Genomic DNA, 516830 nt, shown 5'->3' on the forward strand with positions numbered 1-516830 from the left:
CAAAGTAAAACCAAAGTGCCTCTGTGCTGGATGAAATTATGAAACCCATTACTCATCAATTATGAATCAGTATATCCCAAAATGCTGCCAACTAAGAAAGATCATTTACAGAGCCTGTGCCATGAGTCAAACACTGCCAAAACAGTTCAGTGCCCTGGTCATCTTCTGAGAGCTCATTTCACACAGCAAGAAAGCACACTCATCTGTATGTTGCAAGCCTACTAACATATCTGTGCATTTCTAAGCCCCAGGGCACTATTAAGCTAAACCCAGCATTACTTCAGGATCACCTGTAATGGATGGTGAAGGAGCAGATGAAAGCGACTGCAGGCTCCCATCTCTGAGGATTCAACCAGCTTACAATGCCCTGTGTCACCACATCAGGCATAAAGGAGGCACAAGGAAAGCCCTTACAAGCTGCACTTCTGCTGTACAAAACAGAAACCTCATTTGGGGGGAGAGATTTAAAATTGGGTGTGTCATAAAGTATCAGGACTGTCCTAGCAGCAGCTTTTGTTCTGGATTATACCTTTAAATTGCCTTACTTTTCTGAAGTTCCAGTTTGAAAACAAACGATCCCCAAAAGGAGAGAGCTTTCCCATCGCTCCTTCAGGCCCTGCTCCTACTGATATATGGAGCATCTCACCTAAGTCACCTCACCTTGCTCTGCACAGGAGCTCCATCCCACACATGATGCACAACTACCATAGTGAGGAAGGCAAGAAAGAGGAAAGCCAGCCCTGCAAGGAGTCCCCTGCCTGTACCGTGCGAGACAACACAGACTCGGGCTGCAGCTGAGTCTCTTTGATCTCCAGAGCACATTTGAATGAGAGGAGGTGGGGATACCCCTGGAGCTGCTGCACACAGCCACCTCAGAGGTGCCTCACTGCCTTTGAGGCTCAGGAGGAGATGCTGTTATCATCCGTAGTGAGATTATCTCTGTTTCCTGGAGAGGTGATGAACTGAGTCACTAAGCAGTGGGAGGGTGGTTTCTTCAGGTGTTTATTGCACAGATGAAATGTGTGGGCAAGGTAAAAACAACACAGATGCAAGGGATCACTGGGGCAGGCAGAATCACCAGGAGGATGCTATTTTTTTCCTGCTTGTTGGGATGTGCCTAACATCTATTACTTCAGTGTGAAGACCTCTACTCTGCCCCGTGCCCCCTCTGAGGGACATGCACAGTGCTTTGGACTGCTCCATGCCAAGCTGCCCTATCATCAGGATTTCTGCTCTGCCCACATGAGCTCTGACCTCATTGCCCTTCCACTCTGCAGCCTCCTCTGTACGTCCTTCCAGAAGCTTCACATTAAGTTAGATCCTATTTTTCAGCCTTCAGCCCAGGTCAGGATGGAGCCAGCAGGATTTAGAGCAGACATCTCACACAGAAACACAAGCCCCTTCCAGAGGACAGCTTGAGAGACAGTAACAGGAGCTGTTTCACCTGCTGGGGCAGCCCTTCTCTGCATCCTTGCCCTCCTGAGGACACAGCTGTGCTCACTGCAGGGGTTCTGCTGAACTGCACACAGGCTTAAGATTAGGTTATGGCACAAAGAGAGGAAAGGGCTGCATCTCATTTCAGACACAGCTGTCCTACTTGCTCCTCCACACACTCACAGACGAGGCCATCCTCAGCAGACCCTCCTCACTTCCCATAGCTGCTGGAGAGAAAGTATGTAGGACAGAGAGAAAACTCTTCCCATTGCAGCCCCTGTGGCTCTGATTGCTGAATACAAATCCCTATGCTACTTAAGTTATCAACACACCTCTCATCCCACCCAGAAGAAAACCATCTGCACAACAACAAAGCACAGTGCACATAAGAGCTAACAAAGACTGTTCCATTGCACTGGCCACCTACACCACTCTTTCACGTCATCATTGCCTATGAACCCAGGCTAAGAGGCAGCACTTTCATCAAGAGTGACACTCATGGAGTTAACATTCTACAAATAAATGCGCTGAAATGTAGAGTAAACCTCACTGGAAAAGGTATAGTGGGAGCATCCTAACAGAGACTGTAACGGAAAACACAGTAATAATAGCAGAATAGCAAAGCCCCAGGCTGCAGCAAGCGAGGACGTGCTCAAATACAGCAACTGCAAACGTTGAAACAAAGCAAAAAACATCTACTAACCTTTAGAAGGCCTCAGGTACACAGATATCTCCAGCAAGATCCCCTCGCCTCCACTGCCAGCCCTTAAATGAGGGCTGGGAAGGGGTGGATCCTGGCTCCACCCCCTCCAATCATTTGGGTTTATTGCATACACCTGAGCTCCTCTGGGCTGGCCCTGCCTTCCCACCAGGTGCTCCATCACTGCTTCAGGCCGTGACTCAGCATTTCTGCTACATGGGCTAATTTAGCTGGAAAAGTGATTCTCTATGCCCACTGCATCATTTCTTTCTCTGGACTCAAGTCTTGAAGCTAATTCAGAACCGGACATCGCTTGTGCTGCAAGTGGAGCAGGTCATGGCGGAGCAGGCAAAAGCAAGAAGCACAAGCCATCAGAGACCCGTTTCAATAGGAAATGATCTTTCTCCTGCTTCACTAGAAGCAGCTCAAATTTACATGAAAAACAACTCCAAGACAAAACTTCCTGGCTGCACAGTTACCACTCAGAAAAGGCGTAAATCACTTTAGCATAGATGGCAACTTGGAGAGGAGAAAGGAAGCGCTGCAGTGAAGGAGATCATTCAAAACTATTCAAACATTGAAGGCCAGAGATGCCTTCTAACACCATCCCTAGACTAAAACCCATGGCAGGCAAGGCAACCAGCCTCACCAGGGGCAGGGCCCCCAGCACACCACTAGACTACAAAAATCCCTCTCCCCCTTACCTTGCACAGCACCTCCCACAGCCAACTCCATCCAGAGCTTGCTCCAGTCCAGCACTGCTGCCTTTACAGCAGGAGAGCTGGGAGCAGTTCAGGTGAGGTTCATATACCACAAGGAAGCCCCCCCACAAAACCGTGCAGTCACTTCACTTGGACCACTATGCCTCTGGCTGCAGGAAGGGAATAGACATGACCAGGTGAAATCATCAAGACTGATTTCACAGGTGGTTTGCTTTCCAGTAAACACTTCTTTTTTTTAATCCCTCCGCAGCTAGTGTTTAGCAGAATTTTACTCTCCCCCCTTTTTGTGCATTTTCGTGTGTGACAAACACAGGCAGGATTTGTATTTGGGTCACTGACCACAGAAAAATGTTTTTGTGTCTGTACTCTAAAAGCTAGACCAGAATACTATTTAAAACATAAAAGTGGAAGATTACACAGCTCCACCACCTGTCCAGCACTGCCCAACTGATCCAGCCCCCACACACCTTTGCCTCAGTTTCAGTAATTAGCACAACTAGAACAATTAAACTTTGGCTGAACCTTGTCCTCCACACAGGTGTGAAGATGAAGTCCGTTAGAATTGTGCAGTTTAATCATCCCTCCCAGTGCAAACCAAGCGTTTTGTTTTTCACACAGATGAGGCTGTTTTCCACCAGCAAGGGAGAGCTCTGTCTGTACTTATTGCCAAGGCAGTAGTTATACTCCAAAACTGAACTGCTTCTCGGTCTTTAACTACTTAAGACTTATTACTGAGAGCTGCTTTTTTTTCCTTTCACCTCTTTCCTCACAGCAGACTCTGCTTACTCAAACTGTACTCTATTCCAACCCTACGACAGCTTCAACAAATTCCTGACTTTGTTGAGAACACTTCTTTGCATGCTTAGCAACGAATGCAAAAGCGAGCCATCTCTTGGTGAGGATGTCTGTTAGGTTACCAAAGGCAGAGGAAGAGCAACACAAGGCTGCAAGCCCTATCCAGCGAGGAGGTAGCACGGGATGCCTCCTCTGTGCATTCAGACCGCTTGCTTTCACATCAATTCTGAGTTCTTTGCTAATGAGCCAACCTGAGCTCTCAGTTTGATGTATTTCATATTGCAGCCCACGTTGGACCCTTGAGACTGATCTGAAAAATCTTCAAAAGAACGGAGCAACTTCCAGTCCCAAAGATGCTGAATACAGCCTTACTTGCCTGCAGCCCTGCAGGGATACAGCTGGAAGTAGTGTTATTGTGTCTAGCTAGTGAACGGTGTCCATAATGCAATACTGGCAATAGCCATCTCTAAGTTCTTCAGAGTCATTAAATGCTTCTTTGGATTTTCATCTCCTTTTGAGTCTCCTGTGAATTTTACTTCTAAGATTACTCTGAATTCAGCTTTTCATTTAACGTTTATTAAGCAATCCAGATATGGTTTTGCCAAAATCTTCTTCAGCATGGTATCTGCATCCAAAAGTCACATATCAACAAGCCTGAAAACCTGCATGTGAAAAGCGGAGTGCTGATTTAAATTGTACCCATTAAGCCTCTCTTCTGCAGTATTAAAGGCCACTATATATTTATTTTCAACAGTCATAAGCTGTCCTGATTTCTGAGCCTTCCCTGCGAAGCATTTCCTGAGCGTGCTCACCCAGCCTTGGTGGCAAGGTGCAGGACACGCAGCAGAGCAGACCATCTTCCAGGCTGCAGGCCTGACATCCCTGCTAAACTTCACCAAAGCCCTTTGAGGATCCTGGGACCCCATCCCAAAGCTATCATGGTGTTGCTTCTTTGAAGCAGCAAGAGATCAAGACTACTGCCAGCAGCACTGAAAACCCTGCTGGCTGTCTTATCCCTTGTCCTTGGCAACCTCTGCTTCCTGCCCAAGGTAGTTCAATTTCCTGTAGCCGTGTTTACATGAAATAGAGGAAGCATTTTCTGCTTTGAGCTGTTTATCACAACTGCTATCATTATGTTTTAGGTGGTAGAGATCAGGGGATGGCCTGCCACAGGCACTTACGGGTGGAACATGACTGTCACACCAGAGGTGTCTGGAATGGGGAGGAGCTGTTCAGCCCCTCCTGCACATCCTCTCCTCCTCTTTATCTTCTGGAGGAGAGCTCCCCTGAATGCAGAGACGCCACACAGAGGTATGACAGTTCTAGCTTCAGGCTGAGCCAGGACCTGATGTTAAGCCAAAAGATAAGCAAGTGCTCAGGAATCTCAGAGGAAAGAGGCAAGTTTTGCTCTGTAGCCACAAGCCACCAACTCTACCTCCCATCCACAGGGCAAGCCTTGCTTCTGGAATTAAAATAATCCCACTGCAAGCCAAGCAAACTCTAGTGCTAACCCTGCTCAGGCTCCCAAGGGCACTCAACCCACTCAAGCCTAAAATCCCAGTGCAGAAGGTGGTTCCCACACAGCTTAGATCATCAGGGCTTCCTTCCCCTGCCACCACCATACATCATGGAAATGTTTGAGCATCACCTCCCACCCAGGAGGGAAGGCAGTGCAGGTGGTCACCACAGCCATGCAGGAGGCACGTGGTCTTCTTCAGAGCAGGCAATACACCACATTGCACAACAGCACAGGGGAGCTCAGGCTGTGGGTGCTAGGTGCCATCACCAGACATCCTCAGTGCTGTCCCAGCATTCACCCGGTCACAGAGAATGGGCACTGCTGTGGAATCAGGCAGACACTGTGCTGAACAGCTGGGAGGAAGGAAGGTCCTCAGCATGGGCCATTCTGCTAGAACACTCAGGCTAGGAAAGACTCCAGCACACTTCATGGAAAGAGGGGCTTTATCTCACCCCAAGCTACCACCACCACCACCACTTGTGATTCACCCATCCCAGCAGAAGAGTCATTGCAGAATGCAAATATACGTGAATCACCTGTGTGCTTTTTGCTGTCTCTAGGGCTGTTTTGGAAGTATAGTGCCAGCTAGTCACAGTGCTACACTGCCCTGGAAGGTGAGGGTGATAACGTCACAGATCATGAATTCTCCAGGCAGTGCTGAATGGCAGGGCCAGGTAGTCCAGGCAGTACACAGGGACACTTAGCTTGAATGTTAGTGGTGCAAATGTGATGGTGCTGGAGCAGCTCTACCTGCAAATGAGATGTGTTTAGCATCCCTTGTGTCACTAAAGGTTTTTCTTCATCTGGAAGACCATCAACTTCATCCCTGGCGAAGTCCCCTCAAATCCCAATCCTCCCCACAAGCCTCTGGCTGCAGATCCTTGTTTCAGCTTCCTTCTCGACTGCAGGGTTAACGTGTTTGTGCACCCATGACTTTCTCCCATTCTGTTCCCCTTCAGCTGAAAATACCCCTGTAACAATGACCTCACCCACAAACTGCAAAGAGAGTCACTTCAGTGCAATATCACCAAGATACCAGGACCTGAGACCAAGAGGATTATTTCTGTGGATCTAATGCCCTTAAGAAGTCAAAGGCAACTGCATCAAACTGAAGCCTCTGTTACATCCCCCACATCCACACGTACATGCACATAGGAATCACAGCACCTCCTTGAGATCTCTGACCATTCACACTGACCTTGAAGGGCCTCTGAATAGTTCCTCCCTGCTGCGTGCTCAGCTCCCACACCTTCCCTCCTGGCCAGTAGTTCATGGCATTTCCCACTCCCCAGAACTTACTATGGCCCCATGCATCACTGTCCTCCAAATGCATCTCCTGCCTACTCACCTAAGTCACTTTTTCACCAGGTCTTGCAAACACAGCCATTGTAGTGCTCATGCTCCTCAGCATCCAGGTCTCACCTTGTGCAGGTAAAACATAGCTCTGTGGCAAAGGAGAAGGGTGCTAAAACCTTGCTTGCAAGATGCAAGAAATATTTTCACAGGCTGCTTTTTATTTTCTCTGCAACAATGGAGCATAACCACCTTTGGATGGGATAAACATCCCATGCAGTATTAGTGACTTTGCTTTATCTTTTCTCCATCATTTGCAAATATTTGCACGCGCTTACTGCCCCAGCACAAGAAGGGTTGAAGTGCAATGCATGAAACTCTTTTAGGCACAATAAGCTGTTCCCCACTGTGCATTCTCCTCCTTCCACCTCCAGTCATGTATTCTCCTCTCCCTGGGCTGTGTGGAGAGAAGGTGCCTTTTAGAGCTGTTGCATTGGCTCTAGGAACTGTGGTAGGTAAAAATTAGTTTAGTTTGGACATTCACCCACGTGTGTACATGCACAATTGGCTGCTGCCTGCCAGCATTTGGGCTATTATTTTTGCCTACCACAAGTATTGCATCTCCAGTCCAGCCTGCACTCTGCATAATCTTAGCATTATCAGCTACTCATTCCAAAGTCTTACTGCAAGTGAGTACCTTCCCTAGAGGGAACTTTAAAATCAATTACATCCCGGACTGGAGTTCATGAAAATGTTAACAAAGACAAAGTAATAAAAAAGAAAACCAACACAAAAATGATGACAAGAAAAATGTGAGTCATCACAGATCACTGAGAGAACTTCAGTGACACACGGAGGTGTGCAAACACACACCCCATGATGCCACCACTCATCATAGCACCCTAAATGCTGAGAAGCAACATGCAAATCAGCAAACAGGGAAAAAAACAAGAATCATACGTCACCTGGAAAGGCATCGTAAATAAATAAGCAACCAGAGGTAAAGAGCAAAGAAAAATACAATGCAGAGCACAAAACATTCTTACAGATAAAAGCTGTCAGCAAAGGCTGAACAAAAAATACTGCCTAGGAAACAAATTGTCTCAGCTCACTGGCTGTTCTCTGCTGTCAGACTAAACTTCTGTAGAGCCCCCACCCCAAAATCTCCATAAAGCCTCATATAAGGGACTTCATCTTCTGTAAAACAGAATAGATACGGTAACATACAATAAATAATAGAATTTGCAGTGTACCCATTTTCCTCTCTGCTGTTTTCCAAGGAGGTCACCGCAAGAGAAACATTCCCTACAGACAGCTGCAGGGAACGTCTGTTCTTGGTGGGGTTGATTCTTTTGGGTTGGCACGCCAACTTTTGGGCAAACAGGCTTCTCCCCAGGTAGCCAGTGAACGCAACAGCACACCCTGCAAAGCTCTTCCCCCCGATCTGCCACCAGGATATGACAATGAATTCACATTTTCCAGCCCAGTGGTGATGCTGAAGGCAGCCACCCGCTGCCAGGGCACCTACTAGCTGTGCTTGGCTTTGTGCATTCACCATTTGTAATCCACTTTTAAGAGGAGGGCAGGAGGAAACCTGCTCTACCTTCAGGGAGGTACGGAGGTTGGATGGGGAAAGGAGGCTTTCTTTGTGGTGAGGGCAGGGAGAGGAGTCACAGGGAGGAGCTGGTGGCACAAGGACAAGACCTGGGGCAGATGGACGCCTTGCTGGGGGTGTGCCAGCAGCCCTGGCTCACAGGGCTGAGTGGCCCAGGAGAGCGCTGCAGGCAAACACTTTGGTTTTGTTCTCCTTACTTGCTCCGAGTGGTCTCTTACTAAAAGCAAGCATTTCTCAGTTTCTATTCAGGCTTTCCTTTCCAGCCACAAGCACTGAGGTCACAGCAGCGCCTCATTTGGGACAGACTGCTGCAGTAATGGCAGCAGCTGCCTGAGGGCAGACATGGCTGCCCCACAAGCCCCAGCTCTGTGCCTCTCCCTCCAGGTAATGGAGGCACTACTGCAGTGCTGCCAGGGCCTTTGGAGACTGTGACCCTATTCAGTGGCATGGGGAAGGAGGGATTCCCAGCAGATGCTGTCCTACTGACCCAGCAGCTCTGTGCAAGGCTAGGGGTCAGCACAGGGCTCCACTGCCTACCTGCTCCTACTTAGCAAGAGAAGGAGAACATAGGAGAACCTATTCAGCATGCTTTTTAAGACAACAGGAAATAGCACTTTTAGAAAGCAGAGCTACAGGGTCAATGTAGCTTATTCCCCCTCCCCCCTCCAACCCATAACCCCTCCTCCCCCCACAACAAAAATCAAAGGTAAAGAATGAGAGGAGTCAAAGGGGTGAAAAAAAAAAGACCAAACTGAGAAAACAGTTATGCAAGGCATATTGCTAACAGGCAACACAGCAGTTCTGTGAAAGGTTTTCATACCCCTCAAGGGCAAAAGCAAAGTGTTTAGCAGCAGGACCAGCCTTGCAATAGGTGCAGATCACTAGAAAACAGTCTTAAGATAGCAAAAGAGAGCAACTTGATCACAAGTGAGAAGTGTCAAGTTTCTTGAAAGTCTGTACAGCAACACTTGCTGTACAACTGAAGTTACTAGAAGCCAATGATTTAAGACAAATATTGGTTTCTTTTCTCTAAGCCATGCCCTCTGTTCCTATGACCTTATTCTCTCCCTGCGAATAGCTAAGGTGTGCTGATTTGTCCTGGCCAGGTAGAGGGGCAGGACTCACAGCTGTCACAGTTTCCTTATGCAATTTTGGTGCTTGGTGTAACGCCACTATGAGTACCGTGGAAAACGTAGCACACTTTTCTTCACAGCGTCCTATAAAGTTACATGCTAAATGTGGTTTACGGGCAACGAGCTTGAAGTGCAGAAACAAAAGTACTGCTACCAAAGTGCCCACTCTAGGATTTTTCAAAGAATTCAGTGGTTGTACAGCTCTTCATATGTTCTTCATTCACCCCTAACAGTCCTAAGCAGCAGCCTTGAGCATGGCATCCTTGTAGTCTGCCACAGTCATCACCATCCCACCCATCCCCCCAGCAACATCTAGCTCCCTCCACTGAGCAGCACTGAATTTTTGTCCACTGAGCTCTCTATGAAGTCTAAGGATGGTGGTGATGTGAATAACTGTGGCTGACGTGGCACCTAGACCTTTCAGGCTAGTGTCCTGCAGGAGAGAGGGACTAGTGCACAGAGGCAGGAGCTCACATCACCTTGCACAGCCTGTAGCCTTCTGTGAACAGCCCACTACCAGAGGGAATGTGCTGTTGGAGGCCATCAGTACAAGGCTCCAAGCTCCTTTTTCAGGTTCTCTGATGCTTTCTGTTTCTCATTCTTTCATATGAACAAAAAGAGTGGAAATTACAAGACTCCCAGAAGACCCACAAGTCCACTACTTATACTTAAAAGCCTTAGAAAAGTTTTTTTAAGGATGTTTCCTAGCAAAACAGAAACATAGGAATTGTGTGGGATGGCTTTACTTGTTCTCCTAGGCAGGCTCGATGCAGGTCCTGGTCATAGTCTGATAGCTGTTGGGGCTGCCCCAGGTTTCTATTGCAGACTGGGCATCCGTCACTGTGTCTTCACTATCATACACTCACCCTGCAAACCAGGAGCAGTCAGGCCAGCAAGTTACATTAGCATTAAAACACAAGTCACACATCTCAAGGTCCAGTGCACAGCACCAGTTACTTTTGTTGTATCACTGTCTAGATCTTGCTAGGGAGGGAACATCTTAACTGTGTATCTGGAATAGCACAGGATACAAGGACTATACGGATACATTTAGTGCTGAGTGAATCATAGCACGTCTTGCCCCTGAGCTCTTTTCTTTGCCTAAATGTGTCTAATGTGAAATGTGTCTAAATGCTTCAAGAGCAGGGAAGGAGACTCAGGCTCCACATGCAGCCTTAATGATACCTAAAGTGGTCGCAGCTGGATCAAGCCATTACCATCCCCTTCCCTCCTTCACCAGCCTTTCCTGACTCACATTCTCCAGTGCAGCAAGCAGGGTCTCCACAGGATGTGAGTGGGGAGTTTCAAGCAAAACCTTGGAAATGATTGTTCCCCACCTGTGCTGCAAATTCAGTAAGTAGGGCGACAGAGAAGCCTGACTCAAATTCTTGTAAGCTCAGGCAAACAAGAAAGTGTAGCTGCGGGCAGGAGGCAGAAACACCCCTCAACCTCCCCCAAAAAACTTCAACTCTTCAGTGTTTGCAAGTGGTCGAAGAGCTCGGCTAACAGAGAGCAGCTCACTAAGCCACAACTGCCTCCTGCTCCTCTCAGCAGCAGCAAAGAAACACATTCGCAAAGCCACACACAACCTGGTGGTCTGCTCAGCAGCAAGGATGTGCAGGGCTGATTTCAGAGCACAAAAGCAAGGATCATCACAAAGGCTGCAACAACATGCTTTGGGGCTTATTTGAGAGCTAGTCTGATAAGCTGCCCCTGCCCAAGCTGAGGGCAGCAGTGGGTTTTATTTACTTAATATGCTCAGTTTCTCCTGGTACCGTCCTTCTGAAACCAAGCAGGGGAATAAGAGCAAATACATCCTCTTTCAGCACTTTAATGGAAGCCAGTTCTTGGATACTCATTCCCCATTGCAGATGCCCCAGCAGGGAGTGTGGATAAACAGATTAGCAGCAAGTCAGTCTTTCAGCATCTCCTTTGGAGTCTTGGTTGAGACTGTGAAGCTCCTACTGGTTCTTTGGCTGACCCTCTGATAGCTGAGAACAGCAACAGCCATAAACACATGGCACCCTTCTTTGGGAACTTCATGTCCATCATAGCAGCATGAACAGCTATCTTGAAGGCTACTTAAATTAGGAGTTAGACTTGTTTCCATTCCTCCCTGTCTCCCTTTTCCTGACAGTGACAGGAGGTCCACCACAACACACAGTCCTACTTCTCATGCATCAGGGCTTCAGTTATGCAGTAGGAATGGAATATCTGAATCTCATGTTACCCAAAGAGATGAGTCAGCAGCAATTTGCCAAGCCTTTTCCCCTCATCTTTAAAATAAAATCAACAAGAAATTCACATGCAACTTCCCTTATCTCGCACACCAGCTCCTCCTCTCTTTCTGCTCACCTCATCCCCTTTGCATTAAACCTCAGTCACTTAGTCATGCCTAAAATTACACTTTTGTAACCATGATGTAACATGCCTACCCTGAGTGCTAGAAAAATAATAGTAATATTTAAGCTTCCCTTCCTTCCTTCACAATCTGGCTCAGATATTCTTTACAGTTCCGTGACCTAGAAGTAACCTCACAAGACAAAGTAATCAAAACTTGGAAACATTAAGGCTGCCTTTAGGAAAAGAAAAAAGAAAAAAAGAAAAAGGAAAAACAGAAAGCAGCAACAATGAAGCTTGTCTGATCAAATAGAAAGAACATTGCTCCTTAACTCACGGGATTCAAGAGTAGCTTGAAAAATATTGGTTCTTCCATTCTTACTTGCGCGCTTTCCTCTCTTGTAGAACTACAGAAAGAGCTGTATGTAACACAGCTAACTACAACTCATCTGTGCAACATCTGAGCCAAGAAGCATATCTGGGTGAGCCTGCTCCATTTCATGTCTCTGACGCTGCTGTATTTGCTGAGCAGCAGTGGCTCCTTTCACTCCTGCATTACAAGAGCCCTTCAGGCCTTCACTGCGTGCCAGTGACCTTCCTCTGCATCACAAGTAACCACAGGTTAGCAAAAAGTCACAGATGGAAAATCAATGAAAGGGATACAAGAGACACTGGCCGTAGCCATCAGGGGCCACTACTGATTCTTCTGAAGGTGGTTCCTCTGTTGGGGGAAAGCTGCCTGCAGCAGAAGCTGTTGGGGCTGCTTGCCAGCATGCCACCTCTCACATCTACGGGTCTGTGAAGAGCAGCACCCAACCTCAGCCATATGTTCATTACTTATCTCACCTCTTACACTTATCCTCTGCCTCTCAGAGCTTGCCAGACCTCCTCTCGCTTCCTGCACTTGTGCTGTAGAAGCAGCACTATTTGCCCCACCAGGGGAGATAAATAGGATGCAGCATCTGATATGCATCAACCACGAAAGAGCCCATCTCCCTCAAGCAGCTTGCTGTGCTCGGCACACAGCAGGATGAAAGCTTCTGCATCATGCAGGTTTGGCCAGCTGCACAGCCCAGACACATAGGCACTGCCTGGAATGGGTTCAGCTAACCATGAGAGTTGCAGAGCCTGCAATGGACTTGCTGGGATCAGCTCTGAGCAGGATCACAGAGGAAAGAATGCCTGCATATGGAAAGAAAGGCTGTGAACCACAGATGATCCCCACTAGGCACTAGGAGCTGACCAGAAGATACTTCACAGGAGTTGCTTTGGACTCATCACTTCTTCTCCGCTATGTTCTCTACACAGGAGGAGTTCCCTGGAGTGCTGTTAAACACTGCCCAAGCCCTGCAGTACCTCCACACGTGGCTCAGGCTCTTCCAGCAGGAAAGAGGAGCTCAGCTTACAGGCAACTGTGACTGTTCAGTCTGGAGGAGGCTCAGAGGAGACCTTCTTGCTCTCTACAACTGTCTCAAAGGAAGCTGTGGCAGGGTGGGGGTCTGTCTCTGCTCCTGGATAACAGCAACAGGATGAGAGGGAGCAGCCTCCAGTTGTGCTGGGGAGGTTCAGGTTGGATATCAGAAAGCATTTCTTCTCAGAAAGAGCAGCCTTTTCCAGTGCACCACCACTCTGAGTGCATTCGCTCCCTCAGTCACAAAAGCATTAATAATGCCAACATTAAAAAGCTAAGTATTTAATTATAGAATCATCAAGGTTGGAAAAGACCTACGAGATCATCCAGTCCAACTGTCTACCCATCACCAACAGCTCTATAACACTAACAATAAGCAAATACTCCAATCAGTGAATAGCTTCTCAGATAATTAAACAGATGGCTTTAATAAAGCTGCTCTGGCACAAGAAGTCTATGAATTGACTGTGCAGTTTAGAACTGTATGCTTCTGACACAACCTTCCTTTGAGCCTTTACTCACAGCCAGCAAGGTAAGTAGTAAGTAAGACTTGCAGGTCTGCATTCCTGTCAGCACATCAGATAAAAATGTTAACGGATCCTTGTCCTCCCCTCCTGATGTGCAGTGAGAGCAACTGCCAACTCGTTCCCCAGCGCTCATGTTCAATCTGGCTGAGCTGCCATGTGCTCATTTATACAAAACTTTGGGAGCTTTTCAGCCCTCTGCTAATTCAGTGCTAGCAGAGTGCACAACCTCAGCATCAGATTCCCTCTTTATCTCTCTAAGCTGTTCATCACCAGCAAAGAAAGGAAGCATACAGTGTGCTCAGAAATAGCTGCAGGCATACAGATGTGTAAGGAGAGATACACTCGCACTCTCCAGATGGATGTCTAGAAAGCAATACAGCACAAACAGCAACCAGAAAAGGGGAAAAGTTTCCAGCCTTTCCTGAAAAGTTTCAGTCCAACACCTCTGTATCTGCACTAAGAGGTTTGCCCCTCCAATAGCAGGAGGAGGCAGGGGCAGTGGGAAAGCATCAGCCAAGCAAAAAGATTCCTAACCATCGACTTCTAGAGGCACTTTCCCTCCTGAGAAACACAATGGAAAGCTTTAAGTGCTGCAGGGCCAATTGTGTGAGCAGAGGCAGTGTTCACCTCACCTGGCTGCACTGATAGCCTGTCCACTCCTGAGTTTCAAAGAAACATGTTTCCACGAAGCAAGCAACCACAGGCCACACACCACAGAGCACGAGGCAGCACCAGAGAAAAGGAAATTAACGCTACATGCTGCTGGAGAGACGCTGTTTGAGTTACAAGAAGCCTGGACCACAGGCAAAAATGATGCAGCACAGCCTTTTGGTTCTGCCTAGTGACAACATGGCAAGTAGCTCTGAGGTTAACCCCTGCAAGGAAGGAGCTTTGTGGACCACGGCTGGAGTAAGCGTTATTTAACACAAAGCATGACTTCCTCTCTTTACCCCTCAGACTGCCACGCAAAGCGCGGCTGGGGCTGGCAGGCACGGAGAGCTTTAAGGGATGGCAGCACCTGTGCTCCACAAACAGTGTCCTGCTCCCAGAGCATTTCCACCCCAGCCAAGACCCGGGGAAAGGCTTGCCTCCAGCTCCAAACACCGCTACCTCCAGCATGCAGGGGAGAGCTCCCAGCCACCCACATCCAAACCAGAGCTCTCAAATCACACCCAGAGCAACATCTACAAAGCACAGGGGATCTCCTCAAAAACTTCCACCTATATTTCTCCCTACTTGAGCTCAAGCCTCCATTTCTAGATCAGTCCCACCCCCAAGAGTCAAACAGGGCTTGAGTTACCCGGTCTGAGCTGCCCACCTCACACCTTCCTGATCCCCAGATCCCAACAATTTTGGTTGCCTACAAGCTCAGTGGCAGGATCCCAGTGCCCCACCAGGCAGGGAGCAAAGTGAAGTCAGGGTGCCAGGTTTCTGGCACACTGCTGGAGGCGGAGCAGGGTTCTGTCCACTGACCAAAGGTGCCCTGGGCTTTGGCCACCGCAAAAGCCTGCTGCCCTGCATAAGGAGAGCACAGTGCCTCTTTCTAGAAAAATATACCTTTATTTACCATCTGTGCTCTCTCCAGAAGAAAGCATCCCATGCTCAGCCAGGGCTGGTTTGCTCAGGTCTCATCAGTGAGAAGGGTACCTGGTCCCTTCTGTTGTACCCACCATCACGGGGAGGATTCAGCAAGACCTTGTTATCTTCACAGGGCCAGGACCCGTCATGGCATCACTGCTTCCAGCACATCCCTTGCAAGATGAGTTAAATAAAAGGGTTGGGATATTTTCTAGGAAGGGAGCAGTTGATAATTTAACACAAAACAATCCTACCATGCTTAACAAGCCAGTTGGTAGGTAGGTGCCTGTCAGACAAGTTACAGTACCAAGTGTCCAGGCGGGATGGGCAGATCACTGCTCAGGGAAGGCAGCCTGAGCTCACTCCCCCATTACCACCCATGGTGTGCCTCCTCGACACCAACCAGCTGTCCACAAATGGCCTGAGCTCCCTGGGGGCACAACAGCACATGGGGACCAGTGCTGCTGAGGCACTTTCTCAGGTAGCAGAGTCTTCTTGAGCAAGTAGTGAGTTTCACCAGGGTCTGTGATGCATTACGTTTCAGGGCGGTTGTTTTATTCAGAGGAAGAAAATGTGTGATTCTCTTCAGGTAGCCACAGGACAGCCCAGGTGCTTCCCAGAGGTCTGGTTTCAAGCCTTTGCCAGTTGCTTGAGCCTGCTCACGCTGAAGACTGAAACGTGGTTTCTTGATGGATTTCCTAGAGCAAGACCCTGCTTTGGTTTTGGGAAGAGAGGACTGTTGCCTCTCAAGTGGCCCTCACGCTCTGCACATCCTGGTGCGGGGAGTGCTGCCAGCCACACTCCAACAGCACCACTTAAAGCTTAAATAACCCAAAGAATGTCTTGGATTCCTCAAAGTTAACCAGATCAATTTTGGAGACATTGACATACAGACTGTCCCTCTCCCTGAGCTTGAATAAAGCCCCCAGGTAGCTTTTCCGGGCCCACATTTTCTCTCTTGTACAGTAGTTGATGCGCTTGTCCTCCATCAGCACGTGGCTGCCTGGTGAAGCTGGGTTTCTCTTGTAGACAACATGGGTCAGCACTGTGTTGTCACAGTCCCTTCCCCGGAAAAGCACATTGGAGTACACAAAGTACAGACCAGTCTCATTGATCACAAGGCCCTGGCCACGGTACTGAATGCCACTGGTGAAGGCATGACCAGAGATGGGTTCCCACTCCAATGGGAGGTTCTGCTGTGTGGGGTTCCCTGGAAGCCAGAACGAGAGGGGACGTGTGGTAAGAACAAGCATTAGTGTGCTTTCCCTTAAGTTACACCCTAAGCCACAAACAAGTCACCTGTTCTCCACGCCCTTGTGCGCAGCATGAGAAGTCTGTCCCAACCTCACAGAGGTGGGAGCTCTCACCTTCCATGTGCTCAGTTGGCGTTGAGCTGCTTTTGAAAGCACCTCACTGACAAAAACCGAAGGAAAGAATAGAGCTCTTATTAAAAAAACCTGAATGAGAAGAATATTTTAGTTGTGGAATAACTTTCAGTTGCCAGAGCACACACATTTCTAAAGGAAATTGAGAACATTTGTGCAAGGCAGCTCCTTACATTGATAACCAGGCTGCCCTTTCACGCCAGTAACATCTGCCCTGTGCTCTGCTCCCAAATTTTGCTGGCCACTCAGCACATACCTGTTAAGTGTGCTGCCTTCCTTGCTTCTTTTCTCACTTGCTTGCCCTCCTGCCCTGAAAATAGAGCAGACTTTAACCATATGCTCCACGGAGAAGCCAGACCAGAGAGAAGAACGTAGGTACTCATGAGGCTGAAGTGGGGTAGATTCCCAGCAGCAAAGGGCACATAAGCACCATGGTTTGCCGTGAAGAGATAGAGCGGTGCTCAACCAAATGCTACAGAACAGTGGGGAGAGTTAGAAAGCAAGAGCTGAAGCAAAGGATCAGATGTAATCCAAAAAGGGAATCCAAAGGGAAAAAATCAAAAGAGCAAGGAAAATCTTCGTCTGCCACTCAGGTTTTAGGAAAGGGACAATACTGTGCCTTCACATGGCATCTTTAGTCTGTGTCAAGGTGACTGCTCATGTCCCAGCACTGCTTTATTGCCCCACTCCAGCACAGCACTTCCACAGCAGCCAAAATCTGGCTGCCAAGTACCAAAACCTCCTCACAAGTGGACCAGAGAAGTTATCTGACACATCCACTGAAGCACCTGCCAGTCAGACAGACCCCATCCTCAAGAGAGGCAGAATTCTGCTAAGAAAAACTCTGCCTTCCATGGAGGGGTTGAGTCCTTCTAGAGAAATGGGCTGGTTACAGTGGGACCCCATCCCACTCCATCTTGCCCTTTCTCTCAGCATCTCTACTTCTGAACATCAAGTTCTCTAATTTTAGAAACATTATTTCTTAAGCCAGTTACCTTGGCCTCTTTTAGAAAGATCTTAGTGCTAATAACACTAACACGGAATGTAAAAGTAAAATAACAGTTTGAAAGTTCAAAATACGATTTTAAAATTCTTCCATTGAGATTGAAACCACTTTTTTTTCCTGTACATTTAGAAAAAAAAATAGGTTCTTCTGGAAAAATCAATTTAATTGAAATTACATTTTTAAAGAGAATAATACCACCAGAGTCAGGATCTTCTCAACTAACTTTGGCTGAAGTGAGATGTTGTACCAGAAGAATTTAGGAAAAAAGTTGCTCTCTCTGAAGGGTACCAGTGAATTTCCCACTCCTGAGGAAAACAAAACTCTGTATGTCATCCCAAAATCTTAAAGAACTAAGAGAAAAAGCAGTAACACATGCAGTGCCCATCTCAGTTCTGTGCTCTCCTCCTTCTGTGCATCTTGTTGTAGTTTGGGCTGCCAGTAATTCGCTTCCACCACAGAATCCCTCCCAGCACCAGTACCCCACTTGGGCCTGGGAGGCCCTGAAGCAGATGCAAACTGTCCCACACTGACACCACTAAGCATTCCAGCAGGCAGGATGCAGGACCCCCTCACCACATGCAGGAGATAAAGCTCTTCTTTATGCCAAGTGAGTGTAACGAGCATTCTTAAGAGTATCAGAGCTGCAGCCCTGCCTTTGCACCTGACAAGGGGAGGGAAGAGTTTGGCAGAAGCATTCACACATGCTGGCCAGGAGGAGTTCCTCTACATGCATCAACTCACCTATGAGCTTCTCCAGAGCTGGAGGGATGTGTTCAGTGCTGACAGACTGTCAAAAAAAGAAGAGTGACAAGCTCTCTTAGCAAGGTGAGAGCATAAGGGCACCATCTAGATGCAGCCAGACTGTCTCAACAATGGCTGGTTCTGGGTGCTCACGCAGAGCTGCAAGGTTAAGTGGACGGGGAGGGAGAGCCCGCAGCACTCAAACATCAGGACAACCAGATAGGTACCATAGCCACCAACAGAGCACTCCTTCACAGTTACAAACAGCCCCACGCACGCTGGCTCGGCAGACATGTCACTGCCACCAGTTTCTCCCCACAGCCTGTGCGGCCAGCAGGCAGACTTTACCTCTCTCAGTTCAGCCAGTTCTTTCTCCAGATGGAAAATCTGAAACATGCTCAGCCCCACTCCAGTGAGGGCCAGCAGGATCAGCAAGGAGATCACCAGGAAGCCGACGCTGCTCCTTTCTCTGTTGCTCTTTGGCTTTTTCCTCCTATCAGGTACCGGTGGTGGGAAGGGAGATGCTGCATGGCAGGAGGTACTGGCGTCAGCATGGCCATCCACCCAAAATATCTGTGGGTACATGTAGTTCAAGTTCTGCTGCACGGCTGGGAGCGGGATGGGCTGGACACGCTTTGTGGGATCTTCCATGTGGCAGCCAAAAACTGCCGAGGCTGGCCCAGACCGAGCCCTGGGGGAAGACTCAGCTCTGCCTCTGTGTGCCTGCATCATCACTCCAGCAGTGATTACCCAGCTCAGATGCTGCAACTCTATGAAAGCCTCAAGCAGTAACAGCAAACCCAAAAAAGCTTCCGCCCTCGGCTGCAAGTTCAGGGTACCTGCCCGCTCCTCCCACACTGCAGCAGTGTGCACATGCAGCCGGACAGAGCTAGAGGCAGGCTGCATGCAGCAGCACCAGCCCCAGGAAGGAGGTGCACTGAGCAGCACCGTGCTGGCAGGCAGGGGCTGAGTAATCAGCCCAGCACACACCCACCAGCCAGCCACCCTTTCCAGCAGCCCACTCAGGAAGAGGCAGCTGCTTTTCCACTGCGGTGTCCTGCACCACAAGCAGGGAGAATAACAGACTCTTGTGCTGCTGGCATCCTGCATGAGAGGTGAGAGGCAGAGCTGAGGAGTTTCCCCTTTAGCAGAAATATGAAGATCTTACACTGAGTACAGCATTTCTCAATTTAATTAAGCCACCATTGGTTTTTTAATTGTCTTTTAATTAAAGTGTCACTGGCAGATTTCAAAGTGGTGGCAAGGAGCTCTCCCATAAATTTACCAGATACACACTGTCTGTAACTATCTGCTCTTCCATTTTACAGGCTTCTTAATGAAGAGGGCACATTTGTAGCAGGGCAGTGTTTAAAAAATGAAGCGCTCAGTGCAAGAACAAATGAGATTTTTATCTCTTATGTGGCTGAAGAAAGCAGCCCCAACACACAGGTTTTGATCTTGAACATCAAAATCTGAAGTTCAAGGCCAGCGTGCTCACATTGGTTTCTCCAAAGCAAGGGCTGAGCTGTGCCTCCAACCACACCAATCAGTCAGATGTGCCCTCAAAACCTTGCACCACCACCACCACTTTTTGAGAATGCTCACCGCAGCCCCTTGCTGAAACAGTAATCCACAGCATGAACCATTTCAGCAACTGTAGGGTCTTGTGCTTCTAACTTTCTGATATTAAAAGCATTGCAAATTCACCTCCAGTTCAAGCCTACACAACACTCAGCCCTTCTCACAGCGAAGAGGACACCGTGCCTGCAGCTCGCTGCAAATCAGACATGGGTGCCAGGGAGTCCCCGTTTCTTTAACACCCTCTGGGGCCCTTCAACTGCTGTAAAAACACCAGGGGCAAAGCCCAGAGCTTCCTCCCTCCCAAACTGTTTCTTCAAACCAGGCAAACTCTGCCTTTCCTCCAGGAGGATGGCCAGGTGTTTTAGGTGTCTTCCTCCTCCATGCTGACACCTACACCCCTTTCTCTGACATTCAGTTCAGAGCAGACAGCTCATCTTGGCGGGATGGTGGGCACGTGAGTGAGATGTCGCAGATGTGCTCGTTGCTGACCCACTGCTTCCTATTCTCACAAAGATGCACATGCTTCTCTGAGTTGTGGGTAAGCTAACAAAAGCCCCATTTCAGCCGTGCCTGCTGCATCCTCTCATTTGGCCGCTCAGATCAAGAGCTTTCTGACACCACACACTGCGGCAAACCAAAGACTGGGGTTAGTTTACCATCAAAGAATCCCTTTTGGGGCACGGCACACTTTCAGAGACCTCTCCCTTCCCAGCACTCCCCGCCATTGCTGAGACTGCTGTCACATTCCCTACGACACCTGTGGCCACCTTCAGAGGGCACCTGGCAAGCAGCACCAAGTGGGACCACGTTCGTGTGCAAGCTCTTGTGATAGAAAGCCAAGAAACAAATGTTAGCCAAAGTTATCTCACCCGACATAGGGGTCAGAACAGCTGATCAGGATAAAAGGACAGAAGGAGGACAAAAAGGGCATCAGATTTATCTCTCAGCCCCCTTTTCACCACGTTGGCCAGCAAAGAACAGCAAAAAGACAAGGCATGGTTACACAGGTAGAAAAAGGCCTTGCTCAGAAGGAGCACCCCATCTCTCACTACCCCCAGAGGAAAGGTGGGAGCTCGTGTTAACAGCACACAGCAACCAAAAAATACAGATACAAGTCTGCATCGATAGACTCAAGGACTTAAAAAAGGATGCTGTGTAGGAGGAAGACTTATTAGGTTCTGGACATAGTAAAATATGCATCTGAAGATGATATTTCCTGCTACAGTAATGACTAGTAAAATGCTAAATAGCAACTCTTGAAAGCCCACAGGGCTGCATGAATTACACCCAAGATCAACTGCAGAGGTAGGTAAGAAAACGATAAAAAAGACAGCATTCAAAGGGCTGTGTCCACTTGGCAGCATTAACTCTGGAGGTGACAGCCTGCTGCCGTCCCAGGGCAACACCAGTAAGTACCAGCCACATCTGCCAGAACAGATGCACCCGTTCATGCTCACTGATGGGTAGCTTGGCAAGAGCAACTGAGCACCACCCAAGAGAAGGCTTCTGGTTTGTTGTTTTGTTTTTTTTTGCAGTGGGGAAAGTGTGAAGCCTCGGGAGCTCACAGATAGCACTGGGCTAAAGAACGGGAAGATGCAGTGCCAAAATGCACACAGCCAAGTTTAGATTCAGCTTCAGAGGGGCTCAGAAAGGAGTGACAATAACAGACAGCAAAAGCAGAATGGCAGAGACATAAGTGAGGATCCTACACAGCTCTGCACTGCTCCCAGCTGCCTTCCCCGTACAGTAAGGCACAAGCACAGCGGATCTCATCACACTCTCCCCTCATTTGCCCCTTCTGCCCCAGGGCAGCTCCTGGAGACACGGCAGCAGCTCACAGCATCCTTGGATTACACAACATTGCAATGAATGCTGACTATTACACTATTTTTTTTTAAGCAGTTCAGTTTTCCCAGGCAAGGGCGATGCTTTCCACCTTCCTCTACAGTCAACTCTTCACTAGAAACGATGCACATGCTTTGATGCATGTTGATACCAACAGCTCGCTAGGGAGCTGCTCACCATCACAGAAGAGCAGTGTTGCATTCAAACCCCATTTCTGACAGCTCTATGGCACTGCAATGCTTAGCTCAGCCCTCTTCCAGCAAGCAAGACGTTTTGCTCTCCAGTTCATTAGGGGACTATGAGGTAATGGGATCCATTGCTTGAACATACGGGAAAGAAAAAGACGGGTGATCTAACAGTGTGCAATAGCCTAGATACGAGAAAATGGAACGGCTGCTGCGGCTGCTCAGAGGTTGCAAGGAAGACCACAGCAAGCACACAGATGATGATTTCCCATTCTCATCATGACAGTCAATAAGGTTGTCAAACACTGACCATGACTGCGTGGTAGCTCCCTGGGCAGAGTACACAACCCTCAAGCCTCAGCAGTGACCATGCTAAGTTAAAATTAGTAAGAGAAGGGCACCTCCAGGGATGGGGCACCCACAGCTCTGGGCAGCAGCGCCAGCACCTCACCACCCTCTCAGTGAAAAATACTCTTCTAACACCTAATCTAAATCTCATTTTTTTACTTTAAACCCTTTCCCCTCACCCTGTCATTATTTGCCCATGCAAAGCTGGTCCTCCTCCCACATGTAAGCTCCCCTCAAGTAGTGGAAGGCTGCAATGAGCTCTCCCCACAGCCTTCTCTTCCCCATGCTAAACAAGCCCAACTCCCTCAGCCTTTCTTCATAGAGAGGTGCTCCAGCCCCCTGAGCATCCTCATGGCCTCCTCTGTACCTGCTCCACCAACTTCACCTCTTTTTTTTGGGGGGGCCCTTTTATTATTTGTTAAATTGAGGAAGGAATGCATAAAAAAAAATGATGATTTTTACTATCCATTCCTAAGCCAACCCATTTTATCTGAAAAAGGTCTGGAAACATCAGCTCTTCTCAAGCTGATACAAACCCCAGTAAGTTTCTTTTCTTTAGCAACACCTGATGCTGTTTGACACTCAGGGTTTCCACGAGATGAGACACGCTGCCTGATGGCAGCCTACCCACAGCACTTTGTGGTCAGAGCTCTACACTTTGTTCCAGATGCAGTGGAACATTTGTACCAAAGCGAAGCACGTTAAGCTGTTCCATCCCATCTCATGCTGCATGTTGGCAAAAGCAGAAGCCGCTTTGCACTTCGGTTCTCTCTCTACCAATACCACACAGCTAGAGGAGTTTACATTCTGCATTTCCACCCTGATGCTTAATGCATATAAGTAAAATGCCTTACTCAGCAAACGTGGCTGGCAAGACCTTTATATGACGGATATGTTTGTGATGGAAGCATTTGCATTGCTTAAATATTTGGTGCTCTCAGGCCAGCACGAAGAGATCACGACAGTGCCCCAAGAACTTGTGTGCAACAGTTTTTGCAACAGGAAACAGCAGCTTTCTTTGCAGTGACAGGCTCCTCAGGGCGACCGCCTGACCTGCTAGCCGTGTTGTGGTTTGTCTGTACAACCACCCCAGCACACTGAGGTTGTGGCAGAGCCCTGGGAGCTCAGCTCCACAGGATTCCCAGCAGCATCCTGCTCAGGGCTCATCCCCTGCCACCACCTCCACAGATGTAGTATGACTGTGCCCTAAAAGACGAGAAACGTGATTGACAAAATCAGCAGCCAGATTTGTCACTATACAGGCTGCTGTCAAAGTCAACGGTTAGTTTACACTGATGTGCCCTAACGCAAAATCAACTTCTTCATGGTTATTCCAATCTGCTTTTCAGCAGATATAACGAATAAGGCTGGCGCAGTGCAACTCAAAGACTGTAGAAATTCTACTCAATATCCAGTTGGCTGGAAATCGAGTTGGTTTTCGTTTGTTTCTAAAGCAGGGCATCTAATTTTAAGACCTGTTTAAAAGGTAATAAATATATCATCCCAGACATAGCACAGCAGTTGGACGCTTCTCTGCATGCCTGACTCTCAAGAGCAGGAGCAGCCTGTCTCAAGGGCAGCCCTGAAGGAATACTGCACTCCAGTGGAAATGTTGACAGCACAACACTCTCACCACCCCCACCTATGGGAAGCAGAGAGCAGGACGGCTGCTTGAGCTAGCTCTTAGCCACAAGAGGTTTGGGAACGATCACAGGCTGGGCACAGGCAGGGGAGAAAGGATACAGTATTCACTGCTTGATATGCACCCTGCTCCTGTGGCAGGTATCACAAGATGGAGCAGGCGTTCCCCTGCAGTATCCACACCACCTCAGGAATTTGTCAAGCTTTATCAGCCACCTTCATGAGAAATTGCCATCTCTGCAGAGTACAGCCAGCTTAGGAGAGGCTTTATTTCATCAAAGAATCACGTTAGTCTGTGCGACGTTAATAAAAGTGAAATGGGAAGTTAAAAATTACTCAAGAGCCCACATGAAAGGATAACATTAAACAAATAAGAACGTGATTTTAGGAGCTTCTTTAAAAAAGGAAAACAAACGTTGTTACAAGTAATTAAAAGCAGCAAGCACAGCAAGAGGGAGCTGTGGTTCGGTTCCATCCTACCATCAGAAGCACACACAGCTGCAATAACACAAGCAGCCCAGGAGGTTCCTGCAAACAGGCCTCCTCCAGCAGCTGGAGCATGAAGAGGTTGGCTGGAAAGCTTAGACCAAGGCATAGCTGAAATGTGCAGGACAGTTACGGGAATATGGAAAGTTGCTCCACAACTGACATGCACCAGCAGTGATCCTAGGACAGAAATATTTCATTGACAGGAGTTGTTACTGCTGACATCCATTTCCACCAAGCAGCACAACGGACTCAGGCTGATGTCTTTCACTGCATCTCCAGGCTTCTGTTAATCAGAAACTTGAAGCACATGAGAAGTTTGTGCTGTGGGCAATGCTTTCTCTCCCCATCACACCAGAAGAATTCACACGGCCTCCTGAACACTCAGAGCCCAGAGGCAGCAATTCTCAAGAACAATAAGGAGCTCTCTGGAAAGCCAATCTACACAGCACATGGCATTACGATATGGGTTTTTTAATACTGATTTTGGAGAACCTTTTCAGAACTGTGAATACTATGAGGTCCTCCCAAGACAGTCTCGAAACATGAGAGACTGGGCAAGAAACATCAGCTGCCACTAACAGCACCTGCCACATCTCCCATGTGAGCTGTGAGCCACATGGCCCCAAATCCCACAGCTGAAACAGAGCTCTGCTCTATTTTGGACATGCATTACTCCCATTCCATGCTTCCTATATGTTCAGTACATTAAAACTTCATTGCTGGTACCGTATTTTTTCTACACAGCAACTCCTTTGATTATTAAGCCCCGCCCAGTTTTAAGATTAATAAATAGTAGGGAATTGTAGTGGTAAAACAGCAACAGGATCAGCACAGTGAGATGTTGTTACAAAGATAGAAGGAAATGGAAGGCTCACCTGTCTCCAAGGATCGAAGCTCGCAGGGAAAAGCTCCACAAAGGAGGGATCTCCAGCAAAAGACCCTTCCTTGGTGGCAGTCAGCCTTTCTGGGGGTGTAAGAGTGCAGCCTGGCTCCATCCCTTCCAATCACACAGGTTTATTGCCTTCACCTGTGCTCCCAGAGCTGACTGGGTCTTTTCTCCAGGTGCTCAATCAGTGGTTCAGGCTGTGACCCAGCAGTTGCCATACCTTTTCAAACATACTGTTTGAAAGGAATCAGTTGCACATCCAAAGTCGCTGACACAGAAATAGGAACATCTGTTTGGAATTTGAATGTGCAGCCTACTCACAACTACTGACAGCCAAGGTACTGAACAGATCACAGCAGCAAAAGAACATCAAGAAGGTGTTTCGGTTCAAGGTCAAGTATCACACACCCTATGGAGGATGGGGATAGGCACATCAAATGTTTTTAAAGCACATGAGGAAGCACAGAGGAATGCTAATTGCTCAGTTATCACTTCTGCATGATCTTCAAGGATAGCTCACCAGTGCTGTGGGATAATCTAGTCTAGGAAAGAAAAGTGGAGGAAAGACAGAAGAGTTGTCCATTCCAGCAAAACAGAGAGGGGTGCAGAGGGAGGATTCTGGCTGTCCGCACACCAGCACGGTTCCAGAGAAGCTCCAGTTTCACCAAGCCTTCTGCAGCTGCTTCCAGGAAAGGCAATGCCTCCTTTTCTCACAGCAACACACTCACGCTGCAGTTGATATATTTAAGACCACCACCATCTTTGGTTTAACTTCAGTTTCACAGCTTTTCTTTTTATCCATGCAGTGCTCAGAGGCCAGCAATAACAAAGGATTATTAAACACGTGGTAGTCAGAGATGCAGCTAACACCTGCATATTGCATCACCACCTCTCAGCTTGAGCTTTCAGCACACGACAGCAAAGATGGGCTTTTCTAAGAATTCAGTCATGTCCAGCTTCGCTCGACTGATGGGAAAAAACAGCTCAGTTACAACCAGGCCAGAAAAGAAAAGCAAGCTTCCTACAAGTGACGCATCAAGAGGAAGGAAGGTAAACTGAAACAGAAAACCCACACCACAAGAAAGCCACACACCCCCAAAGCAGCCCCTCTTGCACTTTTCAATTCTTTTTTTGAATCAAAGCAGTTCCCGTGATGAAGCTAGAGGCTCTCATGAGAGAAATTAGCACTGGGGAGGTCTCGTTTGAGGAGCAAGGGACTGGACTGACAACGGCTGCGCAGCAAGGCTCGCTACAGGTAGGTTGTTCTGGTCTCACTCTGAAAGGTAAAGATCAGCCCTTGGAGATGCATTTAAGCCATAAGATAGATTTTCGAAGGAAAAGTGCTACTAAATTAAAGACAAAGTGTTCAGATTTATTTGGAAATTCACAGTTTCTAATGGCACTACAGCTCTGTAGTTACATACCCTTGCTCCACAACAACGTATGCTGCACTCAGGTGGTATGCATTTTCCTCACCCAGGTTTAAAACTCTTAAGTTCACGTGCTCTGACTGGCTAATTGTGCAGATCAAATTCAAAAATACATCATCTTAAAGTATTCATAAACTAACAAGAAAGCAGCAAACAAAACAAAACACCAAAAACAAAGGCTTTAAATAAGTCACATGATATACAATACCCAGGAAAGGCATTAGATCTGTTAAAAGGGTACCACTAAAAGTGCTCAATAAGTTAACTTCTTTTTTTTACAACGTGAACCTGTAACATTTGTCAAAAGGAATCACCTTTTGTTCCACTCACTCAGCATTTCACCAATCACACATTCTATAGAATCCCAATATACAGTCACAGTCAAAAATTAAAAAAAAAAACAACCTCTTGTACGAAAATATCAGCCATACAAACACTGCACATTTGTTAGCCAATACAAAAGCAAACGCTACGGAAATACCCACGTGGAACCAACCCAACTGGTCAGACTTCAAGGCTTTGCAAACGCTGCACACCCAGAGCTGCCTTGGAAAACTCTGAGCTTTCTCCTCAACTCTCAGCACAGAAACACACGGAGCGCTCTCCATTCAGCTCTTCTGGAAAACTACAGCAGTCAACGTTGATAAGAAAAGCATCCACCGTCACAAGACGCCATTGCCCGTAAGAAGCATTAAAGAGCAACTGTCATTTGTTCAGTACATCAGACTGCAGCTCTGATCTGCACCTGTAGGTGGAAATAAACATAACTACTATTCCCAGCGAGATATTTTTCTCAATGGAGTTTGCAAAACCAGAATCCAGTCGGTCAAGTCCATCTATTAGTAGTTTACAGTATCCAGTCCACATTACTGAGTCCAGCTAAAAGCCAACACGTGTCCCTGTACAGCACTGTAGTGTTGCATCTTCAAAAAAAAGCTAGAGAAATTACAAAATAAATCAAATGACAAACAATTGTATCTCCCCTCTTCCAGTGGCATTATAAATAGACAAAAGGCACATAAATATGGGAAGGTGCAAGAAATAGGAACAAAGCTGAAGGAAGAGGATTAGGCTTTTATCCCTATTCCACCCAACAAACTGGGCTTCAAAAAATCTCTGCCCCAGGAACTGTGAAAAAAAACCATTAAAAAATGAACCCTGCCCTCCCTCCCCCCCAAGCTGTTCTCATAGGAAATTCTCAGCCTCGTAAAGCTGCAGCTTATAGCCAAGATTGACACAATCCCATCTATTTTAAAAAGGCAGAAACCAAATTTCTGAATACTTTCCAATTAGTCGAGCTCTTCATCTCCCACCATCCTCCCACAGAATACCACAGGCTGTTCTCAAATGAACAAACACTGTCCTGTTTGAGAAGTTCAGTTAGTTTTAGATGTGTCCAGAAACTGCCGTGACACCAAGTGTTCCCACTGTTATATCTTTGTTTCCTTTGATTATGTCGTGCAGACTTGGCATTGACCCTGACTTAGTCTGTATTAGAGTTTTTATGAGCTTCCCTTGGTCTGAAACTTTAGACCGTCTTCGCTTTATAGCCCTCTTCTCAGTTTTTGTCTTTTGGGTTTGTCCATTGCACAGACTCGTACAAGCTGAAATGCCACAGAAATAGGACTCCTCAGACTGCGATGACGTTTCTGAGCTTCCTTCAGATGGAGGACCTTTATACGAAGAGTGATAAACTTCCCCAATGTTAGAGAAGTCCCTCTGGTTTGTAAACGGCTTCCTTCCTTTTATTTCCCCATTGGCTATGGGATGGGGAGGCTCTGCCGTTGGCTTGAGAGTTTCTATCTTTTCACTTTTGTATTTGCAACGTTTTTTCTGAAACCACAAGTAAAAAGAGAAACAGTCAGCTTCTGAAAGGGAAGCAGGGCTAAGACCCAACCGAGGGGAGCAGGGCAGCAGAGAGCAGCCGAGACACACACCACCTGCTGGCAGAACGGTGCTGGCGCTCAGCCTGCCTCCCCTGCACCTACTGTACCTTCTTCTCTGGGGAGAACTTCAGGGGCTCTACAATGTACAGGTCCTCGGGATCCACTGTAAGAAAGGGCACAGAAATTCAGCGGTTCTGACAATGAACCACACTGTTTTAACTCAACAGGATAAAGTATCCCATTTATCACACATTTTTGCTGCCATTACACAGGCATACAACACATATGCATAAGTGAAGTCAACGCTGGGGAAAGTCCCCTTTGCTGACATGGCAGCTGAAAACATCTGACGTTCTGACACCATAGGGGCAGAGCACAGAACGCCCTTTGGAACAGGAACGAGCAGTTGGCAGAGGGGAGCTTCTAACATACAAACTGTTAGCAACGTAACAGTGCTTAATATGCACCTAGAAGCAAAAGCACCTATCAGCAAGACAGATATTCAGACTGGTGTGACACTAATCTGGCATTCCTCCATCAGTGCTCTGTACATTTTTCTTCCAAGCCTAGCAGCAAAGACTGGAAAAACGTAATTGAAAAAAAAAAACTTAAGCCCTATGCTCATCTCTACTGCAAAATGTTTCCAATTCAAGTAATGAGTTCCCATGCAGTTTTATTCATTGTACAAGAACTGTGGAGATGGTTTGCTGCACTGAGAAGCACAGCATCAGCTGTGAAAGAAAGCACAATTCATTTGTTCTGAACTTAACACCAAAGTGACGAGATTGATCCTCTCAGTCAAACCAGGATAAATGATCTAAATTTTCTTAATACAGCTGATAAATTTGGATCCACAAAAACCTGATTAGTTTCAAGATTAACTACTTAGGAGCTGCAAGAAGTAGGGCATTCAGAGTTGGCGACTGGCATTAAAAATACCACCTTCTGCAAGCTTCCTAGCTTTGTAGGCCTGCACTGATTGTTACTCATCTCAGGGAGGCTATCATTTATACTTTACAAATGCTAATACTGGATTTAGTGTTTTAGCCTAATTTAAGCACAGTTCTGGGGGTGTCTAGTAGCATTAATGAAGCTCCCAGTCATACAGAATGTATTCGTGAACTACCACAATTCAGCACACTTTGACATTAACCTGTGATGCCATTTTCATACACACTTGCAGTAAAACACACAGTGTATAGTGCCCAGAGGAATAGTAGAGACCAGTTGTGTTACAGGTGGGTCGTACCTTCTTTACCAGATAGCTGGAAAGACTGCGATCTGACCAGGGGGAGAGAAGTTCTTCTTTTCAAATTCATATCATCATAAGAGGAAAAACATCTAAAGCAATGCAAAACACAAAGCTTTTTTAAACATGTCTTTCACAGGACTACACAGTTTTTCATTAAAAAGCATTTCTGGCAGAAGAACAGGCTCAACCATTCAGCCAGGTGCCCAAGAAGGCCAGGCAAGGAGACACAGTGCTGCCTTTACAACATGCTACCAAGGCACACGAAGTTCACTAGCTCCACAATTGCAACAGAGCAGTAACTGTACTTGACAATCAACTTTGAGTTCTCAGAAAGTAAATCTGGGATTAAATCAGATTTATCAGTCCCAGCAAGTTTAGGAAACATCAATAAAAGCGGCAAGAACAATTAAGTTTCAAATACGTTACCTTTTGGGGCTAGGGTAGTGATTACTTTTAGGAATTTTTGAGAGGTAACCTTCACAGAACTGAGATGTGCTTCTGCACCGCTGCACACAAAGCACCAAGCCCAGAATGACACAGAGAACCAGAGAAATCACAAGGTAGGTTTGTCGATCAGAAACCTGGAAGAATTTGATACAGCTGTTAAAACATGGCATTCGAGGTCCAAAGGCTGAAAACCACCACCTGATGACGTGGGACAAGATTCCACTGACTGTGGTACTGCTGTTGCTTAAAGCAGCCGTTCCCTATAATGAACATACAAGTCTATCTGAAGGTAAGATACTTCCCACAACACAGTGTGGAAATCTAACTTCTGATTTACATCTGATATGTAATATGTCAATATTATGCTCTTCATCAGTTGACACTGCAGTACTGAATGAATCCTATTATGTTCACTTGATTCAATGGGTTTTTATCTTCCAGACCATCCATTTTCACATCCTAGCAGGATCGTTTCAGTATTTCCATCTCTGGATGTTCACAGATGCTGAAATTCAGGGGCATTTTGCAAATTACATTTCAAAATAAATAGCAGCTTTCTATAACCATCTACCTCAACTACACTAAGGGACAAGAAGACCAAGACTTCAGAAAAGACAAGGAAGGCTACTTTTCATCTTGTACTGATGAAGTGCCTCAGACAAACTGATTCAGGTGACTGGAGTTGAGGGAAAGTACATATTGAAATCCCAGGATACCTGTCTACCATAACCTGATGATCACCACTGTTAAACCCTACTTAAAAGCACAGCACTCATTAACAGGAGGTTAGCCAACTAGGTGTCAATGAGGGTGCCTCACTATGTGCTAGAAAACAGCTCAGGACACATTTGGCAACATGCACAAAGACACATCATATTTAAAATACAGTTTAAAATCCCAGGCTGAAGAATGGAAACATTTGAATGGACACCTTCCTAATATTGGTGCCAAGATTCCCCTCATCTCCTAGATCACAAGAGCCAGAGAGGAAAGGAGAAGGGGAGTTAGCATTAGTCATGCTAATTGCCACTCAGGATGGGGGAGCACAACGCTCCGCACAATGATCTGTTATTACAGGCCAGACCCAGCAGGGCTCAGTACCCACTCACACACTACATCTCCTATTGCAAGGCTGTTAATATTCAGGTGGTCAATATAAGTGCTGGAAATGCACCCCGTATTACTGAAGCTGGGAGACAGATATAGCCATGCAATACAACTTGTTATGCAGCAGGTTAGATGCCAGGGAAGCTCTTGAAGAAGAGAACGTATCATCCCCCCACCCCCATCACATCTCAAACACTGCGTCTAACGAATCCTCCTGCTGCCATTGTGAAGTCAGAGGTCAGCCTTCTCATCTCACTGAGTCACTTTACAGGACAATATCAACTGCAGTACACTACAGAAAGGCTGAGATATTCAGTTATTCCCAGCAAGTTCTATCTTTTATCACAAGCTCTGATTACAATTACAGGACTAGCAGGGCTGTAGTAAAAACTATTACCAATTTTGCTGTGCACAGACAGCTCAAAATAGTCTGCCTTTCTCCTCCCTTGGCCAGTTTCTGAAGCAGGCTGGAAGCAACGACTGAAAAGCTTTGCTTAATGACTCCAGGCCTCTTTGAACTGAGATATGTTTACGTATCCATTTCCTTCGCTCAAGACCTTGCACCACGCTGCTGATTTATAATTACCTCACGTTTTAATTCCGCCACGGTTGTTGACAGATTGGAAACTAGCTGCGTCATGTTGGTGAGCTGTGCTTGTAACAGCTGGATTGCTTCTGTTTGCCGCTGATCCTGTATTGAGGAGAGTCATGCCCGTGCTATTTAGTCGTCAGGGTTCCACTATCCCATATGTTGCACAACATTAGCATTCTATCTGATAGAGCCAGGCATGATGTAGCCATGTGATCCCTTTACCATGTTTCCAGCAAAGCTTTCACTTCTCATTTGAAACTGTTCACGCAACATCAATCATAGAGAGACTTCAAAACATCAACATCTTTACGCAACAAACAATGTTTTGTAACATTACGCCAAGTGCTTTTCTGCTACGACCTTTATTAAAGGCAGAATAAGTAGTTAGCTCCGTGCAATGCCTATCAGGAAGCTAAGTACTGTCACGTTCCAGAACACGTGCAGGTCACCACACAGAGCTGAAACCTAAAGGCTGAAACACTGCTGCTGCTGCTCTGTGATCAAGCGGTCAGCCACGTAACAACAGGAGCCCAAACCAGCCAGGAGTAAGCCCTCTGGAGACATCCTGGAGGAAGCCCTCACAAGGTCCTTCACCTTATGGGAAAGTGGGAAAGCTGAGCAGAGTATCAGGGAGGTTAACCAAGAAAAGAGCCCTCAGACTGACCAGCATTTGATAATATTCAACATAAGCAAAAGAAGAACATGCATGTAAACTCAGAAAAGTTGTGATTTCCTTTGCTTTTGACAGAGAAGCAAACTACAGGCCCAGCATGGCACTGCAGAGATTTTCAGTTTCTGATTAAACTTGCTATGACGTGCACAAGTGCTTTTGTGATTATTCAGCAAATAGTTAATGCTGTAAATGAAAGCTGCTCATGAAAGCCAGGATAGCAGTGCTGGAAAACAGGAAGAAAAACTCTACTTCAGCTCCCACATCCTTTAATCACATTTTAAATAATGAACTAAAACTTCTGCTACATGCACCACCCTTTCAATTGCAAATCTGGCTTAAATCATTACTGGACCTCTCCTCCTTTGTAGAGGTTAGGTGTCTTCAGCAACATCAGGTAATCATCTATCTGTACTTAATATCAGAGTTGCAAAAAGAAAGCAAACCTGAAAAACGAATGGTTTGACTGCAAGAAACAGGAGTCAGAAGTGACACGGATAACTCACTGACAAATATGTTTTGAAGACTGTCAGCCACTAATGGCTGACAACTGACTGCTTTCCCTGTCTCAGCCTCAGCTGGGAAGGAACTGTTTCCTTTTGTGTCTGCTGTGATGCTATGTTTTGGTTCTAGGAGAACAATGTAGATTACACACCAGTGTTTATAGTGGTAGCTATGCAGTGCTGTACAGAACCAAGGCCATTCTCAGCTAAGGGCCCAAGGAGCTGGGAGGAACAGAATTCAGACAGCTGACTTCAGCTGGCCAAAGGGATATTCCATACCATACGATACCATGCGAAAGGAGTTTTGAAGGGGGTGGGAGTTCTCTCTCCCCCACTGCTCAGAGTCTATCTGGGCATCAGCTGGGGGGGTGCTGAGCCACAGCTTGTGCATCATGTGTGTCTCATAACTATTATCCTTTTCCCTTTCTCTATTTTGGTGGGGCACAAGGGAGTGCTGAGCCACCTGCTGGGTTAAACCACAGCATTTCCCCAAATCTCAAAATTGAGAAACAAACCAGATATAGCTTTAATGTAGAGAGACTGCGAGCACGTCTGCAAAACGCTATTACAGGGAAGGATTTGGGAAACGTGAAACAGACTTGCTTTGATAAGGCAGATATGGAGCTAAGAAAAATATTCAGTTGTAAAAAGATCTCTGTACCTTCCTGTAACATTCTCAGAAGCAGCGTTTCCTAACTAGGAAATTATTTCAACAAATCATACCTGCTCTTCCGCTATTCTCGAGGTGTTCTGAAGTTTTATTATTGTTTTATTGAAAGCCTTCTGCATTTCTTCCATTTGCTTTCGGTACCTAAAACAAAAAGTGCAAACACCTGACACGTCAACTCATACAACCCTCAGCATAAGGCTTGCCTTCACAAAGTCCTGCTATGTGAGGAGAAACTGTTCTTGTCCAAAGCAGTTTACTTAAAATTCAAGCAGTACTCCTTTTCCAGTTTTAGACACAGTGACATGGTAGTTTAAGTGAAAGCAAGCAACTAAATAATAAAAAACAATAAAAAAGCAATAAAAAGCCCTGTAGGTCTGTGCCACTGAACCAGCAGCAGCAGAATGTGCCCTTTTGGTGAAGAAATTATAGAGAAGATCAGTGCTTGAAGCTGGCAACACTTCATCCTTAAAAAAAAAAAATAGACTAAAAACCACCACCAAAGGAACCCAACCACAACACATCAGCATTCTTCAATACAAAATAAAGGTGACTGTAGCTGAAAATACAGGAAGGGCACCCTAGTTACCCACAGCTGTCTAGGTCTCTGATAGCTTTCCAAGATTAGGCAGTTACTGCTGTTTCCTTTAAAGCTTTCCATTGCAGTAACTTCCTTTGGATAGTTGGCTAAAATCACATTTACAGACTGCAGACCTTTCCTCAGTCTTCTGGGAACTTACCTCTGGCTCAGCTCTTCTAAATAACGGCTGCTGAGAGACATATTTACTTCCAGGGCTTTTATGCGGTTATTAAGGCGCATGAAGACCGACTCTTTTTGATTAGATCCATGAACAAGATTTCCATTAGCATAGCCTAGATCTGTCGAATTCTGCAACTCAGCATAGAAATCTGTAGCTGTTCTCTGTGGTCCTCCAGAGATCGGAATCGACATAAAAGCTTCCTCAGTTGCCTGATCATCCTCTTTTGTTTCAACAGATACAGAAGACTCAACAGAAGACAAAACAGGTTTCTGCACTTCTGGAGTACTTTCCTTTCCTTCCCCAGCATCACTGGCTAAGATGCCCACTGTATATTCAGGCTGCAGAACAGTCTCCATAGGCTTTGAAATCACTGGAGTAGCAGCAGCCTCCCTGGTGCTCGTCTCCTTTACTTCAGTGATCACACTGGTTTCAGAAACTACAACAGTTTCTTCTGCAACAGAGCTCTCAGCCTTCTCTGTTGTTACACTGATCTCAGCTGAATCCACCTGAGGAGTGACTCCTGGTGCTTCCTGGCCTGCATCTTCTTGTACAGGCTCCAGCACCATCTCTGTTGTCGGCAAAGGCTTAACTTCTGGGGTAACTTCTGAGAGCAGAGATTGAGAGACAGTTTGAGGATGGCTTGGTTCCAGTTCAATAGTATCTGTAGTCTCATTACTGATGATCTCATGGACCACGCTGCTAAAATCAATGGCTGCAGTAGAGCCAGGCAGTCTGTCAGCTTTGCTGTCTAATTGCTCAGGCAGAGGTTCATCTACTGATACATGGACAGACTCGGGCTGAACTGCCTGTGGTGGCTGAGCATGAGCAGAGTCCTCTTGCTCCTGTTTACCTTCAGTTTTCCTGTGTTGCTGACGGATGGCTACTGTAACTGAACACCATTTAAACAGATATTCTGAAAAAGTAGAAATGCAACAAACTGTTGCCAAATCATAGCAATAAGTTTCTGTCTCAAGTTCAAACCATGCAGATTTTTCTTCCTCCTGATCTTCACTAGACAGCAGGGTTACTGTTGACTGGCTCGTATCTTCTTCATACTCTTGTACTAGCTGAACAATAGGACTTTCTTTTGTCAAATCCACATGTAATTGCTCTTTATCTATCTGTGGAATATCTGTAATAAGTCTACAAGGAGAAAGTCAAACACAGGATGTTATTTCAGTAGTTCTACGTGCCTGCTCTAGAAGACTGCACAGTTTATTCTTGTGACCAAAAGTCAGCTTGAATATAGTCAGATATCACACAAGTTATTCTTCCTTACTACGTTTCAAACGTGATTCGCCAATTATTTCAACCCTGGCTTCTGACACAGCAAACATCAATCAGACTCTCCCCCTCCTCACCCAATTCCAAATATTTGCATATGTATTTTCATCAAGGAGAGACTGACAATATATGATCCTAAACCAGAACTTCTGTCAGTACAGTTTGACTGAAGTTGCAGCAATACAGCTTCCATTCCTAGTTGGTCTCCTTTGCAGGAGACAACCTGCAAAACCACCAATAACATTTAGCCAGCATCCACTCCAGAATCATTAATAGGCACAAAAGAACAGCTCCTCTTATATCTCTTCCGAAAGAAATAATACAAATAACTGAAAATGTTATGGAGCATTTTGATATTTAAGCAAGTGTTAAAGCATATAATGGAAAGAGCTGTAAGTAGTTAATAAGCAATACATTTTTCCTGGCTAGTAGCTTCCCCTGCTTTACTAGTGCTTAATTTTCACTTGTTTAAGGCAGCATGCCGTACCTGGGGATTCTGCCACCAGGGATTCCTGACTGGTACGGGCTAACCTGTGCTAAGAGCACACTGAAAAACACACAACTTACTCTGGTGACGGAACAGGAGTTGGTTCAAGCAGTCTTGGTGCAGCTGTTGAAGTTGCAGGGGTGGTAGCAGTGACATTTTCAGATATACTTTTGTTCCCTGCTGCAGGATGAAGAATAGGACAAAAATTCAAGAACCATGTTTTTCTTTCATCAATTTGGACTGCGGATGTGTAAGTTAGATGTTAACATTACTCCAGTTAACAACTACAGGTCGTTAAAAGTTCCAGTTAATTAATAGTACTAGCATCAGTTTATGTATAAGATGTTACGGATAACCTTAAAATGTTTCCACGAAGGAGTTAAATTCTACAACTAGAAATGGGTAACAGAGTAAGAAGTCAGAATATGGCTGAAGAAATATATGTTATCTTTATTCCCTTCTCAGGGGACTAAACTACTGCTCCATGTTTTGCTGTCAATAGGGTAAGTATTGTATGCCATCAATCACACACGCCATAAAAGAGGGTGAAGAAGAGTCATTTCATTGCAGACCATCCAATCCCTCAAAGAAAATTCTGGCAAGAGAACGAAAGGAGCCCCCAAAAGAAATCACAAAATCATTAACAATTGGAAGGGACTTTTAAAGGTCATCTGGCCCAACTTCTCTGCAAGGAACAGGGACAGCACCTACTGCTCAATCAGATGAGATTTCCTAGAACGTTTTCAATAAAAAAATAATAATAATAAAAAATTACCTTCAGCTTCAGAAGTTTCTTCAGTTGTAGCCCCAAGCATATTAGCAGCAATATTCACCATATTGAGGATAGCATCTGAAATGGAAACCAAGTGATCAATGAAGACATCATCAGAGGGCTCAGAGATTACACCACAGAGAAATCTGCTGTTATTTAACACTCACTTGAAATGAATCACAATATATTAAAAAAAAATAAAATACAGGCACTCTATTCTACTGAATGCTCTGTCACTTTTGAAGGATAAGAAATTTCTGTTTAGAAGCTAGAAACTTGTATTTGAAAACTGCTGTCTAATCAGTAGACTGTCAAAAAGTCTCTTTTTCAGACAGCTTCCAGGCAGCTAAAATAAAGTTCACATGGAAAATGAGATACACAAACACTGAAAAACCCAAAACTCTCAATGCACAGTACCACTCTGTGTAGGTACTCAACTAGAGCTGGCTCCAGCAGCTAACCAAAGCCTCCCCCAATAAATCCAAAGAGCTGACTATGCACACGTCAGTACACATCTCTAAACACTGCCTTACACTGTACTCTAGATGTAGCTTTCCTGTATTAGCTTTGGCAACCCCTGCCAAAAGGAAATACTTGGCCTCCTCATACAAAACTCCCTCACAGAAAAAGCTGCAATGATTTCCAAACTAAATCAACTACGGCAAGCCCGCATCATGCAGCTAGACCTTCTAACATCAAAAGCAAGAAGTGATGGGAAGCACTGACTGTTCATTACTCCACTGCAACTGAGAAACAGCAAGACAAACAGACAACTGAGCATGTGAATGACTGAGTCCCAAGCCAGAATCTTAAAGGAGCTTTAATACTCAGACTGAGGAACAGGCATGATAATTTGCCATGATAACACGAGAGGTGAGTCAAGGCTCACTTACAAATCTATTTCTGCCTTTAAACACCATGTCCACAAAAGGATGGATAGAGAAGAATGAAGATTCATTAAAATTCACCTGAATTGACTGTCACTGTGCAAACCCCTCTTAATTCCAAAACCTACTTCGAACTCTGATGCCGCTGCAATTTAACAATTCTAAATATTTTAAGATTACCTTTAAAGTATCTGTGAAATAGAAGGATGTTCTCCCCTAACAAGAAATCACGTAAGTAAAGGCAAAAGGCTCTGCCCTATATTGCCATATATATTATAAATATAGGCAACTTTTTTGGCCTTGATAGTGAAAATAAACCTAATTTCTGGGCTTATACAGAAAATGAACAACAGTGAAAGAGCACCTTGCTGTAAACATACAAAAATTGACTCCATTTTGCTTGTTCTTCCTCTACCTTCCAACGCACAAACATGCCATACAATATGTGGATGAGGTCAAACTTACAGAATTTCAGAACTTCTGACAAAACACTTAATACTTTATAAGCTCTTTTCAGAAACTTAGTGCTAACTCTCCCCTCAAATGGGTCAGAAACCACCTTCTTGAATTATATTATGCCTCTGAGCTTCTGTTCTTCGAAAAGTGCTGGTAATTAAAAGTTTTTAAATTTTAACAATTTTTTTTTCCTCATTACTGATGGAGATGTAAGGAGTGAGAGGGGGAATTAAAGGTTGGTACAAAAGCCTGACAGTCATATGAGAACAGCTGGAAGAACAGTCACCCTCACAAGCCAGACCAGCAGAAGACTGAAATATTTCTTAGGTGAAATACCTGAGAAGATCACTACAGCAACCTTCTCCACGATCTCGCTCCCTCACTGCATATCAGTCCATATTTTAACACAATGCAGTAAGGTTGTTTGTTTTGTTTGTCCAAGCAGTCACACACAAATCCCAAAAACAATGTCAGCAGTAAAAAAAAAACAAAAAAACAAAACCAAAACGTACATTATGAATTTAAGTCTCAAAATCAAGCCATTCCAGCCAGAATTAAGTAATTACCAGTGCAGTGTGTTAGTGCTCAGCTGTGCTGATAAAGCACTAACAGTGCTGAAGAGGCACTTCATCTTTTCATCGGTAATAAGTGCACTTAAAAACAAACAAAACAAAAACACCCTACTGAAGTCATTCCTTTTTTTCAGACTGTGAGCAAAGATTTGGAATACAGCAGCTGTGGGGTGGATATGGGACTACAACTTGAAAACAGCCTTGAAAATTTGATTTCAGCCACAGATAAGTATTGTCATGATAGAGCATGCTGCTTTCTCGCACCTGGGAAAGCATTCAGAAATAAACTGCTTTTCCACTATTGCCCCACTGAAAAGTGCACCAAGCTGCACAACACTCACAGCCATGATCTTTTTAAGTAACAACCATATTCTCAGAAACAGCAGTGAAGAACTCTGCAGCTCTGATACACTGGGGAAAGCCTGAGCCCTTAAACTTGCTGCCTTGTATCTGAACAATGTTCATGTGGCTGTACATCTACATGATGGCAACAGATCTTCATTTAGCTGCACCAGAAGGAAGAGTGGCACAGGATAAGAGCCCTTCAGAAGAGGGTGTGGGCAGTTGATCTGATCCTAAATAATTCAGAAGTTAAGAACACCATTAAAACTGAATGTTCAAACATACATGACCAAACAATACCCACACCTGGAGGCTTTCCAATAGGAAAAGTGACAAGAGACAGCCAAGACCCATTAGTTCTGTCCAAAAAATTACACAGCTCTCATGAAGGACACAGAGGCTACAAGATTAGTAGCTCTTCTCAGAAGGCATCCTCCATCCCTTCAGTTCAATCTGTGGATGTAAATCTTAATATTGCCTCCTATAAATAAGGCACCTAAATTATGCATGGATTTCCAAGTTTTGAATAATTAAGGTGTGACTGCATCTCAGTACTGGTTGTGTTGTTTATAGCCCCATGTAAAATTCAGATTGCTTTGAAGTGCTCAGTATCCTTATGCACAGGAAATAAGGTTTCTGAAACAGAAAATCTTTAACCCAAGAAGTTCTACTCCACAAAAACAACATTTTAAGAATGATAACCCAGCTTGTAATTGCTACAATTTACTCCTATGCCATTAAATGGGAATCACTACAAATTGTTTCAGCAGAAAAATCCTACAGAAAGTCATAGCCATCGCTGGTGGAAATGTCATTCCACTGTGAAACAGTTCATTTTATTTCAGCACAGCTGTATCTAGTAAGGCATACTTACTTGTAGCAGAGCCAAGGAGATTTTTTGAAGATTTTTCTTCCCCTGTATTGTAATCCAAGGGATAATCTATGTAAAAAAAACCAACCACATTGCTATCAAATGAAATATTGTGAACAGTGAAAACAAACCTCAAGATTTAATGTATCATTCAACACTGTTTGACTGAGTGTAAAAATAAAGCTACAGAAATAGGGTTACAGCTGAGCTGCCAAACTGAAATAACAAGCCCAATGCAGTGAGAAATACAGAGATTTATAGCTCAGTTTCCCCTGAATTGAGAAATATGCAGCCAACAGCTCCCTGAGCTTACACAGGGTTTCCACCCTCCTCCTCACGAGGGCCAGAGGACAAGGGGAGGATGTTTTCATACAACTTTACAAAGCCTGACAACCAATGTAATCCCTTCCCAATTGTTTGCAGCACCAACAGACCCAACCACCCCAGGAAAAAGGCTACAGTCACTGTGAATAAAGTTGTTTGTGTGAGCTACTTTGATTATCTTAGTTATCTTTTCCTACTGGCAGTATATGAAGATACTGTTGATTAAACTGCCAAGAGAAACTGAGGCTTATTACTACTGTTCGAAAGTAATCCTCCAAAATAGTTACAACAGTTTAAAACTTAAACGGATACTTGGGAAAGGCCAGAAATGCTAAATGCTGTCATACAAGACTGACAGTAAATTTTAACAGTCTAACTCTTTAAGTCAGACTTGCACAAGGCATGCTTGGATGGACAAAAAAAAAAAAGCAGTTTTTTGCTTACCATAGTCTTCATCAAAAAGTTCCTGTCGTTCAGACTGATACTGAGAATCAGCTATCTCTTCGTACTCTTCAACCATGCTAGTACCAAATACCCTATGAACAGTTTTAGAAATAAAAAAAAACAAGCATTAGTCTATTAGCCATGTATTTATTTCACAATTAGATAAATCACATTAACATCACATAGTGTGCAACAAATACATCAGTTAAGCAATGGCTGCCTTCTTTTAGTAACAAATACATTTCTCAAACTTCTATCCAGTTTGTGGCACATTTCAAGTGCTGCATCAAAACAAGAGTTTCTAATCCCAATAATTCCAAGGAGATTCGCAATTAACTCCAACTCCTATCTTGACGAAAGAGCTTGTGGGGAGCTTGAGACAAGAACACCTCTTCAGCCTCAACAAACTCAGAACATCCTCCTAACTACTTGATTTTGCATGCTATATTCTTTGACCGACTCTATTGAGATCAATTTAAATAAACCAAATTTAAAGCACTATTACTCGATAACAATATTCTTTTCACAGCGCTAGCTTCTCAAGTTAAAATCATAGATTCATAGATACGTTAGGTTGGAAAGGACCTACAAGATCATCTAGTCCAACCATCCTCCTATCACCATCCCTACCCACTGAACTACTAAATCAAATCCCTTAGCACCTCATCTAAACGCTTCTTGAACAGCGCTAGGGATCCAGGCACAGCTTTAGCGGAAGAACTGAAAGTAGCTTTCAGGAACAGTAAAGATGTGACTATCCTGTGAGCTACAGATGGAGCTGTTCTGATTTAGGTGCTCCAGGTATGACTGGCTATGGTGAGTAATGCACACATGGAGTGTCATGCAACACAGCAGCTTCTCAGCAGCACTCAGCACACCTGCCCTTCTCAGTGTGCCACTCGTGCCTTGCTTTGCTTTGTCAGCCTTGAAACATTCATGCCCTCCTCAGAGGCTGCTTGTGCTCCTCCTGTTCCCCACCCTCCTTGCCCCACTCCCTGCAAATATTCCTTATGCAGTGGGAAACTGAATGAGAAGAGTCATGGCTGCTTTAAACACATGCAAAGCAGAACATTATGCAGCAGGTCAACTTAGGGAACGACTTTAATTTGCAGTGTATCTGGCTAACTAAAGTATACCAAAAACTAGAATTTGTTTCTCAGCTTTATTAGAGTGCACCAATTCTTACTGTGAAGAGGTAGGAAGATAAAGCAAAACACAGAAGATATTACCTTATAAGACTTAAGGGACAAAAATGTTCTGATCCAAAGTGTGATATCAGCTCCACCTAAAGAATGAAAGGTACTTCATATAAAAGACCAAAGACCCATGGAGTTAAGAGTCCATTTAAGGTAGTTTTGTTTACAGGGGATTTGTAGATTGCTCAGAACAGAAAAGGCTGAAAGCTTTTATTCTTGCCATGCATTAACGTGCTGAGCCGCAGCAGAGAACACCCCAAGCCCTATGCATTCAGCATTCCAAAAGAAGAGGTTGCTAACCTTTATGTACTTGATGAACATCTGAAGCAAGAGAAAGGAAAAGAAAAAAAAAAAAAGATGTCAGTACAAAGGCTGAACACATGCCACAGGCAACTACAGAGCTTTACTGTTTTTAATTCAGTTCGATAATGCCTACAAGTAATGAAGGATGAAGTTGCAATACTGCTCTATCTGCCTTGGGTAGCAAGATTTAGTCTTCACACCTTGCAGACAGGAGGTAACATGCAACACAAACGTTTTATTCATGAAATCTGTCAAGTTATTCAATGTTTCTGATGCCAGACAGAGCAGTGAAGTGAGTTAAGTTCACTATGTAGTTTTCCCCCTTAAAGGGGGCAGATTACAGAAAGTGACTCACAAGAAAAAATATCATAGCATGCACTCTACATTCTGCCACTGCTTCAAAATCAACACAGCAAGCTCCAATTTATGGAAACTACTGGAAGATGATGCACAGAACCCCTTACGATGCATTTCAAAGCTTCATTCAGTTTACTCCTAGGGAGAACTTGGCCACACACTGATACTTGTGTCAACTCCATTTACAAGTGTACAATACATTTACTAAAACACTATTTTTAATTGGCCTAATGTAAGTATCAAAATAATATGAACCTATGGAGATGGCCCTGATGCAGAATTGCACTAATTCACATGTGAGACCAAGATAACTAGCTCCATGAAAGCACTCCTATAAGGAAACTGTTATTTTGATACTTACATTAGGCCAATTAAAAAATAAAATCAAACTTTCAGAATTTTTTTTGACCCTCTGCTTGAAGATTAAGCACACTGAAAACTCGCTGCCATTTTATGCTATGAAATACCACAGTAACAAACTTAAGTTTTGCCAACGCTATATTATTCAAAGCAAAACACTGTATCCTCAAGGGGATTAAGTGCTGAAGCATCCACTGTTAAGGTAGAACTCCAGCTCCCTTGAGGCAACAATTCAACCAGAAAGCAGAATTAAAAATAAATGAAATCTTTATCTGACTCATGCAGAATTTCTGCACACAGAAGCCCAGCAGATAACTATCATACCCAGCCACCTCTTGAACAGAACACAGATCTTAATTCAGTAGCACAATTGAATTTTCATTTCTTCCAAGCACCACCATTACAGGTGGATTTTAGGCCATCAGCAAAGGTGGCGTAAACAGTTTGCATTCTGTAGTTGGCACTACATCCCAGTACTTTCACTGAAGCTTTTAACCCTACCCAAGTACCACATTACTCATGGAATTTTATTCTAGTTGTATCCTCAGAATAAAAACAGCTTGCAGCGAGTTATTTTGATAGGGCAGAGATCACAGAAAGATTACTGTCTTGCATTTACCAGTAGGACAAACCTAACTTCAGCAACTAGCACAGGAAAGCAGCTGCCTTCTGTTTCACTTCTGCTAACTGCCCCAGTAATACAGGAAAAGAATGGGTCCTACTACTTTACCAGACTATGCTCACAACTTTGAGATTTGGTTGCATGCTGCACTGATGCTTACTACTTTAACAAGTACCTGACTGCATTGTATATTATGGGCTTTATACAATGAAGATGTTTTTAAGTGAAGCAGCATTTGGAACAAAATTTTACCTCTGACTTCAGATACAAAGTCAGATAAAAACAAACCAACCCAAAAGCACAATGCCAACATTTTCAACAAAAACTTGTGTTACAGTGATGTGAAGAAAGCCTATGATTTATTTAGCTTGAGTAGCAGCAAGCCTAAATCATTTGCATGAGTAGTTACAACTGACTGACTGCAAAACTGCACTGTGTGTCTATTGATGAGAACCAGAACTTAAATGCTTACTCTTTCACATCCCTTAAAACTGTAGAGCAAAACTCAGCATAAAAGTATCAGGAAATACACATGTTCTAATCTGTGCTTCAGGGAGCACATACATATATGTGCATATATATATATATACACACACAAGCAGGTACAACCTGAAGACAAAGCAGGTTGATGCTTTTAATCATATATTTAATTATGTTTTGTAAGGTCAATTGAACAGAACATTGCCTGGATTTTTCTTAACTCATACAGCAATTCAAAGTTCTTAGACACAAGGTAACAGGTACTTTCCAACTCACTCTCAGTTACTATTTGAGGAAGACACCACACTTAGGACTGTATGATAAGGGTTTAGCATGTGGCCACTAGGGACACAAACAAAACTAGTGCACTTACTGGTTAAACATGCTTTGAGAACACGTGTCTCTGGATGCTGTTACAAAAGGTAAAATCAACACTTAATTTCCTGAGAAGCATAACAGCTTTGGCAGCATGAAGTTACCTTGACGTATTTGGCATACATCTGTTCATCCAGAGGAAAACTTTGGACATTCCTCTCATCTCTGGCATGGAAAGTACCCAGTTTAATCCACTTGTTTGTTGGATACCTGGAAAAAAAAACCAAAACAACAGTGCAGTCAGAACTCCAGAGCACACTGTTTACAGACTGAAGTTTTCCAAAACATTTTTCCTCACACGAGAAATAAAGTAGCTTTTAAAGCTGCATGAGAGCTGTGCTGTGCTTTTTAATGCAGAGAAGCACTGAAAGATAAGGTGCTAGTCTCCACAGAAAAGTCAACATCACCTCTTCACATACTTCATTCAGTGTTTAAATCCTTTAAAGATGAAACCCTATATTTGATCCAACTATTGAAATTCAGCCAGTAAAGTTTCCAGGACTGAAACACGACAGAAAAGACAAAAAAAAACCAACAACACAGGAAGCCTGGGGCTAGTAAAGTAATTATTTACTAGAAGCTAGTAAATAATTGCATATATGAAATAAAATCCAAGTCATTTCACAACACATTTCAATGTATGTCATTAAAGACATCTGATAACATACCTGTCACTAATGGACACCAGAAAGTCTTTAGGAGTGGAAGAGAATAACTCATGATTCGCAATGTCAAGCTGCTTCACTTGGACTGGTTCACAAAGCTCAATAACAAACCTTGAAGACAAAAAGGAAACATTGATAAAAGCACTTCCAACTGCACTCCCTGGCACTTTACTTTGTTGCTGGATCCTTCACTGCTATAGAAGAACACTACAGAAACACTGCAGAATAAGGAGGTGTCACTTCTTGCTCCCTTCAACAATCACTAGTGACACTCAGTGAATTTACATGCATATCTGACTTAGTAACTCTAGATAGCACATGCAGCTAGAAGAGCTTCATTCATTTTGTGCTCAGAGACAATAAATCACAGAACAAAAAACTGAGGATAGAAACCATTATTTAAGGCACACCTGACAGACTAGATATTTATATATAGTTAATTTAAAGCTCCTTACACACATTTCAGAGGCAGAGATGCACCAAGATCTAGTCAGTTCCACAGTATATGCATGTTCCCATCATGATGGGAAACTACAATTACTCTTTACATACAAGGAAACTTCAGCAACCTACCAGATTTTAGTACTGCATGGATTTAACATATAAAGGTCCATGTTTTCCATCAAAATAGCTGAAGTGCTCTGCATAAAGAAGAGGACAATTAGTATTTTAAGCTGACAATGACAATGCCAATGGGTTTTCTCCCTCTTCCCAGATATGAATTCAGTATTACTGCCATAGACTAATACTGGGCTTCATAACATCCAAAGCATGACAATATAGAGGAGACATCACACCACATTAGTTTTGTGCAATCACAGCTTATTTACTATGGTGAGCTCATACAACCTCATTCAATTTCTAGACTGAGCAGACTCTGCTCCCTCTTTCAAATATTTCCAAAGAAACTTTTCTCCATAGTAATCCCTTTTAAGACATACAGATCATATTTTACTGTGCTCTTTGGCCTTGTAAGAATAGAACATAAACTCAAAAAAATGAAAGACCACTTCAGAAATCAATGTTCAGTTTTATATAACCATATTCTGCATTACTGCTTGGCATGGGAGTAAGCAAACTGAAGTAATGCACACTGCTAACTGGTGAATGCTTACCTTTGCCTCTGGGTTGGCTGCCAGAATTTTGGCACCACACTCTACAGAGGCATAGTTATTTCTGTTTTTCTGGACCTTCTTCGTGGGATGCTGTCCGCCAGCAGCAGAAGGGTGCATTGACTGACCTAGGAACAAGAAAATGTCAGTACTGCAGTGCTCACACAACAACTCAGGAAACTGCTGCTTATGGCTTTTATGCAATAAATGCTACCACTCATTACTTTAGTAGGAAAGAAAATGTCTTGGGTGCATTCTGAATTCAGACAGTTTTGCTACTCAAATTTAAGATTGAAGTGGTCTGTATTTAATGAAAAAAAAAAAAAAACCCTTGAACTTACTCTTTTCCTTCTCTACCTCCATGACTTTCTTCTTCCACTCATCAAATGTTGGAATGTCTCCAGGGTCCTTTGGAGTTATGACAGATGTAGGGTCAATTTCTCCTGTTTTCTTATAGTCTTTCTGGAGGGGGGAAAAAAGTGCCACAGACTGTGAATATTTTTCAACACAAACACTGAAACAAAACACAACTTTATATTATACATCAAATTAAAAAACATTATAAAAACAAAACCATCACCTGATCTCATCTTGAAAACTTAGTGCCAAGGTATGCTCACAAGCCAAATAAACATGATGGTTTCCTCCCAGAATTATAGACCTGCACTGAGATGGCAATAATTTTTGTGGCTGAACTAATACATTTCAAGTACAACATAAACATTCTGTCTAATAAAACATCTGCTATGCCTTCAAGATTTTTGTTTTTCTCCCTAAGGAAAAAAATGTTTCTCTGTAATAGAAAACCTCAAACAGAAATGCTGATCATGACAAAATTCCAGAGGTTTTCTGGAGTTTCTGAATACCACAAAAAATTAACAGAAGAATTAAGTGCTATTTGAAAGCATGTTATTTAATATGAAAAAATAAAACAAAAACAAAATATGTTGTTTTGGACTTGTCAAAGCAGTAACCCTTTTTTATGTTAATCATAGGCTATATCTATCAATTGAAGCCTCACTTCTCCTTCATAAAGACACCTCATAACACATCATCACACATGTCAAGACCTTTTGCTAGACATATCAAGCACTGAAGATCTGTTCTTCTGTAGCCAACACTTTACAGTTTTCAGAAGGACAGCTCTTAAGGTTGATATTTTTTCTGCACTAAAAGCAAGAACTATTTCACATCAGGCTCTATAGATGAAAGCCCTCAGAAAAGAGGAAAAACGCCTACTGAGATAAAAATTAACAATGAATAACAACTGAATTCTTCACATGACTCACGCTACAATAGAACTTTAGATCTTGCATATCCAGAAGTGTATGCACAATTTCAAATGAGAGGACAAAAACCAAAACCCCCTCTTCTTCATTTCAGAAATATGTGATCTTCCTTGCACTATATGGAAGTTAGTAGCCAGTCACAAAAACAATTGAATGAATAATGCTTTCGCATAACTACACCATCAGGCCAAAGTGACAATCTTTTACATCACAGCCATTAAAATATTAGGTTAATAAACCTTTTAAAAAGTTAACACTAATTTTTTGGCAGTAAGTTTTCTAGAAAACTCTTGCTGACTGCATGTAATTACTTTAAAGGCACGCTGTACCCTGTTCAAGGGTAGATGTACGCAGACAAGGTCAGCATCCTGCAGAAAGTCCCAACTTAACTACCCATTACAGGAAGAACAGCTCTTCTGGATTCTGCTCCAGGCAGTTTTACTTGAATTCCTCCATCTCTATATGAAAAAGCTCAGAAAAAAAATGAAGCTATGACAAACTATCAACCTTGCTGCCCCGTTGTTCTGTTTTATTTTACCTCTACTTAAAGAGCAACACTAGATCTGCATGCAGTGCTCACGATGTAAGAGCTGTGAATTTATACAGTAGCAGTCAGCAAAGTGATGGAGCTTATTCCTCTTTAACACTGATATCTGAACAGAGGTCATTATGTTCCTGTGTGTGCCGAGTGCATGATATCAGTACTGCTTACCTCCCTTTTTAAGTTCTCAGAGGCATTCAGAGCAGATTTCTGATCTGCCCCCTTTTCAGCTGCTTCAACTTTTGACTCAAACTCAGACTTGGTCTTCTTTCCCTTGCCATGTGAAGACGATATGTTCTCTATATGTTGGCCTGCAAGGCTGAAATTTTGAGAGCATTAGGTCATATAAAATGATCACACTTTCAGTCATATCCAATATTAAACACACGCACACAAAAGGAGATAAGCAAGCACATGCAAATCTTTCTCGCAAGGCCAGGACAGAAGAAACAGTTACCATTAAATCATTCAGACTCACAACCTACTTCAATACTCACCTCTCTTGTGGACTGACAAAAGAGGAAGGCTCACTCTGAGGGTCAGCCTCAAGTGTCCCACCAATATCACAGTCAGGTTCTGACTGCTCAGCTTCAATAGAGCTGACTACAGGGATATCAGCACGGGTATTTTCTATTGCACTGAAGGGAAAAAAATAACATGCTTTTTACCCTTCTGGATAATACAAGTAATCCAGCTAATGAACTACATAAACTAAAGATATTCCAAAGTTAAAAAAGAAAACAAGAAAACAAGAAAACCAGCAACCTGAGAAATTAAGAAAACAGAAGGGGAATGAAGCATATTTGTGGGACAGCAGTCTCAGCTGTGCAGGAACAGAATTTCTCTACCCATCAGTCCCAGCAAAAGAACCAGAAGCTATCTTCTCCTTTCCCAGAATTCTCATTTAACGTATTATCAGCACTTCAACAGATAATTCTCCCCATCATCACTACAAACTAAGAGCTTCACAACTAGCTGGCTTCCAGCAATCTTCTTCCCCTTTCAAGGGATTTCTATTTCACTAATAACTCCTAACATTACCACGCCAGTAGGCAGCTGAGACTGGCTAAACCTATGCAAGGAATGGTGTGGCATGGCAGTACATAACACAGTCAACAAGGCTTTTTTTTTTCCCCCACTAGCTTTCTTCTTTCTCACTAGTGCAATAAAAATTAGGTAATCCTGTTAACTGTGCTCAGCACTGAAAAGCTCCAAACACTCTTGATCTTTGCTGATGGACAACAGTATCATTTGCATAAAACACAGAACAAGTATAACATGAAATATATCTATACTAGGGTGTACCTGTTCAGCCTTAAGTAACTTTGGCAGAAGGCAAATAACACGAGTTATAAGTTGCAGCATCCCCCTCCACTTTGGGCACTTTCAATTGTTAGCACCCACACCATCACTTTTGAAGTGCATTACCAAACCCACTACACACTGCAGCTGCTGTCCCTTACAGCCACAAGAGGAGCTCAGTTTATTTTTCAATAAGCTTTCCCCAGGTTAGGTACACATGGACAAGCTACAGTCCCCAAGCTGTCCTAAAAAAGGATTTATCATGAAGTAGTTTGAAATAAAATCAGCTGAATTGTTCTGCAACTAAAAGTCCTGCTGCAGGATCAGACAGGTTAACACCTAAGGGAGGCATGTTTTGTGACACTTGGTGGACATATGATTCTGTGATGGTAACCAGCACCTAAAACAGGACAACCAATGCCTATCAGCAACAAAGAGAACTGAGCCTTTTTAAAAATCTTGTTTAACAATGAAGTCAGACTACACCTTTTTTGATACTGACTTTGCCTGCATGAAAAGAGACAGCCTATTAACATTCAAAGCCAAACTGAAATTTGAAGAAAAAAAACAAAAAACCCCACCTATAAATACATCTGTACCCTATATTCATCCTACCCCTTCTTCCTGTTAATGGTACAAGAACTAGAGCACTACTGCCCAGCATGAGCTAACAAATCAGCTGCTTCAAAACAAGTTTCAATACTCATTTGCTTGCTAATTTGAGTCTTCAGTTTACTACTCCAGCACTCCATGAGTCTATTTTCAACAATTACAACATTCCAAGCTAATGTTTGGAGGTTTTTTTAAACACACATCCTGAATCTCTTTCCAGAACCTGACAAGTGCATGGCCTGTGTCTAGTTATACCAGCAAGTCAGCACGGCAGCCAACAAAAGCTATAAAAAGAAACACAGGAATCACAGTCCAGTTTTGGTTTATGGAAAATGTAAGTTTTGGGAGCTTGATTTTCCAAGCCTTGCAATGAAAAACTTCTACAAAGGACCACGAGTCGGCATTAGTACCAGCTGACTTAAGTAAGAGCAGTCAGCAGATAAGATTGTCAGACCTTCCCTATGGTAAAAACACTGAATTTAGTAAACCTGCAAAAACTTAACACAAAAAGAGAACAAGAGAAGTCTCCTTCATTTTCAGTGTGATGGTTTTTAATCAGTTAAAATACAACATCTTTATCAGCAGAGAAACAGAAGGATATATTTCCTTTAGCACATGTTCAAAAGACCAGGAGAATTTTGTAAAAGCACTGAGGAGTATATACATACGGATTTCTAAACTACCATTCACATGTGATTGCACAGCGTGCCACAAAAGGACAGAATCAAAAGGGAAATGAGCTTTTAAAGGAGTCTAATACTGCCTGCAGCACAGGCAGCTCTGCATTACACTACTAAGAACCAGTACAAACAACCTTGGTTGTCTTTATAATAAAATCACAGATTTCAGTTTAAGTCTTTTAATACCTGAACTTATTTAAGACCGTTCTATCGCAAGTCTTAGAGCAAAATCCTCTAAAGCTAATCCTTCACTAAAAGGAGAGGCCATCCCTCAAGCAGCTGCAACACTTGAGAATCTGTGAGGAGCACAAATCCCGATGGCAAAGGCCTGGAGGCTCTTATAATACAGACTGTGTAGTATGAGGCATTCTGTTTTCTTCTCTGAAAGCAGCAGCTTAGAGCTGATAACAGCAATAGTATTACACTTAAGCAAATACACAACTCTCTTAGTCCACAGACTTGAGTAAGTGACAGCATATTCCATTAGCAGGACAGCATAAACAAAGGCACTGCAAAAGAACAGCATGCAGGGAAGAACAGTTCCTCATCCCTACTAAATCCGAACAGGAATCCCTTTAAACAGCCTCTGAAAAGTAGTATTCTGTCCAAAACTGAACCAAGAAAACAAAGCAAAACAAAAAAAAAGCTTACTCAGGCTGTGAGACTGTAGATATCTCTGAGGTAGGTAAACTGGAATTATTTTCAGTGCTTGCAACTATGCTAGACGAAGCTTCGTTTACATCTACTGAAGGTGGAGTCTGAGCTTCAGGCTGGCTCGTTTCACTCACTTCAGCAGCCTGTGAAAGCATTGCAGATGAACTAAGTTTTTCAAAACTTGCACAGGGACAGCATTCATACAAGAACATCCAGCATGAAAATAAACAGTTTGGCAGTTAACATTTCTGTCAACAATGAAGCTGAAAACCAGACAGCAAGACAGTACAGATACAAGCTCTTTTTTCACAAACCTAGCTAACATTCTGTGCTACTTCAGGCCAGTTAAAACATTCTTTCATAATTTAAGAACAGCATAAAAATATTAATTGGAAAAGCATGTGCAACAAGACAGAAGTCTGAATATCTCAGCAACTGAAGCAAGCAGTTCTATCTGCACGCTCCAATACAGTATAATTTATATAAACTATCTTCATCCTCAGCTGAACTGTGGGAAGGCTTTCAGATTTAAATACTCTAATGGAGGTCAGAAATGCATTTAGAAGTCTATTTTGTGTTGTAACTGGTGCAAAGTGAATCGTTTATCACCTCTGAGAGCCTAGTCATCTTGAGTTTTATACTGGTTCTTCAGTTTTTACAAGCACTTCCACTACTCAGACTACTGAAATATGTACTTCTGAATCTGGAGGAATACACAGCCTCTTCAACCAAGAGCCTCTTGTCAATACCAGGGTTGCTCTGAGTCAGCTATCTAGACACAAAGAGCCTTCTAGAGAAGGTCTATACAACTCAATTACACATTTAAACCATGCAGTGCATATGCAGAAGTACATTCTACTTACATTATCTTGTAAACTACAGAACAGAAATGGATATGCAATAAATGACCTGTGACAGCAGGCTCTGTAACATGCAACACCTGAGTACTGACCTACTACTATCAGCTGTGCATACAATTGAAACAGCCCCTTGGAAAGTATTTCTATTTTAAACAAAGGAAATAAAATTGATAAAAGCCATGGAAGATCAAAGCTAAGCACAACTGCTACGAACACCAAGGCTGACCTATATTAAGACTTCTATGAGAAGACATTTTTTAAAAATATGTATTTTGAGACATTCGTACCTATAACATCAAGCTTTAATTCACTTTGGAAAGATTTAGTCAGGACATACAATACTATAACACTATTATTTATGCACATGAGAAATGCAAGGCCTGTTGCTTCACAGGTTTTCTCCTACAACAGAAACACGAATCTGGCAGTAACCTTACAAGCAAGTGACATGTGAGATGTTTTCCAAGGGCCTCAGACAGCCCCAAAGGAAAGACCAAAATGCAAGAAGCATTTGAAGACTGTATGGAGATAGTGAATGAAATAATAGACTTGCCTGCTCAGATTTTATAACGTCATCAAGTAGTTCTTCTGTGGAGTAAGTCTGTGTACTTGAATCTGCGTGCTCCGGCTCCAGGCTGGGACCAGCCTCCTTCCCCTAGTGTAGTAAAAGGGGAAACAACAGTAAAAATGCAGTAATAAATAAAAGCCTTTTATTATAGTAAGAGGAGCTAACCTTGGTAGCAAATGAATAATATTATCTTTTAGCTACCAAAAACATTATCAAGAAATTAAGCTACATTAATCTTCAGAGCCACTGCCCACATATGTTTAAACGTTCATGGGTACGAAGGCTACAGCACACAGTTCAGCTCAGCTGTCAGAGGCAAGTTTCAGGCCATTCCCTTTGTGCACTAAGGCAAAGCAGTTCTGCTACAGTTTCTAGTGTTGACAACTCTTCCCCCTCCCTGCACTACCCAAAATGAGGTGAACAATGATGCCACAAGGACTTGCGACACATAACCATTAAAAAGAACAACAAAACAACACCTAGGACGTTTATGTTGAAGCACTCATCAGCAAAGCTAGACTAAGCCTCTTGTAATCTTTCAAAACAACTTTTGATTATAAATCTTCAGTTGTAAAAAGAAGTACAAGGAATTCAGTGAGCAAAAATAAATATGCAGTTGGGGGAAAAAAGCTTCACAAACCTCAGACTGTAGAACTAAAAAATACTGTTTCAGAGAGTCACGTAAATTCGTAAGGAGAATAACTACAACGCGTACACATCATTTCTGAGAACATCTTTCTGCAGCAATACGTTAAAATATGCAAATAAATCTGGGAGAACATACATGCCCCTAGCCTTACTAAGGCAATGAAAAATCCTCCTGTCAAATACTGAAAGTGTTGGGTGTTCAGACACGGAAATGGCAGCTACAATACACAAGATTCACAGCATCACTGCCTCAAGAAGGCAACTGATCTAAGGAAAACCAAACAAGAACTGCAAGACTGCTCTTATTTCTGCAGGACATCTCCAGGAGTCGAGTTAGGAGCAATAAGCACACACTTAAGACTTCTCATACACCCAAGAGATATTTGTTTAATGAGTAAAAATAAGTACAGTGTGATGTATGAGCTTTTCTCTGCTTTTTAGCAGAGAAATCTGCTTAATAACACAGTGCTGTTAATGGAATGAAGGGAAGAATGCTACAAAAAGAACAGGAAAATATACATGAGCAGTTTCCCAGTCTCAAAGCTCACTTCAACTTTCCAGGTTTATTACATCAGCCACTGAACTTGAGTAGGACATCTTTTTTTTTTCCTTAAAACAAACAAAAAACCAACCCACCCATTACATGTCCTTATGGCTTTAAAACCACAGCTTGCCTGCCAAATTCAGGCAGCTATAAGAATAGGACTGAATGCTGTTTGGATGCATGAGTTGACAAGACAAATAAAACACTGCTTCCCTAGATGTTGAAATGCTTAAGAAACAGACAGCATTAAATATAACTTTTCCTAACCAGACAGCTCTCTGTCTGAGCCAACTAGAATGCTCAAGACCTTTTTCATTTTTTTAATGTACCATGTAGAGGTTTTCTTGGAATGAAGACCATGACTGGCACTACTACCAACTGAGAGAGGAAACACCATGTCCACTAACATCGACATTAGCTGTGCTTATCACAGGACTCATTATTCACCCACAGAAATAAGGAAACTGAACCACCATGACTTTGACAGGAGTCAACTGCTTGCAAGTTCAGTAGGAAACTGAAATATTCAGAAACTCAAGACAAGTTTCATGGTAGAACCCACTACTCTCGACAGTAAGTAAGAAAGGAACAGAATCTTAGTTATTAGCATTTTCAAAGATGTATTTTAGCTCTGTTAATTTTCACTAAATGGGTAGGGAAAAAAATGATGAAGGCAGACTTAGTCTTACATCCACTTAGGATAGCACTCATTTGTGCATGGGGTTTCTAACACAACACAGATGCAATGAGTATGCTGTGGTCTGGACTTACATAAGTCATTACCTCTTACTGCAGCCTCTACAGAGCCACACACTGTCCATAATGCCACATCTCGCACCCAGGATGCAGATAAAAGAACACAGAGCCACTACTATTACTTTTACTATTTCTTCTCCTCCAACACACAAACCAAAGCTGTACTATCAATGAAGAAAAGGAAAAACACTTGGGCAGATATCATCCCCTTTCATGGAAGAAGTGTGAACATTCAACATTTCAGCCAAGGTGACTATGGATCAAAGCATACGGATCAGTTTGACCTATTGCAATATCCAGTCAGACTAAGGAGACAGTTCACATACCTTTTCCTGGATATTTTCGCCATCATTTGCCAAGACACAAGCATCACTTGAAGCATACTGCACCGTGGATAAAAGACTGTCTTTACAAAAGACATGCCAAACAGGAAGCCTGTTAACACACAAAAAAAACAAGTCAAAGTTTGGATTTTGAATGAATAAACACTTCAGTATTCCTTCAGCACCGTCTCCCTTTTTTGTTGTTCCCAAGAGCTGCCTAAGAAATAAATAGTATCCATGTGCAGTTTATGTATACTCACGTATCAACACTAGTGGAGGAGTAAACTGGAAGGAATCGGTTACAGCACACCCCATACACACGGCTTTCAAAAGACAAAAGTATCAGTAAAATAGATACTATGGTGAGACCATGTTGCAAGGTAGAGGTAACAAGTTACTGCAAGATAGAAAGGATTAGCCACACGGCAGAGAAAGGTTTAGCAGTGACAATGAAGGAAAAGTTAAGGCCATCGTTTAAGAGAGCTGTACAAATTATACCTGAGAAGATTTTCTTCTGTCAAGCATCAAGTACATTGATGAGGTTTAGCAACAACGAGCTGACTAGAAAAAAGGCCCAAGCAAAATTTAATGAGAATAGATATGGAAAACCAGATACTGGCTTCAGCTATACTTCCGTAGTCATTTATTTACTGTATTTTCAGTTTCAAGCAGCTTAACTTCTGAGCAGAAAACGAAAAGGATCTATTTCTGTAGTAAAGCAGCCAACAACTACACAAACACCTGCATCAGAGCAGCATCTTTTGCTGCACACAGCAAGAGGCCCCTTCACTTCATAGGTAACATCCACACAGCAATCTACACCTGGAGGACCAAAGGCCAAGAAAGTCTTCACACAAGCTTGGAAATCTGACAGAAATATGATAGAGATCCAGCACTCTGAGTGGTTTTCAGCTGTGCTCAAACATGAGTCCCCTGCAGAATGAAAGCACAACCATGCAGGAAATGGTGGAGTGACCGAAGGGATGGCCGGGTGCTCAGCACAGCCCCACACAGACTCACACTGCACACCCTGAAAACAAACACGAACTATGAAGAGGAGGCAAGTCTGCAGATCTTTAAGCACAAGGAAACTGCATACGGCAACGTTCTGACATAAGATTTGAAAGTTAACATGGCCCTAAGGCAGCCGTTACAGTATTAATAGGTCAGCATTTGCTTACATTAAACATGAGCCTAGTGTTTATAGAGTTACCACCTGCTTTAACAGCCGGGAAATCACCTTTATTGGGAAGTAGATGCAGCACAGATTCCCCCTACATAAACACAGCCATACAGAGCACTACATCTTCAGGCTGGAGGCAGCCACAAAAGCTCACTCTGGCCCTTTGTTACACACACACTCCAATGTTATTTCCTATTTTGCTTTTCCTAAGGGGGGTGGGAAGCTTCAGGAAACTGCACGCAGCCATATCAAGCCCCTTACAGAAGAAAAGGAAACTTACAGCTGCCTGTGAATCAGCATTTTAAACAAGATCCATCCTCACAACCACGCTAACACCTACTTGAGCAGTTGCAGGCGTGAGAAGCACCTAGCAGGGAAGGCAGGCACACACTTAGTGCCGTTCACACACGTACCCATGCACTGCCTTCAAACACAACCAAACATGCCTTATGAGCACGACAGCGGCGTTTACAGGAATGCAGTTTGACAGCTCGCTCATTTCAGCGGTTAATAATAACGTAATAAGCTGTGTCCAACATCTTACTTCCCCAAATCCTTCCCAGTCTAATCCCCACCTCAAACACAATGCCTCAAGTCTGCCAAGAGCCCTCTAAGCCAGGGAGGGGACTGAGCATTCTTCCGGTGTAAGCATGCACACACATGAACAGCCGGGCCCTGCTGCACCAGGGGAAACTGCAGGGCACACTGACAGCTGCCATCCAGCTCTGCTGGAGCACAGGAATGTGAAGGCACAGAAGCCAAGGTGTAAGACCAGCTCTTCTGTGGGAAGGCAGGCTGAGCACCTTTCAGGACCGCTGGTACTGTGCTACCCCCTCACAACTCCCTGTCTCCTTATGTGTTCATTCAACAGGCTTCTTTAGCCATGAACTGGTAAGTGAAACAGCCCATAAGAAAACTTGTGCCACGTGACATGGCACCACTGCCAAGCTTTCCTTAAGTCCTGAAACAAATTGAATATGAAAAGCTAAGTGCAAATTGACTGAGAACAATCTTTACACAGTTTAGTGAGCACAGTAGCTCCCGTGGCTGTATGCATGGAGCTGGTCTCGCCTTTCCCACAGCAGTGATGTTCAAACACTGATGCAAGCAAGCAGCCCTAATGCCACACAGCACCAATCAATCAATCACCACTCACACAGTCCCAGGTGAGTGCAGAGACAGCTGCCAACACCTAACCAACACATCGTGACCTAACGGGGATACAGAAGCTTTCAAGAGTTCCATTCTTGCTAAGTATGTCTCAAAATAGCAGATGCTATTAAATCACAAAAAGAACAATGAAATTTAAGCACGAGACTTTTAGTATTACCACTAATATCTTTTGAAGCTATTTTCATTAATATGCCACGAACTTTTCAGCTTGATACGTGTAAAAGCTGCAAGCCCAAACATGGAGGGAAAAAAACATCTCGACTTCTCTGCAGGAAGGGAAGGGCAGTTCTTCCACAACCTGGTCTTCCCAGAGGAAAGCAGCCTATGTTTTCCTACCCAAAGACTCCATACAAGAACAGTGATATTTGCACAAAATTCAGTTCAAACACACCTGTCCTCTAAACGATTCAAGAGTTTTCCTAAATCCTCCCAGACTAGACCTATTTTTGCACACTAGAGAGGTTGAAGCAGTTCAACAGCGTTTAAAGTTGACATCAAAGAAGGTAACTTTGAGCAAAGGAAAAAAACCAAGAAGCTATCACGAGTGCAATGATCACTGGGGCTCTCTTAAACGCAAAGGGAACAGTTCCTCCACTCACATTTCCTGCACCTCTCGATGTTACCAGGAGGTGCAGAAGCACCAGCACCAAGGCGTCCCTCCCATGCAGCACTTCCCTGCTGCACATCCACAGGAGCAGCTCAGAACAGCCCTCTGCAAGAGACGTGGGGAGGATGAGGATCACAGCAGGCTGGGGAAGGGGGAGAGGTGCCCATCTGCTGGCTGCAGAGCTCACCTTCTTGATACCGTTTTAGATGCATCAATTAAAAAGGGAGATAAGCTGTAAAAGGTGAGGAAGGAAGAAGTGGTTTGCCTCCCACAAACTCTCACTGCTAAAAAGGGAAAAGGACTCGGAGAATGGAGATCCAAATGCAGAGCCCAGGCAGCAGCAGGCTGCTGCTCAGACACCAAGGAGACAGCAAAAGGAGCGAACCTTCGCCCCCTCCCAGGTATGCAGTGGGATCCATCTATTTATCAGGAGAGTTCAACAAGACAGAAATGCATTTAAAAGGACTCACAGACAGAAGGAATGTCAGAAGAAGAAAACTGGGCTTTCGGGATGGCAACATTGCTTCAGCCAGTGAGAAGAACAGTGGTGGCAAAGCAAGGCACCGGGCTTGAGCACAGCCTCCACAGAACTGCTTCTGCACATGAACACTTGTTGTGTTGATAAACACAACAAGGAGCTGGTAATATTCCTTAAGGCTCAAGAATATTTTACAAGTTGTGATGGTTCTTAAAGGCAGAAGATGCACCTACAGATACAGACCAAGCAGACGCTGCCAGAAAGGTGCTGACAACACCTCTTCTCCTCCCACCATCCACCAACTTCACAATGCTCTCATCCCAGATTCCTGCGCTAACCACCACCTGACAGTAGAGCTTTTGTGCAAAGCCTTTACTAACCAAGCTGTTATTCTGTAGTTAATACAGGTTTTAGCACCCTGGCTACTCCTAGCAAAGAATGCGCTCTCCTGAGTGTCTCTTATCTGGAAGGCTACACCAAACACCACAGTTACTTCGTTTATAGGAGAAGGCCAACACAGATACTTCTGATAATGCAGAAGAGCTGAGAACAGAGAGAGCAGCCCCAAGTGACCCCTGGTAACACACTTCTGCACTAGAATCACAGCTTAACAAACTCTTTTGTCCAGCTGTACTTACTTTCATACCTGAGTTTTGGGAAAAGAACATATACTGGAAAATAAAGCAATAAAATCTGATGGCAAACACGAAGACCACAGGAGGACAGAGGAATAGCCACAGACAACGTTAGGCCTCAAGGCTTCTAGAGTCTGTAGTAAAGTTTAACTTAGATCACTTGGAAGATTTCCTCCCAACTTTCTGTCAACACGGGCTCAACATCGCAATGACAGGCTCAGAATTGTCATCAGCTGCTCTGCACCAACTCCTCACGTTCAGCACACTGTAAATGCAACACAGTGCCAAGGAGTGGTATTTTTGCATCTATTTACCAACGGGAATTTGCCCTAGATCATCGTAGAGCTGTCACCCAACTCCCAGACGTTTCATAATGCATTTTTAATAGACTTCAACAGTATCTTAATTACCATTCCAAAATTCATCCAGGCCAAGAAGTTTACTTTGAACACCTGCTTCAAGTGGTTGGAACTGTTAGCTGATACTTCAATCAAAAAAGTTTAAGCCATTGAAAGGAACATTTTCACTCCCCTAAGCAAGCTCCCTGCACAAGCCGGGGGATCAGCATGCCCATTCTACTAGTTCAGTATTTTCCCAACAAACTGAAAGAAACTTAGTGCTGGGCTCACAGCTCTGTGCTGTTCTCAGCTGGAGCACACGTGAGCTTCAGTGCTCAGAACTACTGCCCTCCTCGGACGCAGGGCTGCCAGCACCTGCCTGTGCTAACTGCAGAAGCTGTACATCCTCCCCTTCAGCCATGAAACCTAAAGGGAACAACAGAACAGCAGCAAGAATGGTAAAGTGAAGAACTCATAGCAGGTTAGAGAAAGGTGTATCAGAAGACAGAAGTGCTGAAGCCACACACGTCACACAGCCACCTCGCAGGGGCGCACACCACGCGGCACGCCGCTTGTCGCCTGATAACAAGCAAACTAATTTGAAGTTTCTAGGACAAACCTTTCAGAAGATGTGGCATGAAAGTATTTCTAAAACTCTTTGAAAATCAATGAGGGTAAATAATGGAGACCTGTTTTATTTAAGACACTGGAGCCTCTGTTTGTGCACAGCACCTCCAAGCTGAACGGGATGAGCCGGGCACGACTCACGCACTCACACGAGAAGCCCTGGATAAAGTTGTGAGCACCATGACACCCCGACAGCACTCACCCAGACCACGAGGGCAGCCTGCTGCCAGCCTCACTTCCCTCGCCAGCCCTCAGAGCCAGAGCAGTCCCAGGCCCTCCAGCACAGCAGCGTCACTTGCCTCGCTACATGCCTTCCTGCACTGATGCAGCACACTCACAGACAGCTACAACTGAAGAACCCCGACGCACACACACGTACTTGGTTCCCAGTTTGCTTTTGTTCACACTTGCAAAGCTGAGAATTGTTAAAGAGTTCATAAAAGCTCAGCAGATCTGGATGTCAAAGCACTCTCTGGAATACAACGAACTGTAGGAAGACGAATTAGCGCATGCATGATTTCTTTATTAAATGCACAGCTAACATGGTAAACAAATGCTGACAGCAGGCAAAAGCTGATGTCAGAACAATTAGCACAGGATCCTGCCCAAACAGCTGTCGGGGTCGGTCTCACACAGCGCCAGCTGAGAGCTCCTATGTCTCCTCCATGAACTCAGCCCCCTCTGCACCACCACGCTATGAAACACTGCAGGTTTTACAAGTGCCTTTTACATACCGAGCATCCACAGAAAGGGATTAACAAAACAAAAAGCCCTGCAAACTCAGAGCAGGAGTCATCTGTCACACAGTCCAAGCTGCAATCTGTACAGAACTATTATTTTTAGAGCTATTCCAAGCCCTACTTCCATTGAAAATATTTACCTAAAACCTTGCAGCTATTCCACTCTTCTGAACGCCCTGCTCCAGCCTCACTGGCTCAGGCTTCCCAGAAAGTCGTGTCTGCCCCATGCAGTCCTAAGAACTGTAATGTTGACCCTTTGCTCCCAAGGAGCACCGTGCTGCCTTTATTAAAAGGCACCAGCTGACAAGTCCCTGACTCAACCTTCTTGCTTCTGAATGTTTTCTAGTACACAGCCACATATTTAACTGACTGGAAAGCTGTCCGATCACTGCCATCATTCCTCTTTATTCAAACGGGGATTTCTCTATTGGAGAAACTACTTCAAGTTGAATTTGATCAAATAAAGGAAGCAAGCAGCTATCGAGAACTAAAATCAAAGTCCAAGCAGCCACGGCAGCATTCTTAGAGTAATTCTGTTTGTCTCATGTTCTGCTTTTTTTGTTTCCCTCTGATCACCTGCTGGCCGTGACTTTGACCTGTAAGAAGAGCCCTGCTCCTGCTAGCATTTAAATCCGTCCAAGGTTACACTTCAAGACAACTAGGCTTAAGAAGTCTGCCACTCGTGCCAACATCAGTAACGCAGTCAAAGCTTTCCATTTACTACTTAAGAGTTGTGCCCACGTGAATAGAAGTGACCATTTTCTATTTGGGGAAAAAGTTAAATGCACTCATCACGGTTACGTAGCTCAGCAGCAATGCAGGACTGGAAGACTTTGACACTTTCCAACTACACACCTGACGTGGCTACTGAACGGAAACAAAGCTGCAGCGTCATTCAGCAAACAGACAGTACTGAACCATCTCACACGAAGCAGTGTTTGTGCAACACACCGGGGAACTTGAGTTGCAGCCTCACCAACAGCTGAACCAAGTAGCTTCTTAATGAGAGCAGAGAGTGCTGAACACAACGTGAACTCCAATAGCAGGAGCTTTGGGACGCACAGTGCAGGAGAAGAGTCATGTTTTAAAGGAGCAAGAAAACTCAAGGCAGTTTTGCTCCTAATAGTACACGAGAGGAACGCAAAGTTGTCTTTACAGAGCAAACAACTTATTCAAGGAGCCCACTACACACGATGCTCTTTGATTTGTATGAAATAGAAGCCCGACTTTCTTCAAACTCCTCTGTTTTAACGGGAGATTGAAAACAAGACAAGAGTCCATCTGGTGTTCAAAGGAGAACAGCACCTTTCGCCACATACCTCACTGCACACACGGGTTATCGGCGGTAACAAACGAAAAGCTATTTCCCTCGGGAGCCCCCAAACGAGGAGGCGCATAACTCTCGAGCAGTGCCCAACGCGGCCACCCCAGGGTGCAGCCAGATCGGCACAGGCAGAAGGAGCCGGGCTGGCTCGGGACTCACCAGAGCAGGGCGCAGAGGAAGAGGCACGAGCCCAGGGCCAGGAGCCGGCGGGGCGGCTCCCTCATCGTCTCCCCGGTCTACCTGGCGCGGCCGGGGAGAGGCGGCGCATCCTCCCCGCCGGAGGGAGAGCGGCGGAAGAGCGGGAAGCGGCCGCTGAGGCGCGCGGCCGTTAACGCGGCTCCGCTGCGGCGAGCGGCGGCCCCTCCCCCTGCCCCTCAGCCCCTCACGCGCTGAGCTGGAAGGATACGCGTCACGCTCCGCGCCCCGCCGCCGCCAATCGCCTGCGCGCCTGGCTTAGGCCCCGCCCCCCCGCTGTCCGTTGCTGGCGCGGATTGGCTTACTCCCTGACAGAGTGGGGCGAATCGGAGAGCGGCTTCTCTTCTCCCCGCCTTCCAGAAGGACCCCTCTGAGGTGCCCGCTGTAGAGCGACGCGCCGTTGCGACATGCACTACTACCCGCGGGGCGTGGGACGCGTTAAGAAGCGGCGTTCCGCTCTGACCCGGCTTTTTCTTTTTTTTTTCTTTTTCTTTTTTTTTTTTTTTTTTCTTTTTTTGATCAGGCTTCTCCGCAGGGCGCCCCGCCGAACGGAGCGCTCATTGGTCCTTTACGAGGCCCCCAGCGGACACACCGCCCCGAGGCGGGCGGTGGGAGGACTGCATTTCCCGGCAGGCCGCGCGGGGGCTGCTGGGAACTGTAGTTCCGGGCGGGAAGCGGCTGACCCCGCGGTGGGCGCGTGGGGCCGGCGGCCATTTTGCTGCGGCTGCCGGGCTGGGCGCGCTGGTGTGATGGCGATGGGTTTCCCCAGTGTCGTCGTGTCAGATAACAGCATTTCTAGGGGGAGGGCGGCCCTTTGCTGTAAAGCCCGCTTGGAAATGTGCATCAAGTTGTTCCTGTGGGTGCCCAAAATCATCCCAGTGGGGCTGTGGAGAGGCAGTGATGTGCCAGCCTTGGTCACTGCTGCCCCTTTCAGGTCCCCTCCGTGGCAGCGACCCTTGATCTTAGGGGGAAAAGGCTTTGAAGCCACATTTGCTCAGCCCGTGTGGCTGCTCTGGGCTGGCACAGCTCCCACGTGTGTTACGGTCTGCTTATCAGCTGGGGATTAATCACATTAAAGAACAGTCGTGGAGGACAGATCACTACAGGAAATCATGACAGTGAACGGGCAGGATCCTGAAGTAAAGCTTTCTTGAGTCACTCCCCACGATTACAACGTAGACCATCAGCCAGGCAGAGGCTGCAGGTCATCAGCCCTGACATACCAGCACGGTTCAGCACTCACTAAGCTTGCTTCTCAAACAACGATAAGATGAGGAATGTAATGGTAAAAAACAAGGCAGGTTACCCAATCTCCCTGATCGAGCCTATAATCAACTCTGAGAACAATGTACATAGGTGATCTCGGAGCAAATATTTGCCTGGAATCTTAACAAGCGCTGCAGAAGGTTGAGCAGTGCCCAGCTTTTCTCCCTTCCCATTATCTCAGTTGCTTTTGCTGGTAGAGGGTGGCTGGAAGGATTGATGCAGCTGCACCGTGCCCTGCGCTTGGTGGCCATTGCTTCTCTCTCCTGGAGAAGAGCATAAGGAGAGAGGGCAGTGCCGAGAAGCAGGCTGCCATGAAGCTCTCAGCTGGGGCTGCTGTGTTACAGCAATTCCAAGCATTTGCTTGCTGAAAATGCTAAGCCTGATCTCTGATTTACCATAGAATATCCACACCTTCTCTTTTCAAAAGTATCTTCTTTCCCCCACAAGTGTTTTCCCCTTCTTAACGTGTGGTTTAATTTGCACAAGGCTCCTTCCTTTTCTGGCTATAGATCTTGGCTCCCTACTGGTTAAAATAAAGCAAATCTCTCCTAAGCCTGTTCTGACAACACAACTTTTGTCTGAGTTTTCCTTCCAGATGCAATTTCCTGTTTAATTTCCTGACCATTTCTTACTTAGTGAAGGAAGAGCTATAAATTGAGAGATTGCTTCAGATAACTTCCTCTAACTTCAGCTGAACCGTTACCGCCGTCAGGGGAGAATCCAGCAAAACAGTGTACAACTTTTACCAACAATCCTGAAATATCTGGGTAAGCACAAAAAACTTCCAGGGCTCACAATGAGGGGAATGAGCTGTGCGAGAAGTGGGATTGGGATCTTTTTCCTTGCAGAGCTGAATGGCCGTGCCTCTAGTTCTGTGTTCTGATACGATCCCAAATGTGCATGTATGCTGATTTCCCACAGCCGCCTTCCATGTTGCTTCAAGCACGCTGTGCTGCTGGGCTGCCAGACTCCTGAATGTGAGACCGTGGTCATGGTGACCCTGATTAAATGGCAGATAAGTGGGGTGAGGTCACTGAGAGGCACGCTCTGTGCAGAGCCTCGTTATGTTTGCTTAATGCAAGGCAGCACTGAGCACTGCTGGATATCACTTGTTTCATCTCCCCAGCCCCTGCACCGTCCACAGGGACTGACCTGACCACCGTGACTTGAGACCAGTGGCTTTCCTGCGGTGGTCCTATCTGATCCTAAGGGATGCCCACAGGTTGATACCCCGAGATGGGGCAAAGAGATGACCCCATCTGGGTGTGCGGCCACACTGAGGGTGGTGGGAAGCTCTCCCAGACAGATGGGGAGGGAACGGCATCAGGCATGTTTGGCAGGGACTGCATGACCCTTTGTGGGAGTGACTGCTTTCATCTCTGGCCAGCCAGCCCTGATCTAGAGCCTCGATGTCTGGCACAGGTAGATTGTGGCACAGCTCCTAAAGTCCTGATGCACCTGTGCTGGGGGCAGGAGAGGGGCAGATGTAATGCCAGGGGGAACAGAGAGGCCCCCACATGCTACTGCATCCTAGCACAGTCAAAGCAGATGAGTGACCGGTGTGACACCTCTGGGGCCCCTGCCACTGCCCTGGCAGTGTCCCATTTGTGGTTCAGCCAAGAGCACATCCCTGGCTCCTGCAGGCATGGGTGACTCCAGTGCAGAGACCGCTGCCCTGTGCCAACTGTGGCATCCAGCTGCTGGATGTGCCTGCACGGCTCATGGACACTGTGTCCCATCACACTGCTCTCGCTGTGTCTCAGAGCTGCTGGGAGGAACCAGCTGCTGGCAGCCAGCCCCAAACGGTGTGTGCCTGCTTTCCTCCCCCAAGGGGTGATTTCTGGTGAGTTTTACTATTTAGCTCTTTGTGTGTTGTCACCAATCACAGCAGAGCACCCCAAATTCCATCCTCACACTTCAACTTCAGGGAAAAAGTGGAACGCAGTCAGAAATGACCCCAAAGAAGCTTCATCTGGGAGCCACAGCCCTGCTCTGTTTGGGGTTGGGAGCCTGAGACCCCCTTGCTCCCACACCTCTGTCTTTTTTCACCCACAGCCTCAGTGATAACCCACACACAGCTCCTGCAGACAGGTTTACCCTCACACCCGAGGTCTATTTTCCTCCCTGTGCGCTATGAATGTGCCACGTACAGTGCGGGTTGAGCTGAGGTTACCTGGGCAGCTGACACTTGGCCTCTTCCCACACGGAGCTGCCCGACCTGCAGCTGGCAAAGCATGTCCACATCATTCTTGGAGGCAGTTTCCTAGAGACTTAAAAAAAATCATTAAAAAAATAAATAAAAGCCGACACAAAAAGCAAAAGATTTCCCAGAAACCTTCCCTGCATAGAGACCTCCTTCAAAACAGGAACCAGTTGTCCCCTGCCCTCGTGCTGGCTGGGAATCCCAGCAGGACCACCTCGTTCTCCCCCCACCATGGGTGGGGAGGGGGGGGGGGATTTTGGCCACGGGGTTTCACAGATTTGTGCTGCCTGAGCACCGGGGAGCTCAGTTTCACAGCCAGAGCTCACATCCCTGTGAGTGTGCATCCTTCCAAATCGCACCCCTCCTGCCCTAGCTCCACAGCACTTTTTCCATCCTTGTCCCCTGCTGTCAGCTCAGCAAACCTCACCCTGCAGTCCTCCAGACTTCCCGTGTGCTGGCAGATGCTGAGGAGGAGCTCACAGGGCTCAGCTCCAGGAGGGTCTGGTCAAGAAGACCGCTCCCTGGCTAGCATAGGAGAGCCCAGCAGCATCTGTCCTTAGTGCAGCCTCACCTGGGACCAGGACCCCAGGCAACCAGCCACACAAGCCACAGCATCCCTCCCTGGCAGCTCTGCAGTTGCGGGTCTGCTCAGAGCTTAAAGGCTGATGTCACAGAATCATGGCTTGGGTTGGAAGGGAACTTAAAGATCATCTAGTTCTAACCACCCACCCCCATGCACAGGACTTAAACCCCTAAGTAGGTGCTTGCAGGAGAGCAGCTGCAGCGAATGCTTTGGGGCCATGTAAGGAAGGAGACGGTGTCTGCTCATGGAAAAATCCAGCAGCTGGAGCCACGCCAACCTCCCCCCCAGAAACATTCCTCCAAAGGAGGGTTTCGGCTCCAGGGTCAAAGGGGAAAGCTCAGCTGTCAGAGAAACACAGCCTGGGTGCACATAGCTGTGCTCGCAGGCAGCCCTGCCGGTCCTGCAGCCCACACCTGGCAGGACCTGCCTGCAGCTGCACCTGCTGCACAGCACCAGCTCGGGACAGGCGCTGGGAAGTCCCACTGTGGGAAGATGTAGACATGCGACCCAGGAGCCTCATGCCCTGAATACTTTGGTATTCAAATACCTTCAGCAGAGGCCTAGATCAGTCACAGCTATTTAAATCCCAGCCTGTCACCTTTTCCAGCACTGCTTCCAAACAGCGTTAGCAACACATTACAGCGTAGGAGCCCTGCAGAAACCAAACACGTCTGCAGTGGGGTCACTTGTGCAACACTATGGCTAGCAGTGAGCTCAAAGTGGACCTGAAACCCAGGTGGGGAAGTGGTCAAGTCCCTGGAGCTGGGGGTTATGGCAACACAGCCACCAGAGCTCCTCAGAGCTATCCGTGTGGCAGGATGGGCAGCACCAGCAAGCGATTCGCCGTATGACAGAGGGAGATCTTGTTGCGTGGAATTAAGACAGGCACGAAGGTGTTTGCACCCTTGACCTTAGGCACCACGGGGGGTGTGACGGGAACGTCCCTCTGGCTGCTCTGCTGTCCCTGCCAAAGCCACGTCACCGCAGGAGGGCTGAGAGGTGACTCCGCAGCGCGTGTTCCCTCGGACTGGCAGGGCCAGCCGGTGTGACGTGGCTTGTCCCGTAGTCACAGGCGCAGCACTGCTATGCAGGCAGGTGATTCATTCCCCGCAGACAGAGTCCGGGCCACCTGGAGGGCTGAGCCGCTCTTTAGAGCACGGGTGGAGGATTTTCCAGAGGTCCTTGAGTGCACCGCGGCAGCACGAGATGCCCCACGTTCCTAAGTCCCCAGGCATCGCGGGCACTCACAGAAGCCCCAGGAGAAGGCACGCAAGCCCGCTGTGTCGCAGCCGCGGGCAGCAGTGTGCTTGTAAGCCGCTTCATTTATCAACACGATCGCCTCCTCCCGGGCGGTGAGCATCCCCCTCTCTGCCCTTCTCCCTTTCTCCCCCGCCCCAGCGCCGCAGCCGCGCTCCTCCGCCATGCCGGGCTGCTCCGCCAGGGGGCGCCTCCGAGCGGCCCGGCGTCCCTTGCGCCGCGCGGTGGGGCCGGGACGTGGGCGCGCCCCGTGCCCGCTGCTGGAGCAGGAAGGGCAGGGGGGAACCCATCACCGGCTCGGAGGGAGGAGGGATGCGCAGCCGCTCTTGCACTTTTGTCCCGGGTGGGCTGCCCGAGCGCTGTGGCTGTGCGGGAGCCCAAGGGGAGGACCTACGCCGCGGTTAACCCGCGGCTTGCTCTTTCTCAGGTCCACGAGAGCATCGTCGGGCTGAGAGTGGAGGAGTGAGGCCCTCCGCGGGAGGATGGTGTGTGCGCAGCTGGAGACGAGCCCGAGGCGGTGCTGGCGGAAGGTGCTGTACGAGCGGCAGCCCTTCCCCGATAACTACGTGGACCAGCGGTTCCTGGAGGAGCTGCGGAAGAACATCCATGCCCGCCAGTACCAGTACTGGAACGTGGTCTTCGAGTCGGGCGCGGTGGTGCAGCAGCTGTGCAGCGTCTGCGTCTTCGTTGTAACCTGGTGGTACATGGATGCCGGGCTGCTGAGCCCGCAGGGGCTGTTTGGGGCAGCCCTGCTCACTTCTCTGCTTGGCTACGTCCTCTTCGATGCTATCGACGCTGGGGTTGGGCGGCGGGAGAGCGGGCGGACGCGGTGGGCAGACCTGAAGAGCACGCTGGTGTTCACCGCCTTCACCTACGGCTTCTCACCGGTGCTGAAGACACTGACGGAGTCCATCAGCACAGACACCATCTACGCCATGTCGGCCTTCATGCTCCTTGGACACCTCATCTTCTTCGACTACGGCGCCAACGCCGCCATCGTGTCCAGCACGCTGTCCCTCAACATGGCCATCTTCGCCTCAGTGTGCCTGGCCTCCCGCCTGCCTCGCTCCCTCCACGCCTTCGTCATGGTCACGTTTGCTATGCAGATCTTCGCCCTCTGGCCCATGCTGCAGAAGAAGCTGAAGGCCCGGACGCCGTGCTGCTACGTGGGGGTGACCGTGCTCTTTGCACTGGTGGCCCTCATGGGGCTGGTGAGCGTCTCCAGTGTGGGTGCTGTGCTCTTTGCCTCGCTGCTGCTCTCCATCTCCTGCCTCTGCCCTTACTGCCTCATCCGGCTTCAGCAGCTCAAGGACAACATCCACGGGCCGTGGGACGAGGCTGAAATCAAGGAGGACCTCTCCAGGTTCCTCATGTAGGCCTGGCCGGGGGGAAAATGGTGCCCTGTGCTGTGAGGGGCCTTTTTGGGGCACAGCCCCAAGGGGACGCCCAACCCAATAAAGACTCTCTCGCACTACTGCGTTTGTGTGTACTGTGACCACCCTGGGCTGTGGGTGAGTGGGGAGGTGCTGGCAGACCCATAGCAGTATGTTTGTCAAGCCACTGAGCCAGAGGCACGGAGCAAGGTCACTCTGCTTCCCTGTGGAGGGATGCAGCCCCAGCAGTGGGCACCCACCAGCCACCCAGCCCAGCCCCAGGGTGCTGCAGTGGTGATGGGACCCATGCTGGCCCTTCCTGGCACTATCTGTCCAGCGTCTGACTCCGCACACCCCTCAACAGAAGGTTCTGTCAGCAAACAAGTTGAGCTGGAGGCCATCTCCAGATAAGTCAGTCCTGCTGTGCTGTGGGGTTGTTTTCTAGAAGCAAGTGGTCCAGCAGAGCATGGACTTGGCCAAAGGAGTAGCACCACAGGCTTCCTGGTCTCACCAGAGCCTTCCTGGTGCTGGGCAGGAGGCCGAGAGCACAGATCCCTCTGACTGTGGAGACAGCGCAAGGAGATGTTTAGAACACACAAATTCCCCAGCAAGATGTGGCAGCAGCTTTGCATGCACACTCAGGGATGGTGAACGATTACAGGGGCAAGGAGCCCTGCTGCTGCAGAAGTGCAGGTTTGAACCCATCGAGTGTGAAGGAGTTCTGCAGGAAAACAGCTCACGCAGAGCGCTGTTGTCTCATCCCAGCACGCGGTGCCTGGCTCCGTGATCTTCCTGGGAAATGAGCAGCCCACTGCAGAGCCCCCAACACCTCCAGCGCTTTGTTAGGACAACTTGCCAAGTTTGAAGTGTTGCCGTTGTTGTCATGGAGATGACTACATCTCATTTTGTTTTTAATTAAAGAAAACCTGCAGAGGTTTAGAGTATGTGCTCCAGGCTCGCAGGGAGTGAAAGTAGCCAGATGCTCACAGTCAAGATGACATTTTTCAGTTCTTTCTAAAACATTATTTCTTCACGAGGAGGTTTCCAAGAAAGTCGGTCAGTTGAGCAGGACGCCCCAACCTATCAGAACAATGCCACTGTAACGCTGCCATCCACAGCAATTCAGAGTCCATCAGCAGGGCAAGGCTTTGGTGTGCTTGGAACAAATGGAAGAAGTCAAGTAATAGTTTGTCAAAGAGCAAATCGAATCTAGCTTGTCTGGCTCCTGCAGTTAATGTCTCTCTTGGTAGGGGCCATGCTGTCCACGGTCAGGTTTACTTGAAGTTGCTGCTGCACACACACCTCTGTCCTCAAACTATTGTTAACTGACACCCTAAACCTTTGCAGCTGTCAACTGCTGGTGCACATCTCAGATGTAGCACAGCCCTGACTCCATTTTGAATATGCAGTATCCAGGCTAACGGTGACAAAATGGAGTGTGTATAGGAGTGGCCACAAGCCCCTCTGCTGCGCCCAGCTCCTTCATCACTGCACTCTCTGCAACAGTTCTGCTCTGCAGAACAAAACTTTGTCTCAACTCTGTGTTCAACTCAGCAGTATAATTGAATGCCCTATAAGCACTTGCTTCTTGGGTGTACAGTTCTCTGGCTTGGCTGGTGCCCACGATGAGACAAAGCAAAGAAATAGGTCCATCTTGGTTTGCATGCGACTGGATCACCGTCAGCCAAGTCTAAAGAGTTAAACATCATTTTGCATCACAAGAAAGTGCAGTTTCTTTATCTTGTCACTCCCAAATCCACTGAGATGCAGTATCTCAATGGGACGTTTCCTTTTGATTTGAATCTGGCCCAAATGCAATTAACTGTACACTGGCCAGGGCAAAGCTGTGCTCCTGGGGGAGTTGCTGACACGTGCTGTCTGGAACCTCCATCTACAGCATCTGCAGCAGGGAAAGGCGAGTGTCAGCCACCCACAGCAGCCACAACGGGCTGTCAGGGGCCTCTGTCCCTCCTCCTCGTGGGAGCACAGCATCTGGGGAGCCTGGAAACAGTGAAGCTTTAGTCTTTGAAGGTAAGATCTTTTTATCTCTTCAATTCCCACACTAATCACTAGGCTTTTCTCTGCACGTCATGCTGTGAAGAGGCCACAGCAACAATCGGAGCGAGCAGGAAACCAAAACTGGGTTTTGGTTTGAAATCATCCTTTGAGAAGCAACATAGGATGCATAATGCCAGCAGCTGGGGTACAGCACTCTCCGCCTTCACCACCTACCCTCAGAACATATGCCACTGCAGAATGGAAGCAGCACAGGGTTAAGCAGCTCCTTCAAAAAGTCACCCCATGAGCTGATGGCAAAGAATGTGCCAAAGTTTTCCAGCACAAAAGCTCCTGCACTCAGCTCCAATGCCTCCTGCTACCAAGGAGATTTTAAGAAGAGCTACCTGAAAACCATGAAGTTCAGGGTCCCATCTCCAGCAATATTTATGATCAAGTATTTCTGAAGAAGGTAAACACTTCTGTGAAAGATTTAACACTATAAAATGCCCCCAGAAGAGAACTTTGTGCCTTACAGCATCGAGGCTGGCTGGCAGACAGGAAGGCAGCAGCAGTTTCTGGGGTGCAGTAGTTAATAAGGCTGTAGAACTAAAATAACAGCGACTTCCTACCCATTCCTCTCTCAGTACATTGCTATGCTGTAGAGGTAAAGCAGTGAGAGCTGCCCCCAGGGCAGAACGAATTCTTCAGCAACCTAGGGGAAAAAAAAAGTAGCTTGTGAAATGCAGTCTGGTCCCATTCCCTCTTACCTGGGAGGTGAAGCAAGGCCAGAACTTCTGCCTCTTGAACGGCCCACTGGGCACAAATGACATGTTTTCTGTACTCCTGAACTCTGCTGAGGGCTTTTCTTGCTTCTGATGACAGCAAGTTCCACTGATGAGAGGTGCAGCAAGGTAAGCCAGTCCAAGCTCCACTCCTTGTCCCGTGCTTTTGGGACAGTAATGTTTACAAGACCAATAGGACCTTCCCTTTCTCCTCTTTCCCAAGGTGCTGGGAAGCACGTTGTCAATCACTGTGCTTTTTCCAGCTCCTGCAAATCCTAGTTGAGCACATACAGTTCAGAGGTCTAGCAGGAATTACTACTTCTCTTTCTGTCCTAAGAGTTGGTGGACTTCATGGCTTTTTTCCTTCCTTTCTGCTACTATTTTTTGTTTTTGTTTGTTTGTTTTCCTGCTGTACTCTATCAAAAGACAAAGTCTAAGTGAGATGAAAACAAAAATTTGTACAAGTCCACTGCTCTCTGTTTGCACCCCCAATCATTTGAGCTAACTCAGAGTCAGGCATTTACCAGCACATGTAAACAGGGCAGCAGCTCCCTGGATACAGGAGATCTCAGCAAGGACCTAAATCAGCCCCAGCTAAGCAAAGCTATGTCACACCTGTGTGAGCATGGCCTGTGTGCTGTCAGGCTATTCTACATATGATATGGATCTCCTCTACTCTTCTGCCCTCTGAGCAGCACTGTAGCAGCTTGCTCTCGCTGTATCCTTCCTACTACAAAGAAATGTTTTGTTCGTACCTTCCAGAGAACAGGCTGGAATCCTGACGCTGCACTGTACCTCCAGATCACGTCTGTGCAGTTCCCTCTGATTTCTCAGAATGGTTTGTGAGATATCCCTTCATGGTTTTCACATGAGGAAAAAAAAATCAATAAAACCATCAATTTAAACTTTTTCTAAACTTGTTCTCTATATACTTCTCTAGCACCCAAGACAAGCACATCTTCTGAACATTAAATTCCAGATCTTATCTTTCACTCAACAGCACGGGGTCAGGGTTACTTGAAATCCAGAGGTAACTACTTACAGATAGTTGAGCTCAGATGCTCTAGCGAGGTTAGATTGCAGAGAATTCAGAGGTTTAGCTTGAAAAAAAGTGGTCAGAGCAGCTGCAGCACGCTTGCAATTGTGCAGATTGATCAGTGGAGAGACTGCTGCAGTCTTGCTAGGTTTCCCACTCGGCACGGAGTCAGGTGCTGCTGGTGCATTAGACATCTTACAGGAGCCTTCTGCAATCTCAGCTGCTGAAAAAGGTGGAAGTTCTTCCTGCCAATGCTGAGTCAAAAGCATTTACAAGAACAGTCCTGGTGGTCAATGAATTCAGATATGGTGATGGAATCCCAGCAGCACATCCCTTCCTCCAGCACCTTGGATGTGGAGTCTCCCCAGAGCCCAGGCTTTCATGGAGCATCAGTGGTTCTTTTTGAGAAAGAGTAGATAGACCCTTCCATTGAACACCAGCACGCATTCATTTTGTAGCCAGAATTTTATTGTCTTTATATCCAAGCTTATCATTGACATCTGAAAATAAAATCTTTCATTTACAAATAGACTAGTGCAAATTAAAGATAAATTTGGACAAAAAGAAGACAGATTGCATGTAACAACAACAACAAAGTGTGTGTTAGGCTGATCTTCCTGGAACGGCTGGAGGAGGTCGCCTAGGAAAAAGACAAAACGTAACCCAAAATCCGTGGGGAGGGGGAGATTTGAAACAAAAGGTCGAGATACAATAAAGCGACTCATACAAAATTATCTTAATAAAATGGGTTAAGAGGAAAAGGCACAGAACATGCACAGTGAGGAAAAGAGCAAGAACAAGATTAGAACCAGCTGGCCATCAGCACAGCCTTGGCTTTCATCCTCACCGCTTCCCATCTGACACTGTGGCACCAGAGAGCTAGGACAATCATGCTGTAAGAGTGTCGCTGCTCAGAGGCTTTCTAATTTTCTTGGAGGAAATAATCTCCTCCAAAAGAGCTTTTCTCCAGCCAGCTTTAAAATCTGCACTGCTCTGTGCTTCAGACACTGTCCTCACTTTTACAAGTGAGATTCTGATGAAATCAAGAGTGATAAAAGAAGATGGATCTATGTGTATCTGGAGGAGGGGTTGCTCGGGAAGTTAAAAGCTTGGTTGATGGCAGTGCTGCCAGGATGAGCAGGAGTGACCCTGGCAGCGGGTGGCTCCGGACCCTGCTTGGAGAAGAGTGGCTGCTCATCCCACATCCAGCATGCAGCACCGGCGTGTTGCCGGCCAGCGTGCCAGGAAGCAGCTCACACAGGGGCACATCGCGTAGTCCAGGCAGAGACATGCATGTGACGTGGCTGTTCAACAAGGGAGGCTGCACAGACTGCCTCGGGCATATCTGTTAGAAGCTATAACAACAGTAAAATGATCCCAAGCATTACAGCAAATTTGCTGTGAGTACAATGGGGATGTGACTGCTTTGCTCATCCCACCTTTTGTTCCCCCTTTCCCAAAACGAGGAGCAGCACAGAGACGATGGCTTGGTGGGGAAGTGCCCCCTGCTGTTGTGCTGTTAGAACTGTGCCATGCAGATCATCTCCGAGCGCCGATTTCACTTACTTGGCTCACACTAACCTGAAGGAGGAACTGAGTAATCAAGGCATTTTGAGGCAGCTGCATGTTCATATACAACCACTTTGAGGGGAAATCCTTTCCAAGCAGGACAAGTCCACATGCACAGTTTTACTCCAGCTCCTGAGAAGTCACTCTGGCCCTGTGCTCAGCTTTCAATCCCTCCCCAGACACGCTTCTCCCAGCAATGAAACAAGCAGCACATACTGCTTGACAAACATTCACTTGGCAAAACATCCCTGCAGCACTGCAAGCTCCTAGCAGGGCAGCACGCTGAATGCTTCCCATGGCCGCTTCTCTCCTGCCTGCCCCTTCCAGGACACCTCTATGATCCTCCCTGCAGCACACATCTGTCTGGTCAATCCTCCCTGCAGTCCCCACAGAGGCAGAGTGCCAGACTGGAGATCGCTCATGCGCATCGGAAAGCAATAATAAAAGCCCATCAAGAGTTACAGTTTATTTCAGGTTCAGAAATGCAGCATAACATGTTTACAGCAGGTGTATGCAATGCTCAGTAATGACCACGGTTTCAAGAACTGACTCGCTGTGCTCAAAGATCAACACCAGATACCACTTACAGACTACGAAACCAAAGGCAGATGTTTTGGTTCATACGAAGTAGGGCATTAACATACAGAGCAAAATTCAGTAAGAAATTCAGCATTTGCTTCTTACAAAAAGAAGTCATTGTTTACACCATCCTGGAAAAGGAAAGAGACAGGAAGTAAAGCAAACGGCCAGCAAGGCGGGACAGATCATAGATCAAGCAAGAGTGGAGGACTGTCTGGACGCGAGGAGCACTCCGTATCAGCTCGCCTGCAGACAAAGCAAGAGGAGAGACAGCCAGAGTAACATTCATTTACACAAGGAGTTGTTGTGCTGGAGCCCAGGGGAGGAGGTTCAGTGGCAGGAGGAGGTGTGCCACGAGCACGCCAAGGAGTCGGTGCCTCCCCAGTGCCACATGCACAAAACTGGTCTGCTTTGAATTCAGGATTTTTGGACTGTTTCAAGACAGAAAGACAGAACTAGGCAGTAATCTCAATGTGCCATACACGTTATTTAGTGTAGCTGTCTGCAATACAGAGTATATTTTCTACGTTATGCTTGAACATGAAATGCTATAACCTCTAATGAATCTCCTTTAATATCATTAGCTACTTCTATGAGGCTTATTCAGAAAGTGCAATGAGACCAGCAATAAAACAAACATACATTATCTATGTACAAAAGCCTTTTCTTCAAACATACAATCGTTTTAATCCTAACACAAGATCCCTGGAGGTTAAAGGCTATTTGAGAGCTATTTATGACACGAGCAAGCTCCTCCACTGCTGGTCAGCAACATGGAGGTGAGGTGCAGTGTGCTCCCTGGGCACGGACCCAGGCTGTGCCTACATGCAGTACTAGGTAAGCACCCTCCTGAAGCTTTGCTACCTACGTCATCCAGCTCACTAAGCTAGCAAACCCTGCTGTTGCTTAACGGGAGTCTCCATTGCTCCCTGGCAATCTTCCCTTTGCCCGAGGGAATCAAACAAATGGAGAGCAACCCGTGCTTCTCTGTTACGGGAGCCCAGGCTCAGCTGTCCCTGGGAAAGGGTGCCTGCAGAGGAACTGGGGCCAGTCCCTGCCAGCCAGTCCCCCTAGCAGATCCCTGAGAATATACTGGTGAGCTCTTCCTCCTGTCCTTCAGGCACAGAGCAAGCTACTGCCAACTTGCTCCTCTGAGATCGAGGGATGGGAGAGACACAGCTTACCAGAATCAGGAGCCAGCAGGACAAACAAACACATTCCAGGCACTGTACAGCACGAGGAAAATGGGTCAAAGCTAGGGAGGAGAGTATGTAGTCAATTGCAAGTGGCAATTTCCTGGGAAGCAAATAGTATTTTTCCTAGGAACAATTCTACGCAGTTTATTCTACAAAGTGTATATGCGACACATTTGAGGTGAAGTATCAATCTCTGGATCTGTGCTCAGCGACAATGATTAACTTACACACCTCAAAGCTCTGTATTTCAGGAGCAGGTTTAGATGTGAGGGAGATGCAGAGGATGGAGGGCTGAGCAGATGCACTCTGCATCCCACAGGCTCAAAACTGAGTGCAGAACACATTGGTGCTGACACTGGGGCCGCCATACCTCACAGCCACCTCTTTCTCTCCTCGATCTGCTCTTGGGAGTTTCACTTACAATTCAGGATTGCCACTGAGAAATACAACGTCTTATAGGGCAGAGTTAAGGATACTGCTGAGCTGAGCTATTTCCTTATGACAGAAAGAGTCATTAGAGGAAATTAAGGAGTCTCAAGTTCAGAGGATTTAAACATGCCTTTTTAGGCTGAGACCTGTGTCATTTAATTGAGGCTCCTAACTCATTTCCCAGGCAGCTACACCAGTCTGAATCATCCCTCCTGGAGCTGCTTCCTCTTTCCTCAGAGCGAATGAAAGACCTTGCACAACTCAGCCAAGTGCTTAGGATAAGGTGGGATAAACACAGACCACGGGCTCGCCGTAGCACTGAACGGATTCCAACATTTGGGATTAAAGTGACTTTCTGTGGCTGAGGTGGCAGAGTTGTTCTGCTTCTCCTTCTGTCAGAAGGCAGCTGCCCGTCAGTAACAGAGAGCTCTGACAGCAACGTGCAGATTTGCTGGTGAGGCAACAGTACGGGCAAGCATAGCTGCTGATAAAAGCACATCTGACAGATGGACTGCGTGTTACAGAAGAAAGAACCGCACAGCAGAAAACTGCAAAACAAAAAAGTAATGGGAATTTGTTTGGGGTGCTTTTCTGGGTAGTAAAAATCAATAACTGTAGTTGGGTTTGCAGCCTTTTCATTGTCAATAGCTGGTTCTCTGTGGAAGATCTGAGCCTATTCTCTGAACAAACACCGGCCATTTAAGCAATCTTCTGACATCGCTGAGATGCTGGTGCTCTGACAAGTTCCCCCATGCTTCAGATGTTGACCTCAGCTCCCCAGGTGTGTGTCACAAGTATGTGGTTGACAGGAAATTAAAGTCGGGCTAGCATACAAATCACGATGCGTTCCCAAACTCGTCTCTCTTCTACAAGCAGAAACACCATTTGCTTTGGTAGTGAACGTAACTGTTATTCAGTCAGTGGCCTGGGAATATTTAATAGGCAAAATCCCCACTGGTTGTGGCTCCTTGATTGGATTCTTCCTAACCACGGGGCTGCAGCACACTGGAGCCCTACACACAGCTTCAGTAAGTGAATTTATTAGACTGATTATAGTGGGGGACTTTGAAACCACCAATCGCTTTGCCTGGGGATCTGTAACCATAATTGCAATAACAGCAATTAATATTTTCTGACTACACAAGGCCAAATTCATCTCTACAGGGGTGACAGGGACCCTAAGTATTTAAAGTTAAGTAATGCAGTTAAGACAAAAGGTTTTTATATTACATTAATACACAGTGTAAAACAACAGGCAGAGAACTTCTGAAAGTAAACATCTGCTAAAAGAACGCATGGCCAAGGGACACAGCTGAGCATTTCTCAGCACCTATTTGGATGAAATGACTCCTAATCTGAGGCGAGTAGGATGTCAAGAGACACAAAGGGAATACTTAGTGGTTGTTGTGGAACTTCATCAACCGACGTAAGCAATTATCTCAAACCCAAATGGGACCCCTTGGAAAGCTCAGATGCAAATCTAGTCCGTAGCTCTGAACTGGCTCCCACTGAAGGCAGAGGAGTGGTAGCCCAGTTACAGCTGCACATATATTTATACATATATACATCTCTTCCTGTTTCACCAAATGACAAAATGCAGTGCTCAGTTCTCTGGACCCTGCCGTGCAGCACATATATACATATTACATGCTCTCACTTACACACGAGGCTTCCCATGAGTTCAGTGGGAGGAGCGATGTGAGTGAGTGCTACCAGAGGACAAAGCAAGCTGGCACATGCTGCTCCGTCACACACTGGCTCTTCAAAGTGCCCTTCTCACATCTTTGCTGCAGGGTGAGCCAGCTCCACACCTTGCAAGCTGGGGCGCTGCAGCCTGGTCCTTACCAGCCACCCAACCAGCTCTGCATGTCAGACAGCAGAGGGGAAGGAAAGTAAAGCACACACTGTCCCCCACACACCCTTCCAGTTAAATTACATTCCTTATAAACTTGGCTTCAGATGAGAAAACATTATAGGAGAAGAAGCAGTCCAGCAAGCTTCCTGCGAGAGAGGTGAAAGCGTGAGGCCTTCAGAAGACCTTGATAAGAAACCACATTGTTTTTCTCTGCCCAGTTTAGCCATTAACAAAGAAAATGTGCACAACAGTAAAATGCCACATGACAGAAAATGTGAAAGGTACAAGTAAAAGCAAGATTCTTGGCAGGTAAGAGAAAAAGAAGCAGCTAAAATCAACACGTGCACAAACACAGACTCGGGTCCTCTGACTGTATAGGATTGTGAGCATGGGTGCCTGGTTGAACACGTGTGTCAGTACGTTAGCTAACATCAGCTATTGCAGAAGGAAAAGTCAAGGCAGCACAGACCTTCCCGAAACATTTAAGAGCTCATAAACAATGCAGAATGGACAGAGAGTATATCAGTAAAATTGGTTACTTGCCTATAGATGTCCATACATGCAACTATACATTGGTTATTGCAACAGTTATCAAGCAACTTGCTTCCACAGATTTGGTTAACAATGAGTGGCATGCCAGAAACTTCATTTAGTCTAACAGGGATGAATCTAACGGACGAATTACAGTGGGCCGAGTAGGTGAGGGGGGTGGTCTTCGACTGGAGAAAAAGAGAGAAGAAACAGTAAGCACAAACATTAAGAACGAACTCTGCACCTTTTGTGGTCGCCACATGAACCTGCACATGCACCTAAACACAACCACCTTATTGCTGTGTATGCTGGCACCCACAAGGAAGAAAGCACAGGGCTCGCTGCATGCAGACCGTGCGTCAGTTCTCTCATGTATTTGACAGCTCTCTTCTCTAGCTCACACTCTGCTTAACCTCTGAACACAGCCACTCTCTTACGCCGGGGAAATCTGCAGTGGATGAACATTATTCCCGTTTTCTCAGGGGTCAGTCCCAGCCTGGCCAGCCACAGTGGGCTTCTGGCCATGTGTGAGGGTGGTCAGCTGCCCTTGGGAATGCAGCCTGCAGTGACTTCGGCTGCTGCATGCAGAAGGAAGAACTGTGGCTTCTCACACAGTTGGTCTTGCTGGGACCACAGCACAGAGAAGTGATGGCACAGAACCGGTCCTCCTTCAGTCTGTTAAAGGGGACACACCGACCCTACTAAAGTTGCAGGCAGCTTATCTTTGCTCACTATGCAACTGCCTTTTTCATTTCTGCATATACTTGGGGTACCTGGTCCACATCAGCACGGTGTGGAAGTAAATCAGCTTGGTTAGGATGAGTGCTTTTGTAAATATCCCATTCCCCCTGGGCTAACACACCCCTCTGCTATGCAAAGCCTGCAAAGGATCTCAGAGGTATGTACCTGGCTTGGCCTTTAGCTCCAGCACTGGTTCAGACACTTCTGCCTGGTTCTGCTTTGTTCTGTGTCTCCTAGCCAGTCTGCTCCCTTAGCTAGCTGTTCAGCTCTCTCCAGCAGCAATCTGCTGCTTTGATTTATTCCACTGCATCTCTTAACACAGTGTTTTTGCCCCTCATTTTCTTTAATGGGAAGTACGAATGCTCTCTCTGTTCCTTAATCTGACACAGATCATCACTAGAGCGTATATCTGAGCTTGTGATCTGAACAAGGGGAGCCAATGGCTCTTCAATTCTAATCCAGCGTTGGCACACTATCAATGACCCTGGCAAACCACAGTGCCCTCTTCTACTCTGTCCTCTACCTGTGGAAGTAGGAACTGCCCGGCCCTGAAGGATATTATAAAGAAAATTTGTCTCATTCTGTTAAAACGAAATAGAAGATGAAAAGAATACAACAATGTGTTAATTTTCTTTGAACTGGAACATAATACACGAGACAAATTTACACTTGAGCAAAAAAAATCTTGTTTGGCTTAAAGTGCATCTTGTATGACAATATTCTCTTTTGGTGAAGAAATGAGAATTTTAATCCCTAACATGCAACAAACAGAAAACATGCCAACCAAAGCATTCAAGTAAATCAGCAAGCTAAAACAAAATAGGCAAAATATAATTTCTTCATGGTGTATTTTTCTTACAGAAGAAATGTTACTGTGTTAACTATTGTTTCTTGTGTTGCTCCAGTGTAGGTCTTCTGGACCCATTTCCAAAATTTGTAGTTTCATAAAGAACCACTTCTAAGGCTCTGCGTTTCTGCTGGGTTGCATTAAATTATTCCTTTGTTGAAATGCCTCACATTGCATTGTTTAGCGCTTACTGAAAACATCATATCATGTGTATACAATTTACAAACAAGGGAAAATGCATACAGCTGTCTTCATATCAAATTTAAAAGTCACAGGCCAAAGCATGCATTTTAATATGAGGTTGAATGCAGCACAATAAGTTCGAATAATGTAATTTAGTCAGATTGCTATTTAGCCCAGCTGGATCAGAAACTGGAGGGCATAAGGGGAGGTTATCCTGGATTTAATCACTCAAACCAAACCTGAATCAAAATCAGGTCTGAGCCCTCTTTTCTCCTTGACCCTGAGCTGCTGTTGCACTTGGACAATTATTTTTTTGTTTTCCTTCAACTCGGAGCATCCTTCTGGCTCCTTGATCCCATCATGGCTGGGGGAGTGGGATGTACACTCTGGAAGTCAGAGGCACCCTCCAGAGGAGTGGCAGATATTTCATACAATAAAATCATGGAATCATTAAGACCACCAAGATCACTGAGTCCAACTACTGCCCATGTCCCTCTGTGCCACATGTCCATGGTTCCTGAACACCTCCAGGGACGGTGACTCCACCACCTCCCTGAGCAGCCTCTGGGAAGAGGCAAGGCTTGAGAGACCTGCAAAAGCACCATTCATGGTCTTCTGGGCAGCCTCAGGGTCTGTGAGCCTGTCACACAGCAAGATGGGCCACGGTCTGCTGTCCCCAGGCACAGCCCAGAGCAGAGCTGCAGCTTGGTGGCCTTCATTAGCCACCAGCATGCAGTCACGATGGCATGAACTGGAGCTCAAGGCAAAAAAAAAACCCACAAATTTTCTGCCACTAGATATTCCTACCAAGGTGACAAGCCACTACATGACCATTTTTTTACACTGGGAGCACAATTTAGACCTTTTTTTCCTTCCTCTAACAGAGAAGTTAACCCCAGGGGCTGAAGGAGGGGCCTCTCCCTCCATCACAGCTGGATGTGCCGGCTGCGATGGAGCAGCGCAGGGCCTGGCACCCAAACTGCCACCCTGGGATAATGGCGCGGGCACATCCCAGAGCACAGATCTGAGGAAGCCTGTCCCTGCTTTGACAAGACTGCTTTCTGAGCCTGAAGTTGAGCAAAAGTTAAGTAAATATGCACTGCAAGCCACTCCGAATGGCAGCTGCGCAGAGGTCGGCGAGCAGAGCAGCAGAGGGAGCTGCAGCCTGCCCATGGACGTGCAGCTGGGGCAGCCGCAGCGCTGCAAGCCCCCCCAGGTCCGGCTGCGCTGGCTGCCATGGAAATATGTGACTAAGCCCAACTCAATGTTTAGTCTGGAGCCAAAAGATGAGACGCGAAGAGACAGCACGGAGCGCGTTTCCTCTGCGTTATCGATACCGTCAGCAGCACCGAGCTGCCCGCTCCCAGGCTGCAGAGGGCTGCTCCGGATTCATAGAAAGCTCTGTCTTACAAAAGCAGCACTTCTGCACTGATTCCTGTTTGCTTATTGTCCCGAGCATTTTCACCAAGTTTTCCAGTTGTAGGGCTGAGTCCCACTGCCCGGCCCCTTTAGCAGGCTACCTGTTTGGGTTTTTTTTTTTTAACCTTTTTTTTTACAAAGAAAAAAAATGGGAAACCGTGTTTGTAAAAGTTAGTGCTAAAGGGGCAGGGGATCATAGGTCCCCAGGGTTGAGTAAACGAGCCTGCAGAAAGAATCAGTTCTTCTAACTAGCACACATTAAGCAGACATAAAGAATTTACCAATGAAAATTGTGGACTAAGTATGTATTTAATAACTCCCTGATGTTGCTGCAGAGACTCCTCCTTTGAAGAGCTCAGTGGGGTTTTGAACAGAGGATAACTCATACCCCCATGCAAAAAAACTTTTTTTAAAAGGAAAAGTTTGATATTTATTTTTAACCTAAGCAGCACACCCCGTTTGTCCAGTTTTAAAAGAAGTCCCAGAAAGCTTCAGCTAGGAAAATACAGAGCAAATGAAACTAAATAAAGCAAGTCTAGACTTAAAATGCGATCAGAAACATATGGGAGCTCTTCAAGCATTTGCCTTCTGCAGAGTGCTATCGCTCCCCACACAGAGTCCACAAAATATGCTTTCAGTAAAGCAGAGCTGTAATTACCATGGGAGGCCCCGCTCTAAGAAGATGGCTTCTCTTCTTGGAGCACAGCTAGCATGCTTCTAAATAAAAGGCTTTCGTTTCCACTTACGTTTTACATTCTTGTTTGCTTGTGACCACCAGAGAACACTTGCGGAAGGCATGCACATAACTGTATTTTATGATACATTCCTATAGATCTGAAGCTGTAAACAAAAGTCCATTATTCTCTCCCTTTTCCGTGATCTTGGTTTCCCTATAACACAGGCCCCTCAGAGTACCCTGTTATGTGACATTCATTGGTTTTGCAGAATCTAACAAGAAAATAGTTCTCTGAATGGCTCTAGATCAGACTGCAGGCAAATTTTAATTCAGGTGACAACAAAAATCTGGATGTGAGGCATTCCAGAACAGGATAGTGGCTTATTTCAGGTGAGAAATAAATATCAGTTCTCATTGGTGTGATTGTTCAGAGATACAGGAAGCCCATTTCCTAGGCTTGTCCTTGGATGAGTAGTAGTGACTTGTCTCATCTGACTCCTGTAAGACTTTCTCTGAAAGACCCACACAACCTAGGCCCTGCTTTTCCCAGTTCTCCTATCAGTCTGTCTTTATATGTTCCCTCTTGACCTTCACCAGTTTCTGTATTTGGCAGAAAATCCAAGCCAGAAGTGAGAGTGCAGAAGGTTGGACTAGATGAGCTCTGGAGGTCCCTTCCAGCTCCTATAATCCTGTGATTCTGTGTAGCCCCAATGGCCAAAGAATAGAGGCAAGACATGGTTTGCAGCTCTGACCAGCTAGTCTAATGTCTCTGCTTAAAACTCTTCCTGGCTTATAGCAGACACAGCATGGCTGCTCTACAGTCACCAGAACATCAGCACAGAAGGAAGGATTGTGAGTAGAAGTGGGAAAATCGTGAAGAGGAAAGCAACCTAACACCAGTGACAGGTCTCAGGAATAGGAAAAGCAGAAAAAGGATGACAGGAAGGGTGGTTCAGCAGGAACCACGGACAAAAACTGGTAAGAGATGTTATGGGAGAAATGAGAAACAGCCCTCAGTGGTGATGAAAGGAAAAAGTAGTGGGGAACACCTGTGTGTGGTGGTCCTTTACCTCAACGTAACGGCCCAAGAGATGGGAAGTTTCTCTCATTTGTTCCTGTACTGAAAACTGTTATTTTGTCAAACACGGAGCGTTTCTAGTAAGCACACGCAGAGGATTCCTGTTGGAGGGCCAGTCAGGAATGGAGGCACTGAGATGCACAGCATGCTATTGGAGGTGACTGCCAGTTCTGAACAGCCCTCCAATGGAACATGTATGTACCAGGCTTCACAAACGCATAGAGAGCATGCTGTGACCGTACTGCTGACACTTGCACAGCTGAACCTCACTATTAAAGATGACCCAAACAATACTCTGCCAGTAGAATTTTTGTGTTTAGTGTAAATAAGTTGAAGTAGTTAGATGAAGAGTTTTTATCAGATGCCTGTTTCTCTTCATTGAAAGAGAAAAAAAAAAATAGCAAATGGGAAGGATGCGTCCTTCTGCTAGACATCATAGAGCAGCAGTATAAGTCTCCATTAATGCAAATGCTAACACTGATCCAAAGCATTAAGATTACTGTGGTTCCAAAGCGTGTGGTTTTACATAATATGGACATTCCTTCCAGAGGCAAAGAGGTCAAAATGTGATGCTCCACTAGATTAATTTCTTTGCAAATCAAACTGGGTTTTCCATATGACCATCATAAATAAACATCTATCACAGACACGAATTTGTTTGTATGTTTGAGAGCATGCTGTATTTTGGAATTAGTCATTTTAGGGAATTAACGTGTCATATGGAAAAAAAACAGCTTGAATAAACAAAAAAAATAATAACTCAATGGAGCAACCAGAAAAGACTTATTATTCTAAACAGTGTGTTCTTATTTGCCCTTCAGCAGGGAACATGTCGAGTAAGCAAGCATGCTAAAGATTAGAGGAGGTCTGTCCCAACCCTTTGGAAATCCAAGGTTAGGATGGTGAGGAAGATCCACGTGGAAGAAGAGAGATTTAGGAGTTCTGAGTGATAAATTCTGCATGCTGCTCTTCCTTTGTCCCTCTGCAGTAGATGATGAGAACAGAAGGGTCACAAAATCTGGAGGAGGAACATCTGATCTTTAGGTAGTAGCTCAAGTCTTGTGTACTGGTCTGTGTTCAGCTGTACTGTTCCATGTCAGTATAAATCTGTACGATGTCTTTGAAGGCCATAGCTACTTCTGCTCACTCTGTTCTTTCTTCCTACTCACCTCTAATCTTCCTTTCCCAATTTGTCCGTCTCCTCTTCACTTACCTTAAGGCAAGAAAGGGAGCAAACATCCTGGCTATTACCTCCAGCTGGACTAGAACCTCTTCTTGCCCATGATGACAACAACTCACGTTATCCATGTCAGCCTTGTTAATGCAGCCACTGAGTGTCCTGTTTTTCACTAATGATCCAATACAGTTTGCAGGCACAGGAGAGTTTCAAGGAGAGCCTTTCAAAATGCAGGTTCAGGAAGTTCAAGTCATCATTGCTTTCTTTTTAAATGTACGTCATACATTTTCTCTTGCAGCATAAGGAAGGCTAGGAATGTACTACAATTCAATCCACTCTTTCAAATACAGCCAAAAATTTCCTGTTAAACAGCCTCGCTTTAATCCTATATAACCTTCATGTTGTTAAAGTACTCTTTTTATGAGACTGAATAAATAACTGGGACCAAAGCACATCTTTGGATTCCTGTCTGTATTTCTGGCAAACAGCATTTGCTATTGTTTGACTCTACTTTCCTTTGTCAAGTTGAGAGATGCTAAAAATAAAAAAACATTTCCTTTCACTAATAGTATATTGATAGAGAAATGGCTAAGGAGGCAAAAACAAAAAGCAAACAAGCAAAAAACGTTTACTGAAAACAAACACCTAACTGAATAAATTACTCATTCATGCAGTTCACCAGCTGACAATCCCAAAGCTGATTTCAGCTGTATTCGCCTGGGGACTGCACTCACATCATCATCTTTATCCCAGAATGACACCTTAGAACTCTCTTTAGGTTACTTATTTTTCTACCTCCCTCCTGCATAATTTTAATCACCCTGCTCCATCACGTGAGCCTGGTCTACACCAAGAGTAATGAAGAGCCGTTTCAGCCTGATCCACTTAGATTTGTAAAAGTAGGTCACAACAGTCCCACCTGAAATGGATCCCTCCTAATTTGCCTCATTTCAAAAACAATTCTTGTCGAATAAGTTCTAGGACAGGCAGGAGCAAGAAGCTCAGGAACAATACCAAAGATGATCAAAACTACCTGAGTTACAAAAAGTAGATCGAACCTAAAACCCACATAAAACAAGTAACTCCTCAAACATTCGTTCAGCTGTCATAGTGAATTGCCATCCATAGCACATACAACAATTCCTACACCGCTGACTAGATGATCTTGTAGGTCCTTTCCAACCTTATGAACCTATGAACCTATGAATGTGCAAAGGGGAGAGCCTTTGGCAGACCAAGGGAGATGCTGATGGAAGTGAGATTCGGTGGCAGCTGATGTAGTACCTAGGCTGCAATGTCTGCCATCCCTTGAATTTCGTTTTAGCTGGTCTTCAGGGCAGCCATCTGGAGGAGGAGCACAAGGAGGAAGGAGGTGAGCAAAATGCTATAGCTAGTCTAGAAGACAGCTGTCCTCTCACGGGTGAGCAATCGCTGCAGCTCCTGGAGCAAACTCAGGGACACTCCTGCCTCTGTGTCGGTGTTAAGTGCAGGCTGCTGAAGAATCTGTTCTGTCCAATTCTGCTCCAAATTTCTCCCAAGAACAGTACTGAAGAATTATAATGAAACCATAGGAGTTGTTATATCACACTGTGATATTTCACGTGTTTTTAAGAGCTGCTGCAACCTGCTTTCTGGCCGATCCCTCCAGTATTTATCCTCATTCAAAACATTACTCCTTTCATTGATTCTATTAAGACTGAAGCTGCCAGGTGACCATATTCCTCAACTGTTTTTACTTCATGGCATGGCTACTGTAAATAGCATAGCTAGAGTTTCTAGTGGTTGTCACGGCCACTAACACCAAGCTGCTGTTAGAAGAGGTTGCCAGATATTGCTTTTTATGGTTTGAAAATGGGATGAAAAGCTTTAGAAGAAGACAGAAATACAAGGAGCAGGAGACAGATTTACTAAGGTGCCAGGGAAAGGATAAGTTGGAAAGAAACCAACAAAAGACAGTGAGAAGGAAAGGAGGGGATATGTGGGGAAGGGAGACAAATGCTCTAGGCAGGAAACCAAGGGAGGGGGGAAGGTGGAAGAAGAAGTATACAGGATGGTCAAGAAAGGGACAGCAAGGGACGTGCAGAAAAAGGGGGAAACAAAACAGCGATAAAGGAGACAGTGGAGGAGGGGGGAAAATGCAGAGCTACTTTCTAACAGATATGGGGAAATATAATCTCCAGCTGAAAGCAGCCAGCAGCAAAAGGAGTGTATTCCTGGATGTGCCTTTCATCAAGGACTGTAAATTAGACTGGTAACAAATTGCACAGGGCTGTCTTCTCATAGGGCAGAAATCCCAGAAAGAATATTGATATTCTCATAAGTCTTGTGATTTGGGGCTCCTTGGACAGGCAGAGTTGGAAACAGAGTTGACTGTGGAAGAGCAGAATTCCCTCCTGTGATGGGCTCTGGCTTTGCATCACCCGTGTAGCTGTAATATTCTTTTGACCACAGACATGAAATGCAGAACGGAAGCAGTTAGGCCTTGACTTCGATTTTCCCTTTAAATTCAGAAATCCCTCCAGATAACAGTTTTGTCCCTTTGCTTGCAAGAAACATTCCTAATTACCAGTTATGTCTTCTGAATCCTCGTCACTGAAGGTACATTCAGAGAGGACAAACAGATACTACTGTAGAACAAAGCTGTACTCTTCTACACAGGTATTCAGACCAAGATCTTCCACCTCAGCATGCAGTTACTTTAAAGTTAGCACCTATTCATCCCTCTGTAAGCGTCAGAACCAATGGCTATTTGATTATTATTTATATTCTATTAAAAACAGCAGTAAGCTTTTAGAGCTGCAAGAGGAAGATGCCCAGATACTAACGCAGGATAACCCTTCTGGCCTTATATGCTTATGCATTACAACAGACTTGAATAAGAGGATTCTTGTGCAATTTTTGCAGGGGATCCTCTTATCATTCAACACACAGTGTTAGATGTTAACATTCAATCTTCTGAAAGAACACTAATTCATAAAATCCGTCACAGAAAACTGACTTAAGAGTTGATGTTTGGCAGCCAAAGAGCTGAGTACTGAGCCTGCAAACCAGGAAATGTCAGGCAGTGATGCTTTCTGCAGTGCTTCTGGCTTTGTCTGCTATTCTCTGTAATTACTATCAAGTACAAGCACTTTCTTTTTTTTAGTGCTGCACTGGCAGAAATACATAGTGATGGCTAACAATGCAGATTAGTGACAGACACAACAGGTCACATAATTAGCCTTGGAGAAACAATAAAACATAGATGCGTGATAGCATCTTTGCTGGTTGGCTGTGCACTGAAGTAAATTGTAGGAAGGCAGCTGAAAGATGTGGCAGGGAGATTACAGGACCACTGCTGAACAGCATGACATGAAATCTCTCTCTGCCGCTTGTCTCACATGTTAAAGATTATCCTCAACCCCAGGGGCTGTGCACCAGCAGCCCCTGAGCACAAGACACAGGTGCCTGTTTGCATGGACACTCAAGGTCTTCAAGACCTCTGTTTAACCAGGTCCACATCAAGTGGGGTTTTAATGGCAGTGTGCGTCTTAATCTTCAGTTCTTTGTTGGGAACGCCTTCATGAAGGAGCAGGAGACAGAGAGGAAAGGGGAGCACCCTCCCACCCCCACTGACACTGCCAGGAGGAAAACATTTCCAATTCAATTGTTCTCCCTGTGGCAAAGCTCAGATTCCCATTTAGGGCATTTAGAAGTCATAAATCAAAGCATCCCACAGTAGAACTAAAATTGATCAAGATCAGGCTTCCCAAACAGGCAGGCAAGCACACATCATGGTAAGCTAAAGAGGCTCTGGTGCCTGCTTCAAGCAGTCCTACCAAAGTGGGAGCACAGCTGCATTTTCTTTCAAAATACTACTGCAGCCTTTTAAGAGAGAGAGGCAATAATCTAAATTCTGGCAGCAGAGAATATTTCACAAATCATATATGCTTTGGCAACAAGCCCTTAACAAAGCCAGGGGCCTTTACTCACAGGCTTTGCTGGGAGAGATCCACCCACCTCAAGTGGGATTAATTAAAAGAGGCATGTATCATGCAAATAGTTTCTGTTTCCTTACAGAAATATTCAGAGCACATAACCCAAAACAGCTTTAGAATCAGAGCAAAGCAAGGAAGAAAATTATTTCCTGCTCCCCTAACCGCTTTCCTTTCCCTGTACAGTATGCAAAGAATAGTGAGAAAATGCAGAAAGCTCACAGTTTCTGTACAATTCCTTTGATTAAATGCTAATAAAAGCTGGAGGGGAAGGGGGAGGCGGGAGGGAAGTGTGGTTTTATTATATTTTTTTTATGGCATGGGCAATATCTCACTATAAAGTAGCAAATTCTCCAAACAAAATGTGTGTTCAGCCCCTCATTGGAACAGGACGGTGCAAATCCTGCCCCTGGAAATGACCTTCTTATCTTAAGGCAGAACACAAGAAAACAGAATGCTTATGTTTCTTTGCATGTCAGGATTTTCAATCCATGTGACAGTGATGGAGCTGCAACCGAAAAGCTCCTAAGGAAAGCTGGATGAAGATTAAAAATGCAGCTTTCTTTTCATGGAGCTAACCTATTCTCTAGATGTGACAGATCCCAGCACTTGGAGGAATCATGGCAAAAAACAGTAGTAGTGCAGTCAGAGCACAGGACCTCGGCTCAACAACAAGTCACGGAGAGAGCTGAAGTTTCCTCAAGAACTCTTCCTCAAAACCATTTTTTTTTTCCTCTTAATATCTCTGACCCATTTTCTGAGTCAATTTCCTATGATCCTGCAAAAGGCTGTTATTGAAACCAGACCAAGCGTAGCAGAAATTCCAGGGCTCAAAAGGACTTTTAAGAGACGCAGGAGCCTGCCACACTGTCCCCCTCAGGTGATTTCCCCTGCAGCCCCTTCCCTGGGATTTCCTCTCCCGGAGTTTAGTCAGCAGGAGAAACCTGAAGTTTCAGCAGAATGGCAAACCCTGCCTGCATTCCTCTGCATCTGAGATTTTTATATCTGAGGCTTTCAGAGCTCTTAAAAAAAAAAAAAAAAAAGAAAAGGAGGACTAGGATCCAGTCCAGAAGATGTGTATTGCAGATATTTTTTTTCCCCACAAAAATGTCAGGCACTCGTACATTCAATTATACATCCAGCTACAGCATTTGAAAAGCACTGACCTCCTTCATCAGGCCCTGCTTCGCCTGCCACCAGTGGCTGTCATGAATTGAGTTGTTCGCAGGCTGCTTACCCAAGTGTCTTTGTGAGCTTGGAAATTCCTTTCTGGTCTCCATCCCACCTATCACTTCGGCATCAAAAAGATTATCATCAGACATGCTCTTGGCAAGCCACCTCAGGAAAGCAATGCTCATGCACAATCACAGCCAGGCAGGACAAAGGACACATGCTGTTCTCAAGCCAAGGTGAGAGAGCTGGAGAGCTATGGTTCTTTCCAGTAGTACAACTGATGAAATGCTGGACCTCCTGTCTACGTCTGATACGCTGTCTATCCACTGATGGCACAGTGGAAACGCTCTTGCCAGTGCCCTTCAAGCTCTCCCAGTGGGGAACCCCACCTGGGCTTCCTGCTTTTCAGCGTGAAGCTTAGTACCCAGAAGGGGTGTTTCTCCCTGCTGCAAGCTATGGAGTATCCACTAAGATTTAAGAATGACCTTCACCATTAGGCAGTGCACCTCCCTTTTTGTAGGAAATAGATAAAAAATGCTTCGTTCATTTGATATACCTTCTTTAACCGATTTAATTTTCATATGGTAACGTTGATAATGACATAAATGTGCTCAGCTGGAAAGCTACTTCTGAACTAGCAATCACCCTCCAACAGTGTGGTATGCATCTTCACCTAATATAATATAAAAATTATTAAGTTAGAAAAACTGGGCCTCACATTTAAGTTGCTGACAGCTACAACAGATCTCACTTACTTAAAAGAAAGCATTTAGTATTTTTTCTCCAAAGGCAGATTACGGTTTTATTTTCCATTACTATTTCTAAAATTGAAAATGTACACATTTTCTTTTTGTTTCTGTTTAACTAGCTTTTTTTGTTTTCTTTTCTCCAAACTGTGACTAAGCCTAATATAACAGTTAATTTATTAAAATTGGAGAAAGCCCTTTGTTCCAGCATTGCCTAATGTGCCCATGCCTCTCGTAATTTGGGAAGTTACTGAAGCTCTTGGAGTTACAGCCTTTCATATATGAGTGATTAAGTGTATTATGTCATAGTGAAAATAAATATTAAGGACAAGTTTTTCATATAACTTATATTAAAAAAAAACGTGGTTAATGCCACACAAAATTATAAAATATGAAAAGCTACTTTTAAAAATACTGATAAAGGCAAAGTTGTCAGAAGGAAAGGAAACAATGTGATCATTAAAATCCTGTTCCTTAACTAAACAAGTTGTGCTGTGTGACCTACGCTGTTAGGCAGCTGCAAACCGTTTTCAACTGGCTGTAAATTATTTGCCTTGTGGAATAAAAATCAGGCTCCTATCAGTTTGTTCTGCTGGTTCTACAAGGCCTTGCTCTCGTTCTCTCCCCGAAGAGCTGTTATTTCCCTTGGTGAGCACTCAGTATGGTCAAAGCGAGCTATCTGTTGCACCACTGCTCATGCCCTGGTGGAGGTCTAGAGGACTTGTCTCTGTTCACGATACCACGTAACCAGGACGGGGGGTTTTCATGTAATACAATCTAGTTTCTTCGAGCTGACTGACAGGAAAATGCTCTTTGCATTCTAACATTTCAAAAAAGTCTCATTTGTGCTACAAATCAGATCCTTATTACACCTTTGACTCTCTGCAGGGAATACACAGTTGTGCTTCGTTGCAGGACTTTCTCAACAACAGTGCTTGACTTTCCTGGGTTGTGCACATCTGTCTGTTATGCTACGGGAAGAGAACCATGCCCACCACCAGGAAACTTAGACACCTTACCTTGGGACACTGGGAGGAGCCCGCGTCGGCCGAGAAGGAACTTGGGGAGGTCCTCCATGGGCTTCAGCACCACTTGGAAATGGTGGCAATGGTCCTGGGCGGAACGGGACCGGGGGAGCCCCTGACAGAGGGCCTGGAGATGGGATTGCAGGAGCAGGTCCTCGGCCAGATAAAGGTCTGGTTGGGGGATTATTTAATGTCGGTCTCCTCTGAGTTGAGGGACTTGGAGGAGGTGATCTAGTGAAATACCAGAGACTGAAGTTGTTTGATATCGCAGGAATATTTTGTTTAAAAAAATAAATACAAGCTTCCTTTTTTTGCTTTGCATCCCCTTTGCTGACAGTTTCAGATCTACATTTATATCTAATGCATACCACTCTCATAGACAGCATGTCTCATAGACAGCATGAGATAGAAGAAACAGAAATACCAAGAGCCAAAATGTAATGGGTTAAAATACTAGAACTCTAACAGTGTTGTGTGAAAAGCATTTGCTAGGACGTGCAGCCTGAAGTACTGAAGTTTAACAACAGCTTGCAAGAAAAAGCCTTGTGGATACACAGTTGGGTTAGTTTGCAGACATAGGTGGGACTTCTGCAATAAAGGGAAGTGTTAAATTCCTACGGAAATCAAAACACTGTTTGGTGGCAGAAGTGAAACCAGCTTTTTCTCCAAGCCAGGCTTGAAGAGAATATAGGATGCTGAGAAAAAGGCTGATGGCTTTACTAGAAAGAGCTCATGGGTGTTTAAAGTCTATCTTGTATCAGATATTCTAGGCAGCATGCAAGAAAAGAAATCTGCATGTTCTTTATCTTAATGTACTTGAAGCAGCTCAGAATAGCATCTAAATAATACCCAGATTTTCTGATTTCCCTCACAAGCGTCACTAAGAAGTTCCTGCCCAAAAAACACAGGCAAGGAGAGAACTGCTGATACTAATGATGTCTGTCTGTCCTAAATTTCACTGCAAAGCAAACGAAGAACCTTACCTGCGGGCCTGCTGAAGCCAAGAGTCATCCACAGGAGGTGGTGCAGGGGTTGACACAGTGCTAGTGCTAATATCACCAATGATTGCCAGGGCTTCCTTTAGAGCTTGGTACATGCGGAGCATTTCATCTCGCCTCTGCGCCTGCTCAGCTGATTCCTCCATTAGAGTATTTTGGTCCTCAGAAGAATACAAGTGAGCCAGGAGCTCAGCGTTGATAAATTCTTTTACCTGTTTCATTGGATAAAACAAATGCACAAATCAACAATGATAAAACTTGAAAATAGAGTACTGAACGAGTATAGTGGGTGACCCACAGAACCAGGTGACAGACCTATCTAAATGGAATCTGTTTTTCCTGCTGCTTCGTTTACATCAATTCTTGGTCATGCAGCTTTCGATTAGATCAAATGAGGGACTCAAAAATGCTGAACTCAGAATGATCTGATGGTGCAGCAGCCTGGGGGTGAGCTGAGACCCAAGGAAGGGCTGGCATACAGCTGGGCAGAGCAGCTGGAAAAGGATGCACTGGACATTTTAGCAGCTGTCTGCATGCAGATGGGTTTAAAGCGTTTACAAATCCACATTCTGAGATTACTGTTCACGTCTGAGAATAAGACGGTTTTGCACAGTCCCTCCACAATGAACAGCGGGCTTTTTTCTGTCTTGGAAACATCAGATATGGTTGGAATTAATGCTGCTCTTTGTCTCTAAGGTGACACTTACGTTTACAATTCATTTCCAGGGCTTCTCAGTGTTAGCTGGCATTCTGGTGTGATTCTAAATGGCTTACCCAGAGGTAAATGGCTGCCATTAGTAAAAACATCAGATACTAAATTCCCTTGAGAATGGGAAATATATGACTTTACAGCAGCTCCCTCAATTATTCTTTTAGCAGTGATGTACCTTGCCATAGACAATGCCCTTCATCTCCAGCAACTTTGCCAGATTCTAAATATCCCACCCACACATGTTCAAGCTGAAGGAAGAAGTCTCCAAGTAATCTATTTCAACAAATTGATTTCCTGCTATGCCTCGCCCGGTTATGGAAACCTGGGCTGCATTAAGAAAGACAAAAAAACTAGAGGTGTTCTGATTAAATAAGACTCTGGTAAATAGACCAACTGCTGACCTACTAAACCTTTGTATTAGAGCCTTTTGTTGCTGTTCTGATCTATTTCTTATTGTTTTGCTCTCTAAAGATTTTTTTTTGAGCTGAAGATACTACTACTAATAATATATCCCTGAGATTCTGATTACATAAACTTGAGCTCCATTTGCACATGGGCTTGTGCTAGTCAGCTGCACTGATATAAGTCCTGAGGAGTCTATGTTTGTCACTGATATAAGTCCTGAGGAGTCTATGTATGAGGAGGCAATGTTTGCATTCATATGAGGTCAGCAAGGGCAGTCGAGCTGTGCAAATTGCACAGGCATAGGAACAGAAGGTCAGGACAGATCCCACAGGGAAACAAACCCATACTGGCTGTCATTTCCCATTCATGTATGACAGGAGATGCTCAAAGTCTTAGCAGAGCCTGCAAAAATTTTCCATGAGTCTCATGCTGTTTTCCAGTAGATGGTACTGATCAAGAGCCAGAGTACACTACTTTCCTCATGATTGCCAAAGTTTTCCCATTAAAAACAGATATCACAGTGAAACAGCATCACATTATACTTGATGAAATGAGCATTTTAATGGCAACACTTCAAAAAAAGGAAGTCCTAAAATTAGATTAAGGCCAGAGCTGGTTGTAAAAGCATTGTTAAACCACAAGTATCTGTTTGAAAAAAAATAAAAAAATCCTGTGATGATTATCGTGAGATCCCTGCCTGCTGCTAGCACAAACTCAAGAAACTCCTCGAACCCTTCTGAAAGGGAAGACTACTGTATTAGGAATGGTTCTTGAATTAACCTCCTTCTTTCACTAGATAGAGGAAGGTCTTCCTAAATAGCCACTTTTTCTGGCTTGGAAAAGGAAGAGAAAGTGACACATAGGAACCTTTACTCATTTAGAAAACAGAAGCATTTACCACAGTGTTTTAGAATGTTTTCGCTTACAGACTTCAGACTCACAGTCAAAGCTGAACCATAGCCAGCATCCAGAACACCCATACTGCAAAGCCTGTGCTGTCCCTCCAAAATGGGGTGAGATGGGCTTGCAAAGAACTCTGATTTATCAGAGGGCAGACTACAAGCAGCGGAAAAGCCTCGGACAATTAATTCCTTAAGGCTGATAGTAACAAGTACTTGAGTTTTTCTACTCAGCTGAGATTAACATCAGCAGTGGCTATGGAGCATACATTATCTGCTCCAAGACCACCCCTCTTGAATAATCTGTGATACCTAGGCATCGTGAACTAACGCTGGACATTCTGAAACACGTGTTTTGTTTGTGCATGTTTGAATTTCTAATGGTAACTCAATGCAATTCTGTGTGGTAAATGTATTCTCTTTTAAGGTAATCAACGTCCACCCTAAGGGAAGAGTAAGGGATGCATTTGGAACACAACAATCTAGGTTTAGGCCTCCAAACATGCTTAGGGACAGCATCTAATTATTTTCTGTATGCTGAGTTTGAATTTGATACTTCCCCTGAAGTAAAAGTGCTCATTTACAGGCCCACAAAGTGGAAGGGAAGCTCTAGGAGAACTTGGGAGGTAACAATTGTCATGGAAACAAATTCCTTGGGATCAATCTGTTTCCAGACTTTTGAAGGCAACAGAAAGTACAGAATATGATCGGTAAGAGGAGGGGAAGACATTTTCACTTAACTCCTAGTGGATAGGTTGTACTCTTGAAGACTCCAGGGAGCATACGCACTACTTAATGGGACCCACCTTCTCTCACAGCTCCACTACTTTCCAGGTCTTTGAACAACTTTTTGACCTGGTTTAGCAATCTCAATTCAAGCATTTCCTTCTCTTTTTAATAGCTGTAGTTTTTGAATAATTCCTGTTTTAGTTATTATATTTAATATGGCATTTACTGTCTATGCTGCACAGAGAGAAAAAAAAAAAGTGCATTAAAGTTTTTAGTCTTGTTCTTCTAAAAAGTCTTCTAAAAAGTTTAGACTCTTTGCCATGAATTTAAATGCTGGGACTGAGGTGTAGTTGTCAGTTCACTAGCAAGTCCAAACACAGCTATGGACTAGGAGGTCAACTGAAGGGTGGATGATGTGGTAAGTATGCTGTTTCTATGTGCCACTGTCAGCCAGCATGGCAGACTTTTACCAGTGTAACAGTTGGTGAGACTGCAAGTACAAAATCTTCTGAGTAAAGCAGGCACTTCAGAGACCCTTAAGCTATTCCATATGAGGAGGTGAGTGGCAGAAAATTTAATGTAAACTTTCAAAAGGAGCTGCTCACCAACTCCGCAGTTCATGAAATGAGAGCTGAAAAACAGCTCTTTTAAAAGGCACTGAAGTTGTGCAAAGTGGAAGAACCAAGTTGCTAGCTATGATCTGGAAGGAGCAGAGGGAATACGCTCACCTTATAAATTCTAGACCACGTCTGATTTCAGGTGGAGGAAAAAAATAGGCAGCACCATTGTTCCCCGCTCTTCTGCAAAAACTCACCCTTAACTGGAACACAATTTGGAGTCTGACCCCCCTAAACACAAAAGAATTTGACAGAGTATCTCTTGCCCTCCTGCAAAAATTCTACTCGTATTCTATGTCCCTGGAACCGCCACTGACATTTCCTGTCCAACCAACTAACTCCTGGGTGAAACACAAATTCAACAGGGCGAACGAAATCCGTCCGAGCAAAAATAGAGGTGGCTTCAAGTCAAAAGTAGATGATCCTTTCTAACCAGATTCGTGTTACAACACATTTGTATTTGTACCAATCAATCTGATTGGTTTGATGGCCTTACAGACCACAGCAAAGGTACAACCCGTAACTAACAGGAACTGTGCACTCCACATTAATTCTTACTGCAGAAATGGCTCTAATAGCGAGCTCAGTTCAACAAAATCCATTCAGTACTCTGCCAAAAAGGAAAGGCTGAGATTCTAGCACAGTGGATAAACAATGATATCTCAAAGCCATTTCTTTAACCAAATAATCTTCAGATCTAAGAAAGACACACACGATAAATCAAACAACCACATCTGCTTATCTAAACAACAGTGATTGAGGCTTCTAGATTTATTCCTTGAAAATGGTAATCAGAAAACATGAAGAAACCCAAATAAAATAAGATCTGCTTTAAGAAACTATGATGAAGGACTATTGACTGAAAATCAAGGAAGCGCTGCTCTGCTCCTCTCACAGTCTGCCTAGATGGAGCTCCCAGCCCCCTTTTTCCTGCTGTATCAAAAACAGGACAGAAAAAAAAGGATCCCTGATTTACCTTTAAATAACAGCATACTCTGATTAAGACGTAAATGAATTCAATCTTCAGCATGCTGGAATTAGCAGTCAGAGCACTGTGCCAGACTTTCAGAAGGCTGCAGGACTTTGTGCTACTAAAGAAGAATGGAGTATTTTGTTTTGGAGCGTGACATTCATGGGATCCTGTTCTTCACTTTGTACTGTTATTGCTGCTCTATTCAAGAGGTATATTTGTACAAGTGCAAGAGATTTGACAGATGTTAAAATAATTCAGAACCGTGGCTGTTACTTACATTATTGATCATAAGGTGCATGATTGTTTTCGGTATCAAATCTCGGATACATTTGTTGATAATGGACATGTAGGAGTCCACCAGATTTCGAATGGTCTCCACCTGTCTCTCCAACTGGGGGTCCATTGAAAAATTGTCCGCTTGGCCATTCTCATCATTTTCAGTCTGCATGGAAGAAGAAAGGAAAAATCAAGTCTTTTACAGCAAACTGGAAATATACTAGGGAGAAAATAAAAAAAGGACTTACGCTGTAGCAATCCAGTAACACAACTCATACAAAGAACGTCTGGAGGTTTTCGGATGACGACGTGTGAAGGTAAATGAAACCCCACGAAATTATCTCAGATCACTGGCTGCACTATTTAATGTCAGATCTTTTACCATCCAGATCCAGACAGACTGACTCACGCAGACAAGCAGTGCTGTAACTCTGGATATTGAATTTTACCCTACTATGGGGGAAAAACTTCCTCTTTACCCAAGGCTGACTCAACTGTGACAAATGCTGCATTTCAGCCTCAGACATGTTAGATGTGAATAGCACCTATCTAAACAAAGGATTTATGAAGGATAACAGCAAAAACATTTTTGGTTCCAATGCTCATAATGGAAGCTCGTTTATATATTAGAGATCTCTTTTCCACTGGATAGAAAAAAACTTCTTTGTATGTAATAGGTGACCTAATTAAAGAAAATACCAGGAACTTTAACTGGAAGTAGAAGGTGTGCACATTGCTTTAGTCTGGCCTGTGCAAATCCAAGAGAACTTAAATGTCAAATAACTGTATCTCTTTAGCAAAAATCAAACTGCTTTCTGAGGCTTGAAGACACCAGAAGAATGGAATTTCAACCTGCAAAGTAGAAAGGCAATGTCCTTTCCACAAACTCTGGCACATAATACTTCTCCATGAAAATTAAGACAGAGAGTGCTTAAGCCACAATAGCATGAACTAAAATCTAAACCTGTTCAGTGGATAGCATGAGGAAAGAGTAATTAATTAATAAGCTACTAATAAAAACTAATTATATACCAGCCAGAAATTACTACAACTCCATTGACAACATAGCACTGAGCCAAAATTTGCACATCACCAGTACTTTACAGATTCCTCGATCAGTTGGACTTGGCAGCCAACCTGTTAGCAAAAGCCCATCAGAGCTGGATAAGCAAAGGCACCAGGGAGGCCTCTCCTTGCAGAAAAAGCTGTTCTTGCTGAGCCACAAAGAAATTCCTAGCTTGATGTGCTAATGCTCAGGCAGCAGTAGCTAGTAGATCACTTTGAGTTCTTATAAATAATGGCTTAATTAATCTGCTCTAAATGAGATTGCGACAGTTGTTATTTGTCACACTGTAATTTTGTTCAGAAATAAGTTCCAGCATGCCATTTGAAAAGAAGACAAAGTATTTGCAAAATAACAGCTTATATAATGTATATAGTTATATATAACGATATATACATATAAAACAGCTTCAGCCGTTCAGATTATTCGTATTTATGGGTGAATTACTGAAAAGAAAGCTAATCTGAGGACCTTAAAAACAACCAGCAGTGTTCCCTAAAAATCATGGGACTGTGGAAGACACTGGGAGAGCTCTTTTAGTTTTTTAACACCAGTAGAAACACTGCCCTATAAAACTTCTTCATTTTCTTCATACACTTCATATGCTGCAGTGTCATATCGCCCACAGAATATTTTCCTTGGTCTCCACATCTGAAGTGAAACTACCTTCATTTTTCTTGTAACATATGAAATAAATGGAAAATTGTATATCTACCTATACCCACAGATTTTAGGCAAGTAATTGTGGGCAGAAAATGTCCCTTTTCCAACTCCTCTGAACCTGACTTTGAGTACTTCATTGTGTACACAGTTTGACCATGTATTCTTACTTCTGCTGCTGCTGGTTTTCTTACTTTCTTTTTCCTTTCTCTCTGTTTAAATTACAGATTGCAGTAAGATTCTTAGCAGGCTAAGCAGCAAAGTGACAGATGTTTATCATTATCCTCATCAAGAGAATGTAAAGTAAAGATAGTAATTTGTCTCTGATCTTAAAGGCAAAGAGTAATACGTCTGCAAACATTTAACCTTTATATACAGGCTCACAGGTGATATTTACAGGAAGTAGGTAATACTTCAGGAGTCCACGTCTTGTTTGAAACTGTAGTAGAGCTGACTTCATGTTGTTGAATTATTTCCTCTAAAAACTAAAAAAGATCAATCTTTCACGAGTTCACAATAATTTATTACAAAAGCCTGTGACCGCAGCACTCCTACCACTCTGCCATCCCAACTGAAGGCTTTTCATGCCAGCAAGCACCTTGATGCAAGCACACACAACAGAGATGTTTGCTTCTAGCACATTTCCCTGTTACTGTAGTACGCCTACAAAAGTCATCAGGCTTTTCTCTGTGCCAAAAGCAGCACTTGAGAATGAGGCTGCCTGTTAATGCTGGCTGCCATAACAAGATGCACCCCATTCCATCTTCATCCCGTTCTTGCAGAATGGCTGGTTTTCTGCCTGAGCATCACAATGACTCTACCTCCAGTTCCAGACTTCTCTCGGCCACTCTGCATTGTGAAAAGGCGTTTTCAAGTCTCTGAGTAACAGCAGTGCTTTGTACACATGGCACAGTACGCTGGCAGAAGCTAGAATGGAGGCCAAGAGATATCAGTGTGCTGAGCAGAAAAGGAAGAAGCCTGGTAACAGATTTCTGTGCCTCTATTCCCAAGAGGCTGTGCAGCCACCACCCCCTTTCAGTGCTCCTCATCCTGAGCCACAACTTGCTTATCCCAATGGCAAAGCATTAGGTGCCAGCGTATGACCCTGGGCTGGTTTTGTTCAGTTAACTCCTAATACTGCTAAGAATTGTTGTCAGGAACAGAACATCCTCAAGTAAAACCTAGACGACTGCAGCCACTTGCCTACAACAAAGAAACTATGGAGTAAATGAGAACTAAAAATCAGGTAAAATGAAAATGAGATTTGCCTGTGGAAAGTGGAATTGAATATCAGATGAAAATACACAAAGCTAGATATAAGAAATAGTTGGGAAAAAAAACAACAGAAGGAGGCAACGTGGAAGCCAGGATGGTGCTTTCATTTACATATAGGACACATTGCCACAGAGAGTAAAGGGACAGTCCTTCCCTTCTAAGTTCTCTATACCTGAAACAATGGAAATAATCTCTCTTCCTTCAGTTCTGCAGCAGGTCTCACCTTTCATAAGCTGCCTTACTATCCTCGCAGGAAAAGCTTCTACTGAAACACCAAGTACACAGCATTGCTACTGTATTACAACCACTCTGATTAATCCTAATATGCTTTTAGTACAGAAGAGTGTCACATGAGAGATAACTAAAATCTGCATGTGAAATTCAAACCCCTTAAGCATGTGGCAATTTTACTGCTAGCTGCAGTGGGAAAAGGATTTCAGCCTACAGATGCATTTTGACCAGAAAAGTTCTCAGTCTTCTGCAGACTGTAAACCCTTCAGTGCAAAAGGAAAGATTTAATGTGGTGCAAAGGAAGGGAGGCACGAGTAATTATATGCAATCCAAAGAAAGGAATAGTACCTCAGAACAACAGGATAACTTTTCTGACTGGGAGAATAATAAGGCTGTTGAAGAGTGTCTCAAGAAATATCCAAGAGAAGTAACTCCTTTTGAAATTCACAGTAAAGTGGGGTTATACACTGAAAACAGTCCTGAGCTGGCCACACAGAGAGCAATATTTCTAATTTCCATGATTTCATTACGTTCAGGGCAGCTGCCAGCATATTTAAGAGTGTCTTGTATAACATTCCTGATGTCAGTTCCAAGAAGGAGCATTTGTCTAGCATTTTCATTAGAACAGTTTATCAACCAATTCTGTGTAATCAAAAAGGCATTCAATTAAAAATGACTGAGGGGAAGCAGGCTGGAAGGTGACTGATGAAAGGGTAAAAGCCAAGCAGCAGCAAAGCAGTACTCAGCATGCTACAAAATAAAACCATGGCTGCTGTGAGAAGCCAATCACTTAAAAACGAGTTTCATATCTTTCATTTACAGATCCAAGTTCATAACGACAACAACAACCTGAAAATGAGTTATTCCCTGCAGTTCATATTTATGTTTGAATTCACAGCTGCCTAACACATAATCTGCTCTCATCTCCTGCCCAAGCAGGATTTTTCTTTAATGCCCCACCACTCAGAGAGTTGCATTTGTCCTCAAGCCCCCTGCTTTCTCTTAAGTCTGATTCTTGATATTCTCTCTTCGTTGCAGTATGTTGCTGTACATGTAATTTAGCTAACATGCCCTCAGCTGTACATGGTGTGTCTTTTGCCAGAGGACTTCTGAAACCACAAGACAGCTTCACGCAGGGAGGTTTTCTTACTGGGAGGAACCACAAGTAAATGACAATACATTGCTGTTGTGTATGTACAACAAAGCAAGCAGCAGAAAAAGAACATTTCCTGGGTAGCTTGGAAGCTGTCCTTTCCCCTCAGAGAGGGGGTCTGCCACTCTCTTCATGCTTTCAGCATCTCCTGACTGCAAATAGCTGCTGCCCCTACTGAGCCACCCACAGGCTGCCCCTCTCAGTGATGATGCTTTCATTTGCAGACTCGCACTGCTCTGCACACAGCTTACGATCCAGGTTTCCCTTATACCTGCTCTGACTCACTTCAGGCTCATGCAGAAGATCGACACAGCCTAGCTCCGTCTGATTTGGAAGCATTTAACTATCTGGGTTAGTTTAACCAATCGTCTACTTGGATTCTTCTTTATGGTTGCAGACATTGTATAGCACAGAGCATGAGTTAAAACCTTCTGCTGAATCCACATACTGGTCCCCAGATATTTACATAACTTTAATGATCTCAAACGTTCAAAATCTGCACTAGGCTCTCCCCCTGCCTCCTTCAATCAAGAGTCTGATTTGAAACTGTGAGACTGGAAGGAATGATGTATTACCAGAACTCCGACACATTCTGAGTAACTTTTGTCTTCTAGCTTGCAAGCCTTTAGGGTAGTTTTGTAAACTTCTGCCATTTTTCAGCTTAGTGCAGCTGAAGGAAGTTCTTCTAGACTTTGAAAACAAGAGGCAGGGGATTAAGGCAGGTCTACTCCTGGAAAGACTCTGAAACAAAGTACTCGACAAAAAGAGACAAGTAACAACCAACGAGGATGTCAAGTAATCACATCAACTCAGTCCAATTTCCTCTCAGAGCAGTGATTTGGATCTTATGGATATGAAGTCAGATGCCACGTATTTTCAGACTCCAGCAAAGCTTTCTGACACCATCTCAAATGATGTTTTCAATAAAGGAAGTGTGCTCCCTTTGCAATTACTGGTTTGGATGCACATTTCCAGAGAAAAGCTGTCAGTGGCTCGCTGTCAAACTGAAGATCTTCATAAAGGGGACCTCGTATGGGACGTGTTAGTTATTGTGGTTATTAATGCTTTAATGCTCAGAATGGTGGGTTACAGCCTATGCCTATTACGCTTACAGATGAGAAGAAACCAGAGGGAATGTGAATCTGTTAGATGACAGGACCAGAATTCACAATGACCTAGAGAAACAGTTTAAAACCTAAATGAATCCCATTATGAATAGAAAATATTTGACTTAGGAATAAATCAGTTATAAACACACAGCATGAGAATGGCCACTTAAGTAGCTCTTCCGCAGAAAGGGAACTGCATCTGCAGTGGAATATAAACAGAATATTAGTCAACAATGTCTTGCTGTTATGAAATCAGTACAAGAATTATATATCCAAGTCTGGTTATTACAGTATCAGAAATTTGTGGTGCATTTTAAGAGCGACTGGAGGAAACAGGAGCAGAGATCCTGCTTCGAGGCAGGGGAAAGAGCTGGACAGCCTCTTGCAGCCCTTCCATCCATTGGGTGATACTGGTTGCAAAGCAGCATGAAATTACAAGCTGGCAACACTACAACAAATAAGGAAGTTTCTGACAATATGAGAAAACAACAGCAATATCTTCGACTCTACTATTTGCTCTAACATCACCACGAATAGTAATCTCCCCTCAAAGAATCTGTGCTCCAATTTCACCATTTGCTGCTGTGTACATCTCTAAACACAAAGAACTTTTACATAACCCTTCCTGCACTGCAAGTTTTGACTCTGGGCCAACAGCTGCCTCATGCCTTTCAGAACAGGCTGCTGGACAAGCAAAAGCAGAAAGGGGCTGGCATAAGGAAAACAGCACCTTTGTTTATAAAACAAATACTACTTCGGAATTTGCAAACTTTTCAGTCAAAGAATTTCCTTGTCATAACAACACTGGAAGTGCCTCATATTTATAGGAGCATATTAGAAAAAAAAAAATCTAGATGGGAGATATCATCGATGTAGCATTTGCCATTATTTTAGTGCAGAAGAAGGGCTGTGGATCTTGTGAAGTCAGGAATAGTGGTGAGTAACCCAGGAATTCAAATCACGATAAAGACTCCAAGTGCAGCTCAGAAGAGTGGTAGATGCAGCATGGTACGTGAAACAAATGCACACAGACAATGGCCTAAAGCAGCAGCAGACATTATTTGTAAAGAGAACAGAAACAAGAGAGGTTGCTGAAGGAAAAGGTAATCAATGGGTGCAGGCATCAGACAGACATGAGGATTAGGGCTACTGGTGGTGGTACATAGGTCCCCTGAAAGCGGAAACAAACAGAAGTCTTGCAGTTTCTGCCAGGGAAGATGGCACAGTGTGGATCAAAGAAGTTCTAAGAGTCCTCATGAAGACTGAAATTACACCCTGCCATTCATCTTTGTTATCTTCCTCCTTACCAAAACCGTTTGTAAAAGACTGTTCTCCAAAACACTGGCAGAAAAGATTGATACTGAGGAATTTTGCTTAGCAGTATCCATGCAACAGAAGGTGACTAACAAAGCTTTCCTTGTTCCAGCAACAGTGCATCAGCTTTGGCTGGAGGATTCCACCAGGGATGAGGAACTGTCATACCTCATGGGGTTAGAAAAAAAGGCACGTTAAGCATGCAGTGTGTGGATGGATGGTGCACTGGCAAGGGCAGATCTTGAAAAATATGTTGCCCAAAATTATGTGTTTAAAACATAGCTTATGACTTCTTGTGCCTACGTGTATAGGAGAGGTGTGAAAAGCATTTTCACAAACGTGGTCATTGTAGAGGTAGAAGAGAGAAAAAACCCAACAAAATCAGTTTTATTCCTAGATCATGTGCCGAGTTCCTATTCTATGTTCCTCCTTCATTTCTTCCAACTCTCCAGGCTGGTTTAAATGAATCTGGTTACAGAGAGGAGAAGAGCAGAATGCGTACTCCTTGCACCCTGAGAGAGAAGGACCTGGGGGAGGCCTCGCAGTGGAGGAGCTCTGTACAGTGTCCAATGCAGGGACTCTATAAATTACAGCCTCGCCTTTCATTTTTAGCTGATCTAATGCAATGTGTCACCTAGAACTGCACTTTTTTCCATAATTGATGATGTCTAGGAAAATATTCTGAAACTCCCCACTGATAACCACCTAGACAAAATCGGTGTTTCCTCTCTGACAAGCAAAAGAGGATGTTGAACTGTTTTCACCCCAGTGTCCCCCGAGTCATGAGAAGTACCAGAGCTGTCTCTGCTGGGCCAGACTAAGCCCTGCTTCACCACAAACTCGGTGCAGTACCGACAAATGATCTCCATAGTAAATGATGCAAATAAGAAATGTCAGCATGTTCCAAAATTCCTCACTTAATCTTATTGCCAGTTGTATAGTCTGGATAATCAGTAAATAAATTCCTCTAACTTTGCTCAAATCCTTGGGGGCTGAATACACAGAGAGCACTTTCTAATTCATTCTCATTAACCTTCCCAGCTCTAAACAAAGCAATTTCCTACTTTTCTTAGTGTCTGATTTTTCCACTGGCCTCTGCAACACCTGAGTTAGCAGCAATGATTTCTCACTTGCGATTTCTGTTTTGAACTGGTATTGTTCTTTCTCCTCACACATATGCTTGCTGGAATAGCACGAATCAGCAAGATTTAAAACCTCTCATTCTCAAGTTTGAAGCCCCTAAAGGGAAATTGCAGTTGTGATGCCAAGGAACACAGTCGTACGTTATTTGACTTTTCCTCAGCCAGGCTGACAGCAGAGGGGGAGGGAGGGAGGAAGGAAAGGGGAAGGGAGAGGAAGATGGCATTTTAATAGCACCCACACTGATTTCACACAGTTGGATCACTGTGCTCCAAAGCAGCACCATTTCCTTTCCCCTTTGCCTTGCATTCAGGCAATATTACTAAGCCAGACTCTATGGGAAGGATCCTCAATCTTTTTCTCACAGAATAGACCACATCTTAGTAGGGAAATCTGTCAAGTGGACACCTCCCTCCCAGGCTAGCTGGCTAGCCCAGCCATTACCCCTGGTTTTGACAGACTATTACCAACTCAGGCTTTTGCACAGACCACCCCACCCGAATCCCAGATGTGACTAAATGGGTCAACATTCCTGCCATGACAAGATGGATTACCCCCTGCTTCTCACCCCAAGTTTCATAGTCTCTGTAGAACCCACACTAATTGGTCATCTGAAAAAAATAATAATCAAGAACAGGTACGCATTTACTCTAATTGAGCAAGTGAACATACAAGAAGAACCAGAATCTTATGCAGATAAGTCTACTTTTCCCAGATGTTAGTCAGATGTTAGCCAGAGGTACCTTGGCCAAAGTTCTGCTCAAGAGATTTAATTCGATAACTTGGGTCCTAGGAATGGGTTTTCCATTAAGTGCTCTGTCAGGCAACGTGACAATGATCGTACGAGTTCTGGCAGGAGCTGTTATCCCAACAGGGCATCACTGATCCCCACCATGTAAACTCCCAATTTAAGAAGTCCTTTAACTCTGAAAGTAAAAATCTGAGCGGCAGCATTCCTGTGGCAGAAATGCCTCGCAGAACAGGAGATGAATCTGAAAACACAAACTGTTTTACTGGAGTGTAACAAACATTGCTCAGCAAAAGAAATTCACCCGTAAAGGAGCATTTGGGTTTCATATGACAGGAACAGAAATTGAAAATTACTGGGTAAGATTATTCTCAAGGGAAGAATGGAGTTGTGAGCAACTACGCTACATATAGTCCTAGACTAAATTAAATTAGATACCACTTTCTATCGTGGCTTCCATTTTGTATAAATAGGGCCAAATCTTCCTGAGTATTCTATAAAACTAGTAGAAAGATCTTCTTTCTTTCTTCCTAAAATAAAATCAAGTCATATTTAAGAGCCAGTGAGATTCTGGTAAGTTAATACAACAAACACTTCATAAGGCCGTATTCTTGTTGGTGAAAAACAGAAACAAAAAGCTGTAAAGTTTTAACCTTAAATCAGTTTGATCTTCTCTTTTTGAGGAAGTTTCAGTGCACCAGAGACAGCAGACTGTCCCAAGGTCCAAGCAGACACAGGATGGAGCTGATCTCAGTAGCATACTGAGATCACCTGGCTTTATTGGTGCTACAAACAACCCTAACCTAGCACTTTATCAACCAAACAGCGGTTTATCACGTCACCCCTGTGACTTGCAATACAGCTACGGACACAAAGTTTCGCTCTTCCTCCCCCCGTGTTTCTATTTTAAAATGTTTTCTGTAATAAAATTGCTGTGAGATGGCTAAATCCAAGGGCGGGCAAGGAACTCGAACCCATGGCCTTCTGGCTTAGAGGTGAGACTATTCCAAACGGAGCCAAAGTGACACACACACAATGTGCTTTCAAGGTTTTTCGAGAGCTCTGTCATGATTTTAAAACACTAAGTCTTTGTGGTACAAACCACAGCACAGGAAAGAACTGGGGCTCCCTTTTTACTGCTAATTTTAGCTGATGAATTGTTTATAATCTCCTGCAAAATGCATACAGCCTTATTCCGCCTTAAGCGAGGAGAGAGCAGCCTTTCAAAACTGACTCTTAATTATAGCATTCCCCTGTGCTGGATGGAATGGAGTCAGGTTCCAAAATTGTGTCAGAGTATATGAAGTGATAAAATGAGGATGGGTGAGCTATTTTTAAACACATGCAAAGACTTTGAGGTCAAAATCCCTGAATTTATAGCCTTACAGCCATATTAAGGCTTGTGGATTATTAAGACCTGCACTGCGAGACTCAAACAGCATTTCATTTGAGACACTCTTTGGCTTCAGCGCATGTGCTCCCCGCCGTTTGCTGCCAAAGCAGGGCCCCCCAGGGAGCAGCCTTTAAGCACAGATATATTCCCACGTCCACAGGTACTTGTGAGACAAAGGAGATCGGATGCTTCCCTAGCAGTGTACTGCCTCCTTCTCCCCTCTTTTCCCAAGACACTTTGCAAGCCAAAGACCGTTGCTTCCAGATGGGCAGGAAGCGAGCAGGTCAGAGATAACTTGAGGAACATGAGACAAAAGCACAGGATTTCTTCTTACTCTACCCAGCCAAGTCAAAAATCTCTGAGACCCTCCTCCCTATCCTGCAAGACAGCCTACAAAAGCTTTTGCAGTGTCTTCCTCTGGCAGGTACAACTCATCTTGAGTCCCAGGCAGAGGCAGTGAGGACTTGAGGGTTCTGGGGACACTACAAAATAATGTGCACCACTTACATTGTTCATTCTGTAAATGAAGAAAGGCTTTACAGGATGTCATGCCACAGAGGTGAGCAAAAGAGATGTATTACTTTTGGAAAAGACCAAACGGAGGTTTGGAGCATCAGAGAAAGAGGAAAGGCTCTGAAAGCCACTTGCAAGTGAGCAGATCTATTTGTCCAAGTTGTGCAGTTGCATTCATCTAAATATCATCTCAACTCGCCATGTGTTCTTTCACTTGGAGTTTCAGATAATGGCTAAACGTAAAACGCTGATGAATTGTAGATGGCCAATGTGAAAATAAAAACATTAGTCAAAACTCAATTTTTATCTTGATTGCTTATGGATTTATACAGCAATAACAACCACAGTATTCACCAAGAAAAAGCCTGGTAATAAAAAAGAAGGTTTAGCACAAAAGGACCTAGAAAGCCTTTTAAAAAAGAATGTAGTGTTACTAGTTCTGTTAGTAATGAATGTACCTTTGGGTCAAGAAACTAAGAACTTTCTGAAACTGAGTCTGTTATACTTAATAGAAGACTGTGATGCACGTATCAGATTCACAGGATCTCCCACTTGAAGCAACGCTCCTTACTTAAGGAATACCTGCATGTTTTCTTACAAATCCATGGTACTGTAAGCATTAAGGATTCATTCGTTCATATCGTCCTGAAAACCTTTGCCATATCAAAGTGATGCACTCTGAGATACTTTTACTCCTATAGCTGAAGGGATGTAATTCATATTCCATACTTCCCCACTCATGCCCACTACTTATTTGAGAAGTGTTACCCTCAGGAGTTTGGCCTTATTTATCTCCAGCTGAAGTCACTAGGCATCTTCCTCCCAAACCCCACCAGCATTTAATCAGACTACAACAAGAGCTTCCTCACACTGTAGGAAAGGCAGAACCATTTTTAAAGCTTTTCCTATAGGTGCCCTTCTTGAGTTTGATTTCCAGGAATACAGAATTCCTCAACTCCACTCTGCACCACAAATCATCCTGCAGCTACATCCTGTGCGACTGCATCCAACTCTGCTCTCAGCAAAGCCCTTGGAACAATTCCCACCAAGTTTAACAGTTATGTACTATTTCCCCCAGTTCCTAACTAAGGTTAATTTCTTTTCTCCCAGTATAAACAGAAATCAGCAGGTAAAAACGTTTTGTCTAATGTGGCACTGAGGCTGGGGAATTTACTCCCATGTGAGAATGGCACAATAAAGTCATTTGTTTAAAAGTAAATTGAAAACATTCCAGTCCTCTCAGGCTTACGACTATTAGCTTTAGTTTCTGCACAGCACTGTAGAATGTCTGGCATCAAAGGCACTTTGTACACTGCACTGTATTGGACACTGTTAGTGGACCATTAATCACTGCAAACAAAGACCCATGCAAACACAGAAAAGGTACCGATTTTTCACATGAAAAGGTTAACAACACAGTTTTCTAGATACTACACATTTTAAGACGTGAGGTGTTGACAAGGCATCCTATAGGGTGCAGATTTTTCAATTGATAATTACATATTCCAAACTAAACAATTCTTATTTGTGCCTAATAATCTCTAGAATAAAAGAGAAACATCTCAGCATAAACTAGCACACTTGAAATTCACAGACATCTATAAACGCACATACTTCATTAAACCCCCACACAGATAACATGCATACGTGCACAGGCAATGTTTTATGGACATGAAAACCTTCAAGGAAATGAACTCCTATACCATAGTTGAAGAAAGTGAAGGCGTATGTGAAACACACAGTGATGGAAAAAGTAGCCTGAGGGAATATGATTGTATGTTTGGAAGTGCTGGAAGAAGAATGGGAATGCAATCAGTTCCTATAAAAATGCAGAGATATGAAAGAGAACCAGTCTGTGGCCAGGGGTGAAGCAAACAGGGCACAGAGGAAAGCCCATAGCTGTATTTCAGGATGCAACTTACTGATGAGATCAAAGGAAAAAATGCTACATCATCACAATCACACCATTGTGAATTACTGCTTTCAGCTCCTCTTAGTTGCCATAGGCAGTTTCTTGCCATCCAGAGCAGAGCAGGAGAAAATCTGAGTCATCAGCCCTGAGGACTGCCATGTATCAAGAAGATTTCCATTGGGTTCCTCAGAGCAAAGTATTTTGGCTCTCAAGCTTTCACAGAGAAAAGCTGTCGTATTCTTCTACCAACTGTCCCAGGTGAAACACAACTCACTATGTAAGTAAGTATAGGCCCATTAGTCTAAGTGTGCTGGCTGCAAAGCATGTTTTGAAGCACAGACATAACAAACAAACAAGATGTTAACTGACGTTATTGAAACTTTACAGATCTTAGTTTCAGCAAAGTAATAAGTGATACCCTCAGAAGACTGCTAATAAAATTTGTGAAGACGAGTATTAATGAAAAGAGCAGTAGTCATAAAGTAACAGATAAGTACATGACATCATGGGAGGAAGAACTAGGAGCCTCAAAGGATTTCCTCATCAAAGTCCAGCTGGGACAAAATAGCACAAACTTGCCAGTTAATGTTGTTTCTGCCACAAAACTGTGACATACTGTTAATACAACAGACAATAGAAAAGTGTCCTGCAGGACACGGTAACTTCAAGGACTGGAAAAGCAGAAACAGGATTAAATAACAGTTACACATGGACAGACTCATGACAGCTGCTGCACTGGACTGGGGTTCGTCAGAAGTATTAAAAGAAACCCTGAGCACCTCTTATAAAGCATCAGGCAGTGCTAAGACACTAGTACAACAGTGACAAAGAGACTGAATGTGTTTGCCACTTATGAGCAGCAATTCAGGTCCAATAGCAGAAACATCCTTTTTTACAGTACAGGTGTGATCTCCCGGATCACTGAGGGAGGAGGTTATATGCCATCTGGCGAAAGATACCATTTTATATCTCCCTTGATTCCAGAGCTGCTGCACTACTTCATTAATAGTCAAATGAAACTGCATGGCCAGAACAAGAGGATTTTATTGCAACTGCACTGAAGCTGCTTTTCAGCATCCATAGGATAGAGCACTGCAGTTTCTAAGAGTGCTAGACAGTTAAATTGAAATAGTTCTGTATCTGATACGAACTGTATAGCCTTTTTCCTTCCTCCCCCACAAGATCCTTGTCTGTGTTCCAAAGCACGCTCCCTGGTCTCAGAGCTGGAACAGGCTCTGCATCAGGGCTCCCATTAAGGAGAGCATATCTGGGAGGAAGGAGTGAGGATATTTGATTAGTGGTGTCAGAAAACTCCCAGGTACACACTGTTCATCCCAAAGCTGCTCCTGGCTGCTTACGGAGCCTGGGAAAAGATGAATGTGGCCTTTGGAAAAGACCTTTCTTAAAAACTCACTGGGCATGGAGACTGTTTTTTGACCATTTTCTTCAGGGAGGGCTGGAGAACAACTGCATATTCCACAGGTCTGTGAAGAGTGATTCAGAGAGCCTGGTGAGACTAGAGGAGAGAAATGGTGTAAGAAAACAATTTCTGCCCTTCCGGGAATGACTTTTCCCATTCTTGTCTCCAAACTGGAATATCAGTCCTGTGAATCTTCACATTCTTCTACATACGGAACAGAGGGGTCAGGCCGTAAAGAAAGAGTGACCTGAATGGCAAAAGGAGCAAACACACTGTCACTGCCAGTACAGTGAGCTGGTCTCACAGGCTGACTGGTCACCTTCTGTCACCTTTCCTAAGCCTTAATCCAACTTGGTAAGAGCACATGTTGCTTGTGAGAGAAGAGCAGACTGCTGAGAAGGCAGCTAAGCAGCTGATGAAAGATGCTGATGCTACCATTACCATGTGGGATGCTGGCTGCAGCTTTCTTGCAATGGAGAAGGGGAGGGAAAATGTCATCTGAGACCCTAAAATTAACTTTTGAATTGCTAAGAGCATGTTGGGCTAAGCCTCCAGTAACGAGCATCAGGTATGATGCAATCAGCACATCAACAGCTAACGTCGTGTAGCAGAAGGTTGCCTTAGAGTTACTGAAAGATCAAATGACACACCGGAGAATCTGCTACTCCAGCTAACTCTCTGTATGAGTCCAGGGAGAACTTTTGGGGTGTTTATCACAAGGGGAATAGTAGAAAGGGGTGAGAGAGAGGTGAACTCCTTAAAATATAATTTATTTTCTGGCTACCTTCCTTTCATAAGGAAAAAAAAAAAAAAGTTCAGCTTAAATTACAGGCATGCAGGCAAGCTCTTTCAGCCCCAGAAATTCATCCTACACGTTGATTAATAGTCAAACTATTACAGCTTTAACATGAAAAATGGGAAAGGCTTCAACTGAAGACTGCCTGTAGCTAATGATGCAGTGGAATGAACGTTTTTGTTCCAGCTAAACCATTCCTGTTCCTGTAAAAATAAAGAAATCCAATCCTGGGCTATGAAAAAGACTCAAAGAACTATGCGTGTTTATTGGCTTAAAATAACGCCGTGTACATATGGGATATTTTACCTGTTTAGTGAAAAATATATAATTACATACATGTGCACACAGAATATGCATAGCTGAAGTGAGATAGATGCCTATATCGGATATAAAGTGTGGAAGACAAGTTGGTGACCATAACCTGGAGTTTCTCTGTAAGCGCTTTACAGAGCTAATTAGATTTTAACATAGCTCCTGTCTCAGGCGAAAAAAAATTAAAATGTAATAACAAAAACACCACAAGGAAGTGCAGTGGGCTGCATAGAATCTGCCTGGCAAAGCTGCCTGACACACGCAGGACTTGCTTGGAGATCTCCCTGCGGTTCAGCCCCTGGCGCCATCAGTTGGGCTTGAAATCAAAAGCAGTGGAAGGAGGTAATTAAAAGTGACTCTACACCGCTCTCCTGGCAAAAGAAGACTCCACTGCAGCCACCGAAGGAGGGTGGGAAAGGATTCAGGGGTATGTAAGAGAAGGCATGTGTCTCTCCAGCTTTAGTGATTTCCATTATGGAAAAGCAGCCCTTTCCAGCTTTTAACCTTTACGCCGCTGAAGTCAAACATCAACTTTTTGTTTTAATTTCAGCACATGAAATACAAACTGCAGTTTGGCTAATGTCAACAGCGTGCTCTCCCCAGGCTACAAGTAAGGTGCGGAGCTGAAATAGCCCTACAAGGCAGAAAGCTGAAAAGCAGAACGATAGGCAAGTAGTGATTGCCGGCAGCTCTTCGTCTGGCTGGCCGGCCCAGTGATTTTCAAGACTATGGGACTCAGGGTGAAGGGGAAGGCCGCGAGGTTCAAACCATGCTGTTGGCTGCAGGGACATCCATTAAAAGGAATTAAGAGCAAAGTCAGACCCCAGAAGGAGCAGAAGACACTGTGTTCCAACTCTAACCAGCTGAAGGAAAGTTTATATAAAAACAATCCCTTGGTTAGTGACTCATAAGGAAAGAATTCCTAAGCTTTCTTCAGGGAAACCCCAGTAAATAACATATCTAAAAACACATGAAGATGGCGTTGTCTGTTCCCTTATGATACTTGGTCCACATGATAAAACCTTTGGCAGCAAAACAACCTACTGAGCACAGTTCTCTTTGGGAAACCCAAAAACCAGTGAGAACTGCTGTGGCTCCTTGCAAAGACTCTCATATTCTAGCTCTTGCATGACTATCTAATGCAAACTGGGAAGAATTGTGAAAAGAATGCTCTTCCTAACAGCTTTGGAGAGTGCTTCTCTGACAACTACATGCAGTCGTACTCACAAGATCCATAAATGCCTGGATTTCAATACATTCTGCATCCTTTATAACTAAAAGCGTTGGACTGAAACATCTTGCTGTACTACGCCCAAAGAAACTGAATGAAAAGCTCTCTGCATGCACAGCCTGTCTGGAATATGTTATCAGACACGCAGCAGGCTTTGCAAGAAATAGTACTCTAGCAAAAGAAAGGCTGGATGGCTGGATTTCACTTGCAATGCATGACTCCTTTGGATAACAGCAATTTTCTTCTATTTTTTTAATTTATTTAATTTTTTCTTTCTTTCTTTCTTTCTTTTTTTTTTAATTATCACAACATTTTGGAAGCACGTTACGTGTTTTTAAGCAAATCTTCCAGCAAAGGGATTTTAAAGTAACTAACCTAGGCTCAGAAAAATAAGAGAGATTACAGTGGTTTCCAAACAAGTGATCAGACCTGAACACTGTGACGCCCGAATTGGGACTGACTAAAAACTTCTGTTGGAGATTCCAGGTAGGAATATTAACTAAAGCACATATCCTCTGTGTCAAGCAGAGCTTATACTCTGTAGCAAAGCCCCTTAATTATTGCAGATGCCCAGAACAGACTGATTTTACCACTCCCTTTAACGAGGTTTTAGCTTATTGAGTGTGAACGTGGACATTTCGGTTTGCACTGCAAGCTTCCCCTGCCCAACGTAAAATTCCTTTATGGATTTTATTTCAGGTTCTGCTGCTCCCATATTTTCAGCTGCTATAGATCTATAGCAGACTCCAGAAGTTTTTCAGGATATAGCCAGGAACTTGTCAAGGAAAAAAAAAAAAAAGGTTGGAAGCATTGCAGGGTAATTCCCAAGGGACTGTGGAGTTACCATAGTAAAGGAGTGTTTTCACCAAAATGCACAGCAACAAAAGAGGTAGCTTCACTGATATTTGAATTGTAATTTTCCATGTCAGCAGGAGGTTGAGCTTGGAACGATTGTGACCATCCTTCAGGTATTTGTGACTAGCTGTAAACTCTGGGAGACAGCTTAATGCTCTTCTGCAAGAAGAAATACACGAGGAAATACATATTTCTAAAAAGCTATGCAAGAGCAGCCTAAAGGCTTTCAATGCTGACAAGGCATGAGCTTTGCACAGAGAAAATGCAGATGCAAGATAAAAGGAACTCTCGAAAACAGGAGCGTCTTTTAGTCCCAATAAACCACTCCATCAACCAAAAGGGAAGATTCAGCCAGAAAAAAACACAGGTGGAAGGGACTTCTTCTCAAAACTCACAGAAGTGGGATAGGTGACACTCCTCAGCCTTACCAGAGAAAAGATGAGCATTTAGGTGCTCCATCGTAAATCTGAATTCTGTTGCTTTAGTGTCACAGTGCTGGTAGACAATTAACCAGGAACCTGGACAATTACAAGGCACTCAGGTGTCAACAGCCAAGAGATCCAGACACGGAAGGAATAATCACAGATTATTCTAGACACAGATGCCCAGAAATACATGCAACTTCCCAGTGTGGCATCATCCAAAAAGATCTGAATTGAGACAGGAAAATGTTGATACTTTCATATGTAAAGAAAATACATTCAGCATAATCTGAGCAAACACACCAAACTTCTTAGGACTCACAGATACACACGTACTCTTGTCTTGGGTAAAATCATTTCAAACAATTCCCCACAGTTTTTCTTTCTGCCCTTTGGTAGCCTAGCGAAAGGATGAAGAGCCTCATACACATCTAGGTGAGTTAACAACAATTACTGACTTTAAACACTTAAACAAGGGAAAACGAACCAAACAAACTAACCGAACCACTTGACCAAATTTCCAATCTTATTTTATCCTGAGATGCTTCAGATTGGAAATTTGCTCCTAATCAAACTAGGATTAAACTTGAACAAGTGACCTATGATTCTTAAATACATCCCTGCATACACAGGTGATGTAGGAGGGAAGTATTTTTCAAGTGCAAAAATAAAGATGTCTTGCCAAACTTGCTCCAAACACCAGAAATACTGCTTTCTTGGGCTGGAAGAAACAAGTTCTGTAGAAAGAAATTATGCTGCTTCTTCACAGAATTCATTTCTAATATAATAATCCTAAAGTCTACATAGTCTGCTGGTCAGACCAGTGACAAACAGGTAGTTTGCCTCGAGCCTATCAATTTCCACAAACTCAATGGCTAGTGACAAACCTCTAACCCAAAATGCAGACAGGACAATGTTCAGTAATTATCCACTGATTCCCTCCTGTCATTCTTTGTAAGCTTCACAAGCCAGGAACCACTCTTTCATTTTACATTTGTAAAATGGGATCTGGGTCCACAACTGCAGCTTCTAGACAAATAGTATCTATTCACAATATTAACAACAGCTGCTGAAGAGGCATCATGCTGTGGCTTACAAAAGAAACTGTACAAATAAGATGGAACTAAATAAGAGAAATGCAACTGGGGCAGAAATCACAGCCCCAGTTGGACAATGCCAGGACTGGTTCTAGGAAAGGAGGATTTGTGCAAAGTACAGTAAGCAGGAAAAAAACAACTGTCCGCTAAAAACTTAAAGAACTAAGCGGAGCACATTCAGTCACAGCAGATGAAATGCTAACCCTCCAGACGTTGATGGGACTATTACAATTGACTTCATCATGCCCAGTTTGTCACCCATGTTCCAGTCTTCTCGCAACCAATGCTGGTTGCAATTTAATTATTTCTGACCATATGCATCCATTCATTGGTTTAAGAGGTATTTTATGCACAGCACTACATAACAGAGAGCACAGAGAGAAAGAGTTATGTTCTCAAACTCTTGGAGATGACAAGTGTCCTAAAGCAAGGGCCCTGACTTCCACCATGCCAAGGGCAACAGACTGTTGAGGACTGCACCCAATGCACAAATAACTCTCTTCAAGAAGATAACACAGCTACAGACACCTATGTATTTGAGGTTGCTTGCTGGTGTCCTTGCTCATAGAGTCAGATCACTCCCTGTATTGAAGCTCTCAGCTGAGGAACAGCAAGCACAGAACCCCTCCTCACCGAACAGCTCAAAAGAATACCGTGCAACAAATATGATGGAAAAGTTTGATTTTCTGCTAATAAAAAAGGTCTGACACAGCCCAACACCTTGTGTAACAGCTCATGGGAACTTTCTGTCTATGCACCACAGAGCTTATATCCAGCCAGATAATTTCATGTCATCTGAACTTAGTGGAATATTCAGTGATGTGTAATTCTCTCTTTGAATTAGAAATAATTTGATGAGTAAATGTTAGGTTTAAAAAACTGAGAGAGAAGGTAAAGGTGAACCAAGAGAGATCATTCGTTTCTCCACCTCAAGGCCAGGAACAACAGTAAATAAGGCACTAAAGTGGAAGAGATCCACAAAACATCACAGAGTGTCCATAGGGGCAAAACTCAGTTCTCCAGAAGCAGCACAGTTGGAATAGCAAACATCCTATAAATCCATCAAATGGGGAAGGACAGAGAACATTCTGGTCAATGAAAGGCCACAGTGGAACTGAGACACAGGTGATGCAGGAGTAACCATAAAACAGGAACATATGACATCATGAGTGCTAGGAGTAAAGAATGAAGCTTAAGAACAGGGAATTTCACACACAAAACATGGAAAATTGACTCCTTATGGAGAGTAACTATAACTCTACCTCCATCAAAAGATAGAAAAGGCTAAGTAAATCCAGAAACTGTGCATCAGAATAGACACTGCATATCTTTGCCTTCGTACAAAACAGAATGAGAGAAAACAGCATTCAGTTTCTCTTGATCATCTTGTTTTCACTTACAAACGAGAGAATAAGAAGGATCTGGCTGTTGACCAGCTGCCCTCCACCCTCCCGTCCAATGACTACATTTCCTGTTACACTGTAAATGCTATGGAAGTCAGTTCGGTGACATCTTTGGCAGAAAATCCTCACATTTTTATTTAGACCCAATTACTTTTCTAAAAACTGCTACTCAGGAGTAGCTTTTTGTGCAGTAACTGACTTGGAGAACGAAAAAAAAAAGGTCCCAGTCTTGTGATATCTGCGTGCGTTTCCCCTTCTGTTCGGTTTTGCTCGTGGGTGACACCGTGGTGCTGCACTAAAGGGGTGGGGAGGCAAAGTGACCTTCCTGCTACGGCTGTCCTGACAGAGCTGGAGGCATGGGCACTCAGCCTGGAGTCTCAAGGATCTCTGTAGGTCTGAGTGGTGCAGTACAGCCCTGAAGCACCCTCCTCCGCCAGCCAACTCTTAGCACTCATTGACCAATTCTAGGAAAGGGGTTGGCTTTCTTTACTGCCTTCCCCAGGGCAGATTTCACTCTCTTTTCAATAGGAATGCATGTCCAGAACACAGCTGACACTCATCCTCCATCACCTGAAACTTCACAGCCACAAAGTTTTCACCTTTCCGTACAGCTTCAATAAAATCCCTCATTAGAGTGGAAGTGGTGCAAAAATGAGCTGCACCATAAAAAATGAAGAATTTAACAATATTTTCAATTTGCAGGTGCCTTGTGGAAAGCAGAGTAAAGAGCCCACCACGAAGACATTACAAATATATATATATATATATCTGTTTGCTCATTTCCAAATTTCCTGGAGCTTGCTTAATGTCAGCAGGTTCATTTAATAGCAGAAATGTAAAACTGTGACAGCTATTGAACGGCTGACCCCTGACACAGGCAGTTTGCTGGGACTGGTTTTGAAATCCTTCAGTTAGCAAGGCTGCATCTTGTTACAGTCAGTGCAACTGATGCAATGCTCTGGATCTCTTTCTCCCTTGTACGTTTTTAACTCTCTCGTGCCAGCAATTAATTTACTCCTAGAGGATGCAAAAGAGGGCTGCTCTGTGTTTCAGGGAACAGGAGCGCATCTAGGCTTGGTTTAAAGTGATAAATATTTCGAAGGGTGATTTTTAAGGAAGAGTGTTGTTGCATTTGTGAAAGCGTGAGGCAGCAAGGAAGGCACTGACAAACAGCCATTTCCTTTCCTCCCTCTGTTTTGGACTGCTGTTGACCCAGCGGGTACGCGCACGCACACACTCCTGCTCTGCTCCGTTACACCGTCACTTCATTGTAAAACCCAGTTCATCTGTTCGGAGCAGCGACTGAAATGCTGTCTATAAAAATTATGGCATTTTTCCCACTATTAAATATATATATATATATATATATTATAACACTTCTTCGTTTGAAAGTTATTTTTAAATCTACTTGGCCTGTAGCCAATTTCAGTCGTAACTTAAGTGGATCCTTCTTTTCCTAGAATTCGGTGCCTTCCTTTACTAGAATATAGCTGTCTGGGTGTTAGGGTTTTTTAAGTTAATAAAAACAAAACAGAAAACGCGCAGTTTTCATTTCCATCTACACCGCTTTCCCTCTGACACATCAGCACGAGTTGCTGTTCGACTTACTGCTACACAACAGACACAAGCGAGTCTTTACTTTTTTAGTTTAGGACCTTAACTCACACTGAGCTCAGCAGCCTCGGAGCAGAAGCACTGACTCTCAGTTTGAGCCCATCTGAAACACCACCACAGCCCGAGTCAAAGTGTGACCACCAGGTAAGTGCAGGCACTTCAGAAACACAGCTAGATTTGGCGAATCGTCATAGCCCTGGGCGAAGATGCACATTGCTTCTGGAGTAGCATCTGCATAGGAGTATCAGTAGCCAAGCATGAAACAGATGAACTGAGAGAGTTGTTGTCATACACTTAGGTAGGACGAGTACCCTGACTTCACTCAGTCTAAGTTCCCACTTTCCAGGGCTGTCCCAAGAGGGAGCAGGACATCTGGTCTTCTTAATGAAGTAGCTGATCTGGAATCCGGGTTAGGTAAAACTACTCCCACCCCTTCCCCCCTCCCCCTCCCCAAAAAGAGACTTGAAACTAAGCAATGAATATGTCACCAAGAAGTATTTTAAGCAATAACATGCAAACTGACCTGGCAGCGAGATTATTTTCCTTTTCTTTTCAAAGGAAATTCCGTTTTTCTCAGGAGAAAATTCAAGCCAAATTATACCAAGTAACTTTGTATTAGGTGAATGCTCATATGCTCAGTGTTAGCCACACTGAAGACAATTCCACTAACCGAGATGCAAATACATTATTTAGATGCGTCAGTTCTACCTGCTTTGTAAAGGGTATCTCAAGTATGGCAATGCAAAACAACTCTGTCCACAAGGAGGAGATTAATTGCATTTTTAATTTTTCTCGGTTGAATTTTCTCAAGACCGATTTAAACGCTTTAAACTGTTTGATAGTTCAAATTAAGCAGAATTGATTGGATGGGTTCAAGGGTGATAAAAAAGGTGAACCCTTTAATATAAAAGGAGTTGGGTCTGTGGGTTTTTGTTGCTGTTGGGTTTTTTTTTTTGCTAGTTCAGCCCACAGGGTTTGGGATGAGAACTTCGGTAAGACACAGCATCTAGTTAATCTTCTAACCTAACCAAGTCGGACATGTAATGAAAATTGCCTACATGAGAATGTTGTAGGTTTTGTTGTGGCTGTTATTTTCAAACAGTGGGCTCTGGAGGACCGGTGTTTTTTGCTTTTGTTTTTAAACGATGGTGATGAAAATGCACAGGGGAGGAAGTAAATTCACAGAGATGGATTAAGACACTGACTCAGTGTCTTCAGCATCTGGACTGAAGCTACAAGCACTTCCCAGAGCTCTGTGCAGCTTGGCACAACGCTCTACTCATCCTGTCTCTGTGCAGGACTGCAGAGCAGAGTTCAGTTTTAACTTTAGTAAGACGTGGCTTGCCAACATGTGCTTGCTGAATGAGGTAGGTCTCCATTACCTCATTCTAAACGACCCCTTTTACAGATCTTATCCAACAAAACGTTTGAAGATATATTTACTTTTAACCATGTGAGAAATCTCACTTACAGTAATGACTGTGCAACAATAAAAGTAAAAATAAAAATGATTAGTAGTCCACCAATGACTATAAACCCTCTTCTTTTCCCTCCCCCTGCTTTTCTTAGGACCTCATTACTCCAGTGTTTATTTTTACTTTGCAAATTTAAGAGGCAAAGCTAAGGGCAGCACCCATTCAGGTTGTGCGGGTGGTTATGGAATCTTTCCATATGACATGAGACAGTGTGAAAGTCCTATCAAGCAATAATAACAGGAAGTTTAAAGCCTTGCTAGGCACCCAAGTAAATCCATACCAAGACAGTAAGGAAGGATTACACAGCTTTGAGAACCACCACGATCCACAGTCTCAAGTCCTCTCTTCTCCCAGCCCCATCTCAGACTCTCTTACCACCTCTCAGGTGTATGCATTTCATTTTCCATACAACGAGGTACAACTGCCCGTCTAGCTGGGATATATAGCCTCCAAAAATCATAGAATGGTTTGGGTTGGAAGGGACCTTTAAGATCATCTATTCCAATCCCCTGAGCATGATCAACTTGTATGAAAGAAGAGAGGGAACATAGATGAGGATACAATGAACCTCACAAGGGTCTGGGCTCTGAGAGAAAGATGAGGGTGGCTGTCATGAAGATTTGTTTTGGATTTACCTTCTGGCTGACACCCCAAGGCCAGAGGGGGAAGACCCGTGAACATACAGCAAAAAATCGCCCACTGCTCACAGCATAAGGAAAGGTAATAGCTTCACCCAGCCTCAAATCTCACAGATTTCTCCTATTCCTGCTTAAGTGTATCCTACCATTCATGCTAGCAATTTAAATCCACGTCAAGTGCTACTACTGGTCCTCCCTCCCTGGAGGAGCCCCAGAGCTCAGGTCACTGGAGAACAGTGCTTGTCCACATGCATCCTGATCTCTGTTTCTGGCAGCCCCAAGAGATCTCTGGTGCCCCATCTCACTTGACAGAGCACCTACAGTCTAACTCCTCTCATTAGGAGATCAGCTCAGTATCCAGCGTAGCAGCAAAGCCTTAAGTCAGCATATCGTAAAGCAGCATTATAAACATTACCTTGATATTTCAGTGTACATAGTTAACATTTACATTTCACACCACCTCCTGCATAAAGTCCCTCTCTCTACCCCATCAATTCTTAACCCTTCACCATCCAACAGGAAGCCAATAGAAACAACGTTTTTGGTGCTTCTGAGTTCAGTTACTACGGAGACAGCAGCAGACAAAAAGTGATAAAAATATCAAACTTAAAAGCAGACAAATTCCCAGATCTTCAAAACATTTTAAATGCACCTGGGTCTTTCCCAGACAGCCCAGAAGTGCTAGAAGCTCATGATGAGATGCTACAAGCAATATTTCAGGGGACAGTTTCAACATTTGCTATGAAGCATCCTTTGATGCTCCACATGCATCCTCCTAAGGGTTAATATGTCAAAACAGGAAAGAAAAAAAAATGCAAAAGCCGTGTAAATTCTTTCTGCAGCATGACAAACTCCCTTTGCATCACGTTAGTGTGTGAGCTGTGACATTTCCATTCTTAAGCTCAGTAAAAATGGCAGGAAAAGCACAAACCCTGGGAACTACGTGATCATTAGTTTATCAGATCAACATCAGCAAAACTATCTTTTTATGCGCTGCTCAGTTTCAGAAAACCTACCATGCATATTTCAGTTCTCCCTCTCCACACCCCACACCCTTCTGCTGCTGTCCAGCTGGAACACATCAAGGGTCTAGAAGCCAAGTCAAATGTTGACCCCACCCTCCTCCATCCATTTTAAGGCACCTTCAAAGCCAGTACACGGATCTAGTTCAGCTCAGCCAACAACGCCAGCAAATCTGTTATTTAAGACTTCAGTGCCGGGTTTTTATAACTGCCCATTAATACAAGCTTTGATGTATGGTCAAAAAATCCAGCTGTAATGAGTTTCATCAGACTGTAGCAACCTTTCCTCGGAAGGTCTTTATTACTATACCTTCGTAATCTTTGGTCCCAATACTGTTTTATAGTATCGTTCTCACTGAACTGCCTTAAAAAACAACACTCAGCATCATTTAACGTATCACCTTCTGCAAAACTGAAAAAAAAAAAAAGATCTGCCAATAGTTTCATAGAAGACACTTTTGCAACTCCATTTCTTATTAGAAAGAAATTGTGATTTCCTCTTAGGAGTACGCAGGCAATAATTGTGTGAAGCAAAAGATAAAGCGTTTTTTTATGGCAAAACCTTTGAGACAGGATACGACAGGATTCTGTAAAAGGACAAAGAACTTACTCTGTTGTTCCCCTTTGCAGGATGCAGCAGGGAGGAAAGAGGAAAAAAGAAGTATTAGATACATATATCTTACATACATTCAGTCTAAATTGTGCAGTTCTGGAAGTAGCTCAAACCAAATGAACTGACTCAAAGTAAGTTCACTGAATCCTTTAGTCAGACAGCTTCCAGAGGAGCACAGGACATTCACCAAGGATTTGAAACGGTCAGCAAAGTTGTAAATTCACACTGCTTTTCAAAATTTCCTCTCCACACAAGCTTGCAGAATCCACTTTTGCTTCCTCCAGTGTAAATTAGGAGCAGCTCCAGGGAAGTCGGTGGACACTAAAACAAGGGTGAGGGAAACGAGGCTCAAAATGATCTAGGGATGGGACCAAAGCCAGAGGGATTTTCGTGCATTGGTAATACTGAGCTTCCAGTACGCAAAGCAACCACTAAATATGTCTGCTTACCCTTTCATGACAGCCACTCCCTGCAACATGCCAATGAATGGAAAGTTTCACGATCCAATGCTTTTAAAAAGCAAAGATTGCATGTTTAGGAATGAAAGTAAGGAGGAGATGGCATTAGGGGAGAGGGGAAAGGGAATGGATGGTGCCAGCCAGGTAAAGTGTGCTGAACAACTTATGATGAACATCTGTGCTTTCTTTTCTTTTCATTGTGAGTTTTGCCATGAGCTGGCATGAACAGTGTATATTATACAGTGGGAAGTCAGCCAAAATAAACACCAGCCTAGAGCTGAGAAATAGCCTGGAAAGGTTAGTCACAAAGTTGTAGCCATTTTTTAGAAAAGGAGGTTTGGATGCCTCAATACAGAAACCCAGCAGTAAAAAGTCAGCTGGTAAATGGATATCCTGTTTCAAAGTGAATTGGCCACAGTGTGATTTATATCAAGCGAGCTGCCTTGCATATAGGTTGGAAAACTAAAAACACTGATTCATTGCTATCCGGGTGGCTGTCAAAGCTCACGTCCTGACAGAAGCAAATCTCTGGGGAAGGAGGTGACCTGGAAAAGTGCAAAAGAATTTAGGGGCCTACAGAAGTTAACTTTGAAGGGTGATTAAAGATATTAACAAGTAAAGGAATACATGAGTGTGAATGTACATCTGTACAGACAGGGAAGGAAGCAGGAAAATGGAGGAATGGGGTGTTAGTTGGCATTTAATTTTTAATATTTTAATGAGTTTTGTTCAGGCACAAAAATAAAAAGTCAACAACTTTAGACTTTGCTTACGGTGTTAAAATTAGTACTAAGACTTGGTATCAGTGGTGCTAAGTACCAAGCCCCATTACCACTGTCACCATTCAATTTTAAGTAGCGCAAAAACAAATACTCTGAGTTGAGAGATTTGCTCCTGGTGAGAACTTGAAACAAATCTCTTCAGTGCAGTGACAAATTCCTACTTTTCCTTTCGTTGCAGAAGGAACCCAACTAGGGGCCAACGCGTCGGGCTTTATATCGGCATTCCCGTACGCGAGCAGCAGACCTGTTAATGAAAGCACACAGCTTTACTTCAGATTCCAGGCTGCACATGCTGCTCTGGCAGTTACAGAAAGCAGGCCAGCCTCACCACTGCAGCACTCCAGGTTTACAGCACTATCCATCTATTTTTCATTTCTAAGCAGCAATTTTTCTACTTCTGGTGCCAAAGTCTTGGATACTCAAAGCTACCAGCTGCAACTTGCACATGAAGAAGAATGAGAAGGTCATCCTTAGATGAGAAGGGGTTAGGGTACCTCTTTGCATTTTTAACTCCAGGACTGCAAAGCTGTGAGGAAGGACTGAAGCTGCCATTTCCTAACAGTGTTTCTTGCTTAAAAATGAGGTCTCTAACCCTTTGGAGAAGAGTAAAAGAATGGTGGGTGTCTCTAAAACTATTTTATACTGCCAGGAAAAGGTGCAGAACTCAGGAGCGCATAAGATTTTAATAGAAAGTTCTGTCAAAGTTCCCAATGTGCACTGGGTGTTGAAGCTTTTTTCTTACAGAATTAAGAACTTTAACAGCAGGCTTTCAGCACACAATTGGGAGTTTAGACACCACAATCTGAACAAGAAATCAAAACAATGCAGAATTTGGAACGTAATAATTTATTAGATAACCTCATGTAACTAATCCTTGTAAAATGACTTCTGGTGGTCTCAGACAAGAGTTAATCTATGGGGACAGGAACCCTACTGAAAAGTCACTAAGAATATTTAAAATAGTGTCAGGTATTTGGTAGGTCTCCTGCTGAATTTGTCTCTGACCTCTCAAAAAAAACCAAAACAACCCAACAGCATTATCACAATCACTGATCATGTCTACAATAACTGGAGAATCCCACAGTTCAGGTGTTGTGATTTCGCTTTTGTTGGTAGCCTCGATACTTCGTATATAAGCTGAGCACTGCCTGTGTGCATAAATAGCAGCAGGAAGAGTTGCAGAGAGGGCCATACTGGAAGCTCTGGAGGTATCACAAAAATATGGGAAGTATGGGGAAGGTGATGAATATGGATGACATCACATGACCATGGGCTCAAGGGACCTGGCCTTGACATGGAAAGCAAACAAGAATAGGAATAAATCCCACAAAAAATCAAAGCATCATTTCTCAGAATAGATCCTCCTCTGAAGGTATCCATCTGACAAATTACTGAAGAAAGATGAGCTATGCATTAGAGAAACTTTCAAAACCTCAGCTGACAGGTATTTCTGCCAGTGTCAGACTGCTCTCTGATTACAACTCCACAAACCTTCACTCAGTATTAAAGTTGCTGCTGCAAACAGCAAGAGAAAAAAATACTGAATATTTTTTCACAGAGTACAGAACAAAACAAAAAAAGAAGAAAACCTCGAAACTGATTGAATCCCGTGGGAGTTCTGGCACTTTAGAGGAAAAGTTGTGGTTACTGTAGGTCTGTCATGGATAACAAAGGCCTTTTAAAATTGAAATCTTAACTATAAAATGGAGTAGCCGTAATCTGAATGATCCTTAAGCAGCCTCACTGCTCAGGATGAAGGTTTAGCTCTGATGCTGCAGTCCATGTTACTATCACCTCAGCTGTGCAGGGAGGGAGCTGGACTTCTGAAACTGAACCAACTCCCTTGTCCTAGACTTATGTAAATGAGAAAACACAAAATGACAAAGTCCAAAAAATACAAAATGGTATTTGGGCATATTCCATTTCCCAACGTTTCCTACTTTTGTTTTTTCATTTTAATTTAGAGGCTTTTTTTTTTTTTTTTTTTTTTTTTTTACTGTTTCCTGTTTGATTCGCTTCACATGATTAGCAGAATAAAACTGTCTTTGGAAAGGTTTAGCATGTGTTTCATACACAAAAACATGCAATGATTCAGTAAAATAAATATACGTGATTGCCTGGAATGCTTCCGTTGGTTCTGTAATACAGAGCTTGCAGGAATAAGCTTCTTTTCTTTAGAAGATATTCATAGAAGCAACGAAGCTCAGAAAACCTCAGTTTGCTGGATGCTTTTACTAAACTGTTCCAATGAATAACATATCAGAACTGGCTTTTTTTAAATTGAGGTTTGACACACAAATTAACCGTAAAGTATTTCATCGTGACTATTAAACTATTACCACATCAGAGGCCAACGGAAAGGCTACCATTGCTTGAGATATCTGCAGACACTGTGCTCTTCCAGATGATACAATTAATTGTTTTTCTGACTTAAACAGAGCAGCTACTGGAAAACTAGTGAGCTGTATAACTTACTGAGGATTTATCAGGATAGACACCGGCTCGTAGCAGAGACGCCTTCCAGCTATCCACCTCCTCTTGGGAATCACAGGCTAGTTCAAGGAAACGGTAATCCTTGTAAACATTCCTGGAACAAAGAGCACCACACTGTAAAACTAGAATTTCACTTCTTTTTATCATGCACGCGGCATTTTGAATTAAAAAAATATATATATCCTTTGGGATCAGAGAGAACTTGGTAATTGTTTTGGACAACAACGCTCATGAGACAGGTGCTTGTTACATCATTACACGGAGTACTTAAAAACCTCACAATGCTACAGCGCAACTGTGGAGATAACGAATATCTGAAAGCACCATGAAACTGCTGCAAATCAATTTGCCAGCTTTTTCCAAAACGGGGCACGAATAGGAAAAGTAAAACTGCTGTGATGCAGAGGAGAAACATGTGAGACGTTCCAACAAAACTCATTTTGAAACTGATTGCTGCTGTAACCACTAAAAAAATAACTAAGGATGAAAGTCTTCCCCATGTTAAGTCCTCCTGATAAGATCCCTTTAGCTTTCACATGCCATCAGTAAAATGGGAAAAAACCATGATGGTATGATGGTAGTATTTTTTAAGAATTCCTGTCTGCCATAGTCGTAAGGAAATCGAGATGTGTTTAAATAATACAGGTAATTAATGTAACTAGATAAATACAAGCATTGTGAATCACATAATGGAAGAAAAGAGAAAGAAGGAAAAATACATAATATGTGGGAAGGTGGTACTTGTAAATTCTCCAATAAATAGAACAGATTTTCCCCTTACGGTTTAGCCATTAGTTTCCGAATTCATAGTCTATATACAGAGCAGATTGCTATAAATTTGTCAGCCAACAGTCTTTTTAGGAAAGGCCACAAGCTTTGCTGACAAAGGTTATGAAACCACATTTTGCCAGATCTTAAAAGCTGCACAGGAATTGATCTTCCATTGCAACCAGACTGTTTTCTTTCCTTAGCGAGCTATGGAGAGGGGGGAGCGAACGGCAGCAAGAAGGACTCAGAGAGATTATTCAGCCTTCAAAGAGAGCAATGACAAGGGGTTTATAGTTCCATTATGCAACTAAAGACATCATTCCTGCCACATATTTTGAGGAAAAAAGAGTGAACACCCCATAGAACTTGGAGATTATTATTATCATCACAGCCTAGACAGATTTCTGTAGCATTCAGGGGCTGGTGGGATTTCACCTTCATGCTTCTGAAACACACGTGACAACGTACTTCTAACATAAAGTATGCTGCTCCTTTCCCAACAGTAGCACCAAACAGCTTCAAGCCCTGCCTTTTAGGGGCAATCTCAGGAAATAAAAAGGGCAGAAGAAATGCTATAGAATGGCAGGTGTTCACGTCTGAGCATGAAGGGGCCACCTACACACCAAATCATCAGCCATGAAACCATGGTATGGCAAGCACAGCATATCCAGCTCTGAACACAGGAAAATCAGGTGCTACTAAGCAAGGTTATAGACTGTGTTCAAAATTGCAAAGGAAAATGAACAAACTGAGATTTCCTGACACCAGTGATAACACTTCTCATCAATGCACGTGGTCGGGCAGGTGTGCTCCACCCCAGCCTTGTAGCACTCCCTGCACACTCAGACCAGAGACAGCTCCAGGCACCTCCTAGGGGAACCAGAAATAGCACAAAGGGGTAGAGAGACACTGACAAGTCACATCTCACAGCTTAGGCACAGCCACTGGGAGAAGGAATGATTGAAAGCTCTATGTAACTTCTACTGATTAGAAATTAGAAATTTACTACTTTGGCTCCAAAAGCATTTACTCTGCCTTAATGCAAAGGACAGCCTGAACAGTCTCTTCAGACGGTGCTACCTTGAAGTGATGATAAAACACTTGGAACTCTGAGACAACATTTACTGAATAAAATAAAAGACCGAATGAAAACAAACAAACAAACAAAAAGATCGATATGAAATCACTAAAGAAAAAGTGCCTTCATTTATTGCTGGGAGAAATTTTCACTGAGATAAGTTTTTTGGCTGAGATAGCTAAGCAGCTGTAACTCTGAAGGAAAGGGAAGCTGAAATGGTAATGGGGCAGCCTCAGAAAAGATGACTAAAAACAATAGAGCACATACAGACTGTAAAATCTAGTGATAGGGAAGTTCCAAAACTACTTATCTGCAAGAGCAAAACAACATGACACCAGCCTGTGAAAACATTTTTGCAGGATTGTCATGATATGTATTAAACTTCTTGGCATTCTGTGAGTTGCTACAGCAAGCATAGCTGTGTGAGAAGGGATTTTAGCTGACCGCTTTGAGCAGATGAGAGTTGGCAGTCCTGCACTCCTGTCATCATATGAAGAGCTGTCCTAGGCACCTGATGTGCAAGCTGCTGGGTGCCTCTGGCCCTCTGAGGCCTCTCTCTGCAGTATGTGAGTGCTCCATGACCACTACAGAGGAATGCAAGTTTCTGCAACCCAGCACAAATGAGGAGCTTAAAGGGCACAAACACTGAGCCAGAACCCACACAAAGATCTCCGTAGCCAGGTAAATGGACACATGCCTCCCAAAGCAGTCTCCTTGCTATTAGACCTCCCTTGTCTTTCTTTCTTCCAGAAAGGCCGACAGGGGCACACAGGAGCATTTTAAAGGAAAATAGAGCCAAAGAAACTCCTGAAGAGTTTGTCCTTTTTCCTTCGACTAGCAGAATCTTACCAAAAAAACCCATACCATTAACATGTTTTACTCATTAGGAATCCACTGGCATCTCATGGAAAGCTGTAAAAACATTCTTGAAAACAATTCAAATTTTCTGTTTTGTTCTCTCTTCCACTTTTAAAAATCGCTCAAGATATTGGCACTGAAACAGTTACTACTCAATCCTTACCTACTTATTCCATACAGAATACAATGAGATCATACTCTCACTGTCATCTCCATAGAGGCTAAATACTTTTTAGAGTGATATAATACAGGATACCAAGAAGCAAAAATGAACTCCCAAAAATACAAGTCTTGTTGATCTTCAGGCAACTTTAAGGGACTGCAGAAACAGACACAATAAATGGGAATATGCCTAGCAGTAAAATTTGCACGCCGCATTTCCCCTGGATATTTAACATTTCTATAATCTGAGCACACAAACAAGGGAGCTGTCTCTGCCCAGTTGGCAGAGCTGGGCCTGGTACACCCTGGCAGTTGGTCCTTCTGACTGCTTGGGGCATGCTGCTGGCTCAGATCTAACTCACCATCATCCAGAACCCCAGACCCCTTTCCATGGGGCTGCTCTCCATCCTCTTGTCCCCCGCTCTGTACATATACCCGGGGATGTCCTGTCCCCTGTGCAGAATCCAGTACTCACTCTAGTTAAACTTTATGTTTTTGTTGACCGCCTGACTCTCTAGTTTGTCTCCCTGTGAGGCCTCTCTACATAGGTATTTCTTTAACCCCTCCCACCACAGAAGAATCCAAGCAAGAAAATGCAGTAATGGATTAAGGGATTTGAAAGCGTTCAATAGGAAGCAGAGTAGTGGCAGTAAGACAAGGTGAGCCCAGTTGTGAGTTACTGTCCCACCAGTCCCAACCTTGGCTTGTCAGCATTGCACAGGGAGGGCTCCAGGACAAGCAGTGGAATAACAGAGGACTGACAGTCACAAAGAACTTTCTGGATACCTATGTGGAAGCAAAACCAAAGGGCTTACCTCCACAGCAGCTGTACATTGAAACTGCTTGCTATCTGAGCAAGTGCTGCAGTTAAGATATACAGCAGTTCCTGCAACTCCTTAACACCAAGATAAGGTTAAATATTTATCTCCAACAAGCTTGGAAAGATGTTAAAGGTAACCAGTCTATATACATTAGAAATCCTGTTGATATGCATGCATATAAATAAATGCATATCCACATATCAACTGCATGCACAGACAGCTTTTAGACTGAGTTGGATCTGGAATGTTTCAGGAGACAAAGCTGTACTGTATGTGCAGGTGTTGGGATTTTTTTCTTCTTTTTTTTTTTCTTTTTTTTTGAGAAAGGGAGAGAGTGAGAAAATACAAACCAAGATTAAATGCAAAAGCATTTATTCTTTCCCCTAAACCTCCCAATATATAGGAGAAGACAGAACAGAAATAAGAGAACAAGAATACTACTGAATTTTTAGAACTGTGCCTATAGGACAATTTAAGTCTAATCCTGCGAAGAACACAAAGCACACAGAACTTAAACAGTGACACTGAAGTAAGTGAAACTACTCAGATACTGATGGATAAAGGACTTCCTTCCTTTCCAGGGATTTCCAGCAGTTGTACTGATCACCTGAAATGGCTGTGTTGGTCAGCTTTTGTCCTTTTAGGAAGATGCAAGCAAAATTTAAAATGAACACAAAATCTGCAACCAAACGCAAATTGGTCCAATTTTATTCCACAATAAACACAGAAGAATGCATTCCTAGATATCTTTGATTGGAAATGAGCTTCATATTTACTCACTTAAAGTAAGGAGAAAATAACAGAATCCAGACACTCCAAACACACGCACAACAAAGATAACCTTGAATAAAACTCCACGGATCCCCACTGCTTATTCAGCCTGCAGCTCCACTGGATATATTCTGCTTGTTTGACCTGCTCTTAGTTTACTATTTTAAACACTTGCAATTCCACAATGTCTGGTTGGACTATGTGCACTATTTTTCTTCTAAGAGAGCTCTACTAAGGGCTGCGTAAATCAAATATTTTAAAGAAATGAAACTGACCATCTGCTATGAGTTAACTGCAATGACTAACATTTTCTATCGAGGCATGCCATTTCAGATCAGTACAATGTGAATGTTAATTAAAATTAATTACACATGTCTCTGAAGACGTTTTTCTTAATATCCAGAAATACCAAAGACACAAGCTCTGAGACAATGTCAAGAAATAACAGCATTTAAGGATTTTGCCATTAACTCATGTAAGTGATCTCCCAGAAGTATAGGGACATCTTCAAATTCACACACACAAATACAGACACTAATGAATTTAAGGTGAAAATGAATTAAAGAAATGCTGATTAGTACACAGTCAATCCTGAACAATTGAGTGTCTCACTTTCTACATGAAACCCAGAAGAGAAAAGTGGTCAGAGCTAGCACCGTGAAGGGCAACATCTGTGGTGGTAACAGTAAATGGCACAAAAACGATCTGTAACTCCATAGACAAGAAGGTTTGATCATTTCTGTGGGAGGGGATGGAAGCCTGATTTGGAGCCTGTCTTGAGGGCCACACAGAGGCAAAAGCAGCTCCCAGCTGGCAGAGCCTCACCACGTACCTCTGCTTCCACAGATGTGGCAGTGATACACTTTCTGGGTCACACTGAGCAGCAAGGAGAACTTGTCCTGCAAGCTGAGTCGAGTTTACCACCGTGACTCACAACACCTGTCTCTCTGGTAGAAGATCCTACACAATCTCTCAGGGAATTTTCTTGGAGTGTAGCTCACATACAAGATTTGGGTTTACCATTTAAGTTTCCCTCCTCAAGAGCCCCTTTTTGCTCTTTGCTGCCAGTTTTAGACCACCTACCTACCATCCTGTAATTTAAATAATGCGCAAAGAATTCTTGTCAGTAATGACAAAAATCAAACATTCCAGAAAAAAAAAAAATAAAATAAATGGAATGTAGCTGGGGGACAAAGGTATATTTTTCCTATTCTTAGATATTGTACTACCAGCAGCTTATAGTTTGTTTACAGATCCCAGCAGCTTTTTTTTTTTTTTCTGGGTTACATTTAGATTTTTTTTTAATTAAATAGATTTTATTTCTTCCTTTTCTAACAGAGAGGGCTGTGAATAGCTTACAGTCCAGCTCTTCCTGGGGCTTAGTTTTCTTAGCAATTCAAAAACAGTAACTAACATACATCTCATCTTAGGCTTTCTCCTTCAGTCTGGCTTCTATCCAACAGCTCCTCTGACCCGGTCTCCTTTCACTAGTTGCCTTTATTTTGGCTCTTTCCCAATTTCCCCTATATGTGGATTGCAGTTAACCACTTGTTTGTAAGAACGAATTTAGTACTTTAGGTTCTAATGCATCTGGATCCCAGAGAAGAATTATGCTCCATCCCCTTCTAGAGCAAAACTTGGCCAACAACAGGCACCCAAAATAAACACTGTTGTACCTTTCACTTGGTAGACATAGCACCCTTCCCTGGGTCCTACAAGGCAACGTCGTTTCTTGGGCAATATAATTCCTGATAGTAAGAGTGTGCTCAGGAGACAATAGCTCTATTTCTAGTCCTGTTATGTCCCCTCGACATTTTCTTTTGATGACTCTCCCTTTTGTGTTCATCTGTTTCTCAGATTAAGGATTTGTTTCTCCAATAAAATTTCCCCAGACAGTCAGCTCTCATGCAGAGATGTCAGCTCTGTCACACTGCTTCACAATTACTGAGGTCTCAGGAACTTATTCTTCTGAAGATAAACAGAAGAATGGTTTAATGCTTTGAACTCACTTCTCACAACCTCCTGGTATACAGAACCATGGAGGGGAGGAAAGTAACACGGTTATATTCCTCATCAGGATCCTAAGTGGAAGAAAAGATCTGGTTCTGCCCCTTTGGCCCCAAGAGAAGAACCAGGTCTGAAGAGCAACTTTCTGCATAAGAAAGGCTGCTGCTAAGTGACCACTGCACAGATCCTGAAGGGAGGCACATTTAAAACGATAGTTCTTGTCCCCAAACCCAGTACTTAAAAATGCAAATTAGTAAATTCTTATGGGAAATACACGAGGAGTAGGCAAAGGATTTGTGCTGAAATCCTAGAAGGAAAGTAGATTTCCTGGGATGGTAAGAATTTGTTTGCTCTTGAACTCTGCACGATAGTTTCACACATCCATCAGTTTTGACAGCAAAGACGAATCCATACGAGCACATGCGGCGACAAAATCTTCTCTGTTCTTAGCTCTGCTTCATGAAATCAATCAGTAGCTACATCTACACAAGAACTTTGCTAGCACTTCATACCAAGAAGGAAAAGCCTTACATCGCCTTGTGTTTACAAGAGTATCAAAAGCTGGCTCCAATCCTTGAGCTCTGTCCCTCTGGGAATACTGGGTAGAACTCAAGAGCAGCACCATGGCATACCTGGTTGCACAGTGAGGACTAGCCAGAGCTCAAGTCCTTCACAACATTTTTTTAATTATCACTGTTTTCAGAGCACTGTTGCACTTACTATCACTCCACTTCTCCTAAGAGCGAGCAAAAGTGCCCAATTTCACATTATGTTTGACAGCAATTCTGCATTCATTAGTATTTTTATACTGAATGGTTCTTTTCAAATACTTTGAATACACTTGATCTCTTTTCCAGTCTAAAAGACTCGCCAGCAGCTTACAGTGGAGATGGAAAGAAAGGAGAAAAGGATGGTCAACATAAAATAGCACTCACTTTCTTGAGAGGTTTAGACACACACTGCTCGATCCTGCAGCCCCACTTCAGTTGCACAGATGCAGATTCATATAGACAGACACTGCCTAAAATGATGCAGCAGTGAAAGGATGCTTGCTCTAATATACTTGGCTCAAGTATCTAGTGCTGCTAAGGTAAGTAAAGTACACAAGTCCATCTACAAAGCTCTATAAATTAAGTACATGGGCCCACTCAAAAACTTTACACAAATCATTAAGTTTGTTGAAAATTAAAACTCTAATCCCAACCAACCCTTTTACTTTAGCAACACGCTATTTCACACCGGGAGTTTTCATTTTTTTAACTTTATATATTTTTTTTTACTTTTAATTAGAAACTAACGAGAAAAGAATTTAGTTATTTCACAATGCTGGCTTTTCATAGCTGCACAATTAAGTTTATTTCATGAGAATTTATCTTCACTGTGAAATCAATCGTCACAGTCTCCATTTACTATACATTACCAAGTCACATTTGATTCCTGTCAGAGAACTGTTGACTTCTGCAGTAAATCAAAATGACAAATACTGTTAAGTTTCCTTCTGCCTCTATCCCCTAAACTCCCAACTCAAGATGGTTTTTCCTTCTACGCAGTGAAATGAGGATTTTCCTGGTAACTGTATTTCAGAACTGGAAAGGTTTTCATAAATGGAAAAAATGCAATGCATAATCCAGGAAACTATTGAAATGTACAGTATCAGAAACATATGGCTGTAGCAAAATACCTATGCAGTGAGGGGCTGGGAATGAAAACGAGAACAAGCTGATTAAAATTCTTCTCCTGAAGAGATATTACTTGAAAATTAAAATATTTTCACTGAGCATTCAGAAAACTCACAAAATCAAGGGGAAAAAAACACCCTACAGATTATGGAAAAAGGAGGTACAGAATAATCTCCATGCTATCGTCAGTCACGCTGGAGCAGATGATTTTGCCTTTGTTCTTTAATGATCCACATCTTAAACAGCAAAGTGCTTCCACGACCAGAACCCTCAGCGGGCAAACTCAGAAAACTGATTTCTCTCCCAATTACAAGGTTTTAGAAAGAAAGTAGAAACTAAGTTAATCATTACACAAATTTTGAAAAAGCAAACAATATTTGGTGCCCTCTATACTCAGAAACCAAATCGATATATTAGCGTAAAACAAAACAACAAGGAGATTCCTCATTTCAACATTTTTACCATTTTCTTGTTTCAGTTTCCCTAGGAAACTGGGAAAGGGAACACGGCCCCCAGCTGAGGGCTGGATCACTTTGCCCATCTTGCAGCTTCCCTACTTCTGCTGAAACAATCTATGAATTCTGGAGACACTGAAAAGCAAACTGATACGAAACTTGTTTTGACTGAGTTGTGCCAGAAGGCAAAATTTTGGAAATATAAAAAAAAAAATAAAAAATAAAAAATCAGTTGCTTCACAATAACAGAGGAGCTGCTGTTGTAATTAGAATTCAGTAAATGTTTCTTCAAGAACAAGTTCTGTCTCCTTTTAAGCTGGAAGACTGTCTTTGTAAACAGCCTCTCCCAAGGCAATTATTTTGTCATCTTATCACGGTGCTGTCACGTCTCAACATGCCCTTATAGACATAAGGATGTTTTTAGAGCAGCCTGCAGATGCTGGAGGTTCTACCCACAGCCCAGATGGGCACGGCCATTACAGACATGGCAAACATTTTAGACATCTGACTTCGAAATCTTTGCTGTCTGGTGTGCATGAAGATCCAGAGAAAATGCAAATGTGCAACTAAATAATGCTAAAATAAATCCCAAAGTTGCCAAAGGAAATGCATGCTTATCTTGGATTTTCATGGCAGTTTAGTGACTGATACTTAAGATGATGAAAGCATTCAAATGTTAGTCAAACAAAGGACAAATAATGAGGCTAAACTTAACAGACTTGTCATGGAAGGCTGACATCAAGCCACTATGACAGCTATACCTCTTGACTAAAGTATGTGCAATGACGTGACAATAGAAAATCACACATCTACAGCAGAATAATCATAATTACATTAATTTCCAGCATCTGAAGAAAAATAATGAAAAGTTCTGCTAGGTTTTTTTTTTTCTGTGTTCCTGAAATGTTGCTGGGAATAAGATTTCAGACTTTCAAAGGACATCTCTCTGCAAACAGTGTCCACATGTGGGTTAGCTGAGATGTCAGCAAATGCAGGCAAAGCCTCCTTGGGGCAGTTCAGAGTGAGACTCACATTGCGTCCTCATGTTTCTGGAGCCAGCAGAAACTTGACAGCCCAGAAATCCTGTGCTTTGCTTTTGCTTTGCAGGAGGGAGGGGCACTTATTCCTTCTGAAAGAACTATTTCTGGCCAGTTCAGGAGCAACACCAGCTGGCTCTGCAGGGAGCCACATCCAGCCCTCATCATCCTGAACATCTGAACATATTGCCTAGCTTTAGTAACTAGAGTAGGAGTGAATGTGAAAGGACTCAGCAGAAAAGAAGAAAACAATGGCATTGATGAATGCTACCACTAAAAGACATTTTACTTATTTTCCTGAAGAAGAAAATAACAGGAGTTGCATTTCATCTGCTGCAATGCAATTCCACAGATCTAACTGCAAACACAGCAATAAATCGGTCAATAAGTTAATGAAAATACAGGTCATTTGTATGCCTTTAAGTGTTCTCATATTTTCTTGACTTAGTTGTGCATAATTATCTGAATTGGCTTTGCCTCCTTAGCGGGCTTCCTCAGAGTGACCAATCCCTCAAATGAGAGGAAAGATTCTGAAAGAAAAGTCTGAGGCCAAACACTACAAAGCCATGATTCTAGTGAATTGAGAATGCAGAGGAATTTCATTTGTTCTCTATTCAGCTGTATTTAAACCCAAACAAACAATAAAAGGACTCTCAAGATTACAGACAAGCAAGTTTTTCCACTGGAGAAAGTGGAAAGTAATGACGCTGTGGTGATTTACACCAGTTGAATCTGGTCACAAGGTACAGAAGTCATGAATGTTTTGGTAAGCCTAGGAGATTGCCAAACAAAACAAAAATAGGATCAGCAGATGATTATTCAGCCACACAGAAAAACTAAATGACGAATCATGGAGCATTTCACCCCACGAGTGGCCAGGAGGATGCTAACCTTTCAATCCATGATTATGCAACAGCACAAAAGTAGATAAATGAAAAGCCTCAACATTTTGACCACTCAACACAGTGGAAATAGTAGAGCTGCACTCCCAGTTATTAAAATGCTCAGTGAGATACACCTTTATACAATTATCCACACAGAAAAGCACATTCACTTACCTCTGCTCTGTGTTAAACAGTGCGAAGATATGTTTGCTAGACATGAAGCTCTTTTCAACGTCACGCACTTTCAAGTTGTCCAGAGGAAGCATATACTTCTTCTCTTTTTCCTAGGGAAAAAAAAAAGAGAGATCAAACCAACACTGTGCAGGAAGATTCTAAAAAGTCTGATACCAGAGCGCTCTGTTCAGTCTGCAGTATCTTCAGTACATTTACTATAAAAGTATTTCTAAAATTGAAATGTCTAGTTATCTTTCACAGACATAACTGCAAGAGAAATGAAATGTCAGTTCCAGTTGTTTTTCTCTGATCCGATTAAAATGTTTCCTAACAAAAACAAAAACAAAGTCTACCAGAAATAAATAAGCACCTACGTTTATTCTAATCCCTTCCTCTGACTTCTATAAAGAAACGACACAGACTTGTCTAAAAATAATCTAGTTGATACAGAACACTCCTACCATGTTTGCACAGCAACTGGAGTAACTGTGATATAAAATTAATCCATTTAGAAGTACCATTATCAATTATTTTTGACTGGCATTTGATGATCCCAGGGATAAAATTTCTTTCCACTAGTCAAGCATACAAAATCACAGAAAATGGAAGTCTTCATGTATACACTGCACGTAAACAAAATCAGACTCCACTCTAACTAGCTCATTATGCACACAACAGGCATGACCTACACTCTCTTGATGTTGAGAACTCTTTATTTATTCTCTCATGTATCGCACTCTCATTAGCAGTGTAGTCTCATTTACAGCACAGTCGGTACAATTTCACATTTTCCAAGTTTCTGGCTTCTTGTCACTCTAAATTAAGGACTTGTAACACTGACAAGCTACTTTATGGTGTCGGAACAAAGAAGTCCTAAGATTGTGAACCATTCCTGTTCTGTTCAGCTTCCTTGAAGTGTTGTCACTGACAGATGAACCAGGGCAAAACTCTCTACTCTTCTCTGCTAATACAGTTCATGTGAAGTAGATGTTATTTAAAGACAAGAAGAGCATCACCAGCATCAGAGGATTTATGCCCTGGAACTCGTGCAGTGAATACCAGATGATATTGTCGTGAAGTTGGCTATTCAGTAACACAATGGAAGTCCAGTTAATCACCAAAGGAAGGATGCTGAGGATTCCTTCAGTCTCCTACCTGCCAGCATGGACTAAGACTACCTGGCCTCCACGTGGCCATCACCAGAGCTAGCTGTGAAATCCAACACCCATTGCACTTGCTGAAGAATTGAACAAGACACTGCTCCTTAAGAAACATTCATGTGCTAACAGTTTTATGTGCCATGAAACAGAGCATAAGGACCAAACTCAGCTAGTGGTTGTTTTTTCTTAGCACATATTTCCTAGTCACTTCCAGAAGAAATACACGAAAGTAACTTCCGTGCAAAGAACTGGAAGAAGTTCTAGCTGTTCTGCAACGTGTGTGCTGGGAGGGCAGAAGCAATAATGCTTGGCTAAGCTTCAGCAGATTGCAAAACTAAACTGGATGGGAGTGTATCTACAAGCAAAACTATAAAAATATTATAGTGATGTGTCCAACAATGGCTCACTTTCCTAGACAGCTTTATAACAGGCCTCAGTAGAGGAAAAATGCATATTTCAAAGGCCCTTCTGGTAAAGCTTGGCTACTACTGTTCTGTCAAATTGGAAGTGCAAGTATTACATAAAAGTTATCCGATGCATTTTCAAACTGTGTACAGATCAGCCATCTTAGAAAGTGCACCTACTAAAGATCACATATTCTACACTCTCCTATCTAATGAGAATTCCAGTGAAAGACTTTTTAGTTCAGTGTCCATCTACAGCTATTTATCAGGGTTCATATCCATATTCTGATTGCATTAAATTACATGCTCTGAACATTTGGGATAAGGAAATTGAAAGGAGAGGAAACCGTCACCCAGCCAGTAAGTGTTATCACTGACATAAACAAAACTATAAGCAAAGTACATTAGCAATTTGCTAATTAAAAATAAAAGGAAATAAGTAGTAAATACAACCGAAGTCGGAACTTAAGTATGTATAAAAATAGAAGAGCACTGTCCCCTAACATTGATTTTGATTTATGTGATCTCTTTTGACATTATAAACCTATGTCTTGGTAGCATTTCAAATGTAATGATGCGTTAGCTTTGCTGTCATGGCACGGTGACACACACTTGAAAAACTCCCCGAGCTTATAAATTCAGGAGAATCCATATTAACCTGTGAATTAACAACAAATCATAGCTTCCAGTTGAAACCTGAACTAAATTGTAATAAGAGACTTTGTTTTTTATTTCAAGTACTTAAGATTGGCTATAAAAAAATCTATTGGGCAGAAGTATCAATGCTATTTAATCCATCACAACTAATAAAACTACATAAGCTTGATTTTTATTCTTCAAATCTGTCTTTCACTATTAGAAAATATGTTTGGAATCTAAAGGAAGGGAGACTAAGATTTGACGGTAGGGAGAAGTTCTTTACCAAGGGAGTGGTGAGGTGCTGGCACAGGCTGCCCTGACCCTGGAGGTGCTCAAGGCCAGGGTGGATGGGGCCCTGGGTAATCTGACTGGATTGGAACTTGATGATTCTTGAGGTCACTTCCAACCCAAGCTATTATATGATTCTATGAATCATTTATGATTCCGTTACCAGAAACATAGATGCTTCAGATGAAGTGCTTGTTCAGACAGACACTACTTACTGATAAACCAAGCAACAGATGAGTAAAAATAGCACCTGATGAAAAAAATTACACCAAGAATCTGATTGTCTATTCAGAAGCAGGAAAGTTTGCTAAATATTTGCTGCCAAACTGTGAGAAAGTGTTTGTTCTGTAGCCACCAGGAAAAAGGAAATGCCTATTGAAGGCTAAGAAGTGGTTGGTATTTATTTACACGGCCTCCTACCCACATGCTGAGACAGAGCAGTTTCCAAGAAAGGGAAATCATAGGGTGCCTGCGCCTGGAATTCTAACGGAGACAGCATGTCACATATGAGAGATCAGACCTAAATGTTGCCTAATTCCAGGAGAGAACTATTACAGCAATACTCAGGCACGGCAGCAAAACTCAAAGCAATTTTTTTTCCCCCACAAACAAGAAGAAATATATCTGTTTAAAACTGTGTGTGAGCTAATTTAACAGAAGATGAATATAGTAACATTTCAGCCCTGGCTCAATTAATATTATGTTATGGCAGGGCAAAAAATCTCCAGCCAGGACTGTATCTGTGCATGCTTCCCATCTTGAGAAGCTGACAGCATAGAAAATAGGGAATGTACGAAGCCTGGGAGGAATGGGGCTAGGCACACTTCTACAAGTGACGACACGCACATAGCTGTGGGTCCAGCTTGTCCCCTCAGCATTTGTTCTTCTTTATTTATAGATTTTTATTTTTATAATGGGGCAGAGAACTTAAGCATGACACGAGGGGAAAAATGAAGCGTGACATGAAGGGAAAAACCAGCACACGCTGATCTCATGTACGGGCTTTGCTTCTCTTTTTCCTATACAGTGCAGAGGAGCAGAGGGAAAAAGTGGGAGGCAGCATGGCCCATTGCTGTCTCTCTGACATAAAAAAAAAAAAAAAAGTCCCCATAATGCACCTTAGAAAAACAAACCAACCTGTAAGCCTGCAAGGCCTTCCGACCCTTGAGACGATGTTTCACCACCCGTGGGCATAAGTAGCGCTCAGGTCCTTAATGGACTAGTTCTCTGCTGCACTCTGACAGGCAAATAGGCTGCCAGGAACTGACAGCATGATGTAAATATGCCATATTACAACTGCCCCTTCCTTCTCCAGTGTTTAAATGTACTAAAAATAAATACTGCTGAAGTCCAAGATGGCACAAGGGATGCAAAAAATACAAAGGCAGCTCCCCTCCCCCAGCTGTGCCTCAGCCAGTACTTCCCATCTAATGAACTTCATTTTCTTTTCAGCCAGAGGCACAAATGATGTAAAACTACATTTCCACCCTCCTCCTCTGCTTCTGCACCTTTGTAGGTTCTGTCAGACCGGCAGGAGAAGAAACCTTGGATACAATTTCATCTAACTGGATTATAAGGGTGACAATTTTTTTCAAAGAAAAGAGATTGTTTACTTCCTCATCTTCCAGTTATCAAAGTGGATTCTCATTTCTCACTTCAGGCTGGCTACTATACAATAGCATGCAGGACTAACTGTAGTCCCTGTTTTAGATCCTGAGGAACAGAAGCAGAACTCACAGGACAAATCAAATGCACGATGCTCAGGTTGTAAGGTACGTTTTGAGCTGAACATTGGCCTAACACTTTCAGTTATGTCACTGGGAATTAAGCCAGTTTGCTGGCCCTCAGTTAATGCTTTTTGGAGTACCAGTGACACCAACCTTACTGCCTACTTGTGGGGACTCCAAGTCCAAGGAAATCAGGTTCTCAAGTGGAAGTGCAGACATCACTGGAAAAGCTTGACAAGGGCCGTTTTGCAGCAAGGTTTATTCTGTACACTGTCCTGAAAGTACAGCTCTCAAAAATTATTACTGCAATTGCACACTGATAGCAAATACAAGGTATCCATGAAAGTCCACTGTCAAAACCATTTGCATTACGAGGCAAAACAGTGAATTAAACTCATAAACTGAGGAAGGACAGGTTTGAATTAAGGTCTGTGAGCAGCAGACGAAAAGGCCAACACTTCTATTTCTGAAGCAGCACAGTACTGCTCTCTGCCTTAGGTTCCCCCTCAGCACCTCATGCCTAAGGCTCACCTGTCCTGGTGGTCATCATCTTCAGGAGCAGATGGTGATGGCAGGCCATGATTAAGGCCAAGCAACTACTTGGCAAAGCAGTTAAGCAGCAGAGGGACAAAATAACAGCTAAATGACGTTCTACAGCACTGTTCTCTTGGAAAGCTGAATCATTACCCCCATTTTACAGACAGGAACAGGCACAAAAAGTGGTGGATTGTGAACCTGCTGTGCCAGGGTGATCTGTATTAAAGAAAGAATACAAATAAAAAAGTGCAAGGAAATGCTGGTGGAGTGTGCTGAAAATACACCTGGGTAACTCTTGAAAAGGCACAGATGTGTTTACATCTACAGGAGATGCTTTCATCGCCAGTACGGAACAGTGCACTGTGAGGGCTTTGATAAAATTGCAGACTAAAAGTTTCAGAGCAACTTGTATAGAATTTAAATCTATTTCCAGGAGTTAACCACATTCTAACTTTAACTATACCCAAGAGCATTTTACTGTCCTTTTATTTCAGTTTATTTTTCTTGGTTTAGAAAGCCACACTGCATCTTCACAACAGCCTTTGCTTTACCGCACTTGGCTCTAAAGCATACTCTGAAAAATTGAAGCATAAGATACTTGCAAATCAGTCCAAACCTTTGTAGAAAAACAAGGCAAATAATTTTGTTACAGACCAGTTAGTGGAATTCAAGCCTGCATACAGCTGTAGGAAACATAACTGGAGTGTCTATAAAACAAAGAAGGAGCTGCTTTAACAGAAGAGCAGTGCATCCATAAACATTCTACCACTGTTAGAAGAAGCATAGCAAAAGAACACTTAGCGAACTGCAGATGACACAACTGAGTTCCTTCTACCTATGCACTCCACCCTGCAGCCTTCCACCATCAGCCCCGACACGGTTTTAGATATTGATGATAAAGCACTGAAATCAAACACTTCTCCAACCTTTTCTTCCCTTTGACCACTGAAAGCAGATCGCTTTTAACCGCTGTGCAGATCACCTTTTCCAAGAAAGAACCACCTACTTGACAGCATTTTCTTGTGAAAAACCTCCTATTGCAGCTGCTGAGAGTCTGGCACCATACGTCCTAATTCTTCAATGATGTCAGATACCCAGGCATCAAGAAGCACTATCATACATACACACATGATGCCCTAAGTGCTCAAGGAAAAGATTTCAGGCAAAAACTTGAGGCAAAAATGAAAAACAGTTTGAGTATCTCCCCTCTCCCCCCTCCACAAGACTCTTCCCCTGCCCGCTCTGCTGGCGGTGTGTGCTGGGGACTCTAACTTTGCTATACCAGTGGATGTACCTTATGTAGACAGCAGTGTTATCACGGGCATCTATACTGACATTAATAACTGAGCACGACATATTAGAAAATTGTCACATGCAGATATAGACATAATTAAATATCAACAATGATGTAGAGGAACCATCACGTAATAATTAAAAGAAACAACTTGAAGAAAATGCTGGAAAATGAGAGCTCCAGACTGGAAATCTCAAAACAAAAACATGATCGAGGCTTAGGATGATATCCCAGACTGCTAGAAGAAAGCAGCACAGGCACAGAGCACAAATACTTCCTCAGTGGTACAAGGCTTGATGCTCTGAAAGCACAGCTCAGCAGGGGAGATCTGATGGTAGAATTGAGTGGTTTCAGGTTTTAGATGGCCTTTTTATATTTTGCATTTGAAGTATGATTTCTAGGTAATTATGAACACTCCTGGCACTTCTGATTTTAAGGCAATCTATTCAAAACTTTTCTGTACACATTCTCTTGTTTTTTTCTCAGTCTTCTGGTACCTTCTCCTGCAAGATGTCATTAAAAAAAAGAAATCAAGAGATCATAGAGAATCATAGAGGTTGGAAGGGATCTCAAGAGAAGGGACCTCAAGAGAACATCGAGTCCAACCCCCAAATCTGTTACATATCTGGTGTTTCTTCAGAATTCAGCTATCATATTTCTCCCAATGCTGATGTACAAGCAGTCCTCACAATACTCAAAATACTCACAGAGTATTTTTCTCAATAAGAACCTGTATTATATTTTTTCCTGTCGCTTTCCTTCTGCTCCAAATTCTTCAGGGATGGAATCATAAGATGTCACAACTCTGTATTTGAAAGACTTTATTCTTTTCTGAGAAACGGTCACTGCTGTCTCCTTTGGAGGAGTTTGCTATTTGCTGCTTCTCAAGACTCCACAGAATTGCCTGTCAGCTATAATTTAATAATACATTTCTCAATCTTGCACTTGACTTTATCTTGCCTGTTTTCCCAGTAGCTGTAGAGAGCACAGCAAGATGTAATTATACAACACAAAGCAGGCACTGGATCAAGTGACTACACCTCCACTCCTTTCTGCCAAATCCTCTCTTAACAGTTATAAAGCTAGAATTTGAACCAGTAACACCAGGAGACATCTGTAAGAATGGTGTTCAAGAGTATATGAAACCTTTGTGAAACTCTTTATCGACAGAAGATCACAACAGCATCAACCCAAATGAGGCATGGGTAGTGAGCCAGGATGTTTTCTGGGTGATGAGGATTGCTGGGTGATCCTGCTTGCTCTATCTTCTCCAGCCCTTCTCCTGACAATCTGATCTTGCCTGCAGGGTGAGTATCTTGCTGTCCTGAGGGACCATAAGCCCCAGCACAGGCCACAATGCAGCAAGACACGAAAAGCCCCTTCCTCCAGCGCAGTCAGGTTGCTAGCACGGCACAGCCATCCTCCCAGCAGCCTAAATCCCAGCTCCAGAGCTCTTCTCTTCTGCCATTCTTCTCATCCCTCCCCTTGTCCCCTATGGCAGGTAACTGCATCCCTTTCTATTGATGCAGGCCGTGAACAGATACATGAAAAATAAAAAATTCAGTAATTTCATTGGTACTCCCTGTGCCTTCCCCTAATTAGTGCATCCAACACAAGCATAACAGTTTCAGGAATACTGAACAACTTCAACATGATTCAAGACTGCTGCTCTTCAAAAGAGGTGTTTGTTATCACAGGTGGATGGTCTTTCACTGGTCTGTGCTGGGAGATGTGCTCTCAGTGAAAGGATCAACCCAAGAAAGTGCCTGATGAAGAGGAAATCTCTGTTTAGCTCCTATTAGTTAGAATCTTGAAAGGTCATTTTGAATTTGGGAAATCTTGTCTGGGAAGGAAGCCAGCAATTCCTCTGCACTGAAGTGGTGCTGGCATTTAAAATTGAGAGGAAGCCCCGACTGATGAACCAGTTAACTAACAGTCTGGAAAAATTCTGCTTGGATGTATCTAGTGACTGCTCAGAAGGGGGATGGGGAAGAACATTCTGACCTTTCTGTCCCTTGTAATGAAGCCTGCTTATGACAGCTTGTTTTTCTCTACTGGTGCTCAAGTTCGTATTTTTCACTCCTCATCTACTGCAGGTCGTCCATCAATCACTGTGCTTTGGGGGAGCAATAGCACAGGCTGAAGGGCTTTGCTGCAGCATGTCTGTGCTGGCAGAGGGCACAGGGACAGGGACATACCGCTGACTGATGGTGATACCTGACGTTTCTGTTGAGTAAGGCTTTCCATTCTTACAGTTTAAAATTTTGCTTATGTGTGGGTAAATACATACACATCTTTTTTTTCTTTAGAGAATAATTTAAATCTTGAAACCTGTTCTCACTGAAAAGATGTGAAGTTCATATGTCAAGTTTTGAAGAGTGACAGTCTAAGCAGACTAACCTCTCCAGGTCTAATGATCTCTTGCACTAGGAATACAAAATTAACACTTAAAAAAAAACCAAATGACAACAAACAACAACAATACAAGTTCAACTGCATTTTCAGCTTCTTTAACCCCATCAGCATGCACGTGAAGAGAGCCCTCCAAGTAAAAGCCTCCTGAAATTCAGTGTGGGTATATGAAGAAGATACATCTTCACTATAGTACTCTTTTTTTCCACTGGAATGTCATATTTCTTAAAACTGCTTCTGGCTTTCAAATGCATTTTGGTAGCTTTAAAATGAATCCTATTGAAGCTTAAACTCAGGAAGCCAACACATACTTTCCTTGGGTACCAGCTGAAATATCCAAGAGAAAGACAGCTTCCAGACCCTTGGTACACACATAGGCACACAGGCATTTGTGCGCACGTGTGAAAAATAATTCCTCTTACTGAATCAAACAATAAATATGCAATAACATAATTATATAAAAATAGTAACAATAGTAATGTAGGATTTTCCTGAGGCAACACATCTATCTCTGCTAGACTCCTGAAGATGCAACATAATAGACACACATGCAAATTAGCTCATGGTATTTGTGCTGCACTGCTTGCTTGTTATCACTAAAAGCTTTCAGACAGTAATCAATTTCACTGCGGTGGAGATTACTGCAAAATGCATTAAGAAGTTCACGCCTGTGGCAATGGTCACTGGAAATATTTTGGAAAGTATCCCAGAAGTATAAGACTTTTTCCAGACATCCGAGAGAAACTCTGGTATGACAGAGCTTCTGGTGTCAAGTCTTCTTCCCCCCACCCCTCCTTTTTCTTCTTTCTCCTCCCCCCTCCACCTTTTTTTATTCTTTTTAATAGCAGCATTTTTGGAAGCTACATTTCAGCTTCTCCCTCCCTTTTTCATTCTTTTATTTTTAAATAAAGCAAACCAAGATACTTGGGTCACGGAAAACTAACTTCTGAGACACAGCTGTCTGAAGATATTTCCTACTCTGCTCTATGTGATATGCAGAAGTGCACGCTGGCTTCTTAATTTCATTGAAGAAGCTACTGAATGATAACAAAAGAGTGAGGAAACCACATTCTTATTCCTCGACTACCACATTTATCTCATTTGATATTTTAAGTAGTGCTGGGAATAGTTCTATATTAGATAAACAAAGGAAAAGAATATGTTATATTTTAGAATTTGAAAAAAGATATCTTAAAATAATTACATCGATGTGCAAGACTATCTGTCCTTTTAAATTAATGTCTGTTAGATTGAAGCCTCTTCAGAAACAGTCATCAGGAAACTAACCCAGACAGAAATGCTCTTGAAGCCAAATTGCTCCTCAAATTGAGCTGAAGTTATCTTTGATCGTAACTATCCGCCAATAGAGTTCTCAACATCATCTGTTCCAGCAGGAACTTGAACACGAGAGGGGACTGCAGACTTTCTGAGAGCAAACACTCAACAATAGCTGAGCTCTGAGAAAGGTACCTGACACAGACAGGCATGGGAACATGAAAAAAAGATTGGTAGAACATCCAAGATGTGAAAATATTACACTTGGACAATTAAGAGCTAGAGGAGAGCGGTGAAGGAAACAACATCAAAGCATTCCTTAAAGTTACTGTCATTGAATGAAATACAAACAGAAAAAACACACGACTGGAAGGTTGTGGAAAGCATTACGTCAGAGCCTACTACAAACTCTAGCACCAGGATGTATGGAAGCACACGAGAGCTGGGCATGCATTCTAGTTCTGCAGAACCTGGACATTAAATGCTCAAGTCCCAGGGCTGCTAACCCACAATGAATTCTCTCCTGGTAACAGCATGTTTTCATACATGGGAAAGCGTGTACAATGAAGGCAGTAACACATTGCCAGCTGTTTTGATTGTGCTTCTTGTCAGGAGGATACTGACAACAGGTCATGTTCTGCTATCACTAAGGGAAAGTATGTCAAGCATTCAACGTACCTTATAGTAACACCACTGAAAAGTAAGCACAACTCCTACTGCACTGGCTGCACGCTGCCTTAAATACTGTGGCAGATGGTGAACGGAGACAGAGCTCAGCTGGAGGTAGCAAGCCTGGAAATGCCTACAGCAGCACCTCTGGAAGGAAAGAGACTTCCTCCAACAGAAATAGCCATAACTGCTCAGCTGTCATCGCTGCCCTTCTGTGTGACTGCAGAACACATTTATTGACAGATCGTCTCTGTCAATTCCATACATGCTCACCTTTGTGCCCTTGCTGAAACAGTGACAAGATAATATCCAAACACCAGATTTGAGAGTTGTCAAATACTTGGCACTGAAAGCAATTCCCCGAGGGCTCAGCGATGCAGTCCTGAGCAGACAACACTTGTGTCCAACAACAGACTGTCTAAACCTGTATTCTGCAGTCAGGCAGAACAGAGCACGTAGCTAAGAAACAGCCTAAGAAGCACTGCTGCTTCAACCTGAAGCAAACTGTCAGCCCTGTGGTATTAATTTCGCTTCATTGGAGGTGACAGCTTGAGGTTTCTGTTAATAGGCTGAAGGAGCATTGCTGTACCAAGGGCTGCGAGTGGGGGGGGCTGTCACCACAGAGGGCAAGAGGCTCCCCAGGAGGGCGGGCTGCTCAGGGCAGGAGGCAACCTGTGACACCTCTGGATGCCAGATTCATTTCCACCAAAGAAGCGACAATAGCTCGGTCAACCAGAGCCTTCATCATCAATGCTGCAGGCAATGCTGAGTGCATCTCAGTGTCTCAGCAGCTGGGATGAGGAGGAATTTCCTTTGCTTTTGAATGGCTCGCAAAGTCTTCAGTAACTGACAGATTAAGACTCTTGCAGTTGCATCTTTTTACCCTCTCAAAATAACACCCCTATTTATCACTAGAATTATTTTTACTCATTTTTCTACTTTTCCTCTGCATTCCTTGCCTGAATTCCTGTAGTCAAGCATTACTCTGAATTGTATCTAACACTCTTTTATTCCACACTATTTGCTCAAAGAGGAAAAAAGTACTGAATATTCCATTATGCAGACTAGGAGTTAAGCTGTAAATGCCTGCATCCACTTCATCATCTCTGTTAGGGTACTGGCAGTTGGACTCCCCAAGAACACAATGAGCAAACAAAATAATTTGAAGAACCATCTTCATCACATTGAAAATGTGTAACTTGAAGCTTGGGTAGATATTATTGTACTGATCTTAACAAAATCACGATTCTAAAAAACTCAATAAGGAATACATCAGCTTTTGCACCAGCAGAACTGCTTATGGGTGCTTGACAGCAGCTGTCTCAAAGAACCTGTAGAACATGCCATGTCTTCAGGAGTCCCCAGCAGTTTCACAACAATAATTAAGGTCAGTGCAAGAGGTAGCAACTTCACTGCAAACACAGAGAAGACGATTAAAATGGCGTGCTGAAAGCTGGCACAAACCTACAAGAACAACAAATTTTCATAGCATACAGTTACATTACAGACGAGATAGATAATGTCTCTGCTTTTCTAGAAGAGGGAGAATTATTTATTTGGAAAGACATCACTTCCTCAAGAATGTAGGTCTTCATCAATGCTGAGAGACAATATTGTAAATCATCAATGCGCTGGCCTTAAGCTTGCAGGACACTGTTGTATTTGTAAAGAAACACTCCAAAGCACATCACTAATTCTACATCACGCTGACATGCAGCACTGAATTCCCAGACAGTCAGTCAAAGTTCTGGGCAGGAAACCAAATTCCATGATTTTCTTTCTTTAAACACTATGTCAAAACACTCCGATTGCTCGTTCCTTGTGCTTTGAAAGATATACTCCATTACTCCTTAATGTCGTGAGCTTTTTACAGACACTGCAACCAAGAAGGAACTGCTGCTGGAAAAAACACATTACAACTCTTTTCTAACACTGACATACTGAACTGTTTCAACATGAAAGAGGCAACAAAAAAACAAGTTATCTTCTTTTAACTATTTTACAAATATCAGCACAAACTGAAACTTCAGCAAGAAATCCATAACTGAAATAAACTATCAAGAACCAACCCCTCCCCACCCCCCCGCAAGGCCAATCCTTTTCCAGACATAACATAATCCTAGGACTCGTTTTGTAAACTGCTTTCACACTACCAAGCCTCAGTGACATAAACCATCTCATTAGCAATCGATGAAATGATAATAAGAATCTGTGTGAAATCAACAGAGATAACCTTTTAATGTGTTCTGAGGGCACAAAGGACATTTTAGACAAACAATTCTTCATTCAGAGATACAAAGCAGGGAGGACAGCTCATTGCAAAGCCATTCATGCACCAAACTTATTTAGAAAAAGAAAATAAAAAGCAAAACAACAAAAAGTGCAAATCAAAGGAAGTATTCCAGTAAGTCTCCTTTCCATCAGCCAAAAGCTTCAAATATATTGAAATAAAATGCTGAAGTGAAATGTTCATTAAAAGCATTCCAAGTCGTCCTGAATTAAACACTAAGCAATGTGATTTTCTGTAATCCATTTTCTTTAAGTTTACATTACCCAAATTTAATGCATATTTTAATTATTTCTCAATTCATTCATTTTGCTGAAATAACATTCTACTCCCCTATGAGAATATCCCTAAGGTTATTAAAACTACATTGTCTAGCAGCCTAAATTTGTTTTAAATGTCTAATAACACATTACACAGAAATAGTTTGAAATAATGAGGCTTTTATACTAACAAATTACCAAACTACATAATGACTCGCCATTCACAGAAAGGAGTACATAACAATGGATGTAATTAAAAAGAAAAAACACCAAAAAACTACAGAACCATTGCCATTACTCAAATTAAAGGAAAACTAAAGAAGAACCTACCACAAACTGGGCACTGCCAACCTGGATATGTTTCAGTGAGGAGTTCACCCTCCCTAATGGAGAGAGAATACTTCAAATACATTTCATAGAATCACAGAATTGTAGGGGTTGGAAGGGACCTCAAGAGATCATTACCATACACCTTAAGACTGCACTTTGAAACGAGGAGCAGGAGAACCTATTTCAGGCAGGGGAAAAGGGCACTTCAGTCTAATAGTACCAAACAAAGACTTTTTTGGCAGTCTTCACAGGTGAACTTGAATTCCTTTTGCTTTTCTTACGTTCACTTCCATTTCCTCACTCACCTCCCCCATCTACTTCTGTCATATTTTTTCAAGAATGAGAAAACTACTGATACTCAGAGAAGCTTCAGTCACAGGTTGTACATGGACAAAAGCCATGACTTCTTTAGGGACACTCTGCAGAGAAAGTTGCTGTCTGCACGGGGTTTGATGCTGCTCTGTGACATCGTGTTTCAAAACAGAGGCTATCTCCTCCTTCAAGGGAACTGAAGATGGGAATGCAGTGACCTTCAGTATTTTCAGGAGACAGAAACAAAATCCCGGACTCTGTCTGAGCGCTGGGACATATGACCACATAGTAAAGAACTCCACTACATGGAATTTTTCTTACACTCACTGAGAAGGTGAAGAAAAAATTATATAACATCAAGCATACACCCCTGAATCAAAAATAACTGTAGTCTAGTTACCACTGTACTCTAAATTCTCCAAGTTTGAACACTGCAGTTAAAAAGATCCACACTATTCCATTGCTAGAATTGTTTAACATGATCTCAGGTGCTGAGCTTCAACAAGAAGACGTTTCTAATTAATTTGGATTAACCTATGCATTCTCAGTTTAGCCTGCAGTCTGAAGAAAATCCTCACTGCCCCCCACACTTGTGAGTCTTTACAGAAATGACACTGCTTATGAAGAAGTTACTTGCAGGATTATAACTCCTGTTTCTCACTTACTCATTACGAAAAGGGAGGAAGGGGTGCTGGGGTGAAGAATATAGAGAGGACAACGTAAAGCAGTTCAGACCATCTCAAAGATGAAAACAGGAGTGTAGAAATATCTACTGATAAGTACAGCACGTGGTGACCTGGACAAGAGGCTGTAGAGGAGAGAGTAAAGTTAGGAAGCTGTTATAGAAGAAACTGGTACACGAGTATCTAAAACATCAGTGGAATGCCCTGCTACCAGCACACAAAATAAATAGGGGAGGATAGAATTTTCAGTACAAAATCAAAATGATGACTCAATTGATCTAACAGAGACCTGGTGAAATAATTCACATAATATGGCACACTGACATCTCTTCATTATTCTTGTTCAGGCAGTCAGACAGAAACTACCTGGGAAAGCATCACCTTTCATGTCAGGAACAAATGTATCAGCTTTACACTAAGCATGGAGAGAGATATCCTAAATGTTTCAGGGGCAACTAAGGAACAAAAAGCATGCATCACCATCATCTGGACTTCCAGGCATCACATAATGACTTCCAGTACAGGACTTAATGATTGCAAGGTCTCTTAATTACAGGAAAGAAATCAAGGAAAAATCTGACCCACCGCTTAGTTGAGTGGGAAACCTATTAATAGGCACTGTTGAGAAGCCTCCAATAGTCAGTCTTTCCTTCCCATTCATCTTCACTAAAAAGTCCAAGAAATAATAAAAATGATAAAGGTCAGATATTAGGGAAATCAATTAGTTAAGAGATAATGAAGCACTGATATAAACTGCTAAGTTCAACACACACGTGCCCCACACACTGTTCTTCCAGCGCTCTCAAGTGCCTCCATTTTGAATCAACAGTTAAGACATAAGAGGAAAACCTCTGCAACCAACGTGTAAACCTCTTATCTTAATTACCTAAAATGAACTGAAAAACAAATCCAAGTTAAAAAGCACAACCATTCCTTGGAATTAAGCCTGCTTTTACTCTGCTATTTATACTGCAGCTAGCATCTTTGCTGTACAAGACAACACGTAACCCTCCATTGTAAACACAGCCAAACTCAGATTCACAAATGTTTTTCTGTTTTAAGCACATTCTCTTCTTTCCTCAGTGCAGAGGATTTTTCACACTCCAGGCCTTCATGGCCTAGTTCCTTCTCTTCAAAACTGTTTTTTGGAAGCTTCCAAGCAATGTTGACCAGGAAGGTGCTGGGAACAAGCCGTGCTTGAAGCAGACATGGGCTCCAACTGCAGAACTAGAGAGCTTCATTTACTAGGAGCAGTGTACCTACTCATCAGTACATATTTGAAACTCCTGGGGACTCCCAGTACAAACAAAACCTGGAGACGTGGAGCACCTGCTCTCTACCACACCATGTCAAGACCAGATGAGCGAGAGACTCAATCCACAGAGACACCTTCACTGTTCATGGAAGAGGTAAACATCTGGTTCTGCTCCAAGAACAAAGGGATCAAGCCTGGGAAAAAACGCATCGCACATCTCTTTATCCCCTTCTGGCTGGGGCCCAGCCCCAAGCAGGAGTCATCTTTCCCACTTGGTAGAGCAGGGTGTTGTCCTGTAACCTCACTGGCAAATCATTTACAGAAAAGCATTATTTCATGCATCTTTAATGAGATCTATAGGAAAAATATGCACTGTATATACAGCAAAGAAGTTCATTACAAAAATACCAGAGAATTTAAAACTTAAGGTTTCACATAGCTTGTGCCAATAAAATGTTGCTTATCCTCAAATTAAGCTTGCTACATAAACTATCCCTAAACTACTGAGATAAATCTTTTCATAAGCAAGGAGAAATGCAACCATAAATGTCTTAAGTCCTTATTCACATTTTGACCTCAACTGCCTAACAGCACTTGTCCTGCTCCCACAGTCTGGAACACCCTCCCACAAAGCACCCATGTGCCATCTTCAGAGGCTATTTTCTTCCTTGAGTCTCTGTTGTTAGAAGTTCAGTTTATTGACCATTTCATTGCTGTGGATGCTTACACTTTCTGTACTTTTTCTTACAGATGGGACTTAGGATTTCTCTTAGGTATGGTTACCAATTAGAAAAATCTATCTGAAAATTTATAGTTATTAACAACCAGACAAAGGAGGAAGCAGTCTTCTCTTTACGTAAGGATATACCCATCCTCACAGCAAAGAAAGAAAACATTATTTCCATGAGGTTTACTGCAAATTTATTACAGCAATTAAACTGTCCAGTGAATTATTGTGTGTATCAACTTAGTTCCGGATTGAAAACCATGTGTAAAAACCATCTCTCATTTACTTTGATTATTCTAACATGGGTAGAGTATGTCAAAATAGATATTTTGGCAACCAGTTGCTAATGAGCTTTCCTAACTCTTGAAAGCTGTTCCTGCAATGATTTTCCTATAGTATTTAGGGGAAAAAAAAAAAAAGCTAGTGATTAGTAAGTGGTTAAAATAATTGCTCTTACTGCAGCAGAACACATCACAGGAAGAAGATATATTTAAGCAGGCTTAATTAATCACTGCTTCATGAGAATCCACTTTCTTGCAGGCCATTACTTCAGCCTTTTGCATTTCAGCTGCACAGTAAAGGGTTAGTAAGCCCATCTACAGTAAACCACCCATTGCCATACTCCACCCATTGGGGGCTTCTAAGGTTAGTGAAAATGTGCAGTATTTTTAACCCATTGTTGAGCATTACAATGCCCAGCAGCACTGAAACTGACATTTAAATGCTTCAGCCACATTTAGGCTTTGCCCTTATGCACCGCATAACAGATTAAGCGGCCTCTATAAACAATAGCTGTTAAATTGAACTTTTAAATGGAAGATGCACATAGTTTTTGCAATCAAAGGCAGATTAATGTGTTCTAATTTAAACCAAACAAAAACACAACTGTAGTCAGTAGTGCGAGGCTTTAGCTATCACTCCCAGCTCCCAGCTATATTTTGAAGCTTTATTAGCTTTTAGTGTTTGCAAATATTGTATGCATAAACAGAAGATGAAATCAAACAAGTGAGTGACTTTTGCATTTCCTCTGTGAAAGCTGATAAACAGCAGCTTATTTAGACAAAGCACATACTTAGCTATGGACTCCAGGGATGCCAAGCATCCCTGAAACTAAGAATTCAGAGTGATTCCAGGAATCTTTTCCTATGGACAACCACAGAAGAGAGCAATTAATGCAAAGAAAACAGGGCTTTGTAGTGTCAGGGAGGGAGCCAAATGCTACCCCAACTGTCTGTTCTGGGGACTCTGGGTAAATCTCTTCCATAAGATTTAGTTCCCCTACACTGTAGAGCCTACAGCATATGGCATTTCCTGCTTTCACATACAAACATGCAGACGAAACCCTGATCTGACTCAAGATAGGAACTGCTACATTTCAAAGTACTGTCAAATACATAGTGGCTAAAGCAGAGTTGTGCTTTTTTTCTTCTTAGCTTCTTCAAAGGATTTGTTTGCATCTAGCAGATAACAAAGTTACTGAGTGAAGCCTGACGGTTTCCTTGGCCACACCTCCTCACGGTGACATCACCAACAATGACATTAACAACAAAGAAGTATGAACTGAGTCAAAGTTTTAAGAGTTCATCCTATGTTTTAGTTACAAGAGTATTCTCACAAAGTATTTAAACCGTTAACCTGGCTTTACCTCTCACCTGTTAGCTGGATGATTAAATTAAAAGGGCAGTAGAGAAGCAGAAAGCCTGAAGGAAAAATTTTAGATAAACAAATAGCACATTAGATAAGCTTAGACACATGGAGTAGCGCGTGGGTTATATCTCAAGATATAAAAGTTATTCACATCCTTTGACCTTTATCAGTAGCCAAGGATAGGCTAGCATTTATATAAGCAGTAGCAAAGAAGAGATGCTGTGTCCAGTCCTGTAATACCACCTCATGCAGTGATTACACCCACACTACTAAATCACACCAGAACGTTCCATCAAGTCATGGACAGCAGCTGATAGATTCTTACTTCTGCAACAAAAGAATATTAATTCCAGCAGTGATGACGACTCTGGATGCAGGCAGAGAGCAAGAAGGACTTGAAATACAAGTGAGCTAGTAGATGATATAATGACTTGATCGACATTTACTTGTCAGCGCCCTATCAATTTATCTCTACAGCTAGCAGATTAAAACTCCAAAGCTGGAGGGGTCAGGGGAAAGGCTTCTTCTGTGCAGAGCATAGGAACCATCATGACAACTAAAAGCCTGACCCATTAGTCCATTTTCTGATTCTCTTCCTAATAGTTTATGCTCTGGTTCATATGCTTTGCTTCAAGTGCCAAGGCAATAATTTATTTGTCATAGTTAATAGAAAATAGCTTCCAAAAAAATCAAGATTTAATAGGCTAGCAAGATGGTCATTCACCCAGACAGCTTAAAAGAGCAATTAACAATGTCTCAGCCAAAACATGCTATACTTATTGGTTCTGTTACTTGCAGTTAATAAGGAGTGATGTCTCAGTAAAAGTCAGTATATTCTGATTACAAGTAAAAACATACAGCCTGATGTGTGAGTCTATGACAGAAGACACAAGTAGAAGGTGGTCTGAGAAATTCAGGTAATTTCCATATACTGCTGAAATTAAGAATGAAAGAAGAACATTATCAGTGCTTACATTGTGGGAGCATCTAGGAACCCAGGGAATATTCCAAACTTGTGCTGTAAAAATACTTATAAGAGGGCTTGCTCTAGATTCTACTGTAAGGGATTCCTTATAATAATTTATCTTCCTCCTGGTTCTCAAAAGCCTGAAGAATAAACAACTCTAATGCTGAGAGGAAGATGGTAGATGTTAGTATCTCAAACAGAGAGGCAACTCTCAGGAAATGTTTATTTACTAGCACCCTCTCCTTATTTTTATTCATTTAAATACTTATTGTGAGCTACGTACACCTTTCACCAACAGGACCCTAGCAAGCTCCCTGGCCCTCCCGTCTCCTTTGTAGAAGAGGTTTTGTGAGGTATTCTGGCAAGAAAGATGGCAGACAGCACACACTGTGTCATGGAGTTCAGGCCAAAGCTGCATGTGCACAGGACAAAACTCCTGGTTGCTACTTTGCAAGTCTCTAGAAAAGCAAGCATTTCCTCCAGTTCTCTAGTAAGCCTCAGTCTCTATCTTGATCCAGTGGGAATGAATTTACTAATGGGCCCTCCATTACATTTGCCCAGTTATATTTTCTGCAGGGTTGAATCCTGACTGAGGAGCACCACAGTGCCCTGCTGGTTAGCAGACCAGTGCGAGGCACAGTCCCACAGCCTGCCATCAGACCTGTCCTTGGAAGGGTAGCAGTTAGCTGTTCAGAAGCCCCAGAGAACCAGAAGAGATTCCCACTGCTTCCACATGGCATTCTGCCTGAGGAAACATTGCTGCTACAAGAACTTGCACACCGCTAAGGTCAGCAACAAATCCTTGCAAGGATGCTGCAAAACACAGTTCATTTCTTAACGACAAACCATGCAGAACTGGCTCCACTATGGACTGCAGGTAAAGACACTGACGTCCTTTGTCAGACCGATCAATACTGGAACAGAAAACACAACATCACCCACGTTAAGGGCACAAAAGAGCAAGACACAGGAAGCCCAGCCAAGTTCCCTTTAGCCAGTGGTTATTGTTCTGCACAGGGCAGCACTGAATGCAGATACTGAGTCTAAATCTGGAAGTAGGATGGATCTATTTCCAACGAGATGCACCAAGATTAGAGAGCCCTGACTTTTAACAAACTTACCAGCACAGGTACTTGTGCATATGTGAGAGAAGGGCTTTCAGTTCTGGAATGGTTGTAAGCTCACTCAGCAAGAGGTGTTACAGGATAAAACCCAGCTGCCAGTGCCCCCAGTGTGGCACTGAACCAACCTGCACTTGAGAGTACACCTTCAGCATCTCTTCAAGGGGCAAGCCACCAAACATGCAAGTCAGTTCCCAGAAATCCAGCTGAGTTGCCTTTTGAATGTCCTCTGATTCTCCAAAACAGCAACAGGTGACTCCAACACTAAACACTATGAATAAATTGTACGAAATATTCTGTAGCTAAATCAGCTTATGGGAATAAGAAATCACTGCACTCTGATCTATATGGAATTCCTCCATCAACTGAAGTCACAGCGACCAACAGATCACTAGGGAGCAGAAATACTACCATACCCACAGTTGATGCAGCTTTGTCAAACAGTTCCTCAGCTCAACACTAGAGGCACCAAATCCCACGAGAAAGCACACACAATAGCCCTTCAAAAAGGATTCAATAATCACTATGGTATGCATGAACCCATGAGAGGATCCAGCAGCACTGTAGAATCTGGGCTGACTCCAAGCTGTGCGCAATAATTATTAACTAGTGCTTTGGGCAGCATCTTGAAGGTTTGTTTTTGAACATTGCAACTGAAGTTAGTTCTTTAAGTTACATGGGACTCACTACTATGTCCAGGTGGTTATGATTTGCAGGGCTTTCACAATACTTGCTCCTTTTGTTTCTTTTTTCCTCCTCTGCTTCAGGTTCACATCAAGTTTTTGCTTGGTTGCGTTTTGTTTGTTTGTTTTCCCCAGTTTTTTTTGTTTTAAAGTATGAAATTACCAAGCCACTTTTTTTTTTTTCAAACCTAGTTTCTAATTGAAGTCATCTAAATACCACAGCCCAACGCAATACTCAAAGCATTCCAAATCTTTGTCAAAGTAGATCAAAATGTAGTGAACTAATGGTAGAAGTAGGTGACTAGTTTATGTGATTAATCACCTACAAGTGCTTGTTAACAAAAAGGAAAAAAGAAAAAAAGGCTAAAAAAATGCCTAAAGATCTTTTTGAGGCCGTTATACTGGTAAAATAAAAGATGTGAGTTTCTCTAGCTGAAAGTACAATATAGAGGGTGGAGCACTCGAACAGATACCTCTTGTGAATAATGTGGTTGGAATGATTATAACGTTCTGTTAAACCAAGCAGCTGTGGAAAGCACAAAGGATTGGTGTCTCTGCTTGGGCAGAGCAGTTGGACCAGAAGACTTCCAGAGGTCCCTCCCAGCCTCAACCATTCAGTGATTCTGTGAAACACAGCAAACTGGAAAGCGCAATACCTAGGTGCTGTCACAAACGACAGAAACCTTGATATTTGAGTGCTCTAAGGATTTTGTCCAAATTTGAAACTTGTCCACAAAGTGAAGCCAAACTGAAGGGCTTCTACCTGTCAAAGGCTTGACATTTTTTTTCTGCAAATATCTTCTATTATTATCATCCACAGCAGTGGCAGAAAGTTGCTCCTCTTGTAGAAGAAGGTATGAAAATGAGAGAGAAATGCATTTACATGCAGCTGCAACTCTGGATATGAGCACAGACACAATTAACGAGAACAGTTATATAGAAACAGCTTAACTTCAACATTTTTAAATGCACAGATTGGGTTCCCCCCTTCGTTTCAAACAGTATTCAGCAGCTGAGCTTTCTGGGCTCCAAGGAGGCTAAGCTGGGTAAACTCAGCCAACCACAAGGTTGAAAATATAGCAGACGTATCATAAAAGTTTAGTAATGCTTTTAAACTACTTCTCACCTCACTGGTTTGAAGGTGGTGCGGTACTGTTATACAATATGTGCTGTTGCCCAGGCAACTCCATCTCACCTCAACAGCTGCTGCAACTTCAGTGAACCAACATGACGAGCTGTGGCAACCTTGAATTATTTTTTTTTTTTTGTTAAAGAGTCTGTCCAACTATAAAGCATTTGCAGATGAACCTCTGGGGCTCTTTATCCGAGGGCTATTGCTATTTCTCAAAAATATCTTTCGCTGTATTCTACTGGAAACATTTTGATGCTAAGTTCAAAAACATATTCTGTTAAATCAGATTTGTGTCTGGCAATTTTATACCTAGAGTAAAAACATTATCATGGCTCTGTGCTCATTCGGTTTAAGTGCAAGAATTTTATATCTCTGGCAACAATACGAGCCTTTCCGGATAGCTGAGAGTGTCCTTTTCCATTAGGGAAAAAAAAAAACAAACAAACTCCTTGAAACACAAAAATCCTAAGTTCTATCCCATCCCTCTAACAGGAGCCAAACTGTAATACTGCTTCAACTCCATTTTAAGCAGAGCTAAAATGAAGGTTGAAATCCAAAACTAGATGTTGTGAAAAGAAAGCGGCACAGAGCGCTTCTGTGATAAAGGCTTTTGTGGAGGGAGGTGGCTAGAGCCTCGTGGTCCAAACCCCAAAGGTTTTTTTTTGTTTTGTTTTGGTTTGGTTTTATTTTCATGTCCTTGGATGCAGGGATATTGCTGTGTGAGCAAGGACTAGAAAAAGAATCAGAACATTACAAGTCTTCCCCACAGTAAGTATCAATTGCAGCTTTTAAGAAGATTCAGAGCTATTTCTTTCTTTTTCTCAACCTATTTGGGTATAGAACCAAAGTAAACATAAGACAGTAGAGCAAGCCTGTGAGGGTGTTTTGTGAAACTCCGCCAACGTCTCTGCTATTTTAATTTGGGGAGGAAAATAAGTGTTATAAAATGTCTAGGAAAAGTTTGTGCTGAGAAAGCACATAAGCATTTAAAGGTGGGCAGTGCAAATTATTGAAGAGGAAGAACGCAGTGTGAATTGCAATAGTAAGGAGAACAATAGACCTTTAATCAACAAAACAGTAAAGTTGATCTTTTCTCCACTCTAGACTTTACTCCTTCCCTTCCACTTCTCTTCCCAACCCCACCACTGCAGTCACTGATGCACTGATAACTGTCAGAAAGCATACAGCAGTGGTGACAGGAAAGACACTGCCCACCCGGCAATAGTCCTCCTTCACTGAAAGTCAGGGATTTAACTAGATCTGTGCAATCCTCACCCCTATTCCAATCTGCCAACACGACATTGGTAGGAACGTTTCTTTCTCGGCTTACTAAAGCTTCTCTCTACAAAACCTTTCAAGTGCCCCTCTGCCTCTTAACACCAGCCTTCACCACAGAATACCCACCCCCATATGCAACAAACGCTCACTGCTCCTCAGAAAATCTGCAACGTACAGCACGCACACTCATTTGATCCTCGTGATTCTCTTTTTCTATTCTGCAGCTCAAATATGTGTAGCAAGAGCTCCAGTTGTAACGCTGAAAGTGGCAATGAATCTGTTAAATGCAGCAACACAAAGAGAGTTAAAAGCCAAAACAAAACAAAAAACAAGGAGCAAAGAATGTACCTAATTACCACTAATCCTGCCTATTAGATTTCATTCAGACACCACAACTTCTTTCAAATAACCCCAGTTTATTTTTGAAAAAAATTCCTTTCTTCAGACAGGATATGGGGGAGGAGTCAATCGGTGATGTTTTACACATGCACATCTGGATACAGTCCAATTATTCCCCTTATACATTCCTCCAGTTGTTTTCATTTTGCTCCATGCTCTGGCATTCATAAATTTGTGAGATTAATTGTGTGTGAGCGTCTGCAGTCTTGGATCTGGGCACGGGTTTAGCAGCAACGCAGCTAGAAGTCAACATTAAAGAGAGCTTCAGCTCAGAAAATACAGTTTACATCCATACATCTTGGGTACTGTAAGAACTGAAGCAGCCATCATCCTTACCACATGCAGCAAATTGGTAAGATTAATTCAATCTAAACTCAGCTATATTACAGCAGCTAGTTTGAGCCTCATGGAAAGTCATTTGGTTTTGCAAAGGGAGGATATTTTTTCTGCATATGATTTCATTCATCTTTAAGAACAACAAGAGGTCACAAAGAACAGAGGCATCCTCCAGCCCCCACGGGGTCCAGGAGATGGAGCAGACTGTGCCACTCTGGCCACTAACAGGGTCCCCAGAGCTGGCAAATCCAGCAGTTTGGGAAATCCCCATATGAAAGGCATTCTCGTGCGAAGCTCGGATTCCTCCCTGCTTCAGCTTGCTATTTACAGCCCTCAGCAAACGCAGACAGGAAGGTTGTGACTGGAGCTCTGCTGTTCGCTGGCTATTCTAGGCTGCTAGAACAGCCCCCTTTGGGGCCAAAGGCAAGTGAGCTTAAACCAATCACCAGACCAGGGAGAGCAAGGGGGCTAAACACAGCTTCTCCTCTCCTGGGGCCAAGCCTTCAATTTACTGATGTTTTGTATTTTATGTGCAATTTACTAACTAAAACCACCTGTTTCCTCAAGCTCTCTGCAATTTATTGTTTTGCAAAATCAGTTTCACATTACACTTCTGATCAGTGCAGTTCCACATGAGAGCTACAGAACATAGGTGATGTATTAAAAAGTAAAGGGTCGAAGGCCAAGAATCTACTCAGTTCACTGCAAGCTTTCCACCCCCAAAACATGGCTATCTGTGCACAAACCACTCGCACTCCCATGGCACAGTCAGACCTGTGGCAGCAGCGTGACGAGCGAGCTGAGCTGTGCCCAGTTCACAGAGCATTCCCCAAAGCAGTTATTGCTGGCAGGAATATCTGGCTAGCTGTAGGTTGGGTTGGGGCACGGGTAGGCTCTTTTTCAGTGTGAGATGGCTGCCACCCTTATGAACAATTATCCATCAGGTTTGACAGTGTATTTACTGAAGATAAATTGAACTGATAACTTCCTACAAGCACCTATTCTTTCCCCAAAATCCTGATGTACTGTGAAAGACCCCAAATGGGCACACCATACTGCATTTAGCAGATAACAGGACTCCAGAATATTTTAACTCCCTCACATTTCCTATTATCAATCCATCTTGTGGATTTATTTTTAAAGATCTCTCAAATCCGTGCTGTTTGTAGAAGGCTCTTGATAACACATGGCAGAATAAAAGCATTCCTCGAGCCAGGAGCTTTTTTGTCTTTTTTTTTTTTTCCTCTCTCCTCCATCACATGAATTTGTTCTGCTTCTCTTGACCCAGAAGGAAAACAATCGATTGAGTTTAGCATTCCTCATGCCCCACACCTGAATCTAGCAATTAATCCCCTCTGCACAGAGACTATTTTCTTCTCCTGCCAGCCACCACGGTTAATTCCTACAACTCCTTTGGCAATGATTTGCATCGCAGAGCTGAAGCAAGAAAGCCTAAGATGCAGGCAGAGTGCTTACAGTTGCAGTGGGTTAATTGCTGGGGCATGAATATCTCATGTCCCCAGCATTGCACTGCTCACATCTACAGCAGCTCACACTGTGTTACTTGAGAACTGGGCCAGCTGTGAAGTTCAGCCCCTCACCCTGAACTTCCATCATTAGAGTTGCATCCAACCTTAACAGTTGCGTACTGTATTTGAGCTTTTTCCTCCCTACAGTCAGGAAATCATACCAAAAACCAACAAATGCCGCAACTTAAAACGAAATTCTTTCAACATCAAGTACCTGAGAGTCAGGGAATGTCAGATTTATGGCTGCACATACAGCTTGGTTTCCACTCCCTATGTGCATGCATTGTGATTAAGGATCTAATTACGTGATTGCGTACTATTTTTCCCTGGGATTCCTGCCTCGTTCAGCATGCAGAAAGCATACGAGAGCGGAGAATTATATCTGCACAAACACCCATAAATCCAGCATTTCCTAGCTTCTGAGTACTTGGCTTTGCAAATAACGCTCCTTTCATGTAGATTTTTGGTTGCAGTATTTGTACAGCTCGCACCTAAAGAGCGCTGTGACATTATAGCATTCTCTTAGTGTGATTGCTGAGACCCTCTCATTTTACGGATGTAACATTTTCAGAAACTCATTTCACGCTTGCACTATCAGGCTTATAAAAGTCATATTTTCCAGACAATAGAGGCAGTATAAAAATTAAAACAAGCTGTACTCTGATTGGCCAAGCTGTCTGAATTATTCTCTTTCTTCCTAACAATGAACTGTATTCTCTGAGCTCTAAGTAAACAATTAAGAAGGGTGGGGGCGGAGGTTGGAGGGTAACCTATAGTAAACAGCAATTGAATTGCACTCTTAGAAAAATAAAACAGGGAAAAAGTAACAAGTAAAATAAACCCTGATCTCCTAATGGTGCAACTGATGTGCAACTGTCAGTGAAGGAAGGTGCTTTCTAGTAAATTATGAGATCTGAGCTACAGGAGAGGGCACAAATCAAATTAAACAGAACTTTAAAGGAAAAGAGAAAGTTCCTTACGTATTTCCAGAAACATCTCTACAAAGGCAGTAGGTTTTATACCTAGGTAAGATGGTCTGAACATCAGCTCGCCTCCACTATCAGAAAAGAAGCAGTACATAATGCAGTTGCTGCCTCAGCAGGTGGCACTGGATTAATACAGATTCAGTACTTCTACCACAGTCCTCCAACAGAATTCTTAAGAAAACCTATTAGCAAAATGTGGTTCTGCTTTGAAAAACAAACATAATTTGGAGGGTTCCTTCAGGTCTCACTTTGAGAGCTCTTGGAGGAAAACCCCCCCAGCTCAGCACAGGATCTCTGCCACACCTCCAGAACCAGTGCACATCTTGCAGCCTCAAGTACTCACCTACATTAAGCTCCTTTAACTGTGAGGGCTTTCGTACTGCATGGAAGCAAACAGACGATAGCCAACTACTACTTCTACTTTGCTCTCTCCTAGTTGTTTACGCTGAGTAGGACAGTGAGCAGAAGTAAACAGCAGAAGTTAAATCTGGACCTCCAAATCTGGACCTCCGGACCTCAGAGAGAGAAGAACACAGAGATATGACATCTCTGTGAATATCTGCCTACTTCTGGTTGCTTTGCATACCACTCAGCGTTTGCAGGAATCCTTAAACTTTCCCTTTAACACTGGGAAGAGGCTGGGAAAGACTTCAGTTATCCCACAGAACAGACCAAACGTTTCAGGTACAATGCAGCTGTCGTTTCTGTTGGAAGCAGATAATCAGGTCTCCAGTATTACAGTGCATTCTGGAATTTCCATAACAGTTTGCAAGTGGTCATAATGGAAATGGAAACCAGAATGCAGCACTTTTAGGTAAGACATCACTGTATTATACAAGCATATGGAAGCAGGACTAGGTTCTTGTTTATATACATAACCATGCCTCAGCAATGGCCACAATACATATTGTCTATGCTGAAAAGTACAAACAGGGCCATTCATTTTCAGCATCCATATGAGATGATTATAGGACAGGAAAGTAAGATGCCTCCCCCCACTAGAGCAACGTCTTTGAATCTAATATTGTTCAGAATAATATTACCAAACCACGTTGAATAGCAAGTAACGAATATAAAGGAAGAGTTTCTTAAGGCTAACTTGTATTTCCCCTGTAAGGGCATTCAGACAATGTTCTTCACACACACTCAAACCAGAACCAGGTAAAGGTCTTCATGTACAACAGACACACGTTTTGATGATCTGCACATGCAAACAAGAGAGAACTAGCATCCATTTCCTAGAAGCCACCTGGCTAAGACTGCACTTATTAATGGAATATCAACACCTGAGGAAGCATTTCTTTTCTGAAAGAGTGGTCAGGCACTGGAATGGCCTGCCTAGGGAGGTGGTTGAGGCACCATCCCTAGCGCTGTTCAAGAAGCGTTTCGATGAGGTGCTAAAGGACTTAATTTAGTAATTGGGTAGAGATAGTGATAGGAGGATGGTTGGACTAGATGATCTTATAGGTCCTTTCCAACCTTATGAACTTATGAACTTATGAACTTCTTCATTTCTTAATTAGCTAACAAGGTCTCCAGGCATACCTACTGCAACCCTTGGATGCTCTTTCAGAATCTACTTGTCACAACACCTTGGGGAGACTAAACACTGTGGGCAAACTTAATTGCTGCCATTAGCCACATGACCATGACACGAAGATTTCTGGGAGGCTGGCTATATCATTCGAGCAACTCTTGGTGTGCAGGGAATAAGATCTGTGTATGAGCACACAGTGAGAGACAATGCAAAATTTCAGCTCTGCACCTATCTTCTAATGGCATATACTAAACCTGACAAGAGACAGCCTCCTCTGTGCAGAGTGCTCCCTCTAAACCCCAGCCTTGCTGTCCTCCCTTCTCCAATTGCCTTCCATCTGATAGCATTCACTCTGCGTCTTTCAGTGGTTTTTCTTCTGCTGTACGGACACAGGCTCAACTTTTTCTTCACAAATATATCCCAAGAGTAATAGAAGTAAGAACCTGGAGACTATCCACGAGATGGAGTTAATTCAGTAACATTTCCTTTCATGAGACACATTGAAAAAAACTTTAATCGCCTCCTCTAGGGATCTGGTAAAAATCTTGGAAGAATTTTCTAAGTGTGTTTACAAGCACTTCTGAAAACATTTAGATTCATAAAAAGCTTATCGAATCCAATTCCTGGAAAAAAAAAATTAAATGTCCTTTCTAGAGAAAGAAAGGAACCTTGGTAGGAACCACTGCACACTTGCAGGTGTATCTGTGCAGGCAGAGGTAATAGAAGTACGTTTAGATATACAGATGTTTGAGGGTTTATTAGGGATGTCCCTGCACACAGACTGGTGTTACTTCTGACTTTTATTTAACCCTTTATCAGACATCACTATCATTGCAAATCAAGTCATAAGTTAACTCATGTAAAATAGGCCAAACAGAGCAAAGAAATGCAACACGGTTATGACAACTATACAAATAAGTTGTGGTTAATCTCAAAGATCAGTGAAGAAGATTTTTGTTTTTAATACAAACTCAGTGAAAAATAAATAAATAAATCTATAGATAGGAGCAGAGCTACACTAAAAGAATGAATCACCAACACCTTCATAAACATCTGAAGAGTGTAGTACAGTGTAAAATATCAGATTCTGCACAGAAGACTATAAATTGGGCATGTGTTTAATAGCTCTCCCTGATGTTACCTTCAGATACCATAAAGTAAGGCCTCATTTCTGACTTTCTGGCTCTGGAGAACATTTTTCTTTCATTATATTCACATACCCTATGTAAAAGGAATTTACCATTAGGTTTTTGGCCTTCACTAGACATCTTTATTAATTATTTTTAAATGCTGAAATTATGATAGGGAGTAAAGATAAATATAGTATCTATTCAGAAAGAACTTCTGGACTGCAGATGCAATTAGGTGAATAAACTGGACATGACTTCCACAGGCTCCTCTCCTGAAGGATATTCTTTCCAAACCCAGCCTGGTATAGCAAGGTCTCACGTTATGACAGCTCGGCTACAAACTAACAAACCATATGAGAGTTGAATGCAAAGCAACAAAACAAAAGAAAAGGAAAACTAAACTAAAAAGGAAAACAGACTTCTGGCAGAGGACCCAAGTACATCACAAGTAGACATCAAGGAGACCAAAGCCCTCAGAGAAGTACTCTTTGTTTAGAATTATCATTCCCTTACTCAGATTAATCTCCTGCTAACACAAACTCATTTGAGAAAATCCACACCTTCTTGGAAATTTTGGAGATCTTTGCCCTCAAAAGAAATCACATTTTGAGACATATTCATAGTTGTGGTTGGGTTTTTACTTCCATGCACAGTGCCACACACTGACTACTAACCCCATCAAACATACTGATGAGATATCTCATGAGAGTAGGAAGTTTGTAAAGAATGACAAGGTTTTGGGGGCTAGACGTTGGGAGGTAGAGTGATATCACAGGACAGGATGTAGAGGTAAAATACCAGTAAAGGCAAGTGGTTCAATGTGCCACTGAAGTTTCTGATATGACTGAGATATACTGGACATGGAGGAGAGAAGTACAGAAATAGATGGGTCTAGGATGGCTCTGAGCAAGAAGGGGACTGGATGCAGAAAGAACTGCAGTATTACACCTTCTAGAATTAGGCGGTAGATACGACAGTCAAAGAGAGGAAGGTATTGGGGGGGATGAACTGAAGGGCCTTGAGAGGACTCAGCAAAATCAATTCAAGAGACTGTCTGGGAGATGGGAGATGACGTTTTCAAAAACACAGGTTCAAATGCATGGCCTTAGGGCCATGTGACAAAGGAGACCCCACTGAAATTCCAATTTGAATCCAATTCATTGTAGTCCAAAGCAATTCTAGCCAAGATTCTCAGCCATAGGGATACAGAAACACTAGTGGGCACGATTATATTCCAGAAAGAGGCTGCACCAAAAAATGATCTTTCTGCAAAGCTCTTCTCCAAAGACAGAGACAGAATATCGTATAAAGGAATTTTTTTTTCCTGGCTTTTCAAATGCATGTCTTCCACAAGGTATCATAAAAGTGACAATGCAGGAGATTTCAAGGGAAGAAGTCAATCTAGAGCCTAAAAAACACAACTGTATATAAGTAATTCATCTCCCATTGGATACCTAACCAAGTGTTTGCTGCAGAGCTTCTAATATTCCCTACTACCTGCTTTAATCACCATTCCACTGCAGCTCCAGACAAGCATTTTGCATCATGGTCTGCACTGAAGGTTTTACAAAGAAGAGAGAGACCCCAAAGCAGAAAGAATTTGTTCAAGGCCAGACAAAAAACAAGCAACAGACAAAAGCAAAAATATTGATCTGCTTTTTACTCCTAACACAGTTATTTCCAACATCATCACTATAAATACACGTATTTCCTCTAAGCATTTCCAGAACTGGTGAGTTATGAAGCATTTTCTCTGAGATTCAGTTTCTTCAGCATCTCCTTTTGTGGAACGCATCAGTATCATGATGCTTCTAAATCCCTAAGTCTATACTACAGTGAAGACAAAAGCTTGTGAAAAAAACAAACAAACAAAAAAACCCAACAAGCCCTGTGATTTCTTCATTTTATGAAGCATTGTATGTACACATAATTTCAGCTTTACTACAAGAACTTCACACAGGCTTCAGGTAGGACAAGAGCCTCTCTTTAGATGGTGGAGCACTGGCACAGGCTGACTGGAAAATGGTGGAGTCTCCTTCTCTGGAGACATTCAAGACCCACCTGGTTGCCTACCTGTGCAACCTGGTCTAGAGTGCTGCTTTGGCAGGGGAGTTGGACTCGATCTCTAGAGATCCCTTCCAACCCCCTACAATTCTGTTATCTGCTGTTACAGCTGATTTCTACACAGTTTTCCAACCTGCTTTGAGATGGCTCATTCAGAAATACCTGATCTGAAGAGCTGATGCTGCTGCTGCTGGGAGGATGGAGGCACTGCAGTCACAGAGCAGGCTGTGTAACCTGCTGCATCCAACAGACTGATACAGTCATCCTATTTCAAGTAATTCTCTACCGTCTTTATGTACTACTAGCTCTCTCCTATCCCTGATGAACTCACATACCTATTTTCAATTCCTAAACCATGATTCTTTTACAATCGCAAAGGGCACAGTGGTTTGTTTTTAAGTGAAGGATAATGATGTCATAAACAGACTTTAAACTGCAGTCATTAAACTAAATATTCACATCACATTGAGATTGACTCAAGCTCACTGTCTTCCACAGGAAATTTTCCATCATCCTGTTCCTGAAAGAACAAAACACTAATGGATGTGGAATGGCATACGCACCATCTTTAAAACCTAACTGAGGCTTCTAAAACATCAGCATACTGACTGTACATAATTAAACTCCTGGTGAATCTTCATAGTGGGGAAGAGAGAGACAGCACAAAGAAGGGTTTTTTTAAATGCCCATGACTGTTTTTCCTAGTCAGGGCAGTAGAATGTCAATACCTCAGAGAACGCCAAAAATGAAGTTTCAAAACAGGGGCTTGAATCAAGAATGAAAGCTAAAAGAACACCACAAATATTTCTCAACAGGTGGAAAGTATATAAATAAAATTTCAGATAATTCAAATACATTCAAACAGCTAAATTTTCCACAGAAAAACATGTTTCTTCTAACTAACTGGAAAGCTTCAGACCAAAGACAGCATTATGATTTATCCAACCTAAAAAACAAAATATTTCCCTTTCCCTCCAAAATTAAGGAAATCAACAGAAAACTTCTAAAAACAAATGATATTTTGTGAAACAAAGCACAAGCCAAATGTTAGTATCATTTGCAGTAACCGTTCCTGTCCTGGCAGGATCCAAGTGCCATAACTTAGATTCACTGCTTTCACACTGAGGTTCAGATGCACACAGAGGCAATCAATGCCTGGACGTGCATAGAGCTTAGAGACACAGGCAGAGAGCATCGAGTGGGGCTGAAATATGCCAGGCAAATATAATTTAAAAGGATTAACACCATTTTGTTAGTTCTTGAGGATTTTTGAGGGATGAAAAGTTATTCTGTGGTAATTCGAATAAGAACTTACACTTTTTTTAGACACAGGGATGCAATGATTACATCTTCTGCCCACTCAGCACCTTAGTATGTAGATAAAGATATGTCCTTTTTTCCTTTTTGTTTATTTTTTAATCAAAATCACACACAGTTTGCTATGAAGCTTTGTCTACACCAATTCCAAATTACACTGTACTTACTCTCACTGAGCAGGGATCTCAATGCATTTCTTAAATGGATTGAATTCTAGAATTAAGTATATCTCATCAACACCTTCCCCAAAAGAAGGGAGGAGAACAACTCTCTCTTGTATTTATGGTAACAAAAACGAGCAAGAATTCAGAACTGCATTCCCCTGAATTACATTTCCATTTCTTTTCCTGTTTGGAATTCAAATACTCCAGGAGAACCCGTGAGTGGTGTGACACTGACAGAACTGGCGAAACATTCAATAGCCTGTCTGACTTGCTTTTCGGTTGTACCATTGTGTACAGGTCTTTGTTGTTAATTAAATCAAACCAGGTTTCTACCAACAGCATGACAGCAGCGTCACCAGCACGCAATCTGCTGAGGCTTTCTCAAAGTGGCTCTCATTACTTTTCACAAGCTCAGTGGCTCTTAGTGCAGCCCTTCACTGCGTAAAACGTGCACTACCTTTTATTCAGTGCATTTCTCGTGCTCAGAAGCTGTTTTCACATTCTTATTCCAGTTCCATAAAAATCCTGAACATCTGCTTAAAGAGCAACTGAACTCGGCCCTTCAGCCTTAATCTGGGCTGTGGACAGGAGGTACAAAAACCTTATGGTCTTTCCTTTCTGATAGTGTTGTTATTTTTCAAGCAGATTTAGACAACGTTTTCCTGGGAAACCGAAGGAAACAGCACCTAGGGATCACTCTCCTTTGCTTCATTTTCACCGCCACCCTGACCGAAGGAAAGAGACTCATTCCTTACCCCGCTGTTTACATTTCTGGGTAGCACTTTCAGCAGCCTGAAATCACTGCACAAATGGAGGTGTTTACCACTCCCACACATGTACTGCTGAGCACCTGGTAATTCCGACCCAAGTTCTCCATCCTGTACAGCTTCCAAAAGATGCAGAAGATCTTCGAGCCCTCTCAGTCTTTCATTCACAGACAGAACGTGAAGTATAGCATATCCAATACGTTAAACTATTCAGCTTTTTAAAGAGCTGTATTCTGGTCTATTTGTCCTTCTTTTCCCAGGCTGTGTGCAAAATCCCAGGACTACCTTGGCACTAAGGGCTCTCAGCGAACTTTTAAAAAGTGAACTTCTGTTCAAAGCTGGAAAAAAAAATCCCAAACCCTGTGACAGAGTAAATCCACTGGACTGTTTTCAGAGATGGGGAAATTTTCCATAACTCCACACCAGATTCAGGATTTTTTATTTTTTTTTCGTAACAATATTAGGAACTACTGAATCCACATTCGGAGCTAAAATGCTGAGTTCATAAAAGCAAATATTCTGTGCTGCCCCCAGCAGAATGGCACGGCTCTATTAATGCAGCAACCTTGCAGTCCTGTTGATTCAAACCACTAACACTTAGAACAACAGATGTTCCAGCATATCATATACAAGTTGTCCCATTCCCATAGAATCCTAGGCAAAATTACAGTACCGGTCAAACATTTCTTCCTTCAGTTTTAAAAAATGCACTGCCTTTTATTTTAAGCTCCATACTATTCATCTAGCAGTTTGTTTCCCTCTCCTACTAGCAAAAAAATATAATACAGGAAAAGATTTAAATGAAAAACAGATCTGTGTAGTGAATTGCATATGGTTTCCATTTTCCTTCATGCACAGTTTCATAGACAGTCAACTCAGAAATCCCTCCCACAAATCCAGATCTGAAGTCCACGTTCAGAATTTTGTCAGCACAGGAGTTAGGAGACAACTCTCAGTGCATGAAAATGCTGTGATACATCTTTGCTTCATCTTGTTAGGGTAAATCATTCCAAAAAAGCACCACTGGATGTGACTGATAAGTCAGTATGTATAAAATATGCACGCTCAGATGAAGCCGGCTGTGCCCACGTTGGCCTGCTGTAGAGTTCTGTTTCCTGGCATACTATGCTTGTGTCCACACCACACAGCTTATTGCATTTTATGCCTTTTCACAACACACAGAGTTCTCCAGCGCTAACAACTTTATACCTAGTTGACATGCTCAGTACTATACTAAAGCCAGCCAATAAATATTTCTCCTGCCAAGAAGACTCCAGAACTATTACATTCCATCAGCTTCCCTAGCTGATTTAAACAATTATTTACAAGGTCCTTCTGACTTTGTTTACATAAAACTCATATTTTCCCCCTATTTCTCATAGCCAGTACTAATCTTTTTCTCTCGTGTTTTCAGCAGCTCCTGATGACATACGAATACCAAAGTAAGCATGCCATGTTTCTATCAAACACCACAGGAGGTTTACAAAAGCTGTAAACTCCTGGTTTCCCTAGACACTCTCAGGGGGCTTACATGTCAATGGAAGAGTAGGAAGGATAAGCTGCTGATTGTCAGATGCTGTTGTTGTTGCCATCAGCTAACAATTGTTTGGATTTCCTCCACGTTAGAGAGCAGCTCTGAGGGGGTCTTGGATGGGATGCAAAAATGAAATAGAAGACCTTGGAGCACCTTTCTTTCTTTCCTCTTCAAGGTAAAAGCCCAAGTAGGAGAGCATACATGTGGACAAAGCAATGTTTTCAGTAAGCATGAGTTGGTTAGCACGCCAGAATGACACAGCCCAGGCCTCTGAAAATGCAAGGCACTTTGATGTTGCACATGAGCAGGTAAAAAGAAGAGAACTCCAGCAGAATTTCTTAGAGGAAGTGTTTATCAGTCAGGAAGATGTGCTCATCCCTTGGGTTGCAGATATCACCTCTGCTTTAAAATTAGAACTTGTGGATTTATGTCTGTTCAGAAGAACGCAAAGGTCACCTGTGCTGCAGGTCTACTTTAAATACACACTTCTGACTGATAATTCTCTGATATGTAAAAAAATAAAAAACAAGAAAAGAAAGCTAAAGAAGTTTTGCTGATTCTGTCTCCTTATCTTTGTACATTAGAAAACGAAAAACATACCTAGGGAAAGAAGCAGTCAGTAGAAAACTCGCTCCCATGCTCTAAAATCTAATAAGACACCTGCTATCTCCACAGAGTTCTACAGTTGTGTTCAAGATTAACTATTGACCCAGAGATCAGACCAGGTCAGGATGCTGGAAAAGCAGCACATTTTTGAGGTCTTGGGTAACAACTTCCAATCCCTGAATCTTCACATGAAATTTACTTCCAAAAAAAGTCAAACTGGCATGAACAAACTTTTCCATCATTTATTCCCTTCTACTCTGATTATTCTCCCCTCCACCTCCCCCCCCCCACAGTCAGCTCAAGTTGTTTAACTTCCCAAACTATCAACTTGCTTTCAGAGGATTCTCAGACACCTGGCAACTCTTTTAAATTTGCTCATAGCTCGGGTTATACCTACCATCAAATATTTTCTTTTTGTCTACCAATTTTGAGTAAAAATCCAGTGATTTTCAGTTCTGCAAAGAACATACATTCATCTGTGGAGAAAAGTTATGAGTTAACCTAAGACCTCTCCCCCAGTACTGCTCAGCCAGTCCTGGTCCATGAGGGATGCAACCCGAACCTTTTCGTGCACAGGTATGTGGCACAGGTCCTTGATACTCTTGGCTTTGCTAAGACCATTGTAAATATATTTCTGGAACAGAGTATAGAAAGTTGTAAGTGCACAATGGACAAAATCTTCTGATTTCCTCGTGGTTGCATCCATAAATATATGGATAAGGTACATTATAGGCCACATTAACATATTTCATAACAGTTAAAACATCTCGTTCAATTAATGCAAAGAAGAGCACAGAAAAAAACTTCTGGATGTTAATGTTGTACTATGAAGTCTATTATTTTTTACACCATGACCAGTTACGTGAGGTTTTTCAGAAGGAAAGATGCTCAGCTCAAGCAGTCTCTTGAAACCTACTTGCTTGTAGAGTTTTTCCTTCAGCATCCACAGTATCTCAGGGACCTATACTCCTGTACTCATCATTTTCTCGGGTTTAGTGTAATCCACTAAACTGATTTTTCAGGTCTCATCCTACATTCATTGTATTTGTTAAAGATATATCAATATCAATAAAATATTGCTGCTTTTCCTGCATGATTTGCATTATCTGCAAGGGAATGCTTTGGTTTATGTTCAACCAACAATGCTTTTCTCAGGCTTTAGGAAAAGATGTATTGAATAAGCATACCTTGTAGCTGGAGTAAAAGATGGTACAGTCTGAAGGTGCCTTTGGTTCTCCTGAGCATTCTGAGCTTTTAACCAGACTGATTAATTTCCTTTTTTTTCTACAGGTGAGAGAAGGTTCAGTAGGGAATCAAAAGCAGAGTTGCTTACTTCATCTCTAAATTTTAGACAGTCTTCAGAATTTTCACCAATCGGATGAACAGCAAAGGAAACAACTTCTGCCATGTGAAATGTGAGCCAGGACAGGGGCAAGTTTATCCTTTAAAACAGTTCTGTTATAGCAGTACCTGGAATGGTTTGTGTTGTTGATTTGGTTTTACATCATGATCAGATCCTTAAGAGGTTAAGAGCCATTTATAAAAGGTTTCAGTTGAAGCTATCTGCTCTCTTAGGAAGACGAATTTAATTTGCACAGCAAAGAAGTTAACTCTGTATGTACAACCTCCCATGCAAAGGGAGGCCTGGAGTGAAGCTGTGGAGACTGCCACAAAAGGAACAGATCAATACACAGTGAAGGTTCATGTCAGCGAGAGATGACAGCACATACAGCAAAGGAAAACCATGAAAGGAGAGAGCAGAGTCATGAAAGACCTCAAAGGAAAAAGACATTGAAGCAGAAAGTGGGACTTCAAAGAAAGAACTGCTATTCAGTTTTCAGGTTTTAATACCGCAATAGCTTAATCAGACAATAATAAGGGGGGAAAACTCAACTTTTTGACCTCTGAAGAGTGCCAAGTCAAAAAGCATTAGTTTAAATGTTTGTCATAAGTATGCCACAACACAGTGGACACTTTTACACTATCCCCTGTGATAAATAAGGCCCACAAAGAAAGGGAATTAAACCAACAAGCCAACAGAAAGTTCTTCATAAGCCTCTCGCTGTGGCTCCACCTCTCAACCTATCCCTGTAAGTTACTTAGCTTCTTTGAAACTACACAAGCATTTGAAAATACATAGAAATTCAAGAAAGGAAACTCTACTACAAACATAAGGGGCTTCAACATAATAAGTCCTACTAAGCTAGGGGTTAGCAGTTACAGTGAGCGTGAGCAAATGGGTTTTGTCAAACAGAAATACCCACCAGGCCAACACAATAGGCAGCAGCTCACACCTTTCTAGAACCAAGCTCATCTCAACTGCGAAGTGAGCATCAGTGAAGCCACAATAAACAGCCACTTACTGGTACTGCATATAAAGCACCTACTAAGGCAAAGCACTGGAACTATCTTGGCTGATTGCTCTGCAAGTATATGTTAGCAGGTCAGTTTTATCAGGATTATAAATGATAAATCATACCTTAGTTCACTGACATCGAAACCAAACGCCTGCAGACAAGCAGGACATTTTTCTTGGCTATGGAAGCTCAAGTGACACATAGAAAAAATTCTATTATTTTAAATTGGAGAATCAAGGAGAGTAACAATGAGCCATTTGGAAACCTTTCTTCCTAGGAGACACTGAGACACAGAGCAACTCCAAATATCAGGGATATTGAAATAAAACACAAAGAATTTGTGTTGATACGTTAACTCCTCTGTTTCACACAGTTTTAAGAAACAAATTCCCTAAAAAATTTTAAATATATAGGCTATGCCCAGCAGCATCAGCATGCAGCAGTTCATGTGAAAATTTTGCAGAAAGCAAATCTGATGAGACAACTCAGTATCTTCAGGCAATCAAAATGCTTTCATGTTGACCCTGAACTCCTATTTAAATATTTATGTCTAGATCCTTGAGATGAACAGTAGGTGATTAAATCACCAGAAACTACAGGAAAGCCAGACTGTTCCAACTCTGGTTCCTACACTCGGACATTACTGACATGACTACTCCTCACATACTACTTAATAATCTTCAAAATTCTGATTTTTGAACTGAGTCATAAAAAAGAACAAATGCTTCTGTTATGTGGGTACACTCAAAATGTTTCATGGAGCTGGAGCAATAGCGCTCCCCAAGCCTCTCTGACAGTCAACCCTTCTTAGAGCGCACATCTCAGCAACACACCAGAGACAGATTTCTATATTCAGCCTCAGGAAAGGAACTCTCAGTTTCACATTCAAGAGTCTGATTCATTATTGTTAAGACTTTATCAAAAGCAAGACAACCTAAGAAAAAATTATATTATGAACAGAAGTTTTGGCAAGACAAAGACGACACTTCATGCAGCAGTTAATATAAAGAGAGGATAACAGTTCTGCCAAAGACAATAAATACTAGAAGAAATGTCTTTCAGTTTTAGAGGCCCTGAGCAATGTTGCTGGTGTTCATTTTAAGATCTGCTTCTACAACACAATTCCCCAGAGACTGTTCTTAAATGTGAAAAGGATGGATGTTTTTGTTTTGGGCTCAATGCTGGCATTACAAACCACAGCCTCGAACTGAGGTGAGAGTTAACATCGCTTTGCCACTCATTTCTAACAACTGCATCCTTCTCTTTCTTGATCTCTCTTCCCCACCACTCAAAAATTCTCCAGGCGTTACTATCAAAAATATGCTCAAGTAATAAATCATGTATTTGCTCTCACGTGACTGGTATTCATTAGAGTCAAAGATCTCCAAGATCTGCCCCCAGAGTGTATTATGTTTCTGAAGCATAGAAATAGCTGCAACGCAAAATTTTGCCAGGAAAGAAAAAACAAAAAAACACCAACACAAAAAGTAACAACAAACTGCCTCCCAGTTGGGCAGCAGAAAGAATGTTCATAAAAATCTGTTTGAGGGGTAACTCAAACCCCAGATTCTAATGAGGCAAAACCAACAGTCTAAACACAACAGGACAAACTATTTAACACAGGATTTTTAACTAGAAACTTCTACAAGTCTGCTTTTTTTTTTGTTATCCCAACAGTTCTGTTTTCAAAAAGTTTTTTTCTTCTTTTATTCTGAAAAAGAACAAAAAAAGAAACAAAAATGAACCAACCAACAAAATCATGACAGGTTTATCTACGATGTATCTTTGCTTTTGCTAGGTGATAAATAACATCCGTCTACATTCATGGAGATGCTTTGCTTCCTTCTATCATCCCGTTATTTTGCTTTACTGAATACTACAATCACTTTGCAACAGAAGTGACATCTTCTGTGAGAGACAATGATTGTTAAGTGATGTGGTAACCTGAGTGAATCATTTGAGCTCGAGTGGGGAGAAAGAACACTTGATTCAGCCGCACATCTGGGTTTTATAAAGGGTCCAACAGCTTAACACTAACGTGCTTCAGGGCTAAAGCAAAGTCTGAGGAGATCTCAGCAGTCAAGAAAGAAGGCAGTCTTAATCCAGGGCATATCATGCTCTTCACCACTACTCTGAAAATTAACTTAGCTCAGCTAATTTTGCATCTCCACTAATTGTGTGTTGTGTATGAGTAAGCAATGACTCAGGAAATGTCAAAGCTATTCCATATCCTGTTCTTTTCCTGAAGAAAAACATGACAGGCACAGAGGACACCTCCCCCATTAGACCACAACGATTCAACAACACAGATATTTACTTTAGCAAGAATGAAATAACCTTTATGCAAACTAAACACTGCCATTCAGTTGTTATAATCACTTGTTACCACTGTGCTGAACTTACTGCTCTCTAAAAACAATTTGCCGTCCAAAAATCAGGTCAGATGTTCAGTTACATGGCCATTATCAAACGCGAAGCTGGAAAATACACAGGGAGCACAAAGTCACCCAGATATGAGGATTCATTACCGATGGTACTCCAATTATTTCCAAATATTTCTGGTTACTTATTGTTAAAATTTGACCACTGGCTCTGAAGGCAATAAGAATACTGAATAATGTAAGACCACAAAACGACCCACATGTTATAACCAGGGTGGAAATAACCAAACTGCTAATGAGGGAAAGAATAAAATTAAGTGGCATCAGTATTGAACCTCTCACTACTGTGTATTTCCTTCCATACACAAAGGTGGATATTGATGCTTGCTAACTACAAGTACCTACATCATTGGCTCAGAGCTGTCTCCTGCTCGCTGAAGACACAGGGAACACAGGCTCTAAAACTGTTTGGTGCCCAAAGTAGAGGGACTGACCTCCTCCACCTTCACCTCCTCCCCTTTCCTGTCTTTCTTGCAAACTTCTGTGAAGGTGGAGGCAAAGCACATCCAGAGCAGAAAAGTGACACAGGGGAAAGGAAAACAATGTTATAAAGGAGGTAGAAAAGTGAATATGCTGAGGCATCTGAGGTACATGTCTGATGAAGAGAGAAGGCAGGTCAGAGGGAACAAGTGAAAAAGAGGTCAGAGAAGGGGAAAGGACCAGAAACATGGTGTTTAGGGGCTACAGTTCATCTGTCCATTATTTGCTTTACTCACAGAACTACCCAACATATGTGGAAGGTTATCCAGAATACACAGATCTGGACTAAAGTAATTTATAAAGAACAAATCACTACCTGCAACACCAAGGCCAGACCTGTCAGAAAATTGAGCAGCACTTAGAGATGAGAGACACGGCTCATAGCAGTAATGCAGCCTTCATACAGGGGGCCCATCAAAGGGATTTTTTGCTTATCACTTATGAATTGCTGTCAACCTCGTATTTTTTTCCCCCTCATGCCACAAATAAAGTTACAGCCAATTGATTATGCCGATGGTACAAGGTTAAGGTGCAAAATGAGCAACACACTTCTTTCTCATAGCCACAGACACAGCCACCTGTAAGCACAGCTCATTCTTACGTGCATTTGCCAGAAGTAACAAGATTGTTAGGGAGCAAACTTCAATAAAAATAAAACTAAATGAGTGGGTCAAGTTGCAGTGGAGCACTAATAAACAGCAGGAGTGCCAGACTACATTAGACTTTGCCCTGATGTCAGTGATATCAGTTAATTAATGGGTGACAAGTGCTAACAAAGCAAGTACCAGAGACATTCTCCTCATGTGAAGATGCTTCCTCAGCCCTCGCCTGTCCTCTCCCCATGTTATTACTAGTTGCCCCTTTACAAAGGCATGGTTTTAACTCTGGTAACAAAATCAGACCCCTGAAAGTATGTGGCTGTATGGTGGTTTGGGTTTTTTTGTGGCTATGATGAAAAAGCCCATCTGTTCTGTTCCCTGTGCTCTATGCCTACCTGTTTCTCATCCTCTTAAGGTATGATTTAGCTTCTTGAGTGCTGAAAAGGGTTAATCTTTCCTGCTGGATGTGTAAAAACTTCAGAACAAATTATGGCAGATGACTTTCTTTTGCAGAATGATTTCAAAAATAACTATCTTCAATTGTCTGCTATTATTCAACTAATTTATCAGCTGCAGACATCCAGCTTACTGTACTTTAGTTCCCTGGATCATATCTAGAGCTTTTGAAAACTAGAGATACAAAATTTACAATTGTCCAGACACTTGCTACAATAATTTTTTCATGTAAAAATGCGCGTTAGCAGAAGTTCAACCACTTCTTCAGTGTAAATACAGCCTAGAAAGCTTTACAAACAACAAGAAGCATGTGGCTCTCGTGCTAGCTAAGCACCAAGACCGTTTAAAATAAGACTGTCCTGTTCAGAATGGAGAGGGGCCTGGCAGTCTACTGCAGTCCTGCAAGTAAAAGGAAATAATCCAGCCGAAATACAGCTATTTTCTTTTCATGGTGGTCCACCAAGTAAGAGTCAGTGAAGAAGAATGAAGCTGGACTTTTCAAAATCCTTAGTTTCATCAAAGCTAAAATAAAATAATAATGCTAAAAGAATATTTTAGGCTTGTGGAAATGAAACTCATCATTGGGCTGAGTTTATGGGCATGTCAGAAATCTCAGAATGATAATAAACTAGTGAAAAATGAAAATCTGTTCTTATGTTTGGAAGGTAAACTCACTTTTGATGAGCTCTGGTAATAATTTATTATTGATACAAACTCTCTAAGTCAAGATCACTGCAACCATGAAAGCAACTTGCCACTTAAGTACTACAGCTAAGCGAAAGCAAGTGTACTGATTCTGTCAGAAGCACTTCTAAAACCCTCAGCATACCTGGGGAGCTATTAAGCATAAGATTTTAAATATTTCAGGTATTGCATGTTATCGAAGGGAATCAAAATGTCTATTTCTTCTTGGGCCTACACCCTTCCAAACAGAGATCAAGTGAAAAAGGAGGGACTGGGTCTAAATACTTAACTCAGATGTAACTAGCCAAGCAGAACTTATGAAGGAAAAAGAAATGCACTTAAGAGGTCTGAGTAGCTTTGCACCATATTAGAAGCTCTCCCTGATAAAGTCTTAGCATCCTTCTGGGCAACCAGAACAAGCCCCAACCCCTATCCTGTACTCCAGAACTCCAGAGCTTCTGCCAGGAAACGAGCTTAGAGGGGGAGTACTTCCAGGCCACAGTCAGTGAGCCATTCTGGTTCTGTTTAACCATCTTGTGGAAAGCTCACAGACTAATGCTGTGGCAGTCAGCAGCAAAATTCAGAATTTCACATTCCTCAGACCTTAGGCCTGCTTGGATGCACTGCCCCTTGTTTTGTTCAGGTATCTCTGCAACCTATACTGCAGGGACTGAGATGTCAGACCACATCTCTGTCTCCTGGTACAGAAAGAGGATCCCTGAAACACTGCCTTTTCTTGACAGTGCAACCAACGCAACCACTTCTTGCTCTTCATCTCTGATGGCTCCTTGTTGAGGAAAATCTGACCCACTACATATAGGGTCCCATGCACAGAAATCTCTCCCTACCCACTCTTTCCAAAATTGTATTCTTCTTCCACAAGGTAAGTGCAAAAGGGTTATACAGTAAGAAGACTGGCTCCTACAGGCACTGTGATATGCAGACAAGGAGCCCTCTGGGCTTGTCCAGAGTGTTTCTTCTTTCATTCACATTAACAACCTTACCTCTAAAAGATCTTGCACATCAGTTCACTTTCTGTTATGCACTTTTCTAAGAAAGTGAAGCACTTTGCACCATAAACTTCCTTTTATAGATCTCCAAGCTTTCACCTTTGCTAATTAAAAAACCTCACCAATGCTTGGCTGCATATATCAGCCTACCACGATCTAAATGGTGGAACTGGATGCACAATCTGAGATACCCACCCCTTGGTGTGCTACCACAACAAAGCAGTCCGTGGGTCACCCTTCTCATCGACTAAAGACTCTGAAACCACCTTCCTCGAAGTTCAAGTTTATTGTTTTAATGCTCTCTGAAGTTAGAGCTCTGCAACCTGCCCTGTGCGTGCCTCTAGAAGCTACGGCTCTCGGAGCATCTGCCATCACCTAGGAAGAACCGCATCACGTCAAAGTTATTTAGGACAGCAGAGCTCACAGCACACATTCAGATTTATGTACATAGTCCTTTCCAAGGCTGTTCAGGAAGTTGGTGGATATCTACCTTTCAGAACAAAGTCCCAAAGCTCAGACTTCCAGGCAGAGAAAGAGCTACTGGCAACAATTCCATAAAGTGCACATCCTACATAAAGTCACCTCCAGTTTTGACTTAAGAAGAGCAGACCCGGTAAGTAACCCTTTGCTTTAGGCCACAAGCTAAGGCAGATTAAAAATCAAAAATAAAAATAATACAATACTTAGAGGCAACAGCAGAACTAACAAAGAAAAAAAAAAGTCCACAGGAGAGAAAGGATACATGCCTGTGGGGAGAATATCTTAAAATCTACGGTAAAGTCATACTTGGCAATATTCAATAGATCTGGTAAACATCAAAGATAAAATTTATCAGGATAATTCCACCAAGCACCATTAAAAGAAAAATGGGACCAGCAGGGTTACCAGTGAAAAACAATGCCAGGTCTAATAGCACTGATCTACCAGAAGCAATTTATTATGACACCAGAAATAGCTATTTTCACAGTGGATGCTTGAAATGAAAACTTTAAAGCTTCTTTAAGTCTTGAGCTATAGCAAAGTATTCAGCCAGCCAGCCAAAATAGCTGAAGGGAAATAGGAAGGCCACATGTGGAACTAATTACTCATGTAGAGGCTATGACAAAGAACATTTCTCCAGACTTTTCATGGGGGCTTCACTTTCAGGAAGTAACTCTAATTACTGTTCAAGTCTCGGCAGCCTGCATGCCGCTGACAGTTCCAAGAAAAAATGAACCTATTTGCCCTTTTCTTGGTCTGAAATGCCAAAATATAAAAGCACAACTGGAGGCATTAAAAAGAAACAACATAAGCGTTGGCTTATTGTGGTAGATTCTCAAGCTGAATTCTTTTTATAAATTCAGTTTTTCAGCCTGCAGAAAACAGCAAATTCTGCGCCTACATTAACTCGCTCTCCGTTGGCTGCAGCGAAACTGTACATCTTGACTTTTTACAGCTTTTCCATACTGGGGCCCACTTCCTGCCCAGTTGAAGAAAAAAATCTGGCCTGAAGATGAAATGACTGCTTAACATTACACTAAAACATCTGGTACCATTTTATACACAGACCCATGTCTGAGAGCAGGCAATTCTAGCGGTCTCACCAGCGGCACAGTGCATACCCAAACCTCCCTAGGGTGACATCATCCCATATATGGACTCTCAGGCCCAGCCCTCCCCCTTTTCCTGGTCCTAAATTCATTGCCAGATCCCCAGTCTGCTGCAAATGTGCCACGTCAAGACTGGAAATCACAGCACTTCAGTGTGTTTCAGTGAGTGCTGCAGAGTGTGAGGGAGAGCCGAGCACAACCCGTGATGCAGGAAGGCAGTTTTTCCCAAAGACTAAAAGAGGATTTAAAATAAATAAATAGAAGCGTCCGGAGATCCTGCTCCGTCGCCCCAGTGTTCAGACTACCTGTTCAGGACAATGCTGTTGTACAGTAGTCTGCACATTGGTTAGACTGGGCAAGGGAAAGCAGCGACATGGACTATTGGGGACGCCAGTTGCTCTTGCCAAGGAGAAGACAGTTATTGCTCCTTTCAGATCTCATATACAGTATTTTTCTTCACAGGTTTTGCACACTAGGGAATAAGAAACGCTAAGGGACACTGTGAAAAAGGAGGACTGCAGAATAATGCGGGGAAGACATTCTGGTAAGGCCTACTTTGGAAGAACACCTGGCCTATGACCTGGCAAACCTAGGTGACTCCCCCCCCCTTCCTCCAGTCATCACTGCAAGAAAGATGGAGCTCTGATGATTTACTAAAACCTATGCAAGAAATGAGAGAGGTATACTACCTAGACGTGTACTGCTTAGAGAAGTGTACAAGAGCATAGTTGAAGTCGGTCATTTCCTCTTTTTATTTTTTAATTTTTAATCTAAAATAAAGTTTATTTTTGCCCACAAACTGAAAAGGTAAATTTAATATTTTCTTTACTTGTAGTAATCAGTATGAATATCTAAGGTATATATTGCTTTCTTTTAATGCAGAGGAGGCTTGCTATTAGTATGTATTCTGAATAGCTCTTGTTATGAACTATTGATCTGAAGATCAATTTTAAGAAAATACTTTCTCTTAAAGTAATAAAGTAATATAAATGAATGCATGATTATTTTAAATTATTGTAAAATATATTATATCACTGTTGAGAGAACTGTACTTTGATCTTATGTGCTACTGAAACTTCTTTGCAAGTAACCTATGCTCTATGTACTAATGAAAACTGGGAGGGATGCCATAGGGAATATATGACTACTCCGTGCTTGGCTTCTGCCATGTAGGATATAAAATATTTTGATTGTTCAGGAAAAATTACCTCCGAAAGTGCAGGATGTAATGGGGAAAAGTAATCCAAATCGATCAATAAATAAAACAGAACAAACAGCTTTCCACCCCATACCTGCCTGGCTATTGCTTATAAGTGATCAGCACCGATTGATTGCTGCCGCTGATGTGCAGTTTGCTTTGCTGATATTTCTTCTAACATTCTAACATCTTCTAACAAAATGATAAGTTACTTTGTCCTAAATCCCACTGATAGAAATGGAATTTGTAAACGAATGCAGAAGTTTGCTTTGGTAAATTTCCAGCTGTCCTGGTAGGGGGAAAAAAACCCTCAGGCTGAATGAAATCCCCACGGACAGAATAATACAAAAAGTCTGGGCTGCAATCTGATACCAGCTGAACTCCAGAGTCAGCTCCCCTAAAGTTAACACTAGTAACAAACTACTGCAACCAGAAAAAAAAAAATCCCATCTATATGGTGCTCATTATTGCCAGGAAGGCTTGCAATATTTGTACTATAAAAAGAATTAGCAGAAATATGCAGCCATTAGTATACTAAGCAGGCGATTTTGCAGAGTACATGTAATATTGCAGGCAGCCTTGATACTGTATGATTGTTTAAAATATGTCTATTATTATTACCTTTCTCACTGCTCCTTCAATAATCAATGGAAGTCCTATTGGGAAGACGTGGCCGCGTAGCATTAGTGTGACTGCCTATACTGCTTGCCTTAAAGGCTACGAAGCGAGCACTAACACTGTCACTTCCCTTACCCTCCCATCAAAGCTTATGAATTCTGACTTAAAGAACAATTATTTTTAATTGTAGATATACTTCCAGGCTGCCCACCCTCTCCTTCCTTTATTTCACCAAAGATTATATTCAGTATTAAATTAGTGGGTTTTAAATCCGTTGTATTCTGAGCAGAAGGAATTTTTATTCTTGCTCTACTTTAAAACGAAATTACAAGAAAGTTAACTGTAGTAATTAATAGCAACGCTGAAGAGAGAGGTAGGAACTCAAGGAATGGGATGAGATTCAGGCTTGCATTAGCATTTCTCCATCTGTGAGTTTGATTTCTGTTTTAGGCATAAAAAATCCAATAAGTTATATGACATTTTGTTTAAGCGGTAGAAAAACGGCTTTCAAGTGAGTTGCTCAGTTGCACTTTCAGAGGAAATGCGATCGCTCGCAAATATGTTTCCTACCTATTGCTTATTTGCATATCCACTCTTACTTTTTGTTTGTTGGTTTGATAATTCTGATGTAGAAATTAAGAAAGCAGCTTTATCCAGTCAGCAATAGGCCCTTAGCAAAAAACCCCGTTAGATTAGAGACAGCTTGCACCAATTTTGGCTAAATAAGCAAGGAGTGTGAATACATACAGTACGGGTATTTCTCTTATCTCTAGTCCACTATTTGCATTAATCTTTATTTTAAATGGCCTTTCTGGATTTAGGAAGTGATTCCCCTCCCATACACCCATGACTCCTCAAAGTTACGATTTTAGCCTGCAGGGCTGAGGGTTAGGAGGCCCCTTGGCTTGGGGCTTGGGAAGGGAGGGGAGGGGGGGCTGTGCACAAAGCCGCCGATACGGGAAGAAAGCCTGTATTGTTAGCCATGAATAAGGAAGTATATCTACTTCGGCTCAGCAATCAAAACATTTCCAAAGTGAATTAAGTGATTCTCTGCTTCATCAAACAGAGTTGTTTTAGCTAGGAAAAGTTCTGGCTGATCACAATCATACAGAATAGACTTCCATAGTTATAAAATAGAGGTTTTAAATAGGCACGACAATAAACGCAAAACAGCCATATGTAACTTTTTCATGAGCAGAAAAAATCATTACTATTTGCAAAGAGTGAAATAAAAAAAAAAAAAAAAAATATATATATATATATATATATACACCAAAGCTTAAACCTGTAGTAGTAGTTTAAGGATAAAGCTCACGTTATCATAGAATGCACAGAACAGAGAAAAGCAAATGAAAGTTGCTATGAACAGCTTTGCTATGAACAGCTGAAGAGGTCAGGGTTTCAACACAATGAGCTTCTATCTTTAAATGAGTATTATCTTTTAGTGCATCCAAAAATAAATAGGGAAGAGGAAAAAATATTTCAAACTTCTTTTTTTCCCTCTCTCTACGTGTGTATATATATTATTTTTTTAAGAGGGAAAAAATAGGAGAGCAGGAAGCCACTGCACCCTACAAAAACATAGAGCAAGTGAGCATTGAAGGACAAAAAAAAGTTACTTCTTAAAAATGGCATTTGACATTTTTGAGCCTTGCCTTTAAGTTGCATGTTGCCTTCTGCATTACAGCCACCAGCACTGTATAATGCCTCTGCGTTTGCAGGAAGGACACAGCTCTGCTCTCCCTGCTCCTTGCCCCCCTCCCCATCACCACGTCCACAGGCACTCCTGCAGACCACCCAAGTGTCATCACTGGGTGGAAAACAGTACAATCCAAATAGCAAAATACTCGCAAACAACTCCGAACTTCTAAATAGTTAAGTGATTATGATCTTTTGATTTAAATATGCTGAGCAGACTGGAAAATGTAAAAATGTAAACGTTAGGCTGAGTAGGTTTGGGTTGGCTTTTTTATTTTTTTATTTTTAAATTTTTTCATCATTATTTTATTGCTTAGATCTTATCGAGGATGTAAATTAACTTTTACTTGCACAAGGCTTTGCTTCCGGAACTGTACTTTATTTTAACAAAATGTAATTTAAATACTATTAAGGATCAGGCTTAAAGCTAGACGACGACAGGAAACTGGAGAGTTTAGAATGAAGCTCTCCTGAATAATGCTATTGTACTTCAGCACTGCATTTTACGCTGCATTGCAAAACAGTATCTAAAAATAACTACTTTCCCTCAAACAAGTCCTGATCACAGCTGGACAGAATATAGCTCCCGATTTGATTTCTAAACTATCTATATTTAAAGCCAAATCCTTCCTATAGGTTCCCGTAAAAATAATACTGGAAGCCATAGGATTTTGTTATGAGTACTCTAAAATATTCTTAAGCCCTTTCTGGAACTAATGAATGAACCAGACAGAGCACACAAACATTTAGCCCTTTTGTCAAACCAACTAGGATTCAACTTCTAAGGAATATCTGCTGTTAAACAAGAATCGAGTGGAGATAGAGCAGTACCACGAGCAGTCCCAGTGAATCCACCGAAGGCAAAATGAATGTGCCCCAGTTACAAATGCAGCCATTTGCTGATTGCCTGATGAATTCTCCTTGTGCAGTTATTAGAAAGAACGCACAATCTTTCCATTTACAGCTCCTACTCACGAGTTCCCTAATAGCTGCTAATAGGAAACCTATGATTACAATGCATGTTTTTGCTTTTCCTGTCCTTCTATACTATAGTTTGCCAATGATTCTCAGTGTATCGTTCTTTCAAAGATCTGTAGAAACTGAGACCTAATTTTCTCCCAGACTACTGACTTATCTGAAACTAAACTCTCTAGTTAGATTTGCTATAATCTATAAAACAAGCGGTGTGCTATTTGTGCTTTAAAAGTGCTTTTAATTTGACACTTTTTGCTTTGAAATAGTGAAGCGGGCAGGAAGGCGTGCCATCTTAGAGCCCACTCGTATTCCTGGAGTTCTAAGTAACATTTTAAACAAGCATGTTATAAAACAAAAGGGAGCATATTTAATGCCTTAGAATTAATTCATCATGTCTAGGTTAGCTAGACATGCTTTGTGTTTGATTAGGCTTTTAAGATACTTTGCTCCACGTTGCTAGTTTCAAGGAAAATTGATATATTTTATTCACGTAGTTGAGGTCCTTGATTTGTATAACTCAACTTGTATATTAGCTAAAGTATCTTTAATTTTAGGACAAAATAATTATTAGAGCTACAATGCCACAATTACCACGTATTAGTTTATTATGGGACTGTTCACACCATCAGCCCTTTGGTAAATGCATCCCTTTTATAATCAGCTCTCAGACCAGAGCTTCAGTGCTCCTCTTGTATATGGGATATGCTTAAGTGTGGTTTGAAGGCTTGCTGCTTACCTATGGAGGCACTAGTGAGCAACAGGGATCTAAGAACACCATTATAAAACAGAATTATTTCATCTGTATAAAAAAGTGATACAACTATTTACCTCCTACCTCTTTTATGCATCCATATGTTTATACTTTCTGAAACAACAGCCTCAGTGGAGGTTTAAACGTCACTGAAAAATTGGATTACATTCGCTGCATATATTTTATATATAGTAAAGCAGCACATCTTGTGATGTAAATGATGCTACTTGCATTTCTCTTTAAATATTTAACTGAAAAACTGACTGAAGCTTAACATTTGTATTATGGCAAATTATGGATTCTGAGAGAAAGCTAAATTGAAATAATATGTAAAGCAAAATACTGAAGAGATATTATCATGGCAGGGGGATAGCTCTCACATTATTACCATGACTGATACAAAATGCAACTGGTTTTCTTTCCAGCACGCCCCTCTTAACCGGGTTAATGTGCAAGTTGTTGTCTCCATTTATACAGGAAGATTTTTATTTATTTTTAACATGCAAGATTATTGTACTTATCTGCTCCTAGAAAATATGTACTGTGTAAACATATCCTTTATCTTGAACTTCAGTATTTCTGTGCTTCCAAGAAGAGTAAAACCATCTGGTTATGTTACTACGCGCGAGTGCAACACGCAGGCAGACCCCTGTACGAGTTGCATATAAAATAAATTATGGTTTCAATTCTTTTTTTTTTTTTAAACAGTGTTCCATGTGTTGAAATCGTATCTCTGATCCATGTCAGCACAATGCCAACTGATGTACTGAAATGCTTGTTTACTTTCCGAATAAAATCAAATTACGTTCTTGTCCTACAGCTCGCAATGCTTTAAAATTTAGTTCTGTTATAAGTGTGCTCCCCCCAACACAGTCCCCCAGAGCGGATGGGTACAAAGTGATCCCCACCAGCGGTGATGGCTCCAAGGGACTGGCTGGACGGAGTTGTCATGTGTCTGCCTGTCTACACTTGCTGTGCAGAACATCCTCTCACCTGTACAGCAGGCACAGACAGGCAGTCACATGACAACCCAGCCTGAGTGACAGCCGGCTCTGACACCCCAGAGCATCTTCAGCAAGAGCTGCAGCCACGAGTCGCTCTGGATCTCAGACGGTCGGTCAGTAACCAAGCCGCGTCCTGCAACCCACCTAGAGTCAAACCAACAGTGCCTATAAAATACAATAAAACCCACTGCTGAAATTTTTACTGTGCTTTCTATAGTACTCTTTTCCTAGTTGTTCTCATTAACTCGCTAATGACAGGTTTTATTTACGTGCAGCTCTGCAGCACCACTGTAAATGGGAGGAGAGAGATCTCAGCCATAAAACCCGAGCAACTCGTGCTCTTAGATTGCTGTTGAACAGAACCACAAACACTGCTGAGACACAGTGTCAGACCCCTGATGAACTTCTCCCTTTTTGCTCTCTTGCCCACCTCCCCTCACTTATTTTCTTATCTCCCTCCCAAACCTCACTGAATTTTACAATTGGAAGTAAGCTGAAATTATAACACAAGCCGCATCTGCCACTGGACACTGCCATTTGTGGTCTCCACTGAGGCCTCTGAATGCTTTGGAGAGAATAAGGCATTGAATTCCCTGACTGTGCCCTGTCAGAATGCTGCGTTGCTTTGCAGACAGTGTCCTTCCTTTATGACAGAGCTTTTGAGCCACTGGAATGATGTCCTACGTTCCCAAAGCCCATACTGTCCTAACGTAGAAGCTGCTAATACCAAAACTTCAAATGTTTGCAGGTTGGCTTTTAACTGAACCTTAGGACAAAATGTTGCAGCTTTTTGTGTTACTGAAAGCAGTAACAACTGAGATGCATACACATATTTGTAGGAGATGCATCTCGTAACGCTTCAGCTAGTAGTACGTAGAGGACTTCACTAAAGAAAACTGTATTTGTGAGCTATATGAATGTGCTAATTTTGCACTTATTTACAGCAGTCTCAAAGCAGTACACAACATTTTCCACGCTTAATCTTAAGCTCTCATGGAAAAGCACAAAGTTGCAGTCATACAACAAGCTTATGAACACAAGCAACTGTATGCAGGGCCAGAAACTAATTCAGATGAGTGTACACATACCTAATAGCATAAGCACTGTACCCATGCTGATCCATAACTACAATACTGAAAAGTACTCTTAGGCACTGATTCTCATCTCATCTAGCACTGAAATCCCTTTGCATGTTTGAACAGCAGCAAAACCACAACAATAAGGAGCAAAAGAAACCTCCGTTTTCTTTTTCTTTTCTTCCAATACTGATATCATGCAACAAATTCTGAAATGCTTTACTTCAAAATGCATTCCACTGTACTCTCTGCTACAAAAGCCACAACTTACAAGAAATAACTCACATCCTCCTAATGGCACTAGCAAGCAACTACTCGTGTTCAGAGAGCAATTTTCATCTCGGAGTGAATTCCAGACTACACACACAGAACAGGCTCAGCTTACACCAGAGGGGGTACACAGCCCCAGAGGTCCCACTAAGCACTGTGGCTTCGTGCAGCACATTGTCAGAGCTCTCTGGTGCACAGAAGCTGCAGCCCTCCTCGCTCAGGGGTAGAGGCACAGGGGAATCAACTCATTGCTGTGGCTGGCTTGGAGAAACAAAGGGGAGAGCAGACTGGCTGCATCTCCCCCAGTTGGAAGGAGACAGCTCCCACTGCCAGGGAAGTCCCAGAAGGGACACGGGGGACCTGAACTCCCTGTGACCTCCCAGAACACACACCCGTGTGGTGCCGGGCACAGGGCAGACACGTAAACATGGCTATCACTTCACACGTCGCTGAGCACCACATATCTTCCCGGGGTGGAGAGACAGCAGCATGCAGCCTTTTCTATAATGATCCAAGAACAGGATGTGACAACTACCAAACCGAGCTGCAAGCGAGGAGAACGTTTTAAGGACACCAAATATAATTGCACAAATTGGAATTCAGCCAGGAGAGCAAATATGTGCTGCTTTATTTTCAGAAGCCTTGTTTCTGAAACAAGTCCCCTGTCAGTTGATTATCTGAATGGTCAAGCTGTGGTTTTGACCATGTTCACAGAGTGTCTTAAACAGACTTTGCTAATTTTCAAGTCCCACTGGGAAAGGCTCTGAAATAAAAGAAATCCAAAATAACTTTGTGAACTATTCCCCAGAACAGAATAATCAAATTATACAGCAACTTTGTACTTAACAGGGAACTTATTCCACTGACAAAATGGGGATTACTGTGGCTGTCCAGGTGGTGGAGTCACCGCCCCTGGATGTGTACAAGAAACATCTAGATGTTGTACTGAGGGACGTGGTTTAGTGAGAAATATTGGTGATAGGTGGATGGTTGGATTGGATGATCTTAGAGGTTTTTTCCAACCTTAGTGATCCTATGATTCTGTTATCTTCTCTTGCTATCATAAGAGATTCCTGAGTGATCCCCAACATCAACCTGGATGAACTCCAGATATTTCCATGAATCTCAAACATACCTGTTTGGCAATTAAGAAACCACAGAAAATAAAATAAAATACACATAAGGAAATCAGACAGTGGCCATTTTCCTCCATGTACTGTTCTGAGATTCCCTAGCACACTATAAAAACAAACCAGTTATTTTCAAGTTGCATAGCAGAGGGCATTCCATAAATATTTTGAGGAATTTTTATGTTTCCCACTAAACAAAGATAAGACTGAAAAAAACTACATCAAAACAACCTCAGAAGCTGCCACGTCATATCTTAGATGCATCTCCAAGTGTTTGAGATGGAAAATAGAAGGAATGTAGATTTCACCACATCATCTACCTGTAGTCAATTACCCGTACCTCATCTAAGACAGTAAGTTCTTTAAGGCAGATCAGAAACAAAGAAATGTTCATGTTCATAAAGACAACTTCTCATTTTTTTAATGATGTCACAATTGATTATATTTCAGTGATCATAGAATTAAATTCCCTGTTTTCACCTGGGACATCTCTGACTGAAAAATTAATTATTTTCTTGTTATAGTATGTACATTTGAATCCCTATAAGTCTTAAATAAAGTGGTAAGGGACATAATCTTCAAGGTTAAACTACTTTGTCTATCAATCCTACCATCTACTTAAGATTCCACAATGGAAACACTCAGGGAAAATACTCTGCTGATCAGCATGATTTCCACCATCAACAGTATTACTGGAGTAACTACTTCTCATAATACCACATTCTGGACTTTGCTCCAAGTCCCACAGTTGCTGTACAGAAGAATTACAGGAACTTTTCACCAGTGGTTCTAGAAACTCCACTGCAGTGAAACGCTGCAGAAATTCAGAGCTTGAGTTGTCCATGTAGTTCCCATCAACCAAATCCTTATTTTGTTGAGGTGGGTAATTCAATATTTGCAAGATTACTTAGAATAAGATGTAAAGACTGAATGATGTTTTAGAGCTCATTAAAATTCTCTTTACCTGTGTACAATTTTCCAATAATAATTGGAAAAAAAGAGTGTATAGAATAATCCCATTTAAACCTTTAAAAATTAACAACAGAACTGCTCTTGAGTTTTGGACAGAGGATATTATTTGCTAACATTGTTGTAATATCTGTATGCTAACAACGTTGTAATAATAAAAAAAGCATAAGCTAAACAGATCAGCAAAAAATTGGTTCTCAAAGTTGGCTGACAACATAACCATATTCAATAAAGTAAGGAACATAGACATCATGCTTATTGTAGTACTAATTTTTCTAGTTCCCTTATAACCCACCTCAGATTTAATGATTAGCAGTAATATTTCTTAACAAGGTGCCTTCTCAGTAGAAAATGTGAACATCCATTGTATTTGGCTACAGAACTCCAGAGCCAAGCTTTTCAGCCTCTCAGAACATGAGGCCAAAGAACAATTGTTATCACTAAACCAACTGCTGCAGTTACTTTTAGGAGTAACTGTACCTAAACAATTTATGATCAACTTACAGTAGACATACAAGAGCAGCCCAAACAAACACAGAAAAATAAACTGACCGCTCCAAAATAGGCTTTCTTTTTTTAGATCTGTGAAACCACAGGAAGAGAAGTTAAAATAAATAAATAAATGTGAAACAAAATAAACCTGCCACAACATCCTATATTTGTCACCAACATTTTGATAGAAGTCTTAGAAGGTCAGTATTGTTCATAAATCAAAAACAGAAATGTAAAACAACTCTAGTAAAACCTTAAAGCGTTCTTTCAATTCCATGCAAACAAATTTAATATCTTAAGCTTATTCCAAAAGGCTGAATGAATATTATTTTTCTGATAGACATTTTTTCATTCCTTACCTCATCATCTTTATACCAGGACAGGCTTTCTGCAGTTAGAACGAACCAGTATTCCTTGGATCCTCCCTTCATGATGCCAATATTGTTGATGGTCAGCCAGCCCTTCCGGATGACCTGTGCAGAGGTGTAGTCAAGCACAAGTTATCATTTAACATAATCCTGTTGCTGCATTCATTCTTTTAAATGAAGAATTGATAAAAAACAATCACAAATACATATCTTTTCTGTCCAGTAAATTCAAAACCATATTTTTTCCTGACATCCACTTAAAAAGCTGAAGGAAGAAAGAAGCCTGAAGATTATCACACTGTATTTACAGCAAGTATGAATGAACTAAGGATAATGCAGAATTTAATTTCTTCACTGCATAGCAGCGCAGAAGTCCATAAAACTTTCTGTGTGTCTATAGTGACAGTTGTAGTGTAGTTTTTAAGATGGTTTGTGAACATGGAGGCTAGGAACTGCACCTTTTTTCATGAGAAGCACATAACTTCTGACACGTACGCGGAACATTTCAGAAGCAGAAAGATTTTTCTGCAGTTTGGAGTCCTCTTTCTTCAAAAGGAAATAGAATGTGATAAGGACAGGAATGTGAGAGCTGTTCTCTCATAAGGTAAAAGAAGAAAAGAAAGCTAACAAGGCAATAATGATGACAGAAGAAACAGGTAAAGCAGAACCTGGAGAAAACAGATAGCACTCGAAGACAGGACAGAGGGGAAAGCGTGCCTATAAATACTAAGGCCAAGAGGCCATCTTACACAGAGAAATAGGGACAAAGGAAAACGTAAGAGGAATGAGAACTCTAGAGATGAATAAGAAGAGACTTCTCACAAGAACTACTTCATGGACCATACAGATAGAAGCTTTGAATTTTACTGGAATGTTTATTGTCTTCCAATACATACATGAATAAATGTTCCTTCATATTGTACTTTGAATAAGCAAATAGAACTTAGTGAACCTCGTAGATACAGGCAACCTCAGACCATTCTGTTCTTCCCAACAGAAAACCCTTTCCTTGCCTATGAAATACTGAGATGGAAAGAAGAAATGATCAGAGAAGCCCTCCAAAATTATTTTAACAAGTCCCACAAGCGTGGGCTTGTGTGATCCAACCTAAGGCTTCTCCTGCTCTTCACGAAATGTGAGAATGCAACATTCCTCTCGTAGAACAAGACTAAGAAGTCCAATATCAACAGACAGTCAAAGAAAAACATTCGGTGTCAATCACCTAATCCTGACATAAGTTTTAGGGTCAGAATTTCCCTCCATTCAGAATGATATTGAGCAGTTTGAGTATCACACTGAGCAAAGGTCCAGGGTACATTTGTTAATTAAACCAAGAAAGATACTAGAACTTATATCAAACTGGTAAAAATGCACATGCTCTTGAGAGCATCAATTACAAATAAGATGATCGTTGTTTTTCTATTCACTACCAGCCAAAGTAGAAAACCACTGAAAACCCAGAAACAGTCTATGGCTATCTAGCTGAGAAAGAACTGATTTGGTTCAGCAGACTTGGTAAGCTATGGGAGAACTGGATATGGCTGTTGTAGAGAGACAAGTACACTGCCCAAGTTGCTTAGATGATGAAGCCAAGACCACAAAGGTTTCTGCAGAAGTTTGGCATCATTTGTTATTATTTTTCAAATGAACACAATCAGCATGAATATTAAAGTGGACAGGCAGCATTACTGTGTACAGACAGACAAGGAATACTTGTCTGAGTGCAAGTTAAAGGAACCACCAAATCCATCAGATCCTCATTTTACTTCAAGCTGTTTAATGAAGTACATAAGTTCATAAGTTCATAAGGTTGGAAAGGACCTATAAGATCATCTAGTCCAACCATCCTCCTATCACTATCTCTACCCAACTACTAAATTAAATCCTTTAGCACCTCATCTAAACGCTTCTTGAACAGCGCTAGGGATGGTGCCTCAACCACCTCCCTAGGCAGGCCATTCCAGTGCCTGACCACTCTTTCAGAAAAGAAATGCTTCCTCAGGTCTAATCTAAATCTTCCCCGGCGCAACTTGTGGCCATTCCCTCTCGTCCTGTCGTTATTTATCAGGGAGAAGAGGCCCACCCCCTCCTCACCACAACCCCCCTTCAGGAAGTGGTAGAGTGCAAAAGTAACATTTTAACAGGAAACAAATAACATGAATATAGATAGATAGATAGATAAGTGTACTGGCCTTCAGGTACCTGTTACAGGCAGTTGTAGTAGCAATATAATCTCTTTTTTCTTTTTTTTCTTCTTTTTCCCCACTGAACTACATAAATGCAGCTTTTGGAAGAAATTTTATGCAAAAATGTAGGCAATTAAGGATTTCTAACTACCCAAACTTAGCCTCACAACAAATGCTCAAAAGCAGTTAACCCCATGTTATAACAAAATTCACTTAAGAGGAGACAAGACAGGACAATGTTGAAGGATGGAGTCTGCATTTAAGAGGCTGTTTTGCTTCTAGTATAGAACATGCCACATATGGGAAGCACAGTACTGAAAACTGTTCTGTTTTACCCTTAGAGAGGGTAAGTGATTTAAAGACAGATGCCATAGAAAGGTAGTTACCAAAAGCAAACTGGTGAGAAATACTTGAGCTCTTTACAGGTAACAAATACTTAATATGGATGAGATGTAGAAATCTGCATATTTCAATCAATGCTTTCATTCATCATTAAGGTAGACTTTGTAGAACCTTAAGACAGTTTTTTCTCAGTTTGATAAGAACACATTTGCAACAGAAGTCTCAGCACAGACTAAGATGAGGTTTTAACATTTAACCTATACAAGCCATTTAAGAAGTAATGAAGCTTTTAATACTTCCTTCAGAATGTAAAGACTGCCTCATTAGCTCCAGAAGAGCCCCTTGCTCCAGTCCAACAAAATTCACCCTCACTAAGCATGGATAGAATTGAGTTGACTTGCTAATACAAACATTGGTCACTGTCTTGTAAATGAAAGAATCTGACATGGCATGAAGAGCAGGGCACCAAGCTATAGCAATACCTTGGGCACATGTTTATTGCATGCAAATTGCTAGAACTGTCTTATCTATGACCCTCTTGTACTGCCTTCTGATCTCTACAGCAGGATATAATTACAGAAAATACCTGAAAGCAGTTCGAGGGTACATCATGGCAGAGATATGATCTTGGTGCTCTCTAATAGCCAAATAGCAACAGTGGGACCTCATGCTCTTTTCATTAAATTGTTCACATTTCCCACACACCTTTATTTATTTATTCTTAATGAAAAACAGTTACACTTTCAAAACACTCAGTATTAATGTTGTGGTCAGGGGAGAGGGAGATGTGAGATCAAGGTGTAAATGCAAAACAAAGTGATCTTAAGCAACGCAGTTTTACTTTCCAGAAGAGCTGAGTTACACCTTACTCTCCAGCCAATTTCTCAAAAGACAAACCAAGATGTATTCAAGAAATGTCCTTCCACAGACAATTGGCAGCAAAGACTTCTAATGAGATACTTGAAGTTAAAAACACTGATTGTGTTTTATTTGTTTATTTGTACAGTACTCAAGTACTCAGAATGGAAAATGAAAGTAGTGTTTTTCATTATTGTTTTCACAGCTCATTTTCAGGTTGGTTTGGATTTAGGAGATCCATTTCAATATTTTATGTCAATTTCTTAATGTCATTCTGCACAAACCAGAGTCATGGCATGATTTATGAGCCTCAGGAAGGTGAAAAATGTGAGCACTGCCAGAAGCTAGTGAAGACAATATTCTGACCGGTAGTTGGACTCTATGTACAGGATGAACAAGAGATGACACAGTTCCTTCCCTCAGGGTCCTGACATCTAATTTGGGTGCCTGAAAAATGAAGCTTAGAGGGTACAAATGCACATGAACAAACCAGAAGGAAGTCATTTTCTGACAGTTCTTCTGCACAAAACCCAAATCATATCTGTTCTTACACACCACCATTTCAGGGCTAAACAGGAAAGCAGGATTTTACACACTAAGTGCTTTTCAGGGATTGCTGTTTGACTTACTCATTCAACTGAATCAAAAAAGACAATTCAGAAAGAAATACATTAGAAACTCAGTAAGCATTCCACTTCCTTAACAGAAGTATCTGAAAGATGATTTAAAGCAAGACAAGGAAAACTGGGCAGACAGAAATACAAGTGTGAAAATCATGATACTACCTACCTGAGCAACCACACAACACAGCATGTTGTTGAATTAACATAGCTCTCTACTGAAGTTACGTTAGACAACTCCACTGAAATACTGCTGAACACAAAACACCAGTCCCAGCACTGCTCTACTTCATCTTGTAATTGTGACACAACATGCATTACCAAGTAACGAGCACACTGAGTTAAAAAGCAACCTGAGGAACTACTGAGGCATCCTTACAAACTATGAGGGGAGGAAAGGGGGGCAAAAAGGAGGGAAAAGGGAAAGCTACTTATTAGCACAATAGCTGAGTCCAGCTAATAGGTTCTGAATGTTACTTGTGATCAGAGAAAGCAAACTGGATTATGAGTGTATTGTTGGAAAAGAGGTGGGTCAAGCAAAACCTTTATGCTCAAACCTCCAAGTCACTTGGAATAGCAGCTGATTTTACCACAGTAGTAGAAACTAAACAGGTTTCTTTTACAAGTGACATTTAATCCTCTATAATTTGAGCAATTTGCACTCTCACACACTGTGATATTGACTGGGCATACGGATCACAATGCCCTCATCTTCTGAGGTTTATCGGGAAAGGAAGCTTTAAACCAAAACAAATCTCAACACATATAATACAACAGCTAAGAGCAGAGCTGCCTCCAGGATCCAGATCTTGTTAATGTTTTGTGTAAAACCAAGCAGTGTATTCACTATTTCAAGCAAATTAGAAGACAAACTAACCTGTGGCTTAAAAAGAAACTTTGTGGAGTCAGGTCAAAACCTCGGGCGGTAGCAAAGAAAAGGGAAAACAAGAAAGGCCAAAGATTGAGCATGAGAGGATAAATTAGTAGCAGAGGAAAAAGGAGCAAAAACATGTTAAGAGGAATTGGCATTACATTTCTTTCCTAAAACATAACATAGCCCAATATATTTTGTTACTGAGATACACAGAGTTAATAGCTATTTGCAACATGCTAGTTCAAAGCATATCAAAAGAAAAGCAACGTGATGGCACATAAGCACTCCGAAAATTCAGGAAAACATAATGATCTCAATCCCCTGACAGATTCAATTCCACTGCTGTTAGAACCAGGGCTGCCTAGCACTCATTTCTTCACTCAGCATAACATTTCAAGCAAGGCTAAATATAATTTAAAGATCAGGCACCAAACTGGAAAAACATGTATATTTTCATCATAGATATTATCAGATAATGCACATGGTAGAGATTTACTTCTTATGCCTAACTATCACTGAACCAGAAGTACCTTATTATCAAATTGCCTGCTGTTTAGACAATTAATTCTAATTAGTAATATTAAATGCATTCACATTTTTATTTATTCATGAGATGGAAGGATTAGAAAGGAATCTGCCCATGGTATACTGATCCTCCTGGAGCTTTGAGAAGAATACTAAAAAGGCTTTTAAAATATTTCTACTTTTTCTATCGGAGGTAATTCCTCTGCATGAACAAACAATATGACAGTACCTGTAGCCACAAACAACACATTCATTTCAACAATAGCTAAACTTTCTTCTTGATTACCAAGAACTATTATTCACTCACCCTTCAAAAAAATAAAATAAAAAGATTCACTATAAATTGAGGCACTCACATAAAATAAACACCGCTTTCCAATTATATAATAAACATCAATTAGTTGTTTTAGTTTGAGAAATGTGGTAAAGTATAAAAATATTAATTTTATTCAAAGTTTTCTATGACATTTTTAGTTATACTATGTTCATACTCATAACAGCACATTAGTAGCACTTAAGTGATGAACTGCAATTATACTTCGTTGAGGAGGGTTACAAACAAAACAGCTTAACATTAAGTAGTTTAGTAGCGAGTATTAAAAAAACTCAATGAGTTAGAGACAAACTTTTCTTCTGAGAAGCTAAATGAAAAAGCAACAATAAAGCTTACAGAACTTAGCTCGTACAATTTGCCTTGAAGGCGGTAGATTGGTTCCCTGAAATAGCAAATTGCAAAAATGAAGTTTTATTTCAGAAACATTTATCATTCTTTTCAACTCCAAACAATTAACTTACAAACATCTGTTTATTATCTTTAAAATAAAAGGTTCAGCAAAGCCCTTTATACCAATAAGTAATTGAGTTGCAACATACAATTTAAAACTCACAGCTTCACTTCCACTTCTATAGAGAGAGAACATTCACTTAATTAAAAAATCATTCATTTCATTTGTGTACTTTTGAAGAGTCAGATAACCGGCTGATTTTCCTTTTATGGGACACTGCAAAGCGATGACAGTTGTTGTGTTTGACACATGTTCCGGCACAGCTAGATAAGAAGTAAATCTCTCCTCAGAGGGGAGAGACAAGTCTTTGAAGCTTTTTCAGTGTTTAGACCTTTCAACTTTTTTTCATTTTAGTCCAAACCATATATTACATCAAAAACGTCACCCACGCTGCTTAGGCTCTGGGGGATCATCACATTCAAGAAGTTAATGGAGTTATTTTGAATGGCATCTTAAAATAACTTCCAATTTCTTGGTGTGAGAAAGAGATTGGCTTTCCATCCCCAAAAAGACAACTGAGTCTTCCAAATAAATAAATCCTATCACCTTTTATCTATGGCAGCACAATAAGAGACTTTCTGAAATCTCAGGTTTAGCACTTGAGGGATCTAACCTCAGTGGTCACATTAGAGAACTGTAATCTTTCACCTTTGACCACACTGCTCACAAAAGCACCAGGAAGACGTTCAATGTGGGCAATTATTTATACAGAATCTGATTGGGTTTTTTAGTAGAACTTTTCGGAAACCCATTGAAACGCGTACTATTTCCACAACATTTTTTTTCCCCTCTGCTTAAGACTTTGCAAAACCCTCAAAGGGAGCAGCAATCCTCAGCAGCATTTTCATTACATTTATTTCATGTTAAATCTAGGACTGATCCTGTGAAGTACCAAGCACCCCTGACCCACACAAAAGCAAAGAAAGAAGCAGAGCTCAGCAGCACTTAGCACCTTGCAGAATCAGTTTCATATTATGCGATAAAAGCAAACAGATAACTGATTTTATTAATGAATCTCGGCTAATTAAATTGAGATTGGCACTTATTCTTTGTTTAGGTCATGAGAAAATGATGATACACAGCCAACATCCTCATGAAGTTAATTGAAAATTTTCAACAGAGGTAAAGGCAAATCTGTTTTTGCTTGCTGAATTGCCCCTTCGCTGCTATTAGCTGCGAACACATGAGAACAAGAAAAAGCAACTGTATGACCAAGCACACACAAGCAAGTACTCACCAGTGTTTTGGATTCTGAAATTCACAAGTTTGCAGTTAATGGAAAAATGTGTTTGTGTGTAACATGAAAGACTTGATGCATTAAAGGACATGGGAGGGGAGGTGCTAACCAGAAGGGCAAGCAGTACAGACTTTTAAACAATTAACGATGGCAACAATGAAATTCAGGTGGCTCTGAAAACTTCAGTACAACAAGGGGATGATGGCGCATTTTATGTGTCTCATGCAGAAATGAGAAATTATAGATCCACAAAAAAATAAATGCAGCCAAGTAAACCACACAGCTTGGATTAACTTGAACATGCTGTTATCCATTCTCTGTTAAGGTGCCTACCTGATTTCCCACTGCACTTTTGTTAACCTGACTGCTTCTTTGTTGGGCACTAAGGAAAGCAGAGGAAAAAAATTATACTGAAGAAACTCAAAAACTAAAGCAGTTCCCGAGCAGCAGATTTTAGCAGTAATAGTTTCTTACAACTGCAGCACCACATAAAGGTAGTGTAACAAAGAAACACACCAAGATCATTGCATATATGTGCATCTTTCAACTATGTTTGGTTAGTTTGTTTTGTGGGGTTTTTTTTGTGTTTTTTTTTTTTTTAATCAACCCATTTAGTTGTGTAGGAATGTAGGCCATACTTGCCTGCTTAGCACAGAAGAGGAGCACAGACAGCCCCTACTAATCACCTCCTTTGCAACAACGTCCTACTTACACTGGTAAATGTTACTAAAAACATAGAGAAATTATGGCTCACGTGGGTAATTGTGGAAACACTGACCTCAATAAATATTAAAAAAAGAAAGACAAGAAGAGAGCCATCTCTTATTTAGAGCAGCACAAAATCCTCCCCTGCTGGAGGCTTCTTAATAGCTTTGTCTTGACAGTTTGTTTTGAATATTATTTTTATATTTATATGCACTTAGAGGGTATACATTTAACCAATGGATGAAGCTGCCATGAAGTTAGTTCAAAAACCTGGAACCATACAAGAAAAGAACATATTTAAAACATACTACTTCAACTATTTTTCTTAATTCTTGAACTCTGGCAATCACAGAAAATCAAAACACATTCCTTTCTCAAACATACAAGTTGCCATTAACTTTAAGAGCTTCTGCATTATGTAGCTTCTTCATGGTAGGCCATACAACTGCAATACTGCTGGAAATAGGAAACGAGCGTTCTAACAGCAGGCTTCTGCTACGCACCACCAGAGCAGCCACTGATGACAGCAAGTTTTCTTTGGATTACATTATACTATTTCAGCAGGCATTGATTAAATGACAGAAAAAAAAACATAAGATATTGGATAGCTAGAAACATTACTCTGAAAAAGTAAGATAGATAGATGTGCTTAGATCACGATCTGCAGGCCCCAAGGCTGAAATCATGTTTTGCAGAGGTATTGATCCAAAAAATTGCTGGAGCATCAAAACTCAGCTCTGTCCCAACTCTGATCATGCCTTTAGGGCCATAATATATCAAACTAGCAATCCACAATGCTGTCGGAGAGAAGATCCGCAATGATGGTGCTTGCTGGGCTTAGCACACAACATTTTTGGTCAAATAACAGTATGTGTTTCCAGTGCATCACCATAACTGCATCAACTTTGGTGCAAAAATTATAATTAAATAACCTGGATACAGAAAACAGAGTAATAATTCCTCACCAGTTCAAGTCTGTTGTTTGAGAAGCACAATATAGCTTTACAAAACCTAACTGCCATTCTTGCAGGGTCTGTTTGTTGCTGTTTTTTCTTTCAGTTCATTGTCTTAGGGAATACAATTAAATAGACAATATCATACCAGGAAATGCACACCTTTTAGGAGTTGTCCAGCAACTGGTTATCTACTGTTCTAAATACAAATGACTCTTCATACAGATTGAAGCACGCAGTTAAGTTTCAGTTACACCAACTGGAAACAAACCCAATCCTAACATTTTACCACTCATTCTGTTAAATGAAACAAGTATTAACACTCTAAGAATTTCCCAAAATCAATACATTTCTTCATAATTACACAAACTTGTTCTAAACATTGGCACTCTTAAAACTTTCTGAAGCCAATTCACATCATACTGTAACCACCCTAAACCCTGCAATGCTGCAAAATAGTTTGAAATGCCTCGAGCTCTCATTCATATGAAGAAGGTTCACAGGACTTACGAAATAATGCAGTCACAGGAGACAGCTGGCTAGGAGACTCAGCAATCAAAAGGAAACAGTAGGAAATCTGAGGAAGCTATGCTGCAGGATGTTTAGACACTGCACAACTTTGCATGCTCCCCCAAAAAATCATTTCATTTTCAAGTTTTAGTGTAATCACTAAAACAACTATATGATTATAGATTAAAAGGTATATTTTCCAATGTTTAGCTCATAAATAAATTTTACATTTGAAATTTTTCTTACTTTACCACGTTTTCTCTTCCAATGGATCACCAGTCAACAAAAATACTTGACTAGTCATCCATTTCAACTACTGTACAGACTTGCTTAAACTCACAGTTACTAGTAAACCTAAGTTTACTAGGTAAACCTAAGTCTAGAGCCATTTGTTATCTGCTCACTCCCCACAGAGAGGCTGGGAATTTCCAGATCTCAGTTGGCTAAAGGCAAAGAAGCTGGTCAAGAAACTAAACTTGGACATTACAGCTATTTGGAAAAGGGTGTAGCAGTGATGCCCACAGGTTGAACTACAAGCCATCCACAACAGCATCCACACTTTGTGTGGATTTTTCCAGGGAAGAGACGTGAAGTAGCCCCAAACATACTGACACTCCAGAATCCAAACCATGAAACATAGGAGGTTCCAGTCCAACACAATGAAATATCTCTTAACAGCAAGGAGAGGCAGTCATTGGGATAGAATGCATAAAGAGCCTGGAGAATCACTGTTTTTTTTCTGGACAGTCTCAGGACAAAACCCTAAGCAAACTGGTCTGAACTCAACATTGTTTCTCTATGTGACTTTCAAGGTCACAACACACACCGTTACTATATAACGGAGTGTTTTCGGCAGGCTTTTTCCTGTCAGAAGAGAAAGAAGTGAAGCAAATAGCAGGCAGGTTGTTGTCTTGAACTCTAGAAGGCCAGCTACCATTCCTACAACATCCTGTCATTTGTCAAGAGAACTGATAAAGATATACAGGACCTGAAAACAATATTAGAGAAAGTTGTTCAAGCCAAATACAAACAGCGCCTTCTTTTGCCTTTTCCATTCTCAGCTTTTTGAATTCTGTGTTAAATCTTCAGGACATGCTGTCAAAGATGTAGACCTTCCTTTTTAGTGCTAAATAGAATAGGCCATAACCTAACACATACAGTGGTGCCAAACTTCGTTGCCAACAGCACAGGCAGATGAAACCTGTTACGATTCCATACACAGTTATAGAAAATGAATACGACTGAAGAGACATTTGTTCTTCAAAGTGCAAAGACAACTGCAACATTTTTACTAGTGTGAAAGAGTTGGTATGAAGTCTCTGACAAAAAAAGGAAGAGACTTGTTGGGAGCTGGGAAAGAACACTGAGAATATTCTCACAGTCTTTTCAGTTAAGCAAGGAGAATGTCAAAGCAGGCTCTGGAGGTTATTCTGCTAGTATTCTCTACAGCCAAACAAGCAAGCACACTTAATGCTCAGTGATATGTATAACACCAAGCAAAACTGTTTTACATGGAATCACAGCTCCCAAAACATGTTAGCAATAATAAGGAGACCACCAATAACATGCATTCCTGTGTCCCTAAAATTGATGCCTCATCAGCTTTGCCAAAGCTACCTCTTAAAAACTGATGCAATTCTAGACCAAGATAAAATCTTCAGTGAAATCAGACTAGTGAACTAAGGCAAAGAATCCACTACAAGTGCGTATTGAAAAAGAACACACTCTTGCATGTTTGGAATTTTTCAGCTTCCATCTCCATTGTCACAACAGAAGACTTGTTTTGAACTCAGTAAAAATAATAATAATAATAATTCTAACAGTCTTTATAATGAAGTATCAGTATGTACATACTTTGCAAAGCCAATGAAGTCTTCGTGGTTGGTGTTGATGTAAGAAACCTGGATATCAATCAGCAGCAGCACCTATTAGGGGAGACAACAAAAAAAAAAAGGTGGGTGAGGTAGAAGAGTGAGACTAAGAAAAAGGGAGAAAAGAACAATACTTTCAATTTTCTCCATATTTTCTCAATATTTCTTTCATAATTGTTAAAGCAAAAAGCAACTATATATACATATTTAAAGTCCTACCATTTCTGTTCATATTCATGTTTAATAAGCTAGACTACAGGAAAGCTTAACACTTCCCTCCTCTTTTTTTTTTCCTCCTGACAGACATAATTTTCACTAACTTGGACTTCGCCCACTTTGTTAACATCAACTATAAGTCGTCAGAAAGAGCATAATAATATGTAACAAGTTTTTGCAAGTTAAGCCTATTCCTGTCTACTTGGACCATTCCAGGCAAGCCAGCAAGGAACCTTATAAAATCTGAGCATCATTTGCTTTAGGTACCTCATAAAGAAGTGATATGTAAGCTAGACCTGTGACAGGAAATGTACAGCCCAGGAACTAAGCAGCTATTCTGATGCACACACCAGGCTCAAGAGATAAGCTAGTCAATGAAATAACAGAACAAATGGTTTGTAAAAGAGAAAAATACAACTCACTATTTGCTGGTCCTTTTAGATGCAAATTTGAATCACGCTTGATAATCTATCCAGGCAAAGAATTTGAGAAGACACAGGAGAAAACCTATTTCCACCCTTGGACAGATTCTTGAGCAGACATGAGTCTAAACTAAACCATGACTGTACTTTCATCTTTTCAGACTTCCATTTATCAGCAGGAAGTAAGGAAGAAATATACTGCTATCAGAGAAGTCCCAACATATCTTACAGAATGTGAAAGAGTCCTTTTAGTCCCTTCTCCTCCCTCACACCCAAAGCTTCATAACCAGGACTAATAATTGAAAATTGCATAATTAGCCATTACCCATACCGATGCTTTTGAGGCAGTGACTCATCAATAAACGTCACTGTCAGACTGTAAAGGCAACACTTGGATAGATAAGCCTCAGCAGTGAAAATAAAGCATGAGTTTTGTAAAATACTGAAATGACAATCACTTTATTAGAATACAAGGCTCTCTTTATCTACCAAAGAAGTCCATCTACTTTTTTTTTTTCCTATAATTAGTCCTAACTTCCACATGCTTTACATTGCCCTATCAAGGCATCACACTACAGTGCTTATGAGCAAGACCTAAGCACTAAGAATAAGTGCACCTGGATCCTCTTATTCTCCTTAAAGTGCAGTTATTTCTGCACAGCTCTATAAACACAATATCACTCCCAAATTCTCCTTCGTTTCTAAAAGACATTTAGTGCCTCATACAGAGCAAAAGATAGCTGGGATTTGAGTCTAGCTCTTCTAGTGAGGATATTTTTGGAGGTAATTTTGATTTATTCATTATAAACTGCTAACAGCATAAATAATGATGTGACTGGGACAATAATGTATTTGACCAACTTTTGGTATATACAGAAAGCTGGTATTTTGCACATTGCTCTGGGAAATTGCCAGGTGTATGCACACAATGAAAAATGGAGGGGAGAGGGAAAAGAGAGAATTATCCTAAGTCACTTGCATCTTCAAAAGTTTGAAGAAATCAGATTAAGTCGACTAGAACACCACAAAAGCACAAGGCCAACATGCTTTTCAAAATTATTTAAGACTTCAGATTGTTCTGTGATTGTAAAGAAGCAGAATATGCTGCACAGCTCACTATCTTGCAGATGGGAAGAACTAGTTGAACTAGTCAGTCTACGAACTAGTCAGTCTAGAGCCCAGAACTACTTAGGACCTCTGTCCAATGCTTCTTCCTCAAACATACTTGCTGTCACATTCTGCATACCCCAGACAAAATTTCCTGTCCCATTCCCAGTAGATTTTCTCATATGTACTCTAAGCTTTAAGATTTCCTGGATTTGGGATGCTTAACTGGGTGACAAATATTTTAAAGAAATTTCTCTGCATTTTATTCATTTACTTATTCTATACTTCAAGGAAAACTATAGTCAGAAAAGCTATACATCTATGAACCTGAAATGGTACCAATTAACAAATCTCTCAAAACCATGAGTTTAAAAATACCACAACCAGAAATGAACAATTTAATAGCAATCCCTGTCTTTTAGAAAAGTTAAAAGGGGGGGTCTTTCTGATTTTAGAACAAAGGAGAGATCACTTTCTAATCTTCACATTGGAGACATTGCCTTTCAAAGCACACAACAGCCTTCGATGGTCAGTTTCAGTGGTTCCAACTTATGCACCTCAGCAAGTCTGTCAGCATGGCCAGCAACAGTCAGGGCCAAATTGCTCAGCTCTGCCCATGGTGGCACAGGAACAAGCTAACACTATTTTAAGCCAACATTGCCATTGGGGCCCAGTATCCTTAAGTCTTATCTTAAGCCCACTGGATACAAGGTACTGTCTCCCAGAGCCTGCATGTCCAGTCACATAATGCTATTTCTGAGCCATTAGACCCTGGTATAAAGAAGAAAGTGGAATTAGCCTGAATGCAATTCTGGAGCTGGACCATGCCCAGCCAGCTCATGAAACAAGAGGGAGCTCATTCTGCCCACAGAACAACTCACAACCAAAGGCACAGAGACACACACACTGCCTCTTTATCATCAACATTTTTAATGGAAAAAAGGAGAGGGAAATTATAAGAAACTGAGGACTTGGAGAAACGTATCTTAGTCCCACTTTCATACTAAATAGAAAACAGCATTAGAGATTGCCTGAAGATGCCAAATGTCCTGAGTCAATCTATGATAATGATTAACTAACTCTCCTTTTTTACTTTATAGTGACACCCAGAAATATATGCCTAGATTTTCATCAAGAGGGAGAGAAGAATTACAATCATTGTGCTAAAATAAAGCAAACAGATAACATTTCTTTTCATCACCCTTTCATCTTCTATCACTTCTCAGTGAAAGGAACATGTTTGTATCCAAGAAGCACAATAAGGAAGAAGATGATGAACATATAACAAAGGACTCAGGTCCTCACCATAAAGTAGAGGAATGCAAGGCTTACTCTAAATTAGGCTGCTTAGCTGTCACTAGGGAAGACAAAGTCATGAAGAATCAGGACATCAGCCTCCCTTCTGGGTCACAGTTTCCACAGGCATTGACAGGAAGGATGCTGCAACTGTACTACCAGCATCTTCATTTACTATTTCTACTTCATCTTGAAAGACTAGATTAGGATTTTTTGTAACAATTTAGTCTCTTCTGCCAAAGTTCAGTAGTAGAAGAGCAATTTCTAACCTATTCTCAAGTGTGTAGCCTGCTTCTACAAAAAACATCTGTCCATGCATTTCCCTGAACACTGAACTCCTATGTATTCTCACCTGATCCTTGGTCTTCTCTTCTCTTTCTCGAATGTACCCAGCAACAATTCTCTCTGTTTCCTCACACAATCTTGGATAGGTTGCCAACTGAAAAGTAAAAAAAAAAAAAAAAAAAAAGAAATTTACATCTTCAGTAGCATGTAAACAGAGGAACTTCAACTTCCTTTTTTGTAGTAAAGCGAGTCTCATAAAGGCTGGGGCAAATGCAAGCTTTACTTCCTATTAATGGTGATCTGCCAGAGAATCTGCAGGGACTTAGACACTTGGATTTTTTTTCTTAGTTTTTACTCCACAGAACAATGAAGAAAAGACAATTTTTTGGAATAAAAGTAACTGTATCACTGAAATCTTAACAATTCCAACATTCCAACCAACCACACTCAGAGGTATGGGAAGGCTTCAAACGCAGATCTGGGATGATAAGTTAGAAAGGGCTGACAGTCTTACAGTGTAGCATTTCACTCAACTAGTTACATATCCTTTAAACACATCCCACCTCTGATACAAAGCTCCACAATGTTAAGGGGAAAGCATTAGGTAAAGGTTATTTTCCTCAGCATTCATATTCTAAATGGACACATACAAGAGCACTATAACGAAGCTTCAGCAGCTAAAACACAAGTCATCAACCATTCCAAGAGGAAAGCAAACTCCAGATAAAAGTATATTTTACCTGACTACTCAGAAATCATATAACTGTGAGAAATGAGTTTCCATGCTGAACTACCTTATTTCCTTGTCTACTACGACAAAATAGACAACAAAATGTTAACAAGTTTTTAAACTGGTTGGTATGTTTGCCTCTAAGTTGGTCACTTATCCTGTTTAGCTACTCTAGCCTATAGTAGCTGCAGTATTACCAATAAGATGCACGTTTGAATGGTAGCAAAGACAAACTAAAAGAAGAAAAAAGCAGAACAAAAGCTTGCATATGTCACTTTTACACTGAGCACACTCTAAAAGAAATGCTATGCTGCAAGCATGCTTACTCGGGAAAAAGTGAGCAGGGTAGAACTTATACTACCAACTGACAAAACAGTTTATCAGCCTTCAAGTGGCACATCTCCATGCTTTTTTCCTGTGCCTAATTCCAGAGCAGTGTTCTGAATAATTACCAAGTTTCTCGTTCTTCAAAGGCTCCACCTTGTGGCAACATTCTACATCTCAATTATGGTACTTTAAAATGTTACTGGTAAAATGCAAGAGTAATCACAACTAACAACAACAGGAAAAGACTCTGTGCAATTACTCCAAGTGATATTCTCCAAATTCAGCTCAAAATATCATGGTGAACTCTTCCCTATGATACTCACCAAAAGATGACTTCTGTTTTGAGAAATAGTTCATTTATCTCCTCACTGGTACAAAAAGTTGTGTTATCCAGAGGGATGTAAAGAACAAGACAGGATGTTTCTCAACAATTTCAGTAGGTCAGCATTCACATCCCAGATTTGCTCCAGGACTTGCTACTTTTGGCTTCTATATTCATCATTACTTTGTCAAGAGTTTGGCAGAAGTTATTATTTAAAGTCGTATTCCTCAGATAAAATATCAAGCTCTGTAATTTTTTATAACACCCTAAAGTGCAAGAAAGAGTTTGTGCTAACTGCTATAATGATTACATTCTATTTACATTACCAGATCTATTTGCAAGTTACCTTTTTAGTGCACTTCTTGACAGTGTTGATTAACTCTTGCATCACTAGATCCACACTTTTTAAGCAAGGTCCTTTCAGCTTGACTATCTGCTTTTTAACAATAGCTTCAAATGCCATATCTGGAGTAAATAAACCTGTTCTGTGGACATGAAAGAATATGTAAGATAGTAATACAAATATCACGCAAGGAAGTTTATTTTTTAAACCAGATTGCTCATCTGCTTTTTCAGAATTTTGGAGCTGAATTAAAACAGTATCCTTACACAAACAGCCTTCCATAGAACTAAAATTGCTCCATTCTCTTTAACAAGTGTTATTATATTGCAAGAACATGAAAGTTTTACCATAATGTATTTCTTGAAGATGACTATGAGCACTATAAAAAAGTATTGGAATAATATTGTGAAACTTCTTCAGCAGCACACCAAACCTGAGAGAGGAATGGCAGCAGCAGCACTCTATAGTACAGCCACTGGCATAACAAACCAATAAGATTCCCACAGCTGCATTTTTCCTCTTCAGTCTCAACACTAAATATGGTTTTATTACTCAGAGTCTTGCATGGAGAAATTCAGTTTGTCACTGCAGCATGTAGGAACCTTATATAGACAGGTACCTTGCAGAATCAGCTCCAAACAAACAGCCCTTCCTCCTCTTTCAAACAATAGTTGCAAGATTTAGCCCTATACAACATCAGTTACATATATATATATATATATATAAAAACCACAAAAACTATAAAGACATGCTCAGAACTAGTCGTCCTTCAAGTTCTTGCCATCAATAGAACCAAATTCCTGAAAAAGTTTTCATAATAAGACTGAATTCTCAGGAGATGCTGCCTGTCAGAGCGCTGTCCATTTAAATGGGAAGCCAGAGATATAGCACTGCAAGGAACGTGTAACTTCACAGCTTTGACCTTTTCTTTGTAAAAAATGGTCAGAAGTCATTTTCCTATGCTAGGTAACACAAACCCTAATTGTGGGATGATGTCCGTCAAAATCTGAGATTGGCTGTCACTGATTTAAGAACAAAGTTACCAGTACTACACAGAACACTAGGACAGCCTTGTGAGCTTTGATTTTTTTGGTTTCTAAATGACTTGCACCAAAAATGAACCCATATCAGATATGTAAGACAAGCAACAAACTCAAACAAGGGAAGAAAATCATATATCACTAGATTGCTTGAGGTAATGTGATGCTTTCAGATTTTGGAACATTATGCTGCTGTGAAAAAGCTAGAGATCTTATTTTAAGCCTAAATCAAAACTCTTCTGTTAACCTTACAGTACACGATAATGCATTACCACATGTTTGTAGGATATAATATTCACTAGAAAGTTTTCATGTTATCCCTGATGGATTCCTCATAGCACCAGTAGACCCACACAGTCATTTTTCACATTTTTTTTTATGCAATAGGACTTCTACATCCAGGAGATACAGGAACTAATTTGATCTAATCAATAATCATCTGTCAGAAACAAGGTAGCCTTTAAGAATTTCCACAATTCATCCACAGCCAAAAATTTACATTATGGACAATTATTTATTCAAGTCATATTTAGATTCTTTATCTCCTCTTGCTTTATGCAATTAAGTTTGTAAAAGCTATGACGGATGTGGCTCTATCACCATTACTTGGTGCAAAAATGTAAACAGAAACTTTGCTTCTTTAAAATAGGCAGCTATTTTAAAGAAGCTTCTGGTACAAATTCTGAAGTAAAAAGGTTGAAAAGAGTGATAGCTCTTTAGTGAAAAGATCTGATAGGGCATCCCAAACTGGCTAGGAGGTTTAAGCCCGAAGGAGGGGCAGAAAATGTCTGAGGTGAGGTTTGATTAGTATCTGGAAATGTTTACCATTACAGCATTCCAGGAAGAAGCCAATGATATCATGAAGCAAAAAGAGGTACAGACTAAGCCATGTGCAAATACTATTGAGTACTAGAGCATTCGTTTGAGATTTGTTTGGTGTGTTTTGTAGGTATTTAACAGTCCAGCAAATCTCATGCTTACATTTTTGGCCATCAAAGGATTGCATTTAAGAGACATCCTCTGCAGAAGAACTTCACTCAGCTGTCAAGTGTCAGACAGCCCTGTATCTAGACTCTGAACACAGGCTTTCATTGTTTGCTTTCTAGAGATTTCTGCCTTGTCTGTAGTGAGCATGTGCAAAACTGCATTGCTTCATAGCTTTATACCATTTTCTGAAAGGAAAAAAGTCTTCCTTACATTCTACACTGACAAACTACTCTCATGAGCTGACGTATCAGCTACCCCCACCAAGAGCATGGATTCCATAAATATGCTGTTCTCCTAGGGTGACATCAGTCATGCATTAAAAATGTCATGTAATATTTCCAATTGATACTGAATTTATCTGGTAAAGTGATTGAATAATAGCAGAAAAGAGACAACTTAAAAAATTCATCCCATGAATGTACAGTTACAACCAGCTACCCCAATTCCAACAGCCTTAACACAGTAAAAATCTTATGTTATATTGAAAATTATAGCTAGACACTTCAGCTGGCAGTATCAGGAAAAAAATGAAAATTATTTTACAGAGAAAACCATTGACAACATTTCCAGGTAAATTAAACATTTCCAGGCAAACCAGCTATTCAGCCCAACACAGATGAAAAACAGAAGTATAAAGGAGTGGAAGAAACATCAGCTGTTGGGAACAGTACATTAGAAATGTAGTCTAGCAATCAGCAGTCATGCCCACAGCTTAAGAAGACCACATCTTGACAACAGCCTTGAAAACGGGAGCACTTGCCTGATACCATGGATGTTCTTGATTGCATAACTTATTTCTCTCCGCAGCTCTTTCTCATTGAACTCCATCTAGAGGAACCAAAAGCATTGAAGATTGCATTAGGAGAAGCTTTTAAGTAAAATAGAAAATATTACCTTTTTCAATATATCTCAGTAATCATCTAATTTCTTCCACAGTAAAGACCACGTTCTTCATATCAAGCTTTATCCTTTCTTTAACACTGTTGGCATTGAAATAGGAATACATAAATAAATATAACATCACCAAGATGGATAAATACCTTCACTAGTTCAAAAGGGAAACGTTCGTGGAAAATACGATTAATTTTGGCACCACCTGAAAGCTCTAGTGTATCAACTTGATCTCCTGATCCTTCAATTCTTTTTTCAAAGTCCACTGAAAACTGCTGTACCATCCTAAATTTCAAAGAGAGGAAAAGAAGAAAATCTTAAGCACATCAACCATCAACTATTACTTCAGTGCTACGTGAGTATTACTGAACAATTAAAACAGATTAACAGTTAACAATTAAAACAGAAGTGGCCACAACAATTCATTCAACCAAGGTGCCTATCCAGAGTGCTATACTACTCTTTATAAATCCATTCCTACATACATACACACACGACCCTCATAGGATATAGCTCATATGCTATCTTTTTTTTCATAAATGTTGTGCTTAAAATAATAATTGCTTATTAAGCCATACATTAAAGTCAGCTAAAAATATATCAGGGCACCAGGCTTCATTCCTATTTAACTGTAACTGCTATCACTATTAATCACATTCATTTTTATTTTATTTCATTTAGAAAAGAAAAAAATACTAGCAATCTTCATAGTTAGGTAAGCAAACAGAAATCCTGATGTTTAAGCTACAATAGATTGTGTTTGAACAGAACAGCACACCACTATTCAGATGCCATTACAGAAACAGAGCTCAGTGGACAGACCACAAGCAAGAGGTAACACTTGCTGAGAGTTTGCAATGACCTCTGCAATGACCCTTTGATCTTTCTAATATCTTTTTGAAAGATACAGTTCAATAGCACAATGTGCTATTGTCAAGTCATTAAGCTGATCCAGTACTGGCCAAGTAGTAGATTATTTTCTTGTATGCATTATGGAACTTGTTCTTCAGAATCAGAAGAAAGGTTCTAGTTATGTTATTTTCCACATCAAGTAAAAAGCAAGGAGAATTTTTATGAGAAAAGTTAACTTTTCCTTTAACCTACTTATAATGAAGGAATTAGAAAAACTGTGCAGAGAAGTATCAAGCAGGGAAGTACAGGATGAAATGGAATTAAGTTCTTTTTCCTTTAGAAAACAGTAGTACAGCAAAACGTGCTTGAGATGCCACAGACTGAACAAGTCATAAGTTCGTATATATGCTCCTATCAGCTAAAAGATCAAATGTTTAAGAGAGAAAAAAATACCCATGTTGTACTCTCATGGAAGAGTCCTAGGCTATGTCCCCAGGTTTTCCTTCCAGTCAAAACATCTTAAGTCATGAGGGACAGAATTATGCCTACTCTTTTGACACAGTTGCCAAAAGCAAGGAGTAAATCAAAGTCTTCAGCTGGATCGGGAAAGCCTTAATAGTTCAGGTGACCGCTTTCCTTCCTGAATTCCAGTCTTGGCCTCAATTGCTGCTCACGTGTTCCAAACAACAGAGATATGACTTTGTACTCCCCAAACTGGAATATTTTCCCTGTCCCCAAAAACTCGCTTAGTTGCTTTTTGAAGGCAAAACATCTTTTAATATTAGCTCCTTCCGTAAGGTGCTCTGGAAATCAGGCGCATACCACATGAAGGTCTACCATCAACAATTAATTTTGATTAATTTGCCATTTTCAAGTTCTTTTGGATGGCCAAGTTTCCATATATGATTAAAAAAATAAGCATTCCCTAATGTTCTTTTACATTCCTCATCTTATAGAGCTCTAACACAATCTCCTCCCTTTGCATCTTTTCAACAGGCTGAAGAATGTGTCCATACAATCAGAAGCAGCTTCTTACCTTAAGCTCATATATCTTTGTTACTCATCTTTGTACCTTTTCCTGCTCTGCCTTCTCTCTATGACTGCTAATACTAATTTAGGGAAAACCTTACTGAAATATTCAAGAGTTTTGGAACACCAAGCACAAGATTCTTCACTTACATATAGAATCTTTTCCCATATCCTAGCACTCAAACACATCAGGAAAAAAAATGAAAATCAAGCAAAGCAAAACAAACCCATAGGCAATGGAAAAGCAATAAGACAGCACTCACTGCAACAAGGCTTTTGTTTTTCTGGTTGGATCTTCTGGTCTGAAGTTTTTGTATACCTCAACTTCATGTTCTATAGAAAGCAGCTGGCTCTGGAGCTTGCTCCTGAAGGCTGGTAGGGTATCCCGAATATGATTGGTAAGTTGCTAAAAAGCAAAGAGAAGCCCTTTTATACTGTTAATTAAGATGAAAGCAAGAGCACAGCCATTTCCTTCAGGCTGCCAAGCATATCAGTGTGGCCTATGCTAGCTTATTAGTGTAATTCCTTTTGATCTTTGAAGCAATGAAGACAATTAAAGAACACCACAACATCCCTTCCATGTGCACATTATACGAAGGCTTGAAAAACTTATTGACTTTTTCCATTCAGTGAGGTCTGTTATAACACAAGTGTTCAGCTATACACTAAAAAGTTACTTTAATTTGAAATGCTCTCCAACAATAACTCAGCATTTTGTTGCCAACACCCATACTGATTCTGAGCATCCAAAATCACTTGAGAACGGTGACAGAAGGAAGTGCAGGCACATAGAGTGTCTACTTAGCACTCTTCCAGTATTTACAAAAGTAACTTTCATATTACTACTTCATTGTATGCAGAATACTAAGGGGAAGCGATTTAGCCCTCAAATTAATGATTATAGCACTTTTCCTTTAATAAATTATTTTTAAAAATCTTTATTTTTGGCCAAATAAAGTTTTATCACTGAAGAGCATTGGATTTCATTTATGAAAATATACCTAAAATATTGGAAAATAAAGTGAAGAAGAGTAGAATAAGTTAAGCTCTTCCAGCTTTTCTAAGACTCCTCTCAGTTACTTCTGCACAGATGTTGTAATGTGTCTGGACAGTACTGTCAACTGCTCAATAAGCCTCCCATGCATTGCATTCATACCTTGATTTAAAGTAAAAACGGACTTATTGCACTATATTGCAGATCTTCCCGATCACACAAGCTATAAGTAAACATGAAAAACCAAAGTATTCAAACTCAGCCCCAATGCTGTTCAGCAGGCCTCAAAGGCACATTATCAAAAGCTGAAGTTTCCCTGGAGCACCACCTTGTGGATGCAGATTAATTTAAATATTACCTGGAACCACAAACACTAATGCATGTTTAACAACTTGGGGACAAGTCTTGCACACATCCTCTCATGTAATATTCTACACACAGTAACAGCAACAGAGCACCAACAGTTAATACTGACACAGATAAACTAAAAAAAAAGTTACTAGTGTATAAAGTCACAACAAATAGGACAGTTTAAAGAAATAGGAAACTCAGTTGCTTCAATCTCAAAACTAAGACATACGGTATTAATCTTTCAATATACATAAAGAGTCAAAACATCCTAAACACAGGCAAACCTGTAGGATGCAGGCAAGTTCTTGCATCCTGTTGAAGAATGTTTTTCTAAGGCACAAAAAAATAGCATTAGCATTCTTTTTGAACAAGTCCAGAGTATACCTTCACCTGGTTGTAAAGATACACAGCTGCACAGTCAGCGCAGCAAGAAATTAAACAGGCCAACCACGCAGTTTACTTATCTTAGCCAATAAGTCCTGTGCTGTTTCCAGCAGCTATCCAAAATGGACAAAGCCAAGCTGACCTTGGCTCTGTCTGTTCCAAGCCTATAGCAGCAATTTAACAATGGACTAGAGAAAATACTCAATAGGGAAGCACAGAACTGCTAGTAAAAGCTATAAACTGCATTATTACCAGGTAAAATAAAAACAACAGAAAGTTCTGCACTCATCTAAGTAAGAAAGAATTCATCCTGAGCATGAAAAGCAGTAGGGAGCAGATATAAAAGCACCCTGATGTTGGAAGATGTTAGGACCCCAGAGCTCCAAGATCACTTACAATTGTCACCTTTGTTTTCCATTTCTTGCAACTACACTTCCAGTTTTATAGATCAAGTGCATACAATTTTGCTTTGCTGGAGCAAGAGTTTTCGCAAGGAATGTCAAGCCCTCCCAAGGCAGCAGAGAACATCTTGTACTCTTTAATGATCAAAACCAGCTCGCTTCTACACAGTGTCCCTCAGAGTTACTCAGTTCCCCAACACCGTGCACAGGCCAGCTCAAAAGAAGGCTGTAGGTTACAACTATGTGCTGCTGTGCACAGCCCCAGAGAAAAAAATAAGTCAGTTAAATGGCTCTGTACTCCCCAGCATCTTCACAAGGATCGTAGGGGGTACATCCACATTATTTTACTGCATCTGTAATTAATATTACAGCTTAAACTGCAATAAGATAATACAGACAGTGCTAAGAGGAGCTATTCTAGATCTTCACAAATTAAGTGCAATAAAATATTACAGAATTACCAAATTTGGAAGACTACACGATCAAAGAGTACCATTACTAGCTTGTCTGGATGCATATGGTACCAGTCTGAGTGATTTTTTTTAGTAAAAAATAAGAAATAAAATAATAATTTCTTGGAAGAAAATCAAGATCGAACATTACAGAAATGTCCATCGTTGATAACATATAATTAGCAATCTTAATTATCGTAGGTTTATGCATACTGACAAGTGACTACAAATTAGGTCCTCTATTTCCCACAGTACATTTATAAGTGCTATTTTTAATATGCAACTTTGCTCATTACAGTGTAAAAATTAGAAGGCAGAAAAGAATAAATACGGTTCACTGACCAATGTTCATTTTAGTGAAAATTTTATATTGATTCTCTAAAAGCTGTCTCTCAACACAAAGTATTTGGGTTTTACCTGGTTTAGAACTTTCTGAAGATATGGTGTTCCCATCCGATCTGCCATGTGCCTGTATGCTGGGTGGGAAAGAAAGAATTTCCTTTCTGCTAGGAGAGCTGCCTTTATGTCTTTCTTCCCATCTATGTCCTTCTGGCTTCTGTTCACAACACCAATATAACCTGAAACAATCCCAAACCAACGGGCAGGTTAACGCAGCTATTCTCTGCACAACTAGATTCATAATTAAATTGAACTACAGCGGCTCAATTCAAGCAAAAAAAATTCCAATTCAGGTGTTTCAGGCATCATTTACAAGTACTGTAAAGCACTTAATGTCCAATTTGTTCATCCTGTTTATGCAAAATAGATGTACTTCCTTTTATGTTACTAACTCAAATGTACAAGTACCGAAACTTTAGTGTACTCCAAAGGAGACACTTCAAATAAACACAAAACTAAACTAACAAAAATAAACAACAGAAAGAAGACCCAACAAGTCCGGATAAGTAAATGATACAGCATTAACAAAACATGGGGAAAATGAGAAATTTCTTCATGTCTGTTGGAGGAATACATTCAAAATTGTTTCCTTGCTCATATACGGTAATGAGATGGTGGTCTCATAAGCAAAGTATAACTAGAAACAAAACTATTGATATTGGTAACAGTGATTGTGACTGTAACAGTAGCTGTTGGAGCAATCCAATAGAAATCTTCCACAAAAGGTCAAAACCAGGTTAACAGCAAGATTACAAAAGCTATGGTGCTGGCTTCTGTCACACACAAAGAAAAAAAGATTCTTTTGTTGCAACGGACAGCAACTTGACACAGAAAAGAAAATGGGCTAATAAATTATACTGACATTTTTCGTTTCCTCAAGAATATATGTATTTTCCAGGTCCAAAAATAAATTACTTAAGGGATATTTTTAGCTCACCCCTCTTCTATGTTTGAAGAAGGAATATAATAAAAGCTAGGAACTTGTCAAGTCCAGAATAACTCTTCATTCATCTCCAGAACTCTCCAACACTGCCATTACCAAAACCAAAGAAGAGAGGCAATTGAACATTCTTACCTCTACGAAGAGGGAGCAGTTTATTTTCTAGAACATCTCTTGCATCTGTTCCTTCATCCATCAGATCCAATTTTGTGATCACACCAATGGTTCTAAGACCTAATCAGGTCAGAGATGGGAAAAAAACAACAGTGAAAAATCTTTTATATTCAGGAAAAAACAATTATGTCCTACAGTTCCAGAGTAATTATTAAAAGTGTATCATCTCAAGGATTTATCACACAACAAACAGCCACAATTGCAAGGGTATGACTAGAAATGAAGAGGTCGTCATTAGCAGAGCTGAAATGTATTCCTCAAATTTGTTTAATGAGGCTCAGTGTCTGAGTTCAATCACACTTACCTTGAGGGTCTACTTCTTTAGCTAACTTCAGAGCATCTGAGTTGGCCAGATCAGTATTAGCTGGAGTCACGGCCAATATCAAACAGTTTTCTCTTGAGATGAACTGCATTATCATGTCTCTTATCTGTTGCTCAATATCTGGAGGCTGATCCCCTACCGGCACTTTTGTGATTCCCGGCAAGTCAATAAGAGTCAAGCTTAGTACTGTATAGAAAACACAGAATCCCAACAGTGGTTAGCATGCCAGACACATCTAGAGAGAGCTATATGTCTATGGCTGCAGACAGATTTTAGTCACACAAAATCCTACACAACATTTACATGCATATAAAAGCAATTATCAGTGGATCAAATAAAATGCCTGACAGTATACTTGCTATAATAGTTGCTTCCCTACTGGTCCTCCATTTGGATTTAAGAGTACTATTTTATATTTTAAACATTACAACTAATATAGGCGAGTGATACCTATATTGAATATCACTGAAGGCTCCTAGGCAAATGAATAAGGCTTTCTGAGCAATTTCCATCAGCTATAGCACAGTTAACAGGCCATTCATATTTCATACTTCAAACCAATCCTTAGACCACCCAGAAGCATCAGCTTGTTCATCTAGTACTGTAACAGAATATCCTTTAGACAAATGAGAAAATTAAGATTCCTAGAAAGAAAACAGCTGGAAATACATTTAGTGTCTGTCCAATACAGTTAGCAGTTGCTACACTAAAGAGCTGATCCATAAAACAAATTAAGAAATTATAATTTTCTTAAGAAATTAAGAAATTAGGCAGAAAATTTTTACGTTCTCCTGGAGTCAGCGTGTTCAGGAAGCATGCTGTGAGGCAGAACACTCAGCTCAGTTGCTCTCCTGTTTGCTATGCCACATCTGCATAGCAGCAACAGACTCATTGGCGTAAGTTTAGAGCCAAGGCCACTCACGGTATATCAAAGGGAGGTTCAGCCTCTCTTTAATTACCTCTCCTCTTATTTTAATTCTTACATCCTTTGATTCAAAATCGAAGCATCAGACGAGGTGGTTAGATAAATGCCTCAGCCAAACACACCACTTTCCCCTACATTCGGGATGAATTCAATGCAAAACATCTCCTCTAGACTGCCTTCATTAAATTGAGCAGATGGCAACCAGAGAACCTAACTTTGATCTATACTGGGGGTCTATAACAGAATGCAGCTTCAAACATCCCTGTTGTCTAAGTATGTTCTTAGTGACAAGGAATATTATACACCCAGTAGGGGAAAGAGACATAATGGCTTTCTAGACCAATGATCTGGGAAATCCATGTCGGTGGAAGTAAGAAGGGTTTCACCACTACATCTCCTATGTGTCTTCACCAATGAGTTTACTGGTGAGCTCCTAATAGTATAAATGCTGGAGGAGGGATTGGCTTCTCCCTGATGTAGAGTGGGAACATTTTAAAATCATGAGAATGTTAAATGGGATAGAGTCCATGTTCTACCCAACTCTAGAAGCAGACTCTTCACAGAAGAGTGGTTTCGTAATGCAGCAGAAGCTGAATATTCTTACAGAGGTATATCCCGCTAAAGACTACTAATCAATTAGCAAGAACACATGAAAAAAAAGAGCTAAACAGCACTCAGCAACATCGTACATCACAGGAACACGCAGTAGAATGATTTCACTTACCATGTGGAGAATATATTCTTAAATTAATAGGAATTGAAGAAATCCCTTTGTTCATTCCTGTTATTCTATCTGTTTCTACTTCAATTTCCTGACGAACTTCATCAAAATCAGTGAACTTCCTTCCTTTGCAGTGTAGAAATTCAGCATACTCTGTGAAAAATATCAATAGCATCTCTGTATCTCACAAGTGCATAACAGACTGCTACTTTCAAGCCCTTTGAATACTTCAGATGAGCATACACAAAAGCACATCATCATGTATACCAGGAAAACATTACATATGAGCACATGCAGTAAATATGATGGCAAAGATGGCAGTTTGTTAAAAGTCAGGTTGACTGAATGTGATATACTGCTTTTATCATTAGTATTTCATCTCTTGAAACAACATGAAAATTTCAGATAAATATCATATATATTAACAGAATAAAGAACAGGTTTGAACTCATCTTCTGACTCTTCATCCAGTTATTTTTGCTTGTAATACTTTCCTTCATTTTAGTGATGTAAGTCAAGTTCCATATCACGAAAGATGATTAGCATTTGTTTTCAAAAATGAACAGGCCATGTTTCGTATGATCTTAACATGGGAGTTCTCTATATTTTTACAAGTTTGTAATGAAAATAAAAGCGCTTAAAACACTTGATGTTTTCATCAACTTCTCATAGCCCAAAACCAAACCATGCTTAAAAAGTTTGTAAAAGCTTTTATAGATGTAGCTGTGATTTCACTGAAGTGGCAGAACACCATTTTTTCCTGAGTCTTCACTCATCACACAGCTCATCCTCTTACCCCAGAAGGGCATCAACCAGGAATCACCTTGCTATCAGGGATCAACTCTAACATGACACTAGGTCCTTGCTTTGACACTTGAGTCTAAATTCTGCTTCTATTTACTGTATTCCTCAGGACTTCCTGCCCTTGTGGTGTAGAGCCAAAGGCACATCGCAGGGTTTAAAAGTGGAGTTTCATCCTTCAAAAGAGGACAAACATCAGAAGTCTGCAAAAGGGAAACCCAACCTTGCTGAGACAAAACTAATAGATCTCATCATAAAAATAAGAGAGCACCTAAGAAAAACAGTCATCTTACTTTTTGCAACTTAAGAACTCCAGAGTATCGGATATTATTTTCCATATCTAGCAGCAAAAAGACAATCAATGGCTTTTTTGTATGTTTAATATTCAACTATTTATTAAAAAACAAAAACCATAACAGGGAATATTTAAATATTACAAAGTGAAAGAGAAGATTGTTTACAAGATTAAACACCTTTGCTAATCCAGCACGTTTAAGAACTCACACTTGTAACATCTGTTATCGCAAAGATGGGAAATAGGTACCTACTGAAAACATGAGCTGACAAGTGGTTCCTATTTCACCCGAGTGCTCCTTGGATAAAACAAACTGTGTTCCTCTTATCTACAGTTTTTAATTTGGTGGTTCATTGTATTTTCTCAGCAAAAGATTTCAAACAGAAACTTTGTGCCAAGTTACAGTCAGTCGGCTGACTGAGCTCATACTCAAGGAAGCTTTCCCTTTGTTCCACGTAACATTTAATAAGAGGAAAAAGTCCCAATCTGAAACAGCTTCGTGGTGATTCAAGTGAAGAAAAGCCGACTACCTTTTAGCCACGTTAATATTTACCTCTTTCTCATTTTCAGGGACACCTGCAGTCCCTCTAGTTCTGAAGGAAGAGGCTTTACAACTGCGCATAACCTGTGGTGCCACACACAGCCTACAGAATAACAATCCAAATGAACAAGCAGTGCTTTGTTTGGGCTCACTCAGCCCCTTGCCTGTCCTTGGCAGTGACGCCCTCAGCCAGCCTGGATGAACACACGCTTTAATGCAACCCTCACTTTTCAACCATCACGCACAGAGGAACACATTAACACTTAACTTCTTGTGGGAACAGAGTTGGACAGAAGGCATGATCTTGTATCACCATCATCTTTGCATGTATCGTACCTTTCTAATAAACAGTATCATTTAAAGCAGTTTGGATAACATGGATTGAAAAAGCTAGCATCACATAGCTCTCTATGACATCCAGCTAGAAGTGTTGTGATAGATTATTTCTATTCAACTCTGGTTCATCTGGACAAATCATGTAAATAAGTGTTATGGGATAACATTTTTCAAAAGGCTTCTTGTTTTTCCTGTATCTTACCTACCCATAGTTTCCTGAGTTCATCCAGCACAGCGATGTGTCGTTACAAACGACAAACTCTCAGACCACTCATTCAGTGTGCTGAGCTCTTTCACAAGCCAACTAAAGAAAGCCAAGCTAGTATGCCATGTGAAAAGATAAGGAACAGGACTTCAAAATGCATTACAGATTTTTGGAAAACATCCCCAGTGTCCATCAGTCTGAACCCACAACCCTCAGGGTCTGAAAAAGCCCCAGAACGTTACCCTACCAGAGCAACCTGCTGCTAGATGTCAGGGACTGGCCAGAATGAGACCTAAATTCAGTTCCTCCACATCTGATTTCAGCAAGAATTATTCCATGGTATCCAGTCTAGTGTGCTCAGGGGAGTTACCACTCCAACTTGGAGTTTAAAAAAAAAAAGACACATTAAATCAGAGGTTTATAGCAAACATCTGAAATACATCTTGTATAGGGGGAATACCTACTGAGGCTTCACTTTCTGTCTTCCAAATCCTGTAGGGAGAAAACCACACTCAAGCAACTGTATTTTTGCTAGCTTCAGCTAAGCATTCCACCTGCCTCAGAGCACTTTCCAAAAGAGGGATTTAAAAGCACAAAAACAGACTTCATGAATCCATCCTTTTACTTCAATTATGGATCAGCTTTTTCTGAACAAAGTAAATACAATTGATCTGCTTAGACTTAAACAAATCATTCAATATTTTTTAATAGGAGAGTGATAGAGGCAGTATCAAAAACCCTTGTTGTCTTACCCAATCTATAATTCATAATTGATCTTAATTCTCCACTGCTCTAGCTTTGTTGACACAACAAAGATAAAATTCAGGTCTCCCACAGATAACCTTCAAACAGCAAGTCTAACAAGAAGTACAAGTGTTTTCTGAAGCAGTGTTCCTCTCAATGCATAGAATGATGAGAATATCATAGCCAAAGAGTTTAAAAAACACTGCACTGAAATTGAATTGAAAAATGCAAGTACAAATTGAAAGCATAGACCCAACCAGCATAAAATAGTTGGTCATGCACTTAGGAACCAAATGAATTGTTTAATTATAATGGTAAACACTCATAGGGGGAAGAAAAGTAACATACTTTTCACTGAAATAGTCTGGTGCATCCTTGACAGTTTTGCTTCTAAGACACGAAACAAAAGAGATATCTTTTGTTCTTTCAACCCTCTTCCAGAGTTCATGCTGTCTATGCAGCTCACTGTTTTTAAGACTGTATTTCTGTTAATGTACCTTGTAAAGTATTCTGTGTTTTACAAGAGTGTGACATCAGTGCTTTGTGCGCTGTCAGTGAACAAACGTGAACGCCACTGCTGATCTGCTCGGGTTACCCCAGACACACACAGCAGCAAGAAAGATAGAGGAGCACCTGCAGCCATGCACAAACAGTGCTATCCTTCTCTAAGCTTATTAGCCATGTTTGGGTGTCAAGTCTTTCACTGCCCCATTCCTGCTGATGGAGTTTGTAAGATCACCTGAGTTAACTGAATTAAGCAGCCTACGTTCTTTTAACAATTTTTTCATTTTCTCTTACGGATGTTTTTTGCCACCAGATGGCAATAAAAGATGGATATGCTTAAGGAGTGAAGCCTTGTAACACATGATACTTGCATTAAAGCTCAGCAACTTCAATAGAAAGGAACATCTGCAAGACTTCAGGAAAAAAACCATCACATTATTGAACCTTACGGTGATTTACTTACCACTTGATGTTTTCTAATTGGCAGAACTGAAACAAATGTGGGCACTGTACATGTGGAGCGTTCATCTAAAATTGTCCAGCTCAGTAACACTCCTCAACATCTGTTACTCTGCCACATTTTTAGCAGAGAAATCAAAGAACTAACCATGAAGCAAATTCGAAACTCCTAATAAAATAATTATCAAAATGAGGAAAACAACCCTCCTAGTGCCACAGTATTTTAACATCTAAATAGCCAATTCATATAATGAGCAAAGCATTTGCAATAGCTTCCCCCATAGCCAGAGGTCTTTTTGCTGTAGTTACCATCTAAAATGCATAGTACCTAAACCTGAGCAATCTAGATAATTACTTCACTGTCACAAGCAGGAAAAAGCATATCAAGAACAGATTGCCTAAGGTCATAGGGATGCTGTAATAAAATTAAAGAACAAAACAAAATAAAACCATTTTAAGAGGGTTTAAGTCGTTACTATCCCAAAGCTTACTCAGCAGCACTGTTTAAAAGCACCAGTTTACAAAATAGGTTTTAATGCATAAATGAAGGCACACCAAGTGAATGGAAGAAAACCCCAAACTGTCCTTGAAGGAACGCTGATAACACAGGACAAACTGCTATAAGTCAGCATGCTTACCAGGAAAGTTGGCAGACAGAAGATTAAGAGTTGAAAGTAAGGTACCTGATACAGACTTCAGTTATGCTTCTCCAAGACTGCTGAACACTAATGCAGCCCTTAAAACTCCTGTCCCCCGCTCGCACCAACACTTATATCCTAAAGATACACAAAGAGCACGACTACAGGAATCTGTAGCTGCATCCCTCCTCCTGAAAAGGAATCACGAGTAAGGGAGGATGAGAGCAGCACTTCACTCATTGGTAGCTGCTGAAACACCACGACTGTTCAGCATTTAAAACAAATGAGGTTCCTGTATCTTACGAAGTCAAACGCTTGAAGAACCAGCATATCTTTTGTCCAGTTTGGATATCAGACTCCTACGAAGTCAACTGCCCTCACATCCAACTTCTCACTTAGAACAGAGATGGAGTCGTTCCTACAAACATCACCTGAATGCCTCAGCTCATTTATCACAACTGTCCTGCTTGCCCTGCAAAACCCAAAGGTCACCAGCAGAGTAGCTGCCAGCTAAAAGCACCACATCTGTCCCTTCTAAGAACTCACTGAAGTGGGTCCTCCCCTGTGGGACTATCATCTCCTACATTCTGTACTCTGAGTTCCTTCAAAGCCCAGCAACAAAGCACCCAAGAGCAAGGCTCCTGGTTGACCTGACACTGGATATTCCCAATGCTGCAGAACTGCCCAAGGTTGATGCAGTGACCACACAACACTGAGCTGCATCTGAATCATTCTGCAGCTCGATGTAAGATGGGAGCTCTCTCAGTTGCGATTTCTGTGTGGCAAACAAAGCTGCCTTACCAGAATTTGTTTATTACAGAACAATGACTTCATGCTATTTGGCACAAATTCAGCAAAACCTCATATACGCCTTCTTCAACAGCAGAGAAACAATTGGTTTAAAAATATGAGATGAAAACTAAGCATGCAGTACTGTGATCCTTCCTTCAGGGCTGCTGATGAACAGCTCTAGGACAAGCAATGAGTACCAACCTCTGACTACCAGAAGAGAGCCACCTCAGAGATTCAAATATTTACAGGATGGAGATTTTTTTTTCTTCTCCTGTAGCTGGTACAGTGGTTTATTGAATGCAGACCACATTTACTATTTCATTTGAAATGCAGATGGGCTGTTCTTGGGTCAAGAAGACCCAAGTAGTACAGACAGGGACAAAAAAAGAGTCCTTTGAAGGACTGTACATTCATTTTTAACATTACACTACGACTTACTCCATGCTACCATGTACTTCTCACATTATCAGACATAACTACTGATGGCTGTCTTGTCAGCTATAATAATTAAAACCTCTCCATCTCCAAGATTTCAGCAGAGTACAGTGTTTACATGGATATGGATGTGCAAATGGCACAAAGCCACATGTAACAAGAAAAAAAGTCACTGTGATTAGAGGAAGTCAACAGATCACTGCAAAATAGACTTCACCATTCACATAGAAATGTTTAAAAAGACATAGACAAAACTCCTAAAAGAACGTCTCATAAGAGATACATTTCTTCATACTGAATTATCTCACATTACCACTTGCATATTCTCATTTTCAAGGCACAAAGACACCAGCTCTTTACCCAGACATTGCTCCAACCCAGATGTTGGAGATCTCTGGTAATGTCTCACAGCCAAACCCTGCTGTAGCCTTCCATGACACCTCCAAGTCCAACAATGAGCAAGCAACTCTTACTCAAGTGCACACAAATGCCACGGCTGCCAGCCTTTAACCCTTAGTGCCACAACTCAAAGCCAAAGGAAGCCTTAACCTCATCCATCAATACAATTCATCTTTCAAAAAGATCCTCAGACGGTTCAAAACATTTCTAAAATACCTTGCAGTCAACTCTGCATACTTATGTGTTACAGCATATATAGCAAGCACTCCATTCCCCCCCTCCCCAGAGCACTCCAAGATTAAGAATAGCTATTTTTAAAAGAGTTGAGAAAGGTTCCAGGATTAGAAATCATTTAGTAGCAAGAACCTGATAACGTCCTCTAACTACTTTCTGTAACATCTTAGATCACAATTATGAACTTGATAAAAATCAGTCCAGCCTATGTTTCCTGTGAGAGAACACTGTGCTTCTCTAAGCAGTTTTCTTTATTTTTCTCTTTTAAAATTAGTTCTGAAAGATTAAAGTCTCCAAATACCTTTATCTTCTAAAATTCACCCCCAAAAACAGATAACGAAACACAGTTTAAAGGCAGTAACAAAATAATCAAAGCCTGAATTTTCAAAGGTGCCGGTATCTAATCCCAAACAAGAAGTACACAGCATTTCCCAATGGGATAAACATGTCCTAGCATCTAGGAAATTATATATTGGGCAGGAGCACATTTCTTGAATATTTTTTGTTGGTTTTAAGCTACAATGGAAAAACTACTTCCCAGCAGAACAGGCATCCAGACAAAGCTGTAGAGGCCTACCTAAAGCTGGCAGCATTACACGAATATACTAATGAGGAAAATACCAGGAAGAGAGAAAAATCCTTTCACTGACCTTAACCAAAGAGAAAACGATGGTTTTACAAAACAAAGCAATACAGATCAGGCAGGGGTAAGTTTAGGATGGATGTCAAGGAAAAAGTATGTAGGCATCTTGGAGTATAAGGGTTTGCTTCCTATTTCTTACATCCCCCCAGTTCAGTCATTTTGTTAGGAATGCCAGCATAGAGCTCAATTCTTTCCTACCTTCTTCTCTTACACGATGCTGGGAAAATGACACCAAGATTTTCCACAGTTGGCCCTTATTCACGTGCTTCAACATTTTTATCAGGGCTCTAAAGCCAGACATGCAGATTTGACAAGTGTTTGTACTTCTAAACAAACTTGATTTTTTAATATGTATAAAACACATAATTATATATTACATAGTTAAAATCCCTGAGATTTATGCTGGGCATACAAAAATACTAGATTCTACAATCTTTCCTTTCTCTTTCATAGCATAAAACTACAGCAAACTTAATAGATGCTCTGAAAACATGAATGTGCTTTACAGGCAGTAATCCAGAGAAAAATTTAGAGCCCAAGCAGACTGAAGCCTGCTGAATGACAGAGGGACATTTTAGAGGAAAAAATGCACCCAAAAACTAAATTACATCTCACACACAGAGACTGACTCAAGTTCTACAGGCAATTTGAATTTCGTTTCTTCCTCAGCTTCAGTGCTTCACAATACAAAGAGAATTTCGTCTTATATGCTGTTTTAGATGTAATTTCTTTACACTAATTTAAGATGTCAACAGAAAACTAGTGATTTTGTCACGTTGTTTTAGAATGAAAAAAAAGAGTGAAAAACAGGAAACAGCTTTTAAACATGCCAGAGAACTTGACAGCAGACAACACATCACTTGGAAGAGTACCAAGTGGTGAATTCTGATGAAAGGCCTCAATATCTCACGTAGCTCAGTGCTATACACATATGCAGTATTTTCATTTTTGACCAGACAAACATACAAGAGCCTCGTTCTCACAAAGTCTGCCTTCTGCTCTACTTAGTGCAGTGAGTCCAACCTAAAAAGACAAGTCATGAAAACAAGCTGTGCAAAACCAAATCCATGTGCACCAGAGCAAGAGCTGACGACAGAAGTACCTTAATTTTGGTGTGTTAACTAGTATAACTGCAAAGCTCATTAAGAAATGCAAAATCAAAACTAATTTCTAAAACAATTTGCATGTAACAATTCTTCTCTCCTCTAACACGAGTTTAATCTTGGATCAAATTGACTATGTTCTCTAGGATTTAGATTGCATTATTTTACCAGACAGGACAATACGCTTAAATGGTCTGAGCATACGGTTTTAAAGCAGTTGGCCCTTGTTCCAAGCAGTGCAGTTGCACCTTCCTTTTCATTGCTTAATTTTCCTGGATTTTTTCTTTCCTCCTGTTGAAGTACACAACAGCACTTTGTCCAGACACTGAACTTAAAAGAAAGAGAGGTTACCTGTTTTGGCAGTGACAAGCTGCAACACCAATGGTCGTCTTGTTACAATTCCAGAACCTCGTGGAAGAAAATCCCTGGAAACATTAATAAAAAAGAAGTTACAACCCAGAAAGGACTGTCCTGTAACATAAGATACTGAACTAATCAGGAACCTCTGATCTGAAAAGAAAATGGAGTTGGTGGGGACAGGTCTTCCTCAAACTGTATTATGAATTTGGGCTGTTAATTTTTATTCGAGATAGCAATAGGCCAACAGACAAATATGTAGTAAGCATTAATTGCCAATTCTCTTTCCTTATGATCATCATATCTAACACTTTAAAATCCACAATGCATACAAAGAGAACCTGAAGCCATGCCCACATTTACTGGTATCTCTAAATAAATGTGTCCCCATCCTATACTCCACTTGAAGATACAAAGAGAATGCAGACGTTATGAATACACACACTCTTTAAAGCAAAGACAATGCAAAAAGCAACACATACACTAATTTGTATCTGCTGTGATGTTTTGCAACACTTGAGATGGCAAAAGGATCAAAAAACTTGCTTAAAAGAGATGTCAAAGGTTTCCAGAAGGTCTATTGTAACTTCTTTAGCTACTGAGAGATGCCTGTCTCACAGCAAAGTGCCAGCCACTGACACATTCTCCTGGGGAAGTTGAGAACATTTTAAGAAAAACACCAACCAAGAAGATAATTTCATACTTCAACTCTTTAATCTTTCCTCATTAAGAAGCTGAAAGCAATTGCTATTCAGGAAAACTGACCAACCAAAGCAAACTGGGGCTGCCTGTAACACCATACAGAGGCCCTCAAATCCTTATTCCAAGAGTCAAAGGTTAAAAAGACTTATCAATTTTCAAACTAAGCACATCCAGAGATAAACACTGCATTCACACAATTCCTAGTTGTACAACACCAACCTTCCCTCAGCAGTAATATTAAAAAGAACCATAAGCCAGCAACCTTCCCAACATTCTCTTTCCACGTCCACAATAGGCTGCATTTGATAACCCTAACAGTAACAAGAGACAGCATTTGGTAACCCTCCCTGATGTGGAAAAGCTCATGGTCTGTTCAAGCAAGCAGGAGCAGAGAGCTGATGAGTGGCTGAGTTCCTGCTTGGTGGGGAGTGCATAAACAAAAGCCCTCCTTTCAGAAATAAACGCAATTCTTCAGACAGATGAGGAAATGGAAGTTGAACCATATCTCTTGCTTTTTTTAGGAAAAGCAATACAGTCCTACCACACAACTCCAGCAATAAGAGAGTCACATCAAATACTGTAATGCTGCTCCTGCAGAAATCCTGCTTTGAAACCTACAGGACAGGATGCAGGTGCTTCCCCCTCCCCATGACTTAGAAAGCAATGTCTACAAGGCTTTTTAGCAGCACAGAAGAAGAAAACCAACCAGCGATGTATTAGGAATGGCCCCAAACCCTCACTTTCCTCCAAAACATCGACCAAAATACAATGCTTCTCGAAAGCAAAAAAGAGGTAGGAAATACAACAGGACCCAAGACAGCTGAGTCACAAAGGTTCCCTCAGAGCAACGGATGATGCTCCTTAACACCCTGTTGTGCACCTAACACTGAAGCAGAGGGCAGTTTGCAGGGAGCTGCTTTTCTCCGCCTTCAGCTCGCTGCCTACAGATCTGCTTAGTGGGAGAATTCTTGGCAGAACAATCCCATCACAGGTGAAGCCACTGTAAAGAAATCCATCTAGGAAATAAAAGATGTGTCTGAGAATGTGTGGGTGAAGGAAGGGAGAGAACAGGGAGCTGCTGTGGGGAGAGCCAGTGGGCACCGCTGTGCACAGATGCAAGAATGGATAAAAATGACAAGGAGCAGGAAACAAGAACAAAAGCTGGGAACAAAAGCTATTTCCTTTAGAAGGCAGGCATCCTACCACAAGCATCAAGCTACTTTCATACCTCTGTTGGCACTGTTTTCAGCAAAAGCTCCTCTGCTGGCAGCAGACACGCCAGCTCAGCAGCACTGCTCTGACGTGACACTTTGCAGACAGGCAGCACAGTACTGTGCTCACCCAAAACAACTAAGATGCAAGCAACCGAGCTTTAAGAACATCACTCCAGTAACTCAGCAGCCTTAGGACACACTCATCTGATGGAATGGCGTTAAATATTTTTAAGAGCAAACTATTTCTACGGTCAGTAGTTTTCACCCTAATGACTCGTCCTGCTGCACAACAGCTGCACTGTCTTCAGCGTCTACTGCTGCTCATTTCCAATATCAGAGAACAGGACAAGCTTTACTAACACTTTAATGAACAAAGGTAACAGATATTAATTTGAATTAGGCTTGCTAAAAGACAGGTCAAAAACTGGTGTCACAGGATGCAACACCTGTCACTAAATGGCCACGTCAATACGTTATTAGGTCACAATAACAACACTCAGGGGTCTGATCTTTCCTACAGTAGTTCACTTTTGAGTAAAAACCAAGTTCACATCTCTGCATGTCTCTCTGTCTGCTCAAGGAGCAAATGAGCTGAAACTGGACGATTCACTAATGGGAAGGATTGCACACGAGAGATAGGAACAGCCTTCTATGTTTCCAGAAAGAGCTGAAGCCACAGCAAAATGCTGCAAAGCAAACCAGGTGGCAGTTTTTCAGTGAGGTTGTCTAGTTACAAACAAGACTACAGCTCACCAAGAAAAACATATCAACACGCAAACCAAAGATACTGTACATTACAGGGGGCTTTCTAGAAGAGAGAACAGCTCTCCGGCACACTAGCAGCAGTTTAAAGGAAAAAAAAGGCAAGAAAGCCCCCAGGTTGTGCACAAAAGGTGAAGAACGATGATGCATCACCACTTCACACTTGGCTGTCACTTCAAAAAAATAACTTCAGTCCATTCTGCTCTGACAGTGCAGTGCTGTGCAATGTCCTTCACTTCAACAAGTTATGTGGTCAGCACCGTACGGGGTAAGTGCTGAGCTGACACTGATAGCAATACAGTAAATTCTTATAAGTAAGTTCATAAGTTATAAGTTTTATAAGTTATAAAACACCAGGGATATTCAGGAAACCATTTAGACCAAACCTAGTTAATTTATAAGTAAAGAACTCTTAATGCTAAAAGTGCCCACCCAAAGACCTGCGCTGGACATCACTGTATTTATTCTTGCCCAGTGGCTCTAGAAGCACAGCTCCCCTGCCCTTCAAACAGCGCAACAAACAGCCCAGGGGAACATTTCAAGAAGCTGCAAGGCAGTACCTGTGTTGTGCTTCGGCATTCTGAACCACAAACCATTCTTATTTAGTAACCAGGCAGCATACATTGCTCCTACCTCACACTGGTATTTGGCTAGATGTGTTCCTCCTCATTAACTCAAAGCACAGAGACCAGTTCTTCTTATCAGCAACCACTTGATCCCTCACCTCCTCTCATTAGTTACCAAATAGTAAATGCTCTTCTGTTTTGGCCCATCTGTCAATCAAGGGAATCTCCCACAGCGTCCTTCCATGATGCAAAATCTCAGCTTAACTTAATGGGGCTTAGGTAATGATGTACAAAATAATGAATCCTCCCTGTTGAAGATCAATGACACCTACCTACCAGGCAAGCTGAATGCATTAAGAGGCTGTGGATACTTAATGACCTTGGCTACGATAGCTCTTAAAGATTAATACCAGTCCTTCCAGGGATTTTGTGTAAATCACACAGCACAGATGCTACCATCTCTACCAACACACTTCAGCATTTAGTTAGGGATCTCCTAAGTACATCTGTAGTAGGCATTCTCTCAAGGTAAGGCCTCCTTCAGCCGAGAGATCAATTGAATTGCTGTATCGAGATGCACTTCAATACGCTGCAGCCCACGCAGCTGGGCACGTCCTCATGAGTCAGAGTCCCCAGACACACTGGGATCCTGGCCCCTGTGGGGAAGTTTTCCATTAAACATGACTTGACAGAAGGTACTGACCATCACGTTATCCCAACATCATATTTTGACAGCAATTAGAGCACCTTGCACCGCAGTTCTGCGCAGAAAAAGACAAGCTTGTTCACTGTAGCAAAGAATGTGTTTTCTACTACTTAAAAAAACATAACCTACTATGTAATAGAAAGTTGCAAAGCCTCAGCAACGTCCATAGGACTGACAATTTGCCACACACAGCTATGAAAAGCTGCCAGGCAAACACACGCGAGCGCTAAGCTGAACGGTGCTCTGTTTGCAGTGATTATGCCGGGGCTGTGGGCTTGCTGTATTAACAGATCAGGAAGCTGCCAATGTGCAGGCTCGTAGGCAAGCCACTGTATGCACGGTGCATCTGTCCTCCCTGGCAGGCATCCAAAACTTTGCTGCATCATCCTAATTCCATTTGTGAAAATGCCCCTTTTCCTCTCTCTTTTTTAAGATTCTACAAAAGCTTCTGCTATTTCCTGCCCAGTGATGCTCTCCATCAATTCCAACCCGGGGGGGTGGAGGGGAAAGAAACCACAGAACAGACAAAACCCCAGCAATTCTTAGGATTTCATGTTGAAAAGAGTAAAGCAGACCTCTCAGTGCAACCGTATTCTCCCTCATCAGATGTGTTTGCTTTTAGGAAAAGACTAATTTACATATGCTGTTAGTGCATGAAAGCCCATCCATTCTCAGGGTGAATACTAATGCAGCAAGATTTGGTATTTCGATACAAGAAATGAACAGCAAAGGTTCTTTCCTTGCTTCAAATTGTTGTCAGTGCACTGAACCCAAGGTGAGATGCTGGGCTGTTCTTTTTTTGAACTTACTGCTGCTCAACACTATTAACTATGTTATTAGTTTTTTGTGTTTTTTTTTTAATTCAAAAAAAATATATAAGTAAGATTTTCCTGTACCTCATAATCAGACAAACAAAAATGTGCTGACTGTAAGGATCAGGCAGTAGGCATCGTGTTCCCAACAGCTGCATGAACCTACCTACATCATAAAGGCACTCATTTAGCACACAGCTCACCTCTGGATCATCTTGGCATGACAAAGCTTTTAGATACTGCAAATCTCAGTGCTGTCATCAAAACTCAGACAGAATAAGCTTCAGCCTTTCCTCCCAAATCACAATGTGCTGAACTCAGATCCACCACAGCACCGAGCTTTTAAGCAGAGGTACAGAATACAATCAGCTATGGCATGTCCCAAAGACCAAGAGCAAAATCTCTGACTCCAGAAGCACTGTGACAGTGCATTTCTCTCTCGTGATATACATGTGAAACAGAGAAGCTGCCTTTCTTTGTACTAGGCAAGTCATCAAAGATCCTTTTGCAAAACTGAAATGCATAAGTTTTTCTGAAAACAGAAATTTTCATCAGTTTTTTTGCATCAGTTTTTTCTGAAAACAGAGCTGAAATGATTCAGTTTTTCTGCTCCTTCCAAAATGCATGGAGGGAGAACACAAAGGGAACTACAGCATGAGGCCTGAATTTATAGACAGAACGACAACAGTGAGAGGTGGTAGTGGGGAGCAACTTCCCAGTAAAGATAGACATTGGGGATCTTCTGTCCCCAGTTTGCACAGCACCTGAGCCAGTGAGCAGGTGAGCACACCAGAGCACAACATCGCCTCCGATGGATGATGTTACAATTGCCTTCAGCGGTTCCCAGCTCAGCAGGAAGAGGCTGCAGTTACCTTCCAGTTGTTTTTGTGCTTGCCACAGAGCCCTGCCTGTTCTCTGCAGGTGAATCTACACACAGGTCATTTTAGCACATCCCACGTAGATGAGTGCTACTGAATACACACATATTTGCAGGCATCAAGTGATGAAGAGGAATTCAGCTTTGATTTAGTCAACTGTGAGGGCAGAAATCTAGCTGTGTTACAGCAAGAACTCCTACATCACTGAAGGGTGGAATATTGCACAGGAGCTGGGATGCAGAAATACTTTGCTAGGTATTGACTTGAGCATGACTTCCTCACACAAATTACAAAAGCTGACGTTATCGCTAGATGCTTTGGTTGAAAACTTCTCTTATCTCCAGCTACAGTCTCCTTTGCATCCCAGAGGCTATCTCAGACAACAGTACTTGGCAGTACATCAAAGCCCAGCGTGCAGTTAAATGGGATTTGCTCCTCTCAAGTTCAATAATGCTGCCTTGTTCGTCTTACTGCAACTTGCCGAAGAAAAAAAGATGCAAGGTCACAGTCAAATAATGCTCACTTCCTGCTCTCAGCATATTTACACTGCAGACACACAGCATTAAAGGGCCTCCCAGTAAGTCTCTGCACACGGGGACAGCAAATAAGGGGAGTTCACAGCTTCTAGTTAGCAGAAGGCCTTGCTTTGTCATGCGCTGTTTGAAAAACAGAAAAAGCAAAAAATGGATTCTGCCCCTCAGTGCTTGTAATCTAGGCAGAGGTTATTTAAGAAATGCCTCAGTCCTTCGGGAAAAATATCCATTTGTTCCATGATTAACAGACGGATAGCAAAGCACAATGTGATCTCTCTGAAGGACTCAACTGAACGCTGGCAAGGGGCCCTTCGTGGAAAGCAGAACCCAATGTCCTGTTCTAGTGTCATATGGGTATCTAAAGCAGACATCACACAAAACAGAAAAATGTGTCACTGCAAGCTTTAGATTGCAGTTGCAGTTATTCCATACAGATGTTAAGATTAAAAGCTAATATTTTCCTTTAAAAATAGAGCTAAAAATAAAGGAATTTAAAGAAACAAAAACCTACCTACAGGGTAAAGGCTTGAGGCACATGCACAAAGATACTAGTGTGGGTAACATTTAAAAAAGCATGAGGTCATGCCATAAATGAGAGGCAGAAAAAAGCACAGCACCCTCTCCTCTGCTTCCCTGCAGTAACCTGTAGCAGCTCACTCCCCGTGTCTGCAGGTGCACGTCCAAACGATCACAGCCTTAACACGCATTTATCTCAACCAGAAAGTGTTACTTCCTGTATCATCTACAAAGGTGAATCCCAAAAGCAATGCCCAGCAGGGAACGGCAAGACAACGTGTTACTTGTTGATGGCAGCCCTGCCCAACGCCAAGAGACCCCTTCCTGAAGGCAGCGTGCATAATAACATCAGACAACAGCTTAGAGTCATGCAATCTGCTGAATTTTCAGAAGTGACTCTGTATTATTCGTACTGTGAAGGAGTTTGGATAAACTGGATACATACGATCTGCTAATCTCCCACTAGGCGTCTGTTAACCTCTGAAGAGCAGAAGCATGCCTTTACCTTCAGTCCCCCAATGGCCTGAAATTAAAGCAGCAACTGCTGCTGAGTTTGTAGCACTGATTCGTGCCAAATAAGAGACATGGGTCCTCAACTCATATTTAAAAGAAAATTCTTGCTTTACATATGAAAAAAATATAATTAGCACTCTTGCTTTCACGCCTGTTATAACCACACATTTGTTTTACTTGGTACATACCAGTTCTCAGGACCTGGGATGAAACTGAACTCTCAGTTCACATCAGGTTTTATTTAAGGACAAAACTAGGCCATCTACATCACTTCTAAATAGCCACATTTGTTTAACAACCCTTAAATGTACAGAAGTATTTGGGGGAAGGAACCAAAAGGAGCCACTGTCTCCATTTAATGGAATCCCCAGAAACAATTCTAGCTTTTAGCACACCGGAGTGTTTTGATAGCTCCACTAATACCCTCAATATAGCTGTACAATGGCTTAATTAGTCAGGAAAAGGAGGGGTTGATTCTCATTTCCAGAAGGGCCTTAAGACTAAAAAAAGAAGGCAGAGCACCGCGGAGATGCCTGCCTCTCCTGCTGCTTGGCTTTTCCATGCCTGTTCCACGTAAGAGGTGGATTTCCTGTAAGAAGTGCTTCTGTCGATGACAGAAAACTAAAAGGACACGATATCTGCACCTATATAAGCACATCTCCCGCAGGTGCCCGCAGCCTGAGTGCCTGCTCTCCCGGGAGAGATGCTCTGCTCCCATGGTTGGATCGAAGCCCCCTTCTCTTTCCTTAACGCCTCAGCATTTCACAATGGACAGGAGCAGGAATGAGCCGAGCACGTGAAGTATTGTAATGCAAAAGGCAGAAAGCGGTACGTATTTCATAACAAACAGCTACACGGCCCCGAGATTATCCAAAGCGACTCAGATCAAAAAGCTGAAAAGCTGTGTGACAAAAGCAGACCTCGGGCTCTTAAAATGAAAGCGCTTGTTTGACTGTGACTGACAGGCTTACAATCAGGAGCTCACGTCTCTTATAAAACAATTATTTGGCCACATCCATTTCATATTACGTTAACCAGGGAAGGAAATAAAGAGCTTTCAGCTTTGAAATCCAATTATTAATTTCTCACTATCTGTAAGAATTAAACGAGGCTCTGATTCAAATCTGGAGAAAGAGGCCCTGATGAGATAAGCAAAGGCGCAGATGGAAGCGATCTTGGAAGCCCATCATGACGTGTGAAATAATAGAGAAACTCTCTACCCGGCTAGAATTCCCAAGGATTGCTTCCTGCCTTTATAAATAACCTTGTTATCACCAAAAGTGAGACATTTAAGAAGCACAAACAAAACGGCAGGCCCCGATCCTGTACCCTGCTCCCACCGTGGGGCTGGAGGTTGGGTTTCCTTTGTGCTTCTCAGGTACATCAGCTTCACTTTAAGCACTGCCCCAGCACCGTATGGGCACATTTGATTTTGTTCCAAGGAGAAGCAAGGCAGCGTGAACATTTGTTCTTGCCATACTCTCTTCAGACAATACCATTTCCTCCAATGAGAGCCACGAGCTCCAGTAAGGAACACACGGAGGTCTAACACGTAAATGTAAATGCTGCTGTTCTCCAGAGCCTCTTAATTTCATCCCAAAATAACATCCAAGGACTTCAAACAGAGTTCCTTGACTACCAAAAAAAGGAAAACCTCACCGCACGCAGAGGAGAAATAAACGATGAGTAAACCCTCCAAATACATTAAAGGACGTGAACCCAAATAGCAAAAATAATTGCTGCCCTGGGAGACCTGATGCTGCCCCACTGCAGCCTTGTCCCAAACCAGCCCCGAGGTCAGTCAGACCTGCGAGATGCGAACTGGATGCTGGGGAACGCAGAGGGCTAGGCTGCATAAGGAAGCTCTAACTCCAGTACAACCTGCAAGCAAGTACATCTGTTCCCTCTGTCTGTACGGGAAAATAAAGTCATTTTTAAGTCCTTCACAGGGATGGAAGCAAAGAAACACAGGTGTGTCAGTGCAGTGGCTACGGGCAGCTGAGAGAAACCAATCTGATCCTACAGTTCAGAGCCCTGCTAGCCTCAACTCTACCTGTATCTCCACACCTGCCACTGATTGCAGCTACTCCTGAAAGACAGGACTTCTCAGCTGTCTCTCTGAAAGCTGAGATTTCACAGCCCACTAACACCGACCATTCACACGATGAAAAAAAAAATAACACACCAGAGCTAACGCTCAAGCATCTGAGCGACGCGGGGCTGCTCTACCGCGATCAAAACTTCTCAGAGAATCGCGTTGCTGTCGGCCGTGCTGCAAACAGCAGCTTGCCCCCATCCTGGCAGCAGCCCATCCATCCTTGCAGCAGCACGGCGGAGGCGGCCAGCAGCCCGCAGCCATCGCGCTGAGCCCCGCGCCCGGGCAGGTCCGCGCTCCCGAGGGCGGAGCGGCGCCGCGCGGAGCGGGAACGGCGGGAGGGGCGCGCGCGGCCGCTGAGGTGAGGGGAGGACAAGCGTGGGCCGCCGGCTCACCTGGACACGCAGTTCTCCAGCACGGAGCTCTTGCCGGCGCTCTGCCCGCCCACCACCGCGATCTGCGGCAGGTCGAGCAGGCAGCTCTGACCCAGAGCCGCGAAGGCGTCCTGCAGCCGGTTGACGAGCGGGATGAGCCCCTCCATCCCGCCGCCACCGCCTCCTCCGCCCGCTGCCTCCGCAGACAGGTAACGGCCGGCGCACTGCGCGTGCGCAACGCTCCCAGCTGGTAGGCCACGCCCCCACCCGCTAGGCCACGCCCCCTCGGCTGGCGGCGGGTGCTTGTGAGGTGTACTGTAGACCCACGGCGGTTTGGGAACAGCTAGGGAAAGCACTGCAGTGGGCTCGGTGTGAGTCGCGTGGAGGTACGGTAACTTGACGATGAGATTTAGCTGTGATTGCCGGCTGTCACAACGCAGAAACATCCCAGGCTGTGGTGATGGAAGTTATCCTCCGTGCTAACCCAGACACGGGCCTTGCTCAGCATGAATAGCAGAACAGGGAGCTGCGAGCATCCAGCTGGCTGTGACAGGCGCTGGCGGGCTGGAGTGCGATCAAAACATCTTGGCTGGAGCTCACAGCCGGCATAAAACGTGAATCCCTACAGCGGGCCTGCTTCTAACCAGGAGCACAGAAAGATAACTGGATGGAGATGCAGAAGGAGCTGAGCGCCAGCAGAAGACCTGGAGCCATCCTCCCACTAGAGCTGGGGCTGAGAGCATACCACCAGCACAGGCACGGCTGCAACATGCTCCAAAAACCTCAGCCCATCACAAAGCCCCTCTCCATGCAAAGGGTAAGGTAAGAGCTGAACTTGTCCTCGTGGCAAGGGAAGATGCTGCCTGGCATCCGAGAAGGAGAAAGTATGTTTAGCTCAGGCTAAAGAGTTATTATTACTCTGTCTCTTCCCTTCTGAGAAAAGCCTTGTGGTCCTTTCTATCTGGATGGAGCCTGAGGTTATTGACATAATTATGCCAATTAGCAGCATGAATTTTTTTCACGCTCCCGACTGAGCAAGCCATGCCAGAAGGCATCAGAGGAGCTTTCTGGCCTTCTTCCAGCCAATGGGTTCCTACCAAGGCTGGGAGTCAGGAACAACAGCATGACATTTTGGCAAAACCCTCCCAGCACAAGTGTAGGCACGTTTCCCACCACCTCTGAAATCATCACTGTCAGGAACGGAGCAGCCTGGCACCAGGACCCCCTCAGCACAAGGCAGAAACGAGCACTGGATATGGCAGGATCCCCGGCAACAGCACTGTGCTACCCTGAAACTGCTAACCTGGGGACCTGTCCTTTCCAGTAGCTTTTGCTATTATGTCTTCGTTTTATTCTTCTTATTAAAAATAAGTGAGAAAACACATATTCTTACAAAAAGATTGAATTATTCCCTCCAGTCTGGGAAGTTTTCAGTGTTCCTGGCTAAGGTGACCACGCTCACCCTCTGACTCCATCACTTAGAAAAATCTGCCCCCTCCCAAAACATGCCACGAGCAGTCAGGATACAACCTTCCCATTTCCTCACAAAAGCATGAACATTTGCATTGTGCATGCACGTGCTGTTCCAAGGATGCATGCTTTCTAACAGCTCTAAAACGCCAGCAAAGGAGAGGGAAAGCACCTCCAGGTCCCTGTTTTCCTGAGGAGCGTAAGGTTTCAGGGCCCCGTGCTGGTTGTCACCTCCTTTTGTCACATGGGCTCAGCAAGAGGAGACCTCCACTGACCCAGCTCTCCCAGCATGGTGGGAAGGGAGGTGGCACAGCTGGATGACACTAGCTCCAGCGCGTTTCAGATCAAGCCTATGATAGCAAGTGTGTCCTGCCCTAACTGGCAGCAAAATAAATGGGGAGAAGAGCCTGGTTTCAGGGCACAGCTGTCGCTGTTCCTTACCCACTAACAGCTCTTCCAAACCAGGCAGCGTGACGTTAAAGCGGGACGTTCAGTTCAGCTCCCCAGGCTGCTTTATAAACACACGTCAGTGCAATTCCCTTCGTGAACACCGGGTTATGTAGGAGCTGCCACAGAGGAGATGCAGATGCCTGCAATGAGCAGCCGGGCACGCTCCCCCCGCCAGCAGAGCGCAGCCAAGGTTGCATCCTCCCCCGGGCCACATTCAGAAGAGGCACGCTCCTTCACGCATGATTTTTCCCATCTCTCCAGGGACCTTCCTCACCCTCTCCTTGGCTCAGCTCCAAACCCGAGGTCTCATGGAGCTTTCCATACAGCTGATCTGCGTGAAGCAGGAGGCATGGGGTTGGTGCCTGTGCTGCAAGGGGAGCTCCCAGGTTTCCACTAGCACCCGGCTCTACAGGTTTGCAGTGCTACTGTCAGCCAGCATCACGCAGTGCACCTGCCAGCGAGGAGAGCTCAGAGAAGAGACCTTGAGGCTGCAAGAGACTGAAAGTAGAAGGGCTGTGCTGCATTGCAGCCTGCAGAGAGGTTTCCCTGCAGCCTCCCACTCAGGGCACCTGGGAAGCAGCAGCAGTTCCTTGCTGCAGCCTGACAGCACACATCCTGCATCCTCAGCCAGCAGAGCCAGGCTTGCTGTGCACAGATCTGGAGGAAATCAGCTCAGGATCGACCCCCAGCAGCCAGGGCTGGCTGCAGTCTCAGGACTGAGCCATGCCCCAGTTTACACAGTGCTTTCTTTTTGTGCTGGGAAATCCAGAAAAGAAAGATGTGAGCATCTCCAAACCCATCTGAGGTTGCTAAGTGACAGGAGCGCTTGCTTCTAGCTCCCCTGTTTACAATGTGCCCACGCTGTAAAGGAAGGAAGTGAAGAGTAAAGGATGCAAACATAGTATACTGCCAAAACACTCATCAGGAACAGCTGCCAAACATATACGTTATCTACCCCCTTTTGGCTGCCCTGAGAAAATTTCTACCCATCAATTATTCCACTTTCACCTGCAGAGGATTTGAGGTATTTGCAGCACTCATTAAATATTTGCTGGTTTTCTGGCTGAAATGTATTCCTTGACCAACACTGCAGGGCTGTCAGTGGCTGCAAGGACAGCTGCAACGAACTGAGATCTCATCGCCACTTTCTTCCCAATAGATGCCTTTTGTTTTTCCAACAGGATGTGGCATTACACAGCAGTTAGGAAACGCAGCAGAAATGCAGAACTGGACAAAGGAGGGATGAACGCACCCTTTGTGTGAGCTGCCCGGGAAGAAATGAAATGGTTTAGATAAAATAAAGGGCACGCACGCTGATCTGTGTCGTTGGAATTACGTTGAGAATTGGAAACAGAGTTAAAAATAGACTGAATGCAGCACTGCTGATAAGAGTTGAGAAATTTGCCGTTGCTGAGCTGGATGGATAATAGACATCCTTCAAAAAAAGGTGCTAATGACTTAAGAGGTTTAGAAGGGAACTGAGCAGGGCAGACTGACTGCTGCACAAGCTGAGCTCCAGCCCTGCCCCTGCCAGTGACCAGCGACTGCATGCAGCCCCCGGCAGAGCACAGCACAGAGCTGTCACTGCTTATCTGTCTGCAGTGGGGAGCTGGCCAGCCCAAATCTGAGTGCTGACACTCACGAGTGCTCCGAGCGCCTGGGGAAGATCAAAATCACTTTACAAAAAAAAAACCATCTGCTCCCCCTGCACAGAAGCAGGTCAGCCAAAGGAGAAAGTGGGGCACCAACTTGTCCCGTTACATGGAGAATAACACAGAGAGCAATGGACACGGGACCTGAGCACCTCCCTGCACAGCCTGGCAGGACCCCAGAGCAACAGAGGTATCTCCCACCAAAGGGACTGTGGTGTCCTAACACTGCTAGTGAGAAACAAGCCTGGTGGAACACTGCGGACCTCAAAAGCAGTCCTGAGCTTTATTTTCACAGCAGTCAGCCTAACTACACACACCTGCTACCAGCTTCAGGGCAGAGCTGGGGGTTTGCAAAAAAAGCAGAGTTCCTGGAGGCATGGAAGAAAGCAGAACATGGGGAAGAAGCAGTGCTGGAAGGGAAGAAGATAGTCAGAGTGACATTTAACCACAAAAGGGAAGCAGTGGGGACAGATACAAACACACAGCCCTGCCGGCACGGGACCACCTTCTTCCTCTCACCACCCCAACACTGTCCCATGGGCAGCACAGCTCCCTGCTCTCCCATCACCCTTCCCCAGCCTTGCTGTATGCAAAGAGCAGGGCTCAGCACCCCGGGAGCCACACTGGGCTCCTTCCTGCTGTAGGAAGCCCTTCTCCATGCCAGCCCCATCCTTCAGGCAAGCACCAGGCCAGCTGAAGGGTCAGCAATGTCCCAGCTGCAGCGCCATGAAGGGACTCCTTTTGCTCAGGTGGCATCGGGACCTCCCTCAGAGGATGGTGATGGCCTGCAACATGTCTGCAAGCACATACGAGCTGTCCCAGGTGCGTCCCAACTGCTGCATTGACCCCTCCAGTGCCTGGGCAAGCACTGTGAGCTCCACGGCGTCCCGCCGGCTCTCAGGGCAGGGCTGGCAGAACAAGATCTCGTTGACCTCCCCATCAATGCGGCGCACATAGAGCAGGGGGAAGACTTCCCTGAGGATGGCCAGGACAGACTCCTTCAGCCGAGCATCACGACACACCAGGTTGAGCACGAAGACTCCTGCAGCAGATCAAGAGGAGTTCAGAACAGCCACCTGCGAGCCTGACATCCCACACACACCTCCCTACTCACTCTACACAAAACATGGCTGCACCAACACCACTGATGGCACCAGCTCCCTCTCTCACATGGCTCTGGGCAGCACAGAGAGTGATCTCAGCCCAGCTCCACATCACTGGGAGCTGGGATCTGCTGGGAAGGGCAGCTGCCACACAGCAGTCCTGGCTACAGCCAGGACAGCAGGATGAGGAACCCGCCACCCAGACCCTAACCAGGCAGCCCAGCCTTGGCATCTGAAGGGGCACCACCACCAGAGCCCCCCTCATACCTTTTGGCTTGAGAATAGTTTTAACTTTCTCCAGGAAGGGCTTCTCCACGAATGCTGGAGGCGGACAGCTCATCCCTACTGTGAGGTCTTTGCTGTCCACATCGAACATGATGGCATCATACTGAGCCGGGGCTGCAAGAGAGAACATGGATTCATTATCCCAAGGGACAGTGATGAGCCATGCCATGTGGGGAAGCAGCGAACATGGTGGCCAGGACACCCCCTCTGCCACTTTCAGCTGCTTCTTGTGGCAGCACTTCAGGACTGGGAGAAGACAGCAAATGTTAAGGTCCCCTGCACACAATGACAAGGACAAGCCTGCTTGCTGCAGAGACCTGGCAAGGTTGGAGCTTGTGACACATAGAGGTGCAAGAAAAACATGGGAACACACATGGCTGTCGTGGAGAGACAGGATGACACAGAGAGAAAGAAGCAATGCTGGAAACCTGCAGGAGGGCAGGACAGGAAGCATAATTAAAGCTCTGCAGGACAGTACCTTCAGCAGCCAGCTTGGCTATGTGATCCAGGCCATCAGCAATGTGCACCTGCATCCGGTCACCCTGGGAGAAGCCGAACCAGCGTGTGGCCACCTCCAGCATGGAGGGGTCAATCTCCACCACAGCCACGTGGGCCTGTGAGAAGTAGTCGTGGACGAAGAGGGGCAGGCTGCCACCGCCAAGCCCCACCACAAGGACTGCAATCGGGGCTCCTGCCAAGGAACAAAGCCCAGGTGAGCTGCCAGGACAGCCATGCTCCCTCCACCCATTTCACCCGCCGGCCCCAAGCTGCTTCTGGCAGGGCTCTGGGGTTCCGCAGCCAGGAAAACCCTTCCCACCTCGTCACCTGGCAGGGGGTTGGAGCTGCCCAGCAGGCAGAGCCCTGCCACCATGGCCTTGTGGTGCTCGCAGCAGAGGTAGCTCTTGTCAATTGCCATAGGAGGCCCAGCAAGGCCAGGCTTCTTTTTGTCCTTCTTCCGTTTCTTCTGGGCTGAAAGACAAGAGGTAAGGTGAGGCTGGAACCAGGGATGCTTTCTGCAGACTGAGTGCTCCAACCTCAAGTCTGACCAGCAATGCAGAGAGCAAAACCCTTCCCACATCTGCACTGAGATGGGACAAACAGGTCCCAGCGTGACTTCTTCGGCCTTACCCTGTACCTGACCCCTCCTCAGCATACCTGGGGGAGGTGCAGGGGCGAGGAGCCGGGCCTCTGACTGCACCACATTCCTGTTGCTGAGGAAGACAAGGCGACGGAAGTAGCACGCATCGTCCCCCTTGACGTCTTCCACGACAAACTCCCCACTCAGGGGACTGGTATCAGAGTGCTGTACTGTCCGCACACCGATGTCCCCTCCCACGGACAGGAAGGGCACCTGCAGGGAGAACAGAGACTCGCTGCATCCAGGTTACAGGGACAGGCACTGGCCCTGTCCTGGCTGTGATGGAGGGCTGGGATGAAGTGGACGTCCCTGAGAAGCTGCAGTGCACAGGGCACTGGGCTCACCTCGATCTATGTTGGGGTACAGGAAGCCAACTCAAAGGTCTTTTACTAGGGGATCTTGGGGAATTGGAGCAAGAAAGAGGAAACAGAAGAGATGGGAGGAGTTAAAGGTGAGAAGATAGGGCCAGATGCTCTCAAGTTTTTGGGACGGCCCTTTTTTGTGTGCGTGTTTGGCATTTTGGGGTTGGCCTGGGCTTTGGGAAAGCTCAGTGAGTGGGCTCACCTGCTGCCTGGCGGGCAGGCCCGGCAGGGCCAGCTCCATCACCTTCCCTGACAGCTCTGCCTGGATGCTCGCCATGCCCTCGTAGTGCTGCTCCCTGTGCAGGGCCGCAGTGACCAGGCGCCCAAAGCCCGCGCTGGCAGCCAGCTGCCTCCGCCCTTCCTCCGTCCCAAAGAGCCACTCGGTTTCTCTGCCCTGTGGGACTGCAGATAGAGGCTGCGGTCAGGAGAGCCCCAGGCAGGTGCTGGCCCCTGCACAACCACCCTGGCTTTCAGGAGAGGAACTGCAGGGTATAGAGATTTCACAAGGAGGCACCACTGCGTGACACAGCTGTATGCCTGGAGTTAGGCTGCACGACCAGTGATCAAAAGGACATTTCTCAAATTGGGTAGGCTCACGCAGGGGCCACATCTCATGATAAAGGGGTGTCCAACAGCCCCACAACTCATCTGTGGTTTGTGCTGAGCTCTGCAGGCACACAGGAAGCAAACAGTGCTCCTGGCAGAGCTTGATAAATCTCTGGGAGTAAAACACCCACCAAACCCCACAGAGTCAGACAACTTCCCTCTTCAGCTCCAATTCCAGCAGGCCAGGAGCACTGCTGCTACAGCAGCTCCTGGAGTGCTGTCTCTTTGCAGGCAGGAGAGGCTGTACTCACTGATGAAGATGGCAAAGCGATTGTCCCGGGAAGGTTTCACCGCTGGGCTGTCGACTACATGCAGTGTGTAGCGGGGTCTCCCACTGGCTTTGTCACACAGATCCAAGGAAAGCTGCTCCCCACAGGGGCCTTTGCTGAGCTGGCTGCAGACCAGGGCGTAATGCTGCCTGTCCTTCACCGCCTCCACAAGCCGCTCCGTGCTCTCCAGTCGCAGTGGCTTGTCCTGCTCCTCAGGGCAGATCTCCAGGATCTGCGGTGCAGAGCCAGGGATCTTCTTGAACTTGGTCATGACGTAGACAAAGACGGGCAGGACAAACTGCTGCTTGTCCCTGCTGGTGGCCACCTCGTGAACACGCACTACCCAGCCCGCCTGGGAGAAGTATTCCACCGCTTTCTTCAGCACATGGGCTTGAGCCAAGGAGACACAGAGGTAGCGCCCTCCCACCTGCAGGACCCGGCTGATCTCGGCAAACATCCTGTCCACCTTGCACAGAGTGATCTCTTCGTCATCGGTGAGGATGGCATCCAGCGTGCCTTTGTCGAGGGCCACTTGGAAGTGGGCATCCGGGAAGTCCATCTGAAGCATGTCCATCTGCAGGTAGCTCATTTTTGGCCTCCTGCTCGCGCTCCGCTCCTGCATCTGACGGATCACGGCGTCGCTGATGTCAATGTTCACAATGTCCTCACACATCCCCGTGTCGTACATCTGCTCGCTCAGCTCCGAGTTCCCACAGCCGACCACGAGAACCTGGGAGGTGAGACAAGAGCAGCAGTGATGGCGAGGGTGCCCTGGATACACACCTCAAAGCATTTCACAGCACAACAATGCGACGTTAACCATGCACCCTCAGCAAGAACCACATCCACAGAGCCTACAGATCCATAGCACCTCCAGATACTTCCCATGGCCCTAACGTAACAATTGCATAAAAGCACATGGGCACAGAAGAAACGTGCCTGCACTGCCTTTCTTCTGGTGATAATGTGGGGGATTTAACCCCATGGTGGAACGACACGTAGGTCTCTCCTGATCTCTTGCTACAGCACGCTTGGAGACATCCCATTTCTTGTGCCAAGAGCTGAGAGCACAGAGCACTGTGCTGTCACCTTTCCCTTCAGTGAGCCAGATCTCACTACGCTGCTAATTGAGTTAGTGATGGAGGGGGGTCACAAACAAGGCTCTGTGGGGAGCAGACCGGACAGAACCGGGGGATCTGCACGGCAGAGAGCGAGCGGAAGCACGGCTAACCGGGAGCGGAGATCCGGGGCCTCACCTTGTCGCGGGGCCGCACGTACTTGAGCAGCACGGGGCACAGCTCCGGGAACGCCCCGTACCACTCGAAGGCCCGCTGCCCGCGCTGCCGGAAGAACCGATCCCAGTACCGCGCAGAGCCGAACTCCTCGGGGCTGCGGGGCAGCAGCTCCATGGCCCCGGTTCGGCCCCGGTTCGGCCCTTGGGTCCCGGTCCCAAACACGTGTCCCCGGACCGCGCCCCCACTGACGGCATCAGGATGCGCAGCGCGCCCATTGAGCGCAGCGCTCGCGTCGCTGATTGGCTACTGCCCCCGCCTCGGCTGCTTCCTATTGGCAGATCACTCAGGAAGGGCGGTGCTTCCCACGCTCGTCCTCCCGGCCCGGAGCGGTTACGCGGTTTTTCTGCCGTTTTCATCGGTAAAACCCGGGTGGAGACGGTGGAAGGTCTCAAACGTAGCAGTTCCTGCAAGCCTCCCGCGAGGCATAAACGTAGCACCGTAACTAACGTGCGTCTGAGTTCTTCAGACGTTTTTGAAGCGACACAAATGGGGGGGGGGGGGAGAAGAAAAAAGCAGTGTACGTGGCTTCCCCTTGAGCAACTTTAATATAAGCACGTGACCGAACCGAGATCTCGGAGGGCTGTATATGGAAAGTATAGCATGCAGTGTCTATGATGCTAGCTGGGGCTGGAGGGGGCCTCTGTTGAGTTGCTCTGAAGGAAGAAGGCAGAGAGCTCACTCAGTGCACGGTACCGGTGTGAGATGGAGTTCTTCACAGCCTTGGGCAGCTCGGCATAGCTGGAGTGGGAAGAAACCAAAACAGCCTTCAGCAGCTGAGTTGCTGCAGCATGTCCCCGAGAGCTCCCCCCCTTTGCCTTGCTTGCTGCCCAACCACAGTGGGGGTGTTGGCAGTGATACGTGTTGGCAAAACCAGCAAGCCCCATACCAATCTGGGTTTCTCTGTAACCCCACTCAGACCCAGCACAGTGTTTTCTCCTTGCTAGAGTGCTAGTGGTTCATATAAGGTTCCTCTCAGTACAGAAAAAAACACAGCGCCAATCCCTTCCATTCCTTAGAATTCCCACGAAGAGCTGTAGGTAAAAAGCCACTTACGTCTGGTCATAGCCATCAGGCTGAAAGCAGGGATCCCAGCCAAAATCTCGAGGGCCTCTGGGCTCAACAATCACCCCCTACCATGAAAAAGCCAAAGAGTCCTGTAAGTCATGGTTCCTCAGCACTGCTGGTGCAGTGATACCCGAAACACAGGCTGCGAAGTGGCACTCAGCCAGCCATGGCTGTGGCCACCCACCAAAGGTTTGATGCTGCCCTCATTTCTCACCTTCCACACCTCCCAGACTAAGAGAACTAACAACTGCACTCCAAGCAGAGTCAGTGACCTCACCCTGTCCTTAACAGAGCCAATGCTATTACAAAATGTATATCACAACTCCACTTACATGTGTCTGGCCTTTGAAAAGCTTCACGGGCTCCTCTGGGTTTCCAGTACTGAACGCAAAGGTGCAAAGAGCATAGGCAGATTTGTCCTCAAACCCAGCCAGCAGCTTGTACAGGCCTGAGCAACACAGAGGATCCTGGTGTCAGTGTGACTCCAGCAGAGTGCAAGACACCCACCTAGAGACGGATCAAGGGAGTACTCTGCATTCACATGGACGAGGAAGAACCAGACTGTAACAAAGCTGAACAAAGCTTCCAGCCGAATCCCTCTTATCCCTGAGCTGCAGGGCCCCAAAATTAATTTGGGAGCAGAAAGAAAGAAGCGTGTTGCATCAGAGAAGGACTAAAGCCCCTTGTCAATCAAAGCGATTAAAACTCCTGCTCACGATGCCAGTCCGAGATCACAGGTCTTCCAGGTTACCTCTGTGAAAGAGGATTCCCACAGGCCCTGCCACCTGCCCAAGGGGGCAGATGTTTGGGAACCCAGCAACACAAGGATGATGCAAAAGCTCCTGGGGGAAACAACATGCAGTGAAGAAGGGTGCAGAAGCAGGCAGCCAGGTGGGGGAGCACACTCAGCAGCACCCAGCACAAGCAGGGGTTCATTTCCCATGACACATTGTCCCCGGGAGCCCAAGACTTGAAAAAACAGAGTTACATGCAGACAATGCTACAAAAGGCAATACCTTCTGGCTTGAGCTTTTCCAGGAACCATTTTCTGAAGGGGGAAAAAAGGACGAAAGACAAATGTTTGTTAATGTTACTCAGCACTGAAGCCATCCTTGAAGCACTGTTGCCTATGTTTTCACAGCTCTTTGAATCCCTCTTAAATGTCAAATCACCTCATTCTGGTCTATTTACAAGTAAAGACAAACCTAGTTCTTAAACTAAATAGGACACAAAGAAAACAACAGTGGGGTATTTAATCTCAACTTCTGTGCAAATAATCTAGCTCTCTCTCGTAAACATCAACTAGCTAAAATACATTTCTTGATTCCACTTGTTCACATTTTACACCCATTTCTAGTGCACACCGAGTTAGTTAAAGCTTTGATAACTGATTAGCTCAGCAGAGTTTGAAAGAGTCACAGCAAAAGATAATACCAGGAGCTAAGACTGTATTTCATTAGAAGAAACACATAGTAATTAATTGATCCCATTACCTGCAGGATTAAAACAGGCCCTTATGAGAATCTAGGGGACTCTCACCTAAGAGCTCTCCTGATACACCTGGTATCTCAGTGCCCAGCGTGGGGCTCCCAAGTTGGCTGCAAGAGGAGGTACCCAAGATTGAGAACAAAAGGCAACAGTTCAGGTCTGTCTCTCCTGTTCTAGTGTTCTACAGCACTCCTCATGTCCTGCCCATGGGATGAAGAATGAAACAGAGGACACAGAGCACCTCTCTGACCTGACTGCTCCCAGTGCATGGAGTATTCCCTGAGAAGCACATCCTGCCAAGCTGTATTCCTTGTTCTTGGACATGAAAGATGAGGCAGGTTCCCATCTACTTACATGTACGGTCCTGGAAGTCCCCCCAAAGCATTGAAGCACAAGCAGGTGTCCTCTACTATAACAGGGCCCCGAATCTGCAGCGAAAGCAACAGACCTCAAGGGAAGAACTGCCTCCAGACTCATTTTCCTACTCAGTCCTGGTCTCATACATCCAAGACAACAAGAACAATACAGGAATAACAGCCATCAGAGCCCTCCCCACACAGCCAAGCCCACAGCCTCCCCAGCACGGGCTGAGCAGTGGCAGACAGGTCCTCTCACAGAGAAAAGCGAGCAGATCTGCACAGCCCTGGCTCTGACGGGGGCAGAAACAGCAGGATCACTTAGGAAGCCGCAGCAGGAGCTCCGACAGCTGGAAAACTCTGTGCCCACAGCCGCCAGGGCTGTGCTGAGGGACCTGTCACATCTGCTCGCTGCTCTGCGGACACGAGACCACAGGAGCATCAGCAGCACTGCCTAAGCACGGTGCCACCGTGCGGGGAGGAAGGACACACCAGCTGAGGGCCGCTGCCCGCCTCCAAAAGCAGAAGCGAACCGGGAGACGCTGACCTGCCGGGCGGCTTCACGGCACTTCTGCACGGAGATCTCGTCCGGCTCCCCCTGGTACTCGGGCACTGGGGACACACACGCGCGGTCGCTGAGGACACCGCCGGGCCGGACCGGGCCGCGTCCCCTCCAACAACTTACGGTCAATTTTCTTCGCCACCAGCGTGTACGGAGACGAGTCCCCGAGGATCTGAGTGACCTGCGGGAGGCGAGGGGGAAGCACAGCCGTCAGCCCCGCTTCCAGTCGCGCAGCCCCCGCGTTGCTAGGCAACTGAGCCCACCTCCTCCAGCTTCTTAGCGTTGCCCGTCACGAACACCACGCTCCGCCGCACCGGCGCCGCCATGCTGCCCCGCGCCTGCGCGCCGAGCAGCCAATCAGCGACGGCGGCGCCGTCACCCTCGGTAACGCCCGACCAATGAGAACGGCCGAGCCTCCGCGGCGGGCCGCGGCGCCTTCGTCGCTACGCACGCGCGGGATCGCGCTTCGCGATCTCGCGATTAGTGCCGTGGCTGACGGGTTGCCATGGAGACCGCCCTCTCCGCTGCCGCCATGGCGGACCGTCCGGTTCCCTACGCGACCCGAGACGCCTCAGATCAACGCCGGGCTGAGGACGGCACGTAGCTACTACGGCTGCGGGAGGCGGGGACAGCGCCCGGCTCTCCTGCCCTGTTTTCCCTTTAGTCAAGGAGATGACGGAGCTGGGCCGCGCTCCACGCTGTGCTGTTTACTCCGAGCTCTGGCAAGCCTCTGCACTTTGGGACTGCAGATTTCCTACGTGGGAGCGATCAGGTTTCATCTTTCTGAACACACCTGCGAGAGCAGCTGGCCCCTGTCATAAAAAAACAGGGGAGAGCTGGGTCCAGGAGTCAAAGGATGCTCCCTTGTGGGTCCCGCTACTCTTCTCATCTGCATGAAAACAAATCAAAGCCTTCCCAGAACTGTCACAAGGACAGAGCTCTGTGTTGGCTGTGGCCCTGGGAGGAGCTGAACCCTACAGAAATGGGACGAAGAAGCCCAAAGGGCAGAGGAGAGCACTGCCCTGTCCTGCCCACAAGCAGGATACCAGGAGCAATGCCACCGCAGCACCCAGGACCCCTCCTCATGCTCTGCTGTCCCTGAAGCTCCCATTTTACAAAAGGCTTCTCAGGGGGAAACCTTTTCTTCCTCTAAGAACAGAGCCAGGAGCACAGAGGCCTGACCCTGCTGCTTCAGCACAACAGCTCTCCGTCTCCACAGCCTCCTGCCCCCCATCCCTTACTGCACAGGTCCTGCCAGCAAGCTTGGAGGGTGCAGCAACCCTACAGGAGGAATGCATCTCACCAGCAAGCCTGGGGAGGACAGCAGCTCTGCAGGAGGAACATACAGCACCGACCAGAGCACACTGCTCCCTGTGAAAACCGATGGCGTGGAAAACAGCAGCTAACGAAGAGATCTGGGCAAAGAGGAAATGGATAAAACAGAGCCTATGCTTGGGTGGAGTTATTGTTGTTGTGAAATCTCCTTCATAACATCTCTCAAGTGAAAACCAAACCCAAAGAATGCAGACAGCTTCTTCCCAGCCCTGCTGGGAATGACAGCCCTTCCCTATCACTGCAGCTCTGCCTGCAGTCCGGCCCCGGCAGGACTGCACAGTCTGCACTAAAAAGACCAAGGCACTGTTAAGGAGAACAAGGACTGCTCTGTTACATAGCTGAGACTAGATACTGTAATGGCCTTTTCAGCCTTGAAAAAACTATAAACTGCTTGATAAATTTTGTCACCGACAGAAGTTACAGGACTGCTGATTTGCTGTTGACTGTTTCCCAGCCAGAGATGGTCTCCTGAGAAGGTCTGTGCTTAGGATGACCCTGCTCTGTTCAGGGTCTTGAACCCAAAACCTAATTCTGGCAACCCAGAGAGTAGAGTGCTGAAGGCCTTGGCAGCTTTCTCTGCCCCGCATCTTAAGCACAAATTCTTGCACCCCAACCTTCTGGATGAGGCTGCAAAACCACCTGGCCAGCACTGACAAAACAAGCCACGTTTCCAGCTGCCTTGGGAGCATCTGCTCCAGTTCCATTGGTATCAGAGGATGAGCACAAGCAGGAGGGTGCAAGGTTCCTTCTCCATGGGTCCAGGTCAGCTGAAAATGCATCCGTGCCTTTCTACAGCAGTGTACTGCTGTGACCAGGCTAAGGACAGCTGTTCTCAGCAGTACACTGGTGCTCACAGGGACAGTTTAATGCAAACTGGAATCTCTTTTCTACGGACAAGCTGCTGGTAGATATCTAACAAATCCAGCAAGGACAGAACTCTCTTCAGGTAGCTTGGTTGTTCTTGCAGTTCACATCCATCTTTTTGTCCCTCCAAAGTGACACCTGCACCAGGCAGGGGACAGAGTCCCCAGGGGAGCCAAGCTGTGGCTGTTCTTGGTTCAGAGGAGCAGACAAGAGAGAAGGATGTAGCAGCAGCTCCTAGGCTTGGCAGCCAGTAGAAATTATTCAATATAGCAGGATCACCAAGAAGCCTTCATGCAACCAGCATCCATCCTCCAAGGCCCTAAATCCAGCTCAGGATGGATGTGAAGTCCTGACACACTCTTTCAGCATCTAGGTCCTTCTGTGCCTAGAATCAGCAAATGCAAGATGGGTCCAGAAGAGAATACTAGAGGTGCAAGCAGGGCCCTCCAGCAGCAGGAGTAAAACCTGCCCTCACACGCAGCAAAAGAGCAGGCAAAGCACAGTCATTACACGGAATCACAGTGCAGCTTATTCACTTTCCAACTGGCAGGAAAGGGCCCCCCATACTCAAGTGAGACCTGCAGCCCTGCTGAAGACACACAACATCCCCCTTCATCTACTCTCTCAATCCTTTGCAGCTGGAGAGCAGCCGAAGACATAAGCTGGGTGATTTTTATCCCTTCCATTGAATGGATGATTTTACCCTCAGGATCTAAAAACTGTGGTGATGTGTTAGAAGGAAAAACCCAGCTTGGCTTTCTGATTCCCACCTGGAGTGAACAAGGCACACAGAGGGGAGAAGTTGTATTCATACACAGGCAGAGCAAGTAGAGCTTGTAATCACATCTAGCACTCCAACCTGCTGTGCTCACTTCTAATCCTCTTCTCTGCATGGAGCAGCACCACCACTCAGGTGGAAACTGCACGAGGTCCTGGGGGCAAGTCCACAAGAGAAGGCTGGATGGTGGCACGAGGAAGGCTCTGGGGCACTACTTCCCCTCCTCTCCCAGTAAAATTCCTTCAGACACAGGCTAAGCAGGACTATGCTCCTCTCATCAGCAGGAAAGAAACAGGAAAAAAAAAAAAAAAGAACCAGGAGAGTGAGGAAAAGACAAAAAAAAAAAAGAGAGTCTAAAGTTCTAGGCTCAGTGCAGGACCCCAAAATAAAGTGCAGACAGAAATGCCACCAGTGCCTGAAACCAGTTTGCAGCCAACCAGAAGGGGACTCACGGTGCCAAAATACATCAGTCCTACCTACAGACAGAGGAGACCCACTCCCATTGAGTCCAGCACCACAGCCACACTGCACACCAAGCTACCTGGCCTGGGCACAGCCCCCAGCCCATTAGGTCCCAAGGAAGGAAAACCAAGCTGGCATTCACAACTACCATCACTGCATCAAGGTGAAGGGCTCTGAGTATCAAGTGGGCTTGGTTTATTTGGGGCAGATATAAGGACAGCTGCCATCTTCCCGCTGTGTCCTGAACCACTGGGCTAACAGCAAGCTGGGCTTTACATGCTTCTTCCTTCTGGTTATGAGAACACCAACACAGCTCCTTTCCTAGGGATTCCCAGCAGTTGAGAGAAGGGACGTGCAGTAACTTCACATGTACAGTCAAAAATAAAAGTTTACTGGAATGTCTTTAGTCACACCTGTAAGCAGCAATACTGAAAACACTGAGCCTGTGCATTCCCATGGATTGGAAAAGAAAACTATTATTTTTTTTCCTTTTGTAACATGAGGAAAAAAATAATACCCTTGCAGTTCTCCACAGAAGGGTCAGTGTCCTGGAACATAACGGTGTGCTTCCCTAGATATTTTTCTCCTCCTTCAGCCTGTTGAAAGGACAGAGTCCCCTCTGCCTTCTGCAGTAGGAAGCAAGGAACTGCTCAAGCTTCAAGGATCTTTACCATATATACAGACGAACCATAACGGCAGGTAGACGGCTCCGAACCAGAGACCCAGCATCCCACAGAACAGGCGGTCTGGGAACTGAATCTTCTGTTATAAAAGTCTGACAGCAGGAGCAGGAACTTGACAAAAATAATAATAATAAGAAGAAAGGGTCAGTTGGCAGTTCTCAGAAAGCTCTGTTAGAACTGGCTACTTGCCGCCGCCGCCTCCTCGCTCCTCGGAGAAAAACAACTTCAAAGCTATATACAGATATCTCACTTAAGTTACACAGCAGTTTGTTTATCCCAGAGCCAGCTCCAGCGATGCCTCCAGCTGACCCATCAGGTATGGTACTTCAGGACTATGGGTACTGGAAAATAAAACACAAACAGGCTCTCAGCCAAACACCTTCACGTGCGACAGTGACACTCTCAGAGAGAGAACTCCTCATCTTTGTGGTGACAAACACCAAGCAGCCACAAGGGAAAGCGTGTCTTCAAGCCCAAGCCAATGCAAGCAGCTGCCAGCACACATGCTAGACAACATTTCCTGTCACCTTCATCTCCTTCCAGCTTCCCAAAATTAAACCAGATGGGATTTTCCATCAGTCCCTCTCTCTCTCTCTCTCCAGTGCTCCCACGTTGCTGCCAGCTCTGCTTCTCCTTGCTCCTAGCTGTGTGTCAGGCCACGAGTGTTTTGATGAAGCACAAGAACTGTTATGGACTACTGCTGGAGGCATCTCTACGGGACACAAACCCTCCAGACCCACTGGCACAGAAAAGCTCCATTACTGTGCAGTGCCAACCCTCCATCAGAACAGAGTTGGCAACACAGTGCTGGCTTTCTGTGGCAATAGTCCGTAAGACTTGGATTGAACCTGCTCCTCTCCAGGTACATTCAAGCTCTGCAGAACAGAAGCACAGTGTGGGCTACAGCCACCACTCACAACTGCTGAACAGAGTGAAGCCCAATGGCAGGAACTCGGGTGCTCTCCCCCAAGGGACAGCAGCAACAGTGTCACTCACAGTGTGCAAAGCAACATGAATTTCAGCACTAGAATGGGTGGGGTGACCTGGAGCTACTCACTGATGATCACGAGCAGGAGGACGACGGCCACCAGCGCTATGATTGCCTTCATCTGCAAGAGGAGCACAGATGCACATTACACGTGGCACCCCGTGTAGCTTCTGCATCTTTTCAGCTAGAAAAATGCTGAAATTCTTTTTCCCACCAGTGCCTGTTTTCGTGCAGCCAGAAAACAAACTTCCCAAGACAGGTTTCTGTTGAGAAATATGTCTGGAGATTGCTGTACACAAACTCGCCAGAAAGCCCCCAGCTGATGCCTTCCTGACCCTGCAGAGAAGGGATGCCTTGGCCTGGGCAGACCTGGCTTCATCAGAAGAAATGAAGGAGATGCTACCAACTCAAAGCTCAGATGCCCTCCCTTGCAGAGCACAAGCAGATGGCTCAGGAGGGAGGATGGCTTCAAATCATCTTGCCAGGAACACCACACCTCACACCCTTCCTCATCTCACAGGGCCAGCATCCAGCCTGGCTAACTGAACATGAGTTCCCCAGGGAGCAAGCACGAGAGATGCCTCCAGCTGGCTCCTATAACCAGCTGCACCACCCCCGTGCGTGCCTCCAAGACATCACACCTGCACAGTTCACACTACTACGAGCAAACCTACAGGACAGGAACACTCTCTGGCATAAACTGCTCCCTTGTGGTGCTCCTGGCACACAAACTGACGCTGTTGTTTGGCCCAAAGGCTAAAGGACCTGCATAAAGAAAACCATTCCAGTTCTTGCTCACCTTGCAGCCTCGCCACCACATCTGCCTTCGAAGTTGTTTGGCTCTGTTGCTAAATGCTGTTGCATTGTCTGATAAACTCTCTGTTGAAGACAAAAACAGAGGCAGTTCAGTAGTGCACACAGCCAGAACACCCACTCATCCCACAAACCCCACTAAGTTTCAAACTTGGCAGTGAGGGAGAAGACCAACCACAGAGATTCACCATAGCCACAGGGGATGCCAACAGGACACCCCTTGCTAGGGAGCACAAAGACCTGCAGTCCCCCCGAGCCCCCTTTGTCCTGGATGTCCTCTGAGGACAGGAATTCATTTTTGCAAGCCAGCAAGCAGCAGATGGCTGAAGTGCTTAGGGCTGACACGAGACAGACCAACCTACATCAGCTTGAAGGACCAATTAGGTCACAGCATCCAAATGCCTCCAAACTAAAGCCTAGGCATTTCCATGCCTTAATCTTTTCCAAGGCTGACTTCACATCACTACAGTGACAGTGCACTGGGCTCTGCTGAGCACCAGCTGGATGCTGTGTATGCAAAAGGAGGCCAATGGGCAGCTGCAGTGAGAGAGGGACTGATTCCTGAGGGTGGTTAGAGCCTTACACACAGCCTGCTGAGCAACCAACCACCCCAGGGTGAGATACCAATGGGGGACCTATGGACACCAGTTAGAGTGGGCTGGGGCTGTGCAGAGCAGCAGCAGAAGGTGGAAAGAAGAAAACGGAGGCACAGAGTTCGTTCTGCAGCCCAAGGCTGGGACACCACTCCCAGGCAAAAAGAAATACAAGCCTAAATCTGTCACTGGACACTTTCTGAGCTGAAATTGGGTAACCTGGTCCAGCAGTGGGTAAGAGGTGCAGGGAAAAGGACGGAGATAGCAGAGCATTTCTCACCACACCTGATTTATCCTGCAGGTCATCCAGCCGCTCGCCCCTTTCAATCACCTTTGTGATGTTCTCCTGCATAACATCGATGACTTCGTCCACCTGGTTCTGGACACTAGAGCAGAGCAAAGGAAACCAGCGTGAGCAGAGGGAAGCACGTCCCACCAGCTGCACACTGCAGCACCAGCCCTCGCTCTGTGCTGCACGTGATGGGACCTGGGGAGCTCGCTGGCAAAAACCCAAGGGGTCAGCAGTGGAGGGAGGCCGATGGGATGCTGAGAAAGTAAAGAGGCATGGCACTGTGTGGGGTGGGAGGCTGGCAACCCCAGACAGCGCAGAGGAATGCAAGCAGCTACAAGAAAGCCCTAAGTCAGCACACCAGGGCCAGGTGCAGCAATCCAAACACACAACGTGTGTGGAAATCACCTTCAGAAGCACTCATCTGTCTGTGATTTTAAACTGAACAGCTTTAGAGCAGTGCAGGAGCATCAGAATGCTATGGAGTTGGAAACCTCTCACGCATAAACACAGCGAGAAAAGGCACTGATGGGGTGGGTGCTGTAGAGGAGTTCACATCAAAGGGGGGAAAAAAATAGACAAAACAATCACACCTCATCCTTGCAGACTTCACAGAACTCAGCACTGCGCCGCTGCTAAATAACCTGGAGCGACATCAAAGCAAGATGTGCTCCCCTGCCCAGGAACCGAGCTGCTGAATGAGACCCACTCTGCCAGGGGCATCGAGAGGGCAGAAAAGAAATGGCTGACGTGAAGTGAACCAACTCATTACAATCCATCTTCTCAGGGTTACACAACGCGGTGGGTAGTCCTCTCAGTGAGCAGCAGCCTCAGTCGCACCCGCGGGGTTATTATAAATGCATTTATTCACTCCATAAAAAAGCCACGCTGGTGAGAGAGAAAAATTCCCCCGGTGGAAAAATACTGCTACGTTCCGGGTTGTATTTTGGAGCTAATACACTTGTATTTTCCTGGAGATAGAAATAAGAGATTTCTCAGGGCCCGAGGGAGACAATAGGGTACGTGTGAGACATACCGATCCCAGAAAGTCAGAGGGAACAGCAGTGTCTTGGAGGCAACAAGACAGAAATAGCTCCAGATCACTCGCTCTGCGTGAAGTCCTATGCTGGATTTGTGTTACACTGATTTTAAAATATTTAAATACTTTAAAGGGATTAAAATGCATTGAGTGTTTACCAAGTATGCACTCAAAGAGCCATTGCAATGCCATCCAGTCCCAGAGAACCTGATGAGAACCATATAATCCACACCATGGCCTGGAGAAATGGGGCCAAAAGAGATCCAGAGCAGCTTACCCAAGGCTGGGCCCTGCAGAACAAGGAGCAGGGCCCCACTCCCGAGCCCCAGCCAATGCTCTATCTAAATAGAAGCCACTGTGTCCCTAATTAAAAGACACCGAGTTCTGGTTCACACTGACCTAATTCTCATGTCTCCCTAGCAGCTACGTGCCTCTCACTGAGGAGATGTTTGCACTGAGATGCACACACAAGGAGCAGCTGCAACAGTGGCTTCAATGGAAAAGCATACGTTTACTTATCCTTCCAAAACCAGGCAAGGAAAGTCACTAAAAGGCTTCTACCCCCTGTAGGAGCTCCACAGAGCTGGAAACAGCAGCATGAAGGGGCTTCATGCATTGCAGGTCAGGTTTTGTAGTGCCTCTGCACTGCAGCTTCCGCAGTTGGAACAGACAGGGGAACCCTCTGAAGCCAATTTTTGACTCATCAGCTCTCATACGGCACACGCCAGACTCTGAAAGCACACCTAAGAACCTTGCTGTACTCTGGATGCATTGGGTGGATGCACAGACACCACGAAGAAGCACGTTCTGCAAGGGAATTTCTTCCCCTTGGAACAACAGGCAAGTCCCAGCTCAGAGCTGCAAGCAATGCTAACAGAGCTCGGGGTGAGAGAGGGAAGCAGAAACATCTGCTATCCCAAGCGAGCCAACTTGGCAAAAACTCTGAGGATTTAAACATCACTTTTGCAGGAAGAAGACTACCTTTTCAGTATGTAAATACTTCTGAAAACATTGACTGGATTCAGAATAGAGAGATTTCCTCCTGCAACAGATGTGTAGGCAAGCTATCTTGGTACAAGCAGCAAGGGAGCACACCAGGGTACGATGCACACAGGAACGTGCAGTGCAATGCCACCTGTGCCCCCCAAACCTGCACAGTGCAACAGAAATGCTGCTGCATGGAAAGCAGACGTGTCTGAGCACCCTGATACTCTCAGATATCTGATACACGAGAAAAGCCAGGAGAAAACAGAAGGGATTGCAGCAGGTAATGAAACTTTCATCTCCAGGGTCCCACACAGTGCCTCAACCAGCAGCAGCCCATTCCTGCCTTCCACCCTCTCCTTCCTACCACAACAAGAGATGCCTCTCCACAAAGGGGCCGAAAGATGCACAACCTACGCATCAATTCGCATCAGTTTGGCACGCCTGAGGTTGGAAACTCAAGTCACATCAATTGGAAAATATTTTCTTGCTTTACTTGGCAAAACGAATTGCCTAATACAGAGTGCATTTCCTGTTCAGGAGCTGTTGGCTTTTGACACATTTCATGTATTTCACTCCTACTAGATTTCCAACAGAAATCAAGTAGACTAGACATGTGCCAGGAGAGAGAGCAAGACTCAAGCATCAAATATCCCACAAGGCCCTTCTCACCAATGACTGCAAATATGCTTTTAGCAAGGACAGCAAGTGCACACTGGTGTCAGATCAGCAGGAAGAGATCCACCAGTACTCAGCTGGGCTCAGGCTCTACCTGTGCTCAGCCTGGCCTGATGTAGGAAGCAGCAGCCTTTCCATTTTGGACATACCAGGTTAGCTACTGAAAAACTCTCTAGTCCAGTCTAGCCCAGACATCGTAAACACGCCACGCACACACCACAAGATGGGCTGCTCAAGGCTACTCGTTGTCTCTAAGGTGGCTGTTTACAGCCAGCATGACACACTTCTATTTTCCACCCCAGGAGATGCGGTGGTATTAATAGTGCTGTGTACTCTGGTGCAAATTATATCCCATCACCCCCTGTTGTGGCTGGAACCCCAGGAAAAGGCAACAGGACCGAGCTGTGCAGGAGGGCAGAGGCAGGAGGATGTGCTCAGCAAGGCACAGCTGCCCACAGAGCTCTGCTGTCCTCAGCACAGGGTGTCAGCACAGAAATACACCACAGATCACTGCCTCCAAGCTGCTCCTTCAACACAGCTGCGAGGAACAAAGTGGCTGCTGCCTCTTTGGAGCCCTGAAAGGAGGCAGGACACTGAGGCCTAAAGTGTTACCCTTCAAGGGGAAGTCTGGGTTACGGATGGGGTCCATAGCACATCCATCCACCTGCGTTGAGAGCCCGGCCCTGGGAAGCTCCTGCCAGTTGCTGCCTTCAAGCCAATCCCCAAATTCTCCCCTCTTCAGGACGTGACATGGGCCTTTAGCCGGAGTCTCTGGGGTGCAGTCTGAGAGCCAGAGATGGTGGTCATCCCTGTTGGTGCAACTAGAAAAATCACAGGGCCAAGATCTCGCTCCTAGTGAACCATACGAGCGTGCTGAGCCTCATCTCCAGCACTCTTCCCCCTCCAGGTTTTGCACTGTTCCCCCAGCGTGTCCTTCTGCAGCCAAGACAGCTTCGAGGCTCTCTGCTGCCAGACTCTTATACAGACCCAAGTCCCCTCGTTGCCAAGGACAGCTAGGTAAAGTTTCCAGTCTTGCCTGTCACATTCAACATGTCCTCCACCATTGCTCCCACGATCCCATTACTTTTTCCTCTGCCTAGTCCTCCATCCAGTTTCACTTTACACCTATCTTCACACCTCATTCCCTCCAGTAACATACAGCTCCAGTCTCTCTGGCTTTGCCCAGCTACGCCCCAGCTCTCCAAACACTCCAACTCCTCCCTAAAAATGCCCTTTCCCTATAGAGTTTCAGCAGCAACATACCCCTGCTTTTCCTCTTCCACTGAAAAAGGAAACAAACAGGCATTGATTCATCTGCCACAAGGGCTGGTTTGATCAGAAACTCAAGAATAAACTCCACAAGAAGCAACTACTGCGTACTGCAACAGACTGCTACATGCTGCAATAAACACTGATGGGAACAGAAGATAGATACACTCTAGAGACCAGAGCCTAGATGGATGAAGCCACTTTCAATCCCAAGGGACATTTCCCATACCTGCTCCACCAGACAAGCAGCCTCGTGCCCCTGTACATGCTGTGACAAGACTGGTGCCCAGCTATGAACCCACCAGCTCCCACCATCTCCTGCATAACTCAGGTGCACTTTGCCTCTCAAGATAACGCACCTCCTAAAGCTGACGCTGAATCACCAGGCCAGAGGTTGGCTGAGTTGTGCAGTTCACCTGGCCCAGCCCTCCTACTCAGCCAGTCCCACAGCATCAACAACCTGTTTACGAGGCTCTTATTGGGGATGGCATCCAAAGTCTTACTAAAGAAAAAAAACCAACAAAACAACAGCCCCTACCCACATGTTTGTGCTAACAAACCGTGCCAAACAGACTTGCCCAGACCCAAATTACATTGCTTTTTGGGCTGAAAAGACACATTTGCCTCCTTTGGTTAGGAACTCCAATTCAAATCCACAAACTCCTAAAATTCCATAATTAAATCACTTTGCTGTGGACTTGTAAAACTCAGAATTTTCCCTAATTACGTCTCACCTAGAAGAGCCTAATTTACACTAGCTCCCAATGACTCATCTCAGAGATGCACCGGCTGCTTCCTGCCATGACAAAAACATCCCTAATGAAGAGTAACTCCAAGGCTGCACAGGAGACAACCTATTCTGAGTAACACCTGGCCATCAGCCCCTGCACTGATTTCTGTCCTGCCTTTGTGGAGGCCAGCAAAGGCAACAGCACAACACAAGACACGGGTCTGTGAGTAATCTGTTCTTCCCATTAAGTATCACCATCACTTCCCTAGTTTGAAAGCAAGGGGCTAATGAGAGCCCAGAGCATCACCCAGGAAATGAATCACCTGGAGGATTCAGCGCTCCTTCCTTCCTCCTTGCCCTGTTACAGCCAATAATCCTGCTCCAGTTGTAAAGTGTTCCTGTTTCGCTTCATCTGCTTTAACCCCACTGTGGTCACCTCTACAACATCACCACTAGGATTTAGCACAGGCTTTGGAAATTCCACCATTTCTGTGATAAAGTTCTACCCCTCTGCTGCTATCAAAGCACGATCCCTTGGTAACCTGAAACAAACTTGATTTTCCTTAGCTGGGGACAGGTGGGATGAGAAATTACAGACAGGTGAAACAAAGCACGAGCCACGTTCCCATTGAGAACTACAGAAAAATACCTTGCTAACAGAGCAGGAGAAGACTGTAATGTCAGCATATTATCTGAATGACACAAAAGAACATGAACTTACTGCCTGATCTTGTCATTTCTGGGTCCAAATCTTGGTCCAGAAGGCCCTCTCCTGCAGCAGAAAAAAAAGAGGAATTATGACAGCAGATACAATGAAAACGTGAAACGAAATCAAAGACTTAAGGTAAGCAGCACCAGCACTTTGTGGCTGGAGCACTGTCCTCGTGCCTCCTGTTAGTTCCTCTCAGGTCACACAGCACATGGAGCACGCCAGCTTCATACAGGTCATGCTTCTTCAGCCTTAACTCAAGGCTCTGAGGAATCACCCCAAAGGAAATGAAGGTTTTGATCACAGCAAGCCCCCATCACAGTGCCAGACCTTTAGGTATCACACACCCTACAGCATCCGTTCAGAAACTCACAAGAAAAAGTCTTCCTCTTCATCCGAGTCCTCCTCCAAAAGGTTCCTCTGCGAACAAAGAAAAGCATCGTCAATAAGCAGCGGCTGCACGCGACTTTCAGCCTTCAGGACATCACCAGCACCTTCAGAGCGCCGGGCAGCGGAGAGCCCCATAAGGAGAGCATCACTGCCGCTCTCCAGGTACCGCAGCACACCGGGCGCGGGGCAACCGCGCATCCCGACGGCAGCGGACCTAAGGACCCGGGCCGGGCCGCACTTACCCGCTCGCTCTTCACCGAGCCCGTCACCTCGTCGTCGTTCAGGTGCCGCTTGAATTTGGGCGGCATGATCCGTGCCGGGAGGAGACGCGTGGAGGACGGGAGCGGCCCCTCAGAGCGCTGCAGGCCGGGCCGGCGGCAAATGGCCGCCGCGATAGGAACCGCGCTGCGCCATCGATGCGCTCCGCCGAGCGCCGAGCGATTCACCGCGGGGCGGAGGGGGCGTGGTCCACGCCGGTGGGCGTGGCCTGTGTCTATGGGCGTGGTCAGCGGGATGCCCGCTGGGGTGGGGGCCCGGGAGTACTATAGCGGGGAAATTTCCACCTCCCGGCCCCGTGCGGCTCTGCCTTGTGCCCCTCGGCGCTTCTCCGCCCGCTCCCCCCCCCCCCAGAAGTGTTTCCCCGTCCCTGGCAGCCACGCGTCCCCCCGCAGCACCACCACGGGGAGCAACCCCCGGCGATAGGCAACCCAGAGCCTCCCCGTACCGCACCCTGGGTCCCCTGGGGGGTCCCGCCGTCCCAGCGCCGGCCTCGCCTCCCCACCGCAGCCCTGGCACGCGGCCGCGCAAATATTTTGGCCTCGGCCACCGCACGCTGCCGGAGCTTTGCCAGCGGGCGGCACGGGGGGGAGCGCGGGGATCTGGAAGGTTCCCGCGGCCCTATAAAGGCGGCCGGGCTGCGCGGGGTGGTGAGCGGGACCATGCAGGGTGCTTGGCTGCCGCTGCTGCTGGTGGGGGGCCTGGCCCTGAGCGCCCGCGGGGACCCCGCAGCCCTGCTTCGGCGCGACAACGATGCCAGCGGGAGATGCACCTACACCTTCACGGTGGCCAGCCCCGGCGAGGCCAGCTGCCCCGAGGCCGGCGGGGTAGCCCAGCTACGCGCCGAGCTGGCCGCCCTCACTGCCCGCCTGAGCCGCCTGGAGGGAGCTGGGGGCATGGGGGGCTCGGGGCCGAGGGGGGCTGATGTGAGCAGTGTGTGGTCGCGAGGTCCCCAGCGAGCGGCCCCGGGGGGGTGCGAGGAGCTGCAGCGGGCGGTGGAGCGGCTGGAGGAGGACAAGGGGAGGTTGGAGAGGGAGAAAGAGGAGCTGGGCCGGCGGCTGGAGAGCAGCACCCAGGAGATCGCCCGTCTCAGGGCCGCGCGCTGCCCACCGGGTACCGGGGGGGTGCCCGGCCGCGACGCCATGCGCTCTGCCGGCAAAGGTCAGTGCTGGGGGATGGGAGTCTGTGGGCATCCCCTCCCCACCCCGAATCCTGCGTCCTCCCCACGCCATCGGGTCCCCCCCATCCAGCCCTGCAGCCTGCAACCCCCACTCGGGGCATTTGCCTTTGGCCCCCAAAACAGTGCCCACCCACTGCGAGGGGCAGCACCCAGCTTAGGGACCCCACACCCCTTCCCTGTCTGTACCCCAGGATTCCACCCAAGGGCCATTAAACCCCACAATGGGGTCAGTGGTGTCCCCCAGCCCTGGGTCACCGACGCACCCTAGTCAGATGTTAGCACTTCGGGGGGGGGGCTGGGCTGAGGGGATGGTGCTGGGGCTCACCCGGCTGCCTGGCCCCCCCGCAGCCTCCAGGTGGGAGCCGGAGCCCCTCGGCTACCAGGAGCTGAAGTCGGAGAGGACAGAGCTCCCTGCGTCCCGGCTGCTGGAGGAGACGGCGCTCGGCCGCCCGCGAGTCGAGGACTCGGGTACTGCTCCAGGACTGGGCAGGGGAGGTGTGAGGGGAATCGGGGGGGGGAGAGGAAACTGGGGCCGGGGGAGCCCCGGGGCGCTCCGTGACCGCAGCTCCGTCCCTAACGCATCCATCCTGCTGTCCCCACAGGCTGCGGTGAGCTGGCGTGGGTAGGGGAGCCGGTGGTGCTGGGCCGGGCCGACACCATCGCCGGCAAGTACGGGGTGTGGATGAAGGACCCCGAGCCCGTGGCCCCTTTCACACGGGAGACCACGTGGCGCGTGGACACGGTGGGCACGGAGGTGCGCCAGCTCTTCCAGTACGAGGCGGCCGAGCAGCTGGCCCGCGGTTACCCCGCCAAGGTGCACGTCCTGCCCCGGCCCCTGGAGAGCACCGGGGCTGTGGTCTATCGTGGTGGGCTCTTCTTCCAACTGCGCCGCTCCCGCGCGCTGGCCCGCTATGACCTGCGGGCTGAGGCCATCTCCGCCGAGCGGGAGCTGCCCGGTGCCGGCTACCACGGGCAGTACCCGTACTCGTGGGGTGGCTACACCGACATCGACCTGGCGGTGGACGAGACGGGGCTGTGGGCGGTGTACAGCACCGAGAAGGCCAAGGGCGCCATCGTCCTCTCCAAGCTGGATCCCGAGACGCTGGAGATCCGGCGCACCTGGGAGACCAACATCCGCAAGCAGTCGGTGGCCAACTCCTTCATCATCTGCGGCACGCTCTACACTGTCAGCAGTTACTCCGCGCCCAACGCCACCGTCAACTTCGCCTATGACACGGCCACCGGCTCCAGCCGCAGCCTCAGCATCCCCTTCGAGAACCGCTTCCAGTACCTCAGCATGGTGGACTACAACCCGGCGGAGCGGCGGCTCTTCGCCTGGGACAGCTACAACATGGTGTCCTACCCCGTGCGCCTCGCCCACGCCTGAGTGCCGCCCGGCTTCCTGCTGGCACGTCCTGCCAAGAAACGCCGTTGTGCTCCATGAAACGAAGCGCTTCTCCGGGGCTGAGCGGGTGAATGTGTCTCTCTCTGACCCTCGTGGGGCTGAGTGGGTGCTGCTGGCTCCCAGCCCCACGGGCAGGCTGCCTTCCTGCTGCGCCACGGAGCGGGACTGGTGAGGGGGCAGCTTCAGCCACGGTGGCCCTCGAGCAGCCAGGAGCCCCCATGCTGCCCCACTGCATCTGGCCTTGCCTCTCCTCGCCTTGCCAGCAGCTCTCCCATGCTGCTTCCAGAACCCGTGGTTATCACTATTTATTGTAGATAAAGGCTGTAGGAGGCTTGCTACCCTCTCGGCTCGGGGGGAGGATGCCCCAATAAATGCTGCAGTATTAAATCAGAACAAACGTCTGAGTTTCAACTGCTGAACTCCAGAGATTTGCTTAATTACAAACGCTGTTAGGAGGTGCAGGGGGCAGCACTGGTCACCTGGTGCCACCCCCAGGGTGGGGGACAGAACGGCAGTGGACAAAGGGATGCTGCAGGAACCAAGGCAACTAGGCCGAGGTCTGCAACACCTGCACGTGGCTCCACATGCAGGACTGCGTTGAGGAGCGGCCCAGCAGCGCCCTGGGGGAGGCTGAGCCCAGGGGTGAGGCTGTCCCATGACTCCCAACAGCACAGCGTGGCCACCCCGCCATCGACCGCAGCCCCACACCTGCCCTGCACACCTGCTGGGCACTCTATGAGGGCTGAGAGCTGCAGGGCAAAGGGGCACAGTGCGGGCACAGCTGCCAGCAATAAACTTCAGTCTGTCACAGCACTCGTGGCCATCTGCACCCCAGGGCAGCCGGCCCTCTGCCTCAGTCTGAAAGCAGCCCTGGGAGTGGAGATAGAGCTGAGGTGGGAAGGACCCCGAAACGCCACGGGGTTCTGAGCAGGGACACCCACAGCTCCATCAGCTCTCAGAGCTCACCCAGCCTGACCTCAGCACCTGGGCAGGAGGCACTGCAGGCGTCCACGGCCACAGGGATGGGGTGGACGGGCCCACATGTGCCTGCTCCTCCCCCCTGGGGATGAAGGGACAGTTTGTTCCCAGGCACAGCAGAGCTCAGGGAGGCACTAGGAGCAGACAGACACACTGAGCCCAGGAATTCACACCTCCCGCTCCCTGCCAGCACCGGGGGCTTTTCAGGCTGGGAAATCCGTCGTTTAATTGACTAAGAAAATAAATGAAGAGGAGCCAAGGTACACAGGATTTCCAGAAAGCCAGGCTTGAGCTGAACAGCAGTAAAGGCACGAATGGACTTAGCAGGCTATTCAAAGCAAGCCCAGAGAATCCCTCCCCTCCCAAAGCCCAGCAGAAAGGTTGAGCTGAGCAGGGTCATCACACTGACCAAAAACCCAGCGAGTTCCCCAAGAACAGCTTCCCAATTCATGGGCCTCATCCCCCCGAGCACTGACCACAGCACTGCCTGTCCTTTTCCCATACCAATCAAATCAGCCCTTCGTGTGTGCCATGACCTACCCGAGAAATACGTCTGCACAGCGCTGCAGGTGACAATGCCTTCATCTATTCCTGCACTGCAACGCCCAGGACTGAGAGCAGCAGGACACACTGCAGGGCCGAACTCCTGGCACAGCTCCACCGAAGTCAGGGTGCCTGGGGTCTTCACTGGAGAGCAGCAGAGGGAGAGCAGCAGCAGTTTCCCTGCGCCTGGCGTCCTGCAGCACTGTGCTAATCATGAGATTACCAGGATAATGTTATTTAGAGAATACTTTATTAGTTTCTGTAATCAAACCCATGTAAATAAGACCGTACATATTTAATACAGTGCGTTACCCCTGTACAAATGGAAAAAAAACAAATTAAGTTTAACATTTCTAGACCAATATGGCTGTTAATTTCTGTACAATGCCAACTCACACTACAAGTGGGAGACTTTGTTCCAAAGTTGACATCACAGCTAAAGTTTCCAAAAGTTCAAATTATATATATATTTATATAAAAGATAACCAAGAGCGATTCACTAGGCATCAATAGCAGCAACAGCCCCTCCAGCCTCTGCACTCATCGGAACGAAATTATACACATTAGGCCTTCAACTCACTCTTCTTTCCAAAAGAAAAGGAAATAAAAATAAGTAACAACAACAACAACAACAACAAAAATCCCAGAAAGAAACCAGCAAGTTCTGCTACTGATGTGGTACCTGGTGCTTTTTATTAGCTTCTCAGTCATTGTCTGGAAAAAAAAAACCTCTAGAATAACATTATTAAAAACAGCTCCGGTATAGCACAGTCACTACTACATATCATAAGCAGGTACAGGATATCTTACATTCACAGAAGTATCATACAGTACTGTCCTACAGCTATAATACTAGAGGATACGATTAAAAAGGCATTATCTGACTTGATTCTACGTTCCAGCACACTGTGGGCAGGGAAGTGGTGCGACGCAGCTCTGATCTAAAGAATGCACCTTTTAGATAAGGTTCTCTTTAATCCAACAAGGTTCCTTTTATTCTCGTGGCACAGCTCTAAGTGCTCATTGCTGCATACAGACACAAGCTGGAAACCGTTTCAAGATCACTCGCTCCATACAAAGATAGCTGGACAGAGGTGAACAGAGTAACTGAGACTATTGATGCAGTTAACCTTTCCACTCCAGAGGTGAACGACTGAGGGTGTAGAGAACACAAGTGGCCAAGTAGCACTTTCATATTGTGATCTAAATACAGTATATTGTCATCCAAGAAGCAGCAGCCAGCAAAGCACTGCCTTCAGAGGGAATTCAGCACTGCCACGTTACCCTCTGTGTTACATGAAGGCCATCCTGCCAGCTGCATGAATCCCTCTGCTTAGCACAAGGTGGGAGTTTTATGTCCCTAAAAACTTAATGCACATTACTTGGCCCAGCACCATTTTCAGATCTGCATGTTCTCATACTCGTGAGTTTGTAAAAAGATAAATAGCAGCTGAAGATCAGAAGTAAGAGTACTCATCTTGTCAGCTAGGAACATGCCTCCCCAACCGCCTTCCTCCTCGCTCTGCTATTTCTCAGCATTCAGGCTGGGAAGCATACAGGTGTGTAAGCCAAAACATGCGCACACGTGTAACACGTGCACACTACTGAAAGCAGTCTTCATGCTGTCAGAGGAAATAACGAGCCCAAAGAGCCTAGGAGCTCATCTGGATGCACAGAAGTTTCAATTCATAACTGCAGACAGCTTCTATGTCCCTTTATTAGTCGAGAGCCCCGCAGGGAGAGAGGACTGCTGTCTCATCCTCAGGGCTATAAATTCATGCTGCTGCCTGCCACCTCCCCCATCCTCCCCTCTTCCCCTCCCCCCCCCGCCCCCCCCTCACCTCCAAGGAAATACAGCCTCTAAGATTTTGTTTCCTCGGTTTTGATTGCCTGAGGTTTGATTGGTCCAGTTCTAACAGGCTTTGTTGCTGCAGCAGGTGCAGGGGCAGGCTTCTCCTCTGCTTTGTCCTGGCAGACTCCTGAAGAGTCAGCGATGGCCTCGGAGGGTTTGCTCCCATTCTCATCCACTTTTTGTGCTTTGCCTCCCATCGGTTTGCTCTGCTGCTGCTCAGAAAAGAATCTCTGGGTGGACTGAAGTACCTCTGCTCTCTGCTTCGCCTTAAGAGAGAAAATATATTTACTGAAGAGATGGTACAGGAATAAACGTGACTTCACAAAAGTAACTCCCCTAAAGGAAAGGGACTGACTGCCTTGGCCAGGCTCTGCCAGAAGGGCGGTGTCTCCAGTTCCTCCCAGATGCCAGCACACCACAGCACCTGGCTCCTCAGCAGCAGCCTAACACCGTGCCTAGGCTTCCCTTCCCTTGCTCTTCATAGTCCTCACATCCAGAAGAGAGAGCCAAGGACAAGTTTCAATCATTATCTCACATCTTACATTACTAACCAGCATTACAGAACCCAGAAGTACAAAGAGCCCTGAAAGCGTACAAACAAACGGAAGTTACATTGCACAGTGTCAGACAGGACACATCTGCACACTGCATGAGCCCCACCAGCTGTCCTTTATCCAGCCCTGCACTCAGGAAGCTCAGTGTGGGGCAGGAGGAGAGAAGCAGAGTCTCCAAGCAGCCAGATTCCCCCCTCTTGCTCAGGACACAGACCTCGGGGCCTGCGATGCCAATGCAACTGAACCTAACTCAAATCTGTGCTACGGTGTAGCTGAAGCTGAATCTGCTTCCAACTCGAAGCAGGTACTCATCCTGGGAAGCACAAACCACTGTGTGGCTTTCTCTGAATCCCCCCTGATCCCACCAGTAACCTCAACTTGCACCTGTTAGGCTCAGCCTTTGTGACCCAGTGTCAAAGCTGCAGGCTTACGCTGCTCGTCAGTGGAGAGCTGCACACACCAGATGCTTCAGACCAAACACGTGGCTCTCCTCCCAAGCCCAGACACGGGTAAAGCAGGAGCTGCACTACCAGTTCAACCTTCTGGAAGCAGTTAAATGCCTTTTTAAAAATAAGACAACCTATTTTATGCAAGGAACCCCATCCACAATACAAACAACCAGAACCCATATGCCTCTCCGTATCTTGTGTATTTTACAGGAAGTTGGAGAGAAAAAAACAGCCAAAACCCAGAATGTGAGGTCTTGGCCTCGACACTGTATAGTTGCTTCAAGCAGCCAAGCTAGTAACAGAATAGAAAACAGATCTATGAACTCTGCCACACCAAACTGCAACAACAGTCTGGTTTTACTGAAGCCAGACAGACACCTGAAATCCTTTGTGTAATTTCAGATATCACCTGAGGTTAAAGCTAAAAAGCTGGATGATTTAATCACAGGCAACCAAGCATGACAAAGTAACTTACATTCTTCTCAACATCACTTGCAGGGAGATTGAGAAAGACAGGACTGCATGTCTGTATTTGCCCTGACAGGTTAGATCCAGTTTGTAATACAGACTCAAGGCAATACTCTAAAATCATCTGTTAAGTCTCCAGATGGCATCAACTGGTAGCAAAAAAATTCAGGACGGCTGGCCCATTTAAAGAGGATTAATCAATTCCTGTAACCAGAAGTCATCAGAAGAAGCATACTCTTGCTTTTATGCCTTCCCACACAAGTTACAGCCAATGGCAGTAGGTAAGCGAGCTCCTTGGCACCATCCATGCACGCAAGCAGCTCATTCTGCAGAAAGCAGCTAGATGAGCTAAGCGTACAGCATCCCTCCACAAACCCCCTGTACTGCAGTCTCTGCAGCTCGCCTTGTCCTGAAGGGTCCCAAAATGCAATAAGAAGGTACACACGACCCATTGCAGTCACCTCTTCTTCAGAACGTACCATGTCACTGCATTCTGCCAGAGAGAATTATCACAGGCACTGCAACTCACCAGGAGAAGAATGAGCAGAAAGGCTAGAAGCAAGGCTGGCTGGGACACGAGGGTTCATACCACTGCTCAGAGGTGGGGGAGATGTGACATGACAGCTAGCACTCAAGTTCACAGGCTTCATTGCTCAATCAATAACACAGTTGTCAGATGGCCCTGGGCAGCAGCAGCTGCTTCACAGCCACTCACCACAGGATCAGCTGCAAAAGGATGCTCCCTAATCACTTTTTTTTTAGTCTCAAGTTCTCATTAATAAAAAACACAAAAAAACAAAACAAAAACCAAAACAAGGTTTAGAGAAGGTCTATGTTCAGCTGTGGGAGGCCCGGCTACTGGCTTTGGCTCCAGAGGCGTTTTTAATTAAGACATGATCTGCAGACACATTCCTGCCCTACAAGCCGTCAAGACTGAACTGGTGTTAGCAGCACTGCAGTTCAAATACTAACCTTCATGTCTTGTTCAGCCTTCATCGCAGCCTGGGCCTGACTGCCTCTGGCTCCAGACACTGATCCACAGAGACCTCTGGCCACATGCGGTAAGCGAGGGTGGCTCATAAGGCCTGTGATCATCTGAGACGGCATCTGACTATGCAGTACTATTGGCAGCCTCTGAACAGGCGCTGGGAAGGTGTTAGTATATGGGGCTCTTACCAATGGAGGGAGCAGGTTAGGCTGAGAGAGGATCTAAGTGGGGGAAAAACAACAAAAAGAGACATTTAGCAATCAGAAAACTGCCAACTAGGCTGCATGTTGGCATCATCTTATAGGGGGGAAAAAAAAACACCTGCTCTGCTGTCAAACTGATGGCAAGAAAACAGGCTTTTATGTCGAGAGGCCATGCTTAAATTCCAGGAAGAAACAGCACTATAGTGCTGCTGTGCCTGCAAGCATTACTGACAACTCAGACATCGTAAGTAATAAGGGAGAAGACCCAGGCAAGGCAGTGGAGGAGTCACTACAGAAAGGCAGTGCTGAAAAATCTAGGTAGTTTCTGCTAGTTGCAACCCGAAAAAAAATCAAAACCTGGAGCCCTGCAGTCAGACACTCAAACATTAAAGCCCACAGAGAAATATCCTACATTTTTACAGAGGCTACATCTCCCTAGCAGCCTGGCTACGGTCATCCACAACCAGGACGCAGCATCCTTGTAAAGCTGTGCTCCCTGAAAAGCCAGCACAAGAACTGACCTCATTTGCAGCTTCTCACAGCTTCCCTGGCGCACACACACAGAACTCTCAAATTAAACCCACCACAAAATCTGCACTAATAGTTAGCAAGACCAGAAGGTATTTTCGCCTTGATCTTGAAAACAGTTTCCTCACACATTTCTTTTATATATATATATAAAAGTTTTTCATTGTGCATCTCCCTGTGATAAAACCTGAAGAAACACGACAAAGTTGAGAAGTCACCGAGTTCCACAGAGCAAGATTTGCCTGCAGGAAGCCACCAGTCACCTACCTGTGGTGCAAACTGGGCAGGAAATGGCTGGGTCATTCTCACAGCAGCTGCTGCTGACTGGAACTGCTTCTGGTAGACAATGCTGTTCATTTTATTGGACTGATTATTAGGACTTGTAGAACTGGCCCTAAAGAAAAACATCGGTTAGAATCACACTGCTCTCAAACAAAGCATGTTTCTAGCATTAGTTGCAACTTAAAATGCAGCTTGGAATGGGGGAAATCTCTTAGAGAAGCTGGGATCAGCTGTTTTTCCTGGATGTGCTGTCAGTTCAAAGTGAAACAAACCCATAACTTAAGCATACAAAGAGAAAACGTATGAGAAACATTTAGGATATGGAAAGGCTATACAGTAATGTCTTTATAAAAGACCTCTCCCGAAAGCACTATAATGCAAGTACTAACAAAGTGTGTCCTCCTTGCCATTCCTGCTACCTTTTGCTCAGTCCCACCCCCTTACACTGTTGCCAGGCTCTGAGCTTGTCACAACAGGCACTGAGCTGCAAGGTGCAGCTGCCTCCACTCTGACCTGCTGGCAAATGTTTTAATAATGCATTTTAACAGATTTCTCCACAGCTCTTCAGAAAACACTCCCTCTTCCTATTTCATTTGGCTGAGAGTATGCCCCTCCACTGTAACTTCTGAGACGTGATGAATCACCATGAATTAACTTAAACTTGAAAGATTATTCGGGTGAAGGGCACTCAACAGCTCTCAAAAGAGGAAAGACTCAAGAGCCTTCTTTAAAAATGGAGGCTGACTTGCAGAGAGTTGTCATGCAGAATGTATGGGCAAAACGCAGTGTAAAATAAGCAGCAAGCCAACAGTGACAAGGAAGCCAGCTCAGCTGAGTACACAACATTTTACAAGCTTCTGTTCAGTTTTTACTTGGGACTCCTGAGCTCTGTTGTTTTTCTGCATCTTCCCAGTACATAGCTTATGCTGTGTCCTGCTTGAGCTCCACCTCAGAGATTCTACAAGATATTTCTACAAGACACAGACCATCTTCCCTGTTCCTTTACGAATTCCTTCTATGAAATGTTGCAGGCAAGAATTCAGGGTCACGTGCAGGAGTTCAAATTCATTTCTACTCCACTACAAAAGCCTGAATGCTTTCTACCTGCTTCAGTGATAGTCAATGAAATATAGTTCCTACACATGGGAGTGCAGTTTTCAAGAACAAAACTGCCTAGCTCTAAAGTTCCACTTTTAGAGTTCCTTCAGCCCACTCAGCTTTGCCCACAAGCACCTCAGTAAGTTCACTAAGAGGTTCATTCTGCATACAAGCAGAATTCAATCCACTCTGTCACTTAATCAAGTAAACCTGCCAACTGCCTACTAATTTCAATCAGTAGCTTAGAAAACAAAGAATCAATGCAGAATCTGTAACACAACTAGTGCAAGAACTACTGCTCAGGTGCTTTTTGTTTTGTGTGATTGTTTTTTTTAACCTTTCAACACTGCAGTTATTACTACACTCAGGGAAGTTAAGCAGTCTTGGCAGTTTTACTCCAAAGTACATCTTCTCTCCCTACTTCTCCCACATTCTAGGTCATTTTTAGTTGATTTGTCTAGTTCAATTTAATTCCAAGATATTTTTCATGTCTTATTTCAGAGTTTTATTTTTCTGGCTGAGCATAGTGGGGATTTGAGGACGTACACCTTAAGAGCAGGATCCTCACAGGTTAAGATTAAACACTGTATTTTGCATGAGGAGCCCCTTATCCCACACTTTCCAGAGCTGGCTGCTCACGTGCAACTAGGTGAATTTTCCAGATCTGATCTCAAGAATTTTGAACTTAAGAAGAGATTTACCGGAAGGGACTGGAGGTTGGCGTAGTACTTCTACCAGAAACTGGTGGTGTTCCAGGTTTAACATCAATACCACCTCCAAATGCCTTCAGTTCCATTTCTGATATCTGAAAAGCACAGCAATTAACATGTTAATTCAATAGGAGTAAATAAAAATTCAGAAAGTTAAAGTTTTCTTTCCCACCTCAGAAGCCACATGAAAATACTTAGCTACAGTCCTGAAAAATGCTGGAAGGAAGAGCTGAAATATGCAAGTTATATAAAACAAGCAAAACAAATCCAAAAGTGAAGCAAAGAAGTCATTCACACAGAACATCTTCAGCCTCCAAATGGAGGCAAGGAATCTCACATGTTGTTTTGCAGATACAGTCTGGAACAGCACCCATCCACACACACAGCTATAAAGCATAATCACAACAATAAATCAAATACAAGTGAGTTCTGTTTTCATTTGGCTGCTTTTAGCAGGAACATGATAAGCGTGTGGTGCTGTACACTATCCAAAAATCCCACGTGCCTACAAATCCCACCTAAGAGACCTCGTGATTGGATGGCATCTCCACACATCCATTTATTACCAACCACCACAGAGGCTCCTGATAAAGGAGAACATTTCCTTGTAGTATTCAAGTTTCCTGTACTGTTTCAGTGTTATCTCCTTGCCAGAGCTGTCACTCAAGGCAAGTCTTCTTTCGCTGCAAGGCCAGCCTTTGCACACTATGTTCTGTGTTCTCATTATGCACCTTGTGGTGCTATTCAGAAAAGCAGAACCTCAGAGCAGTAGAATTTTGTACAATTTTAAGGTCACAGCTAATACGAAGTCCACTGAAGTCCCTAAAACTCCAGCCTACTGCATCAGAAATAGTTTTTGTGCCATTCTGATCTTAGATTCACATTCAAGGACAGAAGAGATTTTCATGTCCTTACAGAAGTAGAAGGGACAACTTCCTGTCTCTAAAATTATCTACACACAGATACACAAGCTTCTCTTGCAATCTTTTTCACCACAGTTATCTGACAGGAATTCTCTGGGATACTCATCTACACGGAGAACAAGACAGTATTAATAAAGATTACATCTACCCCATCAGAGCAACAGGTACATGATGTAATACATTGATGCAGCAGGTGGCAGCATTACAAATGCAGTCAATGCCTTTGCATGAAGGAAATCTTGCAGTTTGCTCCAGTATTAGACTAGAAACAAACACTGACTGATAGAAGCATGACCAGAATGAAAAAACAGCTCCAATACTGTGATGATGCTTTAACAATTCCTTCTGTACAGTTTTCTACATGGTACCCTACACAAAATATTCAGTCTACAAAATCATTATTGAACCAAGTATTCCTACAGGGCAAATTGACCAGTAGCAAGCCAGCCACAAACAAAACTCAGCTAAGCCTTCACAAGATGCACACGCTCAATCACTAAGGGACTAATCTTGGATGGCTTTTCTTCCCCCCCTCCTCTTTTAAGGTCAAGGCATGTTTTATAGATGAAAGAGCCATCACAGGTTGCTATAGCAAACAGTCACGCTCCATATTAATTTTTGTATTGTAGATTTATCCATAAGATTACCTTTCCAGTTGCAGCTATCATGCTGTGCTGGGTTCCTGCTGGGATTAACCCTCTGAAAGGCTGGGTTACTTGTGCAGGTCTGCTTAGATTCTGAGCCTGTGCTTGTGGAGGTGTGTGCTGTAGTGGTGGCTGTAAAGACTGGGGTAGGGCAATAAGGGGCTGTGCTGTGGATCCAAAGTTGGGCAAAGAAAGTTGTGATCCTGGTAAAGGTACTGTTACCTGCAGGGAAAAAATAAAGTACAGAATCACCAGTAACATATACACAAAGATCATTGTTTAACTTTCTTTACTAGTTTTGTGCTTTCAGTTATATACAGGGTAAATGGCTTAATCTCTTATGGAATCATAGAATACTCTGAGTTGAAAGGGATTTTAAAGATCAGCGATAAGCACGTGAAAATACCACAATGAGACCTGACTGACAGGAATTCTTGCATTTAGGAGTTTGACCATCCTGAAAAAGTATACTGTGTGACTACAAGGCTATGTATGATATGACATTCTCCAGATGTGAAAGACTTAGCAAGGTTCTACTCTGAATTATAAAAAATTTCAAGTATAGAGACAGTCATGTTTGAACACATCAAAGACATGAACATTTCCAGAAGGTCCTTAAAACTGCCAGCTATTTTCAACTGTTAAGACCCGATTTCTAAACAACCTTTTCTAGACATCTGTTTGGATAACTTCCTGCATATTAAGTAGTCTACTATAGCTTTTTTTCCTCTCCAAACCCACTCAATCAAAATTTGAACCAGAAGATGGAAGCCACTAGACAGCACACTGTGAAAATGACAATACTTGCATGTAGCACATTAACAGATCTTTCACAAAAGAATTCCACTGGAGCTATTTTACAAATTTCCTGATGCATGCTACTGACCCAGCTGTCCTATTTTGCTTGTTTGATCATTTATCTCCCCACTTCTCATTTGTTTTCTACATGTTTGATCTCTGACATGTGTTAGGTCTGACTTTTTGACTCAGTGAAACTTGGTGTTAACAATCAGACTGCACAAAACACCCTGTAGTTTTACTTGGCTCTTTCCACCACCAATATCTGAACCCAGGAAGGCAGCACGTGCCTCAACCAATTAGCAACAGCAGTGTGCAAACTAGACCTTTGCCTGTCACTGGAAAGTGAACTATTTATGAGAAGAAGGCCAGAGATTAACTATCATGATAAACTTGCGGGCCATTCAACTTCTCAGTAACTCAATTTTGCAGTGCTGCTGCAGTAACTCTCTTCTGCTATCCGTTTTTAATTCTTGCAGTTTAGAAGAATTAATGATTCCCTGAAACCTCCTCTCCCATAACCTACCCAAACCATCATAAACAACATGCTTTTAAGAAGAATACAATTTAGGAAATTTACCATGCCATAGTTTACCTGCTGGAGAGCACTGGGAGACTGGGCAGTGTTGTAGAAATTGCTCTGGCCAGGCTGTTGAACTTGCCCAGAATAGAGATTTGAAGCCTGAGTAAGTGTAGCTCTGGCCTAGGGAGAGTGAAAAGCAACATTAAGAATACTTAATTCCGAGATACTTGATAATATTTAATATAATGATTACGATAATTCTTCAAACTGAGACAGCATGACACAGTGGTACAGTAGAAAAAACAGCACAGAAATATGAAAACCTGGATGTTTCAGATTGTAATAAAACGCTTATTTGCACATGGTGGAATAACCCTTTGCCACCTACAATGAAAGGAACCAAATCAAGAACTCCAGTACTGATACAAGTGCAAGGATTCCTGTATTCTGGAGAACAATCCTCAATTAAGAGATTACTCCAATGTGCCTTTATGAAACTAAAAGAACATTATCTTTCAAGTGTCTGAAGTTTTCTGCCACCTTTAGCTTCATGTAACTATTACAGAAGTAGGCAATGCTTTATTTATTATCGCATTATTTTTTCATCAAACCACTGCAGAAGTTTTGCATTTTTGAACATTTCCTACCTGGAGAATGTGTGTATCAAGAAGCTGAGAGCCTCCCAGTCCCGAAGCTTGACTAAGTTGATGTTCATATAAGATTGGAATAGGTTGTGTGTTAGAAGTCTGCTGAAATGCCAGGCTTGACTGTGCCTTTGCAAGCTCCTGGTGTTGTACTGTTGGGAAGTTGTGTAAGGCTGTACCAGACAGAACTACTGGTGATGGCTGAGACAAGCCACTTTGCATAAAAGCTTGCTGGGACCTACAATAGATTGGAGAAGAGAGAGCAACAGTGAACTGCCAGAAATTTAAGAACACGAGTTTTGATATTTTTTAAATAGAATTAGAAAACCTGATTGGCCAAATTTCAACTAGAGAAAGGTTTTGCTTTTTAAATTGTGCAGGCAGCAAAATATTAGATACTAAAGGCATCCAAAATAACTAGGCTTTTCTATTTATACCCTTATACACAGCAGGCTAAATTACTTGTTCGTAATTTGACCAAACCATACTATACAGTAACTACTAGCTCTTAGTTCATGCACTGTAAGGTAGGTCAGTGTGAAAGTATCCCATTAGAAGTCCCACTTCATCATGAAGCAAATTGCTTTTGTATTCTTGACTTCATAGATATCTCCAGAGTCGGACCTTCAGTATTAACAAGTTACTGGATGTTGACAACTGCAGTTTCCAAACAAATGCCCTGGCTTCAAAATTGGAACACAGACAGACACCAAAGCCTTTAGTTTTAGCTAGATATTCAGTTGCTTTGTCATCGCCATAGGAAAGCCACAGTTTAAAAAACAAAGACCAAAAATAGAACAGCAAAGCACTGCAACAGGCAGGTTGTTTTAGTCCACCAGGAAGTGTTTCTTCAAACTTCTCCCCTTAAGTCAGCTGAAGAGACACCTTCAGACCAGAAAATCAAATATAGCGTTTTGAGAGAGTTGCTTCAACTCTTATCTCAAAGGACAGTGTCTGCCATTTGCAATTCCTTTCACTGAGAACTTGGTTGATATGTACTAATTATTTCAGATCAGGGGTTCAAATCAGGATTTCAAAGTGTTTCCAGTTTCCAGATCAGGGGTTCAAACCAGGATTTCAAAGTGTTTCCAGACTCCAATGTTGGTTTGATCAGGAAACCAAATGCTGAATTGAAGGGTCATACCTTCTCCCTCCCCCCACCACTTTTTTTTTTTAATTTATATTTTTAAATATGTAAGTCTGATTATGTTTTCAGCTTTTTAGCCCGTTTTCCTCAAGATACAAGTATCATCCATAACTAATGAACTCAAAATTTCACATCTCCACCTGTGCATGCAAACCAGCCTGTGTACAGAGTTCTTAGGCAGATCAACAGGCTGAAGATTTTGGAAGTGAAAGACAGAGAGATGAGGCAGACATCGAACACAGAATATATCTGCAAGGAAGCAGGTTCTATGAATCCTGCCACCCAAGAAGCAAATAAATTCACACATGCTATTTACCTATAAGGTTGTAAAGAGGAGTTGAACAACTCTTGGGCTTGTGACACAGCTGGTGCTGCTCCTAAACTCAGCTGAGCTTGATGCTGCCCTTGCAGAGGTGCATAGATGGGGATGGGGATCTGCTGAACTGAAGCAGGCTGCATAAAGAAGAAACCATTAAACTGAATAAGCCTGTCTTAACATGATCATACAAGCACCTTGTGAATGTGCACTTTCCCATGAAGTACACTGCGAGTGAAAGCTGTTATGAAAGCTGTTTTGAATCGAGAGGAGCAGGAGAGATTGAATACCACCCATACACATCAATATGAAGCAGCAATAGTAGGCATGATTTTGGTTTCTGTGGAATCTTCCCACTCCTGCCTGCCCGCCCCTATGTACCAATTAGGCAGAGCTCGGATGGAGGAGAAAGGAAGGAAAAAAAAATCCCCAAATACCTGAGAAAGTCCTGGCTGAAAGCCTTGCTGCTGGGCCAAAGAAGGTGGTGCCAAACGTGCATGTTGGGTGTTGAATAGGTGACTTGTATCCATATAAAAGGCTGGAATTTGAGCTGCAGTACCTCAAGAAGAGAAGTACAATTAACATCAACTTCCAAGAATTCCTTTGCTATACAGAGTTAGAGATGAAACCACTGTCAGTACTTCCCAGTACAACTACTAAAGTTTGAACACAACAGCTTGGTGCAAAGTAAGTGTGGTATTTTTCCTTTGCTATCAAGTCACCCCTATCAGAATCTATCAGTCTTGCATATGCATCTTCAGTCCTGCGTGATTCTTTGGGGACAAAACAGATTCTGGTCGAAACAGGCTTTTTAATGGAGGAAGGTAAAGAACATGCTCTAGTGGCATGTAATTTAAGTTAACTGGATGTAGGATTTTCTTTAAGAAAAATGCCATAAGCATAAACTACTATGGCACTTTATTACAAATCACCATCACTAAGTCATTCTTGGTCTTCAACAGTGATTTAAAATTCTGAAACAGAAAAAGAGTATATCAAAGAGCTAGAAACTCATTTTCCTCAATAAGCTAACAACACAGCATGATTGGTATCACTTGCTTATATGTACATTAAGATAATTAGTGAATACTTGCTTATAAAACGTTCTCCATCATTCTGCCTTTACTATGGATAAATTCAGAATTAAATTCAATTCTCAAAATTCCAGAACTCCAAAAAAATTAGATACGTGGTTTCTCAGTCAAACACCATTACCTGCTGCAGACTGAGACACATAAACCTGGGGACTCTGCTGCTGTTGGGCAATGAGGGATGGCATGCAGCTCAGTTGGGAAAAGTGACTTGCAGAAGCTAGGCTGCTTGTCTGCAACTGCTGTGGTTTCACTTTACATATATTAGGAGGGTCCGAGGTGCTTGCAGTCTTTGTACTCAGTGAAGAGGTTGTGTATGTTCCAGCTCCTAGAAGGAGAGAAGCAAGTGGTGTATCACCAACCAGCTGAAGACACTCCAAAGCCTCCTCTCTGTCAATGTTCAGTTTTGGTATAGCTATGCAAGCACAGCCACTACTGGTAATGAAAACTGAGATCAACTGTGGCTATTTCCATCACTGTAAGGCAGACGGAGAGTGGAGAGAACAATTCTATTAAGTTCACTACAGGAAGAGCTACAATAACATTTCTCCCTTCTCAAGCACAGGAGGATGTAAATCAAAGTAGTTATCTCAGTTAATAATACTACAATGTACGGTGATTGTGCCTCTCAAGACCAAAAGCCTGGCTTCAAATAAAGGTCTTCTTAAAAGCTGAGGTTTTGACATACACTGATGTTCCTAGGTGTGAAGACTTAATCAGATACAGCATCTTTTGGTTGTAGCAAATAAGGGTGAGAACTAGCGTTGTTATTGAGGAGCTGTTAGGCATTTGCTCTCCCTATTGCAAGGGAATCTTGTATAAGCTGTTGAAACCTGGACTCCAAAAGTACATTCGCAAATGAAATTAACACTGCAACTACCTGGATGAAGTGTCTGCTGGAAGGTGAACCTGTCTGCTGAAAGTGAGTGTCAGATCTAACGTATGTTCCAAAAAATCCCACTTGCTTCCCTTCACTCAGATAAACAAAATGAAACTATGTCAGCCAACAGAAGCTTACATCCTCTTTCAAGTCCTCATACGTAGCATAAGCAGAAAGACGTCTACTCAATATTCTTCCTAGCTGAGTGAGGTGCAATAGGGGAAGGGTCTCTTATTAATTAAAAGCATTTGGGAAGCTACTGTTCAGATCCAACGTTTCATACCTGCACAGAATTTGTCAGCTTTGCATTAAGTATCTTTCCATAGGGAATCTAATTTCTTGGAGCACATAACAAAGAGCAATATAACAGGACATTCCAATCTTGACACTCAGTACCTGATAGTGAAGTTGTTGGTGTAACTGAAGCCACAGGAATAGGAGGCATTGATGCACTAGAGAAAGAGCTGTAAGTGCCACTGCTTGGCACAGTGTTGCTGCTGTTACTGTTGCTGCTGCTGCCACCAGCTATGGGAGATGCTGCTGAGGTCACTGGTGAACTCTTCTCCCCCATGTTTGGGGAATTCTCCCATGCTTTGCGTGCAGACTCCATCTATTTAAAAAGAAAACAAATTCCCTCATCTATTAGGAAGTTCAACCAGCCCAACAGCCTTCCTCTTTTAAGTTACTTTTAGTTCAAAAGGCAACTCAGGCTTCATGCGAGCCTCTTAAAAAATCATCATAATCGTGCAACTCTGTTCATGCAAAAAGCATACGGCCTGAAGTTGGAGCTTCTTATCTGTTCCAACTGCACACGTGCACAGTTTATCTTAATGCTAAGTACTCAAGAGTTCACTCACTGATCTGCCTTATTTTTTATTTGACACAGAGAGCAAATGACACAGGAAGCAAAAGAAAGGTACAAAAGAATCCAAGTATTTGCACAAAGACTACTTCTTGTAAGTTAATTGGATCATTTAAACAAAGTAGCTCCTTGTTTTCTTGCTAAGTCATCTATTTTGAGTACCATTTTAGAAAACCCAAGAGCTCTGAAGTGCACATTTCCAAATCAATCGCTGTTCAAAATGCAATCAAAGCTGACACAGCTTGTGCATACTGCATTACATTAAAGCTTCCCACTCCTCTTTCTACAATCAGTTTCACTATTGCACAGCAAGTAAGTTGAAACCTCAATCTAAAATTATTATACACAACCCTCTTCCACCAAAAGTGAGAACTATGGTTTCGTTCCAGACAACAACCTTACCAGTGCTAGAACAGGTCTGTAACACTGTATCTTTGAACTGAGACACTTTTGAGGGACTACTGAAAATATTTATGTTCAGACCACATCCAGTCATTTAAATGGCTCAAAGCCCACAGACCCCTCTACAACTGAGAACAGCTAGAGATTGAAGTGGAAAGGTGTGCACAGCTGGATGTCAGAGGCTAAAATCCTTCATCTAGAGGTCTCTAAGCTTCTCAAGGCCAGATGCTGCATTTAAAGGTATTTGTAAAGGTTCAAATATAACCTCACCAGCCACACTGCGTGGATCAGTAGTGCCCTAACTGGGACTGGCAGCCTCTGCAAGTCACACCTTCAACCACCCTGCTTTTAATGCATTAGGCTCAGCCTGGTCAGGCCAAAGAGAACCTGGATTATTTGACCAGATGCTTCAGAAGTGATTAAAAAAAGCAAAGCAGTGCCCCAAAAAAGTGGCTAACATGAAGATAACACTTCCATAAAGAAAGAGCTCTATTCTTCAAGAGAAAAAGGGGAAGGAAAGAACCTTTGTTGCACCTCAAATCATGTGAAGATAGGTGACTTATCTATTTTCCTTTCTGAGACCATCATCATGCACTTTCATTTAGTTTCCCCATCACAACACTGTCCACCAAACTGGTTCAGATCCTTACAGATAGGACAAACATAAAAATTAATCATAAAACTGATGGAAAGGATTTTGTGTAACATGGAACACTACACTGGAATTATGAGAAAATGAGGAAAGTGCCTGCAGATGTCTGAATGGAGAACGCACAGAAGCTTCTACTATGTTCATCAAGTTTCACGATGCCCAGCAGTAACTAGTGACAGCAAGAGCAGGAGCCTACATACTGAATTTTGTCTTCCAAACCTAGACACTACCAAGATTTCTCAAGTTATCCCATACCCCTACCCATTTGCTGCAAACATAGCAGATAACATAACAGAGATGTGAGCCTTGGTTTTAAAGAGCTCCTCAACAATCTCTGGATGGAAGAGAGACTGGTATTCTACAAGTACCCATGCAGCACTATCTACAGACCAGATGTGAAAAAGGAAGTAGCTCAAAATTGAGTGAGACTTGGGAACGTGTTGTGATTTTGCTTACTGCTCAGTTATGGGAAGAGGAGAACACATGCTGAAGATACTGGCTGCCTCAGGCTTCATTGTTCACCCTCTAGGGCCTTGACACTGAATTAACAGTCCAGAACTTACTACCTATAAACTTAGCTGGAGACAAATACCTACATGTGTGTGCTTCTCTATGTCAAAGCTTAGGTGACTGACAAAATAAAATTCAAAAGATGCCAGATTCCAGACTCAGGGATTTTATGTTGAACTCTGGAACATGGAAGTAGGCCAAGCAACTCAAGTGGAGATGGCTTTGGCTTTCTTCTGCTCAGCTCTTTAACTAGCAATAGCCACGTCAGATAGTCCCCTTGAGGATTACTGCCTCAGTAAAGGTGTCTTTAGTAATGCTGGTGTATGGAAAAAGTTCTCAGTCTTTCTCAGAGCAGCACCTTTTGCACCTACACTTTTACAGAATGACACAAAGTACTAGGGGTAGGTGTGGCTGGAGGAAGGAGGCAGAGCCTGGAGCCTTAGCTCTAAAGGAGGGGAGGAAACACTGTTTTCTATTGCTCTTAAGGTACATTTCTTTAATAGCAAGGATGCTATGAATTAGGACAAGAAAGAGCAGCTTTGCTCTGCCTGGACCAGAAAGCCTTTTGTGGAAGTGATAGCCTCAGTGCACGCTTCAAAACAAGCTTGTTGCCTTCAGCATTTGAAAGAAAATGTAGTGTTCCAGTGTCTGGAACAGAGAACACGGAGACAAAGCTGTTCCAAACATCTTTCGATTCAGATTTTAACCAGACTGTACTTCAAGGTAGCCTCAAAACATGGATCTTCAATGTATTTTGCTACCACACATCCCAAATTTATCATCCGCTGAGAAATGAATCAAATCACTGACACCAGAACTATAAAACAAGACCTGCAGGATGAAACAGGCAAAAGAACGCTGCGGTCTGCTCCGTGGCTGAGCAGTGGCACGTTCTTTGTGGTGTCATGCTGTAGTAACAACCCTACCTGTATTTCGTGTGGATCAGATATCCAGTTGCTAAACAGTTAGAGACCACTACTTCAGAAAAATGCTTTCAGGCGCCAGAAAGTCAGATTACAGCAGTTTGTTACACGAGAATGCAACTGAAAATCAGATAGTTTTGTTAATTTACTTGTCCCTCTCAAGCCCTCTCCCCATTTTGCTGACCCAAGTGTCTATTATGTTACTTGTTTTTCTCCCCAGGAAAAAAAGTGTTAACAAAAGAAAAGCAAAGACACAACAAGAGATCATTAATAACTACCATCCATAGAGAATACGAGCCAAGCAGCTGCCAAACCATGCCAGCAAGACTGAAGTCTCACCAAGACTACCAAAAAACTTTGTCCAGTGTTAGTTCTGCATCCAATCCCTGGTTTCAAGTGTTTGGTTTTTTTGTAAGTAACTTACAGAAACTGATTTCAAACATCACTCTTAGTACTGGAAGTAGTACCAATGTTTCTACTAGTTCAATCACCTACAGTCACAATAGCAAAGCAGATCTAACACACCAAGATGACCAAAAAACTTCTAAAGACACAAGAGTAAAATAGAGACCAATACTATGTTAGTGAGTTATACAATGCACACAATCCAAAGTCCACCAAAATGGCAAAACACCACTCAAAATATTCTATACAACAGGATGTTTGTAACACAACAAAGCACGTTCTGACTAGCTAATAGAACTAACTGCCTTTCAGAGTCACCACCACTCCGCCTGCTTTGTCTTTTTTGCAACCTTAGCCATCCGACTCAAAACACAGTATCACTGCACCAAAATCTTACAGCTAAGAAAATCAAGCTTGGCTTACCAAGCAACTCTTGGCAGCCTTTAATACCCAACTAAGCAACTTGCTTTATGCCACGTACAAAAAAAAAAAATTAAGATAAAAAAATCAGTCAGATTCTGATGGTTTGTCATGAACACAATGGTACAATGCTAAAATGCTAGGATCCTTTTTCAGGGCAGTGGGAGCCAAGACTGGTTGATGCCAAGTGTTAATGCAAAATGGGGTTAGAGATTTAGAATTTAAATGCATCCTTTGATAGTCTGGTGTTTCAGCCATCCGTTTATATGCAGAAGCAGTTCAGCAGAGGAAACAAAGGAAGGCTCTAAAAAAAGGTTTACCAGCAAGTTCTCCATTAACTTTCCCCTGCATGCAAGAAAACAACCCTTAGAGGGATGTGGTACATACCTTGAGGGTGAGGTCGACGGTAGCGGGAGAAACTGGAGTTAGGCTGGAGCTCTGTTGTAGAGTCTCCCTCCTAGGGAGGGGAAGGGTGTGGGGCAGGGGCACCTGAAAGGCAGGCAACACACATCACATTCTAACTACGTCTATTATGAAAGCCCCAGAAAAAGCAAAGCTCAAGCTTTATTCAGTGAGCTACAGCTTCATCAAGGCTTGAGCATTTGGCAGGGAGATTTTGATAAAATAAGGTGAAAATATGGCAGGTGGGAAAAGGTCATTCAGCAGGTGCTGAGATGCTTCTCAACTCTCTTTAAATAAAAAGAGGCTGAAGACTAGGGTTCTGAAGGCTCTGCGTCTTCTGCATAAATACCAACTTTCTGCTTTGGGATATGCTTTGAAGCACCATCTTACTTTACTGATATGCAAAAATTATTCCCAAGCCAAGTTTGGCCCCTTCTGTACCAATACAGTACATGGGATACAGTGACCTCCTGAGTTCTGAGATGCAGTTTCTGAAAAGAGGAAGCCATAAACCTACAGAGTCACAGGACCATGACACAAACAAAAACAGATTTGCCATCCAGTAACCAAATTCAGTTATCTTCTCTGTCAAGAAAGATGTCAAACCTAGAGAGATAAAGTTGACAAAAGGGATTTTCTACCTTTATTGAAGAAAATACTGATGATTTCCTTGCTATTCTAAATAGAACATACCAAAAACACTGCAATGCCCATCTGATCCATTCTGACTAATTCTTTGTCCATCTTTCTCCTCTCACAGACCACAGCTAATGAAATTCCACCTACTGATGACGTCAGGCTAATCCAAAAGACACAGATACTGAAGCTCTGAAGCAGGCGATATCAAAGATCCTTGCCAACTCCAACGTGCCACACTGGAGTATATACACTACCACAATTTACACAAGTCAGTTTTCTACAACCACCAAAGGCACAAACCAAAACACCACCAGGAAATCCAACGAAAGAGAAACTTTAACCAATATTGCTTCAAAACTGCATTAAAGGATGCTGCAGTAAGCTGAAAAGCATTTCACAAGACATCAGCAAAAACCTGAGACACTACTGCATGAATTCTTCCCTCCCCCAACCAACAAGTGACTCAACTCTGAGCTAATTATACCTCTGCTACTCAAACAAAAATAACAAGATCTGCGTTTCCAACCCGGTATCCCAGCAAGCTCGAGACAAACTTGACTCCACAACAGAATCCAGTTGGTCTTCTCAATCAGTACACCACACATACACACATACACAGGGTCACTGGCTTTGCAAAGACAGACATCACATCCCTGCTGAATATGTGAAATCCTGCTGCACGTTTTCAAAGCCATTAAGGTGCTCCCTTTACACACAGTCACTGATTTTGGGCTACAGTTCAAAACTGCTTCCTTTTTAGAAGCCTTTCTTCAAGTTCACCTACAGATGCCTGCACCAGGTTCAAGGCCTGGCTACTGCTGAGACCACATTTGTTATACTTATCTTTTGTGTATTTTAGAGTTGTCCCTAGAAATGTTTTCACACTTTCTCTGCTCTGTAGGTCATTGAAAAATAAGGAAATATCTGAAGAATTCCAGAACAGATACTAACTGAAACAACAACTGTCCTTCAGAATAAGAACACTGGGTAGTGCACAGCTAGTCAACATGAAGAAACTCTAGTGACTTGGTAACTGAAGGCAGTATTCTGTGCTTTAAGGAAGTGTGAAAAATTTTCTTGTCTTCAAAGTCAAGTCGATTCACTGCAATAGACTTACGTTCGTCACCAAAGTCTCCTCCATTTTTGTACTGCTAGTAGCCACTGTGTTAGGATGAGAAGGTGTAGTGTAGTCTGTTACAGACTCCTGTGAAGAAAAATAATTCCATTAAAATATCTCCCTTACCTAAATCCAATTTCAAGTTTCTTGGACAAAGGGCAGCCTTTGCACAGGAAGAAACCTCACAATTCAACAGAAGCTTAGAATTTTATCCCCCAAAGATTTTTGTTAGGCACATCCTTGTTCAGCAATCCTTGCTGCTGAACTGCTACTGAAGTCAAAAGTGTTTTGAGATTACAGCTAGCCTCATGACATGACTTGAGACAAGCCAAATACAGACTTTAAAGCAAGGAAATAGAGTGATGTCGTGCCTGGGCATTACACATACGGAACTGCGGTGGTACAGGCATTCATTGGTCACCCAAGATGCTTTAGCTATCTGTTGGCACTTTTAGTCCAATTCATTCCAAAAAGTGAGATCTGAAATCTTTCTGTAACTTTAAACAAACAGGAATATCTTGGTTAAGTCTGTAACAAGGCTTTCCAGATTCAAAAGCGGACCCAGGGAGCTATTTGACAGAACTATTTTCCTCGAGTCCTGTCTCAAACTTTAAGACATTTTTTCTCTGGACAGCTAAAGTTTGCCTCCCAGTTTCTGCACTGGGCATTGATTTCAAGAAAGAAAAGGGGTAGAAGTGCAAACCTACCCAAAGGCTTTCCTTGTAGCTTATTTATCCTCACAGTTAGGTAAGCCATAACATACTCCATGAATCAAATTCACTTTCATGGACTCAACTGTAGCCAGTGACTACTGCAGCTGTAGATCTCAACTCCCTGCTAAAAACATGTAAATGATGGCACTGCCAGCTCCCTAGAGAATGAACAAAAAGGGTACTGGCATATCTCTGAAGCAAAATTTAGCATAGTTTCTAGTCTTTGCCACTGGATATTTAAACTTGAGTGTATTCTACACAAACAAGGATTTTAAGAACTGTTATAAGACTGTTAGATAAATGGTATGACCATACACTCCTAAATTAGCCAAGATTCATTAGTTCAACAGCAAACGCTGAATGCCCAGAATAAGCTCCATCATTTTTACAGACCAAAGACCAAGAAGTAACTGAAACATAAATTAGCTGTTAACAAGCATTTGGATGTGCCAACACAATGCCTCTGAAGGCACTAAAAACATTATGCTTGTTTAACTCAACCATACTCAACCAGTATGATGATAACTACAAAAAAGTGCACACTGAATTCACTGCGAGTCTATGGCAATGTCTCCTAAAATATTAACCAAAGCATTAAGATACTAATCAGCAAGGAAGAAAGAGCCAGCCTTGAGGATAAACTTGTTTTGGTAAAAGACATGAACAAAGAGCTGAACCATAAGCGCACCCATGTATTTATGATGGAGCCAGAAAGAACCTGCTTCACCACATACTTATCATCTCGCTTGTTGAACTGGTGGGATATAAGATTATACGAGAATACATTATATGGGATACAGTTTTGTAGAACAAAGCAAGCACACAAAGCTGCTTTAATCATAAGATCCTTCTAATGAAGTGTAACCAAACAGCCTCTTGTTTTTTTAAGATCCGTTATCACACAAGACAGGAAGTTGTTAAAGTAACATTTCCAGAACACCTTCAAGGCTCGGACCCAAGTTTTACACAGTCTAAGCAATACAATTCTCCACAAAAGAAATTAAATCAAGATTACTGCTATCTTCACAACTTTGTATAATTCCACAGCATAGAAATACTTCCCCCCTAAGAGAACTTCAAACAAAACAACCCTAACACATCCACTGTGGTGCCCTCAGAAGTGGGTGTGCAATGCTGAACTGTTCTCCAAGAATAAGCTGCATGTTACACGTACAGAAAAGACAGTGCTTTAGCTGTAAGAACAGCACAGCAGATATCATGGGTTGGTTAATTATCACCTTTCATTTACTGATAGAAAAAAGTCTAGGAGCCTTCCACATATGGATACCATATGATTTTGTTGCTCAATTAAAACGAATCTTCCAAACCACCATTTTACTAAATAAACCAATTAGTAACTGTAATAACAGCATCAGCAGTAAATTCTGAAGTTATCTACAGGGCATTTATATCTGAACAAAAAACAGATTTACTTTTACAACTGTTCAATTTGTTCAAAAAGAAATGCTCACAAATCCTTTATAAGCAAGATACAGCAGACCTCAGAGCTGACCTAGCTACAAAGGAGCAAGGACCAACAAATAATTAATTTGCTGAATATTTGATTTATTCCTGAGATATCGAATTAATCCAAACCAGAGTGCTTGTCAGAAACTGAGCCATTTCAGAAATTATTCTTAAATAAAGCATGTCTCCATTTCGCTATCACCTCTGCAATGTACAGCTTTTATCAAGCATTTATCCAAAATTGTGTTGCCATATCTGCTAGGTACTGATCATTCCTGTGATTAGAAAGCTTCAAAACTTTACTTGGAGTTGCTCAAATGGAAGAAAGTTCAATGTCTTAATTGATTCAGAGACCTATGCAACAAATTGCTTTTTCTCCAAAAATACTACAAAATCTGAGAAACTGCTGAAATTGCTTCAGAGAATCATACCAGTATGTTCCTAACAGCTCATCAGTATAAAGTGATTTACATTCACAGACTGAGGCAGAACAGCCCTGTCTAAGTACATACCAACTTACTAAGGGGCTCATTTCAGTATGGATGGGATACTCTTACAAAGCCTCTGCTTGACTTTCATAAGCATTCAAACCAACAAATGCACTAAAGAACGTGTGCCTCCCTGCAATCTGAGCAGTAGTCTCCCAAGAAAGATGGTAAAGCACCTATAGAGAAATCATTTTGGTTTGCTAAAAAAATCAAACATCTGATATTCAAACAGATTAAAGATGCCATTGCTTCTTCCCTCTTTAATGAGCAAAGGCCATGTTAGAGACAGGAAAAAGCAGCTGTGACACTAATCAGTATATTTCTGTGAAATTCAGATGAAGTTTATCTTCCCTAATAGACCTGCAGGTTGTTGGTTCAACTTCCACAGAAGTTAATACAAAATATGACCACTTGTTTCCTAGAAAGCTTACTATCCATGGAACTCGGCGTGACAAAGGAATTCAGAAGCAAATCTGGAACTGCTGGGACAGGTGCTTTAAGGCCTATCTATAGCACATATTAAATGCTTCTAATAGAAACCACTTCAAGCAATAAAGAAATTGTTGGAAATAGGCACGTTCCTCACAAACCTTCTATTTTCCTTTCAATTTGGTCCTCCCTTTAGAAGACAGTGGTTTGACACTTCAATACTGCAGTAGCTGAAAGAACACAGGCAACCAGCTTTTAACTAGAGCCAGAAAGGCACAAAATACAGGCTTCCCTTCTGAAGACTTCATTCTTTTAAAATACATTTATAGAGAGGACATGGTACTGATTTACTTCACCAGAGCTACCAGCAAGTTAGTCTAGCAAACAAAGATGTCTACAGGATCAGAAAAGGAGTTTCCTCTCAAGTGCTAGTCACAGAAGTCTGAGAGATGGTGAGAAAGTACATGGCACACAAAGAATAGCCTCCTTAGCAAACACTTGAACAGATTGATGTTTGTGGCTCTGCACTTGTGATTCTGTGTACAAAAGAAGGGCATTTCACCCAGTTCTGGTGTCAACACAAATCATCCACATCTACTACCTAAGACAAAAACTGCTAGGAAGGATGAGAAATCCCAGTACTGAACTTTCACACATTTGTCACTTCACTCAAAATCAAGTTTGCAGCTAATAGCTGGGGAACATGTCTTCTTTAACATTTGCTCTGCAACAAGATTTCATCACAACAGCATCTTCTGCTTGTATGACAGCTTGACAAATACCTGCTATGACTGCTCACCCCCCCAACCCCAACAGCAGGCTTAAACATAGAAACTGATCTGCATTGCAGATTCTTCAACTATTAGTGAAATTTCTGCAGAGGAATGGTTTTCCTAAGAGGCATCAAAATGCTCCTGCTTGAGATGAAGAAAAGACAGCATGCAACAAACTTGAGTCTAAATTCACAAAACTGCTTTGCAAGCTTTCCTATTACCAAGGCAGGTGTAACAATTGAACTAGCATCTATTCAATCCTGCGTGGCTCCTTTCCACTTAAGGACACTCACAGTTCTTGCTTTAGACACAACTGACAGAAGAGAAGACAGCTCCCACACAGGCCATTATGCAAACAGGAGAGTCTGTCTATGGATGTTTTTCAACAATTCAGTGCTTTCAGTGCATAACAGACAAGAACAGAGCTATAAAACAGTGAAGGCTGATGGTAAGTCACCACTGCAGTGCAAGGCAGGGGTGCTCCATGCTGACAACTGCGATGAGTCCTGAATTCCGAAAGGGGATGTACCTTGATTATATCCCAAGCCTGAGACACAGAACCTTTAAGTAAACTGACCAAGCCTCATCCAATGCTTTAGCATTTTCCTAGTTTATTTTACCCCTCCCCTCTATAGAGCACTTAACTCAAAGCTTCAGGACATCCTATTCATGCTCTCAAACAACTATTGGGGATGTTTCTTTTCTGTAGCTCTCTGCTGAAAATCAAGCTCTCCTCTTGCATGTAACAAAAACACCCTCAAGATGCAAGTTCACACAATCTGCCTGTATCAGGCTCTAGTGCCACTCTCCACAGAAAGTTAAGGCTCAGGACATTTTTCAAGTTTACAAGGCAGTGGAAGACTTTATAACTTTCCAAGCTGATCTCTGTAAGGATTGTGACAGAACATCTCCACCTCACTTCTAGAGAACTATTTAAGTTCAAGCAGTAACTATCCATTTCAAATCTGCTCATCAGTAAGCTCTGCTGTCCTGATAGCAGCCAACAGGCAACCAAATATTAGTTACATCACCATAGTATTATTTTACATATAGTGCTCTGTAATATTTCAACATTTTTCTTACCTTTGTGCTTGTTCCGAACTCTGGAGCAGACACAGATATCATTGTTCCGATTTCTGTACTCAGTTCACTTGCTGCTTTGGTTTCCTTTGCAGTGACAGGTTCTGGACTTCTCACAGAGGTGGGAGATGACTTCTCCTGTCCCTCAGGCTCTCCCTGTTGGGCGTCCTTCACCTTTCTGTTCTTTAAAGAACGCTCTTTCCCAATAGGACCGGGCTTATACTCTTTGTTTTCTACCGGACTCAAGTCTGGAAGCTAAGTTAGCGTTAACTTGTCAGTTATGTCTTCCCCCCACATCCTGCCCATAAAACAGTACTTTAACATGCTTAGAACAACTTTGTTTAAACTTAACAAAGCTTTTCCTTTTACAGAAGAAAACCATTTCAATGTTTCTTACAAGTACAGAAAAGTAAGAAAGACACGAGACTTCACGTATGTACAGCTTGTCTCTATTTTCAGAGAACTCTGATTTTACAGGGTTCAAGGAGACTAGAAAACTAAAAAAGGACTCCTTTCATTTGTTGATGTTTCATTGCTGGCATCATTTTTTCCTAGTGAATGAGCACTAAAGGGATATCCAGAAAAAAAACAAAACCACTCCCACATTCAAGTACTGCCTTATATTGTAGAGACTATGACTGGAGTAGCTGCTGTAATTCAGTAGTTCCTTTTTGTACAGCCAAATTTAAGAATGAAGGGCCTCAGGGAATGTGAATGTCCTGTTTAAAGAGGCATATCCATCCTGGCTCAGCCCACCTTACTACAGAGCAGCAGAAGAAAATCTTAAAAGGCAGCCTCTGAAATCCTACTGCTGAAGCTTTGATAGTGGAAAGCAAAAAGCTGATGGTATGTCTCTACAAACACAAATCATCTGTTTCAGAAATAGGTAAAGACTCCTTACAATAGAACACCTCAATCAAGATCATCAGACTGAAATAACTGGTTTAGAAACTTATGAGCAAAGCAAATCTGAAGGAGCCACCTCTTCATTCAGGTAAGGAGCTGGTGCTGAGTGCTAGCAATGCACTGTACAATCAGTACACACTGGAGGATAAAACAGGAAAGTAAGTTTCATTAATCTGAAAGATCACTAAGTGTAGCTCCACTAACTGCAGCCCCATAATCTCCAGAGAAGAATGAGAAACGTACAATTAAGTTTGATTACCAATTCACTCTTCCCAGATTAATTACAAAAAAAAATAGTTACCTAAGTGTCTGTGTTTTTGAGACTTCTTATCAGTGGGCTCTAACATGCTTCTTTCCTCCAAACACTTCTTTCCCTGCAACTTGATGTATTACTTACTAAAATTCTCAGTACAAAACTAAGCAAGGCACATTTCAATGGCTGCAGATGGTGGTGTGGGGGAAAAAGGCAGACATGGTGGCAGGAAGAACTGAAATTGGAGATGTAAGACACAAACAGCCTGCCTCAATAAATCCTAAGCAAAATAAGCACACGTGGGTGTACTTCAAAAATTCAAAACAGAAACACCCTACAAAATCCATACTCTTCCAGCAAAGCTAACACAGACTCATAATCCCATCTCCATTGCTCCAAATAAGAGCTGGTGGACAAGCCCTCCTGCACTACGATGCTGAGTACTTACACTTGCTACTTTAAGTGAATTCCCCATCTTCTTTCCAAGCACCTCCTGTTTATTATTTAAGGAAATACTAAACATGGAATGCAATTTTCATAGATCTAGTCCTATTTAAATTAGCATTCTATTTCTCAGTTATTTGTAATTTCTTTTTGAGTGAATTTATTTGCTTTTTAAGTTTAAAAGACACGATGTTTTACCTTTTGTGCTTTGATGGGTCCAGCCCGAGGCTGTTTCTGTCTCTGCTCTTTTGGTTCTGGCAGTTTGTCAGTCGACTTTTCAGAAAGCACAGGACCAACTTCATTATCACTACCACTGGAAGCAGGGGCTCCAAACTGAATAGTTTCTATACCAAGCTCAACTCCACCTTCTTGCCCAGGCTTTGTTCCCTATTTAAAAAGCAAGCATTTAACACGTTTCAAAAGACTCACATGAGTACATTGCCAAGAGTTAATAAAAGAGCACAAAGTATACTGAAAGTTGAACACCATAAGTATGCTTCTACCTTCTGCCAGCAAAAGCATTATTTGTGACTGCAACAAATTTACAGGTAGTAAACAAGATATAAAGGCATACTGTATTATCCTCAGCTTCCTAATTTGTCAGAGCTCAAGTGGAGGGGAAGTAAAAGTAGTGAAGAAATACATAAACAAGATCAAGAAAAAGATCTGGTATGGAAAATGAAAGAGAAATACAATATAAAGTCTAGATTCAAGTTCATATTATTCTCCTGAAACTTTGAAACTAACATTCAAGAACAACAATTAAAGACTAAATAGGATTTATAGATGCCCTTATGCCATCCAAAATGGTGTCATAAGGGAATAAAGACAACCCAACAATTTAAAACAATGAAGTCAAGAAGGCCAAAAAAGCCCAAGAGAACTAAATGACATGACTTTAAAGTAAAATATTAAGGACTGTGCCAAGCCCAGGGGATAAGTAGAACAGGGTAAGAAAGCATCTACCACTTATCGTATTCCTGCTTTAAGCAGAGACAAAAAATGTCTGGTTCCTTGGAAGCATCCTGTTTCTGTCTGCATTACTAAGCTGGACACAAGCATTCACAAACTATACAGTACTTTAACTTAAAAAAATATATATATACATTGAATAGCAGCTATCAATAAAATTGTGAAATCTGAGATCTGAATCACAAGGAACAGTTTTCTTGTTTTGCAATCAATGAAAGCATTAGCCTGTGTCCTTCTGTACTACCCCCTTTACTTCATGAAATTCTGCACACACTAGTTTAGGTATGACCACGCATAAATAAAGGATTATCTGTACCCAATCTTCAAGACAAACAATTTGAATCAGCTTCATGAACAGCTACCCTACTTTTCCCTTCATCCTTACCTCTGGAGATGCAGCTGATCCAAAAGATGTCAAAGGTTTGTTCCAAGCACTCACTGAAGGTGGCTGAGGTGGACTAATAGGTCCCACTGACAAGTAAGAAAAGAGTTAAAACCAAAACACCACCAAAAAACCTAAGTTGCTAAATGCATCTGACTAAAGTTATCAACTGTCTGAGAAAAATTAGACCACAGATGTGTTGATTAACCAAGTTCTGGTTCAGAAGTTATTAGCCTACTCAGGAGTTAGCAATATGACTACTATTTAGCTGCTTTAATTTAAGAGGGTTGACCATCACATTTGGAAGCTTGACCAAGCCCAACACAGATTTCTGAAGAGAATGATATCCTTATATTTTGTAAATAGTAATTATGATAACAACATAAAATACTGAGTAATCTCACACTGCAGAAGTCTTTTGAGGGGGGATTCATAGGTTGAAATATTATGTTGCTCTCTATTCACTGTGCAAAATACACTTGCACGTGCAAATGTAAGAGCTGAGAACCAGCATTCTCTAACTACAATACTTGCCCCTCTCACCACAAAAAGAGAATCCAGAAGACATTACTTACATTTTTTGGAGATGTCATTCAGAACTGCTGTAGGAGGCACCTTGTTTTCCCATAGATCAGTTCCTAGACCATTGTGAGCCTGGGTGTTCTGCAAAACCTTGCCTGACACCGTGTATTCTGTGCTGGTTGTCGTCCCTCCTGCAGCCTGATTTTGAGGCTGAACAGAAGCTGGAGGCTGACCTGGAGTTTGTGTTGCACATGGAGTCTGTGCCTGAGCTTGTGCCTGCTGTGCAGCTGCAGCTGCTGCCTGTTGCTGCTGCTTTTTGGCAAATCTGGGTGGAAGCTTGGAATTCTGACCTCGAACTTTTTCACTCGATCCTTTTTTGGTCCAAACCTGCAAGGAAAAGCAAATTTTAACTCTCACAGCTGGTAGCCCAAACAGTAAGTACTGAATCCTAAGATGTCCAAGTGAAAATTAGTTTAATCCACAAATTCTGAACAACTCAAACTTAGGACAATTATTTAGATACATCTAAGAGGTGAAAATATAGCTCCCTGAAATGAAGATACTGCACACCTCATAACATTCCCAGTATTGAAAGGAGCTCTTTCCCATCACAAATGCCTGATACAAATGCTGAGCCTTGTACCTGCACTGTTTGTTCCTCCTTCTTTCTGCGCTCTTCATCTTGCAGGCGTTTCTGTTGCTTCTTAGACACCACTTCAGTGAAACCATCATCATTCAAGTTAGACTGGGAGTCTTCAACTACTGTCACTTCAGGGTGATCATCAATGATCACAACACCTATTGAAAGGAGAGGTACAGATGCTGCTGTTCTAACAGCTGCTGATGCAGTGCTCTATAAAATACATTAAGAACCAACTGCTTTAGGTAGAAGCAGTTTCCCAATAGGCAGATACAGATGATGGCCTTAATAAAAGCTAAGGCTTTGCTTGCTAAATTCATTGCAGGCAAATTAGAATTGAATATTTAGTAAGTGAAGAAGTTAATAAAAAATAAAATATGGCAAAAGTAGCAATACTGAACTATACAATTATCCATACATTTAATATATATATATATTCTCATTTACAAACATCTAGCAATATATCCAGCAAAGCTGCAGGGTTGCATATTCTTGTTAGCACGGTATCTTATCAATACATACTTGCATAATTATTAAGATCAAATTGAGACAAAGCATCCACTTTTTCCTTAGGCTTCTTTGGACCAGCTTTAGGTTCCTCTCTCTTTTTGCCACTTGCATCCTTGGTGGTCTTCTGCCCTGCTGCATTAACACCTCCTTCCTCCTGATGCACAGAGTTGGTGTTGGTAGGATCAACAGCAGGCACACTTGCTGTCTGGTCTTCAAATGGCCTACATTGAAAAAAATTAATATATATTAAGAAAACTAATTAACATCCATAGAGCATAGGAAAGAAGGAACTAAGAAAACACAAATCACATTATAGAGTCAAGAGTGTTTATTGTGTAACTTCTTGATAGGCTGCAGACATTTAATTTCAGCTCCTCAATGAGCAGAATCTGAACAGCAAAAGGTGCTTTGGTGCCATGTCCAATGCACTGCTGTCATAAGCACACACGGGAAAAAAAGAGTGCATGATTTTAAAATGAACTCTGCCTCACTCTATGTAGTTAGACACACCAAAACTCAACAGGTTTGCAGTTCAAAACTCTAGTAAAGCCTTCTGCAGAGAAACAAGCAAGCAAGCACACACAAAAATGGAAGCTTACAGTATGCAATGTTTCACAGGCTCCCTTGCCAGAAGCTCTCTGCAGCCATCAGAGTCAGAGACTTGAAGCATTCTGGCTTTGCTGTGGAACCTGGAAAACCCAGCCTTTGTTTCAAAATCATATTTAACTCACTAATCAAAGAAAGCCTTAGTATTTTTAAATCAGACATTAGAGCACTGATTTTAAGTTTTTAAGTCCAAGGAAAATGTGAACTTAATATACAGCAGCCTACAAGAACAAGAAAAGTAGGAAATTAATGAAGAAATGGCTTGCTCTGTTTCCCACCTATTGGGCCACTGTACACTGTGGCTACAAAACAGTGGGAAAACAGTAACACTAGATATCAAGTTCTAACCAAATTTAACTTACAGAGAGGCAAAATTTATTCTCAATAGAAAGTATGTCTCAGCATGCTTTTCTGTCAGATGACTGACCTAAAAATACAACAGGCCACATAGAATGCAGCAATCTGTGTATTAAACTGCAAAAGTGTTCACATTAACCCTTCAGCTTGCATCCAGATTTTGAGATCACGGGAAACATACCCCGACTGAGAAAATGAATAATTACTTTTTTTTTTAATTATGCTTATTACCACTGTGTATACGTGTAAGAACACAATGCACTTCAGTCAATTTTCTGGATTATACATACAAATCAAAAAACAGAAAGCACAGCTATTGGTGCATGTACTCATCTTGCACTTGTCTACCAGTTACTACAAATCCGAAACAATTATTAATGGCTCTGAACTGCAACGGGAGGATGTGACCACAGCTATGCCTGCTTCCTAACCAATGCTGGTACTCACCCTCTTTTTCCACTTCTGGCTGGAGGACCACTCCGCCTGTCACTCCTAGGCCCTGAGAAGGTCCTCCCTGGTTTAGCTGGCCCACTGTTGCCACGTCTGTTCTGACGGTCTATTCCAGGCCGCTGACTAGAGAAACTTCTCTTGGCTATTTCCCTTTTTGGAGCTCCAGTGTTTTCTCCTGCTTTTGCAGCCACCTGTGCTGCTACATCTGCTGTTTTCTTCTCATCCCTCTCACGCCTCTCATTGAAATCGCTGCTTTCTGAGGCCGTTTCCCACTCCTCATTTGCCTGGTCTGAAGAATTCTGATTAGACAAGTCTGGTGTCTTACTTCCTGAAACATCCAGAGCAGTGTTAGAAGGCTCAGTAACCACATTAGTGACTGCAGCAGTAGTTGATGAGCTGGTTACTGCCTCATTTATCTTCGATGCAGCCTCTCTCTCTTTTAGGCGCCTGAAGCGTGGTGGCTTATCTTGCCTTGGAGGCCGAGCAGGTCTTTGTCTTCGTGGTCTCTCCCTAGTTGGATCAAACTTCCTCTCAAATTTTGGAGGTCTTTTATCAACTGGTATAGGACCATAGTGCTCATTTCTCCTTGGAGGTTCCCCATCTTCTGGTTTAATGATTTCCGTTTGTCTGGGGTTCCACTGATTGTCCCTGTAGGCTGGTCTCCTTATTGTGGATGGCCGTGGAGGGCGCCCACCAGGATCCCTTCCACCACGTCTATACATTCCCCCTCTGCCTCGTCTAGAAGGCTCTCCTTTAGGAAGAAAGCCTGGCTTAGGTTTATTCTCATCATCTCTTATATATGTTTTTTCCAGAGATCTGTTGTCCACTCTAATATGGTTTTCAGGTTTGAATGACAGAGGCTTTGTAGGTTTCTTGCCATCAGCTCTCTCCTCTCTTTTTGGGTGCTTGCCTTTGATGAGACTGTCTTTGTCTGAAAGGAGAGTGTCGCTTGCACTTTCATGAACTTCGCTGTCAGAATCAGTCTCTGAACCGTGCTGCCGCCTGCGTTTTGGAATTACTTCAAAGTCTGAACTCTCACTGCGAGTCTCGCTCTCTTCTCTTTGTCTAACAGGCCCAGAAGGCACATGGTCTGTTCTAGGCTTAGTATCTCTGTAGTGTGGATACTCCCTATTATGGCCTCTACTGCCCCGACCACGTCCTCCGTAAGAACCCCTGTAGCTACGACCTCTAGAATAATACTCCCCACGACCTCTGCCTCTGTAGCCCTGATCTGGGAACCAGTCTCTGTCCCTAGCCTCTTTCCAGTATGTCCTAGGTGGTAAGCCAGGCTCTCTTTTTACTGGTCTGGTTTCTAAGCGTGGTTTCTCCACAACCTCCTTGTTAACTACCTTCTCTATCTGCTTTTCTTCCTTCACTGTGGTAACTGGCTGCTGTGCCTGTGCTGCAGGCTGAGTCAGTGGTTGCTGCAGTATGGCAGGGGGAAGCTGTGGAACAGCAGGCTGTGCAGCTGGTAGCTGCTGCGACATGGGAGGAGTGGGTGGCTGAACTGGAACTTTAGCTGCAGCCTCAGTCTGAGCGCTCTCTGGGCTTGCTGGTGCTGGAGCAGCATCTTGGACCATCTTCTTAGCCAAAGGAGCACTGCTAGAGGCGGATGTCTCTGGCTCAGTCTGAGGCACTGGCACTTGAGGTGCTTCCTTTTTGTCACTTTTTTCAGACTTGCTTGGTTTTTCACTAGCTATCTTTTCTCCTTCCTTCTCCTTCCTCTGTTCGCGCTCTTCTCTCTGTTCACGCTCCTCTTTCATATCTCTAAGCACAGGTTTTTTAATAGGACCTGATCTTCTTATTGGTCTATCACTGCCTTCCTCTCTCCTGCCATAACCAGGCCTAGGACCCCATCTTGTTTCAGACTTAGGTTTAAATGTTTTTTCAGGTTTAGGTCCTTCGGATGTTCTATTATTGATCAAAACTTCTTTTTTCGGCTTAATCTCAATTCTCTCAATTGTCTCCTTTGACTCAACAGGCCTGCTACTTATTTTAGTGATATTTGCTGTTGTATCATTCCTTTGTTCTTCTGATTTTAGAGAATGACTCGAGCCATGGGAAATGCTTCTCTTTAGTGAAGAGTGACTTTCCCCCACAGGCATGAGATCTTCTGCAGAGCTGCGTGAAATATTCTCATCAATCCCTTCAAAATTAACTTTAGTGTTAGATGTGTCAGTTTGGAGAGGCTGGGCATCTTCCAAAGACCTGCTTGGGAACTTTTGTACTTCCACCTCTCCTGGTTCTCTGAAAAAGTCTGTCTTTGGATGAGAGTCCAGCTGGTTGTGTTCTACAGGATAAGCTGCAGCAGGAACGGCAACTCGCTCTTTCTCCAAGTGTGTCTCAGATCTAAAAAACAACAATTAAGAATGTTATGGAGAGGGGGGGAAGATGAAGTTCTCATTCATAAACATTTACTTGAATGATTTTCTCTTTGAATGAAGGATTTCTATCAGATCCAGGAAACAACACATCAACTTTCACAGTGGCTGCCAGTTTTACAGAGATCCATTCTATGCCACTCTGGTTAAAAATTCAGTGTCAAATGTACAGTTGGCTTTAGAAATCTATTAACATTAATGACTGTATACACATTTTAAACAGATCCTTCAGGCTAGCAGACTATCAGCAAGTATTACACAGGCATAAAAAAAAAACACAACAGGAAAGGTACTTAAAAGATGCCCAAGGCAGCTGTCTTGATTTATACCTCTTGTGCTCAACACACACTTTTGAAACTGATACACACCAGGCAGAAGCTCACTACTATGGGGAAAATGGACAGCAGATAAGGACTGGATACAACACTGCAGCAGCATTCTACAGAACTGAAAATTCATAGTAGTATTGCAGCACCATTCATCAAATCAGGTTAAGGATCCTACACAATGGGCAAATTATTCTTCTACACCCTACTATGTGGCAGGCACGTCTTGTTTTATACAACAGTGCCAAGTACATTCCCCCCCACCCGCTACTTCTTTTAAAGTTTTTTGTGAAAAGCAGCATTAACTTGGTCTGAATTTACAGTTTAAACCATGTTTTACAATACAAATTACACAGCTAAATGCGTAAGCAGGTGTGGCTCAGTAGTGAAGACAAAAAGTACATAACTCAGGCTTACCTCAAACTGTCAGGCTCTTCTAACACCTTGGGAGGAGAAGTAGCTTGCTGAGGTTCGGGATGGGGGTACGGATCTGACCCCCACATTATGCGGGGCTCTGACAAAGGAACAGCATGCTCTCTCGCTGAGCGAGCTATATGCTCAAATGAATCTGAACTAGTTGCTGATCCTTCCAGCTGGTCTCTTCTCATCAGTGGTTTGGGAGGCATAATTCCTGTTACAAGTTTAAACTGAATTAGCAAAGAGACTTAGCTGACAAAACACAAAGTATTTTAGGAGGTCCTAAACAGCATTATTCTGTCCTAATTTTCCTCTGTACCTTCTCTTGTTGGAACCAAATGTCTATTCACTGTCAACTGACCTAAGAACGATTAAGTCACATCCACCACCAGTGCCCTCTATAACAACAGAAGCATAGGCTGTCTGTTTCCACTGCAATGGAAAGAACCGGGCCTGGAGACCTGTAACCTTGAGAATGAAGATTCTGCTCTAAGAATGGCAAAAGGCAAGATCAAAGGTGGTTCCTGGCACTCTATTAAAGCTCTAGGTCCTATTTTGTTAACATTTTAAAAGAAGCATTATGTTTTTTTATCATTTTTACTTAGGTTACCATTTTCTCCATTCAATCCCTACATTTCTTTCAAGAGATGCATTCCCTCAAGCCCTGCTCCTTCTAACTCAGTGGTCTCTCCATAACACTGTCTGCTTGTCTGGTGTTATGTACACTGGCTTTCCCAATTGCAAATCAGATAACCATTTCAAAAGTATAAGAGGACGTTTTAGTGCCAAGAATTTGAAAGCAGGAATTCAGCAACACTTCAGAAGTGCTAGCACATAAGACAAAAATAACAGAATTCTTCTATCTTATTTAAAACCAAAGTTATACCAAGAGCTAACACATAAGGAAAGATGAACTGTAAATACATTGTTTTTATTGTATAGTTGGCATGAATTAGATTGTTACAGTACCCGTAAGAAAGTAAGGCTTATACTGACATTCTGAATGCAGCCCTGTTGTCAGTAACTTGTCTGTGATTCAGGAGAAAGCTCTGATTTTACTTTGTAGTCAACATATACACTGATGTATGACTGCCTCAGCCTCCCACAATTCTATTTTTTTAAATAAAGATCATTTACTATTTATAATGTGGTTAATAAAAGACATCTATTTCAAACCCAAGAAAGTTCAACAGCCAGAAAAGTTGCCAGATTTTACCTGGATGAATAGGAGGCATATCCATTGCAGGCCTTCCTGACATCATTCGTGGGTCCATGTAGGACTGCATCATAAGCCATCGTGGATCAAAACCCATTGAAGCTAAATGCTGTGGATGTGGCTGCATTGGTTGGTAAAGAGGTCTATGCTGGGGAGGAGGGACAGGGCCACTAGAAGGCTGTGAGGGAGCAGACTGTGGAATTACACCTTGCTGCTGTTGCTGCCACTGCTGCTGTTTCATTTGCTCCTGAAAAACAGAAAATATCATTAAAGGACTTAGTGTTAAGATGAAGACTTAAGCAGAATTAAAATAACCCTCAGAAATGAGGGCTGCAGTCACCTCTGGGATATTAAATATTCTGAAAATTAATCACAAACACAAATCAGGATGAACAAGGAGAAAAGGGAGAGATGGCAGGAGAAGACTATACAATTTAGAATAGCTACAGTCTTGCTAGTGTTCAGCTGAGATACAGAACAGTCTATACTTTGCCTGTGTTGTGAATGACCAGTGCTCTTTGCACCATAGGAACTGAATGCAAAATGTATCTGCAAGTGTCACGGCCTTTAATGCAAAGCTGCACAAACAATCATCATCAGATTCCCAATTCCACAAGCACCCAGAGGGCAATGCTCTACTTCTGGTAACTGATGCCAAAAGCAGCCAGTTTTAAAAGCCTCTCATCTTCTGCTCTCTCTCTTTGCAAGTGATGGGAAGTGCTCCCTACAAAACCAATTCTGCCATTGCAATAGATATTACAGAAGCTAGAAAGCCAACATCTTGGACTTCTTTTTTATTTTCCCCTAAATGGTCACATTCTCATCCAGAATAAAGCAGAAGACATCACATTGTTCTTCCTTTTAGCAAACCAGCTGGTTACCTGCTGCCTCTGAAATCGCGGTGGTAATGATTTCTGGAACTGTTTAGAATAGCCTGAGGAAACAGCAGGACGAGGCTGAGATCCTGATTCTGGTTCACTCTCGTGAGTCACCTGTGAAATCTCTTTCTCATTCCGGCCACTGTCTTGTCGGGTAAAGACTGCTTGATCTTCTGAAAACAAAAACAAACAAACAAAAAAAAAGATGCAGGAGACCAAAGTGCATTTCAAAGCTCATAATTTCACACTAACTGGAGTGTCAGATAAAGGGTATCTTCCTAAAACAAAAGCAACCTGCTTTCTCTAACCTCACAGTTCCCAAAACACACATGGACAAAAAGAAAAGTCTCAAAACATTAATATTTCTCACAATTCCCTTTAAACTCAAATAACCGTAAATGATTTCTCAGTTTATGTTGTAACTATTGTGTGATTTCAGAAGTGATACAGTATTAAACTTTAATCAATTTCTTCATGAACCAAGTTCAGTTTTACAGACATTTTGAATCCTTTTAAGGGATGACACCAATGTATTAATAGTCTAAGAGAGCTCTCCTGTGGCATTCAAGCTCCACTACAAAAAGATGCACTAAGTATAAACACGTGCTCTTTGTGACTACTCCTCTAGAGCTGCTTAAAGAGCAGAATAACAGAAATAATTTATGTTGCTTTTTGGCAATATGAATTGCTGACTCTCTTTTAGCAAGAAAAAAAAAAGTCTTTTACTTTTTCTGTATTCTTTCATGTTCTGCTTAAATCACAGAACTCAGTTTTCGCCTTAACACTTTGATGAGTCGGCCAGACAGGTCCATCTCAAATGACAGAGTCAGCAGCTGCGGTGTGCCAGCAAAACATATGATCTAGATGCACAAAGTTAATCAGGCATGCAAAGGAGACTGCTAGATTACTACTATACTCTGACTCAGCCTCAAGAGAGTCAACTCCTACTCGCATGCAAGCATACCTTTTTCTTCCTTGTTATTCCTGCTTTCACTTTCTTGTTTTTCTACTACAGGCATTACTGCAGGTTCTACAGGCTCAGGAACTTCATGTGCTGGTTTTTCCTCTTCTTTCTCCTTCTCCTTTTCTTTTTCTTCCTTTTCTCTCTCGTTTTCTTTCTCTTTTTCCCTTTCTTGTTCTTTTGCTTTCTCCAGTTTTTCTTTTTCTTCTTTTTCCCTTTCCCTCTCCCTTTCTTTTTCCCTTTCCCTCTCCTTTTCTCTTTCCCGCTCTCTCTCCCGTTCCCTCTCCCTTTCCCTCTCCCTTTCTCTTTCTCTCTCCCTTTCCCTCTCCCTCTCTCTCTCTTTCAGAGGGTCTTCCCGGGAGGGTTTTGTCATACAGCCAAATTTCTCATTTAACCGTTTCAGCTTTTCTGCACAAGCTGCTTTTCTTTGTTCTTCCATTCTTCTTTCTTCCTCTTCCCGGCGCTTACGGGCTCGCTCAACTGCAGCGGATATCTCTGATTGCTGTCTTCTCCTCTGTTTCCAAATTTCATCTTCATCTGGTACTGGTTTAGGGGGAAAGGGTCCCTGCCTTCCAGGTCCTAGCTGGCGATCAGGAGGAGGAGGATGCTGTAGGATTAAAACCAGTGAGTCAGCTATAGCACGGTTACATGAAACAAATTAGTTGAAATACAACTTTTTAACTGTTTGCCTACTGATGCACTCGGATGGCATTTTTACAAAGTAAGGTTTGAAAGACACCTCCCGTGCAACTTGAAGGCAAAGCAGAAGTAATGATTTAGTTGAGTTTGTGTCACTCCTTACTGCTGTTAATGCAAAAAGACTGCAAAGATGACAAACGCATTTTAGATTTGGTTACAGTTTGCTCTGGCAGACCTCAGACAGAAAGTCCAAGGAGACATTCAAGGTTATCTTAGGATAACTAAGATCTTAATAAGCACTGTTGAAAACTGGTAAGCAACTACTACCATTTCACTTGGAACTTCATTTCCCTGTTTGCCTGGGCATGAAGCCAATATTAAGCCACACTCAGCCCTTGAAGACCTTCCTCATGTCACTCTCTTCTCTAGTCCCAAGTAAGGCTAGATAATCAAAAGCTCTTGAAGTTCACATGCATTTTACTAACACTTTCAAGATTTACGCAGTTTACACAAATAGCAACATGGCTGTGTTGAAGTACCATTCTTACCAGCCCCGGGTACCACGATCACTTTAATCCTTAAGGAAAAAGGCTTACTCCTGTGTGAAGCATTGTTACTTTTCCAAGTCTAATTCCCTCCATCACAGCATTAAGGAATTCAACTCAAAATAAAATAAGGACAATTCTGATCATTCTTACCGGTGGTAGAATAGACTTGGGATGCAGAGGAGGACCACCTCTTTCATGTACAGAGGGCTGTGCTGGACCCCGATCCTGTGGGATCAAACAAAGTAGCAGGATAAATAGCTTGTAACAAGAGTAAGGCTGGCAATTTTTAGGAGTACTACTTCCTACTACATTAAAATACTGTATCTAGTGAACTATCTTGAATAGGATACAGATTAGCATGCAAAGAGGGCAAGAATGTCTTCATCACAGCTAAACAACTAGATCCAAATTTTGCAGATTAGTTTACTGCAGTGTTTTTCTTCAGATTCAGCGTAGCATCAAATCCTGGAAAATGACAATCTTTATACAGAGAGAAAGAGCAAGAACAAATTCAGCATTCCTCACCTTCATTGTTACTGGTGTCAGAAGAAAATGCTTACAGGAAATTTTCCCTCAACACAAACAGAAGCTTTTCATGGGGAGAAAAAAACCCAACAAACCGAAGCAGGTATACGCTGAGATGATTACCACTCTTCTACTCCAGAAGAATCCAAAAACCAAAATGGCTAAACTGATGCATTCTGGAGTGTCTACAGAAAAATCTATCTACCCGAGAAAAGCTGACACTACTGCAAAGATGTACTGAAAAAAAACCAGGCCATGATTTTAAAAAAGGAAAAAAAAAAAAAAAAAAAGTGTGTGGGTCAACATGGCACTATTTCTGTGCTTCTACAAAATGTGAGGGATACCAGCATGGCTTTATTCACTGTTACAGCAATGGATAGACAAAATAATTACTTGTTAAAACCTGTCTGCTGAGCAACAGTAACTGACATAAGAGTCCTCACCACTCACAACTGTGGGTTAGAACACACTAGACAAAAACATGTTATTTTTATTTGGGACCAGAAGAAGCTAAGCAACGCCCCATCAGTTGCTACAGCTCAGACAAGCAGTAGATAATGCTTTTACTCATGTTCATAACCTTAATCCACCTGACAGTTCCAGAAAAAGCAGAGTGGGATCTCTCCTGAAAAGGCTCTTGTCAAAGAGCTGAAGAGAAGAAAACACAAACCTGATCAAGCTGTGAACTTTTGCTGTAAGATCCTTTGGTTGCTGCTGCAGAAGCCTGGGTGGCAGACTTAGCATTTGTCTGTTCTTCTGCTTCTTTCTGGACATCAGGGCTCTGAGAATCTTTTGATGGTGTTTGTTCATCACTGTGCAAAGAGATAAGAAAAACGGAAGGAGTGTTTCATACAGCTCTTTGGTGATTTACCTTCCACCCTCAACATCTCTAAGCAAGAGTGAAAGATTCTCACAAGAAAAATCACTTTCACCTCAAGCCCCGCCCACAGGCAGTTATACAGATTAATATAGTACTTAATTACTAAAATAAGTGTTACTGGAATAACTACTTCACACACTCACTTAATTCAAGTTTCCCAAAAGCTAAGCTACCTGTGTAGCATTCATACACAACTAGCAGCACCAACTCACCCACTTTCCTTCTCTTTTTGACTACTTCCTTGCTCATCATCATCACTGAAGTTCAACTGCTCAGTGTAATCCACTTCACTCTGAGCACCTGATACACAAGCAAATATTCCATTAACCTTTCAGAAAAATAATACATACAAAGAAAAAAAATTATTAATCTGAAGTTCTTACCTGCCCAGCCTTCATCAGCCTCAGCATCTAGGTTATCAAATTTATCAAGTTCTTTAAGTTCACTAGCACTAAGAATGGATGGGCGTTCAATAGGTTCTGAACACCACGAAGGTGGTCCTCTTCCCCTTGGCCCTCTAGAAGAGAAAGAGAAAAGATCAGAGTTCTACTTTAATTGAAGAGCAGTAAAGTTGTGAACCAGAAATTAAGTACTTTCATTGTGACATTGCAACAACAGCCCTTTTACAGATGAAGTGCTGCTCAGAGTTACCAAGGTGTCCCTCTCTCCTGCTTTTCCCACTAAAAAGCCCTGTATCGTGCAGGGTTCTCTTAGCTTTGCATCTGAGTTGTCAAACACTATATAACCACTACATAGCAGTAGTCTACACAAGCCAAAGTTAGAAGACCAATGAGTGACAGCATACAGATGTATGCAAGACAATCAGTGCAATGTTATCTTTCTAATTTTTCCCCTTTACAGTCAGATGTAAAGTTCATAATCACAGAACAAGAACACTTGTATCTTACCTACTAAGCTCAGAATTAGGAAACCTTGTTGGGCCTTGCATGGAAGGAGGATATGCCATTCTAGGATACTGATTAAACATCTAAGAAAAGTTTAAAACAGAAGTGATTTGTTAGAAAATATCACTGTATCAGGCATACTTGAGAACAATGGAATTGTAACAGAAGTAAAGCAAGGCTCTTCACTTGAAAGAGTCTGCTCTAATGACTGTGATCAACAGGCCACAAAGCTGGAACGATTACAAGTACTCAGCAACCTCTGACCAAAGTTGAAGCTTAGCACAGCAGGAGTGGCAATATGGAGCCACGTCCTTTGTGGAGCAGGCTGTGATCCCACACTTCTTGCTAAACTACAAAGTATTCCATAGAGGGAGGATAAAAGAGGTACAAGGGAATCATATTAGCCACCAACCAATCCCTGCTGCGTAAAACTTGGTGTAACCACTACTTACGTAAGGTGGCATCATTGCCCTGTACTGGGATGAGATGGGTGGCTGCTGCTGGCCATTCAGCTTGGGCTGTGGGACCTGTGGTAACCGTGCATCCCTCTTCTCTGCTGCCTTCAGGCCATCATTCTGTTCTGCTGGAGCAGCACTGCCATCTTCCTGCCCAAGAGCCTTAGCTTCTTGACCTGTTGAAGAATTGGATGAATTGTTCTTACTACCACCTTTCTCTCCAACTAGTAGCACCTGCAGAGACTGAATCAGTAAAAGAAAACAAGAGCAGGCTTGATCTTCCTAGACAGCTCCCAGTGACACAGCAACATATGCAGATGGATGTTTGCTACTAAGAAAACAGAGGTTGCTTCCAAATTCTCTTCAGCCCTACAGCCAGCTGTGATCCCAAAGGGTAAGAGCTAAATTTATACAGTTCTAGCTGCTTTTCTCTACCTTCTAAAACACAATGCCATTTAGGAAAGATGCTGATAACAGCAGAAGATAGAAAACAGCTTTAGCTGGTGTGAGCCACTGCTGATTTGATGCACAGATGCTGCCAATGGAAAGATCAAGCTTCTTTCAAGGAGGAATAATACAAACTTCCCGAGCAGCTCAAAATGGCATCTGTGCATTAGATACCAAAGAAAAGAAGTATCCAGATACTGTCTTGTATCTCTGCTAAAGAATGTTATAGAAGTGATGAGGGTTGTATTTCAATAGAAGGGTAGTTCTTGAATATATATTCTAGCTGTCATGACATCTAGCAGGTGGAAGAAAACACCAATACTGTACAACAGATGCTCCTGAGAGCATCAGCCTAGGCAAATATGAAGTGAACTGCAGGATACAATTAAATACCTGTTTTCCAAACCAGGAACACAGTAAAGCAGAGAAGGAATTAAACATAAAAAAACCTTTATGACAAGCACTTAAACAAGACAACCACACAATGGAGGAGAGAGAGAAAGGATTTTCAGGTGGGGGGGGACTGTTTGCAGGAATTTCTTCCTTGCAGAAATGTATCCTTAAAAGAGAATTCATACATTTCTTTTGTGGGGGGCGGGGGGGGAAACATGCATTCCACACAACTGCCAACAATTTCACTAAACTTTGTACCATATACTTACTTTGTGGTCTCAAGTTGGGTCCAGATCCATCTTCAGATGCATCTTTCTCTTTGCCTGACTTTTCTTGATCCCCAGCTGCCGGCAGACTGGGAAACTCTTGCTGGAAATAACTATTTACTGGAAGAGCTGGACCTACAAAATAATCCATGAAAGAATCATGGATCACAGCAATAACAATGCAACCCGAAAAACAGGGATCTTGTTTTGCTTTCCCCTTTTTAAGGGTTAAACGTTAAGCACAAGATAAACAGCTCTCTTTTCACTTTTCTTGTAATGTGATGACAGCAAATACCACAATAATTACCTCTGTGCCCACAAATCAGCTTTAAAGCTCTCAATCTTCCAACTTCACCTACTACAGGTCACGTTAATTTGTTTTTTTGTTACTGAGCATTAGATTCTTTCTGTTCCTAAGCAGCCACATCCAACAGCTCAAGGTGACTGAAAACTACAACCATGAGGCAGCTGGCTGAATGACTGCTGGAAAATGTACAAGACATCTGGACGAAATTTAAGTTCCACTAGCCAACTGCAGATCAGGAAAGCATGAACACAACAAGTGTACCCCAAGTTTCAAACTAAGGACAATAGCAAGCAGCTGAAGCCAACTCACATTCTGTATTTCTTCTGGAAACATCAAACCCACTACTGCATTAATTGAATGAAATGAGGATGCCATCTGGGCTTGGCACACGAACTGCCATGGTAACCATAAAATAATTAGCTAAATGCATTCTGAAGCCGCTGAGCTGAGTCATTATTTCCCATGTCACATCAAAGATGATCTCATCAGCTTATGTAGAAAGGTTTTTGCAAAGTGATCTGCATTCCAGTACTAATTCCTTTTTTTTTTTTTTTAACCTTATTATACAACACTCCTGCAAGAGCTTCATGGAGGAGAGCTATATTAGAGAACGAAGGAAGCACTGAGCACTATACAGGAGAGCAAGAAATGCAGAATACAGAACTGCCATTTCTAACACTCACAGCAAGAAATGGCAGTCACTAGATATGTGATGTTAACAAACTCTAAATAAAGTTTTAAAAGCTACCACCATATCACTTAGAATTTACTATTCTATCTGTAGAGAGCTGACTTTTTCCAACAAGGAAGCTAAACTTCTCTTCTTCAGTCACAGAAAGCTTGCAAGATTTGCATTTAAGGAACAAAACATGTCATATGTTATTTTCCATAACAGAGGCATGGAAATTCTAAGTAACCTCTAACTCCAAGAGTGATTTTTAAGCTCTGCTAAAGGTTCAATTTGATTACACACCTATCACGAAAACACTCAACTTGAGATTCACAATAGTGGAAATTGTGTGTAAGGATTGAGAACAATAATGTAAAATAAACAACCAAATACACCCTTAATGCTTCTTCTAAACAACAATAAAAACTTACTTGAACACCACCACTCTGAAAACAAAATGTATAAAATAAAAGGGAAAGTAATGTGGTAACAAACATTTAAATAGAAATGAGACCACACACATTTTGCATAAAATGACCCAAAGTTATAACCAAGTTGACCACTAACTCTTTATGTTTCTTGTACAAAAAAATGCTAGGCATTACAGCAAGTGGCAGTGAGAACAGCCACATTCAAGACCTTATCCTCTGATCGTTCCTTCTGTGTCAATACAAAAAAAAAAAAGGCTCTGCAGGTCCTTTAAGAGGCAGTCAGACTTGCTGCTAAACTGGGCTCAAGTTCACTCAAGTGAAAGTTGCTTCCACAGCATTCTTAGTCCCAGCTGGTCTGCCCAAGACTCAAAAGGTTACAGAGTTCAAATGCTGCAAGAAGCAGCACTTAGAGCCCACTAGGCTGGTCAAGAGCCTCTGCACCTTTAACATCACTTACCATCTTGTCCACCTGGCTTGGTGTTGGCCCACGATTTGGCAACAGGAGCTGCTTCTGGAGGAGCAGGAACAGCAGGTTTTGGCTGTGTCTGCGGCACCTCTGGCTGTCTGGAGTTAGAGGAAAAGCACTCATGAATACAAAATTGTCAGGATTACTGCTGCAAACAAGTGAATGAGAGGAGATAACTATGCAGCTGAAGAGCCTATGTTTTTTTCGCACAGCAAAAAAGCATTTTTTTTATATATAAAAGGAGCTGTTACAGTAAAAGTTAAAATTGGAATGAATTACCTAATTCTTTTGAGAGCGATTACCTGAAGTGGAGAGGAATGAATGAAAACGAAGGGCAGAAAATACAGTCATGAATGGAATTATAAACTTTCTAAGCAGCTTATCAGACCACCAGAAACCAATCTACAACCATGGAAGGGAATCATCTGCAGTAACACTCTTGACCTGGGAGCTGGGAGTGGAAAGCACTTCAAAAAAAAAAAAAGCTCACCACGATCAGACAGAACACAAGCACATATGTCAGAAATTTGTGTGAAGGAGCTGACAAAGCCTGAGACACCATGAGGAAATTTATGGGCACCATGAATCGGAATGGAAAATTTACATTTATGAAGAACAAATACAGCTTCAGACATTTAAAATAACAACTCATTCTGTCCAATCTAAAAGGTGACTGCATTCTAATGGAAGATTATTTTTAATCTAGACATTTCTGAAACCTGTATAAGTAGCTTAAGTGAAGAAGTAACCAGTGGAAGAACAGTCTGGAAAGCTTTTTTTTTTTTTTTTTTTTAAGTTTAAAGTTTGCACCGCAGACCTTGAAGATTATTTTGCTTTCTGTAAAGGGTACTAGTAAATTGCCACCCACAAACAACTACAGAATCTGTTGTTTTCCAGAGAAAACATCTCTACAAATGTTACATAGTTAGCCTCTTAAACAGCAGCTACATTCCACTACATAATGTTTCAAAACACAGTTGTAAATGCTTTAAATAATCTGAGTAATCCCAGATCTGAGAACTGCAGTGGTCAGCCCAAAGCACAATACAGTGCCACTGCTAGCAGGAACCTGTGATAGGTAAGGATGGAATGATAGATGCCAACAGCAGAAAGGACAAAACTACTTGCAATATTTTGTCAATACAAGAGAAACAACAACCATATTTCATTGTACTCACAGAAGTACACAGACAGAGACTGAACAGGCAAAAGAAACCACTGTTCCTTGCCTAACTGGCATTCCAGTGACAATTTGGAAAAGCAGCAGGGAAAGAATTAAGTAAACAAAGGAAGGAAGCAACTCCCATGAGCTCCAAAGCAGTGTTACAATATTAACAAAAGGATTTCTATTTGAAGTAAGCATCAGTACACTTTGGAGATAAACTGCAACATTTACAAATACACTGAAAATTGAAAACTATAGCAGTTACTACAAAAATGGGCTGAAGACTTGAGCAAACACATTAGGTGGCCTAAATTTTGGAGAATTTACTTGTGGCCTGGGCATACACTCCTGTTCCAGGGAAGCTCTTCCCCCACCTAATTTTACCTTTATGTAGCTTTCAAGGCCACTATCACAATGCGTAATAAAAAGCCAGGCAAACACCTTCAAGCTGAAGATGAGGGACAGCTATTTATTTAGAAACACAATCAACTACTGGAACATACCTCTAGCATATGAAGCAGGAAACAGAAAGGTGAAGATGAAGTGTGTTTTTATTAAACAAACCACTGAGCTCAGCACCAATTTAACTAGATCAAATGAAAATGACCTCTGGGGTATAGGAACCACCATACAAAAAACTGGGCAGAATATTGTAAATTTGTGGCTTCACAAACCTAAGATAAAAGCTAAGCACAAAAGTGAACTCTTGAAGTCTAAGTTTTCCACAAAGACATTTAAATGTAGGGAAGCATATGGGAACGAAGGAGAAAAATCTTCAGTCATTTCTTGCTTTCACAAGAGTAGAACATACTAACAACACAGCATTACTGCAATAAGCAGCAAAGCCCCTACCCAAGTGATTGAGGCATCAGCTGCAGCATTTAACTAACCACAACCAGATAGATTTCTACCAAGAGAATGGATCAATACCCAGCTTGAAAACAGCTGATACTTCCTCCTGCATCTTTAAATTAGTGCCTCAATTGTCAAAGAATAAACACTTAAAAGCCACTTCACACTAGGTGTGAAGCATACCCTATTTTAAGCTTACATGACAATACATTTTGTTTTAAAGCCTTTTCTAATTATATTATTGAAACAATACTTAAGTCTACTTTCTTTAGAGAAATGTTCAAGCAAAACAACCCTGATGTCATTGGTCACTTACTTTTCTTCTTCGTGCTGTTCTTGTTTTGAAGCCCATCCTGTGCCGTCCTTAGGCACAATGTTCACATTGGGATCATTGCCTTTGTTCTCTGCTTTGAGGCTAGGGAGGTTAGCTGGGGGAGGCATCCTCCTCGAAATAGCAACTTTTCCAAGACTTTGTAATCCATGGCGTGTGGCAACTGCGTGTTAAAACAGAAAGTGCAAGTTAGCAATGCCATTTTGCAGAAATCAGTGAAAATGTTTGTAAAAAAAACCAAAAACTTAAGAATTTAAAAATTAGAAAGTCAATTTTTTTTTCCATGGTTTAATTATAAAAAAGTGATTTATAAATACTTGATTCAGGAGAACTTAAGTACACTGAACAGTGAGTCACTACAATTAACTTATTCCAGAAGTGAGAAAGCACATATGTTCCCTCTGCTCTACAATGCTCCCTCACAGAATGTTGGAGAAGACATTTTAAGTAAGAGGTTGAGCTATCTTTTAAATGCTGTCAAATATAATCTTCTCACTCCTCTTGGGGGGTTTATCATGCTTTAATGGGTCCAGGAATACCCACCCGGGTCTATCTCATCTTTTCTGCCAGTCTTAGTTGGCAGACACTGCTCAAACAAAAGCATTCATATAAAATTCGTTTACTGCAGATCACAAAAAAAAGCAGTATGAAGCCAACACACTGCACTGGACATTCAACCTACCAGTTCAGACAAACAAGATTTTTACTAGATTTAAACTCTAGCTAGGAGCCAATGTATTCACTAATGATCTCAAAATATACTCAAGTGACATAAGTGCTGTTGTCTTCAGAAATACAACAAAAAGCACAGCTGGGGAATGGTATGTCATACACTGATAACACATGGAAACTGCAGCTATTAAACAGTTACATTCTATTGAACTGAAAATGCTGTCTCCCTGAACTTAAGTTCATAGGTAATCAGAAACTGAAATCAAAACTGTTTTTCCACAATTCTTCCATTTAGCTGTTGTATAAAGCAGCTCGAAAACCTTGCTGTAGTTAACGACCATACTGCACTCTTAATTAGCTGTACAATAGTGAAGATGAAACAAAATGCATAAACAAAGTCAGTTTAATTTACCTGTGGTTTTCTGAGTTTCCAGTGACTTTCCTTTGTAAGTATTAAAGAGACTGAGTGTTGCATACTTCGTTTTTCCATCCTTTGCTTTTGTACTCTGGCCTGACTTTTCCGACATTTCGATGGAAACTCATCGAGTCTGGTACCTCCTGCTCACTCCTCAATATCAGCCTGAAAACAAGATCACCAGAAGAATGAAACAACTTGAATGTAAGCCAGAACTAAAGACAGAGGTCATAGCATTGAAACTTTACAGCATATTTAATGCTATTATGCACTATTTCATTTAAGCAATCAAACACCTTATGTTACGAAACAATTTGCCATCACAAATTCAGGAGGCTCAGCATTTGAACAGCATCAAACTCTCAAAATGTTAAACACTGTCTATAAGCTCACATTTAAACAAAAACAAGAAGCAAGTAGTTTCCACCAGCAACTAGCTCCCCACTGGGGAAGTGCAGTGACCTCATCCCCTCCTGTAGCCAAGTGCTTAGATACCATGAACTGCAACACATATTTCTGGAATTTGCTTTTTCCAATTAAAACCTCAGCAACTAGAGAGATTAAATACAACAAATCTGAAGTTTATTGATCAAAACTAGAAGTACAGTATGTCCAGATATATAGGTAAATAATTTCTTAAACTAAAAGCTATGCTGTTCTTGCACCAGTAAATCACAGGGCTGATAGAGATCTCTCTCCTCCCTTCTTTCCCTGGAGTAACAGATCTTAAAAAGAACCACCCAGTAATTATCCCTGATATTTCACTTGTTCTTAGAAGGAACTTGCCAGAGTTTCTGCTCATCATCACCTAGGAACATTCATTACATTGACTACAGAATAATATTCAGTTTAAATCTTAACACTACTGGAAAAAAAATCACTGCACCCATTAGAATAACCACCTCTCAATACTCCCATGTCGATTCTAGAAGCTACGGATGCTCAAATACTCTCACATTTAATTCTAGGACCAGGCAGTAAGTAGCACAACACAGCTGTCCAACCTGCTCAAACTCATCGGTGATCAAACAATTCCATAGTCACACTCAGCCTCAAAAGACCTTCAAGAGAAACTCAACTCATGTGTAAGCCACTCAAGTATTACTAAAAGACTGCACAGATAAGCAGTCAACATCATGAAACGCTTAGTTGGTCATGATGATATAAACCAGCAGCAAAAGACCAAAGACGTTTCATATACATATATAAGGATAGCATTCCCTCCTTGCCCTGCCTTCTTCCTCCATTGACAAGCCACCATCAGAAAGGTGAAGAGACAGAGATGCAAATAGCCTTAGTGTGGCATTCAGCTTCAGCAGGACTTGGGCCAAATGCTATATCATTACAGCACATGCAGACTGTTGCAATCCTCATATCATCCAGAAACTTGAAAAACAGGCTGGAAGTAGGCTGAAACCAGCCCACCAGGTGGATCAGGTGTAACCAGAACACAGACCTTAGATATAGCAGGTAGGCCATCCCTCATCTATCCAAAAAATAATACTTTTTGCAGAAATCAGTGAAGTTGGTCTATCCAATACAGCTAAATTCTGCCTTTTTTAGTATATAGGTTCAAATTGTTTGCCAAGTTTTTGTCAAAAGTACACTAAAAAAAAAAATTTGAACTGTGTAAATTTGCACATTCCCCAGGAATAAGGTTATATGGTTTTCAGGAAATAGATCAAGCACTGCAAACAGTATTCTTTCACATTAGGCCAGTTAATACATTCACATTTAAGTGAATTTAAATCTGATACTAGTTGCCAGAGAAGATACACTTGCAAAATTAGACTTCAGACTAGGTATTTAAGTGAAGGATGGTAAACCCTCCCTTTGAAGTGCCTATCTGTCCCTCCACAAATGTATCTTCAGTGTCACATACTAAACAACCACCATCGTACCATCTAATAACAGTTAAAAGAGACAACTGCATGGTCCCAAGCCACATAAAAAGCCACATGAAATAAAATTTCAGCCCATGTCTCACTCCAAGTCCTGTGCCTTTTCACTCCAACTTCACTCATACATAATGCATTCATATATAGGAAAATCAGAATCATTCCCTCTTTAGTACCACCCATAAGATTTAAACATAAAACTTGCTTAATTTATCCACACAATTGTATTTTAATATGGCAAGCACTAGACTCAACAACTGATAATATTTTTTTGCTAACATTTGCATATTTTGTTATTATCCATAAAGCAGTGGGTTACCCGGAACTCTGTTAATCAAACCTTTAAAAGCAAAACTCCAGGTTTATGAGCAAGAACACAGCAGCAGTTGCATAACTCTGTACAGCAGCAACACAAAAAGCCCACTTCCAAAAACGAAACCATTACCATGCAGCAATCAGAAGGACAGGCAGCAGTGCAAGCAGTAACAGCAGCTGGCAGGGTTTAGTGCCCTATCAAGAAACTTACACAAATCAGTGATTCATTGGTAAGGACTACAGATACTACATGCATAATTAAAGGAGTCCCAGCACTCCCAAACTCCTGGAGCAAAGATTACCTTTCAGACACTCAGTAACGTTATCAAATAACGCAACTGACCTTTGCTGTGGCCTTAAGACCTGCATATTAAAATTATTACTGTAATTTCTGCATGAGCCTTTTTCCAGACTGCAATCTGCTGGCTTATTTAGATCCTGCAATGAATTCAGGAGCATGCACAGGGAAATGAGCACAGCGAGCAGCCGTCACAACGTCTGGAACTCCTGATTTACTGATCCTACAATGAAGGAACACACTCGTACCCTCTGAGATACTTACAGTCAGTAGGAGAGCAAATCGAACGCAGCGTGTATTCTCAAGGACTGTCAATTTCTAAAACATAAAGCAGCAAACAGGAAAATTCCCCACACCAGACAAATCTTTCCCACCAAGCTCCTAGTTCTACCATTATTTCAGATTCTCAAAAAGTAAGTTATTTACATCAGTATGATTCACATCTCTGTAATTTTGACAAAGTTTCTGATTAGGATAAACTGCATATCAGGAAAGACCTCACTTCCACTTTGGTTCCTCTGTGATGGATCAAAGAAAAGATCTCTAAGAACACTTTTCTAGGACTGGAATGGGAAGGAGTTTAAAACATTTGCATCATAATTCAGCAGTTTCTGTTGTCTGGTTTTCTTCTCTCTTCCACCATCAGTCCTCTGTGATTTTATTATATGTATAAAAAAAAGCAGTTTTACAAAATTACACTCAAATACAGAAAAGCATTCTGTCTAAGTTATGACATTTTGTTATCTCAATGTATAAATACGCACAGGCATGGAAAAAGGGAACACTGTTGTGTAAAGCATCAAGTTTTTGGCAAGGGGTAGATCAACTCTTACTACTGCCATGGGAAATAACTTTTTCTTTGATACGGACTCCTGAGGAATCTGTTCCTGCACACGTCAGAGCCACAGCGTACACCACTCCTTATTTCTGGGAGAAAGATTACTATTCCCTGTATTTTCCCATTCTAGCTGAGGTAAGCACAGACAGCTGCATGAAAACATCTAAACTGTATTTCATGCACTCCAGCTGAAAACTTCTAAGCAAAGTCTTATTTTTTTTCTTGTTTCAACATAAGCATAACGTGTCAAAAGATTTCTTTAGGAAGACTACAGTTATATTTTACACAGTCCTGTCAGCTCAGGACACGTCCCGATTCAATTTAGCCTTTGTGGACTCAATCACTTATAATAGGCAAATGTGCACATAAACTTTGTAAGATTTGGAAGTTTTAAAAACATTAACTAAACAGCAGCAGCACTCCCACATTCCCCACTTAACTCAGGGTATCTCAACCCATCGCTTCCACTCCAAAGACTGAACTGGCTCAATTTGAGAAGATGAACTGTGTATGACATATGGATGACATAAGGTGAGGCACACAATTCAAGAGAAACCTGCTGCATATTTCCTAGGAGCTGAAACTCAGAGTGCCTCAAATACCCATCTGTGAAGTGAGAAATATCATTAAAAAAAATCACTATATGAAAGTTCATTCATAACTAGGACACATTAGCACCTCTCAAAACAGAAAGCAAGAAACAAATCCAGCAGGACTTTTCATAACATCTTATCCTTATTTTAAGCACACTAAACAAGTAGTTAAGAGGCAAAAAGCCTCACATACAAATTTGTCATTTGAATCTGCTTTTAACTCCACTTTTTTTTTTTTTTTTTTTTTTTTAGGAATACCTCTTTGTTGGGCACACTGCAGAATGTAGTTCTGGTCAGCTTTGAAACTAAAAAAATACAGTGCAAAAAAATAAAGCTCTCCTGTCACGTGCTGAACGGATGTTAAGAGGTGAATTTGGGAAATCTGCCATTACTCATTTTGAAAGAGCATTCCTGATATCTCAATAAGCCCTGCACTCAAAACCCCCATTGACATTTCAGCTAGAAAGAAAGGATTTCATTTCAAAGCAGCTGCCTCACAATTGTAAAACCTAAGTGTTATCTGCAGCTAGATACTAAATTCTGAACATTTATAGTATCCTTAGAGCAAAGAAAAGCCAATTTAAAACAGCAAAACATAGGATGCTGGATTCTATGCAAAAGAAACCCAAGAAAGCTTTCCTCATGCCCTATCTATAGCATATTGTAGAAGGATCATATTTTACAAATGATCACTGTTGTGTAATTACTGATTATGTGGTTTTGCACAAAAAAGAAGGTTGCATGGTTAGAAAAGCACAATGAGAAGGTCACACAAGTTAGATACATTCTTTGAAGGTTTGTGTCAACTATGAAACAAAATCCCTTTTAATCACCATCTATTCTGCACCCAGCACCTCTGAGGAAGAACTGCAGCACAGGCCAATCCTAAGCAGTGGGCATGCTGGAGAGAAGTACTGTGAATGATCCCCAAATGGAAAAACCAAGGAGTTGTTCTCCTTAGAACCAAAGCAGCCTAGCAAAGCAGGCTTTGTTAGTTCTTCAAATTACTTGCCTTCAAAGCCTACTAACGTTTTGGAAAAAAACTACCAGAGCTACACACGTGCTGGGTGGAAAATAATTCATGACAGCAGACAGTTACTTGGGGACATTTTCCCACTTTATGCATCTTGTAAAAATGCAGTCTATGGGCGGCAGAAATGAGCATCCACAAACATGCCTGCATCAATATTGAGGTAACTACATTTTAAAACAGAGCTACTACAACAAGCAATGAAAACCAAAATTAACCACTTACAAAAACTGTAAGTGATAACGAAGTGTTCTGCAAATCGTATTTTAGTTCAAACTAAACATCTAAAGAGCAAGCAAAACTTCTGCAGCCTTAAACTGCAAGGCAGCCTGTTGAATTGTCTTCTGTGAGAAACACTCACCTTCAACACAGCCTTACAACTGCACAACCAGCAACAAGCCACAAGTATGAAGAGAACTTTTATTAGGTTCTCTCAAGTATGAGATGGCACAAGTAGAAGTGACTAACACTTTTTAAAATAAACTTTCAGGACACATCCTGCAGCAGAGAAAGGCTAGAAGGGATTAAAATAAACTGTTATTTCTACTCTTTTTTTTTTTTTTTCCAGGGCATTCTTAAGAACAAAAGGAAAAATTAGTTAAGAGAGCTGGATGGAGTCAGAAACCAGAGACAGAAAGGATGGTAGCCATGCAAACCTCCAGTTTGTTTCTGTTCACAGATCTGAATAAATATTTAAGGGTACGTGCATGAACAATTCACTTAATTCTCACTGGCAATAAAACTGTCAAAACCACATCAAATATTTCCATGTCTCACATGGCTATTTTTGTTTCGCTACAGTAATTAATTACACTTGCGCTCTTTCTACACTCTTCTCTTGAATTTTACCCAGGGCATGGAGAGTTCATGGTCCTGCCCCCTCATGGGCAGAACGATGGCAGTACAGCTCCTTAAGACCTCTGGGGAAAGAGAGGAACAAGGGACAGTTTCCATTTTGGTTAGTTTAAGGCTAACTTTGGGCGTGTCCAGAGTATCACACAAAGCTGTTCATTATTTTAACAAACGCTTTCTAAATATAATTTAAAGCAATACTAATACCCTCAGGATTTAATATTTTCAATAACTGCATACATAACTTTCTTCCACGTTTCACTCCAGTTAACGTAAGAAGCTGTTCATCAGCACAACAGTTCAATTACTACGCTCTAAAAGGAAGGAGATAATGTAAAGAGGTGCTCAAAATATGAATGCAACCATTCTCATGACCAAAATCCTGGAGTTAGGCATCTCACTAAAAATTTATTCAGTTATCTACTCTACACACAGAACATTTAATACTTCTGACTACTTTAGTCTTATAATTACACAGGTACTCTTCCATAATTGAGACACAAAACTAGTTGTTCCATCACAACATGAGTTTCAAATCTAAAATGCACAAAGTGCTATCAGTGAAGCACTTAAATAGTATAGGACTGTCCTCAGAAGCTGTAAAACAATGCATGTAAAGAATTATCAAAGAACAAAAAGCCATGCTTTTGAGATGTACTCAACCTCTAAAGGTTGCTACGATACCAAAGCATGACCCAAACATGACTACCTAACTCTTTTTAAAACACTGTCATCTTTGTAAGGAGATGACCACACACTGAAGCAATGCAAGTTCTCTTGAAACTAAAATGAAGGCTCTCTCCTAAGTTCTGAAGAAAATTCTTATGGTTGCAGTAATAGTCCAGTCTTGAAATACTTGTCATTTAGGAGGAACGAAGACAGTTAAGCGGTTTCAAAACAAACAAACAAAACCAACCCTCTTTTTTAAGAACAGAAAAAAAGCTGGAGAAGCAAAGCACTGGTGTCACCTCTCTCGCTGGAAAAGGCCGATAAGTGAAACTGAATTTCTGCTCAAATTTCGTATGAAAGCCATGACCTTCCAAACACCTTTAGGCATCGAATTCCAATAGGAAGCAAGTTCCTACCTGAGCAGAATTAAGACTTCAGATCTCTCCCTATGAATCAAACTAGCTCAGACTGTCCAGTAACTTTTTATTGCTTCACTGTTACCATTCCAGAACATACCGGCAGCTAGCAACATTTTAGCAGTAACTTTTACCTTGTAGCTCCTAAGGAAAAAGCAGGCTGTTTGTAGGCAGCACTTCCCAGAGAACAAACAACACAGGGAAGAAGGCAGCAAGTCCCCAGAGAACAGAACTCCTAAGGGAGCAACCAATGCTTCCAAGCAACAGGCAGCCAAGGGAGCCTGGAGCACAAACTCCTGCTCACCAGCAGCAGTTGTATGAGTGGCTTTAAACCAGCAAGGAAACATTTTCTCAGACTACCACTCTGTCTCTCCATTGAAGCTTTCACTCTTTCTAGTCTGCACACTGATCTATTTAAATTCCCTATATAAGGAAGAAAAAAAAAATCATATTTAAAAATAATAATGTAGACATGTCTTTAAAGTAGTAAGGTCAAGTAGCATATCAACAAGATCAAATTAAGAAACATCCCTAAGTAAAAGTCACATCCCCGACCTAATCAGAGGATAAACTTAGAACTCCAAAGCTCTCACTCCTGATTGTCATATCTAAAACCACATCCAGAACTTCAGAACAGTAACGGAAGGTACTTCTTACCAGTGCACATTTAAGCAGCTCCACTGCCAGAAGGTTATTTCCAGACATTCCAGTGAGACTGACAGCGCGTGCCACACGTAAGCCAGAACTAGTGCAACACACAGCTCAGGCACTAACACTACAAAGCTATTCCTGCCTCTTTCTGATAAGCTTCAAACATAAGTTACAATTATCTAAATACTTTGCAGGATTAACAAATATATTCCTACAAAGAACATACGTTTCTGTAAATCTAAGATCTGAAATCTCTACTGTTCACTTCCAAGGCAAGCTACCATGCTCCTAATTAGCCTGACAGTTTCCTCCCAAATCTTTACTTCTCTGCCACTAAGTACTAGAGCACGTTTTTCTGAAAGACAGATTTTTGCTTCTCCAGTTTCATGCAGTTTGCTGAGGAACTTTTCAAAATTGTAAAGTTTTAATTGCAGCAGGACTTCTGAAGTGCTGGAAGGAAGCCAGGATTGGGAAAAAAAAGTAAGAACAGCTTCTATACAATTAAGGAGAACATCGTAATGAGATGCATTCTCATTACTTCTGGGAACAGAACAATGTAAGTGCTTTCACCCAACTAGCTTTTCAACTCGCAGATGCCAAATGAGATTTTTATTTTCAAGATTTTCAAGTTTATTAAAGAAATTTCCATTATTTAGGAGAATAAGAATACTTCAAAGCCCCCAAACTAATTTGCTGACTGTATGAGAAAAAGATAAGTGAGTAAATTAAGACATTCTTGCAGAAACAATCCATATACCTGTTATCAAAGAACAGTACTCAAATAATAGTTTAGTAGCAAGTTTCTTTGAATAAAGAGAACATATAACCTGACTTACCTATCAGCTCTTTTTAATTGGAAAAAAAAAATTAAACTGCATACTAGGCTTCTCAAAAACTAAGTCAGGTCAGTTTATTCTGACCACAGCTGCTTTCTGTAAAAGCATCTGTTAATGTTCAAGATCACAAACGGTCCATTAAATTACAACAGCATTTAGCATGCTGTCACAAGTACCACTTTGTTTCTTGCTCAACTGCATCGCACCATCCAGCAGAAGCCTGGGAAGGCAAAAATCCTGGCATGCCTATTGTCCTCAGGCACACAAAGGCAACACGGGGAGGCTCCTTCTCAGTGGCACCCCAAGAAGCACAGCTCTGCTTGCTGAGAACAGCATGGCTGATAACAGAGGTGCAAATGGGAAGCCCATGTCCAATCTGCTGGAGAAACAAGGCTACTGATGACAGCCATTCAAATGAGTGCTGAAAACACTCTGACGGTCAGCACTGCTCTGCTTAAATTTAAATGCATGGAAAACTACAAAGATTAAGCAGGACTGGTGATACTGGTGGGTTTGAGGACGCATTTGCAAGAATAATAATAAAACTGCCTGGACCCTGCAGTAAAAAGGTATGAGCAAGAAGTCTACACATGCTACTGGATTCTTTCAAATTTCTAAACTTCCATAGGAAGCTAGCCATGGTTTTGTTCCAGCTGCACTTCAGCAGCTCTGACTCCAGCATGCAGACTTAACAGCATACTGGATGTGTTCCTCTGCAGATGCATGGCTGGGATATGTTACCTGAAACAAGAGCCAGGCTGCACAGGGGTCAGCTCCTTAAGTCAGCCACACAGGCAGGTGCAAAATATTTCCTTTTAGGAAGCTGGTGAAAGATAATCAATAGGTACATGATAACAGACCAAATTCCCAACCCTAACAACCAGTGGAAATAGAAGCTCTTTAAAGTCACCAATCTCTCTACTACTTTATTTTTACCCTTCGATCTAATACTCTTACTGCAGTCACCCTTGTGCACCCTTACATACACTGAAACAACACCATTTAAACTGTTGGCACTCTTTTGCCCCTCCAGTATGCCTCTGCTATTGTCTAGGTTCAAATAAGAAAGTCTTTGTCAGTGATCTCTAAAAGCCAAATGAGACTTCCTACATACTTCCTATCCTTCCCACTCACCCCCAAGTTGAAGAGGAAAGCAGAGTAGGGCAGGATAGATAAAAAGACAAAAGTAAAGCCAAGCTGTTCCTTGCTGTGGATAATCCAGACTAAAAATCTTTTTTCAAGATTAATTCTTAATTTCTTTCCCTTTCAACATGATTTCCAAGTCCAACTGTATTAATTAACATTTCTTTACAGGGGAAGAGACACTTTTTAGTCTCACTATTCCTCTCAAGGAACCACAATTCACTTGCAGCAGTGAATTTCTCTCCACACCTCTAAAATTCCCCTGATAACAGCTGCAAATAAGTAAACATTGTCAGTGTAAAACTTCTTTTCAGTGTCTCTATTCTTAGATCAGTTTTAAGTAACAGATCATTACATTTCAAGCTTTTGACTTCAGAAATGAATTAGAGGTTGCTCTGAAACAGTGTTCAAGCACAGTATTCTGTTCATGAACTCTTGCAGAATATTTTGTAAGTGCATAAAAACTACAGTGGGGCTAAATCTATTACCATTTTTATTCCTCTTTATAACAGATGTGCCAAACCAAGTTTTTATTCTCTAGCTAATTTTTCAACATCTTTCCCTTCACATTCTCAAGCTACCTTTGCTACTTAAGACCACATCCCCAAGATGGAAGGAAACTCATGGACAGTAGGAATCTGCAGAACATAAAACTTTATACAGAGTCCTCTGCATCCTTAACATGTTGAAAAACAGTTCAGTAACTGTTATTCTAGTCAGTTAATCAGTCTTAAGCTTCTTGTAACAACCTTCAAAAATTCCCACCTTCTTTAACACTCCAAATCTGTGTTGCCTGTAACTCCCACAGTATTTCTAAATTGATTTATGTGGCCAATACCACAATCTCTCCTCTGTATTAGGAGATCTTATATCACATGTATCTGTAAGACAGTCTAAGACATTGTGACAGCTAAAGTCAGGGATGCCAAACGCATAGATAACCATTTACATCACCAATAAAGAAAACTTCAATCCTGTGCATAAACAGGTAGAACAATTAGCTCCTTCACATGCCTTGGTCTGGTCCAGTCCATTACTGTGCAACCTCTTATGCCCTTTATCTCTGTTGATATGCACATTGCTGATGACACACTGATTTCTTTTAGCAGAAACCATCTCCATCTATAGCAATGCTCATTATGTAAGAGAAGCAACTGTGAAAATCACACAGACAACTGTACAGCGCTGGTTAATTAAGGGTCAGTTTCAGCCCTCTGCTTCAGACCACATTCACAGCTTAAAAATAAAAATGATGAGCTAAATTAGAAAAGCCTCATCAGCACACATAGTTTTATGTATCTGACTTTCATCATAACAGAATTCATTTACGCATGGAAGTTAGCTTTCCTCTGTCAAATTACTACAGATTAAGCCAAACACTCTTGGTTCCTTCTTTACCAAAAAGAAGTTCACAACCCCTTGATACTTTGCTTTCAACAGCAGGTAAACAGTCAAGAAGTCCCAATACACTATCAAAAGAATAGTCAAGAAGCTATTTTTAATCCAAAGCTAAATGCATGTTACAAAGCTTTGTTCCTGTAGCTAGCTTGATTTCTGGCATAAGAAAACATTTCCTAACCAAGGTGAATCCAGTAAATTAATCACATAGCCATACCACAAGCCAAATACAAGTTTCTCTTAACAGAGTGCATTTTTCCTGCAGAGTATTTATTCTTATTTGCAAAAGAAAATTTGTTATTGCTCCACCTCAACAGAATATTTTTGATGTTCACACACAAATACATTCAGATACACTTGCAAAAGAAGCACAAGCTATTTTAATCACTACTAAAAACAAGACCTGTAAACACAGTGATTTAGTTTTGGCCAAACAAAAGCATGAGTGCACTGATCCCAAGACAGCAAGGTCTCTCAGGGGAATACATGGTTACTTTGAAATGGAAGAAACACCCAAGTCCCCTAACATATCAAGTTTTAAGCTGGGAGAAATATCACTGGCTTCTGAAACGAAGTTAATCTTTTGGAAGGAGGAGGACCCTCCTGCAGTTCCACCCAGGCTGAAAATTCAGAGCAGTTAAAAATAAGGTGAATAAAGACAGCTTACAAACATTTCATTTGAAAATAATAAACTACTTTTATGCACATACCATATAAATGCATATCTATAATTTTAAAAGTTTACCAACTGTAATCTGGAAGTATGAAAGCTGCATGCTTACAGAAACATTAATATTAAAAACAAACCACTTATGTGATTGAATGAGGACAGCCTGAAATAGTTTGTTTTTTAAGCAGGGAAGTCTGATGTGCTAACAGAATCAAGCACAGTGGCAAAAACGGGCAACCTAGCCACTGCAGTTTTGCTATGGAAAACCATTTGGTACCTCAGAGCATGCTGAGCAACAGCTTACACCCCTAAAGATGTAAAGTAATATGAGTAAATGTGCTCTTTCACTGAGAAGCCAGTGGTACACTGAATTAAAGAGATACTTAAGATCATCTTCTCTCAGTTATCCAACACCAGGTGATTCCACAGTTCTTCATCCACTACTTCCTCAGTATTTTATGTTTGGGCACATCAGCTATGATTTCTGTCTCTGGTACTGCAAAGCCCTGAAAACGCAGCTCCAGTTACTTTCAAAAACATATCAGTTAAAATTTACCACCATCATACTTGAGATAGAAGATACACAATGCAATTCTGCACTATAATTTAACAGTTGATCAAGATGTTATCAGCTACAGGAAAACAATATGATGACACAAAGCTTCTCCCTATAATACGTGTGCAATCTGTAATAGATTGGTTTGTTCCCAATTAGTTAGAATGTCGTGTAATGGCTGAGGTATTTGTAATAAAAACAGTCTATTTCTGTTAGCCTGTTCCTCATAGACATAAAAGCTATCTTCATCTGATTTTTATTAGGACTTCATCTTCCTCTGCTCTTGATGCATTTTTTAAGACTTCTGCCTACCCCATTTTTGTATCACAAACACATGTACACTGCATTATTTCCCCCCGCCTCCTCACACAAATCTCAGCGTTTCTTTTTACACCTGCTTTCACCCATGGAGAGTTTCCATGAGGTTTTGTGAAACCTAGTCCTGAAAAAAAAAAAAAAAAGAAAATGACAACCCACAAATGAGGGCACGAAACAGAGCCAAGAAAAAATTCACTGCCTAAGATGAATAACTGGTTCTACCAGTAAAATACCACTTGTGGTCCCGTCATTACAGGCCCAACAGCCATCCCCAACTAGTGGAAAGGTGCTGCATTTTCAGGGTGGAGGGTTTTTTTCCTCTTCAAACCCTCCATTACTCTGTTCAGCCTCTGTTTCATTCTTCCTTCAGTGACAATAGAAGAATATTTCTCCTCCTCACTCCCACCTCTAATGCACTGTAACAGGGGTTTACTCCTCTGCAAGAGCACACCATGTATGGGTTTCATCCTCCTATGAGAGCTACCTTTTCCTTTCTGTCTCCACATCACTCTTACAACAGTATTTAGACCAATTTTCACCCTCTATCCACTTTCACATCACTCCCACAGCTGGCTTGGGAATTACTCCAGAAGAAGGGGCTTGCACTTTGTATAACCCAGGACAACTGGCTGAAGTCAACCCCATCAACACATCCACTGCTTTAGCTTAGCTTACATCCTTTCACTTCACTGACCTAAAAGATCCATTTGGACTGAAAAAAATCTGAATGAGAGCTCCTTCATTATCTTCTGATGAAGGCATCACCGTTTCCCTGTTCTCCATGGGCCAATTAACCCTTGAATAAGACTCGAGGATTCTCAATCCAGCTCACGTGGTCACCAGCATCACAGCAGCTATAACCTCACTCTGAGCCCAACACTGAGTGACAAAGTTTCTTCACTGAGCTCCAAGTCCAAAGAACTCTCAAAACTGCCAGGTTCCTTAGTGCCAAGGAAGTCCCTGGGGAAGGCTCCCAATAGTAATAACGAGAAGAAATTACCTGTGTTTTACAATTCAAAGGAATCTGACAACTATTCAGCTCCTGGCACTAGTATTATAAGGTCATCCCTTTGTTTCTTCCTGATGGACAGATGAGATCATGTCCCATTTCCTCCCCCATTAAAATGCAGTTTCTTGTCCAAGGATAGCTCTTAAGGGTAAACAGTGGGTAGGCCTGATATCCCATAGCACATGAAACAAATAGATTAAAAATTAATCCTGCTCCTTCTGCTTGAAATAATGCTTATTTCTACTACCACACTTAGTTGACTCCACTAACCAAACAGCAATAAGGAAAAACAGTCTTTTTTCAATGAGAAAAGGTTCAAGACCTTTCACAAAGGGTCAAACTTATAAAACACAAGAAACAAAAAGGAAAAGAAATGGCAAAACTACAGTGTTCCCTACAACTCCCAGCATCAGGCTCTCACACACACTCTGACTCCTCCATAAGAAGGTTCTGAGCTGCAAACTAGCCCCAGATTTTCAATCTCTGTATCCCTGTGTGATGCCTCTCATTATGCTCACTGCAGACCACCTACCTGAATTTCAGCCCTGTCATCTACCCATGCTCACACCACGGTTTAATCGCTAAAATCCCCCCTCCAACCCCCCCCCGGGCCCATTTCACCTCTCTCCTACAAGAGAGCAGAAGCCACAATACCTTCCCCAAAGGCTCTTCACTCACATCTAAAGAGAAATAACCCAACAGCAGTGTTTCATTGCGTATCTCCAGAACTGTGGATGAATATTTCAGAGTTAGAAAAAACAAACCGCAGCGCCCAGCATGCCGCAGGAAAAACCTCTCCCCGGGGGCACTCGGGGGGAAGAAATCACTGCCACAAAGCGAGCACGAACGTTGGGGAGGGCGCGTCGCTCGAGGGAGCCACTCGGAAAGAAAGGGGGAGGGGAAAAGAACTGAAAGTAGAAAAAGGAGAGAAACGGGGAAGGATGAGAAATAGGAAAGATGGGATGAGGAAAGGCGGGGGGAAGGGGGGGGGGGGTCGGGAAGCGGCCTCCCCAGCCCGGCCCCGAGGCGAGGCCCGGCGCTGCGCCCGCTGCGGGGCGCGGCCGGACACAAACGGCGATGCGCTGCGGCCCAGCAGCGCGGGGCAGCCGGGCCCAGCCGCAGGCCCAGCGCCGTGCCGCCTACCCTCTTTCCCTCCCTCCTACCTTCCTTCCTTCCTGCGCGCCCACCCTCCGCCCAGCACCCCGCTCCCCTGCAGGCCGCGGACCGCTCACCGCCGCCGCCGCCGCCAGACCGGAAGTCGCCCCCGCCCGAGGCCATGCGGCGCAGGCCGCTCGCCCGCTGCTCCCGGCGCCGGTGCCTCACCGCGGGTCGGCGAGGAGATGCGGGTGAAGGGAAGCGGTTAGAGCTCACCTGGCGCGCAGCGCGGCGGGCCGGCGCTACCGGCCTTCCCCCGCTCTCCGGGGCTCCCGGACTCGGCGAGGCCGCTGCCGCTCCCGGCGCCGCGACGCCGCGCCTCAGCCGCTTCCACACAGGGGCCAAGATGGCGGGCGGCCAAGCCGGCGCCAACGACGTCTGACCTCACCGCGCCGCCGCCCACGTGACTCCCCCCGCCCACCTCCCAACGCCGTGCCGCAGTCCAGGAAGGCGCGCGCGAATTCGCGAACGCCCCCTAGCGGCCGGATGCGGTGACGCTCCGGCGGGAGGCGTGGGGCGCGCCCCGCTCTGCTCTCCCGTGTCTGCGCGTGGGGTGGGCTGGCGCCGTGTTGTAGTGCAGAGCCCCGAGCCCACTCCATCCCTCCCCAGTCCCCATAGCCGATTAGTCAGCCCGTTAGTAAAAACGTGGCACCCCACCGTGCATAGCACCGTTACAAGCTCACTGAGGTTTATTTCCGGCTCCCCCCTCTCCCCGGAGGTTTCCTATGAACACGACTACCTCCACGCTTGCTGTTTCCCAAATCCGCAGTGCTGAGGAGGCCCGTGCCGTGTCCATGCCCTTCAGCCTAATCCCAAACCACCCCACAGTCCCGTCCTGCCACATTACAACCACAGATAGGCCCAGAAGGGCTATCACACAGTCCCACGCACACTGGACCCACCAACACTGCCCTGCAGGCACCATCCTCATAGGGTCCCCCCTAGAAGTCCTGCCCAAGGAACCCACCCCATCCGGAGACGTTTGGAGAGGAGGACCCCTACCACCAGTGCTGTGGGCAGGGCGAGGAGGCCCAGCCAGCACCAGGAGTGTGAGGAGGCAGTGTCCGCCAACACCCGAGTTCTCAAGGGTTTCAAGACCCGCTGCCACTGCGTCAAGATGACAGCCCTGGCCCCACTCCACTGTCCCCGTCCCATCAGGCGGTACTGGTAGGATGTGCAGGGGCCGAAGAAGATGGCCAGGGCCAGCCTGGGGTCAGTCACGAGCAGCCGCAGCACGCTGGGCTTCACACCGGCACACGAAGCAATCTCGCTGGTGTAACTAATGAAATTCATCTTCAAGTTCTGCTTCTCGGACTGATTCCTTCCATAGGGCATAGAATCGATAATTAAAAAAATCAAATAGCACGTTCCCACCTTGGTTCACAGCTCTGGACTCAGAAGAGCCACTGCGTTTCAAGGTATACATGTTGGCTGAGCTCCCTCAGGCTGCCCTGCTGTAGGGTAACATAAAGAGACCTAAAGGCACCCAAGGAGCCTTTGTGCAGGGTTATCAGCAGCTGCCCTAGTGCACGGAAGAGGGTCTGCCTCCATAAGCTGCTTGTGGTCTCCAAAATGCAACCCACAGAGTGTCCTGAGCTAGGAAACTGCCCCTAAACAAGGCTCCAGTGGGCCTGGAATGGGGAGGGAGAAGCCACGAGATGGCACCCTCTGTCTGGAGGAAAACAAAGCTCCAGGGTGAGGTGCTTTGAGAGAGGATGGGTTGTGAAGAACAGGCAAAGGGACCTGCATGGGTGCTGTGCTGTTCCCTCCCCACATCACTGAGAGTTTGCTTCAGCCCAGAGCTCAGTATAGATCAGCAGAAAGGGTTTGGCAAGAGAGAGGATCGACTTTGTTCAGCTTGATTTGCTTATGAAAAGCAAAGGCATATCACGCTATACCCCAAGTATAGGAGCATCACGCACCTTTTGACAGGCAGCTGTTTTTTCAAGACTTCAGCCATCATCTTGCTGGTGGGAGGGAGCTTGTATACACCTGGGGAGAGCAAAGAGACCAGAGATCATGCACAGCACTATGAGCAGGGCAGTGAGCAGTCCTTCAACCCATACCATGCTCCCAGCACCTTCAGCAGGAGCACTGAACATGGTGAAGCCCAGCATGATGCCCAGGGCAAAAAACTGACCTCTGTTCCCTCCCCAGCTTCTCCCCCATCCTTGCAGCCCCTTTCTCACCTGCAAAGACTCCCGTCACCCAGCGAGCCTGGATTTCTGCTCCCACCATCACAGAGCCCGTCAGCTTGACCAAGCCAATGAAGGCTAATGTTGGCCTTTCCAGCTGGGGTGGGAAGATGCATTTATAGAGGGTACCATTATTTTTGATTGTGTTGCGAACTGACTCTTCTAAGAAGGAAAATGAGAAAACGTAGCCTGTGGCAAAGACCACCACATCAATGTTCTCTTCAGTTGTTCCATCTTCAAAAATGGCTGAAGTTTCAGTGAACTCCTTCACATTTGACTTCAGCACAATGGTTCCAGAGAGCATGCGAAAGGGCAGGCTTTCATTGATAATGAAATGAAAATTGGAGCTTTCACATGGGAAAAGAAGGAGAGAGGTGTTAGCATCCAGGAGAGACACAATATATCTTTTGTGACCAGATTCTAAGAAAACGATGGTAGGGAGGGATGTGAGGGGTGTGTCCCTCTGAAATGGATCTCTGTCCCCTGTGGCTTGATTAGCCATTGCAAAACGCCCTGATGTGGCGCTCAGTTGTTACAAGGACATAAACATCATTGAGCCTCCACAACCCAGCAGGGCTGCAAACAGGCACCAGAAGTGTGAAACTACACTAAATGCGTTATCAATGGGAAAAAAAAAATCTCTGATGGTTTGCAAATGTCCCCTGAAATGAAAGATAGCATCTAACCAAGAAAACAGAGCAAACACCTTTTAGCAGAAGCCAAGCCGTAGATCTCGTGGTTAAACCATGAATTCATCTTCCCAAACTTGATCCTTTTCATGATGGCTGATGGGAGAAGCCATTCAAGAAAGTGATTAAAGCGTGTGGTGCTGACCATGTCCCAGGGGAAGCCATGGTTTGCCACCCGGCTGAACACCCACGTGCTGCTCCTGGCACTGAGAAACACCTGGTAGAAAAGGCAGACCTGAGGACCTCTTCCTCAGAGGGCTGACTTCCATTTTTGCCCCATGTAGCAAATCCCAGCTCCTCTGCTTGGGAGAGAGGTCCCAAGGAAGGCAGCCAGTGTGCAGATGAACCAAGCAGTTCATGGTGGCTTTTGCAGCGTTCCCAGACAGTGCCCCTGTGGTGGGTCTTGCCAACTTTGGCTTTGAGAGAAGCCCTGGTTTTAACCTCCCTCCTCCTTGTCCCGTACCTCAGCCACCACGATGCTGTACCTTTGCAGCCACATGACTCATCTCCACAGCAATATCACAGCCAGTGTTCCCAGTGCCGACCACTAGGACCCGCTTTCCCCGGAAAGCATCTGCATCTTTGTATTCCTGGCTATGGAAGTACTGACCTCTGAAGCGGGTCTCAATACCTGTGCAGAGAGTGAGAAATGTCTCCTATCACCAGACATTTGCTCAAACTTCATGCCAAGCCCTGGTCATTCTGCTTCCCCTCTCTCCTTGCATCCAAGCCTGGTGCTGCAAAGCCCCCAGAGCTCTCAGCTCCATTCTTAGTGATGATGCTTTCACCTTCTCCCACCCTCCTGAGGAACCTTGTCACGGTCCTGCTCAGAAAATCTTCATAGAAGAGCACTGTTGCATCTTTATGGGGTGGTTTATCCATTCCTGGATACGCCCACATCCATTTTCACGGGGCAAGAGTCACACCTGCCCTGACTGGTGAGCTGTGTGGAGCAGAGGGACAACCCCAGCCCACTCCACAGCAGGTGCAGGACTCACCTGGGAAGGAAGCCAAGGGCAGGTGGGGGTGCTGGAAGTTGCCTGTGCAGACCATGACAGCATCAAAGACGTGTGACTCCTGGATGCCCTCTGTATCAGTGACCACCTCCCACTGGCCCGAGGTGGCAAAATCTGGGCGCTTCCTCACACTGATAACTGTTGCCTTGAAAAGCCCAATAAAATAGCCATCAGAGACTGTTCTGTGTTTCAGAAAGCTGCTGCTCACAAAGGACTGGGGCTGCTGAGCCTTCAGGAACCTTATTTCATATCTGAACTACTAAAATAAACCTACACCTTCCCCCTGCATGTGGCATAGGATGGGAGCATCAGGCAGTCCGTGCTCAAGCAGCCTCACTTACAACATGGAGCAAAAAATGCCGCGTTGTGTATGTCCAAAATGTGCAGAGCTCACGGGCTTTGCACCCAACATTATCCCATCCCACCCACATGATGGCAGCTCCTGCAGCCCTCCTTCTTTTGTTCACAGCCCACCTTGAATCGGATGTACCGCAGGAGCTGGAAGTGCCGAGCATACATGCGGAAATACTCCACGAGGAGGCTGTGAGGGAGGAAATTGGGGAAATCCTCCGGGCAGGGGAAGTCACTGAAGCAAGACATCTCCTTGGAGGTGTTGCTGATGATGGAGCGGTACACGCTGACCCTCCTGCAGTCTGCATTGTCCTGTGAGAAGCAAGCAGGGGTGTCATGGGGGCACAGGGGAAGGAGAAAACCAGGCAGAGCTCACTCACAGAAAAACACCACAGCCCCCCGAGGTCCTCGCTCCTCTCGAAGCAGGTGGGCTCCAGCCCCTCGTCCAGGCAGCACTTGGTGGCCACCAGCCCGCTGGCCCCAGCCCCGATGACAGCCACTCGGTGCACCATGGTACCCTGTGGGCAGCGAGGGGACAGACTGTGATCAACAAGGGAAGAATGAGTGCAGGGATCAGCAAAACCACCGTGCTTTTCCTCCCACCCCCATGGCTTGGTTTCATGATTTCGTTTTTAATTACCATTAAGTAGAGTTCTCTTGGAAAGAAAAAAAGCCTTTACAAAAAAAAAAAAAAAAAAAGACTGCCACGATGCCTGATGGGATGGGGGCATGGAGCAGCAATTCAGAAGTTGTGCAGTGTTGTGAAAGTGCTGCTTGCATACAAAACAAGCACGGCAAGAAACCCAGGCGATGTGGGGTTTGGGAGAGGGAGTGCAAGTTCAGCTTTGTAAACCGAGCTATGCCAAAACCAGCATAATCAGAGGAATGAAAACAAGTCTGTGCAGACTCTGACTAGGTAACAAGCATTTCTCCTGCGAAGTCTGAATAAAGATTCACTTAGAACTTGATTTCAAGTGATTTTATGTCGAAGATTAAGTTAATTCAAATAGGAGCTGGAGGAGAGTGTGAAAATCCAGAGAAAATCACCCAGTAGAAGCAAGGGACTTGAGCACGCCCACAGACGCTCCCGTCCAGCTGCAGCTTGCTGTGCCACAGAGACAGGCACAAAGCCCTGTAGCAAAGCGAGTGTGCCTTTCAAGCCACAGAGTCACCACTCCCTCTCCCTAAAACCCCCAAACTCACCTGCCCCGATGCCAGCCCCGCTGGCTGGATGTCTCGACAGTGCGCAGAATGCAGCCAGAAAGGAATTCAGAGCAAACCTTCTCAGTGCCTTTGCTGCGTAGGGATCATCCGGTCTCCTCTTGGAGCTTCTCCAAGCACGGATTTAAAGGCGAGGAGGAATCCTGCCTGGCCCTGCTTGCAGGACTCTTGCACCGTCGACCTTTACACCTATGCTCACTCCGCCACCAGCGCTTGAACGTGTGCACAGCAAAGATGTGGACCTTAATCCTGAAGGCAGTGTGCTTGTGGGGACTCCCACCCGTGACACTGGGGTCATGTCTATGCCTGGGGACCTCTGTGTCCTACCCCATCGTGGGGTACCCACAGGGCAATTGGCCTCCAGGCTCCCTGCACTCACCTGCTGGCCTGGGGGGGACACAGGCTACTGGAAACCCCCCAAAACACCTTCATATTACCCTTACAGAAACTCAGCAAATTGCAGGAAGCAGTGGCTTGGTAAAACTCGCCATGGTTTACAACTCAATGGGAAATGGCTTTACAAAGCTTATAATGATAGCTCCCTGCCCAAAGCGAGGTCGGAGACAGAAAAGGAAAAGATGCCATCACCCCTGTTTCCAGCACTGCTGTCTGGTTGTAGCTGTAGTCCCCCAGCGATGGGAGCATGCACAGACCCTTAGGTTTATGCTCAGCCTGTCTGTCAACAGAGGTTGCTCCAGAAGTAATGCCTCCCGTTTATTTCCAGTTAATAACAACAGTTGCTTCAGTTGCACCTGAGTCTTCCCTGTATCCTGGTGGACCTTTTCCAAATGATCTTACCAGAACAGGGTTTTTTGTTGTTGTTCGGTTATGGTGGGGTTTTTTTTGTTTGTTTGTTTGTTTTTTGTTTTTAATCTATTTTTAACTAGTTTTACCTTTGCTCTCTGCAGAGACATCACGTGCTGTGTGAAAAAGGCAGCAGCACCCTCTAGCTTCCCCTCTAACTCATTTCCACTGTACGCTTCAGGAATGCACGGTGACTTGGAGTGTTGCTTCAAGCTCATCTGCCCATGGAATGCACAGCTTCTCCTCCCACCACAATATGTAAATATATAAAACATATTGTCATATATAATATATTTTGTATTACGTGATATATACAATATATAAAATAACCACATTTCACAATTCTCTATTAAATAGACAGCAATTATTCTGTCCCATATTCTGTTTTACTCTTCTACATCTTTTCTCCTATAGTGATCCAGGTGAAGCACGGATTAATACAGCACACCTAATTTTTCGTGCTTTCCCTATTCATTCATTCATTCATAATTCTCAGCCTTTGACCTTACCTCTTGGCAGCCTGCAAGCTCCAGGCCAAAGCCTTGAGACAGCAGTTCACAGGTGACTCGGATCTCCGTGCTGGGAGGTGAGATAATTTGTGTGTACAGCTTTTTTTTTTTTTTTTTTTTTTAATTCTGCTGCATTAATTTGCATGTATTACCATTAATTTATCTGCCATTTTGTCTCAGGATCGTAGCAAATTCCCCAGCTCACCAAGCAAGCTTCAGTCTCAACTACCTCAAATCAATACATTCCCAACCTTAGCATACAAAATATCAGGGTCAAACCACAGGTTACATCAGCTCAGCACAAGCAAATAAATCAGTGGCTGGATGCAGGGACTTATAGTTTCCAGCCTCTGCTATAGATGCAGGGAGCAGTGTGTGCTGCTGTCCATCATCTTCACATTTACTTCCTTCTCCATCACAGGGTGTGGAGGCAGCTGACAGAAGCCTGGGAAACAGATAAGAGCATCCTGGGGGTTTAACTTGTAGGGGGAGGGATACATGGACTCATTCTGCAATAGAAAGTGGGGGAAGCCCCAGGGAAGTCTCATTATTTGTATTCAGCTTGGCAGCTCTCATTCTGCCAAAGCCCAGCCCTGCGCATTGAGATGAACTCGCCTCCACATTTTCTTCTCCTCTGGTGTTCATTGGGGACAAACCACTTATCCCTTAAGAAGCACCAAGTCCTGCCAAGATAGATCCACCAGAGTTCCTTTGAGCACACCTGAGTTTCCATATTCATCTCTGTGCTCTGAAATATTTGAGAGAGACAAGATTTTCCCAGACTGAAAGCATTTTGCTACAGGGGAGCCCATGTAGAAAACCACAATATCAATGAGCTCCTCTTCAGGGCAGTTGTGGAAAACAATCAAGTTGTCCTCATACAATACTTCAAGCACAGAATCATTACGGTTGGAAAAGACCACTGAGATCATCAGGCCCAACCCCAACCTACCCCCAGCATTCCTACTGACCGTGTCCCCCAGTGCCACACCTCCATACTTCTTGAATATCTCTAGGGATGGTGACCACACCACCTCCCCAGGCAGCCCATTCCAGTGCCCGACCACTCCTGAGTTTTTCCTAACATCCAACCTGAACCTCCACTAGTGCAACTTGAGACCATTCATCCGGACCATTGGTGGTGGTGTCTCCACGGCCACGCAGCTGACCCCCACCCTGATGTTCCCTCCCAAATTGCTCACGCCCACCACAAGGATGGGATTCCCCTTAAGTCCATTAGGCCGTTTGTACTGCTGGTCAGGAAAGCATCAGCCATGAAACAATACTTAATTACTTGAGCACCTGTGACTGTTATAGGGACAAGTTCTGCAGGGATGATTCAGATGGCAAGAGAAAGGAGCTGCAATCCATGGCCAGTGGGGTCTTGGGGAGGCCCAGCCCTCCATCCGACGCACACAGAATTGATGTTTCCCTGCCAAACTGAGCTCTTTCACATCTATGCACAGCAAACAAAGCTTTCACTCCCTTTACCTGGACTCTTAATTTACAAACCAGATGAACATTTAAAGCCATTTAATCTCTCTCTCTCTCTTTCCTTTTTTCCCCAATAAAGAAACCCATCCCCTTTCTGCATGCCAGCCAGGCTGCTCATAAAGCCCAGCAGTTGCCCTGGAAACTCTCTTTATGAGTCTGCAGCTCAGGCACAAACCACTGCCAATTTTTGTTGCAGTCGTGTTTAAACTACCCCTCTTTATCAGCCTAACAAATATTTGTGTCTGATCTGTGGAGCTCTGCCACTGCCTTTCCTAGAAAAGCAGGGCCAAACGTGCATGGGACTGCTCCCAGCCCATGCATCCTGTCTGCTGTCCCCAGGAAAGATGCCACCAGCTTTGATACTTATGGAGCTGTAACACTGCAGCTTTAGAAATGCTTTGCTTCTGTCTCCAAAAGCCTTCCTGCTGGGGAAGTTTGAGCTGGACAGATGGATGGCTGCTGGACTGCTGCAAGCCCCAGCTTAAGCCCAGCGTGGTCACCAACCTGGTGGCACCATGGCTAAGTGGCACCAGCTCCTCCCCACCAGGATATGCTTTTAGCTGCTGGGAGACAGTGGCACTTTGAGGAGACAGTGGCACAATGGGGGACAACAGAGTCAGCAGCAAGTAGCTTTCAGTAGAAAAGTGGGGTTGGATGAATTTCTACGTAACACCCGATTTCCTATGAACAATTTCAGCTTTCAGTAAAAGCTTCAATACTCTTGGCTTTCCAAATTCAAAGTGAAAACTGGACTTTGTCAGGTTGAAGGAAAAAAAGCACAAGCATAAGCTGTTTATTTATTCACTACTTTTTTTCCCCCTTGTATGTCAGGAGTTAACTTGCATGACAAGCATCCCAGCTATGCATGGCATTTTGTTCCCTACCCTATAGCAGAGAAACCAGTGATAATGCCCAGAACCCCATGCCCCTGCTCACCCCATAGCAAGTACTGCCACCCTCCTGTGCTCTCCCTGTGGCAGCTAACCCCAAAAACACATGGAGAATGCTCAACTCACTGCTCAGGAGGGCTCAAAACACAGGACACCCACAGATAGTGCTGGCTGACTATCCCCTTACCTCTCCACACCACACTTACTGCTGCAGGTGGAGCAGCCCCACCTCAATTTATAGGGAACACATAGGGCTAGTGTGGGTCTGGCTGCTTCCACAGTGGTTGCACAACCTGGGTGTGCTGTGGGAGGAGCAGTAGTGCCTGGGACTTGGCACCAGCCTGCTTGAATGGCAGCGACCACCACGGATGGCCAAAGGGGACTGTGGTGGTGGGAAGGACTGGAATGATGCAGAGGCATCCCAGGTGCATTCAGGTGGTGGTGCCCAGCAAACTGGGAGAAGACAAAATAACCACCAGCACAGCAAGATCCTAAAGGCACAAAAAAAGTTGGCAGAGGTTGTGCAGAGGCTGTTGGGAAAGGACTGTGGCTTTAGGACAATTAAGGTTTAGGAAGAGACTGTGGGGGTCTCTGCCCGGCCCTCCCACATACAAAAGATCTTGCACCTGCAGAAGTGCTTGCTAGCACTTGGCAAGAGAACACTGAGAATCCACAAAGGAAAACATGTTGTTCACATGCTCCTGGCTCCCCAGATTCCCCAGCTGCTTGCTGTCAGTGGGACATCACTATCAGGGCTCTGGAAGGAGAGAGCTGGGAGAAACCAGCCTGCCCTATGCAGGCTGAATTGAATGGAAAGGAATAACAGCTTCTTGTCACCTCATTGAGGCTTCTGAGATGCCTCCCAGCACTGAGCAGAAGGCTGAAATCCCATTCCCCCAGCCCAGGGTGAGGAGGCTGCAGGAGGGGTGCATGGGGACAGAGAAAACTGAGAGCAGCTGCTGGTGGCAATGTGCCCCTATCTTTTAGAGACGGATTTTGGCCCTGAAAAAAATCGCTGAATTGCTTGTGCACTGAAGCAGGAGAGATGCCCCCAGGGTTAAAAGGCAATTTTCCTGCTAAAAACAAAACCACCAACAAAACTCACTACCCCATGCAGCAGGGGCTGTTTTCCTGTTTACTGTGTGCTGGGAACAGTAAAGAAGACCCTAAAACAAGCAGCAGCAACACCAGCACCACATTTATGATTCTTTTTATCAAAGCCAAGTATGTTCAGTACCTTGAGCTCTCACAAGAGATGTCACAGAGGAGACCCAAAGGTTGTGCCAGGGCAGGCACAGGCTTGTGAGCAGAGCACAAGTGTTTTACTCCAACACACCTGGCAAACTTTAACCTGATTTAATAAGAAGTTCTGTGTTTTCCTTGAGTGTAGGCTGTGGACTTTGTCACTGTGAAGTTGCTGTCCTTGTTAAACCTTCTGCCTCCCATTGTGCCAGTGGAAGCAGGAAAGGAGCTGCCCTTAGCATATTGAGTTTGGAGGTTTCTATCTGTACAGTAAACAGTTTCCATCAGACGATGAATTAAAAGTGTTCTGAAGAATTCTGTCAACACAGTTGATTCTGTAAACTCTGACCCTCCTGAGCTCGGTGTTGAAATGCTTTCAATTCCTACAAGTACTCCAAAAGCATCTCAAGTAGAGGTGTGCTGCGCTTGACATTCCCAAACCCTGGCACAGAGACACAGCAGTGCTCTCCATCCTGCAGGGATGAGCTCTTGCACCACCTCAGCTCCCACCCAGGAGCACCTTCTGTGTTGATTCCTAGAATGAAGTTCTGAGTAAGTGCAAAAATCCCAACACTAAGCAACCTGCTGCTCCCTAAGAACTCAAGTAGAATCATAGAAACACTAAGGCTGGAAAAGACCTCTAGCAGCACTAAGTTGAACCTCAGCCCACCCCCATCATGTCCACAGACCACATCCCTCAAGTGCCACATCTCCACAGTTCTTGAGCACCCCCAGGGACGGTGACCTCACCACCTCCCTGAGCGACCTGTTGCAAATCTCCACAGCAGAGCCAAGCTATCAGCCAACAACATTTGGAGAGATTCAAAGACATTTTGCAACATCACCTCTTCATCAGTTTAAACGCCAGCTTCCTTAAATTGACAGAGGAGCTCACAGCTTGACTTGCTGATCGGTTTGAGGAGATGCTGGGCACACACTGGTGGTCCTAGTGCCATAGGGCTGCATTGGCTGATGGAAAGAAAAGAGCATAGGACCTTTGGTTTCATGTATACAAAGTGGATTTGGAAAGAGCACCAGAGGTGAGCTGGCGATGCCTCTCCTGAGGTTGTTGTGACCCAAGTCCCACCCAGGACAGTAGAATCCTTAGATCGACCACTGCACATCTGCCTCTGCTAAAGAGAGTCTTTAGCAAAAAAGGCTGTGCTTCGTCCCAGCAGCACAGTCCTCCCCCTTGCTGGAAGGCTCCCATAGGTTTGTTCAGATTGCAAAATAAGTGGAGTTGCAAAACACGCAAAAAAAAAAAAAAAAAAAAGAAAAACAAAACCAGAAGAAAGTACATTTTTTATTTCTTCATCTTTTCAATTTGTCTGGAAGGAATATCAGCCAGTTGTTGGGTTGTTTTCTGCAGTTTTAGGGCAGGGTTATAGAAGGTACCTGACGTTGGGTTCACCAGCACCAGGTGTTCCTGCTGTAGGCTCCTGCAGCCTGGTCAGCTCCAGACACAGCATCTGTCTCCTGGGATGTAGCTCCTCATCTCCCAGCCCTCCTTGCAGCCCTCTGCCCAGCTCCCAGCCCCATCTACCACCTCCTTACACCAGCATCTAAGCTACTTCCTTCAGTTTTTTTGGAGGTTCTCAAGGCAAAACCTCACCTCACCCAAGGTGTTGAGGGGGTAATCCACCCACTCTACAGCAGGAGACACCAAAACTGTTACTGGTTGCATCACAAAAGCCTTTCAGTCAGACCATGGTGAGCCACACTGAGCCTGCTGGACTTCAGACCTGGCTGGGCAGGCATAGGCTTTTAAATCTGTTTGCTGTGAGCAAGCCTGAGCAGAGTAAATAACAGGTCAGGCAGGACTGGAGCAAAGACTCATGTCTTCTGACTAGGGATCAGCTACTCCATACCCTGCACTCAGAATCACCTAGAGAGCAGGACCTGGCCACGGTCCTCATGATGAAATCACCAGTTCATCTTTCTGGTCACCAGTGTGCATTCAGATGTTTTATTCCAGGCTTCACCTTCGAGGAACTTCTGAAATGGGAAGCGCATCCACATTTCAGCTGGTATAGGGTTGATTTTTCCTTGGGGAAATTGCTTGTGCCTCATTTGTTTTGTGTGTGTATATATATATGCATAAATGTATAAAATAATTATCATAACTGTAATTCTTTTTTTTTTCTCTTCCTTTTTCTGTCTTTGTAAATAGGTTCTCTCTCCACCCATGAGTTATACTTTGTGGGTTTTTTTTCCCAGTTCTCTTCTCCATACCACTGGGGAAAGGAGGAGTGAGCAGTGGCACAAAAATCTGGTTAAGGGATCCTTTCTGGAGCAATCTGTTGACAGCTGGAATCACCACAGGTAGTTACTGGTTCTATACACATCAAATAATCCATTGTGCAATGAGCAGGGCACGTCTCTGCTAAAGCCACATCAGCACATTGTCACCCAGCCCAGGTACCTCAGCCTGCTCAGAAGGGCCAATCCAGGCAAGCTTATTTATCCCAGAGCACACGTTTTACACCAAAACATTTATTGAACAGGCAAGCACGGTGGCTCTACTTCTCCACTAGAGAAAAAGACTGTAGAAAGGTGGAACTGAAGATGTGTAGCAATGCAGCACACTCTGAATGCATGTATAGAGGTAAAATAACCATCTGACACTTACACTTTGTCCTTTGTCATAGTCACAGCTGAGAAAGGCCTGAAATTCACAAGGCACTGAGGTTACACCAATTTACATTGTTGTATAATTATATATAGGAGCTCTTGTTGGATTATCTGGGCAAGGAGTCAGGCAGCAGCACGGATAGTCACCAGCAGAAAGCACCCCACACACAGAAGCCACTTGGTAAGCCTGCAGCCCTACCAATAGAGCATGGTGAGGAGGAGGAGGAGTGGGAGGAAGAGCATCCCCAACACCAGCAGGCTGGGGAGGGTACTGTTGGCAGGGGGGGCTTCACGTGTCCTCGTGGGCTTCAGCGTCCGGTCCCACTGGGTGAGGATGGCCCTCCTGGCCCCACTCCACTTCCCTGGCCCCATCAGACGGAACTGGTAGGGGCTGCAGGGGCCAAAGAAGACCTTCAGGGCCAATCGTGGGTCTGTCAGCAGGAGCTTGAGCACGTTGGGCTTTGCACCAATAGCTGAGGTCAGCTCGTCCATGTAGGTGATATAATCAGTCTGCAGCGTCTTGCTTGAGCTGAACCTTTGGGAGAGAGGGCAGAGGAAGAGAGGAGAGGCTTTAGCTCTTATTTCTTTCAACACGACATCTTGTGTTCCTGCTGTTTGAGGAGACCCTGAAGCAGCAGCCAGGATGGGCGGGGAGGAAATCCTCCTTAAATTCAAACACATTCAGTGCAGGGTCAAAATAGCACAGGGATTTGGCAGGGAACACAGACAGCACTCTGAGCTCTGCACCCATCTTTTCCCATGACATTTAGGCAAGGGATGGGAAATCTGCTCTCCCACAGAGCCCCAAGAGCAGGTTGATTTGCCCCTTGTCAACGTGGGGAAGGTGGCACCTGTCCCTGCTGTCCCCCCAAACTGGGGAGCGGTGCTGGGCTGGGACATGGCCACACATCTCTGCTGCTGGCGATGGTGAAGGGATCTGGCTCCCACTGCAGTGCTGTGCTTTGGAACTTCCTGCAATGCAACAGTTTCTAAAAACAACAGAAAACATTGCTTGGGCCAGATTCAGATACGACTGTATTTTCAAAGTATTGCTTCACTATAACATGAGATACGTGCAAAGAGGGGTGTAAACAAGACCTTTGTGTACTTTAAGAAACAAAAAAATGTTACTGGAGAATGGGGGAATGTTCTGTTTTTGCTGGGGCCTCACCGTGCAAGTAAGAATTTTTTTTTTCAGGCTGATAACACTCTACAAATGCTGCAAAGCAGCATTTTTAGATAGGAAATCTTACCATCACAGATTTTCTGCACAGATTTGCCCAATTCAAACTCCCTGGGGCAGGTGGAAACCTGAGAACTGACACTAGGAAGCTGGGTAGGACCTTCCTGTGTTGGTCCCCATGGGTTTACTCATCTGGGGCATGAATGGGGCACTTCAGAAGAGCCTCCTTGCAAGGAGCTTTCCCCCTCTGCAGCTCTCCACCTGCCCACATCCAGCCCACCCAGGCTGAGATGACAGCAAAGCTTTTCCTCCTCCTTCCTGGGCAGTGTCTCATGAACTGCACCTACCATTTGACTTTAAACCTCTTCTTCTCCTCTATGTCCTCCAGCATCTCACTGACCGGAGGGAGCGTGCAGAGCCCTGGAAAGAGTACAAAGAATGTCAGCGAAGGGTGATGAAGACCAGGAGATCCCTCCTGCAGCAGGGGTCAGCTGAATCCTTGGGCACTTCCCTTGGGTGTCAAGATTTGAGCTTGGATGAAATGTGGGTCCCGGGGCTGTGATAAAATGGATTCCCCTCTCCTTTAGGATGTGTGGTAATGCCCAGAGAGCTGCCCCAGCACAGGGACCTCATTGCCATCTGCAGTTGGTTATAAGTGACCTATTCCCCATGCTACAAGGCAGCTCATCCCAGGGAGAACCCGTCACTAGTATTCCCAGCACTCAGGCTCTGCCCTCATTTTTAGTATGAACCTGCATATTGCTGATGGGAAATGCTACTTCCCTTGTAGGGACTTTAGCTCATTCACCTACCCTGAAACACCTTGACTGCCCAGCGGCACTGGGCATCTGCTGTTGGGATGGCAGATCCAAAGGACTGGACCAACCCTATGACTGCCAAGGTTGGCTTCTCGAGCTGGGGAGGAACAATGTATTTGTAGAGGGCAACCTCATTGTTCTTGCTTTTGATGATGGATTTATCCTCCATGAATGGAAAGGAGTGAGAGTAACCAGTGGCAAAGATAACCACGTCGACGTCGTCCTGCACAGTCCCATCTTGGAACAAGACTGATGTTTCTCTGAATTCCTTCACGTTTGGCTTTATCAGCACCACACCACAGGTGATGCGGCTCAGGATGTCATCGTTCAACAGCGGTTCCTTGCGGGATGCTCTGCAAGGAAAAAGGCCAAGGCTGCTCCTGCTGCTGGCCCTGGACAGGCTCGGTCCCACCCCACGTGGGACCAGCACTCCTGGTGGCTTTGGAGACAGACTGTGCTTACCCATCCAACGGCATAAGGCCAAAATCCTCGTGCTTGTACTGCTGGTTCATGCTCCTGACATAGAGCCAGTCGCTGACTGACTTGGGGAGAAAGTTATCCAGCCATGTCCAGAAGCGAGTGATGAGCAGCATGTCCCAGGGGTAGCCAAAGTTCCAGACACGGCTCACCACCCAGGAGCCGCTTCGGGAGCTCAGGTAAACCTGGGGTATAGCAAGGCACAGGTGAGCCAAGCCCCACAGGGGCCACCAGCTCCAACTAACCCTGGTGTAGGTCCCCATACCTGTGAGGCCACGGTGCTGAGCTCCACAGCAATGTCACAGCCAGAGTTGCCCAAGCCGACCACCAGTACCTTCTTCCCTCTGAACTTTTCTGGCTCCTTGTACTCCCGGCTGTGTAAGTAGCAGCCTTTAAACTTCTCTATCCCTGGGAGCAGGAAGACAAAAGAAGATGTAAATCATCAGTGAAGAAGTGTGGCTGTGTTAGCCTTGGCTGCTCCCATTCCTGCAGGAGCATGTTTAGGAGTTGCTCACAGCAGAGGGATGCTGCAAACCTGCAGATGGCTTTTTGTCTCTGGATTCATTCAATATTTAAACAGAGAGGAGCCCCGGCATGCAAGAACAGGATAACTTTGTGTGGTATTTGAGTGGTATTTGTGTGTCTTAAAGGTGCAACCCCAGCATCACCCTGAGTCACCAGACCAGCCACGGTCCATCTGCTTGGGGTCTCTCAGTGCCTTTGCACCATTAAGTGATGGGAAAGCAACTTTAATTTCTGAAACAGAAGGTGACAAAGGACACAACGGGAGTTTTCCAGGCAGGCAGTGTCCCAAGACCTCATGTCCCCCAAACAGACCCCCAGCACCAAATAATTCTCATCATGGAGAAGTTTCCCTGCTGCTGATCCTGTCAGCAGAAGCAAAGTTTGAGCACAGCCTTTGTACTAGAAACCATGGGAAAATGCCAGAAGAAGTGCTTTACGAAACCCATTAGTGAAGAAACTTTTATTAAATGGAAACACCCTGCAATAATTTTTCTAGGAAGTATTAGCATTGCCTCCAGTATAAATGTCCCTGCTTTGACATTGTTTGGATACAGTCTTTTTTCTTAAAAATGTTGAACAGAGCTCACCCCTAAAACCAATCTTTGTTTGAGAAGTTTTGTTTTTTAGGGGAAGGAAAAAAACCCCAACATTTGAATGTAAAGTGCACACCTGTCTGTGTGATGGCTGAATCATGTTCATATGGCTTACCTGGGAAACTGGCAAGAGGGAGGTTAGGGTAGACATGGTGCCCAGTGCAAACCATAACAGCATCAAAAACTGCTGCCTCTTCCTTCCCATCTTTCTGTGTAACCACCTCCCATTGTCCCGTAGCACTGAAGTCAGGGCGTTTCTTTATCTTGGTGACCAGGGTCTTAAAGGAAAGAGCTAAAGGTTTGGAAAGTGCTCCAGGAGCTCCACTGCAGCCAGGCAGGCACTGTCCCCATCCCCACCAGACACAAGATCACAGATTTAGCAATTATTTTGGATATAGAAAACCCACTGGTGTCCTCACACTCCGTGTGATTTTCCACCCGCAGAAGCAATGGTTTCCCCACGTCTGTTGGTTATTTGACTCTACCCAACCAGAAGCTGGTGAGACCCAATTTAACAAAACCAGTAAGATTTTTCCCCAGGGTGTATACCCCAGGACATTCCCTGAGACACAGCAGAGATGCCCATCCCACCTACCTTGAAGCGGATGTGTCGGAGAAGGTCAAAGTGCTGTGCGTAGTTACGGATGTACTGGTAGAGCCGTTTGTTGTGTATGTAGTTGGGGTAGTCATCAGGGAAGGGGAAGTCAGGGTAGCACATCATCTCCTTGCAGGAATTGGTGAAGACACTGCAGTAGATGCTAGCTCTGCCTTCCTCTGGCTTTTCCTGGAGGGAGAGGAGAGGGGAGGGCTCCAGTTAGAGGGGCCAGTCATGGATATCCCCGAAAGTCATAAGCCAAAGGCAAGAAAATGCTAAGCCAACCTGGAGATGACCTTACCCAATGTCATAACTATTAGGAAAGCCTCAGTTTTGGGGGCCTGAACCACAGTATCTGGCTCTGAGTGATGTCTTCTCCTGCAGCCCACCTCCTCCCATGCTTTCTATCCCCTCCTTGCCTGGCCAGGTAATTTCCAGCCAGCCTCACCAACCAAGCCCAGAAACAAGGGCACTGAGTGCCCCAGATGATCATCCCCAGCCCATTGCTTACCTTCCTTGTGCACTCAAGGGATTTGTGGGCTCATCCGAAAAAGCCATACACAGTACTTCCCTGTAATAACCTCAGAGTCCTCTACTTGGTATTATGTCTTCTGCATTTAACTTGTAGAAAAATCAGTTATGATGTTGTCAGGGCTTAACTTTGGGTACACACACAGCTGCTGTTTTCAACTTGAAGCCTCTCCTCATAAACACGACTTGCAGAGCTTAAAGTGATATTTCTCTCTGCTTAGCTGGAGCACACAGGGGACACTGCAGGCTTATTGCTCACAAGGGAATGAAATCCAGTCACCATCTGCAGCTAAGATAAATACTCTGTGAAACTGCCCTAAATCTGCTCTCCATGCATCTGGTCCACTGGCCAACATACTGTGACAGAGCAAGGGTCAAATCCCTGCCAAAACTTCAGATGCCCCATGTACAAGATGATCCAGCACTGCTGTCTGGACACCAGGACTTTCAAAGCAGCTGTCCTAACACTATTGACTTTTCTAGCTGGGATTCATGTTTGCAGCTTTGCCCAGGGGGTATTGGAAATGAAGCAAGGGAACAGCAAATTTTGGGTTGTCACCTCGCTGTGGGTTCACCTGGGTAGGCAGAACACAGCAAATGTGCAACATTTACCACATCTTTAACAAGTCAAAGGGCTAATTAATAAAACAACGCTCCACCCAAGCAGAACTGCCACAAAACTTTGACTTTTCTGCTGTTAAAATTTGCTTAAAAATATACCCAAGGGAGTTCGAAGGAAACTGAAGAACAGAAACTTATTTGCTTCAAAACAAAACATAAATAAGTCAGAAAGAAAAAGAAAAAGAAAAAAAACCCCACCAAACTCTAAGTGTTTTATTACACTCTTGTCAAAATAAGAGTCTCACTGGGGCTGGAGGTGTTAGTGTTCCAGCTGTCCTCAGAATCAGCCAGCCCAGATGAATGTCTTCCTGAAATCACTCTGTACAGCATTTTTCCACCCCCAAAATATTCTGGGTTAAAAATTAAACCAATTCCTTGGGTTTCTAGTGATAGAATTTGGGGGTGACCCCAGGCAGGGCCCAGGGGAACACCCCAAAGCCATCAAGTGTAGTAGCCAAGTGACCCCTGTGAGTGCAAATGTGCCCCGAAGGGCTGTGAGGAGGGCATTCCCCAGGCACTTTGGAGCTGGTTACCAACACCCAGAGCTAAACTGATGTCTTCACCCCTCTACCATGGGTTTTCACATGGTCATTTCCTCCACTTGCAGCCACTACTCCCCAAAACTCTCCCCCAGCTCCAGATTACCACAAGATCATGCAGCCTCAGCCCCTCACCGTGTAACGCCAGAGCCCCCCGATGTCCTCGCTCTGCTCGAAGCAGGTGGGCTCCAGCCCCTCTTCCAGGCAGCACTTGGTGGCTGCCAAGCCACTGATGCCTGCACCCACCACGGCCACGCGTCGCACCATGGTGTCCTGCAGGTGGGAGAGCGGCTGTCATGGACCACATAGCACTTCTAGGGCCAGTCTGGCCCCGTGCAACACCTGGAGCTCTTTCATCTGACCTCGCTTACCTGTGCAGCTGGTGGTGCCTCAGAGCTTGGAGTGGAAGCTGTGGGAGGAGAGGATCTGCAGCTTCGAGGCGTTTCCTGCCAAGAGTGAAGCTTTTATCTGGTGCGGTATGGGAGGCAGGGCCAGAGCCCTACGGCAGTTTGGATGGCTGCCTTCTGCTGGGTGGACTTTAGCAGTCCCGCAGCTGCAACATGAGGAGCTGCGGGCTCGGAGCTCCTGAGTTAGGAAATCAGTGCTTTGGGATGGAATTATTTCCAAGACAGAGGCCAAGGCCACCAAGCAGCTGCCCCCAGCACCTCTGCAAACCAACACGGCAATGCCCGAATCACTGAGAGCAGATGAGGGAAATGGGGGCTCTCATTTATAGGGGCTGCCAAGGAGAGCGTCTTGGGGTGGGCTCATCATCAGCCAGAGAAGAGATGGAGATACAAGGAGTCTGTAACCACTATACGGATGGAGTAAAGGTGATGGCAGGAGAAGCAGACCATTGTGATACTCTGGGTTTTGTACCCTGCCTTCTCCACTTGCCTCACAAGCATTCTCTGGTGGTTTTCAATCACACTAGCTCCCCAAGCATGGGACTTTCTACAGGCGACTCACTGTCCAGGCTCATTTTCTAGAAGTTCCTATCCATTTTCTCTGGACCACATTTACTCTCCATATTTCCATATTCTCATACTCTCCATATTTCTCCAGTGAAGCCACACCTCAAGTGCTATGTTAAATTCTGCTTCCCCTGACTACAAGAAAGACATCAAGACCCTGGAGTGTGTCCAGAGAAGGGCAACAGAGCTGTGAAGGGTCTGGAGCATAAGTTTGATGAGGAACGGCCGAGGGAATGAGATTGTTCAGTCTAGAGAAGAGGAGCTCAGGGTGACATCACTCCCTCCAACTGCCTGAAAGGAGGCTGTGGCTCCCAGGTAACAGCAACAGGATGAGAGGGGATGGCCTCACGTTGTGTAAGGGAGGTTCAGGCTGGATATTAGGAAAAAACTTCTCAGATAGAGAGGTGGTGCATTGGAACAGACAGCCCAGAGAAGTGGTGAAATCATCATCCATGGAGGTGTTCAGGGGAAGGCGAGATGTTGCAATGAGTTACATGGCCTGAGTGGTCACAGGAATGGGTTAGTTGGACTACATGATCTTAGCGGTCTTTCCATCCTTAATGATTCTACGATTTCCACATTGCCTCAAATACTCAGTTCTAATAAATGGGTCAAATGTTCTTCAGAGGACAACTATGCCAAAGGACAAAACACAGGCAAGCTCAAATCCAGCTCTGTACTCTCCATCTTTGCCTCACTGTAAGTCCATCCATCAGCTCCTGGCCTCCACTCCAAATAAAATAGAACAGAGAATGCCAACAAAATGATTGAGCAACCAATCAACCAATCAAACAAACAAAAGAAGTAACTAATTTTTCCACTGTCTGGTAAATTGGTTTGGGTTTCAAGGGGACATTTTTGGAGTCATGATGAAGTGGTCTTAATGAACATAAACTAATAAGCTGGCCTGCTGGATTCCCAGCACAGAAGAGATGTGACTCTTGCCCAAGACTGTTGCAGGACATAACCTGGAGGAGGATGACTTCTGCAAACAACACCTGGGACCAGGGAGAGGGTGGCAGTGCCTGCCCCATGCCTGGCATGAGGACAGCAGAGAGAGAGGGCAGCAGGAGTCAATCATTACCTAGTGACACAACTGCCAAGCATCAGGAGCAAAAGGGTCAGGGACCTCTTGACTCATCATTTCCCCGGTGCCACTGTCCTAAAAACGAAGATTCTGGATATCTTCCTCCATTTTTTCCTCTCTAGAAAGGTGAAACAAAGAGAAGGAAAGGGCTGCAGATATGGGAAGGCAGAGGAAGAGAGAGAAGCTGAGGTGTGCAGAAGTCTGTAAAAACTTAATAAAAGTCTTAACATTTTTAATGGCTCCAAAGGTAGCTCAGGAAAAAAAGCAGCAAAGAGGAGCTCTCAACTCCCAGAAGAGTAATAGCAGAAGGGAAAAAGTGGTCTCACTTACAGAAACCTACCTTTCCAGCCCAAAGCTCTTTCACCGACAAGGTGCTGCTTAGGCTGGAAGTGGATTTGAGCAGGCAGTGTGCTGCAGCAGAGGTGTGAAAACTGATGAACATCAGCAGATGGGCAGGCTGGGGAGGATGCTTTATGCCCATCTGGGAACTGCTGGGGAGCATGAACCCCATTGAAACCATGAAATCATGGATGGGCTCCCAGTGCTGCTGGCAGTAAGAGATGAGCAAAGCTTCCAGAAGCACTGCAGCTGCCTTGCAGGGCCCCTCTGGTCCCTCAGCCCTCACCCTTTGAAGCACAGCCCCATTGTTTGCCCATCTTTGAAGTGCCAAATGGGAAACATCCCAGCAGTTCTGTGTGCAGGGACAATAAATCAGCAGCTGGCATCGCACTGAGGCAGGCAGCAGTGGGCAGCGCCCACCTCCCATTTGCACTAATTGTTTTTGGAGGAGTGGTTGATGATATATTTTTCACTTCCTTCTCCACATCCCTCCTCCTCCTTCTATTTTTTTTTTTTTTTTTTTGTTAGCAAAATCCTTCCAGGAAAGGGCTGAAAGAGCTTGTGTTACTCTACCCATTATCTGAAATCCAAGGCATCTCTTAACTCTTCTCTCTCAGCCCTGACCTGGGACAGCTCCTGTCCTCTGGGCCCTAGGATCTTTTCTGCCAGTGCAACCCAAAGCATTCCAGACAGGGCCAAAGCCCCCAGAAGCCCATGAAATCTTTTCCAGGTGTAGCTGTTTCAAATACATTTCTCCATGGTAAAAATTCTCCTTTAACCCCCACACCGTGACCTCCAGTCCACCTCCTTGTCTTCACCAGTAACCCCACACATTGCCAGATTTGCTGTTCTTCTTAATTTTATCTCCTGCCCACATGTCTTCTTCCAGGGGTGCTGTCTGGATGTAGGCAGCATTCTCAGAGCACCAAGGAATGGCTGAGAGCAACAGATGAAACCTCATCCACTCCACTGTCACTCACACCCAACTCTCATCTCCACTGCAGCTCCTGTAGGCTGCTCAGCTCACGGCTGTGGGGTTAATGCCCAAAGACACCCGGCTTTTGGGAAAATATACAAGATAGTCCCTTTCTTGAGCAATCACCTGGCAAAAATTGGTTCCACTGTTTACCTGGCTTCTGCATTGCTTTAATCCTTACACAACCTGGCAGGAAGAGTGGACAAAAAGAGAACTGCTGCCACACTCATCACAGCTGCTAGGGCCAGAGGCACCACGGTCATGGGCAACCCATTGGGCTTGTCCCATATATGGGAGGAGAAGCTGTAGCTGCCCCATCCCTGCAGGTGCCGAGGCCAGAGCCCCATCACTGGACAGAGCCCCATCACTGGACAGAGCTCTGGGCAGTCTGATCTGGTGGGAGCCCTCGTGTAAAGAAGCACAGGCTCAAATCTCAGCACACAACGCTTTGTGACAAAGCCTGCCTGAAGCAGCTTTTGTGTATTTAACCACCACATAATTACTGCTAATTAACCCTATCCCTTTCGTCCTCAGGAGAGACATACCTGTACAGAAGGCATCTGGTTCAATCACTCAGGAGCAGGCTGGCAGCAACTAACTCCTATACCTTGCCATTACCCACAGATGAGTAGAGCTGCAAGCCAACAGGATGAGGTAGTGCCCAGCAGCTGGAGGAGAGGGGCTCCTGCAAGCTGGACACCTCCAACTGCTTCCCCCAAAGCAGAGCGGGTCATTTGCTCACATTCTCGTGCTTGGCTCTCCCAGGACATTGCACAAGACCTCATTTTTCTTTGCAGATCACAGCTGCTCCCCAGCAGCAAGGAATCAAATTGCCTCATTATGGTTTTAGGACTGCTAATTGCCAGTTACAAGAAACCCAGCCAAAGAAGACAATGTCCCTCTCTCTTCCCCAAAGGACAGCACTGGCCCTGGGGATGGTGTCTTGGTGCAGCAGCCCAGACACAGCATTGGGTGGGTGATTTTTCCTGGCTTCTCCTCCTTGTGCATAGACTTATTATGATATGGTCATTCATGAGACACCAGTCTCAGTGAGAGCTGAAGCAGCCCAATTGCACCCTGGTTTTTACATCCTTTCTCACACTGCAGCCAGCTCTGCCCTTTTGGGATGCTGACCCACTGCAGTTCCAGAGGGGCCAGCCTGAAGGAGCTGCCTCAGCCCAAACTTCTGGCCTGGTTTTGTATGCCCTGCAGATTGCTTTCTTGGTTACTTGCCACAGATCTGTGGGAGGTTTTACCTTTTATAACTTCCTTGTATCACATATCCAGGATCAGCTACTGCTAGAACACCTTTATGCTTGTATTCTTCATCCTGTTTACCTTACAGGCAACCCGTTGTACATTTCCCATGCCCCAGTCCCAGGTAGTGCTGGAGGTTGGACTGGTTTTGAAGCGAAACCACCCAGATCTTCTCTGTGCACAAAGAATGGCTTTGCTTTGAACAGCAACGTAAGTCACACAACCCCTTCTTCTTCAAGACCCACACTCCTCTGTGTGCGAATTGTGTGCCTCAAGCTCTCCCTGTGCTCAGCTCAATGGGCAATTGCCCCAGATAGCTCAGACTGATCTCCCTTCATGTCACAGAAATATCACTAAATCATATTTTTATTGCTGTCATACTGGTAAAAAAAATAAATTACGTGCTTCAGTACAACCATTAACTGTAATTACCACTCTTTCGCATCTGCTCTTCTGCTACCAACCTGCCTTTGGTCAATTGGTGGATGCCCCATCCCTGCAGACAGACAAGGCCAGGCCAGACGGGGCTCTGAGCACTGATGGAGCTGTGGGTGTCCCTGTTCAGTGTGGAGGAGTTGGACCAAATGGCCTTTAAGGGTCCCTTCCAACTCAAACAGCTCCACTATTCTGCAGCTCATCCTTGGGCTCTGACCCTTCGCAATCTCTTACCCGCGTAAACCCCTTCATGACGTTATGGGGCACCGACCACGGTGTCTGCTCGGAGCTCCCCCTGTGGATTTTGCCGCTCCTCCAGGACAACAGGCATTTGTCTCCATCACAGCTTGCGCACGCATCATCCGCGATCCACCGCCCCGCATCCGACGCGGGGAGCGGTCCGCGGGCGCTCGGCTCCCCCTGGCGGCACGGGGCTCAGCGGGGCCGGGGCTGGGTCGGCTCGCGGGGATGTTTCTGCCGTGATTCGGGTTAATGAGCTCCGATGATGCCTCCGAAGGGAAACGTTTCTCCTTTCGGTTCCAGCCGACTCGGGGCCAAGCCTGTTTTTCATAAGGGCCGGTAAGTGCAAACAGATAGGGCCCTTCCATTGGAAACAGGCGGCGTGAGATATAATTAAAGAAGTATGCACTGGCGTTTCAAAGAACCGTTTTCAATTACTGCTATTTTGAGAGCATTAAGGGGAAATATTTTAAACGAGACCGCTTCAGAAATAGACGATGTTTGTCATTAGCTTTGAAATAATATTTGACTACGGGACCGAGGTTTCCGTGTACCAGATATGCCTTGCATGGCCCATGCACTGCGGCGTGGGAGCAGGAGCATAGGTCCAGAGGAGAGGGCTTCTTTTCCTATGGGAAATGCCTTCCTTTTCCCCTTGCCCGTTTTCCATTTCAGGACGGAGAAGAATGCTGAGATCACCAAGGCCAACCCCAATGCACTCCCACACCATGCCCACTGACCACATCCCTCAGTGCCACACCTCCATGGTTCCTGAACACCTCCAGGGATGGTGACCCTCTGTACCAACACCCACAGGTCCAACACCACATTCCCCAGTGGCTTGAGGTCAGTGAGCTTCTCCAAGCTTCCTTTGGGAACAACAACCAACAAATAAAGCGGGTTTCGAAACCAACATATAAAGTGGGCATGCCCACGTTCCCTCAGCCTTCAGGATTCTCCCAGCACTTTGGTTGCTTGGGCTCCCAGGGCCCCCCCAAGAAGCCTTCCTGAAGACAGCAGCATGGGAATTGCCTGGCCATAGAGGAGGGCCCTCCACTGACATCTGCTCAATGAGCTTGTGAGGCCCAAGCAGCAGAAATGCTGGTCCTCGCAGGACCATGAGAAATCATTTCCTTGCGCTATTTACAGCAGCCGAGGACATTTTTTCCTTTTGGAAACACCACAGAGAGGATGTTTCTCATGGCTACTGAGAAAGGAGAGGGGGGGGGGGTCTGCTCTGGGGAATACTGTGAGCTGGGGCAGCACCACAGCACATCAAAGCGAGCCCAGGAGGCCAAACTCAGCATTTGGCTGCTTCCATGTCAGAGTGCACCATTTCTGGGGCCGGCGCAGGCTCTCAAAGTGGGATGAGCATCAGCAGGCTGCAGGGACATCCAGCAAGAGGAGGCATCGACTGCCAGCTCCACTCCATGTGCCTGGGCCCAGAGGCACTCCCAAATCCATGGCTGCTGGACCTGAGGCACATACGATGGCTACCCCATCTCACCAAGGGTCAGATGATCCCTGCAGACTCTGCACTCATCTGATGTTGATGGACCTGGGTGACAAGCAGGAGCAACACCTCTTTTCCATGCGTGATATCTCAGCCCCTGCAAAATCCAAGTGATTTTATCATTGGTGCAATTCATTCTCCAGTGGGTAAAGTCAGCATCTCCCCATTGAGTCCTCAGTGCCATTCCCAGTGCAGTTTTCCACCGTGCTGCCCGCTTCCAGGCATGCAGGGGCCCATTTCCTCATATCCACTCCCACCCCCTTTCCCAGCTCCATTATTATTACCATCCCCAGTCCCACCCCACACTTGCATCCTGCCTTCAGTGATGCAGAGCCATACCTCTAGCAGCAGCCTTGGGCCTTCCAGGTGCATGTGTGAGCAGAGCACTGTGATGGTCCATCAAGTCCTCCCTTTCCATGCCCACCTTCCTCCCTTCCCACACTGCAGCCCCTCAGAAGGGGATCAATCACCTGCATCACCATCAGGCACCACCTCTTGGCATGGTCCCAAGCTTATCCTGGTGCTTTCCAACCACTTGTAAGACCAGGACACATCACCACCATCTGTCAGCCCTGACTTCTGCTTACACCCCACCTCCTTGAGCCTGCAGGAAGCATCCTGCAGAGAGCAGCCACTGTGTCAAAGAGCAGAAGGGTTGCAGCTTTAGCCAAGCTCTGGCAGGTCCCCAAAACTGGGAAGGAGAATAGTGTTATGAAAACACTCATCAGAAGACAGTGAGAAATTAGATGTAGGTCACTTGAACTCCCACCCCAAGGAAAGGGGTCAAGCCCATTGGGGTAAAGCACAGCTGGATGAGAAGAAGCCAGCAGAGTTTTGGAGGAAAAACAGCTTGATCTGTTAATTTCCTGGCATTCCCCAGGCTGGGCTTTTCCTCCCTTCAGGGATGCAGGTCCAACCCCATATGCACACAATGGGATGTTAATAGTGCCACAGTGATGTGGCCTGGCCCAGGTGACTGGGACCAGAAATCAGCAAGAAAGCCATAGTGCAATGTGATTCCCCTTTTAGCACACATTCTGGGGATCACGTGGTACTATTCTTACTACTTGAAGACACTTAAACAGCACAGGGCCTTGTTTTCACATCCTCTGAATTTGAACAGACAAGTCTGAAATTCACATTACAGCTGATATCAAAAACACGACATGCAAAACTAAGTTAGTGCAGTTCTGCCAGTGAAACTCTTTCCTTTTCACTTGCACACATTTACCAGTAATGTATCACAAATATCACTTCCAGCACCTTCACTGCTGTCCTCTGCCCAATGCCAGGCAGCTTTTCACAACTGCTAAACTTCCAGTTTCAAAAGAAGTTGGTACATGAAAACATTATCTCCGAAGAACAACATCCTTTGCTTTGGGCACTGTGTATATTGCAGTTTTTAAAGTGCTGCTACTCAGCAGTCTGAAAACTTGGTGGAGAGCTGGAGAACGTACCTTTATCTGTATTCTGTCCATAGGGGAGTGCTGAACCAAGGGGTTATGAAAGCAAGCATAAGGGTTGCTGGTAAGCTGGTGAGGCTGGAGTTCTGAGTCAGGAAGGAGCTACTGTGACAGAACCAAATAGGAGATATTGCTTTAGCCACGAGCTGAAATAGGCAAAGGGGAGCAAATCCTCTGTGCCAGCCCATAATATAGCTGAGCCATTCAGGTGTAGAATCACAGAGCCAGCCTGTTTGGAAAAGACCTTCAAGATCACTGACTCCAATCATCGACTTGACTTACAGAGTCCTGTCAGCAGTCCACATCCCTTAGTGCCATGCCCCCATATCTGGGAACACCAGGATAGAATATCTCTCTGCAGAGCCCAAGACCCTCTACAGAACAGAGGAAACATGAAGAGCAGTTGACCCTTGAAAAACACAGGGCAGGGCCAGTAGTACCCAGGTTTCCAGCCAGGTAGGTGATGGAATCTCTCCAAAGACAGCATCCCCTTGGATGCTGCATCCAGGGTCATGGGGAGCCAAGAGACACATTCAACCACCCTCTGCTTCCAACTTCAGCTTGCCCTGGAAGGCTCTGCAACCTTGCTCCTTCTGGGAAATTTATAGCTTGGCCCTGCAGCTGCACACAGTTCAGAGTTTACATAAATGTTGGGCAAAGTCCATCGCTGACATTTCACGCCATCAAGGACCGTAACAGCTGCTGAAACAGCCAAATCATAGGAGTTCATGTTCTGGACAGAAGCGGCTTTAAATCTTCCCCTGCCCAGCCCCTGACCTCACGTCATTGGGCTGCTCCAGCTGCCGGCAGGGCTGATTCATTCTGCAGCAGAGAGATCTCCCCGGGCAGTTGTGAGAAGGCTCAACTCCAGGCACCACCAGCCCCAAGATGCTGCCACGCATGATGGAGGCTCAAAGGGCTGGAGCACAACCACGGCCTCACCTGCACTTCAGGGAACAAAGAATATCCTTCAACGTGAGAAAAAGCAAAGCCTGAGAATCGAGGCGACTCCTGCACATTGCCACATCACCGCTTCCTGAAGCTCAAGGCAGAGACAGAAGCCATAGAACCTGTTTATGACTTCTACAAATGTGATGAATGGCCGCTCCAAAAGCATTTCAGATGGGCTGCTCCTTGTCTATGTCTTCACAAGCTGTTTGGGAATAGTTAAAGAGCTGTCTTGACTTGGTTAACTTGATAGCCACAGATGTTTCTCCGAGCTGACACAGGATTTATGTCTCAATCACGCGATAATGTTTGGTAAGCATTGCATTTTGGGGGATATTTATGTGCTATCAGAGATCTGAGAGAGATTTACATGGCCTGCCAGAGGTAGGGTTTAAAAAGAAGACACCTGCAAGACACTGAGCATGGGGTCTTACTGCTAGAGGGCGAGTCCTTGGGGACACTGTGTCCTGGCGCCCACTGACATATTGCCCAGCAAATGCTTTCTAGTAATAAAATGAAACACAAAGTCTAAGGGAGCCGACTAGTGACAGAAAGCATTTGCAATGTGCTTCCCTTCCTCCACCTCTCTGATGGGAACCCATCACAACCCAGCCCCAGGAGGGAGGTGATGCCCATCTCCTTCTCTTGCTCTCCATTGGAAGAGCCCAGAAGAACTGCCACTCAGAGGAAATATCCCTGAGATGCGAGTGAAGCCCACGACACTTTCACGCTTCAGGCAGGTACATCAGCATCTTGAACTACATCTACAGGTATGGCCAAAAAGTAGCTGGAGCTGGTGGCTGACTTTTGATGTATGGCTCTGAGCATGCTTTTGCATCAGGAGGAGTCAACAGTCCCCACGTCACCAAGTCGGCACACTGAGCTTCAAATCCTGGCTCCTTCCATCGTGTTCATCACTGATGTGGAAATCGCTGTTAATCAGCAAGTGCTCATTTCCCCATTACTCATCCGTAACGGGACAGGGCCAGCGCGCCGGCACCTTCAAGTAGTGGTTGTTTAATGACTAGTACCTTGAAGGCATCCCAGGAAAAACAAGCACGAGCAGAGTCACTCGGTGTCAAATAAACCACAAATTTTAGAATTTGCTGAAACAGTGACGTTTAAGTGGATAAAAGTTCTGGAGGGGGTTGTCAGACTTCAAATGTAGTCGCTCAAGGTAGCACTTGGCCAGGAAAAACAATGAGTGAGTTGTTTTTTTTTGTTTTTTTTTTTGTTTTGTTTTAAATTACTCCCTCCAATTCCTTCTTTGGAAATAGAAGAGAAGGTGAACAACAACAAGAAGGGTGGTAGGCAAGCAGCTTTTCAGCCACACTACACAAACCCCTCCTTTCTGAAAAAAGAACAGGGGACAGGATAGCCAAAGCAGTAGCTGGGCAGAGGGACACAAGGGCTTGCCCCAGCTCCCCCCAGCACCTACCTCCTCTTCATCCCTTTCTCTTTCTCCATCAGTTTTGCTGCCCCAGGAGGTCTCGTGTTATCTGTTGGCGTTCAGTAAAAAACATGGCACGCGTGGTGGATGGATTGGGGAGCAGAGCCTGGACCCACCACTGCACTCCTGACTGGAGATATTCAAAACACGGATGTTTTCCTGCTCAACCTACCATAGGGAACTTCTTTTAGCATGGGGTTGGGCTTGATGATCTCCTGAGGTTCCTTCCAGCCCCTGAGATTCTGTTAATCATGAGCCTATAGCTGTAACTCAAGAATATAGCTGCGTGCTTTAGTACAGCGCAAACAAATATCAGTTGCATGTGTACGGCACATGCAACACACATTTCCCAAACATTTTTGGGCACAGGCACCTTCCTGCTCCTGTACAGCCCACGCTTCTCCCTGTTCACGTCAATAAACTCAACTCACGCGATGAAATCAACTTATGCAGCAGCACTGTCCTCAAAGAGAAAAATCTGCAGAATGAGCCACCCTGAGGCACACAGCCAATGGAGCTGTGAAGGTGGGGACACACATGGCTGCGTGGGGACATCTGTGATTGTCCCTCCTGTGTCACCCCTGTCCCTGCAAGGGGGGCTGGAGGTCGAGCCTCTGCATGAAGGGACTGCCAGGGCTCCCATCCAACGGGAGTGTGAGAGTTCTGGCACCATTAGTGGTTTAGGATGTGTTTTTTTAATTAGGAAAAGAACAACTTTGCTGACTTTTCTGTTCTGCTCTTGTTAACTGCTCTCGTTCTATCAAGCAGCACCCCAGCCCAGGCTCAAGCCCTAACGACTGCTGATGGGAAGCATTTTGTTTTGTAACAGTGGTTTTCAGCCAGCCGAGCACATGAGAACATTTTTTCGGGAACATGAAAGATGCTATTTTAAAAACTGTTCTCCCCCATGTTTATGGTGCTCAGAGATGCGCCAGCTCAAACGCTTTGCAGCCACGTGCACCATTTAACCCACTGGGGCCAGGCACTGGGGCATGCAGAGGTCCCATGTGCCAGATGTGCGGTGGAGTGGCTGTGTCCCCTGTATGCTGGGCTCCTGCTGCTCATTCATTTACAGCTTAACAGCCTTTCCTCCTTTTTTGGCATCCCTCATCCTCAACGGGAAGATCCTTCTCTTTCCTGATGAGCAGACGCCGTGCTTACCTTCCTTGTTCACCTTGTCTCCTTTGGGGTTACAAACCCCCATTAGCACCTTCAGATCTCCCCAGGCTCCAGACCCATTGAGGCCAGCAGGTCAGCTTTAACACAAGGCTCCAGGTAGGCCTAAGTGCTCACATGTGGCACTGGTGATAACACAAACCCAACAGCACTAAGGCAGGAGGAGGGTTCCAGCAAACGCTCCATTGAGATCACAATCCACTGTGTCCAACAAAAATACACCCTCGCCTGTCACAGAGCAAAGTGGAGTCACCCAGAGTTATGATTTCCTTTCAGCAGATATTTCATCTTCAGGCTGTCACTTTCACTTAGGCCATGATTAAAACAATAAACCCCAGAGAAGCCACCCTGCTCCCCGTCAACAGCTGCTTCTTGCTGCGAGCCATTCATCACCAAGAGGAGAGAGGGGAAATTAAAGACAGATTATTATTATTATCTATTATTTGAGGCTGCCAGCCTGGGAGAGTGAGCTCTCCTTGGTGAAGCCTGAGATGGACCTGTCTGTTGTGAGGGATGTGGTGCATGCCAAGCACATTCAGTAAGTCATTGCCCTGGGTGGATTATCACTGCTTACACCTCTGAAATCCTTCTTGGCCATTTGTGTTAGAACCAAAACCTCATCCTGATAGACAAAGTGCCCAGTAAGTGCACCAACTTGACTACCTATACGGTCCTTGCCATCTAAACCCAATTCATTCTTCATCATCTCTGCCATGTCTCAGCTGGGATGGCAGCATGGGACCTTCACAACCCTAAACAAGAATCATAGAATCATAAAGTTCGGAAGAGACCACTAGGATGATCAGATCCAACCACCCTCTTACCACCAACATTGCCCACTAACCACATCCCTCAGTGCCACATCTCCATGTTTATTGAGCACCTCCCTGGGCAGCCTGTTCCAATCCACCACTACTCTTTCTGAGAAGAAATAATTCCCAATACCCAGCCTGATCCTCCCCCAGCATGATTTAAAGCCATTCTCTCTCATCCTATCACTGTTACCTGGTAGAAGAGGCCGACCCCCACCTTATCACAACATGCCCCTGTGTGCCATTATATAGACATGAAGAACCATCCAGCCAGGCTGACCGCAGAGCTCAGGGAGGAGATACACTGTCTACTGGAGAGATGCTGAAGAAAACAGCCTTCATCTTGCCAAGCTCTGGACACAAAACATCCTGCTCAAAAGTCTCACTTGAGCCACAGTGACATGAGGCTGTGGCAGACACATAGCAGCTTTCCTGGGAGTTTATTTTTCAAAGGCTCAGTGTATTCCATTTCGGTAAGGCTGGAAAATCTATTGTGTCAGCTCCTCAGCCATGCCTGTGCATATTTGCATTTTCATTACAGTATTTTTAGAGATTTCCACTCCTCAGCCCGATTTGGGATGAAGTCAAAAATGTGAAAACTTGGACGCTACCACAGGAAAAGGAACTCAATTTTTCAATCAGCATCAGATACAGCCCTCGGACGTGGTGATGGATGTGCTGCCAGCCTGGAGAGCTGCACTCACCCTGCAGATAAGTGCCTGATGTGGCCCAGGAGGGCCCTATCTCCCAGAGTGCTGCTCCCAGCCCATCCTACCATCAAAGCCCAGCAGTGTTAAGGAACCACCCCAGCAGCGTGATGTGACTGCCCATGCACAGAGAATTCATCTCCTTCTCATTTGATTGCATTTTGAGCAGATAGGACCAGCCTTTCTATCCAGATCCATTGCACATGGTGCACTTCAGGGTGCTCTGAGATGCATTCATAAGTGTGGCTGATGTAAGCACATCCCATTGGCAAGGACAGCTGCACCCAGCCCTTCGCCAAAGCCACCTCTGAGCTGGAAACTAGCAACAGTGAGACAAAATCTGGCACTGCTTGGCCAGGCAGAGGGAAGAAGTGAAGCAGAACTGGGCCACAGCTGACAGACCCCAGGAGTATGGAAGAGGACAGGGACACAGCATAAGGTCCTTGCCAGTCCCCAGTAGGCACTGGCTTTCCAGCCCCCTCCCAGAAGCTATTAAAATAAAATCTGGCAGCTTCTGAGAGGCTTTAGGTGCATGCTGCTCTCCTGAACCATCACTGGTGGGAAGCACGGAAGCTCCAGCCCCACAGAAAGAGCCAGGATGCCATCACTCTCCCTATACCAAATTCCTGAATGTACAGTTCTAGATTTCTCCTCTTCCTCCACAAAGCCACATTCGTGTGGCAGCGGATGTAGGGCTGAGCAAGCCTCCCAGACCAACAGCTGCAGCCAGAAACCCATTGGGCACATTTATCAAGTGAGCTCCTGAGAGTGAAGCTCTACAGCCACACAGCTTTCCTCCATCATGTCGATGTTTCAACCATTTCCCACAACTCCCACCAGCACAAAGCAACAGCTTTGATTCTCACTTGAAGGATGCCTCAGTTCATTGGCCTCACTTTTAGCCCAGCAAACTCATGTCAGAAGAAGACCAGCCCATCACCACTGCAAGCAGACTAAGAGGGGCAGATGTATTGGGATCCCAATGAGAGGTCACATTGAGCAGTGTTGCTGAGTGACACCACTTCAGCTTTGCTGGTGTTTCCTCACCAAAGCAGTGTCTCAAATTTCACAGGGTAACCCAAGCAGCTCCAGTCTTGTGGTTGGCTTGGAAGCAACACCATTTGCAGCCCTGCTCCTACTGACAACCAGGCAATTGCAGGCAAGGGGCTGATGTTACTATTTAAGTGTTGGAAGAGCAGCTCTGAGGTACCGCAGCCCTCTTTCCCTTACTGGCCTCTCGTACTTCCATCACCCCACACTTTCAGCCCAGTTACCTTAATTCAGTGGTTAGGAGCTGAGCAAGGAAGCAGGAGAAGAGCCCAACTATGCTCTGGAATCCCTCCTCAACAAGAGCTGCTGAATCTCTGAAGCACAACTTACCAACCCTAACGAAGCTTGGTACTTTCCCATACGAAGAAACGTGTTCTACCCCAGCACCTGTTTTAACGGCTTACTACACTAATTAGCCCTCCTTAGCCTCTGAGCCCCTCCCTTGTTTGTCAGTAAAGCCTCTTCCCTGGTGAGCTGATCCCATTTTGCTTCCCATTCTGGCAGTGGGACCCAGCACTTCTCCTTTTATGGCTTCTTCACCTCCCAACAGCGCCCCAATAATGATGCCTGAGCCCCAGCCTCACCATGCTCAGCAATCTTCCCTACAGCCCACGCAGTAGGATCTCAGGGCAGCAACACCTCACACAAGGGGCAGCTGATAGAAAGGACTGGGGAATGATCGTTTCTATTCTAGTGCAAACACTGGGCATTTTACATCACAAAGCCAGAGATAATTTACAGGATAGCTTCCATCTGGGAGTTCCTCCCGTGGCACCACGTGTGGAGTCCCACCAGCCCCATCCATCCACGCCATGCTCACAAATCCCACTTACAGAAAATCAGTGCCTTCTCCCACATCGGGAAGGGGGAGGCTGAGAAATCAGCACTCATACAGAGCAGGCAAGCGTGCTTCGAGATCATTTTTTCCCCTGAACCGTACTCAAACATGGCAATAACAGGGGTAACCATGGCAACGTCCTTGGAGCTGCGACTGAATGTCTCCTAAAACCCCACAGCACTCTATGCCTTCAGGATAAGGCTGTGAATTTGCGAATCTATTTACACAGTTCAGTAAAATACAGGTTAAATGCACACCACCGTAACGTTTGGCTTGATGGATGACACCACGTGTTGGCCGAGGCCAACGGTGATTGAGAACAAACAAAACCTGTCCATCGATCCAGCTGCACTCATTTAGCAGATAGATGTGAACAAAGCGCTAGTGACATTATGTGAGCCCCTTTGTGTAAACATCCCAGCATGGGCTTCGAGACACGTCTCTCAATCCAGGGTTGGGTAACACTGGTGGGTCCCAGCAGAGGGCAGCAAGGCAAGGAGAGGGTGAGCCAGGCAGGCCAGCTGAGGAGCATCACGTTGCACCGGTCCCTTTTCTTTCTGATCTTGCAGGACACAGTCTTCAATCATGGTTCTGTTTGTGTAGGCACAGGAACCAAGGGTGAGTTTCTACGTGAAGGCTGAGATTTCCAATGGGATAACCTGGCTCCAAGAGCTGGAACCACATACTGTGATAGAAATAGCTTGGTTTAGGAACGCTAGCTCCTCTGCACTACAAAAGGGGAAAAGAAAATAAAAAGGATCAAAACAGAATATCAGGGATTTCTTAAAATGCGTGGCTTGTTCAGTGTTGCTTTCCTTCTTCCTGTTCTGTTTGCAGATATAATCTCTTTCTAATTTTATGTCCAGATCACAAGCAGCCTTCTTCTTATATCAAAAATACCTACACAGGTAGAGAAAAAAAAAATAGTCTACAAGCAATTACACACGCCATCACCAGCATAACTTACACCAGTCTGGATGTGGGGCTTTGCTTCCAGCGTCGCTCAAATACCTCGTCTGGACTTCCATTCACATTCTGCCAGTTGAGTTTTCACCTTCACTTTAAAGAGATCTATTTCTCATTTCCCACAGTGCGCTGATTTAGACTACCACACCCCTCCGTCAGACATCTCTACAGCAAACACCAAGATAGAGACCTCAGACCTAAGGAATACCCCTCATGGCCATGCTTTTTTTCCTCCCTCCATCCCAGCGTGGACAACAGAGCAGCTCTGCTGATTTTGGTAGGACAACTCCATGGCAAAGCCCCCCTCTTTTGGGGTATGTCTCTTGGAGAAGTGCTATTTGCCATAAATAAGAAGCCCCTCCCTCACCCAAGGTTTCCAAGAGGCAGACACCACCAGCAATGTGAAAGATCCTAACTTGCTTGCATGGAAGACACCCCTTTTGGGTTGCATCTCCTCTGCTTTTCAAGGAGAGAAAGAAATTAGGTCCTAATTGGCTCTCCAGAAGAGGGAGGGGAGCAGTAAAGGAGGGTGGTGAAGGCTACGGGGCAGATGATAGCAATAAGACTGTGTTCTCCCTGCTGAGACATTACCCATCCTCTGAGGGACTGGTGGAGACTTTCCACTGGGATGTCCTTGTGTGTTCCCAGTCACAGGAACCTATCTAGTTGGATAGGCAGGCAAGACCTTTGTCTTATTCTATCAAGATACAAATGCTCAATAGGAAAATCTGGACAGAAATGTGGCTTCCCTCCAGCCCCACTGCTGTGGGGTTTCCCACGGGAAGAGGAGTGCTGCACGAAGCTGTGGGGAAGGGCTCTGAAAAGGGTGAGAGAGGTTGTGTCTGGAACCTCAATGCATGGCTCCTGGAACCTGGATGCAGCACAAACATCCCAAACATTTTCAATGGATTTTATTTTGTTTAATAAAAAACACCAACCAAGCTTGCATGTATATCTTATATATATAAATATATACAGTATATATAAAACAAATGCATCTGGACAACGCCTCTCCCTGTGGCACAAGCCGTAAGGCATGGAAAGGAGTGTCCTAACAGTCCTATTCTTGGCACTACAGAGTGACCCCCCTCTCCATCCTCCCCCTCACTCTCAAACACACATTGGCTTTTCTCTCTTCTTTGGCTTTTCGAGACACTGACAAAGTGTGCAAAGCCCACAGAGATCTTCCTCACATCTCGGTCCGGGTGACCCCTGGAAGGATGCTCCCAGCCCGTCACGCCCGTGGGCTTCTTGCAGTCAGCATCAATGGCATTGCCTTTGTGGCACAAGGGACGTGGGAGGGGATGGAAGGTCAGGTGGATACAACGGAAAGCAGTGACTGAAGAATTTCTTCTTCTAGGGTGAGCTGGGCTGGGGGAGCAAGCTTTGCACCTCGGCACGGTGTTGGGTGGGAGGCGGCCGCGGGCTGAGATCAGCGGAGGTTTCTTTTTGCAGTCCCATACAAAAATGGAAAACAACAAGGGTGAGACTGTCCTTAACTGAAGAAGCTCGTAGTATATTGAGCAGAAGCAATAAACCTGACAATAACAAGAAAAAAAATGGTGGCATTATCCCAAAAGGAAGGAGGAACCTTGTCACTCGAGCGGTTCAGTTTGCTCCCGCTTTGGTCCCAATGTTCAGTTCTGGGCTGGGGGTTGGCTTTTTTTTTTTTTTTCTTTTTTCTTTTCTTTTTTTTTTTTATATTTTTTTTATATATATTTTTTTAATTTCAGCACAGAAGTTGCGAAGCAGGACGGGTGCTGTCGTATTTTCTCCTTCTGCGAAGCAGCTGCCTCCAGTCATTAATTGACTGTGGGCACTTGATTCCTCTGTAAACTATATTCTTTTGCCTTCAGTCTCAGGTTGGCAATACTGTTGGCCATATTCATGCCCTGCGCCGGGCTGGCGTTGGTACACGTGGTGGAGTAGGTGGCCATGGCACTGCGGGGTGGGGAGAAAGAGAGAAACATTGGGTCACAGCGGGGTCCCTGCACCGTGGCAGAACTCTGCGCTGCAAAGGTTAAACCCTGGGGTTTTCATCCCTGTGGGATGTGTTTCTTACACGAGCATGAGACTGTCACAACCCCACGCTGAACACCACTGGAAATCTCTGTGCTGCAGCCCACTCGCTGAGGGTCAGCCAACACCAGAGTTGTTTAAGGCAAGAGGAAATTTTCCACTTCCTATTCACTAACCCGAGAGCTTTGCAATGAGGTCAGGGTGCCCAGCCTGCCAACTAGACCATTGTCCTTAAAACTATTCCCACTGGAAGCAATGTCCTTTTGATGAGACCAAGTTTTGTTTTTACTGCTTGAGAAAACACGTCACTTCTGTAACACATGTTACTTCAAAGAAGCGCTCCAGGAAAAACCCATTTCAACAATTGTGATGTCTGTTGGTTGCAGAATCTTGGAAGGCAAAATTCCACATTTTCTTCCCCTCAAAACTTCAGCTGATCCTATAGAACACGCCTTAAAGGCTGGGGGGAAAAAGAAAACACTAACATTTTTGCTGCTTTCAAATCACGTCTTTGTTCGTGAAAAACAGCTCTTTTGGCAGCGGAGGCTGAACAAAGATGTCAGAGCCCTTTCTTATCCTACCAAAAATTTGCAAATCTGCTCTCCAGACCACTAGAAAACTTGTTTAACTCATGCATCCCAGGCTTCTGCAAATAGGATCCACCCCAAAAGCCAGCAAACTATCTGACGTGGTGCATGTCTTTATGGGGATCCACAGATAAACACCGAGTGAACCAGAGATGACAATTTAACATGATCAGTGTGTTCAGGAGGAAACCCCAAATGGTACTGGTGTTGCTCAGCCTCCCAAGTCACCTTTCTGGGTGGCTAGTGTCTGTGGCTCTGGGAAATACCCTCCTCTACCCATTGAGCCATGGAATCATAGAATTGTTAAGGTTTAGAAAAGACCCTCTGAGAACATCTAGACCAACCACCATCCCATCCCACCATGCCCACTGACCATGACCTTCACTGCCGTGGTTCTTGAACACCTCCAGGGATGCTGACTCCCACACCTCCCTCCTTTCCATGACTGGAAGAGCCTTTGCAACAGTGAGGCTTCCTGGAGGGCCGTGGGATTTGCTGCGTGCTCATCCCAGTGCACTGATGCTGCCTCAGACATCATGGGGCAGAGCTGCCAGCAGTTTAAACCCAGTTCAGCACTGCCTGAATCCTCCAGCTGTCAGGAGATCCTGACCAGTGCTATTGGAAGGTCTCACCTTAGGTGATTTTCTCATTTTATAAGCAGGGAAAAGAATTTCACAGAGGAATGCCATGTCTGCATGGTAACAGAACAGCTCACACCTGTGGAAATGGCTGCTCAGGGCCATGGATATACAACTGCTTACAGCCTTTGAACAGCACAAAACCTCTCGCAGGAGAGAAAACACTCAAGACACTCCCAGAGTTTCTAACGAGGAGGTAAGACACTGAAATAAAGCACACCTTTTCTTCCTTTATTCCTCCAGAAGAACCCAAGAGATTTCAACCCCTCCAGCAGCCCCAAGGGCAGGAGCTGTGGGGTGAGCCACAGAGCCCCTGCAGACCCCTGGGGCTCAGGCATGCTCCAGCTCTTCCAGGAGCTTCCATCAGCTCCTTCCCCATGTCCTCCTTTGGGCTGCTGACCACTCTGTGCCCTGTACAGCATCAGCAATGTGAGGAGACCTACGCTGCTTGGAGTTTCCCAAGGTGTATGGGGAGCCAGTGGGCATGGAGCAGCATTTCCAACAGGTACATCTTCCCTGCAGTTTTGTGCTGGAAGGAATGAGTGGAGCTGAAGGATGCTCCAGCTTAGATAAAATAGGAATTTACAGCCTCGGGTGAAAACGGTCCCCATTCTTTTGCTGACATTCATAAATTTGGCTGTATTCATGACTATTCCACTATCTCTCTTATTGAGACTCAGGTTTCCTCCTCTCCTCCCTCTCCCACAAGATTATTATTATTTCTTTTGGCATCCAAAAACCATATATAACCACTGCCCAAGTCCTGCCTGAAACTCCAAGGAGCCTCTTGCTCCTCAAAGGCCTGGGGGAAATTGCTGCTGGCCCACGAAAACCCTGCCAAAGCAAAAATTTACAGAAACACTCTCCTTCAGCAAGTTACTCCATCAGGATCAGTGCTTGCAAAGGCTTCTCTTAACATTGCTCTGCTTTGAGCAGTTGCCCCAGTGACTCTCCTAGGTCTAAAGGTTGAAATCACCCAGTGGTCCCCCCCACTGCTCTGTCCAGATGCAAAAGCCGGGCTCTTTTGCTGCCTATTTTCATGAAACACAGAGGAACATTGCATTTCTGAGACCTACAATTCTCCTTTCAAATATGGTTTTCAATGGACCATGGAGTCAAAGGTCGTTGGAGTGGGAAGTGCAGGCTGACAGCACGACTGCTAGTCTTGTTTTCTTAGGAACCTACGCTAAAATATGTCTAACCAAAACATTTCAGCTTCAAAAAATAATAGTATCTACTTGGCTATCTATGCAATGCAGATCTGCAAATAGCTTTGGTTGACCTGTTGCTGAACGTATTTGGAGAATAAACACACTGATTGAAAACTTGCCCCAGATCTAACAGTAAAAACAGCACTGGCCACGCAGCTCTCAGCCCTATCTCGGAGCAGCTGTGAATCAGAGGCTGCTGGGGCAGCCTGAGGAGGTGGGGAGGGGGCAGAGGGCCATGCAAACACTCTGCACGGCTGTTTTTTCGCCAAGCATCCAATATTTTAATAACCTTACTGAGTTCAAAGGCTTTATGAGGCTCTGACAACCTGGCCCGGGTGCCCATTAAAATGAATACGACATAAGTGATGCCCAGCAGAATTAGGAATCTGGGGAAAGTGTCTAAAGGGTCATGAAAACCCCATGCTGGGGAAACCAAGTGCTCTGTTCCTCTGCCAATGCCTCCCACCCCATTGCAGGGGCAGTGGGAGAAGACAGCCTGTTCTGGTTTGGTGCATCAGTGGGAATGGCTGTAAGCTGCAAATACCTTTGCTGAAATGCTTTGGCTATAAACAAGAAAAAGATATCAAAACATTGGGAAAGTGTCTTCTCACCATGGAGAGCCACTGCCAGGTCTGGATCTCACCTCAGGGGGAAAGAAATCTTCCCAAGGCTCTCCCTTCTCCCTCACTCTCCTGTTTGCATGCCCCTGTTGTGCTGGGCTTCCCCTTGCCCAGAGCAGCCCCGGACAGCCCTTCCCAGTGTGCCCCTGAAGTTACCTTTGCAGGGTCTTCTCCTAGAAGCCGTTATGAAGCCCCTCGTGTAAACAACATCTTGGGAGGGACGATCTATTTTTAAAAGTGTGAGAGGTAGAAATGAGCCACGAGTGTTCAGTAGGGATCTGGTGCTGTGACCAGAACAGACTTAGCGGGGTGGGGAAGGACTCGTGCTTCTCTCCCCTAAGCTCGCCACCCAAACTCCTCCCTAGGATGCAACATTTCACAGAGTGAAAGCCTTAACCTCTAATGGGGGATGTGCCAGTCAGCAGTCCTCAGATAAAATCTAGAGGATAAGGGCCATCTCTAAGACCAAACTGGTGGTCAGCAGAGGCATCTTTTGCAGTATCTGCAGTGGATGAACCTAAGACTTGTTCTTCTGGAGCTACACGGTGGGCAAGGGTGACCCCAGGGCACTGAAGAAACAAACTATCAAGGAGGCTACTCAACTGCAGACCTCACTGTGCAAACCATGCCTGAGGTGCATGAAGAGGGTTAAGGCAACTAAGAAAGAAAGGACCTGGGCTCGGTGTAACTCCTACAAGCCAGTGGGAAGTTGGCTGTGACAAAGCCAGGTGAACAGGAAATTCAGCCAAGGGCTACAAGAACTTGACCAACAATGAGGCCACTATGCTAAAGAAACCCACCGACCTCATTTTTCATTGCCTGCAAGTCAGCTGGCTCCCCACAAACCAACAGATCCAGTGCATCTTGTGTCCACACTCAGTTCCCACCAGGCTGTGGAGAGGATAGAAGAGGGCAGGGAGGACTGTGATGTGTGTGGACATCCCAATTCCATTCAGCAGATCAGGGATGACACATCTGCATTTCTTTACCACCACTCCTTAAGCAATGCTGGCCAAGGAGATGGACGTTGAACCCCAGTCTGCAACTCTAAAACACCAGGTCCTGACTGCAGACAAATCACAGCACAGCAGCACGGCTCGTTCACACATGTGCTTGTGTTCTAGTAACTATAGAGAAACCACTCCATGCTGACAACTGTGGGGAGGGTTGGGAACAACACAACAAAACAACCCAGCCTGGGGTGAGTTCCCAACTAGTTACTGCCACGGGACTGCCACAGAAATCCTAATCCTGGTCACTGTGTGGTGACCAAGTCTCCCCGCGTGCTCAGCCATAATCTTTCCTGGCTATGCACCCCATGGAAACATTTCATCCTTGCTTTAAACTAGATGCATGAGAAAAGTAAGTGTGATACCTTCTGCTTCTGTGTTCTCCTACTTGAACCTCTTTCAATACTTCCTAACTGCAGAGAACGTGCAACTGGATGCAGCTCTGGGAGAGCCACAGTGATGCTGTACCAAGCCCACCGTGCAAGCCTGGCAGTGAGATGGAGTGGGATGGGAACATGTAAGGAAAACCAGTGGGATGGTGAAACTGCCGTACCTCCAGCCTGTTAGAGCTATTGAAAACAAATGCATCTTAGGGCCATGCTCAGGCTGCTCTGAATTATGGCAGCAACTGGTCAGCCCCTGAGGGGTTACTGACTCACCTGTAAGGCGAGGCGGTACCCCAGGAGAGATAGTCGGTGGGTCTTGGAGCTGGGCGAGGTACTATGGGCTGCTCCACGGCGGTCACGTCCCCTGAGTAGGATTTGAGCAGAGAGGCATTCTTGCTGGCCAGCATGGCCCTCTCATTCCTGCGAAACTTGGCTCTCCGGTTCTGGAACCACACCTGGAAGCACACAGATTAACCATCCATCACAACCAGCACTGCTGCGATGCTTACTCCTTTATCACACCACCCCAGACTCTCTGGGTAAGATGGGACATTGTAAAAGCAAATTCTCTGTCATGGGAAACCCTAACTGACAAGACAATCCTTAACTCTGCTCTGATAGAGCTCTTGTGCAATAAACTGACTCAGTGACCAGGTCTGTTCTGTGCTGTACAGTTCATCATGTTCCCGGGTTTGCTTTCACCTTCAGGAGGTGCAGGCCTGCAAGCTAAATGCTGAGCAGCTCAAATTCACATAAGCAACCTGAGCACAGGACATTAAGCATCCTAGCCTTCAAAAGGGCTCTGTAAATACATCTGAATGAGCAGGTGATAAGTACGGGGGCAGATCAGGCACGGCAATCTTCTTCTAGACTGGGGCCGCCACATGGGATGACCCAAGAGTTTGGTGACCCTACTGTCCCATGTGTTCTTCAGTGACACCTACTGCTGTACTGAATGGGCAGATGATACCACCTAGGTGAGGTATGCCTACACACAAGCTGTGAGAATTACCTGAACTCGGGCTTCAGTGAGGTTGACTCTGCGTGCAAGGTCTTCCCGTACAAAGGCATCAGGGTAGTGTGTCCTCTCAAAGACCCTCTCTAGTGCCTGGAGCTGGCTGCTGTTGAAGGTAGTCCTGTTCCTTCTCTGCTTTCTTTTCTTCTTCTCTTCTGAATTCAGCTGATCATCTAGGAAAGACAATTGGAGATACGAGAGGCTAGAAGCTTCAGAGCCCATAGCAATGTTGTGATGTGAATGTTAATAAGTACCAGGGCGGACAAAAGCTCCACTACAAAGAAAGATTCTCCTCCTCCCCTCCCTTGCCCTCATCTGATTTGTACCCATCTCTTCAACACACACAGACTTTGCATGCTGGTCTTCCCCCCAGCTTCCCTGTGAGCACTGTCTGCGGAAGATGTTTCTGGTAAATGAGGGACCTACACATTCAAAGTTCACCTCCCTACCCCATTCTGACAACGCCAGAAACTTTTCTGAGTACGAAGAGTCACAAACTGCTTCTCTCTGGGCTTCAAATTTCTGCCCTTAGAGAAATGAAATAGATCCCTCAGGGGTAAGTACGAGTCCCACGCCTGCTCGCACTGGGACAAGGCGTGCTCATCTCTATGTAAGGCAAACATAAGGAGCCAGCTGCTATTCTGGGACTGACTATAGCCAAGGCAATGCCAGTCTCTGTAAGTCACTCCACTTGGCTTAAACAAGAACTGCAGTTCTGCACCCAGATAAGAGATGGGAGAGGTGTTAACAAAGAGGTAACAGTGCTAAACAAGAGACAAGCACAAAAGCCACTTTCACTTGTATGCTCGTAAGCCTTCGCCTTGCACTTGTCCATCTTTAAGTGCCCCAGTCCCTGCATTTCAAAACTTAACATGTGATGGGTCCCACTAAAACCAGTGTGGCTTTCCAAGATGACAAGCACAGCAGGTGGGCAATGCTGGAGAGGTCCCAGCAGAGGAACAGTAGCTACACCTGGGAGGATGGCAGCCATTATACATACGAATACGTGTTAAAATACATCAATTACTGCACCTATAAAACACATAGTGAATTACACTTGATGTTAATTGATATGCACCTGGGCCCAGATGACAGTATCACCACTCTGTCCAAGGGCTTGAATCATGCTCTGCAGTTGCAGAACAACCCCTCAGACGTAATCCCCTTCACCATACAGAAATGTGACAGCTCCCCTCGTCTCCCCAGAGGGTATGTAAGGCACAGAGAGATGCTGACAAGGAAATTAAAGTCTATGGCTATTGTCCTCACCACCTGTTTGTGCTGCTTTTCACAGCCCATCTGGTTACAGTTACCACACCTGAATGCCTTTGGAACAGGGCCCATCCATTTGGGAACAAAAGGACATTCCTCTTAAATTAAAGGAGCTTTTTCAAATTCCTGCAGGTTTACAGACCCTCCAATCTCCTCTCCTGCAGCATGGCCATCCCCAGCAGGCTCTGCTCCTGCCTGGGGATTCCTGGGTGCAGAAATACGCCCACAGCTCTCTTGGATCTGAGATGATGCGTTTGGAGATGGGCCAGGAGGGGACTTGCAATGGGATGTGCAAGGAAAGCAAATACATGTAGAAATCCTGAGAAAGCCCCGAAGAGACTTCATTGCAGCCTTTCAGAACTTGAAGGGAGATTACAAGCAGGAGCAGGATTGAGTTTTTACATGGTCTGACAGTGGCAGGCAAGGGAGAATGGGTTTAAACTAAAAGAGAGGAGATTTAGCCTGGATGTCAGAGAAATGTTTCATTCAGAGTGATGAGGAGCTGGAACTGCTGCCCAGAGCTGTGGGTGCCTCAGGCTATGGATGGGCCCTGGGCAGCCTGAGCTGGGAGCAGGCAGCTCATGGCAGGGGGGGCTGGGGAGGCTTTGATGTCCCTTTGAACCAAAGGCATTCTAAGTTTCTATGATTCTCCGATCCTGTGTGACACTTCCATAGGAAGAAACGTGAGCACAACGCCCTGAGGGATGAGAGACAAGCAAGCCAAAGGCTGTACAAGGCTGAGGAACAAGAAGCCCTCCTGCCAAGCACGTTAACACCATTTGCCTGGTTTCCTCCCGGAGCAAAGCGAGACAGCGGTGATTCACAGCTCACCTCCTAACCGCTGGGCTGGAGAGTCACAGTGACTCAGGGCCAGGTCACCTCCAGCCCCGGCTGGCACCGCGCAGGGACGTGAGTCACCGTCCCGGCACCGAGCGGCAGAACTCAGCCTCTGAGATCTCCCTTTGCTGCACATCGGAACGGTGCAGCACAGCTGGGTCCAAGCAACGTGGGCAGGAGGAAAAAAATTACAGAACAGCCGTGTGAGCCCAGAGCTGGGCTAGGATCGGCCCCGCTGGAACTCCTTGCCCCACTGATACGCCAAAGGACAACTAAAAACCGCTAACGTGTCACCTTGCTCGCAGCACTCAGGGCAGCTTTTGATATGTTGGCAGAGTACTTTTTCCACCGGTCCTGTTTTTCTTTGTCAGGAAGGAACCCTGAAAAATGGTACCCCTACCTAACGCTGACAGCACCAGAGCCTGGAGTCAGCAGAATCAGAGAGGAAACGAGCTCTAAGGTTTTTGAGATGGGTCAGAATGTTTCATCAACATTCTTTTCATTGGAAATATTACCAACAGCGTTCTCCAAAGCCACGCTTCTCGCAAACGTGGCCCCCGGGGACATGGAGATGCACGTTCCTCCACTCAGGAACCAGTGCTGGATATTCTGAGAAGTTCATTTCCAAATCCTGATGTTTCATGCTGCACTGGGGGGGATTTTGTTTCCTGTTTCCATATACGTGTTCTTCCTGTACGAGCTCTACATTCATGCACTGCTTGCAAATCCAAATGCACTTCTAGGATGCTCCAGAGCACTTCCAACTGCTCCCAAATAACACAGTGTCCTATCCTTTCCTCCTCGCTCAGCACGTCTCCCCTCGCATCGGGGCAGAGCCGCTGTCTTCACGTCAGGGACAGTCACTGGAGTACCATCAGATGGGTCTGCTGGGACATCATGTTGAAAATATAACGAAACTATAAACCAAAACAGAGCTCCGAACTCAATGCCTCCATGGAAGTTACAAGACCAGTATTTTTTCCAACAGTACGTGCAACCGCAAACATATTTTGGATTTCCAGTTTGCAGGAATGCCTGTACATACTTGCTTTCATTCCAGGTCAGAATAAAAACAAATTTCCAGATGGGGTTTACATTGTGTGGGCAGTTTTGAGAAGTTTTGACCCGTCCTGTTAAGTCTTGAAGCAGAGGTTAGAGCGCGTGCATCAGATCTGAACTGAAAGTCAACAATTGGGTTCCATTAAACCAGAGACTGAGACGTTCACCCGCAGATCACTTACAGTAAGGCAGGGCAGATTTGTCACATCGGTTATATAAACTGTAAACTGAGGAAGAACTCCAGGAAAAAAATAAAATAAAATAAGGAATCACGCTGTAATCACAGCCTGAAAAATAAGAAGTTACCACCACAGTCTGAATGTAGATTAATGGAAACCAAAACAAATCTATTTCACGGGAGAAAACAAATCTAGAAACTAAAGACCTAGCAACTGATAACTCTTTTAAGTTATAAAAAAAAAATCCTGCAAGCCAAAAAAATGAAGGTTTTATTTGGAGTAGTGGAGAAGAAAGGAAAATATAGAACAGACGGGAGAGGAAAAATCTTTTCCTTGGGCTGGAAGTTGAATTTTAAGATCTTTGCCGGCATGCTTATAGTTTTATTTGCTCTCTGCTTTGCTTTCAGTTTCTCGCCTCTCTCCAAAATACTGCCATTCCTAGGGTACAGGGCAGCTCGGCCAACACAGGAAAAAGAAAGAAGCAAGAAAGGTTTAATCAAAGCTAATTCTTTTTACACAGCCCCAGCATCCGAACTGACATCCACGGGACAGTGACACAGCTGTGAGATGCATCACCCATGCGCAAGAGCTCAAGTTATTTCAATTACACAGAAAATCCCAGTTCCTGAAGCTCACCAGGAACACAGAAATGAAAAAAGAAAAAAGCAGAAAGTAGAAAGGAACAGATGCTGCATTTTTTAAAATGTCTTCAGGTTTGAATATCTCATGTACTAGACAAGCTCACCTCTGCCATGAGAAAAAAAAAAAAGGGCAATTTTGTGAACAGTGTGGGACTTCAGAAAGGCCATATTGAATTTTTCACATAAAAAACCAAGTTCTGATATTAAATAGAAAAGTGTGTGCGTTTTCAGTGTTACCCAGGGGACCGCAGCGGTTCCTCTCCAAAGTGTCTGCAATGTGGAACTTATCAGGGTAATTTCTAGCTGACCGCATACAAACAATTACATATCATTACGGAGCTGTGAATAGCTCTTGCATGGATTGCGTGCCTCCAGCCTCCCAGCTCTGCTCCCAGGCTGGCAACATGCTGAGTTCCTGCACAGCCCTTCACCAGGACAGGGCACTACGAGCCCTATCCCACAGTGTTCCTCTTTGGGATGGTTTCAGCTCTGGTGCTCTGCCTCGCATCCAGAGGGAATCCACAGAGCCCATAAGACTTTGATGACTTCTACAGTTGCATGCCCACAAGATGTGCCTTCTTCCTAACCACATCAATGCTCCTGCTCGCAGGACTTTGGTAGAGGCAACGAAGCTGAACAAAGAAATTGTAATTGCGATCCAATGGGAATCCAGAGATTCTTCCTAGAAAGACATGAAGTTACACACTTACTACTGGGAGAACAATATTTGCGGGGGAGGAAGTATACATCCTTCTCCAGAATTTGGTACAAAGCCACTGAGAGTCCCCCTAGATCTCAGAGACAAGCCTGAGTTCTGCTCTAACAGCTCTGCTTTGATATTCGTTAGGGTTTTCCTCCTGGGCATCCTACAGCTCATGGCTTAGCCCAGCTCCTCTAACAAGCCTTTCCGCTGGGTCTTGGGGTCAGAGCGTTCCCATAATACAATAAGCACTGTATGGATCTCATAAGCTCCAAGGCACAGTATGTTATGTGTTTGGAATTCCTCGTATGCTTTTATACTTTGTTTTACATATTGTAATTTTTATATGCATTACCACATTGATCCTTGGAAAATTAATTTAAAAAAAAAAAAAAAGGGATAATCAAAAGCAAACACATAGTTTAAAAGCCTGCCAGCGGCAAATCATGTTCTGTGAGACTGCACTTTGTAACTGACAAAGAAACCAAACCACCAGACCATGGCCGGGATCCAGCAGGGTGGATTTACCAGGCAGGGTGGGGATGGGATCCAGCAGGGCTGCAGACCCCTGAGCCCCCTCGTTAGGGCAGCCCCATGCCGCAGGCCCACTGGACCTGAGACAGAGGAGCAGAAATGCAATTGTATGGCTCCTCCAGCCAAACCCTGCTGCTATACCAAAGGCACAGAACCCATGGCACCCTGAAGGGTCTCGTGCCCCCTCATTGAGCTTGGACACCTTGGACTTTGCAGTCTACGTCTCATTTTGGGGTCAGACCTGGAAGGGGTGCGTTGGGCAGGGCTGGACATGAAGTCATGCCTTTGCAAGGTCAGGGTATGGCTTCCAACGCCCACATCCTCTTCCCATCAGCTCCCCTTCCCATGCCATGTGTCCTGATGTTTCAACTTAGAAACGGCACTCTTGCAGCCAAGATCAAACTTCCCAACCTCCGCCCTGCTCCGTCGGTATTTTCTCATTTCCAAAGCCCCTCCCTGCCCTAGTTCATTCCAGATAACATCCGTCTTTCCATCTCCCCAGCACCCTTTCTTGGCCTTTCCGAAGAAGCTCAGAAGCCAAGCAATGCATAGCCATGTATCTCTGCCTCTTTTAACCCCAGCGTGCACGTGGGGTACATCCACATGCACACAACTACAGTGAGCGCTCCTCTTAAGAGTCCAACCTGCTCTCACAGACTGACCTCATACATATCATCCAGGACATCCAGGCAGGAGCAGAGCAGCACCAGTGTCCCCATCTTCCCAACCATCACCAAGTGCCTCCAAGGCAGAGGCAATAAGCTGTCACCAGAGACTGGCAGGGCCGGGTCATTCAATTGCTTTTGACACGTAACCCTCCGCAGCAGGCTCCATAGGGTCACAAGCTGAATACATATGGTGTTGTTTCTACCTACTGAGTTTACCTAGAGTCTCCTTTTTCAGATAATGGGATGTACTGGAGCTAAGAACGCAGTCTGGTGGTCGCACCAGCATTTCTAGCTGGCACATCCGAGGGTTTTTTTTCAAGGTCCCTCCAAGCCCTGAAAGTACTCTGATACCAAAGTAGACAGAAATGGCCATGCTGAACAGTGCCATTATCACACAGCCCTATCCCAGCTGGGTCTGGAAATTCACTTGGACGTGGGCTTTGTACTCGGGACCCGTGTGAGCAGACAACGACCTGGGGTGGGATGCGTGCCAGCTGGCCACGGCGGTGCATAGAAAAGCTGTTCTCAATGGATATTTCATCTGTTTGTCATCCAGACTTGCAGACCTTTCAAGCTGCATGGCAGAGCAGGCTTCTGCTCACCTCGCATGGTGGCCAGGGCCATGGCTGGAGCCCAAAGGACCAGCAAGAAGGGAAGGCACAGAGCATGGCGAGAACGTGGAAACTGGTGCCCCAAAGGCTGTGCTCACCCTTTCATTAGCATCCAAGAACAAATGGGTTTTGACCAAATCAGGCCACCAAGTAACACGCAAATCAGAGCAGAGCCGCTGCAGAGCTCCGCTCTGAAATCCAGATTTTGACCGGTAATGCATTTTATGGGTCCCTCTTGATCACGACTGGAAAAATGATGACATGCAAGGTCCAGAAATAACAGAACTTGAGCCCGGCTGTCAGCATCCAGCCCACCTGCCTCTTCCGAGCATCCCGACAGGGAACTCATTCCTCGGGTGGGGATAAAGGGCCTTTATATCCCATGCTGCTCAAAGAGGCAAAGCTATCAGAGCACATTGGGCCATTTCGGAGCACAACATTCCCAACACAGCGGCATTCTGCAAAACATGGCCACAGAGGGGATGCTCCAAGGGCTCCCATGAGCCCCATGCCCCCCACTCTGTGCCATGCCAAGAGAAACCGTGCCCCACCACCATCCCCAGCCCCTTCTGGGCAGCGAATGCATTTCACATTAGCTAATAAATTGCTACATCTTATGTTTCCTAGCCTGCTGGAATGATGAATATTTCGGAATATGTTTTGAATGGTTCCCTGCCAGAGTCAAACAATCATCTAGAGATTTTAAATCAAAAGGCTGAAAAATGGAAACCTCTGTCTTTCCACAAAGTTCACTGCAGTTTGAAAAGCCCAACTCCCAGCAGAGGAGGCAGAATGATTGTTGTCAGAGCTCCTGTGAATTGGGGCAAATGAGCGATGTGCTGGAAACCACGCTCTCTAACACGGATTAATAACCTTTGCCTCCAGGTGATGAATATATTAGCAGATTTTTGCTTATTGCTGCCCTTAATCAGGCTGTGAAGTCAGATATGCTCACCTTGAGGATCAGACAATTTAGGGAACCTGTATGGAAACACAGGATCTCTCTGCCTTAAATTGCTGCTCTCAGCCTGCTGTGGGGCTAACACATGAATGCTGCTTTTCTAGCCTAATTTAACACAATTTAAAGGTTCTAGATAATTAACTGTATCAATTGCTTTTACTTACCTACAGCTAACCACATCCATGCCTAGCAGAGGAGTAACTCACCCAAAATAAGACACAATAGCCCACAACAAACACATCCACACTCCCACCTCCTGCTCCAACCTCTGCATCCCACTGCTGTGGGAGCACAGGTGACCATGCACCCGATCAACCACTGGCAAACATGGCTGAGCAAGCTCAGGGCAACCCCCACACAGCAGGTCTCCATTGATAAAGGAGAGAAAGACGTGGCCATGTCTCATCAGAGCAGCCAGAGCTGGAGCAGGTCCAGGAAATAAGCTTCCCTCTCCCCCGTGGAGATGGGCTGTCTAGACACATTGGCAAAGCTGCGAAGCCGGGTCTGCAGGGCTGCATCCTTCTTGTATACAGTCTGTCAAAGGCACAAATTCCTGTCCCCTGGCCTGTTAGCACTGGTGTTTTTTCATACTCCCTCATGTCAGTCATGTCCAGAAACACCAATGACTTCTAATGAGAAATTCTAAAACAGAATTCTTTTCCCTAGGAAAAAAAAACAAAAAGGTTTTATTTTTTATCAACCCACTGGCAAAACCATTTGCTGGTTATTTCGTTCCGTTTATTTTCACTAACGATTAATGTAAAAATGAAAGAAGTCTAGTGAAAAAGCATTCTTAAGCCAAAAAACCATCAGAATTCATATATAAACTGCAATGGAAATCTGAAAAATAAAGTTCTCCATATAATAAAAAAAAAATTGAACAAACCCACTGGGGTTTGCAACACTTTCCACTGGGAAAACAATGGTGTTTCAAGATCTTTAGGGAGAGATCTGCTACCTTCCTGGCCCCATCACACAGCACTTACGGGCAGGCTGAAGACCATTCCCCTCTGCCTCTCACTAATGACTCCCAAAGAACTGCAGGATGAGGGCTTTTGCTCCACACCAGATTCCTCCTGAAATCAGTAAAAGATCTTCTGCCAGATTTGAGTTTTGAGGGTCATTAGGGTACATTAAACAGGTTTCTTCATCACCAGACAGCCTTGCATTGAGCTAGAGAAACACACGTCGGGACTGTGCCTCCGTTTCCTTCCTTGCTTTGCCTCCCCCTCTCCATTTTGACACCCTGCTCTCCAAGGACACATTCACAACACTCACAGAAGTGTGGACAACAAGGTAATCACTTTAAGATAAACCAGAAATAGGTCATATCACAATTGTGATCACAATCTTAAGCAAAACCTCTTTTGGCATATTGTGCCCAAGTACACAGCAGCTCGTCTTCTGGTGTTGATGTAGACAAGCAGCTGTGGGATGGGCTTCCTGCTCTGCTCCACCAACTGCAACCCTCAAGAGGGCTTCTGAAACCTCCCCACCCTGAGGCAAGAAAGCTCAGCTGCTCCCAGAAACCTCAAGAGCATTCAACTTCACTTGGGCAATCTCCACCCAGTTGCATGAATAAACTCATCAGTACGCAGCTTCCTCCTCGTGCAGCTCTCCATGCAGCTCCTGGAAAGGGGCACTGGGATGGAGGCCACAGCTCAAGCCACCTCCTGCCAGACCGGGTCCCATGCTGAAAACGTTGAGATGAGACTGATTGCATGGAGCGTAACAAAGATCAGAGCATCCAAAGAGCTACAGATCCGGCTCACAGAGAACTAACGCGCAACGCTCTGATCCTGAAATAGGTCCTCCTCTTCTTGTAAACGCTGCTCATTAAATGTTTGCTGGAAAAACAGAAGAGCATTTTCCACTGAGAAGAGGACATCCAAGAAAAGCCCTTTTGGACGTAAACTGGCAAAAGGCTGCTGAGCATTTATCTTCAGCATAGAATGTGCTCTGTCAGGAGGCCTGTAACTAACAATATGCTGAAAAACACGCCACAGACTTCCACTGTATTTTATTTGGCACAAAGGGGTTACTCCTCAGCACAAAGTATTTGCAACTGGCATCGGTTAAACGAGAAATTACAACCTTCAAAAGATCCATTTAGCGTTGGCTGCAGAAAGTATGGAATTTGCCATCGGCTTCACTGACAACAGACTGTGCCCCATAAAACACCACGAACACGCCTGGCTATGATGCTCGGCTCAAGCTGCCAGTTCAACAGGGCACTGGGTACCACCAGTTTTAGGGCAGTGACACCCCTGTCCCCAAACCTCACAGGGCTGTTGAGGGCAGTCACCGGGCTCAGGGTACTGCCAGCTGATTTCCACAAGGGTCAGCAGAGCCAGTGGGGAAGTGGGTCTGGCCAGGCTGGGAAGAACCTCTAAACCACACCTGAAGTCCACAGCACGGGCAGGTCCGAGGACATGGAGCTGAATTAATGGTCTCTCGGCCACCACGTGGCACTTGGGATAGGAAGCAAGGGAGCCCCATCACCCCCAGAAGCTTCCCCCCATGCTGCCCAGTGGCATACCAGGACAGGAGATGGTTACACGTCCCCATTCCACAGGGCCATCCCCACCTCTCCATGCAGAGGAAGGAGCTCTGCCAGCAAACTTCCCATATCCCAAACCTAGCTGAACTCTGTACAGTTCAGCCTAACTCGGTGCTCTCACTGCAAGCCCGGAGCCCGCTCAGTGAAGCTGCCCACCCGTGCTCCGTGGGAACTTTACTGCTTCCTTCCCCAGCCCCAGTGCAGCTACAGGAGACCAACAAAGACAGGGTTTTATTGGGCAAAGGTCCTTAGCTCACCTTGCTCTGGCAGGGTATTTAACCATTCACCGAATGCTGCACGAAAAGAGGAAATGAAACCTTTTGCAGGGAGCCTGTTATGTGCTGCCCAGCACTGTGGTGTCTGCAGCCTTCAGATTAACCCTTGCTCCTGTGTTTCTTCCACCTAGGAGCTGCCACTTGGCTTGAGATGAAGGAGAGCCTGCACTGGGCTGGGGCAGAGGAGCTGGGCTCACCTCACCACCCAGTATTGCTCATGTGAGGCAGAAGTGGTGACAGCAGCCTAAGAGTTCACGGGCAGCAAGCTGGATGCTCCCAGGATTCACAACCTAATTAAGTAAATAAAAATTAAGAGCTATGACCAAGCAAAGAGACACAGAGAAAGCATACTTGGGTCTTGCTGTATCAACACGGCACTGGTAAGCAACAGCCCTCCCATCGATGCTGCGGCACTCTGCTAGCAAGCTGGGATCCTGGCGGCAATGGTCTGCAGTTACCCAGCTGAACAGACTGTGAAAGCTGAGTCTGAAAGCTAAACCCATCTTCACAGCCCTCTGACACTCCAGCCGCTTGCAGTTGGGTGCCCTACTGCTGGTGGAAAAGCCCAGCTCAACACAACCCCATAGGGAAACCTCGGCCACTTCCCACTTGAGAAGTCAGACAGCATTTCTGACTGATTCTGGAGCCCTCTCCTACCCTTTCCCCCCAGCACAGACTTGCAAGACAATACTGTCTTATGATTGTATTGAAATCCCTTCCAGAGTCTGATGGGAAGAAATGCATCAAGCTGCACGTCACCCACTGCCATGGACTTGCACCAGAGTGAGCGCCAGAACAACGCCGAGGACACGGGGACCGCTCCCCACACAGACACGGCTTTTACTCTGCACATACTTTAAGTGCCCCTGATGAATAGAGATGCTTTCATGAATCAAAAGCAAGAAGGGGAAAAAAAAAACAAAACACCAAGCCATCACATAAGTTAAACGCAATAAATATTCTGACCAAATTTGCTCCCAGCATTAGGAGGGCTCTAAGAGGAGCAGATGAAAAGCTCCTATTAAGTCGGAGAATTCATCTCCTCATCCCTGCTGAAGGATGGATGGGTTGCTAAAACAAATATTACGTTCCACTCTGGCTTACAGCACTCTCAACTTGCAGTACATGATCAGGGGAGGCAAAACGCTCCCAATGATCATCATTCACACGCAGATGAATTCAGGTCCTCCTTCTTGCCAGAGATGCCATGAGACACACAGGTTTCTCCCACAGGCCTCTGTGACGCTTGGGCATTTGTTCTGCACTAACCTTGGCAGTTTTAATGGACTTATCACCCTGGCATGATGTAATAGAACACTAAATCACAGAATCATAGGGCTTGGAAGGGATATCTGGAGGCCATCTAGTCCAGCCCCCCTGCTAAAGCACAAGAAAGTGTCCAGGCAGGTTTTGAATATCCCCAGAGGAGATCCACCACCTCTCTGGGCAGCCTGAGAGGTCCAGACCTCTGTCACCCTCAAAGCAAAGAAGTTCTCTCTTATATTGTGTTCCACTTAGTGGCCGTTGCCCCTTGTCCTGTTGCTGGGAACTGCTGAAAAGAGCTGGGCCCCATCCACCTGATATCTACCCTTTCCTTTAGATATTGGTAAGCATTAATCAGATTCCCCCTCAGCTTCTCCAGCCCCAGGTCTCTCAGGCTTTCAAACCAACTCCTCCCTCTTGGGCACAGGTTGCATCTTTCCCTGGTTATCTGCCACTTGCAGCTGAAGTCTGAGTCCCACCTCTCTTCCTGTTTTGGGATACCCCCATGGCTCTTGCCCACAGCAACACCCCAAATGATGGGTGCCCAAACCACCCCAGCTGCATCTCTGCCCCAGAGCTGCAGCACTGGCGCTGCCTGCAACAGGCCAGGCTGTCCCAAAACAGTGCAGAACCTCTGCAACAGCCCCTGGCACCTAAGACCTCCCAGCTCCGTGCCATGTGGTAGAAAGACCCGTCATCCCCTTCTGCAACGGGACACAAAGAATGGAGAAGGCTGCTCCCATTCCTGGCTGAGCTCAAGGCAGGCCATGCCTTGCCACATTGGAGCAACGGAAGCTGAAGAAGGGCCTCAGCCCTTTGAAGCAGCCACAACAGAGAACATCCTCTCTCTGGGGATGTGCTGTGTGGAACTGGCCCCAGCCACCAGGACAGCCAAGCCAACATGCAGAGTGGTGGGGGAGAGGCAGCAATGGAGAGAAGACACCTTCCAGCAGAGCTCTGACACCAAACCCCTCTGAGATGCCTTCCAGAAGAGCAGCCCAGCTGCTCCAGCCACCTTCACCTGGGTTTCCCAAGCCATCATTTATGGCACGATGCGTACTATGCCTCTGACTGCCTCGATGCTTTTAGAGTCATTGGCCAACTTCAACCTCAATTTGAAGAACAACAGGAACTGCAAAGGGAACTTCTACCGTTTCCAAAATTCTGACGACCTGGTAAAAATGAACAGATCTGATGCACACAGCTCCCGCAATCCACACCATCCACTCCCATCTCCTTTCCTTCTCCTGCTGCCTCGACACATTCCTGTAGGCTCGGACCAGTAGATGGCACCAGAATAACAGCAAAGGGCCCTCTGGCTCTGCCCTCTGGTATATCAGTGACTGCTGATGCTGTTAAAGCAAAGCCCAGCACTTCTTCTCATGCAGATTCTGCAGTTATCAGTGACAACATCCCTCAGCACTCACAATGGGCAGTGGTACCAGCTCCTGCTGGGTGGGCATTATCCCCCAGGACAGACCTGCCTCCTTTGCACACACAAGGCGCCCTGAAGATCTGGTTGAAATTCTGGAACTTTGACTCCTCACACCCAGCACTTATTTGGGAACTCAGTCCAGTAACATTTTAAAAGGAGTTTGATTATCTTGACCTTTCCCCTCTCCCCATTACCAATCATACCTCAGTGAAGTGCCATTCCTCCAAACCATCTCCTAAACCATTTCTCAGCACGTTTTACTTACTGGCCACTTTAGGAACACGTTCAGAAACCCCGGTGCCTGAATCCTCCTTGGTTGACAGCACGTCCCCAAGCATGCAGCCGTGAGCACTGGGCATCACTGCTGGGAAATACACACTGGGTCGGGATGGCTCTGGTCCCTGCAAGCTGGAGGGATGGATGGATGATGAAGGGGCAGAGGGTGAGAGCTAGGGCTGTGCACTGCGAACACTTCCCACTGACCTGCCTCTCTGCTGCTCTTTGGTAATTCCTGGTTTCGTTGAGCTCCTCCCTGGCAGGCAACAAGCAAACAAAATGGAGAGAAGCGAGGGATGGCTCTGACTGCTGTCACCACAGCTCCTTGTCCCTGGTGCCAGCCCTACGCAGCTGTCTCTGACCTTTCCAGGGAGCTCAGCCCACCAATTCGGAGCTTGTCTGTCCCCAGATGATACTGAGTGTGCTTATCCCCATTCCCATTGATTAGATTTGCAGCTTTCCCTGTTTTCCTCATCTTACCCAAAGCCAACCGTGCTGCAATTATCAGAGAAGCTGCTCACACAGGCTCTCCAACTTGGCCAGGAATGCCAGAAATCTTCTGCAACTGCCTATTTCCCTCGGAGCCTCAGTAAAGTCAGAAAAGGTCCCAAAATACAAGATCAAGTCAGGCTCTTTCCACACTCAATGTTCACCCTTTGCAGCTCTGCAGAGGTTTTCCTATCTCTGCTACTCGTAGCAGTGGGATTTTGCAAAGGGGGACTGCCCCACAAACGAGCATGGCAGCTGGTTCACATAAGGGTCTGAGTTACGATCAGCAATGAGGACACGTTTTTCCTTTTGTTTCTCACTATGTTTTGCTCCAAACCTGTAAACAGTTCTGCACCGCGTGGATCTGCGTTCTCCATCTGGTCCTGTGATCTGATTTCCTGGCAGGAATACCCCTGACATGGAATCACACAGGAATGCTGCAGCACATCCCTCTGTCCCACAGCCAGAATTGAGCTGCTGGGCCCACCAGGGTCTGTGACCCAGCCACGGCATCTCACCCCCAGTTACCCACTCACAAGACCAGTAAGTTGCATCTTCCAAAAGGGCTTCCAGGCTTTTGTGGTTGGAAAAGCCAATGCTCTCCTTCCTAGTTAGTTCTACTGACTACAATACATCATAAAAAATAAATGTGTGTTTTCTGCCTCCTTTGAATGCTCGTCTGGCTTTTGCTCGCAGCCCCTGGCTCTTGTTCTACCTTCCCCTGATGGATTGAACAGGAAAGAAAAAACACTTCCTAGAGAGTCACAGAAAGAGGGATTCAAACCTCAGCATCGCAAGTGTCTGGAACAGCTCTCGTTAACACACTGAGTGAGAGATAGAGATCTGTCACACGAGCAAAACCAAGCGGAGAGCAAAGCCCTTCTGAAGACATCCAAGAGAACCTAAGGTAGGATCAGCTCTATGATATTCACTCCTTCAGATAGCTGTCTTCATCAGATCTTTGCCTGGGGTCTCCACAGAACAGTCTCCCAGGGCTTCCTGGGAGGACCCCTCCCCCCCCCCTTTCCTGCAAGACAAGTACATATGCCTGGATATCACTCCATACCTGCCTTGAATGTATTTGAATGCTGTACTCCTGTCATTTTGGTTTTTTGGCCTTGAGCCCCTCTTCCCTCCTAGACTGTGGGTTCTGAAGCTCTCCTTACTGCTTTCTATCTCCAGACTTTATACTCAGTGCCTTTGACACTCAGTGTGCACAAGGGGAACCCACATGGAGCCGAGCACAAGAGGACACCCTATAAAGTGAAGCAGAACTCCAGGCAATACCAGGGGGTGAAAAACATCTGCCTCTCCCCATAAAGATGCAGCTCTTGGCATTGGAGAGTTGGTCTGATGCCAGGCAAGCAAATTTGCAAAGAGCACAGAGCCACAGCACTCCTTACACCCCATTCATCTCCCTCTACAGAGGCAGCAGGCTGATAGCTCCCTCACTGCCTTTTACAGGGCACTGTACAGAAAGGCTCAGGCCATGGCTCGGAGGAGACACGAGCTCCATAAGCCCAGCAGAGAAACAAGAGTGATTGCTTCCCTCTGGGGTGAGTGCAACTCCCTGGCCAGGAGCCACTGGCGTGGATGCGAGCAATCCATCTTGCTGGGCATCACAACCAGACCTTGCCCCACATACAATGATGTGCACCCTGTGCCACGCAGAGGAAGGCTTCGCACCGAACAAGCCATAAGTGAGCGACGTGGGGTTCTTTATTCTTCTCCAGGCCCCTTGTTCTCCTGAGGGGAATGCCTCAGAAAACCCAGTGGGGAGGAAGAGGAATTTACAGTTCCCTTCCAAAGACCACTCTTTTGTTTGTTTGATCATTTTTTTTAAATGATCAAGTAACTTGTGAATACAATTTCTGATGATTCTCACATCCTCCCAGCTGGAGAATGGTTCATGAACACGCTCCAAACTCTGTAAATGAGCTTGTTAGTCATAAGCCTTCAAACAGGCTTGATAAACAACTTTCAGCCCGCAGGATATTCATCAACCATTCTGTCTGCCTGGTCTCCTGACGCTAATTTATTATTTACAGTGAGAGATCCCTCTCTTAAATCACAGGTGATTGTTTCTCTTCACTGATTAGCTGTTTCTTTGTGGGGTTTTTATTTTATTTTATTTTTTTTAAAGGAGAAACTATGAAAACCAAGCAATGCATAGCAAGCTCTTATTCCGGAGCAATTCCCTTCGTTACTATGAGACACATCAGTGTCCAAATGATACAAACTGTAAGCAAAGATCTTCTTGGCCCAACCTTCAAGACCTGGCAATAGTCAAGAAAAAGGGCACAATCACCCCAATGGGCCACTGGGAATTTCTGTTGGACACTGGATGCTCCAGAACTAGCTGCTCTTTGCATCCTATGGGCTCATGGAGAGCCCAACCATCTCATGGCATTCTGCAGACCCGAGCCTGAGGAGGGGGGTGGGTTCAGGTGTACCTAGGCACAAAGCAGGCTCCTTGTGGGAATGAACTTGATGGAAGTTGGTTCATGGAAAGGGATCTCCTTAAAGCTAATCAGCTAATTAAGAAGGAAGGCAGTCAACTGCGGAGATGGAGGCATATTAAAACACTACTGGCTGGGGAGGGGTGCAGAGGAAGGAGAATATGTCCAAATCGTTGCTAAAGCCAACATCTTATATACCACCTATCCCACAGGTTTCAAAACCCCTTAAGAAAGGGGTAGGGATCCTGACCTACTTATATAGGTAGGGAAACTGAGGCGCAGCCAGGTGAACTTGGCCAAGTTAGTGCAGCAAGAACGCAGGAGAAAGACATCAAGACTGCACTAAGGAATTCTGAAGCAACAAAACAACTGGGTCACATCTACTGACATCAGGGTGGAAGAAGCACACCAAAAACCAAAAAGATCTTGTGTAGAAGCCCAGTGCCAGCACGAAATCCGTACCTTACGAACACTGCTTGCAGTACCCCCAAACAGAGCAGCCCCCACACAGCCTAGGGAGTGCATGGAGCAGACCAACACCCCCAAAAAGCGCTGTCTTCCATGTATGTAGGAAATCTAGACCTATGGTTTCACCACCTTAGGTCCCCAGAGTGCACAATCACCTGAGTCCCATCAGCACTCAGGTGAAGGAAGTAGGATGCAGAGATCAGCTCCAGCCCTGTCCTGAAGGCTTTTGATCCTCTCTCACTGCAAAATCTCTGCCATTTTTGCTCTGCCATCCTTACCACCCAGACCCGACAGGCTGCACTACCGGCCTGGGTGTGGAGATGGAATTCCCAGGGCTGAATCAGAGCAAGCACACTCAGGGAAGAGACACAGAGCATCCACCAGCTCCCCCTAGCACTGTCTGTATGAGAGCAACCTGTTCTGAGAAAGGACTTGACGCTCCCTTCACCAGAGACAGCCACCAAGGTGCCACATAGAAGCTTCACTGGCTGCACCTCAGCCCAGCTCATCACCCTCATATACAGTGGAAACGAGAGCAAAGCAGACTAGTACAGCTCTCTGTGTGCTGAAACACCTCCTCTTCCATGACTGGTCCAGCACCTACCTGGGCTACAAGACAGGACTAGGAGCTGCTTGGACCCCATGGCACCAAGGCACCCTGCTTTGTTCCTTGTTGACTGACTGGAGTTCCTCCTTTTGGAAAATACCTTTCCAGAAATCAGGGAAAATTTGGGTGGAACATGATCTGGACGCCACAATAGGATGTAGCGACTTGTTAACAGCACAGCTGGCTCCCCTCACCTCTCCTCTCTCCTTCCCTTCCAGGAAGGCACGGCACCAGGAGGTCCGAGCACTCACTTCATACGGGCACAGCAAATCCAGGCTGTCTGAGACAGTGCTCCAAGCACCACTATAACCTTTCCTTAGCCTCTGCAGTGAGAAAGGAGCCCAGAAAGCTATGTAAGCTGAAGTAGATGAAGGCTGGCTTGCTCATCATGCTCTCCTCCCAGCTTTGGCCCTGCAGACGCCAGGCATCCCGCTGCAGGAGGCTGCCTCAGCTCCCAGCCTGGCCAGCATCCTCCAGATGTTCTCATTCTGGGCAAATTTATCTTGAAGTGACACTGCAGCATCCCCAATGGACATGCAGCAAGCTCTGCCCCCACCTCAGGGCACCTTCCTTGGGGGAGAGGGCAAGTGGGCCCAGCAGAAAGTGCAGGGAGAGAAATGATGCCTTCCATGGCTGCGTGGTAGAGCAGAGCCAGGCATGAAGGGAACTGGCAGGACAGGCATGTGTCCCACACTGACATACCAAGTGACAAACCAGCAAACCCAGGTGCTGGAGGACCTCACACCCAGGCTATCACAACACAGGGAGACAAAGCACAACTCCCCTGCAGGCCTGCACTGTGGAGTTGGCGGCAATGGGGTCTGCATACGTGAGCTTCAAGACGTAGAGTCTGTAACAGAGTCTGAAGGACTTTTCTCCATGGCCAGCCAGAGGTTGAATTTATACTCCTTCCCTCCAGGGGATGCCTCATTGCATCCTTGGTTCTGAGGGCATTTCACATCCCCTGGAGACAGTGGCTCTCCCACCAGCTTCAGACATCGCATCCCACACACAGCAAACACACAACGCACTCTCTTTGGAAGAGCCAGACTAAAACCCTACTGTCCTCTGCCACCCAAGCACAGGTTGAAACCTCTGTGTTCTGAATGTAAAGCTGCAAGGACAGTTCAGACAAAGCCAGAGCACAGCCCTGGGCAGCATCTCCTCTGCCAGGCCGCGGGGATTCTCACTTTGCAGCCCAGGCCTGTTGCAGGGAAAGGGAGCAGGGTGGGGAACCAAAAGGCAGTGATTCATCCTCCCCAGAAACAGAGGCCCGAGGCTGGGATATTGTGACACTTGGTCATACTCGTGATGTGCTTCATTATGCAATGGAGGCCCAGCAGGAGCACGGCTCCCCCAGGGCTACTTCGTACGGGTTTCCAAAACGATTAAATATACCATAAACAACTCACGACCAGGAATAAACACCTATAATCCCATCAAGCCATTCCAGCGATCTCAAAAACCATGGGAGCATACATATTCAGTTACCAGGGAAGGGGGGAAAAAGATAAAATCAAATAAAAAATAGAAAGACCATCGCCTTGAAGGAATTACGACTCTGTAATTCCGTGTCTGCCTTGTCAGAGCTCTCAGCCTTAAAGCCTGCCAGCTCCTCCCAACCCCTGCAGCTCGTGCTGCATCTGTGCTCTTCTCTCTCATCCCAGGCTTCTTACCATTGCTATTTGGCTGCACCAACGCCAAAATGCAAAAGGATCGTGCCCCTGAGCGCAGACAGCAAAACCACCTCGTGCCTCTGCAGAAATATTCCACCAGCCTCAAAAAAAAGGTTGCTTTTTTTTTCCCCTCCATGACTCAAGGCCGCTGCTCAAGCCTCTGAACGCTAATACTCATCAATTGGCATAGGCATAAGCAGCCCATTGAAACGCACGCGATGACTCGTGCGAGTAGGGATTGCCCAAATTAACCCTGAGATAATATTTTCCCATGCGATTGCTGGTTTATATATCACCATAAAAAAAAAAAATAAGGACGGGAAATAGACACGCTAGCGGTGGAAACTCGGCGCAGATGGCAGAAAGCTGATGTTCATTCAAAGCGTGCTAGAAGTTTAACCCAGAACTTGAAGTGCTTTTTTTCTTTTTTACAAGACATTTCAATATCTAATTTTCATTACGCCAGGGAAGTGGGGGGGGGAGGGGGGGATTAAAAAAAATAATAAAGAAGTAAAAACTTTCAGCGAAATCTTTTTCCAAATTAAGGAGCTGGAAGCGTCTGCGGATGGATTGAAAACACCAACGCCATCAGCAAAATTAGGAGGCGATGAGAACCAGGAAGCAAATCCGATTGCAATAAAAAGAAGTGAAACGCGCAAACAAATACGAGTCTGGTTTTGTCCATCAGAAGGAGGGCAGCACGGCCAGCGCCTGCGGGCTCACCCAGCTCCCTCCTTCACGTTCACATGGCCCTTCCCCATGGGGGGGGGATGGCACGTTAAAAATAGTAAGTTGCCCATTTTTGTCCATTCTTTGGTTTCCTTCTACTTTTCTTCAGGACTCTGTGACTGAGCTGTACGGGCGTCTTTTGTAGGGATGCAGGAGAGCAAGGTGCTCACATGAAAAGAAAACACCAAACAAACAACTAAAGAGTTTGCCAGTTTCAAATCGGGATTCAGAGACGAAGAAAGATATCAAACAGCGGGTGATAGTGAACCAAACGACGATGCAGCAACGGGCCTGAGAGCTGGACGACAAAGATACGCCCAAGCACCACACACTGGAATAACACCCATCCCCAGTTTTTGCATGAGTGGTTGGGGAGGGAGAGCCGGGTTCGTGGCGGCACCGCGGGCTTGCTCCACTCGTGGCGAGGTGAGCTCCTTCCCACTCTTTGCCCACCTCAGTCTGAGCAACTTCTGCCAATAAGGGCTGTGTTTCACAAACAGAAGAGCCCCTCAGTGTTACAAGAGAAATCAAGCTTATAAAAAACCCCATGGCCGAGCTGTTCCCTCCCCGCGTACCTCAGCAGCCCCCGAACCACTCTTCCCATTGCAGAGCCGGGGCAGAGCTCTTCCTCTCTTCATAACAATTCCAGCAGTTTGGGTTATTTTTTTGCACGGGGTGGGGAAGCATCACGACACCACAGGCACCAGACCAGCAAGGAAAGGAGAAACAACCCGACGTTTACACAAATCGTTTTCTCTTCCTGTAGCGACCGCACCTGCTCCAATTAAAAAGGGGTAATTAACAGCACCAACACCAGCTGGGCATCCTGCAGCTCAGGATCCTGCCCACCACTGCCCAGCAGTGAGACAGGGGGGCAGTGGGCAGCTCAGGTGGCGATGCAATCAGCCCTGCCCTGGTTCATCCCTCCCGTTGCACACCGGGTGAGCACGGTCCAGCCCCAGCAGCCCAACCTGGGCTGGGAAAGAAGCGCAGCCCCAGGTTCCCCCCCATTGTATCCAAGAGAAACTAAGTGGCAGCGATAATTCCAGCACGCAGAAGTGGAGCACGTACTGGATCAAAGTGGGGTTTTATTCATTCCCCGCAAGAGAACTGAGGGCAGGACCCATTTTTCTTCTGCCGCTCGCGCTCGCTCTCCACACTATTTTACGAGCCGTCAACAGTCACACTCAAACAAACAAGCCGAAAAAAAAAAAGAAAGAAAAAGAAAAAGCAGATGGCAAAAACGCCATGCCCTCTCCAAAACAAGCTGCTAACTCCGTGCTCATAGGACGGATCCTACTCAGGACCACGAGCTTTGGGAACCCACCTCCAGGCTCCTGCCACCAGCAAAAGGCACCGTGTCCCTTCGCTGGGAAGCCCTGGGAGCCCTCCCTGCTCAACTGGGACGGTGTTTCCACCCCGGCTTCAGCTGGCCTCGATGCAAACCCTGCTAGCATCTATCAGGTGGTTGTGCAACCAGGAGGCACCCGGCTCCCGGCCGCAGGGCAGCAGCACGGATGCTCGCCGTGGATTTTAGCAGCTTTTCAGCCACGGTTCGCAGGGCTGCGATTTGAACTCAACGCAGCACCGCTGATGAAATCCCGTCGCGCACTGACAGCTCTCCCTGCACGTACCACGACCCGAACCGCTCCCAGAGATGCTGCTTTCCCTCCTCTTCGACAGGAGAAACGCTTTTCCCCCTGCCCCTTTACAACGAATTAATGGTAACGCAGCTCCTCCGATCTCACAAGTCCGGATCAAACTTTCTGCCATTTCCCCCATAATTTGACATGACAAACAGCACCCGGGTTGGGGCAGCAGCGGGCACGTCGACTTCCCTCCAGGTTCCAAGAACATTTTCAGTATTCCACAGTCATCCCACACCAGAAAACAGCGGCAGAGCCCGGATGACAGCTCTGCCCACGGAGGGGGGTAGAACTCACCCACGGTACTCTTCTTTTTCTTTTTTGGCTTACTTTAAATTACTTCCTAAACTTTCTAATTCACCGCAACGGCATCCAAGCTTTCGCAGCATTCGGAGAACTCCTGATTGATTTCAAGGGGCACTTTGCCCCCTGCTCGGCATCGCTGGATGGGCAGCACATCCCTGGACCGGGATATGGATATGGACGCTGTGAGAGCGGCGTGGGCAGCGGGGAAACGCATCCCCTCTGCTCCGGGCTGAGCAACCCGGGGCCCGGTTAAATACAAATTGCCGGCTCCCAGGAACGGACATTTTTAAAGCGGTTTCCCAGCGGTTCTCGATCCGCTCCCGTCCCCAACGCAGAGGGAAACCCGCCCCGGGGCGCTGCCCCTCCGCAGGACAGAAGCGGGCACCGCGCTGAAGCTCGGGGGTCCCGGGGTGGGAAACGTCGCTTTTTGGGAGCGTTATTTCTTCCTCAGCCTCGCCCGGAGAAGCCGAGAAAAGCCGGCTCGGGGCGGCGATGGGAGTCCGGGAACCCAGAGGAAAGTCAGCGACGGGGCAAGGGGGCACGGGTGGGGTCCGCTCCCTGCAGCTAGGGATGGATGGCTGCCCCGGTCCGGGCCGGCACCGCGGCGGTGCCCCTCGTTTATTTACAGCTGCCGCCAGCGAGAGGCGAAAAACAAACAAAAACCAAACGAAAAAGGAACGAAAAAGGAACGAAAAATCACTATTTTCGTTTTTCCCTTTTCACTTTTTTCGCCTCTCGCTAGCAGCTTGTCCGCTCCCGGGGCTGGGGGGGAAATCACACCGCGAGCCCTCGGAAGGGTCCCCGCGTCCTTGGCCGCGCTCCGCTTCCCGCAGCGGCTGCTGCTAGCCCCGACCCACAACGAAAACCGCGTCCAGGGCGCGTTTTGAACCGAAACGTGGGGGGAAAGGAGAGGGGTTACACACCTACCTCACCCCCGTCCTCCGCGGCTCGCCCGTAGCGCAACGCTGCGCTCGGAAAATACCGCGCAAGCCTGCGCGCCTTCCCCGCTGCTGCCCTTTAGGACGGGCTGCCCTGCCCCATCCCCATCCCCTGCCCCACGCCCGGGGGCTGTAGGGTCCCGCAGCAGACGGCTCCGGAAGAAGCGGGACTCGGCTCGGAGCTGCGTGCGGCTCCGACGGGACGGGCGACATATGGATGGACGGACGGACACACGGGTGACGGAGGCACGGATGGAGAGATGGATCGACGGACGGAGGAAGGAAAGGAGAGACAGAGGGAGGGATGATGGATGCTCTGCCCCGACCCCGTCCCGCTCAGCCCCGACCCCACCGCTCCGCTCCCCAGTTGGCAGCGGGCTGTCCCCGCACTTACTGTCCTGCTGCGGGGTGTCGCTGCCGCTGGTCAGCCCTGGGGACTCCAACAAGCTCCGTCCGGGCTCGCCGCCGCCCTCGTCCCCCTGCGCGGCCACCATGTCGCCCGCCTCCTCCAGGTCCAGCAGGTGACTCACGGAAAAGTTCTTCTTGGCTTGTAAATTGTCCAGGCCGGCGGGGCCGTCGAGGCGGGCTGGCAGCAGGGCCTGCCTCTCCATAGCGTGGGCATAGCTGGACGCCATGGTGCCGAGCGGGGCTTTTCTGCCCTCGCCCCCCCCCCGGCGCCCACCGCCCCCGCTCCCCCCCCCAGCCGCCGGCCCTTCGAGGGGGGAAGCGCGCGGCCCGAGGGCGGGGGGAACGGGGACCCGACGGCGGTAGGGCGGCTGGAAGGAAAGCCCAAAGGAGAGCGGCTAGGGCCGGCCTTAAAACATGCCGGAGGGGAAGAGAGAGAGGCCGGCTCGGGGCGCCGGGAGCTGCCGCCGGCCGGGAGGAGAACGGTGGCTGTGGGACGGCTGGGGCGGGTGCGCCCCGTCCCTCCGCCTCCCCCGCCCGGCCGCTCCGCTCCGCTCCGCTCCCCTCCCTCCTTCTCCTCCCTCCGCCCCTCCGGGCCGCACTTCAAACGGTGGGGGCGGCCCCGTCGGGTACCCGGGGAGGGCGGCCCCGCCGGGACGTGGCACCGGAGCGGGGCCCCCCACCCCCGGACGGGATGAGCGGCGGCTGCGGGGGGTACTGGGCAGCCCCCCCCTCCACTGTGGGTTAGGGAGAAGCGGCTCTCTGTTTCCTTTAGAGGGGTGCGAGAGCGGGGGAGTATGGTCAGTGGGGAAAGGGTGGATACGGCCCTGGGGGGAGCAGAAAGGGTGAAAATGAGAAATACGGATGAAAAGGTGACAGAAATGGGAGAGAAAAGAGATGGAAAAAAAAAAAGTAGAGAGGAAGAAAAAGTGTAACAGAAAGTGAGAAACCAGGCAGGCAAGAAGCAGCAAAAGGAGAAAAAAATGAAGCAAAATAGAAGGGGGGTGTGGGGGGAAGATCCAGCAACAGTCAGACAAAAAAGCAAAAGAGCAACAGAGACTGAAAGACAGGAGGAGGACCTCTCAGAGCTCTGCAGCCGAGGTCCCAGCAGGTCCTGGTGATGCAGACATGCAGAAGGACAGGCAGCACTCTGCCTTTACAGCAGGGCCCGAGGGCAGCCCTGTGGGTGCATAGAGGGGAGCCGGTGCTGGCACACTCTCACCAGGTCCCCCCAGATCCTCACATCCCGGTGCCTGCAGCCTGGGCTCAGTGCTGCCACAGCCAGCCCAGAATTTCCATCCCCCCTGATCTGGGGAAAGAACATTTGATGCCATCAAAGGGCTCCAGATTGAAAACAGATGTGCTTCCCCGAGCCTCTCCATGCATTTAATTAAGGCACAGGCATGGAGGAGACAGTTTCATCATTAGTTTGCTTTCAGGCCCCCGCTCCAGTCCCAGTTTACCCTTTGCAGTCTCAGAGACCCAAATGAGTGTATCAGGGCTCTGTTGTCCTCAGCTTGGGGCAGAGTAAAGCTGCCTAGGGCAGGCACTGGGGTGAAGCTGTGCATGCACAAATGTGGGCATACTTACACCCAAAACACTGCGTGTGCATCTTTGTGCACACAGCAGTGCCTTGCTGCATACTCTTTTTGGGATGGGTGTTAGAGTGAGGGACCGATTGTCTTGACAGGTTTTGCCCTCTTTCTCCCCATTCTCCTTCTGATCAGTTTTGCAGCTGACATGGCAGCTGTGCTGAGGAGTTCCAGCCACATCCATCCACTTTGCACTGGGGAGGGGCTGCTCTGACCCCCAGGCAGCCCCTGCTGTGGGGGTGACAGCAGAAGCCACAGAACACAGAAGAGCAACTCTGTGCTTCCTTCACTGATATCCTCACCGACGTCCGGGCAAAGAAGGATCTCCCTTTATTTCTTAGATGCCCTCTGGCCCAAGGGCATCCTTCAAAAAACCCTTTCCCAGTCTCAGAGTTTGGAACCCAACCCAATACCAGCAGGTGCCCCAGAAAGACAATAAGTGAAAGCATGTGGGTACTGTGAGTCTCCACATCCTAGAACTATTAAGGTTGGAAAACACCTCTCAGATCTCCAAGCCCATCCCCACTGACCACATCTTTCAGTGTCGCATCTCCACAGTTGTGGAATATCTCCAGGGACAGTGACTACATCACCCTCCCTGTGCAGCCTGTGCCAGTGCCTCACCACTCTTTCTGAGAAGAGATCATTCTTAATAGGCACACGAGCACATGTGCATCTGCTACAAAGAGAGAGCCTCTCCTGCAAGTTCATAAGGGGCTCAGCTCTGAGCTAGTACCCTGAGATGAGCCATGAGTGCTCCCCATACACACAGCCCCCACAGAAGAGCAATGTAGACATAGCAGCTGCTCAGAGCCAGGTTTGGTGCACCCTGCTCCAGGATGTTTCATCTATGGGAAGAAATCCCACTAGGAGTCGGTAGGGTGCTCTGTGTGTACTCAGCGTAGCAGGGTATCCTATGGTACTGCCCATCAGGCACAGCTTGAGGGAATGGGTGGGATGGGAGAAGGACCTTCTGACATGCAGAAAACAGGTCGCACTCAGCCCCAGCTGTAGTTGAGCTTCTTAGCTCCACCTCTATGCCTGGGGATGGCAAACAGCTGGAGGGCTTGGGGCCCATTTTTTCGTGGCCTATGAGACCAGGCTTTCAAACAGCCCACCCGAGGCTACTTTTGGCCAGCTGTATTATCTCTGTGTTCAGAGCTTGGCACGGCTCATAACCTGGATAAGATCAGACAGGCAGGAAGCATTTCCCTACCAGACTCATCATGTGATGGTCCGAAGCAGCCCCAGACCATAAGCAAAAAACAGTCAGAGAGATGAGGACAGGGAGTGGATGAAGGACATGTTCTGAGCTTCTGAGTGAGGCCATATATATTGCACATCTCACACTGCTATTACTCTGCTCCAATAATACGGGCTATCCAAGTGTGGTATAAGCCTTCAGAAATGTTTCCTTCACCTTTGCACCTGTCCAAACAGGGCTTTCCCAGCACCTACAGCCATAACCTTGGTTAAAGTTTTCAGGTACATCAAACAGGAGCTAATAACCTTCCAAAGGATCCTGCAGCCCACAGGAAATACTCAGAGCTGGAGCACACCAGAACCAAAATGCACACGCCATTTATTACTGTCCCGCAGTCCTTGGGCTTGACTGTGCAAGGTGCTGTCGTGAAGCACATACCATGCCATGCCATGCCATGCCATGCCATGCCATGCCATGCCATGCCATGCCATGCCATGCCATGCCATGCCATCCCATCCCATGCCATGCCATGCCATGCCATGCCATCCCATCCCATGCCATCCCATCCCATGCCATGCCATGCCATCCCATCCCATCCCATCCCATCCCATCCCATCCCATCCCATCCCATCCCATCCCATCCCATCCCCAGCAGTATCTCCACTGCTGAGCTCTCTTCTGCCAGTACTGTGGTGCTGGGGAGCCAAAGCAGAGCTCTGCAGCCACAAAATTCTCTTTGCAGCTCCGTTCAGGGCTGGATGAGAACAAGGCTCATCTGGAAACAAAGGGCACCTGCACAAGGACGTGTGTATGTGTAGGTGTGTCGCCTTACACGTGTGTGTGCACACGTTGCCAGCCTGGAGGCAGCCCTCTCCCCCACTGCTACACACTCGGGTCGAATCTCCCTCTTTTCCTCCTCTCCCCCCCACGCAGAGCTGTGTTATTAGATCTGTGGGGACCAGGTAGTCGACGGTCATTTTAAGCTGTAAACTCAACATCACGGTTTCTTTTAATCCCAAACATCTTGATATCATCTGGAAATGCCATGAGCAGTTTATAATTAGGGTTTAGCATGCAGATTAATACCAGCAGCTCCAGGGTGAACAGACCATCAGAGTCTAATCAAAGCTTAAGTGGGGCAGCAATTTAAAACCAAGATTTATTATTCCTCTGCATAATATTTTGAATCAGGGGCTGAGTTCACATCACACACAGTCATTCCTGGAAGCGCTATCACATCTCCAGTCAGACTGAGGTGGTTTGTTACTGGTGCATGGTGGTGATAACTGCTAAGCTTTGGGAACTTGCTTAGGGATCACAACACTGGCACCGAACGAGATTTAGGTGCACAAGCACCTGGGCTGGCATCTCTGCTTGTAAAATCTGCCCTGCCCAAACCTCTCATGGCCAGTTTCGGATGAGGCCCTGCCCTTGCCTTGTCATTTAGAAAGCACAGGAGGATGAGGGGACAGGCAGAGTGGAGATTTGTTCACCGGTTTGTCTCTGCAACGCCCAATTTTCACATTTCAAGACAGGCTGAGCGTCAACTGCTTGCCACCTCGCTTTCAGCAGAGATGCCAAGCAAATCCACCAGCTGGCAATGGAGAGAACTCATTTCCTATTTTTCATCTGCAAGCTTTCCACCAAGTGGAAGAGGGGCCAGGAGGGAGGGAACCTCCTCATCTCCAGCCTGCAAGGGAAGAGCTGGGGGCAGCTCTTCATGCCACGGCTTTGCTCTTCTTAGGGTTGCCAGCAATGAGAATGGTGTGGCATGGCGACGTGGGGGCACCAGGATCTCCTCCTGGCCAGTTAAAGAGGGCATGCTAAACTGGGACTAAGCTGAGCATTCTCAGGGTGTCAGAGGAGCTGGCTGCGGAGCTCCCTGCCAAAGGAGCCACGGGTTTGGATAAGCCAGGCGTTTAAGCGGGGTTTTATTACCAGGCAGGGTAACAAAAGCACTCAGAGGTCACCCGGGAACTTTAATCAGCAGCAAGGGTCACTGGATACCTGGCCTAGACGGGCCGAGGGCAGGGCCCGGGGCACTCAAATAAATAAATAGATGTATTGAAACCACCTCCGCTCTTCCAAATGATCGCCTCTCTCTCTCCCCCCACCGCCCCACTCGGTGCACATTATAAAGATCCATGCTCTCTACAATCAGACGCTCGAATGGCCCTCATTTCCCCAGCAGAAACTCCGAGATCTCCTGCAAATCCAGCAAAGACCTTTCTCCACAAACTTCTTTTTTTTTTCTCTTTGGGTAAATCCCTCGCTGCTGGAGATGAAAGTTCAGTCTGCTGCGCTGCTCTTGGGCTGGATATCAGATATCCCCAACCCCGCAGAGAGAAAGCGTCCCACCAGCTTCTCTCCCCTGCAGGAAAAAAAAAGCCTCCCACAATCAGAGTCTGGGCAGACAAATTGGCACCACTCAGTTCGGCTTTTCTCCCTCCTGGAAGAGGACTAACCCTTCGGAGCACAGTCACAACTCACAAATATTTGCGGGTATTATATTGCAAGAGGGGGAAAAAAATGCAAAGGAAGGTAACTGTTAAAAGCTTAGTCCCTCTCCCGTGGAAAGCAGCTTTATGCACGCCCATAAATCTCCTTTGTAAGTGGTCATTAAAACTGCATCTTGTTTAGGTTCTTTTTTTTCTTTTTAATCTCGTTTAAACACTTTTTCCCATCTTGCAAACGCATGATGTCACCGGCAGGCCCTGTAATGAACTGAAAACAGTTGGCTTTCTCATGTTTGGGGGTCTCTCTCCAAATGCAAACGTTTCGATACCAGCCTGGTAATCCAGCCAAATACTTAAGCAAGTGCTTAACAACAACTTGCATGTAAGTGCCTTGCTCCCTCGGGGACATCCGTCCACGCTCATCTTCACGCACAGATGATGTGTTTAAAATGAACACTGAGCTAAATCTCTTGCAGGATGAGGTTTCCTGGACCCGACTGCTGAATTTCTTATTGCTGGGGCAACGTGACTGAAACACGACAGGGACCCCAAAACTGCATGTCATGGGTTTCCCTGACGGTGGCCGGTCTCCTCTCTCCTCCTGCAGTCTTAAGAGCCTTGAGACGGATGCCCTCAGGGCTTCCTGTACCTCTTATTTGTGCCCACTCTTCTCCAGATGCCACCAAGGAGGGTCGCCACCAACCTGCCCTGCCCTTTGCTTCTCACACCTTCAACCTTGTTCGTTTTTTGGGTGTGTGGCTGACGTTTTTCGCTCGCTTTTTATTTACTAGTAATATTTTCTTGGAAGCAAATCCAAGGAGCAGACAGTGCAAAGGAAGGAAAAAGAAATTCAGAACTTGAATAATGAATAATTGGCATGGTTTTAATTAAAAAGCCGTTAACTGTTTTGGGGTGAAGAGCATGAGTTGGAGTTGACACCGTCTGAACCCGGGAAAGAGCACGTTGAGCTGTTCTCCATGCTGCGGGTTAACAAAATGGGAAATAAATACACCCCAGCCACTTGGAAAACTAAACCATCTTTAGGGCTCAGCTGTAAACTTTCTTCAGCAATTTATTAGAGCTCCAGAAAACACTTGTTGAGTAGCCTTGGCCTGTAATAAATATCAGTCCTTGTTTGTTTGTTTTTGTAATGGGAACAAAACCACATCTTTTTCTTTCTAAAGTGGATAATTTAATTACATGGCAAGAAACACATTCATTGTCCAGAACGCTCGGAGAAGATTGCTGCGAAACTTGCTGCTCAGCAGAGAAGGGGACAGAGCCAGCTGATAGCACAGCACTGTCAGGGAAGATTTTCCTGCTGGCGCACGTGCTTCCTCTGGAGGTGATGGTGGCCCTGGGACTGCCACCACCAACGGGAGGAGGAGACAGGGGGTCACACCAAGGGACCCAGAGCATTGCAGGGGCAAGGCAAATGCAAAGGACAGGGAAGAAAGAGAGCAGGGAAGCAAAGAGTCATAACGGGTGAAGTCCTCATCCTGATGTCTGCACTTCTGTCTTCATCATGCAAGTGGGCAATGAATATTCTATGAGAAATGAGAGTGCTTGTGAGCACTGCTCTCTTTCCTTGTTTGATGAAGAAATCTGCCAAAACACAGACCCTCGTTCCACCAAGTTCTTCTTGAGCAGCACAGCGTGCTGAGGTGATTAAAGCCACTTTCAGCCCTGCCACAGGATGGCCAGATGCACCCAGCTATACCTCCTGCAAAGCCAGCATCTCCAACCCAAGGCGTTGGTTACCTGATTTGTGACCAATCAAGTAGAAATCAACCATTCCTGTCCACAAAGCTACATCGTGCTGTTGAACAGCCGAAGCCCCTTCTCCTATATGTCTCAAAGGGAGATGAATTCCATATGGCTTGCAGAGAGAGTACGGGCTAGGGATGGAAGGAAGGACAGAAACTGCATTTCTCCAGGACAGAAGACAATGGAAACATTTCCACTGATTCCAATAGGTGCTGAATCAGCGGCTGCAACCAATTTGCCTCCTAAATGGACTTCCATATGTCTAAAAAAGTCCCATAAGCACTGGAATTTGTTACAGAACAAACCTGTGCTTTATTACTCTGCTCCCTGATTCCTAGCGTTTCTCCCATTACATTCCTTGGTTGGCCATTGCTGTGCTTTGGGGTTCACTTTTGAGAAAGATATCAACATCTATAAAGCAAACATTTCCCATGAAACAGAGACAAGTGTCCCTCTCTGCCCCCAGCCTTCCCTTGGCTCTGCTAGGAGCTCGTGTCTTAAACTTCATCAGATAAACAAGTGAAGAAAGAACGGGGAGGGCATCCAGTTCACCAGACCTGAACCCTCCCCTGCTTTACAGATAGTCTCTGAAGTGCACGCAGTTGGGCAAAAGCCCACCAAAGATGGTTTGTTTTGTTTTTTAACCACAATTTTTCCATTTTCCACTTATTTAAAAGCCATCCAAACTTTATTTTTCCCTCTTTGCGACTGGCACCCTTAAAGTCTTTTCTATTTCCTTCTTTCATTGGACAGAAACAAAAAATTGGCTGGAGAGGACCTTTCATCAAAAACAGTTTTGAAAGGAAAGAAAGTCACTTCCCAGAACATCTGTACTATGTGCTACACTTACAGGGATTTAGGAACCTGAGTACCGTTTTCTAGGCACTAAAAAGGGCATCAGCACAGCCACTTTCCTATCTGTGTCCCAGTAAGCACTTAAATACCCTTTATCTTATCCTGAGGAAAGCCAGGCTTCCCACAGTGTATTGAAAACAGGGCTTAAGATCAATTAAATTCCCAAAACCTAACAGAATTTGTAGAGCTTTCTCCTGATACTGTATGGAAATAGCCATTAACAAAATCACAGTATTCAAAATCATCTACCTGAGTGAAAATAATTCCTATTGCCTTGCAAGAAAGAAAACCCACAAAGCAAGTTTCAAAGCAGCTCCTCCAAAGAACATCCCATCCCTAAGGCATCACTTAATCATAACTTTAAGGAGATTTTAAGTTTCCAGAGTAATTGTTTTGTTGTTATCAATTTAGCTTTAGTTTAAGAGCGTTGTTTCAGTACGAAATCTCAAACACTTGGATTTCTTTTTCTTCCTTTCCTTGAAGCTGATATGAACTCTCAAGCACTTTTTTAGCTGACTCAAGCACCATCTCCAGCAGATCAATAATTTGGCTAAGAAAGAAGAGGGCAATTGTCCTGTTTTAATAACCACTAAGGGAAAAAACCCATGTGTGATTACAAGTGTTCAGACTGAACGATGATAAGAGTATTTGCCCCGATGACAGAGAACAAGAAATAAATCTTGCTTGCTACTTCATGTATATATTTATATGTACCTGAAATACATACACACGCGCATGCACACGGCTCTTTCCTCCCAACATGAATGTTTTCAACACAGAAGAAGTAAAGAGGAGAGATTTAGTGCTGATTAGAACAAAAGTCGCACTGTACCTTACAGATTTCAGCATGTCTCATTAAAACCGGGCTTGAAATATACATATCCTTTAATAAATAAAGCTTAAGGTACATAAACACTGCAGCGGATATAAATTATTTTAACCAAAGTATGTAGGGGAAAAAAAAAAAGAGAAAAAAATTACTGGAACACCACGATCCAGCGCGTTTTACAGTAAATTGGACTTCATCAGTGGTTTTGCATTTTTATTTGATTTTGGAGTTCCTCCACTAAAGCTGTAAGTTTTGTAGAGTTTATTTCACACCTTGTAATTTAGAACGTTACACTCCATCGAAATTCCTCTCAAAAAATAAATTTAAATAAATTAATCAATTAAAAAAAAGGACCTGAGTAATTAACATCCTTGGGCTCGACGTTTGTTATATCCCACTAGCGTGAAAGTTCATAAACGTAAGACATGGGATTAGGAGCTTAGCAGCCTCACACGTCTGCAGAGCTGCTGCATTGGCAGATACTCCTCTGCCCTTTCGGAGCAGTGCTCTCCTGGCTGCTCACTGTTGTTGGGTTGGATTAGATCATCACGACTCATTAGGAAGTGCCTGAAAAGAAACCTCGTGCCTCGTGCTTGTTTTTGTTCTTGGAAGCGGATCAATAAAAGGCATTGGGACCATTTCCACCCTTGCTCTTATGCTGTCTTCATTCGGTGTCAGGACGTGCACTAACTCCTGATGGAGACAATGGGAATTTTGGCTATGCGTAGCAAGGGGAATCCGGATCCCCTTGGAAAGGAAGCAGGGCTTGGGCTTTGATTACCCAGAGCTGAATCGTTTCCTTCATAAGGATGGCCCGGGTTCTCCTCCCTGGCTCCAAGGCTCCGTTCTGCCCTCGGCAGATTCACAGATACAGCGAGTGACTTTGAGCAGAGATTCACTTCAGAGGGACAGAAACCATTCACAAAGTTGGGTTGAATTGAACAAGCACCTTTTGCCAAAAAAACAAACAAAACCGACAACCCTAAGACAGGAGGCTCTTTTTTAAGCTTCAAAACATTTCATACCAAAGTGTTTTCAAAGGAAGGAGGTTGACTACATGAAGGTGTTTCTGAAATGAACCTTTTGGAGGTTTTATTGAAAAACCTGACTCTAGAAAAAAACAACAACTGTAAAATGGAACATTGCACTTCAGATCAAACACCACGTCCTAGGTTGACTCAGTATTTCTGTTTTTGTTTTTAATTTCTTTATTTTTTCTATTCTATTTTTCTTTTTTAAGGCTGTGTTGGTTCGAAATGAAGTGAATTGTTTCTTTCCCTTGTCGTTCCCACCAGGTATCTGAATGTGACTAGAGTACAAAGCATCTTTCATCCACCAAAGTCACAACCATTCACCCCAGAACATGGCTGGCCAGAAACCTTAAAAGGAGTAGGTGAGTAAAGCTCTCCCTGCAGCTCTGGCTATTCACTTTCCTTCTAGAGTGGGCAATTGCTGTTGTGCAGAAGCCTGCTCCAGATCTGAGTTAATCATTCTTCAAAAGATGATGGGGAGAAATTCCAACCCAAGATCAAGCCATACTCTGAGCGTGCCACTTGATTTCAGAAGGAATCGAGCTTTCCAGCTTTGACTCATAAAGAGCTGAAGTGAGGAGAATGAGGTCTGCAACAGAAAATCTTGGGCAGAGGGAATCACTGCACACTGCTGTTGTCATCATGTCACATGGCTGCAGGAAGGAAAAACTTTGTCCAAGAGATCAACTACAGCATCTGCCCTGGAAATGAAGTTGTTGGCAGCAGCTGGGAGAAGTGCATTGGCATTCAAATACTTTGCTGCTGTCATTTGTTTAAGGTCACGTTCACATTACCTTTCTTCCAAGTGCTTTCTGGCTGTAAGATCACCAATACAGGGAAGGGCTTTTCGGGAAGCTCTTGAAAGAACAAGAAGCCAGAAAAAAAGGACCACGTTATTTTATTCTGCACACTTTTAAGCCCCACGATTAATACAACTTCTGTAGCATTTTAAATGAGTTTTACACATTTTACCCAATGAGCAGTGCTTGTAACTGAATACAGTTAGAAGCAACCTTAAAAAAAATTACACATCTTCTGAACTTAATGAAAGAGCCTCCAAGCTCGATCTGGTTTACTTTTGCAGCAGAGGATGACTGGATGCTAAGCAAATGTCAGGGCAACTCAGATGGGTGAAAACTGGGAGATCTCTCAGAAAAGTTGCTCTTCAGTTTGATGGAGAAATCTGTCATCGTGTACTCTGGCTGGCAAAGAGGTGATAAAATCACAGCTCTGGGACATGGAGTGGTTCTCTCCAATTTAAATCAGATGGAGAGACAACTTGTTTTCAAAAGTAGTTGGGCTCTCAGCAAGGATGAATGAGTCTTCTCATTATTATTTCTTGCAGTTGCAAATCAAGCGTGCTTAAGGGCTTGAATATAGCCCTGAATATCAGCATGCTTTTGTTATGAATGTTTGGTGCATCGCAGCTCCGTGCACTCATGAGTGCAACTATGAGGAAACCTGGTGCTGTTGCCCATGTGTGTGTGCAGTGATTCAGTGCTCTGAAGCTATCTGCATGAGTTGACGCACAAGCACGAAGATGAGTCACAGATGGCTCGATCAGTGCTGGAAACTCAGTGCAGAACTGAACGAGTTTTGGATGCTTCCCACCATGCATGCTTCACTTTCTGCCTCACTGCAGAGCCTGCTGAGCAAATGCTCTAAAGGTTAACATGGAGAAATGGCTGTGCTTTGGAGAAGAGAAAAAACTGTTCTCCTCAAACTCAGTTAATGGGGCAAGAAGATCCAGGTTTAACTTGCAGCAATGCAGATTTGAGTTAGACTCTGAGGTAAACTGCTTAAAGACAAGTTTTTCATCACCCAGTGTGCACCAACTACTGGACAATTATCTGACAGAGTGAGTGGATGTGGTTGTAGCTATCAGCTAGAGGACATCTTGACATCTTTTCCTGACTTTATGATTCTACAACAGGAGGTCACTCTACTGGCACCTTAATCTTGCTTGGCATTGAAGGTGCACCCTGAGAAAACACATTCTACCAGCCAAGTAGGCACAGAGCAATTACTGAAGGAGCAATCTAAGAAATCACTGTAACACTAACGTAACCTCTCAGCGGGATCGGAGTTCACATTTCTTCATGGAAGCATCCCTAAAACTGTCACGTGTAACTACACAAGACAGAAAGTTTTATTTGATGGCACCCAGGACAGGATTAAAACTGCTGTGAGCTCATGCAGCAAAACACTGAGGCAGTATATAGCCCTCTGCCTAGTCAAATTTATCCTCTGACTTGTTATGGGGCAACTTCAGTCTAACAGCATTTATGCCAGATGGGATATCATATGTCTTCCTGCAGCCAATGTACAAGATGAAGCCAATATAAACACCAAAGAGCGTGTTCTAGTTAATTCAACACAAAGCAACAGTGTGCACACACCTGATCTGGATCATATTTGTCCTGTCAGGTAATTTTGCAAGACACGGACGGAGCGTTAATGATGTGGGAATCCTAACCCCACCTACTGCCCTTTCAGATGCTTGGCTGACAAGCCCTCACCCAGTGTTTCCTGCTTTAAAAAAATACTTCATACCAGTTCAAGCTCACGTGCACCCTTCACAGATCCTAATGAAGTCCCAAGAAGTTATTCTGATGAATTTTCCCACACTCAAGCAAGCAATCTGTATGTTCAAACCTAACTTGCAGAGAAAGGGATTTATGCCTCTTGGCAGCGATGCACGAGACAACACTGATGCTCAGCACCATTACATAGAGCTATCCAACACAAAAATCCCAGCCAACAGCTGTGAGCAGCAGATGAGTAAGACAGCCCTTGCTCTTGGTCTTTCAAAAAAGCAAAGCTGTTGCCTGCTTGTAACCCAGCAGTGTTGGATTCCCCTGCCCTTCAGAATCGATGCCATACCTTAACTGAAACACCCCAACAGGTCTGGCATGCGTAAGAAGCCAAGCCCAGTTCTCCTCCCCATCTAACCCATGTCTCCACTTCCATGGGACATTTGTCCCTGGATTTCACCTCTCTGCTGTCCCCTGATTCTCCAGAGCCCAGACCTTTGGGTTTAACAGTAGAGACCATCATTGTACCTCTTGGCCTTGAGATCAAGGAAAGGTCTAGAGATGCCACAAGCAGCATCTCCTGGTAGCAGTGCAGTTATCAGCTGATGATAAAGTTTCTACAGCAAAAAAAATCAAAGTGGAATGCTCAACCTCATTTTGCCACAGAAACTCCTGCATCAGTGCCTCTGAAAAAAGAGTCTTCAAAGCCTCTTTGTTTTTGCTGCTTCTGCCTTCTGAGTTTTTTAATCTTTTGGTTATGTTTGTGCTGGGTTTCCAAGCTTTTCTCCACAGGGATGAGGCCAACAGGTGACCCACTGCATGAACAGCCAGCCAGAATTCTGTGGGGATGTGAACAGATAGATGGGGCACAGGGAAAAAGCCCTAAGTGGGTGAGGGAAACCAGGGTGCAAGAGAACCTGAGAAAATCTCTAAACCGGAGGCTAGATGATATTAAAGGAGTGAAGAGAAAAGGAAAATGTAGAGCAGGAGGACTTCCCAGATTTATCTTACATTACTAGTGGCAAAGCTGTACGTAAAGAGACAACTTGCCTCCTCTGCTTGGAGTGAACACAGAGGATTGAGTAGCAGGCTCCCATCTGGGCTTTGCCAATGACTGCTTTGGCACTGATGATAAGAAGCAACCTCATTAGAAAAGGAGGAGGCACAAACTCAGCAGAGGAGCCTAGGGAGCTATTGCCAGTGCTTCTCTTCTATCTTCTTAGACGTCTAGTTCTGATAACTACAATAGGTTGGAAAAGTGAAGAAACCCAAAGAAACATCAGCTGTTCTTCAGGTCCAAAGGAGAAACAGGAATCTCCAAGGCCAAGCAGGAGTGGGAAACAAAAGCTCTGAAGTGAACTAGTCATGTACCAGTCTGTCCTGTAAGAGAAGCTAAATTTCTACCTTGCACGGGTTCCTGGTGCTCTGGTGAGCAGCTGAGCCCCTGCAGTCCACAGGCTGGATGTTTTAGTGCCTAGCTCTTTTTAACTGGCACATGTTAAGAGCTTTGAATTAACAGGTGCATAAAAACTGTCAAAAAACACTTAGCTCTCAAGACAGTCTGTCGGTTGTATTAAAAATATGGTTTTATGTAACCACATTCTCTCAACACTTGCTGGGTATTATAGCAGGGGAAAGTCACTTGCCCTTTCCAAATGAAAGCTGTGATCTTTACGTTCTCCCAGCGAAGAAGGGAAAAAAGGGAGAAAAAAAAAGAGAGAGAGAGAAAGCCTACAATTCCTCTGATCTCGCAAGGGAATTTCTCTTGCTGTCCTCACCAAAGGTAGATTTCTTCTGGTAAAACAGGGCTTGCCTGAAGGTCCAGAGCAGAGGCATGCAATGCAGCAGGTTATAAAGCCAGTGTCTTCTGGCCTTACTGAGCTGGGACTGGGGGACTTCTGACAACTGAATGGAGGATGTCTCACACCCTCTGTCTGAGGAGATGTTATCTGCTAAAACCAAACCAAACAAACAACAAAGATAACAGAGGCTTAGAGCTAAAAAAACCCAAACCAACAAACCTAAAAAACCCAACACTACTTATGCCCAGATTTCAAAGAGATTTTGAAATGGTTTTGGTTCTCATTCTCTCCTTAGTCACCAGTCCTGAACATCTGGGACTGACAAAACAAAACCATCAGGTTTCCAGAGTAGAGACACTTGTAAGACACAGGTCTAGAGAATTTTTCAAACTCTCGAAAGCATTTCTGAAATCAGTTCCCTTTTAAATATGCGGCAAATATATTAAAGTGGGCTTTGGATTAAAGTTTTATTGCCTCTTGATAAAAGCCATTTGCACCTTTGATGTGCCTGTGGATGGCAGCCATCCCAAATGCCTTCCCCGGGCCTCGCTCCCATCAGGAAGTCTCCCCTTGGCTCTCTCCAGGGTTGTGCAGATGGGTTATCATCTGTCACCTCTCCAGAGGTGACCAACTCAAAACAGCCTCCTCTGGGGTCTCAGACATGGCAAGTGAGAGGAAAAATTTCTGAGAGCAAGTCTGTAAGGTGAAACATGGGTAGCCTGAAAGCCTGGAAGTGGGACAAACAGTGGGAATCTGGGCTGCTGAAGCTGGCTCCGAGCTTAATTCTATTGAGTATTGATTCTGTGAATCAAAGCACTTGCAGTACCACCATGTGCTCACCCACCTCCTGCTCAGTTCTGAGCCTAGACTGCAGGACAAACAGGTCCAGAATGTAACTCAGCAGCTGCTGGGAAGAGAAAGTAAAGCTGGCTGAAAAGAAAACTTGGTGGCTTGTGAGGGTCTGAGACTTCACCGTTGTGGGAAATATGGACAGAGGAGACAGACTAGACACTGAAAAGCACAACATGATTCCCTGGTATGAAAAGCAGATTTAGCTTTATGGATGTCAAGGCCACAAGGCAGCATCATGCATGTCCAAGCATGACACCCTGCAAATTTCAAGACAAAGAAAGCATTCTCCAATACCTTTTCAGGTTCTGAAAGGGAGAGCATCACCCCCAAAAGACTCACAGAGGGTCTGTGTCACTGACAACACCAGACTGCTGAGCAAGGCAAGGAGTGGCAGCCTGCCTGCTTGGCAGTGCTGGCTTCCTGCAGACCTGGTTAGCATCAGTGAGGCTGATGGACACTCCACAGTAGTTGGGGGGGAATGCAGTAGGATGTCACAGAGAAAAGTACATGGCTAAATATTTTGATTTGAGGAGAGCAGAAAAGAAAACAAGTGGTATTTTAGCAGACATTAAACAAAAATCTGGAGGCAAGAAGAAAATCCTGCAGAGAACCAGGCCTAGCTTTTTAAACAGCTGCAAGATGTTCTTCTTGGAGGATCAGAGAAGCATGCTAGAAAAAAGTTGGAATGGACCTAGTTCTTTATGAGCACATCCTAATGCCAAATAGTATTATCTTCTCTGCCATGAAACTAACCACCAAGATGTGGGACCAGCTGCAGCTCACGTGATAGTGAAGACAGAGACACAACCTCTAGGACACCAGCAGCATGGAACATGCACAATCAGCAATAAGAGTCAACACTTAAGCAGCTACAAAACTCCCCAAAACGTGATGCGGGGCTGTGGGTATTACTGAGAAACCCAATCCAGATCCAAAAAAAGATGATGTCTGAATTCTATTAACCCATCCTTGGGAGAGAAGATCTGTCTACACTAGAAAAGTCATTTGAGCCTGCAAAGACAACTGTTTCACCTCAGCTCATGTTGTAAACGCAGTGAGAATGCTCAGCACAGGCTCACAGCTCGGCCCTCCAGAGAGCTTGCATAGATTCTTGCCCAAACTGACAATCTGAAGGACAGCCACCTTGTGACTCTTCAGTCATACCACATGCAGCTAACAAACATTTCCAGTGAGTACCCCTTGCTGTGCTGATGGCTGTGATAGCCTTAGGGGTGACACTTCTACATAGCAGTAAAAAAGGGGGTAAGATAGCATGGCTTGCTCAGGTAGCATCTGCAGGATAGCTAGCTCCATCCACGTGGAGGAGTCACAGCAACAGCAAGCTGCTGCTACCCACTGCCTGGACTCTCAAAGCATCCACGGATCACAGCAAAGACCCATTACTGCTCACTCAGACATCTGAAGGGTCAGATTAAGCACTGATAACAACGTGAGAGGACTGCACCAGACAATCATCTGTTCAGATGCATCACCAGCACAGCTAACTGCTTCAGCAAAGAGCAAGAATTTCTGCCTGGGGAAAGTCAGACCTGATTCACCTCTATTACACAAAGCAATCAAGGTTGGTTTGGGTATTTTTCAGCTCCAGCGCTCAGGGAAGGCTGCCGCTTCAGGCCGTGCTTGGTCTGGGTGAAGAGATTTGTGCTCCTTTATTCAGCTATCTTTGCACAGCCTCTCCCCTACTCTGCAAGATGCAAGAGACTGAAGAGGCATCCCTAGCACTGCAGTTTTCACACTGAATTTTTTGTATCTGCTCCAATGGGATCATCACAAGGCACAAAACAGGTTCTCCCAGCTCCTAGGATTTAATTGTTTTCTGTGAGGAAAGTCCAAGTTTTAACACGGATGCTTGCTCTGAGGGATCCCAGCACTCCACTTGAGCAGGGCTGAAATGTGGCAGCACAGCAGCCATCCCTTTTCCATTATCCATCAATTTCTGGAAAGCAGCACAGCTCTTCCATGGCGTAGGCCTGGAAAGGGAGTCATAACTTGGAGAGCACACAGTGCTTTCCAGTTCTGGGTATCACTTGGAAAGGCATCCCTACTGCTGCTACATCTTCTGCACTCATGCCTCCAACCACCATTTCCTACTCAACAGGACACTGTCCCGAGCTCTTGAAGGATGATGCCACATAAATCTTACTGCCCAAGACCAATTGCTCCTAGTTATCACTTCTCACACACACGCATGCCAGGTGTGAGAACCAGCACAGACACTAAAACCCACTGCTCAACTTTGGCAGTGTGGAAAAATCAAATCACCAGCACATCAGCCAAATAACCAGGTGGGAGCAGTAAGGACAGAGGCAGGAGAGACAAGGTACTAAACCTGCCCAATGCTCCCAAGCGCCTCGTTATACTGATTTATGTTTAGCTAATTGAGAAAATGACTCTAACTACACAATCCAGGCCCTAATTCAGAAAGGCCCAAGCTTTTTAGTGTCTATACCTGCATCTTAAAAGGCATGATTTAAACCCTGTCACTAACAGGCTGCCAAAGGCAAGGATTTGAAGGATCTGATGTCCTGCCATGCTGAGGGGGTGAGGCTTGGCTAACCTCTCTCGTTACTTGGTCTTTCCCCACTGACGTACAGGTTTGCTGCTGGGACATAAATCAGGGTAAATGATGAAGGAAACCAGTCTCGTGTCCCATCAAAGGAGCCAACACTCGCTTTAATAGGACCATGCAGACAAGCCTAAACAGGGCACTTAACAAGCGTGTGGTTTCCATTATACCAGCTCACATCTCTACACTGTGCCTGCACTGCCACTGGCAAAACCCTTTGTCCCTTGTACCCACACCTGCCTATATGCACAGAGTTAGAAAAGGGACAACACCAAAGGGTCAAACGTAAGATTTCTAGGCTGAATCGGGCCCACTGAAAAATCATATTCAGCTCTCAACCACCGTACGTACCCTTACACACAGCAATGGCATGCATCAGAGCAGAGCACAGAGATGTTTTAGCTTGTGTTATCCCAAGCCACCATGCCTACACAGAAGCACACACAAGTACTAAGAGCTATTGAGATCCCACACAAGGTGAGTCTGATAAAGTAACAGGCGCCAGGCTGGGACAACCCATATCATGGGGGGTTTTCATTCAAGTTCAAACCTTTACAGAGAACAGAATGTCTACGATCCCACAGTGCTAAGCAAAAAAATGCAGAACAGTGGCTCCCAGCATGGAGAGCAATTTGGAAGCACTCTGCCCCTATTGCTGGATCTAGAACTTCCCCTGAATAGGATAACTTCCCTATCAGCAGTCCCATCTAGCAAGTTCTTGGTAATGCTTGTCACAAAATGCAGTACCCAACTATTCTCACTAGTCTACCCTCATTCTCTTTAGCCTCCCAAGAGCTCAACTTCAGCTGGCTATGGATACACAGTCAAACTGGGGATTGTCCAAGTGTTTTACACCACACACTAGACATCCATGGGAACCCTAGACTGCTGGAGCTTATGCTATTTTGTCTGAGCCATGGCCACCTGTGCTCATTTAAACATTTCTTGACAGAGGAAGGAGCGTTAATCCCAACATCCTGGCCAAGCTGCAACAAGGGCAATTATATTGTACTCCTTAACACCCTCACAGTGGCATACAATGGTGTTTTCCACTTCTTCCCATAGTGGAAATGCTGTAGCCCAACAGAGAAACGACTGCACTGCCACAGGAGAAACCGAGCCCCCTGTGCTGAGCCCTGCAGCCGTACTGTCAGATATTGCTCCATTTCCCCTACCACGGTGTCCAGTGTCTCATATTCAGACTTCTACCCGTACAAACAACAGGCCCTCACTTAAAAATCTGCCTACCTGCTCTTGGCTTAATCTGAATCTTGCAGTTCTCCACTTTTCTGAAGAGATGCACTGTGCTGAGCGGGCAGTGCACCTGCCTTTGATTCATTCTAACAGCAGCAGAGCCCCTGCAAAGGTACAAAGCTTGAAGAGACTCAATTCCAACAACTGTTCTGTTTCCTTCAAGGAAAAACAAGCAAAAAAAACCATCCAATTCCTCTGTTGCACCAAAATCATCTCCTGGCATTTCTGACCAGCACACATGTTGTTACAATTATGACTGGACTGCTTGGCTCCGGCACAGGGGGAATGTTAAACCAGCACACTGGCACCCATCAAAACATTTGTGAATTTCCAAAGTGGAACTGACACCATGGTAGTGGTTTATATCACACGTCAGAGAAAGGCTTCGTAACTCGGATCAAACAATTTAACTCTTCAGCTTCCTGTCTACAGAGAGCAACAGAATGCGAGGCTGCCTACTGTTATTTCACGTGGCTGTTTCATACGGCGTCCAGCCAGTTCACTTCAGTCTGCAACCTCAGAAGTTAAATGCAGAGAGAACTGGCCAGAACTCCGATGAGAGACCAGCAAGAGAACAAAAGTGCTGATTCTAATAATAACATTTTCCTCAAGAGGCAGAAACAGCACCGGCACTACCAGCATGGTACATGACAGCTTTCCATCTTTTAAGCCTTTAATCCCAAGCAGTTATCAAAAAGATCCTCTGATTTCTAATGTCCCACCTTTCTTGGTTTGAGGAATTCAGACAATAAACATACTGGTAGTAACAACAAGGTGTGATTAGTAGGTCTATTTCAACACATTAGCCTACCAGAGATCCACAAATTACATGCCAAAGCGTATGCATTTGTACCTTGTAAACACCACTACAATTGAAATCTTCTGTCAGATGCTCTTCTTTATGTCCCTCGATGAGCTGAGTATAAGCATAATGAGGAACAGACTTACCCAGTAAGACTTAGGATTCTCTTGAGGAGAAACTAGGGACAGCTGCAGAGGATGGAAACAAGAACGGTACAATTAAATTAGTATTGCACTTACCAGTAACCAGCTTTGAAAACCATCCTCGGGCAATCGCACACAGAGCAAAGGAAGTCTCACCATTTTTTTTTTTTCAAAATGCAATCAAATATTTGGTTTTTAAGCCAACTTTTTTCAGTAAAATATCAGGGAAGGAAGTCTGTCAGCAACACAGCAGCGTTGCCCGTGCATCTCAAAAGCTGTTTTGGAGTTTTCTAACTTCAGTCACTCCTAATCATGAGAAGTTTCTCTAGAAACATTTATCCTTCTTTCTCCTGTGTATGGGAGGCACCAGTGGAGATTTTTCACTGCTGTCTCAGACCACAGTGAGCTGATAAAACTCCTGCCAAGCTGTATCCTGCCATGCCTTTGCCCCATACATTTTCATACTTCGGAATGGCCTTCTTCAAGGTTTTACTTTCACATAGAGGAAACTTGCCAAAGGACGTATCTGATTCTGTCATTTATCACCTCCTGTGGAAAAACAGCCTTGGATATGGGTATTAGGATCAGATATCCAAACTGGAAGCAAACACACCACGTAGAAGATGCACCGATTTATTAATAGAATAAAAAATGAAATGTAGTGACATATTTTTTTCCACTATTAAAGCCATAGAGACAATTGGCGTCCCATTTATACACTTGATGGCATCATTCAGCAACTCATTCATAAACTCTGACACGTTCAGGTCAGGTATTGCAGAAAACATTTCCACAATGGAAGCAGCTTTCCTGTGTTACAAAGTGGATAGCTACGAGCAGCGTCCCCAAGGTTTCCAGCTGCATCAGTCTCTACTGGAGGCTTTCATATGTCCTCTGTTTTAATTCCTGAGACTTTCTCCACCTGGAAGAGTTTTCTAAAGCCTTTCAACAGCAACAGAGGAAAACAGCTCAACTTCTTGTGGGGTACAAACCCACTCTTCAGGCAACAGAATGCACTGATGGTTACAGGAAAATGGGCTCAATTCCAATACGCTGTGGGAATTATTCATTATAAGGTCCCTGATGACTATCAGCATTTTGAGGCAACGACAGAGGAAAGTGTTTATCATGGAACAGTTTGAATCATTACTCCGTTTCCTTTGTTTCTACTTTGACATTAAATTGTCACCCATGATTTTTGTTAACCATAGCTGCTGTGAACCATAACTGCTACAATTTATTATCAATACAGAGCTTGGTGTGATCTAGTGCTATCTGAAAGAAAGAGGAAACAATAAATAGGAAATATTACAATTAACTTTGCTATTTCCCCCTCTATATGAATATCCCTTAAATCAGGTACAGGAAAACAGGATAAGCTATGAAGATAATTAAAATATGCACTTGGGTTTCATTGGATTAAAAACCGTTGAAAACTTATCCCTTATGGACCCAAAGGAAGATACACATCCTATTATATCTGTCAGGGGACAGGATGTGTTTAGAAGCAGTAAGTCACAAAGTTTTCTCCTGTAGATACATATCTCCTGCACACTGTTTGGAACAGGTATCTGTGATACTGATTTGCAGAAAAGCCTTTGGCAAAACTCTGTTGTTTGCCTCTGACTGTCTTTATGTCAGGGAGGTACAAAACCCCATGAAGAGCTGAGCATGAGAATGTGAACCAAAGAAAAAAATGATAAGGACAGATGGTGAATCCCAAAATAAGTCTTCCTTAAAAACTAAAAACAACAGATCCTCTAAAATGAAGTGCATATTACTGGCACCGCAGGAGCCCAGAGATAACATAGAGCCCACAAGCCTGCAGAGAGTATCTCATCTGTAACCAGCTGGCTTGTCTGAACGTGGTAGTCATGTATCAGAGCAAGCTGGGGAGCCTCCTGGAGTCGCATTTACTGCCCGAGCATGGTCGTCCACATTGGAGAGGGATTTGGTAGTGGAGTTTTCAGACAGCACCAACTGTTCAGAGAGAGCAGGAGAAGCAACAGTCTGGTGAGCATGCTCACTCTCCTGTGTTGTAACAGTGGGAGCTGAGTTCTCCTTAGCTGTCCCAGCACGACTGTGTGACTGGCTGGCTTGTCTCCCTGCTTCTGCCTCCTGCTGCTGCAGCATCCGCTCCACCTCTATCTCAAGTTCCAGATTTTCCTCATCTGCCTCCACTTCCAGCTGCTGCATTAACTCCTCCAGCTTCCTGGCCTTGCGGAGTTCGTTCTGCTGTATGATGGTGCACAGGTGCTCTGTGAGGTGCTCCTTAATCTCTGTCTTGTGTTGGAGGTCCAGCTTGGCTGCCACGTACTCTGACTCAGCTTTTTCATATCGCTTCCTGCAAAATCATCAGCATTGCTCGTGGGTTAGTTCTCAAAGTGCTTTACGATCTGACAATCTGAAATGCAATGTGCTCTGAATGCATGATGCCAGCTATTTCAGGACATGCTGCTACGTTAGTTAAAAGGGAAGAAAAAAACCTAAGCATGAAGGCTTCAAATCATCCTCCTTTGACACACTGGCCTCTGTTGCTGCCAGTTTGTAGGAGTCAATTTGCTTGTCTGAAATACACAGACCGAATTGCAAGCAAGCATTTTTACTGCCTGTTTTAAGTGGCAGGAGGAAGAAAGCATCAGAAGCTGTAGTGTTTTCACACTTCTAACGAACAACTATCCAGCAAACTGCAACACAGCAAAGCAGTTTTGAGTCTTTCTAATCCAACCATCGGCACAACAGACACAGATGCTACGATGGTGCTGCACACACTTACACTTGGATCTGATCTAGATACATACTCTGCTGGCCACCCAGATACACATCCATAAAGTCACAGGCAGCACAGATCAACACAGCATCTGACATCAATAGTGATCGTAACTTCTGCGTGGCAACAGATGTAGAATGTCATTGTAAGCATTCCCCCAACACATATCTCCTGCCAATCTGTGTTTCCTGCCATGGCAAATATAGCCAAAAGGAAATATTCCAAGTATTTATTGAGGTCAACGTATCCAGGATATCTAACACTTTAATGGTTGCTATCCACGTTAGTGATGCATCTTCAACTACGTTCATTGGAACTGTATATTAATTCTGCTTCATTATTACAGACAGAGATGCAATCTTGCTCATCAGGAATGAGGACATGCAGCCTTCTGCAGAATGACAACGCAAAGTAGCTTACAAAGCGTTCATACAGCTGGTATTAGTAAGAAGTTGAATAAAGAATCCAGCAGTTTTATAAAAACACATTCAAATATCCAACTAAGCAGAGCAACAGAAAGACAGGAGAGTTATTTTAAACAGAAGATGTAGAAAATCCTTCCCAGATACGACTGATATGTAAAGGCTGCCTGCAGCAGGCCATTGAGACCCACTTCCATTGCCTTCACAAGAAAGTCAAGACTTCCCTGGGCCAAGCATCCAAAAATGGAAGAGCCAATACTATGCTGGAAGCTTCTGCACAGTTACACATTTGGGCCCAAATCACCTATCTTCTCCACATCATAATTATTAATCCATTCCACAGTAATTGTCAGGTGCCATTAACCACGTGTTCAGAGTTATTTAACACTGCACTTTGTGACCCACGGAAAAAGGCTGGGTTTTAGCCCAAAAACATAAGCCCAGGACTGAGAAAACTGCTTTCAAAGACACCACTTAAATCAGCTTTGGCTCGTATAACTGCAGCACTGTAATTCTGTAACTCACACCTCCAAATCCCTCTTTCACAAAAAGATTAAGTCCACCAAAGTCATTGTTTTAGAATTTCATCTCCTTTGTCTTACCAATATCCCTTCTGTTATCCCCACTAACAACTGCTCTCCAAAAGCCTCAGCTGATTGTTACATTCTCTTTTGCTATTCAGCATTTCAAAGAGACAAGCTATTAGAAAATTTGGATGAGGACATTTGCAAGAGGGTTTAGCAGTCTTAGAAAGCAGAGCTAAGCCAAAAATACACTGAAATGTTTCCCTCTTGAGAAAATGAAATTCATCATCCATATGCACTCAGCTACTGAAATCACAGTTAGCCTCCGATAGCTCAAATGATAATTATGCAACCCAAATCCTTAACTTTTCAGCTCCTACTGCTGTTTTGAAGACTAATTACCACACTTATTAGCCTGTGGTCGACATACAGTGGAATTCTTAAGTGGAAAGAGACGTTTCACACATTGAGTCTTGAACCAAAAACCGCCACCCAACATTTCCATTTTATTAAACGACTCCATAAACATGCCCATGTTTATCTACTGATGTTGTGGTTTACCCACAACTAATAGGGTGCCCCGATTAATTTCTTGCACTTAAGGAACTCATCAGAACCAGAGTGATTAAAGGCATGCTGTGAAGGGTGAAAGCTTACTTTTTCCTTCAGTTTTACATCCCAGTTCCAAAAGCACTTCAGCAGAGCTCTGTTTTAAGCTTAATTGGTCCCACAGATTCTAGCAGGACCAGACCTGTCATCAAAAGGCAAGTTTCCCTGAAAAGGACTTTCATTTAGGGTTTTTTAAAAAGATCTCTTTCCCCTGAGAAGAAATAAACAACCTTGAAACAATAAAGCAGGGCTTAAGGACAACTGCACAGTTGAAGCAGTAAGTATGCCTCATGACAGCACCAAGTTGGAAAGCACTGCCTGCTGTCGGAAAACCCACTTCAGTTTCCAGATTCCAAGGGAAAAACGAGGAAATAAAAAATGCACTTTCACCTCAAGGTTTCAAAGACCGTCTGCTTTAAGAGCACATTATTTCAACAACCCAGCTCCATTACTGCTTCACTGAGTAGAAACTGCATTTGCTCCCTCTGCTCAGGCAAAGCTGTTCCCTCCTCCCTGTCTGGCACTTACCGGGCATAGGAGTAGTCCAGGCTGGCCTGATCAATGCGGTTTCTCAGGATGCCAATGTCAGCAGATACCATGTCATCTAAAGCTTGTAACTCCTTCTGAATCCTTTTTAGCTTCACCGTTTCAGCTTGAGTTCTTTTGGATCTGCAAAAAGGAAAACAGATGTTTTTTCTTTGCAAGCCTCTTTTCTTGATATAATGGGCTTCATTACGTTTGCAAAGCAACTACTCTGTCTGTCTTTAAGAGCTGCTCAGAAGGGTACTCCTTTATGGTTTAAGACTTTTGATCTTATTTAATATCCACAGGGATCTAAAATGTCTGCTATTAAGGGACTACAGCAAAATTACGTAATGACTATAATGAAACTGCCTAAAATGGATTGTGTTTCTTCACTGAGGAAACACACAAGAAGTTGCTGTATCTAAGTTGCTCTCGGCATAAGGAAACAGGAAATGGCTTTGGGGGAGGTTGAGGGAGAGAGTAAGAGGGGGAAGGGTATTTAGTCCTACAAATATCCCCTTTCAAAGAAGTCCAGCTAGAAGGGGCCAAAAAGCCACCTAACCTAAGCTTGATTTTCCTTTTGTAAAATTATTCCCAAAAGTCCTGGCCAAACCCCAATGAAGTCAATGGAAAGTTTTACCTCAAACTCAAAGGACTGAAACCAAGTCTTATGCAACCTCTTTCAGCTCTGCCTATTCATTCCCAAGTTCTGAAAACTGAATGTTGCTCAGGGCAGCAAGCTTCGGTGGACTTCACTCTAAGGCAAACTAAGCAACTTTCAACAAGATTTTTACACCACATCACTTAGCAACTGTTATTCTTCCTCACCAGCAAAACTGTGCTTTCCAGACACTGCTTCAGCCCAAAGCACACACTTGAAAAGCAAGAGCAGATGCGAAGTGACACCACCTCCTCTCATCTGATCAGCTGATGCAGGCGGACAGATACAGACATCCTTCAGTACTACTTAGAGACTGAAGGCCTTTGAATCTCAGGTGTGGCTCCTTGGCCACCACCTTCCATGTCTTCCTTCCTCTCCTTATGCCAGCCTGGCATTGTCCCACAGTGACTCAGACCACACTTGTTGCTTATGTCCTCCTGGCTAAAGGAAATTAAATCTTCAGAACATCAAAGACAATCTTCTGCACAGTACTGATATTAATCCATCTCTGCTACTCAAGAGCTTCAATGGGCAGAACGTGACATGGGCCTGGGAGACTGTGCTCCAGAAAGCTGTACATCACCTTCCCTGACTCAGTGCTATCGCTGCTCCAATATTTTTCTTCACAAACCTTGCCTTACTTGCAGTCTTACCTATCTTGTTGGACAATATTGTCTTAAAGTCTGATCACCAGAAGAATAAGAGCTAACAACTGCGAGAACACATGAATTTATACATATTTTAATCAGCTAAGTGTAAAGTTTGCTAGTTTTCTCCTTTCAACACTTTCCACGTACTAGTAGTCGGACTCAAAATGCTTGTGGCAAGCGTGTAAATCACAGGGAAACATATGTCACAGCTGCTAATTTGTGGTGCAAAGAGAGCAGGAAGGAATGAGATTTTAAAAGATATGCAGATATGGTTGCAGACTGGAAGTAACCTCTTTCTCAGCCTCAGCCCGCATTGCAGCACAGCCCCTTACCTCTCAGCAATAGCTCTGGCCAGAAGTGCCTTCTTGCGTTTATTCTTCTCTTCTATCAGCCGCTGCTCTTGCTGGAGGATCTCCCACCGGGATTTTTCCTGCCTGCTCATTGACAAAAAGATCCAAATTGACAGCAAGTTCAATTCGCTCCCTGTCCTCCACACAAGGCCGGTGCTAAGCACCATGTTTCTTGCAGCAAACTCCAAATAGGCTGAAGGAACAATAAACAATGTTCTGCAAGTCACTGAGGCCAACAAGCATTCCGTTTTCTTACTAGCTGCTGCAAGTTATCTGTTCAGTTTGCCACCACAGCCCCTTCTTTATCTTGTCAGACAGATACTCTGTCTGCTTTGTAACAGAGCACCCAAATAATTAAACTGATATAAAGAGCTGATAAAAATTACAGTTAAATTGAGGAAAACAAGAATTTCCTTTTATCACCATGGAAAGGGTTACATGGATTCTGTTTTCTAGGCCACACCTACCAATAGACACAACTGATCCCAGAGGATGGAAGTCAAGGTTCTAAGTGAGAGGGGACAACCTGTGTGAACACAACTGAGTAGGATTAAGGAGAAACAAAATCTGCTTTGTCACTTTTCCAACCATTACGCCTTCTCCTGAGAAGTCTCTGTTCCAAGGTCTTGCTCAGTTTAACAATGCCAAAATAACTCAGCTATGTTTATTTTAAAAACCATTTCTGAACATCTCTTCAGACTTCTCACCATTCTATTCCTGAAACCACATACTGAGAAAAAATGTGGACAAGATTTAAACTGGACTGTGCAGACTTGGATAACTTCAGCAGATTTGTGGGTGGTTGTGGCACCCAGATGTCATCTGCACACTACACAGCAAAAAGCTTCTCTGCTATGCTTCAACTATCCACTGACCACAGCCAGAAAATGTATTGTTCACCACCAGGAAGGAGCTGAACAGCCAGTGCACCTGGTGAGCACAGCAATTGGGTACTGCTCTGTGGAGTGCAGCTATTCTGGTGAAGGGACAGCTCTCTGCAGGTGGGTGATCCCAGCCAGGAGATCGCTCAGCCAGCAGCTGCTGCCCCTCATGATCTATCTGTGAGAAGCAAGACATCCTGCTGCTGCTCCTGGAACTGGACTGAAGCCTCTACAATGGGAAGCACCTTTGGTCCCCTCTAAGATCCTACGGGCAGTTTTATCCAGGCAAGAGAATCATGTGCAGAACTGTGTGCACTCAGGAGAAAAAAGAAAACTTGCACTTGGATACAGGCAGGAAAAAAACCCACCAAGAGGTAAAAACAAGTCTTCTCACATTGAAAATGCCTGCCCTCTGTGGCATTTAGACAACAGCACATAGGCTCAGATATAGGCTACTCTCTGTATTCTGGATGATGGAACAAAGTAACTGCCACATGCAGTCAGACTCCAAACTGTTCAGTACTTTTTCCTTTCTCTCTCTCACAGGTACCAGTCTGATGCTTTGGGGAGAGACAGACACCTCACTATGGGCTTATTAACAATAAGAACTTGAATCATGAAAGACAGAGAACTCTTTAAAATGGAAATGTTATCTCCTTACCAGGAGATATTAATAAATCTGCAGTGATGTAACTGCGTTCCCCCTTCACAATGAATCTACTTTCAAAAGGTAAAGCTACTTGCTGTTATGGATGCTGACCTGCTGACACAGGTGAGATTAGATCTTCATAAATCATGAAAACAGACCTCCTTGTTTCACAGTCCTGCTGCTACAGGGAATTATTCAGACAGTCATGGTGCTTTTCTGCATGGGTTACAAGAGAATTTGGTGCTGAATCAGGTCTACCCGACTGACTAGAGATGAAAAACAAAGGCTCAATGCAGAGGAAGCAAACATCATCTCTCAAACCTCGCTATTAGATAAAGTTCAATATTCAATTTCACTCCACTGTAGAACAAAAGAATAAATCCATACAGGGCAAAACCAATCCCCCAATTTTACCAACTTACTAACAATTCCACTTTCTTTTTCTCCACTTTGGTGCTGGGCTTTGGAGGGGGGTTCCGGGCACTGTCATTGCCATTACAAGGATCAGCTGGCGTCAGTTCCTTCTGCTGATCTCCACTGTCACATTGCCTTTGATCTGCTGGAGGACGATGCGGTGGTGGCATGGGTTGCTGAGGATGACAAGGTTTATGTTTCGACACAGACAGCAACTGCTCAGGAGGAACGGAGGCTGCTCCACCCTGCAGTCCCAGCTTCTGGCATTGTTGCTGGAGAACTTTTTCTCGCTGCAATTGCTTCCGATTCTTATTTGCAGGGTGGGGACGCCGCAGCTGCTCCGAGGGCTCAGATAAATCTGTCAGTGGATGAGGGGGAGAAAGTGAATTAAAAGCAGGTCTTAGGACCAAACGCGCTGTAAATTAGCTTCACTCATTAGGACAAGACGTGCCTGGGTGTCACGGGAAAGCATCCTGAGGAAAATCCAGAAGCCCAGAAACGTTTTGTTGCTCTACGAATCGAAAGCTTTAGGGGATCCGAGCATCCGAAACGAGGGGAGGGAGGAATTAAGGGTTTGTAGCAAGGGGCTAAAGGAGGAACTTTAAGGAGGCGTGGAGGGGGGGGGGACAGACAAAAGCAGAGCCACAGGACAGCCGCAGGCCGTCTGCTGGGCAAGTCGGGTTCCATAAAGCCAAGAATGGGGGAGAACAAGGCAAAGACGGGCAGAGAGGTGCACGAGGGGGCCGGAGGACAGGCGGACGGAGGGGACGGCTAGGAGGGCGGAGGACCCACCGGCCGCACCGCACCACTTCCCCTCGAGCCCGGCCGCGCCCCGTACCTCGCTGCAAGCGCCGCAGCTCCTCCTGCGTGAACCCAGCCCAGGCCTCAGCGCCGGCCATGGCGCTTCCTCCTTCCGCGCCACGCAGGCCCCGAGGCTGCCCGGCCGCCGCCGCACCGCCCGCATCAGGCGAACGCCGCGGACAGCCCCGACCGGCAGCGCGAGGTCCTTCGGGCTACCATAACAACACTGTGGGGCTTCGCGTTTCCATGGCGACGCGGTGGGGCAAGATGGCGGCCCGAAGGGACGCGAGAAGCAGGCCTAGGGCCCCGTCTGCGGGACTCCTTAACAAAGCAGCGTTAAAGAAGCAACACCACGACGCCCTGGCCGTTTTTAGATTGTAGTAGGGCAGTTTATAAGAACCAGTAAGATATTTTCTTCACTGCATCTCAGAACTGTGTTTATCGGGGCACAAAAAGCACAATTTTTGGACCTGTACACTGAGGGAGACATGAGCCCAAGGCACGTGTTCTCTGTGGAGACCCAGCCCATACAAAATTACAAAGAAATGCGAGGACATATGATTATCTCAATGCTAATTTGTCAGATATCCCTTTCTGGGAGGGATGGGCTGCTGATAAACCATGTACTGCCACATTTCTGAGAAGGATCCAAGCAGTGAACAATGGGGTGAGGTGGAGGGGCAGGAGTGCCACACACAGCCCTATCTTCAAAGTGGGAAGTTGGAAATACAGACTGCTAGCTTTTAGCAGATTGTTCCTTTAATCAGGATGATCTCCTCAGCCATGCTTTTCAAATGTTATATACAGCACCACACACACCATGATGTACATGCATACTTCCATCCTTATATGGAAACTGAAAGTCTTGCCATGTTCAGTGATATTCTCTCCCTAGCCATGAAAACATGCATGCTTCCCAGCCAGCCCAAACTCTAGCAGCTGCTTGAAGCCTAGCACAGGTCTTGCAGATGAGCTTACCTCCCTTTGGGAAATTGTTAGGTGGAAAACACAAGCCTCAGGCTTAGCTGAAGCAATCCAGTGGGCCGGAGGCTTAAATGTGTCATCAGCAATAAAATGGGGATGTTATTCAGTGCCTAACAACATCCCTCATGGTTTCCAGTCTGTGAGGGATTAGTCAAGCTCTGAAGAACTGCTATCTCCTAGAACAAACTCATTATTTGATGACCACATATGAGTTCACAATTTATTGCAGCAGCAGTTCTAACTGCTCCAGCATGACTAACACATCTCATAAATACCAGCCCTACTCAGAGGAGATGAGATCCTGAACTGCCACTTGCGGCCAGGTTTCAAACGTTTCAGCTGGGATTTGGCCTTTGGGGAGCAGACACATCACTATTTTTCACCGGAAGCTTGGTTGTGGGCCAGGGTGAAACAGAGACATGGCAGACAGCCAGGGGAGAAGAAGCAGAGCACGTTTATCTCTATTCTGTCATAGACATCCCCGGGTCTGCTCATGGTCATCACCAACGAGGGGCTTGAGAGTGCAGGATGGCCCCTTGGGCTGGATTACAGCTTGCTCTGGGAAACATTACCAAGCACAGAGAAGATCGAATGGGAACCATAACCTTGCCTTGACTCACATGCTCTCAAAATCCATGAAGCCCAGATAGCAGAACCAGGTGTCAACTGGATTTTTATGGTGCATTAGTGTTGGCCAGCATCACAGGAAACTTAATTCCCTTGTAGATGCTTGTATTGAAATCAGGAATCTAAATCTGTCTTGATACCTAAATCACTGCAGTGGGCTGAGCTGAAACCACAGGTACCAACCAAACAAGCCTCATGAAGCACAAACTCCAGATCTCATTCCTGAACATTAGTTCTTTCTTCTCTTCCAAGTTTTAATGCTGCAAACAAAAAATGAAGCACCATATTCTCTTTATTGCAGCAGATATTCCAGGCATAAAACTCCCATGTGTTTTATAGAAAAAGCATAAAGACTTTTGGAGTTGTTAACTACAATGCTATGGGCAAAGCAGCAATCTGCTTTAACAGTTTCCATCAGCCAAAGGTTTAATTACCAGCAGTTGGGCCAGCCTTCTCCAGGAACAATTATAACCCAGTGAAGTCATTTCACAGGGCATTTACCAGCAGCAGATTCAGAAAATGGAGGCTGTTCATGTTCCCTGGCTGATTAAAGGCACGTGAGCTTAACATGAAACTAATGTTTGACACCTAGGAAGAAGTATTTTCTGAGCAAACACAGGTTGGGCAATGAAAGTAGAAACCTTATTTCTCATCCCCGCTTTGGGATAGAGACAACAGACAGCCCAAACCCTCTTTTTACACCTGGGGCCGTATTAGACTTCTGTATCATTTTGTGATTCAAGAGCTGCTACCTCATGAGCAGATCTCACGATGTCTGTAACTTCTGTGCCCATTTTCTGTTGGTCTGTTTAGTCTATTGCCTCTTGAAAGCAGCAAGTAGCATGAGATCACTCTTTTTTCCTTAGAGATTCCCAGATCATTATGGACTCATCCTCACAGATCAGCAATTTTGACTCTCTAGGGCAGACCTCAGCTGACATTTCAACCCAGGAAGGACACAATTTGTACCAGGACCTTACTGACACTGGTTTAGCTCAAACTGCATTTCTGTTTTACAGAGCCAAATCACCAAGTCCAGCCAAGCCAGGTTAATGCATGAGCAAGGAGCAAGCCCTGCCTTTCGAGAATTAATGTCTCATTCAAAGGATGCTTTTGACAATTTATGCTAAGGAAGTTTATCTTACTGATTCGCAGCTGTACTACCCAGGAAGGTTCTGAACATGAGATGAGTAACAATTCTGGGTAATTAATTTCTTAGCATAGCACTGAAAGCAAGAGTGCACTTGATGCCCTCCTCCTCTGCAGCCTGATGAAGGCAACTGGGATTTTCTCATGGTCCAGCAGGCTGTGGATTAGAGAACACAGCATCGACACTGGCCTCTGCATTCAGCTTTCTTTTATTTTTAAATTTATTTACTTACTGGCTAAATACCCCCCAAAGACTCTTCATTAAAGAACACCAGACACAGAAACCAAGGTAGAAATTAGTCTTGCTGAGCCTCAGGCCCTGATCCAAACCAGCATGCAAGCTTGTGCTCAACCTCAGCCATGTGCTAGAGCCACAGCCTTTAACCAAGCCACCCCAGGGCAGTGCCAAGACACCCAGCTCAGCAGCAACACACCCCGATCCAGCATTAGGAACCTGGAGCTCAGCCCATGGCAGGATGAGGCTCTGTGTGCCACAAGGATCTCAGCTCTGGGATAGGCTAACAGAAGTGTGTGCCCTGTTCTGCCTTGGCTCCATCTTCCCAGCATCTGTTCTCCTACACTGCAATCAAATGAGCACCATCATCTCTGGCACAGCAGCAGTCTGGGCTTTTTGGAATTTCTTAGTGGGAAACAGAAACCCACTTATCTAAAGAGCTAACAGGTGAAAAAACTACACTGGAAAACTGCTTCTTAAACCATGGAAAACAGTGGTTTTCAACATCTTTTGATTAGTGGATCTTTATGCATTTTGTAGCAAAGAAGTACACTCTAACATGGTAAGCTTAAGGCTAGGACCTCATCTCCTCTGAGCCACCATTCACCATTCAGGGTCAAGATCTAAATCTCAGTGAAGAGGGGACACATACTCCCAACAGGTTTCATGACGTTTCTTTAAATTTCCTAACTGCATCACTCAGTGGATAAGTCATAACTCAAACGCATAGAAAAAAATTAGAAAGCAGTTGCTTTAATTTTAACCACTTGTGTTAAAAACTGTCATATCAATTGTCAAAACAATTGATAAAACTGGAGGCTTGAAGAGAAAATTGTGAAACATTTGTTAGTTTTGGCATAGAATCAGTTATTAGAACCACTACACACACAAAAACATTGAATTTCATCAAACAAACTTATTGTTGTTACACGCTCAAGTGAATGAACTGCAGTTGTTTAGTCTCAATGGGAGAGAATTACATGGAAGAAGACACGATTGTTGTTTTTACATATATAAAATGCAGCTGTAAAGAAGTCTGGGGTGGAAAAGTGAAGAAGAAAGCTGGATGTGAGGAAGTGCTTCCCAGCACTGAGGGCAGCAAACTGATGAGAGAATTGGCTTCAGAAAAGCACAAGGTCTCCACCACTAGATATTTTTAAGAATAAACATCTGTCAGGCAAGACAGAGCAGAGGTCAATGCAGTCCCAGGATAACGAGATGTGGTTTTCAGTGGTTTCAGATGTGTGGATCCCCACACAAGTTCTAGAGGAGATGCAGATCCATAGACACCCCATGGGTCCAGGCTGCTGTACAGAAATTCTGACCTCTATGCTGAGCAATTGTTGCCAGCACATTGGAACTGGGTCTTGTTCCCATGACCAGGATGCTTCCCACACCATTCTCACCTCCTGCAGCCATCACAGCCTTATCACTCCGCTCACAGACACGGCTGTGCCACCCCTGGTGGCAGCCAGCTCTGAACCAGTCATCATGCTCCTCTTAGGGCAAGACAGAAGGATGGGTGTTAGCCAAACCCAAAGCCAGAAGTAGACCATTATACGATGTGAAAAATCACACCAAATACCCCCCTGTGCCCCTTGCAGTCTGTGACTCGTGAATGCCCACTTGTGACCATCAGCTCACCATGAATTTCACAAAAGCTCACGTGTTTACAGGTATTCTTCAGCAAGGAACTGCCACTTACTGAAAAAGGGTTTTGAAGGAGGACCTTAAAGGACTGCTGAAATGCAGAGAGCTTGGTTCTTAAAGCTCTAGATGGTAACTTCCTTTTACGACTCCAGAAAACCACCCCTTCAAGGCAGGAGCTGCCTTCCAAAAGGTTTGGGTAGAAGCTGCTTTTCAGCAGTCTCTCCAAGGGAAGCATTTTCTTTAGTTAAGTCCTGGCACAACGGCAGGCCCAAATGACACCCCCAAGGCTTACCAGGGTCACATGTGTTAACGAAGATGTCCAAACCTTCATTAGTTAGCATCAACCGAGAGTTCTGAGCTTGAGCTATAAACACTGTAAATAAGCAGGCTGAAGGCCAGGGAGGCTTAGCAGCTCTTTGATGAGGAATCCAAGATTGCTGGAGAGAGTACCACACCCTGGCTGTGAACATGGATGTCACAGATCTCAGCTAGCAATAAATTAGCAGTTCAGTAAGGAATGCTTCAATTAAAATAGGGGCAACCAAAATTAGACCCTTTACTACTGCAGCAGTAAGGTGAAAACAAGGATGATGGGTTTCTTCTGGTTGCCAAAGTAAAAACATTGGTGGAAAATCCTAGTTTTGGAGCCAAGGTGAAGATGAATTATTTTTAGTACAACCAGAAAAACTCATTTCATTTTGGGTCAAGCAGAAATATTCAGACTGACCAGTAACAAAGTACTCTGGTTTGCTTCAAACTACCTAACCTTTTAAAAAGTCAAACTAAAACCCTCAACTTCCCCTTCTTTTAAATTAAGGTCCATCTGAAAAATGAAGAAAACCTGTCTTTAAACTCAGTGATCTTCAGTAAAGCAAACTGCTTCAGCCTGAGAACGCTGATGTGAAGCATTTTGATATTTAAGGAAGGAAAGAAGGACGCCTATTGTTTTGCCTTGTCGTTGACTGACTGCAGCCCGGAGTTGGGAGTTATTTTGGTTGCCTTCCTTTTCCCAGGAGATTTCATTTTTTAACTCAAGTAATACTCTCTCCTAATTCAGTTTGAAGTACAAATGACCAGACTCAGTAAGGCTCATGAGAACATGGTTGAGCTGCCAGTTTGCACAAATAGCAGGCAAAACAGTTCAGTTCAATTCCCCCCCCCCTTTGCATTTTGGGCTTCCTTTGAAATTGTACCTGGACTTCAGAGGCAGCGCGGGGTCCTCAGGACCAGCAGCCCCTCAAACACACACAGCAAAACCATACAAGCCTGCATGCTCTGCCATGTAACCTGCACACCACAAAAATTCAGATGCCATCTTCAGCTCTGCAAAATATTAAGCCAGGCATTTAAGATTCACCCAATGATTAAGCATGAGCAGCTTGTAATTGTTTCCAGATTCCATTCCTAGCAGGAGGAAGGGCTCCACAATTCCTGTCTGCGTGCTCAGTATAGCAATGCACTCCCAAACAGACTGAAGATGGGTCTAAGAGGACAAACTGTTACTCTGGAGCTTTGCAGCTGGGACCAAGCCAGCATTACCTTTAAATACAACACAATCAGCTTGCAAAAGCAGGACTATGTAACCAGCATGCATCAGGGTATGCCCGTATCATCTCTGTAGCAACACCTGTGTAGCAGCAACTAGAAACCCTCTTACACATGTTGAGATTCAGCCTGCATTTTTTCATCTGATTTGGGAGCATTAAATGAAGATCAACTGTTGGAATCAGCCTCATTTAGGGAAGCAGGCTGTCTCTGCTCAAGACAGGACCTTTGTCCTGCAGGTATTATAGGAAGCTCCCAAGATCCAGGCTTCCTGCAGAAGTCACAACTTGACCCAGCAAGCATCTGGAGAGACTTGCCTCATGCCCCAGTCCCTTCCCTCCATGCCAATCCAGTGATATATTTTTTCCCCAGACTGCTTGGCCACAAAAAGAGAGATTTTAAACCTTCCTCAGGGCTTCAGCCTGAGCCTGAAAGTAAACTCGGGTCTCCCCATCTGCCTTTGAACACAGTGGGGATCTGCTCCAGCAGGTTAGCTCTCAGGGGCCACATTGCTCTCCCTGCAGCTAAACCAGATGACATGTGAAATGGCAAGTACCTCTTAATTTTTGTTACTTTTAAACAGGATAGTTTAAAGGCTATGGTATTTTTTATTATTATTGCTACTATTTTACTGGCAAATTTAGTGCACTGCCTTCCCTCCTTAATGAAGGGGAACCAAGGGCTGGTGCTGTGCTCAGCTTCTGCTGTGGATAACCATAACCTTACCTCCCCATTCTCTATTCCCCCAGAGAGAAAGCAGCTTTCATCAGCTTGAACCATTTTTCTTTCCATGCTTCTTTATCTTCACCTTCTCTCCAAGGTTCCATTTATTTCCAAGCTCATGCCCAAGACAAGGACCTATGGCTTATGCCACCCCTTCATATGCAAAAACAGAAGGGTCCTGATCCTGGATGGAAACCCCGATGCCTTCCTTGAGATCATCTCTGATCAAGGGAGAGGGGTTCATCACCTCCTTAATCTGTCTCTGTGGCGAGATGGGAAGGAAACAGCAGCACCAATGGGCAGAGACTACCCATTGGAATCATGCAGCCATCCAGTTCCACTGGGATTTCTCCTCTGCGGACTGAGCTGAGTTTGCACTCTCCAAGCACCATCACCTATGGGAAAGCCACACTGCAGGAACGAAGGGCAGGGCTTTGGTTTTGAAGCCAGGACAGATTTGCCCCTCACCACTAACTCACAGCCCCCCCATGGGCTGCTGCAGCATGGAAGCCATTAACATTTAAAAATACTTGCAGGAATGGGAAGGAGAAAAAAAAAAAACAGTATTTGCAGAGGCCCATTCCTCAGCACACTTTCATGTGTGCCAAAGTTTGTTGGCATGGCTCTGAGTTTGATAGGGAACATCTGGGCTGCTGTTGCTGCCTGGATGCTGGCTGAGGGCAGCAAACAAAGAGGGTTTGTGCAGGAATGTGTGGGAAGGGGGTGGCTCAGAGGCAAAACACAAGAATACTCAGTGGAGAAAGCCGAATGCACACCCTGGTTTTTTCCAAGGGGATGTGAGCCCCCCCCCTTCCCCATTTTTAATCTCCAGAGCATGTTACAGCTACAATAGCAAGCAAAGCTCCAACGTGGCTCAGCGTCCTGCTACCTGTGATCAAGTCAAGTGTGTAAGGAGGTGCTTGGGAGCTCCCAAGGGTGGATTGCACATCAAGACTGCCACCTGGAGCTAGATTTCCACTCCTTCCACCTCCAGGGCCCCTCAAAATCACTCCAGAGGAGGTAGCTGGGAAGGGCATAGGACAAGCATCCCCCTTGCTTCCTCCTGCTTTGCCTCTGTGGTTTCCCCTCACTCCCGGGCTGGGCAGCCTTTGGGAAAGATCTGCTGTCATTCTGGACAATTTTGGACCTTGCAGTAGAGGTTCATTAGCATCTCTAACAACTTTGGGGACCCACACGCAGCAAAGTCATACCTGCAGGACTTTGATGTTGGAGGCCATGAAGGATGCTGAGTTTTGATGATACCCAAGGAAGGAAAGGAGGTCACATGCTGTTACTGGCTCAGCACCTGTTTTTTCACCTGAGCTTGTCCCTGGAACAACAAAGAAGAGCACAGGAAGGGGTCAGCATGGTTCATTTGCCCCTTGGCCACAGCCTGCCCCGTGGAATCCAGCTGAGGAGCTGCCAGTGCAGTGGGCTGGTGGGGAAATACTTGTGAGCTCCTCTTGCAGGCAAGGGGAGCTCAAACATTTGTTTCATCTTGGAAGAAATTGGCACACATTCCCAAGTTGTCCAAACATTTGGCTTCTGTATTTCCACCAGTGACACACCCCAGGATTTCTAATTGAAAAGGTCTTTTCTCTTCAGGATTAGTCTGCTTGTAGGAAAAAAAATCTACTATCAAAACAGGAGGCTTGAAATTATCAAAGAAAAATATTTTCACTGACCTAGAAATGTCATACCCTTTGTTGTTTTGGTTTGCACATTTTTAAGGACTCTTCATCTCCATGAGAGAAAAGAAATACTGTCAGTATCTAAAAAAATGCCAACAGAAGGAGAAAGTTATTAATTACCAACATCTATTTTTAACCTGAGAACACCAGCCATGTCTTTAGACAGCAGTCGGATCCGTTCCCCTTGAGGTTCTGCCATTGAGTATGTAAGTGCTTTGAAGCCAGATAGGATTCTGCGGGTGGGAAATTCCCCATCTCTTGAGTGATAACAGCAGTTGTTACAGATAGGTAAGAGCTGAGAGCAACTCTGAAGAGTTTCTGTTCAAGAAACATCTAGATGATGCACTGAGGGGCATGGTTCAGTGGGGAACACTGGTGATAGGTGGACAGCTGGATGGGATGACCTTGGTGATCCTTTCCAGTCTCGGTGATTCTATGGTTCTGCAATTGCCCTGCTGGATGCTAAAGCCAGCTTCTGGTGTCACACGCCTCTGCCATCTGTCTGCCACTGAAAATGAAGTGCCCAGTTCTTTCTCCTTCTCCGTTCCGTAACTCAAAGGATGAGACAGATTTTTCTGAACGCTTCCAAGAAGTTTGCCACCAAGCCAGGGCCAGGCATGCAAACCTTCAACCTGAGATGTGAATGTTTGCAAAAGTTATTAGCTTATGAAAACAGCTCTAATGGAAACTGTTTTACTGCCATAATTTTAGTGCTACGAACAGAGCCTGCTGCAATATATAACATTATCAAGTGCCTGTCAGCATTTAATAGAAGCTGTAATTAACTGCTGTGGAAGAACATGGCAAAAATTTTAAGAAAACTTTTGGGAGCTGCATAATTTTGCCCTTTCTATTTTTTTTAAAATCCCTCTCTATATGAGCCTTAATAAAGTTCATAGGACAGAGTAAGTACAAGACACAAGCGTGTATCTCATGGCATTACTTAGCGATAGGATTTTTTCTGTTAAACTACATAATCCAGAAACAACAGTGATGTTTGCCTTGGGGCCGGGCCAGGCTCTGGATTCAGCCTTCCTGGCTGGTGCAACCCTGACCTTCTCATTCCCATTGGCCAAAGGTGCTCACAGCCAAGGGCTTGGCCATCCCCGTTTCACAGTGCCCACCTCCTGGTGCTGTGTGCCCCAAATCAACACAACCAAAGACATCCAGCCAAGCGTGTGAAGTGCAGCTCTCCCCTATTCTATCAATCCCGTGTCCCAAACCTGCTTTATTCCCACAGGCTGGCAGGCCAACTTCTACCTCCCCCAATAGCCTAACAGCTGTTCTCTGTCCCTTCAGAGATTAGTTTGTTTTCCTAATGCAATTACTGCCACGTGGCCCTGCTTTCTGCACAGATCAAGCCTGGATAGAGATAAAGCAGTGATAAGACCGCCTGCTGTTGCCAACCACGTTGCCCACAGAGGCACAAGCTGAGCCTGCCCTATGGGTATGCTGGGACTGCAGTGTCCCTGCTGCCCTGAGCTCCACCAAACCTCAGCACCGCTGGCCAACATCTGGCTGATCACCCACCTGCCCCCACCTCCTGCACTCAGCCCAAGCCATGAAGCATGGTCAACAGCACCCCCTATGCCAACCATCCCACAGGCACAGGACCTAAGGGACACAGCGGACGTGATGGTGACGGGTTGACAGTTAGACTGCTGAGATCACCTAGTCCTTCTCCAACCTTAAGGATTCCACGACCCAGTTTTGATGCTTCCCATCACCTCCTGAGGTCCCCTCGTTGTCCCCAGAGCAGCAGTGAGCCCATGGCACCGCGGGGCACGCCGGGAGGAGACACCCAGAGCTGCGCTGCCTGCAGGAGACGCACATCCTCGCCAGATGTCTCCCATAAAGCTGCAAGCACTTTATTTTAATAATAAGCCTTAATGTATTCATTAAAGGCTCCCAGTGACCTGGGATGAATTTCCCCGCTATTGTAAAGGGCTGTGGGAATCTGGAAACCGCTGCATTACAGTTAATAACTTTAATTTTACAAGGCCCAAAATAGACAACTGAAAAAATACACAAACTCACTGTTTCCAATTAAGAAGGGATTTCTTCTAATTCCTTTGCCACTGGCGCTCTTGTTTAGCAAACAGCATCGGCCCACATTCAGCCATAGGCAAGGGGAAAGCGCCGAGCATCGTCTCCAGCATCTGAGCTGCAAGAGGACAGATCTCCTCCCCATCACTGGTCAGTGACAGCAAACCCAGACTGGGGGAGCCAAAGGCAAACCCTAACACCTGCTTAGCCCCAGTGGGTACCCCAAGATCAGTTTCCATTGGGTTTTATTTAATCTGTCTCTTCTTTCCTCTGTAGAGCAATGAGTAGATGGGATACCAGAGAAAAAAAAAAAGATAGGAATGGAAAACAAAAGAGTTTTCCCTGATTTTTTCTTTTTGTTTAATATTTGGGGACCTAATGCTTCCCAGCCCAAAGTGTGAACCCTCACTTGGTGAGGCTGCTGCCGCCCATGCACTGCTGTGAGCAGTGCTGAGCTCTCATAGCAGTGGGCTTGCTTCTCCAGCCAAATCCATAGCAGCGAAAAGTGATTTTCGTATGCCTCAAGCCCACATTTCTCCATAAACAGTATAAGCAACTCCAAGAGCTGGGGATGGGGAGCTGGGGCAGCCCATCGTCAGTCACAGGCATGCTAAGAGCATCACTACTGAGGAGCATGGGCAGGCACACCCAAAGCTCTCTTTCAACACATAGGGATGGGTACATTTTCTACTTGGTTTAAAGCCATCTGAACACATGGAGATGAGCCCTAGCCACCAGCTGATAGAGCCCAGAGTTCATGCTTGTGCCCATGAGTCTGAATGGGAAAGATGCTCCTTGAGCATCCCCAGCCTCCCACACAACATCTGCCAGAGATATTTGACCCAAAGTGCCTAAAATCTGTAGAAGCCAACCTGTAACACCTACAAACTGCTCCCAGCCAAAGCCTCCCACCCCTACACATGTCAGCCAGGGGCATCTCACAGCAGTGCCCTGCCTTCAGGGGGTTGAAACCTCTACTGTAGCAGTTTGAAGCCAACGATTTCTCAGTTGAAGGCAACTTGTAACAATAAATAACAAAACTAACATCAGAAAACCTGTTCATGAAAATCTGCCTGGCTTGTGTCAATTGACAAAAAAAAAAAGCTCAAATGTTGGTCTCCAGCTGCAAAATCTTGGGTTTAAATAAAAACACGAGTTTCAGGTTTAAGACAGAGATTAAAGAAAACTTAGAGAACTAACTTACTTTTGCTAACAACACCCACGATGGCCACACTCAGATTTCCAACAAGTCCAGCTCCGGAGACCACAGAGAGAATTGAGCAGTGGGTGCTAGAACAGGACCGAATAGCAGGGACTGGAACCCAGGAGCTGGGCATCCCCAGCTCCCCTCCAGGGCTTAAGGTATTCCCCAGCATTTCAGGTGGAAGCAGCAGCCCTGGGGGTGCCCGCTGCCCTGCCCAGAGGCACCATGCAGGCTGCAGGCGAGCACGGCCGCTGCCTCGCCATCTGGAGCCCATGTACGGCAAGTGGCAAGATTTATGTCGTGCTGAAGCATTCCACAGTTTTGAGCACAGAAATGATTGAACTCCAGATGTTAACAAGATGCAGGACCCCTTTTATTATTATTATTAAAAACGTGATTTCTTGTTTCGCTCATGACAAAACCCATCAGATTAACTTATTAGGGGTGGAATTGCCATCGGGCCAGCAATGAGCGAGGACAGCTCTGGTTGCCTGGCAGCACTGCCCAACACAGTGATGCCCCCCATCCATTGCAGTGGAACGGAGTCAATGCTTGAAGGAAAGCCCGCAGCCTGTTCAAACCGTTAGCAAAGCTTCCAGCAAGTGAGCAGCAGCAGGAACCTGCCCATTGCCATCTCAGCTCCTATGGACTGGATGGAGGCAGGACCATGGATGCTGTGCTGGGACAGTCCAGCTCCCATGCTCCAATTCCCTTCAGAAAGAGTATCACCAATGCCATTTCCCATTGGAAGGGAATCAAAACCCCCAACATTCCCACAAGCACTGCTGGGAGCATCCCTTGCACAGCTGACATCTGCAACCCAGAGCAGGGCTGGGAGCTGTTGCACTGTCACTGTGTTATCACAGCAATTTGACTGCATGCTCACAGCACACGCATCTTCACGCCAGGAGATCAAACAGGTATGGGACAGTTCTGTACCCCACTGTCTCCAGGCACTGCCCCAGACTGAAAATAAATCCACAGAGGGATGCCAGAGACAGAGCTCAGCATCTTGCCAGCCTCCTGGCCATGGGCTGTGCCTTGCTCAGGGCCCATCTCCTTCTTGGTGTCACTACCTGCTAGGCAAACCCCAGCCCTGCTGTTCCTCTTGTTTCCTCCCTTGATCCTGGATGTGCATCCCCACCAGAACAAGCACAGAGAAGGTTTGGGCTGCCCCATGCTCCTCTGCTGCTCCCCGATGCAAATAGAGAGATCAAAGCATACAGTGGGGTAAAACCCCCACTTCTCACCCCTCCAGAGGGCTGGGAAATTATCACTTCCATTTGTCGAGCCACATATGAAACAAAATGAGTCTTCACTTTTATACAACCCAGTGTAAGTCATCATTTAGTGCTCCCAGGCATTCTGTATCTGAAGCATACTGCTCCCCAAGCAGCCTTCAGAGGCTGCATCACTGCATGATCAGCTCCAGCACCACAGCTCATCCCCAGGCAGGATGCAGGCCCATCCCGTGCACAGACACATCTAGACCACTGGCACAAGATTTTACTCCCTCCACAACCTGAAGCATAACGCAATCACTCAACTGGAAACAGAACTTACACTGCATCCTTTAGTGCTCCCTTTCATAAAGCCAACATTCTTCCCTGATTCAACAAGCTCCCAAACGTCTGCTCTCAGGATGCAATCCCCCACCAGCCCCTGCACAGAGCAGCATTAGTGACTCTGAACCCAGCAGCCCCACAGCTTCCCCTAAGGGGCAACCCAAGTCCCACTTCCAGGACAGTGCCATGGGGACAGCAGGTTGAGGCCATTTCTCCGCTCACAAGCTTTCAGCATCTGCAGCCTTGGGAAAGAAAAAAACCCCAAAGATTACAGCATTGGGTGAGTTCAGGCACTGTGAATGATGTACTGGATACTGAGGTTTTTCGGTGCCCAAGGTAAATAGGAAGAAAGGTACTGAGCAGAAGCAGCAGTCGGGAGAATCCAGTTTTTAAAGAAGAGCTCACACTTCGCAATATAGAATCACGGTGTCGTTAACATTGGAAAAAATCCTCTAAAACCAACCCCAATCCATCCCCTGTGACCATGTCCCTCAGTGCCACATCTCCACGGTTCTCAAACACCCCCCCCCAAGGACAATGCTCCATATGAAATCCATGGTGCTTTTAGCCACATCAGTGCATTAAGGAGGCTGGGTACTTGGGGACCCTTTGCTCAGTTGAGTCAGAAAGAAAAGCATTGCACAGTGGCTTATATAGGGAGCTCGCAGTTAAAAATGGGCTGCATTCAATAGTTGTCAGCATTAGATGTAACAGTAATCAGTAACAGTTAATATAACTTAAAGTAAATACCAGATCGCCATTTAATAGTGCTAATACATAACCTATAAAACATGTTTGTGTAATTATACCTATAAGTTTCCAATCAGCAGTGAATAAAGAAAGTCTGTCCACAAAACCTTACACAACATTTAAGTCAGCTATTGAAAGAACAATTTGCAGTGCACCTTCTGAAGCAGGGGGAGCAGTGTGGCACTGATGGGCAGACCAAAGGGGATCCCATCCTTCCCTGGCCCTCACCCTGCTGCCACCCCTCTGCTGATGCAGCCCAGGATACCATTGGCCTTCCAGGCTGCAAGAGCACACGTCCAGCTTGTCAACCACCAGGACCCCCACGCCCTTCTCCCATGCCCAAATGGGCAAAATACACAATCTTTGCTCTTTAAAATACAGCACTTCTTGAGAAGTGGCACTCAAATGGGTGAGGACACGTGGTGAGAGCTGAGGTTCCCCTCTGGCTCCATCACAACCTCCCCAGCCTACACCAGGAGCGCCCTGTGGCAGCAGCTGACCTACACAACCCCCTCCTGGGCCTCAATAAATGGGCCAACACCGAAGCATCCTGCAGGAGCAGCACACTCAGCCAGGTGGCACCTGGGCAGCCTGGCACTTCCCAGCACCTCTACTTTCCAAAAACTTGGAATTCCTTCCTGAGCTTGGCAGGCTGGAGTGGAGTAGCCAGTAAACAAACGGGGCATAAAACAGCAAGCGCTCACAGCCTAATATCCAGCTGCACACTGACACAATTGGAGTCATCTGTGAGTAATTAGAAAATATAAACACTCACAACAGAACTTTGGTTCCTATACTCAGCGAGACATTAATGGGCTTTTCTTCAGCCAGAAAATCCTCATAATGGTGATAAATTATTAGCCTTTTTTCCTGAAGCAGCGTGAAAGCGTTACAATGGAAAAACAACAAAAGGAGAAACATACCCATTTTTGGCAACGCTGGCAGGGAGGAGGATGGGTAAGATGGAGCCAGAGCCTGCCTCAGCCACAAAGCCCTGGGGCTTCTCAGCTGGCTGCTATCACTGCTCGGACATCCCCCAGGCTAAGGGTGAAGCCTGCTCAGGATGAGGCTGCCTGGCTCTGTAATGGGATGGAGGCCACAGGTGGGGGTCCCCAGGCTGTCACAGCCCATGGAGGTGGGACAGAATGCCTCTGTGTGCATCCCTGCTAGAGCAACGTGACACCCTCCCCAGCACTGCCCCATCCATGTGCAAGGTCGCATGTCCAGGAGGTTGGTGGAAACTAGAAAGGAGCTGCTGTGGTTTGGCTCACAGAGGCATCTGGAGAAGCGTGGTCTTTGCTAACCCTGAAAACAAACTGGGGAAATTCATGGGAACAGCTTTTCTTGTGGGTTATTCTGGCCCTAGCAGAGATGAGCGATGTGGAGCCATAAAGGACATCAGAGCATCACCATACTGTGGTCACCAACCTGCTCCAGCCTCAGCCCCCCTAGCCACCTCCAGCCCTAAGGAGTACTCACCATCCTCAACATCAAGCATTTTGAGGGTACTCCCCATTTCCAATCCAACCCAACACCAGCCATCCCAATACAGCAGCCAAACCCTTCCTTTAGTTCTGAGACCAGTTCCCCCAGGACATCCCACCTGCAGTCCCCAGTCCCGCCTCCTAAATCACAGAGCATTTAATGGGTCCGACTCAGGGCTTCATGCAAAGGAAGAGAACAAATGACTGCTGGGGGAGATATGGTTTGCATCATTTAATCACCATTTACAATAAAACGCTGCAGCAGCTCTGCGGAGGGTAAGACAGCAGAGTTCAGCAGATTTTATCAATAACACTGCAGGATTCCTACTGCGTGGCTAAGAGAGTTGCCATGGATATTGTGACAGATTTACTATCATTGTAACTTAATTCACCATAATAAGTATCTGCATAGTTATTATTGTTTTACAATGATAACTATAATTCAACCGCAGCTTTATGACTAAATTTGTAACATCACTATGATGTTCTGGGAAGAATTGAAAGCAGGACAATTCACATGCTTTCTCAGAATATAGAAAGAAAAAGAAATTCTAGTTGGTTCCTTTTTCTCCCCTTTTTGATCGTTTCTTTGAGAACAATTTCTGTGGTTTGGTTACTGTTGGTTTGGGACAGGGCGCACTGTCGGAATCAATGCACAGAGATAGCTGAAAAATGGGATTTTTCCACTGCAAAATTGATCCTGGGAAAAAAAAATAATCCCCAAAGTCTTTCAACATAAAGCTGCTAAAAAATTCCTAAGTGCTGCCAGTTGGGAAACAAATACAAAGCGTTGGCGAGGCGAATAAAAAATCGTCAGGTTTAATTCAAAAGGAATGACCAGATCATCAAAAAACATTGCTGAAAACGACCCTGGTAATCAGTGGAAACAATGCACTGCTGGAAAAATAAATAAAGCTTAGGAGAGAGCTCCAGACAAGTTTTAGGGCATGGAGCATGGCCTGCTCCAGGCAGGACCTCTGCAATGCTGCCCACATCCCTTGGGGACAAATCTCACCTGGGTTGGAGCCTGCAGAATGGGAAGGAGAAATGGAACAGAATCATAGAGGTTGGAAAGACCTCTGAGAGCATCAGGTCCAACCCCAGCCCATCCCACCATGCCCACTGACCACATCCCTCAGTGCCACATCTTCACAGTTCTGGAATACCTCCTGGAACAGCCAACCACTCTGAGAAGGAATGTTCCTAATGCTCAACCTAAACACCCCCTGGTCCAACCTGAGGCCATCATTCATTAAATGAGCTTGAGACAGCACCAGCATTTCCAGCCTAGTGCCCTGCACCCTGCTCACAAAGCTCTCCTCAGCTCCACGACTGCTTTCCCCCTGGGAGAAAGGTCCCCCAGCTCTGCAGCAGGTCCCCAGCTCCCCCTCAACTCCATGCACACAACCAAGGACTCACAGCCTGGTTGGGTTCCCACCTCTTTTGATTTTGGGTTAATTTTGGCCTCTTCCCCAGTCCCCATCCCAATTTGAACATGTTCTCCTTGCTCCTCCGTTCTGCAGCATGGAACAAGTCTTGGTGGGACAGTATGGGACAATTACTTGATGATCTTAAGAGTCTTTTCCAACCTAAATGATTCTCTTTCTATCAGATATCAGGAAGAACTCCACGCAGAGAGGCTAGGCATTGGAATAGGCTGCCCAAAGAAGTGGTGGAGTCCCCATCCCTGAAGGGTGATGTGGCACTGAAGGACTCTGCTCAGTGGTGGACTTGTAGTGTTAAGCTGATGGTTCACCCTTATAATCTTGAGGCCTTCTCCAACTGGAACCACTGCAACTCTCCAGTTATAATCCCACATCACAGAACACCAAACCCAGGGGCTTCTGAAGCCCCTCCTGCCTGGGGAGCCCCAAAGCACCTCCATAAGCAGAAGGAGCCATGGCCAACCACTCACATGGCTGCCCTGCCAGCAGCACTGAGTGTTAGCCCAGGCTTACATCACATTCCCTTCCCCCTTCCTCTCCTCCCCCCCTTCTCCTGCTCCTGATATATGAGATTAGATATAGGAAAATCTACTCATAAAATTAATGGAGGCTGCATGAACTCGCAGATCATAAACTCAGAGGGGTTTGTAGCTTGCTTTTCAGGGAGGGGGGAGGGCACAGAGGCAATTTAGCAGTGAAGACTAATTCACAGCAGCTGTCCCATCACACCCCACACCCCTCCCTGGGCTCAGGGAGATTTAGGGGAACACAGAACAGAGGACCAGAGGCGCTGGAGCTGGCACCCGCTGTGCCTGGCATGCTGAGGCTCTGCTCCCAGCCTGGGGCTGGTGGCCAAGCCACGTTCAGTGACAGCCTCCTGCTGCAGCATCAATCACTGGTGGTGGGAGCCAAGGCATGAGCAGCTCCATCTCCTGCCATGGGGCCACAGAGAAAACACGCTTCTCAGGTCAGGGGCTGTGGGTAGGCACAGGGTGAGGAGGAGCCTGGGCAGGTCAAGATTAAGAGCCCCTCTCTGCCCAGAGGAGAGGTGCACAGGCACAGGACTGACACATCACAGCCCCATTCCATCACACCTGTCCAAGGCAGCAGCTCAGTGGGGAAGAGGAAGAAGATACAGCCCTTGCTCAAGCCAGCATCAGAGCAGTGAGGACCAGCCAGGCACTAAGAACTCTCTGGACCACCAGCTTTAAGATGGAGAACATAGCAGCCCATCCATCCCTGAATCAGTCTCTTGGCCTGTCCCTCTCTCTGATGGAGGAGTAATGCTGAGGGCAGCTTACGCTCTGTTCCATCAGAAACCATCTTGGCACCCAGCAGCTCCAGCATCCATGACTCAGAGCCCTGCCCTAACCTCAAGGCTCTGCTGACTCAGAGGCAGCAAAAAGCCCCAGCCCCTTTCAAGTGGTTTGGAGCTTCAGCCAAGGCATCCACCCAAGGGGAGCTAGGCATCACATGCACCAAGCACCCAGCCAGCACAAACTGTCCTCCTTCAGGTTCCCCTCACAGACACCCTAAACATCACATCGTTTTACATACCTGCTTGCCAGCAAGACTATCCCAAAACTTCTCCAAGCAAGGTGACACAAAATAAGCTCCATGCTCCTCACGCTCAGAAGGCTCCCCTTCATTCTCTCCTCATCCTCCTCCATATTCTACTGCTGATGGTACTGAGGGGAGGATGAACCCTCCTGCCTCCCCTTTTATAGGACCCAGGTGGTCCCATGAGCCCAGGGAGGGTCTGCTGCTGGCCCACCTGTGGCCAGGACTTCCCTCACTCCCTATGTGGAGATGGTTCTCCACAGGTGACAGGGATCAGGAGGGTCAGGGCTAGCTCTGAGCTGCTATTTGAACAGGCAGATGACAGGGGTTGCTGTCCTCCTCACATAGAACCCATAACGTCTGAGACGTTCTCCAAACCATCAGCATCCACATTGCCTCTCAGCTCTGGACAGCGGTGCAGCTGATGGGGAGACATCTGTTCCCCATCCAGCCAGCAGTGTCTTCCTGATCTGCCTCTTAAAAATTACAAGGCAATTTGGAGTTTCTATTTTGTACTTTTGATTTGCCCAAACACCTGAAACATGAGCTCTCAATCCAGGATCAAAGGCTCTCTCTGGAGCAACACAGACGGCTATATCTACTGCCATATTTATGCATGATTAGGAACGCCTGCATTGGAGAGGGGATTTGGCACGGGTGCGTGCACTGCAAAGCCCTGAAACTCCACCCTCTCTGGGGCAGAAGAAGTCCTGTAGGGTCAGGGCTGGTGCCAGCTCCTTGGGGTGGCCCTTCTGTGTCACTTGTCCCTTATCCCTATACAGGACCCAGACCTGCTGCTGGCTGGGACCTCACCTTTATGCCTTGCTCCACTGGTGGGGTGTTGCAGTGTGGATGCTACCCTGGTGCTGTGATGTAGGAGGCAGCGAGCGTGACACCAGGTCAAGCAAAGGGTTAATGTTAATTAACACAAGGCATTAATGAGTTGGAGGGATTATGGATTGAGCCCATTCCCTGTGAGTCCAGAGCCCTTGAGCAGGGCAGGGGGACCCCACTCTGGATTTTGTGGATTCTGCGTCTCCCAAGGATAAAATGCTTTAGAGGAGCAGGATGTGATCCCCGTGTAAGGGAATGGTAGGCCACACTGTTTATGGGAAAGCCAGCAATAAAGATGCCTGCCCTTAGACAGGTAGCAGAACAGGAGAACAGCCACACGTGTCAGAAAGTGATGCCTTTCCCTTCCTCTCTCCTCCTTTCAGATCAATTTGAAACATAGGAAAATGCAATAAAATGCCAGATGCCTCTGCCTTATGGACATAATTATTTTTGGTAGTGCGTAATGAATCAGCTAAAGTCAAGGTTACCAGCCCAAGGCTGAGATATCCTTAACTCTGCCCTTCTAGGTGGGAAGCTGGTGCCTCCCTCTGAGCCACCATAAGCTTAGTTTCCATCATGCCAATATGCAAACCAGTGCCACACACTTTTATTAAAGCAATCTAAAGGTGCACACAGTGCAATCCTAACTCCTTCCCTGGGGAAATTTGTGGGATTTTTTTGTTTTTGGCCACAGTTTCCCCTGGTGCTGAGGGACCTCCAGAGCAGAGCTGGGATGAGGTGCCCACGAGCTCTGCTGATTCCAGCGTGCTCCTTCTGCAGTGCTTCAGTTTTGCACTGGGAATGAGCTGGGAAGAAATTTTGCCACAAATATTTTCAGCAAATTATGAAGTCTTGGAAAAAAGCAGATTTCAGTTCTACTGAGAAGTTTCTGTTTTGACAGATGTTTTAAGTATTTTTTTTCTAAAGATTTTTATTTCTTATTGAAACTAAAGGAGGTCTTGAAACCAAAGACTGGGCCAAGACAAAGGCTTTGAAAACAACTAAGCAGAATGTTTCCCTGTTCACCATGTTCTCCATTTCAACAATTTGGGGAATGGGGAAAAATTCACAGAATTTCACCTTCCCTGAATCCGTCCTGTTCACCCAGAAAATCATAGAATGATTAGGGTTGGAAAAAATCACTAAGATCATCCAGTCCAACCACCAATCCGTCCCCACCGTGCCCACTAAAATGTTCTGGCTGAGAAACGCCCTTCATGCCCCATTGAGCCTGGCTTTTTGAACGCTGTGGAGCCAATGGGACCCCCACTTCCAGCATCCCAGTGTGGTTTCCATGTCAATCAGCTAAAAACAGAGCCCTCCAGGAGCTCGGACATTTTGCAAAGCAAGAAGGCTGCCAACTTAAAGGCAGATTAGGCAACGGGTGCCCACGCCCATGTCCCACCAAAGGCAAAATACCACCACTGCCCATCTCATCCTCAGCTGTATCCTGCACCTCCAGCTTGCTGCGGGGGGTTGAGGACCCTGAATAATTCCAGAGGCTTTGGGCCTGTAGTGCGACCCTGCAAGCAGCTCCAGCTCAGCAGCGCAGCACACGTGCTGGCAAAAGGAAGCATTTAAAAACTGCTGCTGGGAACTGCGCGGCGCTATCCAGCGGGTAGCCGCTTTCCTTCAACGGGCCATAAAAATCCCATTTGGAAATGCAATTGCCTTGCTCCCCTCCTGCATCATGCTGCTATTTCAAGGGGGCCCGTCTAGCGCATTAAAGCACACGCGAAAAGGACCGGGATCTGCTGAACCTTAAAACAATTATTATTTTTCGCAAGCCACACTCCTTCCAAGACTAACATTATTCTAAGATGCAGGTAACATGTGACACGTTTTCTTTTTCTCTCCAAAGTACAACACCCTTCCCTTCTTCTATCCCTCCTTCCCAAATATCAATCATCGGCAAAGACAAGGCAAATGAACTTTTAATCAATAACAGCTACTGTTTCTTGTACCGGGACTGTTTATGATTTAAAAGGGGAAAAAAAAAATTAAATCAATCCTGATGTGAACATTTTCCCACTTGGAAAAACAGCCCAATCCTATATCAAAAGGTTGAGTTTTTTTTTTTTTATATATATGTTTTTAAAAGGTTTAAAGGCTAAATTAATTTTAAATTGTTTTTACATATCTCGCCTATAGACAGAACCACATCACATGATGAGGAAGGGTGGTCCACGGTTTATTAATGTTCCCAGTAAGTGCTTTAGCACCAGTCTGTCTGCTGTATGCACATTCAATACCGTTGCTGTCTAAGCACCGAGCCGGCTCTAACCGCACGCAGCGTGGCGCATCCACCCCAGCGCTGGAGCTGGCGGTCTGTCCCCTTTCCGCCCAGACCAGGTACAACACTTTGTGGTATGTCTGCAGGAAGGCAGCGTCCAGCAAGGACCTCAGCCTAAATCCTGGTTTTTGTCAAGAAAAGAACAAGACCAGTGTGACTGTTTGGGAATGCATTAAATAGAAGTCCCAAACCTGCAAACCAGATTATCCCTGGACCCAGAGGAGTCTATGAAGGCTCCCATGGATGATGGGATTTCAACATAATTTTGTGGATCTGGGTCTTGGTACCTTAAATCAGGGCAAGGCTGCAGGAAGGGGCTCTGATTTTCATTTCTGTTGTGGCAAAGACTTGAAAAGTAAGGAGATGGAGCTCATTTCCACCTTCATATGCCACAGCTCAAGTGGCAATGTGCTGGCTCGAGCACAAGGATATCTGAGTATGAACATCCGGTACCTGATTTTGGTACCTGTGGCAACCAACCCACAGCAGGGGGTTGGGACGAGATGGTCTCTGAAGTCCTGTTCAACTCAACCATTCTATGAGACCTAACATAAATGGTACAGGAAAAGGAACCCACCAGATTTTACCTGAACCCCAGGTGGGTTCATTTTGGCTTCTTACAGCAATAGCTTGTCCTGCTGACCCATCTGTGTGTCCATCAGCAGCAGCAACCCCTTCCCTTGCTGCCCCAATCAGCCTAGTGGCTGGACACTTCTGGGAGTCCCATCTTTAAGCACTGAGGTCTGCTACATGCCATGGCCATGTGCAGCTTCCTGGCCTTGTCCCATAAGTGACACACCACTGTGACTGACCCCTGTGCTCACCTTTGGGACAGTGAGTAAAGTCTCTTTGCAGAAGGACGGAGGAGCAGCCCAGGAGCTACCAGGTCCAGGTACAAGGACTGAACCCAGGCAGATGCCATGTGCATGGCCTCGCTGGAGGCAGCAGCAGGATGATTTGTGGGAGAGGCTGCTCCGCAGATGGCCGAGAGGAAGTGGCTCTAACACTCATTCCTCAGGCTCTCTGAGTCATCGGCCAGGGACGTCCCAAATGGAGAAAGCTGGACGTGGCCAGGCTGGCCCTGGGCAGGCATTGTCATAGCTGCCAGGCTCACATCCCTTCACACTGGCTCCATGCCGGGATGTCGGACAGGGTGCAGGAATGTAGATCCCAACAGGAAAAATGGCTTGGTCTCTCTATCTCCCCATGAACACATTTCCCCCTGCCTTACTCAGCCATCTCCACCCTCTGCCATCACCCTTACTCAGTACTCCATCCCCACGCTCCCTTCTTGAAGCACTGAGGGACAGGGCATGTCAACTCTGACATTTCCCCTTTTACCACGGGATCAGTGGCTCAACCAGAGCCTGGATGCCATTTCCTCAGTTCCCTTTCCCATGAGGCCTTCAATCCCCTGTGACTATGTCACGCTCTGCTGTCCACCATGGCTCTCGCATCACCATCCCCATGGCCAACGCAAACACCTCCCACTTGTGTACTGAGGTGAGTACCCATCTCAGAGCTCTTCTCCCAGAGGAGAAGAAACATGAGGCAGCTTTTTAGGATCAGAACAGAAGAGAATAGACTAGATGTTTCTCCACTTACAGTTCTGCCAGACTTTAACCGGGCTCCAATTTTCCATGCTGGGTTTCTGCCTCTGGCCATGTTTTGTTTTGTATTTGTCAAAAATTTCCATGACTCCATTTCCACCAGCCCTTTGAACAAGGTTTAGGGAGGTCTTGCCTTTTTTTTTTTTTTCTGTTTTCTTTTTTTTCTTATGCCCATGTTAATACATGATTACAACCATTTTACTGAGAAGCAGCGCTGCCTGGAGGCTTGGCAAGAAGTGTCCCCTGAGTGAGGAGATGGGCCTTTCTCCATCCTTGTGACAGCCGCTGAAGTCGGTCAGATCACGAGCCTCTGAAATAGCAGGGGTTGGCTGGAGTTTGGCAGATTGATGAAGCAAAAAGCCCATCTGCACTGAATGCCCTCCATCTCTGAGCAGGCTTCAGGCAACGGTTTCACAACACCGCACCAGCCAACTGCGTAAACACAGAGTGCAGCTTAAATATAGTGCTCGCCTTGAGGAACAAGCAGTGCTGAAAGAGAAGAGCATCTTACACAAATAAACAAGGGTCCCGCAGAACTCGAGCATTTGGACCAAGGTCAACGGTGGGAATTCATGATTGGGAAAATTATTGAACCTAAAAACTGCACATGAGTTCTCAGATACGGATTTCGTCTGCTGGGAAGCACTAATTCAAGTGGACTGAACCCATCTGTGGCTTTGGGTTGAATTCAGCAGATCCTAAATCCAAACAGTTGCAACAGGAGAACAGAGGAGGAGATGGGGAAGTGAGGAAGGCCAAACCAAAACACTTTGTTTGGGGCAGATCGATTAACCTGAAATCCTTTTATGTTTGTCTCACTTGGAAGATGGATGGGTTCTGTCGGCTTGGCAGGACCTTTTCTTCTTTCAGTGCTTTGGCTCCACTGGTAGAACAAAAAACCCCGCAGTTATTCAGACGTGCGATCCAGGTAGTCTCAGCTCCTGAAGAAACTGGGGTGGGAGCCCCAGCCAGGACTTGCATCCTACAGACCGCCCAGGCTCCAACTGATTTGTGTTGCCAGTCTTGCCATGACTCCAAATTAGGATTGCCTGGTGATGCAAAACAGAAGAAGAAACAGGCAAAACAGCAATGGTAGAGAAAACAGCCTCTAAAAAACTCTGGTTTAGGACTCCAGGAAAATCAAACAGGAAGAAAAATACCTGCCTTGAGGAAAATGAGTTGGGGGCTGAGCTCGCCTCCCCAAGTGCCAACGCTGGTCTGAACAGACCTGGATGCAACTATATGCAGGAAATCCCACTGAAGTTGGTGTTTGACAGCCAGTGTGCGGGCAGGAATACATCTCTGCTCTGCTGGAGATGTTGCGAGGTGGCCAGAGAGTAGGAAAACCAATGGGTAAAACATCTGCAGCCGTACAACACCCAGCAAAGGGGTCATGTCTTGCCTTTAGAGGAGATTAAATTTAAAATCTGTCAACCCCAACAGTGCTGAGGTCAATTTTCTTCCTCCTCATTGATGGGGAACAAATTTGAAGCCCCGAGGTGTCATTCCTGCATGTCATTCCTGCTTTGAGTTCTTCCCTTCCTTTAGCCTGATAGACCTGTTCCCTTCCTGAAGACGATCATTTTTCAGCCAAACATGTGGCCGTTTGCATTCCTGAGTGATGGAGCACACAGCTTGCGAGGGAAAGGGAATTTTGTGCTGTATCCTGCTGACCCCACCAATGCACCATACACCCATACGTTCATGGCCATCCCACCAAACCTCGCTAATGAATGTGCTGTAGTTCGAACCGTTGCTCAGGGGAAGGGGACACTTCTGGGAAGATGCTTCAGAGCTGCACTGGTCACTGTGTGCCCAACTTTCCACGTGTCTTTGTTTCTCATCTTGGGCAGCCACGCATGGGGCAGAGCTCCTGCGAAGTCAGGCATCTGAAAGCTTCCAGGCTAAGAGGCATTGTGAACAACCTGAGCTACTGCCTACTTTTAGCCCCTCCGTGCTCTTAAGGATCAGGAATTCTCTTTTATAAACCATGGAACTGCAGGCTGTCCCATCAGCTTGTCAAGATGCCACAAGGAGGCAGGACAGAATGTTCATATGCGCTCAGCATTTATCTAAAGATTAAGGTTTTCTAAAAAAATAAATAAATAAGGGGGGGGGGGGGGCTCTCTAATGCTCAAGGAAAATATTTTGGACTCCAGAAAGCATACCAGTTTGAAAACAGCATACCTAGGATAGTTGGGGTCTCAGCTTCCATGAGCATTCATCCTGGCATTACAGCCTATGCAAGCATCTGATTGTAAATACTGCCGTTGTGGAAACTTGGCTGGAGGGAATAGACAGACTGTCACACACACCAGAGCAGAGATGATCATTATCACGACTTGAAAGAATAAACGGGTATGAGTGGGAACAGCTGCATCTGAATTTATATGTATGTGGGGCATGTCTGGGAAGGACACACAACGTTTGCCACCGCAGGTACCTTTCTGCTGGCTGAGAAATCCCATTTCTCACAAGCCCAGGAGGATTGCAGAGCTGAGGAGCTGAGTTGCTCTGAGGATGCCAGCAGTGCATGGTGGCCAAATCTTTGAGATGTAGAAGACCCCGCATGCAGCTGGAGCAGAGCATGCCCTGTTGAGGGGAGTCCTCCTGGCCAAGGGACCCAAGCTGTGTCTTGATGAGGTTATCCCAGAATGCTTCCCAAATCTTAGGTCTGGAGGCATGCTTTGGCTGCATCCCAGCTCCACGTTGGGTATGTACCAGCAACCCCAGAGCCACAGTTTGCACACAAAGGGAACCCAGATGGGAGTGCTGGCACACTGCAATGGCTCCTACTCTGCAGAGACCAGGACACAAGGTCTGGCGGACAGAGCTCAAAGGAGCTGGACACCTAGAGGTTTGCTCCTCTCCCAGTTGCCCGTTTTCCCCTCAATGACCAACCCAAGTTATGTAGCCTTCTGCAAGGCCCCACGAGGAACAACCCCATCAGACAACAACTTCACAATGGATGTGGTAAAACCAATCCCAACTGCACTGGTTTTGTACTGGGATTTCCCCCTCCTCCCCCCCCCTTTTTTTTTAATTGGGATGCCTTGCAGCTGTAAGCCGAGCACTATGCAAAAACCTACACAGACTGCGTGCCACCTTCCCACTTAAGGTGTCTGTCCCATCACAAACTCTAAAAACATCTATTTTCTGCAAACTGCAGCTGACTGACTCCCATGCTGTGAGTCCATATGGACTGTTCCATAAGGGCTTTCCTTGCCATCAGTCTTTCTGGACCCACATCCTGCCAAACGCGGCTTGTTTCCCTGGGTCACCTTGTTTACTGCTGTATTAGCTCAGCGTTAGATTTATTTTTTCCAGTTCCCTGGAACTTCCCCAGAGTTCCCAGATTTGTTTAAAAATCAGCACTAATGGTTCAGAGAGCTCTCAGGCCAATTTGTTTACCCTTTGATGCAAGATATCTGATCCTGCAGAATGTCTAACTTTAATCACTGCCGTTTAACACATGGCTTCGTCACTGACAGAATACGGAGCATTTCATTATCTCCGTAAAGCATGAGTGTGTCATCCTACTTCTTTCCAAAGAGAAAATAAATGTTGAACAAATCACTTTTTCTCTTCTACACGCAGGCTGAATATTTTCCTAATATTGTCTGGGACCTCATTACAGGATTTGGCTTCTCTCGGTACGCTGAAACAGTTTCTTACTATCATTAACCTTAATGGCAACAGATTTTCCACTCCTGCCTTTGGGTCCCCTTCCCAGGTGTCTGCGTACACTCATTGATTTGTTCCCACTGCAGATTTCTCACTTTTTACCTACCATTATCATTATGCCATTAGCATTAAACCATTAACACCCATGCATATTGGTGCCACATATTTATGCCCATACTTATCTAAGCACATATGTACGTTAAACCGACAGCAATGCTGTTCCACTTTCTCACTTAGCTGGGACTTGTTTATGTAAAGCAGTGCCGTGGTTCCCAGAATAGCAGTTATCTGAGAGCATCTCACAAAACAGCCTTAAACGCTTCCCATTATCAGCTGTTCTACATTTTTTTGTTTGTTTAAACAATTCCTTCCACTCCTAATTTTGCTTCTAACTGTTTCCAGCCTAGAGAAGTTGTTCTTTTTTCCAGAGCTAGGGTCTAGAGCTGGGCACCTCTGTGCTTTTAAAAACCTGGTCCCTCACTGCATGTAAATAGTAGTGGTCAGAGCTCATGCATGGTGTCATGCTCGCTGGCACAGTGACAGCCTGGGGATAGGTTACGCAGTCCCTGCCCATCACCAGGCTGGAGAGATTCAAGCCCGAAAGGCAGAAAGAGCTGTGATTTGTGGGGGGATGCATCCCTCCTCGGCTCCCAGGCTCAACAAGAGGGGGAAAAGCCACTGGGGACTGAAGACAGCTTTCATCAATTGAGATGTTTTATTTTGTGTTGCCTTTTTTTTTTTTTTTTCCTTAAACATCCTTTGTTTTCTAACAATAAATCATAACCCGAGGCAAAAGCCTTTAAAAGGACTGGGCATGGAGTCTGCTTCACTTCCCGGGCTGGCGAGGCCAGCCACCAGCTGACAGCAGCCATCCATCTGCAGCTTGGCCATCCATCCATCTTCAGCCGTCAGCGCGCCAGGACCCCGCGCCCCAGCCCTGCCCCCAGCACCAAAGCTGTAACCCTAAAGAAGGCACCAGCATCTCCTCCAAACAGAGCGGTGCTGGGAAATCCAGCCACAGCTGAACCTTCCCACGTAGTTTCTCGTTTTTATTATTATTTTTTCTCCATTGGTGGCTATTCCTACCTCCCGTTGTTTACTGCCCATGCTTCCAGGTTTGCCTTTTCACATCCGTGCTGCCAGCAGTCAGCAGTTTATGGTGGCGCCTACGTCTTCTGTTTACCCTCTTATTATTGTTCCCCAAAGATGCTCCATTAAAGCCCTCTTAACTGCTCTACCTCGTTGCTATCTGGAAGACTGGTCGCTCTCCCAAGGAGATGGAGGTGGTCCAAGTTGTACGCTCCTTCCAAAAGCATCGACAAGGTTCCGTGAGCTGCAACAGCTTCACCCCTTCATTACACCTTTTTGCCCCTTGGTGGTCCCCCTCTCCCCCCATCTGCTTTTGCTTCCAAGAGGTATGGGACCTCGCAGCTGAACATCTGAACTTTCCACTTTTTCTCTTCCCTCCTGAGGTCCCTCAAGTTGTTGCTGATCTGAGAAGCGTTTTATGAGTCAATTTCACTCAGGCCAAATGTGTCATAAGTGATGGATCCCTGCCTGCAGCCAGCCAAGTGCCGTTCAGCCGCGCAGTGATGTGAGCCATGCCAGAGCCAGGCAGACTGCATGCAAGCCTGCTGCCTTGTTGTCCCCTCCTCTGCCACAGGCCAGACCCCATCAGCCACCATTCATGAGGATCCAGCTCAACGTGGGCGATGGGGGAGGGCTTCAGTGGTTTTGATGCTAATTCAGGGTCAAGAGGTGGTCAAGAGCCACATGTTGCTGCCTGACACCTCTTCCACCAGCACGGGCCCATGCCTTCTGCCCTTAACTTAGCTTTTCATGCAGCAAGAGTAACATCTACTCAAAACCAGCAGCCAGACATGTGAGACACATTTCCTGGGTGACCAAGAGGGGATGCTTCCCTCACACAGAGTGCCCCCAGTCGCAGAATGATAGAATGGTAGGATCACAGAAGTGTGGAATAATAGAATCACAGAACTGTTTGAGTTAAATGGTCCAATCTCTGCACTGAACAGGGAGACCTACAGCTCTGTTATGTGCTCAGAGCCCCATCCAGCATGACTGTGGGTGTCTATAGGGATGGGACACTACCACCTCTCTGTTCCAGTGCCTCTCTGCTCTTATTGTAAAATCTTCTTCCTTATATTCAGTCTAAATCTCCCCTGTCCAATAAATCTCCTGTGTCCAACGCAACCATTCCACAGCTCAAGGAGGATGGGGCCACCACACATCTTCCTTCTCTGAGCTGGGGATGTCCCTTGCTGGTCAGGCTTCCTCTGGGGCTGGAGATGATGTTGGTATCACAGAGCACCTGGCTGGGGTGGGTATTCCACATCTAAGGGTGATGGAGGTGAAGATTTCTGAAGGAAAGGGAAAATCCTCCAGCCTGGATGCCCCTTTGTTTCTAATTGTGCAGCAGTGCTCAGGCGACGGGGCAGGGAGGGGTAAGAACGGCGGGGTCCTGACACGGAACCGCCTGCAGTCGATGTCCCGGCCCCTCTCAAAATATCCTAGAGCACTTGGCTTCACCTCAGATTAAGTCCAGTTGCCCAGGCTGGCTTGTACCCATACATGAGCTAAATGAGAACCACCCGTCCCACCGCCATCCGCCTGGCCCTCCTCCTCCTCCTCCTCTCCCGCACAGGTTCATTAAGGCCTTCCCCAGTGAAAACAGGCTGCGTTTCGGGGGGACTGCCGAAGCGTTTGATATTTTCCACTCTGCGTGTCAAGGGCATTTACAGTCGGCGTCAGGCTGTTCCGTCAGTCTGAGGGAAGCACTTTGAAGTGTTTGTGGTAGAGGCCACATGTGCAGTCAAGATGTGCTCCCCAGCCTCTCGCTGCCTCTGCATTCCCAGCACCATGTGACAATGAACAACATGGCTTAACCCTTTCGCACTGCAGGAAGCTCCTGCTCAGAGCCTGCGTTTCACTTCTTGGCGGCATCCTCTGGTGAGCAAGAAGAGCAACACAGCTTGCACAAGCATGGCACAGGGCACAAAGCGAGTCTGACGGAGATACAAGGTCTCAGAGCTCCTGCTCTAAGCTGATGTAATCCCCACTCACGCCTGGAGAGCTGCCAGAGGTCCTGCTTGGATGCAGCACTTAGAATCATAGAATCATTAAGGCTGGAAAGACTGCTAAAATCACCTAGTCCAACTTGATTCACCATGAGCACTGCTGGGGCCAGCACCCACCCTCACTGCTCCTTGCAATGGGCTCCAAGCTATATCCCCGAGAAGCCACACGGAATGAATCCCAGCAGCGGTGACACACCAGGAATGCCCACAATGACATTGCTGCCTGTCCTCCAGAGTGATGGATGGCACACGCTGAATGTCAGCCAGCTTCTTCTGAGCAGGGTGCGGGGTGAGCGGCGGCAGCCAGCTCACCATGGTGCTTTGTGGAGCTCTCCATGGGGCAGCGGTCACGAATGAGTCCGATTTGTTTGTGCTGGGCTCGTACAGTAGTCGTGCAGTGCTCAGTCACCACCGTGGGCTCTACATTATTGTCATATGCCCAGAGTGCCCTGGGGAAGGACTTCTTTTAAAATGAAGCAGGAGGATCAGTGAGCAGAGCTGCCCTTTGGGGGAAGCAGAATAACAGCTCCCAGGCTATTCCTCAGCTCCCTAAGGGAGCAAAGTAAGGAAATTCAAGACACGTGGCATCAAGCAATGCTTTCCTGGTGCCAGAGAGGCACCTCCACCCCCGGCTCCTTGCAGCCCCAGGGCAGGAGCTGTCAGGACAACAGTGCTGGCAGGTGGATCTCCCACCTTTTGGCAGGAACACCTACTGGTTGTTAGGAATGTGGCTCAGCTCGCACCTCTAGAAGCCCCATGAGATATAAATTCAGCCTCCACTGCCACGCAAGCCTGTGTGTGCCGGGGGCTGAGCTGCAACCTCCACAGGGTGGTTTTAATTCTGAGCAGACTCCCAGTTTGATCTGCACAGCCCAGACCCACTGCAGTGATAAAAAGGACATGGTAGGCAACAGGGGAGGAAAGAGTGGTGAGAAAGGCAGGGGCCTTTCTGTGCAAGCTCAGAGCTCAGCAGCTACGAGCTTAGGGGACAGAGGTGAGCTGTGGAGACACACATCTCACTCTCTGCTGCTGCCCTGAGCATGGCTGTGGCTTTTTGGGAGCCAAGGCTTGATCTGAGCTCAACACTTGACCCCACATCCCTGGGGAGGTGGGCAGAGCCATAGCTTCAGGAGTGTTGCTGTTGGGGTGGCAGGGATTCACCATGTTCCAGCAGGTGCAGCAATAGCACGTGGCACAGAACAGCACAATCATTCTTTTTCATCATTGCAGTACAGAGGGTAGAGGCCTGGGGGAAGGGTGTCACTATGCTGGCTCTTGTTTAGCAGGGAAAAGAAGTTTTCCAGGCCAGATGGGGCAGTTTTCAAGCCAGTTTCCTAAGGAGGAAACACCAAGGAAACAACCCAAGGAAATAATGTCAAGGAAACAACCCAAGGAAACAACTATCTGCTCCATTATCGGTTTTGAACTGGTTGCCCACTTCTGATTTGGTCACAAAGACAGGCACCTAAGCAGCAATAAGTTAATGACAATAAAATACCCTTGCAGGGGAGACAGATCCAACCCAGGGGCCCAAGCAAAGGGAAGACAAATAACCTCACTTTTATTAGACACCAGGAGGTAGACGCAGCAAAGCTGGTTTCATTGATTTCACAGACCCACTTGCTTTTATAGCTCTGTTTCAGTGTGGAGAGGAGGCCAAGTTTCAAAACCAACTCAATAGGTGCGGATTAGGCCTTGCTGTATCACTCTTACTCCTGCCCTAAGCTCCTTGAGACAGGACTCAGAGTCTGCCAAGAGCTGCCTGGGTCACACTCACCTAAACCCAATTGAAGGCACAGCACTGTGTGACCTGGAGCGTTATGCCTGTAGCACATGAAGTTTGTCTGCCCCAGGGCTCTTTCTGATTAGGCTCTTTTTTCATTTCAGTTGGAATTCATACATGGGGTAGAAATCAGTCTTTAAGCATTCTTCTCTTTCCTCAGCCATTCCCAGAGGCCTAGCTTTGCTCTGCTGCCCAACTCTAGGCACTGAGGGTGGGAAGACTTCCTTCCACCCTGCATCCCACGTGAGATGAGTTTGCTACAGCTGAATGTGCCACAGGCTCAGCTTTCCATCCAAGGACATGTGAGATAATTCATGCTCGGGTCAGGCTGGGGAATGAAGACAACTTCCCCCTTTGTGCTTGTGGCACGCTGTACCCATTTGCAGCCCAAAAGACACTCACAGATACGGTCTGACCTTCTGGTCCACTGCACAAGGTGTATTAAGGGCAACATTTCACCCTTGTGTAAACCCTTTAATCAGAGGATCACAAAGTGCTTTGCAGAAGTTTGCTTATTAATCCTCACGGCAGCAGTGGGAAGAAATAAGAGACACATGGGAATCCCCTCCATTGCTATGGAGAGGGGGCACTTTCTAGGGTAGAACAGAGCTTTTAACAGATGAGAACACTGCTGCTCAATATAACATACTGGCCAGGAAAGAAATGAATTGAATTAAAACCGTGGTGAACAAGGGGACGTTTGGGCAGGAATAGTGTGATTAATCACACTGAAACTTGGCGAAGACAGCGGGGAAAGGCACCATGTGATTTCCATCAGGTTCTGCGAACGCTCCGCTCAGAGCCCGGTGTGAAGGTACCCCACGAGAAGGGGCTGGGAGACACAATCAGGGCTCAGTGCAGGGAGAAGAGCTGGGCAGAACCTCCAGAAGCAGCAGGTTGGGTGGGGATGTGAGGCACAGCTCCACTGTTGCCCTCCTGCCTGGGTGATGCTGGACAACAGCACCCACTGCAGCTGGCAGCTGTGAGGTCCTTGCTCCCTGTGGCTGTAGGGACACTCAGTCCCTAACCATAGGACACTACGGGCACCTGCTGCTTCTATCTCACACACACCCGAGGTGCTTTAAACCATTCCCACTTCAAGCAGACCAAAGCTGGTCCTGATTGTTTCCCTGCAGCTCAATCTCCTTGTGCAATCTCTGTGCCTGCAACTCTTCGAAGCTTTCCTTGAGAAAAGTCCTCAGCTCAGCCATGCACACAGTGAGCTGTACCTGCAGACAGCACAAAACCAGAGGCAGGACGTGGCTATGTACCCCTCACCCCTAAGCAAACCACGAGGCAGTTCACAAGTAACGCAGTAACTCTGCTCTTCAGAATGGGATCCTCTGAAAAGCCAACAGTGCACAGCCACAAGATGCACGCTGCCTGGTCCTCCAAACAGAGATGTCCCAGATGACAATACTGGCAAGGAAGAAAAGGTCATTCAGAGCTCATTTTCACTCCAAGACTTCACGCGATGTGAACGTGCCAATCCTTGGATTCTAACAAGACTCCTTTCAGAGTAAATGATACAAGAGCAAAGGAAACCAGGGGGAACTGGGCACGCTTTGCACACACATATTGTTTTGCACACGCTGCCAAATCAGATGGCAGTGCTTCTCACACACCCTACTCAGCTCTATATGATGGTAGGAGGTTGGAATGTGATGTCATATAACTCTGAATAAAGCAAGAGCTCACAGCCTTTCTTTTCTGGGCATGGATAACTCCAGAAACTCCCACTGCCAGCACCATGCCTCCATCCCAGCCACATACCACTCGGAGGTGGCTTTTGTATCTTCATTGCAACGAAGTATTTTATCCCACTAGGGTTTATTATTCTTTTATAGACTGAAGGGCTTCAGCCTAATCTTTCAACAAACAAAAGGAATCTTTCTACATTTCAATGCTGTTGTAATTGGCTCCGAAATAGCACCCTCAGAGCCACATTTCTTAATCTTCTCAAGTCCAAGGATTAACCTTTTTCAGAAAAAAATAAAAAATAAAAAAATCCAAAGACCAACTTGTATATGTTTCATATATTAATTCAAATAAACAAAAGACTAAAATTTGAAAGTTAATCTATAGTCGCTTTTCTTTTCTCCCACTTAACTTGTGTGCTTGCTTCTGTGGCCTTTGGAGGGGAGGAGAGAGGGTTTACTATTGTTCCATGAGCCACCACTGGATGTTTTATAGACCACCGAAGGGCCATGCATCACCCTCTGGGAAACACTGCTGTAAGGATAAACGGGCTCTTATTGGAGGCCCTTCTCCCTGCTCTGCTTTGTGGCTCGTGTTGCAGCAGACTGCCACATTAACTCCTTGAGGATGCCCACTGAAGGGCACTGGTTGCATCTCCTAGGGACCAGGTGCTCCATATCATTCACTTCACACTGTTCTGTCCTTGCAAATACTGTGCATTTAGTTTGTACGCACGGATCCATCCCAGGTACTCCACCCAGGTCAGCTCCAGGGCAACGTACCACTACCTAAGTGATGCAGAATAATGCCAGCTTGTTCTGTATCCTAAAAAAAGACAGTATGCATTCAGCATCCTTTAGCACACAGCAGTCATAACAAGTCATGGAGAGGATGACTTGTTTCCACTGCTCCCCGGTCACCCAAAGCAGAGGAAACCCAGCCTCGGTGCAGACCCCTGTCCAACCCCCACAGCTCTCTCCCAGTCATGCAAGCAGACACCTTGGCACCTCCAGCTGCCTTCAGACTCTGTTAGTGTTGGCTTGCTGGGACTGACAGTTTCCCCCTTCTTTCTACTTGTTTCATTAACTGTCACGTTGGAGAGTTTGATCTTCCCTGGAGCCAAGCCCTGCCAAAAGATTTACTCTACTGCAGTGCTCCGTTTCACATAATTGCCAGAGAAAGCTGTGCAGTTGGTAACGACCAAGGTAAGGAAACTCACTAGATGCACTCAGGATATAGCATTCACATCTTGTACTTTCATAAAGGTATAGCAATGGAAACATTCCTTATTTTGATTGTCCCAAAGCCACAGGAAAAAGGGAATTTAAGGGAATTGATATGTCTGGGATAGATGCCAGCTCTGATTTACTCACATTTTTACCCTGATCTGAAATTCCTTGGTCAGAGATGGAAAACTTTTATGGAAGATGTGAACCAAATCAAGCCCTGCAAGCACTGGGATCCAGCTCAGAGCTGTCTCAGCTGGCACCATTGGAGAAACATAAAAACAAAGGAACTGGCAATCAAATGGGCAACAGCGCTGTAGGAAACTTCCTACAAAGGGTTTGGACATTCCAGCATCACCCCAGTTCATACCCGAATTTGCAGTCTGCCTTCTGACCACAGAGTGCCTAAGGTACCAGAACACCAGTGAGTTAGGATGTAGGGGTTGGCTTGGCTCCTGGAAAGGGGATGTGCTTTATCATCAAATCCCAGCATGATTTGGTATGGAGAGGCACAGAGCGGTCAAGCCAGAGTGGTGAGCCCAGAACAGGGTTGCCTTTGGAAGCAGAATAAAAAGAAAATATCCTTGCTAACATAACCTTGCCTTCTAGTTTAACCTCCACGTTCCCTCAGAGAATGCAAACATGCCTGCACATATTTTAGGCAGTGCAACCCACTTAGGAAGACTCAGATGCAGTGTAAGTCCAATTAAAGCAAAATGGAATGAAAGTCCCAAATTGTTTCAATGTGTCAGACTGAGGAGTTTGCAAATCCACTGGTTATTGCAAAGTTGTTCTGGGAAAAATACTTTCTGTATAGATTCCATCCTGCTTTGCTGAACTTCATGGGAGTTTTGCCATCAATCTCAGTGGGAGATGGACCAACACATATAAGCAACCTTTAACCGTGCATTAATTAATCATGCTTCAGGCCAAATGCATTTGCTGTTATGCCCCAATCCTGCAATGAATTTCCTATAGAAAGATCTCCATCACTGCAGTGGTGTCCACTTTGCTCATACCAGCAAGGTCTAACTGCAAGATCCCATGCCACTGCCCACAGACATAAGAACATCTGTCTACATGAATCTTGCTGAGATTAACATGAGTTCAATAAGGAGCAGAGTTTGATGAAAATATCTCGTTAGATATCAAGCTGGAGTGTAGATCAAAGCTTTCCTTAGCTCACTAATAAAAGAAAACGGAATAGCCCTGCAGAGGAAAGAGCTTGCTTGTTTGTGATGTCTCTGTTCTTTGGGAAAGGTGAGTACAGAAACAACAAAATTATTACTGCCAAAATAACCAAAACAAAGCACAAAATGAGGCAAGTCCTTAATGGAGGATATCACCCATAATTCTTTCCATTGTTAAAATTCCCAAACATCAGACAGTGTGGATGAAGTGCTCTTCCCACGCCACTGACCTCTAGTCTTAATTCAAAACAAGGGAAAACAGTGGAGGTTCTCTCTCGATTGATGAAGTTAGGCTTCTTTTGTGTGTGTACCAACATTAGCGTGATTTCAGTACTCAGGGAGTGTAAGCTTGATTACACTGGTTCAGTGTGTCACCCCAAAGATGTGCCTGTGGTTCCCCCAAGCCTGTGCTCTGCACTGTAGCTCTCAGCTCTCTAAGGCCTTCTCACACAGAAGACACTGGCATGTTGTTTTTTTTAACCTGCCAGAAAGGCCATTTGCTCCCTTCAATGTAATTTATGTCATTCAGCTATAGAGTTTGGTTTTGGTACAAAATACTTTCTAATCACCTCTGTTAAGTCTTTTTACTTAATCTCATTTGGTTCCTATGGAAATCTCAAGTCTTCCAGAACTGCAAATTCTGTTTTCCAGCCAATGTTAGGAAAACTGATTTTTTTCCACTACCTTCTGAGATAGCATTTGCATATAAATACTGTTCGAATCTCCGAAAATATAGTTGAAATTATTCTTATTATTCATTATACTGGAGACTTTCCATGTTTCCACAGGCAGCCGTTAGATTTTTTCTTCCTTTCCACGTAAGCAAAAAGAACCGATCTCCTCTTTGCTCCTTTGTTCATCCTCAGCTCCATTTTACACGGCGCTCTTCATCAGAATTTGTTGATTTTCAAAAATCAAAGGGAAAATAATGAGATCCTTGCAAATGGCATCTTCTTGACCAAAACAGTACTTCTTATCCACGACAACATTATGGCTGGTGAGGTTATAAATGTCTGTCTGGTCTGGATAACTAACTCTTCTCAAAGACTCTCTATTCAAAGTTGAACAATGAAAGTGTAAGTGCTCCAAAAGACATAAAGAAGGTTGGCGGGGATCTCTGCCATGGTTTGGGAACCTCTGCACTAAGGAAGAGAGAAAGCGCACAGAGTTGCATGTATTTTCTGAATATGAAAAGCTACAGTGAGCTGAAGAAAAAGTGACAGTCCCTCATCAGAGAGAACATTAAAAACACATAAAAGAGGCCTACTGTGCACGTCAGCCAGAACCTGTAAGGCTGCTTATTGCTACCTCTTGTGCATTTCACCTCATTTCAGAAGCACATCCTTATGGTACTGCTATTGGCATTCACTGAACTTCCCAGCCTGCTGCTGGTGCTTTTTTTCCACCTTTCCTTTAACTCCACTCCCCCTCTCTCCACTTCTCGGGCTGCACCTCACTGCTGTGTACTCACAGAGGATAGGACTTACAGGGGTAAAGCCAGACTGAAATATGGGAAGGGGCCATTAGGCAGCCCAGCAGCTCACCATGACTACAGATGGATAACAAGAACTGTCAGAATAGGTGACATGAAAGTCTCTGTCTCTGTTTCCAAGAGAAGAACCGACCTTCACCTGTACTTGGGAGGAGGACCCAGAAGGGGGAGGTGTAGGTGGACAAAGCTGTTTAGACTGAGCACAGGGGAGAAACACACATTTTCTCATTTTCCCCTATATGGAGCGCTTCTGAAACCCCCATTTGATTTGAACACTACCCGAAGCAAGAAGCAGGCAGAACAGAGCACCAGATGAGAGCCACATGGTGAGATCAACTGGTGAAAATCTTTTCTGTGTCTCTGCATCTCTCCTGCAGGGCACCTGAATACCAGAGATTCATGAGCGTTTGCAAAGGATTTACTTTCTCAGCATATCATTCTTGAGATAACCATAAAGACTTGAAAAACATAAATTTCATCTGTTCCCTTGTTACCTCTGCACGCACCTTGGATTCTTCAGGGTCTTCTCAGCTGTCGACAAAGAAGTTCTTCTGCTTTAGGAGCACAGAAAAATCAGGGTTGTTACTGACCTCATCAGGTTGTGAGATACGAAGAATTCTTGAGCTCATCCTCTCTATCCCTATAAAGCAGCTATAGTGCTAGCCAAGAGCCTGAGCCTGTGTCTTTTCATCTGCCTCACTGGATATTTTTTGGAGCTTTTCAGTGCTTGTGCAGCTGGAAGATAGCTAAAACAGTGCTGAGAGGGGCCACGGGTCTCTGGGTTTTGCAGTCTCAGCACCCATGCAAAGAAGACCTGACATACACGCTGGCAAGCATGGGTGAACCTTCTTTTGGAGGAAATGGAGACGCGCTAGGAAACTCTCAAGAGAGCAAAAGAATGCTTCCAGACAGTCAGGTGGAACAGCCTGCTGGCTCCATCAACCTGATGGACTTGGCAGCCTCTCTGGCTCCAGCTGGCCAAGATCCTGGAGTCTGTAAAGCCGAAGGCAGAATTACAGAATTATTAGGAGAAAACAGATAGCTGCATGAGCTTATACATAGTGATACACACATACATGCATACGTTTATACACATCATGGAGTCAGCAGTGTCTCTCCACTAGCCTTGCATGATATATGAATTTCTAGCAGGACTTAAACCCCTTTGTCTTATTCTCTAATGACTAAGTCGGTGTCCATGTCAAGCATACTAACTCCACAGAAGAGTTCTGACATCTTCCTGGAAAAGATTGAAAGATGTATTTTTATTAGTTTTTGTAGAAGAAACACTGACCAAATGCTTCTATCTGAAGCTTGCCCAGCAGCCTCACATTCCCTGGGTTCCTCTAAGTCTGAATCCTCAAAGCCTTTCTGTATAGCAGAGGCCAAATCCCACTTCCAGCCCCAGTCTGGGCGCCAGGCTTCCTTGCTAGGCTCTAGGCTTCTTCAGCCTAGAGAAGAGTTCCTGCTTACGTCAGTAGTAGTTGGCCAAGAGAAAAAGAGAACAATACAGCCTTTATAGATTAACAATATTTCAATTTACTGTAGTTTATGCAGTATATAATGTTCTTCAGAAGAAGAATCTGTCCTCTGGGATCCTTTCTTTTTCTATCCTTTCTTTCTCTTCCATCTCCACCTTTTCATTCCTGCATCTTCCATCTTCCACCTTTCTATCTTTTTACCCCATTTTCTCTCTCCTTTCTGCACCTCGTCCCTTCCAACAGATCCCACTATTTTTCTGACTGCTCTGCTCCTATCCCTACCACTCTCTTATCTGCTAAAATCACCAACAACGGAACATCCAGCAGAGATGCATTCCAGAGCCGTGGAAAGGGATGCGTGGAGCAAAGAGAGCAGGACTGGAAGGGCTGGAGTACTGGAATACACAAGAAATGTTTCGGGCCACAGTGGTCTGGTGTACATACTCCATTACACACAAGGGAGAGAGATCACTTCCAGCAGTGGCTGAAAGACTTCTCTGCAGCATTGCCACCTGTAACTGTCAGTCCCAGAGAAATTGTATTTCAAAATCAGAAGGAGAAAAATAAATAGAGAAGTGTTTCATCTCTGGAGTGTCAGATATTTGATCTTATCTGGAATGAGTATGTGTGTACATGTGTGCTTACGTCACTGTTGTTATTTTATGAAAGAGTTCTGTTATGAAACTTCCCATTTCACATAAATCTCCCTTTTCAGACATGTGGTCACTGGTTTAGGGAATATTTACTGTTAAATGCCTCAGTTTTTGCAGACCCAACTTCTCTTGGTTTCGTACTCAAGAGTACTCAGTATAACAAGAGCCTTTGCCGCAGATGTCCCAGACACTGCTCTTAAAGAAATAATCCAGACCAAAATTGGTGCTTTGGCCTATGTGAACTGCTAAATATCATCACAAAGCAGCAATTATGCTGTAAGTTCCTCACCACCTTCGCGTTTTTAAACCTTAATATTTAGGTCACGTGGATGAGTGTAGGACACAAAAGTGGTACTCAGAGGCTCTCACATTTTTTCCAGCTCATCTTTGTTTCTCCAAAAGCCAAACACCCAGCTGGTATTTGATGTGCTGTTTGCCTTACCTGCATGCCTCCTCAAGGAAGGAAATTTTTTTCTCCGCCTTAAGTACAGACCTTGGTCAATTCACTCCAGATTTTGAGCCTCTGACATTCAGGAGTCACCATAACTCCAGTGCTGGGAAGGCCCAAGTTCCCCATGGACCAGCCAGTATCCTCTGGTGCACACACCAGTACCTAGAAGCTACTGTGCACCCTAATAAAACTCTACTGACTCAGATGTATTCCTGTCTAGAAATTTTAAGTTCTTGTCCTGTCGAGGCTACTCAACAAATAAAAATACTTTCTGAGAATAAAATTCCCCTCAGCTCACCATTTCATGTTGTCAGCCCACATTCCCCTTTCCTCTTTTCCAGTCACCCAGGACAATAGTTATAACTTCTCATCATGCACAGGGACGTGTTTTCAGGTCCCAGAAGAAAGCACAAATGTATACTGACCTCCTATAGTATTCAAGATACTCTGTAGCTCACGGAAAACTCTTCTCCATCAATTTTCAGAAGAGTTAGACAAGATAATGACAAACAAGATAAAACAAGGGTCTGGAAGTGCCAGGGTCCCTTCCTTGGAGCTTAGCTGCCTGTCACAGAGACCAGCTGGTACAACTGAAAGCTAGAAACAGACTACAGTGAAAAACTGTGTGAAAAAGCTACAATAAGCTTCTGAGGGATTCTTCACCCAGCAATCAGATCTGGGAGCTGGTACCAAAACTCTCCTTTCTGTAGTGCACTTACCCTCCTTGACAAACACTAGGACAGGTAACCTAAGCAGCCACGCTGGTCCCCAGCAGGTGATGACCCTATCGTCCAAGGTATCTCCTCATAAAAGACTCCAGGCTGTTCATGACAAAATCAACCAGGACAGGAGGATGCTGAAGATCAGGCCGCTGCCATTAAAAAAAAAAAAAAAAAGACACAAATGAAGCATAAATAAAGTTATAGGGAACGTCATTTTACCCTCATTTTTTTCTAAAATCAATGGGCTCTTTGTGCCAACATTACATTTTGACATCATCTTCCATTTCTTTAGTGTTTTCTTGTCAGCAAAAAATGATATGAAAGCACAACAATCTATTCCCTCTTCAGGACTGTGAGGATCAGAGGTAGTGAAAGCTCTTCTGGATCATCAGTTTCAGAGCAGGTCTCTATCTATCCCCCAGGTTTCACTTGCTGGAAAGTTACCCAGCCATATGTTTGCAATTAAAGTCTCAGTTCCTCACAGGCTCATGGCAAATAGTTTGCTTCACCTGGGTCACATCTCTAAAGGGAATTCCCCCAGACTGGATTTGCAGGACATATTCGGTGGCAGCTCTGACATCGGTATTAGCCATAATGGAATCCATGTCAATTATGAGTTCGTCCATTCGTTTTTCTATCCAGGCCTCCCACTCAAATTTCAGAGATCCTCTTCTAAAATGCAATTTGACCCATTTTGGAAGGGAGAGAGTTCCTCAGTCAGTCCATTTGAGACCAATTAGGCTGTTTGATTTGGGATCCTTTATCCCTTAGCGCTCTTAGCCTGTCTGTTTCAATAAATGTTGCAAAAAATCCTGGTGTCTGAAATCCCTGCAAGCTTCACAGACCCTATTTCCTATGCAGTAACTGCACTCCCTTTACTCCTCTTTCACCATCCTGAGTCAATCATGAACTCTGGGGTTACTCTGTGAGTGCCAGCCCCATCTCCCTGAATTGCCCTTCAACTTCTTGCCCACAAAGGCCAGGAGGATGGGAAGGCATGATTAACTTGTCAGGCTTTTTCCTGACTCAAGAGCTCAAAGCAAACTGTTTTGCGGCTACTCTGCCCTGCAATATGAGTATGCAATCAGAGTTAACTTTTAATTAACTCCACTGGTTTGTTTGAAACATCGATCAAATTGTATCTCCCACTATCCAATGGACAGTACAATCAGCCCACGAGCTCGGGGAGAATTGCAGCTTTTAATCCAAGGAGCAATCACAGATTTGCCGTGATTATCAGAGCTCAAAGCCTTTGTTTTATGTTTCATTCCCAGATGTTCCCAGCATCTCACAGCCCTGTAGATCAAATCAATGGCAACAGACTCTAGGCTGATAACAGAAACAAGGTCGCAGGTTGCGAGAGGACATCTACCTGCTTTAACTCAACGGTCCTCCCATGGCACAGAAATAATTGTAACTTACTCTGTAACACAAACCTTTGATTGAGAAATGAGCCTGAGCATATGTTCAACTGTCATCACAAAAAAGACAGCTTTCCTCATTAGAGGCCCGGACGAATTGTTACAGTGAGCCCAAACCTTGTTAGAGGAGAAGAGCTGGAATCAGTGCTTCCCCCCTCCGAGCCTCTGTGAACAACCCTGAACTTTCAGTGAGGGAGGTTTGTTTCAGAACTGAAGCCTGAACCTGACACTGAAGTTGGCACCTTGCCCCCCTTCCAGGCTGCAGACCTAAACTAGCTGAAGACCTGCAGGCCTTGTGCAACAGGGAGCTCAACATTCAGATCTGGATTTTGCAGCCTGGGATCATCTCTGAGTTTCCCGGCTTGAGAACCACAATTCCATTTGCTTTACGTCACTTGCCTGTTTGCTTTGGGGAAAAAGTATATTAAAAATAAGACGTCAGTAACAATCCAAAAGACAGCAACAGCCCCAGCAGCATTCCTCCTCGCAGAGCAAGGAAGAAGACAATTAAGCCCAGCAGTACCCACATCCTTCGCCCTTTGGGCTTCACAGCGTCTTTTCCCTCTTTCCTCTGTCTTTGTTTTGGGGTTTTATTTAAATTTTTATCGTTTTGGCTTGTGCTGCCTGAGAGGCAGGGGACCTTGGTGTCCTTGGAGTGTTTACTCAGGATTGGAGCACACCCAAGACGTGGTCCTGAAGGCCCCTGAAAGCCTCCATACCCACACACTGTATGCTTGTTTAGCTGAGGGGATGGCTGCAGCTTGCTAGTGGGACGTGCCCCTGGGGACAAGTTTGCCTGTTAGCCAGAGAAATGCTGGGAGTAAGGCACCTCCATCTTCATTCTCTTCCTTTTTGGTCGTGGAGAAGAAGATGTGCTGCCAGCCAGGCTCTGCCCATCTTCTGGATGATCTCCAGGCTCCCAAGCAGCACAGAGGCACAGTGCTCTTTAGCTTTCCTAAGCCTACAGCACTGCCAACTTTGGTGGCCTTCCCCGCACATCCTGCCACCACCCAGCAGAGCCCAGGCCTCCAGGCCTCTCTGCTCTGCTCACCCCAGAAATCAAAGCACACGTCTCCACTCTGCAGCCACGGAGCTCAAAGTGAGTGGTCATCTCTTCAGTGCCACCTGACAGCCAAAGCCTGTGACACGAGGGCTTTGCAAAGTGTTTTAGCATTGATACTTATTACAGTAAAATTTGGGTAGGCTGTGTAAACCTTTCAGATGGATCCAAACAAAGCAATGCAACGTCCAGCGCATCACATCAAATCTAGAAACAGAACATTTTGGTGTTATAAAAATGTTTCGCCTTGTAAAAAACTGGGTTTTCTTTGCTTTTCTTTTCTCCAAAAACCATTCAAGGCAGCTAATTTCTAATGTTTGCCTGAAAAATACCACATCTTTTTTAAAGCTGCTCTGATGAAAAATGTCCAGTAAGGTCCCAGAGTTGGGTTCATTCCATGGTCACAATCCCTATTGATGGTGGTGAGATTAGTTACACTTGGTAAGAGATACAATGAAGAACTAACAAACATCCTTGCTGTTCTGTGCTTGTCCCAGCTTTCCCCTGCTGCAGGCAGCCTGCTGTGCTCTGATCTCTTGGTAGGGGGGAACGCAGTATTTGTTATTGGTTTAGCACCAACCATGGAGCCTCGTTTCTTGTGCAGCCTCCCAGGACAATCCCGGGTTCTTTTGAGCAGATGAAATATGGCTCTGTTCGTGTATGCTGACAGGACCTCTCCATGGGCAGCTTCCAAGGAAACTCACCCGTGGCATTCTGGCACCATCCTGAGCCCATTACCTCTGCTCCTGCTGCTTCTGCTTCCTCTGGCATTTTCAATGTTACCAGGGAATGAGGAGTGAGCCCCAGAAGAGGTGAATACCTACAAACATGACACTTGTCCTGCTGCTGCTAATAACTACTGACACTTGGTTTTCCACACCTCCATATAGGTAAATTAAGCTTTCTTTGTTGTGCAGAGCTCAAAACCAACCACGAGAATGAACAGAAAACAGATTCTGATGAAATCTAGGTCTGACGCCGGAGCTGCACCTCTGATATCGCAGCTCAAATCCATCTGCACAAACAATCTTGGATCTCTTCCATCATAGTTTTCTACGCTGTCAAATGTCAGTATGTAAAGACAGGAGGCAGGCACAAAGAAGAGAAGAAAGAAAGAGAAATGGACAAGAAATGCAACACAATTCTAACAGTTTTCTAAGCTTCTTTAGGCTTTCAGGTGTAGTTGTTTTACTGATACATATTTTTTTTCTATATTCATAAGGGCTAAAAGTGTAACATTGAAAAACAGAAAACCTGAGAGATTTGAAAAATCACATACCACCAATGACTAGTGCCTCAGGAATAACCCCAAACCTGATAACGAACCTCTAGTTAGCAACATCAAGATCTGAAACATTTCCTCACCTCATCAGTGAAACACACGTTTCCTGTTTGCGCAGCAAACTTGCATCTCTAAGGTAGGAAGCCCATTGTAATGCAAGGGTAGTGAAATATTTGCTAGCAACTTCTCTCCTAAATAGGAATCAGCATGTTGTAACAAAGGCCATGGCCATCTGGCTTAAAACCAAAGTGATTAATGACATTAATAATGAAATAGTTAAAAAATACTCATTGAAGGGGATTGTGAATCGTTCTTGACTTCAGTTGAGCATTGCCCAGTTGGACTGGAAATCCCTGGGATGCTCTTTAGAGACGTGGCAAAACGCAGGAGGTCCTGGCCTTTGAACAAGGCTCTGTGACTCTATTGTAACAACAAAACATCACAGAAGTAATCACATCCCAGCAAGGGCTCCAGTCTTCTGGCCAGAAACACTAAAAATCCTGAGTGCCGAGGGCTGAATTTCCGCAGACACCTTGCATCAGCCTGACTGCTCCCACTGCACCATCAGTCACTGAGGGTGAGAAGAACATCCTGTGTTTCTGAAAATCCCTTCTTTCAGATTTAGTTCAGACTGTTATAAAACACTTCTTCATTTTGCACATCGGCCTAAACATTTATTCCTCGGAATAATGAATGATTACTCTGACAATTCTGAACTTCAGAAGTGGCCCTGTTCTCTATTCAAACTTTGCTTCCCAGCAATCTGAGACAGAAGAGCCAAGCGGGTTTTGCCCATCCAGCCAAGAGCTTGGTTCAGAGCAGACCCCCTACTCCACCATGAGGCCCAAGCAACGCCAGCTGACAGACCATGTCCAAGTCCTTGATTTCACCAAGGTCACTGGGATAAGCCATTGGGAGTCCACTGCCTTCCTTGGGGCAACGATTTCACGAATATTTAAGCTACCACTGAGTTCAAAGGCCATTCTGCTCAGCGTCATGACTGCAGCCCTCCTAAAGAAGCCATGAGCTGTGCTAAGGAAACTCAGAAATCCCAGCCTTTGCGAAACTGGTGCAGGAATTTTCCCTTAGTAACAAACCCCTTAGCATCTTTTGTTTTGGAAAACATGAAAATGTTTCCATATAAATTTTTTCCAAAATGCATCCCTCAGGATTCTCATGTTGCCCCGATGCTGAGAAATCCCTCTGCTCGCCCCAGAAGAAGAAAAAAAAGAAGACAACCCGCAGAGCGCCTGAAAGATGGCAGCATCCTCAAGCATCCCCAGCCTTGGGGGCAGAAAGCTAATTCTTGTTAGCCCTGTTCTGATCCAGGTTCCCAGGGCTTTGTGCCAGCTTGACGGGGGTCTGGCATCAGTGGGGGGGTTGTACGGACTGTGGGGCAACACTCTGTGTGTCTGTGGGCTTCCCGTCCTGCAGAAGGACTGAGCAGAGCACAGGGGCCCTAACCAAGGCAGTCGCTGGCAGGAGAGCAGGCTGTGCTCCCACAGGCTTGTGGCTGGGGCCAGGCGGCAGCTCACCAAAACAGAACCGCTCTGAGAAGGATTTCAGCAATGACGAAGGACAATTTCCTGATGATGAGGAAAGCTTTCCATTAGAAATGTCCCAGAAAGTCCCGAGCTGGAGGCAGCGTGCTTCTCGGTGAGGTGGAAAAGTCCAACGGTGATATGGTGAAAGTGCAAGGCTTGGGAATCAGCCCTCAGACTGTCCATGGGGCACACTGGATCCCTTCCAACCATCTTACTGCTCCCTGAAGCTCAGGGGTTAGCTATCACAGAATCACAGCATATCCCAAGTCGGAAGGGGCCTATGAGGATCATGGAGTCCAACTCCTGGCTCCTAACAGGACCACCCAAAAATCAGACCAGGGAACAAAAACCAGCACTGCCCCTCTGCTCCCTGTGAGGAGCTGCAGCCTCCATTAGGCCTCTCCTCCACCTCTGCTCTGGGCTGAACAAACCCAAATTGCTCAGCCATTCCTCACAGCCTTCCCCTCCAGACCCTTCCCCATCTTTGCAGCCCTCCTTTGGACACGCTCTGATAGTCTGATGTCCTTTCTGTATTGTGGCACCCAAAACTGTACAGTAAGGTTCTCCCAAACCCAAGTGCCTCAACCAGTGGGCTTGCGATGTGCCAAGCTGAGTGGGCCCTCCCTGAGCTGGAGGGTCCCCTATTACCAGCAGGGCCAGGCTCACCACTTGAGCTCACAGATGGCCCCCACGTTCTCCCTCCTAACAACACGGAGAGCACGTGGGCAGCACACAGGAAAGGGAGCTTGCTTCCCCAAACCCATAGCTGTCCAACAACGAAAAAAGACAGGCCAAGAACCCCTCCAGGCATTTCGGGTGGTTTTTTAATGCAACATGCGGGCAGAATCTTTGTTCCAGGTTTTGCTTTGAGCTGATTTCTTAAGCACACACATCCGAGCCGGGGCCTCCAGCCTTTTGGCTTGTGCAAGAGCTCTTTTGCATGTGAAGTCCCAGTGTCTGTGTCCTAGAGCTCTTTTGCACTGTACAGTGGGCTCAGCACAACACCGGGCAGAAAGAAACGGTACAAAATCTGATGATAGATTATCTGTGGAAGGCCTGAACTCCAGCCAAGACAGATAAAAATAAAATAAATTAAAATAGTTTTGTGTGTGTGTGTGTGTTTTATGAAGGGAACATTTATATTTTTAAACGAGGAGTAATTGTATTCTGTATCTGAAATGGCATCTGAAAGTGATTTAGTGGAACAATGTGGTTTCTGATTGGTGCTTGAACTAGTTCCAGAACATTTTTTATAATAAGCATCATAAAGATCCCAATTATCTGATCCTTTTCCCTAACATGGTCAGAGAGGATGTTTCCAAAGAAAGGGCTTTTGGGTTGTTTTTTTCCTTCTGTGGCACTGATCCTGCAAACATTTACATACAGGCTTAATCTTGTGAGTACCCCAGAGAAGTGAACCAAGGCAGCTCTCAGCAGCAAAGCTAATCGCAGAGTAAACTGCTAATTTTCAGATTTGCTAATCAAGCAACGCACAGACTTAGGGGAAAGGTCTTCTTGTTATTCAGATAGCTGTTCAGGATGCATTTACGATTCAATAAAGGAGGCCTCGGCATTACCAAAATAATTACTTACTTAAACAAGCCTGTAAAACTCAAGGACTGCCCCAAATAAAAGGAGGCTTCCCCCCCTCCAGTTTAATAACATAAATCTAGTGAAATGCATCTTGCTGCCATAAAATCAGTTCTACATGCCTTAGAAGCCATTGATTTACTAAGTGGGCAGGGAGGTCAGATCCTGCTAAGGACTCAGAGGGCTGAACATATGGAGAAAAGTTTCAAACCCAAAAGGTTTGTCCACCCACAGGAACAGAAAGCAGCTCACATCTTACCCTGAAACTTCACTCTCCAAAAAAGACACGTAAAATCAATGGGCAATGCTACAGATTAAGACAGAACCGTAAAAGAGTAAAGAGGATAAAAAACAACCCTGAAACCCATAGCATGTCCCAAGGGTCCCTGGGAAACTGGCTTGGAGAGGCAGCACCCTGCTCACATGGGGAGCCTGCAGTTGGGCTGGCTGCTGCACAGCATGGCCATTGCCTCCCCAGGCAGCCCTCAGCAGGCTGCAGGCACAGCTCCAGCTCACATGCGGCACGCAGCCCTCCTGCCATCAGTGCTGCAGGGAGAGGGCTGGCACAGCTTGAGATGGCAAGGCTTACCTAGGGCTCAGACTGCCAGGACTAGCAGCAGGGCTGGATACAAGGCAAATGAGTTCTGTCTCTGCTTTCTCAGAAACATCCCTCTGACTTTTCAGCCCCTGAAAAACCCTTCCTTCCTGAACTAACTGGCTCTGGCTGGGTCCTACCTGCCCCACACCACAACACAGGGACTGCAGATCATCCTGGATACCACGTGCCTATTCTCCTTTCAAGTATTATCTCAGTGTCTCTCTGGTTTGACCAACACAGGGCTGCTGCAAAGAACCGTGATAGGGCACCTGAAGAGGTTCCTGTGTTACAACCTCTGCATGGGATCCACCTTAGGGTTCCCTTCCCCACTTTCCTTTTCTCTAGAAGAAAGAAACTGCCTTCTATACGGTAAAGAAGACAGCAAGGGATGCTGTGGTTCTGCAGTACTTCATCCTTACCCCAAGCCCAACTTTCCTATAAAGTACTGTCAGACTAACCCTAGGAAGTTTGCAGCCCATGTAGCCCCAGCACTAAGCAGGCACGATTACCCTGAGTGTTTGGGTGGACCTGAAGTGTCACCTAACTACAGCAGCCACCTCACCATCAGGCTGCCTCTGGTCATTTGGATCGTGTTCTGATGATGTGCGAACACAGAGGTGGCCAAAAATAAATATATAAGATTCCTCGCTCCCCTGAGCACTGAGGTTCTCATGCCAAGAAATATTCTGTCTTCTTGCTGCCTCTTTTTGTGGTGGTTTCCTGAGACTGAAAACGTTCCTCCACTGCAGAAGATGCAAAAAAATTCCTGCTGACCTCAGCATTGAGTTTCATCTTTTTGAAGCTTTGTTGCGCCTCTGAGATAATTTATGAGGTGTCAGGATTTTCCGACCACAAATGTCTTGGACGAAAACCGTTTTTACACTACAGATGCCATGAAAGAGAAGCAATTTCAGTCTGTTTTTTTCTACAGCACTGTCTGTGTCCACAATGAAGTACGGGTTCAGAGCTCCCGGAGATTATTTGTGTAAGAGTTGTCCGGGCCAGCGCTCCACTGAGACTCAGGCTGGGTCTGATTCCCCACCTTTGCCTCATTGCCCTGATCTTCTCTGTTGGGAGGGGAACTCCCATTTCCTGGTGCTGTGCCATGAAAACATGAGCTTGCCAAGTTATTCTCTGTATGTGTGTATGTGTGCGTGTGTTGAACAAGCCAGAAGTACCAGAAGTAAAAAGACATTAACAAACCACATTTTGCAACAGCCATAAGGATCCCCAGATTTCTTGTCTGTGAATTTCTCTTCCCCGTGCTTTAGATTTTCGAAGGGAAAAAGAAACCAACCAAAAAACCCCAAGAACCCAGCTTAGCCGTCTCTAATCCAGTATGCACCTCAGTCTCCATGAAAGTGTTCTTGGGACGAGAGCAGTATTTCCCTTGGCTGGGATGCCCAGCCTCCTGGCTCCTCCGGAGCTGCAGAGCTGTAGACATTCCGCTGAGTAGTTTGCAACCCTGCCTGCCAGGAAAACCCAATGTCTCCATGGAGAAATCTCAGTGGAGTAGTTTGATACTCAATCAGGGATGGAAAAGAAGGGAGTTTATGCCTCCTTGAGACCAATCCCTCCCCTAAAAATGCAAGAGGGAAAAAAAAAGAAGAGAAAAAAAGAAAAGCAACCTATTCTGACAAGCATGGGCCCAGACATCCTAGCAGTACTGGTTTTGCTCTGTGTCAGGACTGGTCCGAGTCATGCAGGCTTGGTCCAAATGTCTGTTTAGGTCAGTAGGAGTCTATCCGCTTCAGATCAGACCTAAAGTTTGGATCTGGAGCTGAGCTTACAAAAGTCTGGGCATGCTTGCACCTTCTGGTGAAGGGAGCTTGGTTTGGCCCAGCTTTGAGATAGGAACCAGCTGCAAATGCAGGCCTCCAAACATGTTCTAGGAAAGAGGTTATAAAAGAGCCCCTTCTTGCTCAACATATTTATTCCCTGTGGGCCAGATTCTGACATCTTCATTAACGCTCAGCAGAACCTGCTCCAAGAGCAGTTACATTGGTTTGAATGGGGCTATTCAAGGAGTCAGCGAGTACCTAATGTCAGCAAGGGTAGCACCATCTAAGGGTCACATCTGTTTGCTTCATTGACATAAATAATTTCTTTCTTCTTTCTGCTATTAGCACACACAGCTACAGCAAAAGCACATTGGGTTCCCTTCCTCCTGGCATCTCTTCAGCAAAATGTTGATTGTAGACCCTTATGGGTAACAACATAACAAAGCAAAACGACCAGAAGCTCAGATTATAGCCCTGACAGCTAGAAAAATCCTTCAGTGATTAAAGGAAAACTACAGTGAGAAAGTCAGAGTTCCTTCCTGAGCCCTGTTCTAGTCACTTTCTGTCTGCTTTCCCTCCCAGACTGAAAAATAGTGCCCTCATGTGAAAGCAGAAGAAAGGCATTACTGCCTACCTGCACCTTTCTGTAGCCATGTCCTAGAAGTCATCCTCCTGTAAGCCATCTTCACACTTAGTCACTGAAATACTAACTCTATGCTGTTCTGGATCAGTTTGATTGAGCCAAGGATCAGTTTGACCAAGATAAATTCTGTGACTGCTGATAGAGGCAACAAGCCTTCTAACGTGGTGCCTGTGATGGGCAGGCTGTCAGACTCATGAACTGCCTATTTTGCCACAATGACTTGTGGCAGATCTCTGAAAACTGTCTGAAACTTTGCTATCTATCTATCTATCAGCAGAAAGGGAGCAGAATTAATCTGGAATTTAGATAATTAGGAGCATCTGACTTAACTGGCTTGGAAGTCATAACTGCACCACATCCACCACTCTGCCACAGAATTCTACTTGTTAGGTAGATTTTCTTTTTGTTCTCCTTCACCCAGGAAAACAACGATATTTGCACCGTGACGTTTATATTAACCATCAGAACTATTTGCACTACGGTTCCTAATAAACAAGGCTGCTTAACCAGAATAGCTGTGTCTGCAAGGACAGGCCAGCCAACATCAGTCTCCTTCCAGTTTTGAAGAACACCAACTGTGTAGCTCCCCCAGGACAGATGATTGCAGAACACATGAGCGTGATTTTGCTAGTGCCAATGATGATCTGGTACATGACAGTTGCGTGCGGTGCTGCAGTAAGCCCAAACAGTCCTTTTTCTCCTTGCTGAAAAGGAGAAAAAAATCTCCACACTTATGATATTGTTGGCTTCCCTCACCACTTCCAGCAGTTAGCATGATTTTTTACCTTGTTTTGCATAATATTCCTTTTTTCCTCCCATTCTTTCTTGGACTCAGTTCTATATGGCATTCTTAGATATTACAAAGAGGTATCCAAGAGTCTGCTGCTTTTCCAGCAGGCTCTGGGACTTAATTGAGGGCAGCAAATTCTCTGTTTCCCTGGTCTCTCACAGCAGTGTAATGAGAGTAGGTGACACAGACTGTTGTTTGTCAAGGAGGACCTTCTGGGCGAGGCTAGGATGAGGACAACCTCTGCTCTTCTCAGTTACTCTGAATGGACAGATGAGCAGAAAACAGTTGCCAGTCTGTGAAAATACAGGGTCTGAATGGGAACAGATGAGATCTGGAAAACTGCTGGCAGTAAAACTTGGATTATGGATCATTTATAGGGTGGGAGGGAACACAGTGGCGGGATACAGACATTGGTGCAATTGTTTGTCTACATAGCACATGCAGAAATTATTTTTATGTGAGCAAAATATCCTCAGGAGATGATTCCTGCTTAAGACTTGAGATCCATCTCTACTTTAGAAGGATGCAGCAGGAAGGGATTATGTTGTTAAGGCCTGGCTTGACGTTCCCAAAGCCCAAAGGCTCTGCAACTCAAGTTACATGTAAGCTAGAGACTAATATATAAACACAGGCAGTGCTGATGCATTTCTTTTTTGAGATGGAGAGCAGGTTAAGCTTTTTGCAGGATACAGCTAATCATAGAATCCTTAGAGTTGGAAGGGATCTCTGAAGGCCATCTAGTCCAACTCCCATGAAATGCCACTGGTGCCCCAAGGAGGGGAGTTATTTATGAATTACAAAAGCAGGCATTAAAGCAGCATAAGCAAAGCAGCTTGCATAAAAACAAAGGAGGCTGCAGCAGAGTCAGTTTCAAGCCAGGTTTCTCGTGTCCTGAACTAGCACTTCAACCATCTTCCTTCTCTGCGAGGGAGAAATGAGCATCAGAGAATGAAGTGAGCCTCCACATTTTTCTAGCCCGAGACAGAACTCTGTCCATTGTTGGGACTAGCCCCCTAGGAGGAATTATTTCTATTCAATTTGTGTGTGTCACAGCCAGATAATGCACTGGGTGGTATTTCCCTCTCTTCCCCCAATCTTTCTCTTTTATGACCACATGACTTCACCCCCTCGTGTGAGTGACAGTACCCATTAGACGAGACTCTGATGCAAAACAGCTGTGTGCAGAGAAGGGGAGGAAGGGAGTGGGGAACAGCAATTTAGAAAACAATTAAGAACATCAATTCCAATTCATTTGCTTGGCCAGGATAAGTAATTTCTAAGAGGTAACTTGATCTGCAGCAGACTGAGATTAAAGGCGAACTCCATTATCTCTAGTTTACAGTCTGGAGGAATTTGTTTTAAATGGTTACCAAGGAGGCTTCATAAAAAAAAAAAAAAAAGAATAAAAAAAAGAAAAAAAGAACCTTTGCCTAAAAATGTCTAAAAAATCCTCCTGATTTCTTCTTTTAAAGGGCACGCATGAATTTATTAACTCCATGAGAGTGTGGCTGTGTTGCACTGGAGGAGGAGCAGTTCAGCTCTTTGAAAACAGAATCCATGCCCGCAAGAGCTCAGAGATGTATCCCAAAATAAATTATGCCAGTTTTAGATTACTGTTAAGATTTTGATGCAAAGATGTACTGGAAACAAGAGACATGGGGCTCAGAAGTCAACTCAGAATTCTCCAGAGGATGCAGAGGCTTCTGGAGGAAAATACAATGCATTGAGCACCAGGCAGTTCCCAACTGTGCTGGCTTCGACACCACCTCACTGTCTGGCTGTGAAAGGCCTTGAATGCCCCTTAAAGCTTTACTGCTGCTGCCAGTGAAGAAGCACTGGTGCATTTGGATGCCACTCAGAGGTGCTGTAAGTAAATATTCCCATGACATTTTGAATGCTGAGTTTAAACACAGGCAATCCACAGCAAGAGGCTTTGACCCAGCAGACTCCTAGCTTTCCTCTCTATTCATGCTTGGGTGGGAGATGACACCAAAAACAAGTACATGGGTGGCAGAGCCATGGATTTTCTACCATTGAAGTCTTGCAGTCTAGGACTCTCCTCTTCCACCTTCCTCAGTTCTCAGCATTTTGCTTTGCCACAACCCTGAGTCCCAGTCCTTGCCTCATCTTCTGCAGGCCTTGAGCTCTCATCCTTGTTTTGAAAAATGTATTGTTGTCAAGTAGCTGAGATGCCCTGCAACCTCAGCCCATTAAAATACTGCTCAGAACATTTATCCCTCAGAAAGCACTGGCACCTGCCCTGAGCATCTCTCCCAGGAACCCAGAAAGAACAGCCCTTGTGCTTACAGGAACGCAGAGGCCACGTGTGTCTTTGGATGTGATAGGAGGAGTTCGAGGGTGGGGTAAGAGCAGACATGGAAAAAAGGATCCGTGAGCTGGCTCAAAGTTCCAAGCTGGCCATGGATCTGCTTTTCCCTGGCTGGACCCAGACTTCTACCTCTCCTGTGGATTTTTGTTTGTCTTAGGGACAATCTGCATTGCTCCCAGTATGAAACGGCCAGCCCGTGCTTTATACGGCTGCCTCCCTGTTGGCTAGCTAAGACTCTGGGGTGATGTAATTGCCTCTGGAAGTAGGAGCTGGAGAATGTGATGTGACAAATTTCCCTGGACCACCAAATAAATTAAAAAGTAGGCTTTCAGCCCAGAAAGGTTACCCTCCCAAATAAACATGTCCCAGCCTCCCTTCCTTACTGCACACTTACCTTCTTCCACACCAGGAAGCTGAACTCCTCGCAGACTCCATTATGATCCAGAATGAACAGGTTCTTCCAGGCAGTCAGCATCTCCCATACAGTAATTGCTTTGGTATGGGCATCTGAGTACAAGACAGAACTGTATATACTAGAAATATTCTCTTTGCATAAACTTCTCAGTAGACTTACTTTTGTCTTGTTGCCAGGAAATGTACTTGGGGCCTCTTGCTAACTTCACATTTCTTTGATTAGAGGGGCACAGCCAGTTTGTTCTGATAGTTACAGGGGAACAGCAGTCAGAGGAACTGAGAAACTGGAACAGCCTTTCTAAGCACAACAGCTCCCCAACTGCACGTAAGACCACCCTATTCCACCACTCTCCTGTGACAGCCACACTTCCACGGGTTGGAAAGGAAGGGGGAGAAAAGCCCACCTTGCTAACATGCTTCTCCACAACAGTGAGTGTCATGGTAGATTAATTTACAACCTGAGATCATTTAAGCAACACAACACGTGGCGTTCCAGCATGAAAGAGGGGCCATGTCATAACCAAGGGCAACAAGTGGTTCTGGAAATCAGAAAAAAGTCAAACATGGTCGGTCGGGTTGGACAGGAGTTTAAGAAAGCAACAATATAGTCAGCCAAATTGCACCGTGGCCAGGAAAGGAGAGTTAACACCTTTCCTCTGCCAAAAACACCTCTTGGCCAGTAATGACAACTAATGGCCAGGGCCTTGGCATAACAATCTGCCCAAAAAATTGCAAGGTGGGACATGAAGATTCTGTGCCCAGTTCTGGTCAGGACTGCTTTGTAGCATGGAGCAAAGCACTTAGCTTCTCACAGCCCCAACTCGTCTGTGTGCACGGCTCTCTGGGTTAGTTCTTGTCTCCCTCCCGAGGCTCAGTAACAGTTTGTTAAATGCCTGGTTCTCCTAAGAGGCAAGGTGATCCAGAGAGTGCAAAGTACTTTATTTTTGTACTGTAAAAACCAGCTTCCTTCGAAGTCTCACTCATTAAGTCAACAGCCGTTGTAATCCAAGCTCCTTTGATGGGAGGAATAAATGGGGAAATTGCCAAAGGCAGGATTAGCTGATGGATGTCTTGAGCTGCAAGGGTGCCTCATACGGATTTGTGGCTGGATTTTCACCTCAGCTGTCCTGGCTGGAACGTCTGTCCTACCGTACTGACACTCCTCTTGCAGACCCTGCTCAGCTTCTAGCAGCGAGGCCCTGGCCAAGGACTGGTTGAACTGTAATTCCCAGCTCCCTTGCTAACAAAGGTATATGGCATGACAAAGAAAATCAAGATCCAGCCCGTGAAGAACATACCTGTTGTACTTGCAGAGAAGTGACCAGCTTGTCCAGAAACAGGACCGATACAGGTGTGCTTCCCAACGCAGCTACTCAGTGATACAGTGCTCTGGGCCACTGCTTCCCTTCTTCAGCAGGGATTACCATATGCTCCTCTCTGAGCAGCAAACCCTTTGTGACCTAGGAATGAAAGTGCTGTAAGCTGGTTTCTACATTTAAGCCTAACCATGAGTAAAGGCATTTAGAAGGAACAATCCCAACACATCCTGCTAGACTGCGATAGGCAGCCAGTTTCTTGCTGCTCCCCATTCAAAAGGAGTGGCAGCACATTCTCCCTGTTTCCTCCTTTCTATTACAATGCCTCCTGATTTCTCATCTCTGTCCTGATCTCGGATTTCTGCCATTGTGATTCCACGGATTGAAGCTAACAGCTTAGAGTATTTGTGTGAACTCGTTAAGGGACAGAGAAGAAAGGCAATCTGCAAAGCCAGCTTAGACCCACTTCTATATCCTCTGTTTATATGCAAATTTTCATTTTGAAAAAATAACTTTCTAACCTCTCACGATGCAGTTAACTCTTAATGGGTGTTAACTACAAACACAAGATTATATTTTCCTGAAATGTCATTATCTTAAAGTCCTTCTCACAATGGGGGAAATTGAGGATGAAAATACTCCAGCCTGTCAGATCTCCTGCCTTCTATGCCAACCCTCTATCTCCCCTCCAGCTACCATCTTTGCAGCTCACACATGCCTACCATAAGGTCACAGTTTGTTTCTAGTTCTCAGTGCTGGGCACTATGCACTGCACTGTCAGCAGGTGATGGTCTGCTGCAGGATCTAGTGGAGAGGGGTATGTGAGACAGCCTGTAATGCTTTTGTTAAGAGGTTCCTCTGCGTTGCTTTTAGTAGAAACATGTTTGTTTTCCATAAGAGAATCGGTTACAACACCAAGCAAAAAGGCTTTCCTAAGGCTGGGTTCTATTTACTATGTTCATTCGGGGAAAGTTATATGGGAGGAGGGAGGAAGTAGTTAAATCCTTGTTTACCAAGCTGGAAACCAAAACTCCCTCAGTTTACATAAATAAGAGAGAAAATGGTTTAGTGGTATGAGCACGTGGCTGTGACTAAGGAGAGCTGGGTTCTCCACACTAATGTGTAAAACTCTCCAGGGCTCTCCTCCCCTCAGTGTGAAATTCAATTTGTTAACAAGAGACGTATGCCAAATCACTAGTTAACAGAGACAGGATCTTCCCAATGCCAGATTTGTCCATCAGCATCACATAGTCTGAAAAACCTTGCAAGAAGTACTGGCCTTGCTTCCCTGATTACTAGGAAGCTGTAAGAACCAGTTGGACAGAGGGGCTGGAGTAAAATGAGATGCATATAAGTCTGCTTTAGGGGCTCCTATACATGCAGTGAAGCTAACTAGCCCTTCCCTGTCAACTAGTTAGGAAACAGGCAGGGTTTGCTCTGCCCACTGAATCATAATTACTGGACGCTGCGAACTCAATGTTGTATCAGACATCGTTTTGGAGATCTGTAAAGATTAAGGAGAACAGAAAGACAGGGACTGAATCCTACCTGAGCAATGAAAAAACTTGCTGGAGGGTGAGAAAGTGCTTACTTGCTCAGAGTCCCTTTGCCTTGGCATCCAGCAAGATAGGAAGGTTATAAAGTGTAATCCCAGGGCAGGGAGCAAGTCTGATAGCACCCAAACACAAGCCCCTTCAATGGCCTATGTTTTGCCTTTGGTAACTGGTCAGAGTTGCCTCTCTCTCCAAATCAAGGCAGCCCCAAAATGGTTCCTCTGGGAACATTAATGTTTTACTGAATCACTTAGTTTCTCTTGATGACTGCTGCTTCAGACTCTCTGCTGCTGGATCCCAGTGGGGATTTTGTTGATGGGGGTTTATTGACTTCTTGTTACCTTGAAGTTACTGCAGTGGCAAGAATCACAGGTAACTCCTGGAGTCTGTTTATTTTATGGGTTGGGGTTTTAAGAGTTTGGCAATGGTACCCTAATTTTAGGAGAAGTTACTTGTTTATTTAGCAATGCACGTATGCACAGATCTGTAAAAAAAAAAAACAACAAATGTGCTATCTAGAATCTTCACTTTGGTCCTCAATAGAGACTTTTAAGATTTATACTGCTGGGACTACAGAAAGGGCAGACTTGAATGTTCGGACAACTGGTCTCACAGTGGACTCATAGGTTTGCACTTGAGCTGGAGTTCATCTAACCTCATTTAAACATCTCAGATTGACTTGTCTGAACCTAAGCAGCCTGCAGGCTCCTAGTAAAGCTGAATACGTGGGATAACCACGAAGAAGGTTTCTGGTAGGAGCTGATCTGTCATCAGTGACTGTAATGGGAATTCTTGACAATTACCTTGAACTGTCTCTTAGAGGTCCAAATTAGGTGGGAAGCCTCTCAGCCTTGGCATGCCTTTGATTACTTGCAGCCATGGAAAAGGGAGCCACAGGTCATTAGGTCATTTTAGCTGATGCTATGTACCACATCAAGAGATCCTCATGACTGAGAGTCATAAGATACAGGCACCATACTTCAGACAGATTAGGGTAGTTCTGCATGGAAGTAAGACACACCAGGTGTCCCTCAGGAGATCCTGCCACAGAGTGCTGGGACAGAGCCAAGTTCAGTAAATGACATCCAATGCTGATCTGGAAATGTTCTTGGCAAACCCTGCTGGACTATTTATTTGTGTGGTGGAGGATCCAGATTACACAGCAGTCACCATTCCTCTGCAGCTGATGACCCATTAAAAGCTGACAAGCCACATATATTTCAAGGACCACAGGTCACCTTGGCGAATACAAGCTGTGTCTATTCAACATGTATGCAACACATCTGTGAAACTGAGTGTACACACATGTACATATCTTCCTACCTCCACTCACAAACACTTAAGGGCTTTGAAATTTGGTCTCCCAGATAATTCTGTAGGCTGAGCCTTGTGTGAGGCTTCTGTTCTTAGAAGCCAGAACTATAGGAGAGACCCATAGGAATCCACTGACCAACGAGTGTTCATTAAGTGCACTTGTAGGATTTCTTCAAATGTCTCTAAAAACCTTAGTCTCAGGAGCTTTAAAATACCAGCCCAGGTTAAAATGCCTGCAAATTCAACATTTTTTGAAAGGAAAGACATTGAAGAGAGGTGTTCCATTGATTTTCTGTCTTTATTTTTGCTGCAGGTGTACACCAGGTTGTACTAACGCTTCAGCACGATCAGAAGCTGTGTATGATCATGAGCACAATGTTCAGCCTCAGTCCTCTTTTTGCAGGACACATCAGGTTGGTCCAGTAAGCAGCCTAACCACAGCCACACTGTTTCAATCTGCTCTGAGTACAAGCAGAATAAGTTTATGTCTGCCTGCAAAACACTCTGTAGTTCCTGTAATGGCCTAATTCAAGGAGGTGTTAATCACTCACAGCTCCCACTTACAGAGAACTGTAATGCAGCCCAGATCACCCTTCTGTGCCTCAGTTTCCTCATCCAAGACACAATGATAACACATGCTTCAAGGTCTAGGGATGTACAGTTGTTCCAATATTGTTATTTATGGTGATGATGAGAACGTGAGCTGTGTTTTGTACAAAGGTCTTGAGTGTCCACCTGACATCAATGGAAAAAGATGGGTATTAACTCCCATGTCTGAAATCCAGCGTGTCATTATTGCTCTCAGCTAAACAGATTTTTTTTCTGTAAAGTCCTCTTAAAATCAAAAGTAATACATTTTACTTCAGTGAGATGTGGTGATATCCACAGAAAACAAATCACTTTTGGCAAGCGGAGGAGGAATGTCTTGGCAGGTTAGGAGAGGCATCAAAGGAAGAGAAGAATGGGATGCAACACAACTGAATTTAATCAGATGTAACAGCCAAGCTCCTTGGACAGGCCTACTTGTCTGACATGCCATCATAAATACTATGGGGACACGGAATAATAGAATGGAAAACAAACAAGAAAATGGCATAAAGGTGCTCAGGGCACTTTGAGGTGTAATTGATAAATCTTTTATCAATTGGCACCGTGTCAACTGATCATGGTAGTATGATAATATTCCTCCCATTAACGTTGTGCCCCAGTACCATGACTTTGATTTTTAATGAGTGTTTCAATATCCATGCCCAGGCCCTTTGCTGGTTTCAACAGTCACAGCTCCTCAGGTCAGACTGCACTTCTGCTTACCATTACTAAAGAAGTTAATAAATCAGTTATAAGGATGAACTTTCATTCCTAAGCCACTGAGGAGAGAAGATGCTCTCTTACTTCAAGCCATTCAGCTCTGAGGTGGTCTGAATTGCTCCGGAGGTGTCAATTTTTTCCACTTGCCTGTCAAAGAGCCTGAGGTGGCTATCCCTAGGCCAGGCACAAGGGAAGATGCCTGAACTGACAATATGTCTGAAGAAAAACAGCTTGGGCAAATACTTCTTGACAGAATGGTTCTTGAAATTACTTTCCTCTGGAAATAACTGACTTGTTTCACTACATTTGGGTCCAAGGAATGTATGGAATTTATTATTTTGTAGGAAACTAATGTTTCACTTCAACTATTCTAACACTATATCAGGTATTATTTAAAATATAATCTCCCATAATCTTTAAGTTTAGATCAAATTATATAAACATCCAAACAAGAAAGTCAAACTAAAGATTTTGATATGATCACTTCAGTATTTCTGAAACAAAATACTTTAGAATATCCATTCAATGATACGTTTCAAAATGACTACTCTCCTGTCCAACTAGAAATGAAAAGACATTTGTAGTGTCTGAGCTGCTTTCTGAACATGAATAGCTTGAGCTGCGACGGCTGCAGGGTCTGCACAGTTGGGATTGCTGTTCAGACTGCTGTAACAATTGATTCTGTCCAGTTTGTTTCAGTTCCAGTAGCACATACAGGCTACTGTCAGGGCTAAGGGATGTCTCTGGCAAGGAATCTCCCTTACATTACATTCTTCATTCATACATTAAACGACACTGGCTTTCAGTCGTGCAGAATATAAGCATCGGGCCTGATGTGGGACAACCAGACATTATGAAGAGCTTTGGTGGTGGCAATGCAGAAGTGAGCTTTAGCATGCTTTAGCTAAGCAACTGCTTAAGCACTGTTTGTCTGGAAACGTATGACTGAATGACATATTTGTTAATTCATTAATTACTCATCAGTGATAAACGATGGTTTGAACTTGCAGGATCCTGAATGTTCTGTGAAACTCGCTTCAGCTTGGGTACTGATATTGGATTAAATACCTCTTAACGTTGAGATCAGGAGCAAGTACTCAAATGAACACCAAACAAATGGGATTCAAACTCCCACAGCAAACTGATCAGCTAAAGACGTAAATGTATGTTTTAAATAATCTGGAAGTTGAGGCAGAACAACTTAGCTATTATCCAGTCTGAAAACACCAAAGAGCAACTGACGCGTGGATGGTTTCTAAGGAAGCTCTTCTGAAATTTGTGATTCATTATTATTATTATTACATTCTACAGTTAAGTCCAAAGAGGCCAGAACTTTTAAACCAAGAATGGCCCTTACCCAAATTCATGAACTTTTTAAAGAGAGCAACACCGCCTACAGTGGTAAACTGTGAATTTTTGAATTAAAATATACTTGGAAAAGGAGGGAAACAAAATATTATTCTGTCATAAGCAATCCCATGCATCTGTGCCCCTGGGGGTCTTGTGTTTCTTTACTCTTGAGGTTCATTATGTCACCAGAAAAGCTTTAATATTTTACTGTGGAAGCAACACAGCTATGAAACATTAATTTTCAGGAATGTGGTAAGCATGAAATATGCTTTTTTCTATTAAATTAAGACTTGGCACCATTCTCTATTAAATATTAACATAGTTAAAAGAACAAAATTTTCATTAAATCTTTATGCATATATAAGTCTAGAAATTAAAATAGGAGAGAGTTACAAAATATAGGAAGAACGTTTTTACTTTGAAAAATCTATTCCACTGAGAGCGACATCAAACATTTATATTCTGTCTTTCATTCTAACCACTTTTCATCCCCTATCCACCTTGGTATTGGACCTTTCTGGTGTAAGTGAACAGCTGATGTTCAGCACAATAACAGCTGGCAGCTACTTAGAGTTGTATAAAATTATTTACCTGCCTATTTCCACAATGCTGTTCTCTTGTCATTGAAGTGACCAACATCATTCAGATAATGTCTGGCACAGACATGAGGATTTCCAATAGTCCCCAGGTGTTCTGCACTATGGCAGAAGTTTCTGGCTGGAAGAAAAAAAATGATGTAGAACAAATTAATTTGTAATGGATGTCTAGATCTTTTAAATATTTGTCTGCTGTTGCCAGTGAGTGTAGCTAACTATATATAGGACTGATGCTTCTTTCCTGTAAATCAAACGACTGGCTTTCCTTTTTCTGCACATACTCATATTCACACAGTCATCACACCAGCTTTTAACTGGTGCTAAAACGGATTGAAAGAAAATTTACAATCATTACCAGTTGATTCAAAAGGAAGAATTAGCCAAGACATTCCAGAAGCATCTGTGTCATGGGAACCACAGGTTCCTATGTTATATGACATGCCAGAATATCCACCAGATCGCCAGAGTTGTTTTCCTTAATGCTACAATTAGTAATGGCACATTAAAAAAAACAATTACTGGATAAGATTTGACTTCAGGAAGCCCTGTGCCATAAATTGGAAATTCTCAACATATGCAACCATATTGCTAGAGAAGAAGAGCTATGCAATTAAAACAAAACTGGAGATTTGTTATCAAAGGATAGCAAAGAGTACTAAAATCCAACTGAGCAGTTCCCTGATCTTGTTATCTTTGGGCTTCTATGTGAGTTAATCTAACACAGATGACAATACTTGACAAAGACAGTTGGGAATACTGCCATGTGGAGGATGTTTCATAGAACCCTTTCCATCAGAACATGGAGGTCTGTCATAATGCAACTTTTAAAGGAGTCCAGTAAGTTGTTCCAGAATTGCAGGCAAATAGAACAAGACAAAAATTCAGAAAGAGTCAGAACAGTCCATTCATATATCTTGAACAACCCACATTCATTTACATTTTTTTCTGCATTATAATAACAAATATTTAAAATGCAAATTGCTTTAGAAGTTGAATTCAAAGAAAACATTTGATTTTGTCTGTATTTCTCATTTAGACTGTAATTGTGTGGGGCTTTTTTTGTTTACAGAGAATTTCAAAATTGTCTCTTCTTGCACTTGTTCAGAATGAAGCAGAATCTTAATCTGAAAATGTTTGCAAAAGGAACTCTGCCCTCCCAGTGCCTTCTGTACCTATATGAAAGGGACAAGACCCTCAACATGTAGTTTTTGTGAGCTCTAAGGAGGCTGTGTGTATGTGTGTTAGTATTGTCAAATCCCAGGCTTATACAGCTGCTGTTTGAATATAAATCATAGATGCTTTTGGGTTACACTAACACCCTCTGCAATTTAGTACAGTTGTTAATTAATACAATACCGTATTAGTTCTTCTTGCAGTCTTACTATTAACACCCCATGAAATCCCATTAGCTCAGCATATGGTGCCAGATTTGTTCTGAATGTGGGAAAGAAAGAAATTTACAGTGGTATGAATAATAAAGAGATGCTTTCAAGTGGTTTCCACTTGTGATCATTTTGAAAAAACATTTTCCAGAAAGTGGATTGTGGGGCAATCTTTTCACAAATTTTCAATGCAACACGCTTATATGTCATACAATTATTTTTTTTCCCTGGAATATCCTTATGCACTACTACTGTTACACAGCAGAAATAAGCAAGGTTGGTTAGGTTTTCTAGAAGTTATTTGAATATTCTGCTTCAGTGATCTGACAGATTCTTCTTAACTTCCAGACAAATGTAGATGCCATAGTAAAAAAAAAAAACAGCCTCATTTGTTAACCTCTCATTCAGAGCACTCTAAAGTGTATTAGCCACTACAGAAACTTCAGACCTAATTACATTCAATTAGTTGAGTTTTGTTGTAGTATTGGCTTGTGAGTGATAGATCTGACAAGGAGCTGCTAGAAAGTCTTTTAAAAATGGTGAAGCAGGCAGGATTTAGAAGCAGACTATTGCCTGGAGAAGCTGGCTCCAGTGACATTCTCTCTCAATCCTTCAGAATTTGCTGCTTTAGAATTAGTGGTAGCAGTACATAGCTAGTAGTATTCTAGCAAGTGCTCTTCTTCCCCTTTGTCCTCCCCAGCCCTGTCATTCATCCATAGTCCAGTCTCCGCCGCCACATTGTGCAGTCAAGAATGGGCAGGGCCTTTCTGCATGGCCAACATCCAGACAGGAACACACTGCTCAGGGAATCCCTGCTGCCTCTCCTCTTGCAGGATGATGAGTCCACTCATTTCAATGAGGCTGCGGAGGATGTTCAGGTCTCGGATCACACTACTGTCCAAACAGTCCAGGATACAGCCCTCCCTGGCTACATTGTCCTTGAGAATGATAACACCATTATCTTTCAAGCCTTTCTGGCACCGGATGAGAAACTTCAGGAGATCTTTATCTGTCAGATATCCTACAGATGGAAAGATGGAAAATAGATCACTATTAACCATTCACACAGACTCCCTCTGAACATATCACAATGGTGCCTTGTTTTGATTCTCCATATCCTACTTATTGCCCAGATAGTTCTAGGTCTGCCAGGTTTGAGTACGAAAATTTGGGCAAATCAATAAGATCAAAAGTTACAAACTGAAATCAGTATTTATGGTCCATATTAGTAGCAGCAACAGATGTGGACAGAAGTCAATTGGAATAGTGGAGAAAATAGTGAGTGCTGAAGGGTTCTTTAATCTGGTGGTTAAAGTCATAATAAGAATCACTGGCAGGAAGCTGGAGCCAAGCAGATTAAACTGGAAATAAGCGACAACCGTTCTAACAGTGTAAGTAATTACCAACTGGAAACTACCAACAGAAGTGGTGGATTTACCACCTCTTGAAGTCCTCGAATCTAGTGGGGCTGACTTTCTCAAGATAATGTTTTAATTGAACACAAACCACTCATCACAAGGATATAACAATAGAATGTAACAGCGTGTGATACAGAATCGGTCAAATCAGATAATCTAGCAGTTGCTTCTGGCTTTTTATGCTACAAATTTCTATATGCATCCATCAAAGCAGCTCTGGATCACAACCAAACTGTCAAATAAACTCTCTGTACTGCTCCATACTGTTCTGATTTCTGCATATACTGTATATATTTAAATACAGTAATCTTTAATATGTTATTGAGATCGTGCTTCGTATCCTTTTTTTTCGAAGATCAATAATTCTGTTGACATCAGGAGAGTGGGGCTCAGAGAAGAGCAAAATGAGAACTCTCACATATGAAATCTATTTAAAATGAATTAACAAGGGTAGATGGTCAGAAAATGAATGAAAAACTTGAAATAGTTGCTTGTAATTTCTAGTCAAAATGTTTAGTTTTCCTCATGGTAGATCTAAACTTTCATAAATGCAAGCTGTCATTTCAAAACCACATTCTGATACAGCTTGTCAGGTTTTTTTTTTTTAACTACTTCCCTCTCACTAAAAAAAGAAAAAAAAAACTAAAACTGAATACCTTCCAAACTGAAGGAAAATTGTAATTTCAAGTTTGAAAACTAAACTTTCATTTTTACTTCTTTATGAAGAAAGAGCCTGAGCTGATTTAACTATGTATATGTATGATGAATCAAGATTGCGTAGGCTAGATTCTTTGAAGCATTTGGCTGCTCTTAACCTAGTTTTTAGCCCAGTTTCCCCCTCCAAAAATGAGACCTTCCTTGCGTTGCTAACTGCCAGTTAGTCCTGCTCCATTCCACCAAGTGTTGAGATTGTTGGCATTTTTCATCCAAATTTAAGATGGTGGTAGAAGCTTGGTTATAACTTCAGATCACTATCTAGGTCATGGCAATTGGTGGCTGAGTAAAGGTGGAAGGAGATTCAGATCTGCTACACAAAAGGCATACGCTGCTTTTGTCATTGATAACATGAGTAATAAGCCCAGCTCCAGACAAGTCTTCACTCATTCTTTTTCAAGTTGACATGGGTTTGCTCATGAGATGAGACAGGAGCAATGATTTGCTATTCAAAAAGAACAGAAGTACAAAGGAAAATGACACTGTTCTGAAGCAACTTGCTTGTGTAGCTATAGAGGAAAGACCTGTTTTAAGATCAATTTCATTACCATTTAAGACTATGTATGAAGGACAAGGAATTGCTCTTAAGATCTCCTGTGCTGAACTCTCTGCCTTTGCCTAGCAAGAAACCATTTCCATGTTTTTGACAAGGAGTTATTCAGGCCTCCTGTGTGCATTAGAATAAGGAGTCCTGCACACTGAAACTGCACAAGGGACACTCTGAAGCAGTAAAGGTTTTAAAGAACAACATGGAAAACATCTACTAAAAATGGTACTTCTGACTGATTGAGACAGGAGAATGAAAAGCTGACTTTTCAGGTCACCTTCAATTCATTTCTCCTGTCGTTGTACAAATATACTGCTCATTCACAGCCTTACAACACTTTTCATGCAAGCATCACTGCACACTCTACAGAAATAATTAATTCTCATATCACCGCTTAAAGTAGGAGGGGAAAAAAATTGCAGGGAATGAGGAACAGAGCCCACATTGTCTAATTGCCTGTCTGCTGCTCTTACTGCTGAAGTGCATCCACTGGGGTGACCACAGGAGAGAAAGCAGATTTTGTTATTTGGGGAGGAGCTGCTTTGGAACATAACTAAGCAAACCTCTTCAATAAGCATCAGTGCATGTAACAGATACACTCATCTGTTGATAGGTTTTGGTGATTTCACCATGCTCTTTTCAGTTTGCTTCCTGAAATACCTCCAGGTCTTAATAAACAATCATCAGATTCAGAAATCCCCCTCAGAAAGTCAGCATGAAGGAGGGACACTCACTGGCACAGGCTAAGAAAGGACCTAAGGGGATATCCCTGAAGAAGCACTTAACCTAACAGGTTCTGTGTGTGAGAGGTATATGACATGCCAGTGATCCCCACAAGATCTTTGCTGGAAATGTCCAACAGCATGCCAAGATACAATGCAGGAGTGGTGAATCCTGGGTGGAAAGTGACTATTGGTGAAGAAAGAACCAAAGGAAACTATCCTTAAATGTAGGTAGTATCAATCTTGTAAGCAAACAAACCCTACCATTCATCCTGCCTCCAAATAAAAAAGGGCTCTTCTTCCTTGTGAGACTGCATGGCTGTCTGGAATACCTGGTGGCCCATGAAAAACATGGGCAAAGGGGTGACCAAAGTCAGCCAACATTCAAGAGGCCAAAAGTGAGTTATACAGTCCTCTCACACATTTTTTTTCCGGTAGCCAGGCTCGATTCTCACACACTTGTACTGCCACAATGTTAAGATCCTTTCTCCCACCATGTGCCGGATGCAGAGGTGTTGGTTGGTCACTGTACACAGATTAGGTCTACCATACCTGTCTGCAACACAGGCAGCTATGAAGGAGGGAAGATTCTTGCTCTGTATGTAAGAACCAAATATACATGACCTACTCCTCAACTGCACCATAGTATGCAAGCTAGTCCTGGTTCATGCACCTTCCTCCAGTACACAGCCTGAAAAAAAGCAATTTGATCTGTACCCACTGTGCACGTGTCTGGGGAGAACTCTCAGACTACTGCAAGATTTTTCTTCCCTAGACTGACAGGGAAATGTGACAAGTTTGAGAAGAGATGGACTGTGAGAATCACTTGAATCCACAGTAAGGACTGCAACAGGCTATTTTTTTCTTCTTGCTTTTCCTGGCTGCTATGGGACCAGGCACTGAAACTGAATGAAGGCAGCACCTTGTGCTTCCAGCACTTGTCAGTCTTGGCCTGGCATCATCAAAGATTTAAGAACCTCTTTCTACAGCTGCACCATTCTTTTAACAGTAATTTTAGCACAGGCTGTGTAGTTCTGAGATGCTGGGCTGGATGAATCGTGCTGAACTAACCTGAAACCCACTGAATCCAGATGACATCATATCTTTGTGGGGCTGGAGTGAATTCCTGGAGGCTTTTGCAATAATACATTTCTACTCTGTCCTCCTCACCCTGCAGGTAGTTCGGGACCTCAGCCAGGAAATTTTCCATCATATCCACCAGTTCCACACTCTTGAAAATTGGTAACAGGACATGCTTGCTGATCCGACCTATCCCAGAGCCACAGTCCAGGGCGCGGTTGGTGCCAGCTTTCCCCACCCCCTGTGAAACACAAGAAAATCATTTGAAATCTGAAAAATACTACCTGAAAGATCACAGCAACTGTGTTACCAGCTATGGCCTTTTGTCCACCAAGTCTAGTATCTTGCCTCTTTACTTGTTAGGGGCAGTTACAAGACCGATAAGAACTTTGGACACTACCAGTACACCTTTGGATAGCTATTAAGCTGCTAGGCTGCATTCCCAGAGAATGTCTGGATGCATTTTTCCTCCATAATTACTTTCCCCAGCTGGGAGAGGAATCCAGTGATTTACAGAACCTCATTCTGAGCATCCAAGCCAGTAAGAGGAGGGAGTGAAGACAAACCACTCCTCGTGCTCCAGTTGGCTTCCCTCTCTATCCCACTTGCAGGAGCTGACATTGTCTGCACCAAGTTCTCTTCCTCAACATCCAGCACCCCAGATCTCCAGCAGCTACCACTCACCAGGAGCTGCAAGAAAATGAAGGCTGAAGTTGATGGGATTTGTTCACTGCAGCCCTGTGTTTACTGCTGTTTTTGCTTAATAAAAGAAGAGAATATTTCTCAAATTCCTAGCTCTCCCAGAAGAGCCATTGGTCTTCATAAGGTCCTTGCAACTTCAGTGGTCATGTAGTCATATTTCACAGCTGACTGCATGACTAGGTCAGTCTTATTAAATTCTCAACCCAGTAAAGACCTAACAAAAGAATAAGCATATACCAAATACTATACACAAAAAATAACTTATGGAACACAATATCTAAGGTGTCCATGGACTTCTCTGCAGAGACAGAATGTCCTTGTGATCTGAGCGCAGTTTTCAAAACAAGTTGTTCGAGCAAAGATGTTGAAGATTTAGCTAACTTACGACAACACAAAAGTTTGGACTGGAGCATATTCAGAATTTCTTCTTTAGACATAGAGACAAGCAAGATGACTCAGTAGATTTTGCTTAACTGTTCTTTTTTTATTCCTAAATATCATCTCTGGATAGAGATCAGACGAGAAAAAATGTGGCACAAAGGATGTGTCTGTGAGAAAATAATGAGTTACTGTAAAAGGATCTTTATAATGAAAGCTGTATTTCACTCCTAAAGCTTCCATTCTAGCTATAAAAAGGCTCTTAAGAGCGTGCTGCTGTTGTGTAAAACAAAAATTATAAGTCTGTACAGGCACTGGCTGTGGGATTGGAGCTCCCCTGGCCAAAGTTATCTGTTAAACAAATATATTAGAAGCAAATGTAAACAGCTTTTCCTTGTCCCTGGAAGGGAGAGTTGAAGCAAAACCTACGGGCCAAAGTCCCTGCCACAACTTCACTGCTCTTAAATGAAGTAAGTCCAGGAAGGGTCTAGCTCTTTCTGCTTACTGGGAGACCCTCCCCCCTCCCCCCCCATGTAATGACTAAGCATAAATCACATAACTCACTGCTTTTTTGGCTTTGCTTCAGTGGGTAATTCAGTAGATTATTAAGGTCAAAGGACAGTACTGCCAATGACATGACTATGAATAGCTCAGCTGAACATCTACAGTTACATAGAGTAACTGTAGAAAGAGCACAAGGACCTGAAAGACTCTCAACAGCCCCTGGAGCTGCTGGTCCCAATTCATATACCTAGGAAGTTTGATCTGATACGTGCAAAAGTCCTCACGCCTTCAACTCTATTGGACTCCAGAGATGACCAGTTTGTAGTTAGCCAGAAAATGTGAGCTATTCTTCATTCACAGGCTGCACTGAGGAGCACGTGGCTTTTGCTGAGGACTAAGCTGTGACAGGGAGTTCATGAAAAGAGAAGAAGCTGTGCCTCAGTCCTTTACAAGCTGAATTTACATTCTGTTTGCTGGCAGATATATAATTAGGCTTAAGCTGATGTGATTAAGTAAAATGCTTCAAGATAACTAGTGAGAAAGAAGGAATTGTTTACCAAAAAGCCAGAAAAATTAGCCTAAAAGCCATACAGCTTCTGACTTTGATATTCATGTTTCAAAGAACCTATAATCCTTACTAAAAATAAGGAATTTGTCTCCCATGAGATGTGTCACAGCAAGGACCTGTGATGACACATCTCCATTTGCCATCAAGAAAAAGGAAAGGAAACAACCATAGGAATTGAGGCTCAATCCCACACTTCACTGACAGGGAGCAAGAGCACCGGGCAGTCAGATGAGAAGGCCTGCAAAGCACCAAAGCTCTGTTTGCAATGAAAATGTTGACATAATTCCATGTTCAGCTAATATATTTTCAGTTTGGGAGTGCTCAGAGCTTTGACAGGGTATTAACATTTTCTTTGGAAGGAAATCATTTTCCCAAAAGCCTAATTGAGTTGAAAACTGGACTTCTTATTTAAAGAAATAGTGTAAGTGAAAATTTTAAGCCAGAGCAGGCTTCAAAACATAAGATTGACTGCTTCTCTGCTTACATGCTTCCTGTTACTCTGAATCACTGTCATTGAGGCCATGTACACACCCAAATGTACTGCTGTAAAACTGAATAGGGCACTCACAAAAGTTCATTAGGTATAAAAGAGGGTATGTTTTCAATACTGCTGCTTCACATCTCGGAAGGGTAGAAGGCAGTATAGTTACGAAAGGAAAACAAAGGAATCAGTTCAATAAACAGTTAAAATAAAATAAAAGTTTTCTTTCTATAATATATATAACCATGGTTTTGAACAGTATCTCTTCAATCTCACTGATCAAACAGAAGAAAAATCACTTTCCAGAAGCTTTTCATTCAGCAGATCCCCAGTTAGACAGCTGAACTGAGGGCAAGACAGGGCAGAAAGGGAGCTTTAAGACAGTATAATCCCCATCTGTACTATTTCACACACCTGTAGATCATGAATGTTTCTGAATTAATGGTTCTTAGTTTTGTTTCTTTTTATTAAAGATTACCTCTGGATTAGGCACTCGAAAACACGGCATCTGTACGGACATCAAAGCTTGAACTGGCATGAATACACTGCCATAAATATGCAACGATATAGCTCTGCTGATAACCCTTCAAGTATGACTGCACCTAAGACAACCTATAGCTTGTCTATATAGCTCTCTTGGCTCATGTTCTAACTCAAATGTTGCTCTTGGTTTGAGTTCTGCCCACACACACATAAAACCTCTTAACTTGAGCACAGTGGCACTTTTAACTCAGTTTGACTTGCCTGGGCAGAAGACAGGCTAAAATATAAGTGAAGTCCTTAGTTTTCTACCGTCTTTCTGTAATTCCTTCCATGTGCCCAGGCAAGATAAATTCTCCCATGGTAAGGAAATCTGTAGCTCAGTTTACAGTGGTGCTAAAAAACATGTTAAGAAATGCCATACATCAAGGTATGCAACATCAGTCAAGGAAGGGAAATGTCACCGTGTGGCATTTCCACACCAGCCAAACTAACTCAAGGGTAATTTGAGTGGAACTGGGCAACTGCTTTTTAAGGAGCACTAGTTTTGCCAGAAAAAAAAAAGTTTTGGAAGAATAAAATTCTCTGTGATATTGATACCTCAAATCTAGAGAATAGTTTTAGCCAAGAAACATGGGAAAGAATGTTGAAAATGTCAAGACATTTCTTTTTGACTGCATTCAAGGAAAAAAATAACTCGTCAACTTCTCATTTCTAAACAGCATTTTTTGTTTTTGGAACTAGCATATCTTAAACAACAGGAAAAAATCAGAGTGTAAAACAATCAAAAATCTAAAATATTTACGGTTCATCTGAGAAGAGTTTTCCTATTTTCAGATTTTGTTAAACTCTTTAAAAAGATAAAAGGATAGCTTATAGTGGGGTAAGGAAACTTTTCTTTTACTTTGATTGCCTTATTGGCAAAAAGATATTGAGAGATGTCAACTTGGGAAGATTAGCTTAGATCAGCTGTACAGTAAGGTCACTGCTACCGAGAACCTGTAAATATCTGTCTCTGATTGAGTAGGATCCAAACTGCAGTAGTAAGACAGGAAAATAAACCATAAGTAGCACAACTAATTGACTGTATCTCGAGAGAGGACAGGCTGTAATAAAGTAAATTAGAAATAGCAAAACATGCTGATTCCTTTTTTTTTTTTCTTTTTTCCTTTTCTTTTTCCTTGTTTGATCTCAGCCATTCAGAATATCCTTTCTATCCCTGGCTAATAATAGGAGTAGAAACTTTGCTCTGGAGTATTTTGTATCTGTCATCACACCTGATGCATTGGGTATGATTTCTCTTTGGCATGTGAAACTCTGCTACGGACTGTACTTCTCTCCTTTTCGGGTCTTGCAGATGAGAAAGCTTACCAGCATGACATAAACTTGCTGTTCAGAAAACTGAATCTGTATGATGTCCAGGAAGCGTGAAATCTTTCCCTGAGCACAGGCTTTTCCACCATGTGAATTCCACAAATACTCTTCAAACATGTGAAATTTAAGAGATATGCCTGGAGCTGGCTCTAAGTGTACAAACTACATTTCATTTTTTTTCTGAAAGAGACACTTTACTACCGTTCACCTTCTGAATTTCCTTTCTTTGTTCTCATTTTGTAGAAAGCCAAATACAGTGAGGCCTTGAGATGTGGTGAAGTTGCTTTACAGATATTTTACAAACACAGTGAGGCCTTAAAATGCAGTGAAGCCATTAATACAAAAGATTGTTAATAGTATAGCTGTTCACTTAGGTAATTGTGTTTTGCTGGCATACTGTCCCAAAAGTCTCTATCACGTTCAGTGAACTTTTCCATCAGTTGCTCTTTGTTGCTATACAGGATTTCTATCTCTTGTTAAACCACTTATTTTCCATCCAAATCCATTTAAACTCTGCTCTTTTTTTTTATATACAACATCTCATTAACTTATTGAGCTTTTTTCCACAACAGGTCATTAAAGCTAAGAAAAAAAGTCATCTAGTTAAGCAAAATTTGTACATTTGAGTAGAAAATGAAAGATCTATGATAGCATTATGTAGAACTTATAATTTTGTGAGTAGGAAGACTTACGAAATTCAGTTCCCTGTAACTTTGTGGGTTCTTCAGCATCTAATATAGTTGTTGAGCTAATTTAGCAGGCTCTTCGTCCCTAGGAAGGGGAAGAGGCAGCTGGAAAACTATCGGGACAAACTTGGAAAAAAAATTACAGATTCCTAACGACACACTCGAGCATCAGTAGGCTTTTCAGAAACTGAAGTGCCAAAGTGAAACTCTTAATTGTATCTCTTTGCATCTCAGGTCAAAGCAAATGCTTGAAGATCCTTACAGACCTTTAGAGAACTGCCTTCAAAGGTGAACACCTGCAATGATCAGGAAATACTTCTACTAATAGATTGTTTGTTCTACATACTGCTAACACAGAGGGGAAAGAGGACTGATTTTTCTTGCCTCATTCTCAGAAAAAAAAGATATCTATAAATAGGCAAAACACAACCTTGGCATTTTGTCTCAGCCACTTTCCTAAATAGAATGCAGGAATTTGCACAGAAATATCTCCCACTGAAACTAGCAAGGGTTTTATCATGAAAAGTCCCAGTCCTACACTGAGAATTAACCTACCATCCAAGCTAAGATTGAGCTATCCTTGCACAATCCTCTTTGCAGCTTCAGAGCATAAGAAAAGGATGCAAAACAGATAAACAATGACATACAGCCAAGCAAAATGTGTACTCATGATGATGCATGATCTGGCAGAATGCATGTAAATTATATGTTCCCGGGCCCCATCACAGTCAGCTATGATGTGAGCTTCATGCATATGAAATATGACATATGGTGTCATTTAAAATATATGTGACTGGGCATGCTGCACGTCATCTAGGACACATCACCACTGTCTCTTGCAGAAGATGGGATTAAATGACTCACCCCAACAAACTTCCTGAGAAATTCCCTGGAGGATTCAACGTCTATATTGGAAAGCTCAATGTAGTCTCCCATCATGCCCTCTTCTGTGGCTGGTACCTCCTGGTAGAAGTGTTTGGCCCTGGCGTAGAACTGCATCTCCCCATTGATAACTTGGCTCGTTAAAGCGTAAAGTTTCACTGCAAGCAGATAAATCGTTATTTTATTGTTAATGACAGATATTTCTGGGTTAGTTAATGGTTCTGGAGGCATGGTGACAAATCTATGAATCTAAGCTAAGCCTCCAAATAAACAAACCTCTGTTTCAAAAGCTAAAGTGGAAGGAAAGGTGTTGGCTTCAATCCTGCAAGGCTCTGAAAAGACATAGCACCCTTTAGGTATATTCTGTGCCTCCCACACTCAGAACTCATTTGTCATTACACAGAATGCTTTCACATCAGTGAAAAATCATTTCAGATTTGAAGATGAACATCAATACCAAAGAGAGCAGTGGGATTAGTTTTCCCCCAGAAAAGCTGTGGGCAGTGTTTATTGCTGTACAGAGTCACCACTTCCGCTGTCACAAACCTAACAGCTCCTTACAGCCTGCAGTTTGCCATATATGCTTTCAAGCCATCAACAGCTGCACAGAGTGCATACCAAGAGGAGTCTAGATGAATGAGGCACTTGCTTAGGTTTATTTTTAGTGACACTGTAAAATCTGGGGCACTGTAAGATGAACCAAAGAGCAGATGGCCATCTCAGGCCTAAATGACTATACAGTGAGGAAACAACTTAGAAGCAGATCAAGGAGCAAGATAATCAGCAGGTGTAATGTTGGAAAGCTCCTGTGTATGAGAACATTGGGGCTTTTCCTTCATTGCTCTGCTATTTTGCTGGTAATACATGGCAATCATAAGTCTGCAGCCATTCAATTAGAACCTGTTTTGTAGGGTGAAAGATGATTTCCCCCATTCTCTGAAGAACCAGGATCTGTGCTCTGCATCTAGGATTTTCTATACTTGAAATGTATTTGCGTATCAAAAGTAATTATGCTTTTTACCTTAAAGTTCAGATTCAAACAGACCAAGAACTTTGGAAACAAGCTATCCTGCTGTTTCATCCACATACAAGCATACAGGTGTTTCCCCATGTGTACAGTTATTCCCAGCCATGCCTTCCAACAAAAACGCAACCATAAGCTTGCGTATGAAAGCTAAGCAGTAAGGAGGGACGGAGGCACACTGGGAATGAGTCTGCAGACACCACTTTGCATTGTGAGGCCACCTCCACTGCAGATGACCAGCTCACTCAAGGAACGGAACATGAGCAAGCAGCAAACATCTTTCTGGTTAATAGAGGAAAGGGAGATGTCTGTGCAGGCTGTGCAGACAGGGAGCAGCTCTCAGTTGCTGTTTGGAGTTTGCCTGCCATGGCTCACATCTTTCAGCTTCCAAACTTCCACAGGAGCACTGCTGGCAAGGGTCTGACAAGGCCATGCCTTGCTCACACTGGCTGTGGAAAAGGAATTATGCCCTCTGTGCATGGGATGAGAGATAGGCCAGAGACCTGAACGTAAGCCTGGAATGTATTTATGGAAGGCAAGCAAGCTCAGCAGGGAATGATAAGTGTGTGCCTGCCCATCCTCAGCAGGAGAATGACATTTTGGCGGCAAATGAGAGGGGACAAAGCAAGTAGGATGGGGAGTAATTACCACCAAGGACCACTCAGAACAGAATAGTGCTATTGGGTTACACATCAGCAGCATGCCCAGCATATCCTTCATCCAACAAAAGCAGCATTACCAGCCCCTCTTGTCATCACCTGCTTAAGTCAACTGCTGAACGGATACTATTAAAGCTTTAATCCATTACACATTTATGTTATGCCTGAGAAATTTATACCACAAGAAGCACTGAGCCCAGCAAGGGTCAAACCTGGGAGTTTTACACACTCCACTGATTATATTCACATACTCAGAAGAAACCATTTAGCTGAAGAAATTAATATGAAGGGAGCAGCAGCCAATCCACTGCACAACTTGGCCAGGGTGGCTCCCAGAGCCTGGGAAATAAAGACTCCATTGGAAGTGGGGCTTCTTCCAGTAAACGATCTCCATCTTCCCCTGGGAGTTGCACCAGCTAGTCTTCTCTGGGTCTCTTTTTTTCTCCATTTCAGATGCCAGTCTGTCTGGTGAACAGAACTGAATCTCTGGATGCTCACTTTACAAGCTCTTCTTAACGAGAGCCCAGCAATCATTTCTAGGGTTTGTTTAATGGAACTACCAGGGGACAGAGATTTATCCTGTTCCACTTGATTGAAAAGAAAGGCACTTACAGACTGTCTGCACACTAAGACAGGGTGTTGCAAGCAGCTGGCAGCACAAACGACAAACATTCAGAGTGCTTCTACTCAGCACATAAGCTGGACCCAAGGCAACACATGGAGACGATATGCTGCTGTTCAGGATATCAGATCTGTGGTGTGTGCTCAGATTTCTCACTCAGAACCTGGATCAGACTCACAGGATGCCTGCAGGGACTTGCATGCACACACCAGCTGACTTGGGCTCCTCCCTGGCCAGCTGGGGCCTCACAGCCCTGCCTGACATGCTGGCATTTGAAACCAGCTCTACTCTGAATGCTCAAGCATTTTCTGTACCCATCAAACCATGCAGAGATCTTTTTGTGCAAGTGCCTCACCTGAGGGCATGCAGGGGCACAGGCCCTGAACCCAAAGCCTGTCACACTGACAGCCTCACGCACACAGTATGCAATCTACAGATGATTTCCACCTCTTGCTTCCCCAAGCATTTCTCCTCCCTCTCCTGAATTTGCAACACTGCCAACTCTCCCAACCCACAACCCAGTTTTCCAGACACAACCAATCAAGCTCACCTCTGATCTGCCTTGCAGCTGTGCCTGGCATGCAGGCTCCAGCAGCAGGACCAGAGGGAGCAGGAGGTTTGCCAGCTCACAGGAATCTACCGCAAAAGAGAAGTGCAAGGAGACACACGTCCTTGGTGGCAGTTAGTGTTGCAGCTCTGTTCCAGTGTGCCTGCCCCTCATCACAGGACGTGTCTAGCCAGAGGCATCTTCCCAATCCACGACTCACGTGGGACTATCTCCTGCATCAGGAAATGAAATACTTGTGAGGTCTGATACTGATACACAGCCTGATTTCAATGTACTTCGCAAAGTAGGGCATAGACAGGACAGGATGATGGAGCTGTAAGCCTCACACAGACTGAGGGACAGCTTTCATGGACAAGATTTTCAGTGTTAAGTTTGGTGACAGGTTAGAAATGTGTTTCCAGCAAAGCAAACAGAAAACTTTTTATCATGGTGTACTCTGTCACAGCTGAACCTGCTGGCAATACCCTCAAGCAGCAAAGGCTAAAGTGAGCCCACTGGCAAAGCAGGCTGAGCACAAGCACTGCCTCCCTAAAGGTCACCCCAAGTCAGGAGGTGTTAGCAATTTCCAGTTGCAGCAAACAGTCTGAATGCCAAGCAGAGCCGAATGTCATCCCCTAGACTAGACCCACAACATCTACCTAGGCCCTTCTTCCCACCAGAGACCAAAACATTTTTTTTTTTTAAATGGATCAGCTCAACATTTTGTTTTGCTGTATCTGAGCCAAATCTTGAGGGAAATGAGAGCCCTTAATACACTGGACCAGGCACAGTCCCAACCTGCAGCAGTTCTTGGTTGCACGGCTTGCTCAGCTAAATCTCCCTGGCAGAAATAAATGTTGCAAATAATTTTTTTTGAAGTTTTTATTCGTGAACATTATTTTGTGGCTCCAACTGCTTTCTGCAAGATATTGAACTAATTCCATTTTGGCTAAGCATCCCTTTTAAATGCAACATCTGCTTTGCGCATCAGCTGAAAAATGGTTATATGGATGCAGGAGAAGATTCACCTCTCTGCTATGGTCTGGGAACTGTTTTATAGAGGCTGAACATCAGCACACCCCCAAAACAGGCTTCACTTACAGACATGTGCCTCACATATTGAAATACTTGGCTCTTTGGACTAATCATATCTCACCATCCTGGCACCAAGTCCCACAGCCCATGGAACCACATGCAAATTTCCAGCATCTGAGTAGCTGTGTTAAAGTCCAATGGGCTTAAAGGCATTCATACACATTTTATTTAGACCCACATTCAACAGTGTACTCAAATGTCTTATTTATAAATGCCACCCCAGTCTGTAAGAATTACACAATCCTCTTAACAGGCCATGATACCAGATATGCTCAGTTCATAGGTAAACTTGCCTAAGTGCTCCACCACTGAACCTAGGAAAGGAGGGTGAGGGGAGTGTGGGGTTGGCATAGTTTGAAGTAAATTTTGTACGTTGCTGATCCTGAACTGCAGCAGAAGTTTAAATGCAAGGCCTGATTTCAGTGTTAATTGTGCTCAGGGTTAAGCACCCTGAAAAGCACTCTGCTAGGTCACAGCCTTTGCATTGTTTTAGTGGTTTAGCACTGTTAACTGTGTAACAGAGGCTTCTTGACCTAGTCTTGAAATTCAGTTAATTTCTGCTCAGTTCCACTCTGAACTGAAGTTGAAAATGTCATCCTACAGATATATTCAGACTTGATGCATTTGCCCATCTCCACATCACAAACAGAGGACAGCCCGGATCAGAAAGCACCTACAGAGGTTACTGGTTCAAACTTCTGCTCACAGTAGGGACAGAAAAGAGGTTCCTCTGGACTTTTTTCCAAGTCCATTTTGAAAGCCCACAGCAATGCAGAACTGTACAGCTGCCCTGGGCAACTTTTTCCAGTGCAATCCACGAACAGAAGGCTTTTTCTTACAGTCAGTCTGAACTTATTGCCATCTAACCACAGTGAAGAGCTCTTCAGGTCATTGATAAAGATGTCAAACAGGACAGCTGCCCATGAACACCACTGATCTCAAGACCAAACACAACACATGAACCCTGACTTTCTAAGCCCAACAACCCAACAGTTTTTACCCATCTCGTTGTCCACCCATCCACACCATGACATACATGCTGTGATGAACCTTGGATGCATCTTCACAGTGCACAAGCTGCCTCTCAATGCCTGTCCTTATGCACCCTTTAACTCCATGACAACTAGCAAGGAGTGATAGATAAACTGTGTGTCTACATGTAGGCTGGACTCACAGTTGACCTTTCCCTTGGGGTCTAACTGATTTAGATACACTGGCAATAAAGTGGAAGACTTGAGAGAAGTTGTAATAATGACTCAGAGCACAAAAAATCTGACAGAGGGATATTTTAGTCTGACAGGTAAACATTTTTAGAAAGTTGGTTGGCTGAGAATAGAAATTCAAATAAAATTCAGACCAGAAATAAAATATGGTTTTAAGAGAGTGAAGCGATTAGACCTGGAAACAGCTTAATTACATACTGATGAGTTCTCAGTCATTTGCAGCCTTTAAACCAAGTTATTTTTGTCTTCATAAATATATACTGTGACTCAACCATTAAGTTACAGGCACACTAGATATTCGTAACAGTTACCTTCTAGCCATAAAATATGTTCCACCAGTACTTACACTGACAGTTACATTGTAGGAAATCCTGCTCAGTTTCTAATACGTTGTGTTTATTTTCAAAATAAATGAAAGAATAACATTGTCATAGACGTCTCGAGATTACACTGACCTATAATTAACTTCCCTCCTTTTCCATTTCTTTCATTCCATCATTCCTAGCTACCTACCACTAGGGACAGGAGTATTTACCTTGCATGTTTCATTTTAGATAGCTGCAGATATCACCATATGTGAAAAACCACATCAAAACACTAAGAAAACATGGCAACACTTTTTCTCTTCACAGACTCATGAATTGTAGCACCTTGAGCAGGGCTCTTGCTGGGCTCTGTACAATCTCACAGATTCGGGTAAGATCATCCACTTCCCCACATGGATCCTTCAGTTAGGAAGGAGCCCTCGAGAAGCACAGTTTAGCAGGATGGACAGATACAGCCCTCCCATCTTCAATTCCTACAGTTCTGAGTAGAGGCTGAATAATTCTGCTTAAAAAAGTAACACAAGAACATAATAAAGGTTCAAGTCTAGCCTACTTTCTAGGTATCCTATCCTGGGAAAAAGAAATTGGTTCTTATTCAAGGTGAAATTTTCAAGAGAAATTAACATTCTTTTTCTGCACGTAAAATATTTTGGCATCCTGTATCTTTCACAGATATTTGGCTACAAGAAGTGCTTTGGAAGCACTTCCCTCCCAGATAACAAACACTGGTCTGGAAAGCCTGCTGCAGAGAACTGCATTACAGAGACTTCTGATAAAAAAAATAAAATCCATTGTTTTTCAAGCATCTGTCCACAACAATGCATAATACAAAGCTGAGGATGAGTATCAGAAAACAGAAAGCAAGGCCTGCCAGCTCTGCTGCTTTTTTGCTTTGTCCTTCCAAGTTCCAAAAAGGTCAATTCACATTTCATTTAAAGGTGAAGAAAGAGGTACCATCTCCCAAAAATCAAACTCCTTTTTGCTCCTGAGGTCTTTCCCATGCCCCCCTCTGCCAATCTAAAGAGTATTTAGGTTAAAAAAAGAAACCAGTACAGGATACTGACTTAGAGGGAGCTGCGAGAGTAACAAATGGTTTAGCTATTACTGCAAGCTCTCAAGCAGGGCTTCTCAAAAACACTATTTATTGTCATGAGTGCTGCACCCTGGTATCCAACATGACATGTCCTTCCAGGGCACGGTAACGTGCACACAAACTCTCCCGCCCTCCAGTTACTCACCCAGGGGAAGTGTTTCCAGCAGATAAAGATAACACTGAAAGAAGTCATTCTGGATCGCCTTATGCAAGTCAAATGACATGCTGTGGCGACAGAGTTCTTCGTCTGTCTTGTGCCAGCGTGACTTAAAAGCCAGATGTGCTGCTTTATATGCCATGATGACGATGTTTTTTGCAAGCTGTTGTGGCTGGTGCTCTCTGAAGGACCTGTCCTTTCAAAGAGGCAGAGGCAGCGTCATTTAAACTGTGGCAATGTGCTGTCATTCTATATTGGGGTGTGTGCCTGCAGCAGTGCAGGGGGCGGAGGCGGGCGAGAGGGGAGTGAGAAACGCTGGCTCTTGGCACTTCCTCAGAGTAATCCCTGGAGCGTCGCCCTCTGAAGCAAGCAGGTGCTGGAAAGCAATAAAAACCTCAACCAGGAAATCGCTTAGCCAGGGTAAAAGTATATCTACTTCAAAAAAAAAAAAGTGCCTTTAGTTCAATTACGCTTTTCCTAATCTATGCAGCCTTCACTTCAAAGAAACTCAGATATTATCCAGGGTCTCCCATCTCCCTCTTTAATCTCACAAGGCAATTTTGTTTCTCTGACTCTCCCTCAGTATTCTTCTGTCCAGGGGAAACCAAGAGGAAGGCCAGAAGATCAGAATGTGGCGGATGCCTCTGTACAGATTTGGCGTCCTGTGATTACTGCATGCAACAAAAAGCTACAGGTTCAACATCACATTTTGCCATTGTACATGGCAGAGCAAATCACCCTCTAGCACTACAGGCTGCCCAAGCGCACATAATCTGACTCAGTGGTACAGAGTACCTCATCTGCAGAAGCCAGCTGTGAGAAACTGCTGTCTGGGAGCTGAGGAAAGGGTAAGAGCTTTTTGTTTTAGCTAACAAAATATATGGAAGAACAACAGAAGATAAAGTGTCCATTAATAAACTTAGACGAATGCACTAGCTGGAATAGAAAGGGAGGTTCAGGCTATTACAACAGCAAAACTCTAAGAAAGGGAGTAGGATCAAAAGCTGAAATGCTTTAAGGATTAAGAATGGTACGCTGCAGAAGGGAGCCGCTTGCTGCAAGTGCATCACATCTCAGAGGAGGATCGGGACAAGGATGCACTGCTTCAAAAGTTTGTTTGCTACTCTGTGGCTCAGGCACTTGGTGTGATGCGGCTTCGAGCCTGCTGAGCTACAAAGGGACCTGTCAAGGGGATGGGGCTTTTGTGCTGATGGCACCGATCTCCATGCATTGTGTTTGTGAGAGTTTCCGCTTTCAAGCCCTTTCTTCCATTTGTCTGCAGTGTAAAGCACACTACAATGCGGCAAGGCAGGGTGAGAAAGTTGGATGTTTTCAACACAAAAAGCCTCCAACCATATGTCCTGAGCAGTACTGCAATTATCAACAAATGTCTGATCAAGCTTCTGAGCAAAGGAACTTCTGCCAAGAAAAATCTCTAGCATTTGGCTGCACCAGTGTATTTTTTAAAGGGACTCTGTCTTTATGAGATGATACTAAGCAGCATTTAGCAAAGCTGCAATTAATCACTGGGTATTACTGCCTGTTTAATTTCTTCAGTTAACTTCCAGTACTACCTATTCTCACCGAATCACATTGGCACGCTGCATGCTGGTGAATAAATAAAATGAAAACTAATTCAGAAAAATATACTTTTCTCCGAAGTGGAATCAGTTCCCCATTCCAACCTTCAGCTGACACAAGGGAATTTGTCATATGCTACGACATGAAGCAGTTATCTGTGATGGCAGTGGCAATAAAGTCACAACACACAGCAACCTTAGCAGTAATGCAAATCTCCTCCCTGTATCTTGTCAGATGAGTGCTGGATCGGTTTCTATGAGAGCCAAAGGTAATCAAAGTACTGAAAGATGTGTTTCCATGGTCTGGTCCCTCCCTGCTCCTGCATTCTCTCTGCTGGGGTCTCTGCTGTGCCATTTCAGCTTGCTACATCAGCTCAGATTTTCTGTCAGTACTGTGAACAAGCACAATGCAGAGCTTATAGCTGCCAAAAAAAAAAAAAACTGCAAAAAGGGAGGCAGAAACATGCAATTGAGGATGGAGTAGGGAAAGTGAGATCACTGCAGAGATTAGATCCACTTTGGTACCACTAGTGCACTAAAGCCCAAGACCTCCCTTGAACTACGTTCTATGCCCATCCGTGGAAACTCATTTTCTTCCTGAACTCTACCAGTGAAGCATAACGTCCTCTCCAGCTGCTTCTGCAATATGTGGCCCTTGACAAAATCCTGGTGTATCTCTTGGTTCTCTCACAAATCTGGCCCTTCCTTTTGGCTTGTCTATTTTCAGCCACATTCAGTTGATGCACCAGCAATGGATGTGTCAAGACAACACGTAAATGCTTTGGAAGGACATTACACAAGCTCACGTTGTCTCTGATGAAAGACAGCCCTATGAACTCCCAGCCCACCTGCTCCACACTTGACATCATGCTTCACATTTGTCATGGCTGTGGTTTTGGCAATATCCATTGTGTAGCAAAGTGACCTCTCCGCTTAGAGATTGCAGAGACTCCAAGCATGAAACCTAAGCCCTGGTGTGTCCTAGGGGGAATCAAGTGCTAGGACAGCACAGTTCAGCACGCTAAGATCGCAGGCTCAGGGCTCCCCATAGGTCTGACAGTCATGAGGTCCATTTACATCTGCTCAGAGGAGATGAAGTACAAAGGCAGAGAAGGGCATTGCTTCTCCTGCCTTCTGTGCGCAAATGCAGTTTAACTCTCTCTTCAGGTCCACACACACTTGAGTCCCCTAGTGCCTCAAAAGTGTGCTCCAGCAGCTGTGTCTCCACTGAAGGTCTCTGGATTTAAACCCTCTGAAAGTCTAGCCAACACATACACATGGGAAACTGGGCATATTTAGGGCAACTTCCATTTTAATGCACTGCCAGAGATCTCATAGCATACTCCTAGCCTTGTTTCCTTAGGAAAAAAATACATTCTGTTTGCTTATGTCTATAAGTTTCCCTGTCACTCCATTCCTAAACAACATTTAAACCAACTCAACTACTTCAAATAAATTCCACAGATATTTCAAAGTTCACAACAGAACAGAGGGAGGGTGAGACAGACAAGTTGCATCCAAAAGTGTCATTCAGAAACAGCACAAAATTCGTAAGAGGGGATGGCATGGGTACATCTGCACCTCTTTCCAAGGTACCATTCTCAATCACCCAACACAAACCTGCAAGAAACAACAGCTCACAGGATTACTTCTTTTAGACTGAGCATTGGTTGTAAATGCTTTTGTCCCATTCAAAAAAAGGAAGTATCCACGGAAGGCTGTGTAAAAACTCATTCATCCTGCTTCCATATAAACAAGACTAAATTCCTGTTCTAAATAGCTTTGAAATCTAAGAGATGCTATGGAGGCACAGTGAGTCTTCAGATACTGAGTAAGGTGAATCACAAAAGCATCGAGCCTTTTAAATCATTTTCAAACCATTTCCTTTTGCTGTCAAAGGTGAGACAGAAGTAGATTTATGCCCAGAAGTGCCTGAGAAAAGCCACAAACTGCAATTTTTTTCCACAAAGTCAATGTGGTATTTTTTGCATATGTGTAAGCAGCAGCATCTCAATGTCACGTGCTAAGAACTACTCACAACTCTGCTTGGTTTACACTCCATGTTTTGAAAAGAAGCAGTACTGATCTACCTAGAAGCTGCAAACAGGTCATGCATTAATATATAGCCTACATCTCCACTAATGAGTGGAGGTTTAATGTGGGCACAAGGGAACTCATTCTACTTCTAGCATCTCTGTTGGAATATGAGACGTTCCTTTCAACTTTAGTTCCCTTTCCTGAATGGCCATTTGACTCTTCCTGGAGTCTTCTGAGGCAGAAAAACTGCCTTTTTGTTGGTAGCAGAGACAATTAAGGGGCTGAACCTTTGGGTAAACTGAACCCCTACACTAAAATAACATGAGACACAGCCATAATGCATGACAGTCATTGTCTTGAACAGCTTCTGGTCTAAAATAAGAACGTGTCTGTATTTAAGTGAGTAAACAAATAGCTCTCCATCTGTCATCTTCCTCCTCCCAGTAAGATCAAGCAGTCCAAGGACGCCAAGTTTATCACAGACTAAAATGAAGAGTCAGAGTTACAATCCCTGCAAATGATCTCAGCCTGAAGGTAGTAGGTTTAAAACAAGTTATCAGATCCTTTACAATTCAAAGCAGATCTGTTTGTTGCAGCATCAAGGAGAAGCTGGACTTCTATATTAGTAGGTAACAGTCTGTATGTATCCCGTACTTGCTACTTTGGAAACATCAGCTGCACAGAAGAGAAAAACATGTACATCACTGCTACATATCATGCAGGTCACAAAGGGGCAATTTGGCCTTTAAATTACTGAGTCCTGCTTCAAGGCCACCTGGTAATGCAATGTGATTTCCACCCAGAGAAGCCATCAGGGTTATTGTAGGATGTATCTTCATCTTAAAAAGGCCTTTATATTAATTCTCCTCCCTCATGCTCACCACTGGCATACAATGTCAGAAAGAAATGTGGTTAAAGCAAATAATTTTTGTTTTATCTCTGACAATAAGTTTTCATAAGTCCCTGAAAACCACAGGATCATGTTGACAGAGGAGGCACAGGCAGAGAGCACATGTACAGTCATGAGGGCAGTGAAGGACAGCTGCAGGTTGGACTGCAGGTGGCAACCTTTAGAACTGACTGCTGCAGCCAGGCTTATTCAGAGCATCAGTGTATGTCAGCACTGGGGTATAAAGCTGGGAAACAGCAATTCAATAATGTCTGACTGATGAAGTCTGTAGTCACCTCTAGTCAGTCTCACAGAATCACTCTATGGCAAAAAGATCCAAGAAAATGGACAGCAAAGCAGGTCCTTGGGCGAAGACCCAATTCCTGGAGTAGGCCTTGTGATCTCTCAAGAGAAATCCTTTCTTTGAATCACATTTCCAAAGCAGAGTTCACTGACTGTAGGTCAGGATGACTCACACCCTTCAGGGCATATCCTGCACAATTCCCGTGCCCTTTTGTGGGTACAGTCACAGCAGCAGTCTGTTATCATTTATACAATTGGAATTTAGCAATCTGGTCTTCCATCTAAAGCAAGAAAACACAGCATGTGAGCCCTATGGGTAAACACATTGTAATGCATATAAATGAAATTGGCCAGAGCTTTATCCCTATGGAGGGAATACAGTTCTTCAAATCCTTCTAGCTCTGGTGCCAACACTAAATTATGTTTTTAAGGGAGTGGGAGAAGTTGCTCTTCGGTGGGCATGAAGCCTGCCTAATTGCATCTCAAGCATGGCGACAGTCACAGTGGGGCCCTGATCTGGAGATCCATAAACAGTATGCTAACGTAAATAGCGACATTTGGGGAGGACTCCCACACGCATTGGTTGTGAAGATTTTATTTGGATCTGGTTAGGGACTCTCAGTAATGCTGGGGCTGGAGGGAAGGAAGGGCAGGGCTCCTCAACTTCAGCGGGGGCTGCTCTGTTGTTCTTGATAAGCAGCATGACAGCTGTGCCCACAACATCTGGTTTTCATTGAACCCTAGTGAGAGTCCCTTGCTGAGTCTCTTCCACCCCATATGTGGTGGTTTAATTGATGGAGCCTGAGAAGGTTTTAGGTCCAGCGTGGAATGCCGCCTTTCACTGTGATATGTGACTCCAGATACAGTAAGGGCTGGGCCGCTTACACTCATCTTATAAAAGCATTTCTTCTTCGTACTGTATTTTGTGTATATTGCCCTCTGTTGGCTTGAGCGCAAGATAAAGTTCTTTCTTCTAGGTAAAAGCTAACAAAAACCTCCTTCTGGCTGAGTGCAGTGGGTTTCAGAAAATGCAGGATCGAGTTAGCTGTAGCCCTGTGTGTGCATGCGTAGCTCACTTCCCCCAGAGCTCTGCGTTTAAGAATGCAGGCACAGCTCTTTAAGCAGGGAGGAAGGAGGTCTGGAGACTGGCTGTCTCTGCCACTGTGGACTGCACATAAGGAGAGAGTTTTAAGGAGTGACCGGAGGGCACAGTGGTTTGGTGAGCCAGGATAGAGAGGATGCTGCACACTCAGGAAGCAGTACAAAAAACAATACAGAAAATTTGTGGGAGAACTGGGAAAGCGAGAGATAAACTACACAGTCTCTTGCAGCTCCGGCATGTAACTGCCAATAACACTTCGGTAAAAAGTCTCTCAAGGAGGCCTTACTTTAAATTCCAAAGCAAAAGATAGTAAAACCACACCATCAAAGCTCCTCCTGCACACAGCACTGCCAGAAAAACATGCCTCTCCCACTTCCTCTCAGTTGGATCCTTTCTACCTAACACGTAAGGCTGACCCATATGCTCAGACCAAAAAGCATCCTGACTGGTTATCTCATCTCTAGCCACAAGTGGCAGCAATGCCTAGGAAAGCAGTCTAAACCTATTAGCTGAGAAATATGCTATGTCTGATCCTTAGCATCCACATGCTGCTTCCTCACAGCCAGACCAAGCATTTTCCTGAACTCTTAAAAGCCCAGGCATGAAGGCTCCCATTCTGGGAATAGCAGAGCACGCACCAAGGATGTGATGCCACATAAAGATGGTGATGCCAGGGGGAGACAGAGCCCTTCCCTGTAGTGTGAACGGCACAAAAATATAGAAACCCCAATCTGAGGAAGTAAAGGGTACAATGGATAACAAAAGATCTGCAGAAATAAGTTATGTGGCCATGCCATGATTCAGAGAAGTCATTTAATTTTCTCTTATTTGCTAGGGATGGAGATGGCTTATTATAGAGGCATAAAGGTCCAGGCTTTCACATCTGGAGCTCCGAGGATCCCTCACTGCTGTTGGCTAGGACTGTAAACATTAGATTGGCACTTCCCAATCTGGTAGAGCAGCATGTTTCACAGCAGCAGTGCTGAACATCCTTTTTGTTAAAGCTCAACCAGAAAGTGTGTTGCTCTGTGAGCTGCAGAGCCACACACTGCTTGCATCTCACTGCTTCTACCAGAAGTAACCCCCCATACCTACTCCCACTGGCCATCCTATTGTGAAGGATGCATTCTGGAAAAGAAACTGCCTGTGCTGCAGCCATTCTAGAGCTGCTCTGGGACAGCCTGGCCACTCCATTCATTTGGGCTGTCTGGCTATTGTGCAAAAGGTGACTGACCCCTTAGTGCTGCCAAACAGCTGAACTCTGCTTCACTCTCCCTCAGTGGAGTCCCTATCATGAGTGTCTCTCATCTACCTGGCAGCCAGATTGCACAAACCTCAAGAAACTCAATTAACCTTCAGCCTCTATACACATCTTTCAATGGTGACTGCACTTGGCCAATACATCAAGAAGTTATCAGCAGGAGGAAGAAGAGATCTGATGAAAGCAGGGATAGGCAAGACAGGATAAAATTCATTTCCTGAGAAAGCCAAAGGAAAGCAAGCTGAAAGGGAAAGGTTGAAATAGGGGAACAAACCTGACAATCTCTTCCGCCTTTATGTCCTATGAAGGTATGTTTGGAAGAAGCCAGGGAGCACAGATCCCCAGAACTAGACATTAGTGGGTAGCAGGAGCTATGAGCAGTTTTACTACATCAGAAGTACTGTGAGAATACTAGCCCCAGCCCTCCAGAGTGTACCTGTGATATTGCTGGTTTGAGTGGCCTTCATCCTTAAACTGTCTCTGAGTTAGGTATGATTTCACAATGCAGGAACTATGCAGTTAAATATTGTGCATGCCTTGGAACATTAAACTCAGTTTCTGGATGACTAAGTGGCAAATATGAAGGGGCAAAAAAACCCCAAAATATATCGAGCCCCACTCCTTGACAGCATAAATACTGTGAACATGAATTGCAGGGACTACAAACACAACCTGTGTAATATACCTCCTACATGGAGTAGTGGCTCAAAAATCTGCAAAGAACACCTTTGTTTAGAATTGAAAATAGAAACCAAAAAGACTTAAAATTCTTTCCTTTGCATGGTCCTTTGCATGAGCACTTTCTATCTGAGCTTGCAGACTAAAGCTGTTCAAAAAACAAATGAGTGTGTGTTTTCCTTTAGAACCAAAAAATAATCACAACATGAGAAGTTGGAGATGGTTAAGATTTCCTCCAGAGGCTGAGGATTAGAAGTCTGGGCAAGTAGCAGAGGAGGGAAAAAACAAAAGGAGTAAAATAAAAGAAGAAACTCTTAAGTGATCTGACAAGGGAAACTTAAATCTTATTTTTAAAGGGTTAGGTTGTACTAAAGCTTGAAAAATTAAATCCACAGCTGTCTCCAGAGTACTATATCTCACCAAGAAAGCTTCAAGTAAGTTTATCATGTATCCAACACCTAGACATTAGTCCTCAGGGACCACTAGGATAATATTTCCTCTGGATTAGCAAGAAAGCTAGCAAGTGACATCTGTACGAGACTAACTTTAAGTATATGGAGTTTTCTTATTATAAAATGATAAATGAAGAATGAGCTTACTGGGAAGGAAAGCTCTTACAGTTTGTAAATCTAACACATCCCCACTTCTGCTGTAAAAATGCACTACTATCTCCTAAATTAGTTTTATTTTGTGACATCAATAATTTGATGTTTCTAAGTCTATCATCCTCCCAGTGAGGATCAACATGCTCTTTATGAGTAATATTTTTAATCCTGTAATCCCCTTTATGGGGAATGCTTTTAATTTAAGAGACCACGAGCACTGGCATCGAGACAATATTATATATACAAAAAGAATTCAAAAACAAAACTATAGGAAATGCAGGATGGATCTGGCAAAATTACAGTGCTTTCTTTCTTCTGGGATTCTTCAGTATTAGCCAATAAAGCCCAGGACATGCTGGAATGCTAATAATTAACTCAGCTTGCTGTGCTTTGTCGTGACAACTGATACGCCCTTGGGTTCCAGGGAAGTCTTACAAATCATGAGCTAGAATACTTAGCTGAGTTAGGTGATCTAAGGACAACTTAATAAGCTAACTTAAAAATCTGAAATCCAACAGCAAACTGAGTTTGGTACATAAAGCACAAAAAGAAACCCGGACAGCTGTACAAATGCCAATATTGGTGTTTCATTGGACAAAGCTCCAATTATTTAAGCATTTTACACCTTATGCTTGTCTAAAACTCCCCCGTGTGAAGAACAGGTCACTGAAGGAAAATGACTACAGTCTGTGGATGGGCTCCAGAGACCTAGCATTATCCCTTTCTGCCCTCAAAGCACACTGGTGACAACCGTGTTTCCTAAGCACTGGAAAATCCTCTGAGTTACATATCCATGTACTACTCCTTGCCTTTACAGACGCACGTGTAGGAGGTGTAATGAAGGAAAGGCATATATAACAAAATTAAATGGTGAAAGCTAAACAAGCAAATTGCCTAAACAGCTCACAGATGGTAAGTAAATTATTTGAAAGCTGAAGGATTGTTTTTTCAACACACAGCTCAAAAGCACTGTAAAGCTTCCATTATTATAACCCAGAAGCTCATGAGAAATGGTCATTACCAGAGCTTAACTCCAGGGCTCATTTATTTCCTTAACCATGGCTATTTGGACCAGGGCCTGATTCTCCCTTCCTCCAGTACTTTCAAGAGTCCTGAAAACTACAGCTGGGACAGTGAAGAAATATTCTTGTCCCCACACTCCCCTCTTCCTCTCCTGCCTTCTGTTGCCTGCCATACATATTGTTTTGGACACAGCCACTATCCTTTTCTAGTACAAATGGTCTCTTGCAGGCTCCCCATACAATCTCCCAACCAGCAACCTCTTCATGTGCTTCTATGCTGAGCTGACAAGAATAGCACCAAGGCACACAACACCTCAGAGCTCAGGCTGCCAGCAAGTCGTATCTACTCTAGGCAGAGGCATTTCTGGAATCTCAGCAGGAAAAATATTTTGGGTCGCTATCTGCCAACACCCAAAGCTGATTGCTTCATCCCCATAAAAACATGAAGTCATCCTTCTTATTTATTATAATGCTATGATGTGATAGAAAGCACAGCAGTAACAGCAGGGTAGCAAAAACCCAGGCTGCAGCAAGTGAAGATAAACTCAAATACAGCAGCCACAGACAAAGAAACAAAGGAAAGAACCTGTTTACTCCTAGAAGACCTCAGGTACAGAGGGATCACCAGCAAGACCCCCTTGCCTCCACTGCCAACCTTCAAATGAGGTCTGGGAAGAGGTGAATCCTGGCTCCACCTCATCGAGTCATTCAGGTGCACTGTATGCACCTGAGCTCCCGAGTTGGCCCAGCCTTCCCACCAGGTGCCCCATCACGGCTTCAGGCTGTGACTTAGCATTTCTGCTGCACCTATTCTTACTTTCAGCTGAAATATGGGAAAGATTTCTCCTAAAGTACTGTACCCACATTTGTCTTCAGGACAAACGTGGGCTAAGTAGGTTTGATACCAAAAAAAAGGAAAAACCCAACAGTTTCATTGCAATAATGGCAGTTTATCATTGGAACAGATTTCCCACAAAGACAAAAATGTCCATCACTAAATACAGCACTAGTGATAAAAAATAACATGGGTGCAAATTGTTTGGTTCGGGGAAGTGTATAGACTGAAAGAGGCTGCTTCTAGTACTATTTGCTATGAAACAATTAAAGCTGAAGCATAGGTATCTACTGCTGACATAGACTGATAATAATGGGGAAGTTTCTCATCATGAGTCCTAAGGAAAGTTATTTCATTGGTTAAGTGCTTAAAATTTTAATTCAGACCTAAAAGCAAGTATAATCTCGCTTAAATGCATTTCTTTGTGCCTTGTTTCTGCTAAGTTTCTCATGTGCCTTTGTTAAATGGAAACTAATAGCATGACTTTTGGTATCTGCAACAGCAGTGACTTGCCTTGATTAAAAAGAATGGAAAAGATTTTGCTCATGAAGTGTTCGGTAAAATCTTCCCTTTCTTCTAAGGAAAAAGTCACTGTGAGATTCATAGTAAACTGCTGCAAACTGAAATTTCCCTTTTGAATGTATCTGAATGAGTAACTCATTTCAAGTCAACTGACACCTGACAGTATTTCAGTTAAGGTACTCATTTCTCGCTCTTCCTTCGCCCTCTCTCATGTCTTTTTGATAAAAACTCTAAACAATGGCATTTTTGGGAGCAAAAAATTTGATGATCATACTCAATCCTTTTCTTTAGAGGTAGGATGAGTTCCTGATTTATGATCAAATGTAGGCTTGTTCAAGTGCAAAGGAGACTCCTTGCACTTAAGCTGGCACTTTATTACTGTGGCAAAATTAAGCATGTGCTTGAGTGGTTGCAGAGTCAGAACCATAAAACGTCATGGCCTTTATAGCTATGAGCCTGCTTTCTGCCTGCTGCATCTAATAAACCTTTTAGAGGTACAAT

General features: G+C 44.5%; 14 protein-coding genes and 3 long non-coding RNA genes across 48 annotated transcripts; 2 read left to right on the top strand and 15 right to left on the bottom strand.

Moving 5' to 3' along the window:
• Positions 1 to 15106: 15106 nt before the first annotated feature.
• Positions 15107 to 18931, bottom strand: FASLG (Fas ligand). The gene is made up of 4 exons (XM_065746676.1): positions 18548 to 18931; positions 18200 to 18245; positions 16709 to 16762; positions 15107 to 16277 (listed from the first exon to the last, which is right to left on the bottom strand). The coding sequence occupies exons 1-4, from the start codon at positions 18929 to 18931 to the stop codon at positions 15883 to 15885; spliced, it is 879 nt and encodes a 292-aa protein (XP_065602748.1). The 3' UTR covers positions 15107 to 15882.
• A 7594-nt stretch (positions 18932 to 26525) lies between these two features.
• Positions 26526 to 62619, bottom strand: SUCO (SUN domain containing ossification factor). Of its 2 annotated transcripts, none has more exons than XM_065744522.1 (24): positions 62440 to 62619; positions 55179 to 55287; positions 52890 to 52991; positions 51474 to 51619; positions 48726 to 48866; positions 48400 to 48547; positions 46740 to 46860; positions 46402 to 46526; positions 45860 to 45927; positions 45290 to 45397; positions 44726 to 44831; positions 42425 to 42445; positions 42158 to 42213; positions 40929 to 41020; positions 40164 to 40229; positions 37036 to 37110; positions 36341 to 36437; positions 34469 to 35632; positions 33785 to 33872; positions 31883 to 31987; positions 30169 to 30323; positions 29740 to 29831; positions 28598 to 28653; positions 26526 to 28437 (listed from the first exon to the last, which is right to left on the bottom strand). In XM_065744522.1, exons 1-24 carry the CDS (start codon positions 62502 to 62504, stop codon positions 27991 to 27993), a joined length of 3753 nt encoding a protein of 1250 aa, XP_065600594.1. In that variant the 5' UTR covers positions 62505 to 62619; the 3' UTR covers positions 26526 to 27990. The 2 variants fall into 2 exon arrangements, with proteins under 2 accessions (XP_065600594.1, XP_065600586.1); XM_065744514.1 differs by having other exon boundaries at positions 36341 to 36440.
• A 5603-nt stretch (positions 62620 to 68222) lies between these two features.
• Positions 68223 to 69250, top strand: PIGC (phosphatidylinositol glycan anchor biosynthesis class C). The gene has a single exon (XM_065744265.1). It carries the CDS (start codon positions 68267 to 68269, stop codon positions 69158 to 69160), a length of 894 nt encoding a protein of 297 aa, XP_065600337.1. The 5' UTR covers positions 68223 to 68266; the 3' UTR covers positions 69161 to 69250.
• A 4186-nt stretch (positions 69251 to 73436) lies between these two features.
• DNM3 (dynamin 3) lies at positions 73437 to 238951 on the bottom strand. Of its 5 annotated transcripts, none has more exons than XM_065743845.1 (21): positions 238792 to 238951; positions 229094 to 229167; positions 220617 to 220766; positions 218950 to 219153; positions 218607 to 218705; positions 217550 to 217710; positions 214814 to 214956; positions 212819 to 212954; positions 212539 to 212606; positions 209755 to 209893; positions 208097 to 208183; positions 204687 to 204757; positions 200998 to 201046; positions 199329 to 199358; positions 193229 to 193342; positions 137617 to 137726; positions 126905 to 127016; positions 97782 to 97946; positions 93155 to 93381; positions 92166 to 92402; positions 73437 to 73613 (listed from the first exon to the last, which is right to left on the bottom strand). In XM_065743845.1, the coding sequence occupies exons 1-21, from the start codon at positions 238935 to 238937 to the stop codon at positions 73577 to 73579; spliced, it is 2559 nt and encodes an 852-aa protein (XP_065599917.1). In that variant the 5' UTR covers positions 238938 to 238951; the 3' UTR covers positions 73437 to 73576. The 5 variants fall into 5 exon arrangements, with proteins under 5 accessions (XP_065599917.1, XP_065599900.1, XP_065599927.1 ...); XM_065743828.1 differs by lacking the exon at positions 73437 to 73613 and adding an exon at positions 74168 to 75367; XM_065743855.1 differs by lacking the exon at positions 73437 to 73613 and adding an exon at positions 74168 to 76376.
• Positions 238952 to 242385: 3434 nt separating this feature from the next.
• Positions 242386 to 247517, bottom strand: METTL13 (methyltransferase 13, eEF1A N-terminus and K55). Its single transcript, XM_065743443.1, has 8 exons — positions 247362 to 247517; positions 246088 to 246835; positions 245433 to 245632; positions 244886 to 245081; positions 244556 to 244699; positions 244209 to 244421; positions 243713 to 243844; positions 242386 to 243384 (listed from the first exon to the last, which is right to left on the bottom strand). The coding sequence occupies exons 1-8, from the start codon at positions 247512 to 247514 to the stop codon at positions 243110 to 243112; spliced, it is 2061 nt and encodes a 686-aa protein (XP_065599515.1). The 5' UTR covers positions 247515 to 247517; the 3' UTR covers positions 242386 to 243109.
• Positions 247518 to 247926: 409 nt separating this feature from the next.
• Positions 247927 to 251226, bottom strand: ITPA (inosine triphosphatase). 2 transcript variants are annotated; one of them, XM_065743461.1, is made up of 8 exons: positions 251135 to 251226; positions 250995 to 251052; positions 250857 to 250921; positions 250308 to 250381; positions 249482 to 249513; positions 248798 to 248913; positions 248454 to 248530; positions 247927 to 248138 (listed from the first exon to the last, which is right to left on the bottom strand). In XM_065743461.1, the coding sequence occupies exons 1-8, from the start codon at positions 251195 to 251197 to the stop codon at positions 248018 to 248020; spliced, it is 606 nt and encodes a 201-aa protein (XP_065599533.1). In that variant the 5' UTR covers positions 251198 to 251226; the 3' UTR covers positions 247927 to 248017. The 2 variants fall into 2 exon arrangements, with proteins under 2 accessions (XP_065599533.1, XP_065599525.1); XM_065743453.1 differs by lacking the exon at positions 248454 to 248530 and having other exon boundaries at positions 251135 to 251209.
• A 3256-nt stretch (positions 251227 to 254482) lies between these two features.
• On the bottom strand, positions 254483 to 254946 carry LOC136055076 (uncharacterized). Its single transcript, XR_010622803.1, has 2 exons — positions 254828 to 254946; positions 254483 to 254723 (listed from the first exon to the last, which is right to left on the bottom strand). It is a non-coding gene; the product is annotated as an uncharacterized LOC136055076 (long non-coding RNA).
• Positions 254947 to 254985: 39 nt separating this feature from the next.
• On the bottom strand, positions 254986 to 263876 carry VAMP4 (vesicle associated membrane protein 4). Of its 2 annotated transcripts, XR_010622582.1 has the most exons (8): positions 263718 to 263876; positions 263459 to 263505; positions 263098 to 263148; positions 257673 to 257773; positions 256781 to 256860; positions 256051 to 256102; positions 255244 to 255334; positions 254986 to 255104 (listed from the first exon to the last, which is right to left on the bottom strand). XR_010622582.1 is itself a non-coding variant. In XM_065743472.1 (7 exons), exons 1-7 carry the CDS (start codon positions 263781 to 263783, stop codon positions 255306 to 255308), a joined length of 426 nt encoding a protein of 141 aa, XP_065599544.1. In that variant the 5' UTR covers positions 263784 to 263876; the 3' UTR covers positions 254986 to 255305. The 2 variants fall into 2 exon arrangements, 1 of the variants encoding a protein (XP_065599544.1); XM_065743472.1 differs by having other exon boundaries at positions 254986 to 255334.
• A 472-nt stretch (positions 263877 to 264348) lies between these two features.
• On the top strand, positions 264349 to 266446 carry MYOC (myocilin). Of its 2 annotated transcripts, XM_065746705.1 has the most exons (3): positions 264349 to 264912; positions 265280 to 265399; positions 265534 to 266446. In XM_065746705.1, exons 1-3 carry the CDS (start codon positions 264414 to 264416, stop codon positions 266316 to 266318), a joined length of 1404 nt encoding a protein of 467 aa, XP_065602777.1. In that variant the 5' UTR covers positions 264349 to 264413; the 3' UTR covers positions 266319 to 266446. The 2 variants fall into 2 exon arrangements, with proteins under 2 accessions (XP_065602777.1, XP_065602769.1); XM_065746697.1 differs by lacking the exon at positions 265280 to 265399 and having other exon boundaries at positions 264353 to 264912.
• A 3251-nt stretch (positions 266447 to 269697) lies between these two features.
• On the bottom strand, positions 269698 to 330840 carry PRRC2C (proline rich coiled-coil 2C). Of its 17 annotated transcripts, none has more exons than XM_065743604.1 (35): positions 330687 to 330840; positions 315823 to 315990; positions 314724 to 314901; positions 312382 to 312488; positions 310520 to 310651; positions 309408 to 309586; positions 308959 to 309038; positions 308434 to 308567; positions 308263 to 308350; positions 307841 to 307982; positions 306796 to 306870; positions 305462 to 306065; positions 304501 to 304667; positions 303620 to 303866; positions 302404 to 302617; positions 299277 to 301628; positions 298466 to 298555; positions 297879 to 298087; positions 297360 to 297514; positions 296770 to 297103; positions 296198 to 296283; positions 295039 to 295227; positions 293241 to 293492; positions 288288 to 288374; positions 286517 to 286618; positions 282352 to 282565; positions 281200 to 281403; positions 280422 to 280543; positions 279985 to 280121; positions 278525 to 278759; positions 277935 to 278057; positions 276560 to 276778; positions 274981 to 275084; positions 273167 to 273293; positions 269698 to 269975 (listed from the first exon to the last, which is right to left on the bottom strand). In XM_065743604.1, exons 2-35 carry the CDS (start codon positions 315935 to 315937, stop codon positions 269718 to 269720), a joined length of 8061 nt encoding a protein of 2686 aa, XP_065599676.1. In that variant the 5' UTR covers positions 315938 to 315990; positions 330687 to 330840; the 3' UTR covers positions 269698 to 269717. The 17 variants fall into 17 exon arrangements, with proteins under 17 accessions (XP_065599676.1, XP_065599704.1, XP_065599797.1 ...); XM_065743632.1 differs by having other exon boundaries at positions 304501 to 304670; positions 312394 to 312488; positions 330687 to 330839; XM_065743725.1 differs by lacking the exon at positions 298466 to 298555 and adding an exon at positions 272153 to 272389 and having other exon boundaries at positions 277950 to 278057; positions 280422 to 280534; positions 304501 to 304670; positions 330687 to 330839.
• A 302-nt stretch (positions 330841 to 331142) lies between these two features.
• On the bottom strand, positions 331143 to 336141 carry LOC136053316 (dimethylaniline monooxygenase [N-oxide-forming] 2-like). 6 transcript variants are annotated; one of them, XM_065744086.1, is made up of 10 exons: positions 335925 to 336141; positions 335102 to 335239; positions 334845 to 335033; positions 334353 to 334515; positions 333840 to 333985; positions 333372 to 333571; positions 332660 to 333012; positions 332393 to 332462; positions 331438 to 331791; positions 331143 to 331305 (listed from the first exon to the last, which is right to left on the bottom strand). In XM_065744086.1, exons 2-10 carry the CDS (start codon positions 335231 to 335233, stop codon positions 331272 to 331274), a joined length of 1641 nt encoding a protein of 546 aa, XP_065600158.1. In that variant the 5' UTR covers positions 335234 to 335239; positions 335925 to 336141; the 3' UTR covers positions 331143 to 331271. The 6 variants fall into 6 exon arrangements, with proteins under 6 accessions (XP_065600158.1, XP_065600166.1, XP_065600149.1 ...); XM_065744094.1 differs by lacking the exon at positions 331438 to 331791; XM_065744077.1 differs by lacking the exon at positions 331143 to 331305 and having other exon boundaries at positions 331386 to 331791; positions 336002 to 336141.
• Positions 336142 to 343358: 7217 nt separating this feature from the next.
• On the bottom strand, positions 343359 to 349831 carry LOC136052979 (flavin-containing monooxygenase 3-like). Its single transcript, XM_065743486.1, has 9 exons — positions 349766 to 349831; positions 349530 to 349667; positions 347704 to 347892; positions 347224 to 347386; positions 346256 to 346398; positions 345976 to 346175; positions 345508 to 345866; positions 345043 to 345115; positions 343359 to 344047 (listed from the first exon to the last, which is right to left on the bottom strand). The coding sequence occupies exons 2-9, from the start codon at positions 349659 to 349661 to the stop codon at positions 343708 to 343710; spliced, it is 1599 nt and encodes a 532-aa protein (XP_065599558.1). The 5' UTR covers positions 349662 to 349667; positions 349766 to 349831; the 3' UTR covers positions 343359 to 343707.
• A 16688-nt stretch (positions 349832 to 366519) lies between these two features.
• PRRX1 (paired related homeobox 1) lies at positions 366520 to 396463 on the bottom strand. 2 transcript variants are annotated; one of them, XM_065743499.1, is made up of 5 exons: positions 396095 to 396367; positions 373109 to 373284; positions 372370 to 372551; positions 370857 to 370925; positions 367425 to 367566 (listed from the first exon to the last, which is right to left on the bottom strand). In XM_065743499.1, the coding sequence occupies exons 1-4, from the start codon at positions 396333 to 396335 to the stop codon at positions 370874 to 370876; spliced, it is 651 nt and encodes a 216-aa protein (XP_065599571.1). In that variant the 5' UTR covers positions 396336 to 396367; the 3' UTR covers positions 367425 to 367566; positions 370857 to 370873. The 2 variants fall into 2 exon arrangements, with proteins under 2 accessions (XP_065599581.1, XP_065599571.1); XM_065743509.1 differs by lacking the exon at positions 370857 to 370925 and having other exon boundaries at positions 366520 to 367566; positions 396095 to 396463.
• Positions 396464 to 416430: 19967 nt separating this feature from the next.
• Positions 416431 to 425167, bottom strand: GORAB (golgin, RAB6 interacting). 2 transcript variants are annotated; one of them, XM_065744203.1, is made up of 5 exons: positions 425107 to 425167; positions 424281 to 424626; positions 422307 to 422408; positions 420667 to 420807; positions 416431 to 418157 (listed from the first exon to the last, which is right to left on the bottom strand). In XM_065744203.1, exons 1-5 carry the CDS (start codon positions 425165 to 425167, stop codon positions 417686 to 417688), a joined length of 1122 nt encoding a protein of 373 aa, XP_065600275.1. In that variant the 3' UTR covers positions 416431 to 417685. The 2 variants fall into 2 exon arrangements, with proteins under 2 accessions (XP_065600275.1, XP_065600283.1); XM_065744211.1 differs by lacking the exon at positions 416431 to 418157 and having other exon boundaries at positions 420663 to 420807.
• A 5789-nt stretch (positions 425168 to 430956) lies between these two features.
• On the bottom strand, positions 430957 to 433727 carry LOC136053682 (uncharacterized). Its single transcript, XR_010622665.1, has 3 exons — positions 433683 to 433727; positions 433194 to 433312; positions 430957 to 431037 (listed from the first exon to the last, which is right to left on the bottom strand). It is a non-coding gene; the product is annotated as an uncharacterized LOC136053682 (long non-coding RNA).
• A 26081-nt stretch (positions 433728 to 459808) lies between these two features.
• LOC136053686 (uncharacterized) lies at positions 459809 to 479459 on the bottom strand. Its single transcript, XR_010622666.1, has 3 exons — positions 479375 to 479459; positions 465940 to 466091; positions 459809 to 459853 (listed from the first exon to the last, which is right to left on the bottom strand). It is a non-coding gene; the product is annotated as an uncharacterized LOC136053686 (long non-coding RNA).
• An 8127-nt stretch (positions 479460 to 487586) lies between these two features.
• NTMT2 (N-terminal Xaa-Pro-Lys N-methyltransferase 2) lies at positions 487587 to 505668 on the bottom strand. The gene is made up of 4 exons (XM_065744252.1): positions 505484 to 505668; positions 498732 to 498907; positions 492686 to 492935; positions 487587 to 489234 (listed from the first exon to the last, which is right to left on the bottom strand). Exons 1-4 carry the CDS (start codon positions 505635 to 505637, stop codon positions 488960 to 488962), a joined length of 855 nt encoding a protein of 284 aa, XP_065600324.1. The 5' UTR covers positions 505638 to 505668; the 3' UTR covers positions 487587 to 488959.
• Positions 505669 to 516830: the final 11162 nt, after the last annotated feature.

Source organism: Cyrtonyx montezumae, unplaced genomic scaffold, assembly GCF_038088225.1.
Source record: "Cyrtonyx montezumae isolate F1298 unplaced genomic scaffold, pur_monq_1.0 scaffold_1, whole genome shotgun sequence".
Lineage (NCBI taxonomy): Eukaryota > Metazoa > Chordata > Aves > Galliformes > Odontophoridae > Cyrtonyx > Cyrtonyx montezumae.

Excerpts from the sequence above, each read along its gene's own strand:
- FASLG (XM_065746676.1), bottom strand. The coding sequence starts at position 18,931 with ATGATGCAGGCACACAGAGGCAGAGCTGAGTCTTCCCCCAGGGCTCGG. Across the intron at positions 18,246-18,547 it reads AACTGGCTGAACTGAGAGAG|TCTGTCAGCACTGAACACAT; the intron begins GTAAAGTCTGCC and ends TTTTTTTGACAG. Across the intron at positions 16,763-18,199 it reads AGCTCTGGAGAAGCTCATAG|GGCAGGAGGGCAAGCAAGTG; the intron begins GTGAGTTGATGC and ends CTCTATTTTCAG.
- SUCO (XM_065744514.1), bottom strand. The coding sequence starts at position 62,504 with ATGAGGGAGCCGCCCCGCCGGCTCCTGGCCCTGGGCTCGTGCCTCTTC. Across the intron at positions 36,441-37,035 it reads AGAAACTTCTGAAGCTGAAG|CAGGGAACAAAAGTATATCT; the intron begins GTAATTTTTTAT and ends TTCATCCTGCAG. Across the intron at positions 28,654-29,739 it reads CCAGCTATCTGGTAAAGAAG|TGGATCCCGAGGACCTGTAC; the intron begins GTACGACCCACC and ends CCTTTCTTACAG.
- PIGC (XM_065744265.1), top strand. The coding sequence starts at position 68,267 with ATGGTGTGTGCGCAGCTGGAGACGAGCCCGAGGCGGTGCTGGCGGAAG.
- DNM3 (XM_065743855.1), bottom strand. The coding sequence starts at position 238,937 with ATGGAGGGGCTCATCCCGCTCGTCAACCGGCTGCAGGACGCCTTCGCG. Across the intron at positions 208,184-209,754 it reads TCAAGAAGTGCACTAAAAAG|TTGGCAACCTATCCAAGATT; the intron begins GTAACTTGCAAA and ends TTTACTTTTCAG. Across the intron at positions 92,403-93,154 it reads TGGCTTCAGCAGGCCCGCAG|ATCACCTCCTCCAAGTCCCT; the intron begins GTAAGGTTCTTC and ends GTATTTCACTAG.
- METTL13 (XM_065743443.1), bottom strand. The coding sequence starts at position 247,514 with ATGGAGCTGCTGCCCCGCAGCCCCGAGGAGTTCGGCTCTGCGCGGTAC. Across the intron at positions 246,836-247,361 it reads ACGTGCGGCCCCGCGACAAG|GTTCTCGTGGTCGGCTGTGG; the intron begins GTGAGGCCCCGG and ends CTCACCTCCCAG. Across the intron at positions 243,845-244,208 it reads AGCCAAGCTGGCTGCTGAAG|CCCCGGCTCAGTATGATGCC; the intron begins GTACTGTCCTGC and ends TCTCTCTTGCAG.
- ITPA (XM_065743461.1), bottom strand. The coding sequence starts at position 251,197 with ATGGCGGCGCCGGTGCGGCGGAGCGTGGTGTTCGTGACGGGCAACGCT. Across the intron at positions 251,053-251,134 it reads ACGCTAAGAAGCTGGAGGAG|GTCACTCAGATCCTCGGGGA; the intron begins GTGGGCTCAGTT and ends CGCCTCCCGCAG. Across the intron at positions 248,914-249,481 it reads GGAAAAGCTCAAGCCAGAAG|GCCTGTACAAGCTGCTGGCT; the intron begins GTATTGCCTTTT and ends TGTGTTGCTCAG.
- VAMP4 (XM_065743472.1), bottom strand. The coding sequence starts at position 263,783 with ATGCCGCCCAAATTCAAGCGGCACCTGAACGACGACGAGGTGACGGGC. Across the intron at positions 263,506-263,717 it reads GCTCGGTGAAGAGCGAGCGG|AGGAACCTTTTGGAGGAGGA; the intron begins GTAAGTGCGGCC and ends CTTTGTTCGCAG. Across the intron at positions 263,149-263,458 it reads GAAGAGGAAGACTTTTTCTT|GAGAGGGCCTTCTGGACCAA; the intron begins GTGAGTTTCTGA and ends TTTCTGCTGCAG.
- MYOC (XM_065746705.1), top strand. The coding sequence starts at position 264,414 with ATGCAGGGTGCTTGGCTGCCGCTGCTGCTGGTGGGGGGCCTGGCCCTG. Across the intron at positions 264,913-265,279 it reads CATGCGCTCTGCCGGCAAAG|CCTCCAGGTGGGAGCCGGAG; the intron begins GTCAGTGCTGGG and ends GCCCCCCCGCAG. Across the intron at positions 265,400-265,533 it reads CCCGCGAGTCGAGGACTCGG|GCTGCGGTGAGCTGGCGTGG; the intron begins GTACTGCTCCAG and ends CTGTCCCCACAG.
- PRRC2C (XM_065743725.1), bottom strand. The coding sequence starts at position 315,937 with ATGTCGGAAAAGTCAGGCCAGAGTACAAAAGCAAAGGATGGAAAAACG. Across the intron at positions 309,587-310,519 it reads ACCCAACTTGAGACCACAAA|GTCAAGAAGCTAAGGCTCTT; the intron begins GTAAGTATATGG and ends ATTCTTCAACAG. Across the intron at positions 282,566-286,516 it reads CCGTCGACCTCACCCTCAAG|ATGGAGTCTGCACGCAAAGC; the intron begins GTATGTACCACA and ends CTTTTTAAATAG.
- LOC136053316 (XM_065744077.1), bottom strand. The coding sequence starts at position 335,233 with ATGGTGCACCGAGTGGCTGTCATCGGGGCTGGGGCCAGCGGGCTGGTG. Across the intron at positions 334,516-334,844 it reads TGCGGTACATCCGATTCAAG|GCAACAGTTATCAGTGTGAG; the intron begins GTGGGCTGTGAA and ends GGGCTTTTCAAG. Across the intron at positions 333,013-333,371 it reads GGCTTGGCTTCTGCTAAAAG|CTCCAATTTTCATTTCATTA; the intron begins GTGTTTGCTCTG and ends CCCATGTGAAAG.
- LOC136052979 (XM_065743486.1), bottom strand. The coding sequence starts at position 349,661 with ATGGTGCGACGCGTGGCCGTGGTGGGTGCAGGCATCAGTGGCTTGGCA. Across the intron at positions 347,893-349,529 it reads GGGGGCTCTGGCGTTACACG|GAAAAGCCAGAGGAAGGCAG; the intron begins GTGAGGGGCTGA and ends CTCTCCCTCCAG. Across the intron at positions 347,387-347,703 it reads TCCGACACATCCGCTTCAAG|ACCCTGGTCACCAAGATAAA; the intron begins GTAGGTGGGATG and ends CTTTCCTTTAAG.
- PRRX1 (XM_065743509.1), bottom strand. The coding sequence starts at position 396,335 with ATGGCGTCCAGCTATGCCCACGCTATGGAGAGGCAGGCCCTGCTGCCA. Across the intron at positions 373,285-396,094 it reads CGACACCCCGCAGCAGGACA|ATGATCAGCTGAATTCAGAA; the intron begins GTAAGTGCGGGG and ends TGTCTTTCCTAG. Across the intron at positions 372,552-373,108 it reads TCACTGAAGCCCGAGTTCAG|GTGTGGTTCCAGAACCGGAG; the intron begins GTAATTCTCACA and ends GTGTGCTTCCAG.
- GORAB (XM_065744203.1), bottom strand. The coding sequence starts at position 425,167 with ATGGCCGGCGCTGAGGCCTGGGCTGGGTTCACGCAGGAGGAGCTGCGG. Across the intron at positions 424,627-425,106 it reads GCTGCGGCGCTTGCAGCGAG|ATTTATCTGAGCCCTCGGAG; the intron begins GTACGGGGCGCG and ends ATCCACTGACAG. Across the intron at positions 420,808-422,306 it reads GCCAGAGCTATTGCTGAGAG|ATCCAAAAGAACTCAAGCTG; the intron begins GTAAGGGGCTGT and ends TCCTTTTTGCAG.
- NTMT2 (XM_065744252.1), bottom strand. The coding sequence starts at position 505,637 with ATGGCATATAAAGCAGCACATCTGGCTTTTAAGTCACGCTGGCACAAG. Across the intron at positions 492,936-498,731 it reads TTCTCAGGAAGTTTGTTGGG|GGGGTGGGGAAAGCTGGCAC; the intron begins GTGAGTCATTTA and ends TGTGTTTCACAG. Across the intron at positions 489,235-492,685 it reads CTGGATTCAGTGGGTTTCAG|GATATCTGACAGATAAAGAT; the intron begins GTTAGTTCAGCA and ends TTCCATCTGTAG.